The sequence below is a fragment of the Panthera tigris genome, chromosome D2, assembly GCF_018350195.1.
Source record: "Panthera tigris isolate Pti1 chromosome D2, P.tigris_Pti1_mat1.1, whole genome shotgun sequence".
Classification (NCBI taxonomy): Eukaryota; Metazoa; Chordata; class Mammalia; order Carnivora; family Felidae; genus Panthera; species Panthera tigris.
Window position 1 is genome coordinate 14039612 of NC_056670.1, and position 576716 is coordinate 14616327.

The window sequence follows — 576716 nt, forward strand, 5'->3', positions numbered from 1 at the left end:
GCGACATTTTCCAGACTCCTTGCAGCTGGATGTGGCTATGTGAACTAATTCTTGACATGTGAGTAAAAATACTTTTTTGCTGACTTATGGAAACTTTCACACGAAAAAATAACTGGCGTGCCCCATAAGGCAAACTTGGCGATAGACGGAAGCTGACGGACCCCTTCACGGAATAGAGCTGTCATACCAACAATGGGCAGCCTATCTCTGGCCCTTGGCATAAGAGAGTTTTTTTTTTAAAATATAATTTATGGTCAAATTGTTTCCATACAACATAAGAGAGTTATTTACACCCTCTTGCTAAAGGTATAACTTTAGGTTTTTGTTATTTGCAGTTGAAGAAACGGAAAGAATTTGATCAAATCTTTCTGAAAGATAAACAAGATCAGAAGAGATGGAATATAAGAATAGAGAAAGAAAATTAGTGGATCAGTCCAGTAAATCCAATATCCTACTAATAGTCCAAGAAGGTGAACCGAGAAAACAGGGTGGAGAGGGGGATCTCCCAGAACCAAGGGACATAAGACTCTAGACTGAGATGCTTCACTAAGTGCATAGCAAAAGGTGTAAAAGAGACTCATATTGAGGCATGCTACTGTGACATGGCAGAACACCAAAGAAGATCCTGGAAACTTCCAGAGAACTAGAGACTATGTACACATTATCAGCAAAGCAGAATGGATTCATCTTTCTCAGTAGTGGCATCAGAAGCCAGAGGACAACAAATCGAATGTCATCAAAGTTCTGAGAGGAAATTATCTGCAACTTAGAATTCTAGAGCCAGCTAAATTATCACACAAATGTGGGGGGAGGATAAAGACATTTTCAGACATGCAAAGACTTAAATACCTCCCCTATACTCTCCTGTAAGAGGCTATAGAGAATACCTTCCGCCAAATCAAGGAAATTAAGACAAAAAGATGGATCCAGGACAAAGGATCTCTTACACAAAGGGAAGTTCCACAATGAAATCTTTGCATAGAGCAACCAATATGTATTGTAGCAGGATGAAGGAGTTTCTAGGAAATAAACACATGCAGCTGTTACTTTGCATATGGCAGAAACATACTTTTATGGAGACAAAAATTAACAACAGGTAGATAGAAAGTCAGGCCCTCAGAAAGGGCTAGTATCGACCCTAGGATAGTAACACTTTTTACCTTAGATACTGTAGGGGTAAAATGAATGAGGGTGTGTGTGTGTGTGTGTGTGTGTGTGTGTGTGTGTGTGTGTGTTATATAATGTAAGTATATAAAATGTACTGATAAGAATGCTTGGCACAAAGTTAATAATCAATAAATGTTTATTATGATTTCATATCATTGTTAACATGGTAGGAAGGCCATATATATTCTCTAACCTTTCTGATTTAAAAATATGGAGATGAGAAAAATAGAAGAGGTGAGGGTAAGGGGAGGAGCAGAGTACTGAGCCGTGCATATAATCCTCTCTGATTTAATAAGGGATATTGCCCATAGACTGTTAGGATAACAGTAAAACTTAATTCCAAACAAGTTGGCTGTGGTCCCCAAAGCATTGTCTCTTGGAAGGTAGTCGAATGAGCCTTGAAATGAGCCCATCCTGCTGTCTTCCAATAGTGAAACTCTCCTTCTCCAACTCAATTCCTCACAAAGCCTAAACACCTTTGCTTACTCTGATGCCTGTCACTTAAAGCACAGCTACATTAGACAGCAAACTGAAGCCAGACATGATAGATAAAACCCCTAGGAAGTCAACATGGTCTCTCCCCAGAGTCTCACTCAAGTCAGTGTCTCCCATTTTCTATAACAGACTTCAGGGGTTCAAATCCTGAATCTGCTATTTAGTAGCTACATGAATTTTACCAAGCCATTCATCTCTCTGCTTATTGGCTGTGAGTTGTAGCAAGGAAATCTATAGGTGATGCTCTACTCCCTTGTGGGTTAGCTTTTAAGGAATGGTCATCAATGTAATGTTGGACACGCTTTCAATGAATAGGTGTTTCCTGAACATCCTCTAAACAGGGAGCAGGGCAGGCTGAAAACTCAATCTATAAAACGGAAAACATATTCTGAAACAGATTCCCTGCCCCCTTGGTCCTTCATTACGTTCTTAGTCTCATGTACTTAGAAGAAGAAAGATCACAGGATGACAGTCTGGCTATGGACCCATTTACTAATCTCATTGGTGAGAATTGGTAAGAAAAATATAACGCATCACACTTAATGCAAAAGTATAAAATGATTAGGAAACAACCCTTTTCTTTGTCTACAGTAAAGGTCAAAACGCATGTGGAGACTGAACCTCTGTAGTGTAGAGAGGTAAAATGAAACAGAGTATTAGCTATCACAACTGTTTGCACATCTAACGGTTATTTTCCTGGTGAAAACAACCACCATTGTTAACAGATATGAGCATCAAAGGCTCACAGTCACTACCAAGAAAGTCACAGTTAGCAATCAATAGTTGGTATTTCTTAGATGATACTCTTCTATGCCATTAAAATTCAAGGCATTTCTTTGGTACAGACCCATGGGTTTCCATGGAAACCTGCTTTATTACCCAGGCAACTAAAGGCTCATGCCGGCAGCGTTAGATTATTTTAAATTTTTCAGCAAATTCAGGTCTACTTAGATAAAAATCATCCTTTTTGGCTAAGTTAAAACTCTATTTGACTATTCCCCTGTGCCAGATTTAAAACTTTTTATTTAGCCCCCATGAACACAAAAATGAAGTTTCTAATTCATCTTGTGAGTTCTAGGACTCTTTATATTAACCAGATAGACATTAAAGGAGTTGCAGTTGCCTGAAGGTCTTTTGAGGAATCTAATTGATAAAAATCCATATTTTCTTTGGGGAATCGATAGAAAACCAAGTGATGGAACTGAGATTCAAGTGTCTGGAAAAGGGAAGATGTTGCAGTTTAAAGAAATGCAGGGTGTCAACAGCCTCAACTGATAGGGTTGGTGAAAGGTTTAAATAAGGTAATACATGCAAATCAAGTGTATTGATATAAGCGATCAATAATATCTGCCATTATTGAGAACGGTGGACTGGATGCTTTTATACGTGGGTATTACGTGTTTGAATAAGCATAGCTCAAAGAATTGGAGTAATCATCAGCCTAGAGGGAGGTCATACTTTGAGGGCTATGACCAGGGCTATGCCTTCTGTACATTTTGAAGTCAAATTAGAGAAGCATGTTTAAGATGCTTATCAAACCTTCAGGGAATCTGGGGCTGGAGGAGATAGTTCATAGTTTTAATGACAAATTCAAGATCAAAATGATCCAAAGGCCTCGTGTGGTGGGCTGGAATAAACAAGATAATATTTAATCATGCTACTGTTCACTTAATCACTTCTAGTGACTTTCTATTACTAATAAGTGACCCAATGTCTCAGCATGACACTGGAGACCCTCACATTGGGACTTGCCCTGTTTTCTGATTTTGTCTCCTACCACTCTTCTACAGATGCCTATCTCTTTTTCTGAGCTATTTGCTGTTCCCAGATCCTATCCCTAACATGCTGTCTCTCTCTCTGTTTTGTGTTCATCCAAACTGCCTCGTCATCCATCTGTTTCTAAAAATCCTATTCATCCTGTTAGGCTCAACTCAACAAGTTATTTCCTTCATGAAGTAGTTCCCAATCCCTCCAGATTGGAACGGCACAGCCTAACACTGAGAGTCAATTGTCTCATGTCAAGGTCTTGGTGACCTTGATCAGTCTGCTCATTAATTTCTAAGTTTCTTAAAGATAGGAGCTCTTTCAATTACACAAATTCCCTCTTTAGAAGTATTTATGGAACAAATAAATAAATGCTAAGTGTGAAATCCTGTTCGTGTCTGAAACTCAACAACTTTGGTTGAATAGGATGGAATGAACATCTAAGTAAATCTATGGGGTCTTAGTTGACTCTAAGTAGAATAAGTAATAAATACTATGGGGACCAAAAGCTAATGTAAACATAGACTACACAATCCAGATGACAGATAAACTCTTGTGAGTAATTATTCTGTATGGACTCTATCAAATGCTTAAAGGGTTGCTATACAGTAAGCTAATGGTTGAAGGGAAAGGGCTTCACCTGTAGGGTGGTTTCTTATCATTTGCCTTGCCAGTAACAACACATTCCTTACCCTGGAATCAGATGAAATCTCTACACATTCTTGGACCTACAGGGACCAAGGAGTTGGAATCCTATGTCCCTGGTGATGGCTGCAAAGGGGACACATGGCTAAAAAGGGTTGGGCTCATCTTACGTTGGGAAATAAAAATGTTGGTGGCTGTGAGGGACAGTCTGAGGACAATGAATTGGGATGGGAGCACAAGAGGGGTGACCTCCATGGGAGTCAGGCTGAAGACCTGGAGGTCAAACAAGAGCCACTGGAGGTCAAACAAGAGGTGGCTACTGAAGGAGGCAGAGGAACAGCCCGAAGCCTGTGGGTCACAGCAGCCCTGTCACTGAAGAGTCAGAGGGGCAAAGGGGAGAAGCATCTACATTGGTGTAATTTGTGTTTTCTGTAGTCATTTCTGTTTTGCCTCACCTTGGTATTTCTTAAAGGATTTTTCCTGGAAAAGTAAGGAAAAGCCCTCTGATTTCCAGTTCTGCATATAAGGAGCTTGGAAGTCACTATCCCCTCCTAACAACAAGTAAAAAGATAAACAGGCTAAAAAAAAAAAAAACAAAACAACTATCCTAAGATCTGTAAGAGAAGTAAGGACACAGGGCAAACCACTGCCCCTAAGGGTGGAGAGACAGACAGACAGACAAATACAGAGAAAACCCAGGAGCAGAGACCAAGAAGCAGAAATGGCCACCAGCACCAGTGCTGGGGTAGGAAAACCAGAACCGAATCGACAAGTTGCTGGAGGCTCAGGGCAGACAACTCTGAGAGTTAAAAACTCCAGGGGACCCTGTCATGGGGCGGGGGGCCCACAATATTGTGACATTTACCTCCAGGATCCTGACCAGGTTCTCACAGTAAATATCAGAGAAATTTTCCTTCGTGCTTCCTGCAGCAGGAGGTCACGGTGAAGGAACCATTTTGAAATACAGCAGGGCGCTCCGTTCTTAAGAAGGCTTTCCCTCAGGTGGAACTACTTAACCGAGCCTAACCTGCTGGGCTGTCTTCGGGGCCTAACCAGGAGGAAGGGAACTAGCCAATTGCAGCCAGCTGTAGCCTGCCACAAAGGGAGATAAATACTCAACTCCAGCCATGCTAGCCACCCTCTCCCACCTAAGAGAGGGGAAAAAACTAAGACCCATTTCCCAAACTGGAAAGCAAAGAAAACAAAACCCAGAACAGAAAACAAAACCCAGAACAGAATATCCAAGGACTGTAGGATCACTGCAGAAGTTGTAACATAGGGGCGCCTAGGTGGCTCAGTCAACTGAGTGTCCAACTTCAGCTCAGGTCATGGTGTCATGGTTCATGGGTTCGAGCCCCGAATCAGGCTCTGCTGACAAGCTTGGAGCCTGGAGCCTGCTTCAGATTCTGTGTCTCCCTCTCTCTTTGCCCCTCCCACTGCTTGTGCTCTCTCTCTCTCTCTCTCAAAAACAAATATTAAAAAAAAAAAAAAAGAAGGCGTAACATATACCTACTGGGAATACCAGGAGAAGAAAGAGAGAAAGGAAGAAAAGAAATATTTGAACCAATGACTTAGAATTTCCCCCAATTTAATGTTGGAAACCTAACCACAGATCTGGTAAGCTCAGAGAACACCAAGTGGGACAAATGCCAACAAAACAAAGCAAAACAAACAAAAACTGTACCTTGGCATTTCATTTTTAAACTATAGAAAATCAAAGATGAAGAAAAAAATCTTGAAAGAAGCTGGAGGAACCTTGCCTTTAGAGAAACAAAGGATTACATCCAACTTCTCTTCAAAACCATGCAATCAAGGGAGGAGAGAAACATCTGAAGTGTTGAGAGAAAAAACCCACCAATCTAGAATTCTGTATCCCACAGATTTATCCCTTAAAAATGGAGCAATAAATAAATAAAAATTGGGGGAAATCGTTGCTAATTGGCTTGCCTTGCAAGAAATGTTAAGGGTTCTATAGAGAGAAGGAAAATAAAATAGGTCAGAAACTTAGATCTACATGAAGAAAGGAAGAACATGGAAAAAGGAATAAGTGAAGATAGTTTTCTCATTCCTAACTGACCTAACAGATTAACAGTTTGCTCAACATAATAACAGCAACAATGCATTTGATGATGTATAGATATTATGTTTTTTATTTTTTTTAATTTTATTTATTTACTTTGAGAGAGAGCGAGGGAGCACAAGTGGGTGAGGGGCAGAGAGAAGGAGACACAAAATCCCAAGCAGGCTTTGTGCCATTAACGCAGAGGCCGATGTTGGGCTTGAACTCATGAACCGTGAGACCATGACCTGAGTGGAGATCAGGAGTCGGAGGCTTAACTGACTGAGCCACCTAGGTGCCCCTAGATGTTATGGTTATATGTGTCTTTATATGCTTATGTATACTTATCTATAAATGAAATGAATGACAGAGATGATACAAGGGATGGGGAAAGAATTAGGATTATTTTATTATTATAAGGTACTCACATTACATATGACATGGATTACTTGGAAGTAGTTGGATTAGTTGTAAATGCAAACTCTAGGGCAATCAGCAAAAAAAAAAAAGTTTTGAAATAAATATAACTGATATACTAAGAAAGGAGAGAAAATGGAATCATATAAAATGCTCAATTAAAACCATAAAACCAAAACCACAAAGAACAAGGGCAGAGACATACAGGGAACAGAGCTGAGCATCTTCAAAAGGTGACACCCGCCATCAGCCTGTGGCCACGCGACTCTGCTGAGCCAAGTCTAAGCCAGCCAAAGTGCAATCCCCTGCAGATTGGTGAGCACGGGGAGAGACTTGCTTGTTACAGGCCACTGAGTGCAAGGTGGATTTTTTTAAATGTTTATTTTTGAGAGAGAGAGAGAGAGAGAGAGTGTGGGTGGAGGAGGGGCAGAGAGAGAGAGAGGGAGACACAGAACCCCAAGCAGGCTCCAGGCTCTGAGCTGTCAGCACAGAGCCCGACGCGGGGCTCGAACTCACCAACCGGTGAGATCTGACCTGAGAGGAAGTCGGACGCTTAACCGACTGAGCCACCCATGTGTCCCATGAGGTGGAGTTTTAACACAGCACTACTGCGGCAATGCCCGATTAAAGAAAAAAGCCTACCTGCCCTACATCCCATTCTTTCAGGGGTGTATTTGGTGACTTCGTGGATGGTCATTGACACAGATTCTGGTTAAGTAAATCGGGATCTGTGAGCTCAATGAGAGCACTTTCCAGGTAGTGATTGTAAATTTCAAAAAGGCTCTTCTGGAGCCGGTGAGCTATGTCTCGAAAGAGATACACTCCATCAGGTGGATCTAAAGAATCTTTTCTATCTCCCCAATTCAGAGGGCTGCTCAGAGGCTTGGTGGAGACCGGATTGAAAAGGGCAAGACAACGGAATAATAGAAACTGTAGCTATTTCTTATTGTTGCTATAAACTGGAACTGTACGGTATACTGAGTTGCATTACTAAAACCTGAAAAGTAATCCATTGTAGCAAGATATCACAGATGATTAAGACATTTAGTTTCTAGTCTGTGGTATTAAAGGTTTAGAACACTTCCCAGATTCATATTTGAGGGTAACAGACGGGTACAGATGGATATATGGAGTGCTTAACACGCTCATTCATAGATAAGAGAATTTTTAGAATGGGTTTCTCATAAGTGACGTCTAAAATAACCTGGCAACAGCTGAAGGGTCTTGGGGCTCCCTATGGTTGGACTGTTTGGAAATATGTAGCATTTCCTGCAAACATCTATTATTAATTCTAATGTTAATAAAGCCATCCATATGGCATATACTTCCGAGTTCCCATAAAAGTTGAAAGAGTTTCTATTTTTAGTTTCGACTTTGCAGCTCGATTGCTTTTCATCGAAATCCACACTGAGCCCTCTCTGCCAGACCTTGGCCAGGACACTGAAGTGCCCTCCTTATTGATTCCTTGCTGTTTGTGTTGTTGCTTGCTGGATTGATCCAGTCACATCTTGTATTGAAAGCAGCTCACTGTCAGTTCCATTAGCTAATTTTATGAGTGTTGGCGCCCATGTGCAGTCCCAGATGGGATTCTAGGGCCCGTCTGCTTCCACCTGCTCTGATAGCATGACATGGCTCCTGCTTCGGCTGCCTGCTCTCTCCTGGAGTTGTATCATGGTGCTTTCTGAAGAAGGGACATCTCAGCAGTGGGATGTTTGGCTTAAATTTCTTTTAGCCACAGTCTATGTATTAGTCAGAAAACTGTGGGTATTTGAAGGGATTCTTCATGATTTGGGCTCTACCTGTCTCTGCAGCCTTATCTTCTGCCAGAGATATTAATGGACACCCACATTGATGCACTGTTTGTATATGTGTCTTTGTATGCCTCATCTGTATTTACCTAGCTATCTAATGCAGTTATGGCCCCAAACTCCATACGGCATCAGTAGTTATCTCTAAGGCCCACAGAGCCCAGGTTAATAGCTCAAATGAGCAAAGGCCAGCACAAGTACACACGCAAATACTCACGAACGATCTGGCTGAAGGGTGTAGCCCCAAGTGGGGCTGGCTGATTTTTGCTGTGAAATGCAGGTGCAGTATTGCTGGAAGTTTCTTTCAAGAGAAGTTATTTAAGGGAAATCAGAAATCCACATCTTTTCAAAATTTTTAAAATTTATTTATTTATTTTTGAGAGAGAAAGAGAGAGAGAGAGAGAGAGAGAGAGAGAGAGGAGAGAGAGAGAAAGCGAGAGCACAAGTGGGAGAGGGGCAGAGAGAGAGAGGGAGACATAGAATCAAGAGCAGGCTCCAGGCTCTGAGCTGTCAGTGGGGCTCGAACCCATGAATCGTGAGATTGTAGAAATCCACATTTTAATGTGAAATCTCCTAGTTTAAAAATGTTGGCTCAAATGCCTTCATGGTAGTAAATGCGGGGCATGTGAATTGGTGCAGCCACTGTGGAAAACAGTATGGGGCATGGTCCTCAAAAAATTAAAAATAGAACTACCATATGAGCTTGTTTCCACTAGATCCACTGGATTCTACTTCTAGGTATATATCCAAAGGAAACGAAATCAGTATCTTGATGAGATAGCTACACTTGCAAATTCATTGCAGGACTATTACAGCCGAAACATGTAAACAGCAGAAGGGTCCACTGATGAATGACTGGATAAAGAAGATGTGATATATACATATGTATCACAGACAGATATAAATATCGATGTAGATAAGATATATCCATATAGATAAGACAAATACTGTATGATTTCACTTATTTGGCTAAAAAAAGCCAAATTCACAGAAACAGAACAGATTGGTGGTTGCCAGAGGCGGGACATGGGGGTTTGGGGGGAAATGGGTGGAGAGGGTCAAAAGGTACAAACTTCCAGTTATAAGATAAATAAGTTCTGGGGATGTCATGTACAGTATGGCGGCTAAAGTTAACACTATCTGAAAGTTGCTAAGACAGGAGATTCCAAAAGCTCTCGTAACAACAACAACAACAACAACATGTAACTATGTGTGAGGTGATGGATGCTAGCTAAATTATTGCGACATTCATTTCACAACATACAAATATATCAAGTCACTTCATCGTACACTTTAAACTAAAGTAATGTTATATGTCAATTATAGCTCAATAAAAACCAGGAAAAAGAGAACACATTCTGAATGATACAGAAAAGGGTGCAATCAAATAAGACAGCTACGTATGTTACCAGTGTGTATAAAAGACAATTCGGACGTCACTAGTTCTCAACTTTGGGGCTTACTGTTCTTACCTTCTTATTTCTGTGCATGCTACTTCCTGTGTTGTTAGCCTGCTCCCCCTCTATTTACCTTCAAAATGCTCACTCAGGTGGTACCTCCTCTGTAGAAGTATTTCTGGTCTCTCTCTCTCGGAGGCCAGCGGTCAGTTTGAGCCCCGCCCCATCTACCCTGTATATATAACCATCGTGGTACTTATCACACCGCCTTGTTATTTGTTTATTTATTTATTTGCTTATTTATTTATTCATTCAGTTATTTAGTTATTGAGAGAGAATGTTAAGCAGGCTACACACTGACACTGTGATTTTTGGCTGAAAGTTGGACATTTTTATATTCTAATATGTAACTTCGGAACTAGTACTCTGTCCCTTACCTTTTCTGTTTTGTTCTGTGTTTGTGTTGTGGTTTTGGCTGTTGAAGGCTGTAGTAGTCCATTTGTTTGGTGACTTTCCCAAACGACTATTGCAAAGACTGTATTCCTTGCCATGTGTGGTCACTGAAATCTGTTCCTTACCTTTTGGGGGGGCTAGTATTTGACAGAGATTTCTTTGGATGTCAGCAGCTGAAAACAAAAACAACAAAAACACACATAGCAATCAAGCATACAAAAGGAGAGACAGAAAAAAGGCACCTCTTACAATCTTTGTAGATTGGGTCTGTCAGTGCCCTCCTTCAGCATTTAGCCAGGTTTGCGCTGAGATCAGGGATCAACACGAGGCTGAAGGTTCAGGGTCCCATTGAAAAGACTCAAAACGAAAGCTTAGGGTCTTTTCTGAGCATGTGTTTTATCCTTGGAAGGCATAGGGGGCTTTCTAAATCCCCCAGTATACATGGATGCTTTTGAGTGTCCTAATTTCCCAAAGAAACTCACCTCAACTTTTGCTTAGGCAGTCTAATACGGGTTTCAGCTATAATCTTTTGCCTCAGACATCTGAGGACTGTTAGTTCAGCCTCCAGTGTTTTCAGCAATGCTCATCACTTTTTTGGCCTGAGTTCTGAGGTAGGCAAAGCAGACATGAGTGCCTTCCGTCAGTCCTTCAGGTACCCACCAGGCAGGTTAGAACACATATACACAGTATAGACACAGCAGTCTGCTAAGGCTGCCATAACAAAATACCACGGACTGAATGGAGAGTAACCAACAGAAGTTTGTTTCCTCACAGTTCTGGAAGCTAGAAGTCCAAGATCCAGGTGCTATCAGGGTGGGTTTCTGGTAAAGCTTCACTTCCTGGCTTACGACGGCTGTTGTCTCGCTGTGTCCTCAGATAGCCTCTCCTTGTGTGTGAACTCTCATGTGTCTTTTCTTCTTATAAGGACACCCACCCTACTGGATGAGGATCTCACCCTTGTGACCTCAATTCTTCTTAATTATTTCCCTTAAGGTCCTTTCTCCAATACTGTCACATTGGGGGTTAAGGCTTCAACATATGAATCTTGAGGGGGCACGATTCAGTCTATAACACACAGTAGCTTGTGAATAAGGTCTTCACTCCTTCCTCCGGAGCCAGGGACCAGGGTTCCCTTCCAGAAACGTGGGCTGCTGATGCTTAAAGACCAAAACTGCCTAAAGGGCACAGGGGAAAGGCAAATAAAATGATCACAGAGCTTTCCTACCATTTTGAAATTCCCTTTTCTTCAGTCAGCGTTCATTTGGTTGCTGTAAACTTTTGACTGTTTTACAGAATTCTGGTAAAAGTTGGTACTCATGGTTCCCGCTTGTTTTTGTGTTTCTGGGGAGGGAGCTATCAAGAACTTGGAGCTGCAGACTCCACCAATTTGCTGATGTCAATCTAGCCCATGCTTCTTAAAAGTTGAACTTTTGTAGTCCCTTTATTCCCAGAAAAGAGCACAATGTTTGGTATGAGAGAAGAGTTAAATAAATATTGAATACACATGTCAATCTTGGTGAGCATCTAGGCTAATGCAGTGCATGGGCGAGAGTCTAAAGCCTTCATGGGAAAGCTTCAAGGAAATTCAAGGCTCTGGAAGGAGGTTGGAGGTTGGAGAATCTGGGGGCTGGTATAGACCAAAGTCTGCGGGAAACAGAGCACCAAGAGCCACCTATGTCCAAAGCCAGAAAGTTCTGTGTAAACATGTTTTGCTATATTATATTATATTATATTATATTATATTAACTTTATTTTATTTTTGAAAAATGTTTACTTATTTTTGAGAAAAAGACAGTGTGAGCGGGGTAGGGACAGAGAGAGTGGGAGACACAGAATCCAAAGCAGGCTCCAGGCTCTGAGCTGTTAGCACAGAGCCCAATGTGGGGCTCAAACTCACAAACCACTAGATCATGACCTGAGCCAAAGTCGGATGCTTAACTGACAGAGCCCCCCAGGCGGCTCCATGCTATGTTATATTTATGACGATTCATTTTCAAATGTTTCAGGATGATATGTAAATGTGGGAAGATGAGTTTACCCTATGTTATCAATATCTTAGGATTGTTTAAATTATCACTGCAAGTGGCAGAAGTACTTTGATAGAACAATTCAATTTTTATTCTTTGGTTAAATAAGGCATAAAATTGTCAAGCCCAACAGACTACACAAGGAGTCAGCAAAGTATGACCCATGGGCCAAATGTGGTCTGATGTAAGTTTTTGTAAAAAAAAAAAAAAAAAAAAAGTTGAATTGGAACACAGCTATTCTACTATCTATATATTGTCTTTGGCACCTGTTGTGCTACAACAGAGCTGAATTGTTGTGAAAGACCATATAGTCTTCAAAACCTAAATTTATTTTATTTTTTTAACATTTTAAAAAAATCGTTTTATTTATTTTTAGACAGAGAGAGACAGAGCATGGGCAGGGGAGGGGCAGAGAGAGAGGGAGACACAGAATCTGAAGCAGGCTCCAGGCTCTGAGCCATCAGCACAGAGCCCGATGTGGGGCTGGAACTCACAAACTGTGAGATCATGACCCGATCGAAAGTCGGAAGCCCAACTGACTGAGCCACCCAGGTGCCCCCCAAACCTAAATTTTACTATATGTTCTTTTACAGAAAAAATTTGCTAACTGTTGTTCTACAGCCTGATATTTGAAGGCCACTTTGGCAGGATATAACATCCTGGGTTCACACTTTTCTTCCCTTCAATTTTCAGAAAATATTTCTCCATTGCTATCTTGCTTTTTATGTAACTATTGAGACATCTAATGCCAACCTGATTGTGAGTCAGCTGGTCTTTGCTGGAATTCCAGCAATTTTTTCCCCTTAAAGTGTAAAGGTTTTACCAGAAATATATTTTGAGAATGATCATTCTGGGTCAATTGTCTCAGGTATACATTTTTCCCCTATATATGTCCAGATCTTCTTTTATTTTCACAAAATTTTCTTGAATTTACTAATTTAAATATAACCATCCATTGTTTTGTTTTCCTTTTAGGGGACTTCAATCATTCACATATTGTAAATGTTGGGTTTTATTTGTTGATTTTATGTATCTATAGCTTTTGCCAGATCCTTTTGCTTCTATTTATTGATTTATTGTGTCTTACTCTTCTTGATTTTTATAATTCTTCTACTCAGGTTTCAATATTTTCAGCAAATCTATTATCTCTAGGTATTTTATAAGGTCTTTATTTCTGAGATGATTTTTTTCTTTATTTCTTCAGTTTGGTTAATTAACTATTTCACATTTTCATATTTTTGTCCATTTCTCTTCTGATTAGACTTCTTATTCAAGGCATTCTCTTACACCTGAACATGCATTGATATGTTAAATATCAATGATATTTAATTTGTGTGGCAGGTCAAAGACTTGGGGACGAACGACAGATACTCAGGGCAGGAGTGGCTGAAGAAGCCTAGGCTCAGAATGGTTAAAGGAAATTTTGCCAAGACTCAACTGAGTTCATTGTGGAGGTGAGCTTTGAGCTTTCAGCAGGAGTTTGGCTTAGAGGCTTGGACACTGAGAGGTCAGAAGTCAGATGAGTTTCCACTATGCAGGCATTTTTTGATAAAGCTTCAGTGTCTTTATTGGGGGGAACAATGGGAATGACTCAAAAAGATCTGAAGGAAATTAACAAAATCCAAGCCATTCCCAGAACCTGAAGGTTGGATTGCATCAGTAGCCAAGCAATCCCTCCGATTTAGGAAGGATCATTTTAGATTCAGTCTTTCCTGTGCCATCATTAAGGGTTGCTGGTATAAACTGAAGCACCGATTAGACCCCTTTCCAATATTCAGTATAGACACTAAGGACTAGCATGATAAGGATTCCCATAGAAATGGGGAAACTGAACCCTGTGTGCACTAGTTATTGGAAGTCCAGAGGACACACAGCTCACATTGAATAAGAAGAGGCTTAACGCTGCCCACCATGTGCCAACATGTTCATGAACCTTAGGATGATAGGGAAAACACTGATATTATTTTGGATGAAATAGGTAACCCTAATCATTATTTGACAGGATCCTGGGAGAATTCCATGATGTTGACTATGGGATATATAAGATGACTGAGATGTTCACCCTGTACTGTCCAAGGGGAATTGACGTAATTGTTAGAAATCATGTCTAATTATTTTAAAAGCTTATAAAAAAGAGCCAATTCAATAAATACATCCTACTGTTTATGTGGGACCCTGCTGGGTGCAAAGGACAAAAATTAAGGAACACAGATTTTTTTTTTGTCCCTTAGGAATATTAATACTGTAAGAGAGAGAAGTTGTGACTATAATGTGTGGCACAGGAGATAGAGAAATTTCTGTGCAGGCCACAAAGTAGGCGTATTAGCTGTCATGGGGTAAATGAGGAGTTTCATTAAGGAGGAAACATTGGAATTAGACATGTAAGAACATGTAAGATTTGGCCAGGCAGAAAGAGGGAGAGGGAGGAGGAATTCTATGCAGAATTAACAGTGGTACCAAGACAAGAGAAAATACGGTATCTCTGAGAAATAGTAAACAGTCTAGTATGGTTGAAGGGCAGGAGATGTTGGTGATTGTAGTGGCAGGTGAGTTTGGAAAGATTAGTTACTGCCAAATTGCAGTGGGCCTTGAATTCAGGCTCAGGATTAACAGTTTATTTAATAAAGCATTTAATAACAGTTTATTTAATAAAGACCCTGAAGATGTTTGTGCAAGACAGTGAAACAACCCCAGCTTTACAGGACAGATCAGACGACTTGGGACTCCCTGGGTGATACATACTAGGAAATGGGGCGCCTGGGTGGCTTGGTCGGTTAAGTGTCCAACTTCAGCTCAGGTCATGATCTCATGGTCCGTGAGTTCGAGCCCCGCGTCGGGCTCTGTGCTGACAGCTCAGAGCCTGGAGCCTGTTTCAGATTCTGTGTCTCCCTCTCTCTCTGCCCCTCCCCTGTTCATCCTCTGTCTCTCTCTGTCTCAAAAATAAATAAATGTTAAAAAAAATTAATGAAGTAGGGTAGTAGCGGTGGGGTGGGTGGCAGGGGAGGGTTCTACACATGATTTGGAGTTACAACACCACCGACTTGGATGTGAATCATACAGTGATTGCTAGTGTAAGAGTAAGGAAGAAGTTAAAGGTAGTATTAAGATTTTATGCACTGTTACAAGATCATAGTGAGGCCAATTAACACCAATAGAAGGAGGAATGGTTTTCCGGGTGAGAATATAGAATGTATAGTTTGGGACATGTTAACATTGAGGGGCTGCTAGGACACATCGGGAGAAATGTCTGGGAGATGGTTAAAAACTCAGATTTGTAGATGGCAGAGATTTGGAAGTGATTTTCAAGGAGGTGAAAATTAGAGACACAAAACTGGATGAAATGGGAGGCAAGGTGGCCTTGGATGGAAAAGGCCATGGGCTGGAATGCTCTTCAAAGGGAATGATTGCTCAAGCTTGGAAGATGTGCTCTGGTGGTGGTGGTGGTGATGATGTCGATGCTATCGTTTATTGAGTACCTACTTATGTCTAGAAACAGTGCTTAGCTTTCATACATAGTGTTCTGTTTTACCTTGATGATCTTCTAAGTTAGACTGTTTTTATTCTTATTTGACAGGTGAGAAAACTGAGACCCAGTCGCGTCAAGTGACTTGCCCAAGGTCACAAAACTATAAATCGTAGAGCTGGGCTTTGAATCCAGTTCTGTCTGTCCCTAAATTCCATGTTATTAACCACTGCACTCTTCTATAGCTCTGCCGTGAACCTTGTGAGATTTCTATTTTTAGGAATTTGAAGACAAAGCATATCAGCTAAGGGAAAGAGAGTAAGGACTAGAGACACAGAGATAGTAAAGTAGCATCAGTGTGTGCTGAATTCATCCAGGTATAAGAGGAAACGATACATTTTTGGTGCAAATTCAATCTTCCAAACAAACACACTCTTCATTCGGGGCGATGTAGGGATTATGAATGGATCATCAAATCTCCATTTCTGAGTGTTCCGAGCAAAGTGGATTGAGTGTACTACTTTCCAACCCAGGATTCAGAAGTATAAACAAGTGGCCATGTCCCATAGGCAGGGCTGTAGAGGGCGAGAGGTCGGTCAGTGAGGTCCCAGAAGAGCTGTGGGGACCGTGCCTGGGTGTGTGAACACACTCATGAGAAGTGCTTGGTAAGTTGCAAACACGTACAAAAATACTGATTCTTGTCGTTGTTGTTTCGGGGTGGTGGTGCTGGTGGTGTTAGTTGCCTGCAAAGGAAAGTACAGTCAGTGGAGCAGAAGTGGAAGATCTGGTGGAGGAAAGAACTGCGAGTTGAAGGGAAAGGGAAGGACTAGTAGAATCAGGTCCAAGGTGGCTGAGAAGTTGACAAGAGAAGTAGGGGATGGGTAGCCTGGTCATTTTGCTGGGGTGACAAAAAACCTACCATTGACTTCAGTTAGACATCGATACCAGAAAGGAACTTATGGGCACGGTGTCATTTGTAGAAAATGCCCAGCCTTTACAGAGCTTTAATGCTAACCGAGATCTTCCTAAGTCCCAGGAGACCATCTGTCATGCTTCTAGGAAGGCCCTTGATAAAATCACTCAGCAGAGAAGCTTGTCCTTAGAGCCTTTCCCTCTGTGTGGTCGCCCCACAAACCAAAGAGTGGGGCTCTGGGAGGGGGGTGGTCAATGAAGGCAGCCTGCTTTGCCTCTCCTAGCCACATGGCCTTGTGGCAAGTCCCTTGATAATCACTTATTAGAGTCATAGAACATTCTGCAGCTTTTAAGTTGCTTTCACAAACATATCCCTGACAACCCCGGGGACCAGAGTTTCATAGCATTTCCTGGTATTTTGATTTATCTTAGCAGTTGACATTTTAGAAGCAGACGTCCTTCTTACTGTCTCTGCCTTCAAAACCTTTTCATTCATCTTGCGCTCAGAAGTCTTGCTCAAATTTTTTTAAAGCTACCTTTCAGCATCTAAAATTCTTTAAATTTTTTAAATGTTTATTTAGTTTTGAGAGAGAGAAAGTGAGTGAGTGGGCAATGGTAGAGAGACAGGGAGACACAGAATCTGAAGCAGGTTCCAGGCTCTGAGCTGTCAGCACAGAGCCTGATGTGGGGCTTGAACTCACCAACCGTGAGATCTTGACCTGAGCTGAAGTTGGACGCTTAACCAACTGAGCCACCCAGGCACCCCTCAGCATCTAAAATTCTAATAGCATTTTAATGCAGGCTAAAGATAACAGAACTTGGATTATTTTCTAATTTCTTAGAAACACCAAGCCAAACACTCTTCAACAGATAAAATCAAAAAACAGAAAACACAAACTTACAATTTAGGAGAAGTCTAGAAGTCCAGCAATCCAAAAGTAACCCGTAAAGCCTTTTGATGCAATAATGCCTGCAGGTGAGCCAGATCTGCAGAGAGTTAAATATCCCAATGTGCTTTGGACTTTAAATTGGTGTTAACAGTAAGATCTGACTTAAAAAAAATTAAGCTTTGGAGAAAAATACCGGGATCTCTGTAGATGATCATTGCTTGCTAAAGGGATTTAAGAAAGTTACCAGGTAGCAGCTGGATGAATCAATACCCAGCCCCAAATGGTATCATTTATTTAAAAAAATTGTAATTTCTAGTTAGTGATTAGCTTTCATGGATGATTTAAACAAAATTTTAAAAAAATGGAAGCAGCCTATTTGGTCAAAATATGTACTAAGAGCTCACAGTAAATGTAGCAAATGCACATGCATGGGTACACCCACACCCACACCCACACAAGGTCCTTGATGAAATCCAATGTCTGTGCATTACCACTCAGCAGGGCTACCTACTGGGCACAGATATTTGCAAAATCCTAGAAAAGTGGTGAAACCACCAGCATCCCCATGAGGCTGCCTGCTCCATATATTTCAGATGATAAAAGAAGGTGTTCCACGTATTCAATGGGGATGAAATCAGAGAACAGGGAGAGAGGGAACTACATCTAGTTGGTGTAACTGAGTTGACAGTTCTCATAAATGGAGGGGCCAGAGAAGGATGGTTGGGGATGAAAAAAACCAAACTCTAATCCCTGAAAGAGGTGTAAATTGAAAAAAAGAACACCGCTAGTTTTGCTTTCCTTATACCCAAATCTCCCCCTTCGTTGCGTGCAGAGACTGACCCGGAGGTCCATCAAATTGACTCATTTCCTGAACTCTGAGCAGAAGTGAGATGAGCTACTTTCAGGCCTCTCCTCTCTAGCCTGTGGATGAGCGTCGCCATCTTGAAGTTGCATGTTGAAGATGAAGAGCCATAGCGAAGGGGTCTGGGTCCCAGAGTCACTGCTCAGGGGAGAGCTATCTGGTGACTAGGAATACGTTTTGAATGTGAATGAGTTTGGGCTACTCACCAGGTGTGCGTGTGATGGCACCTGGTGTTACACAGTGCCCCCTCTCCCCTCAGGCATGCTGCGTTAGGTGGGCACCAACAGTATCCTGTAAGACCCTGGGTTAACGGCTGCTTCCGCCTCGCCCCTCAGATTCCCCTACGTCCCTGGAATTCAGGAGATTCCTAAGAAATTGAAGGGAGTAGGTAGGTGGCCAGCTGCTCTTCCATTTTTCTTTTTTTTTTTTTTAATGTTTATTCATTTTTTGAGAGACAGAGGCAGAGCTGAGTGGGGAAGGGGCAGAGAGAGAGGGAGACACAGAACCCGAAGCAGGCTCCAGGCTCTGAGCCATTAGCACAGAGCCTGATGCGGGGCTCGAATTTGTGAACTGTGAGATCATGACCTAAGCCAAAGTGTGACGCTCAACCGACTGAGCCACCCAGGCGCCCAGCTGCTCTTCTATTTCTAATAAGGAGTAAACATGGGGGATTCCTGGAGGAAACCTTCTAGAGGTTCTTAAATTCATTTCATTTATTTTCTTATGGTGAAGTATCTCTTCCTTAGGATGCCTTTCTATGGAGATACTTGTATTTACAAGTCAAAAGCTAAGAAGGCACACTTAGGTTCTTATGTGCTCATGTCAGCTCTCAGAGAGAAAGTGCCCTTCCCAGGGAGATTCCCCAGCCATTGGGTTCCCTCTCGGCCATTTTTCTCTATTCTAGACTCCTGCCATTACTGTTCCTGAGGCTCCTAATACAACTGCAGTTATTACTGGCTTGCGGCTTTATGTGTATTTCCAAATCTCCCCAGGAAGCATATTCTTTTTTTCAGTAAGAGAAAAAAAATTCACCATGTTTTGTTCTGAGCTAAAATTCACAACTCATTATTACACTGTAATTACATGAAGTCTCATTTCCCATAATTTCAGTAACTCTTTTTTTTTTTTTTTTTTTTTTGATAATTTAGAGAAGATTGACCTCGGCTGAAGTTTACCAGTATTTTAACTCAAGGAAAGGGTTTTCTTGGGATGCCTGGCTGCTTCAGTCTGCAGAGCATACAACTCTTGATCTCAGGGTGGTGTGTTTGAGCCCCACGTTGGGTGTAGAGATTACTTCAAAAAAGGGGGGGGGGTTTCAAAAATGTGACAATGCTGAATACAAGAAAAAATATGGAAGGGAAAATATCATTGTTTAAAATGTTTTTAAAAATATGTTTTGGGGGGTCTCCTGGGTGGCTCAGTCAGTTAAGCGTCTGGCTTCGGCTCAGGTCATGATCTCACTGTTCATGGGTTCAAGCCCCGCATTGGGCTCTGTGCTGACAGCTCGGAGCCTGGAACCTGCTTCGGATTCTGTGTCTCCCCTCTCTCTGCCCCTTCTATGCTCAGGCCCTGTCTCTCTCAAAAATAAACATTAGGGGCACCTGGGTGGCTCAGTTGGTTAAGCGTCTGACATCAGCTCAGGTCATGATCTAGCAGTTCGTGAGTTTGAGCCCCGTGTCAGGCTCTGTGCTGACAGCTCTTAGCCTGGAGCCTGCTCTGGATTCTGTGTCCTTCTCTGTCTGCCCTTCCCCCACTTGTGCTCTGTCTCTATCAAAAATAAATAAGTGTATAAATTTTTTTAATAAAAAAAATAAATAAACATTAAAGAATTAAAAAAATATATGTTCTGGGATGCCAGGGTAGCTTGGTCGGTTAAGCATCTGAGTCTTGATTTGGGCTCAAGTCATTGTTTGTGGGTTCCAGCCCCACACTGGGCCCTGTACTGACAGTGCAAAGCCTGCTTGGGATTCTCTCTCTCTCTCTCTCTCTGCCCCTACCCTGATTGTGCTCTCTCTCTCTCTCAAAATTAATAAACTAAGAAAATATGTTTTAAGCACTGTGGAGAACTTTCACATCCTCTTTATTTCTCTATCATTGACGCATTTCTTATAAATCATTCCTAGTCATCCTTAAAGCAGTTTGACTGAGGAGTCCTGCTGGGCCATCACAAGCCCAGCTGCATGGGAAGGATCTGTTTGGAACCAGGCAGCAACCATGGATCTCCACACTGGGGGGGGATTGAGGCCACGGCCAGGAGCCCGGGGACTGGCTGGTCAGCGCAGCCCTCCTAGGCTGCTCCTCGGGGTCTGGTATTCCTTGCTCCAGAACCAAAGTCCTAGGAGACTGCAGCCTGCTGGCCAAGTGCAGTTCACCCCTCGTTTCCCTCCCTGGACTGTGCGGGGGAGGGGTGGTGGCACCCATATGGAGCATCTGTTCCCTTCAGCCTCCGAACCGATGCAATGTGCTGTTTTAAATAGGGATCAGATGCCGGGCAGCCAAAACCAAGCCAACTACCCAGGAAATGTCCTCTCTGCTTGTAAGATTTTGGCAAAGGCATTTTAACTCATTTCATGGGGCAACCGTTTATTATCTAATAAACCACTTTATTGAGATATTATCCACATGCTGTAAAATTCCCCCCTTTGAAGTGTATGAAAAATTGAATTTTATTTAAAACATTTTTAATGTTTATTTATTTTTGAGAGAGAGAGAGTGAGAGACAGAATGTGAGTGGGGGAGGGGCAGAAAGAGAGGGAGACACAGAATCTGAAGCAGGCTCCAGGCTCCGAGCTATCAGTACAGAGCCTGAAGCAGGGCTGAAACTCACAAACGTCAAAATCATGACCTGAGCCGAAGTCAGATGCTTAACTGACTGAGCCACCCAGGCACCCCGAAACTGAATTTTAGAATATTCACAGAATTGTACAACCACAACCACATTCCAATTTTAGAACAAATCATTTATTTTCAAAATCGAGTATGAAGAACTCCACATTATGCGTCCCTAGCTAGATTTGGAAACACACCTGTTCTACAGGGTGGTAGGTTCTCTGGCAACAGTTTCTTCTCTCCTGTTTCTCTTCAGCCTGAGCGTCTGCAGAGCAGGTATGAGTTCCCAGAGACAGCTGTGACTCGATGTGGCAAGGCGGCTGGTCACTTCGTGTCCTCTGGCTCCAAATGGTCACGTTCTGACAGAGAAGGTAGGATTGGAGGCTTCTAAGCGTCTTTGGGACCCTGATCAGCAGCAGAGGCCCCGTATCCTCTTTGTACTTTCTATCTTTACTTCTACTCTTCAAAGGAGCAAAATTGGAAGAATCCTTTCATTGCTATCCAGACTGGCCTCTAGAGGGCAGACGATTCCCCAGACAGAGCACTGATGGAGCCTGTTTCTCAAAGCCATGCCATGGTTCCATTGGAAGGGACTCTTTTTCTGGGATTCTTCTCTTCATAGACCCCTTCTGGGTTAGCCACAGCTCACACCAGTCCTTGAAACCTGCTTGGGGTGGAGGTGGGAAGTTGTGGTTTGTATCCTTTCTGGAAAGAAAGCTCTCAAAGCCCCTCAACCCTCTTCCAACTCGTGTTTATAATGTCCTGAGAGGACCATTAACCATTCCTGAGAGTTTTAACCTTTTTATGTCACATACCTCACCTTTAATATATTTTTTTTATTATTATAACATGTAAATAACATAAAATTTACCATGGAGGCATTTCCAGGTGGACGTTTCAGCGGCACTGGGTACCTTCACATTGTTGTGCCCCGTTACCACCATCTGTCTCCAAAACATTTTTATCTTACAAAATTGAAACCGTGTCCCCACTGAATGAAAACTCTTCATTTCCAGCCGCTAGCGACCAAACCTCTGTGTCTATGAACTTGACTATTCTGGGTACCTCATATAAGTGGATCATGTATTTGTCCTTTTGTGACTTCTTTCAGCATTATGTCTTCAATGTCCATCCATGGTGTAGCGTGTGTCAGAATGTTCTTTTTTTTTTAAGGCTGAATAATATTCCACTGTGTGTACATGTTGTTTATTCATCTGTTGATGGACACTTGTGGTACTTCCACCCCTTGGCTTTTGTGAATAAGGCTGCTATGACCCTAGTGGACAAATACCCCTTTGAGTCCCTGCTTTCAATTCTTTTGGGTCTTTACTGTCTTTTAGGCCAAATGGGCGTGCGGGGTAAATCTCCTCTAGTGTAGGCTTTCCCAACTTTTTCATGCTGTGGCTTCCATAGGAAATGTTTGTTTGGCACCCTGACGTGACAAAATCATGGAGGTGACTCGTCCAGGCTCCGCTAAGGGGGCTGAGGGGTTCCCCCTCACAGCACACACTGGACACATCAGGCAGGGAGCTCTCTGTTTTGGACAGCTCAACTCACCAGTTCTTATTTATTATTCTAATTTATTTTTAGTTTTTAATTTACATCCAAGTTAGTTAGCATATAGTGCAATAATGATTTCAGGAGCAGAACCCAGTGATTCATCCCCTGCGTATAACGCCCAGTGCTCACCCCAACAAGCATCCTTCTTAATGCCCCTTGTCCATATAGCCACCCCCTCACCCACAAACCCTCCAGCAACCGCCAGTTTGTTCTCTACTTTTAAGAGTCTCTTATGTTTTGTCTGCCTCCCTGTTTTTGTTATTATTTTTGTTTCCCTTCCCTTATGTTCATCTGTTTCGTCTCTTAAAGTCCTCATATGAGTGAAGTCATATGGTATTTGTCTTTCTCTAATTTCGCTTAGCATAATACACTCCATTCATGTTGGAGCGAGTGGCAAGATTTCATTGTTTATGATCAACGAGTAATATTCCATTGTATATATAAACCACATCTTCTTCATCCATTCATCTGTCAATGGACATTTGGGCTCTTCCCATACTTTGGCTGCTGTAAACATTGGGTACATGTGCCCCTTCCAAACAGCACACTTGTATCCTTTGGATAAATGTGCTATTGCTGGGTCACAGGGTCGTTCTAGTTTTAATTTTTTGAGGGACCTCCATACTGTTTTCCAGAGTGGCCGCACCAGTTTGCATTCCCACCCGCAGTGCAAAAAGATCCTCTCTGTCCGCATCCTCGCCAACATCCGTTGTTGCCTGAGTTGTCACTGTCAGCCACTCTGACAGGTGTGAGGTGGTACCTCATTGTGGTTTGGATTTGTATTTCCCTGATGATGATGAGTGATGTTGAGCCTCAGCTCACCAGTTCTGACCCCAAGGAGCAAGTGAGGCATGGTGTATGGTCGCTCTAGGTGTGGCTGGCAGGGTGACGTGTCCTGAAGAAGCTTGCCGTCTCGTCTCCTCTCTGCTCCCCCCACACCCACCCTTAGAGAACCTGGCCGTTCGCAGCTGCAGAATGAGAGGCATTGGACCTCACGGCCCCTGGCTGCAGCTGCCTGGAACAGGATATTGAGGCTGGTACCTCAAATTCTCTACAGAGCTAGAACGAGGTTAGGACACTGAGGCAGAAGTGAGGGGTGGGAGTGGAGCTGGAAGACCGTGCCAACATGGCGACCGAGGCCGCCACTTGGAGGTAGCTATGAGGGCAACGTGAGCTGAGGAAGCAGTCTGTGCAGAAAAAAGAGAGACACAAGCAACACCCAGAGCTGAGTAGGGGGCAGGCGCCTGGAGGGAAAGGAGAGGGGGGGTGAAGGGAGAGGAGGAGGGGAGGGAGACGATGCCTCAAGACATTTTGTATGAGGCCCAGATGGCTGTTTTGCATTTTGCTTTTGTGCCAGTCACCTCTGTCGTCACCATGAGAATCTTCGCCCCTTGAGGTGGCTGGGTGGGTTTTCATGCCTTGGTGGTGCGGGAGGGTGGGACCTGCTGGGAGCGGGAATGGGCGGGAGTGGGCACCGTGGGAATGCAACAACGGGGCCGCCAACACAGCACGAAATGCTTCTTTTTTAAATAGTTTATTCATCTGTTTGGCCAAACAGGTAATGGAAACTGAGAATAATAATTTGCTAAAAAGTTCAGGTCACGAATGCCCCCTTCCCGTATGAAACGAAAGACTCCATGGTTAACAGAGTGCACCATTGGGTTATGACAACATTTCAAAATAAGGTCTCCATTTCGTATGTAACAATGTAAACTTCAAAAATAGTAAACTCTAACCCCCTTGTCCCTCTTTACAAGATCTATCACAGATAGAATTTTTCTGGCAGACCTAAATTGTGTAAGTAAACAGCCTGGTGCTTTAAAAGTTTCATAAAAAGGTTTACAGGTTCAGGAAGTTAATTTTTCCAGCTTGGTCACGAAGTGAAAGCAATTCACCTCCGGCATAGTCTACCTTATATGTGCATTGCACACCGCTAACCATGTGCCATTACACAGGTCACCAGCTTGTCATTTTTTGTACACACACACACATATATAGTTTTATTGGTTTCTAAAGATTTTTACACCTAAATGAGAAGACGGCGCCAGTGACTTACAATGTCACCTCGCTTCACGTAGGTAAAGACGAAAATTCTGTAGAAGGCACTGTAATTTCTCTTGCATGATCTTACACAGACACAGGAGAGCAGCCAGCTGGGGCTTGGGCTTCTCTTTCCCTCTCTGTCACCCGGCGCGGGCCTGTCCTCCTCCAACCGTCACCCCGAGGTTAAGTCCACAGTCGATGGGTTCTGCAGTCCGTTTCCCTTTGCCGCGTCACCTCTTAACGTCCTCATCCATCCATCCCTCCGTCCGCCCAGATTGACCGAACAGTCAGCTTTTGGTTCGTTGAGATCCCTTAAAATTAAGAATACAGCTCTGGTATAAAACAAAATATGACCCTACCATAGCTGGAAAGTAATCACAGTGTGCAATGTAATTTTCAGTCGCTAAGATTCAGAACACTTGGCCCTGCCTCTCGTCGTCCCCGGACAATCAATGCCAGGGTAACTGTAACCAGCTTTACATTCACTGAAAAAGGGCCGCGAGGCTCTTCTTGTCTCTCTCATTTTGAACTGGTAACCTTAGGAGAAAGGTCTGATGTGGAAAAAGTGCAAGCAAATTGGACATGCCAATAAATACCGTATAACTTACCGCAGATTACCGGAACTGTACAGGTATGTACACCTTACCAAACCGAGGGGCCCCCGCCAGGAAGAGACCCCCCAAGTCACTAACAACGAGCGTGAGCGTTCGCCGCAGAGTTCTGGAGGGCCCACGGTCAGCGGGCGAACGAAGGGCGGGCTCTTCTGTTCTTGCTCTGAGGTCCCGAGCCCGGGTCTGCAGCGCCCTCCGCCGTCTCCTCCTTCTTCCTCACCTTGAGGCGGGTCAGCAGCTTGATCAACCAGACATCCCACTCCTCGGGCAAGAGCAGGAGGAGGAAGCCCAGGCCGATGATGATGATGGCGATGACCCGGACCCCGTTGAAGACGATCTTACTGGTGTAGTGATCAACCACTGCACGAGACCGAGAAAAGCCGGGTTACTCGGAGGTGAGCCAGGCGCGGGGGCTGGGGCGTGCCCTCGCGGGCCGGCAGGAAGCGGTCTTCCTTGACCGCAGGATCTTCCTCAGGGTGGCTTCGTTCCTTGCGGGCAGGGGCTGCCTCTCAATTTTATAAGCCTGGTGCTTGTATGTCACTTCCCCAAACTGACATGGCACCTCAGTTCAGGCACTGATTTATGTGACAGGCAAAAAAAATGGTGGGGGGGGGGGCAATTGGAGATACAACCCCCCCCCCCCCCCGGAAGATTATTTTTGGCCCACCTCCCGAGGGTCCGGGGGAGGGGGGGCGGGCAGGATAATGAAAACATTATTGCTTTCTTTATATTTTTGGTACTTTTCATGTTTTTTTTTTTTACAATGACGTTTTGTATTTATAACTTAAAAGCATTATTTCCCAATATCCTCATAGGTACGGTTTAAAGGCCAAAGTCACACTGGTGTTTTGAAGATAATAAATATAAATTCTTGTTCCGCCCCAGGCCGTTATTAGCACGACACTTCAAAGCCACCTGGGTCGTCACTGACTATCCAAGTTTATTAAAGGTCCACGGGGCACATGGCTCATACCCGACCCACATCGGGTGAGGGAACACAGTGAGAAGCAGGATTAACGTCCGGTCATAAAAATCTACACCATCACTCTCTTCATACCGGAATGGTCAAAACCACTGGGGATATTAAGGTTTTTCTTTTTTCCTTTTTTTTTTTTTTGCTTCATTTCCCTGCGTTCTTAATTAAAACCAGACAAAGCAAATTTGGAGGCCGCCTTCTACACAAGAGACACCAACTGCTTACTTTTCTATCACTTCGTGACAGAGCGTTTGCTGACTTCGAGCACGTGGCCTTTGAAAGCCACCTTGCTGGCCGGCGGTCGCCGGCTCTCCACGTGTGGGCCCAGGATGTGGCCCCGGATATGGCCCGGCTCTGGCCTTCTCCCCTCACGGGTCTCCACTCTCCCTGCCTCCCCCCAGCCTCCCCTCCCTGCCTCTCACCTTGCCACTAGGGGAGGCAGAGAAAGACACAGGGATAAGAGTTAAAACGGGAAGAGACACTGTTAGCAGCCCTTTGGTGGAACTAAAGTGCCTCTTTTGTCTCACTGCAATTCAGCAAGGCTTTAATTTTTAATAATGGTGGAACATTCTGTGAATTCAACGGACGGGGACAGTCAATTAGCAAGGCCCACGGGCTGCGCCCCAGATAGGCGCCAGGGAGGGTCGGGAAACCACCCAATGGCTCCGCTCTGACACATCAGGTAACAGTGGCCACCTTTGCTCCTCTCTTCCACTGGGGAATTGGATGTGATCCCTTCCTTGGCCGCAGAATTAAACTCCTAGGTTGCAGGTGAGTGATGAGAAATGATGCTGATTTCTCTCTCAAACCCCTGGCTGTATGATACGGACAAAGTAAGCATCCGTCTAGGAACCACCTGTGATACGCCTTCTCCAAGTGAAGAACGCCGTGACTACAAAGACGCCGTAAGGGGTAGGGGGTAAGCTGAGAAGTTATTTTCCAGAAGGCAGCAGAGTCTGGAGGCTCACAGTGTGGACCGCTTCTTACCAGCTCTCTCTGACGCATTCAGCCTTTTGAGATATTGACTGAGGGGAGGTACTACCTTCACATTCGGGTGGGACAAGCAAAGACCCAGCGAGGCAATGGGTTGGGACCACCATCCTCCAGGTGGGCAGAGCCTGTGCTGCCACCCCCGCCGGGCCTTTTTCCACACGCTGCCCTGAGGTGCCCCTAGGAGGGTCTGGGGCCAGGGTGAGGCACATACAGAACAAGCGGGACAGGAGGGGTGAGGAACCAGATCACAGGAAAAGGCTTCGGAAATTGAGAGCTGTCAACGGGGCGAGTGCTACAGAGAGAAGAGATTTACAAACCCTTCTCCGGCTAACGACAGGTTATACGGGGGCGTCAGGTGTGGGGGGGCGGTGGCTACGGGAAGAAAATCCAAAATTGCCACCAGGATGAGCCAGGAAAGGAGGAAGGTGGGGGGCAGGCGACCACAAAGTTTTGGAAGAGCTGCCGACTGTCCCCAGCAGAAAACAAAGCAAGGTCCCGAGTCACCGGGGGAAAGGGCTCTCGCTCTCCGGGGAGGCGGAGAATCACGTGCGCACTCCTTCTGTCTGTAAACCCTACATCATACCCATCACACCCTGAGCACATTTTCTGCCCCAGAAAGTCACTTGCAAATATTAAAAGTTTCTTCCCGCTACATATTTTTCCATGCTTCTTACTCATATGAATGACACTCCTCTCCGGTCCTCACGTCAGTTAGCCCTGAGATGGCTTTAGACTAGCTGTACTTTGGTGTTCTACGTGAAAATCAATGCATTCTGGAGAAATACCGTATATATGAGAAACACCGACTTGTACCTAAGTGCTTGCTTTCTTTCGTTTTTTATTTATTTATTTTGAGAGAGAGCGAGCAGGCTCCACGCTGTCAACATGAAGCCCGACATGGGGCTCGATCCCACGAACCGTGAGATCATGACCTGAGCCGAAATCAAGAGTCAGACACTCAACCGACTGAGCCACCCAGGCACCCCTAAGTGCTTTCTTTTTATACAGAAGGTTAAATCTGCTTTCCATGGCAGGCACAGCAAGAGTGTGTGTGAGTATGTGTGTTTGTAAGCATGCACACGTGTGTGTGTGTGTGTGTGTGTGTGTGTGTGTGTGTGCAAGCAGATACTGGAAGCCATACTGGCTTACCTGCATTCACAGGTACACTGAGGACGATTCCAACAGACATCAGAGTGGGATACGTAACAGCAATTCCAAAATTTAATACAATATTGAATGCTGAAATAAAGAAGACAGAGGGTGTTATTTGTGGCTGGCCCTGGACTTTACAGCCTCCCTGGTCTGTCCCACCCCACCTTCTCTGATGAGGCTGGAGTCACGGGAGTTACCACTGACTCAGTGACCTTGGGTGGGGATTAGGGTCGAACACCCTGATTATGTAGCTTTCCTTCCTTCCCTGAGCTCTGAAGAAGGGAAAAGAAATGCGGAAAAGGTGGTCAGCGGGAAGGCACTGGAAAAGAGGGCTGGGGCTATCCTACTCATCCTACATCCCGGTGCTTTCTGCCGGCAGTGACCATGGCAGGCGCTTCGGGTTATGCACTTTTAGATGGAAACTGGGCGAGGCACCTTCTTGGCCACTTTTCTGCCTAGGACCCGCCTTCCATCAAGGAATGGTGATGATGATATTAACAGTAATGATAACTGATAATATCTATTGGACACCGATGTGTATTAGACACTGTTCTAAGAACCTTGCACGTATTATTTGCCAACTCCCTACCGGTCCTGTGGGGACTGTTCTGTTATCCGTTCTGTTATCAGTAGGTCACTACTCAGAGCGGCAGTGACCATGGCTACTGCTGCCTCGACTGTGGTTCTGAATTAGAATCCAGTGCCATCTTTACAAGGACTTAACAGTCTTTAAAGACTCAACCATCTTGAAAAGCACTGGGAATTTCAGCATAACAACAGAATGCTTTTCTTCTTCAGGGCATGGGTTTGCAGATGCCCCTTGAGCTGCCCGGTCCTGTTCACCCATCATTGCTTCTGACGGCGGGGATTCTGACGGGGTGATCGACACTTACTCAATAAGAGGACTGAAAATCCACAAAGGTTTCCCCATGGAATGTCATCGAAGGAGCTCCAGTATTCCACTTTGGTAAAGTAGAGGATGACGGGAATACAGGTGATGAAGAGGATGTTAAACACACCCAAAATGGACAAAAATAAGGCGGCTTCTCCGAACTTAGCACTGCCCAGGAGGAGCTTGAACAGAACCTGCCGGAGGAAGCAGAGGAGGCCGGGTGAAGACTCGCCCCAGACGTCACCTTGTCACAGGGGGAGTAGAATGCACCTGATGAGGCTGTGCTGGACCACAGGACTGCAGCCACGTGAAGGGTAAATCCTACCTTACCAGCCTTCATGGAAAAGGTGGTGGGGTCTGACCTATGTGCACCTGTACACATATCCAAATCTCAGTAGCGCCATAATGAAGAGTTACAGATCTCTGGCCTCATAGAAGGCATCTTCAGGACTCATGGGTTTTCACGCTAGGCTTCATTTGTCTGTGTTGTGTTCATTGAATGTTTACTTATTTTTGAGAGAGAGAGCGAGAGCGCGTGCGTGTGAGAGAGCACACAAGCGGGGAAGGGCCGAAAAAGAAAGAGGGAGACACAGAATCCGAAGCAGGCTCCAGGCTCCGAGCTGACAGCACAGAGCCCGACACGAGGCTCAAACTCATGAGCCATGAGATCACGACCCGAGCCAAAGTCGGACCCTCAACTAACTGAGCCACCCAGGTGCCCCTGTCTGTGTTGTATTCATCACACGACATCCCAGGTTCAGAGAGTCTGAAGAGGAGGAAGCCACAGAAATTACAAGTGACTACCATTCGTCTGATGGATCTCTGACTTTGCACAACACAGCTTGCCCTCAGTGAAAAGAGCTTTGGCTGCAAAGCCATGTTCTGCAAATCGAAGGTAGAGGGACTGTAACACTCAGCTCATCTCTGCTCCATCCCGCCACCTCATTCCAGAACCGGCAAGGGTTTTAGTGGAACGCACCCGCCCCACTCTGAGTTCTTACACCTGTTCTTGTTTGTACATATTTCAAATGTGTGAGGGCCGGAGAGAGAGGGGTAGATGTGCCTGGAGGCTGGGAAGCTGGGATTACAGAGGCAGCCTTCAGGGAACGATCCACAACCAGGGAACTAACTGATCTGAGTTGAGCTTGAGTCTCCTCCTACCCTGCTGCTTCTTCCTTTTTTCAGCCAGTTCTCAAGTCTTTCAGGTATTTCTGGGCATACGTGCAAGGAGCACGAAGAGGGAAATAAATTGCTCAGGCTTCCACCCGCTAGCCCCTCTGCGTAAGGAGGGGGCAGGGGAGGAGATGGGAAATGGGAATCAAAATCAGCATTATTTGTGCTCATTGTGGATTGATTGCATTTCCGTGTGCCCTCTGCTTCCCATTAGCACGCAGCTAATCGAGTGCAGCCGAGTGTGGCCTTGTCCTATTTTCTGCATTTGAATAGTGTCTTTGAAGTCTCAGAGCGGCGTGGGCCTATCACATCCTCTTGGCGAGCTGTGTTCCGGAGAAGGAAGATGGCCTGTGTGCGTCTCTCTGTGGGCAGTGAGGGCAGGGAGCTGATGAAGGATGGGAAGGTGCCGTTATTTTGCATTCCCAAACCACAAAATGTCTTACGCACAGAGCTGGGAAAAAGTGCCTTTTCTTATACCTCTCTACCATACATCATTTTCTCTGTCCTACTGTCTGGATCCCCAAAGGGCCAGTAAGTCTCAAAGCTAAATCCTCACTCCTCCCTGGATCCTCCTCGAAACCTCCAGGTCGGAGATCAGAGACTATTTGCATTCTTCACCATGGACATAAAAGGAGAGAGGAAGAAAGGGAAGGAGGAGGGAGAGCAGCCAGAAGCCATGATGGGGTGGGGGAGCAGAGAGTGGGGATCAAAACTGGTCCCATCCAGGGGCGCCTCAGTCGGTTACGCATCTGACTTCAGCTCAGGTGATGATCTCGCAGTTTGTGAGTTTGAGCCCCGCGTCGGGCTCTGTGCTGACAGCTCAGAGCCTGGACCCTGCTTCAGATTCTGTGTCTTTCTCTCTCTCTGCTCCTCCCCCACTCGCACCCTGTCTCTCTCTCAAAAATAAGTAAATGTTGGGGCGCCTGGGTGGCTCAGTCGGTTAAGCGTCCGACTTCGGCTCAGGTCATGATCTCGCGATCTCGCGGTCCGTGAGTTCGAGCCCCGCGTCGGGCTCTGGGCTGATGGCTCAGAGCCTGGAGCCTGCTTCCGATTCTGTGTCTCCCTCTCTCTCTGCTCCTCCCCCGTTCATGCTCTGTCTCTCTCTCTCTGTCTCAAAAATAAATAAACGTTAAAAAAAATAAGTAAACGTTAAATTTTCTTTTTAAATGGTCCCATCCACACCTGCAGTTGGGACATGCTTTCCAGCACTTCCCAACATTTTGTCAAAAATAGGTTATAATCCCCATATCATAGTAGTTGTTCTTCAGATCTCCGGGAAGTGCTCCAAATGCATTATGGATTCATGCTGAGTACGGGTAGCTGCACAAACCATGGGATGAAAGATTTCATTGACAAGGCTGCACCGGGTATTTAAATCTTCACGTCAGACCTGGTGGGAAATCATCTCCCCCAACACCGAACCAGCCCTTTAGGGCCCCTGATCCTCCTCCGGTCCTTGCCAAACCATGAAGTCACCGACATCTGACACTGCCGATCCACTGCTCCATCTATGTTATCCCCAGTACGGCGAAGATACGGCCGTCGATGGCAAGATCTAGAGAGCCAAAGCCAAGAGCAGGTGCACGCCTCATCACTACAAGTCTGTATGCTGCTCACCTTAAAACACAGGTGCCATCAAGGCGCCCCAAAGGTGCTGGGCCAGCCACGCAGAGGCCCGCTGTTCTCTCCCGGGAAAGCTCAGGGAGCTTGCTCTGCACGTACTTACCTTGTAGAGGGCAGACATGGACGCAGAGCCCACCACCAGCGCTATGCCGATGACAGAGTGGCTGTGGAAGCCATCCGCATAGGTCATCATCACGATCCCAGCGATGGCGAGGATGGCGGCCACAATCTGGACAGAAGGAAGAGGACAGCGGTGAGGGTAGTGGTGGGGGAATCCGATGGGCCGCTGGAGGGTGAATGCGGTAGAAAAGCTCATGGAAGTTCAGGAATGGGACGGAAGAGTGGGGTCTCCTTTCCAGGTCTCTGGAGAACGAGTGAAATTTCCGTTCTTGCTCAGTAAAGCTTGGTGCGACCGAAGAACCCGGAATGGCTGTTAGCAAGGAGACATGCTCATCCCGTGGTGGCCCGTCACTGGGCGCCTTGGGAACCGCAGGGGAGGCGGCCGTAATGCCAACAGTAGGTGGTTTGGCCGTGACAGGGGTTGGTAGACAGCACCTGGAAGTCACCTCGGTTCCTTCCCAACCTTCTGAAAGCACCTCATGGGATCTTGCTTTTACGTACTTTGTATCTCAACAGAGAGAGGGCGCAGATCATGGCCCCATTTAACATGCCAGCAGTAGGGTCTTCTGATAGAGTGTCATATGACAAAGGGCAACAGTGTCCTCACCCTGGGAGGGCAGCTCCTTTTCTTAGCTGCTGCAGGGCCATCCCCCCCGCCCCCCGCCGACCCCCCCTAATCCTGTCATTATCCGGATATAGACTTCCTGGGTGGAATGGCCCTTCCAGGGAGACGCACACATTCCTGCCGCTGCGCCCAATGAAACTGTCGGATTACCCAGGAGACCGACTCCGTGGGATGACATTTCGCAAAGGAGAAATGCATCAGCGCGGCGAACAAGGACAAGTTTGGACCCGAGGCGGTCAGGGAGCTACCGAAACGTTGCTGGTGCCGAGTGGGGGTGCTGTAGGCAAAACACGGGGAGGCCAGAACAAATGTGTGCGATACAAGTTTCCGCTACTGGGTTCGCTGGGAGCTTTCTTTCTCTTAACGGACCAAAGTTGACCTCAGCTGCCTACAACAATATCAGTCGCCACTTACTAACTCGGGGGTCATGGGCTAAGTGTTCTCTATGTATTTTCCCGCTTTATCCTCAAAACAGGTAGATACGATCATTCGTTTCATTTCGTAAACATGAAAGCTTTGGCTCAGGGAGGCTACGTAACTCGCCCAAAGTCACAGCGCTGGTGTGTGGCTGAGCGGGGACGCCAAATTTCAGGTCTGTCTGGTTGCAAAGTCACTGTTTATCTCAACAGGAAAGGCTGGCTCACGTCACATGCTACCGCCAACCACCCTGTCTGAGGTCTGAACTGTGGTTTCCTTCGCGGCTTAAACATAAAAATTTCAGGTTAGTGCAAGGTACTGCGGTTGAGCGTCACTCAGCCTGAGTTACAAACTTCTGGTATGTTCCTCATGCAGTACTTCTGTGTCATGATAAATCTGCCCAGAGAACACAGAGGCTCTTGAGAGAGCAGGTGATGGTCATCTGCTAGAGAAGTGCCAGGCCCGTGTCTGCCCACTTGTCCTTTCTGGGTTAGTGACTCGCTGTTAGGCAGATGCTTCATCCCGCATCACACACGGAATCTATTTCATACTCAGATGCTACCCATACTGTGTGCGACTGCTCACGTAGGGAAAGAAACAGAGACCGTAAGACAGTAAGGGGGTTTTCTTCCCCCCTCCAGAAGAAGAGAGGGGCAAGCGATAAGGCCGGCAGGGAAAGAGGGCGGCTTCTGGTCCAGGGGACACACACACAGCGCAAAGATGCCGCTTGGAACAGTTGAACCTGGCTGGGCATCGGAGGTCCGCAGAAGAGAAAAATAACTAGAAAAAAAGAAGGAGGGAAGAAAATAGCTGCATTTCAGACGATTTGGTGCAGCCCCAATGGTATTTGAGCCTTTTCGAACTTGGGGCTGAAGTTTCAAGGAAATGAAGGGGATCAGGGGCTTATTTTCTCCTGAAGACTTACAAGGCTGGTCTCCAGCCTCTGGCTCTGTCTTCCCTACTGGGTAAATAATGAAGGGCTGAAAGCTTCCGCCTGCGCTGAGCTGTGCAAAAGAGTGGAGGGAAGGGGTTGGAGGGGTAAGAGTGAGAACCTTCCAGTCAGTAGTCGGGAGCCCGGGCCCCAAGATTTCATTCTGACAGGTGGCACCGGGGGACTGTGGTCCCCCCCGCTCACTGGCTCAGACCTCCAGTTCTCCTCTTCGGAGTCCCTGCCACAGGTCACAGGGGACTCCTGTGAGCTCCACTGTGAGGCCCGCATTCTCCTGGCACCAGCAGCCCTGATGGGACCCCTAGCCCTGAGCCTGGGGCACACCCATGGTGCTGGAGCTAAGCTCACTCTTAACGCCCCCCGAACAGCAGGGCAGAGCTGAAACACCCTATGGATTTGGGGGGGGGGGGACCTGGAAGTCCTCCCTCAAGCCTGACGTTTTCTTTCAAGATCCCAGTTCTATCTTTAAAAAAATACGTGCAGGGGCGCCTGGGTGGCTCAGTCCGTTAAGCATCCGACTTCAGCTGAGGTGATGATCTCTCGGTTCGTGGGTTTGAGCCACGCGTCGGGCTCTGTGCTGACAGCTCAGATTCTGTGTCTCCCTCTTTCTCTGCCCCTCCCCCCGCTTGCGCTCTTATCACTATCCAGCAAGGCCAGACATGCCTGTCCTGTGGTTTCACATGTCCCTTGTCTAGATCGGGGTGTCCCTGAGGGAGAATGCGGGGTTTGAGGAGGAAATAAAGAAAAGTAGACAGCCGAATTTCCCCCGGCCCTCCTTTCTCCCACCTTCCACCACCCCCTCCAGGTAGCCCACTGACCTGTCCCAAAACGGGGACTTGGGGCTTCAGACTGATGGCTGACAGAGGCCCTAAGACCAAGAAGGGTGAGATCACCATCTCTTCTCCAGCTGGAGGGGAGGAGAGTTAGACCCAGGAGACTCCGAGGCCAGTGTGGTGCCAATTACCCTCTTACTGGTGGCCTCGCCTCGCGTGGTGACCCCACCAGAGCCTGCCTGGCCTCGGGGGCTTTGGATTCAGAGCTCCAGAAACTCAGTGATGCGCCCTGCGCCCCCTGTGGCCGCAGTGCCCCATCTCCAATGTCAGGCTGAGCGGAAGGAGGTGAAGCCCTCGGACATCCAGGAGGAAAGGTGGGTGCAGCACCACAGTCGGGCCCCCTCTCAGACGGGCTCTACCCTCTACTCTGCCCAGACCGCGATGGGCCGCACGTCCTCTGCCCAACCAAGCCCCGGGTGCTGCACTGTGGATGTTGACAGTTGGGGGCAATTTTGAGAAATGGAAAGGACACGTTTTAAATATACTTCCCCTAACACTTCCCCTCCCAGCTCCTGGCTGCTCTTCCCCACTCAGAAGAGTGTAACAGGAAGGGGCTGGCTGTGAGCCCTCCAGTGACCCCCCCACCCCCCCTCCCCCTCTGTGCTCTGTGTCCCAGCTTCCCCCAGCTGTGCTCAGGTGGCAGGGGGCAGCCTCCCAAACAGAAGGCAGTCGATCTGAAGTGGAGCTACCATTCAGGGATGGCCCCTCGGGCGACACCAAGAAAGCACTGCCATTATTGAAAACATCAGCTGGAATCTGAGATGGGAACTGGTCTGGGAAAAAGCACGGATCCCCGGGAATGTGCTGCTGGGCTTTGGGGGCCCACGTGAATGATCTCTCAGGTGGCTGTCTTGCTTCTGCCCCAGTCCCTCCTGGCTGGAAAGCCCTAACTATTGGGGGCCGTTATGAACAGATGCCCAGGAAGCAGAAGATCCCATCATCTTCCGTTTCTATCGAGATGGGGGTCTCACCCAGACAAGCCTTCTTTATCCAGCTGCTGAGCACAGCTGGGAGGGCTTTGGCTTTAGCAGAGGCCTTCCTCATGCCCCAAGTTCTACCTGTTTTCGTTCAGCCGCTGCTTTTGCTACACAAAACTGCCTCCCTAGACATCTGTTGGCTTCCGGGACTGTCACCAGAAGAATGGAGCTGATCCAACAAACCCCTCCAACTGAGAAGGAATGATCAAAATAACAACACTGAGAAAGATAACAGTTACTGGATATTATGTGCCGAGCACACATGATCGTATTTTATTCTCACAACTGTCCTATAAAATACGTAACAAAGGCTCAGAGACGTTAAGTAACTTGCTCAAGGCCCAACAGCTTGTAAGAGTGGAATCAAAATCCAAAGCCTAGTCGTTTGACTCTAGACTGGAACATCTCCCTATTGCATCAGAAACCCTGAATCTGGAGAGCCGGGGGGACGTACGGAAAGCCCATCTAAGCACAGGGTGAAAGGGGACACAATGGCCAACGTGGGCTGCTTTCAACAGTCCCCTCTGATGTCTTAAGTGGTCGGGATCTCTCCAGCATGAGAAGATATGTTTGCTTCTTCTTGGCCAGACCATGTGACCTGGACCAGTTGATGTTTTCCAGGAACCACAGCCCTTGTGATGTAACTGTCGTAATTAACGCAGATCCTCTGGGCGGGCTGTTCCCACAAACATAAGGTTGGTGCTCCTTTGTCTTAACGTCTGTGAGATTCTCCAGCTCATATGCTCAGCCCCCAGGATGGGGAACACTGTCAGTTTCCTCCAATGTCTGGAAATTTTGTGCTTGGATAAGCCAGAGGTCTGAGGGAAATCTAAAAGAACCCTTGCACCAGTTAGATATTATCTTGGACCTAGGTTTCCCATCTGTTATCAAGGGGGAGATTTCCCATCACTCTGGCCGCTGCTGGGGTCTCACAGATTTTGCTAGCTCTCTGGATTCTTAAAGACGGGAAGAGGGGAATACGCCATGACTTGGAGTGGGAAGCTCTTGGATGGGGGAGGGGGGGTCACATGCTTCTCAGAGGATTAATGCTTATTAGAGAGACCCATAGCTACACAGCACTTCACAGGTTACAAAATTTCATCGCCAGTACCAGCTTCTGGGACCTTCTTTTCAGTGCTGGCCTAGTGATGGCTTCAACACAAAATTTTGTTCAGTATATAGTGGTCAGCGCAGACCAAACTGACCAAGTGGCCAGGATGGCTAGACAGGATCATAGTTCAAGGGATGTCATGGGAGAAAACACTCCTATCCATGAATAGCAACAAAGAAAAGATCTGGGTATGTCACATTGTTCTCTATGGGTCTAGGAGGGTTTCAAGTATTTTCCAGCCTACTTCTCTTAACCTCAAAAAAAAAAAAAAATCCAGCTTCAGTGCAGAATTCATCTTGAAGTTTCTCTTCCCGATTAACAGAGTCTCATTTGGAATTTGCTTTGGACATGAGAATCATGCCGAAGAGTTTCCTGAATTCCCTTGGCATGTGGCAGCCAAATGAAGTCACAATGGGCTCCCGGACATTGGAGTCTGCAGAGTCCAGGCAGGCAGGCTGTTTGGACAGATTACCGCTGGAAGCACCTGTGTTTTTTGTGGCGAAGTATCAGATCATGTATTTGCTGAAAGCTTTTCTGGGTGGTAGCACAGTGAGCGGGTTTTAATTCCAAAATTAACACTGAGACTCAAAACAAAATTTCCCCCTACTGCAAGCTAAAAATACTACTCAGCAGTTGACTCATGTCCCCACTGCTGTTTGAGTAACTAGGTGGGTGTGATTCCTCCATCAGGGTGATGTCATTGTCCTCAGGACAATGAGCAAAGGATACAAGTGGAGGGCCTGGAGTGGAGCCTGCCCCTTGCTGGATGCCTGTGTGGTTCACGGTCACGGAGCTGCCCATCCACAGGGCTCTCAGCTGCATGGCTGGCCCACGTGGCCCGACGGGCAGGAAGGAGGAAGCGATGTGCCCTATCTACAAGCGGACGGGCTGTGTGGCCAAATCCTCTTTTGTCCTTGTTTGTGGCGAGGAGGTGATGGGGCAGTACCAGCTCCTGGCCACCAAAGGGAGGCGAGCAGAAGCCACCAGGACTCTGTCAACTGAACTGTCACCTTGTGCTTTCATTCAGGGTGAGCCCCTTGCTATTACAGCTGACAGTTGACAATGCACTTATCATATTTCACACAACTGTTAGGAAATTTGACTGGCTGAAGTTGACTAGATTTTGACGGAATTTACTAAGTCTCGGATCTCACAACAAGAAGTAATTCACAGGATATAATTTCCCTCTCCCTTCGCCTGGGGTGTGAAGGAAATGAAACCGGCCCTCCACAGTCTGGATTTAGCCTAAGTGCATCCGGCCCACTTTGGCTTGTACACACGGTCCAGACAAAGGGTCTACCAAGACTGCACACATATGTGGATGCGGAAGGATCCTCAGGCTTTCAGATGCGTCCTAAGCAAAGAGCGATAGGGTTAGCAGAGAGCTCCAGGCTGCAGGGCACTGCTGCCCAGGAGAGAGAGAGAAAGCACGCAGAGAGGAAATGCATCACCATCCCCAGGTTGGGTCCCCGACTGGCACACACTTTGGGGAATGCTTGCTGAAATGCTTGAAATGAACGGTGCTTTAATGAATGCTGGTCTAGTATGGTTTGCAAGCAAGAGAGTTTGCAAGGCGCACCAAGAACCAGGCCCTCTGCCGGGGCTCCTTTTCTGCTGCAAATCAGAAGGGAAGTGGTCAGCAGTTTATGCTTATGACGCAGCACATGGAGGTAAGCAAGCCAATGGGCAGGTTTTGGTTGACATGACCAAGTGAGGGAGGAAGACAGAGAATAAGGAACTTACCCTCACTCCCATGAACCTGTCCCTGAGAACGATCCATGAGAGCAAGAACACAAAAGCTTTGTTGCAGCAGAATAAGACGGAGACATCCGTAGTGTTTATTTTCTTTATTGCATGTAAGTACAGGTAGTTTGTGAGTGTCCAAAGAACACCAAAGGGTGCTGCCTTGGTAAAAAACACCTTCAAAGTCAAGCCATTGTCTCCAAAAAATCGACAGCATTCCCTAAAACAAGGAAAGAGAGGCAGTGTTATTATATTCTTGGGTTGAGACAGATCATTTTTTCCCCTATACCCATTTTTAAAGCAGATGACGAAGGGGTGGGGTTGCTTATTATTATGTTTTTTGGAACATCTATTAAATAGCTCTTCAACCTATTGCTTTAGTCCATTGAAGAAAATGTCCCACGACGGTCTGACGTCATAGATGATTATTCCTTCTGCTCATGCCAAGTTTGGAACTGATGGTTCTAGACAGAAGGTAGTGGAGTGTTGGGCTTATCTGATCTGAAGAAGGCCCAGTTCCATGGCGACTGACTGAGGAATTCTTTTACCTGCTTGTTAAGAGAAGGAAGTCACTAGATCTTTTTCGGGGGGGGTGGGGGGTGGGCGGGAAGAATACTCGAAGAGAACTCACTAAAACATATTTTTAAAAAAGTTTGCCTCCAGCTGGAATTGTCTCTGGTCAGCCAGGGGCAGTCCTTTCTTGGGTGCCTCTAATACATTTTGGCTATGATACAACTAGTGTTAACTATCTGCATTTTCTCTATGAGGCCTTTTTTAGGGTCTGTCCTTCAGCCATGTGGAAGTTCATGTCTCCATGCCACCTAAGAAACTAGCACAGATTCAAGAGCTCAGCATCGGAACAGAGAGGGAGGTGAGGAACCACCTATAGAAGGAGGTTTTTGAATGCTCTTCTGGATTCCAGGGGAAAGGACCATGAGTGTATGGAAAACCACGTCAGAAAAACAAAGCTAACCTTCCACATGCAGAAGAAGACAGCAGAGGAGGCCGTGGGGTAGATGGAGAGGACATCTACCCCCTGAGAGGGGCTTGGTCTGCAGACAGCCTGCTATTGCCAGGACCACCTGGGAGCCAAGGTTATTGCTCTGCTGCCCTGACAGCCAGGCAAGGGGATGGGTGGGCAAGGAGCCTGGATCCCATGGCCGTCAGCGCCCAGGCTCACAGACTGTGTGCCCAGTGCAGCCGATGCATGAGCAAGTGAGGACAGGAGTGAGAGAAAAGAAATAATTAGAATAAGCGAAATACCCCAGCGTGGGGGAAGGGGGGGATAGCTGTAGTCTATGCCACTTAAATTTAAAATGCAGCAGGAGAGGAGAAAAATTAAGAGCACGCATCAAAGGGGATTTGGCGTGATTTTTATTTTAATTTGTTCTTATCATTAATCCAAAATGCAATCCGCCTTCGCTCATGACTTGACTGTGGGATCGCCACAGAAGAGACAAGGAAACACATGCTCTTTCACTGAACTCAGGGACCTCTGTTGCTTCTAAACCACCACCAGGGGAATATGTCCGAATTTCTAAAGTTACCATGAAACCAATTCGACTGAATTGATTCCAGTGCGGCTTTATACAGACAAAGCTCTCATCTGATGGGTTGACGTTTCTGCTGCTGCATGATCTTCATACAATATTTCAGTGGAATTTTTCTAGGGGGTTTTCTTGAGTCCCTGTGCACGGAACAGTCTTCTTTCCTTCAGGGGTGGTGACCAGGGATGGCTTCCTTCAAGTTTGTGTTTGACAGTAGCCATAAAGTGGTGTCAGTCCTTTCAGCATGATCAATAGGAAATACAAATTTAAAAAAATTTTTTAATGTTTATTTATTTTTGATACAGAGAGAGGGAGAAACAATGCGAGTGGGGGAGAGGCAGAGAGAGAGGGAGACATAGAATCCGAAGCAGGCTCCAGGCTCTGAGCTGTCAGCACAGAGCCCGACACAGGGCTCAAGCCCACAGACCATAGATCATGACCTAAGCCAAAGTCGGATGCTTAACCGACTGAGCCACCCAGGAGCCCCAGGAAGTACAAATTTTAACTCTACTTAGAGGTTACCCTTCTTAAGGGAGCACAATGAAAGTAGGATTTCTAAGTTTCCCTGACTCACTAGTATAAAAAATGATTCATGCTGTGGCAGGGGCCATCCGAAGTCAGTTGGACACGTTATGTCCTCTCTAGGTTCTAAGGAGACCAAGATGATTGGCCCTGAGCCAGTGAAACTTGTGCTGTTTTATAGTTAGAGTTGGGGGAGAATGTCCTTGGAGAGAGAAGAGAAGAAATTATATCAATGAAACAAGAACAAATGGCTATAAAAAAGGAGACAATCTTGGAAATTAAATAAAGGATAGCTAAACTAAAAAGATTAAATAGAAAAATTTCACATAAAGCCAAGATAATCTCTCATGAGAGAAGGAAAGAGAAAGAATCTATGTGTGAGTCTTCCAAAGTGTGATGGTTGTAGAAGTGGTGGGGAAGGGGGATCCATCCTGGAGATGGAAAAGGCAAGATTTCTGAGCCCAGTAGAGTTCTTTTGGCCCTTTGTGGACTGATGGCTGGGGAAGTACAGCTAAGATGGGTAGATCTGGGTTCTAAGGAGACCAAGATGATTGGCCCTGAGCCAGTGAAACTTGTGCTGTTTTAAGACCAAAGGCTGTGCACTAATCTATGTCAGGTATATATACCCTTGATTGCAAGGGGACTCAAGAGAGATGATGAGCACAAATTCTTTTCTTCCGGATACCTCTTCTTGGTACACAAAAAATAGAGTATAGTAGAGACTCTTGACTTGTTTTTGCTTAAATGATATGACAGTTGAATGCCCTTTCTTTGGCAGACCAAGTACTCAAGGCTGGCAGGGTATTCTCCAGCAAGCTCAAACCCTTTGGTTTCTACCAACTGAGTCATGTGTTAGCAGAGATTTAGATGTTGTTTGTTTCCAATCCTGCTTGTGCCAACTGTTCTTGGTTATCTCAACTGCATAATTTATTAGATATTTCCTAAACCAACGAAATATAGTGAAAAAAGAAAGTTGTGTTTTCTCTATGAAATCTAAGTAGAGAGTTTCATGGGAAAGTCAATAAAAGTCACTAAAACATTGTTCTTGAATAACCCAACTAGACAGCCTGACTCAGTGGAATTAGGATGGCCATTTTTTTTAAACCAATAAGCACTTATTTATCACTTGTTGTATTCACAATTCTAGACAAGGCACTCTGGCTGATAAAGAACAAGTAAACAGTGCTTCCTTGGTCTTGAGAATATTAGAGTGCGATCAGGGAGAGAAAACTGATTTCCTCAACAGCAAGAAATGCAAATTTAATCACGTATTAGATGGTGTGGAATATAACAGTGCCATAGAATTCATGTTTAAGGAAGAGATTTGAACTGATTGGACAAGGCCTCACACAAGATACGGATTTTGACCTGAACATTCAAGGATAGGTAGGATTTATAGTTAGAGTTGGGGGAGAATGTCCTTGGAGAGAGAAGAGAAGAAATTATATCAATGAAACAAGAACAAATGGCTATAAAAAAGGAGACAATCTCGGAAATTAAATAAAGGATAGCTAAACTAAAAAGATTAAATAGAAGAATTGCACATAAAGCCAAGATAATCTCTCATGAGAGAGGAAAGAGAAAGAGAGAGAAGGAGTAGGAGGAGGAGGAGAAGGAGGAGGACGAGGAAGGTAACATTAGAAGGTCAAGCCAGGAGGTCCAATATTAAACTAAAAGAAACTCTAGACTAAAGGGAAAATGGAAAAAATGAAGTGGAGAAAATTACAAAAGAAATAATGCAAGAAATGTTTTTAGAAATGTAGGATATGAATCTTCATAACAAAAGGGCCTATCAAGTACCAAGAAAACTGGCTGAAGGAAGAACCAAAACAAGGCACATATTTGTGACATGAAGGGATAAAGAGAAAATGTAAAAGCTCTCAAGAGAAATAAAACCAAATAGGTCCAAGGGGTAGCAAATTGTAATAGCATCTGATATCTCAAAAACCAAAATGGAAGCTATACAATAATGACTTTAACATTTTTCAAGGGCAATGTTTTTTGGGAGCCAAAATTCTGTTACCAGCCAACCATCAATTAAATGGCACAGTAGGATAAAGACATTTTCAGTTATACAGTACTCAAAAACATAGTCTCCCTTACTGTTAGAGGACAGGCTGCACCAACACAAGGGTAGAAACCAAGAAAGAAGATATGGCAGCAGGAGGCATGGCTCCAACACAGGCAAGAGTGAAAGCTAGTCCCAGGAGGAGGCTCCACGGCAGATCACGTGGGGCTCTGGAAATGGAGTCTCCAGGGAAGTCTTCTGATCAAACCAGCACAGGGAATATGTTGGCAGGTTTTTGAGACGGCAGGAGATTTAGGAAAAAATATCAATCATTACTGGAAATCAGGGTAAATGAGACAAAAGAGGCAAATGTTTCTGGCAGGAAGAATGACAAGTTGTTCATAAAAGGAGACAGTCGCTGGGCACTATTTGCATGCTTATGATAATGAAAACACTATTAACCAAATGATGAGGTAGCATTATGTTGACGGGAACAGAATCAGGGCAAGTGGGTATAGGAGGGGTCAGAAATCAACAGATGTCTACATGGGAGCAACACGGAGATAAGAATTGTACATAAATTGGCATAAATAACACAAGAATTGGGAGTGGCTGAGAGTGAGGAGGTACGGACAGGGGCTGCAATTTTTTTAAAATAATTATTTTACTACCATTTGCTTTCTCAAAGTATGTACATGTATTAAATTGCTAAAAATAAAAAACATTATTTAAAAACACGCAAGAGAGGTCAAGGTCGCTGTGGCTGAAGTTGAAACGTGAGTGCTCTCAGACAGTTCTGAGGCGTGCAGTTTGAAAACCGTAATTGCAGAGAAACCCTGCAAGGTACAGATAAAGATGCTGTGGCCCAGACAGATTAAATGATGTATTCGAGTTCAGTCAGTGGTGGAGCCAGACCCGCAGCCTGTGCTCACTCCCCAGTGAACACTCTCAATGGTCCCCCTTTCTTTTGGATCCTTTCTGTCACCATTTAGATAGGCTAAGCCTCACCAACCTTAAAATATACCCCCCAAAGCAAAAGCAAGCATCCTGTCAGCCCTCCGTCCTCCCTCATCCCCTCTTTCAGAGCCAAGATTTTTCAGAATGGTTGTCTGCACTCAAGTCCCCCACACCCACCTCTCTCACTCTTCCGTTTACTAACCCAGCATCAGCTCCCATCACTCACCCAAACCCTTGGCCTGATTACTAATGAGCTCTGCATTGCTACATCCAACAGGTACCTTCGGATGTTCCTCTTTCTCTTGGAAGCCTCTGACGTTGTTGACTATTCCTCCTTGAAGCACCTTTCTTGACTTCCAACTCCGCACCCTCCTCTTGGTGTCCTCGAACCTCTCCGCCCACTTCCAAAGCTTCCTCTGAAAGACTTCTTCAGTATTTTCCTAGATTTCTCTTCTACTATCTCCTGTTTTTGTCCTGCAGTCACTGAGCAACCTCATCTACTGTTCTAGTTTCAAAGCCCAGCTGGTGATCTCTAGTTAAGACATTTCTACTGGATACCATCTGCACGGTGGACAACCCAGACACCTCAAATCTGGCCTTCTCAAATGGATGTGATATCTTCCCCCTCAACCTTCAACCACGGCATGGTACCATGATTCATATTTCTACCCAGGCTACATATACTTGGGAATCATTTTTAAAAATTTCCCCCCTTCTTCACATCTAATTTATTCACCAAGACCTACAGATTATTTCTCCTAAATATCTCATTGCCATGGCCACTGCCCTGGCCCATGCGTCTTCCCCTCTCACTTGGACCACTGCTGCCACAGCTAATTGAGCTTCTGTCTCCACTGTTGTCTCTTCTCCAATCCATTCCATTCTCCATGCTACAGCCAGAGAGGTCCTCCTCTCACCTCTCTTTCTCTTAGGATAATGGCCAAGCTTCCCTACAAGGCTTGTCAAGTCCTTCCTGACCTGGCCTTATTCCATCCATTAACTTACCCATCACTACTTCCCCACCCATACTCTGAACTTCACTCACCTTGAACTCACTTCAGTTCTCTGAATTCATGTTTTTTCTTTCTCTGCTCTAGGTCTCAACCCATTCTCCATTTCCTTTTACTGAAAAACTCTTACTTTCCCCCTCTTTCTTTGGTTGGTTTCTTCCCATCCACTGGGTACCAGTTCATATACCCCTTCAGTGAAGTGTGCCTGATATGTGCTCCCCAAATGCCATATACTCCTTATCACACATACAGTACCCTCTGTTGTAACTGTACTTTACTGTAACCATTTATTTCACCATCTGACTTCTTCATTAAAAAATAAGCTCCTTGTGGTCATTATATTTTTGCTTCATCTTATATCCTCATAGCCTAAGACATAATCTCTATCTCTATCTACATACACACCATTAGTCTTAGAAATCCAAGGGATCCTTTAAAAATACAGATTACCTGGGGGTTCCTGGGTGGCTCAGTCACTTGAGCATCCAGCTCTGAATTTCAGCTTGGGTCATGGTCTCATGGTTTGTGAGATCAAGCCCCATGTCATTGTTGGGCTCTGTGCTGAATGGTATGGAGCCCGCTTGGGATTCTCTCGCTCCCTTTCTCTTTGCCCCTCCCCTGCTCATGCTGTCTCTGTCTCAGAAAAAATAAATATCAAAAAAAAAAAAAAAGATTGCTTGGATTCAACCCTAGATATACTTGATCAAATTGTCTAGTAAGGAGCCTAGAATCCTATAGAGAATGGTGCTGTTTACAGAAAGGGTACATTCTTGACAACATTCCATGGTTCAAAATTTACAAATCTTGATTCGTTTTTCCCACAGTATCCTGTATTTCTGTTTGCCAGCGAATGTTAACACTGCCACCTGGCATTTATAGTTTCCTTGGCCTCCCAGAGCTGATATTGTGATTCTTATTTAACATTTAAACTCTCAAGAGACTCACATTATTTGAAATTTTATGCATAAATGAATCATTAGTCATACTTACATTGTGTTATTGCAAATTTGCATTAAAATGTGACTGCTCTGTATTTTTTAAAATTTCCAAACGATTCTCATGTGCAGCTAAGTTTGGATCCAAAAGTTCTCTGTTTTCTTGCTTTAAAAAATGTTTTTAATTGTGGTAAAATCCACATAACATTTACGATTTTAAGCATTGTTTAGTGTAGTTCAATAGTGTTAAGTACATTCATATTGTATAATCAATCTCCGGCACTCTTTTCATCTTGCAAAACTGAAACCCTGCACTCATTAACAACTCCCCATTCTTCCCTCCCCATAACTGCTGGCAAACAGCTTTCTACTCTCTGCCTCTGTAAATTCTGACTACTCTAGGACCTCATATAAGTGTGACAATATGGTATTTGTATTTTTGTGACTGGCTTATTTTAGTATAATGTCCTCAAGGTTCATCTATGTTGTGTCATGTGGAAGAATTTCTTTCCTTTTTAAGGCTGAATAATATACCATTGTATGGATATACCAACATTGTGTTTACCCATTTATTCATTGATGGACGCTTGGGTTGTGTCACCTCTTGAGTATTGTCAAGACTATCGTCTAAGACTATTGACTATAATTATTGTGAATAATGCTGTCACGAACATGAGTGTGCAGATATCTCTTTGAGATCCTGATTTCAATTCTTTTGTATATATACCCTGAAGAAGAACTTCTCGATCACGTGGTAATTCTACTTTCAATTTTTTGAGGAATGGCCATAGTGTTTTGCATAGTGGCCACACGATTTTATATTCCACCAAAAGTGCACAAGGGTTCCAATTTCTCCACATCCTTATCAACACATATTTTTTTAAATTTTAATGTTTATTGTAGCGATTGTATGGATGTAAGGTGGTATCTCGTGGTTTTGATTTCCTTCATGATTTCCCTCACAATTAATGATCTGGAGCATCTTTTCATGAGATTGTTGGCTATTCGTATATCATCTTTGGAGAAATGTCTGTTCAAGTTCTTTGTCTATTTTTAATTGTTGGTTTTTGTTGTTGAGTTGTAGGAGTTCTTTATATATTCTGGATATTAACCCTTTATCAGATATATGATTTGCAAGCGTTTTCTCCCATACCATTTCACTCTGTTATGTCCTTTACTGTGCAAAAGTTTTTAATTTTAATATAATCCAATTTATTTTTACTTTTGTTGCCTATGCTTTTGGTGTCATATCCAAGAAATCGTTGCCAAACACAATTTATAAACTTTTGTCCTTATGTTTTAAGAGTTTTATAGTATCAGCTCTTACATTTAGATATTTGATCCATTTTGGGTTAATTTTTGTGTATCATGTAAAATTAGCATCCAACTTTATTCTTTTGCATTTGAATACCCAGCTTTCCTAGCACTATTTGTTGAAAAGACTGTCCTTTCCCATTGAGTGATCTTAGTATTCTTGTCAAAAATCATTAACCATGTATGTCAGGGTTTATTTCTGGGTTCTCTATTCTATTTCATTGGTCTATAAATCTGTCTTTATTCCAGTATCACACTTCTTGTCAGTTTTGATTACTATAGCTTTATAATGTTTTGAAATCAAGAAATGTGAAACCTCAAACTTTATTCTTTTCTTTCAACATTATTTTGGCTATTTTGCATTCCTTGAGATTCTATATTAATTTTAGGATGGATTATTCTACTTCTGAAAAAAAATGCTCTTGGAATTTCGGTAGGGATTACTTTAAACCTGTAGATTGCTTTGGGTAGTACTGATATCTATCAGTATTAAGGCTTTCAATCAATGAACAAACACTGAATGATGGGTGATGTCTTTTCACCCATTTTGTGTCTTAATTTCTTTTAGGAACATTTTGTAGTTTTCCATATAGACACCTTTCACTTCCTGGGTTGTTTGCTTCTAAGTAATTTATCCTTTTTGATGGTATTATAAATGTAACTCTTTTATTCTCTTTCTTTTTCAGAAAAAAATTAAAAAAATGAAATATAACATGTATTTCTTTAAGTGCACAAAGATTAAAGTTAAAGTATACGGTCTGATTAATTTTTATAAAGAAAAATTATACACCTAACACCATCTCTACCAAGATATAGAATATACCAGCACTCCAGAATCTTCCCCTGTGGCCTCTCTTAGTCATTTCCTGCCCTCTAAATATAATCATTATGGAGAGTTCTGTCACAATAGTTTACTTTTCCTTTATAAAGATAGAACCACACATTATATTTATTCTTTTGTGTCTGGTTTCTCTTACTCAGTATGATGTCTGAGAGATTTTAGTTGTAGGTAGCTGTAATTCAGTTGCTTTATAGTATCTACTTTATGAATTTACCACAATTTACTCATTCTTCAGTTGATAGACATTGAGTGGTTTTATGAATTTAGAGAGTATCCATTTATATTTTACCACATATTTGCTCTTCTTAAAGTTTATCATTCTTTTCTGAATTATACTTCCATCTGGATTGTTCCTTCTGCCTTAAGAGTCCCTTTAAGTATTTTTTTCTACTATTGGTCTGTTTGTATTAAAATATCTTTATTTTGCTTTCACTATTTAAGGACATTTTCACTGGATTTAGGATTCTAGATTGACAGTCATATTATTTCTGCCCTTTGAAGAAATAATTCCATTGTCTTCCAGCTTTCAGTTTTTCTGTTGAGAAATCAATTGTCAGTTTGTTAATAAGTCTTTTGCTCTTTTGATAATAATCTCATTTTTCCTAGTTTCTTTAAAGATTTTGTATTTATTTTGGTTTTTAACAGATTTGCTATGACAATAATAGGTGTGGTTTTCTTTTATCCGTATTTTTTTTTTTTTTTTGGTTTCAGATTTATAAATCTTGACTCTGTGGCTTGATGTCTTTCATCAATTTTGGAGAATTCTTGGCCAATATACTCATACTTTTCCCTCTACTCCTGGTACTCCAATTATACACACACCAGACCTTTCCACTGTTCTCTTTATGTATCTTGTACTTCTTTTTGTATTTTCCATCCCCCCTTTTTTCAATCTTATTTGTAACTGACCTATTTTTCCATTTTACAGATTCCTCTTTTGTTGCGTCTAATCTGTTGTTAAACTCATGAACAGACCCTTGACTTCTGTTGTATTTTTCAGTTCTAGAATTTCCATTTGATTATTTTTCATAGATTTTTATTTCTCTGGTGAAATTTTTCATATGTTCAGCATTCCCTTGAACATATTAATCATTTATTTTACGGTGTGTGTGCACCTGATACTCCCAAATCTAGAACATCTCTGAATCTGTTTCTAACGCCTATTTTATTTTTTTCTTAGGTTTTGGTCACCTTTTTTTTGGCAACCCGTATTATTTTTGATTGATGACAGACTACATATGGAAAATTTTAAGGCTGTGGACGATGCTTTCTTCTTCTAGTGTAGATTTAATTTCTTCTGGTATGAAGATCACCTTGGCTAATTGATGCTAGCCAATTTCCATTTTCCTCCCTTACTCTTAGGTCACAGCTCTTTTATTGGTCTCAGTTGAAAGTATCTCCTGCTTTGTGGGCTTGAACCCCAACTTTTCTTTTTTTTTTTTTTTAATTTTTTTTTCAACGTTTTTTATTTATTTTTGGGACAGAGAGAGACAGAGCATGAACGGGGGAGGGGCAGAGAGAGAGGGAGACACAGAATCGGAAACAGGCTCCAGGCTCCGAGCCGTCAGTCCAGAGCCTGACGCGGGGCTCGAACTCACGGACCACGAGATCGTGACCTGGCTGAAGTCGGACGCTTAACCGACTGCGCCACCCAGGCGCCCCGAACCCCAACTTTTCACTCCAGGACCATGAAACTACTGAAGTTTTTGACCCAGTGGCTGATTTTCTACTTGGTTCTAGCTACAAACATGCATATCTCAGGAATCAGATAATGCTTTGGGGGGGGTAATTGCACATGAAAGTCAGGTTCACTTCTGACCTTTTTTCTTTTTTCCTGGGATCCTGAATCAATCCCAACCCATGGCTACCTTGGCAGCCTTGAATTCCTAATTTAAATTCCTATCCCAATGACTGCTGTAAGCTCTATGCTGTTAATTTCTGTTTGGCTTCTATAATCCACTCTGTGAATTTTTCAAAAGGGAAAAGAACCAGAAAATGTAAGCTTCCCTTCATGTGTTCCCTTTTACTCTGAGATCTTGGTGCTTCAAGTCCTGGCTGTACAGGTTGTTCTCTATGCCTTCAAACAATTTTTTAAGGTATTTTCCCCAAGTTTTATAATTCTTTATGGAGGAAGGATTGATATTTTGTTATAGAACTATCTCCCTTGTTAAGCTATTAACATTTAGAGGCTTTGAGGATGTTCTGAAATAGCCCTGGGTAGGTGATGATAAATTAGCCACACTGGTGTCAAACTGATGATTCTTGGGCCCACTCCAGAGATTTTGTTCCAGTAGGTTTGGAATGGGGAACAGGGATTTATATTTTTAAAAGATGCTTAGGAGATTCTGATGTACATCCAGATTTGGGAGGCAGTTCTCTAGATTTCTGTTTCTGAAAGTGTATCTGAGGAACATTATAACACCTGGTGCACTTATCATCCTGGTCTGAGCCACCATCATATCTCAGAAAGATTATCATCGCCATTTCTATTTTTGTTTCCCTCTTTTAAAATGTAAGTCAGATCATGCTATTCCTTTGCTCAGAAACTTCCACTGGCTTCCCATTTTATTCAGAGTAAAATATGTAAATTGGGAAGATTTGCCATGGTTCTCTCCCTCACCCCTTCAGGTCTCTGCTCAAATGTCAGAGAGGTCTTCCCAGACCCATAGTGAAATCACTATCTCAATCTCCCTCATTTCTTTATCACTTGGGTTCACACTCTCTGACATGCTATATGTTTCCTTTAAAATTTTTAAAAATTATTTTTATAACTGTTCGTGTTTACAGAACGATTTGCAGTTCTTTTATTTATTTATTTTTTTATGAAATTTATTGTCAAATTGGTTTCCATACAACACCCAGTGCTCCTCCCAACAGGTGTCCTCCTCAATGCCCATCACCCACCCTCCTCTCCCTCCCACTCCCCATCAACCTTCAGTTTATTCTGTTTTTAAGAGTCTCTTATGGTTTGGCTCTCTCCCTCTCTAACTTTTTGTTTTCTTCCCCTCCCCCATGGTCTTCTGTTAAGTTTCTCAGGATCCACATAAGAGTGAAAACATATGGTATCTGTCTTTCTCTTTTAATTTTATTTATTTTTGAGGTGGTGGAAGGGGCAGAGAAAGAGGAAGCCCCAGAATCGGAAGCAGGTTCCAGGCTCTGAGCTGTGAGCACAGAGCCTGACGAGGGCTCAAACTCACAAACTGTGAGATGATGACCTGAGCCGAAGTCGGATGCTTAACTGACTGAGCCACCCAGCCACCTATGTTTCCATTTTTTTATTGTCTTTGTTCTTCCACCAAAATATGAGCACCATTAAGGCAGAAACTTTGTTTTATTTACTGCTGAGTTCCCAGTGCCTAGATCAATGCCTGGTGCATCATAAGCATTCTATAAATATTTGTTGACAAAGAGAATCCTTGTTTCCACACCAGATGGCTGAATTAGAATTTGGGGGTATGAGGCCCAAAATACCAGCTATCTCAAATGTGTGTATACTCCCAATTCTCTAATGTAATTCATATCCAAAAAATTAGTTTTAAAGGAGGAAAAACCCTATAGATCTCCTCCATCCTTAGTTCTAAGTGTCATCCTATTCCTGGCTATGCCAGGGACATTGGTATTGTCAGAGAATTAATGTAAAGAAATGTGAAAATGGTTCTAAGCTCTCTGTGTGTGTATTTATGTGTGTGTTACTTTCTTTATGTATGTGTGTTTGTCTTGCTCATTGTATTAAAATATTTAAAATTAAGACAGGGGTAAAAAAGACAATTTCCTGAAGGAAAATTTTATAAAAACAGCCATGGCTTAAATGGCTTAAATGTGACATAGCTAATGCCACCTTTAAGCCAGGTGACTATAGATTATCAAAGATAGGACTCCTTAAATTGGAGTCCAGATAATTTAATATCTTGTCGCTTCCAGGACCTGGTTATTTAATCCACTGAAAGATACTGTGAAAATTGGTGTTTTAGTTTCATTTCATGTTGCTTAAGAAAAGAAAATTCTAGAGTGATTTATTTCTGAAGAATAGGATTCCAACTACCAGTCATAAAGGTGGAAAGGGAAATACTCATTTTAATTGATTATGTCCAACTGTAGCCTCTGAAGGAAGTAGGTGGTGTGTGTGTCGGGGGGTAAGATTAGAGGGAATATCACTTCTGCAGATGCTAAGGCATTTCAAGCAACTCAATTCCAAGGTGAGAAACCAGACTCTAAAAACTTTGTTCCTGTCCAAGAACTACCCTCACATATAAGCCATTAGGATAGTACTTGTTAACAGAAAACATGATAAATATCTCACATTCTAGAAGAAAAATGTGAGGCAAACACATTGGCTACATTTATATTCGCAGGAGCTGGAACAACCCAAGAAGTTTGGTGCAAACAGTGTAGATGGCTGTGGGAGATATACAGAGTCCCTGGGGCACACAGACTCATACATTTTGTAAGGACCTCCAGGTCAGAAACCAATTAATGCTGGTTTCTAAAGGGTCCACTGTTAAAACCATAGCACGGTGCCAGGGAAATGTGATTCAGTGCCAGGGCAGGAAGCTCAGGAGATAGATTAGAACCCTAGGGAACAAACCCAGTCTTGAGCATTAGATAGAAACACTATTGATTTTCTTCTGGATGTCTCTCTGTGTTGAGCAGCTCTGGCCTGCTTTTGTACCTACAGCCCAAATCTCTGTACTAAGTTCTTCCTGTCAGGCTCATTAAGAATAATTCCATCAGCCAATGTTTTTGACCCCCACCATCTCTGTCCATAGCTTGTAATAAAATATGCATTTAGTATATACTGGTGGTGATACAATATATTATTCAAGTTCAGGGACACACACATATATGGTAGGTGATCAAAAATATAATAGGTTTATGTACAAAGATAGAAAAAGAGACTGAATAATGTATAAAATAAAAAATACAGTGGGGGCACCTGGGTGGCTCAGTCAGTTAAGCATCCAACTCTTGATTTCAGCTCAGGTCATGATCTCATGGTTTGTGAGTTCAAACACCATGTTGGGCTCTGCACTGACAGTGTGGAGCCTGCTTGGGGGTTTCCCTCTCTCCTATTCTCTCTCTCTCTCAAAATAAATAAATAAACTTAACATAAATACACACACACACACACACACACGTGTATATATATATATGCCTATATATATAGGCATATATATATATACACACACACAATTAAACTAAATGAGTAATTGGGGCTTCCCTTGAGTCACAAATACTAACCAAATTTGTTGAAAATAAAAATAATGATTGGAGATATTACCATAGCAAAATTAGAACCATAATCCCAGTTATACCTTTTTTCTCCTTCCTTTCGTAGGTCTTAAAGCATATGGTCAGTTGAGATAAAATGTCATTTAAATAAATTTTTTTAAAGTTTATTTATTTATTTTGAGAGAGAGAGACAGAGAAAATGCATGCACGAATAGGGGAGGGACAGGGAGAGAGGGAGAGAAAGAATCCCAAGCAGGCTCCACACTGTCAGCACAGAGCCTGATGCGGGACTCAAACTCACAAACCATGAGATTGTGGCCTGAGCCAAAATCAAGAGTTGGGCACTTAACTGACTGAGCCACCAGGCACCCCTTAAATATATTTGATATGCAAAAGACAGCTCACTGTGTGAGTTCTGGCTCAGAAGACATGAAAATGAATAAGTAAATGGAAGAATTAGAAGTTGGTAACTAATCAAAGAATTAAAAAAATCTAGGAAACCGTGATAAGGAAGAAATTAAAACAGGTTCTGAAAAATCAAAATAGTGAATCAACAGAGCAGTAGTTGGGGGTGGGCAGGGGGTAGGTGGGGACATAGAGATGCAGGAGAAATTCCCAAAGTATTACTCAGCAACAGGTTCAGATGATCTCTGAGAACCACAAGGGAAGGAAATTTGTCTTGAAACAGAACTGCATTTCTACCATAGCCTCCCAAGGAGACTTTGGGAAATGCCAGAATCCCTTGGCATGTGGTAGATGGGATGGACACACAGCCCTATGGACAGAGGCCAGCTTTCCTGTTACACTGGAAGAGGACCTGCTTCATAGGTCCTCTATGGTCCTTCATCAGCAGATGAACGAAAGACTACCTGCTTCCGAGAACAGAGGCATCACAGAAAAAGCCGAGTGGGTTGGGCAAGCTTCTAAGAACAGAGAAGAAATCTGACACCTACTCTGTGACCGAAAGGCAATATGCTTACTGCTCATGGCCTCTTTACAAATTAGGTTGATCAAAATTTTAGAAAAAAAAGAAAAAAGATTTCATCTGGAATTCCTTAAAGCTGTCTCACCGTGAAAGCACTTTAAGGGCAGTTCTTGAGCTACGCCATGGTCATTCACTCAAAAATACAAACCATCAGGTCAGTGTATCCCTAAGAAAACGTGGACAGGATCTCACTTTCTAGTCCATTGCCAACATTCACTTTCAACAAAAAGATTAATCCCAAACAGGTGCGTAGGTATCCACCCTATGAACGCATTTAAAGGTGATGTCTGCCATAGTTTTGCAACTATCACACAGGAGACAGGAAAGCAATGACAGTGAAGCCCTGAGGAAGCTCCTGTTCATCTTCCAGAGCTTGGGTGTGTTGCCATTTTGTGGGAGTAGAGCACCCTCAAGGGAGGTTAGGAGTGTCCTAAATCAAAGATGTATCTTGTTCCCTAAGGCAGGACTTTTTGCCTAGAAGTTACTTCTTTTAGCCAAAATGAGGTTCGTGAGAGCAAAAAGCTCCTTCATCATTATAAAAAAGAAAAGCATTTGAGAAGAAGAAAAAAAAGAGCTAATTAGGTTTGCAGCAAGGGGAGCCAAGCCCTCAAAACAGAAAAGTCTCTGACAAAGTCTGGAACCTCCTCAGAAAGCCAGAAAAGGAGAGAAGATACAATCACAGAACAGAAAAACAGTTTTGAAACACTGACCTCATCCCCGGAACTGGAAAAACCAAAAGCAACCTAGTCATGGGGGTTGAGATCAGAGTTAAGGTAGATCAACAGTCTAATCCTAATAAATTTTTGCTTCAGTTACCATTCTTAAACTTTTTCTATATGGTAAAAAAACCAACTTGGATTATAGAAGGATCCTAAAAATTAACTATCTCTCACTCCTAACTCCCAATCCCCAGTTCTCCTCAAAGTCAACCACCATAACAGGTTTGTGCCTTCTGGAAAGAGCCTATTCAGAGTCAAACATAAGTGGATACTTTTTTTTTTTTTTTTGCCACACAGATATTTATATATAATTTAATTATACATAGTAAACTGATAAGCTTATCTGCAGTGTGATTAAAGATGTAAAATAATTATTCATCTTTGATGGGCCCTAATTAAAGAATCATTATGAACAGATACAGGCATTGGGGGATGGCTTGTGCCCTATGGTGTGTGCCTACTCTATCTGGTAAAGAAGAAGGAGAGAGAAAGGCAAATATTCAATTAAAAGAAAACCTAAGTTCAGGGCCAATAGGAGGCTGCCCTTTAATTTCAAGAAACAATCCAATTGGATTCTTTATCTCTACAATGGGCTTTTAAAAATATTGACTTTGTAGAACATTTTATTTGCTTTCTTAAAGCAATTTTTAAAACCATAAAACAATGTAAAAGAAAAATCTGAAAGGAGAAAAGAAGTCTTACTCATGATGAAATAATTTCAACCCAATTGTGATTTTGACATATTTCCTTCAGGTTTCTCCCCAAACAGATGTGTCTACCCACATGTAATCATTATGCACACTCAAGGCCATATCTTGCTTTTTTAACTGACAACATCTCATCAGAATGCTCCCTTGAGGTCACATGGTTTTCTACTTACTGGATTTGTTTTTGTGTAGAACTGGGGCTGGTGCCCTTCTGATTGATACCTGCATGGATATTCTGGCAATATTCTGCCTAGAGCTGGGGTAGTGAATATACTGTGATAGTCTTACCATCCCTCTACTATTATTCCAATTTATTATAACAAAAAAGATGACAAATATCTTCATGCTTAAAGTTTTCTACAAATTTTCAAATTTTTCCTGAAGAATAACTGTATTTATAATAGAATGTTGGGGGAGGTTATAGATGACTCAAGTGTTGTTATGAAATTCACCACCAACTCACACGATTAGGGCACATCTGTATAATTAACTGTATTATAAAGAAAACAGGTGTCATGGTGAGAGTTAGGTTCCAGACCCCTAGGGTATACTTGGCTGTTCATTTTTCATTCAAGGAGTAGTTCCCAAGACTTCAGCACCTATTTCAGGATTTTACTGAAAATAGATGGCAGAATGGCCAGCAGCATAGCATATTTATATGGCCTGGGCATGTGATATCTTCATCTAGAGTATCAATAAGCAGATTGTAAGGTGGTGAGTTCAAGATGTTCATTCCAGGGACACCTGGGTGGCTCAGTTGGTTAACTGTCTGACTCTTGGTTTCAGCTCAGGTCATGATCTCATGATTTGTGAGTTCGAGCCCCACATCGGGCTCTTTGCTGACAATGTGGATGGAGCCTGCTTGGATTCTCTCTCTCTGCCCCTCCCCTGCTTGCACTCTCTCTCAAAATAAATAAATAAACTTAAAAAAAGAAATAGTCACTCCAGCATTAGCAGGAAGGTTGGACTCTATGAAATTGAATGTTTTCAACTTTGAGATTCTGAGATTAGAAAATAAAACCTTCAAACATGCAAATGTCAGAGTGGCATCCAGCTAGAAGTAGTGAACTGTTGGGTAAATGTTTATTTCCTCTTTTTTCCCCCTGCATTTGTTTAGAACTTTAAGCTAACAGAAGCAGCAGAGACCAGTTACCAAAGTCATGAATTAGGCTTTTGTTTATTTTAAGACATCTTTTGGGGAATTTTAAGTGGAATGGTTTTCCCATGTAAGTCACTGCTGATCATAAGTAAGTGAAAATGTGTTTGCATTTCCCATGAGTATGTTTCAGTGTTACATATCTTCCATTCTGTAGCAGATCCAGGCTTAGCCAAGCCAAAGTATCCTTGTATATTAGAATCAGGTTGTAAAGACTTGTCTAAGCAGTCAAAATGATTAACTTTCATAGCACAACTAGAAACAAAATACTGAGTAATTTTATCAGCTTGATTTCCTACAATTGTAGGTTTTCTAAGCAACTAGTAGAATGTTTTGTTACCAGTGAGTCCAGAAGTTTGTATGCATCTATCTATCCATCCATCCTTCTATTCATCCAACTATCTATCCATCAATCAGCCTTTCTTTTCTTTCTTTCTTTCTTTCTTTCTTTCTTTCTTTCTTTCTTTCTTTCCCTTCTTTCTTTTCTTTCCATGTATCTATCTATGTATCTATGTATCTATCTGTCTATCCATCCATCCATCCTGTTATTGGTCAGTTCTAAAAATACATGCTTGAGACATTTAGAGGCAGAAAAAGACAGGTCTTCCATGATATTAGTGGAAATGTTCTTTTTGGAAAGGGATCCAAGATAAACAGAGGGCATTAACAGCATATGAAGAATTTTGGTCCCTGAGATTCTCTCATAGGAATGGTCCAGCCTTGACCATGTCTTGGAGAGGGAATATCCAAAAAGCACAAATTACATACATGTCCCACTAACTAGGGGTTTCCTCCTCCATAGGAATCTGTTCTTTGTTGGGGACTCAGCTGGTTATTTTGTGTGCACAAACAGCAGAAGTATCTGAAAAGTAGAGAGAGTGCCTAATCCCTGAGCACTATCTTGGTCCACAGGGCTCCTGGCTAACCTTCAAGTCAGAATGAAGCAATTATGCATTCCATGCCAGAGGTGAAAACATCAAAGACAGTGATAACCAACAGCTTCTGTGTGTGGAGACTAAAATGCCAACTGAAGTAGTTTGGCCATTTAGGAAAGATGGGCTCTCAGAATTTCTGTGCATTTCCTCCCAACTTGAAATAGGCTCTCAATACTAGAAATGATTCTTCATGCTCTAGGGAGTTCATTCAAATACTGCCTCATGAAATAAATGTCCTCTGAGAACCCTTGTTTGTGACAGTCCAACTAACCCAGGAGATTGGACAAGGTTTCCTTTAGCAGAAAGATACATAGGACCATCTGTGGCAAGAAAGGATTTCTCTCCTGTGCAGGTAGGAGACTAACAGGCTGGAGATGGGCACTTATGAGAATTGTTAATTTAGTGCTGAAATAGAACCCGTGGCTCAGGAAATAAGTCAACCTTCTGCTTTTTAATGAAGCACATGCCCAAGAGAAGCAGAAGGACACAGCATCAAGCACTGGTTCAACAGGACCCAGAAAATAACAGCTGCTGACCTGTTTTGAGTTTTGCTAAGCTGTCAAGAGTTGAACCAGGAATACATGTTTACGACACATGCTCCAACAGCATTTTTATCACAGAGTGAAGGCACGGTGGATCTGGTGGACCTTTCCCTGGCTCTCTGAAAGAAGTTGGAGCTCAGACTTTGTGATGGTGGGGTGATATGGGATTCAATGGTGCCATCAGAGTCACAGAGTTGAACCCTACAGCCATAGCAGATGTCTGCATTCACCCGCTGGCCAGCCTCACTTTCTTCCCAGTGGGTGGTTATTTGCCTGGGGCTTTGGAGTGGTAGAAAGAAGCATATTTAGTTCATGGTAAGGAAGAAGCTTCTAGTAACTGTTCAACCAGAGAGGAACTGAGGGCTCCACACGCTATGCCTACTTTTGTTCTCCCATACCATGTTTCAGGTATCTGGGATTCTATCAGTTTGGAGAATGACCAGCAGGAATTCCAAAAATATGATCAAATTTCCTGAAGACATTAGGTGAGCAGCCCTCTCTGTCTCTGCCTGTCTCTCATCCTTGCAATGGAAAGTCCCAGGCTTGAGACTGAAGCCTGGGTCAGTGACCAGAGTGCTGTCTGCATTTGTCACAGTGAGAGGCAACAGGATTTTGGCAAAGGTCAGTAGCCAGAATGGGAATCTGCAGAGCCCAAGTTTTACAAGGGAGTAATGCAGTGTACAATGAGATTTCATATAGCTGTCTCATAGATCTGCTTCACAGACACTTAAGAACAGTATAATGGGATCATTAAATTATGCCACAGGGATTCCAAAAGGCCTTTAGTCTGACTTTAGTCCCTTTATCATGCACGTTAATATTATCTGCTGTCCTTGGACTTTCTCAGAGGAGTATGAGCAATATCTTGTTGTACAATCTGTCTGCTAAAGCTGGCCGTAGGAAGGCAGAGCTCCTGTCTGGTTTGGAGAGCAGAGTACAGAGACGGATGCCCGCCTTGTTAGGAATCAAGGCATTTCTCTCTACTGGGCTGAACTCAGTTCTTCTGAGGGCCACACTCCATGGGCTTCAGAAATTCAGTCACCCCTCCATTGCCATCTCCTTCATGGAGCTACCAGGTATCTCCTCCTCCAGGGCTTCCTCTTCAACCTCCAGCTCCCTGGAAGCACCCTGCAAATACATCCCCTAATACTCTGGGCCTAGCTCTGTCATATCTCCACAGACTTTTATAAAACTCTTTACATCAGTGTTTCTTCCAATAAACCACTGGTTTCTACCCAGAGGAGGGACCCCTGTGTCTTAGTCACCTTTGTACCCACCAGGACCTAGGACAGTGCCTGATTCAAAAGTGTACTGAATAAATATTGGTGAATAAGTCACAAACTCAGCTCTTGATATTTTGGCATAATTTGCCAATGTCAGTACTGCTAGAAAATTCAGCAGGTGACTATTGTACAACTTCAGACTGTCAGTGCTGGCAATGATGTGAGAGACCCAACTTGCTTATTTTATTTAAATTAAATTTTTTTTTTAATTTATTTTTTGAGAGAGAGAGAGTGCAAGCAGGGAAGGTACAGAGAGAGAGGGAGACACAGAATCTGAAGCAGGCTCCAGGCTCTGAGCTGTCAGCACAGAGCCTGATGTGGGGCTGGAACCCATGAGCCACGAGATCATGACCTGAACTGAAGTTGGATGCTTAACTGACTGAGCCACCCAGGTGCCCCAAACTTGCTTATTTTAGATATAGGCAAGCTCAGGCATGGAGGAAATGAGTTCTGCCCAGGACTATGGAGCTGGTTAGTAGCAAGGCTGAGTCTAGAACCAAGAGATTGCGATTCACTTCCCCATTCTCTGCATTTATTTTAATGAAACCTTAATGGTGGCTAATGTGCCAGGTAAAGCAGACTATTTTCACCATGGAAAGAGTAGCCACCCACCCACTTTGCTGGCCAGGACAGAATGAGAAAACAAAGCAGAGCCCTTTGCAATGGCTCCCTTGCTACTTCAGGCTCAGTGACCATGAAAGGTGTGTGTGTGTGTGTGTGTGTGTGTGTGTGTGTAGTGCTGAGTGCAAAGAACCTGCCTCTTTGGATTATACAGGAATGGGCATGTGGATTTAGGGTATATTCCCTGCAACTAATTATGCAGATGTGTGGGCAATGCTCCTTGCTATTTTCAGGAGATGTGTCAAAGCTATTTAAAACCATGGGCGTAAATTTATCTCTATAAAGACAAATTCAGGGAAACTGGCCTAGAGGCTACCCTTTTGGCTTTATCAACAGATTTCTGCTTTTAAAAAACAGCTTCCATCAAACTGAAGAGATGTGAATATTTGTGTAATTCAGTGTCAGGGGAACAGGCTGTGTTTTATCTTGAACCTAGAATCAAACAAAGATGCCACAAATTCAATAGGAGCTAAAAACTCAGTGTTGTTACTAAGGAGAGCAATTTCACGAAAGCTGAAATGAAATTTTGTTGTCTCTCAAGGACAGAAATGCTTACAGCCAAGGCCAATTCCATAATGTGCCATTTTGGAAAGAACTGATTGATATTAACTGTGAAGCTTTTTGAAGCTGGCACCAGGAGACTGGTGTGTGGACGTGTGTCCACTGATTTTGAAGGTTGTTTTCCTCTTTGTGTGTGTGTGTGTGTGTGTGTCTCTCCCTTACACACACACAGCCAGAATTGCTCGACCTAAATGGGCAGCATAGATTTCTTCAGAATTGGATGGATTTCCATGGCACACACCAACAGCTCCTTTTAAAAATAAATTAGATTGAACCTTAGGAACTGTCTGAATACATATTGGTTGGCCCTGTGCTACTGACTCAAGACACACATTGTTTAGCCTTGAAGAAGTCACTGTGATTCCCTGAGATTCAAGGATAAAAAAAAAATGGCTGAGAGAAAGCTCTCTTTGCTTTTGGGAATTTCTCTAGTGTAGAGAAAACTCTGGGGGCACGACTAAGCTCCTGCTCTGGCTTCCTCCCATACTAGACTCAGACCTGCATCCAAGGAGCTGTTGTTCTCAGGGGTCCTGCTTACTCCAGAGGCTTCTTAATGGGTCTTCCTGTTTACTGTCTTGCTGCAATTCCAATTTTCGGTTCCTTTCTGTTCACCTGGGGTCTACAAGCACCAGTGACAGTCAGCTCCAGTTGTGTAAGAGGTAGTCTACATCTTCTAGGAAAGTGCAGGTTTTCAAAGTAAAAATGACCCATCTAATCTCCTGTGGCAGAGGTGTCTCGAGGCAGGCTCTTTCTTGAGTAGCCTTTTTGGAAACCTGATAATAAAACTTGAAACTCTTCTTTTTGTTGCTGTTTTTTTTTTGGTTGTGGAGCACACATTGATTTCAATCTATTGTGGGAAGTCTGTAAAAAGAATGTTACTTTGAGGCGCCTGGGTGACTCAGTTGGTTGGGTGTCCGACTTCGGCTCAGGTCATGATCTCGTGGTCCGTGAGTTCGAGCCCCGCATTGGGCTCTAGGCTGACAGCTCAGAGCCTGGAGCCTGTTTCGGATTCTGTGTCTCCCTCTCTCTCTGACTCTCCCCTGCTCATGCTCTGTCTCTCTCTGTCTCAAAAATAAATAAATGTTAAAAAAAAAGTTTAAAAAATGTTACTTTACCCATCTTTTAAAAGTAAGGTATTGTGTTTACATGGGAACATCTCCGTGAAGGACAGTATTAACCATCTAATCAGCTTTTCAGTATGTGAACCTAATTAAACCCTTTTTAAATGATTGTGTGACAAAAGACAAAGTAAAGTGAGAATGAAAAATAATCACATGAGATTTTGGAGATTAACAACCTGTCAGCATAATTTATGACACTTTTCAAGAGGAAGTAAAAAAATCCTAACCTACATTATACCAGGGAAGAAAACTTTATCTTTTTTTTTAAATTTTGATAATGTTTATTTATTTTTGAGAGAGAGAGAGAGAGCATGAGTGGGAGAGGGGCAGAGAGAGAGGGAGACACAGAATCGGAAGCAGGCTCCAGGCTCTCGGCTGCCAGCACAGAGCCTGATGTGGGGCTCAAACTCAGGAACCGTGAGATCATGACCTGAGCCGAAGTCGGGATTCTTAACTGACTGAGCCACCCAGATGCCCCAAAACTTTATATATATATTTTAAAGTTTATTTATTTATTTATTTTGAGAGAGAGAGAGAGAAAGAGAGTGAGCAGGGGAGGGGCTGTCAAGGAGAGCCTGACGTGGGGCTCAAATTCACGAACCATGAGATCATGACCTGAGCCAAAACCAAGAGTTGGACGTTGAACCAAATGAGCCACCCAGGTGTCCCAGTCAGGAAAGAAAACTTAAAAATTTACTGCTCTATACTTTAAAAAAGCAAACAAATAGAAGAAAAGAACCCTTGCATGTGTTTGTTATTTTCTCCTAGCAAGGTTATCAGTACAGATAATCATAAATCCACCGTGAAAAAATATAGTCCTAGAACTAACAAAATAAGAAATTTCCATAAGCGTATTATGATTTATAAGGAAATCTACCTACCTTCACCTTAAACCTTAGGAATATTAAATCTAAAAATTAATAAGCCGTATGACTCTAGGTCTGTTTTTTCATCTATAAATATGAGACTCACATCCTAGTAGATGGAAAATCTATACCTGGAAGTACCTCCCTGGAGCAGAGGCCCAGGAACCTGCTACAGGCGGGCTCTGGTCTGTGAGGCAGCAGGAGGACCGACCCTTCAAGCCTGCATAGCTCCTTTCTCTCTGATCGCAGGGGCTGCCCCAACCAGCAATGTGCCTTTCCCTGGGAATATTCACTCCAGCCCAGTTGGACCCTAGGCCCCATGCTGCAAACTGGCAGGACCCTTCCCCTCTCATGCAGGGCCTTTGGGATGCCCACGTACTCATGTCAGATTCTAACATCCCTTCCAGCCTCCCAGGATGACCTGTAAGCCTCACAACCATTTCCATCAGTTTTGGGTCAAAGTTCAGGAAACAGATGATTTAGTGAGCCAAAATCTTCCCTGCCCACTTTCTCTCTGCAGGCCCGGAATCAAGACCCCACTGATCTGCAGAGGACCACAGCTCAGGAGCAGATGGCTTCCTTATTGTCCTCAGCCACTTGGCAGGGACCAGCCTCAACCACTTGTATGCTTGCCAGGGTTCTAAATGTGCCGAGTGGTCAAAACTCATCACAAAACACAGCAGATAGGTGCTGGGAGCACGTCTACAGGGATGGATGAATTGAGAGCTCACAAATCCCTGCCCACCTCCTCCCAAGACACATAAGCTCAAGCCCCCAGACCTGCAGCCAAGCCCAGGCATGTGAAGGCTGAGATTGTGAGCTACGGTTTCCCTGGAGCCAAGACAGCCGGCATCACCCTCTGCCACTCTCCACCTCATGTTCCTCTGTTGCTCTCATCCTGCCTTGAAGCCTGGTGCTCCTTTTTGTCCTCTACACATACAGACCTCCACTGGTTCCTCATACTTTTTGGCTTTTGCCTTAAAGTTGGCAAAAGTACTGAGTTGGAAAGCACCGAGTCCAACAGTAGTCCTTTCTGCTTCCTGGATGCAAGAAGATCCTGAGTGTTGTGAACACAAAGCTTGGCAGCTTCTCCAATCACAAAAATGTCTCTTGTGGCCAGCTCTGTGCTACCCTCCTGATGCAATCCACTCCCCACCACACCATGCCAAGGTCCCGATGTGTGGTCCTGGGACCAGGAGCATGAGCATTGCCTGACAGCTTGTGAGGAACGCAGAAGCTTAGGCTCCACCTCAGTCCTCCTCCTCGAGATCAGAATCTGCATTTTAACAAGTTCCCCTGGTGATCTGAGTGCACGTTAGCCATCTGGGTTGAATGGCGGGTACTGCCTTTCTGGCCACAGTGATTAGTGTGTACGTGTGAGAGGAACAGGCACGCAACCCAAGCTTGGCTCTAGCTTTCAAGTTCCTGGCTCCACTAATTCAGGTTCTTGAATTTTCTAGTCCATTCCAGCCTAAGGCCAGGTACCTAGTTCCTCCATCATCTCTGAGCCTCTACAATGTCCATCCAGTAAATCCCAGTTTTCTTTTTTTCTTCCTTAAGATAATTTGGTTTTATTCATTTCTAACCTTAAGGTTGGAAGTGACCTGACAAGCATCCATCCTCAAAGTGAGAGGCTGGGGCCTCTGTGGTGCATCAGGATGAAGAAGGGAAGCTGAGCATGGTCCTCAGCATCTCCTGTGCTGATGACTATCCTCACCCTTGACTCCAGGACATAAATCAGTGAAGGCATCACTCCCATTCAGGCTCTCCTACACCATGGAGTCTGTCCTGTGCTTGTGGGACCAGGTTTGTTGGAGTATAATTACAATGTCTCAGTGTGGTGATATTTTATTATGCTCATCTGGGGGTTTCCTGTACTTTTTAATCTGAAGATCACTGTCTTGCATCATTTCTAGAAATCTTTTCTTACCATTATTCTTCTAAAAATTGCTTCTCCCTCTTTTATGTTTCTGAAGCTCCTATTAGATGAACATCGTAGCTTTTAATTTTCTTATTTTCTTAACATTCTATTGCTCTTTCTCATCTTTTTTTTCCCTTTTGGTATTTTTCATCTCTTTATGACTGTGTTTTATTCTGGGTGCTTTCCTCAGACAATCTTCCAATTCACTAATTCTCCTTTCAGCTGTATCTGGTTTACTGTTTAACTCATCCATTTCTAGAATGTTTACATAATTAGCTTTCATTTTCATCCCCCACCTACAATGACTTCTCCTCTTCCTTCTTTGAATATTTTAAATAGATATTTACTGAACTTCTTTTGGGTTGTTCAGTAGTTTCTTGGGTGTGTTTTCTACTGTGTCTTGTGGTTTGCTAACTTTCACAGTCCTGGTGGGTATTTTTTTTTTTTTTTTTTTTTTTTTTTTTGCTAATTTCTTAGCTTATGGTTTGGTTCTGTTTGGTTTATGTGAACTTGGGCTCCATATCTGCACGTAGGATGGGCTTGGGGTTCTAGTTTCTTACAGGTGACTTTTTCTTCTCCTGTGCCAAGGGTGGGCAACCTGTTTCTGTGCCCCCATGCTCCCTGCACACCCCCGCCCCCAGTTTTGTAGACAGAGCGTTTCAAGTCTCCTCTCATGGATGGAGAGTGAGTTAGTGTATAAAATATAGTAATATTTGAAGCCAGAGAAATGAAGATTAAACCCCGCTTCACTACTTGTCACCAGTGAGGCCATTATAAGCATCTTGTGGGAACTTTAGGACTCCTAATGTTCTCATCAGAAAAATGGGCATTTTAATAGTAACCTTAGAAGACCGTGGTGGTGGTTAAATGAAATTATGAGTTAAGCAATTACCAAAGTGGCTGATAGGGGAGAAACTCCTTATATATCAGCCTCCCCCACATCCCTCCCTTCAAAGAGGACAGACTTCAATTTAAGGAAACGACTTTGAGGCTGGAGTCTAATTTCCCATGCTGCCAAGAGTCACAGACTAAAAATGTCTTTCGCATTTTGTACCAAATCACAGCAGACACAGCGATTAGTCTGACTACATTTGAGAGAGTTTTACGAACAGTCGTTAAACCACAGAGGTCATAAGGTTTTTTTTTTAAGTACTAAATGTATAACGATTTATATCTTGAGCACTTAATTAAAGTTCTACCAAATTCTACAGTTTTCAGCTCAATTTCCTAATGCTCTGAGTTTTATTGCCTTCTTTCTTTTCACAGATGCAATGCTCTGGCTGGGGGAAGGGGCATCTATACTGTGGTACAGACCCAGCACATGAATGTTGGGGAAACATAAAGATTTGCTCCACACCAATCTCAACGTGGAGGCAACTGCCTTTCAATGCAAAGTCAATGTAAATGAAGGAATTGGAATTTTAAGCTTAGAGTCAAAGTGAATGATCCTATTCAGACACTGATGTCTCATATCCTTAGGCAAAAGTTTTCACTACACTGCAGCAGCCCTTGACAGGCAGCAGACATGTGGTTAAAGGCATAGGCTCTGGAGCCACACTGCCTGGTCCAAATCCTGGGTAGGATAGTGACTTAGGTCAGTTATAGAACTTCTCTGTGTCTCAGCTTCATCATCTGGAAAATGGGAATAATAGTATCCACCTCATAGGGTTGTTAAATGAACTGCCTGTATTAAGGTACTTAGATTAGTGCCTGGTACATAGTAAGCATTCAATAAACATTAGCCATTATGATTATGATTAGTGGTTTTAGGCATATAGAAGGTTCACTAGGCAACCTGTGTCCTAGTAGAACACAGATTTGGGTGTTGGGCAGATATGAACTCTTCTATTCATTAGCTATGACTCCTCTGAGGTATTTAACTTCTATGAATCTATGTTCTCATGTCCAATGCAAGCATAGGGCATGACTTGCAGGATTATTGTGAAGGTAAAATAAGAAGGTATGTGGGAGTCAGTTAAGCATCTGACTCTTGATTTTGGCTCAGGTTATGATCTCACAGTTCATGAGATTGAGCCCCATGTCAGGCTCCTCACTGACAGTATGGAGCCTGCTTCATATTCTCTCTCTCTCTCTTTCTCTCGCTCTGTCTCTCCTCTCCCTGCCCCTGCCCCACTAGTGCATGTGCTCTCTCTCTCTCTCTCTCAAAATAAATAAATTAAAAAAAAAGAAATTATGTGGGAAAGTGAAGTGTCTGACTGGTGCCCTATAAATACTACTTTTCCTATTAATGCAAAACTCATCACTTCTGAGAGCTTTGAGGAAATGTTTTCTTTTTATCTTGACTTATGATCTACCTTCATAGGTCTACTACCTACGGGTCCGAATTCTACCTTTTAAATCCAATCTCATACCTTTTCCGTTTAGATAGAAAATCACGTATTTGGAAGTTTCTCTTCTTTGGACTGATTATCCCCACTTCCTGTCACATCTCGTGGGACTTGATCTGGGGATCTTCTTGACACTCTCACCACCACTCATCTGTGTCTCTCTTAAAATGTGGCCCCATACGACATTACTAGTATAATGTGGTCACTGAAAAAATGGACAAAACCGTCAGTTCCTTAGTTCGAGTTACTATACTTCGTTATGTACCCTGGATTCAATAAAAAATTTTGATGACTTCTTCATACAAATAACTCATGTTAATGGTGATAATCACCTGAAGTCCTTTTCCCACGTGTAACTGTCAGGCTGCCCCATCCCCCACACCAGCTCTGCTCCTCGTGGACACATGGACACTTTACATTTATTCCTATTAAATTTCTTGTTATATTTGGCCCTGCCTTCCAGCCCACCAGATCTTTCTGGATCCCAGTTCTGTCATAAAAAAAAAAATCACTATCCCTCCTAGGTTTTATGTCATTCACAAATTGCACAAATGTCAACTTTTATGTTTTTACCAACGTCATTGCTAAAAATGTGGAACAAGCCTACATATACAATGGACTCAGCCTGGTTAGAGGCCCTGAGAAATTGTCCTTGGAGTTGACATAGTTAATGAACATACATCTTTGCAGGCAGTTATTTTCACCCTTGCATGTCTTGCTTTCAAAACTGTTTCTCTATTTTTCATCCGAGTTTCTTATAAGGTGAGGTCAGAGGCTTTGCTGAAGTTCAGCTATACAGGATCTACTAGAGTGTGTGCTCTTGAGCTACCACTCAGGAATTCTCACCTAAAAAAATGGTGCCCAGTTGACAAGACAGACGCTTGGAAAGTGTGAGCTGCTTCCTCGCAGTCACCACCTGTGGTCCTTTAAAGCCTCACAAAGTATCCCTTTACTAATCCCGTCTAGCATTTGGTCTGGGATCACCTTGCATAAAAGTTGGAACTTGTGGAGTCTTTCTTCTTCCCTTTCCTGAATCTATTCTTCTGCCCCCTGCCCCTTCCCCAGAGCTCTGCTAAGACCACTAACTGTGAGTCATGACCTCACTTGCTATTTCACTGATCCCTTGTAATGCCATCCTTTGGTTCAAGTGACCTGGGCATCTGCATTTAGGGCAGCTAGGCACTCTCTCACCTCCTCCCCTTGGGCTTTCAGCGGCCTTTGATCCTTTTTTTGAATTGTTTTGAAATTGTTTGAATTTTTTAACCTAAGAGACAGAATCACAATTGAAGACTTTGTGCCTTCTCTTCTACATTCCCCAAGCCACGAGAACAGAGCCAGGCATGCAGAAGGAAGGAACTCAATGGACATTTGTTGTATGAATTCTATTTGAAACCACACTAACATTTCCAGTACCAACTCACACAAGGAGGTGAAGAGTCCAAGGTAAACATTTATGTGGAACATGAGCAGGAGTGAATGTGGGCCGTACGGCAAATAGTTGTTTTTGTGCATAAACTTAGACATCAGACACACCTAGGTATGAATTCTGCCCTTATTACTTTCTACCTGTGTGATCTTGGGAAAGTTAATTTCCTTCTCTGAGCCCCAATTTTGTCATTTATAAAATGGGGATAATAATACCTATCTTAAAGAGTTATGATGGGGCACCTGGGTGGCTCAGCCAGTTGAGCGTCCGACTTTGGCTCAGGTCATGAACTCATGGTTTGTGAGTTCGAGCCCCGTGTCGGGCTCTGTGCTGGCAGCTCAGAGCCTTGAGCCTGCTTCGGATTCTGTGTCTCCCTCTCTCTCTGTTCCTCTCCCCCTTGCACTCTGTCTCTATTAAAAAAAGTTATGATCAATATTTAGTTAGCTACCGTGGAAAAGGTCCAAGAGTAGTAACTGCTGCACCTCGTACTCTCAGTTATAATTACTATCATCATGACAATTATTGTGTCCTTAAAAATTCTAGGTACTGGGGGTGACCATTATCATGCTGTAACGCCCAGGCACCACACTTTTACCACCAATCAACATTTCCATAGAGAGTGCACATTGTTGCTGGTAAACAGAATGGTGAGGATTCATCTTTCAGGCACATATTCTGTGGAAGGCTGGATTCTTCTGCCTTCATAGATTTCTGCTCTTATAAGCATTCCAGAATTAAGCTGCCTTTCAGTGGTGGCCCACATTATGGAATCCATTCAATCCCACTGTTATGAGGGTCTGCCTTAGGAACAAATGGACCAACCCAATTGCCTGTTGGTCTGCAGTGCTATTTTGCATTCCACAATACCTCCAATAAACTATCAAGTAGACCTAAAAACCCACAGTTGTTAATTAGCAGTGAGTTGTGCCAGTGTTTATTTTAGTCATTTGTGGAGAGAACAGTAGTAATTAGCATAAAATACCTGTTCTTTGTGTCTTAAGAATATTTGTGGGGTAAATCATAGGAGGTAAAGTAGTAGTTTGTTCAAAATAGTTTCTGCAAAATCAAGATATGGCTTATGGTCACGTGCACTTTGGCTTGGGCCAGCCTGATGGAGGATGGCATGAAGAAAGTCTCCCATCAGGCCCGTAGGAAGGCTCTGTTCTAGGCCAAGAAGACGGGTTCTCCTGCAAGGACAAACTCAGGTCAAGAGCATGGGTAGGAGACTACCAGTTCTAATGTCACCTGGATCGTAAGCTAAAACCCTCGACAGACCCACAGGCTCACACAGGTCCATTGTCAGGCTTGTGGACCAAGTGAGCATTTGAGACTCTACTCCTGGTTAGCAATAGGGACTGCGGTATCAGCTTGGTGGGTCCTCTGAATGTTTATTCATTCCTCTAGAACCAAGCACAGAGGTATTTGGGGTGAAGGATTTGGGCTTCTTGCTTTTCCGTAAAGTGACTAGCTGAGGATTGTGTACAGCTGTGTGCAACAATGTCAAACGGGGTTGGGAGGGGTCTTTATTCTGCCCGATAGCTCACGTCACAGGGCTGTGAGGCCAGGATGCTCCTCTATGCTATGTGCCAGGAAATGTTGGCATCGGAAAAGCACCAAGGGCTTAGGCTCAGCCTCAGCCCGGACGCTAGTGTGTTCCTTGCTCCCTGGCCAGGGCTGCGGTTCTGACGGTAATTTGACATGATGCATTAGAGATGAGCAAGTGCTTGGTCGAGCCTTCACAATGCACTGTAATCCTGAGAAAAAGTACACAGAAGTCTTCACACACACTTGATATGATTGCTTCACAGGATCTGACAATGTAGAGCATCTCTTTCCAAGTGAAAGGCCAAGCCGTTTTGAAGGTCACCTTGGAGGGGTGGGTTATATTACTACTTATCACGGATCCCTTTGCGGTTCAAGAAGAAAAAACCTAAGCTGGCAACTGTTTGCTTACACTTATTCCATGATGTGTGTCTGAAGATTCTATTTTAAATTACCAACCATTTTTTTTTGTTTTTTGTTTTTTTGGTTCCGAGAGTTTAAAAAAGCCTGCTTTTTTTAAAAAAAAAGTATCATAGTTGATGTAGGTTAACTTTATGTCCACTCTTTTCTCTGCCAACTGGGGACAAAGAGGAAACAGAAGCCTCAAACCATGTGGCTTAGTTGGCTCAGACTGCTGTAACAAAGCACCACAGGCTGGGTGCTTTAGAAGCAGAAATTTACTTCTGCACGGTTCTGGAGGCTGGAAGGCCGGAAGTCACAGATCAAGGTGTGGGCGGATTTGGTTTCTCCTGAGGCCTTTCTCCCAGGCTTGTACTCGGCCAGGTTCTCCCTCTGTACTCACATGGTCGTGCCTCTGTGTACCTGTATCTGAGCCTCCTTATAAGGGCACCACTCAGTGGGGATTAGGGCCCACTTGTTTTAACTTAAGTGCCTCTTTGAAGGCCCTAATTCCAAATACAGTCACATTCTGAAGCACTGGGGGCTGGAACTTCAACATATGAATTGAATTTTGGGGCACACAGCTCAGCTTATAATACTCATGTAAGCCTGGGAAGGCCCTCTGCTGTCTCCACCATGACCTGCGTTGACCTCTGCCTTTAGGAGGACGTGTGGCACTAAAGACAAGTTGCCAAGCAGAGTCTGCAGGCCCTTCCCCTCGGGGTCTCAGCGGCCCAGCCATTGTAGACAATTGTGAAGCACTCCAGCTAGGATGCCAATGAGGTTGTGGGGAAGCAAGGCCACGTCTAGAGTCACGCTTGGGTTCCAATCTTGCCTGTGACAACTAACAAGTCATTCAACCTGTCTGAGCCTCAGTTTCTCCATCTTTAAGAAGGAGATGCTAACAACACCTACCTCCTAGGATGCCTTTGTGGTTGAAATGGGACAAAGTATGTGTGTGTGCTTAGCGCCACGCTGGCTCCTGGCCAGTGGCCAGGAATGGGGCTTTTCATAATCATGTACAAAGTAAAGAGAACGTCCTGGAAGTTGGGAGAGTCATCCTGGGCTTCCTAGGGGCTTAGTTACCCCGCTTCCATCTTCCTTTCGTTCAGTGTCCCCCAACCATTTTCCTGTCCCACTCCCCTCCCAGAAAGCCCACTTAATACTGTGTCGTGCCTTCCTGGTCACAAGGGCATCCCTTGTTATTCTCTCCACTGGCTTGCAACACACGGCCTGGCAAGGCCTGCCTCAGTTCCAGGGCGAGTTTATTTAATAATGAGTCTCACTAGAAAGGTTAACACAGCCATTAGTTACTCTAATTATGGTTCCCCTCCAGACTGCGAATGTGCTTAGGCGTCCGAAAGTAGGGGGTGACCAAGAACAAGGGCAATATCACATGCCGGCTGCCTACGAGGATGTTCGTTCATCACCCAAAGTGATCTCATGAGCGCCCCCGGTTGGGGTGAAGCCATGAGCTGAAAATGAGCGGGAAACATTTCCCCTAATGGCGCACTGGAGAGAAGCAAATGAGGAATCTCTGGTTGTCGAAATGCTAATGCTTTCTATCCTGAAGGGGAGTGGCTCCTGGTGGATAAAGGATCAAGAACTCTCTGGCCACAAGAACAATGGTGAGCCAATTAATGAGCCAGATGCCATTTCCACAGTCGCTGTCAAGCATGCTCATTTGCTAACTGGGCAAGGATGAATGGGGTAATGGTGCCTGACGTGCCGGCGGATCCAGGGAAGTCTAACTAATGTGCTGTGAAGTAACAACACATCACTTATTTACATAATGGAGCCAAGCCAAGGTCTGATAGCACAGCCGTAAATGGACCAGTTCACAATTAGCATTTTTAGTCTTTGCTGTTCTCAACCGTGAGACAGTCCATATTTTTTCTCCCTGTTGTAGACCTAGCCTCTAGGGGAAGCTGATTCTCCAGGCCCACTCCACAAGCTACCTGGGTATTTCTCAGAGGTCCTGCCCACATTTATTTCTGTGTGGGTCCTGGCCTCCATTCTCTTGACACCCATCTCCACCTCCTGCCCTCCCGTTCAGATCTCTTCAGGGTGCTTTGTGTAAATGCTCTTCTCTGACCTGTGGCTCTAGGCCCTTGCTCCCTGGCACAGAGGGCCCCAGAGCCCTGAGCCTGGCCGGGGTTGAAAGGAAGCCACATGTTCATCTCCCTTCTGCTTTTTCACCTGTTTTTAAAAACCACATGAATCCAACCAAACCCTACAAAAAGTTATCTTGGGAGAAAGACACCCACATGACAACATTCCAACATTGGTCTTTCCCTTTTCCAAATATCGCAGTGTCCCCTTTATAGAGTCAATGACTTTGACTTCAGCCATTCCCGCTCTCATTTGGCAGTGTCTTCTGCCTTCCAGAGAACCAATATAAAACCATAACTCTTGTGGGTCCCAATTTCTAGCCACAATCTTGGGTTACGTCTTTTTCAGGTATGTCATATTCACTTGGTTAGGGTGTAAGAACAAGAGAAATGCAGATCGAAGGTTAGACAGGGTGGGATCAAATGGGGGCACCCTCTGTTGTATTTCTTCTTTAGGAAAATGAGATAAGCATTTAACGAGACTTTAGGCTAGAGCACAAACCCACTTCCAAAGGTGGTGATATGGAAGAGTATTAAAGCAAAGGGCCAAAAGCGTGGAAACTCTTTCCCACCTACACAGGACCGATGTAAATATGGTTTTAAGCGAAGGCTGAGATGGCCCACGTGTCTGGGTATGAGGAACATTCTTTGCCTAGAAATTCTGATTCTAGCACAAAGTATTTGCCTCCACATTCATATCTCACCCAACCTTTTCTCCTCCTCTCCCTCCTTAGAAAATCGAAATGTGGCTGGTAAGCTGCCTTCACTCTAAAGCCCCCTAATTAGAAAACAACAGCATGTGACAAATGCGGTTCAAGTGGCTCCCAAACCACACTGGAGTCCTGTCTCTACCTCTGTGATTTCATTGCCCACAGTTCCCTCTCTTACAACCATTGTCCACCAGGACAGGAGGACTTCTCCAGAGACCTATCGCTCCTGGGATGGAGGGTCCTTCTTCCTGTGTTCTCTTAAGCCACCTATCCCACCCCTTGCCTGCTGTACAGGGACCCATTATGGCTATTAAAATGCCATTGAAACCACTGCGACTTTGAGGGCACCGGCTATCTACAAAATGGCTAGATTTGAGTTCCACAGCACATGTCATCCAAGCCAGGTCAACTTAACCTGGCTGAAAATCTCTTCCAAGCATCCCTAGTTTTATGTCCGAGCTCCTCCTGTGACCAGATCCTGTGAGGGTCCCATCTTTCCTGCTGGTTCAGCTTTGCCGTCACCTCCTCAGTACCACATGAGAGGCAATGCTTTTCAATTTCTCTATCCTCAAGAAAGCAGATGGCTTTTCTTTGGGGTCCTCAGTCTTGGGAACACAGGTCCAAATTACTTTCTGATAGCTGTCTGCCCTTTGTGCTATCTGTGGATCTGCTTAACAAGGTTCCAGAAGCTTTGCTGCTAGAGGCACCAACATCCTTGCCAGCAATGTTGAGGTGTTCCTCTGTTCCTGCTCCGCCCCTCAAAGACCCTCTGGAACTCCAACCTCTCACTTGCTGGCACATGCTCCCAAAACTCTGAGAATATTCCACCTGGGTAAGGCCCCCCCTTGAAGCCACTCTGCTCTCAGACCCTTTTAGCCTTAAGCCTCACTGCTCTTAGATGTTGTCCAGGGTGACCTGCCTCTCATCTTGGCCTCCCTCAACTCTAGCAGTCCTGGCGGGACTCCCAGAGCTCCCTCTGGGAGTGGGAAGGCACCACTTGGAGGGGAAGGCCACCCCACTGTTGTACAGCTCCAAGACAAAGACATTCTCCCTTTATTGAGCCTTTGTGTAGCAACAACATGGTATTAATAATTGATACTAATAATTATGGGGGCTACAAGTCTAAGAAGTCGTGGAGCAGGATTTGAACTCAAAATATTGGACCCCTCTGTCTGTATTCATGAGCATTACAAGCAATATCCAGCCTTCTTGGATAGCTCTCATTTGCCCTCTGAAACAATTTAAAAAATAGTGTAAGTCTGGCCTCTCTTGTACATGATAATGTCCCAAAATATCTGAAAACACTGAAGAGAGATACCCTCCTCCTAGAATTTTCTCAAGTTAAGCATTTTATTTATTAAAAAAAAAATTTTTAATGTTTATTCATTTTTGAGAGAGACAGAGCATGAGTGGGGGAGGGGCAGAGAGCAAGGGAGACACAGAATCTGAAGCAGGCCCCAGGCTCCGAGCTGTCAGCACAGAGGCCAACACAGGGCTCAAACCCACAAACTGTTGGATCATGACCCGAGTCGAAGTCAGAACTGACTGAGCCACCCAGGCGCCCCTCAAGTTAAGCATTTTAAACTCTCCCTAAGGTCATGCTGCACAATGTGGTGGTAGACACTAGCCACACGTGGCTTTTTACAGCTGACATGTATTCTAGATGCATCACCATTGTGATCTTTTTTTGTACATACTCTCAAGGAGTGGTGATCAGACGCCAGCCCGTACCCTAAATTTCACTCTTGTGCAGAATTTGAGCAACCATTAGTGCTTGGGGCCATGCTAAACACAATGAGCAAAGCCTTCTAGGTCTGGGGCTTTATTGGGAATCATATATTTTGCTTCTAAATATTGAACTTAGTTCCAGGATGCAATGCCTTACATCAGGGGGTTCTGTAAGCTTTGCTCATTGCCAAATCCGGCCCAATGGATGCTTTGTAAAGAAAGGCCCTACAACAGCCACACTCATCATTTATGCATTACTGGTGGCTGCATAAGCTCTACAATGGCAGAATTTGGTAGGTACAACAGAAACCAAAAGTATTCAGTACCTGGCCCTTTTCAGGAAAAGTCTGCCAACTCCTTAGGTCCAGAGAGCTTTGACTGCCTCATTAGACCAATATGCTAAAATGAGGGGGAAATGTGGAAAATGTGGAGGAGACAGCATCTGTCTTTGCAAGAACTGAGGTTCCCCTTCTGCCAAAGATGCATGTCTGCAACCATTAGGGCTTCTAATTCTTATCAGAATCTTCAAAACCCAGCACTTTGGGGGGAATAATTCCTAATGTATTTAGTTGGGTTAACTGGTAACTGACTAATTGGTAACTCAGACTGGAACATTCAATGGCTGAAACCAAAGAGCTTAATTTGGAAAGGAATTTGTCAGAGAACATCTTCAAAGAAAGAGACCCCAGAAACTATGATTTAGCAAGTCTGGCTGGGACTTAGACCTCTGTACTTGAACAAGCTCCCCAAGAGATTTAGATACAGGTGTCCCACTTGTCATATTGAGAAATACTCATCTCTTTGAAGGACAAGCTCCCTTGTGGGTGCTCCCTTTGAAAAGTGGAGGCTCCTATAGAGTTTCCAGGAACACATGTGCCTGCACGGGCCTTTCTCTTGCAAATGAAAGAAGGACTGCCATCACTTCTTCTGTTTCCTCTTTTATCAGTGCCACCTCTGGAGCTCAGTAACTTTGTTGGCACCACCAGACTCTGTTGGGTTGGTATTCCTGGATCCATAGCCTTGGGATGTGGGGAGCAATCTGCAGCAGCTGCTGGGGATGGGCAATGCCAGAGAACTATTGGCCACTTAACACTTGCCTCGGGAACATGTCTTTGCAGGGATGCCTCAGTTTACCTCCAGCAGAATGATGGCCTGGGTCCATGCTGGGTGAACAGCTCTGGGGAGCTGTCGTGTGGGGCTCTCAAGCTAGGGAGGCTGGTGGCCATACAAGTGGAGGGAACCAAGCCAGGGGAGAGAATACTGGTTGGTGGCTGGGGACAGGGGGTGGGAAGACCAAGTGGGTCCCAATGGAACGGCATGAACTGGAGTCAGAAGAACCCTGTTGGGGAGTTTGGAGGCTGGGTCCTAATTCTGACTGTGTAGCCAGGGGTGATTAACCTACTTGTTTTTTTTCCCCTTGTCATTAAAACCAAGGAATTGGGTTAGATGCATGTTCTCCAAAATAACATGCTGAGAGAGTCTGACAAGTTCATGAACACAGAGCTCTGTGAGTCTTCCTCTTCCCCACAGCCTTCCGACAGCTTCTCACTGCAGCTGGAATAAAAGCAGCCCCTTCCTGAAGGTTCAAGGCCCCGCGTTTCCTGTGTCCCCACTCCCCGTGCTCCACCATAGCACTCCTTTCATCCTTCCTGCTGTCAAGCCTGTTATCACTCCAGAGTCTTTTCTAATGATTTGCTTCAGAGGACCGCATCGTGTGAAATCACATGAACGTGTGTACGGCTGACCCTTGCACAACACGAATTTGAACGGCGCAGGCCCACTTACATGCGGCTCTTTTACAGTAGGTACGGTCAATGTATTCTCTCTTCCTTATGATTTTCTTCATAACACTTTCTTTTCCCTCACTATATTGTCAGAATATAGCATAGAATACACGTAACATGCAAAATATGTGCTGACTGTTGACGTTATTGGTAAGGCTTCTGGTCAACAGTAGGTTATGAGTAGTTAAATTTTTGAGGAGTCAATGGGGATGTGCGGCCTCTCAACTGCAGGAGGGGTTGGCACCTCTAACCCCCACGCTGTTCAATGGTCACCTGTACTATATCTGTACATATCCTTCTATGTGTAATATGTATGTGCATGTATTTGCATGTGTGTTTGCATGTACATATGTGTAGGCATATGCATGCATATGCGTACATATGTGTGTGCGGGTATATTTGGATGTGGGTGTGCGTGCACGTGTTTGTGTGTGTGTGCCTATGTGGGTTCACTGCCGCCTTCACGAGAATGCACACGAATGAGGGTGGGCACTTGGTCTTGTTTACTGTGCAATCACCAGAGTCTAGAACAGTCTTGGTACATCTTAGACACTCAGTAAGTGTTAGCTGGAAGAACAAATAAGTTAGATGTTAATTACATCTCTACACAACGGGGGGAGAAACCCCAAATAAGCAGTTGAATAAGCCAATGAATAAGAAATAAAGCAGGAAAGAAATACGGGAGGTGTTAATCTCCTCCTGTTTTGTGAATGGGCAATAAGTCAGAAAAACCCCAATTCAGGTTCCTCTGTTACTCCTTCCTCTTAACCCATGGCGGGTGGGAGCTTTACCAAAGCTTTTGGGTCAAGGGGAATTATAAGGCACACTGTGTGAAATCCATTACTACTCTCAACATGGCACATGATGAAAAGGGGTTACTTTCAAGGTCATGGTAGTTACTTCTTCTTCCCAGCAGATACTGGCTGGGCAGCCAACATGCACAAGTGTGTCCCAAGTGCCAGTTACACCTCCTAATGCTGACCCTCCCAGCCACACAGGGTACTGGTGGCTGGCTTCCCTCTTCCCTCACCGGACTGTGCCTGATGAAGAATTCTGTGAAGACCTCCCTCCCTTCTCTCAGGCTACTCCTGCTCCCGGTGATGTCAGAGAAGATGGCATCATTCCTGTAAGAATGGCTCTACTCTTTCTCCTTTTCCTCTCCAACAACTGAGAAATTACTATTTTAAGTTACACAGTGCTCAGAACCAGCTCTGGGGGGAGAGAAACACCCTGAAGCTGCCCCTGGCGATTCTGCATGGGGCCCCTTTGTGCTTTCCACCTGCCTTCGCTATTGATGCTGGTGGCAAGGGGCCAGATGTTGGCTTTTAATGGGCACCAAATGTTATTTTTAACAAGGCACTTGCTGGAGTGCACTAACATCCAAAGCAAGATTCATCCTCATTTTTCATTTAATTCAAATAAAATCTCTACCTTTTATTCTGCACAACACCCTTCTCTTCTCCTCTGGCTTCCTGCAGTCCTGGAAGCCACTTATCAAACAGTGACAGAGGCATACAAAGCAACCTGCCTGAGGAACGAATCTGCTGGAGAAAGAGCTGTGATGATATAGCCCAAGGCTCATTCTGCCCATCCTCCTGTGCTCTGCCCATGTGGTTTGTTTTGGATTATCTGCTCTGTCTCAGGCATTGGGCTAGGCCCTGAGGATACATACAGATCAACAGGACACGCATGACACGGATTCTGGCATCACGGATCTTTCTACTGAGTTGGTTCGAAAGCATGTATGATACGCTGTAATGCCAGGTAGAGCGTGCAATGGGCCTCATGCAAGATAGAGACAAAGAACCACCGAGATGCTGCAAAGAACTCCTGGCCCCAGCCCCCCAAGCACCGCTGTCCATTGTCTCCTCCAGCCCCTAAGTCTCTAAGCTCTCAGCACCCACAGGTTCTGGTTGGTCAATCTCACTGTGGATGAGAAAAGACAGACACCGAGGGCTTATCTTGGGTGCAAGGCCATGATGTGCCGGAGGACCCGGAATCCGTGCTACTTTCAGCATTTCTGAGCTGGAACAGACTTAGACTTTTGAGTAAGATTTTTTTTTCAGATTTCTGTTGTATAAAAACATCCCACTTAACCGACTGTGAAGAAGTGATACAATGCCAGTGCAATGACCATTATCAGTCGCATGGTGATCACTTCCTACAAGTGTCGCCTCATGTATGAAGAGGTTAGAGTGGGGGGCCCTGGGTCTGACGCACCTGGCTCAGCTCTGACTTTTCTGTTTCACAGATGTGTCACCTGAGGCAAGGGAGGAGGGCTTCCGGCACCTCGGCTCCACGTGGAAAATGAAGAAAATAAAGGCACCTATGTGGATGGAACTAGAGGGTAATATGCGAAGTGAAATCAGTCAGCCAGAGAAATACAAATACCATCTGATTTCACTTGTATGTGGAATTCAAGAAACACAACAGATGAACACAGGGGAAGGGAAAGAAAAATAAGATAAAAACAGAGAGGGAGGCAAACCATAAGAGACTCTTAAATACAGAGAGCAAACTGAAGGTTGCGGGAGGGATGTGGGTGGGGGGATGGGCTGAAGGAGTGATGGGCATTAAGGAGGGCACTTGTTGGGATGAGCACTGGGTGTCATATGAAAGGGGCAAATCACTAGGTTCTACTCCTGAAACCATTATCACACTATATGTTAACTAACTTGGGGGGGGGAAAAAAGCGCACCAACTCCATGGGGCTCTTATCAGTACTTAGAATAGTACTTGGCACCACATATTAAACACTAAATAAATATTAGCTATCATAATCATCTTCTATGCCATATATATACACACACACATACACACACACACACACACACACGTATACACCAGTATTTATCAATGATGCTTTAGCCATATCAGAGAACATTCCATAGACAAATCAACTGTCTGAGATTAAGACGTGAGTAATGTGCGTGTGTGTGTGTGTGTGTGTGTATGTGTGTGTGTGTGTATCTGGTACATTAATGAATATATGTGTGTGTGTGTGTGTGTATAAAATACACACACGTGTGGTACATCTATGTATATATGTGTGTGTGTGTTTTATGTATATATTAGTCTATCTATATCTAATATACTATAGTATACTATAGTATAGACTAGTACTATAGTATATTAGATATGCTAATATCTAATATACTATAAACTCACATATGTATATATTAATCCATCCATCTGTCCATCCATCTGTCCATCCGTCCATCCATCCATCCACCTACCACCTATATCTATCCATGTATTTATGTATCCATATACCTATGGATGGGTGGATATATCTAACTAGCTAGCTTATGTAGGAGTTTTGAGTACTCCTCTGTATCTGCAATATTGAAAAAGAATCTGTGTACCCTTAACTGGAAATGACATAAAATGAGGAATTCAGGGGAATGAAATTGGTATCTAAAGGAATCCTACTCAACAAATGAGGTGTGAAGTCTTTCAAAGGCAGAATTCTGTCTTCTGTCTGCAGCACTGATGATTAATGTATGGGAGGACAAGACAGACGATGACTAGGGACACAGCCACCAACCAGGATGTTCTTCCTCAGCAAATGCAGTCTGCACTATCACACTGGCCTTGGCTTGGATGGCTTTCTCCATTGGGTTTGACGAGCCGAGTAGTACGTCATCCTACAGCGGGGAATGCCAAGGTCTCGTGCCCCTGACGGGACGTGCTTGTTCACAGAGACTCCCCTCTCTCCAAATTACTATTTGTCTCATTTGGTAATTGATTATGTGCGGTCTCCAGTGAAATTTCTTAGGTTTCTTTTTAACATTTTATGTATCTTGTGTGTAGTTATTTTCCTAAATGGATCATATTCTCCCTAGGTTTACCAGACTATTTCTTTTGTGTATCTATTTCCATCTTATCTGATGCCTATACCAGTGCCCACGCATGTCACAGCTCATAGTAAGTCTTTATTAAGACTTTGTGTTTGTTCTCCAGCAGCCCAGAAACACCCAATAGGATACTTTTTTAATTGGAACAAAAACTTCCCCTGAAAACTATTAAAATTTTACCACCAACAATTTTAGGAGTTGAGCTATAGGTTGCTTGTTCCATCTCTGATTTTATTTATTTATTTATTTATTTATTTATTTATTTATTTATTTATTTATTTATTTTTAATGTTTATTTATTTTTGACAGAGAGAGAGAGAGAGAGACAGACAGATAGACAGAGCATGAGCGGGGGAGGGGCAGAGAGAGAGGGAGACACAGACTCTGAAGCAGACTCCAGGCTCTGAGCTGTCAGCACAGAGCCAGACGTGGGGCTTGAACTCACAGACCGCGAGATCATGACCTGAGCCGAAGTCAGACGTTCAACCGACTGAGCCACCCAGGCGCCCCTGATTTTTCTTTTTTTAAAGCAGACTTCAGTGTATACAAAAAAATTTTTAACCAGAATTCAACATCCTTGAGTATAGCCCATTTTGTACACAAATGTTACTAAATGGTATGTGACGAGCAAGAGAGGTGCAAAACCACTCTTCGTCAGTCTTAACTTTTCCATGACTTGGGTGCCTTCAGGAGCTGATTATGGTCACCCTTGGGTAGGGGACTTCCCAGACTGCTCTTCCCCTCCCCACCCCATCTCCAGCTGCTCTAGATAGCATTTCATGAATTTATTTTCATTCCTCCAAGGCTCTATGTGTGCCTTCAAGCGTCTCCCCTACCCATTCCTACCTTATTCCAGGGCCTCACAACTTTGTGCATGGATTACTGTGGCCACCCTTCTGAAAGCTTTCCCAGCCACACCAGCCTTCACTGTGACCTGCCCCAAATCCTATACCATTTATAATCTGTAGCACATAATTTATGACTCACACCTGTGTCAGCCCTTCCAGGGGCCACTTGTAAAGGGTAAGTCAAAGGAATTCATCACTGAGACTCTGAAGTTGTGTAAGCAACAGCCTATGCGAAGGGTAGGAAAAATAAGTAAAGACACAGCTGGAAGTCAGATATCTGGCTTTGGAAATAAGTCAAGTGAAAATCGGTGCACTGAATGAAGGAGGTTCATCTACAGAAAAGCAGGCAGGGGCAGCCAGAGTGAGCCATTACTGGCAAATCTCCGGAATGCAGGTCGTATCAGATTACAGTGGTCCTGGAATGAAATAATGGATCACGGAACAGAAGGAAGAGGCTGAGGGAAAAGCAAGAAAGGCACTGGTTAAGTGCTGCCCACACAGTCACTTCCTGTCCCGCAGTCTAGACTCAGCACCCCTAGTTAATAAATCCCAGGTGCTGAGGCCATCCTAGGAGGAGTTCAAAGTCTGTTTCATAATTCTGGCTCACCAAGGACAGCATCCTTGCCGTCCAAATTGGTGGAGAGAAGCAGCCACCAGGCAAGAGAAACAACAAATAGGGACAGTCAACGAGCCCCACAAAGACAGCATATGGAACCATGCAACCTTTCATTTGGAAAGCAAATCTATATAGGAATGTCACCATCACAGACGGAAAAGGAGGTTGGGAAAACATGTGGAGTTTAGGGAAGATCTGACACAATTTTCATGCATCTTTAGAAAGAACAATAAGGCTTCTCTGATGAAGTCATAGGACAGGCTCTCAGGGGTGCAAGAGATTCTAAGAACATGGGAGCCAACCCCACATGCATCTCTTGATTTCCTCCACAATCCATCTGACATTGGTTGTGCTGGCCAATGCTTGTACCCAACCCTCACCCCACCCTTCAGCCTACTCTGTCTCAGGACAACTGCAAATGCAGGAAAGGACTCCAAAGAGGTCACAGGTATAACAGTGTTCCAACAGTGTGTGTGCAAAGGTTGTGGAGAAGGTGTTCTTGATGTGCTACTTCTTGACCTTTCTGATCCTGCAGTCTACAGCTGAAGTATGTTGTTCTGTTGCTAGAACCCCTTATGTCCTGTTATCCAGCTTCTCCGAAGAGTTTCACTGATAGCAATCTACCACTCTCTTAACATCTTACTTTCCATACTCTGGCAAGCGTATCTAGTTCTAGAATATTCCATCAGGATGGCCAGCCAGTGATTCTTAAACACGAATGGGTTCTATCGCTCTCTGCTTGTGGTTCTCACACATTTGTTAAGTAGAGCTCAATCAATCACGGAGTTGAAAATCAAGGTATCCTCATTATTCACTGGGAAGAGGCAACAGATTCATTAGCAATAGTGAACAGTGAGTAGTGACTACAATAGTGAAATAGTAAGATTTGGCTTTTCTGTGCAAGCAAAGTCTCTTAATACTATGATTTAGGTTGAGACTCAAATCTCTGATGAATGAGATTTTTGTTTTAGGCCAGGTTTCTTTTAAATAATACCCATAACACATTACACTTTACATTTTATAGCACTTTTCCATTTTCCTCTATGGGTCTCAAAGGACCTCACAAACAACTATAAAGTCAAAGAGAAAGGGGAAAAAAAGCATGATTTCTATTTTTCAAAAGGAAGAAGCCCTGAACAGGACATTTACTAATAATCCCAGGAATGAATTCTTTAATTAACGAGACCAAATTGTAGATATTTGCAGTTTCTATACTGAGAGTGTTAGGATTCCAGTGACAAGTATTTCAAAAACTTTTTTTTTAATATATGAAAAGAATAAAGAATGACTCATTACACTGATGGGGCTCTGTACATGGTACAAAATAACAGTACTTTTTCTCAGTCCTTGTACCCACCCAGGACCTCTTCACAAAGGTAGAGGTAAGCCTAGATGGACAATCTGTCCTGGTGGTCACCACTGGAGTCCCTCAAGGGGTTAAATCAACTCATATCCACCCCCTTCCATCTTTAAATTTATAGCTACTCTCCTGCTGTTTTAGGAAGCCTCTGACTTGAACTTTATCTAATTTTAACAGCAATAAAATTCCAGAGGCAGAGGTATAAAGAACCCAAGAAGTGCATGCTGAGACTATGGCTTACAATAAATGATCTGCCTTTGTAGCTGTTGCTACAGATCCCTTCTTCCATAGGAAGAGGTGATATTTTCCCATTTTAAAAGCTACATAGAATCGGCATTGCTTAACATTGAACCGCCCATAAGCATGATGAGGACTGTTTTTGAGCAATTTATCAAGCCCCTCTCTCCTGGGCTTCCATGACAGCTGCCTCCCACCTTCACAAGACCCTGTGTCAGGCAGGGATCATCTCCATTTGGCCTTGACAGCTGTTACACAGAACACCCTTCAGGAGTGAAACTTGAAACAATCGGTTGCCTTTTCTCTCCCAGAGAGACTTTACTGTGGCCTCAGCTTGGAATGGCCATCCATCACAATTAGCAAGTCTGGGGCAGCACAGTCTTCCAGAACGTGCACTGAGCTTTGTGGGCAATTACCAGCCTTTCCACGGACTCTGGAGGGCAGGGGTGAAGGGACTGCCATCTGAACAGCAGGTATTATGGTCTGAAAGCTTCATGCTGCCACAGATCACACAGTGAAATGGTTAAGTAGTCTTAAAACTTTTTATTTGTATTGCTAACCATGCCTCCAACCCACAAACTCTGGCATAGCCACCGATGCATAAACAACTTGATAGATTTATTTATTTTTATCTCTGAGAAGCTGAGATGGGCTAAGAACTCCTTTACAAAGTTTATGGTATGAAACCCTTTCCTCTGGACTGGCTGTTACCTTCTCTGAAGCCTAGGCAATTTTCTTTCCTTTTTTGATTTTTAAAAAATGTTTATTTATGTTTGTGTGTGTGTGTGTGTGAGCGAGTGAGAGTGAGAGAGACACAGAGAGAGAGACAGAGAGAGAGAATCTGAAGCAGGCTGCAGGCTCTGAGCTGTCTGCACAGAGCCTGACACAGGGCTCGAATTCACGAGTTGGGAGATCATGACCTGAGCTGAAGACAGATGCTTAACTGACTGAGCCACCCAAGACCAGGTGTCCCAAGATCAGGTGATTTTCTAACTCCTTGACAGAAACACATGGGGCTATGAACTGGTTTCTTGGAGTGGGATGAGTTGAGGGATGCCAAAAAGGCTGCATGACCAGAATTAACAGAAACAAATGCACACATAAGAGCAAAGGTATTCGTTGGGAGACCTTGCACATTAATGGGGATTTAAAAAATCAGAACGCAGTCCTCGTAACTCAATTTTTGCTAAGATAATAAGTGAAAATGGACATAGGTGTATGCACTTAAATGAAGAAGTGAAGGTTAGGGATGCAGGATGCTGTGAACTCACCAGGGGGTGCCAGTTTTAGGAATGTAAAAGGGCAGCGAGGGCTTGCCCTGAACTTGAAGACGAGGCCACCAGAAGATGTGCCACTTGGTGGATCTTTTGTGTTCCACTCTGGTTTCTTCCCACTTTGCCTGTGTAGGAGTCCCTCCAAATGCTGGGTCTCAGCAATCATGGTTGTGGGGATCTGCTCTAACCTCTTCTAGATGTAGGAAGAGTGAGTGCCTTTCATTATTCCTGTTAATAGCTCCATACAGGAAATAGTTCTGTCAAATGTCTCAATCCAACTGTTTACAGTGGGATTGTTGTTCTTGAAGTCATTAGATCTGTAGAAGCAAACATTTACAACATATATAGGGCAAATAACAGAATGCTCAACAATCAGTTTAAGGGCTAGAACATTTCTGCTATCACCAACATAACAACATACGTCATTCTTGACTTTGGTCCCTATCACAAGAAGAACTAACAATTATTCAAGAACAGAACACCTCTGAGAGAATCCCAGAACATGGAGGTGAGGCCGAAGCACCTCCCTGTATCTCAGAGACCAAGGTATTGACCGCATTGCCCCTCCCCAGAACAGCACAGCCCCATATAGAGGGGTCTCCCCTGAGCCTAGGGTTCCTCCAGTGGAAAAAGAGAATCCAGGGTGGGGGGACATCTAGCCCCTCCACAGTACTGTGGATTTCTCTGTGGAGGCCCCTAGTCTGATCTTGCACTATGGGGACTGCACTGGAATGTGGGGCTCAGTCATTGGGAGTCTGACACAGAAATAGAGAGGAGCTTACGACAACCACCACATGGATCTTGGCAGATGGAGTTCACAACTGCATTGCCCAAGTAGTGACCCCAAAGAGCAGCTGTGATTATTTGCAGAACCAAGTCACGGGGTGCACTCTGACCAGGCAACTTGGTAGGGTCCAGATCTGCCTGATTTAGATTCTCAGATGAAGAGTTTTGCTGGCCCTAGAGTCCAGGTGCACCCTGTAGGCCCTGAGCCCAGAGGCGGGGGCGGGGGGGCAAGGGAGTGGGTAGAGCTGATTACCCCCAGAGCAAAGCCAGTAACAGGCATGGAGTGGTTCTGTGCTATATTCAGGAAGGGGGATTCATTCATAGCTAAGGCTAAAGGTAACCCCCGGTTCTCCCACCTGGAGAGCCCATTTGGGAAATTGAGATCAGCCTGGAGTGACCTCTCCCCCCACCCACCCAGGCAAGGGGGCTGGGACACAACCCTACCACTGTGGCTCTGAGCACTCTTGGAGAAGAGGGGCTGGCAAAGACATCTGGAAGCCCGCGGCCCTGTTTGGTCAGAGAACCTGGGGTATGGGTTGCCTTAAGACAACAAATAAAGCATGTTTACTAGCTTTGGGGTTGCTTCTCCTACTGTGCCCAGGCAGGGAATCTAATTTGTAGCCCCACTCATTGCTGAATGCAGCCTTCAGCTGGTCTGACCAGGAAACGTCACCAGAACACATGGAAAGCTGTGAAGGCCATTCAACAGCCCTACACACAGTGGCCCTTGAACACAGAGCACAGCCTGTGGCTTCTCCCATCTGCAGAGCAAGACTTGTGGCCTCACCTGACCAAGGGATTTAGTGTATGTTCAGGCTTCATTCAGGTCACCAAATAATGAGATGTACAGGCCCTAAGTCTCATCCTGCTGCCCTGCCAGGGCAGGGCAGCTAATTCATCCTCCCCTTTACTACTGAACATGGTACCCAGTTCTGACCATCTAGTGAGTCTGATCAAGGAATCCAGGCAGCCACGGAGCCCATCCTACAGTCTCAGTTGTGCAGGGAACCAAACCAGCAGTCCTGCCCAATGGTTCTCAGCCAGTGGCACAACCCCCCTATCCTCATCCTCAGAGCTCGAACACTTGCCTTGCCCCAACATGGACCATACGGCAGGCCCCACTGGCCAAGGACATTACCAGCAGAAACACTCAGAAACCTAAACTGAGCTGACAGGTGAAGAGCTGTGTCTCTGCCAAAGCAAACCTGTAAAGTCTGGAAGAGGAACCTGATTACTCAAATGTGCAGAAAGCAACGTACAGAATCAATGGTCATGGAAAATAGCGTAAATATGACACCACCAAAAGAAAGTAATAAAGCTCCAATTACTAACCCGAAAGAAATGAAGATCTAGGAACTATCAGGTAAAGAATTACGAATAATTCTAAGAAAACACAGACAGGAAACTAAATGAAACTAGGAACACAATGCATGAACAAAACGAGAAGTTTGACAAGGAGATCGCAACCATCAACCATCAAAAACAAAACCAAAAATCAGAGTTGAAAAATACAAAAATTGAACTGAAGAATTCAATAGAGAATTTCAAAAGCAGACTGGACCATGCAAAAGAAACAATCAGTGACCTGGAGGATAGGACATTGGAAATTATCCAGTCCAGGGAGCAAAAAGAGAAGAGGAATGAAAAAGACTGAAGAAAGCCTAAGGAATTATGGGACACAATAAGAAGAAACAATATTCACATTATGGGAATTCCAGAAGGAGAAGAGAAAGAAAAAGGGACAGAGAGCCTATCTAAAGCAATAGTGGCTAAAAACTTCCCAAATCTAGGGAGAAAAATGGACATCCAGATCCATGAGGCCCAATGAACCCCAAAGAGTTTGAACACCAATACGGTTACACCAAGCCACATTATTATTAACTTGTTAAAAAACATAGACAAAGAAAGAATTTTAAGAATAGAAAGAGAAGAGAGAAGTTATATACAAGGGAACCCCAGTAAGAGTGGATTTCTCAATAGAAAAAATCAGAATATTTCCAGTAACTCCAAACCTCCCACCCTTCTGTGTCATGTATCCTTCCTTTCCCCTAGCAGATGTCTGATATCCTGTGTCTGTCATCCCTATATATGTCTATGCAGCTTAGTTTCACACGCTTTAAACCTCACATTAGTGGAATAACACCGACTATACTCTTCTGTGATTTGCCTTTTTTCTTTTTTCTTTTTTTTTGTCTAACACCATGCCCTGAAGAGTCATCCTGGAGATGTCTAGTGCTGAATTTCACTCACTTTTCACTACTATATAGTATTCTACCATGTGCTTATACCACAGATTACTTCCATGCTCCTGCTGGGGTATTTGGGTTGTTTTCTGGTGTTATTACAAACACTGCTGCTAGCAGTTTCATAGCATGAAACTTTTTCTGTATAGTTTATTTGGCATCAAGTGCAAACGTTTCTCTAGGGCATAAGTCTAGGAATGGAATCACTAGGTCATAGGTATGTAGATGTAGATAAGGTCAAAGATTTTTATCCTTCTTCCAACAATGAATATGAGTTCAACATGTTGCACATTCTCTCTTCCCCTGATATTTTTTGAGAATCCAGTGGGGCACAAAACGCATCTCCCACTGGTTTTCATGTGAAGTTCCTAGGTTACTATACAAGGCTCCTATATTTCATATGTTTATTGGCCTATGTGTTTTCCCTTCCATAGCACGCAGGTTACACTCTTTGTTCATTTTCTTTTGTATTTTTTGATAATAGTTGAGATATTTAAATATATTTAAGTTTGATTTAAAAACAAGGGAACAGAAAAAGAATCAGAGTTGAAAAATACAGAACGGTTAAGACGGTAAAGTTTATGTATATTTTACCATAATTTAAAAAAACTGAATGCCTATTCTTTGCCAGGCTCTATCATGGGTTCTGGGATAGAGCAGTATACAAAACAAAGCCTCTCTACTCATTTCCTAGAGAACACTCTAGGAAATAAAAAAAGTCATCTTAAAATTTATATTCAAGGGATGCCAGATAGCCAAAACAATTTTGAAAAAGAGCAAAATTGTAAGTCTCACCCTTTTGATTTCAAATTATTATAAAGCTACAGTAATCAAAATAGAGTGATACTCGCATAAAGACAGACACATAGAACTAAAATCAAAACGGTCCCCCCAAAATCCTAGCATATATGGTCAAGTGATTTTTGACAGGGCTCCCAAGATCCAGTGGCGGAAGTGAGTCTCTTCAACAAATGGTATTGGGAAACGACATGTAAAAGAATGGATTTGGATCCATACCTTACACCATACACAAAAATTAACTCAAAATGATCCAAAGACCTAAACATAATAGCTAAAACTGTCCAACTTGTAGAAGAAAACAGAGAAGGAAAAAAAGCCTCATGACATTGGATTTGGCAATGATTTCTTGGATATCACACCAAAGGCAACAAAAGAAAAAATTAGATAAACTGGACTAACATCAATATAAAAAACCTTCTGTGCATCAAAGGACACAATCAACAGAGTGAAAAGGCAATTAAAGAATGGGAGAAAATATTTTTGGTAGACACGTAACACGGTGCTGCCACTATGGAAAACAGTATGGCCATTCCTCAGAAAGTTAAAAATGGAATTACCATATGATTCAGCAAATCCATGCATATGTCACACTGAGCAGCCGGGCACCACTGTTTCATGTATATATCCAAAAGGATTAAAAACAGGGTCTCACAGAAGCATTTGCACATGACAACATTATTCACAATAGCCAAAATGTAGAAGGAACCTCGTGTCTGTTGACAGAAGAATGTGTAAACGAAATGTGGTATATACACACAATGGAATATTCAGCCTTAAAAAGGAAGGAAATTCTGACATATGTGACAACATGGATGAAACTTGAGGATATAACATTAATTATGCATAGTGCTAAGTGGAAAACAAAGACGAGAGGCATATTGCTAAGGGAAATAAGTCCGTCACGAAAAGACAAATACCGTATCATTCCACTGGTATGATGTACCTAGAGTAGTCAAATACATAGAAACAGAAAGTAGAATGGTGGCCAGGGGCTGAGGCAGGGGAAATGGGAGTTAGTGTTCCATGGGGACAGAGTTTCAGTTTGGGAAGATGAAAAAGTTCTGGAGATGGATGGGGGTGATGGTCGCACAACACTGTGAGGTACTTAAGGCCATTGACCTGTACAATTAAAAACGGTTAAGATGGTAAAATTTATGTAATGTATATTTTACCATAATTTTAAAAAGCTGAATGCCTATTCTCTGCCAGGCTCTATTGTAGGTTCTGGGATAGAGCAGTAGCAGTGTATGCAACAAAGCCTCTCTACCCATGCGTCCTAGTAGAGAGAATAAACAAGCAAACACATGAGTAAATATAGAGTGCACCAGAGACTTCTGAATACTACAGAGAAAAAGGAGCAGAGTGAGAGAGATAGGGAGTCAGGAAGAGCCTCACGGAGGGGGTGACATTGGAGCAGAGACCTGTTAGGAGAGTAAGCTGTGCAGATGCCTGGGGAGACACTCCTAGCAAGAAGGAAAATAACGAGCAGAGACCGGGGAGGCAGGAGCACGCATGACAGGTTCAAGCAACAAAAAGGCTGGAGTATGTGTGGTGCTGAAATGCCAGGAAGGAAAGCCAGGATGAGGTGCGAGAAGGATCGGGGCCTTGATCATAGGGTTGCAGACTTTGTCTTTTATTCTGAGTGACTTGGGAGGTCACTGCAGGGGTCTGAATACAGGAGTGACAATAGGACTCGTGTCTGGAAGGGCTCACTCTGTGCTGTGTGGAGAACAGACTGCAGTCAGGCATGGAAAGGAGAACAGAGAACTGTCCAGGGGCTAACTCAGTGATCTGGGGAGAGAGAATGATGTCTGGGGTGGACATGGTGGGGGTGGTGAGAAGTAGTCAGTTTCTAGATACATCACTGAAGTGCAGTCAAGAGGATCCCTGGTGGGTTGGATGGGGCATGAGGGAAAGAGGGGCATCAAGGAGAAATGCTGAGATGTTTTGCCTCAGTAGCAGCAAGGATAATGTTGTTGTAACTTGAGATGGAGTGAGACCATGGAAAGAACAGATAGGGGAGGTGATTAAGGCTTTTAATTTTTGACATGTTACATGGGAGAGGTCTTTTAGCTATCTGAGGGAAGATGTTGAGTAGGTAGTTGGTTGTATGTGCTGGAATTCACAAAAGAGGTCCCAGCTGACGCCATACTTTTAGGAGTCTTCATCCTGCAGACCTAAGACTGGAAAACACCCTCCCCCTGCCAATGAGTGAACATAGATATTGTAGAGCTGAGGACAGAGGATGGGCACCAGGCCTGGACTGTTCAGAGGTCAGGGGGCAGGAAGAACCAGTAAAGTGGCCTGGGAAGGAATAGCCAGGGTAGAAAGAGAAGGACATAGAGTGTGATGCCCCAGAAGCCAGGGGAAGAAAGTGTTTCTGGAGGGAGGAATCATCAGGTAATAGGTTAAGGGAGACCAGAACTGAGAACGACCGCTGGATTTGGCAGCAAATGCCTTTGATGAGAGCTTACTGGTAGTAATGAGGGTTTAAGAGGAAAAAGGAGTCAGCGAGTATACACTACTCTTCAGGTGAGTTTGCTGTATTCAGAGAGACTAATGAGGTGGTGCCTGGTCAAGAGTATTTTTTAAATTCTTAGCGCTATCATGTAATAATTGGCTGACAGGAATGCTCCACCAACAGACAGAAGTTGGTTAGCAGGAGAGAGTGAGGACAACTGCTGGGGTGATGTCCTTGAGGAGACGGAAGGCGAAGGTCCTCCAGCATCCCTGAATCCACCGGGAGTGTAGGCATCAGATAGGAAGGAGCATGGTGAATGATGTTCTGGATATTAGTCCCTTGTCAATCATTTGTGTTGCTAATGTTTTTCTCCCAATTTATTCTTAATGAAGGGTTATTCTTAATTTTAATGTAGCCAAATTGACCAATCTTCACTTTATGACCTACTTAAGTCCTTCCTGGCCATGCACAACCAACCCAAATTGGTTTCCTTACCCTTGAGCCCCACAGGACTTCCCTGATGGAAGTTCACAGTCATGTCCTCAAGGCTATGGGTGTGTCAATGGTTCATCTATCACTCTGGATTCTTGCTGTCAGTGCAGTTTTAGAGTCTTCATTTAAAAAGTGTTTTTTAAAAAAGTGTTATCCAGCATCATTTTCATTTGGAAGGTTTTTCAGGATATCAACATTATACTGCCAAAACAGAAGTCATGACTGATGTTTCTAAAAAAGAAACTGGAGAGAGAAAGACTGAAACTCTGATTTGTGAACAGTCTCCTCGCTCTAGGGTATTATGGAAGAGATCCTGGTGGGGATCACAGCTCCTGTCTGCTATGTGTGGGCTGGACTATAGACTTGTCTTTGGAGGGATGCCTAGCTTGCTGGACGTTCCCCACTGTGGAGCCAGGTAGGTGACCCTCGAGGGTGGACAGCTACTTGGTCCACATGGAGGCCCTTCCTCAAGGCCATTTGTCTCTGGGGTCGTAATCCATTCTCCTATGCAAACAGCACCAGTCCTGAGGAACTCTCCACTTATAATGTTCTACATAAGCTCCAAGTATGTGACTTTACCTCTTCTGAAATAGCATATAGCTGAGTTTTAAAAATCTAACTTTAGTCACTATGCCTAGTAGACCAACTTAATCTGTTACTGTAAATAGTGTAATTAGTGGTATGTCTGGATTGACTTCTACCATCTTATTGGGCTTATGGTTTTCATTTCTCTTTCTCCTTTCCTATGTTTTGATGGATTGATGTCCTCTGCACATTATGGATTGATGTCCTCTGCATGCATATAAATATATATATATATATATATATATATATATATATATATATATGGAACTTTTTAAATTTTTAGCAAGAAAATACAACCTTCTATTTTTCTCAAGTCTAAAAAAGTTTATCAACATCTCTAGCTTTCTCTTGAATAAGAAAAGGACTATAGACTATCTAATTTCCCTCTGAAATTCCTCACTTTTATTTTACATGTTATTATAATTCAGTACTTTAGTTACGCTTCATTTTTATCCTCCATGGTTTTTTTTTGTAGTCAATAATTATTACCAATGTCTTTGTGCATCCGTGGTTTCTTTCTTCCCATCCTTCTGTGCTGCATTCTTAGTACATTCTTCAGACTTCCCTTGAACTTATGTTTCCTCTTCAGCCAAGTATCATCTGCTTTTTAATCTGTTGATTAAGTTTTCAATTATTACACATTTTATTTATAGATTTTGCTTGGTGCTTTTCCAAGCCTGTCTTTTAAAAATGTGCTGTGTTAGTTTTCTATTATTGTTGTAATATATCACTATAAGCAAAGGCTTCAGCACCACAAATTCTCTTACAGTTCTGTAGCTCAGAAGTCTGATACAGCTCTTACTGGGCTAAAATCAAGATGTCCACAGGGCTGTGTTCCTTTCTGGAAGCTCTGAGGAAGAATCCATTTCCTTGCTCATTTGGGTTGTTCGCTGAATTCAGTTCCTTAGTTTGTAAGGCTGAGGTCCCCATTTCCCTGCTAGCTGTAAGCTAAGGCCTGTTTCCAGCTTGCACAAGCTGCCCCGCTCTTCGGCGTGTCCCCTTCCTCCGTCTTCAAAGCCATCAAAAGTAGGTCAAATCCCTTTCACACTTCAAATCTCTCCCGTCTCTTCTTCTGTCCTCTCACTTCTGACTCACTCCTTGTCTGTCTCTTCCAATTTTAAGGACCCGTGCAGACACATCCAGGATGCAGATAATCCAGGATGCTCTCTTCATCTCAAGGTTCTCAAGGATAACCACATCCACAAAGTCTCTTCTGCCATGTCATGGAACATATTCACAGGTTCTAGGAATCAGGATATGGACATCTGTGGGAGTGATATTACTCTTCCCACCATATCTGTTGTTAGATAGATTATATTTCTTCCTTTATCTCTTTGCTTATTTTTTATTTTTTTAATATTTATCTATTTTGAGGGAGAGAGAACATGAGCAGGAGAGGGGCAGAGAGAGAGGAAGAAAGAATCCCAAGCAGGCTCCATGCTCCGCACAGAGCCCAATGCGGGGCTCAATCCAACGACCGTGAGATCACAACCCAAGCTGAAATCAAGAGTTGGATGCTTAACTAACTGAGCCACCCAGGCGCCCCTCTTTGCTTATTTTAAACATACTTATTTTGAACGTGCTCTCTCCATCGCTCTACTATCTGTAGCTCATGGAGTATGAGCGATTTTTCCCGTCTTCTGTTTTTTTCTCAGAGCAGTGAGCTCATCTTCATGGGGGATGGGATGGAGTTAGGGACAGAGTAAGGGTCCGGGATAGGGTGTAGAAAGGACTGGCTTCATGAGCATGACCTGTGTAGGCACACAGGCCCCCAGGACCAGGAGGCTCATACAGCTTTAATGCCCTATTCTTAACAGTCTTGGAGTTCTTCATACTTTTTGAACAAGGGGCCCTGTGTTTTCATTTTGCACTGGGCCTGGAAAGTTATGTAGATGGTCATGGTTGTCAATCAAGAATGAAGGCGAGTGAGCTCCTGGAAGGGGATGAGGGGATGAGGACAGGGTCAGAAGGAATGAGGAGAGGGGTAAAATGAGATGAGAAGCAGAATGAGGTGAGTGACCCGTGATGTCATCCATTTATTAGAAACTACAACAAAAAGCAGGGATGGTGCAGGTTGAAGTCGTCACGTTATCACAGACAAAACCCTCTGCAGAATGAACGATGCTAACTTTTCAACAAGTAAACTGAGTGAGGATGGAGACAGTGACTATAGATCAAAACACTGCCTGGATATTTGATACAGTTAAGGAAATTGCTAATCATTTTAGGTATGGCAATGGCATTGTGGTTATTTTCAAAATAACACAGAATCAAGCAAGATAAATTTTACTCAAGGTCTCACATGCGAGGCGAAACAGAGGGTTTATGCTGCATACCAACCGATGACCCTGAGAAATTAAAATTCTCTTGTGGCTCCATACAAATTTCAGGATTATTTGTTCTAGTTCTGTGAAACATGCTGTCAGTATTTTGATAGGGATTGCACTGAACCTGTAGATTGTTTGGGTGGTATGCACATTTTAACAATACAAAATTTCTGTTCCCCTTTTAAATTCTTCCAGCTCTCGTTCACATTTTTCTTCTTTGGAAATTTTCCTTCCTTTTTTTAAAAAAAAATGTTTATTTATTTATTTCGAGGGAGGGGGAGCAGAGAGAGAAGGAGAGAGAGAGAATCCCAAGCAGGCTCCATGGTCTCAGCACAGAGCCCAACGTGGGGCTCGATCTCACAAACCATGAGATCATGACCTGAACCGAAACCAAGAGTCGAACATTCAACTGGCTGAGCCACCCGGGCTCGTCTTTCTCTCTTCCCAGCACACCTCACTCTCAGTGGCACTGCAACCTCCCCTAACTTCTAGCACCCGACTCTGGGATTTTCCCCCTGTGCCTCTTTGTGTCTCTTCCCTGTCTCCAAAGGAGCTCACCCGGCCTGGCCCTGCAGGCAGCATTCTGCACAGTGAGCAGGGCAGACAGGATCAATCATCTGAGTTATTGTACATAGCAGATCTTGTCTTTCACCAGCAATCCTGTATGTTTGTCTGCGTGTGTGTATCTGATCCCGTCAGCAAGGTAACCAAATGCAAAGGCCCATAACCGGGAGCACACCTGTTCCAGATACAAACTGTAACCCAGAACTATGGCAACCAGGAAATGTAAGCAGCCTGTTCTTCACTCCAAGGTCGAACCCATTAGTCAAATAGCTGTTTGCCTAATAAAAACGGACCTCAATTCGACTAACTAAATATTACAACACAAACAGTTCTGTTTCCCTAAAGCAGGCGGAGTCCTACCCCCGCCTGGGGGCTGGGGGAGGGGTGAGAAGGTGGGGGTCAGAGCCCATGCTTTGGCACTGCGGAGGGTCATACCCTCGGCCCCAAAGCCACAACCAGAACCTTGTTCTGGAAGCTGTTGCACGTCACAGCTTGCCCACAGGAAATGAGCGGCTGGGCTGGGCACAAGAGAGGATACATTTGGCACACTCGAGTCCTGACTCTGCCAAAATAAATGCCAGAGGACCTCCCGAGGACCAAGAGGGGAATAATGAGGACAGCTCACCTGGAAGGAAGCGGAGCCCTTTTCTTCTCCTGCGAGAAGTGCCACACCTGAAAAGCTGCCCCCACAACGCCCCCTCCCCCACCAATTCTAGAGTTCCATGCCCACTGAGTAGGGCTTTGATAGGCACTTTTTATTAATGCATTTCGTCTCAAATTACTTCCGAGTGTCACAGCAAATGACCCTGTAATATCAGTCCCGTGAATCCCATCTCCCAGGTAAGAAAACCAATGCTCCGAAGACTAAGTCCCCTGCCAAACACAAATGGAGTCAGTGCCACAGTGGGTGTGCCCGGTGCTAACCGCCTCACCGAACGCCTTGACAGTTGATCTTTGACTTAGCCATCACTTTAACCTCTAGCACTTAACACAGAGCTTGCCAAGTAAATACTGAATGCCAAGAGCCTCCTCCTTACCCAGCCAGGGGACAGTCCCTGGGGGTGGGGGTGGGGTCGCTGACAAGCTGGAGAGATGTCAATGTCCTGACGACGTAAGGGCATAGGATTTCTCACCTGCAAACCCAGATTGGAGGCTCAGACCTGCTGGCTCGATGACACTAGTTAAATCCTTTAATTTTTGCTTATTTATCCATGCACATCCTTGAAGATGGGTATGGCAGTGTCCCCAAACAGCAACACCTGAGCCCTACCAGCAGGATCACCATGGGGATCAGAGGGTACGGGAGGCAGCCTGAGTGGTTTACCAGCAGCAAGCCCTGTTTGGCATTGTGGTAGCCAAACTTTAGCTGATACAGTGACAGTAAAACCTTGGATTGCGAGTAACTTGTTCTGCGAGTGTTCCACAAGACGAGCAAACGTTTCTAATAAATTTAACTTGATAAACGAGCAATGTCTTGCAATACGAGTAGTACATAAGGCCGAACGTCACATGATCGCAACTGAGCCAGCGGTTCTCGAACTTCGTTTTGACGTAGAAGTGCCCTGGATGACAAGCATGTTTCCGGAACGAATTATGCTCGCAAACCAGGTTTTCCTGTACTTTCATTTTAAAGAGAAAAAGAATTTCACTCCATAAACCTTCCATGTTTCCTGGCTTAGCCTCATGTTAAAACAAAAAAGGAAAAGTTTACCCATATTGAGGTTCTGATTTGCACATTCTTCCCTCCGCTGGGAAGCCTGTTGTGCATATGTAAGGCTACAGGGAAGAGAAGCAAGCACAGAGAAGCCCAGTCAAGCACCTTATTCTGTTCTTGGATAATCGTAGCGCAGGGGAAAAGGGCAATGAGGAGCTAATGTGGTCGGTGCCTCCCATGAGCCACGTGCTTACTCATAAACACATCCAAGTCTCACGGTAGCCTTACTGGGGTCAGATGATTTGTTTCCCCATCTCAGTAGGTGAAAAAGTCCAGGCTCCCAAAGGTTAAGCGAACTGCCCATCGTGCTCAGATACCTGCATTCCATATGCCAAGCCGCGACACTAGAGTTTTATCCCGCAGCCTAGGCTAGTTAGACCTCACCAACCAAACTCCAAACTGGAGGACACTGGAGTCAGAGACCAAAACCTCCATGCAGTGGGTTTTCTGGGCTCCTGAGCAGAACTCACAGGGGACAAACCACAAAACCCCAGTGTCTTTTACCTTAACTCCAGATGGTTATTACGGAACTCATTTCTGAATTACACAGGAGAACTTCACTCCTTTGGCCTAAACTGGTAGATCTTTTTTTCTTTTTTAATGTTTATTTACTTTTGAGAGAGAGAAAGACAGAGCGTGAGAGGACGTGGGGCAGAGAGAGAGAGAGACAGAAACCGAAACAGGCTCCAGACCCCGACACGGGGCTCGAACTCATGAACTGTGAGATCATGATCTGAGCAGATGTCCGATGCTTAACCGACTGAGCCACCCAGGTGCCCCAGATCTTTCTCTTTAAGTGAGAACATATTAAAGAATGGCAGGGCAGATTTTTGCTTTTGAGGCCACACAGCAGCTGTTTACGAAAAGTGGAATCCCCTGGAGCATTTGGTATAAATTCAGAGCCCCAGGTCCGCACTGGGCAGGACTCAGAATGTCTAGGTATGGAGGCTTGGAATCAGCATTTTAACCAGCTCCCCGGGTGATTCTTTGATACACCAAACTCAAAGAACTGGCCAGACACAGGAAGGGGTCCTAAAGAGCCAGAGGTACAGAAGAGAGAATACCCAAGTATCGTACCAACTAATTTCAAGTAGATGGAGGACAGATGGAAAAAACTGTTATTTTTCACAGAGGTTAGACACTGCCCTTCCTCCCCACTTACAAACACTATCCATTTCTTCAGCAAACTTTTCCTTCAGGAGTAGCTCAAGATACTGCGGTTCAATCTCTGCCAACATTAATTCTCAACTAAAGGTGCCTGAATTAATAAGATTTAGCTGTGCCGAGGCTATGATTTCACTGGGTAAGAGCATCAGCATCCAAACAAAGATATCACTGATTATAGCTGTCTTGGCTAATAGAGACACAACCGCCAGAGAATAAAAATAGCCCAAACTCTGCCGAGACAAGGGTGTCAGCACAAATCAGGAGATGGCTTCTTTATGCTGAAGGAACCCTGCCCCAGAGAAGCCGGAGCACCCCCAGCCTGCATCTGGAGAAAGCATTCTAGAACTGTACTTAGAAGCTCAGTTATGTGTGCGGCAGCTTGCATTGAATAAAAACCCTCTTTCGTTCCCTCTTATTATCGTTGGTTTCAATTAGCTAATGGGAGGTGGGAAGTGATTAGCTTGCTACCAACCTGCAGGGATAATATGCTTTTGTTTAAGGCTGCCACGGAATACTGCAGGGAGAAACAGGATGTACGAGACGAGATCTTTTAAAGTGAAGGTTTAACACAACAGTAGGAATCAGAATCTTCCAGGGGGACGAACACTTAGAGGTCATCTTGTCCTACAGCAAAATGCTAGAATTCTTTTTCAATTTGAAGGCAGCTATCAAGCTCTCTGAAGTCTTGCTTTGTCCAGGACAACTATTCTCAGTTCTGTCAACCGTTGAAATGGCTTCCGGTCCCCACCCCCTCCGCTATTATCCCCTTCAACTCCTCTGGACATGATAATGTATCAAACCCCCTCTGACAGTGTGGAGCCCAGAAGAGCACACATTATCCCACATGGTCCCATCGGTGCAGAATGCAGCGTGACTCCTGTCTCTACCAGTCAAGATGGGCTATGTTAATTAGCCCAGACAAGAAGGACATGACATGAGCCTCTTATGGAGCTGTCTGATGCTGCTGGCTTGCCTTCATCTGGACACCAACTAAAAGCAAGACGTGCCCTGTCAACACAGGTGCAAAAAGCCACAGGTATAATTTAAAGTGAAAACCCTTGAAACGAGCGTTTTAAACTGAGATTAGGGATAACAGGCAACGTGTATTAAATCTCCTTTTGGTGGTTTACGCGGATCCTTTCCAGCTTGCCAATATCTTTTCTGAATCCCGACAGGGCCATCCACTCATGTTTCATCTACATATTTGATGAAAAAAATGCATCCTGGGGGCGCCTGGGTGGCTCCGTCGGTTGAGCGTCCGACTTCGGCTCCGGTCATGATCTCACGGCTCGTGAGTTCGAGCCCCGTGTCGGGCTCAGTGCTGACAGCTCAGAGCCTGGAGCCTGCTTCCGATTCTGTGTCTCCCTCTCTCTCTGCCCCTAACCCACTCACATTCTGTCTCTGTCTCTCTCAAAAATAAATAAACATTAAAAAAATGTTTTAAAGCACCCCGTTTTACTCAGGCCTTCCCACACCTTTATTATTGCAGTCTCTGCAGTTCCAAAGTTGTAGGGAAAAGCAAAAATCATCCTAACATGAAACCGTTCCCTAGTGCACCAACTCCAGGGCGACATAAAAATATTTCCTACTCAAACATCTTCCCCCATTCCACGCTGGCATCTGTGCACATCCTTTGATTCAACATCCCTGTCTATCTTCTGCTGAGTGCAATTACAGGGTGATTACTTACGAAGTGAATGGCAAAACCAAACTGAGTTCACCAAAGTGAATCCCCAAACCGAAACAAACCAACAGTCCCTCCATGGGAGTGATGATGGAGAACAGAAGAGGTCATACACTACGCCACTGGCCAATGAGGGTCAGAGGGGTTAGAGGGGTTGGCAACTAACGGGGATGATGATTGACAGATGCAAGGACTTGAAAGAGGGCTTAAAAGACAATGGATTGAATGTTAGGATATTTAGAGGAGATTTGTGAAGAACCGATAAGGCTCTGATGAAAATAATCCTTTTCAGGATCACTCAGCACAAGTCAAACATGAAGTGAAGGATGATATCCACCACTTTCATGCAATTCTGGGGTAACAATTCCATGCCAAATCACGCACCCCTGAAGACACTGACGTCACGGAATATAATTTACAGACAGTACAATGCATGCATTTTAAGTCGTAAATATCCCTGATTTTTGATTGGTTTACACAACCATGATAGCATCATCAGTATCGAGCTAAAGACCATTTCCATCACCCCCAAAACTTGATTACTTGATTCACTTCTGGGTCATTCGAATTCACTGATGCAATTATAAATTAATTTTGAGAGAGCTGAGTTTCATAATTTTTGGTTTCGTTTTTCACAAAAGTTGCCCATCAAATATTGTCTCTACTTTTTAATCTGGACATTGAAAAATGGATAGACTTTATTTTTGCAGAGAAGGTTTAGGTTTACAGAGGAACTGAGCAAAAGTACTGAGTTCCCATGTAGTCTCCGCCCCCTCCATTATTAACATCGTGCACTGGTGGTACGTTGGTTACAACGGAAGAACCAGTATTAATGCATTATTATTAAACTAAAGTCCATATTTTAAACTGGGGTTCACTCTGTATTACACAGGGTTTCTTTTGTTTTTCACAAATGCATAATGTGATGTTATCCCCTATTACACTATCATACGAAATCGTTTCCACTGCCCTAAAACACCTGTGCTTCACCTATTTTTTTCTCCCACCCACCTCCCCCATTCCCAAACACAGATGTGTATTTTTGCTCTATCTGTACTGCCTTTTCCAGAATGTTCTATAGTTGAAATCACAGTACGCAGCTTTTCCAGATGGACTTCTTACACTTAGCAGTATACATTTCAGGTCCCCTCGTGTCGGAGAAGGGCACTCTGTTTGCTTCCAAGTTTTGGCGACGATGAGAAAAGCTGCTGTAAACGTTCCTGTGAAGACTGTTCTGTGGACCTAAGCGTTCTCCTTATGAGTAAATACTGAAGAGCACGACCGCTGGGTCACATGGTAAGAGTAAGTTTGGTTTTGTAAGAAACGGCCAAACTGCCTTCCAAAGTACGGTTTGGGTTGGCTTTTCACCGGCTGTACTATTTTGCATTTTCCCCGGCCGTCAATGAGAGTCCCTGTTCCCCCACATCCTTGTCAGCGTTTGCTGTTGTCAGGGTTTTGATTTTAGCCATTCCAACATGATCGTAGTGATATCCTGTTGTTGTTTGAATTTGCAAATCCCCGACGTGTATCATGTTGAGCAACTTTTCACATCCTCAACTGCCATCTCTATACTTTCTTTGGTGACCTGCCTGTTTGTTCCTTTTGTCCACTTTTTAACTGGACTTTTCTACTGTTTTTTTTTTTTTTGATGTTTTTGTTGTGAAATATACATAAAATTTACCATCTTAACCACTGGTAAGGGTATAACTCAGTGGTAATAAATATATTCGTAATGCTGTGCAACCATCACCACCCATCTATCTCTCTAGCTCTCTCATCTTATAAAACTGTCACTCATACCCATCAAAGAGTAACTCCCAATTGCTCCCTTTCCTAACCCCCGGAAACCACCATTCTACTTTCTCTATGAAGTTGACTACTCTAACTATCTAATGTAAGTGGGATCCTACAGTAGTTGTCATTCTGTGATCGGCTAATTTCGCTTAGCAGAACATCCTCAAGGTTTATTCAGGTTGTAGCATGTGTCATACTTTCCATCCTTTTTGATACAGCAATATAGATTATAAGGGGCACATGCACCCCGATGTTTATCGCAGCATTATCAACAAGAGACAAACTATGGAAAGATCCCAAATGTCCACCGACGGATGAACAGATAAAGAAGATGTGGTACATATACACAACGGAATATTACTCAACCATAAAAATGAGTGAAACCTTGCCGTTTGTAACAACATAGATGGGGCTACAGTGTCAGAGAAAGACAAACACCATGATTTCACTCATATGTGGAATTTAAGGAACAAAACAAATACGTGGGAAGGAAAAAAAAGAGGGAGAGGGAAGCAAACCAAAAGGAACTCTTAACTATAGAGAACAAACTGAGGGTTGATGGAGGGAGGTGGGTGGGGGATGGGCTAGACAGGTGATGGGTATTAAAGAGGGTACTTGTTATGATGAGCACTAGGTGCTGTATGTAAGTGATGAATCACTAAATTCTACTCCTGAAACCGATATTACACTACACGTTAACTAACTAGAATTTAAATAAAATTTCAAAGAAACAAAGAGTTTCCTTCCTTTTTAAGGCTGAATAATATTCCATTGTATGGATATACCACATTTTGCTTATCCATTCATCTATCAGTGGACAGTTGGGTTTCTTCCACCCCTGGCTATTGTGAATCATGCTGCTATGAACATGGGTTTACAAATATCTTTGAAAAGTCCTGCTGTCAATTTTCTTGGGTGTCTTCCCAGAAGGAGGAATGATAGATCACACAGTCATTCTATTTTTAGGGAGCCATCACATGGTTTCCCATAAAGGATGTGCCATTTTACATTCCCAACTAACAGTACACAAGTGTTCCACTTTCTCCACATCCTGGCCAACACTTTTAATTTTTCTGTCTCATTTTTTTGTCTGTTTGTTTTGAGAATAGTCATTCCTCATGTGTGAGAGATGATCCTATTGTTGAACTACAGAAGCTCTTTTTACATTTGGATGCCAATTCTTTATCAGATGTTCTGCAAATATTTTCTCCCAGTCTGTGGCTTGTCATTTCATTATCTTAACTGTGTCTTTCCAAAGCAGAAGTTTTAAAATAATTATGATGTTTAAATACATTATGTAAAACAAATTACCATAGGATAATAGACTTTTACCACATCTATACCTCTTAGTTACTAAAAAATTAATGAATAGGATAGTTCAAAGGTGTTGAGCATTGGATATCTCTCTCCAGGTTGACAATGATCAACTAAAACATAAATAGACATTTTTTTCCAAAGAAGACGTACAGATGGCTAACAGACATGTGAAAAGATGCTCAATATTAATAATCAACGGGGAAATATGTATCAAACACACAATGAGATATCACCTTACAACTCTGAGAATGGCTAAAATAAAAAAAAGATAAGAAATAACAAGTGTTGGCAAGGATATAGACAAAAGGGAACCTGTGGGAACTGTTGGTAGCAATAAAAATTGGTATAGCCACTGTGGAAAATGGTATCGAGGTTCCTCAAAAAATTACAAATAGAATTACCATACGATCTAATAGTTCCACTACTTACCCAAAGAAAATGAAAACACTAATTCAAAAAGATATATGCACCCCTATGTTTATTGCAGCATTATTTACAATAGCCAAGATATGGAAGCAACCTAAGTGTCCAACAATAAAGTGGATAAGGAAGATCACACACACACACACACACACACACACACACACACACACACAGTGGAATATTACACAGCCATAGAAAGGATGATATCTTGCCATGTGTAACAACATGGATGGACATACAGGGTATTATGCTAAGTCAAATAAGTCAGACTGAGAAAGACAAGCACCATATGATGTCATTCACATGTAGAATCTAAAACAAGCAAACAAACAAACAAAACGCAGAATCAGACCTATAAATACAGAGAACAAACTGATGGTTTCCAGAGGGAAGGATGGTGGGGGGATGGGAAAAATCGGTGAAAAGAGGTGGGAGATACAGGCTTTCAGTTACAGAATGAGTAGGTCATGGGAATAAAAGGCACAGGATAGGGAATATAGTGAATGTATTGTAATAGCATTGTATGGTGACAGGTGGTGGCTACATTTGTGGTGAGTATAGCACACTGTATAGAGTTGTCCAATCACTATGTTGTACATCTGAAACTAATACAGCACTGTGTGTCAACTTTACTCAAACAAAACAAAAAATAAATAAAACCTGTTGACCAAGATTCCACAGCTCATTTGGCATATTTTTATAAATGAACCATGGTGGTTACTAGTTATTCCCTTCTTGTTAAAGTGCTCACAAAGCATTTAATAATTCATTCGTGGGGCGCCTGGGTGGCTCAGTCGGTTAAGCGTCCGACTTTGGCTCAGGTCACGATCTCACAGTTCATGAGTTCGAGTCCCGCATCAGGCTCTGTGCTGACAGCTTAGAGCCTGGAGCCTGCTTCAAATTCTCTGTCTCCCTCTCTCTCTGCTCCTCCCCCGCTCATGCTCTGTCTCTCTCTCTTTCAAAAATAAATAAAAACATCAAAAAAATAATTCATTCGTGAGTTTTACCATGAGTCAACATTACGCCTATTTGGTAAAGAGTTTTCTTTTCTATCATTTGGAAAACTGAGGAATGATCTTCCAGGGTCTTTCCTCATCTTATAATAGCTTGCACAATCATGTTGGCAGGTTTTTCACTACCCTGGGATAGAATTAACTTGGGCCCAAAGACTTGAGGATATTTTGAATGGTTAAGTGTACTTCTTCAATCTTGCCTCCTTTTTTAGAGTTTTAACTCCTTCTTCATACACTTTGTGCCTCACTTTTCTTACTCCATTTGAAGATTATACTTCCTGGACTGGGGAAGATGGTGACATACTTCTCCCCAACGGTTTGGTACCTGAAGGGTGAAATCCATACCTGCACTGCTGGTGGCCTCTGGAAAGAAGAGGCCAGGGTGCAGTGGAGGGACTCACAGTTGACCCAGCAGGTCAGATGAAGCTGCTCAGAGGCCGAAATGAGGTCCAGAATGAGTTTTGAGACCAGAGGAGAGTGTGAACACTATTCAAGAATACAGAAAGCACACATTTTGACTCTGAAGGAGCCAAAAGCATAAAGGGGACAACCAACCCAAAGGAACAGGGGCAGGCCAAATGTAATAGTCCCACAGCATTAAGCCAAACAAAGAAAAGAAAACAAAATGAAACAACCAAGGCCATTCTTTGCACAAGTCAACCAACCCAGAGAGCCACACAAAGGGGAATCACCTGGGTACCTCCTGAGCTTGTCAGTGTTCCTCCAAATCAGGAGCAGCCTTTGCCTGGCTTGGAAAATGGGAGGAGCTAAGAGGCCCAAGTACAAGCAGAGCTTAAAAATTGCACACATAAGAAGCAGTAGGGCCAGAACAGGAAAGCAGTTCTATTTTCTGTCTGTCACCAATTAGCATCCTGCCATCTCCCCTTAGCAGTGACGACATGAACCTTTCTTGTTACGTTCTCACTCAAAACCAAAAATAGTCTTGTACCTGACATCTTTCACGAGGCTTAGCTCATCCTGGGGGTTATTCTTGCCCTTATCTGGCATCCAGCCTTGGTTATGTGCCTCTCCTATTTTCTTTTCTTTGTTTCTTTCTTTTTTTTTTTTTTTGGTTTTTGGAGCTCTGAGATCAATAGACAGCACCCTGGATGGTCATATTCCTGATCTTGGCTCCTCTATTCATTTTATTTAATTATAACTTATCTTTAATTTTTAAATGTTTGTTTATTTTTGAGACAGAGAGGGAGAGAGAGCACAGAAGAGGGGCACAGAGAGAGGGAGACACAGAATCCGAAGCAGGCTCCAGGCTCTGAGCTGTCAGCACAGAGCCCAATGTGGGGCTCGAACCCATGGAGAGCGAGATCATCTTTGTATTAGATTGCTGTTGCCACCTTACAAGTCACCCCCAAACTTAGCAGCTTAAAGAATTTGGGAGCGGTTTCATGGGTGTTTCCGGTTCAGAGGCTCGCATGTATTTGTCATCAAGATGTCAGCAGGGGCTGGCAGGAGGCCTCAACTGATTGCCAAGGGGTCTTTCTCCTCCACAGGCCACCCGAGTGTCTTCACAAAACAGGGCAGCGGATTTTCCCCAGAGGAAAAGATCCAAGACAAAGAAAGGAGGAGGCCATAATGTCTCTGATGACCTAGTCACCCACCATCGATCAGTTCCATTATTGTTCCATTCACTGGAAGAGTCACTAAGGCCAACCCATACCTAAGGGTGGGAAAATTGAGCCCCACCTCTTGAAGGGAAGAATATCAAAGAACTTGGGGCTTTATTTTAAAACAACATGCACCCCATGCTACCCTGTCTTTTAATTTTTGCTTCAGTGTTTTACAGTAAAAACTAATTTCTTTTCTTCCTCTCTCTCTCCCTTCAATTATTTTTCCTCAAGTAAATTTCTTCAGTCAATTAGGTCAAATGGAATATACCCAGGATGAATCTCTTGGCTATAGTCATGAGTTTAACACCCTGGGTACCACATTATCATCACCAGGGAACTAGTGTTCTAGACTGTACTTTGAAAGAAGACAGGATTGAATTTAGGGAAGGGGCTTTGGTTTCCATCAGTAGGACTCTTCTTTTTAACTGCGTGACCAGCAGTTGGTGTTTCTTCTCTTGCTGTAAAATCAGCAATCCAACGGGAATGTTAGCTACAAAGACTAGCTTGCATTGCGGGTAGAGATGAGCCACTGACAGACATAGGCATTAGGACCTTTTTTCCTGCTGTCACTCAACATTGACCCCAAATCTCTAGAGCCAAGATAAATAACATACACTGAGCGTCCTTATAAATGCAGGTATCAACAGGATCGACTTCTAGAAGCAGAATCGATTGGCTAATGGGCATTCGAAATTTCAATAGATATTGTCAAATTGTCCTCCAAAATTATTGTACCAATCTACCCTGTCACCACAGCATTCGAGACTGCCAAATTCTGCTCACTCTCACTTACACCGGATTATCATCAAACCATCAGATCTTTGCTGTATAAGAATTACAGCTGTTCTCCCCATGCTGGCAAACAGAAGCAGGGCTAGTATCTGTGAAAACGCTTGAAATAAGTGTCAAATTCATTCATCTGTGGTAGCATTTTATTGAATGAGACAGAGTAGATGATGGGAAACTGAGGTCAGAAAGAGAACGGGTTGGAAGGAAATTGAAAGTGGCTTTAGCTGGCAGGGGCTGGGAACACCTGCTTTTTTAAAAAAATATTTTTTAATGGTTATTTTTGAGAGAGAGAGAGAGAGAGAGAGAGCGCATAAGCAGGGGAGGGGCAGAGAGAGAAGGAGACAAACAATCCGAAGCAGACTCCAGGCTCTGAGCTGTCAACACAGAGCCTGACATGGGGCTCGAACCCATGAACCGTGAGATCATGCCCTGAGCCGAAGTCGGATGCTTAACTGACTGAGCCACCACCTGTTCTTTATCTACAGTTCAGTAGTGAATAGAATGCCACTGTAAGCTTGTACCTCTTTAGCTAGTCCCCCACTGGCAAATATTTTACATTCTTTCTTTTTTTTTTAATGTTTATTTATTTTTGAGAGACAGAGAGAGAGCGAGAGAGAGAGAGAGCACACAAGCAGGGGAGGAGCAGAGAGAGACGGAGACACAGAATCCGAAACAGGCTCCAGGCTCTGAGCTGTCAACACAGAGCCCGACGCGGGGCTCGAACTCATGAACCGTGAGATCATGACCCGAGCCGAAGCCAGACGCTCACCCGACTGAGCCACCCAGGTGCCCCTACGTTATTTCTAATCTTCACCTAATTACAAACAATGCTGCAGTGATACCTTGTTCATACCTCATGATCCATGCTTACTTGTAACATAAATTCCTACAAGTGACGCACTCGGTCGAAGCGAGTCGGCATTTGTGATTCTGATAGACACTACTCTACAGGGCGCCTTGCATGAGGTTTACGAATCTACACTCCACCAGCAATGTGTCAATGTACTGTTTCCTCACAGTCTTGACACGCGTCGCGTATTATCAAATATTTTTATTCATTTATTTTTCTCTTTCAGTCTTTCACGTAAAAAAATCAGTTTTAATTTACATTTCTCTCATCAGGAGTGGGATTAAGTATTTTTCGGATACATTTATAGGCCTTTCCTATGAACTGCTCGTCATATACTTTGCACATTTTTTTTCTAGTGAGTTGTTACTTTTATCGGTCTATGAGGGCTCTTTATTAAGGAGCTGAAAACTCTCTGCCTCTCATGTGAATCGCAAATAGTTTCCCTAGTTTGTCAAGTTGGTTTTTTTTCCCACTCTATGGTGATTTTTATTTTATTTATTTATTGTTTGGCCAAGGACTAGACCTTAGGCTTTAAAAAAAATGTAGTTTAATCTAACACTTATTAGTCTTTCCTTTGATGATTATCACAGTGAGACGGGTCGTAAAAGGATTACCCAATATTTTTATGGACTACCCATAAAATTTTGGATTTTACACCTAAATTCTATTTGGAACTTAGCTAGGCTTACAGAGGTCGTTGAGTCACCTTTCCCGCTACATGGCTCCCCTGTTGTCCCAACATCACTGACTAAATAGTTCATCTTTCTTTCACTTAGACAAGACGCCACATTTAGCATATGCTAAGGTTCCTTGGGTTTAGGTCCACTTGAGGATGTTCTACTACATTCGATCGGTCTTCTGTCCAAACATGTGTCGGTACCACACTGCTTCGATCCCTGAGACTTCACTGCATATTTAACCTCCGGAACTGCTAGGTCCAGCGCGTTCTCCTTTCTCCAAGTTTTCTTGCCCACTTCCAAAACAAACCTAATTTTAGCTAGAATAGCATTACACTCATAAATGAAGGTGGGGAGGACTGACATTTTTATGCTGTTGAGTCTCAGGCGAATTCTAAAATTTTTCTTCATCCAGGTCCTATAAATTTCTATTGTGTTCATTACTCAGGATTTGGAGTTGTTTGGTTGAGCTTGTAAAGGGGCTCTTTTCTCCCATCCAATTTCTCTCTGGTTGCGATTCTCACGATTGGCCTAGGGCCAAAGGGCTCAACTCAAATGATCTGCCCGCCATCTGTTTCCCTTTCAACAGCCTTCAGGAGGACTTGGTCAGTTTCCCTGGTGTCTCTGCAACCTTCACCCACGAAACTGTGTTTCCTTATTCGTCAAAGAGCACCACTTTTAGGTATTTTCTTTCCCTCTTGAGCGATGGAATTATCCCGAAGAAGGTCAGAGACTTATCAGAGGACCCCCGTTCAGCTTAACAAGGCATCCAGAGATGGTCAAGACATTGAACTATCCCATTGCTCCTGTCTGTTCTCAGGGACTTGGCTGGCACTGTCGTTTGCACCAAGCAGGAGTCATCTGTATCATCCCTCTGCTGGGGGACCGGGACCCAGCTCCTTTCACCCTCCTCTTTGCCTTTCCTCTACTTTTCCTACCATTAGGCTCACCGTTTGCCACCAAGTGCTTCTCTTTTTACGTTAGGATCCCCCAAATTTCTTTTTCTACTTGGGATCATTATTTAAATACCATCTTCAAAAATGGGCTTCTCAGAATGCTGGTGCAGGTGTTAGATTCAGCACAAAAAGGGCCCGAAGGCTGTGTTGGGAGGCACTCCATGCTATACGGCACTCGTGAGGTCCCAGGGCACGTTAACGCTTTAAAGGCCGAGAAGTTCTGCACATTTCACAGACTGACTTGACCACAGTTAATTAACACACCGCATGACTCACATTTAGTGGAACGCACTTCAGGGGACGCAGCCTTGAGACCAGAAGCTCCCGTGTCTGCCGGAGTCACTCTGCTCAGGACACCTGTGATCTCAGTTATCTACCTGGCAACATCAAGTTCACCTATGGGTTGCGAACTGGGATAGAACACTTAAAATTCAAGTTTGCCTATTGATCCTCAGGACGACTACATAATTTACAGAGCCCACCTTTTTTTTCAGTGGAATATAAATATGGTTGCCCTGGCCCGGGCAGGGCACTCAGTCTCCCCCTTCCTATGGGCCTTCTGCCCCGACCCACAGCAGACGGGTGACCCCACGGGATTGGAACCTCCATGGCAAGATGCACTTGGTACTGGCCGGGGCTGGCCAAGAGGCCCCTGTGGAGACACCCACCAAATGTGGCACCGGAAGTGAAAGCCAAAAGGATTCCTCTCAGACCCACAAGGCAAGAGGGAGGCACCTCTCCCGCCTGAGGCACACAGGGGGCTGGCCTTCCCGCCAGAGAAGAAAAAGCAAGTGAGAGATTCCTCGTTCTCATTAGCGGGATGGAAGCTTCTGTAGGAGACAGAGAGGAAAACTAGGAAAGCAGCTAGAAATACATAAGGAGGAAGAGGGAAGTAGGGCAGAATAACATGAGCCTTCATGGCCTGGAGCTGGTGAGGAGAATGAGGCCCTCTTAGGAGGAGCGACCCACCCCCACCGGGCCCTGGCCCCCTGCCTCTCCCAGGAGGATATGCAGGGGGGGACCTTGGTGGTCAGCCATTCCCGGCAGGTGTTCAAGAATTTTAACTCACTCACCTGTGACCACTTCCTAGCAGCCTGTTCCCTAAGACTCACCCACAGAACTAGCAACTCTCCCTTCCTCTTGACAGAAGAACAAGCAAGGGACTCTGTCCGGAGAAACACGGAACAGACCTCCCAGATGACCTGAAAGCCCTCACGGGGGGCTGCACAGGTGATGTTTTCACCCGGCTCCACTCTGAGTGGGGTCCTTGACTCCGGAAGGGCCGGTGGAGGTGGGGGGGCAATCACCTTGCTCACCTGAGTGGCAGCAAAAAACATTTTGGTTTCTGGGCTGTGATGTGGTGCTTCTGGGGGAACAGACTTGCATCTCAGGCTTTGCACCTGGTTAAGAAGGACAGAAATGTGCCTGGGAGGGATTAGTGCCTTCTGCATACAGCCAGGACAGCTCCCCTCTACTGCATTTCCTTGCGTAATTTGTCTTTATTAGAAGAAAGCATTCCTTTGCTAAACACTCCCAAATAAAACCTAACTAGCCAATCAAAGAAACCACCCAACTGACCAAATCAACGGACCCACTAACCAATCTACCTAATGAGCAACCAACTAACCAACCTGTCAAACAAAGATTAAAACCACTGCAACCCCGGGGGCACCTGGGTGGCTCAGTCAGTTAAGCATCTGACTTTGGCTCAGGTCATGATCTCCCGGTTTCTGAGTTTGAGCCCCCCGTCGGGCTCTGTGCTGACAGCTCGGAGCCTGGAGCCTGCTTCGGAGTCTATGTCTCCCTCTGTCTCTGCCCCTCCCCTGCTTGTGCTCTGTGTCTCTCTCAAAAATAAATAAACATTAAAAAAAAAACCTAAAAGAATAAATTAGGTACTCAGCACCCAGTGTACCCACGCACTTAGCCTTGGACTTTTTAGGAAGCCACTGCTGGTGACTGCACCCCGCCCCACTTGGTTTCACACCTCCATTTCCAGCCCTGTGCACTGCCACCATCTTGGACTTGACTGTGGAGTTTGCTCCTTCGAGGCGTCCCATCCTGCCATGCCTGTCACCTCTCCTATGCCCTGGCTGGGTCCTAGGACAGCCTTACCAGCCCTACCTATACCACTGACTTGAACACACATGGTGGCCATGGAGTCTCCCAGTTCTCAGAGCGCTGAGAACTGAGCCACAAGAACACTCTGCTGTCCTTGCTGCTTCTGGGAGCAATTTCCTATTCATGCCTTAACTCCTCATATGGCTGTTTCTGTCGTATGTGTGGTTTTTGCTAATGCGAGGTCTTTTGGCAGTTCAGTGCATACAGGGATGTGACTCGGGTTATAAATTACTGTGTTAACGGTGGCCTGGAATGCTGTGGTCCTTGAACACTATTTGCATAAACATAACTCATGTATTTAGAAGGGGAAACATCAGTATGGAAAAAGGGATCGAGGAGATAGCCTGAAAGTAAACACATCACGTCTCTGTTCTTACACTTTGGCAGTTCCCGAGTAGTTTTCCACCCTCTGAGTCATTTATTATCGCTTTTATTAGCCTTCTCCATCCAGGCTGACATTATTTTCTGTTTTACTGATAAAGACGATGCTTCTCGGAGAAAGGAGTGGCTGGGGCAGCTGCTGGAGCCTGGGGTGGAGAGCGGGCAGACATCCGGCCCAGAGATCCCACTGCATCCACCTGGCTGCTAGGGCTAGCCTGGCCCACATCCACCAGCTTCTGTGAGGAAATCCAGACCACCTGAAGATGCCATGGGAGGATGCTCAGGTAGACAGCCCCAACTGATGTCGCCGGGGACTAACAGCTGCTAGGCACTGAGGGGAGACAGCCCAGATAATCATAGCCCCCAGCGGTCAGGTTGCTCCCCGCCAGAAAACCTTCCCAGCGGAGGCTCCTCACGTTGTGCAGCAGAGAAAAGCCATCCCTGATGCTTTGTTGGAATCCCTGGCCCACAGAGTCCCAGAGTTTAACAAGAAGGGTGTTTATACCATTAAGTTTCAGGGTATGTCTCAGATTTCATGGCAGGTTAAAACGTGTGCAACCCTTTTAAGATCCTAAATGCACAAATCCTCTAAATTCTTCTGTTCTGGGACAGAGCGAGGGTGTAGTTTTCAGCAAATGTGAAATTCCAGCCAAGATAACTGCCAACTTGAATCTTCACGAGGATGGCCTTGTGGCTTGGCTTTAATCACATCGCATAAAGGAGCACCCCTCGCCCCTGAGCTGGAGCCTGCTAATTTCAGACCAGACCAATTCTAAAAAACGTCTGATAATCAAGCACTTCTTCTTCTAATACCGTTTTATAATTAAAGAGCTCTTTCAGAACGGGATCAGTGTATCATTCTGGATGGCAGGGGGGACCACTGCGGTCAGGATAAAGGGTCACTTCCAGGGTTGCCCCACGGAGAGTGCCTGCTAAGAGCTGTCTCAGTAAGTCTTCTCTGGCAGGAAGTGTGAGGGTGACAACCGTGACATTGCCCATGTGATCATATCCTTCCTTCCTTTCCCCTGCTTCCCCTGCCTTCTCTCAGCATCCATCATGTGTATACTCTGCACCAGGCACTGAGCTAGGTGCTGGGGATATGCAGGTGAGCAAGGCGGATGTGACCCCTATTCTTGAGTGTAGAAGCTGCCGTTTTCTTGGGGTGCCTGGGTGGTTCAGTAAGTTAAGCATCTGACTTTGGCTCAGCTCATGATCTTGCGTTTCATGGGTTCGAGCCCCGTGTCAGGCTCTGTGCTGACAGCTGGGAGCCTGGAGCCCACTTGGAATTCTGTGTCTCCCTCTCTCTCCACCTCTCTCCCATTTGCACTGTCTGTGTCTGTCTGTCTCTCTCTTTCAAAAATAAATTAAAAAAAAAAAAGAAGCTACCATTTTCTGTCCAGTATACTTCTTAAAATTTTTTTAAATGCTTTTCTTTTTGAGAGAGAGAGAGAGAGAGAGAGAGCACGAGCAGGGGAGGGGCAGAGAGAGGGACACGCAGAATTTGAAGCAGGTTCCAGGCTCTAAGCTGTCAGCACAGAGCCCGACATGGGGCTCGAACTCACGAGCCCTGAGATCATGACCTGAGCTGGAGTCAGACGCTTAACCAACTGAGCCACCCAGGTGCCCCTTAACATTTTTAAAAATATTCAGAATACAAATAAAACTACATGGAAGTTTATGGGTTGTAAGGATGTCCAAGTGCACATGGTTGAGGATATGGATTTTCAGATGGACTCTGACTCTGCGGGCAGGGGTAGAAGGATGGGGACTGTATTAATTAGCGCAATGCTGGCTATGGCATCAAACCCCCTAGTTCAGAGGCTTGGCACAACAGAAGTTCCGTTCTGATTCATGTTGTTGGGAGACAGGTGGCATTTCCCCATTTGGTGACTTTCCTTCTGTTGGTAGCTCTGTCATCCCTTCGAGCCCGGGAATCCTGCGTGTGTTGCCAGTAGAGCAGGGAAATGCCTACGTGCTTTTGATCTGCCTCGGTTGATACATTATCACTTCAGAGAGAAGTCATTGGGCCCAACTTAGATGCCAAGGGAGGCTGGGAGATGCAGCCGCTGGCCAGACAGCCCCTCCAGCAACAGCCCGATACTATGGCAGGAGAAGCAACGATCTTTGTTATGCAGTTCCCCATACCTGCTCTTGGGTGATGTTGGAGGATTTCTGTCCACCATGATGCCAGTGCCCTATGGAATGACACTGGCTGGCTTAGGACTCCTGAGAGCTGGGGGCTTGGCCAGGAAACCTAGATGGCTCCATCCCACCTCTGTAGGAAGATCTATGAAAGCCTCACATGTCCCCAGAAAGGATTTTTTTTTTAAGAGAGAGAGAGCATGAGTAGTGGAGGGGCAGAGACAGAAAGAGAGAGAGAAGACGCAGGGCTTGATCTCATGAACCGTGAGACCATGACCTGTGCCGAAATCAAGAGTCGGACACTAAACCAACTGAGCGACCTGAGCGCCCGCAGAAAGGATTCCGTAAGACGCATATGTGGACGTGTCTACCAGTCTGCCTTGTCAATTCCCTCTGCTACCTATATGGGAGAAAACATCTTTCACCAAGAAACAAGGATACTCTCTGAGGAGCGCTTCAACACACCAACTTTCATAAAACCAAATGCTTAAAAAATAACCAATAAGCATTTAAAATACCCATATCCCCTCAACACTAATTCATTATAAAATATTAAGAAGCCTGTCACCATTCTGTTGGTGGAGAACTTAAAGCTCTTCTCTGAAAAACATTCTCTTCCGTTTACCCCCGGAGAAACATACAGCAGAATAATGCCATATAACGGTTCTAACGATATGTTCCTGCAACAAGAGAGTTTTAGTTTCCATTGCTTTTCATTTATTTTATGTTATAAATTAATAACATATTTACGATGGAGAGTAACTCATTTAATTCATTAAATGTAAGTACCATAAAGTAAGGCACTTAGATAAGAAAAGTGTGAAACGATCCTGATGCACTCCTAAATGTTACATTAAGTATATAAATCATTTTGTTTTCTCTCTGCTTGAAGTAGAAAGCAGCTGAGGAGGTAAATGTAATTACTATAATTCTATTTTAAAAGGTCCAGGAAGCACGAGAATAGAATTTGCGCAAACATCAAAAAAGGCAGCTTATTCTGGCCCCATTTGTCATCTTCCGTGACAAACTCAACTAGATCGTATGGGGTGTGGCCATCAAACAAACATGCACTTTCAACGACTGAGAGCTTTACAGGACTAGGCTCCCCAGCTCTAAGGCACAGGGAACCCACTACTTGCTGGGGTCTGACTTTTTCCACCTTGACGAACCGGGCTAGAAAATCATCTGAAGTTTCCCTGTTGGAGAGCCCCCACCCTCTTAGTCCCAGATCTTCAGGGCTTTGGGTGGTTGGTGGGGTGGAGGGCTGGCCCGAGGGGGCCTGGACACGTGGACTGGACTGGTCTATTCCAGCCCATGCCCAAAGTGGGTAAAATGTGTTTTGGTGAAGGGGAGGGGGCTGACTCTGTGAAGCACTCAGCATGGATGCTGGCTATATGAGAGGATTTGGTTTGATTCTGCTTTGAAAATCAGGCGTGACAATCTCCAGCCACGGCTTTGCCCACAGGCTCCCAATTCCTCAGCTGAGGAAAGCCCATGTGGAATGGAATATAAAGAAATAACACAGGAGGGGCGCCTGAGTGGCTCAGTTGGTTACGCGTCTGACTTTGGTTCAGGTCACGATCTCCCAGTTCACGGGTTCAAGCCCTGGGCTGGCTCTGCACTGACAGCTCAGAGCCTGGAGCCTGTTTGCGATTCTGTGAGTCTCTTTCTCTCTGCCCCTGCCCTGCTTGTGTGCTCTCTCTCTCTCTCTCTCAAAAAATAAACATTAAAAAAGAAAAACAAATAACATAGGAGAAAATGCAAGTGTCAAAAGTCCCTTTGCTCCGTGGCTGCATTAGAAAGGAAAGAGCTAAAAGAAATACGGTGGGCGCAGTAAGGCTGTTAAGGGGGAGAATGAACAACGGCCCCCACTGCTCCAACAGTAGGGGGTGCGGGAACCACCGTCAATTCAACACCAACAAATGGCCAAGTTCGGGCCAGGCTGATTTGCACACAGTGCTCCCAACCTTGTGGATACGGGCTTTCTTGGCCTCATTCTTAAAATATGAGAACACGGAAGCAAAAGGAGCACTCATGAACAACTCACCCAAAGCCACACGGTTTTGTGAATGGTGGATCTGAGAACATGAACCAGCCTGACGCCAGGGCAGCGGGTCCCTTCCCTCTGCCGTGTGGCCTTGTTCCTCGCTGTATCCCTGGGGCCTGGTGTGGGATGATCCCAGTAGGTGCACACTAGGACGGGGCAGGAAGGGTGGAGAGGGCTTTGGAAGCCATTCTGATGTCTGCCCCGCTGGACGTGGGTGGCTGTTCCAGTTTAGCTAAGAGCTGTGTACAATACAGCTAAGAGAACAACGACATGCATCGGCTTTAGTATTCTACGTGGTACCAGCATGTTCCCCCTTTGCCTTTTCTTACCTTCCCAAAACCCGAAAAGAACACCACGGGAGCTCCCTGCCCTTTTCCTGTCACACTCGTCTCATGGCTCACCTCTGCCAAGAAATGCCCCCATCCCGACAGTCCAAAGTAATGACAGGGCATTATGCTGTTCTCTCTGCTGTGGGCTCCACACCAGCTACGTTGCTTATCTGAATCTTCGTGAGAAAGGGTCAGTTACCTGTGGTTGAAATATGCTCCGTCATCGTCACCACCACCACGATCACGATCACCATCATCGTCACCATCATAACCATCACGGTCATCGTCATCTTATAATCTGCAGGGAGCAGGAGCCACGCTCTGTGTGCATCTAGGGGTTCACATTCGAAGTCAACTGGTCATGGACACAAAACCCCTGGACCCAGTAGAGTTTGGGGCTTTATACACACTATCACATTTAAGCCTGTGCGGTTGGAACACAAGATCTAGACAAGAGCTTTGAGAGCCCAGGGGCCCCTGGGTGGCTCAGTCAGTTAAGTGTCTGACTTCGGCTCAGGTCATGATCTCACGGTTCGGGAATGCAAGCCCCGCATCGGGCTCTGAGCTGACAGCTCAGAGCCGGGAGCCTGCTTGGGATTCTGTGTCTCCCTCTCTCTCTGCCCCTCCGTCTCTCTCTCTCTCTCAAAAATAATTAAACATTAAAAAAAAAAAACAGCTTTGAGATCCTAGAGGAAGGGCAATCCTAGCTGCGACCCTCAGAGGTGCGTATTAGGGGCTCTATTTTACAGAGAAGGAGTGAAGCTTGGAGCTTTTCGGTGACTAACATACGGCCAAATCGTGAAATAAAGGTGAAGCTGGGCTTCAAATCTGGGCTGTGTAATGACAAGCCTGCACTCCCACCATGTTATCACTGTGCCCCAAATGTAGGCTGCCGGCTTTCTCACCCACTGTTGCTCCATTGCCTCCGTGCTCCTCCCTCTGAGGAAAGAGTGTTGGCCTATTTCCCTCCCGGTGGCATTTCTGAAACAAGACTGGAACTGAAGAGGACAAAGGCCTCATGCTCCTTCTCTGAGCATCTATGGCCTCTTTGATAATATGGATGAGTTGGAGCAGAGAATCCTCAAAGTCCCTGCCTGACTTTTTGAGATCTCCATTCAGATGATCTTCTCCCTAAATGTGGTGAAATTTTAACTTTTCAGTATGCCCGTGAGCTGGCTTACGAAACTTGACTCTATGACTCAGGATTACACAGAAAAGAAATGGCTCGACGTTCGCTGGGTGGGATGGGGTGGGGTCTGTGTCTCCTGGGCATCTTCCTGCAGCTGATACACACCCGGACACGCCTCCCGGAACCTTCCTGCGTCCATGCACAGGAGCCCTTCTCCATCGTCTGACTTGTACACGTGTTAACTCCTCCTCAAGACCCACTGGCTGAAGGGGTCAGGGACGGATGGAAAGCCACCATTTCTTGTTCCGCACCTTCTCTACAGTGACCCTGATCTTGCGAATGTTCACAAGGGTCCTGGCACTTTGTGCTAAAAATTTCACTCCATCTCTTGCTGGTAAGTCTAGCCGAGGGCACCTTGACCCCCCATCACACGGATATGGCAATGATTTAAATGGCTACTATTCTTCAAACGCAGGATCACGTGCAATGGACCCGACCTTTTGCAAAACTGCCACAAAACTGCATGGGAAGGCATAACATTGCCGCAGCTGAATTAGACGTGCTCTGAAATTACAAGGTTAAATTGGATAACCTCCTTACACTGCTGAACTGCCAAGACAAATCACTGATATCCCTTCAGGGATTAACAAAGACCTCAGATAACCGACGGAGGCTGAACTGAAGTACGCGAGGACAGAGGAGATCAGGAGCTAACACAGTATTTCCTCCTTGCCTCGGTGAAGGCTGAAAAATCACTTGTGGAATATTCTGGACTCCTCTGTAGCAGAGTCTGGTCATCCGTGAATTTCGCTGGAGCCAGCAGCTGTTTAGCTGAGATGTGGTGGTGAGGTGGGGATGATACGTGAAGAGAAATAAATGAGCCAAACTATGAAGGCCATGATGACAGGACACGGGGGCGGACCCTGTAGAGCAGGGGGGACCTGGTGTAAAAGCATGAGGGTGCTGTCGCTGTCTGGGTCATGAGGACAATGCTCTGTGCTTCGTTTCTCCACTAATGCCTCCTTGACTATTACAAATGGTATCTTAAAACAGGCAGAGACAATCTAACCTATGCCAGCCACCTCCTCTCATTTCTTCCTTTGCTGACACTGGGATCCATTATGACGTCCCATTTAGACTTGGAGCATGGCTTGTGTGCTCAGATGGCTACGTGCACATGCATGTGAATGCACACACGCGTGCGGTGTGGATGTGTGGTGTGTATGGGGGGCTAGGGGGAAGGTACTCCGCCTCGGCAGCAAGCCTGACCAAGATCCCCTGGCATAAAGATGGCTATATATCATTACCATTATTTACCACCAAGAAGAAGACACAGGCCAAACTAAAAACTAACGTTCCCAAATATTTTGCCCACTTTTTCTAAACCAGTTACAAAAGCAAACAACAAAACATCATACGTCAACTGCAAGGGCTCTGGATGTATCGTTGCTTTGGGGGTTGATGATTCACAAAAATGAGACAGGAAACAAGACCGCTACAAGTCAGGAGGAAGGGTGAGGGCAGAAGCATGCGCTGAAAACAGGACACTGTGCCGCTCCCTCCGCCCGTCGGGCCCCGTGAGCTGGTGGCTTGGCCGGGGTTCTCGGGTCCGTCCCACAGGAGGCCAAACAGGCCAGGCCTCCCTGCCACCTGACTCCTGTATCCAGGGGTACAAAGGTAGCTTCCCCCACTGGGTTATGAGCAGCTCAGGGGCAGAAATGTGCTTGCAACTTCCATTCCCCAGTGCCCCGCTGTGCAGGGTCAGAGTAGGCATTTGGCGAGGGCCTACTTCACAAATGGATGCTTGTAGGGATCAAGAACGAGCAAGCCATTGGTAACCAGGGCTAACCCTGGCATTCGGGTCTGGGTGGGGTGGGGAGGTGTGGGGGTAACCACAGGTCCCTTCAAGAGACAGAGGGATCCCCATCCCAACATCAATATCCCCCCACTCGGCACCCCAACCCTCCAGCCTTGCTTCACGTGACACATTATATTTCATTTACGTGTTTGTTTCCCCGCTAAAATGTAAGTTCTACCCAGGCGGGGATTTTCACTTGTTTGGGTCACTGCTATGGATCCAGCAGTGACCAAACCCTGGCAGATCTTGTAGAATGAATTCTGGCAGATTGTGTAAAATGAATGAAAGGGTATGTCCATCCTGCTAGAGTTGAAGATCCTTGCTGCCTTGATTGCACAGTGCCCTCACCCTATAAAGAGCTGTGGATGGGAGAACAGGCCAGAGCACGTCTGGGGCTCAGAGTAAGAAAGGGCAAGGAAAGAAACCCATCAGCCTGCATCAGACAGAAGGCCCGATGGCACTGGGAAGGCAGGGGTGTGCTGGGGCATCGCTAATTAGGGCTGCCTTGGTGCAACCTTAGCATTCACATGGGGCCCAACAAACATGTACCGATGTTTCCTGGAAAGAAAATCTCCCCCCTATTTTCAGAATGCCTGAGTCTGGTGAGAAAATAACCACTGGAATGCTGTTCAGCAAAACAAAAGTTTGCTTCGGGGTAAAGAAGTGACAATTCAAAGCAAGATATCTGGCTTCGTAACACTTGAAGATTTACCACTCGAGATCTTGCCGTTTCTCAGGAACTGGGGTCCCTCTCCCCCCACCCCCTAAAAAAGCCTCACAAAGAAACGAAAAATGAAAACACCCGAGAGGCATGGTGCCGTGGATGTGAATTGGGGAATTCTGTAACCAGTTGTATAATTAGCACTCGGAAGCCTTACTTTTGAAAGCAGCTCTGATTATCTGTCTTCTACTCAAAACGTCCTCAAGGATCCCACTGCTTAGAGAATAAAGCCCTTGATCCAGCAGCACCCAAAGCCCTTCCCCTCTGGGCCTCAGTTTGACCTACAGCTCTAACATGTACCGGGCCCTGTCCATGCACGCAGCCAGCCAGCTGACTGCCCGCCCTCCTGCCTGCCTTCTCCTTACGTCTCTTACAGCTCGTGTGATTTTCACGTGGGTCTCTCTCCCACTCCAGTGTGAGCTCCTAAGGTGAGGAACAACACCTGCGTGACCCACATGTTCCCACGTGCCCCAGATACACTGACGTCAACAAGTGTTCGGCAGTGGTGTTTCTAGATCCAGTCTGATGGCGGTGGTGGTACTTCTAGATCCAGCCTGATGGCGGTGGTGGTGTTTCCAGATCCAGTCTGATGGTGGTGGTGGTATTTCTAGATCCAGCCTGATGGCGGTGGTGGTGTTTCCAGATCCAGCCTGATGGCGGTGGTGGTACTTCTAGATCCAGCCTGATGGCGGTGGTGGTGTTTCCAGATCCAGTCTGATGGTGGTGGTGGTATTTCTAGATCCAGCCTGATGGCAGTGGTGTTTCTAGATCCAGCCTGATGGCGGCAGTGGTGTTTCTAGATCCAGCCTGATGGCGGCGGTGGTACTTCTACATCCAGCCTGATTGCGGCAGTGGTATTTCTAGATCCAGCCTGATGGTGGCGGTGGTACTTCTAGATCCAGCCTGATGGCGGCGGTGGTACTTCTAAATCCAGTCTGATGGCGGCGGTGGTACTTCTAAATCCAGCCTGATGGCGGCAATGGTACTTCTAGATCCAGCCTGATGGCGGCAGTGGTGGTGTTTCCAGATCCAGGCTGATGGCAATGGTAGTGTTTCCAGATCCAGTCTGGTGGTGGTGGTATTTCTAGATCCAGTCTGATGGCAGTGGTGGTACTTCTAGATCCAGCCTGATGGCGGCGGTGGTACTTCTAGATCCAGTCTGATGGTGGTGGTAGTATTTCTAGATCCAGTCTGATGGCTTCTCTGTTCTACCTAGAATCCTTCCATGGCTCCCCCTTAGTATCCACATAAGAATTCAACCTCTGTGTGAGGTGTGGGAGGTGTGAGAGGATCGCCAGGGGCTGCTCCTGCCTAGCTTACCTCCCACAGCCAAGTCAGAGCCCCTCGCATGCCATGCTCTCTGTGTTCCCTCTGTGTTCCCTCTGTGTTTCCCTGTGCTACTCTGCCGGCCCAGGGTGCTTTGGCTTTAAAGAGCTTGTCCCTCGGTCATCTCCGCTAAGAAACCTTCCCATCCTGCCGAGGACCCACGCCCTTGGCCTCTCTCCTGGGCTCCCCTGCACACCCCCACACCTTGCTTGCCTATCTGACTCCCACACCAGGTGCTCTCTGAGGACAGGGACCATTTATCATCACGTCCCTAGTGCCCCACCCGGAGAAGACATGCGATGCCATTTTCAGAACGAACAAGCCTCTGGCTCGCAATTGCCCCAATTTGCTCCTTTGACCTTGAATGTTACAGCTGCATGAGACCACACACACACACACACACACACACACACACACACACACACACACACACACAAACACACACACACACACACGGTTCCTGCATTAAGACCGTTACCTCCATACCCACTGGGCCCTGATAAGATTTAAGATGAAAGGTATCCAAACTGCCCTTTCCCCTTTCTTGGCTCAGAATGTTTCTCGCTGTTTCTAAAAGAGAATCCGTTGGCTAGCTTCCAGAAGGCTGAAGCTACAAAAGGCAGAGGGAAACATCTGTCACCACTGTATCGTTCACTTTTTTTGGCAGCTGCACGATAGCAGAAGGTTCTAGCATTTGCTTATGAAAAGAAGTCACTACTGGAAGAAATTCCTGGCAGACTTTCTGACAAGAGTGCAGGAGCCCCAGATCTGCTCTGGCTGATTTCCGCTCCCTGTGGTGAGCCCTGGGATGTGAGAAGCTGTCCTCCTGATCTAGAAAGTCATCCCTCTCTGGGGCATGGACCTGATGCGGCCTCTTCCTCGGGTGCCCAGCTGTGTAGGAGACTCACAGGACCGCCCCCTTCCCGTGGTGACTGCGGTTTCTGCGGCGCCCACACACATCTCCATGGCCGGAGCCCAGCCTGGGTCCCGGGCACCACTACTGTCTTGGCACATCCCCATGGCCCGCCGTCAGCAAGAAGCAGGGAACCAGAGACTGGAAACCCAGTTCAGCTGGGCTGGGGGGTTTTCACATCTGTGCCCTTAATTCCTAACAACAGTGCCCAATCGTGAGAAGCCCGGGCCAGCTCCAGGATGCCCCGTGCCGCCAGCAGCACCCGGAGTTGACTTCTCCAAGGCATAACACCTGCATGACGCCGCAGGGTTAGCACTTCCCCCAAGACCCGCCCCCGTCATTAAAAGCGGTCATCACAAGGCGGCCGACGCACCAAGCACGGGCTCCATCCTAGCACATAACCCACAGAGGACAGCATTTCACAGTTCACAGGGCGCTTGCATGGATGGTGCCTCATTTGATCGCACAACAATCTCGTGTGCAAGACGGGGCACGTGTCATCACCTCCCATTTACGAGCGAGCATGTGAGGCTCCCACAGCTTAAATGATTGCCCATGGAGCCTCTCCTCTCTCGAAAGTGGCACAGGACCTGAGCTCAAACAGCCCCGGGGCCGGAAGTGAGTCACTCATCGGTTCCACGTGGGATGGTGAAGCCTGGTTCCTACATCTGGTCAGATTAGCGGCATTTAAAAGCCTGTAGCTAAGACTCACAACTCCTGGGCCTTTTCAGTCAAGGCACAGCCCTTGGCCAGCAGCACCAGCATCTCCTGGAAGCTTGTTAGGAAAGCAGAAACTCAGATCCACCCAGAACTACCCAATTAGCATGTGCCGTCCAGCAAGATCCCGGGTGGACATGTTGGGTTGCAGGGGCTGTGCACTAGGCAACGTATGCTCTCCTTTCCACTTCGGCTGACTTTTCTGGCTTCACAATGGGAACACAGCTCGGGTGGGGAGGGCTTGGGGAAAAGAAACTTCCATCAGACTGCTTGATAGCCACAAGAAGAGCTGGCTTAACTGTTCCCCTCTCTGCGAAAAAGGTCTCCACCTTTGTCCTCTTTTCCCCAGCTTCCTGCCGAAGCACTTTTAGTCAGAGACACATCTCTTCCGCTGACTCTAGATCCTTCCCTCTCTGGCGCTAATTCTGATAAAAGCACAAAGAGGGGAGATGTGAGTTCAGTCTTCCCTGAGTTCTGGGAATCCCAAAGTCTGTTTAGAGAACCCCCAATTTGAGTTGTGACAGAGTCATGATCTCCTAAGCGAAGCCTGTGAGGCTAAAATTTTTTCTCTCCCTTTTATTGACAAAGAATCTTCCCTTGCCCCTTCAGTGGTGTGCATGGCTTGACCAAGCTACCCACTCAACTGGTTAGCAAATGGGCCGTTCTGCTTAGAGCTGATTTTTAAAAAGATGGTTAGAAAGATTTTTTTAAAGAGGCGGACCTAAGCTTTACTGTAGAGACTGGGCAAGGTTTTAGGTGGCTTCGCTGACCATGTATGTTGTGATTACGGACCCTGCTCCTTCCTGCTGTCCGGATCGCTCCGCCTCCACAACCTTTTCGTGATTCTGCAGGAAGTCTTGATTCTCCAGACACGTTCCGCAGAAAGACAATTCTGCAGTCGGTGTTGACTGATGTCTGTGTTTAGCTAATCCACTTAGGTGACCTCTCATGCTTCCCACCTGGCCTTTTTACCCTGCCCTGAGCTTGGTTTTTTTCTGTGCTTGTTCTCAGCAGTCTGTTACATGGCTCGAGGCCTGCCCGGAGTAGCCAGCCGTGCCTGTCTTGTCCCGAGGCGAGTGGCGGTCACGTGAGGACACGTGTGTAAAGCAGCAGCCACCACTGTCCTCAGGGGAGGCCCTGTTAAGCGCACGCAGGTGAAGGGAGCAGGGAGAAACACGTCATCTTCTCCGCCAGTGATTCTCTCCCAAGAAAGGGGGCATAAGCTCACTTCTAACTCTTTGCTAAGGGAAAGGGGCTTCCTATTCTAGTCAGTTTCACGGAAGGCAAACGCTCCATCACAAACTCTGCGTAGAGCCACGTGACTGTTAAATACATCATTTACCCAGTGTCTGTTCTTGTCTGCGACCAAAAGCAGACCGTTATTTTTCTCTTGCCTTGGGGCCAATCTTGGGCCCTCAGGAAGTTTCTAGACCTATCTGTTTCAGTCTGCGTCTGGCTGCTCTTCAGGAGAGGCGCATGAAGTCCCTCTTTAGCAATGTCTGGCTGGCCCGTGAGCCGCTGGTTTAATTCAATGCTGAGAATGCCCCAGGTCTGGGCCCCAGTTCCAGGCTTCAGGCTCCTTGCTCCTAGGGGCCTTGTCTACTGAATTTGCTCGGATTCCTTGCCACTCAGGGGACGTGTGAAGCTAGCCTTATGACTCCGTCTATGCTCCATTGGAGCCCCTTCCTCTGGAAATCAGTGGTCCGACTTCCAATTTGGTCTTCCAGTCCAAATTCTGTCTCTCGGAACTGTAACAAGTAGGGCACCTCACGCGTCCGCCTGTAACTGACAGCGACATAATGATAGATTCCCGCAGGAAGGTTCTGATCTGAGTCTAGACCTCCGTTTCCCAAACTCGTTGCTCCTCGGGCCCGTGATGTTTTTCGTTACCTTGTGATGTCTAATGGCAGCTTGAAAACAGGGGCGGAGCTCGGAGCAGATGGTACGAGGGGCGCGGTGGTTTCGTGGGGCATGTGTTTGGCGGGGTGGGGGTGAGGTGGGAAAGAAGGCAGTGGGGAGGAGACCCTTCAACTTTCAAATTTTTCCCCACCACGAGGGCTGACAAAAAGATAAGTTCCCAGGGCCCACCTGGTCACCTTGGCCAGCATTCTTGCCTCTTTTTGTTTTTTTCCCTGAGTAGATCAGATTTGGGCCAGCAGGAAGGCCTCCGATCAGGGCAACCATGAGATCCAACGACTGGCATAGGATGAGGACTCAGGGTCAACACCGACAACGTGACTTCTAAGGAAGGCTGGGGGGACCCCGCTGTATACAGAGGTACAGAGTTTGTCAGGGTTTCTGGCTTCTTTGGGAAAGGAAGGTCACACCAATGGACTCCATGTGGGAAAGTAGAGTCAACAAGGTCTAGACGCTGCTTTGATTTTGAGAGCCACCCTCTCGAGGCCCAGGCAATCACACCACAAAGAAGGAGCTGTCCTAGGTCGGAGAGAGGATGAACGATCAAGTCTTTGAGGAGGGGCAATAGAACGACAGAGCTGTCCCAGTTGTCCCCTTTCTGGGGACCTACCACAGGCTGTCTCTGAAAGATGCTGCCTTTTGTTTCACATAAAGCACTTCTTCGGGCTGAAGACACAGGAAGCAAGCAGGTGCTCACCACCCCAAGGGGAAAGGATTCTGATCCTCGCCCCACTAAGACAGCAGGTGACACCGTGACCTCTGACCGCTGTTTCCCCCGGCCCGACGCAGCGCCAGCACTCAACAGAGCGGCCCGGAGCGCGGGGCCTGCCCCCACGGAAGTGCCTACCTGTATCTCTGCTTCACAGACTGCTTCTCTGCGGACTTGCAGACGTGCCCCACGTAGTACAACGGGAAGAACAAAAAGTTCCAGTTGGTGGCAAACCACGTCAGGGTGAAGGGGGCGTCGAACTTCCTGAAGGTCAGCTTGGCGAGCTGCGTGGAGCCCGCCCAGGAGGAGCACACGCACAGCACGACCGCCACGCCCCAGAAGATCTTCTTGAGCTGCGCCCGGGAGCATCTCCAGCAGCGGTGGCTCGTCCTCCCGCCGGCCTCCGCCCCAGCCGGCGCCTGGGCCTCCGCCGGGCCCGGGGAGTCCCGGGGGCGCTCCTCCCCTGGAGGAAGAGAAGCGGTTGGTTACCTGGGGGCCTCCACGCCTTCACCTCGCCGCCCCCGAAACCCGGGGGCGAGCGGGAGCGGGAAGGCCCCCGACCCCACTTGCCATTGTCAAGGCCAGCCGCCCCAGGGAGGGGATGAGGGGCCGCGGCAGCCTTCTGGAACAAAACTTAAACAGAAGACGTTTTCGCTGGTTTAGTGATCCTCCAGGATCCCGACCCCCAAAGCGTGGTCCGTGGGCTAGGAGCCATTAGCGCTCACCCCCAGCTTGTTGGAAATGGGAGACTCTCAGGCCCCACTCCAGAAGCCCCGAATCGGAATCTGCCTTTCCACAAAGCACAAGGGAGTCTTGAATACAGAGGACAAACTGAGGGTTGATGGGCAGTGGGGGAGGGGGGCAAACGGGTGATGGGCGTTGAGGAGGGCACCCATGGGGAGGAGCACTGGGTGTTGTATGGAAGCGATGAACCATGGGAATCTACCCCCCAAACCAAGAGCACACTGTATACACTGTATGTTAGGCAACTTGACGATACGTGCTATATTTATACATATACAAAAGAATCTGCCTCTCAACAGGTGGTTTGCGTGCACACCAGTGTTTGGGAAACACGTCTCCAGCACGCATGGAGAGGCGGAAACATTTTCACCCTGGTCTGTGTCGGCTCACCCGTCCTGCTGTGCCCCGGGGCGCCGGGCATGCCGGGTCCGGGGATGCGTGCCTGAGGAGGGCACGGGCCCTGACCTCTGAAAGCTCCCAGTCCACGGGCACCAGCTCCTTCTGCCCGTTCGACACACGAATGCCAAGATGCACATCTTACTCCGCGTGGAGGGCAAAAATAGACGGTCCCCCTCTTCTCTCTCTATTTGCTTTGTCTTCCTGCCGACGGCCTTCAGTCCCACTGCGAAGCGTTACTTAAAAACCACAGCCTCTGGCAGCGGAGGCTGTGGAAGGCCTCAGACACCCCGTTCTAAGCCACGTGACTTCTGGGAGCCAGCCTGCAGCCCGAAGCCTGGCCCTGGGGCAGAGTCGTTCCCACAGACCAAGAGGAGGTAGAAAGACGTTATTTTCCACCGTTTGGTTTTCATTCACGATTGTGTGCAAGCCGGTCAGCTGGAAATGCAGACAGAGCTGTAACGGTGCGTAGGGTGTAACCATGGACAGATGCAAATTTCCGGCGCACTTGCCTTTCAGACGGTCAGCCCGGCACTTGGCTGGACGGGGGTGCCCAGTGCTCAAAGGCCGTGTCTATTACAGGGGTGCAGGAGTCAGTGCAAAATCTCCTGGGGCCAAACATACTCTATATTTTCTGTTTAATTTTTTTTTTAACGTTTATTTATTTTTGAGACAGAGAGAGACAGAGCGTGAGCAGGGGAGGGGCAGAGAGAGAGGGAAACAGAGAATCCGAAACAGGCTCCAGGCTCTGAGCTGTCAGCACAGAGCCCGACGCGGGGCTCGAACTCACGGACCGTGAGATCATGACCTGAGCCGAAGTCGGACGCTTAACCGACCGAGCCACCCAGGCGCCCCTATATTTTCTGTTTAAACACAGTAGTGATTTAAATGGCTTTCATGACGGTCAACTGAGCTTCGTGTATGATGCTCTCTAAAACAGTAAATGCACGAGGCAAAAATCCTGACCCAACTGTCAGCCCCCGGCTGTATCTGTTTTAGCCAAAGGTTCTACCAGGCCTTACGTGCCTACTCACGTGAGCCATCACGTCCTTTGCTAGCTCAAATCCTGCTCGACACCATTTATAGTGTGCTTCCTTGCCTGCTTTATTAGTGTTTAATTTCTTTCTTCCTCTTACTTTTCATGCGAGTGTATATGATAACGAGAAGGCCTCTGGAAAATCAAATGCTCAATCACCCTCTCAGCTTCCGGCAAGTGGCGGGTCTCTGTCATGGGCTGGAGGGCAGCAGACAGGAGGGCGAAAGCAAGCAGGTTCGCATCCTGTTGGGTTATGTCCTCCCACCAGGATGGCTTGACTTTGTTCCCAGCGGATCCCCGCAACTTAAGGGAAATTTAATTTCAGATAGATGCACGCATATTTCAATTTATATACACTGATTGCCGGGCATGCGGGACTAACCCTGCAAGCCTTCATTAATGGGGATAATTTCCAAGCAGTGTTGGGGGTGATTTCTCAACCACCGTTACCAGTGTCAAAAACTCATGGAAAAGACAACTACGGAGATGAAAGAAAAAGTCCACGGACAAATCAAATGCAGTTTCACACGACTAACTTCCTACTAAAGACGGACTCTGGAGGAGGCTGAGTAAATTCAGGCTTGCGGCTTTTTGTTTTTTGTTTTTTGTTTTTTCATTTAGCCCTTCTCTGTGCCAAATACAGTTTTAAAACTTAAAGGATTAGGGGCACCTGGGTGGCTCAGTCGGTTGAGCGTCTGACTTCGGCTCAGGTCATGATCTCACGGTTCGTGAGTTCGAGCCCCACATCGGGCTCTCTGCTGTCAGTGCAGAGCCTGCTTCGGATCCTCTGTCTCCTTCTCTCTGTGTCCCTCCCCCACTTGTGCTCCCTGTCTCTCAAAAACAAATAAACATTAAAAATAAACACCTTAAAGAATTAAGCGATGACAGATGGCTGTGTGCTGTTCCGATGAAAGAGAAAGTCACCAAATCATGTAACGCTGTGTTAAAATACTCCCATAGATTTGGAATCAAGAAGTTATACTCTTTTTTATAAAGATTTTTTAAATGTTTATTTACTTTTGAGAGAGACAGACAGAGAGAAAGAGCTCGAGATGGGCAAGGGGGAGGAGAGAGAGGGAGACACAGAATCGGAACAAGGCTTCAGGCTCTGAACTGTCAGCACAGAGCCAGATGCAGGCCTGGAACCCACGAACAGTGAGATCATGACCTGAGCCGAAGTCGGACACTTAACCAACTGAGCCACCCAGGCGCCCCATGAGAAGTTATACTCTTAATTTTGTAAGCCTTTTGGATCATTTAACCAAGGGAATATTAAGAATACACAAGCTGGTAGAGCGTGTGACTCTTGATCTCAGGGTTGTGAGTTTGAGCCCCACGTTAGGTGCAGAGATTAATTAAAATAAAAAATCTTAAAAAAATAGACAAGCAAAATAAAGACATTCAAAACTGCAATCTAGGCTGTTCTTTAAAAATAAGATAGAACAATGTTTCCCAACATTAATAGGCATTATAAGAAAAAAAGGATTCCATGATCAGAAAAGTCTGGAGAATACTAGGTAGATAGATCAGAACCGGGTTGCTTTGCTTAAGGAGTATTCAGGGCTGATGGGCATTATGAATTTCCACAGCTACAGAATGTGTGTTTCCTATATTATTTAAACGTAACACCTGTGGTAGGAATGGTGTCCCTTGGAACACACTTTGGGAAACACTGGAACAGACCCACAAGGAATCGTAGGCATCCAAGCCAAATTCATTGCCAACTTTCCATTTCACTGTACTGAGCTTCTTATGATAATAATAATTACTTATCGATTGCATTGCCTCATTCATTCCTAATACTAGATCTATCTCCCATAAACTGAAAGTTTTCTTTACAAGTAGTTCACAAAATTGCTGAATAGCATACATAATAAGGACTACAGACTAAGTTTAGTACCCAGAGATAATACCATGGAGATTTTGCCACATTCTCCCTGGTCTTCAGTGTCTTTGTCACACACACACACACACACACACACACACAGCAAAACTGGGATCATACTGTATTTCTTCTAGTATTCATTTAACTGAATACATAACAGCATGGACTTGGACTTCATAAGTTTCAAAGGGCGACATTCAGTATGATGTATCATAGGAATATCTCAGCTGACTCGGGAGCTGCCATGAAGCATCTGCCCCGTGCCAAGAGCTCCAGGCAGTCAATGAAATAAATATAAAGCATGGTTAACTGTTCTTCAGGAACTTACAGTCTGCCTGGGAGTGACAAAACAGACCTGTGAAAGAACTACAGAACAGTCATGTGTGAAACAGAGGGCTTTTGACTGTAATGGAAATTGTGAACAGAGCACGACCAGCATGGGCCGTGATACCGGTGGAAAGAACCAGATGATGCAGAAGGCTGGCCTGGATGAAAGACAGGCCCTGAGTAGAAAGTGGAGCAAAGTTCAGGGTCAGGAATACACAGGGCGTGCTGAGGGGCAGTGAGGAAGGCGGTGGGGTCTGAAATCCATTGCCACCTTGCCCCACCTTGATACCCAATTTTTTTTTTTTAATTCAAGTTAGTTAACATACAGTGTTCTTGCCTTGGTCAGACACTCGGCCAGGGTGGCTGAAAGGATGGGAGAAAATTCAGGTGGTAGTCGTTCTTTATTTAGGAAGTTCATACCCCAGCATCTATAACCAATAGACAGAATTAGTTAAGGAGTAAATAGAGAGTGATATAATAAATTTGGTTTTCAGGTGCATTGGCTCTCCACTATTTTTTTTAATTCTTTATGTTTATTTATTTTTGAGAGAAAAGAGACAGACAGCGTGAGCAGGGGAGACACAGAATCCGAAGCAGGCTTCACGCTCTGTGCTGACAGCTCAGAGCCCGACATGGGGCTCGAACCCACAAACCGCGAGATCATGACCTGAGCCAAAGTCAGATGCTTAACCGACTGAGCCACCCAGGCGCCCCTGGTTCTCTGCTATTTGAAAGGCAGCAAACGTACCCCATGTCAGGTACCATTCTCAGGGTCATTTTAAATGCACTGATTTATGCTCAGACTTCAGAGAGAAGGAATTACAACAAGGGGTGCAGCATCCCTTCTCAAAAACCTCTCAAGTCTTCAAGCGCAGGCAACTCTTGCTGACTTTCCCTCCCATCCTAAATTGCAAGTCAAGTGACTCCTCTGCCTTTGATTTCACTCCTTTAGTAGAACAGCTGAGACAGGAAGTGCGGACTGTCTCAAAGAAATCAGTGCGGAATTAGCCTCACGCTGTTTCCTGTCTCGGCTCCTCTGACCATTGTCGTACGACGAGGAATGCTATTTATGTCACCTTCACTCTTCCAACACCCCCTCCCGCCAACCACTAACTAACTACCCTTCTCTCTACGATCTTGCGCCTTCCATCCTAACCTCAACACTTTAGCCTCAACAGTTCTGCGGGCAAAGTGGACCATACGCCCTGGCCCCCTGGTTGTACTGCCACACGCTGGAATTGTGGACGCAAGCATCTCCCTATTGGTTATGCCACGTGATTCACTCAGAAGCGCTGGGGGACAGGAGGGCTCTTCCCCGAGTCGGAGGAGTGTTCTCTTATGCACAACGTGTACTTCACGACGCGGTGAGACGTAACCACACCGGTGCATGAACTTCCATCCGGAGCTCTGTCCCGGAGTCAGGCGATTTACTGAAACCATGCTTCGGTCCTACCACCTGCAACATCACACGCCCTGCTGGTCTCCTACTGGCACTTAGAATGCATTCGCCGTCTTGGGTCAAGCAGCAGCAGCTCCCAGAGACAGAGTCTGCTCAGGACAAGGAAACCCTAGCTCATAATGGGTGAGCTGGAGGTCTGTTTTAGCCACTCGTTCTCAGGCCAGGGCAAGCCTCAGGAGCTGTCCGCTGCTCTCCCCTGCGAAAGTGATGCATCGGGGGCTTTTTGCGTTTATTTAGTGAAAGCCCATTTCTATCATGAGAAAGGAGGAAAAACTGGAAAAGCATTCACTCTTAACTTAAAGTTCCCATCAAATAGCTCCTCCAAATTTCCAAGAGAACACTAACTTTCTTTCTGAGGTCGCCTGAGGACAAGTAGACTTTTGGTGACTCTATGAAAAAGCATCCAGGAAGTTTGCACTTAGTAAGTGCCCAAATCATGTCTTAGGGGTAAAGGACCCAGAGCTGAGACCAAAGACCCACTGGCTGGCATGGTCCCAGAGCCGGGATCAAAGACCTACTGGCTGGCATGGTCCCAGCCTCCCAGAAGCTAAAGGCAATACCCGGTCTCTACTGGGAGGAGGTAGCCCTCAACCACATCTCCATCAATGAGACTTACATAATTATTTTTCATAGCCTTCTGGAGGCATAAATTTCGTAACCATAAAGTTAACTTGCTTTAGGAGTACAATGCACGATTTTTATTACATGTACAGAATTGTGAAACCATCACCACTATCCAGTCGTAGAACATTTCCATCACCTCAAAATGAGTCCTGATGCCCACTTTCAGTCAGCCATCCTTGTCCACCCCGACCCCAGACAACCACAAAGCTGCCATCTACCAATTTGCCTATTCCGGGTATTTCATATAAATAGGGAGATTTCTGCATCTGGCTTCTTTCATTGACCATCACGTCTTTGGGGTTCGTCCATGTTGTAGCACGTGACGTCAGCTCATTCCCTTTTATGGCCGGGTGGCATTCCATTTTATGGATATTCTACATTGTGTTTCTCCATTCATCAGCTGACGGACAGGTGCATCGCTCCCAGGTTTCAGCTATTGTGAATAACACTGCTGTGAACGCTCACATAAAAGTCTCTGTGTTACTTGTATGTTTTCCTTTCTCTCGGGTGGACTAGTTATGTTTTTAGGCTGCTTATCCAACTAACATTCACTGACACCGTCTTTGCAGCACAAAGGGGCAGTGCTTACGTGCCCGCATCTTACGAGGTTCTGTGCCTCCAGCGCCATCCCAACAGGGCACGACTGAGAGGTGCTCTGGGAACCAGAACCTACTCTCTCGTTTTTGTGTCCTGGACTGCCCAGGGGAGAGTGCCTGATGAGAAACTGCCCATTGACTGGCCACCGATGCATACACCGGTTCGGAGCCAGGCCACCCAGCTAAGTAGCTTTTGTAAAACTGAGGAGCTCAGAAGAAAGTTTTTGTTTACGGCCATGTGCAAGTGTAATTCATCTCCCAAAAATGCACTTCAGGTTTTGCTTACCTGATATACTCTTTCAATACTTGCGCAGTGAGTTTATGCACGATGGTGTGTGTGTGTGTGTGTGTGTGTGTGTGTGTGTGTGTGTGTGTGTGTAAGTAGTGGCTTGGAGAAGAGGGAAGAAGAGGCTGGATGTCCCAAAGCAATGCCCACTTCACATACCCTGACCCGTTATGCCCACCCGTACTTGCCAGACCATGCTTGGACTCCTGGATTTGGGGTCGGAAAATACTCGCATTATTCATACGTGCTCCTGGCTAGCACTGGTCACAAGGAAAGAATAGAATCCACAGATGATTAAAGTTGGATGTTGACCCTGAGAAAGGAAGAGGTGGGGGCACAGGCAGGAAAAGGGTAAGTGACAGGTATACGTCACTTGTATACACGCCTTACTCTCTGTGAGAGGATTTTATAGATCTTTTTTTTTTTTTTTTTTTAACCTGTCATAATGTTGGCGGTCAGTATGACTATTGTTTTGCAGATCGGACGGCTGAGGACCTGACAGTTGCTCTCCAAGGTCACAGGTTAGTTAGGGGCTGAGATGCCCTTCCAAGCCTCTGACTCCCAAACATTGACAGGAACAGAGAGCACCCTTATTCTCCCCTACGAAAGTGGATTAGGGTCGTGGTGCCCCACACCCCAGTCAGAACTGCAGATCGCTGGAGATGGGCTTCAGGTTTCTGGAAGAGAGACCCTTGGAAGAGCCTCACTGGGTATGGGACTCTGGGCCAGGACTTACCATCCTGGAGCAGTTTGTCATGAACTTCTGCGTCTTCCCCACCAAATTCATGCATTGAAGCCTTCACCCCCAGCGTGCCTGTGTTTGGAGACGGTGCCTTTAATCAAGTATTTAAGGTCAAATGAGGTCATAGGGATGGGGCTCTGGTCTGACAGGGTGTGGCCTTGTAAGAAGAGATGGCAGAGAGCTCACTCTCTCTCTGCCTCCCTGGGTGCACATAGAAGAAAGGCCACGTGAGGACGTAGGGAAGGGGCGGCCCTCTACAAGCCTGGAGGAGACCCTCATCAGGAACCAGATTTGCTACCGCCTTGATCTTGGGACTTCCCACCTCCAGAACCGAGGAAACCCATGTCCGCCCTCCAGGTCACCCAGTCCGCAGTGCTTAGTTAGGGCAGCCTCAGCGGAATAACCTGAGGGAGTCACAGCGCTGTGCGCTGTGGTTATGGGGGTGGGAACACAGACCGTGACCGCCACCGTGCACGACGTGGGGCCAAGCTGCAGAGGACGGGGTGCTTATTTGGATAACCTTTCAGGAGAAGAAGTAACTGCACCGATCGCTGGATTAGAGACGTGAGATGCTATCTCACACGCGTGCGCCTCCTGTGAATTGCTCAGGCCTTTGTTGGAAAGTGAGTCCCGGAGGCAGTTGCAGAGACGGAACACAAGGCAATGGCAAAGTTCTTTTTAAAAATCCAAACAGGCGCCGGGGTGGCTCAGTCGGTCAAGCGTCTGACTTCAGCTCAGGTCATGACCTCGTGCTTTGTGGGTTCGAGCCCCGCATTGGGCTCTCTGCTGTGGGCACAGAGCCTGCTTCAGATCCTCTGTCCTCCCTCTCTCTCTGTCCCTCCCCTACTTGTGCTCTCACTCGTTCTCAAAAATAAATAAACGTTAAAAAATACAAATAAAAAACCCAAATGATTTCCCCGGTGTGGATACAGAACCGGGGGGGGGGTGAACCCTGAAGCCCTACCCTGTGGCAGTTAGAGAGCTAGACTGGGTCATGCCCACATCTGGCCAGCGGCCAGACATCCCGGACATCTGCAGTGGCATTTGCACCCCACTCTGCATTTCCTTAGAGAGCCCCCCATGACACTCAAGTGTGGAAACACCGGCTTTAAGACAATCCCGACGGGTACACAGCCTCAGGCGAACGTGACATCTGAGAAAGTGACTGGCTACAGGTAACCTTTCAAGGCAGCCGTCGGAGCCCCAGGGAAGGAGAAGTGCACGTCTCCCTTGGGAGGGGAGCAAGGCCTGCCTTCCAGCCAGCTCGCAGGCATCCAGTCTTACTCTGCCGCCCTGCCAGTGAGTGGCCCACACAGTCCCCGGGAATCTCGCCATCTGCACAGCCCCGGGCACAAGACACCTCTGTACCCACAGCAGGGGCTCACCACACGCAGCCGGTGATGTTTGGGGGCTGCCGGTGACCCGCACACAAACACAGGCCAACACGCACACATTCCCCGTTGCTGACGTGTTTCCTAGTCAGAGGATCCCTTCGACCTCTGCGTGGACAGGAGCTCAGGCTGGCAGAGCTCACGGGGACAGGCCAGGGTTTCCCAAGAGGGTAGGCTGGATGCGGGGATGGCCCCTCCAGGCAGAATCCTTCCACAGGCAGGAAGGGGTGCGCCCTGGGGCCTTGTCCCCCAGCGGGGAGTGGGACAACAGGGCCCTATTTTAGCTGATGGCATGGGCTCCTACTCGATTTCCCTTGAAGAACAAAGCACTGTTTTCTGAAACAGACCACCAAGTTCTCAGCAGGGTCACGCACGGGCAGGACTGAACGCGTTCTGACCGGAAGTGGGGTCGGCCTGAACGTGTGAACCTCTTCCTCCCAAGCTTTGTCTCCCGCCTTCTGTACCCACTGACGGGGACGTGGCTCGGCTAATCCCGAACCATGAGGCTTTTCTACAAAAACACCCAGGCCTGCCTCGAGCAAGGCTTATGACTTCCAGTACCTTCCAGAGATCTTCCTGTACTTTTTTTTTTTTTTTTTTTGCATCGCCCCATCACCTGGGGGTCGTCTCTGGAGGCCAGCAGTTTCCGGCTGCTGAAGATTCAGGGAGCAAGTTGTACTCACACAGCTGGTCTTTCCTCCCCATGTTCAAATACCACGAGAGTACATGCCTCCTTGTGGACACACACACACACACGCACGCACATGGTGCGCGCACACAACACAGGCTGAATTTCTTATTTCTGCCGGGTTTCATTTCCTCAGAGCCCTGCTCTCTGGAGTATAGCCACTGAAGGGTTTTAAGCAGATAAACCCATCTCTGCTAATGAGGAAGCTACTTCCTAGACTCATAGAATGTGTCTTGCGAAGACAGTGGGTAGGAGATCTATTCTAATCCCCCATCTTTTCAGAGAAGAAGAGCCGGGCTCCAAGAGGTGAGGTGACACGTCCAGTATATTAATAAGCAAGCGGGGGAGCAGGAAAGGAAACATCAGCGTCCCGACCCTCCCCCGGTGTTCCTCCCCACACACGCTTTCCCAAGTCACACGATGTCTTAACCAGTGAGTACGGATCACTCGCCAAAAAGGCTTTTAAGAATTACATCTCTTCTTGGCTCTTCCAAGGCAGCTATTCTGAACTCCTTCCCACCTCTGAAGCCTCCAGTCCCCATCCGAGATCTTCGGCAGAGGATTCCACGTCCTACGTTGCAAAGAAGATCAAAGTCACCAGCTCAGGTCCTTGACTTCCCTCCCCTGCCGTGTCCACACTTCCGTGTCTTTGCTCATCAGCTCTTCCGCTTCTCTTTCTCAGGGCCACCGCCCCCTTCTCTCGTCTTGTGCTTTCCTCCCGTGCCCCTTGCCGCACCCCCACCCCCCTCCCCGGCCACTGTTGCGTGAACCACATTTCTCCTGTGCTGGAACCAGCCTCCTTCCTCTGGTCTACAGCAATGCTTTGCTTTCAAACTCTCTCCTCCCTCTGAAGGTGGAGAACTGCTCTCGCAGCCAGGGGCGCCAGGGTGGCTCAGTCAGTTAAGCGTCTGACTCTTGATTTTGGCTCCGGTCATGATTTTGCAGTTCGTGGGATCGAGCCCCACGTCGAACTCTGCGCTGACAGCGCGGAGCCTGCTTGGGATTCCCTGTCCCCCTCTCTCTCTGCCCCTCCCCCATGCGTGCTCCCTCTCTCTCCCTCTCTCTCTCTCAAAATAATAAGTCAATAATCTTTAAAGAACCGCTCTCACTGCCAAACACATTAACCAAGTATCCCCACACCTGCTGTTCCTCTGCCTCACCCAACACTCACCCCTTGAGATCTGGCCGGCAGACCAGCACCCACCTGAAATCGTTTCTACAGAACCGCCCTCCTTGGCCGTACAGTAAAACCCTGGATCGCAAGTAACTTGTTCTGCGAGCGTTCCGCAAGACGAGCACACGTTTCTGATAAATTCTGACTTGATAAACGAGCGACGTCTTGCAGTCTGAGTAACAGGGGCCGCCGAATGTCACGTGATCACAACTGAGCCAACGGTTCTTGAAATCTGCTTCGAGTGCTTTGAATGGCAAGCAGGTTTCTGGAACGAACTATGCTCGCAAAGCAAGGTTTTACTGTATTTGCAACCACGTCACGCTCGCTCTTTCTGGGTTTTCCTCCTGTGGTTGCTATGATGCCCTATGATGTGGGTCCTCTGGTTCGGCCCGCGGGGACTTCTCTCCCGCCCTGTCTCCCAGGTGCACGTGGCTGTCAGGACTCTGCACGTGCCCACTCCCTCCCCTCGAGCCAGCTCTCACCTCATCAGTCACTCAGCCTTCGCCACCCCTCCCTCCACCTCCTGGCCCGCTCCACACCTGCGCGTGAAGGCACTGCCAAGGCTTCCGGCTCAGCCCATCTAAACCCGACCCCCAACTCTCCTTCATGGATGTGCCTCCCCTCCCACCCTTGCCATTGCCACTACTGTTCGTGGCATCTCTGCTCCTGGAGAACCTTCGGGCTTCACCTGTAGAGCTGCCTTTGGCGGCTCCCTTTCTAGCACTCCACCCGAAACCATGATACGTTTTCACACTGTTGACTCTATCCTCCTGTCTTCATTCAAAAACATTAATTGTGATGGATGAAATAGACTTCGTGACCCATTTGGAACACCACAGCTATAGAAGACTGTCCAATTTTCTCCGACTTTGATGGTGTGTTTCCCCCCTTCTTTGGCTTCCCCTTCCTCCCTGCTGCAATTTACTCTCCTGAGCCCAGCATTCAGGAGGCCTCTGAACCCTGGCCCCTTCCGTCCCCCACTACTTCTTCAGGTAGCGTGAGCTCTGGCCCCAGGAGAGGGCACACAGGTCACTGCCACGTGCCAGCCTTCCCCAGCTGTGCACCTCTGTCTGTGGGTTGCCTCTTCCAGGAACACTGTGTTCATACCTCCCGCCCATGACAGCACAGGGCACAGGAACAGCCTCTACCACACTGTCCTGATCGTGCTCAAGTCCAGTTCCAAAGGATGTACAGTCATCACCTGCATTTTGGAGATGAGAAAGATCCTGAGGCCACCTCCAGGCTCAGCAGGAAAGCGTGTCCTTCATTTATGTCATTTTGGCAAAGCGGGGGGGGGGGGAACTGGTGGCCAGAGAGCTATTTAGTGGCCACCTGCGTCCCAGCCAGACAGGAGCGCACCCTCTGCTGAAACGCGTCATTTATGTTATCATCCTTTCATGGAATTAAAAAGAAAATTAGATTCCAACATGGCATCTGTGACATTTCTCCCTTGTTTGGGAGCTCTGTGTAATTTATCCCTCTAGCGTCCTCAAGCAACATCCAGTTCATTCTCTTGTGCGGACTAGGTAACGTGTGTGTTCAATACACAAATGACAAATGACTTTTGTTACTGAACTTTCAGGTCTGGGACCACCCACCCAGGCAAACATTTTTGGGTACAGGAACCCTTTGGCAGTATGTTTCTCAAGACTCCTGTAAGACGGGACCAACAGGGCTGGGGCTCCACCTATGTGATAACGGGGCACCCCAGGATGACCGTCCTACCCCATTAATAGAAGCCCAGTCGCCACACCTACACTGGGGGTGACTGAGACAGGCTGACGGCCCCAGAGCAGAGATACTAAGCATATCAATGACAGTGGGTCTGTGAGTCCCAGGGGCAGTCCAGACCTCTACGCCATATTGTAGCGGGAGCTCCAGTGAGCAAACATTTACCCAGCCCTCACAGAGTGCCATGAGCAGATGCAATTCCCACTGCCAATCAAATGAAATGCAGTCGTACAGAGGTTCTGCAACACCCTGGAGCCAGTGAAGATCCGGACACGCAGCCTGACATGCTTACTTTCAAACTGCATGACCTTGCAGGAACAGCTTCTCTGAACCTCGGTTTCCTTGTTTATCAGTTGGGGTAACAATGCTTATCCTTCCTTTGGGAGAAAGAGCAGGAAGGCGGCCATCTCCCCAAACAAAGTGTCTTGCAACACGGCAGTCACATTCGCAAAAACAATCATTCTCAGTGTTAAGAGGGACGTCTCGTCCCTCTTCGCTTTCACGTAAGAGAACGGATTCCCCCTGAGCTTGAGTCATTTGCCGAAGTCACTCAGGTCAGCATGAGAGGTGGGCACGAAACCCGGCCCACCTAATGCTAAAGCCCTCACTCTTTCCAGAATACTACACACCGCCAGCCTCTTGGGGAAACCTACTGCATTTCTCAACTACTGATTCCTACTGAATGTAATTCTACCGAGTGTGATTTAGCTGGTTGTGAATGTAGACGGTCCCAGGAAACACTGCTCTACCAGAGATGTACCACTGATCGATGCTCAGTGTCTGCATCCGATGGGAAAGGGAGGAAAAGGATCGGAGAACGAGATATGCTGTCAGACGGGACAGATGCCATCAACCTGGCTGGAAACCACTTTTCGAGCCTCAACCCCTCTCTGGGGCCCAGCTGCTCTCCCTTCTCATGCTTCCTGGCCAAGCCTGTGCACACACCAGTCCTTCTGCCTGAAACAGCTCACCCTCCCTTCTGTGCCCGACAAGTTTTCTCACTTCGGTTACAACACCTCTACCTCAGAAGGCTTCCTCCTCAGACAGGCCTCCTCTTGTTCAGGAAGGTCTTCTCAAGGAGGTCTCCTCCTCGCGAGGGCCTCCTTAGATTACTCAATTATCAGCGTCCCCGTGACACTTTGTCCTTAGCTCTGTACCAGAACTTTCTCTCTTACGCTAGATAATGTATCTATCTGCACGTCTCTTTGGCACTAGACTGAAAACTTCCCTGAGGAAACGAAGCTAGTGTTGTTGTTTATTTTTGCGTTTCCAGGGCCTCGCTAAGTGGGTGACGGATGTGGAGTCGGGTGGGATGAGGTTTTCGGCGAGGAAATGAAGTCCGCTTGTCCATTTTTCTGTGTTTCAGTTCAGCCCGGCATTGCATTTTCTATTTTGGTTTTATATGTGCTGCACGCTGGTGCCTTCTTGCCTCCCCATAGAAGACACACTCCACAACCCAATAAATATTCCTTGCTGGCTGCATTCTGTCACTATAGCCCGTCTGCCAGCCACACAGAAACAGCCACAGGATGGGGACCACCCTGCCCTGTGCATCCAAGGCAAAACAAAATGATTCAGCACTTCCAAAGCGAGCACATAAGATGTAAATGGTTTCAAAAAATAGACCAAGAGCCAAACTGAACAAAAACACCAAGCAAAAAAAAAAAAAAAAAAAAAAAAAAAAAAAAAAGAAAGAAAAGAAAAGAAAAAAAAGGCAGAGAGAAAGTGCTACATGTATTCCCGGGCGTACCAATGGCAGGTTTTATCTGGCCCTGGCCTGCAGACTTCTGCTGACATACACAGAGGTATCCTATGCAAAAAGGGAACTGGGGGCTTTCTAGCATCACCGGAACTCTGTGGATGCTTCTAGATACCGTCCTCATTCCCTTACTCTTTGAGAGCAAGAAGGTTTGCTGAAGGCACAAGACAGTCTGTGACTGGAGGAGTGCCAGACGTTTCTTAAGGAGCTACTGTGTGCCAGGTATGGGCTAAGTCTTAACACCCATCCTACCTCACTGCATTCCCAAAAGTCAGCTGAGGTGGGCTTATGGCTTCTGTTTTACCAGGGCTCAAAACAAGGAAACTGAGGCTCAGCGCTCACGATTTACGCAAGTCGGGCGGGGGGCAGAGAAGAGCACAGTCTTCATCCCCGGTCTCTCCGATTCTCAGTGAAATACACTTTCCGCTACAGACGCGTATGGGCAAATGTTGGTTAAAAAACCGAGTCCATGGCTTGCTAAGGTTGTCAGTGTGGGCGGGAGGCTCAGAGTTCACCTGACGGTTACACCTAAGGCAACGGAGGAGGGTATCCCCATTTTGATTCCCTGAAGGTGAACCTGGGGCTGGCCTGTCCCTCCCTGCCTCCTGCAGCACCTCTGGGGTCACGGCACCCAGCCTGGGTGACCTCGCCGTCCATATTCAGCCTGACTCCGCGGGCAGCTCAGACCTGTCCTGCACGATGGGCTGGGGATTGCCAGGGGCAGGGGCGGGGCGGGGGGGACACTCTGCTGTTGGAAAGCAGCACCAGCCTGCTGTACTTAAAAGGTGGAGGTGGGTGACTTCCCACAAGGACCCCAGGAGTGGGCAGACATGTCCAGCTTCCCTATGGGACATACACATCCTCCAATCCTTCCCCTCCCCCATCTTGCACGCATGCCTGGGCAGTGTCCCTGAGAAGGCCTGGAAATGCAGAACCCCTTAGGAAAGTCGGCACATGCGCTAAACTTAGGTGTAGATGACAGATACCATGTCTCTCCTAAGATCGGGATGGGGAAGGGGAAGAGACAGCTACACGAAGGGTAAAAATAAAATCAGCCTCTTTTAGACAGAAAATGATGCAAATGGTAAGGAGTTGCAGGTTCATGAAGAATCATGTCCTGAAAAGCACAGGTTTGGGATCAGAGGGCCCAGAAGTCCATTCCTGTCTCACCACCCATTAGCTATGGGTCTTGGACAAGTCAATCCGCCTTGCAGGGTCTCACAGTCCTTAGCTGTTCGATGGGGGGGTGATGGTACCAGGAAGGCTCCTGGTCGACCCCGGTGGACCGGCTGGGCTGCGTGTGGAGTACACAACCGCCCCAAGTTTCCATCTCATTCTTACTGGTTCTCACTGTGACAAACAAGGACTCATGAGGGGTACAGGTCCTTGGAGGCCATCATACAGAGGTCTGGGCTCCAGGCTGCAGTCCCAGGGACAAGGTAGAAGCTGGGCTCTCTCTTACACACTGGTTGCACCGGGCTCTGTTAGCTCAGGAGACACGAAGGCCTGGAACCGAGGGGTCTGCCTTCCTGTCCCCACTGGCCGGGGGCTCCCTCCCAGCCCTCGCCTGGCTAACTTGGCCAGCTCTAGGAAGACTCAGTCATTCCACCTCCCGTTAAAGCAGTTCAGGATGGAGCCTGGTCTCTCTCTGCATCCCCCCTCCCTGCCCCCCATCAGAAAGGGAGGTCCCCTTTACTCCAGCAGGATAACAGCTGTGTCTGAGTAAGTGTCTGTGTCTTTCCCCTGAGTTGGGGAAAGGACCTGTTTACAGGCTGCTGGTGGCTTCTCTCTCACCTGCTTGCCCGCCCGTTCCCAGGGAGCTGGGCACTCACACTGCTGGGGGGCTGGCAGGCTTCAGGGGCAGGAAGGCTGATTTGGGCTGCGGCACATACATATCTCCTTCCTCCACCAGCTGAGCAATACCTCTGGTCTTCCTAGGGGTGGGGGTGGGGGTGGGGGTGACGCTCCAAACCCAGGGTATTCCAAGTGTGTGTGTGTGTGCGTGTGTGTGTGTGTGTGTGTGCGTGTGTGTGTGCGCGCGCGCCTGTGTGTGCAGTGTGGTGGTGGGGGTTGGTGTGAAGGAGAGCACTGGTTAGTGTCTGGGAGACCCCTTCCTCCTCGGCCCCAGCTGGCAGGTGCCTCAGGACAGGACAGGCAGGCGCTCAGGCCACCGCTGCCCGCTGCTGTTGCCAGATGTACTGGGGGCCACGCAGGGAGGAGCCAGCCCTGTGTTCTGGCAGCAGGGGGACAGCCCCGCAGACCCCGCAGCAGCTCAGCCCGGCGCGCCCGGGAGCCACCTCTCCAGCTGCCACCCCCGCCCCCCGCAGGCATCAGGCATCGGGGCGCTGCACTGCGGGCGACGCTTCCTGGGGAGCGCGGCAGCACCCACGGCCAGGCAGCCCCAGCAGGGTGCCCCCCACCTCCAGCCCCGGGGCCATTACCTTCCACTTTGGTGAGGGTAAGGACCGGACTGTTGCAGGCGCTGAGCGGGGCCACCCGGGCCGAGTGCTTCTTCATGATGAGCCGTCCGCCTGCAGGAGCGCCTCCGCCGATCGCCTACATCCTGGGGCCGGCCGGGGCGCGCCTCTCGGGTCCGGTCCCGGTGGCCTCCGCCGCGGAGGAGCGCGAGCGGCTGGCCGCTCAGGCCCTGCCCCCGGGGCTGCCGGCCGGGCTCCTGTCGCCGCGCGGCTCACTGCGGCGGCCGCCCCTCCGAGCACATCTTCCCTGGCCGCGCAGCCACTCCACACACGCGCCCACAGCCTCCTGCCTGGAGGTTGCTGCAAACTCCAACGTCACGTACAAGTGCGCTCCCCACGCCCACCCCACGGGCTCACCTGCTCCGCCCCCCGCCCTGGGACGCCCGGCCCCCCGCAGCAGCAGCCCGGGCCCTCCCTCCCAGCCCTGTCCCGGCTGTGGCCTCCTGCGGGGCTGGCCATCAGCTCCCAGGTCTGCCCTTTGCCACCACCCGCTGGCTCGCGGGAGGGGACACCGGAGAACTTAGCCTCGACTTTAAAATGCGAGGCGTTTGACTTTGAATTGAGAGCCGACTTCCCTGCACAGAGTCCTGAGCTGTGGTTTACAGGAAGAAGTCAGGAAAGAAGCAAAGCTTCCCCAACGGCTTGTGTGAACTTCTTTGAAAGAGTCTAGGGGCACGTTATCTTGTCTGGCCTCGGGGGACAATTTGGGGTGGGGGTGGGGGGGCAGAAGATGCAAAGTCCATAGAGCAAAGCAGCAACAAGAGGAAGGCTTGAGATTTCTGCTCCTGCCCCACCGGCCGGGTCCAGCGAGTCCCAACTCCCTGGGAAGTGGAGAAACTTCATCCCTGCCCAGCTCCCGGGTTCATGCTGCTGCCGCCGGTCTGGCATTTGCCTCTGCACACACTGGTCTCACTGCTCCCACTCAGACCCAGCTGTAAGCTACTGGCCAATGACGTGTGATAAAAAGCAATGACATCCCTACTGCATCATTGGCTGTCCCCAGGACGTTTATGCAATGATAATGCATCATTCGAGGTGCCCTGCCATCACCCTCCAGGTAGGATGCACAGGGCTTGCACAGCCCAAGAACTCCACGAGGCCTAATGGGCATCTCACTCGCACATGCCCAGGTACCCGTCAGAGTCCCAGCCTCCTCTGGGAAACGGAAGATTCGGTGGTCACTCAAGGTGGGTTTTGTTATTGTTAAGTCCTTCCCCAGAGTTTGAGAGCCTCCCAACTCTGCTTGGTTTCCTGTCTCAAAGCTGATATTCTACTATACGATGTAACTCGTGTCCCCCCTAAGGCTAACTCAGTGGAGTGGTAAGAGGCAGAGGGCAACCCTAGCCTGGTTCCTAACAGTCGTTTCTGGTGCCATCCACGTGCAAACCCTCGGGTCCCTGGCAGAAGTGGTTCTTACAAGTGGTCTTGTAGGGATCTTGTTATTCCTTGCCCTCTTGAACAGTCCCGATGGACAGAATGGCCCCTGGCTCTGCGAAAGGCCATGGTTTCTCAAGGTTGCTTCATCACTATAGCCAAGGAAAAGGATTATAGGGTCTCTGCAGAGCCCTCTAGTGGTAGCCTCGACATTATATGCCTCTTCCATGAACTTGTCTCAAGACCCCTAGAGAGGACAGTCTAAGTCAATAAGCTATTCGTTCCCTTCTTTGTAAAAATTAAGCATAAATAGGCCCAAAGCAAAAGAATTTCATGTTATATAAAGAGGGCCTTTTAAATATGCAATATAATATTCTTATGTGTTGTTTCACTAAGTTCATCAATCAACATTATATACAGTAACTAAAACAAATATCACATGACTACTTGTTTTTTGAGTACTTACTATGTATCAAATACCATGTTAGTTTGCTTTGGAGAAATCATTTTATTATTTACTTACAAGAGCTCTGTGAGATTGCTGTTACCTTGTTTTATAGATGGGGAAACTGAGGCAAAGAGAGATTTATATAAAATGTCCCAGGTCATAGAGTGTGCAAACTGGCCAAGCAGGGATTTATATTCCAGTCTAAACAAATTACTATTGTACTCAGAAAAGCCTGCCATGCTATTCACTTGTTAGAGATGTAAAATGTAAAAACTCCACTTAACTATTCTAATTCAGGTAGGAGATACTAATCAGGTAATCCATAATTCATTTCCTTGCACTTGAATATGGTTTCAATAGATTTCATCATGCTTTTGCACCTCCTGGAGTCTTGGTCTCCCCAGAACTTCAATTTTTAGCTTTACTTGCTGCCGAAGCAAATACCCCTGAGACTTAAAATTAGCCCGTCCACCACACTCATTCTACTGGGCAGCTCACAATGAAAGTGCCCAATAAATAGTTGTCTGTTTCTTTATGCATCTTCCTATTTACTGCAATGTCTTATACAAGTTAAACAGATGATCAAGTATTGGTTTTTTTTTCTGTTTATTTATTTTGGACAGAGCGAGTCTGGGAGAGGCAGAGAGAAAGGGGGAACAGAGGGTCCGAAGGGGGGCTCTATGCTGACAGCAGCGAGCCCAATGCGGGGCTCAAACTCACAAACCGTGAGATCATGACCTGAGCCGAAGTTGGACGCTCTACTGACTGAGACACTCAGGCACTCATTAAGTGTTGTTAAATACTCCTGTCAACTTCACTCATTAAGTAGTTATACCTAAACCTTCTTTTCCCCCTACAGGATATTCCAGGACCTTCTGATACCTGAGAGGTCATCACCTCCTCATGTCTATCAACTTCTGCTTATCAAAAAGGCGGTACCAAATCTCATCTCAGCTTCCTCCCCTTATTTTTGAGAACCGGATGCTGTTTCTCATTTTCTATACTCTATTAGCTCATGCCTTGTGTTTCAACAAAAAAATCTTAACGCCCACCAAATATTTCCTCTACTCCTTTTTAAAAAAGGAGTTCCTGTGGCTTGACCATGTGAGAGCGGACACTCCTGAGTGCACACTTTTCTGGGGGGAGTGAGTGTGGTGAGGCTGCAGATTTACAAACTTACATACATAAAATTATTCTAGAATATTAACTGTGTGCTGGTATGTGAGCGCACTGGTATTTTGAGAATTCCAACAATTTAAAACCCTATACTAGGGTGAGGCTACCATGACCTAACTCAGGGATACCTAGAAAATCACACAAGCTCCCCACTTAAAAACCCAATTCTCAAATTACATAAAAAAGGATGCTAATAATTCTTTCAATAAAGACAGACATGATCCCCCAAGTATCAATGGAAACAAATCCTGTATATATAATATCTAGGCAAGAGGTTAGCTCATTTAACCCTGTTCTATGGAGGATGCTTGTGTGAGCTAATAACTGAACGATGTCACTGGGTACCTACCGGTCTTAAATTTAATAGTATAGGAATTTATCTGAAAGAGGGACTGGGGGTTGACTTTTTCCAGGTCATATTCATAAATGTCATCTTCTAAAAATGGTCAATGGTTTGCTCACCAAACCCAGCATTTCCCTGAGCTTTACATGACATGCCGTCCTCTGTGACAGAAGAATGTTCTTTGTCACTAACCCCACGCCCTGGTTTTCTCTTTTCATTGCTGAGGTTGGGGAGATGGGATATTTAATGGCCATCTGTGGCATTCTGGTACAGCAGGCTCATAAGAGTCAGTGGGCTTTGCGTTCTTAGTACGATGGTTCAAACAATGGAGTAAGTTCACTGAACAGATACAGAGAGTAACAAGTCTATGACGCAGAACTTACATACCGTGGGTATGAGTTTTATACTCCCTGGCCTGCCTTCAACAGCCTCCCAGCCTAACCCCTACTTCCCACTTGTGAACCAGAGTAAGGAAGTGAAAGGAGGAGTCTCAGGTAAGAAAGAAGACAAATCAGCCAGTTTCTTGTACACCCAAGAGGCTCTATTTAAATTGCAACCCTATGTGGGGTCCTGGCCATGGCCCTTTAGGAAGAGAAGGGCAGGCAACCTTGGGATGAATCATCAAGGAAGTGCGTAGCTCTAAGGACCTGGTTGATTCCTCAAGTTCTGGAGGCTTACTACTTTTCTTTCTGGTACTGGACTCCCAGGTCCAGCTCTATATTCAGTCTCCGGCCTCCCTAAATAACTCGTGTTGCCCAGTCTGGTCTGGTCTTCCTGGACTGACTCCTGCATCTGCCGTTCATGTTGGTCACTGGCCATTTCAATCTTCTATACTGGAATGTATTTTCAGACTCATCACACTATTCCAAACAGGCACGTGATCCCCTTGGTGGGGGTAAGTAATACTTGTGACTCTCTTGAGCCCAAGAGACATGGAAAATGCCCTGAATAACAGCCAGCAACAGCTCAAGTTTGAGCACCAGCTCTGGCAAGAACAGTGGCCAACCTCGAGGGGCCACTCAGCCTATTCTGGCCTCAGCTTCCTAACTTGGGCACACATTAGTTAGCCCCCATTGGTAGTTTCCAGACTGTTTTTCCTGGTCTCTCTGCAGACTGACTCTACTTGTCTATGTCCATGTTAGATTCAGTTTATAAAACAGTTGTCACTGTAAAAAGAAGGTTTTGAAAACGATGAACTGAACAATTTCCAAGGTGCCATTTGGCTTTAAAATTTGGGGTGTATGAAATTATCTTCCAAGATAAGATAGTTGTCACTTCCTCCAAAAATCTTAAAAGAATATTATCTTTCATGAATATTTCAGTTAGTAGACTCTCCCTCTAAACGGTTTCTCACTTTTTTGACAGAGAGAAATCTACATTTCTTAAAAATTCATAGAAGTTTACACTGAAAGGATGAATTTTACTGTTTGTAAACCATATGCCAATTTAAAACTTGGTAAAAATATGCTTGACATGTACAAACACATATATAACTGAGCTGAATATTTAATAAAATACTACCCTTACCGTGTATGAACACTCCTATTCTATTCTATTCTATTCTATTCTATTCTATTCTATTCTATTCTATTTCTATTCTGTTCTGTTCTGTTCTATTCTATTCTATTCTATTCTATGCTATTCTATTCTATTCTATTCTATTCTTCTGTTCCATATATTTTGTTCTGTTCTTTTATTGCAAAAAAAAATGCTGACTGTGGAGTGCTTGGGTGGCTCACTCGGTTAAGCGTCTGACTTCATCTCAGGTCATGATCTCATGGTTTGTGGGTTCAAGCCCCGTGTCAGGCCCTGTGCTGATAGCTCAGAGCCTGGAGCCTGCTTCGGATTCTGTGTCTTCTTCTCTCTCTCTGTCTCTCTCTCTCTCTCTCTCTCTCTCTCTCTCAAAAACAAATAAACATTAAAAAAAATTTTTTTAAATGCTGATTGTGATCAAGTAAGTTGACTTTAGTATGATCTGCTCTTGGGTCATAATGCATATGGTTTGAAAAGTACTATTAAAATTACATTCTTTTTAAGCAGAGAGCTTTACTTAATCTCTTCAAAATAAATAATAAAAAATATAAAATCCAGCAAAGGTTTTCAATAGTCAGAAAACAGACCGCTTCAATTAATTTGCTCTGAAATATTAACACTGCTTCAGAGGCCTTTGTAGTATTAAAAAGTAAGAATAACAAATTATTTTTGTGGTTACCCATGTTTAAAAATAATCACTTCAAGTAGCTCCAAGAACCAGAAATGGAGTTTTACCCAAATAAATCAGTCTGCAGCATTAGAAGCTTTCAAAGTGGAACACACATTGGTATTTCCAACAGGCGAGAAGGTCTAATGATCGAAAGAAATTAACTCCATGCGTTGGGCCGCTCATTCCCCTGATCTGGCAGGAATAACTGATAACCTTTTTCAATAACTCCAAGTGCAAGTTCAGGGAATCAAGAACCATTAGACAGATCTCTGGGTGGCTTTTCTCATCCTCACATGCCCCTTCTCTGGCACTGTGCATCAACAGCATAAACTCAGAACTCATTAGGGCCCCACTAGGATTTTTCCTCTTTTGCTAGAAAGTAATGTCAAGGTTGCTTTTGCAGACACATCCCCTCGCAGCATCTCCGTGATTGCTTCACGGTGACTGGACAACAGCTAGCTTTGTGGCCATTCTGAGCCCAGGGTCAGGATCATGATGAACAAAAAGAGAGGCACAGAGATGGGAATGGGGTGTCTGGTCACTTCCTTTGTGGATCCTGGTCAGGAGCCTGAGTCCAGTGGAAGACACCATGGGGTGGCCCTCTGCAAGACCAGGCCATGGCATGGTGGCATCATGGGAGCTGAGAAGGGGCAGCTTCCCTGGAAGAGCAGACAGGCCAGAAGGGACACCTGGGGTGGGCTTGGGTGGGCTGGCGGTGGGGGAGGCTCCCTTTCCTGGGACCTTCAGAGACCTACTTTGGTGCCAACACAGACCATGAGTATAGAACGAGTACACAATGTCTGGTCCCCAGAAGATACTCAAGAAGTGATCATTCTCTTCCACTTTGGGAAATGAACATGCCAGCTTCCACACATTCCTTCCGACACTGGAAAGGGGGCACTGCTTCACAATGGTTTCACCTGGTCATGTCGTTTAATCGCTCCACGCTCAACACATCATCCTTAAGATGGAGATAATAATAGCAGGTACCTTACAGTGCTGCTGTGAAGATTAGAAAAAGGGATACATGTGAAGTTCATGTAAGAGTACCTGGTAAAGAGCAGCACTCAGAACGCATCAGTCATTACCTTCAGTCTCTCCCACTAGGTTCTTTACTGGGCAGGGGCCATCTCTGGTTTGTACCAAGCACCATATATGGCTTACGTAATAGGTGCTCAAAACAGGAAGTTCTGAAGGAAGGGGAGGGAGGAAGGAAGCAAACAAGAGCATATTCACAGGACCCAGAATTCTGGAGTTTTCTAGAACTGTCGGCTTCAGCCACCTCCCAGACTATCCCTTTGTGCCTGCATGGAAACAGCGGTGCCAAGAAAACCACGCTTGGCCAGCTCCCTCCTGCTCAGGGCTCTCTGCCCCCCACTGGCTTCATCTCAGAGGAAGTGCCTGGAGACCAGGGCACTGGACTCAAGGTGAGGAGAGAGAGATCTGATGCCATTTAGTTCAGAAATAGCTGCTTGCTGTGTTCCGGATGATTCATCGACCACAGCTGGACTCCTGTCTGATTCCCCTGCTCTTCTTCCTCTGTGGAGCAGGAACTAGAATACTGACCTACATCGGATCCTCGTCAAGGCCAGAGGCGCACTCCCTTGACTGGTGTTCGTTTCCAAGGGTGAATCAAGGGGACTGGCCATCAGACTGACTTGAAAATGAGAAAGATGTGTTGGTTCGGGAAGGCGCCTGCTCTACTCTTTAGTTCCTGAGCCCAGGACAGGCCAGGATCAGCAGGCAGGGGTCATGTTCACCAAGGACAGAAGAGGCTCCAAGTTGGGCAGATAGAGTTTCAGAAGTCCTGGGATCGGGGCCTCCTCTGGAGTCACTTAGCTCTTTGCACTCCTTTGAAGGCAGTGATAACCTCTGCCTTGCCCTAGAGTTTTCTGTATACCTGCCTCAGCTTCCTGCTGGCTGTAAGCACTGGGAGTGAGGGACCCTGCCCAGGAACAGGGCCTCAATGAGCACCGGTGAATGAATGAATGAATTAATGAATGAATAAATGAATGAATGAAAGAAAGCAAAATCATTAAGGCAGGAAGAAGCAGGAATTTACCAATGGCTTAGATAGACAAGGAGCTGAATCCAGAGAAGCAGATTCAGCAGGTCTGCGGGGGCAGGTACTGGCAGGATCAGCTTCCTGAACTAGCCCTAGAAACAGCCCCTTCACGGATCAGGGAAGTCCTGCCCATTTGCCAAAGGAGCTCCAGGCAGGACCAACCCCCTTTGTGTGGGCAACCTCTGGGTACCCCATTCTTCAAACAGACCCTGATTCCCAAGGCTTCCTTCCTCTCTTGAGAGCCTGGCTATCGTCCTTCATTCCCCAGTTAGAATGGGTCTGGGAAACAGCTGGGCCCTCCTGATGCCTGGCCTAGCTCTGCCCCTCCGTATAATCTCAAATCACCAGAAGCTTCCAAGGTACAGGGGTTTTATAGAGTGTCATCTGGATGCCTGAAAATTACTGAACACACGGTCTACTTCCCGCATTTTCCCAGTCCCAGGGGCTTCTCTACGCCTCCCCATCCACATGGCACCCTCGCCTTCTCCTTCCTCTACCCAGCATGCCTCATACACACTAGGATCCAGGCCCACTGTCCTCCTGGCCGAGCAGAACCTCCTGGGAAGTGTCTTCTGCTGACCTGACCAGAAAGGGGTATGCCAGTAACAAAAAGCCTTCTCCCCTGCTAGACTTGCTTCCCTGAAGTCTTGGTTCAGGCTCATTTTGCCCCTAAGGGGGCATCTGCGCATTGGTGTACTTTGCTCCCCTACCCCAAAGAACAGACCAACCAACAACCTGCTTACAGCAATGGGTTTGGCTCCTGGCCAAACGGCTGGCATTAGAAGCCCCCAGGTGCTGCCCCTGGCTTCTGCCACCTCAGGCTGGATTCAGAGAAAGATGGGACCCTGGCGGAGACCAGCAAGGCCAGGATCTTGGAGAGGGTGGGGTCAGAGTGTGACTACAGCATGCCTGGTGCCAGCTGTCCCCTAGACTTACTCTCAGCGATCACTTCACTGGAAACCTTCAATTAAGCACTTGTTCCCTGTTCCCAGGGGTGTGCTTCCTGCTCAGTGACAACGAAGCTGAGCTCTGACCGATGACATTCCATGCGTGACACACAGAGACCCCAGATCGCGGCTGACCAAATCCGCTGTAACTCTCTGTGAACTCACTGGGTGAGAGGAAAGAAACATTCTGGCACGTCAGGGGCTACCAAATGACTCCCCTGGCCAAAAACTATAAAATTCCCCCAAGAAATCACTGAGTCTTCCCCACAGTAAGCCTTGAGGATGGTCCTTTTCTCCTCCCTTGTTTTGCACAAGATCTTAGTTGCCCTACGCTGGGCATGTGTGGGCACAGGGGTTGGTGGGGGGGGGGGTATATGCATCTAAACCTGCAACGAATTGTATCCTTCAGGTGAAGTAGGGGCAGACCACAGGGAGAGATGTTCCACCATTTTATCAGATTATGAGAGATACCCCTCACTTTTTCCCCCCAAAGCAAACAAAAATCTAGCAAAGGCTGTTTTTTTGCTTTAGGGCTGAAAGAGAAGGTCCCACAGATTTTGGACAAAAGCAAGAAGGAGCCAGAAGTCTGGAGATACACCCTGTTCCTGACCGAGGCAGTGAGTCCCGCCTTTTCCCCAAATGACCAGCTAGTATCGGCAAGGGGACAAGTCTCAAGAATTATCTAGAGCTCTTGGTTGGTTTTGGAGGATTAAACGTATGCATGATTTGTTCCCCACAGTTACCTCCCTGGTGTCAGAATATTTCTGTCTCGTGGATTCTATAACTACCTCCCAACCCTAGCTCCTTGGCCCTTTGACAAAGATGGGCTTGTTGGTGCCCCAGGGGAGTGTCTGAGGCTGTGTGACACCGAGTGACAAGCCTAGGGCACTTGTTGGTGAGACAACCAGGCTTGTCTGGGTTTTCCCAAGCACATCAACACCGCAATCATTTTCCAGCTTGATGGGAACCTTTTGAAATTATCTAGTCAAAATCTGTTCTTGGAATTTTTTCGTCAACCCTCATTTTGATTTTAAGATGATGATCTCTGGAAATTTCACATAAATGCCCATTCTGAAAGCTGGCGACGTGTATCAAAATTCCTAAAAAATACAAATGTTTACGGCCTCTTACCCAGTATTTTCATTTTAAGGAATTTACCCAAGAAATAATCTGATGTGAACATAGACATATGGACAAAAATGGCCATCAAGTGTTTTTTTTGTTTTTAAGTTTATTTGTTTGAGAGAGACAGAGACAGCATGAATGGGGGAGGGGTAGAGAGAGAAGGAGAGAGAGAATCCCAAGCAGGCTCTACACTGTCAGTGCAGAGCCCGATGTGGGGCTTGAACCCACGAAGAGTTGAGATCGTGACCTGAGCCGAAACCAAGAGTTGGACGCTCAACCAACTGAGTCACCAGGCGATGCTCCATCTAAGTTTTAATATGAGTTAAGTAAAAAAAATAGAAACAACCTAAAGGTTCATTAACAGGGAAATGGGAAAGTTTGATGTATTTACACAAAAGGGTATATTGCAGCTGATAAAACAAGTCATTCAATAATACAGGGGAAATGCTAAGGAGAAAACACAAGGTGTACATTTATGTTCATGTGATTTTTACATACATTACGTGTTTGTTTTATATGTAGGCCATATCATTATATATATGTGTGTGTATATATATATACACACACACACACACACACATATGTATATAAATAACATGTATTTGAAAAAAATTAAATAGGCTACCATTTTTTTTCCTAACTACCACAAAAATAGTGATTCATTTACTTTCTCCTTGAGAATTCTCTAAAAGAGAAGTTTATCTACTTTTAGAAGTTCAGTTCCATAGTAAATGGGGTTGAGACCAATACTGATGCCTGAGAATAGTTTAAAGGGTGTGTCTCTTGTAAACAGAAAACAGATACCAATGCTAACAAAATGGGAAAAGCCTTAGGGTACAAGAGTGTATAAAATAATGCTGCAACTGTCTTTTCTTTGAAAATGATTAGACAGTTTCTGGGGCAACTGGGGGGCTCAGATGGTTAAGCGACCGACTTTTGATCTCAGCTCAGGTCTCGATGTCAGGGCTGTGAGTTCAAGGCTCGCACTGGGCTCTACACGGGGCGTGGAGCCTACGTAGAAAATACGTAGACACTTTTCGATTCTTCTTATATAAAACTCTGTCAGATCCGTGCTTTCACGGCCATTGTTGCTCGGCCGGTACAGAAGCATCCATTCCAACATCAAAAGGAACATGTAGTTCTGTTTTCCGTGTTTTGAATGTTTTGTTTCTCACATCCTTTTTATATCCGTGCCGCGCAAATTTCCAGAAGATGTGAGTGATGAGACAAAGGGAAGGGAGCGTGAGTAGCAGTGTTGGCTTCTTCCTGCAAGACTGAAGGGAGGCACAGCCACAGCTTTGAGTTGGTAGAGTCCTCCGCTGCTCGCCTACCTGGGGGGTGGGGGGAGGCGCCCTGTCGGCTTGGTGAAGGGCCAGGTGGCTCCCCTTCTGACTGCTCCCTCAGGATGCTTCTGTCTTTGGTCCAACCTCAGGGGACTCTTGTCTAATCTTTTCCCTCATCTCTTCCCTCCTGCTCATCATACACAGTTTTAGATCTTGCCCTTGAGTGTACGTCAGTGACAAGGCTACTGTGTCGGTATCCGTCTTAGACGGGAGGACTGTCATCTCCTTGCATCCCGGTCGGCTCTGTGGTGCCCCCGGGCACCTCACGGTGGTAGGTATTTGAAACCCAGAGGGCTCCAGTGCATGAGGGAGGCCTGCACTCTGACATGACGGTGGGAACAAGAGAGAGGGGCCCCATGATGCACAGCTTCCATGCTTTCTGGCACATCAATCACAGCTACCAGCTTCAGGGCAGGACACTGTTAGAAATGATTAGGCATAGTTTTTACCCCTGGGTTTTTATGCACCCATTCCACATGTTGTATTAATAAAGTATAATATAATACTTCTTGGCAGGGATTTATTGGGTCCGATATGTTCTCCCCACTTCCTGAAAACTCAAACGAACAAAATGTGACACGACTCAACCCCGCCCCCATCTCTCAGCTTTCTTCTCTTGCCTGAAACTTGGCCCCTCTTTATACCTTACTCCCCACTCGAAGCCTACCCTTTCTGCAAAACTACAAACATAAAAACGGAAGACAAAAACACATACCATCAAATACATTCAAGTCTCGGACTCCCTGCTCACCGCGGAGGGGACCAATCGTGGGGGCGGCTCTGTGTGGAGCCTAGCTTATGGGCAACACTCACAAGACAAGCCCATCGATCTTTGTTTTAACCTTGACTGCTTGTTTAAAGTGAACCGGCATCAAATGCTCTATTGATAGCAGAATTCTAATTTGGGATCAGTAACAACCTAAAATATCTGAGACATGAAGGATAACTGTAGCTTGAAAATCTGTTTCCAGCAGTGATATCTGCAGAATTTAAGGCGCCCTTCATCCATGGCCCCTGGAGCATTATTTGATTTGTTAATGGCATGGAGGAAATAAACCACAAACGGTCCTCGGAACTAACTGAAGATGAACAAATACGTACACTTGGGTGTCAGCGTATACTAGAATTAAAAAAAAAAATCACTTTCACTGCAAAATGTTTAACTACAGTCCTGTCCAGAAATGATATAGGTAAGCATAATGGTCTTCAATTAGATATATGACTTTGCAGGAAACTTGTGTATGAATTTGAATAGTAGTAATCAAGTCACGCTGGGATTCAGAGTCCATGGGCCCAGCCGATTCACAGCCATAGGGTCTCTTCTGCATTTGGGTGACAGTACTCCCTGCTTGCTAGTAGACTTTGGGCATGGCTTCTAGGGGACACTCTGGGCCCATGCGAAGGAGGGCCTGGACACCGCTTAAGAGTACAGACTCTGCAGAGTGGAAAGAGTTCTGGAAATCACCTAGTGCATCACCCTTAGTTTGGGCCAGGGAAGAATAAAACTAAGACGACGATGAGAAACAAAAGACTATGGCTATGCCGGGAACCAAAGAGAAGCAACCAAAATATACCTCCAGAAATGCACAAGGACCAAATGACAAGGTCTGCCTCGCAGCCGTGGCTGCTACGAAGCCGAGAGTATTTTCGATCGATGGGACCCACCTGCATTTCAGAGACTCATCAGGAGGTTAAATAAAGAGGCCACTCCTTCTTGGACTTTAATTTTAAACTTTGGACAAGATTCAGGACAATTGCAGTGCCTTTAAAGCGATTCCTTGTTTTTTATGAAAGGAAGCTGTCCTCGAGGAAAACAAACACACAAAAAACTCCTCAATCTCAAGACATGAAAGACGATGTGAGTGCTTCCTAACTCCGAGTGGAGTCTTGCAGGAGATGGAAGGTGAATCAGGGCATCTAGTAAGGCTCTGCAACAGTCCTGTCACCAAGGCTGTAGGCACGGGCAAAAAAGAGCATACTCGTCTGTTTCTCACCACAAAGTGGTGAAAGTGGAAACACAAGAAACAGAATGGGAGAAAACATTTGTAGATCATATAAATGATTACGGATTTCTACGTAAAATATAGGAAGAACTCTAACAACTCAGTAATAAAAAGGACAAGGCCCCAGTTAAAAGCCGGGCGAAGGTGATTTTAAAACGGGCCAAAGACCACACGGACACCTCACTGGAGAAGATACGTAGACGGCCAAGACACCTATGAAAAGATGCTCCTCATCTCTATCACCAGGGAAACGGGAATGAAAACAACAGTGAGATACTACAGCATCTCCCCCCCCGCCCCCCCAGAATGGCCAAATCCGAACACAGATATCAGCAGATGCTGGTGAAGAGACAGGGCAAGAGGACCTGTCATTCATTGCTGGTGGGAATGCAAAATGGTACAACCACTTTGGGACGCATTTGGGCAGTTTCTTTACAAAACGAAATACACTCTTGCCATGTGATCCAGCAGTCATGCTCTTTGGTACTTGCCCCAAGGAACTGAAAAGTTATGTCCATACAAACATCTGCACGTGGATGTTTACGGCAGTTTCTTCACGACTGCCGAAACTTAGAACCATCAAAATGTCCGTCAGGAGGTGAACAGATAAATAATTTGTGGTGCATCCGTATTATGGAGTATTGTTTACTGCTAAAAAAAAAAAAAGCTGTCAAGCCATGAAAAGCATTGAGGAACCTTAAATGCATATTATTAAGTGAACGAAGCTGGTCTAAAAAGGCCGTATGACATACAAATACAGGACATTCTGGAAAAGGCAAAACTATGGAGACTGTAAAAGGATCAGTGGTTACCAGGGGTGGGGGGAAAGGGAGGGGAGGTGAGTAAGCAGAGCACAGAGCATCTTTAGGGCAGCAAAAACACTCTGTATAGTAAATATAATGATGGATGGATGTCATTACACATTTGTTCAAGCCACAGAATGTACAGCACCAAGCGTGGACCCTAAGGTAAACTACGGACTTTGGGGGATTATGTTGTGTCAATGTAGGTTCATCCTTGGTACAAAGTATACCATTCTGGTGAGTAATGTCGACGATGGTGGAGGCTATGTATGTTTGGGGCCAGGGAGTGTATAGGAAATCTCTGTACCTTCCTCCCAGTTTTGTTGTAAACCCAAACTGTTCTAAAATAATCAAGTCTTCAGGAAAATGAGCAAAGGGCGTGAATAGATATTCCTCCAAAGAAGATACACAAACCATGAGATTTATGATAAGCCCATGAGAAGATACACAACATCAAAAGACACCAGACAAATCAAAAGCACCGTGAGATGCTACACACCCACTAGGATGGCTAGAAGCAAAATGTCAGACAATAACAAGCGTTGGGGAGGATGTGGAGAAACTGAGAAGAAAAACTCGTAACTTCTGGTGGAATTGTAAAATGTACGGTCACTCTGGCAAGTGGTCTGGCAGTTCCTCAAAAGGTTAACTTATAGACTTGCCATATGAGCAATTCTACGTCTAGGTTTATACCCAAGAGAAATAAAAACACACATCCCTATAAACACCTGTATATGAATGTTCACAGTGGCATTATTCACAATAGCCCCAAATGGAAGTATCCCAAACGTCCGTCAACTTGATAAATGAATACAGACAACACGGTATATCCACCAAAGAGAATATTATTCAGCCATAAAACGTTGATGAGCCCTGAAAACAGTATGCCAAGTGGAAGAAGCCAGACACAAAAGGATACATCTTGTGTGATCCCGTTTCCATGAAATGTCCAGAAAGGGCAAATCCATAGATACAGAACGTAGACTGGCGGCTGGCAGAGGAATAGGGGAAGGGAGAATGGAGGGGGACTGCTAACGTATATGGAGTTTCTTTTTGGGGTGATAAGCATGTTCTAAAATTAATCGTGGCAATGGTTGCACAGCCTCGTGAATATCCTAAAAAAAAAACAGAGTTGAACTCTTTACACAGGTGAACTGTGTGGTCCGTTAACTCCATTTCAATGAAGCTGTGATTTAAAAAAAACTCTATGCTCCTTAAAACCTTCTGAACTATAGTCCCATATATCTGTTGGTATCTATTATTAAATAGTGAGGGTTTTCACAAAAATATTAGTAGCTGTTGTGTTTGGTGGCACTGCAGATGACTTTTAAAATTATTTCTCTTGTTCTTTTTTTTTGGGGGGGGACTGATTTTTCTTAAGCAAATACATGCTAAAAATGTTATAAAAGGAAACTGGCCAGGTTTTACAAATGCCTGCTTAGAGCCTTTCAGACCAAATGCTCAACGCACCTACTTGATACGATGGATGCCTTTGGCCTTTGACATTTGACATTCTTGCAATATTTGTTCTCAGAGCCCATTGCATCACTACAGACAATGATTACGCTCTCTGCCTAAACATTTCAGCTCCTGCCTCTGAAACGGGCATTGCTCTACCCTCCTTGCGTGGTGGCGGGGAGGATTAAGAGGGACCCTGCATTAATCAGGACTCCACAGCATGGCAGCAACCCGGCTTGGGGGCCAAATGCTCGGCTCACCTGTCGTCTGGGTGAGGCCGCCGGATGCTGGCCTGGCGGCTGATGCTGTCCTCTCTGCCCCTCAGCAAAGTACAAGGTGCCTACGTCGCTGGGTATCGAGGGTATTTCCACACGGCCGGGATGTAAGAGTTAAGTCAAGGGCTGCTACAGATTTCCAATAAGTGTTCTCCTAGCCGACCCTCATCCAAGACTTTATACACTTTCCCCTTCTGTCTGTATATTTTCCCTAAGTGCCAAAATGAGGAAGATGCTGAAAAAAAAATAATAGGGACCCACTCTCCCTTTTCCTATGGTGCATGATTCTCTACAGCAGAATCACTGTTTTTGGTTTTTTCTTGGAATTAGAACATCACCCCTTCACGAAGATACCTAGAACTTGGAAGTCGAACTCAGTAGGACTTGTGCCTTCTACCAACTTCTCTGTCACCCAGCAGGAGGCTTCCCAAGGGAACTGGTTTATCAGAGCCACGGAGGATGAGGTTTGAGCAACCAAGCATACAAGGAAATGTCTTAAAAAGAGTCTTGTAGCTACCTCTTTCTTAAAATCCTTGAAGGCCACACATAGAACAATCTAGATGACTTACTATATGTCCTGAGAAGTGCTAAACCAGCTCTGAAAATAACAGTCCTGAGTTGTGGCATTTTTTCAATGGCTTTGGTGTAAATACTGATGATTTCAAGTCATCAATGTGCTGTCACTGAACTTGAAATGGGGAGGACACATGGAACTGGAAGGAGATGGTAGGAGCCCCCATGCCATGCCGTATCATACCACGAGCTGGGTGTATTTAATGACACATTGATGACAATAAAATTCTAGACCACCCAGCTCAGCAACTGTAGCACCCCAGTCCGAGCTCGTATCACTCAGGGGATTGGTGAATCCCCTAAAATAGACTTCTTTAATCCTAACAGGCTCCTGTGGCCCTCAGACTCTGCCACGTGACCCATCTGTTATCGATCAGGTGTTAAGCACCCTGGGCCTGGCAGTGGGCGGTGGGGCAGATTGGTAATCTGGTCTAGTGTAGCTTAAACATTCTTCCTCCTAATGCGGCTTTTCATTAAATGCTGCTCGTTCTCTCAAATGTTCTCGTCTCTCTGTGTCTGTTTTAATTGAACTCCAATTCATTTTCCAGCGTGTGCCGGCCAGAACCATTGCTAGAGTTTCTTAACCGGCCACTTGGGCATCGAGTCCTACCCTCTCTCTTCCGTTCTCACTGCCATCAGAGGAGTCTCCCTCCCTCCCTCCCTCCTTCCCTTCCCTCCCTTTCTTTCTTTCTTCTCTTTCTTTCTTTTTAAAGTTTATTTATTTATTTTGAGAGAGACAGAGAGAGTGGGTGGGGGAGGGGCAGAGAGAAGGGGGGAGAGAATCCCAAGCCGGCTCTGCACTGTCAGCACAGAGCCCAACGCGGGGCTCGAACCCACGCAGTGTGAGATCGTGACCTGAGCCGAAATCAAGAGTTGGACGCCTAACCGACTGAGCCACCCAGGCACCCCGAGAGAGGAGTCTTTCTAAAGTGTCAGCCCTCCAGGTCCAGGTGACCCTGGTCCGTGCCCATCACCCACCTGCCTCCTCCCTGCAGACATGCTCATCTTCCCTTGGCACCTTCATCTCTGCTGGGACATGCTTTCTTCCCGACCTATCTGTTCCTTTCTACTCCTACTCCTTTGATCCTCAGCGTCACTTCTCCCTCACCCCCCGGGGTAGGTCAGTGTCCTGGTGGTCACTCATGAGTGGTCAGCTTTGGCCCTTTCTGTAGCATTTGCTCTTTCCCTAGATGGGCAGCTGTGTACATATGTGCTTAGTCTTGGGTCTTTCTACTCTGAGTCAGCTCCAGGACAGTCTGGTCTGGTCTACAGCCCGATCCCTAGTGCTTCCAAGATGCAGGGCACAGAGGGGGATGTTCAAACACTGGCACAAGAACAGATGGAAGGCATACAGAAAGGGCCAGTGGATTTCTGATGTCACCAAGGCAGCGACACAGGTTGTTCCTGACTTCACTCCCCCTCACCAGAAGAACAACTTACAATTATTCAAGAATAAGACACCACCGAGAGAATCTTAGACACGGAAGTGAAGCTGAAGAATGCCCCCCTACGCCCCAGAGACTAAAGCAGACTGCGTTAGAAGGGCAGGAGAAGTGACCACACATTGACCACGTTGCCTCTCCCCCAGGCCAGCGCAACACCATGCAGACAGGTCTCCCCTGAGCCTCTGGTTCCTCCAGCGGGAACCCAGTGGGAAAAATCAACCCCCATCGGTACTGTGGGTCACTTCTCAGAAGCTGCTACTCTGATCTCGTACCATGGGGACTGCAGGTCAATCGGTGGGGCCCAATCACTGGGAATCTGACTGTGATGGAGGAGGGGGGAGGGGCTTGATGCAACCAGCACACAGATCTTGGCAGATTAAGTTCAGACCAAGCAGTAATCCCAAGCAGTGGCTTTGTTCCTCTGCAGAATCAGGTGGGAGATGCGCTCTGACCAGGGAATTTGGCACTATACACATCTGCCTGATCCAGATCCGCGAGTGAGTTTTGCCAGCCCTAGAGCTCAGTTTGCCCACGCCCAGGCAAAGTGGCTGAGTCTCAGCCCCACCTGCTGTGGAGAGTGCCTTCCAGGCCCCATCTGACCAGAGGGCTGGTGACAACTTCTGGAGGCTGTGTGGCTCAGAGCACTCCAGCCAAGACGCGGCCAGGCAGAACTGACCGCCCCCCGAGCAAAGCCGGTACTTAGCATGGAATGTTCCTGGGCTATGTACGGGCAGGGGGATTATTCACAGCCAAAGCTGAGGGCAGCGCCTGGCCCCTCCCAACTGGAAAGGCTGTTTGGGAAATTAAGAGGAGCCTGGAGTGTCCCCTCCTCTTCCCACCCAGAGAAGGAGGCTGAGACAGAGCCCCACCCACCGTGAAGAATGTTTACAGGCCCCATCTGACCAGAAGGGCTGGAGACAATTCCTAGAAGCTGTCTGGCCCACCGGCCCTCAAGCTGAGAGGCAGGTGGGGAGGGCTGACGGTTTGCAGAACAAAACCAGTGGCTTGTTTGGCCAGAGAACTTGGGGCTTGCGTCAGCTTGAGTTAAGACAACAAAGAGCTTTACCAGCTTTATAGCTGTGTCTCCTGCAGTGCGTGGGCAGGGAATCTAATTCATAGCCCTGCTCATTGCTGAATGCAGCCTTCAGCATATCTGACCAGGGAACCTAATCAGAGCATATGGGAAGCTGGGAAGCCCATTCAATAGCCCTACATACAGTGGCCCTTGAACAGAGAGCCCAGCCTGTGGTTTCCCCCATCTGCAGAGTGACCCCAGAGGCCTCATCTGAGCAGGGAGGTCAGGGCACACTCTGGCCTGATGCAGGTTCCCAAAGAATGAGATGTACAGGCCCCGGGTCCTGGCCTGTTGCCCTCCCAGGATGGGCAGGCTAATTTATAACACCCTCTACTGAATATAGGACCCAGTTCTAACCACTTAGTAGGACTGACCAGAGATTCCGGGCAATCATGGAGCCCGTGCTACAGAAACACTTGGGCAGTGAAGGAAACCAGTAGTCCTATCCAGTCAGTGGCACTCCTCACCTCCTTATCCTTGTCTTCAGAGCTCAAACACAACACTGGCCTCACCTAAGAACAGAACATACAGCACACCCTACCCGCCCACGGACATCACTAGCAGAAACACTCAGAAACCTAAACTGAGCTGATTAGTGAAGATCTGTCCGTGCCAAAGCAAACCTGTAAAGTCCAGAAGAGGAGTCCCATTACTCAAATGCACATTTACCAATGTAAGGAATCAAAGGTCATGCAAAATCTGATATGATTTTATAATATGGCAACAGCAAAGGAAACTAATAAAGCCCCAACAACTGACCCTAAAAAAAAAAAAAAAAAGGACAACCATGCACTGTCAGACAAAGAATTCAGAATAATCCTCTTAAGGAAGCTTGGTGAACTGCAAGAAAACACACACAGACAACAGAATGGAATTAGGAAGACAAGGCACGAACAAAATAAGAAGTCTGAAGAGGAAATAGCAACCACCAACCAACAAACAGACAAATAAGCAAAGAAACACACAGAAATCTTAGAGCTGAAAAATACCGTAACTGAAGAATTCCATAGAATTTCAAAAAGACTGGACCAGGCAGAAGAAGCTATCAGTGGCCCAGAGGATAGGACATTGGAAATTACCCAGTTGGAAGAGCAAAAAGAGGATAAAGAATGCAAAAGTGAAGAAAGCCTACGGGAATTATGGAACACATGGAAAAGAAACAATATTCACATTATGGGAATTCCAGGAAGGAAGGAAAACGAGAACGGGTCAGAAAGTATATATAAAGCAATAATGGCTAAAATTTTCCCAAACCTGGGTAGAGACATGGACATCCAGATCCATGAGGTTCAAAGGATCCCAAACAGGCTGAACCTGAATCGGGCTACACAGAGATATAATTAAATTGTCAAAAGTCAAAGACAAAGAGTTTTAAGGGTAGCAAGAGAGAGAGGTTATATTCAAGGGAGTCCCCATAAGACTAACAGTGATTTCTCAACAGAAACTCTTCAGGCCAGGAGAGAATGGAATGACACACTCAATATATTGAAAGAAAACAAGCGTTAACCAAGAATCCTACACGTGGCAAAGCTGTCCTTCAGAAACAAAGGAGAGATAAAGACTTTCACAAATAAAAGATGAAGGCATTCATTACTACCAGACTTGCCTGACAAGGAATACTTAAAGGAGTTCTGTGTGGAAGTAAAAGAATGCTAATTCAATTAACAACATAAAAGACCTGTAAATCTCACTGGTAACAGTCAATACATAGTCATAGTTACATTCAGCAATATGGTATCAGCAGTACACAATTCATTTACGACTCTAGTTTAAAAGTTAAAAAAAATGAAGTAAAACTAACCATTCTACAACAATCGAAGTTACACAGTATAAAAAAAATCATGTAAACTGGGAACAGCAATAACCTAAAATGTGAGAGGGAGAAGTAAAAGTACAAAGATTACAAATTCTACTGAACTGAAGTTATCAGTTTAAAATAGTGTTCTATAAGTTTAAAGTATTCTATGTAACCCTCATGGTAACCATAAGGGAAAATTCTATAGTAATTATACAAAAGAACATGATAAAAAAGTTAAAGCATGCTGATGTCAAATATCAAAACACACAAAAAACCAGGATTAAGAAACAAGGAAAATCAGAACTACAAAACATCTAGAAAACATTAACAAAATGGCAATAGTAAGTCCTTACCTATCAAGAGTTCCTTTAAATGTAAATGGATTAAATTCTCCAATCAAAAGATACAGAATGCCTGAATGGATACAACAAATAAAAATGAAAAAAACAAAAAACAAGATCCAACAATATGTTGCTTAGTCCATCAGTGGATGGAATATTCTCTCTCTCTCACACACACACACACACACACACACACACACACACACAAACGCATACACTCTACACACACACACATATGTAAACATATTATTCAGCCATCAAAAAGCAAAGAAATCCTACCATTTGTAGCAACATGGACGGACCCTAAAGGCATCATGCTAAGTGAAATAAGTAAGACAGAGATCTCATTTACATGTAAAATCTAAAAAAAAAATTATAGACAAATTTACAGAAAAAGAGATCAGATTTGTGGTTATCAGAAGCAGCAGCAGGGAAGGTGGTGAGTGGGTGGGACTGGAGAGAGTTGGTCAAAAAGGCACAAAATCCTAAGTACTAGGGATGTAATGGACAGCATGAAGACTGTAGCTAACACTGCTGTAATGACATATAGTAAAATTGTGAAAGAAAAAATCTAAGAGTTATCATCAAAAGGATATTTTTTCCCTTTCTTCTTCTTTTTTATTGTATCTGTATGCGAAGATGGATATATTGGCTAAACCTACTGTGGTAATCATTTCACAATATATGTAAATTAAGCCATCATGCTGTAAGCCTTAAACTTTACAGTGATGTGTGTTGATTATTTCTTGATAAAAGAAAGAAAAAGATATTTCCCCACTGAAATGCAGATAAAAGGCTGGGCCAGAATTGGTACCCAGGGAGAAAAAAGGAAGGATGGGGGAAAGACCTATATTTAAACCCCTTGACTGCTCCCCACCATCCACAATGGGAGTTCTCAACCCTGGATGCTCACAGGATTATTTGAAAATATAGATGCTGAAGTCCCACCTCAGAACAACTAAATAATCTTGGGGGCTGAGGCATGCCTGGGTACCTATAGTCCTAAAGAGCATCCCTGGTGATTCTGCTGCAGAGAATCAATAGGATAAACTCAATGTGTCCCAACCTCTCTCCTCCAAACCACCTCTCATGTCCCTGTCTTCTATAACCAGCTTTACAATGCAGATGCTCTCTTTCCACTTCTCCCTCCCTTTGGTCCTCACTTCAAGACCCAGATCGGATACACCCTTCTCTAAGAAGACTTTCCTGATTCTCCAAGGCAGAGCTGCTGTCTTTCATGCTTCCGTCAACACTGTGTGTATGTAAAACCTAGGTTGGCATGTGTAGTTCCCAAAGTATGTTTCATGGAACACTAGATACTAGGGTGGGGGCTACAGGAAATGGGAAATGTTCCACAACATATATCCCCCCCCTTGAAGATCCACAAGATACATTTAGCTTATGAGAGCCTCTGGGAAGACCTACAATAAGAATGAAAACAACACAAAACAAAAACCTGCTGAAACTGATTTACCCCACTGTCTCTTACACTTATTGATCACAGACCCCCTTCCCCCAGCCCAATACTATACAGTGGGAGTCGCTGTCATTACAAGCATACTTTGGAGGTACTCCAGTGGTTCTAGACCACTGCAATAAAGAGAAGATCACAAATAAAGGCAGTCAGATGAATTTTTTGGTTTCCCAGTGCATATAAAAGTTATGTCCACACTATATACACTGTGCTCTATTAAGTGTAGTCTGGTAAGTACTGTCTAAAAAACGTACCTATGTTAATTAAAAATACTTTATTGCTAAAAAAACAATGCTAACCATCATCTGAGCTTTCAGTGAGTCCCAGTCACTGACCACCATATCAAATATAACAATATTTGGTATTATTGGTGATGAGACCACCGTAACAAATATAATAATGAAAAAGTTTCAAATATCGTGATAATTACCCAAATGTGACAGCAGCACGGAGCGCGCAAATGCCGTTGGAAAAGGGGTGCCTAGAGACTTGCTCGATGCAGGTTTGCCACAAAATTTCAATTTGTTAAAAACAAAAACAAAAACCGCAGTATCAGCAAAGAGCAATAAAGCAAGGCACAAAAAAACGAGGCATGCCTGTTTGAACTTTCCATTCTTGCTACTTCGCAAACTTTTAGCATCAGTACGTGTTTCTTGAACAAATCACTGAATACTTATTTTGTTCCCTCTTAGGACTTTTTTTTTTTCCCGAAAAGGCTGAACAGTTGGGGTGTCTGGTGTTTGTTTTTTTCAAAATATTTGCCCAACAGGGGATGCTGAGTTCCTGCTCCCCTCCTATAAAGACCAACCCTACAGCAGTGAAGATACTGGAGCCTGCCACTGTCATTAAGGTCTTATTGTCTCATCCAACCCAGTTTCCCCGGAACAGTTTCATCTTTGAAAAGAAACACATAATCCAGGTAATCAACATGGAAATGAGCGAAATATCTTCGCAAGAACTAATTTCCTAGTTAGCAGCAAAAGGTGCTAATCAACGTATCTGAATACCTACCGATGGCTCTCCTTGATGGTTCCTTTCCTTCTCTAAGCCACTCAGCTGCCAGAGCTGACATTTGTCAGATTAATCACCTACTAAACATCTCGCCAATGCCCCTGGAGTTCAAGTGGGTTTCCATATGCCAACACATCTTCCTGTATTTATACTTACAGTATATCACAGGTGAAGGAAAGACCTGGCAGGGATTTCTAACAGCTCATTATTAATTATGGCCGTAGTCTGCATAGCTTATCAGAGGAATAAATCTAGTTGATCTTGTTAAGAATAAAAAAGGTGGGCACCGTTCAGCTGCCTCTGTTTTTCTGGTTGGTCTTTCAACACAACAGATGTGTTATTGCTGCAAACATGCTCACATTAAAACCTGATGCTGGTTCTTTTGAAATTTCTTTCTCCTCAAATCAATGGTATTGAGTCAAGGTCAATGAAGATTCCAAAGCATGTCTGCAAACACTCACTGTACAGGGACTGCCCGACTCTGTGGCTGAGCCACAGCAGGCACGTGGCCTGATTTATAACCTAAAGGTCTGCTGAGCTGTCACCCTCCATCCTGGGGTCCTCCATGACTGAGAGAGCTACTCCCTCCCTTCTGCACCCACCCCTTTGCCCACACCCCCTCCTGTTATTCATTCACTCATTTGTTCACTGATTCATTAAATGCTAATTGAGCACTTCCTAGGTGCCAAGCACCGTACTGGTGGGTAAGGACTGATGAAGATTCCCTTCCTTCTTTTTTTTTTTTTTTTTGTGTTTAATTTTTTAAATGTTTATTTATTCTTGAGAGAGAGACAGACAGAGACAGAGTGTGAGTAGGGGAGGGTCAGAGAGAGAGGGAGACATAGAATCCAAAGCAGGCTCCAGGCTCCGAGCTGTCAGCACAGAGCCTGACGCGGGGCTCGAACTCACAAACTGTGAGATCCTGACCTGAGCCGAAGTCGGACACGTAACCGACTGAGCCACCCAGGTGCCCCACGAAGATTCCCTTCTTACCTAAACTCTAGCCAGGCTCCTCTGAGCCCTCAGTTAGGCCTCAACCTTGGCCTATAAAGACCTGAGCCAACACAAACACAGTGTCTAACATCTCAAGCCTACATCTCTGGGATGACCAGTGCCCATATGAGAAGACTCAAGGCTTCCAGAAGAACTGACTCTGTTCCAGCCAACACCTGAAGATACCTCGTCCAGTCTCTGTGGGAGGGTAGGAGCCTAACTTGGTAAGTACCAGTTAGCAAACCTGGATCGGTTTTGTATAAGCTGACGCCCCTCCTTCCTGCTTTTTGCAATTTTCCCCTTCCTTGACTCTACTATGCCCTCTCCCTACCCCCTCCTTCTCCTTTTCAATCACGCAATCACCTCTGCACAAATCTGAGTGGAGCTCAGCAGTTTCTGCTACTGTCAGCAGTCACTGAATAAAACCTGATTTGGGGAGCTTGGGTGGCTCAGTTGGTTAAGCGTCCAACCTCGGCTCAGGTCATGATCTCATTGTTTCTGGGTTCGAGCCCCGCATCAGGCTCTGTGCTGACAGCTCAGAGTCTGGAGCCTGTTTCAGATCCTGTGTCTCCCTTCCTCTCTGCCCCTCCCTCACTCACACTCTTTCTCTAAAAAATAAATAAACATTAAAAAAGAGAAACCTGTTTTAACTAATGCCTGGCCGTGTTTATCTCTGACCAGCTAAAGTCTCTGCCCTCCTGGGGCTTACATTTCAGTGGGGAGCCAGACGATGAGCAAGTTAAAGGAGGCAGTGGGGTGATGTCTAGGTCCATGGGTGTCAGGGGTGGTCTCCTTGAGAATGTGAAAATTGAGCTGGAAACTGAAGAATAAGCCATGCTTTGGAGAGCTGGTTGAAGAAAGTTCCAGCTACAGGGGATGCAAGACAAGGCGGACGGTGTGACCGGAAGGGATTGAGCGGGAGGCCCACCGAGAGACGAGTTTGAAAAAGCAGGTAGGAACCCACACCACATTGACCGGAGGCCTTGATAAATCTGGATTTAAAAAAAAAACATTCCCGGGGCGCCTGGGTGGCTCGGTAGGTTGAGCGTCCGACTTCAGCTCAGGTCACAATCTTGCGATCTCGCGGTCCGTGAGTTCGAGCGGCAGAGCCCAGAGTCAGGCTCTGGGCTGATGGCTCAGAGCCTGGAGCCTGCTTCCGATTCTGTGTCTCCCTCTCTCTCTGCTCCTCCCCCGTTCATGCTCTCTCTATCTCAAAAATAAATAAACGTTAAAAAAAAAATTAAAAAAAAAAACATTCCCTTATTTTCTTCTGCCCCCTGCCAAGGTCATGCTTGGGAGCCCAAAGAGGGGGAGACTGGAGGGGAAAAAGTCAAGTTTCCATCAAGAAACTGTCCTGTGGAAATTCAGTGGAAATAAGGCAAGAAATGAATTTGTAATATGGTGCTCAGGATCATTCTGGGGGGAACGGGAGGAGGCTGAGCTGGTCTGTGACTTCTCTGACAAGGACCATCCTGGCAACTGCTCATGGGGGTGCTTGGCCTGGAGAGCGGCAGGACAAAGGAAGACGACGCAGGTGGGGCAAGGATTCTGACCACGCGTGTCCTCTGGTCGCTCCTTCCCACGTATTCACTTGCTTCCAAGGTGTGGTTGGTCTTCCTCATCCTCCTCAGGGCCGTGTGTGGTTTTCAGAGGCAGGGATGCTGAGCCGCTGCTGTACCCTCGCTCAGAAAGAAGCGTCTGAGGTGGTGCTCACCGGAAGGCTGGGGGGAGGGATGCAGGAAGTCTGGGGGCCAAGGGTGGCTCCCATTATGTGCGTTCTTTCCAACCCCACAGAAGGCTGTTATCTGTCTTTCTAATTGCTTCTCTGTAGGACTGGGCATGGGGTGGGCTAACATTAACAGAAACGGGGAAATGGGTTAAAAAGTGCCAGAACTGGAACATTCTGAGACCAGGATGCGCTGGAGGAAATAGGTGAGTCACCTTCTTCTATCACAGGGTCTGGAGATGTCCAGACAGTCTCCCACACTGGTGCCCACGTCCATTCCTAAGCCCCAAAGGGGTCTTGCTGCTCATTCATTTTGCTTTCCTGGTCTGGAATTCTCTCTTCTTCTCCAGTCGAGTTGCTTCTTGACAACCCTGTGCTTACGTGGGCATGGCTGGGTGGTTTTCCTTCTACCCAGGAGGTTGGAAACGTTAGGGAGAGCATCCGATTTAAAAACTGGTGCGGTCGGGGGCGCCTGCGTGGCTCAGTCGGTTAAGTGTCTGACTCTTGGTTTTGGCTCAGGTCATGATCTCACGGTATTGTGGGTTCGAGCCCCGCGTTGGGCTCTGTGCTGATGGCATGGGGCCTGCTTGGGATTCCCTTTCTCCCCCTCTCTCTCTCTCTCTCGCCCCTCCCCTGCTCACACTGTCTCTGTCTCTCTCAAAAATAAAAATAAACTTAAAAAAATATATTTAGAACTGGCGTGGTGGTTGGCTCCCTGCTTCCTGGCACAGTGTGGGGTCGGCAGGCAATGGCTGGGGCCCCTGCAAAGGTGCTGATGGAAAGCCTGGGGACCCACCACTGATTTTCCCTTCCTGGTGGACCACTTGCTATGAGAGTCGGGCCAATTCCCTTGGAATCCAGAGCCAGAAGGGGCAGCTCCACAAGCAAGAAGAGGAAGTTGGAGATGAGGAAGGAGGCATGAGAGGGAAATAGGAGCCAGAGCCAGCCCAGAGAGCAGACGGAGCCGAGGCAGAAGGCAAGAGCTTCCAAAACCGGAGCGTGTCTCACCCGGGGCTCATCCCAGGCCCCCCGCCACGCTGTCTCATGAAGGGGTGCCGTAGGCTGACGTGAGGCATGTTCATAAAGCACCCAGCACAGCACTTTGCACTAACAAGTCACTACTGTTACTGCTGTTATTTAAAATAACTGCCGAAACGGTGGCCTCATGACTGCACTCGAGATGTGCGTCAACAGGACAGAGTATCTGAGACCAGGGCGATGGGGAAGCGTCAATACCATGGCCAGTGATCCCGATGGCATGTCTACCCCCTATCTGCCAGTGGCCACTTCCTAGTGTCAGGACATCGCATCTCAGCTCAAACAGGGTGTCAGCCTGGCCCACGGAGAGAATCGGAAAGACTAGGAGGACAGAGCAGGGCTAGGGGAGGGCACCCTGCCTGACCCACCCTCTGAGCGGAGGCCAAGTCAGCCCTATGCTTGGGTCTTGCTAAGCACCCACCGAGACATGGCTTCTGTCCCTACACCGGCTGCTTGCTGGCCACGTCTTCAAAACCAAGTGCTGGTCGGTCTGAAGTCTGCTTAGTGGTAACAACCAAACTCTGGAGCATCTGGCCATTACTGTGCGATGGCACCTTCGAGCAATGCTTCAGAGCAAGGCAGGAATATGAATGCAGAGTGCCTGCGGAGTTGATCCGCACCCTACTAGTGATCTACGCGCCAAACACCTGCAGGAGAGAGCGTGAGCTGGCGGCCTCCCCGTGGCCGTGAGGACTGCTGGGGCCCTTCCCTGTGCCTCTTTTCATCTCTGTCAGCGGGGACCTCCTGTAAAATGCCACCCTCATGCCAAGTGTCCGCACGGCACCCAGCCTATGTTAGCAAGAATGGAAGACAGGGGGCTCTGTCTTTTCCCAGACAGCGGAAATTAAAACCAGCAGGACACCACGAGTTGTTCAGCCAGGAGAGGGACCAAAGAATCAAGGCTAGAGTCAAAAGGGGGAATCTCGTCTTCCTGTGGCACTGACAGTGTGACCAGGTACTAAAACCACTACCAGCGTGGACCTGGGATTCAGCGGGTACTCGGACACTGGCACGATCAGTGGTGCCAAAGTGTTAAATATCTTCAGAATGAACACCTGAGGCGCACACTGGAGGGTTCCCCAAATATCCCCTCCCAAGCCCCCGCCACCCCTGCCAAAGCAGGATGGGCTTTGCACAGTGGCCCTGGGGGTAGCACTGGGCCTCCAGGACAGAAGTCGCTCCAGGGGCTCCCCTTGTGACAGCCCCACGGGCTCCCTGAACAGACCCACACACACCCTGCCAAGCTAGAGGCACGTTCTAGCCGAGAGTCCCAGCTCAGGGCAAGGACTAATTAACTGAGTAATAGATAGACTCTCTAGAATGGCCTCATTTAAAAGTTATAAGATGAGGGTTGCCTGGGTGGCTCAGTTGGTTAAGCATCTGACTTTGGCTCAGGTCATGATCTCACGGTTCATGGGGTCGAGCCCGCATCAGGCTCTGTGCTGGCAGCGGGATTGGGATTCTTTCTCTCTCTCTCTCTCTCTCTCTCTCTCTCCCCACACCCCCACCTCATGCTTTCTAAGAAATAAAAAAATAAACTTCAAAAAAGGTATACAATGAAATACATTTGCTGGGTCATGCCCAAGTTGGTTCTCCGATGAATGCTTCTCTGACTTCGCGTGGACAGCAAATACCCAGGGATCTTGTCAAAACGCTGATTCTGATATGGCAGGTCTATGTGGGACCAGCCCCCGAGCTTTGGCCCTTCTAGCAAGCCCCCAAGGCAATGTCAGAGCTGTTGGTTTGAGGATCACACTTGGGGTAGCAAGGAACTCTTACCGTAGAGTGGAGCCTGGTTTACATCAGACTCTGGATAAATGGTTACTTGTGTGCTATTGTCCTTGTTCCTCACCTGGACCGTGGAGCTGTATGCTCAGTCCCCTTGAGGGACAAATGAGCACAGGCCCTAGAAGTCAAGCATCAGCCTGTGGGTCATTCTGGAGCCAGGATGAGCATCGCCGTCTACTGAACTATCTTCTCTAGCCATGCCTGTGGCTGCACGAATGGGTCCCCTCTCTGTGCCCAACGCTATGCAACGGGCATCGTGGGACGTGTTGATGAAAAAGACAAAATGGCGGGCCTTAAAAATTCAAAATATTAAAAGCTCCTGCCCATTAAAGATTCACCTCTCAGTTTTTCTCCATCAGGGCTAAAAATTAAAGCCATAGGTCCAAAAGCTTGTATAGGCTCAGCGTATGCTCTGTCACAGAAGCCACGAAGTTGCGTAAACTTTCCGAAGCATGTAACGTAGTTTGAATACTTAACACATCAAGCTTACTCAGAGGAAGAGTCTTTTGCTATGAGATTGAATATTTATGTAATAAGGTCCTGTTTTCCGTGAAAGGCAGAACCTACCAGTAAGCTGAATGACAGCGACAAGGGATGACCATTAGGGCTCACGAATGACCCAGTGACTGATGATACAGGACACAGCAGTATAAGACACATAAAACCATGTTGTGTGACAGCAGAGAACGAACTAGAAAAACAACACCCTTAAAAACATCTAGATACATTTTCGTAACATCTAACACACAGGCAATTAACAAATATACATTTGAACTGATGACCCTTTTTGTTGTAGCTGATGCCTCTTAACATTATACTGATGAAAGCAAATTAACAGATAAATAGAAATAATAAATTGTGAACTGCTCTGCCTAGGCCCAGGACACAGGAAGTATTCAATGAAGCAATGTTTTTAACCACAAATAAATGGATGGACGGATGAAAGCATGAGCGGGGCACTCTCGTAGCTTTGTGGATGGGCCTACGAAGTGGCATTCTGTACTTAAACTAGAAGTTTTATAAATATGAGACAAACACATTCATATGGCCACAATCACCATTAAATAACGGGCCCTACATCCTGTTTTAAAATTAAAACATACCATTCTGAGGTATTTACACACAAAAATACGTATTTTCTTAAGAGAATTGTTTCTCTGACAAATCAGACGAAACCAGGGAAAAGACTGATAGATAACTTGGATTACATAAAAATAAAAATGTTTTCAGTGCTTTAAAAACACCCCAAGCAAAGTAGAAAGACAAATACATTGGGAAAATTATGCAAATTATAACCCAAAGAGCTCATATCATTAATATAAAAAGGGGTTCTGTCAATAGAAAAACAAAAGACCAACAATTTTATACAAAATAGGCTAGAGTATAATCAGGTAGTTCATAGATAAAGAAATGCATATAAAATAAGGAAGTCCTGGGAAGGTCATGTCACACACAGCATGCGAGCCAGAGTTCAAATATCTGAAAGTTGCTAAGAGAGTAGATCTTAAAAGTTCTCAACACCAGAAAAAAATGGTAACCGTGTGGGGTGATGGATATTAACTAAACTTATCGTGGTGATCGTTTTGGAATATAGACATAGATCAGATCATTACGTCACACACCTTACACTCGTACAACGTTATGTCAATTATATCTCCATAAAACTGGGGGAGAAAGAAAAGCAAGTGGCACTTAAGTATCAACTTCATGAGAGAAACGTAAATTAAAAACACACTGTCACTTACAAATTGGCAACAGTCTGGAAGCCTGACCAAGGACTGCGCTTGGCAAGGCTGTTGGGAAGCAGGCTCTGCCAGTCACTGCTGGTGGAGATGGTGCATGGTGCAAACCTATGAAGGGGTGTTGGGTATCATCCAGCAAAACGAGTATGCCTTTGCCTTCTGCTCTAATAATCGCATTCCAGCAATCAATCCCAGGAGATACCAAAAGATATTTGCACAGAATATCTGGTGTAGCACTATTTGTAACAGCAAAAGACTGGAAAGAACACAAATGTTCACCGTGAGGGGGATGGAGAGGAAAGCAGGGCACGATCACATGTCAGACTCTCAAGGAGCTAAAGAAAGCAACCAGTGGTCCCTGAACCTTGACTGGTGTCTCAAAATACAGTTTCCGCATAAAAGACACAGGGCTCCTCAGAAAAATGGCTGATTCTCAGTCTGGAGCAGTTAATGTGTAAGACGATCCTGGAACACATTGTCATAGCAGAAAGCAAGCAAGCCATCAAAGAGTCAGGTCAGAAGGACACAAGATTCCTCTGGCCAAAGATGGGACTATGGAATATTGATAAAGATAGTAACTATAAAGCATTCAAACGTATTCAAACTTATTTGGTATGTTTCACTCCATTCATTTATAAAAACACTTGGAAAGAAACTTCTTGGTTACCTTTGGAGAATGGAGCCTACTTATTATTTTTAAAAAATGATTTTAAAAACCAGGAAAGAACAGGGGTACCTGGGTGGCTCAGTTAGTTAAGCATCTGACTTCGGCTCAGGTCATGATCTCACGGTTTGTGGGTTCGAGCCCTTTGTCGGGCTCTGTGCTGACAGCTCAGAGCCCGGAGCCTGCTTTGGGTTCTGTGTCTCCCTCTCTCTCTGCCCCTCCCCTGCTCAGCTCATATTCTCTCTCTCTGTCTCTCTCTCTCAAAAATAAATAAAAATACTTTTAAAAAGTTGACAATTAATTTATCTCACCATTAGTATATGAACGATACTCCAGGAAAGTAAAACAGTTGATGAAGGGGAATTTCTCTTTACAGAAGTTGTCTGGTGAGTGAAAAAGAGAAAATAATAGAATATCCCTATTTTGCAGTCTCTGATGAATTAGTGGATTTAGATAATTCACTAATGGTTGCTAATATGTAAATAGATAACCAGACAATGTGTACCTTGTGATGAAAATACACAGAACCACATATGAATTATTCTGGCAAAACAAAAACAAAAACAAAAGCACACAGAGAATCAGACCAGAATCCAACCCAGCTCTTGTCTAATCTATTATATCTAATGATCAGCTTACATGAAGTACAGAGGATAAAGGAAGATGTCAAATGACACCACAGAGATGCCATTTGAAGAATTTAGATTGTGAAAAACCCTCTCGAGACCAATAAACTACTCTCTTCAACAAATAGATTGCAAGGCAAAAAAAAAAAAAAAGAAAAAAAAAGAAAAAAAAATCCTGATTCAATGACCAATAGACACATGGAAAGATGCTCAACATCACTCATTAGCAGGGAAGTGCAAATCAAAACCACAGTGAGCCATCACCTCACATCTGGCAGAACGGCTAACATCAAAAACACAGGACACAACAGGTGTTGGTGAGGCGGTAGAGAAAGGCGAACCCTCTTCTGCTGCTGGCTGGAAAACAGTATGGAGGCTCCTCGAAAATTTAAAAATACAACCACCCTACAACCCAGCAATTGCACTTCTGGGCATTTACCCAAAGAATACAAAAATGCTAATTCAAAAGGATACAGGCGCCCCTATGTTTATGACAGCATCGTCTACAATAGCCCAATCATGGAAACAGCCCACATGCCCACCAACTGATGAGTGGATAAAGATGTGCTACATACATACAATGGAATATTACTCGGCCATCAAAAAGAAAATCTTGCCACGTGCAACAACGTGGATGGAGCTAGACGGTATTATGCTAAGTGAAATAAGTCAGAGAAAGATGAATACCAAATTATTTCACTCACATGTGGAATTTAATAAAACAAATGAGCATAGGGGAAAAGAGAGAGAGACAGAGAGAGGCAAACGAAGAAACAGGATCCTAACTATAGAGAACAAACTGGAGTTCACCAGAGGGAAGGTGGGAGGGGGCATGGGGGAAATAGGTGATGGGGATTAAGGTGTGCACTTGTCTTGATCAACACCGGCTGTTGGGTGTAAATGTTGAATCACTAAATTTTATACCTGACGTTAATATTGCACTGTATGCTAACTAACTGGAATTTAAATACAAACATAAGAAAAAAATTCTGAGTCAAACAAATTGCAAAAAAAAAAATGATTTATGACATAATTCAGGGAATCTGAACACTAGTAATTTATATGGTATTGTAAATATATTTTTTTAATTTTTTAGTCTTTATTTTTGAGAGACAGAGAAATAACAGTGTGAGCAGGGGAGGGACAGAGGGAGAGGGAGACACAGAATCTGAAGCGGGCTCTAGGCTCTGAGCTGTCAGCACAGAGCCCAACACGGGGCTCGAACTCACCCACTGTAAGTTCATGACCTGAGACGAAGTCAGACGCTCAACCGACTGAGCCACCCAAGCGCCCCAGGTATTATAAGGTTTTTTAAAAGAGAGGATGCTTATAGTCTCCTGATTTGTTCATTTTAGCCACTGATTGGCATGAGGTGGTATCTCAGTGTGGTTTTGATTTGTATTTCCTTGATGAGGAGTGACATCGAGCATCTTTTCATGTGCCTATTGGCCATCTGGATGTCTTCTTTAGAGAAGTGTCTATTCACGTTTTCTGCCCATTTCTTCACTGGGTTATTTGTTTTTCGGAACCTTCTTGCACTGTTGGTGGGAATGTAAACTGGTGCAGCCGCTCTGGAAAACAGGGTGGAGGTGCCTCAAAAAATTAAAAATAGATCTACCCTATGACCCAGCAATAGCACTGTTAGGAATTTACCCAAGGGATACGGGAGTGCTGATGCATGGGGGCACTTGTACCCCAATGTTGATAGCAGCACTTTCAACAATAGCCAAATTATGGAAAGAGCCTAAATGTCCATCAACTGATGAATGGATAAAGAAATTGTGGTTTATATGCACAATGGAATACTACGTGGCAATGAGAAAGAATGAAATCTGGCCTTTTGTAGCAACATGGATGGAACTGGAGAGTGTTATGCCAAGTGAAATAAGTCATACAGAGAAAGACAGATACCATATGTGTTCACTCTTAGGTGGATCCTGAGAAACTTAACAGAAGTCCATGGGGGAGGGGAAGAAGAAAAAAAAGGTTAGAGAGGGAGGGAGCCAAACCATAAGAGACTCTTGAAAACTGAGAACAAACTGAGGGTTAATACGGGGTGGGAGGGAGGAGAGGGGGCGTGATGGGTATTGAGGAGGGCCCCTGTTGGGAAGAGCACTGGGTGTTGCATGGAAACCAATTTGACAATAAATTTCATATTAAAAAAATAAAAAATAAATAAAAGATGAGGAAAAAAAAGAGGATGCTTAATTTTTAGAAACACACACACTTAGAAATAGTTCAAAAGAAGCGATATGACATGTGAGATTGTCTTCAAAGCAGCCTGGTGGGAGGAGAATGGACGGGAGGATGGCTAAGACCGGACTAGTCATGAGCACTAACTACTAAAGCTGGATAATGGGTACAAGGTGGGGCATGGAACTATTATTTCTACTTTGTAAAAGCTGATTTTCCCTAATAAAAAAGATAAATAAATAATGAAAACTAAAAAAAAAAAAAAAAAAAAAAAAGACTACTAGTCCTCTATGTCTGCTCTCCTTCTTTGCCTGGGGGTATGATGATTTTTATTTCTGGAACTCTTTACCCCAAGAACTCTGTGAACTTCATGGAAGTTAGATCAGCTCTTAGGTGCCTTTTCAGTACAAGGTGGTAGATGGAGAAACTAAAGAAGAGAGGTAAATGAGATCCCTGGGACCAGGACTTTGAATAGGGACCTGATGATTCCTAATTCAATATCTAACCAGGCATTTGGAGAGGGGGTGGGATTCAAAGTCCTAGTGGGGAATGGTTATCTGTCTTGAGCCACTGATAAGGCCCTGTCACTAAGGAGTCATGCAGAAGTGAGGTCTTTCTTCCTCCTGGTCCCCAAGAAAACGTGAAGGTCAAGACAGCCATAGCTTCTGTCCCTGTCTCATGAAACTCTAAACTGGTGTCCAAGGAAAGGCCACAGGAGGTACTGATCCCTAGACCATGCAGGCATCTTGGAGAAGATCTCGTGTGAAGAATCAGCCACCTCCTGTCAAAAAGAAGGGAAGACAGAGAAAGGCCCAGAGCGGTGAAGTGACCATCTGAGGTCATGTGCAAAACCAACCGATGTACCAAACCAGAGCTGCAGACTGTCACTTCCAAACCCTGTGCTCTCAGGACTCACCCTGGCTTTCCTGAGGTTGATGGGGGATTAAAGCATCTTTTCTAGAAATCAAGCCCGAACAATTCCAGAATAGAGGTCTAAGGGTCCTACTTGCTGAACTGCTGACATGTCCTTTTACGGTGAGTCTAAGTGACCACTCAAGGTCAAGGAGCTTAGGGAGAAGAGATTCAGGGGAAGCAACTTTTTTTTTTTTTTTCATTTTGTCATTCATTCTAATAAAGCATCCTGAGTTCCACTGTTGAAGTCAGAGAGGCTTTGGCAACCAGTCTCAGATACCGGGTGTGGTTCATTCCACTACATGCCCCTCCACTGTTTTCTTCTTTAACTGGACTGGAACCGAGATTATTTTTTAACATAATTGGCAAAAATTGAAGAGTATTCACGCCACGCTCTTGGGTTCATCAAAATCTTGTTTCCCTTGGGCGTGCTACAACTCAGTGCTGATAAGAAGGCCAGGAGGAATTTCTGAACATTTACCTTAAGCTTGCTGTCCTAAGGATTAAGGTTTGATCTTTAAAACAATATCTTTTTTTTTTTTTTTTTTTTTGCCTGAGTTTCAAAATGCTTTCAAGCTCCCATCTGTCAGCTCCCCTGAGGTGGGAGTCAAGAATAGGGACCTCCGGCTTAATTGGAACATTCTCTGCAATTCTGCCATTCACTGAAACTGTCGCTTTACTTTTATCCGCGAGAGCATCACAGCAGAGGTGAGTCACAGACGGTATTCCTGCAGCGGGAGTATGGAGCCAGGGGTCCGAAGACCTGGGTTCCGGAGACATCACACGGTGCCACCATACCCCTGTCTGCATCAGTCTCCATGTCTATTTAAAGATGACAGCCCACCTACATGACATTCTGGAAAAGGCAAAATTATAAAGACGGTACAAAGCTCAGTGGTTGCCATGGGTTAACAGGAGGGAGGAATAAAACAGACAATCGCGGAGGATGTGCAGGGCAGTGCAACTACTCTGACCAGTGGTAGACATGTCATTACACACTGTCTAAACCCACAGATGTACAACACCGAGAGCAAAACCTAATGTAAACTACAGATTTGGGCAGATTCTGATCTGTCGGTGTAGATTCACCCACTGTAAGAAATGTACCAGTCTGGTGGGGGATGTGGGTAGTGGGGGATATGGCTGGGGGGGATATGGGTGGAGGGGGAGGTGGCTGCAGGGGGGGTGACAGGAGTGGGGGTGGCTGGTGGGGAATGTGGCTGGAGGGGGAGGTGACTGGAGGGGGAGGTGGCTGGAGGGGGAGGTGGCTGGAGGGGGAGGGGGAGGTGGCTGGAGGGGGAGGGGGAGGTGGCTGGAGGGGGGTGTGGCTGGAGGGGGAGGTGGCTGGAGGGGGAGGTGGCTGGAGGGGGAGGTGGCTGGTGGGGGAGGTGACTGGAGGGGGAGGTGGCTGGAGGGGGAGGTGGCTGGAGGGGGAGGGGGAGGTGGCTGGAGGGGGGTGTGGCTGGAGGGGGAGGTGGCTGGAGGGGGAGGTGGCTGGAGGGGGAGGTGACTGGAGGGGGAGGTGGCTGGAGGGGGAGGTGGCTGGAGGGGGAGGGGGAGGTGGCTGGAGGGGGGTGTGGCTGGAGGGGGAGGTGGCTGGAGGGGGAGGTGGCTGGAGGGGGAGGTGGCTGGAGGGGGAGGTGGCTGGAGGGGGAGGTGACTGGAGGGGGAGGGGGAGGTGGCTGGAGGGGGGTGTGGCTGGAGGGGGAGGTGGCTGGAGGGGGAGGTGGCTGGAGGGGGAGGTGACTGGAGGGGGAGGTGACTGGAGGGGGAGGTGGCTGGAGGGGGAGGTGGCTGGAGGGGGTGTGGCTGGAGGGGGAGGTGGATGGTGGGGGAGGTGGATGGTGGGGGAGGTGGATGGTGGGGGAGGTGGATGGTGGGGGAGGTGGATGGTGGGGGAGGTGGCTGGTGGGGGAGGTGACTGGAGGGGGAGGTGGCTGGAGGGGGAGGTGGCTGGAGGGGGAGGTGGCTGGAGGGGGAGGGGGAGGGGGCTGGAGGGGGTGTGGCTGGAGGGGGAGGTGGCTGGAGGGGGTGTGGCTGGAGGGGGAGGTGGATGGTGGGGGAGGTGGCTGGTGGGGGAGGTGACTGGAGGGGGAGGTGACTGGAGGGGGAGGTGGCTAGAGGGGGAGGTGACTGGAGGGGGAGGTGGATGGTGGGGGAGGTGGATGGTGGGGGAGGTGGCTGGTGGGGGAGGTGACTGGAGGGGGAGGTGGCTGGAGGGGGAGGTGGCTGGAGGGGGAGGTGACTGGAGGGGGAGGTGGCTGGAGGGGGAGGTGGCTGGAGGGGGAGGTGGCTGGAGGGGGAGGTGACTGGAGGGGGAGGGGGAGGGGGCTGGAGGGGGTGTGGCTGGAGGGGGAGGTGGCTGGAGGGGGTGTGGCTGGAGGGGGAGGTGGATGGTGGGGGAGGTGGATGGTGGGGGAGGTGGATGGTGGGGGAGGTGGATGGTGGGGGAGGTGGCTGGAGGGGGAGGTGGCTGGTGGGGGAGGTGACTGGAGGGGGAGGTGGCTGGAGGGGGAGGTGGCTGGAGGGGGAGGTGACTGGAGGGGGAGGGGGAGGGGGCTGGAGGGGGTGTGGCTGGAGGGGGAGGTGGCTGGAGGGGGTGTGGCTGGAGGGGGAGGTGGATGGTGGGGGAGGTGGATGGTGGGGGAGGTGGATGGTGGGGGAGGTGGATGGTGGGGGAGGTGGCTGGTGGGGGAGGTGACTGGAGGGGGAGGTGGCTGGAGGGGGAGGTGGCTGGAGGGGGAGGTGGATGGTGGGGGAGGTGGCTGGTGGGGGAGGTGACTGGAGGGGGAGGTGGCTAGAGGGGGAGGTGACTGGAGGGGGAGGTGGATGGTGGGGGAGGTGGATGGTGGGGGAGGTGGCTGGAGGGGGAGGTGACTGGAGGGGGAGGTGGCTGGAGGGGGAGGTGGCTGGAGGGGGGTGTGGCTGGAGGGGGAGGTGGCTGGAGGGGGTGTGGCTGGAGGGGGAGGTGGCTGGAGGGGGAGGTGGATGGTGGGGGAGGTGGATGGTGGGGGAGGTGGCTGGTGGGGGAGGTGGCTGGAGGGGGTGGTGAGGTGGCTGGAGGGGGGGGGGAGGTGGCTGGAGGGGGAGGGGGAGGTACTTGGAGGGGGAGGGGGAGGTGGCTGGAGGGGGAGGTGACTGGAGGGGGAGGTGGCTGGAGGGGGAGGTGGCTGGAGGGGGAGGTGACTGGAGGGGGAGGTGGCTGGAGGGGGAGGGGGAGGTGGCTGGAGGGGGGTGTGGCTGGAGGGGGAGGTGGCTGGAGGGGGTGTGGCTGGAGGGGGAGGTGGCTGGAGGGGGAGGTGGATGGTGGGGGAGGTGGCTGGTGGGGGAGGTGACTGGAGGGGGAGGTGGCTGGAGGGGGAGGTGGCTGGAGGGGGAGGGGGAGGTGGCTGGAGGGGGGTGTGGCTGGAGGGGGAGGTGGCTGGAGGGGGAGGTGGCTGGAGGGGGAGGTGACTGGAGGGGGAGGTGGCTGGAGGGGGAGGTGGCTGGAGGGGGAGGTGACTGGAGGGGGAGGTGGCTGGAGGGGGAGGTGGCTGGAGGGGGAGGGGGAGGTGGCTGGAGGGGGGTGTGGCTGGAGGGGGAGGTGGCTGGAGGGGGTGTGGCTGGAGGGGGAGGTGGCTGGAGGGGGAGGTGGCTGGTGGGGGAGGTGGCTGGAGGGGGTGGTGAGGTGGCTGGAGGGGGGGGGGGAGGTGGCTGGAGGGGGAGGGGGAGGTACTTGGAGGGGGAGGGGGAGGTGGCTGGAGGGGGAGGTGACTGGAGGGGGAGGTGGCTGGAGGGGGAGGTGGCTGGAGGGGGAGGTGACTGGAGGGGGAGGTGGCTGGAGGGGGAGGGGGAGGTGGCTGGAGGGGGGTGTGGCTGGAGGGGGAGGTGGCTGGAGGGGGTGTGGCTGGAGGGGGAGGTGGCTGGAGGGGGAGGTGGATGGTGGGGGAGGTGGATGGTGGGGGAGGTGGCTGGTGGGGGAGGTGACTGGAGGGGGAGGTGGCTGGAGGGGGAGGTGGCTGGAGGGGGAGGGGGAGGTGGCTGGAGGGGGGTGTGGCTGGAGGGGGAGGTGGCTGGAGGGGGTGTGGCTGGAGGGGGAGGTGGCTGGAGGGGGAGGTGGATGGTGGGGGAGGTGGATGGTGGGGGAGGTGGCTGGTGGGGGAGGTGACTGGAGGGGGAGGTGGCTGGAGGGGGAGGTGACTGGAGGGGGAGGTGGCTGGAGGGGGAGGTGGCTGGAGGGGGAGGTGACTGGAGGGGGAGGTGGCTGGAGGGGGAGGTGGCTGGAGGGGGAGGGGGAGGTGGCTGGAGGGGGAGGTGGCTGGAGGGGGAGGTGGCTGGAGGGGGAGGTGACTGGAGGGGGAGGTGGCTGGAGGGGGAGGTGGCTGGAGGGGGAGGGGGAGGTGGCTGGAGGGGGAGGTGGCTGGAGGGGGAGGTGGCTGGTGGGGGAGGTGGATGGTGGGGGAGGTGGCTGGTGGGGGAGGTGACTGGAGGGGGAGGTGGCTGGAGGGGGAGGTGGCTGGAGGGGGAGGTGACTGGAGGGGGAGGTGGCTGGAGGGGGAGGTGACTGGAGGGGGAGGTGGCTGGAGGGGGAGGTGGCTGGAGGGGGAGGTGGAGGTGGCTGGAGGGGGGTGTGGCTGGAGGGGGTGTGGCTGGAGGGGGAGGTGGCTGGTGGGGGAGGTGACTGGAGGGGGAGGTGGCTGGAGGGGGAGGTGGCTGGAGGGGGAGGTGGCTGGAGGGGGAGGTGGCTGGTGGGGGAGGTGGCTGGAGGGGGAGGTGGCTGGAGGGGATGTGGATGCAGGGGGAGGGTGTTCATGTGTGTAGGGGCAGGAGGTATATGGCAGCTCTGTACTTCCTGCTCAATTTTGCCGTTAGCCTAAAACTGCTCCAAAATATTGAAGTCAATTTTTTTTTTTTAAAAAGAAGATGGCAGATGTTGTCTAACAGGATTGCAGAGATGAACTTCTCTTTTACTGAACGCTAAGAGGAACCACACAGATGGTTGAAAATGGACAGGTATGTGTCGTGTGGTTATTATTAAAAGTCTCAATAAGAAATCCTATTCCCGGGATGCCTGAGTGGCTCAGTCGGTTAAGCGTCCGACTCTTGATTCTGGCTCAGGTGGTGGTGATCTCTTGGTCCTGAACGAAGGGTTGTGAGGCTGAGCCCCGAGTCGGGATCTGCACTGGGCATGAAGCTTGCTTAATATGCTCTCTCTCCCTCCCTTGCTGCCCCTCCCCGCTTGTAGTCGTGCACTTCCTCTCAAGAAAAAAAAAAAAGAAAGGAAGGAAGGAAGGAAGGAAGGAAGGAAGGAAGGAAGGAAAGAAGGAAGGAAGAAAGGAGGGAAGGAGGGAGGGATGGAGGAAGGGAAGGAAGGAAGGAGGAATGGAGGGAGGGAGGGGGGAAGGAAGGAAGGAAAGAAGGAATGAAGGGAGAAAGGAAGGAAAGAGAAAGAAAGAAAGAAAGAAAGAAAGAGAAAGAAAGAAAAGAAAGAAAGAAAGAAAGAAAGAAAGAAAGAAAGAAAGAAAAGAAAAGAAAAGAAAAGAAAAGAAAAGAAAAGAAAAGAAAAGAAAAGAAAAGAAAGATTGATTCCAGACTGTGGGCATAGGAGGCAGGGGCTCAGGCGCAGCAGCGAGGGCTCGATGCTGCCTCCCCAGCCCTGTTTTATATGATCGACAGCATACCCACGGAGCACAGGGGGACTATAAACGCACTGGAAAATGCATACCCAAGTGATAATGGTCTTCCAGAGAAGCCCACTTGGGGGATGGTGCTCACATTACTAAAATGCTAGCACTGCTCCAACAGTTTGGGAATTCCCCTTGTGGAACAAGCTTCCAGAATCCTATTTGAGTATTCCCAGGGTATGGATTTAGCTTCCGGAGAGAGTTAAAAGTTTGATGATATGGTCACGTCCCAAATGAGGTGGGGCTTGGCTTCCTTGTCTGGCTGTGAGGAACGAAAGAGAGACCCTACTTGCAAAGTTGAACTTGGCCTCGCCCGGTGGAAGAACTGTACCAAACCACACCATGCCACATCGACTACCTAAGCTCGCCTGTCATTAGGGGAAGCGCCTCCCCGCCATTTGTGAATTTATGGCGCACCTCCAGCCAACCTTCCAAGACCCCCAGAATAACTCTGCAAAGACAAAATTCCAGCTACGGAGCCATTTCGCGGTGGGAAAGAATGGATACCTGTCCGTCCCCCGGGCTGGGTTCCCTCCGGTGGGCTTTCAGAGTGCGTGCGGTGGCTTTTGAGAGCGACGGTCTGAAGGACTTTCTGGTAGGTTCTGAAGGGGATGCTGCTCTTTCACAGGAAGACCCGAGGGACCAGCCTGCTCGACACATTCACGGCCGACAGCGTGCAGGGTCCTGAAAGTTTCACCAGGGGGACCCAGGTTTCCCGTGAGTGACTATCTTCACAATATCACACTAGAAATCGTCAAGATTTTCTCTTTGTCCCTGATTGGAGACTGCTTTTTTTCCACAGAGCACAACAGAAACCAGACACTCTGAGATGGACCAGCTTTCAGTACTCCCCCCGAATTTCCTTAAAACACTTGAACTCTGCCACCGCCGTGAAACGGTTCCTTCCGAGCGAAGATTACAAAACTGCCATTCGAGGCAGGAGCGAGTGTAATGTCTTCAGATCCGCCTGGCCTGGCACGGTTAATGCAGAAATCCAGCTTATGGCTCCGGAAGGAGATCCATCATGTCCCAGAAAAAGGACTGGGCTCTGCCTTCTAGTCGCCCCAACCTCTGTGGCAAGAGGGCTGGGGTGGGCGGGCGTGGGTACTGGGTGCTCGCTGCTGGGAAGCGCTTTTGAGGTTAGGGTGCCTCTGTGGAGAGGGGTGGGTTTCTAGAAGAAACCACGGACATACTTTCAGACCCACTGGCTTATCCAGACTTCTCTTCCAGCCAGTTGGCATGGAGCCATTGTTTATTCCGAGACACAGGATGACTTAGATGGTTTGCAGGGCTGTTCTAACTTACCACTTGTTCCCGCCTCTTTTTCTTTACCAAAACAGGCAGAGATGGCTCCTTTTGCTGCTTGTGCACAAGAGGAAATTAAAATAGTATTTAAGAATTAAAAAATAGGGGCGCCTGGGTGGCTCAGTCGGTTGAGCGCCGACTTTGGCTCAGGTCACGATCTCGCGGTCCGTGAGTTCGAGCCCCGCATCGGGCCCCTGTGCTGACAGCTCAGAGCCCGAAGCCTGTTTCAATTCTGTGTCTCCCTCTCTCTGACCCTCCCCCGTTCATGCTCTGTCTCTGTCTCAAAAATAAATAAACGTTAAAAAAAAAATTAAAAAAAAAAGAATGAAAAAATAATTTATTGTCCTACTTCTTCTGGACATGGTAAGAGGAGAAAAAAAAAAAACCAGTTAACAAAGATGATGGTTCTTGATCAAAATGAAAATGATTTTCCCGGGGAAGACAATTCAGAGCTTCTTTGATTGCAAAGAGATGTCAATACAAGAATCCATTGATGTGAGAGGCATTTAATGGAAGAGTTTGTGAGACAGAGTAACTATGGTGATGTCCCCACTCCAGATACGGAGATAGTATGCCTGTTTCTGAGCCTAAGAACATTCTGAAATTCCCAGATCTCTAAAAAATACAGGATGGTAAGCAGTCGTAAAATCCTCCCCCAAGTATCTCAGATGGTAAGACCCCCTCCCATCTCCCTTTTGGCCTCCGTGAGGACTGGCCTCTTTCAGACAAGGGCCTCAGCCTTCTCTCTCCCTCATTTTCTGCCTGACATTCCTGACTGTGAAAGCTTTTTCCCTTGTGGCTTAGGTGAAGGAACACCGTTCCTGGCAGGTGAGCACTGGGGCTGTTCCCTGAATCAGGCTTACAGGCATCTCACTGAAGACATTTCATACAAATGTTTTCCGAGGTTTCTGAGTCATAAAGGAGAGCTTTCAGTCTCTTCGCCATGTATCTTGTGGCTTTTTTTCCATCCGGTGTGGTTTCCTCAGGACCCCCAGCTGGGAGATGTAAGTCTATGCAGACGCATAGATGCTCGTGCACAGACCATGTGGTGGAACACGATCTGTTTCAGGACCTGGAAGCTGTGTGCCCTCAGGCAGGTCACTGACTTCGCTCAATCTCAGATGCCTCTTGTGCGAAACGGGGATTATAACCACCTCTCATAGAGACATGGCTACGATTAAATAAGCTGGCGTCCTTCACACGCAAACACAAAAAAACCATCTGACACACAGCAGGTGCTCAAGAAACAGCAACTATCATGATCACTGTGTGTCCGAAGTGGGTAAAACTATGGGTTTTTCATCCACTAATGTGAGGTCAGGTTGCAATAAATGAACAGAAGGCTGGGGGCAGAGGGGACAGGGGATTCTATGGACTCAGTCTCCACTAGGTCTGGCTAGCGGCCTTGCTTGCTTGGCCCTGGTGTGTGCATGGGCTGAGGAGGTGTCCCAGGTGCCTCCCTCTGGTGATCCCTCCTCGTCAGACATGCAGTCAGGTGGCAAAACCAGTGGCCACAAGACGGCCGGCAGCACAGGGACGCGCATTTCCCCATGGCACCACATGGAACAGAAGCACAGGACCTCCCTGTACAGTTGTTCAGGCTGTGGCTGTACCGAGGTGCACCGGAGTGACAGACGAGCAGGGACTACGTCAGCCCACGCTCTGCTTGCCGAGCCACTGCCAGCAAAGGTCTGGAAGCGTTCCTCTTGTTCTCGTCACGGAGGGCGCCCTTTTCTGCTATGTGTGGAGGTCCTGGATGCCGGGAAGCCTTCTCCAGCATGCACTGGGGGCACCTTCTCCAGTGTCCAGGAGAGAAAATCACTCACAAACCTGCTTTCTTACTCTTCGATCTGATGAACTTACTAGGAAGAAGAGGAAGTCTACGCTTGGACAGTGACCTAAGGCAGGACCACCCCAGTCTTCCACGGAGAGTCCTAATGGCCTAGTATTGCTCCTGAAGGAGGCAGGGACTGTGGTCAGAATGGCCCATGGTCAAGGCAAAAGGTATGTTCAATCCCATATTAAATCCTAAAGGTTTCCCAGAATTTTGCACTCTAATCCTTCTTATGGCTTCCTTTGTTGCAATAATAGATATTCTACCCTCCTCAAAGCTGCCACTACCTGTAGCCTGTGCTTTTGTTTTCCCCATCCCTGGCTGTCCACCCTGTGACCCCAGAGGTTGTGTGCACCCCTAGCTGAGAAACACAGGTTTAACGGAGGTAAAAGGGCATAGCCAGGCTGCCTGGCTCGGATTCTGGCTCCCCTCCTTACTGCTGAGTGACTTGGGGTGGGTCACTTAACCTCTCTGTGCCTCTCCTTCCTCATTGGTAATCTTGAGATGATAATAAGAGTATCTACCTTCTGAGGCTTCTGTAAGAACTCAATGAATTAAATATCTATAAAGTACCAAGAACAATGTCATAATATCGTAAGAGTTTTTTATATTTTCATGATTCTCATTTATGAGGTTTCCAGTAGGAGCTGAAAGGCATCGCTTTTATTTCAGCCCCTCCACTGGTTCTGGACAAGGAACTCTATGCCTTGGTCAGCTAGATATCAGAACCCTTCATGAACGGGCATGGCTATTAAAAAAGCCTGAAAAATGACCAGTTGGTGAAATCGGGTTAAGGTCTCCAATCTGGTTAATTTCCTGTGACGTCCAGTAAGATGCTGCCATTGGGGGAAGCCGGATGAAGGGCACACGGGACCTTTCATACTATTTTTGCAACGTCCTGTGAGTCTACAATAACATGACTGCTTACAAAACATGACTGCTGTGTTTCTGCGGCTATGGCATTGACCACAGCACAAGGCATCTGAGATCGCAGCTCAGGAAGCAGCCAGAAGGATGAGAGGAGCCGAAGGAGGGCAGGTGGGCGTCTGGACGTCAAGAAAAGACAGGTACTCATGGCTAGCATGGAGGCTAGAGGTCAGGAAAGGCTGGGACACAGAAGGCAGGCAACTGGCAGGGGCAAACCTGTGCTAAAGGGACAGATCACCTTGGACATTCCTTACTGGTTCCTGGGGTCCGTGTGATCTGGGGTGGGAGGAGAACTGAGTCCACACATACAAGTTGGAGGGTGACTGAAGCTTACTGGGGAGTAAGATTTTGGAGACTGCGGGTGAGCTCAGGCACAGGGGGCTGGCTGATAATGCAGGTGGTGTATCTGACAGGCCACCATAGCTTGCTTGCTTCCCACAGGATTAACGGCCCCTTCTGAGCCTCCCATTAAACAGAAAAGGTACGTGATTGTTTGGCTGAATCACTAATCACTTCAGTCTCTCAACACGTAGCCAGTGCCAGGCGGGAATGTGACAGACAAGGGGCCTGCTCTCATGAAGCTTGAGGTCTAGAGGGGGAGCCCCTAACACACACACGTAAATAACAAAAGGTCAATGGTTGGTTAAGCGCCAGGACAAGAAAAGAACAGGGTGATGTGATACAGAGCACGTGGGGTGCTTCTGACTGGGAGATGAGGGAAGTCTTCTTTGAGGACGTTGCACTGAAACTGAGACCCGAGTAACAAGAGGACACAACTCTGGGGAGATCTCGTAGAGTATGAGCTTCCAGGCAGAGGATGCACTGGGGGCCAGGGTCCCAAGACGGACACAACTGAGCACTGAGGACTGCAACAAAAGCCAACAGGTCAGAGGACAGTAGACAAGGCAAAGGAGTGGGGGTAGAAAAGGAGGGTGGGTGGAGAGCTTTTAAAAAAGCATTTCCCAAACCAGGCTTCCTCAAATCTCACCACTACTGGCATTTGGGCCGGTAATTCTCTGCTGGGAGGGCTATCCCGTGCACTGCTGAATGTTCAGCAGCATCCCGATCTCTATGGTTAGACGCCAGTAACAAAGTACTCCCCTCCAGCTGTGACAACCAAAATTGTCCCCCAGACATTCCGAAATGTCCCGTCTTTCCCAAGGAAGATGGCCAAGTATGGGGTCCTGGACTCAGGTCTTCTAGAACTGTCACATGGTAGCTTGAATAGCCACAGGAACAAGTACTTGTTAACTGCCTAGCACAAAATTTGCATTCAGTAGGCACTCGTTCAGTGAAAAAAACGGCCCCGATTGCATTTGTGGTGACTACCGTGCCGGTTTTGACTCAAGCAGAAGTTGGAGGTGGTGCAGAGAGGAGTGCCCAGCCCAGAGACCACAGGCACTTGCTCAGGGCCTCTTGGGACTGCCTCTGGCACTATCCAGGCTGGCTGAGAAGGGGACAGTAGGCACTGGCTGCTAAGTGCCCTGGAAATAAGAGTCTGCCTGGCCAGCCTGAGGCAGGCTGTCTGACCCAATGATTACAGAGACCCGACCCCTCAGGCAGGACCTCCTCCCTGACACCATACTGCCTGGGCCTAGAAGCTTGTAATTAATTTGCACACTCCTCGGGGAGAAGAAAGGCTAAGAATGGGATAACCATGGCAGCGACACTCTGACACATGTTACAGGGGTTGCTATTGCAGGATTTACCAAAAGAAAATGACACCTGCCCTTGGTGTAGGTTGGCCTTCAGTCACTTGCTGCAACCTTGGCTCTGTGGAGAATGAAGCAGAGAGACCCAGCTCCACTGCTGTGTCTCCAGGGGCTCGCAGGCTGGCGCACTGGGCCTGGGGCACCGGCACGCACCATGCAAAGCTTTGCCACAAATGACCCTTCCTACACAGAGTGGGTGCTGAGGCCTTCCTCATGGGCCAGAGCTGGTGGCACGGTTCCAGTTCTGCCCAGCTCTGCAAGGAATGGCTTCTGGTGTCTTTTTGTCCAGATGGAATGAAGGGAGGAACAGGAGTGGCCCGGGTTTGTCCAATGAGACACCAGACCAGACAAGAGGTCTGTATCATTTTGTTCTCTTGCTAAGCAGGGCTGTCTGCTCTGCAGACAAGAGATAAGGGCCAACAGATTTCCCAGAGAGAGCACGGGGTTGGAGAGAAGGAGGAAGAGCCTGGGGATTGAGGGCCCAATGTCCACCAGGCCAATGCCCGCTCCCATTTCCCCGTCCCAACCCTGAGCGGGGTGCAGGAAGAATTACTCCTACTCTGGGCGGGGGGGGGGGTGTCCAAGCTTCCCACCCCCTCCACTCCCACTGCTCTTATGCCCTCCCCCATCTGGACACTTGGGAGTTCCCTCAAACCTGGCCCATTGTTGGGGTTGAATCATGTCCCCCCCCCCCGCAAAAAGATAGGCTGAACTCTTCACAGCACCTCAAAAGTGACTTGACTTGGAAGTAGGATCGCTGTAGATGTAATTAGTTAAGATTAGTCGTGCTGGAGGAGGGAGGCCCTTAATTCAACATGAGTGGCGTCTTTGTACGAAGAGGAGAAGAAACACAGCGACAGACACAGGAAGGTAGCCAAGTGAAGACAGGGTCAGAGACTGGAGTTGCACTGTTAAAAGTCAATGATGCCTGGAGCCAGAAGCTGGAAGGGGCAAAGAAGGATTCACCCCTAGAGACTTTGGAGGGCGCATGGCCCTGCCTACCAACGCCTTGATTTCCAACTTCTGGCCTCCGGAACTATGAGAGGATAAACGTCTGTTGTCTTAAGCCACCAAATTTGTGTGGTATTTGTTACAGCAGCCCTAAGAAAGAAACATATCCACGTTCCATATTCTATGAATGAAAGTGGGCTTAAGGACAGCTGGCTGCTTTGAGCCTACATCTCTCATATTGAGCTTGGCAGACCATCTACTTCAAAATCATCTGCAGGATGCATTCTGAACGCGGAGGCCTGCGACCCAGCCCTGCCGCACAGAAACGGGATCTCTGAGGGTCCAGCTCTGGAACAGGCATTCATTAATCTTTACATACATCACAGTCTGAGAAGACTTGTCACAGGTTTTGGACCTCAACTTCTACAGATCCTAAAATTCAGGCTCATTCATTTCCCTTGGGGGCTATATGAGCTGGTTACATTTGTTGGCGCTGCCCAAGCCCACGATGGATGGGGCTCTACGCTGAAAAAGCAAATGAATGTATGGATTTATGACCACAAGCTGTTGAAGTGTTGAATGCCAGCCAGGCTGGGCACTCTAGGGTCCTCGTGGACATGAAGCTTCAGCTCATCAACAATGTTAGGGCAAGGCAGAGTCTAGAATCCTCATGCTTTTGATGAAAAAATAGATTCAGAGAAGCTAAGCAAGTTTCTTAAGATCACAGAAGTTGATGGTACTGGGATTAGACTCAGCCTTCCTGCTACTAGGCTGAGGGCCTCCACTGCCTCCCCGGGTATCTCACGATGCTGCATTCATCAGCTACTCGTATTCTCAGCAGCCCAGACTCTGCTGGGTTGCTTTTCCTCCTCTGGCACATCGGTCCTGAAGGGTAAATAGGCCAGTGTCCAACTCCTAAGTCAGCCTAGACACCGAATCCACCCCTGTGAGACGGGGACAAGGTGAGAGAGTCCTTCTTCTCCTCTATCCCTTCTTCTCGGAGGAACATAGCTCTGTTGTCTGAGCAGAAGGCACCAGTTCCCGGCACAGTGGCTGTGGTGTTTTACATCGTCTGGGTCATTCATTGGCATGCTGACTTGTTCTCTCCTTTACTGTGTGGTCATAGTTAACACAGTGCCAGGCCCTGTTCTGGGCGCCGGGGTTAAAACCGGGTGCGGGAAGGCCAGCTCCCCTCTGCATAAGGAAATCATCTCAACATACATCATATCGCGTCACCCCATGGGCAAAACCCTCAACAGGAGTCATTTTCTTGGCAGCTGCCTGTTAGAATCACTCCTGCCCAGGATGCTCCCAGACCAAGGAAAACTGGGCCTCCAAGCCTGGGCGGGAGCACGAGCACCTGTCAGAGCTCCCCAGATGACTGCATGGTGCAAGCCCAGTCTGGGAGGCATGCATCAGGGTCCCCTGGCGGGCTGGCTGCAACCCAGGTTCCTGGGCCCCACCCCTGGGTACCGGACTCAGGGGGTCTGAAGTGAGGCCTGGGAATGTGTGCTCCCAACAGGCTCCTGGGTGGTGCCGGGACTGCCTTTCTGGGGACCACACTTTGAGATCCACTGGAGGAGGGAAGAGTGAGCACAGTGAAGAGTCTCCTACCTCCGAGACACTTGCCCTATTTACATTATTACAGGACATTCGGAAATTTCTCCTCGGTGAGCTAAGCATGAGTTTGCAAATTAAATTTCTTAATTGAACTCTTGGCTTCACCCAACAAGGACTGGTTTGGCCTGCCAAGATCCCGAGAGGGCGACTGTCCCCATGGCAGGGCCACGTCTAAGTGACTTGGGAGGAAAGGAAAGGATGCTTTATTACAACTGAAAGTCCTTGCTGCCAATGAACTTCCTTGGACACTTCCTGTAGCGTTGTCTTTAACCCTGGATCTAAGTAGCTTTTGGTCTGTTTGTACTGTGGACCCTGCACCTATAACGATGAATTCTGGCGCCTGGGGGCCCCTAGGAGCCAGGGCTCGCTCAGGGCTGCAGGGAGAGGGTGGAGGATGTACAGGGAGTCAGAGGTTTTGCTTTTACGCTCAGGAAGGGGATGGAAACCAGGGAGACGGGCTTGGGTTGGAACGGACACTCCATACCCTGGAGTCTGCCTGCCAGTTAGTAGCCTCACCGTCATGGAGCCCACTAGGGACATCCGGCCAAAATGTGTGAGCTGCGCTGGCTGAATTCTCGCCTTTGTGCCGGTCACTCAGCGTCACTGCCGACTTGGAGGGCGGTGTGGTGCGGTAGAAATATCTTTGGTGGCGTCAGCTAGATGGAGCGTAAGACCAAGCAACGTCCCTTACCAGCAGGTGCTGGTAACCTCTTGGAGCCTAAAGTCCACCTCTCCAGGAACAGGTCACCTGCCTTGTGAGGCTCCCATAAGGACGAAATGAGACGGGAACACACATGAAGTCTTCAGCCCAGTGCCCGACACACAGGGGCTTCGTGTCTGTCTGTTCTCACAGTTCTCTTTTGATCTGTCCCAGGGTGGGAGGGCATATTTACTAGCCAGAGTCCTCCAGAGAAGCAGAACCAACAGCGATAGGACATGCGTGTGTCTCCGTGTGTGTGTCTATTTGTCTGTCTGTTCAGAGATATTTTAAGCAGCCAGCTCACGTGATTATGGAGGCCGGCAAGTCCAAATCTGCAGAGCAGACCAATGGACTGGAGACCCAGGGAAGAGTGATGCCACAGTTGGGAGTCTCAAACCACCTACAGGTGTAATTCCCTTTTTCTTGCGGGGGGCAGGTCAGCTTTTTTCTGTTAAGACCTTCAACTGATGGGATGAGGCCCACCCACACCACGGAAGACAATCTGCTTCATTCCCAGTCTATTGATTTAAATGTTAATCTCATCTGAAAAGTACCATCATGGCAACACCCGGACAGGTGTTTGACCAAATATCTGGGTATCATGCCTAACCAAGTGGACACATAAAATTAACCAGAGGCCAAGAGGGAGAGAGGCTGGAGAAGACACATGAAGGTTTATGATGTCCACCCAGGCGGGGGCGGGGGGGTGCTTCACTTTCATTAGCGGGCATCTGGGGGCTCTGTATCTATCCATTGGACCACATAGGGAGGCTGGCAGCCTCTGAGCCTGGACAGAGGTGGGACAGGTGGGTGGCCATCTTCTGCAGCGAGACTGTGGTTAACAAGGTGTCTGTGAGCAGTAACGCCCTTGTCCTGAGCATTATTCTCAGGCAGTCACAGTCCGGAACACTGGGAACCCAATGGAGCTTCCATGTAGAGCCCACCATCTCTTCAGCTGCCCATCACTACAGAAGCACAGGATGTCAGAGCCCATAGGACATGCTGGGAAAACTGAGGCCCAGGGAGGGGAATGGCTTGCCCAAGGTCCCATCACTACCTGGCTACAGACTTGGAGGGAGGGCCCAGGCCTCTTGGCTATGGCTCCCACATCAAGCAGACGCCGCCATCTGAGGAACCCCTAGGGGCAGCCACGCCTCCTGGGAGAGGGCCATTTTCACTGGTGTCTGTCCCAGTTCTAGTTGGTGATCTGGGACAGACACCTGACCAAAGCCAGCCCAGTCTAATTCCTTCTCCAGGGAACTGGTTCACAGGGACAGAACACAGAGACTGGGAATCCTCGGGGCCAAGCTCTGAAAAGGCAGCTGTGCTGTGACATCATGCCTCACCGCAGTCCTGTCCTCCAGACTGGCCACCCAACAATTCCATGGATTCCCTGAACCACCCGGGGCCGCTCAGAGAATTTCCTTTATGCTTAAGGCAGCCAAACACCAGCCCCAGGTCCCGGTGCCGAGCTGGAGGTAGCTGGCCAGCTGTGCCTTTGTATGCACCGCGCCCTAAGCTCTGGCAGCCCGGGGCGGGTGGTGTCCCTCTACACGGTGATGGCGATGTCCCCGAGATCCCAAAGCCATCTCTCAGGCCCAGAGGCCCCATCTGCAGCTGCCAAGCAGGAATGGTAAACTGCAGCCTTGAACTCTCTTCCTGCACTTGCTGGCCGGTGGGCAGTCAGCAGCACGATCACAGACGCTGGGCTCCACATGCCAAGAGCCATTAACAGCCGCTCCTGTAAATAACAGTGATCCTCTGGCAAGCTGTCCTGTCCTGTCCACTTGGAATGTTGATCAGAGAGGCTTGCTGTTGTGTGACAGCTGGGACGACGCAAACACTTACAAGATGGTCCCAGCCCGGGCTCTGCACCCCCACCCCACTCATCACAGGGAGAGGGGGCCACAGGCTGGGGGATACTGGGAAGGCTGTGGCCTGCTGGAGCCTCAGGTGGGGTGATGTGCGGGCCAGCAGGGACCAGAGGGCCACCGGCCACTCGGAACCCTGAGGGAGCCTCCTGGCTGTCCCAGTTTCCTGAGAAGCTCAATCACATGAAGTGTAATGAATCTTTAACGGACCTCAGGTGTCATCTGAAAGTCACCTGTAGGCCCTGGGGTGCAGAGCCCCGGCACTGTGACTTCAGTCCAGTCTCAATGGATGACAACCAGATATGGTGGAGGTGTTCAACTTCAGACAACTGGGTGGACCAGGGCAGGGGCTCGTAAACTGGGCCCCGCAGGCCAATGTGGCCGCTTGCTTGAGTCCTGTCGCTGGCTGCCTCGGGCTACAGGGCAGTTGTGACTGGGAGTAGTCGTGACTGGGACCCGATGGCCCACAAAGCCTTATGGTTTTCTATCGAGTCCTTTCCAGAAAAAACTGGCCACCTCCCCAGACTTGGGGACAGAACATGGGCTGGGCCGCAGGACAGTCTCCTTGGGAACTGTAAGCCAAGGGACCTCACCATGTCCCAGCTTTCTCAGCTGTGCGACGAGGCCAGTGACATCCGCCTCACCAAGCTGTGTGGGGACTGAATTAGGTGACCTCCTGGCACAAGGGACATATTCAATATCAGTCTTTCCTTCTGCTTGCTACAGCTGCCCGATCTGTGTGGAACATGGTTATTATTTCACAATAGACAGGAAAGCGCTCTGAAAAGTTAAAGGTGAAGGGGCACCCGGGTGGCTCAGTCGGTTAAGCATCTGACGTTGGCTCAGGTCACGAGCTCATGGTTCATGAGTTTGCGCCTCGCGTCAGGGTCTCAGCTGTCCGCACAGAGCCTGTTTCGGATCCTCTGTCTCCCTCTCTCTGTCCCTCCCCGGCTTGCTCTCTCTCAAAAAAAAAAATAAAAATAAATAAAATAAAAGTTAAAGGTGTTTCGTGGTTGTAGACTCTATTAAAAGTATTATTCTTTTTTTTTTTTTAAATCTATTTTTGAGAGAGAGAAAGAGCGTGAGCAGAGGAGGGGCAGAGAGATGGGGACAGAGGATCTAAAGCGGGCTCTAGGCTGACAGCAGCAGGCCCATGTGGGGCTCGAACTCACGAACTGTGAGATCATGACCTGAGCCTCCTTCTGACACTCGACTGACTGAGCCACCCAGGCCCCTATACAAGTATTATTCCTGAGATACGTGGAGCCACAGGCCCAAGGGAATCAAAACAGTTGTGTACGGGTCGGTTGTCATGGAGAAGGCCACCCAGCCACAGATCTGGACACTGTGCCCCTCTGTGATCGCCCGTTCCCCTGTATCCTCCTTGAGCCGCCTCGGGGAGCCTGCCTTTCCATCAGCCCTCCAGACCTTGTGGGCCAGGGGGCCGTGGGCATTTCCTCTGCCTCTCTGAGCCTCAGTTTCCCACCTGAAAGAGCCGCAAGCCACGTTTTTCTCAGAGGAGGGACCTAAAGGGACGTAATGACCTACCTACAGACAGCTTCAGGAAGGAGGCTCTAAAATTTGAGCTGTTCTTTTCATTGTAATTCACAGCTGGGGGGCAGGGTGTGAATGATGTGGGGGGAGGGGCACTGAGAGGAGGGAGGGGAGGATGGAGAATGAGGGAGTCTGTGGCTCCCACACTGGCCCTTGCAGGAGGTCTGACCCCCCAGAGAGAGGAGCAGTCTCTCCATCTACTTGCCATGCCTGGCAGGAGCAGAGGTGGCGAAGGGCACAGGCTCAGATGTAACTCAGGAGCCTGGGGCAGGGAGAGGAGGTGGGGGACAGGAAAGGAGGGGAAGGGAGGGGAGGGGAGAAGAAGGGGAGGGAAGAGAGGGGAAGGGAGGAGAATGAAGAGTGGGGAAGGGAGGGAAGTGAAGAGAAGGGGAGCGGAGGGGAGTGAGGGAAAGGGGAAAGGGAGAGAGGGGAAGGGGATGGAGGGGAAGGGGATGGAGGGGAAGGGGATGGAGGGGAAGGGGATGGAGGGGAAGGGAGAGGAAGGGGGGGAATTTCTATAATCCCAGCTGCTCTCCTACAGCCTCCTCTGTATTCTAGTTGGCTTTTTTTTTGCATTAGAACCAAGAGCTTTTTTTTTTTCTCTCTCTTTCTCTTTGAGAAGAAATATCACTTTTATTTTTCAAACGGAGAGGAGAAAGCAGACTATCTGTGAGCAAGCTCTTTGCCTCCTGGGCGCTGAGCAGGGGGAAGATGCCAACTGTAGAGCTCTGGGGAACCAGGGGCGCCGTCTGAGGAGGAAGGCACGGCTGGGTGTCGTTCAGAAGGTAGCCCAGGAGAGACAGAGCCTTGCCACATCTGGTGGACGGATTAAGAAAGATAAGGCCATCTGTTCGATGGGGCAGTCCGGAACCTGTTCGGCTCCCGCCTTCCCCCTCGACAGGAAGAACTTCCTCTTGGACATCTACGAAGATGGAAGCATTTCACGTCCACTGCACAGGGGTGGCTGCTCCAGGCCGCCCTTCCTCTGGCGGGCATGGACCCCCTACTCGTCCGTCTGTCCTCCCGGCCCTCCTCCCCACCTCAATGACAACCCGCGCTCTCCCTCACCCTCTCTGCCCCAGCGAGACAGGCCCTGCCAGAGAGGACGTCTCCTCCTGCCTCCGCCTCAGTCTTCCTTTTTCCCACCCTGCCTGCCTCATCCTCCTGGGCCACCCACCACACGGCTTTCTCGCACCTTCTCCCTAACGTCCAGCGGCTGACAAGTTAAGAGATGCGCTGCGTTACCCAGTGCGTGTCGGTAAGGAGGGGGGAACGTACGAACGGCAACACGCAAATGCACGGGACAATTTGAGGTAGAAATACCAAACGCCACGAGGGGAAAAAACTGATGGAAGTTCAAAGCATCCTGAGGCCTTAGAAATAGGACCTTCTTTTTGGGCAGAGGCACGTGTTCCTCAAGGAGCAGACCTGTCGGTGCGAAGAGCCACGCCAGCAGCCGCGGGGAGCCCAGAGTGTGCAGCACGGGACCCGGGTCACTGCTCTCCTGGACCACTGACATTCCCAGTGTGTCTGCTCCGGACGAGTGTCACTGCGCTCAGCGCTCTGCCGAAACCTGAGTGAGGCAGAGGGCAGGACACCTCACTGCTCATCAGGCCAGAGCAAGCAATGTTCACGCCTCAGGTTACCGATGGAAATACCCAGAAGGAACCTCAGGCCAACAGACCTGGCTTATTAATGCTGGAGGGCTTTGCCCCCCGCCCCGCATGCTCTCAGCAAGCGGCACTGAGCCTGGATGGTTCCTCTGTGACCTTCTTGCTCCCACATCCCTTGTCTCTTTGTCTAAGGCCTTGAGGACTTAAAGCTTAAGTGAAGAGGAAACCCAAGGGAAATGGTCTTTTCTCCTAAGGTCCGGGACAGAAGTGGCCTCGGCCGCTCACTCCAAGCTTCCTGCGCCCCAGACCCAAGTCCCCCTGGCTGGCCCTCGGGGCCGGGAAGGATGGGGAGAACAGAAATGTGCCAGGACAGCAACGCAAGGAAAGCCGTCCAGACCTAGCCTGTCCTGCCTCATGTGGGGATAGACTTCCTTCAGGCAGGAAAAGATTCCAGATGGGGTCAGCCCAGGTTCCATTTAGGACCCTTTCCTGTCCCTGCTGAAGGCTCCTCCTCTTAGCCCAGAGACCTAGCCATGTTTCTGGAATCCCTGAAGCCCCCTCTTCTCTTGGGGGGCTTGGTGAGTTGGGAGTGGGTGAGGGAGAGGTAGGTAGGAGAAAACACTCTGGGCCCCACGAGACAGAGGTTATGCAGCCAGCATTCCTAAGCTCATCTCACGCTAGAGGGAGGCTCAGTGTTGTGTTTCACGGTGCGTCTACACGTGACCTACGGAATACCCAGGAAGAAGTGGCCAGAAAGCAGGCATTGGGGGGCCTGGGTTGACCCAGAGTAGGGCCTTCGAAGGTTGTCTTTGAATGGCAAACTGTGTTCACAGGCACTTGATGTAGAGAGGCAGCGGAGGGCCCCAGATAGCCAGGGACAACCAGATGAGGACAGCAGCAAGGACAGAGCAGAGACACTGCACACACAGGGGCTGGGTAGGGGGCCCTGTGTGCAGGTACTGAGCCAGTGGAGGGGTCAGGCTGCCACTACCCCGAGGCAGTGAGGGGGGCTGGGGGGGGGGAACAGCAAGGCACACATCAAAGCCTGGATTCAGCAGAGGGTCCAGAAAGGACTCACAGGGGTCGGAAGTCAGGAGTTTACTACAAACCAAGCTGTTGTGATTTGACGAGCGAGCCACTGAGAGCCACGGCCAGTTCCCGGAAAGGGGCATAATTTGCACACAAGGATGCCCACGTCTTTAGAGAACCGATGCATTTCAGCCTGGATGTATATCAGGTATATGTAACACGTAAACTTGGTTGAAGTTGTGGGCAGGAAACAGCTGCACAGAGAGCTAGTGAAATGCTTGGGTGAACAAGAAGCTAAGAGTTTCTGGGGCGCTTGGGGGGCTCAGTCGCTTAAAACATCTGGCTTCAGCTCAGGTTATGATTGCTCGAACTCACGGACCGTGAGATCATGACCTGAGCCAAAGTTGGATGCTTAACCGACTGAGCCACCCCGGCACCCCGAGGATCCTGAATTTTCATGGCAATTCTCGTATCCCCTATGGCAAGAGACTGAGCCCTTCAAGGGGGCATAAAAGGCTTTATCTCCAAATCTAGCTCTTTGTTGGTAATAAATATCTTAGAATTCCTGAGACCCATCTGGATCTGAAATTCTAAGAGGAATCAGTCCAGGCTCAAAGGGATGGGCCTCACACGCATCTCCGCCGTGACCCTGTGCTCTGATCAGTCAACCTCCCCACCTAGACCGTGAGGGCAGGTGCGTGGCTGATCGTCTAAATGAAGGAATCACAGGCCTCCAAATTCTAGAAGAAATATTCTAGAACCGAACCAAAATTGACTGAGATATTGAAAAGAGGGTAATCATCAAGGGTGTGAGATGAACATAGAGTAGTTATGAGGGCTCTAGTTTACAAAGTGTGCTGAAAGATTCCCAAGGTGACATTATTTTAATGCCTTTAAAAAAAACCCCGTTTTTTAAATGTTTATTTCGAAAGGGAGAGAGGAGCCCCTGGGTGGCTCACATTGGGCTCTGTACTGACAGCTTGGAGCTTGGAGCCTGCTTCAGATTCTGTCTCCCTTGCTCTCTGCCCCTCCCCCACTCAAGCTCTGTCTCTCTCTCTAAAAAAAATAAATAAATAAAACATTAAAAAAAATTGAAAGGGAGACAGTGCGAGCAGGAGGAAGGGCAGAGAGGGAGGGAAGGAGGGAGAGAATCCCAATGGAGCCCAACATGGGGCTCAAACTCATGTACTGTGAGATCATGACCTGACAAGAGTTGGATGCTTAACCGACTGAGCCACCCAGGTACGCCCCCCATTTTTTAAAATTTATAATACTTTGCTCTCTAGATAGAGTTGATGGTTTGGAGGTGTCTGAGGTAACAGCCGTTCTTTTTATTGCTTGTTTCCTCACCAAGGATGAAAGCTTTTCAGGGATGTGAAGACCTGCAAGGCTGGGTTCAAGTCTCAGCCCGTCAATGTTTTCTTGTCTCAAATATGTCACACGTCTTCCCACAAGCTGTACGTTCATGTTGCGTGAAGAGTCTTTTGCTGAGAAACGACTCTCAACTTCTATGATGTTCTAGGTATGAGAGATCCCACGGGGCCTGAGAATAAACCAGAATGGGGATGCCCCAGCTGGGAACGTGGTTCCAGGCCATGCAAAAATAGTGAAACACTGGTCCGAAAGTTCACCTGGTTAACAGAAAACTCTACCTTTATTGTTTCCCTTTTGCACAGAAATATGGGATATTATAGGAGGGGAAAAAAAACCCTCTGTTCATTAGTTTCCTCATCTGTAAAAAAAAAAGGGGGGGTTCTATTCTAATATCTTTATTCTTTTTTTAAAGCTTATTTATTTTGGGGCGCCTGGGTGGCTCAGTCGGTTAAGCGGCCGACTTCGGCTCAGGTCATGATCTCGCGGTCCGTGAGTTCGAGCCCCGCGTTGGGCTCTGTGCTGACAGCTCGGAGCCTGGAGCCTGTTTCAGATTCTGTGTCTCCCTCTCTCTGACCCTCTCCTGTTCATGCTCTGTCTCTGTCTCAAAAATAAACGTTAAAAAAAATTAAAAAAAAAAAAGCTTATTTATTTTGGGACAGAGAGAGGGAGCAAGTGGGGGAGGGGGAGAGAGAGAGGGAGAGAGAATCCCAAGCAGGTTCCACCGTGTCAGCTCAGAGCCCAACGTGGGGCGTGAACCCACGAACTTTGAGACTATGACTTGAGCCGAAATCAATAGTCAGCTGCCTAATATGATGATCCACCCACATTCCCCTAGTCTAGTATTTTATAAGCAGTGATTACACATGTTCCTTTGTTCACTGTTCCCAGAACTTTCACCTACCAGAGGTACTTGCCAAAAAAAAAAAAAAAAAAAAGATAATTATTTGGCGATATGTAATGAAACCCTTAAATGTGTACGTGCTTTTGACAACCAGTTCCATGTCTAGAATCTGATGCCAGGGGGATCATAAATATGTGCCAATATTAAGCCACCGAGATGTTCTCCACAAAGCTTTCTTCTAGTCCTGAAAAACTAGAAGCAGTCTAAATTGTCAGCGATAAGGGTTTATGGTTAAAGAGATTATGGTGCAGCCACACAGACAGATGCCATATGGTGATTTATACACTGAAGATAAAATATTCAAGAGACATTGTTCAATGAAAAAAGTAGTTACAAAACATTATAAAATATCTCAGTGTTTAATGTAGGTAAAAATACAGATTCACAGGAAAATATTGAAAGGACAGACAAATAGCACATTGCTGGGGTGGAGTTATGGGCAACTTTCCTCATCCATAGCATCTCAAGATTTTATAATGAGTGTGTATTAGTTTTTCTGGCAAAAACACCCCACCATTTTTAAGTAATTCTGTTAGTGAAATAAGTACTCAGCCTAGTTCGAAGAAATAAGATGACCTAAAGGACGAATATAATTTAAAAGAATGAAGAAAATAAAGTCATTCCCTTGCCCACATTACCTTATACTGGTCCAAATGCATGAATCCCGCTTGAAATCTGGACCACGACTTCCCAATGCAAGAAACAGAGAGGCCAAAGAAATCAAGAACCCAGACTCAGAAACTACAATGGAAAAGATGTTGTGCCGAGGAAACAGAATCCTTTGCTCAGATGCTATGTAAGGACACTGATGTTAAAAATGAACAGTGAGGGGCACCTGGGTGGCTCAGTCAGATAATCATCCGACTCTTTGATTTTGGCTCAGGTCATGATCTCACAGTTCAGGTTCACGAGATCGAGCCCCGCATAGGGCTCTGCGCTGATAACACGGAGCCTGCTTGGGATTCTCTCTCTGCCCCTTCCCTGTTCGTCCCTAACTTACTTCCTGTCCCTATGGATTCGCCTATTCTAGACACATCCCATAAATGGCATCATGGACCAGGTGGCTTTTTTGTGACAGATACCTTTCACTTTCCATAATGTTTTCAGGGTTCACCCATGTTGTACCATGTACTTCCCTTTTTTTTATTATCAAACAATAGTCCATTGTATGGATATGCCCCATTTTGTTTATCCGTTCACTAGCTGATAGACATTTGGGTGGTTTCCACTTTCTGGCTATCCTCAACAATGTTGCTGTGACTATTCACGTGCCAGATTATTTTCTGGATATATGTTTTGATTTGTCTTGGATATACTAGGAGTCCAACTGCTGGGCCATATGGTTAACTCCACGTTTAACCTTTTCTGTCAAACTCCCAGACTGCTCCCCCCACCATGTACATGTCGGTCAGCTATGTATGAAGGTTACACTTTCTCTACATTCTTGCCAACATTATCTTTGAGTCCTGAACGTTTTTATATTCTCAGATTGTACCCCTGATCGTCTCTTTAGACTACATTTCTAGAGGTGGTCCTGCTGGGTTAGAGCGCTTGTACTTTTTTAAAGGCTTCAGATGTATTTTGCAAACTTATCTTCCAGGGAGATTGTACCAGTATGTAACTGTACAGACAGTGCTTTATCATTTCGCCACATCCTCACCAGCAATGAACACCACTACTCTTTTCAATCTTTTCCAATCCAATTTGGAAAAAATGCCACCTGTCTTTGCTGCATGTCTCTGACGTACTGTTAATTTGAAATAAGTTTTGAAGTGTTCACTGGGACTGTCCATTATTTTATTTTTTTTTATTTTATTTTTTTTAACGTTTATTTATTTTTGAGACAGAGAGAGACAGAGCACGAACGGGGGAAGGGCAGAGAGAGAGGGAGACACAGAACTGGAAGCAGGCTCCAGGCTCTGAGCCGTCAGCCCAGAGCCCGACGCGGGGCTCGAACTCACGGTCCGTGAGATCGTGACCTGAGCTGAAGTCGGACGCTCAACCGACTGAGCCACCCAGGCGCCCCATGTCCATTATTTTATATTTAAGAGCTTTTCATATGTTAAGGAGAGAAACTTTTCACTGTGTGAGTTGCAGATAATCTTTCCAATTTGTTGTTGACCTTTTGATTTGCCTCATGTGTACTTCACCCAAAAGAAGTTTAAAATTTTAGATGGATCTATTTATCAACATAAATTGTATCATTTCTACCTTTGATATCACGCTTCTAAAAGTCTTACTGCTCTCAAGAACATATAAACATAAAAAATTTTCTTATAGTAATTTTAGGTTCTGATTTTCACATTTAAAAATCACTTCATCCTAATTCTTTTTTGTGTTTTTTTTTAAATATGGTATGAAAACTTTTTCATATTTTGATAATCCATCTTTTCGTGACTACTTTGTCAGGCAGTTAGCATTTATTTAATCCTTATTTTTTTTAAATATTTATGTTTATTTATTTTTCAAGAGAGAGAAAGAGAGAGAGCAGCAGAGACAGAGGGAGAGAGAAATCCCAAGCTGAAAGCTCAGAGCCCAACGTGGGGCTTGAGCTCAGGAAGTGTGAGATCATGACCTGAGCCAAAACCAAGAGTTGGACGCTTAACCGACTGAGCCACCCAGACGCCCCTAATCCTTATGTTTTGAATCCCTTTCTTTACTTTCTGTTCTTTTCCATTAAACTATAGGTATTCGCACAGTACTACAATATTTTAATTGTTGCATTTTATAAAGATGTATTAAAATATGTTAAGTCAAAAATCTCTGTAAGGATTCTCCCCTCCCCAAAGTTTCCTGATTATTTTCTCCTGATTTTCCACCAAATGATTTATTTTATTTTTTTCCAGTTCTGCCTTACAAAACCCATTGATAATCTATAAATGCAACAGAATTTAAATCAGACTAAGTTGGGTGAGTACAGCTATCTTTATACTATGGAATCTTGCAGTGCAAAGAAGGGATGAGAGAACTTTCTATTTACTCATGTTTTGTTCTGTTTTTTTCCGAATGGTTCTTGGCTGCTGTGCTATTTTATTGTCATAGATCTGGCACTATAAGTTTATTTGAAACATTTTACATTTTGCGGCTAGTCTGAATGGGATTTTAAAATTAATGTATTTCCTACAGGTTACTTTTAGTAGCTAGAAAACCCATTGCTTTTTTCCTTCAAATTTCATACGTGATCAGCTGTATTGCTTATCCACCTGTTATGCTAATAGATTTTAGTGCATGCTCTTAGGTTTTCCAGGTAGAGAGTCATATCACCTGCAAATGGGAATCTTTCAGCTTCTTTTCCAACGTATCTGCTTCTTCTTTCTGTTACCTTTCTGCATGGGCCAGAATTTTCCGACATTAGTAAGGACAATCATACTGGGCAGCCTTGGCTGCTTTCGACGTTTTACGGAATGCCTCTACTGTGTTCCACAAGGTCCAATGCTGGCCATGGGTCTGAGATACATACGTTGTCATCGTATGGAAGAAGTATCTGTTAATTTCCTGTTTACTGAGAGGAAAAACTGGGAATCAGTTACTACCGTGTTGAATGCTTCTTAAGCACCTAACACGGGAATCGAATGGACTTTCACTGCTGGTATATTAACACAGTAATGATGAATAGATTTCCCAACATCAGAGGGTTGGTCTTGCATTTTGGGATTAGCCCTAGTGACGCAAGCTACGTTATCCTTTCTAATACCCTGCTGGGTTTTGGTTTGCTAATCTTTTATTTCGAATTTCCACATTTACCTAACAGGGTTGTTTCAAGATTTCTCTCTCAGGCTGGCCCGGCAGGATTTGGGGGTGGCCTGGGTCCTTCCTGCAGGCCATTCTGAAGTCTCCTTTACCATAAACACCAGGGGGTGCTTAGGACCATGTGGTGGTACCCCTGGCGTGTTCTAGGTAACTAACTGTGCCCTTTCCACCTTTCATTCCATTCCAACCCAGCAGGTCCCAGGAGAAGAGGCCTTGGTCTACAGCCCTGCCATCTGGAAGACAAAAGAAATGATCCTTACGTACATTTCAGGGTTACCTAGCAGCGTTTGCTGCAGATCAGAAGACTTACAAATTCCTGTGTGCCCCAGAAAAATGAATCTGGGTGAAGCTGGGATGCCAGACTCCCTTGACCAATCTGAAACTGGAGTCCTTCCCTATTTACTACCATCACCTTTCTGGCAGTTATGTACATAACCATAATCATTAGCAACTCTGCACAAGCTAGGTAGCTCATTTATATTTACGGATTAATTACCTAACAAGGATCTGTCAGCTCCTCAAAGTATATGAGCAGCTCAAATGAAAAAAAATATACAATGCGGACATGAGAATTTTCAATATTCAGGCAAGCCCCACAGAGAACTTGCTACAGACCAGGTAATTAAGAGGCTCGCAAACCCCTTCACGTCTCCTTATTCTCCGCAATCAAGTGCCTGTTCGGCTGCAGCCTCTTTTAATCAGAAGGATGCGTCCACTCGAGGATCCTGAGGGACGCACTGGAACTTGAACTGGTAGAATTCCATGGAAGGGAGACATGCTTTGTCATCACTGTGGTGATCAGTCTGGTTCACCCACGGAGGATGTACAACGGAGGTAGGAAGCATTCCTGATACAGCAGCGGTTCATGACCCCTTGTGGGCTATCAGTTTTTAGAGAATCTGATACAGACGACAGTCCCTGCTGCCTAAAAAGCGGTACACATACATTCGTACACGTAACCAGCCCAACAGAAAACTTCGAAAGGTCCGTGGATCCCTTCAAACCAGTCTTGGTACCCGGTGAGGGGCTTACAAATCTAATCTGGCTGTGTCTCACATTAATCGCCTGGACACTTGACCTTAGGCTTTACTCTCAAGAGGGTGAAAGAGGATCTCAGATGGTGTGAAGGTGTGCTCTCAACCCCCCTGGTACTTATGACAAAATAGGCGGCAGAGTAACATGTAGGACAAACGCACCGCCACCCTCTCCCCCCGCTGGGTCACTGATCCCCAGGTTAGGACCCCCTGCTGTAGATGCTAAAGGAAGGGTGTGTCAAAGTCATCAGACAACCCCATTCAGAGATGCACATCAGTTTATCTGTTAGGGTCTTTCCTGGGCTAGGGAAGACCCCAAGAAATTTTTTTTTTAATTATCTTTTTTTCTGAAGTCTCTTGTTTATTTTGAGAGAGACAGAGAAAGCACAAGTGGGGGAGGAGCAGAGAGAATGAAAGAATGAGAGAATGAGAGAATATGAGAGAGAGAGAGAGAGAGAGAGAGAGAGAGAGAGAGAGAGAGAGAGAGAATGAATCCCAAGCAGGCTCCGTGCTGCCAGCACAGAGCCTGATGCGGGGATCGAACTGAGATCCCCATGAGATGACCATGAGATCATGAGATCATGACCTGATCCAAAACCAAGAGTCAGACACTAAACCAACTGAGCTCCTCAGGCTCCCCAGAACCCAAGAAATTTTACTAGAACAACATGCTACCACCTAAGACATGGTTAATCAGCTATGTAAATATGGAGATCTGACCTCTGAAAGCAGCCAGGAGAACACGAGCTGGGCACTGGTGGAACTATTAATACAAAGAAGGGAAATGCACTAAAACCTTACAACAAAGAATTGGGCCAGTTTAAGGTTAGCAATTTTCAGAATCTGTTATTACCAGCAATAGAACTTGCATTCAATGACATGGGTCCAATTTAAATTCCAGTCACTTACTTTGGATATCCTGGGTGTGTATGTGTACATAATTGATAAAGCACAGGGATCAACCATGATCTCATCCAACATAAAAAATAATCAACTGAACAGCAGTTTTCACTTAGAAGGACAGGGAAGTTTATCAAGGCACTTTAAAAGAAGGGGGCAAGGAACTAGTCCCAAGAGAAACTTTTATTAGGCAGTCTTTCCCAAAGTACTATTTCTCCCTGAAATAAAGTGGTCTTGCAATAAGACAAAGAGACAAAAGAAGGGAAGCCAATTCTACCTAGTCTTGCTTATTTTGCCCCCTGGTGGATTTCTTTTGTCATTACAGAAGGTAGGGGCCCCTCTAAAGGCTGGGTTAGGGCTCGCAGATAGGCTGAGGGAGGCTGGATCAAAGCCTTTAGAAATACTAAGTTCTAAAAAGATTATGGGGGTACCCCATCCCTAGGAATTAAAATTTGTTGAGATGAAAATAAGTGTAAGGAAATCTGACAACGATCTGATTTTTCCTTTTTTTAAAATATTTTTTAAATGTTTATTTGTGTTTGAGAGAGGGAAAGAGACAGAGTGTGAGTGGGATGGGGCAGAGAGAGAATGAGACACAGAATCTGAAGCAGGTTCCAGGCTCTGAGCTGTCGGCACAGAGCTCGACATGGGGCCCGTATTCACAGACCGCAAGATCATGACCCAAGCTGAAGTCAGATGCTTAACCGACTGAGCCACCTAGGCGCCCCTCAAGATCTCAGTTTTAAAAGTTGAATTATGATGGCTAGATTTGGGGAGAAGAAGAAGAATGTCAAACATCACATTTGTTCTCCTTAAATTTGCTTTTGGTACCCCGACATGGCCCCTGTGTTTCCTGAGAGCTTCCTCACTATCTGGTGTTACAAGGGATCCCAGGTTCATTTTGCGTACTTCTTGCCTAGACCTGCAAATCAGATTTTTTTTCCCCAAGGGTTCTTGTTTTCTAAAAATGAGCAAGGGATACTCGTTGCTATCCCACTGGCCACTGAAGAAATACTTGTCTACAGGTAGGTAAATGGACCCATACATAAAATACCTTACCAGTTCATATCGAGACTTCCAATTCAAATCGAAGACTTCTGGGCTTTTAGTTAACTTTCCCTGTTCTATCTGATCTCTAAGATCAGATAGAATGTGGTTTTTCAAAGAAGACGGGGTGGGGGGGGCACCTGGGTGGCTCAGTCGGTTAAGCGTCCGACTTCGGCTCAGGTCATGATCTCACGGTCCGTGAGTTCGAGCCCCGCGTCGGGCTCTATGCTGACGGCTCAGAGCCTGGAGCCTGTTTCCGATTCTGTGTCTCCCTCTCTCTCTGACCCTTCCCCGTTCATGCTGTCTCTCCCTGTCTCAAAAATAAAATAAAAACGTTAAAAAAAAAAAAAAGACAGGGGATGATAGAATTAAAACGCAGTGTATTACGCTCACTTATCTTGTACTACACACATAACATTCCTTGAATAACAATCCTAACATTACCTACCACCCACATGATTACTGAAAACACATTTTTTGGGGGGTAGGCACTCTCTGTTCTTCCTCCCACTGTTACAGTTGGGCTCTTATCTACAGTGTCAGAGCATACATCATACCCTCTGAGTTTACCCCAACTTAGTGTAATGCTCAACAACAGTCCTTACATCATTCTCCCTCCAATTAGCCAGTTTTTCTGGAAGATTCTTCAGGAAGTGTTCATGGGAACAACATTCCTCGAGCTCCTGCACGTTGATGAGAGTCTCTATCCTTTATACTTGATTTAAAAAATCCTTGGCACACTTTCTTTACATGAGTAGTAGATAAATAGGTTACTCCATTTTCTTCTGAGATTGCTGTCTGAAAGTCGATGATAATCTATTTTTCTTTCCCTTTTCAATCACATAGACTCTCTTTTTCTCTAAAATCCAGTGGTTCTGCAAAGAAAATGTCTTGGTATTAGCCATTCTGGGGTCATTCTTCTCAAACACACAGTATACTCTTTCCATGTATTAAGTTTTCTTTCTTTCAAGATAGTTTTTTTTTCTTGAATTATAGTTTTCAGTATTTTATGTTGCATTGCTTTTCTTTTTCTTAAGGAGCTCCTATAAGCCATAGGATCTTTCTTTGCCCATCTTCAGTTTTTGGAACTTTCTCTGAAATTCTTCTCATAAATGCTTCATTTCTTTTTGACTTTACCACTTTCTCTCTTTTTATATTTGAAGTATTCACAAACAGGATTACGTTAGTTTCAGGTGTGCAATACTGTGACTCAACACTTCTATACATCACCTTGTGCTCATCACGATAAGAGTACTCATAATCTCCTTTACCTATTTCACCGTTCCCCCCAATCTGGTAACCACCGATTTATTCTCTGCATTTAAGAGTCTGGGTTTTTTTTTGTTTGTTTGTTTATCTCTCTTTTCTTTGTTCATCTGTTTTGCTTCTTAAATTCCACATACGAGCGAAATGATAGAGTAGTTGTCTTTCTCGGACTTCTATCACTTAGTGCGTGCCCTGTAGGTCCATCCATGTTGTTGCAAATGGCAAGATCTCATGCTTCTTATGGTTGAGTACTATTCCATTGTGCGGTGTGTGTCTGGGTGTATATACCGCATCTTCTATATCCATTCAGGATATAGTAGGTTGCTTTCACACCTTGGCTACTACAAATGACGCTGCAATAAACATAGGGGTACATATATCTTTTCGAATTGGTGTTTTCATTTTGTTCGGGCAAATATCCAGTAATGGCATTACTGGATCATATGGTAATTCAATTTTAAATTTTTCGAGGAACCTCCACACTGTTTTCCACAGTGGCCACACCGATTTGCTTTCCCACCAACTTTCTTACACCATGCAGAAAAATAAATTCAAAAAAGACCTAAATGTGAGACCTGACTCCATAAAACTCCTAGAAGAAAACATAGGCAGTAATTCCTTTGACATCAGCTGTAGGAACATTTTTCTAGATATGCGTCCTCAGGCAAGGGAAACAAAAGCAAAATTAAGCTACTGGGAATGCACCGAAATTAAAAGCTTCTGCACCGTGAAGGAAACCATCAACAAAACAAAAAGGCAACTTACTGAATGGGAGAAGATATTTGTAAGTGGCATATCCAATAAGGGGATAATTCAAAATATATAAAGAACCTAAAACAACTCAACACCATTTTTTTTTCTTTTTTACCTTCTATCTTTCTCCAGGCACTATGTTATGTGTATTCCTGTGTTCCTTCTAGATTAGTCTTAATTTCTGAAATCAATTTTATTTCTAATTCTCTGCTAAGTTATGCCACCTCATTTTTGAGTGTCACTAATTCTGATTTATGTTGATCTCTCATATCTGATACAATTTTCTACTATTTTGAAATGCGAGGTTACAGTTTTGTTCTGTTTCTGGGCATGTCTTGCCACCATACTTCTACCGTGGAGGGTTTTTCTCTGCTCCCCGGTCTTTTGTTTTTTCTTAGCAGTAACTTTGCCTGAGATTTGACTTTAATATTTTTCTGTTGTTCATTTTTAGGTGAAACTTGCTTTTCTGAACTTTTAGAGTGAGATGGGATGCAGGGAAGTTTTCCTAGCTCCACAAGGCTTCTTTCTGTGGTTTCGTGTAGTTTACCTATATGGCAACTTGCTCTCTGGGAATTCCTGGCTCTGTCTTCCTCCCCACGCATGGTCTGGAAGTTTCCTTTCCCTCCCTGTTCATCCCCATTATACTGAATTTTGACCTCTCCCCAGTGGGCTCAATGGCTCTGGCCCCTTCAGTCCTTCTTGCCATGGGCCCCTTGCACTGACCTGGTATTGGAGTGAGCAAAACCCCATTCAGTTCCAATGCGTTCTTAAAATGGACTGTTCTTTCCAGGGAACACCTGCTGACTATCCGGGGTCTTCTTGTTCTCGTGTCTATCACGAGACAGACTGTTTCCACTGTTTCTTAGAGGGCAAAACCAGCTGCTCCACTGTTTCTTAGAGGGCAAAACCAGCACGACTCATGGCTTGCTGGTGGTCTGTCCCACCTGTTTGTATTCTGGGATCCCGGAGATAACTTTTCATTTAGTTTTGCTATAAATGTCCCTGGGCTTTTGACTTTGCTATCTTGTTCCTTACTTTAGTGCAGGGATAAAGACACAGTGAAAACTACATTGTCACTGCTACCATTTTCCTGGGATCTGCTCCTTATAAGGCTGACCTTCAAACAGTCAGTGGTGGATTTCAGTTTGGCAGATATGGGATATATTCCAATGAGACTATCCAAGGAGGTAAGATATAAAAGGGGGAAAGAATGAAAAACAAAATGAGCAGGCATTAAAAAAAAATCTTGGGGGCGCCTGGGTGGCTGAGTCGGTTGATTGTCCGACTCTGGCTCAGGTCACGATCTCGCAGTTTGTGGGTTCGAGCCCCACGTCAGGCTGTGTGCTGACAGCTCGGAGCCTGGAGCCCGCTTTGGATTCTGTGTCTCCCTTTCTCTCTGCCCCTCCCCCTCAAAAATAAATAAACATTAAAAAGGTGTGGTTTTTTTTTTTCTATATCTTGGGATGGGGTGCCTGCGTGGCTCAGTTGGTTAAGCACCCGACTCTAGATTTTGGCTCAGGCCATGATCTCACAGTTCGTGAGTTCAAGCCCTGCGTCAGGCTCCGTGCTGGCAGTGTAAAGCTTCCTGGGGATTCTCTACCTCCCCCTCTCTCTGCCACTCCCCAGCTCTCTCTCTCTCTTTTTCAAAGTAAATAAATAAACTTCAAAACAAAACAAAACAAAAAAACCTTGGGATCACATAGAGATCATTTAAGTATACTTTGTCAGCACAGAATCAGACAAGGTACAGACACATGGACCTGAAAAAAAAAAAAAAAAGAGAGATACTGGGATAGCATTGGCTGGAGATAAAGAGAAGCTCAAAAAAAAAAAAAAAAAAGACACAGTCACCAGGTCTTTCTACCCCACAGTATTAAAATCAATACCACCCTTCCCTACAACCTGGGTCACCAAATTAGGCTAATCCTTTAAGAAAGTCAAAGAAAATTAGTTGCTTTATTTACACTGAGTTTACACCCACATATATTCTGCCTCAGAAAGTACAGATGCTACCCCTTTCGTGTGAGTGCAGTTAAATGTGGACCAATTAGCTTAACCTTTAAAGAATAGTTCTCTGGTTCTCTAGAGCTCGTTGTTTTGAGTACGAGGTTTGGGTAAATAAAGAGTGTACTGTCAGAACCTGCTTTTACTGCTGGTTATGTGGTCTGTGTGAGGGCCAAAGCCCACAGGCTCAGGATGTATGAGAATCTCAGGTGACTCTAGAAACCCCCATGGCAGAGAAGCAGCACTAGGAATCTCTCTGGAGGAAGGCATAAAATACCACCTGCAACGCTCATTTCGCCAAAAGGACTTGATTTCTATGCACCGCCTGGTCTCCTTGGGATTAGACTGTTCTGGGCAGTTCCAATACATTTTGAATGGCAAAATACAAAGTATTTACTTCCTTACACACTTTAAGTGTGTCTCTACTGGACTTCCTACAGGAAAAGTCGAAACAATACATCCTGTTCCTAATTCTACTGGATTTGGCCATGCATGTGACGCAGCCCACATTCCTTTGGAAATACCAATCATGAGAATGTAGCTCTCGGGGGTCTTTCTCGAGGGAAGGAAGAAAAGAGCACAAGAAACGAACGTCCTAGAATTCACAGGATCAGGGATGTCTTTCTTTGGTCCTTGAAGGAAGTCATCAGATGAGCTGATGGATGGAAGTACAGCTGTTGGTGAATTGTTGGGATTGAATTACTGCGTCGGAGCCATCCATCTAAATGTCACAGTTACAATACCACAGCCTCTTGGAATATCTCATAACAGTTGGTAGGCACATTACCAGGCTCTAAAAACATTACTAAGTCTTTAATGACACAGAACAACTACAAATGTCAATGCTGTAAAGGAGGATTAAGAATCCAGACTGGACTTTGGAGGAAAAAACAAAAAAAAAAAAAACCCAAAAAACAAAAAACCAACGACTCTTAGAAGCTTGAGACCAGAAAGTCACTTTGTCCAAGTTCCTACTTCTTGTTGGAATGTTGTCCACAGTGCCCTCCACAGGTGGTTACCCAGCTTTGCGTGAACATTAGCAGGGACAGAAACTGACTCAGGACTCAGTTCTAGCCTCCTCCTCTTTCCTATCTACACAGATTCCTTAGATGACGTCATCCGTCTGTGTGCTAAGGACTCCTATGTGACTATCCCTCACTGGACTCTCTCCTATGCTCCCATATAGCCAACTGCCTATCTGACATCTCCACCTGGATGACTAAGAATCTTAAACTTAGAACCACTGACTCTCTGCTCCCACCCTACTTCCTACCTGGACCTCACATCCCTATGTGTTTCCCCAGATTTCCCATCTCAGGAAGTGGCACCAATCTCTACCCAGTCGTTCAAGCTAAAAACCTAGAATTCATTTTAGGGTTTCTTTTTTTTCTCTCACTTCCATATCCAGGCCATCAGGACATCCTATCATATCTAACTCCAAAATATATATGTGTTTTAAAGAGATTTTTTTTAGAGCAGTTCGGTACATAGCAAAACTGCACATTAGGTACAGAGATTTCCCATGACCTCCCAGCCCCTGCTCACGTATGGCTTTTCCACTATCAACATCCCCGACCACAGTGGTACACTGGTTACAACTGATGACCTTACACTGACACAGCATCATCACTCAAGGTCCACAGTTTACACTGGGGCTCACTTGGTGCTGTAGATTCGGTGGGTTTTGACAAACATACAGTGACATGAATTCACCACTATAATACCATGCAGACTGGTTTCACTGCCCTAAAAAAATCCTCTGTGCCCCACCTATACATCCTTCCCTCTCCCCTAGCCTCTGACAACCACTGATCTTTTTGCTGTGTCCACAGTTTTGCCATTTCCAGAATGTCATATAGTTGGGAGTCAAAAAGTATGTAGGCTTTTCAGACTGGCTTCTTTCACTTGGAAATATGTATTTAAGGCTCCTTCATGGCTTTCAGTGGCTTGATAATACACTTCTTTTAGCACTGAATATTACTCCGCTGTCCAGAAGCACCAACATTTATTTACCAAAATATATTATTTATCGTCAAAACATATTTTCAGTTCATTCTTTCCTTTCTACCTTCATTCCGACCACCATAGTCCAAAACACTGTTCTCTTAGCCACATTAGCCTCTTAACTGGTCTCCCTAATTTTTGCCAAGCCACCATCTATTCTTTACAGAACAGCCAGAGTCATCGTCTTAAAATGTAAATCAGGTGATGTCTCTCTCCTGAATACACGGTCAAGGCTTCTAGTACACTGGATATGAGCCCGTCCATCCTGGAGGACCCAGAGTGACGTGGCTCTCCCTGGATGTGATATATCGCTATCTTCCTGCTCCTTCTAACATGTGGCTTTTCTCTTGCTCATTAAACTTCAAGAAGAAGACGCTTAACAGGGTTCTTAGTGAAGACGGTGTCAGAGTTCAAGTTGGTGAGCTACACAGAATGCTGCTCCCTCCCTACCACCCGGCTCTGGAAGGATGAGTGCAAAGAATTGGCAAGTGGAAACAAACCTGGGGGAAGTCCCTGAAGAGTCTGAAGTCTGTCCTGAACCCATGTGTGGGCACTGAGAGGGCACCCATGTGTGGGCACTGGGAGACCACAGTGAGGGCAGTTAGAGGAAAGTCTTCCCGGCTCTGGCCCTTCCCCCCCCCCCCCCCACTGCCGCAGATGGATCATCCCTACTGGTCCTCTATTGCAGGTGTCCACAGCCGGAGCCCGGGCCACCGGGGTGTGTGTGCATGTAATAACTTTGTGGGGCAAAACCCTGCCGGAGTAGACCTTTAGTGAAGGTGGGTGAGTGTTGATCAGCCAGCCCTGGGCAATCACTCCCTCTTCGCTTCTCCTTCCTGCCCTTAGGACCGGTGAGTAACAATCCAGAGAGCCTGCCTGCTCCCACTGCTGTATCTCCTTAAGACAGCACTCACCGGGGAACCTGTCAGAAATGCAGATTACCAGGTGCACCTCAGCTGTATCACACAAGAGACCCTGGGAGGTGGCACCCAGAGATCTGTCACAAGCTCTCCATGTGATTCCGAAGCAAGCAGAAGCCTGAAACCACCTCCCTAAGGGTTTACAAGTGAAACTCTGAGCAGGAGAGTATTAGGCCTAGGCATGATTAAGGGTGGCTCTGTGAAGCCTCAGGACCTGCTGGTCTTGGGGTTTATCCCCTAACCTCATCCTTAAACTCTCCTGGCATAAGCTGACTTTGGGCCCTTTATCGAAATCATTACCAGAGTCACCAATTCTCCTAAGGAAACGTGAGCTCACAGATCAAAATAACTCCACAACTCAGGAGCACAAGCTGTAAACAGAAACACAAAAACTGAATAATAAACAGCATGCAAAGCAGAGGTATTAAAAAAGATGTGGATACATCTTTTTTTTTTTTTTAACGTTTATTTATTTTTGAGACAGAGAGACAGAGCATGAACGGGGGAGGGGCAGAGAGAGAGGGAGACACAGAACTGGAAGCAGGCTCCAGGCTCTGAGCCATCAGCCCAGAGCCTGACGCGGGGCTTGAACTCACGGTCCATGAGATCGTGACCTGAGCTGAAGTCGGACGCTCAACTGACTGAGCCACCCAGGCGCCCCATGGATACATCTTTAAAGTACATATGAAAACCCAACTTAGGAAGATAAATGTGAGGTAAGAATATGAAACCATAACAAAGAACTAAGTAAAAGTATTAGCTATGGATATCATAACACTTGAAATAAAAACACAATAGATGGGATTAAAAGCAGGTTGTATGTAGAATATATAAAGGCAAAGGCACTGGACGAAAATGATGTTAGAAGCCACAGTAGCAGCACTATGGAAGAAAAAATGGAGTAAGATCATTACAGGTCTTGGAACCTAGAGTTTTATGTCCAGCCAAACTGTCATTGGAATATGTAGCAAAACTTTCAGGAATAAAACATATCAAAATTTTTCTTGCACTACAATCCACACCAAAAACACCCTTAAGTGAGAGGAGATGAGAACCAAATTGAAGCTACAAAAAATATGGGAAGGAAGGCAAAAAAACCAAAAAACAAAAAACAAAAAACTTGGTTTTAGTTTATTTTAGTTTTAAGGAAAAAAAAGTAGCATCGAAGAAATGACAAAAGACAAAGTATATCCATAAACATTAAGAACTAAACATCTAGGCAATAGCAAACTCTTGGTTTGAAGAAGAATTGGGAAAGAGAGAAGGGATGTTAGAACATGACCAAATACTTGTCTTTTTGTGGGGAAGAGACAGACATGGACACATCTGAAGAACCAATTGAGGTTCTAAGTGTAGTGACAGCTACCAGAGGGACATATTTCATCAGAAGAAAGAAACAAACAAACAAAACTCTTCATTTATGCAGTGGAATTCGGGAATACAGAAAAATGCATTAAATGAAAAATATGACACAAAACTGCAGAGACCTGTTCTAAAATTATAGTTACTGTCATCAATTTAAATGGTTACACTAAAAAACAAACAGAAACTACCAGACAAATTAAATAAGCAGGACTAAAACCCCACAACTACATATCTATAAGAGGCTCACTTTAAACCAAAATGACATAAAAAAACCTGACATTTAAAAGTTGGAAAAAGAGACCCTATACAAATATAATTAGAAAGTTATCTGGGATATAATCCTACTGCTAAAAACAACTAAAGACCACAATTATTAGATACGAAAGAGGATAATACACATGTAAAGGAACAAAGAGGAAGATCATATAACCATCATAAACATATTGCCTCTAATAACTCAGCCTGGAACAGGAAAAGCAGCAATAGACCAGACCACAGGGAGAAAACGACTTGTCACTGCAGATGGATATTACAACAGTGCTCTCAGAAGCTGAGCAAACAGATTAAGATAAGCAGACGTACTGAAGACCTTAAGACTGTGTGGATGCCTACTTAAATTCAAAATACTCCTGAGTTCCCCAAAGCTCTGTTCCATGTAGGTCCCCCAACTCCTTCAGTAGGGGATGATCTGGGATATTGTCCCATGTGGATTTTGTTCCTGAAAGTTCTAGAAGAGCCTTATTATAACACTGCACCACTCATAGCACTGCAGTGTGATAAGGACATCAAAACTAGTGTCGCCATGAGGTTCTCAGGCACTTTCTCAGGACACAGTGAAAATCCCCAGGGCTGATGTGATGGAAGCTGATCAGAGTGAAGTCATATTCAAAAAGAGCACAGTGAATATCACACGGAAAGATCGGTATGGCTGGGAAGGCGATTAGTACAAAGTTAGGTGTGATTCTACTTTCCAGATGCTATTTCCTGCTCTTGGCATGCCCTCTATCATCCCAACATCATATATTCCTCATCCTCTTGTCTGACTGTCCCTCTGTTCTCTGTGCCCCTTCACTAGACAGTTTACTGGACATCTCCCTATTATTATACTTGTCATGCAATATTACATTTCTCTGTCTCCACATGTGTCTCCTCCACCAGACTCCGAGCTCCATGAGGAAGGGGGGCCCCCCATCTATTCATCTCTCTATCCCTGGACTCTAGAAAAGGATCTTAGTAAATATTTATTAAGTGAATCAGAAGCTAATTAGAGAAAGAAACATTCTGTATTCAACTGATACAAGAATTGCGAGATTGGAAATAGTTACTATATTGATGCTCTTCAACAACCCAGGGACCATAAACACTCACCTGAACAAAAATAAGCAAAGAAATACACATAAGCATGGAGTATCCAATGATAAAAGCCATTGGTCAGAGGCAGAAATAACATGCTGTAGGAAATCCCGGACTAGAACCATCCATCTGTCATGGAAAGGCAGAAAGGACATTCTCCTCCAGGAGCTCCGTGTTTAAAAGAGGCACTGGATGTCCACGAACCCTCTGCATCCATAACTACACCCTGCTCCCAGTTTTGGAAACCGAAGAAACCCTAAGGTCAGCTCTGCACATCCACATACTCAACTTGAAGCCATGAGGCACCTCTGTGCCTCCCACCAGGGTGCTGTGAGGGTCAGAGGAGTATTAGAGACGGTACTTTGTGCTCAGGAAGCTTAGAAGTTCACTCCAGAATGGGCATGTGCTTTGGATCACACCGGGCCATCTCCCCTGCCAGGCTCGGTAACACCCCTTCAGAGTCTCCCTTCCGGGGGCATGAAGGTGCATCCTTTGTGCCCAGTGGAGGGAATAGGAACATCTTTTTCTCTTGGCCGCTTCACCTGAGCTGTTGAACCATCCCCACAGCCCCCAGGGGCACTGCTCATGTCATCCCGTGAAACCTGGAAACAAGATGTCTCTCCATATCAGATACCTAACACTGATCTTTTCATGAGAATAACAGGTTTGCCCATGAGCAGCCACTATGAGGTCAGATACCTGGAATCCAAAACGTGGTGACTAAGTTGGTGGGAAAAGGGCCACATTTAGTATGCTGGACCACACTGTATTTGTATGACTTCCAACCACATACGTGAGGGTCCCACGGACCCAGTGAGGTCTCAGGCTTTCTTTTCCAGGCTGGCATAAAATTTTTATCAAGGGCACAGGAGGTTTGAAGCACATTTCTCAAGACCAAACTGTTCTTCACCATATGCCCTCAGGCAATTCCTTTCCTGGGGCAAGCACCATGCTGGATTCCAGCAGTCTACCCCTGGACGTAGAAACCTTCCTTCAGATGCTTCCTTCACTGTGGAGACCCCACCCCAGCGGTGCTGATGAATACAACAGCGCCTGTGTCTACCCCTGCTCCCTCAGGCTCCTCAGTCCTGTGGGGGGGGAGCGCCTTCCTTGTTCCTGATTGCTGAACAGCATCTCACTTCTGTGAGATAGAAACTTCTGTGCAAAGACTTCAATGATTAGCTCCCTTGACCAAACACATCCTCTTCTTTAAAGCTTTATTTGTCATTCTCTCCCAGCAAACACGTCATGCCCTGAATGAAGCCTGGAAACACAGAACTGTGTCAAATTTGATGTCCAAGCCCCTCTTAGGCACTCAGTGCCACGTCAGACTATAATTGTTTCTTTACTCCGCCTTCTAGCAGCGTGGGCTTATTCTTCTGACAATCTACACTCTTCCATTCAATGAATATTTACTGAAGGGCTATGTGCCAGGCTCTGTGGCAGGCAGTAAGGGACAGACTGGTGAATGAGACAGATGTGGTCTTTGGTGTGGGTTGGCTTACATCTAATGCGGCAAATACTACAGTGAAATAGTTGATATGACAGAGAGGACCTGAGAGGACCCTGGGAGCTCTCAGGAGGGGAGGGAGGCCACTGTGGGGAAACCATACGGAGCATATGTCTAAGGGGTGAGCAAGTGCCATCAAGGCAGGAGGGGCTGAGGGCACAAAGAGGGGGGGAGGCAGAGAGCAGTATTCCAGGCCAAAGGCTTACCGCTTGGGGAATCATAGAGGATTTAGCAAATGGTTCAATGGGTGGAGCCCGGATGCCAAGGGGGGTTCTCCAAAGACGAGCTGGATGGTGAACTGAGTCACGTGATGAAGATCCTCATGACCTAGTTTGGTAGTTATCTGAAAGGGAACGGGGAGGCGCTGAAGCACAAAGGACAGGTGAGTTGCTCACCATGCAGGCCCAGTGAGGGGCAGTGCAGGGCCCTGGGTCCGGGTGTCCACCTCTACCACAGGGAGCAAGAGCCATAATGAAACACCCCAAGAGGCTTTGGATAGGACATCACTCATCAGCTTATACAACTTCGTAATCACCTCAAGTTTTATTTTTTCATTTATTACAGGCCTTATGATAATAGATCATCCAGCAAAAATGCCAGGGAGGACGCCATCAGCAAATCAACCAAGAAGGTGCTGTCATCCTACCAGACCCATCCTCAGTGATGGCTCTAAAAACCATTCTTTGCTACGCCAACATGGTAATTCCATAATTAAATTGCCACCCTGTGCAAAACACCCAGTGATACATTTAATCTAGTCCAATTAATAGCTGTCAACAACCCTTGTCATTCTTCTCTCCATGAAGATTCCATCATGGATTCCCAAGAGGTTTCCATGCAGTAAATGATTTTGTCAACCCAGGGGAATGGTGACTCCCTCGCATGTTGAAGCCTTAATCAAATTGCCTTTGGGCAAAAATTGTCAGGGCACACCGGTGAGACAGACAGGGTCAAACTTATGATTCTTATATATATGTTTTTGAGATAAAGCAAGAAGGCGCAGTAACTTTCCCTAGTCCTGAATGAGAGATTTATAAAGGAGGGATTACTAAGCCAATACATCAATTTGCTTCCCTGGCTGAATTTTTATGATGAGTGCTATACTCCTATCATTTCTGGACTTCCGTATGATCTGCTAAAGCCTAAAATCTAGAAAGGATGGGGAGAAACAGATCAGCGGGAGTAGAGAGATGCCTCATTATAACCTGTGTTTCTGAAGGCAATATCTCATTCTTCTTTATTCATTGAAAAGAAGACAAATTGATATAAAAAATTTATGTAAGAGCTGGAAGCATGGCCCATGTAAAAGTGTGTCCTGTAAGACATCTCCAAAGATCACTGTCGTGCCTTCATTTGGAGGTATTTTTTTTGAGTGTAAAATAATTCTCTTTTTGGAATAGACAGCATTGTTTCAGGGAGAATAATGAGTTTCTGCTGCCCATTTGAGCCTTCGGCATCTTACAGAGGAAACTAACTTGGATGCTGACCTGGAAGAGATATCAGAGGTGACATTCTACATTTCTCAAAATTGTCCTCGAGTCTCCTGTCAGGAAAGATCTGGAACTACACATAGTAATACAGTAAAATAGATTTTAGTCCTGTGACCATCAGCTTTGAAACAACTCACAAGAGATGGCCACTCTTGGATTACACAGTGCTGTGATAGGAGCATAAAGAGGCCACCCGATCCTTGGCATACAGCACCTTGCAGAACAAGGGTTAATACATCAAGTTCAATGCTGCCCTCCTTAGGAAGGCCTGTTCGCGTTGTTGGCCCTGACTGGCATCTGGGAACTCAGATTTCAAATTTCAAAGAAACCACAAGCAATGTGGTTTATATTGAATGTTTGCTTTCCTTTTGGAGTCTGGAATCTTGGTACTCGTGAGGCAGAGGGTGTACAGGACCAGTGTTCCCAAAACAACCTGGGCACTGAGTTCCTATATCCATCCTTTCATGCCTACAAAGTGCCAGAAGCTGGGGTAGGTGCTGGCAATACAGCTTTTTCCTGATCTTCAGGGCCTATTCCTTCACCCCGGGGCAGGCACTCCTGGAGCAGCCCATCTAGAAGGCACTGTCCTCACTCTCTGACTGGGTGGTTCTCTCCCTGGCTGCGTATCAGAACGTTATCAATGCCAGGGCTCATCTGTAAGGCTTTCATCTCCTTGTTCTCAGATAGAGATCTGGACACACGGTTTTCCAAACCTTCTGGATGATTTCAGCACCCAGGCAGGGTTGAAGCCGAGGACCACAGATCTATCCCTTCCCCCCTACCTTATTTTCCTTCATCACTCTTAGTGTTACATGGTAAGTCATACTTACTACTTGTTTTAAAACTTTGCTCGTCTTCCCCACTTAGAAAATACATTTTATAAGAGCAGGAAATAGGTCTGTTTTGTTCACTGCTAGTCTTTGGTGCCTAGAATAGTACCTGCCATATAATGGATGCTCAGTAAATATTTGTTAAATGGAAGAACAAATTATTCTCTCTAGTATGGCATTCAGAGATCCTCATGACCTGGAAAAATCCAACTTTGCCTGCTGTTCTCATTCCCTTCCCTCCTATATCCTCTACATATTATAGGCTACTTCAGTTCCACCTCATTTTTCATATTTATCATAGTCTCTCTATACTGGAGCTATCTGGGCACACATCCCTCTTCCTCCTCCACCAGATGGGAGGTCCCGTGTCCCCCAGGGCTCACTTAGCATGGTGCTTTGTTCATAGCAGGTGTCCAGCCTGTGAGTTGCATTGAGTATACTCTGGATCCATAAAATCAACATTTCAGAGCAAGGATAATTAAGCCACTGGTTTTAATTAAACCATAGGATGAAGAGATCATCAGAAGAGAGGGTCACAGCCATTATCTTACTCCTAGCTTGGTAGCTTGATTAAAATTGCCAATGGCTAAAATATCTGACATCACTGTCCAAAGCACGTCTTGGCTTTCCTACGTTTAACTCCTGATCAGCTGGGCCAGTGTTGAGACCCTGGTGTGAAAAATGGAAAAGGACAGGTCTTCCCGGCTGCCAAAGCGGTAGTTCCAGCACTAATCCCACATCAACTCTGTCATTCATCTGCTGTGGGTAACTTGATTAGGAAGAAGTGGGGACCCTGCAGGCATCCCTGTGGCACACAGTGCTTCATCAGGTATGGCTCAGTTCTCCAGGGTGTGCAAAATCTTCACCTAGGTCTTTAGATGCTTTAAATACAAGCCAAAGAGAAGCTTCCTTAGGAGTTTAAGGGACATTTCATTTCTGTGGGTCTCCTAAAAACTTACACTGTTTTTCCGGGGCACCTGGGTGGCTCAGTTGGTTAAGCGTCTGACTCCTGACTTTAGCTCAGGTCATGATCTCAACAGTTCATGGGATAGAGCCCCATGTCGAGCTCTGCACTGACTGTGCAGAGCCTGCTTGGGATTCTCTCTCTCTCTCTCTCTCTCTCTCTCTCTGCCCCTTCCCTGCTCATACTCTCTCTTCTCTCTCTCTCTCTCTCAAAATAAATAAATATTAAAAAACCTACACTGCTTTTCTTATTATAGAATGGATATGAGATTTTTTTATCCTTTTGAAAAAATACAATAATATTCCAAATTATTCCAGCAATTTTGGGGGTGAATTTTACACATATAAAAAAAGGAAACTGCTATAATTCTTGCAAAGTCATTCTCTCCAAAATAAATTGAAGGACAGATAATATCATGCACAGAATCGGACTCAGTACATTAGAATTCCAGCTTCGTTGCTAACTGGCTTTGGGTCCTTAAACCATTTACTTAACCACCCTGTGCTACAGTTTCCCCATCTATAAATTTGGCAAAATAACAGTAGCCTGTCTTGTAGACAGTTATGTGGATTAAATAATTCAAGTACATGTAACACACTTCAAACAGTACCTAGCATAAAGTTAGCCCTCAATAGTTGTTAGCCATTGCTAGAACTTTCTAGCTATCTCTGGAAATTTAGTGCAAACATTGAAATATTAAAGTTCTAAAAGAAATGCGTTCATATAATACTGGAGCAAAAACGCCCCTTTTAAGTATAACACTACAGACTGAAATCGTAAACCGTCATGAAAAAACTCACAAATGCAAAATGAAGAAAAAATGCAACAGAATGGCTAAAATTAACAACGCAAGAAACAACAGGTGTTGTTGGCGAGAATGCGGAAAAAGGGGAACCCTCCTGCACTGTTGGAGGGAATGCAAATTGGTGCAGCCGCTCTGGAGAACAGCACGGAGGTTCTTCAAAAACCGAAAAATAGAACTACCCTACGATCTAGCAACTGCGCTACTAGGCATTTATCTAAAGGATAAAACATACAGATTCAAAGGGCACATGCACCCCAATGTCTACAGCAGCATTATCAACAATAGAAAAACTATGGAGAGAGCCAGAATGTCCGTCAACTGATGAACGGATGGGGAAGATGTGATATATGTATACGATAGAATATTACTTGGCCATCAGAAAGAATGAAAACTTGCCATTTGCAATGATGTGGATGGAGCTAGAATGTATTAAGCTAAGTGAAATAAGTCATCAGAGAAAGACAAATATCAATGATTTCACTCATATGTGGAACTTAAGAAACAAAAAAGATGAACATATAGGAAGGGGGGAAGAGAAGAGAGGGAAACTAGTCACAAGAGACTCTTAATGATAGAGAACAAACTGAGGGTTGATGGAAGGAGGTGGGTGAGGGTTGGGTTAGATGGGTGGCAGGTACTAAGGAGGGCGCTTGTTGGGATGAGCACTGGGTGCTGTATGTAAGTGATCAATCACTGAATTCTCCTCCTGAAACTAACATTGCACTGTATGTTCACTAATTAAAATTTTAACAAAAGACAAAAAAATAAGGAGCTGCAAGGTATCAACAATAAAAAAAAAAAAACTAACACCACTAGGAAAATGGGCAAAAAATTAGAAAAGTTAATTCATAAATGAAAAAATATGGTCAAAAAGATGAAATATTTGAATCACAATATGCAACGTTTCCTCTATCAGATCAAACTGCAAAGAGGAGATGAAATACTCATCCAAACCCTGTCAAGAGTGCCCGAAAAACAAATAATCCAGTGAAGAAATGGGAAGAAAACATGAATAGACACTTCTCTAAAGAAAACATCCAGATGGCCAACAGGCACATGAAAAGATGCTCAACATCACTCCTCATCAGGGAAATACAAATCAAAACCACACTGAGATATCCCCTCACGCCAGTCAGAGTGGCTAAAATGAACAAATCAGGAGACTATAGATGCTGGCGAGGATGTGGAGAAACGGGAACCCTCTTGCACTGTTGGTGGGAATGCAAACCGGTGCAGCCACTCTGGAAAACAGTGTGGAGGTTCCTCAGAAAATTAAAAATAGATCTATCCTATGACCCAGCAATAGGACTGCTAGGAATTGACCCAAGGGATACAGGAGTGCTGACGCATAGGGGCACTTGTACCCCAATGTTTACAGCAGCACTTTCAACAATAGCCAAATTATGGAAAGAGACTAAATGTCCATTGACTGATGAATGGATAAAGAAATTGTGGTTTATAGACACAATGGAATATTACATGGCAATGAGAAAGAATGAAATATGGTCTTTTGTAGCAATGTGAATGGAACTGGAGAAAATAAATTTCGTATTAAAAAAAAAAAAAAGAGTGCCCGGAAATGAGTGTGTTCACTCCCTTTGGGTACCAATGTGGCCACATATGCCAAAGACTTGAAATTTTTCATCATTTTAGATCTTAGGAAAATAATTATGGATACATACCAGTGCTCATCAAAGTATTGCTTATGGGAATGAACTGTTTAACCAAAATGTATAACAAAATATGTAATTTAAATTAATTATACATTACAAATGATGGTGAAGCAGGATACTCTATAACGTGAGCACATGTTCCAGACATATTCTTTTCGGTGAACAAAGCAGTAAAAGATAGGATGTACAACAGGGACATTTTTTTTAAAAGCGTATGTAAAGAGGAAGAAAGACTCGAAAAACAAACAGTGGCTGTCTCTGAACAGTGAGGTGGTAGGTGTGTGTTCTTTCTTTTTGTTTGTCTTATTTACATGTTCTCTGTTGGGCATGAATTGATCTCGTGACAAGCAAAAAGTCGTAACACATGCACTCAGACAGACAGAGAGACAGACAGACCAAAAGGCATCAGGAGAATCCGACTGCTTGAGCAATCCTCTCTGACTTTCACCTTGTGAGATGAAGTAAGTCCATGCTCTAGGTGCTCCAAAGCCACCCCCCCCCCATTATGTTCCTTCTGATCCCTGCGTCTAAGCAGTGTTTGTGACGTTCCTTGTCCCAGCTGCTGCTGAGAAAAAAAGCTGAGTGGCCTCTCCCCCACCCCACTCTCCCCCACCCCGCCGTTTATACATAGTCTAGAATAAACAAAAACTTTGTTTTCACAAGAGAACCGTATTATTATTACTTATTCTTTGCTGAGCACCAACAGTTCTTTATAAGAAGCGACGAGTGATCTGTTCTAAATTAGGCTAATAAGTGCCTGGCTCCCGGGAACACAGCCACCTGCCAAATGCCTTCTAGTTTGGGGTCTATTAAAAGCTATCCCCCCGCAGACTCCCCTCTGCAATCAGGAGACAGGCCCTGGGTAGACAGCAGTGTTACAGATTCTAGCTGTAACATCGATAGCAAGGGGTGGTGGACCCCTCTCTACGGCTGGGAGCTTAGAGCGGTGTGGTGGGGGACAGTCACCGTCTCGAACCCCAGCTCCATCTCCGGTGTCCTCCTGACCTTGGCTGACGTGGTTCAATCATACACATCCTCCAAGGATGTCAAGCGGGAGTGTTCTGCTGCTGAGCCAGGGCTGGGGAGGAGGGAAGCTGGGTGAGGGAGGATGGCTTGGGTGCATGGAGCCGAATGAAAGCAGGTGAGCAGCCGACAGCCTGTCTGTGACCTTCACTCACGGCCATAAGGAAACGCTTCCTCTCACAAGGGAAAAACAGAAACATGTACATGCAAAAAGATTCACCTACTTTTCCATAGTTTCTAAAACTTGAAACATTTCTTAAGGAGACAGTAACGTCTTAGTGAATTTTTTACTCGAGTATAACCTATACACTGAAGAACGACAAATCATAAACGTATGCACCAAGAAGTAGAAGGTTCCAAGCCCAGGAAACTCCCCCCCCAGGTCTCCCCTTATCTCCATTCCCTCCGTCACCCCAAAGTTAACCCATACCCTGACTTCTAACGCCACAGAGTCATTCTGCTTCTTCCTCAATTATATAAACATGGAATTGTAAGGTATGTTTTTCGTTGGTGAGATTTTTGTTCCATTTTCCATTTAACAGTGTTGATTTCTTTTCATGCTATGTAATACTCCAATATGTGAATATACTCTGGTTTATTTATCCAGTGCGCTGTTGCTAAACGTGTGTTTTCAGCTGTTATGGGTAATGCCTCTTACGTCTCTGGCACGCATGCACCTAGTGTTTCCAGGAGAGTATACTTCAGAATGGACTGCTGGGTCATCTCGCATGGGCATATCCAGCTTTAGGGCTTCCATGAAACATTTTGTTTTTACGAAGCGATTATATGAATTTACACACCCATCAGCAGTGTATGAGACTTTGATTTGTTCCTCATCCTTACCAACACTTGGTCTTGGGCATCTTTTAAAAGTTAAATGACTGAGCGGCACTTGCGTGGCTCAGTAGGTTAAGCGTCCGACTTCAGTTCAGGTCATGACCTCATGGAATGTGAGTTCAAGCCCCACATCGGGCTCTCTGCTGTCAGTGCAGAGTAGAGAAAACCTGCTTCGGATCCTCTGTCTCCCTCTCTCTCTGCCCCTCCTCCTCCCTCTCCCTCCTCTCTCTCTCTCTCAAAAATAAACATAAAAAAAAGTTAAATTACTGAGTGTGTTAGTAAAATATTTCTCTGAGTTCTGTGAGCTGTTCTGGAAAATTAATCAAACCCAAGGAGGGGGTCATTGGAACCTCCGATCTATAGCCAGTTGGTCAGAAGCACAGGTGATGACCCGAACTTGACACTGGCGACTGGATGGGTTGGGCCGGGGGACAGACTGTAGAACTCAGCCTTTAACCTATTGGGTGTGCCGCTGTCTCCAGGTCGATGGGGTCAGAATGGAGTTAATCGCATGGTGTGGAGTAAAACACACACACATTGGGATTGGATGCAGAATCATTAAATGGGATAAACTGTGATTTTAACCTGCAGTTCTCAATTAGCGATGTCAAACAGCTTTTCATACGCTTAGTGTCCATTTGGATAATGTATTTTGTAAAACACCTACTCTTTTGGCCATTTATAATAATCTGGTTGTCTGAGTTCTTATCACTAATTTCAAAGAATTATCTCTGTACTGGGTGAGTTCTTGGTCAGATGTATATATACATTGCAAATATTTTTTTGCACTTCGTGGCTTGTCTTTCTTAATGGTGTCTTCAAGCGTTTACATTTGGCGATGCTAGCTCATCACTTTTTTCTTTCATTGTCAGTGCGTTTTGTGTCCTTTTTTAAAGAAATAACCGCCTCAAAGTAATCAAGCGATCTTTCTATATTTTCCTCCAGAGGTTTTATAGTTTTTGCTTTTACATTTAGGTCTATGATTCAGCTACAATTTTTGTTTGTGGTGAGAGGTACAGGTCAAGGTCCATCATTCCCCACATGGATACCCAGCTGTCTCCATATGGTTACCGTATCCAGATTATATCGCATTGGTGCCTCCATGAGAAACACAGTGGCTTCAGGACTTGCCATATTGAGGAACGCTATATTCCTGTCTATTGTCTGTTTGTCCTTACGCCAGTTCCATACTGTCTTGATCAGCAGAGTATCTTAATTTTTGGAATCTGGTAGTACTGTTAAACACATTTGTTCTTGGTTACTCTACACTTTTTGCCATAAACTTTATAATCTGTTCACCAATCCCTTGAGGATTCTGATTGAGATGTCACTGGCTGTATGGAGCATTTCTGGGAAACTGACATCTTAATGCTGCATCTTCTAAAACATCAACATGATGTATCTTTCCATCTAATGAGGTCTTCTCCAGGACTTCTCAGCAATGTTTCACAGCTTTCATCAAAAAGTCATCGCTACCTTTTTTACGTTGTGTTTATTTGAAGGTATTTGGTTTCAGTCCACTGTATTATTATGCTCTTTTAAATTATAATCGTTATGATGGGGATATCAGTATCTCTTAGGGTTTCAATCTGCATTGTCCCGGTGACCAATTATGCGGGGCAGCTTCTCACGTGTACTGGCCAGTGGATGTCCTCGTCAGTAAAAATGCTTCTTTGTGTTTTTTGGGTCACGTAAACATAAATGGTCTGCCTTCTTCTTCTTTATTTGTAGGGATTGCTATATTCTGGCAACAAGTACTGTTTAGGGCACATAAGTCATAAATACCTTCTGCTCTGTACTTCCTTTTCTACTCTCTTGATGCTGTCTTGATGAACATCCACACAAACCGACCACTTCCTCCTGTGTCCAGCTGTAGAAACATCACTCTCTTCTAGTGATGGAGGAAAATGTGTTTGGGTTGAATCCACTGCAAGGTGGGGTGCCTACATACTGTACTTCATGGACAATGTCAGAGATTTTTCAAGAGCGACTGTGATATACCTTATTTTTACCTGGCACACTGCCTTTAGAGCCCATTCTAACGGTCGGCTGAAGCGTCCTAGATTTTGTGACAAAACAGAAGAGGGGTGAGGCTAAAGGAAGTCCTTGCTCGCCAGGCCCTCGAAACTTAGGTAAGGAAACAGGGTATGCTTACTTCTCCCTCCACAGCATCAAGGAATGGTTACAATTGCCTGCGCACTACGTGCCTTTTCCTAAGCTCTTTCCTCTGTCGGAATCCCCTTTCCTACTTGATTCCTATTTACCTTTCAAATTTAAGCTCCTCCTCGCACATTACTTCCCTCACTGAATGCCATTCTCAACGGTGTGTCCACCGCCACTGCTCAATCCTAGCTGTCCTCCAGCACTCTGGTAACTCCCTCTGACACCCCCCCTCGCCCCACACTGGAGGTTCAGACTTCCCGAGCAGGTACCCTCGAGAAGCTAAGGATGTGCCACTCCTCTGATTAACCTCAGCCTCAAGAGATCCTTTCATAGTCACTGAGGCTGTCAGTGTTTGAACCTATCGCCCTTAGCAGGTGACACAGGGACAGCGAAGGGTGAAACGTGTATCCAACAACTGGAGATCCAGAGTGCCTGGGTGGCTCAGTCGGGTGAGTGTCCCACTCTTGATCTTGGCTCAGGTCGTGATCTCACAGGTCGTGAATTCAGGCCCCACATCGGGCTCTGTGCTGACAGTGCAGAACCTGCTTGGGATTCTCTCTCTCTCTCTCTCTCTGCCTCTCCCCCACTCATTCTCTCTCTCTCTCTCTCTAATAAATAAATAAACATTTAAAAAGTTGGAAACCCAATCAAAACACCCCAAGCCACACCAGCTCCCTGAAGGGCATGTGTCTTAGACCCTCACTTCCTTCCTAACTCCTGATGTCTTTCTTAACATATGTCATTCCTGGCCTTTCTAGATTGAACTCTTCTTTCTGGACTTGCAGACAAAAATAGGTATAGAGAACAAGGGCAACAAACACAAACCAGTAACAAATACGGTAGATATTAATCCAGCTATGTTAATAAGCACCTTAAATTATTTAAAAAATTTTTTAATGTTTATTTATTTTTGAGAGAGAGACAGCGCATGAGTAGGGGAGGGGCAGAGAGAGAGGGAAACAGACTCCAAAGCGGGCTCCAGACTCTGAGCTGCAGCACAGAGCCCAATGCGGGGCTCAAAGCCACAAAGCATGAGATCATATGCTCATTTTCTCCAGTATGGGCTCTTGTTACTTGAAGGACACAGCCAGTCAATACTTGCTCCCTGGTTCTTTCAACTCCTGGTAACCACCTCTCCCCTCTGAGTCCTTACCCTGGGACCACACCCTGAGGTCACATCCTCAGGGTGTGCCCGGTCCTCTGAAGGAACAATCAACAGATGATTCTCGAACTCCTGTTGGGAATCACCAAGTTATAGTTGGTTCATGCCATGACCTTAGCTAATAAACACGCATGTGTGTACTTGTGTATGTATCTGTGATGTTTAAGCAATATTTATTCAGACACTTCCAGTGCATTCTTAGGCAACATATAATCTTTCCAGATTTATGCTAAAAAGGAACACGGCCATGCTTACAAATCTCTTCTGCTGTATATTTGTGTTCAATTTGTTCACTTCAAAGAAAATCTAGGGCATCATATTTTTAATGCTCTGCTTTTATGATGGTAATACTTGTATATTGAAATACCTACGTTGCCATCCCACAAAGGAGGCTTGTAAATCAGTCTATTTATGATATTAACTTACTTTTTTTTTAAGCTCCTTGTTCTACCGTTTTCTTTTACACAGGGCCAGGAACATCTGCCCCTTCAGCTGCGCCGAACGACGGCATTATCTAGTCGGCTTCAGCCATACCCAGGAGATGGCTTTCTATAAAAATACATCTGAAAGGACTTCAGCATTCAAGCAGTTATTGGGGGTCCCGGTGTGACAGGCGCTGCACTTGACGGTCACGAAGCGAGGAGAGAGGGCACATCTCTATTTCAGCGAGATGTGTGCGACATGAGAGACGTTTATATGAAAGTACGTGACATAATGCATGCAAAAGCACTTTAAAAGCCGTGAAGAGGTATGCAGATAGAAGACACGGTGATTAAACGGCTCTGAATCACGAAGAGGGGTTGAAGATTGGGAAGGGAGCACGGAACAGGTGATGAATGCCAATCAGGGGCCCTGAGAAGGTGTCATGGAAGACCTTGAGAGATGGGTAGGCAGCAAGAAAAAGGAACAAAGTCTTAAGACATGCGACGGCTTGGATGATTCCCCAGGGAGGTATGCTGAGTGGAAAAAGCCAATCCCAGCAGGTTGAATTTTGTAGGATTCCATGGATGCAGCATTTCCGAAATGACAATATTACAGAAATGGAGACCGGAGGAGTAGCTGCCGGGGGGGGGGGGGGGGGGGGGGGCAGGGCAGGGGGTGGTGCGGTGGCAGGTGTACTTGCGATAAGGCAACAGTAGCGATACTGATGATGGGGCCACTCTCATTCTGTATGTTGACTATGGGGGTGGACACATGAACCTACATATATGATAAACGAAACAGAGCTGAATACGCACATACACGCGTGTACTCACACTCGCGCACACACACACACACACACACACAAAGGAGTACAAGTCAAAGTGACGATATCAGAACACGAGCAGTGAATTGCACCCATGTCAATCTCCTGGTTGCAACAGCCAACTAGAGTTTTGCAAGAGGTCACCCCAGGGGGACCTGGGTAAAGGGTACATGGGGGTCTCTCTGTGTTATTTCTTACAACTGCAGGTGAATTTACAATGATTTCAATAAAAAAAAAACTCGAGTTAAAAAGGCAGGGAGGACTTTAACAGGTAGAGAGGAGTTGGCATGGGAGGGGCTGTGTGGGAGGAGAAGCCTTCAAGGTGGAGGAAGGGATTGGGCTGAGATGTGTGAACCTTAAAGACGTGGTCAGGAAATGGTGATGATAAAACCGGTCGCAGCAGCAGAAACAATGGTTTCCATTTACCGAGCATCACGGAGGCCAAGCATAAATCTCGCTATTTGCTCAATCGTTTAGGACCACACGGCCCCATGAGGTGGATACTATTATTATCCCTGTTCAACAGTTGACTTAGAAGGTAGATCTTCTTGCCCAGGACCATGCCGCCAGCCAGCAAAAGCACAGGGCTCTGAGCCCAGAGCCATATAACTCCATATGCTCAGAGCTACGTATTTTATGTTCCAAGAGGAGCTAAGGAGTTCTGAGTAATTAGAGTGAGGGTGCTGTGGGTTGCAGAGTAAGATGGAAATGGAGAGGCGGGTTGCTGCCAGATCCGAGAAGGCTGTGAGTGCTGTGCTAATTTTGATTAGAATTTGTGAGTAGTGAACATGATGAAAAATCTCTCCGAAGAGAAGTGACAGGCTCAGACCCGTTCTCTCAGAAAACAACTTGGCGTCATGGAAGGTGGTCTGGGGACAAGAGAAGACAAGAGGGTGGGGTTAGGGGCATGATGGGTCTGTTCTCATGGTCACTGCTCAGTCAGGAGCTGGGGGAATCTCTAGCAGCATGCCAGACTGCCTAGTGGCTCAAACAGCAGATGCCTCTGCCTGGATGGGTTATATCTTCTTGCCCCATGGACATCAGGCATAGCCACGGGACAAGTCGCGCCCTTCCGGGCGTAAGAGTGTAGTCTTGAGGGGCGCCTGGGTGGCTCAGTCGGTTGAGCGTCCGACTTCGGCTCAGGTCACGATCTCGCGGTTCGTGAGTTCGAGCCCCGTGTCGGGCTCTGGGCTGATGGCTCAGAGCCTGGAGCCTGCTTCCGATTCTGTGTCTCCCTCTCTCTCTGCCCCTCCCCTGTTCATGCTCTGTCTCTCTCTGTCCCAAAAATAAATAAACGTTAAAAAAAAAATTAAGAGTGTAGTCTTGAGTATGTGAAGCCAAGAGCGGTCTTCTGAAATGTGACATGTGCGTCCTGCAACAGAGATGATGTGGGAGAGAGCACATCAGAGATGATGTGGGCCACCTTGACAGATACAAGAAGGATCATGTGAAATAAAGAGAAAGGTCCTAGGTGGCCAAGTGAGGTGTGAGGCCGAGAACATGGCAGTGGTGGTCTCATCACTGGACGACATCCAGGATATGAGGCACAGTGGGCATGGAGACATAAAGATGTCACGCCAGATTATTTCCCGAGACATTCTTCTCTCCCGATTTCAGTAGAACTGGTAAACTGTAACATGCAACGCCCAGAATCTGGAATGGGGCATTGCCACCTTGGAGATCACCAGGGGTTCGCTTATGAACCAAAACAGAGCTGGGGAAAGATGAGCGTATCCAGAAGCTGCATGCAAACACCTGCACATGCGTGCACACACACACGGTGTCTAACTCTGGAATTATGAATCTTAGGATTCACAATTTCTTCAGCTTCCTCCTTTCTCTAGACTCTCCCTCGTCTCTGTTTTCGTTATTTTCTCACCTGTGTATTGTGCAACAGGGTACTAACTTATTTCAACTTCTAGGGGACGACCTACTCCTAGGTTGGTGGGGGAAGAGGAAGAAGGAAGCCAAATGTAACTTCTCTACTTACCTTCAAAGTTGTGCAAACGTGAGCTGCACGCGAAGCTCAGAAGGAATGATGCTTAGGAGGCAACGGATGAATAATTACAAATTCTGAATCTTGGACAGAATGCCGTTGCCCCAACCCAAGAGGACAGAGTTGCCTAGAGAGCATTTGGGAACTGTCCAACAGCTTGCTGTACCTTGGGGGGGGGGGCTTCTAGTTCATGGACACTGCATCCTGTGCCTCCATACCCCAGCACCCAACTCGGTGGCTGGGTATCCGATATGCGTTCAAAGTTGCTGGCACGACCAGCATAGAAGACCCTCAGTAGGATAACTCTGCACCCCTTATTAAACTTCCTCTCTGCTGCTGGCTCTGTTCCCTCTGATGGCATGAAATACTGGAAGTCCGACTCCCAGATGCTACCTGCAGACAGCACGTCTGAGAGGTCAGCCTCAAGAGGACCAACTGGTCCTGGGACTCAGCTGGTTGCTTAGCGAACTCACATCGCTAATAAATGAACTGGGTCTTTTGAAGCAACTACTCTCTGAAATCTTGCCTGCTGCAGTCATACACCAGGCCTCCGAAAGGCTGACCTCCTATGTTCCAGATCTGGAGGCCCAAATATCGGCTTTCCTGTTCTTCTCTCGCATGCTTCCTTTGTTTTTCCTTGTGTTTTCTTCCCCCCTTGCTTTTCCTAATTCCCCTCCGCGGATATGGAGAATGTCATTGCAAGAAGCTACGGACTAACAATCAATGCTCGATTCTACGTGTGCCAATGAAACACTCCCCCAAAATGCCGCAGGGGCTCAAAATATAAGGCCATTTGGAGTAAGACTTCTCCCAAATCAGTCCTGAGATACTGGTACAGTCATTTGTCTGCAGAGTAAAACAGTACCTCTAATCTCTGGTGAGCATGACGTGGGGCAGACAGAGGAGAAAGAGTGTAACTGGTCATTGGCAGAGGCTCAGATCGATCATTGCAACATATGACTGCTTTTGACTAACTTGAAAAATTCTTAATTACTGTAACGATAATGTTAAAGTCAACCTGAAACTATTTTTTTAAATATTTATTTATTTTGAGAGAGAGAGAGAGAGAGTGTGTAAGCAGGGGCGGGGGGTGGGGCAGAGAGAGAGAGAAAGGGAGAGAGCAAATCCCAAGTGGGTTCCAACACGGGGCTCTGTCTCATGACTGTGGGATTGTGACCTGAACCTATACCAAGAGTTAGACCCTTAAGGGGCGCCTGGGTGGCTCAGTCGGTTGAGCGTCCGACTTCGGCTCAGGTCATGATCTCACAGTCCGTGAGTTCGAGCCCCGCATCAGGCTCTGTGCTGACGGCTCAGAGCCTGGAGCCTGCTTCGGATTCTGTGTCTCCCTCTCTCTCTGCCCCTTCCCCGCTCATGCTCTGTCTCTCTCTGTCTCAAAAATAAATAAAAACATTAAGAAAAAAAATTAAAAAAAAAAAAGAGTTAGATCCTTAACTGACTGAGCCACCCAGGTGCCCCAACATGAAAATATTTTAATTAATACTTGGAATTACTATTAAGCTTTAGCAAGCACCTGACGTTTCCAGGTTTCTCTTTAAAAATAACTGACATTGGCTCTGCCATCATGGGAGGAAACCTTTCATTCTCGTTACTGATGCGAATAAGATGGTCAGAAATGAGAAAAAAAAAATCCCATCACGTGCTTTATTTCCTATTGAAGAGCTGTGACTGTGGGTGAGCCTCAAAAGGTTTAGTGTCTAAATTTTTGTTACATATGCCATCTTCTGCTTGAGCCCGGGGAGACCGAACCCTAGAAATTTGCTTGAAACTCATCCCAAGACACATAAAAAATAAAACGGGTTTAAGCGTTTGGCAGAACGTATTAGAGTTAGCAAATGCTAAATTTGGGAAATGCTTAATGGAGCCTTGATTATGAGCGGTGATGATGAGAATCTGGAGTAGAGAAATGAAAACGGACTGGAGTTTCTGGCCGTGGGGCGGCCTGCAGAGAACGTGGGCAGGACCCACGGAAGCCACCGGTACATCCTGACTCTGCCTCTCTCTGGCTCAGAAGGAGAACAGCGACTGCCCTGAGCTTCAGACTCTCCCTCTGCAAAAGGAGACCAGTGAGGGTCACTAGACAGGCGTGACCTCGTGCCCGTCTGGGTAACCGGGGCTCCAGATGTGCAGAGAAATGCGGCTGCTTTGGCAAAGGCAGGTTTTTGTCTCCCTGGGCATGGATGCTTGGCTGTCTCTGGCAACTGAAGGGGAAACCAGTGCACGTGTTCTAGAGGCTCAGAGAACTCAGGCTCCGAGGACGGTTCAAACCGATGTGCCAGTGTGCCGAGCGCAGTTCCTGGGCTGCAGAAGATGCTCGGCTAACGTTAGCTGTTCTGCCACAGTTATTGTTACTCCCAGAACAACACAGACTACCGCGCGGTTTCTACCCTAGTTGACGGCAGTGCAGACTTGCAACACCTTAACTCTGAGACGACACGGAGAATTCATTTGCATTCCGTAAGCAAGGGGACCGTCCCCTTCCACTCAGCAGCAAGAAGACGAGTGCAGTCATTATGCCTTTCTTTGACCCCATTTTATCTCCCAGAGACACAGAGAGGCCACCCACTGTACCATTCCAGCCGTGGTCCTCCCTGCCCGCTGCTGGAGACAGAGAATTCCAGTATTTGCCGAGTATGTGAGGCAGAGCATGAGCTGTCCCCTCTGCTGCCCGCCTCTCCAGGGTCCACACGGCCGGCGAGCAGCCGAAGGCGCTCCGAACCCCTAGGGGCGCTTCCATTTGGCAAAGCCCCTCGCGGGGTCGGGGCTGGTACTTCCGTCACAGGCTAGACCACAGGGGGAAAACATCATTTTGTTCTCGAAACTGTAGAGGACGGGGGTGCAAAGGAGGAAAATCTGTGCACGCTGCCGCCTGATGGAAGTTTATTCCTTACATAATAGGCGACTATGCTATTTTCAGCGTCTCATCTGTTACCTTCTAGCTCTTTCGGCTATTATGTTCAGATCCTCCCCATGATACTAGCTCTTTTAGACTTTTTTTTTTTTTGGATAAAACCGATTAGAACAGCAAATCACCTAATACGGGGGTCTGGAGGATGACTTCTCCCAGGGGTGTGTGTAAGAGATCATCTAAGGATCAGATGAGAAGCTCACACGGGAAGTCACGGAGCTTAATGCTCCCCTTGGCTCCAGCAAAGGACAGAGGAAGGATTCCCTCCCCTACACCAGAGCTTGGGTGAGGCTGCTGTTAAAAAAGAGACATTTCTATGCAACTGCGGACCCATCATGCTGTTCTAGACGTGCCCATGACGAATCAGCTACAGGTTGCCGTGCGTCAGAGTCTTTCATGGTTATTTGATTTTTGCATCCCCAGTGTCTTTGTGGCACCGTGGCGGCTAAGAGATCTCGTTTCAACCCTCTGAGGAAAAAAAACAATTCAGCATGAATCGTGAGGCTCTGTGGGGTTGTGGAAAGGGTGCAGGATTGGTGTCCAAGGCCCAGGCCGCACAGCCCCTGCCTGCGTGGGGGAGGCTGAATTATTATTGTTCGTCAGCGGGCGCTCCCCTCCCTTGAACGTGATACACCCGGCCCTGCCACGTGGCTTCGGCGAACCCTAGAGAAAGCGTGGATGTCCCCCCCGCCTCCCGCAGTGACCTGAGGTCGCTCGCGGGGTCACAACCAGTGTGACTGGAGGAAACCGCACGCCTTGTCAGGGCGGAACGTTCCAGCGAGTTCCTGCCGGCTCTGGCTCTGGCCTCTGCAGCAAAGCCAGCTACCACAGCGTAACTTAGCTCCCCTGAACTCCTCTGGAGAGTTATTCTAAAGAATAAATGATGCCCACTTCTGTGGGAGAAACAAACTAATATAACAAAAGGGCTGTCAGAGGATTTGTTTCTAGCTGCTTCTTCCAAGCGTTAGCGTGCGACCTGAGGCAAGTCATTTGACCTCCGGGGAGCCTCAGTGTCCCCGTTTTAAAAACGAGAATAAGAATTCTTGGGCTCTTTACTTCACATGGCTGCTCAGGGGATCAAATGGAGAGTGGGGCACATTTCCCGGAAAGGGTCTCATAGTAAACATCTTAGGTGCTGGGAGTCACGTCTGGTCTCTGTCACCGCTTCTCCTTCCTGTTTTTCTCCCTCCCCTCTCCCTCCTTCTTCTCCGCCTTCACCCATGCTTTAAAGGTTACATAGTGGTAGTTTACAGTTAAACTGCAAAACCCACTCTCAGCTCACCAATCACAGGAAAGCAGGCCTCGGGCCGAATCTGGGGCTCCGGCCATATGTCGCTAAGACTGACATCTGAAAAGATCATTAACAGGCACAAAGGCCCTGCCGGGTGTCAGCAGGAATGTGGGACGAGAAGCACATTAGCACAAGCACGGACCAATATAGCACTGAGTGCAGGCGACATTATTTAGTATCCGCCATGGGTTATAATGACACACGAAGTGATGGCTCCTCATTATTCCTATTTTATCTTCCGGAAAACTAGATACTCTTTCAGTGAACACAAAACAAGTCCCACAGAAAATGTCAACCAGTAATTCCAACAGACTTTGGGAACCCCCATGTTTTAATCACGTCCTGGCCTAATGAAACGAACTCTGGGTTTAGGGGTAGATCAGGGCTCCTTCTGCGGAGCCCATCACTTTCTGTGGCTTCCTGTTTATTGTACGGACCTGACGGTCCTGTGAAGCCCTCTGTACCAGGGTTGTCTGGGATCAACATCTGAATGTAGCACTCAGAGCTGACTCACGCCCAGTGTCCTGGAAGCAGAGAGGAGTCCAACATAGGAGTAGTTAGTCTGGCCTTTAGAGGAGCCCAGAAATTCTAGAGCACGGAGTGCATGAACGGAGCCAGGGAAAACGATGAAGGAACGTTCTCGTACTAAATGTGTTTTGGTTTTGGTGGCAAGCGTAGAGATGCATCATAAAAAAGCAATCATCCTTGGGAGACTTCGAGTAGCTCCCAGATCTCTGTTGCTAAGGACCATCCTCCACCAAGTGAACCAGACTTCCTGGAAAAATGGGTGACTGCAGGGCTGGGGCTGAGAAAGTTCAAGGTGAGCCTCGAAGTGCTGGTGGCAACGGAAAGTAAATAACGAAAGAATGATTGGAGCAGGTCAAAAGGACACAAGCCAGCTCAAAAGAAGACGCCACTGGCCGAATGTGGGACAACGCGAGCATGAAAAAGAATTATAATACTAATAAGCTATAGCCCATATGATAACGAGAGTACATTATCATACCACGTTGATGTAACAAATTGATACAAACAAAAAGTGAAAGAGAAATAAACACTTTTTCTTAAAGCAAGTATGGAAGAAATATTTTTTAAAAAAAATTCATAAAAAGCATTTTAAAAATCATGGTTTGGCAAAGACCCTAATAATACTTGTTTCAGAAAGGAACCATCAACGGCAGCAAAACTAAGGGAAAAACTGATAACAAGCAGGCTATTAACTTAGTCTCCTCTATGTTCCCATACATATCTATTAATTGCAAAAGTAATAAAAAGTAACTTTATATGAGAGACACCGGTAGACGCCACCTTCCCAGGGGACAGTAACATCAGCAACGATGATGTCCTATGCTTCCAGATACAATGCACGGGGAAGGACTTTTGGTGTGTGTCTGACCAAGATGCACATAATACGCATAATAAGGGGGAATATCGGTTAACGCGAATCATGACATTCTGCAAATGAACGGCCTCTTCAAAAGTGTCAAGGCCATGGAGAAAAACAGAGACAGACAGAGGAATAGTTTCAAATTAGAGGAGATTAAAAGACAGGACGACTAATGCGGTATGTGACCTTAGATTAAGTTCTGCACCACAAAACATTTAGTCTCCTTTATTTTTTTATGAGAGAGAGAGAGAGAGAGAGAGAGAGAGAGTGAGAAGGGGAGAAGAGAGAGAGAGAGGGACTCTTAAGCAGGCTCCGTGCTGTCAGTGCGGAGCCTGACACGGGGCTCGATCCCATGATCCTGGGACGATGACCTGAGTCGAAATCAAGAGTCAGATGCTCTATCGACGGAGTCACTCAGGTGTCCTTTATTTTTCTTTCTTATGAAAGACACTAACAGCCCAGTTGGTGAAATTTGAAAGGTATGTAGATTAGAGAATAATATCGCATCAATGTTCCCTGATGTTGAAAAAAGTATTATGGTTATGTAAGAGAACGTTCTTGTTTTTAGGAAATACACTTGAGGTATTTAAGCGTTATATCCAACACTTATTTTCAAATGGCTCAGAGCAAAGAGAGGAAATCATAAAGGAAGCATAGTAAATGATTAGTTACTTAGCAAATCTGTATATGAAAAATTCTTTTCTATCTTTATAACTTTTTCCCTAAGTCTCCACTTACTTCAAAATAATTTCAGTGGCGCCTCGGTGGCTCAGTCAGTTAAGCGTCTGACTCTTGGTTTTGGCTCAGGTCATGATCTTGTGATTTTGTAAGTTCGAGCCCCGTATCGGGCTCTGTGCTGACAGTGTGGAGCCTGCTTGGGATTCTCTCTCTCTCTCTCTCTCTCTCTGCCCTCCCCCGCTCACACTGTCTCAGTCTCTCTCAAAATAAATAAACTCAAAAACATTTTTTTTTAAATTTCAAAATAATTTTCCCTGCAAAGTGGGGGTTAGCGACTAGAACTTAGGTTTATCTTATTCTCCATCATCTGGACTTCAGAAGTGGGTGGTAATTTAGGGCAACAAATCAGGGTCCTAAGCCCTGACACAAGGCAAAAAAATAAAGGTAGAGGAACAGTTTCAGGGAAATGCTTTGGGTTGGCAATCAGAAAGCAGCCAGGATTTTTGGTCCTCTGAGCAGTCCATTGTGTAAATGTACAGAGATCAGGGAACAAATAAAGCCTTTCTAAAACTACAAATTCTATGGGGTGGTGGATAAGCATCTGACTCTTGATTTCGGCTCAGGTCCATGATCTCAAGGTCGTGAGATCGAGTGCTAACCCCCCAGCGAGATCGAGTGCCACCCCCCCACACACCATCAGGCTTTGCCCTAACATCGCAGAGCCTACTTGGGATTCTCTCTCTCCCTCTCTTTCTGCCTCTCTCTGCCCCTATCCTGCTCATGCATACTCTTTCTCTCTCTCTCAGATAAATAAACATTAAAAAAAAAACCCTAAAAAGTCCCAAAAGCACTTCAAGTGGAGGTATCTACATGAACAGACATACGGGTAGTGGAAGGGAAAAGGGGCGAAGCTAGGGACCAGTCGAGGCGGGATCGGTAGTCAAAAAGGGAGCCCTGAAGCCCGTTCTGTCTGAAGGCAGACAGAAACATATCAAGTTTCCTCCAGGAGAGACTTACAGTCTTCCTCCTGGAGCAGAAACCCACCCGGCACTTAGGCAGCCACAAGCAAAAGCAGGCAAGAGGAATGTGCTTCTCTGGAAGGACAGGAAGTGAGCGAAACAAGAGGCAGAGCCCAATGACCTCTTCACATTTATCTGCTCACTTTACAGATCTCATGAGCACTTTCCTGCCACTAACTCAGTAGCTGTCTCCCCCAAAACATACTCAAAACAACAACGACGTGTGGCAAAAGGCACAACCCCTGTGAAAATCACTCATCTCTAAATACCGTTTCGAAACAAAGGAATCGTGCTTACAAGGTAACCGTTTAGCACCACCTTGTGTCTGTACATTTACACGATCAATTCCTGTTCCCAATTCTCCCCCAACACCTAAGACGTGTCTTCTCATTTCACCTTAAAATCCTGCTAGGTCTTTAAATCTCTTATTCTGAAGCTAAATGTTTCTCTCTCTCTCTCTCTCTCTCTTTTTTAACACATTAAATCCATCGGCAAGCAAGGACATCATTTTCAACACCAAGCGTTCATGAATCCAAAGGAGAGATTTAGGGTTCTGTTCAAAGCAAAATAGCAAAACCAAATCAGTTACGACTTCCAAATAGTTTCACTGTCCTATAGCATTTTGCGATTCTCCTCTCAAACCAACAGTCCTTCATTGCAACAGACCTTCTCATAAGTATCTCAGTTTATAATTACAGGCGTGCCTCAGAGATATTGAGGGTTCGGTTCCAGACCGTGACTATAAAGTGAGTCAAATGAATTTTTTTCGTTTCCCAGTGATAGAAACATGATGTTCACTCTATACCACAGTCTGCTACGTGTACAACAGCTATTGCTAATAATAGCAATATACTGCTATAGCAATATTAATTGCTAAAAAATGCTAACCATCATCTGGGTTTTCAGTAAGCCGTAACCACTCACCACAGAGCAGCATAACGCATATAATAACAATGGAAAAGTCCGAAACAGTGTGAGAATTGCCAAAATGTAACACAGAAACGCAAAGCGTGCAAGCACCATAGGAAAATTCACACTGCTGACAAACTTCTCCGACACCGTGCCACAAACCTTCAGTCTGTGAAAAATCGCGGTATCTGTGAAGCGCAGGGAGGCAAAATACAAGAAAATGAGGTAATCGGTCATATTGAATATATAGTTTTTATCTACTTTCCATTCTTCGTACGTAAACGAGCAAATACACAACTTAAAAAAAAAAAAAAAAGAAGTATAAGCCTTTCACAGACACTCCAGGGTGCATTACTCAAATTTGTCTCATCTCAAACTTAAGCAGGAATGTAATATACACGTTTCATCGGCAACAAATACACATGCTATAAACCTTCGAAAATAACAGTAGAAATCTATTAGCGGTAGGCAGGGGTGTGCTCAAGCCAGCTCATACCGGCGCATTAGAACCACCGTGCGTGTCTCTTCCGGGACACACATTCAGTGATGGGCGGTCTGAAATCGGCTGAGGGTGGAGTAACTTCACTATGGAAACTGACACATGGCGCGAAGCAGGGCCCCCGCGTCCAGCGAGCGCCGTGACCTAAAGCCACGGTAAAGAGAAAGACCTCATTTTAGGGTATCCTCGAACGAAACCGCTGAATATCTTTAATCCCAATTATTCCTTCCAACGCTATCTACATATGTCAGTGTCTTCCTTGTCCATCATCTTTTCTTAAAATTCCTCATAAACTGGGGGGGGGGGGGGAGTGGTTCAGTCAGTTGAGCCTCTGGCTCTTGATTTCAGCTCAGGACATGATCCCACAGTTCGTGGGATCGAGCCCTGCATCAGGATTTGTGCTCACCGCACAGAACCTGCTTCGGACCCTCTATCTCCCTTTCTCTGCCCCTCCCCCGCCCCACACTTTCTCTTTCTCTCTCTCTCTCAAAAATAAATAAATGTTAAAATTTTTTTTCTCATAACTAAGAGCCTGTAAATATTAGCTTGTAGTGAGTGTATTCAGAGCTTCCCTCCCCCCAAAAAACAAATATCTTGGGAACACACACAAAAGGCCAGTGTCGAGGGGTCTCCAGAAAGGCTGTCAGGTTTTTGCTGGCTCCAGCCTCATTCTTTTGTGCTCTGGGTGTAAGGCCAAGGGCTTATGTTGGTGATAACAATTTAATCTGCGCCGGACAGAGAGGATAAATGTGGGATTCACTGGAGGCTCTTAAGACTTTTTTGCTTCCCTCAGAAACTTTAAACAATGGCAGAGATGATTATTCTTGGAGCCAGCCGTTAAGAAGGCGAGTTATGTGCCCCAGAAGACCGGGGAGAACCCCCAGGTGCAATGCAAGAGCGTGGCTGTTTGAGATTTCTTCTGGAAGTAGGGGGTAGAAGATAAATTGTGACAGAGGATTTTTGTGAGACAAGGGGGGGGGGGGCAGGTTATTCCGTGAGTAAGTCGATGTGTGTCGAAACTTTCCTTCCTTGGAGTCAATTCTCAGCTGTCTCTGGTTCTCAGCTCGGAGGCCTCGGTCTGGGGACCGTCAGCCAGACACGCGCCAGCAGAGGGAGCACGGGGCCCACGGTGTGACCGCTGTGTAGGGCTCATCAGAAAGCAGCCCGGAGAAGGCCAGGAAGCCTTTTCTGCCCCAACGCGTCGGAACGAGCCCTATTAACACGGAGCAGGAGCTAAATTCCCGAAGTTAAATTCCCTCTTTGTTAAAATGTGGTAGTTTTCTTTCCTCTGATTACAAAAGAAATGGGTAACTTATTTTCTACCCTAAACTTCTCTTTCCCGAGTTTCCTATAAGAATGTCCTAAAAGCATACAGCCCAGAGATACACCAGAGATAACCACCACTAATACAATCGAGTTTATACTAGATTATTCGCAGAAGAGTACAAATAAGAGCCTTTCTGCCTTTTCAAATTTTGAAATTTGAAAACCCCTTTTCAAATTTTGGGCTAAGGGGTTACACAATTCTATAATAAGTTCATGAACTCAATCGATACCCTTTTTTAGAGTCTTCAAAGAAACTTTTATTTTAGAGAGAGAGGGAGAGAGTACCAGCAGGGAGAGGGGCGGGGTGGGGGGGGAGAGAGAGAGAGACAGAGAATGAATATGAATAAATCTTAAGCAGGCTCCACACTGAGTGTGGTTTGATCCAAAAATTCTGGGATCATGACCTAGGCCGAAATAAAGAGTCAGACGCTCAACTGACTGAGCCCATCCAGGGGCTCCTAAAAGTTTTGTTACAGTAGTAAAAGACTGTTCTGTAGTTAGGATTATTTTCTCAGGACAAATTACAGGAAGTACATCATTGTATCTAAGGGCATATGATCTGTATGGCTAAAAGCTCTTTCAAGTTGTATTACCATCAGCTGTGGATGAAAACTGCCTGTTTCACAGCATCCTAGTGAGCGTTTTTTAGTGTCACTTGTCAAAAAATTGTATGCGGTTACTGATTCTTTTGATTACTAGGAAGACCGAATGTATTGTCTATTTGCATACGTTATTTATATATTCAAACACAGGTTCATCCACCTGCCCATCCATGCAACAAATGTTTATTGAGCACCTACTATGTGTAAGACATGGTGCTAAAACCTCACACGTTATCTTGAGCCACACGTTATGTTGCACCACATTCGAATGAAATTCACCTTAGAAATGTTTCTAAGGGTCATCCTCCTCTTTCTGTTCCCATGGCCACCAACTCTTGTCCAGGCACCCGGGAGCTCTCGCAAGGATTATGGGGCCTAAAGTGATCTCCTACTATGTATCCAACCAATAAGCTACATGCTATATACTGTTCTATCTTTCCTCTACTCAGAAATCTCTCCCTTGGGGCGCCTGGGTGGCTCAATCGGTTAAGCGTCCGACTTCAGCTCAGGTCATAATCTCGCGGTCCGTGAGTTCGAGCCCTGCGTCGGGCTCTGTGCTGACGGCTCAGAGCCTGGAGCCTGTTTCCGATTCTGTGTCTCCCTCTCTCTCTGACCCTCCCCCGTTCATGCTCTGTCTCTCTCTGTCTCAAAAATAAATAAAAACATTTAAAAAATTTTTTTTAAAAAAAGAAATCTCTCCCTTTTCTCCACCTTCTCATCAAATTCTGAGCTTCAAGGCCTCTGAGCTTCTGGAACCAACTTAGTTCTCCAGTCTCATTTCTATCACCTTCCCTGTCATGCCACATGCCTACCGACCTGACCTAGAAGCTGTTGTTCTCTGAACGCTGTTGTTTTTCGGTGGAGGGTGTCCTGGGCCATGCGACCTCTCTGACAGCTCTCCCTACAGAGTTCCAGAGCCCCATCAAAGCCCAGCTCAAACACCTCCTTCACCAGGAAGCCATTCCTGGTCCCATCATGCAGACACCTCCCCATTCAGAACCCAGGTGGTAGCCATTCACCCTCTCCAGAATACCCAGAGCACAGTGCCCACTTCTCCGCGAGGGCCTCTCCTCTCTCTTCGGCCACCCCCTCTTGGTGCCACTATGGAATGGCCCAGAGCGACTCGCTCATTTTTGTATCCTGTCGCCTAGAACAGTCCCGGCACACAGCTGTCCCTCCACAAACGTCTGCTAGAATAAAGAATGCATGAAGAAACCTACGAGGAAATAAAGGTGCTGGCAGCCACGCAGAGAGGTCAGTCTGCCAAGGCAGAGAGAAGTAGCACCGAGAGGGTCAAGGCCATCCCCAGGGGTCTCTGAGGCCCAGCTGCACTCCCAGCCCTCGGCCACGCAGAGATGAGCTGCATATGGGCTTTAGGACGCACCTGTGCCTACGTTCTTTCATGCCCTGCTTCTCTGAGACCAGTGCCTTCAAATGATGCCCAAAGGGTGACAGAGGTTTAACCTGTGGGCTCTACAGCAGAAATTCCAGGAAGGACACCTAGACACTCTGAGATTCCTTCCTGCCCGAAGACACGGAAGAAGGCGAACTACAGCAGGAACGTTCTTCCTGGCACAAGCCCCGAGGCAGTGTGAGAATGTCTTGATCCTGGCCTCGAGCCAAAGCCCTGACTCACTCCTGCTGCAGGTGAGGATCCAGAAGGAAGACCGCCCCCCGGGGTTCCCCTTCTGCAAAGAAAACGATGTTGGTATGTGCCACCCGCCTGAGTTAGGGGCTGCCTCCTGCAGGTGGCCAGAGCGGAATGACTTTCCCAGGCAGAACATTCTTCCCCCCTGCGATTTCTGACAGGCGTTTCAAACCCTTCTTGAGTAAGAGGCTCTGTCAGGCCACCTGCTGCCTAAAATCCAGTCCATAAGCAATAAGAATAACTGGGTCTGTACGTGTAGGACCTGCTACGGCAATCACTTGAGGGAGATTTAGAGAAATCGAAAAACCCAGAGGCACGGTTGCAAAGAGCAACCCAGGGGCCTCACGGGGATGGGCTCCTTTTTCCTTTGTTCAACAAAACAAAACAAAACAAAAAACAGCAGCTGCTTTTCCTGGACACAAACACGAGGTGGTACTGGAAGTGAACGATATTTTAAAGATTGGGAATAACAGATAGCTTATTTCAGTGAATAACAGCATTTAGACAGTCTTTATTCTTAGGGACCTTATGCTTACCACACCCACCACTCACACCTGGAAGGAAAGAGAAAGAATTATACACACTGTGCTACCAGGCACATGCCCAAATAAGCAAGTCAGATTCTCCAAATACTAGAAACAGAAAACATAAATGGAGCTGCTCACGCAGTCCCGCCGTGTTTATTTAGAATTTATACTCTGCTTCCATGAATAAAAGGGTGGAAGAAGAAGTGTTACTGCTCACCTAATATGGGCCAGGGCCTATGCAAACTGCCTTCATATGCTTTCTCACTTACTTTGTAAAGCTTGCTTGAAGAACCCCAAGGCTCAGAGAATTAAACAAAGTGACTGGGGCCAGACAGAAATGCAGGGAGCTGGGGTTTGACCTCATGTCTGTGTCAACAGGTCTGTGTTCTTTTCCCCTCCACTGTGCTCAGTGTCACAACCATACATATGACACTGAATCGGTTAAGGTGCTCTCCACTGTAGGCAACATAACACTTGGTGTAATAGGTTGGACCGTTGGCCCCAATTCTTTGCTCCCCACAGCCTGTCCTATGCCTTTGCAGTGCCCTCCCTACTGTGGATGGAGTACACTTTTGCAACCCATTAAAATGGTTGGGTCTGTCCTCTGACTTGCTTTCCCATGAGAACATGGCCGAGGGTGGGTCCTGGTCCAAGGAGGATGATGACCGGCAAACGTTGCTGAGTGGAACCTAACCCACACGGCCCAGAGTCAAGTCCAGACACACAGTGTAAAACAGAGGTGCTCAGCCAGGCTCAGCATAGATCTTCCAGGCTCAGATCCACGAGCACGAGAACAATGACTGTTGTAAGACACTGAGATTTTGAGGCTGCTTGCTAGATAGCACTGTGGTGTTAATATTAACCCATGGAATGGATTAAAATGGTTTGAATAAATTCACACAGAGAGATGGCCAGAGGTCAGTGGTTCCAGGACTGGTCTGGTGGATCCACGGTGTTAACAAAGACAAATATTCTTTTCCATTCTACCACTTGGCTGTACTGAGGCTCTCAGCAGTGCTTCCGCCCAGGTCAGCCCAATGGCTACAAGAGCTCCATACGGTGTGTCTTCATAGGACAGCATTGCAAGGAGGGAGAAAAGTGGTGGCTGTTAGAGACTGAATTGTGCCCTCTTCCTCAAATTTATATGTGGAAGTCATAACCCCAATGTGACTATATTTGAAGATAAGACTTTCAAGGAGGTAATCAAATGAGTCTGACAGGGCTAGTGTCCTGATAAGAAGAGGAAGAGACACCATGGCTCACTCTTTCTCTGTGTGCTTCACTCACACAGAGGGCAATCCAGGTGAGGACACAGAGAAAGCACTATCTACAAGATCTCCCTAGAAACCAACCCCGCTGGTACTCTCATCTGGGGCTTCTAGCATCCCGTGGTATTTTGTGATGGCAGCCTCAGCAGACCAAGATGGTGGGGTAAAGTGGGCTTCTTTTATGTTGCTCTTTCATCATTGAGGAAAATCCTTCCCACAAGTCCCTCAGCAGACTCCTAGTCCAGGCCCCATCGCCGAGAACTGGTCACATGATCACTTTAGACCAATCAGTGGCCAGCAAGAATGGGATTGCGGTCATTGCCTCAACCAATCATGATGAATCAGCTAGGGCCGGGAACACTGCCTCCCTCACAAATCTAGGGTGTATATCCTTCAGAAAGAGCTAGGATATTCTACAGTCACAAATTCCCGTGACTTACCACAAAGGTTTATTTCAAACTCATGTGTTCTTGTCTATCAGGGATTGGCTACAATTCTACTCTAATTTCTTTGCTCTGACACCCAGGGTGTTCCATCATGGAATATGGAATGTGGCTGGAACTGGAATATGGCTGATCTCATGGTTGAGGGAACAGAGACCAGGATAAACCTCACGCTGGTTCGATGGCTTCTGCCCAAAACTGACATGCATGATCTCCCTTCACATTTCATTAGCCAGGGCAAATCTCATGCCCAGTCTTGATGGCAATAAGGCAAGAAAGGACAATCTTCCCCTGGGGAAAGGAAACTGATCTTTCTGAACAATAATACAATCCATAGCATTGCCTTCCTGGTCATAAATACTCCCTTCTCTTCCCACATGCACAACACTCTCACCCTTTCCTCAAAGGAGATAGCCCCAAAAGCCCATCCTATCACTTCCCAGCTCAAAGTGCAGGAGTCTCTGGATCGTGCCTAGTCGTATCTTCCATGAGTTACATATATGGCTCTTTTTCACCGGAAGACCATCTCTCACGTCCCACCCCAAATGTGATACACAATGGTGACTACCTGATGGCAGGAGCAAAATCACTTCAACCAAAATTCCCACTTGGAGAGGGGAAGAATTGGCTATGTAGATTAACTGATGACCCATAATTATTTTGAAGAGGCACTGAGTAGATATGTCAGGAGCCCTTGCCTCGGGGGCAGAGGATCTTCCTTGATGAGGCCCTGATCTTATATCCTGGGAGTAGCTTCCCCAGTATTGTAGTAGCTTCCCCAGTATTCTCCTTGCCAGTGATTCCATCCTCCAGGAGGTCTTCTTTAAAATTATCTTTTTTTGGCCAAATCTGAAAATAACACTGGAAGATGTTCCCTCTTTGGGAACTGAGTCAGTCTCAGTCTGCTTCTGCCCATAAAAAGTTGGGGTCCAAGAGTTGATTTTTTTCTTTCTACCTTCATTGAGACACAGCTGACATATAACATTGCATAATTTTCATGCACCCAATGTGTTGATCTGACCACTCATATACTATAATATTATTGCTGCTGTAGTGTTAGCTAATACCTCCATAATGTCATATAACAACTATTTCTTTTTTTGTGAGGTGAGAAGATTTAAGATCTACCCTTTTAGCAACTTTCAACTACAGCATTGTTATCTACACTCAATTAGATCCCCAGAACTTACTCATCTTCTAACTGAAAGTCTATACTGTAAACTAACATCTCCCCACCTGCACACTTCAGTAATCATCATTGCACTCTCTGCTTCTACAAGTTTGGCTGTTTTTTTGAGATCCCACAGAAGTGATATCAAACTGTATTTGTCTTACTCTGTCTGACCTCTCTCACTGTCGTCAAGATCTACCTCTGTTGCAGACTGACAACAAAACATATTCTAACTAAATTTGCAAAATGCAGTTATCAAGAAAAAAACTACTAAAAGCAGGAAGACAAAAGAAGTCATTAACTTACAATGGAAAACCCGTAAGTCTAGCAGGGGGGTTTTCAACAGAAACTTTGCAAGCCCAGAAGGAAGTGGTATGATATATTCAAAGTGCTGACTGGCAAAAATCTGCAGCCTAGAATACTCTATCCAGCAATGGTGTCATTCAGAATAGGTGAAGAGATAGCGTTTTTCAGATAAACAAAACCTAAAGGAGTCTGTGAACACTAAACCAGCTCTGCAAGAAATATTAAAAGGGACTCTTTAACTGCAAAGGAGAAACCAAAGGTGACAGTATAGCAGCAGAAAACACAAAAGTAGTAAAAATGAGCATTTCTTTAAAAAGAAAAGTCATTCAAACAACTCACAAAAAAGGATATAAAATATAATAACATGTACCTAAACTGTGAGGAGGGGAGGAGAAAAGAATGGGTTCAAACTTACACAACCATCAACTTAATATAGACTGCTATATGCAGAAGAAGTCATATACAAACCTAGTGGTAACCATATATCAAAAACCACTAACAGATATGCAAAGAATAAAGAGAAAGAAATCCAAATATATCACTAAAGAAAGTCAGCAAACCATGACAGAGAGAAAGATAGGAAAGGACCAGAGAAAATTTTCAGAAACAACCACAACACAAGTAATAAAATGGCAGGAAGTACATAACTATCAATAATTACTCTGAATGTAAACGGGCTATATGCTCCAATCAAAAGGCCTAGGGTGGAAGAATTAATAAAATAAAACAACACCCATCTCTATGCTGCTTATAAGAGATGCATTTCAAACCTAAAGACACCTGCATATTGAAAATTAGAGGATAGTGAAACATCTATCATGCACATGGATGCCAAAAGAAAGTTTGAGTAGCAATACTTATATTGGACAAAATAGACTTTAAAACAAAGATTATATAACAAGAGTCAAAGAAGGACACTATATAATAATAGAGACAATCCAACAAGATCTAACAATTGTAAATATTTATGCACCCAACATAGAGGTACCTAAATACATAAAACAGTTAACAACAAATATAGAGGAACTAATTGATAATGATGCAATAATAGTAGGGGACTTTAACACCTCACTTATATAAAAAAATCATCTAAACAGAATATCAACAAAGAAACATTGGCTTTGAATGACATGCTGGACTAGATGGATTTAGCAAATATATTCGGAGCGTTCCATCCTAAGACAATAAAATACACATTCCTTTCAAGTACACATGAAACTTCCTCCAGAATAGATCACATAGTAGTTCACAAAACAAACATCAATGAATTTAAGAGGATCAAAATCATACCATGCATATTTTCTGGCCACAAAACTATGAAACTAGAAGTCAACCACAAGAACAAATGTGGAAAGGCCACAAATACATGGAGGTTCAACAACATGCTATTAAACAATGAATGGGTCAACCAGCAAATCAAACAAGAAATAAAAAAGGTACGTAGAAACAAATGACAATGAAAACACAATGGTCCAAACCCTCTGGGATGCAGCAAAAGCAGTTCCAAGAGAGAATTATACAGCAATACAGGCCTACCTTAAGAAGCAAGAAAAAATCTCTGGGTTGCCAAGTGGCTCAGTCAGTTAAACAACTGACTCTAGGTTTTGGCTCAGGTCATGATCTCACAGTTCATGGGATCGAGCACTGTGTCCAGCTCCCTGCTAATAGTGTGGAGCCTGCTTGGGATTCTCTCTCTCCCTCTCTCTTTGCCCCTCCCCTGCTCATGTGCTCTCCCCCTCTACCTCAAAATAAATAATTTTTTTTTTAAAAATGGAGAAAAATATCAAATAAACAACATAACCTTATACCTAAAGGTGCTAGAAAAAGAACAACGAAACCTAAGACCAGTATAAGGAAAGACATAATAAAGATTAGAGCAGAAATAAATGATATATAAACTAAACAAACAAACAGAACACATCAATGAAACCAGGAGCTAGTTCTTTGAAAAAACTCAGTAAAATTGATAAACATCTAGCCAGATTTATCAAGAAAAAAAGAAAGGATTGAAGCAAATAAAATCACAAATGAGAGAGGAAAAATAACAACACCACAGCAATATAAGTATTCGTAAGAGAATAATATGAAAAAATATATGCCAACAAATTGTACAATCTATAAGAAATGGATACATTCCTAGAAATATGTAAACTACTGAAAATGAAATAGGAAGGAATAGAAAATTTAAATAGACTGGGGTGCCTGGGTGGCTCACTCAGTTAAGGGTCCAACTTTGGCTTAGGTCATGATCTTGTGGCTTGTGAGTTCAAGCCCTGCATCAGGCTCTGTGCTGACAGCTCAGAGCCTGGAGTCTGTTCGGATTCTGTGTCTCCCTCTCTCTCTCTGCCTCTCCCCCACTTGCACTCTGTCTCTCTTTCTCTCTTTCTCTCAAAAATAAATAAAAATTGAAAAAATTGACAAAAGGAAATTTGAACAGACCAATAACCAGCAAAGAAATTGAGTCAGTAATCAAAAAACTCCCAGCAAACTGAAGTCAAGGACCAGATGGCTTCACAGGTAAATCGTACCAAACATTTAAAAACTAGTTAATACCTATTTTTCTCAAACTATTCCTAAAAACAGAAAAGGAAGAAAAACTTCCAAATTCATTCTATGAGGCCATCATTACCTTGATACAAAAAGATAAAGACACCACTAAAAAAGAAAACTACAGGCCAATATCCCTGATGAATAAAGATGCAAAAGTTCTCAACAAAATACTAGCAAACTGAATTCAGCAAACTGAAATACATCAAAAAAAATCATTCATCACAATCAACTGGGATTTATTCTTGGGTTGCAAGGGTGGTTTAATACTTGTCAATCAATGAATGTGATATATCACATTAATAGGATAAAGGATAAGAACCATATGACCATTACAATAGATGCAGAAAAAGCATTTGACCAAGTACAACATCCACTTATGAGAAAAAAACCCAAGACAACAGGTTTACAGGGAATATACTTTAACATAATAAAGTCCATCTATGAAAAACCCACAGCTAACATCATCCCTAATGGGGAAAACCTGAGAACTTTTCCCCTAAGGTCAGGACAAAGCGTCAATGCCCACTCTCACCACTTTCATTCAATACAGTACTAGAAGTGCTAGCCATAGCAATCAGACAACAAAAAGAAATAAAAGGAATCCAAATTGGTAGGGAGGAAGTAAAACATTCACTATTTGCAGATGACATACATGACCTACCTGAAGAAAACTTGAAAGACTCCACCAAAAAACTGCTAAGCTGACAAATGAATTTAGTAAAGTTGCAGGATACAAAATCAATGTGCAGAATTCTGCTGCATTTCTACATACTGATAATGAAGCAGCAGAAAGAGAACTTTAGAAAACAATTCCAGGGGCGCCTGGGTGGCTCAGTCGGTTGAGCGTCTGACTTTGGCTCAGGTCATGATCTCATGGTCTGTGAGTTCGAGTGCCGCATTGGGCTCTGTGCTGACAGCTTGGAGCCTGGAGCTCGCTTCAGATTCTGTGTCTCCCTCTCTCTCTGCCCCTCCCATGCTCATGCTCTACCTCTCTCTGTCTCAAAAATAAATAAAAACATTAAAAAATTAAAAAAAAAAGAAAACAATTCCATTTACAATTGTACCCAAAACCGTAAGATACCTAGGAATGACTGTAACCAAAGAGGTGAAAGACCTGTATTCTGAAAACTATAAAACGCTGATGAAAGAAATTTAGGATGACACAAAGAAACAGAAAGACTCATGGATTGGAAGAACAAATATTGTTAAAACGTCTATCCTACCCAAAGCAATCTACACATTTAAAGCAATCTCTATCAAGATACTACCACCATTTCTCACAGAACTAGAACAAATGATCCTAAAACTAGTATGGAACCACAAAAGACCTTGAATAGCCAAAGCAACCCTGAAAAAGAAAAGCAAAGCTGGGAGCATCACCAATTCCAGACTTCAAGTTAGATGACAAAGTGGTAGTAATCAAAATAGTACGGTATTGGCTCAAAAATAGACACAGAGATCAATGGAACAGGATTAAAAAACCCAGAAATAAAGCCACCATTTTATGGTCAATTAATCTTCAACAAAGAAGGAAAGAATATCCAATGGGAAAAAGACAGTCTCTTTAACCAATGGTGTTGGGGAAACCAAGAGAAGAATGAAACTGGACCACTATCTGACACTATACAAAAAATGAATTCAAAATGGATTAAAGACCTAAATGTGAGAACTGAAACCCTAAAAATCCTACAAGAGTACACAGGCAGTAACTTCTTTGACATCAGACACATCAACTTGTTTTCTAGGTATGCGTCCCGAGTTAAGGGAAACAAAAGCAAAAATAAACTATCAGGACTACAGCACAATAAGAAGCTTCTGCACAGCAAAGGAAGCAATCAACAAAACTAAAAGGCAACCCACAGAACGGGAGAAGAGATTTGCATATGACATTCAATAAAGGTCTAATATCCACAACACATGAAAAACTTGTAAAACTGAACACCCAATGAAACCAAATAACCCAATGAAAAACTGGGCGGAAGCCATGAACCGACATTTCTCCAAGGAAGACATCCAGATGGCCAAGAAGACACAAGAAAAGATGCTCAACATCACTCATCATCACGGAAATTGAAATCAACACTACAGTGAGGTATCACTGCACACCTGTCAGAATGGTGAAAATCAACAACACAAGAAACAACAAATGTTGGTGAGGATGCGGAGAAAGGGATCCCTTGTACACTGCTGGTGGGAATGCAAACTGGTACAGCCACTGGGGAAAACAGTGTGGAGGTTTCTCAAAAAGTTAAAAATAGAACTACCTTAAGATCCAGAAACCACACTACTGAGTATTTACCCAAAAGAATACAAGAACACACATTCAAAAGGATTCATGGACCCCTATGCTTAGAGCAGCATTACTTACAATAGCCAAGGTATGGAAGCAGCCCAAGTGTCCATCAAGTGAGGAACTGATAAAGAAGGTGTGTGTGTGTGTGTGTGTGTGTGTGTGTGTGTGTGTGTGTGTGTACAAACACACATATGCCGTGGAATATTATTCAGCCATAAAAAGACTGAAATCTTGCTATTTGCAATGACATGCATGGAGCTAGAGAATACGATGCTTAGTGAAACAAGTCAGAGACAAATACCATATGATTTCACTCATACGTGGAATTTAAGAAACAAAACAAGCAAAGGAAAAAAAATGAGAGAGTCAAAGCAAGAAACAGACTTTTTATTACAGAGCACAATGATAGTTACCAGAGGGAAGGGGGTGGGAGGATGGGTTACACTGGAGATGGAAATTAAGGAGGGCACTTGTGATGAGCACAGGGTGATGGATGAAACTGCCGAGTCACTATATTGTACACCTGAAACTAACATAATGCCGTATGTTAGCTACCTGGAATGAAAAAAATAAAAATAAAAATATTATAAAAACAAGATCCATCCCTCTTGCTGCGAGTGGTGGATTTATTTCTCATGGCCGAATAAGATTCCACTGCATAGATATATCATTAATCTTCTTTGTCCATTAACCCACTGAGGGACAGTTAGGGTTGTTCCCACATCATGCTACTGTGAACAACATATGGGAGTACAGACCTCTTTGAAATTCTGTTTTCGTGTCCTTTAGATATATACCCAGGAGTGGAATTACTGGACCGTATGGTACTTCTTTTTCAAAATTGTTGAGGAACCTCTGCACTATCTTCCATGGTGCCCTCCCGGATTTACGTTCCCGCCAGTAGTGTGCTAGGGGGCCCATTTCTCTGCATCCTCACCGAAACTTGTCATCTCTTGTCTTTTTCATGATAGCCTTTTTAAGAGGCTCGAGGTAGTAGTTCATTGGGGTTTTGAGCGGCATTTCCCTGATTATTAGTGATAGCTAGGATCTTAATCATGTACCTCTTGGTTATCTGTTTGCCTTATCCGGAAAATGTCTATTAAGATCATCTGCCCATTTTTTAAAAAATCAGACGGTGTGGTATTTATTATGGAGTTGTAGGAGTTATTTACATATTTTGGATATTAGCCCCTTCTCAGAAATATGGTTTGCAGAAATTTTCTACCATTCTGTAAGCTCCCTTTTCATTTTGTTAATAGTTTCTTTTGCTGTGCAGAAGTTCTTTAGTTTGATGTGGTTTATGCAGTTTGATGTTTTTTTGTGTTTTGTTTTTGTTTTGTTTTGTTTGCCATTGTCACTTCTTTTTTTTTTTTTAATGTTTATTTACTTTAGAGAGAGAGAGAGACAGACAGACAGACCGACAGAGCACGAGCAGGGGAGAGGCAGAGAGACAGGGAGACACAGAATCTGGAGCAGGTTCCAGGCTCTGAGCTGTCAGCACAGAGCCTGACGTGGGGCTCGAACTCACTGCGAGATCATGACCTGAGCTGAAGTCGGATGCTTAATCGACTGAGCCACTCAGGGGCCCCAACCACTGTCACTTTCGATTTTGATGTCACATCCAAAGCATTGTTGCCCAGGCCAATGTCAAGGAGCTTTTTGCTTATGTTTTATTTTAGGAGTTTTATAGTTTCAGGCATTGTATTTAAGTCTTTAATCCATTTGGAGTTAATTTTTGTGAGTGCTCTAAGATAGGGATCTAATTTCTTTTCTCTGCATGTGGATGTCCAGTCTGCCCAGCACTATTTACTGAAGAGGCTGTCTTTTTCCAAGTATTCTTGGTTTCCTTGTCAAATATTAAAAGACTGTCTATGTGGGGGGTCATTTATGGGTTCTTGACACTGTTTCATTGATCTATGTGTCTATATTTATGCTGGTACCATGCTGTTTGATTAAATACAGATTCGTGGTATAGTCTGAAGTCAGGAGGTATGATACCACCAGTTTCCTGGGCTTGCTTTATCTATCCAGGTTTTTCGTGGCTCCAAACAAATGTTAGGATTTTTTTTTTCTATTTCTGTGGAAATGACATTGGAATTTTGATAAGGATTGCACTGAACGCAACTCAATGTACAAATGGCTTTAGGTATATGAATATTTTAACTGTATTCATTCTTCTGACCCAGAAACATGGAATATCTTTCCATTTGTTTGTGTCTCCTTCCATTTCATCAAGGTCTTGCATTTTTCCGAGTACAGATCTTTTACCTCGGTTAAATTCATTCCTAAGTACTTTACCGTTTTTGATGATATTATGAATGGGATTGTTTTTAGTTCTTTTTCAGATGTTTCACTGTTAGAGTATAGAAATGCAACTGGTTTTTCTCTACGTTGGTTTTATATCCTGCAACTTTACCAAATCCATTTATCAGTTCCAGCAGTTTTCAGGAGACTCTTCAGCATTCTGTATATATAAGATTTTACATACATAAGTGAGTCCCTTGCAGGCAGCACAGAGTTGGGTCTTTTTTAAAAAATATTTTTTTTTTACATTTATTCATTTTTGAGAGACAGAGAGAGACACAGCACAAGCGGGGGAGGGCAGAGAGAGCGAGGGAGACACAGAATCTGAAGCAGGCTCCACGCTCCGAGCTGTCAGCACTGAGTCCGACGTGGGGCTCGAACTCACAAACTGCAAGATCATGACCTGAGCCTAAGTTGGATGCCTAACCAACTGAGCTACCCAGGCGCCCCTAGAGTTGGGTCTTTCATTTATTTTTTTAAATCCATCCAGCCACTCTGTGGCTTCTGATTAGATAATCCAATCCATTTGCGCTTAGAATTATCATTAATAATGTAGGGTTATTATTGCCATCTCATTGTCTTTGGGCTGTTCTGTGGTTCCTTTGTTCCTTTTTGACTCTCCTGCTGCCTCTCCCCTTTCCAAACCAATGTTACAATCAGACCGATCCTTGTGGCTCTTAATACGATTGCAAGATGCCTTTCAGCAACAACTATCAGGTAACTTTGAAAAATAAAGGTTTATTACTCACAAGACCTAGAAATTACATCGCCTACCTGGGCCTACACAGGCAGAGGGCGAGCTCACGGGCCAGGGGTTCTGCTTTTACTGGGGTGCAGAAGCATGGGGAGAAAAAACACAAGGGTCCCAAATGGTTGTTGAAATCAACTGAGATCTCTGAAACAAAGAAGCTTCAGTTGGGGAAGGCAGCCTGACTCTTTATCTAGTTGAGGGTCTGGCAAGGCGTTTACTCCAGATAGCCTTGGTTGAAGTGGATGCCTCCTTGAAATGAGTGACTTCGCAATCAAAACTTGAGCCAGGCAGGCACTTGAATTACATAAAAGAAAAACAAAAAAACTATCAGGGCTTATACGACATATCTACACCTGTGACCATGATGCAGCCTGACGATCCTTGTGAGTTACTGCCACAGGGGCCCATGACTCAGAGGGCTGCACAGTCCTTGAGCACTTTTGCTTATGCACAGCCCTGAAGACCAGGCACTCTCCCATACTCCCACACTCTGGGACCCTTGGCCTCTGAGGGTGGCCTTGGAGGCCAGATGTGATTGGAGGCAGATGGGTAGATGCAGTGCATTTGTCTTATGAATAATAATGACACAGAATTGCCAAGGCCACATCAGGGAAGCATTGAGAAAGGGGAAAATCAAGGCAGGCACACGCACATCCGTTCTACTGGTCACCTTTCCAGGGATAAACAGACTGAACCTCAGCTCACTGTGGTCTCTCTCATGTACTGACCCAAAGGCGGTGTTCCAAATTTTGCCCACAAAGCTCCATCCATCTTTTTTTTTTTTTTTTTTTTGGCTTCTCCACCAACTTTCATGTATTTATAGTGAGGCTAATCTTACGTATGTATTTTGTGGGGTTCCCCCCCCCCAGCAAAGCACTTGAATGTCTATGTAGTGTGACATATAACTTTGCGTGGTATCGATGTGATAGGCAGATAATCCTGACGTCGGTGAATTTTCCCAAGCTCTGTCCCGTTCACTTTTCCTTCTCTCCCATTTGTTTGGCTTCTATTTCAGTTACAAGCAGATAAATGAGCTGGTTTGGCCATCTGCGTGTGTTTCCTGCCAAATGCTTCTTCAGAAGTTCAGGCTTCAGCTGCTGTGGTTTGGAGTGTCCGTGTGGGGAGACGACAGCTGCCTGGGAGCTTGACTCTGCACTTCTCCGGGGTCTGGAACCGCAGAAGTGAGACTGTAGATGAAAGAACTGAGTGTGTCACGGGCGGCGGTCATGCATGGATGATGTTTTGGGTCTCGGATGCTTTCAGCCTCGGCTGGATTCTCACCTCCCGGGCAGTGAGACACGTCAGAGCTCAGGTACTCACTCACCCACCCATCCTCCGCCCGCTATGGGGCGGAAATAATGTTCACAACTCACACACTACGAAAACGCAATTGCTCAAAGGGCTGGGCTCTTCTGGAAAAGGCCTCCTGTCTGTTTTCTTGCTCAGACAGTCCAGGACATAGTCCCTGACCTTGCTTTTCTGTCTCCTCCAGAACAAGGAAGCAGGAGTAAAAAAACGCAAAGAGCAACAAGAACATCCCAGGCAAACCTGAGGCAGATCTGAATCTGGGCTGAGATCCCGTTTCTCAAGTTTTCAAGAGTGCAGTGGCAGATCTGGAAGACAGGAACTTCCTCTAACGCTCCCGGGTGAAGTGGGGCAAGTAGCCACTGGCACGGATACTTTCTGAAGAGCTGTACGCTGAATCCAGACATTCGCATGGAAGTTACGTGTGGCATGGCAGTCCCATCTCTTCCAGTCGAAAGCAGTGTGGGGGATGTAAGCATTCTCCTCTCCATGGGGCAGAACAGCTCTCCAGCCTATACTTTAGGCTTCTTGAATCTGGGGCAGAAAATGCACTTGGCCAATTTTAAGTCTATCTGGATATGGCCACAACAAAAATCAAATGCTCTGCCTACAGTTAAATGATGCGCAATGATGAAAAATGTCTGTTGCTTTTTTTTTTTAATGTTTATTTTTTGAGCGAGAGCACGGGTGGAGGAGGGACAGAGAAGGGGGACAGAGGATCTGCGCTGACAGCAGGGAGCCCGATGTGGGGCTCGAACCCATGAACCGTGAGATCATGACCTGAGCCTAAGTCGGACGTGCAACCGACTGAGCCACCCAGGCGCCTCAAGAATCTCTGAACTTACCTCCCGGCCGTTATTTGACCTTCGGGCCTTCCAACACACTTTCTGCCCTAATGCTATAGAAAGAGAATGTGCCATGACTTGTTGGCTAACTTTTAGCAGCCGTTATACCTGAGAACTCTTGAACACAAAAAGATCTGTAAGAGCACTAGACAGATCTTCCTGGGCTCAGGAGAACAACTAACATTTATCGAGCACTTCCTGTGTGCCAAGAACCCTTCTATGCATGTATGTTCTTATTTAATCCTCATAAAAACCCATATAAACTCCGAGTCACTTTGCTATGAATGTGTTTGCTAACCTTTCCCAATTCACTTGACCCTGCAGGGGACTAACTACACAGGTAGTAGGTGGGAGAGTGGCACGACAATGACGTCAGCCAGGTGGAGGTTCTACTGTCACCGCTACCTTATTCCAATTCTCGGATGTGTCTAGGCCAAGAATGTGATGCTGTGTTTCTTTTATACATGCAACCACAGTAAGTATTCGTTGAAAAAGAGTATTTTACTGAGTGAGAAAGAGGGGCTCTCTGCCCACACGGAGCTCCCAAGAGAAGAAGGAAAGTGGACACAGCTACTTAACGAATGACCCACCGCAGTGTGTACCGGAAGGCACAGAGGCCGAGACCTGCTCGGTGGCTCAGGGATGCCTTCTGGGAGACCTGCGGGATTACAAGGAGTTAGCTAATTCAGGATGGAAAGCCTAGGCAGAAAAGCGTTCCCAGCAGAGGGAAAGGCATGGGCGGAGACCATCTGGTGGGAAGGAGCCGGTGCGCCAAAGGGCTGGTTGAGGACCCGAGTGGTTGGATGCAGCCGGTGGGGTGAAGAGGGATGAGAGGGGAGCCTGATGAGCAGGCTGCCACCAAAGAAAGGCCCCAGCAAACACTCAGAGGGTATGCAACAAACAGCATGAATAACAAAGCGGCTGAGCTGGGATCCCTGCCCTGCCCCAGCTCTTTCTGGCAGAAGTTACATGCTCTGTAGAAAGAAACACATCCATGATCCAACTTCTGCATGAGGCACCGATGTCTGGTGCCACGGGGAGACCATATTGGAGTTTACCAGCCTAAGATACAAGGAGTCCCTCCCTCCCCCTCTTCCCTCTCGTCTCCCTCCCACAGAACAGAAATGTGCATATGTGTCCACACTCTTATAATCTATTTATTTCCATGTTCGATAGCCAAGTTGTGCCAGGGCTGTTTAGATTTGCTGTAACAACAAACAGACTTAGGGAAGATTCTGCACGTTTCCCTGGAAAATACACAGAGGGACTGACATTATAAAGAAGGCCTCATAAAGAAGAATATTTACCAAACATTTCTGACTATCTGTCTACAAGCCAACACCAGCTTCCTTGAGTACTTCCTTCCACTTCTTACAGCAGGACGCACACATACAAAATCCAGCTTGAGGAACAATACATAGATGTTGCAAGGGTGATACGTGTACATATATGTAATTAACATCCGTCTGACATCCATCCATTGGAGATATTGCAGGAGAGGCTGAGGGACTGTTTCTTGGGAATGCTGGAGAAAGAATTCAAGTATCTGAGACGGTCTGGTTCTTTGCACAAAGGTCTTATTCAGAATGTTGACCCAACGTGTTGGGAAAGCAAGGGTGTGATGGTGATGATGATGCCAGTCGCCTGTCTTCGTTCCATTTCTTTCTCTTCTTTGGAGGATTATTTAGCTGTCATGTTTTACGAACAGCACAAGACCCAACTTACATCTACTCGATTAGGAACTAAGGCTCACGCCCTTATCCTTCAGAATACGTTGGATGTCAATGTCCTACCACTGCTGCATATTATAGAAAGCAATTGCGATTTCAAGTTCACTGATAACGCCAAGCACTTCCTTGGACCGTGAACAGAATTATATGAGGCTCTGTGCCTGAGTCAGTATTTCTAACCCAGGCCTGTGACGACAAACTCACATCAACTCGAAGGCGCAGAGTATCTCCATTTTCCATTCTGCAATCTTTGATCCTCCCCCTCAGCTCCTTCAGCTGAACATCAGCTTTGTTCCACGCACCATGCAGGGTGCCTCCCAACCTGGCGAAGAGACCGATTTGTGGACGTAGATGTACTGGAAAAAAGTGCTACTCTGGGCCCTCATCATATTGTTCTCTGAATCAAGGTGCAGTGAGTGCACCTTGGTAAAACCTGCTTCAAAAAGTGATTGAGTCGTTTTGTTTTGTTTTGTTTTGTTTTGTTTGGCATCTTAAAGTTTGTCTCAAGAAGAGTCAAACCCTTATCACCCAAAGTATTAAATCTGCTCTTTGTTGCTTCGGAGAAACCACTGCCAAGTGGATTCAGTGGTAGCCTGCCAATAAACAGAGTCAGACCTCGATCACTGTGTGCACAATACGTCTTCTGCCTTCTCTGGCAACCACCCCCACCTCCATCACTACTCTGTAATATCACCCTTACCACCACCATCGCCGTTGCAACACTCTGCTTGGCAAGTGCCCTGAGTACGTAGGCATTGACTGGTCTCTTCATCTCTTTTCTAAATTCTCATTTCCACAAAGCCCGTGTTTTCTACAGTGGCCCACATTTGTAAGTCATTTTATTATCCACCAGCCAGACAAACCCAAGCCCTGGGAGTCACCCTGGACTCCTTCTCTGTCACCTCTTCCACCTCAAATCCATTACCAAGTCCATTCCACCTCCTCCTCTCCATGTCCACAGCCACTGACCGAGGCTAGGTTCCCGGACTTACCCCAAAAACTAGGGAGCCTACTGGTAGTAAGCAGCAACTATGCGTTGCCGAGGAAGGTGGGGGCTTTGGGCCCCAGTCTCAGCCCTGCTTCAGTTCTATCTCACAACTTCTCCGAGCACTCTAGATGGTTCCTCTATAAATGAGCCAGTGATACCCAGGGCTCCTCTCCTGGCTTTCTTAGGATTAGACTTTAGGGAATATTATATACAAAGTTCTTTGTACCAGGTAGGTGCTCTACAAACAGAAAATGCTGTTTCCATCTCTGTACTAATAGCTTTGTGAACTGCTTTGTACCTGGACTCCCGTGTCCACACTGGCTCACCACCTTCAGATCCATCTACCATGCCACCATGAGAAGGCCCCTGGGAAAGGGCAGAATCGGCTCATCTTCACATCTCGATGATGCCTGGATTTCTAGGCTCAGGAGCCAGCGTCCCCCACCCATCCTACTTCCCACCACTGCCACGGGGCCCTTTCTTCCAGCCATAAAGCAATTTGTAGCTCCTCAGGTGTCCCACAGACACAGCTATTCATGTCCTGACGTGAGAGATTCAAACCCATCAAAACAGAGATGGAGCTACCCCCTCTATAATTCCACAGGACAAACCGCCATGCTGGCGGGTCCACTTTAAGTTACAGATCACTAAGTTCAAGGGGGCCCTTGGTGCCATCCCACAGTCTTCCTGTAGTTTCCTACGCCTGGATGACTCACTCTGGGGTAATTTCAGGTCCAACAGTAAAAGTTAATGGAAAACCATGACAACTAAATAAAAATGGCAGGACCGCTAAGAATTCAGACTTTTCAGCAATGTGGTTTTGAGATACTCCATCAGATAAAGCACCCCAACCAGCCAGCTACCTCATAAAGCATGATGAGACATAGAAGTTACATTATCAATCATGGCCGTGTGACCAGCTACAAAAATGAGAGCTGTAGCACGTAAGGAGGTATGTTTTCTTCCCTATTATGTGTACACATGGAGATACGTACACATGTATATGTGTATATATGTACAGATGTGTATATACATGTGGGCAGAGAGAGCGAAAGAACCATTGCCCTCTCTTACCATTAACAAAATTTTTTAAGTTTATTTATTTTAAGGGGGGGGCAGAGAAGGAGAAGAGAGAGAATATCAAGCAGGCTCCACACTGTCAGCACAGAGCCCGGCCTGGGGCTCGATCCCACAAACTGGGAGATCGTGACCCGAGCAGAAACCAAGAGCCGGACGCTCAACCGACTGGGCCACGCAGGCGCCCCTCCCTCTTACCATTTGAAGCTGTCACTTGCCGTTCCCGTCCCCTCTGGGGAAAAATCTACCTCTGCAATTGCCACGGAGCCCCCACCGAGCCTCCTCAGTGCTTTGTCACCACCTCCCCCTTCCCGTACTGCCATGAAGTTCAGGAACTGCTGAGATAGAGACAGGTTCGGACACCAGAGGGCCTCAGACCAACTCACAATTGCCCTCAGGGTTGGGTAGCGCGGGGGCCCCAGAAATCAACCATCAATTACACTCTGTTTCTATGGAAACCTCTCACTAACACAAGCAGGCATCAACTGGGAACCGCCCGCGGCACCCACGATGGCCTCTGATAACGGTGCATCTCTCCTCCGATGCAGGGCTGGCTTAAGAAATTGCCACGAGCACGCGGCGCTTTTTGCTATCTGAAGCCCAGCTGCAAATTACTCACTGCATGAAGCGTGAAGTTAGAGGATTTAAAAGGCAAATCAATTTCCTCCCGGTTCCAGTTGGATTCTGAGGTTGAATATCATTTATCTGGCCTCCCTCCAGAAACAGAGGCAGAGGAGGAACCCGCACACACGCCTTCATCTGTCTTCGGGATAATAGGTTTCAAAGACTTCTCTCTAAATTGAAGTTGCCGCCAGAAGCAGACAGAAGCAAGCTCTGGGCAATCACTCAGCTCCCCCAGAGGTGAAGGCACGTTTGTGCTGGAGGAAACCAGACCCAGGAGACCCTCGCCTGACCAGCCCCCCCCCCCCCCCCACCCAGGAGCCGGGTCTGACACCGCAGGCCATGCATGCAGGAAACTCCGCTGCCCGGCTGCCTGGGTGGTCCGCCGCCTGGACAGCCCTGGTCAAGAGCAGGCCCCGGCCTTGACCAACATGTTTGCATCTGGCAAAAACGTCCCGCAGCTGCAGGCCGCCCTCCCACAGTGTTCCAGCTTTTCTTGCCCTTGCCGGTTTATTCTGATCATCTCGTCACCATGTACGCAGGGGAAATGGCAAAACGGAGGCCCACTTGGCTTCGTTCCTGCCCGGAGCACATTTAAGAAGCTGCTATTTTCTTTCTTGCTCAGCCGGACGGATTCTCCCGTCTGAGGTGCGCAGAAGGGGTGCTGGCCGGGCGAGCAGCCCGAGACCTTCTCCTGGGCCCCCCTTTCAGGGACACGCCCCACGAAGGAGCCGGCATTCCAGCTCCGTTTTCTGCATTTCCAGGGGGACCTCCCGCAGCCGTAGGGGAGGAACTGTACAACGGAAAGCTTGGTCTTTGCCCTTGAAGGGACTAAGAGATAAGCACAGAGAAACACTGGGCAACCCCAGGCTTGGGCGATGGCGCCTGAGAGCTGGTGGGAGATGCAGAACGAGGTTACGGTGATCGCTGCTGACGTCCTGTAGCACTTTTCCACTCGTCAGGGTCGTGTACGTACGTCATCGCAACAGATCGGGGTGGGAATAAGGAAGGTTATCGTGGAGTAGGTGAGCTCAAAACTGGGTCAAATAAAGCCTCTCGGTCTGAAATATGTGTTCTGGCAAAGGGATGGTGTTGGGAGGCCTGCCGGGAAGAATTACACACGAACGTATCACAACTGTCTCTCACATTGGCCAAGACCCCCGAGTTTATCCACAGGGAAGCAAACTCAGTGCCTGTAGGGATTAGCCCCGGAGCACAAATGGATGAAGCCAAGTCCACTGCAGAGCAGGGAGCCCCCTGGACAGCACAGATGCTTCCTCAGTGACGCTCACTTTTTTTTTTTTTAAGTTTTGTTTATTTAAGCAATCTCCACACCTAACGCGGGGCTCAAACTCACGATCCTGAGATCAAGAGTTAGTAGCGTGCTCTTTTGACTGAGCCAGCCATGCTCCCCCTGACGCTCACTTTTACCTGCAGCACTTTGCATCCCAAGAAAACAGGTCTGGAACCTACGCGCCAGGGCCAGTCTTCCCAGTACCGTGCGGATCCCGACATCACGTTCTGTAACAACACAGTCCCCCTCAGGTGTTCAGAGATGGCAAGAAAGCCTGGGGGCAGGTGGGTGGCTTCCCTCAACTGCACAACAGTCTGGGTCTAAGAGCTCCAGAGGAGGCATAAGAGAGAAGGAGAGAAGGTGGAACGAGAATAATGTTCAACCCTCTCTCAATACCTTACTCCGCCGTTTCTATGAAATCCTACCGACGCTTCGGCACAGTAGCTTGCAGATAAAGCAAGACGGAGATAGGCTGACAGAAGGGAAATCCTGTGACCCAAGAGCACGTGGCTGGAGCTTAAATCTCAAGGGGGAGCTCCCCTCTGGGTGCGCCCCATCCTCTCACAGGGAGCGCCCAGCTCTCTTTCCGCCAGGCGTGGCTGCCTTCCCACATTTAGAAACTGAAGGGCTGAGCGCCTCATGTGTGGTACCACAGGGGTATCATGCTGGGCACCAATGGGAGGGGAGCCCTGCTTCTCATAATTGTAGGAAGCCCAGGAAAGCTTGGCCCTGGGGCAAGGTCAGCACAGGCAGCCTAGGGGATGAAACGGGCACTAACGGTGCTCAGGGAAATCAGTGTGTCAATTTCAGGCAGGGTCAACTGAATATGGCCCCAGCGTCCCACCGGACGCTCATGTGACAGGTTAAGATAGATATGGAGAGACATGGAAATTTAAGGCAGATTAAGTGAAAAAAGCAAGTTATCAAATAATACAGAAGGAAGGAAGGAAGGATCCCACGTAGATACATACATCCCTGCCCCACAAGGTTTCCGCGTATGTCTGGATGTACATTATGGGGTGCAAATGTATACAGAAAGGTCTGAAAGATCGCAATCCCTATTCGTCACAGTGGCTGCTTCTGAGGCAGAGTGGTTCAGTTGGTAAGAACGCACGAAGGGAACTTTCGCTTTTTATTCCATCGATTTTTGTAGAGGGTGAGACTTTCACGATGCAAACATATACGTGCGTTACTCGTATAATTAAAAAGCCAGGCAAACGAACAAACGAAGAAACCAAACTCATTACTGCACATTGAACTTGCCAGTGCCCGCATAATCCGTGGTGTGTCAGGATCCTTGGAAGACAGATCTCTTGCCTCGCTGTGCTACTGCTGTATGCATCTTTTCCCCCCCGTTCTGTTTTCTTTCAAAAAAATTTTAACGTTTATTGATTTTGAGAGACAAAGAATGTCAGAGGAGGGGCAGAGAGAATTCTAAGCAGGCTCTGCATTGTCAGCACAGAGCCCGATGTGGGGCTCGAACCCACAAACCATGGGATCATGACCTGCGCCAAAACCAAGAGTAGGATGCCCAATCAACTGAGCCACCCTGGCGTCCCATCTTTCCCCCCGTTCTAAAGCAAAAGATTATCTACCTGCCTGCTTCTTTGCTCCAACTACGAGGGCTTTGCGGGCTGGACACAAGTCTCATTCAAAACTTTACCTCTAGCACAGAGCACACAGTGCCAGGAACCTGGTAACGCCGACTGCATGAACAAGTGGCACAAACCGATGCAGACACCTGGTCACCCAGGGGTCTGAGGGCAAAAGAGGCAGCGACCTCAGGGGGCCCTCTGTGATGGACAGCACGCTGCTCAGCTCTCGGGCCGGAGATAATTTAGCAACTGCTTCATGTGTAGGCTCTTCAAACAATATTTTAAGGTTTTTATAGCACTCTACCTGTCCATGGATATGGTCTACAAAGGAAGGCATTCCTTCAAAGGGAGGTCTCCTGGTTTCCAAGGCCCGAGCATGTGGAATTGTCTTTGGCATGCCTTTTTATCTTTCGTGCTTTCACATCTAAACCAGTATATCTCCTCTCCTTTATTTCTGTATCTTACGCCTCCGCCTCTCCTTGCCAGCCCACATGGCGACAAGGGTGCCAGGACACTGATCCCGAGGCGGTGAGAGACCCAGGCCCTCTCCCATGGCAAATGCCTCGTCGCCCACCCAGTGTGCCTGCACACGCTCTCCTTGCCTATGTCTTCCTTGAGGTACAAATGCCAGCAAGCTCAGACCCATCCCAAGACTTGCTCACCCAGGCCATAGCTGGCCTTCCGGCAGGTGGCGGAAGAAACTTCTGAAATGTCTCAGGCCACCGCCCTTCCCAAATGGTATGTGACTGGCGTGAGACTGTCCAAGGATTCATCTCCTCCTCTCCTGTTTGCACTCGACACTCCCAATGTGACTGCCTTATTGTCCAATACGGTCATTCCTATTCTATAGGCTGGGCACACTTGTCCCCTGTCAGGAACCCCATTGCTTCCCGGTCTATTTCCAGGACACCTTCCCTAACCACTTCCTTCCACGGTGAACTCTGCTTTCTCTCCATCCCCACAACCCACGCTGACTTCCAGGGGAAGCAACCTCAGGTGCCTTTAGGGAGTGACCAGGTAACTCCAGGCCAATGGCTGGATTTAACACAGAAGCGGGCAAGTGCATGCTGTGTGTGAGATTTTCAAGCCCGTACTCTTGTAATGTATAATCAAAATGCTGAGACTGAAGGCCGCCAGTTTTCCAGGTGCACATGAACGACTCCTTGGGAGTTTTCACAAACCTGTAGCGTTCCTTACGGTACTCGTAAGTTGCTTATGAACACAGACGCACAAAACGCTGCTCCAAGCACAAAAAGCTTCCTCCAAAAGCACTAGACAAACTAAACTAAAAAAAAATGTAGGGGTGCCTGGGTGGCTCAGTTGGTTAAGCATCCAGCTCTTGATTTCAGCTCAGGTCACGATCCCACAATTCATGGGATCGAGTCCCACACTGGGCTCTGCGCTGACAGCATGGAGCCTGCTTGGGATCCTCTCACGCGTGCTCTCCCTCTGCCCCTCCCCCACCCACTCTCTCTCTTAAAATAAATAAACTTTAAAATTTTCATCTATGGCTTCTATATTATTATAACAGATCCAATCATTCATTTATTCAAAAAATGTTTCATGAGTTCCCTGCGCATGCCAGGCACTGTTACAGATGCTAGAAATACATCGGTCGGGAAGAGATAAAGTCCTAGCATTCCTGGAGTTTACATTCGACTCGGGGGAGAGATGAAGGCACAAAGAAATAAATGTGGACTATCTCAAAATGAAAGGGCAGAGGTGGAGGTGGGGCCCCTGCACGAAGAATGAAGGAAGGCCACGTAACGATCTAGGACAGGCGCAGTCCAGCGCAGGGCAAATGTGTGCAGAGGCCTTGAGACAGGAATGACCTGGAGATGTCCCCAGGCACCAAGGAAGCCCCGTGGCTGCAACAGAGTGAGCAGCAGAGGGCAGAGGGAGGTGGGGTGGAGAGGCGGAGGAAGCCACGGATTTACTTCTTGGTAGGATGGGAAGCCATTCGAGGGTTTTCAACAGGGGGGTAATACAATTTGGCTTATACTTTGAAGGGGCTCAGGAAAGCCGTCGCCTGAGGAACAGAATGAAGAAAGCATGGCACAACAGAGATGTAGACTAAGGTCAAGAATCGCTGGTGCCAGCTGGGCTTGCTCATGGACTACAGCTGGGTGACACTGGGAAGGACACTTAACTCTGGGTGGCACTGTGCCCCCCTCTCAGTATAAAGGGCAGTCCTGGATTGCTGACCTTTGGGTAATTCCAGCTCCAAACATTCAGAATCTGGGCACTGGGCACTCAGTCAACACCTAACTGGTACACCACGAGCTAAAGCAAGCGTTTTATTGTTGTCACAGGTGGCTGGGCTGGCACATGATGTGGGAAACTTCCAGAAGCTCTACAGGTGAACCAGAAATCCTTATTCTATATGACTGACCAACAAAGGAATCCTTCTCCCCACTCCCAGAAGAGCATGGCACACCCAAAGGCTTAGAGATAACAATGGGGGCCAGAAACGTGGGCGGCAAAGGAGAGAAACATCCTCTTACTCATGCTTTGGTCAAGCACCTGCCGTGTCCAGGTCACGTCAGGCTCCCAGGTCAGACTCAAAGAGCTGCCAAAGGACTCAGCATAGGAAATGACGTGATCCGAGGAAGGGCCAACTTATTACACCCGGAGAAATCCCACGGGCAGTCCTGCCTGGAGTCTACCTCACGCTCTAACAATGCTGTGACAACAGGTCAAAAATTCCTGCGGAGCAGGAGAAAGCTGGGGAGTGGCCAGAGCGAGGGCCATAGTGCATCTCCCAGTTATTCACTGAGCTGCTCCATTTTCCGGCAGCCCTAAGTGACATCTCCAAAAGCACCATCATCCATCTTAATTGTCACGGCATTTAACAAGAGCTAATCACTCTTCAGCTGGCTCCGGTACGCACAACCCGGACACAGGTTATATTATCTACAAACACATCCCAGCCAAAAAAAACCCGGCACTCAGGCAATGTGCAATGATTAATCACATGTCATCAAGCTTATAGTGTATCACGTGAAAGATTCTATGGCACCGAATGCTCATAAATTATCCCCTTCTTAGAGGTAAATACATCTCTCTTTTCAATATTGGCATTCTGTCCATTACGTTAAGAAAATCGTTTTCTTTTTTAAATACGGATGTGTTCAGCTAACTCCTCTGCGACAGGCAACTCCCAGGTGGCTAGGGAATAAAAGCTACACTCCTGGACTTCAGTGGTTCTACTGAACCCTCAAAGCCCTTCATCATCTCAGCCCCTGACTCACTTCTCCCCACTCAGTGGCACACACCACATGCTTGACCTCAACAGGAAGGCTTGCATTTCTAGAACACAGTTCAGGTGTCATGAAGGGCATAAGAGTTCAAGGAGACGAATTCAGCACGCGGGGATATATCCAGATCCTGAGTTAGACAAAAGCAATTCAAATAGGGACCAAATTCATTCATTCATTCACTCATTCGTCCATCCATCCATCCGTCCGTCCATCCATCCATCCATCCACTCATTCACTCATTTCTCCAAGATTTTATCAGGCACCAGCTAGGATGCTGTGAGGGAAGGGTACAAATAAGAATAAACAAAATACCTTCTGACCTCAAGGAGCTTATACTCTTTTTCACTAAAACTTACAGAATTGTTGCTATTTGGCTGTTATTGACCTACAAAACAGACGTTTCCCTATGGGTCAACCCAACAGTCATGCTAAACACCAACTATTCCCAGGTGATTTCTCAAGTAGGGATCAGAAACTGTCCCTTCTTAGAATCAGACAGCACCTGAAATGCCCCAAAGAGCAGTCATATCAAAATACACTTACAGTGGGGGCGCCTGGGTGGCTCAGTCGGTTAAGCATCCGACTTCAGCTCAGGTCACGATCTCGCGGTCCGTGAGTTCGAGCCCCGTGTCGGGCTCTGTGCTGATGGCTCGGAGCCTGGAGCCTGTTTCAGATTCTGTGTCTCCCTCTCTCTCTGCCCCTCCCCCATTCATGCTCTGTCTCTCTCTGTCTCAAAAATAAATAAACGTTAAAAAAATTAAAAAAAAACACTTACAGTGAAAGCCTACACTCAAGGAAATATCATTGACAGAGGTATAATTTTATGACCTTCATAGCCTTCAAATAAGAGCAAATGTCTAAAGTGCAGGGGTATTGAGGTCTGATACCAGATGGCCTCAAAATTAGCTGCATTATAGGCCCAAACTCAACTCATAACAGTAATATTCCATTCCAATTAAGACTGCAGGGATGGGGCGCCTGGGTGGCTTAGTTGGTTGAGCGTCCAACTTTGGCTCAGGTCATGATCTCTCGGTTTGTGAGTTCGAGTCCCACATCAGGCTCCCTGCTGTCAGCACAGAGTCCGATTTGGATTCTCTCTCTCCCTCTCTCTCTCTCTCTCTGCCCCTCTCCCACTCATACTCTCCCTTGCTCTCAAAAATAAATAAACATCAAAAAAATTTTTTTAAAAGACTGGAGGGAAATAGGGGGCATAGTACAAGAATTCTTGACAGAATGCTTATCTCCAAATCTGGGTAGTAAAAAACCCCAGTACGACTTGGAAAAGAATAATTATTATGGAAGTCCCAAGTTGATCATAAATATCTGGGTAATTTCTAATTATCATCAATAGACAGCGAATTGCACTGCCTCCCACTTTTCCATGTGGCGGTATCTCATAGACAGGGAAGCGTTGCTCAGCCGAAGACTGATGTGGGGAAGCCTGGGCCAACGTTCATTATAAGCCCAGAACTGGTGCTGTTCTGCGAGACACTGTCAGAAACCCAGGCTACACGTTTTCTACTGCGCCCCCTGGGGCTCCTGCCACAACACATACAAGATTTAGGCTGAGTCTGGAATGTCCACTTCTAATGTGGCCCTTTGGTCCTCGTAGGGAAAAAAAATCCTCAAAAACAATCCAGAAAAGCGCTCGAATCTGAAGATGCTACAATATGTCCAACCAGCGTTAAGAACAACCAATCTTAGGCAATATGTCATTTCTGAAATCCATTTTCCACCCAACTTCTTCAAGATTCTAGAAACATGACAGAGTCATGTACTTTTGTACTTCGACAGAACCCCTGAAGCCTGGAGTTGAAAGGTCTGGGAAGAATCTAGAAGCTGGGAGTTCCATTCAGCCATCAGGAGTCTCCTTCTGTTCTTTGCTAATTTCCCCACCGTAAACAAATTCAGATGTTCTCTAGAACCTTGTATAGCACATTATTTTAGAGTGATTTCTTTAAAAATATACATGTCTTAGGCCACACAAGTTAGTTGTTTCTAGGCTTGGAAAAATAGGTTGATTTGCACTTATGTAGACTAAGCTTTTGGAATTGGTCCATTCTGTGCCATAGATTCTATACCTCACACTGGCATCCTATACACAATTGAGTGGGATCCACCGGGAGACCTAATCACACAGGCACATTTATTTGTTTAAATTTTTTTTAATGCTTATTTATTTTTGAGAGAGAGCACGCAAGCAGGGGAGGGGGCAGAGAGAGAGGGAGACACAGAATCCGAAGCAGGCTCCTGGCTCTGAGCTGTCAGCACAGAGACCGACACGGGGCTCGAACTCACAAGCCATGAGATCATGACCCGAGCCGAAGTCGGATGCTTAACCGACTGAGCCACCCTCAGGCGCCCGGAGGTATAGTACGTACAAGGCAAACAACTATTTGTGACTAACCTTCCCTCCTCCTCCACCCACACATTCTTTGGAGTTATTCCTCAGCAATAACTGTGACCAACAATTAGAGAAAATGGTTCATCATAGTGACAATCACTGGTTTTTGTTGTTGTCGTCGTCGATAACCGCTTTTTTTTTTTTACAAACATTGTTTCTACCAGAAAGCTACTTCACCTCCCGCCTCACGATGGGCGCCTCGAAGCAGGCAGCTATTCTGACTGCAAGAATGCAGGGCTTCTGGAATAAAAAGATACATGAATGAGAAATTGCTAGCAAGACGTCCAAAGCTTCTTCAAACCCTCCTGAGAAATGACTGGAAATCCGATGGCAGCCCCGCCTCACAAGCCCTCTGGGATGAAGAAAAGGTGGTCACAGGACTCACCTGGGACAGGAAGGAGGGAATCAGTCACGACCGAGGCCCTGTGTGCAAACTTCTGCACTGGAGACTCTGTAGGACGAATGTGGGTGCAAGAGAATGGGATGGTCCAACAGAAAGCAGCCAGGACAGATGCCAATAACGTTCCAGTGCGTGCCCAACAGCAAACAAGATACTGAGAAGCAGGACAGGTGATAGGAAACCAGCATGTAAGAGCCTGGGTGAGGAAACAGCTAGGCCAGGACACCCCATCAAGGAGCACCCCGGGAATGAGCATTCCCGCTTTTCTAAACCTGTGGAAAATAACCACTGGCTGACCAGATAACCACGGGACACTAGCTGCGAGCTTCGGTGCCACACAGAACAGACTTCTGCCCACGCCAGCATTATTGCCAGCATGTCTTGGTCTTTCCCTGCAGAATTAAGGAAGAAAAGGTAAGGTGGAAACAGAGTGCGGAAATGTCGTCTCTCTCTTCCTCTTCCCACCCAATAGGCGATTTGTGTCAAAAATCCAATAAAATTCTCAGATAAGCTTCCAACGGCTGTTTGTTCGGGGTCAGGGGACAGATAAGGGTTAAGAGGGGCCAGCAGGCGGCTCCCTGGGGTGCAAATCCCTGTGTAAGCTACAATACCACCCCCCCGGAACATACATTACAAAAGGATGCCAACTAACTCAGGTGTGCACACACATCGCTCACGAGGCAGCACCTTCGACTGGAAATTAAAACCAACCCAAGCAAATGTAAAACCAAACCGCCTGCTTGCTCTGTCTTGATTGACTTTTTGTGACAACAGGCAACGAGTTTTAGCTCCGGGCAGGGAGTGAGGTGCTATCTTAGGATCCAGTCGCGCATGGAGTGGCCAGCCGTTGTCATAGGCGTTGTTCTTCCTGACACATAAAAGCCCTCTGATGGGCTTTTCAAGAAATTATTCAAAAAAATGGTGGAAGAAACTGAGAAGAGGGTGAAGACCAAAGAAAAGTGGGACACAATGTACCCAATTAAAAAAAAAATTTTGTTGTTAACGTTTACTTATTTTTTGAGAGAGAGACACAGACACAGACAGAGACAGACAGCATGAGTAGGGGAGGGGCAGAGAGAGAGAGAGAGAGAGAGAAGGAGTCACAGAATCTGAAACAGGCTCCAGGATCTGAGCTGTCAGCGCAGAGCCTGACGCGGGGCTTTGAACTCTGACCAGTGAGACCATGACCTGAGCTGAAGTCTGACGCCCATCCGACTGAGCTGCCCGGGCACCCCGTCAATTTACCCAGTTTTATAAGGAAACTTGCGCTGACTGACATGGCTTGTGTATTATGTGAATCTGTTTTGTATACTGATGCCACGTTTATGGCAGTGCTACTGACAACAGCCAAATTATGGAAAGAGCCCAAACGTCCATCAACTGATAAATGGATAAACAAGATGTAGTACACACACACACACACACACACACACACACACACACAGGAATATTACTCAGTGATCAAAAAGAATGAAATCTTGCTATTTGCAACAACACAGATGGAACTAGAATTATGCCTAAGCGAAACAAGTCAGAGAAAGACAAATATCATCTGATTTCACTCTTATGTGACATTTAAGAAATACAGGGCACCTGAGTGGCTCAACTGGTTAAACATCTGACTTCAGCTCAGGTCATGATCTCGTGGTCCATGAGCTGAAGCCCTGCGTCAGACTTTCTTCTATCCACACAGAGCCTGCTTCAGTTCCTCTGTCTCTCTCTCTCTGACCCTCCCCTGATTGCACACATGCTCTCAAAAATAAACATTAAAAAACAACAAACAAACAAACCCACAACAGATGAACTCAGGGGAAAGGAAGGAAAAATAAGATAAAAACAGAGAGGGAGGCTGGGGTGCCTGAGTGGCTCAGTCGATTAAGCATCCGACTTTGACTCAGGTCATGATCTCGCGGTTTGTGAGTTCAAGCCCTGCGTCGGGCTCTGTGTTGACAGCTCGGAGCCTGGAGCCTACTTCGGATTCTGTGCCTCCCTCTCTCTGTGCCCCTCCCCCACTCACACAGTGTGTGTGTGTCTCTCTCTCCAAAATAAACATTAAAAAAATTTAAAAAAGAGACAGGCAAACCATAAGAGACTCTTTTTTCCTTCTTTTTTTTCCAATATATGAAATTTATTGTCAAATTGGTTTCCATACAACACCAGTGCTCATCCCAAAAGATGCCCTCCTCAATACCCATCACCCATCCTCCCCTCCCTCCCACCCCCCATCAACCCTCAGTTTGTTCTCAGTTTTTAACAGTCTCTTATGCTTTGGCTCTCTCCCACTCTAACCTCTTTTTTTTCTTCCCCTCCCCCATGGGTTTCTGTTAAGTTTCTCAGGACCCACATAAGGAAAACATATGGTATCTGTCTTTCTCTGTATGACTTATTTCACTTAGCATCACACTCTCCAGTTCCATCCACGTTGCTACAAAGGGCCATATTTCAGTCTTTCTCATTGCCACGTAGTACTCCATTGTGTATATAAACCACAATTTCTTTATCCATTCATCAGTTGATGGACATTTAGTCTCTTTCCATAATTTGGCTATCATTGAGAGTGCTGCTATAAATATTGGGGTACAAGTGCCCCTATGCATCAGTACTCCTGTATCCCTTGGGTAAATTCCTAGCAGTGCTATTGCTGGGTCATAGGGTAGGTCTATTTTTAATTTTCTGAGGAACCTCCACACTGTTTTCCAGAGCGGCTGCACCAGTTTGCATTCCCACCAACAGTGCAAGAGGGTTCCCGTTTCTCCACATCCTCTCCAGCATCTATAGTCTCCTGATTTGTTCATTTTGGCCACTCTGACTGGCGTGAGGTGTGGTTTTGATTTGTATTCCCCTGATGAGGAGCGACGTTGAGCATCTTTTCATGTGCCTGTTGGCCATCCGGATGTCTTCTTTAGAGAAGTGTCTATTCATGTTTTCTGTCCATTTCTTCACTGGGTTATTTGTTTTTCGGATGTGGAGTTTGGTGAGCTCTTTATAGATTTTGGATACTAGCCCTTTGTCCGATATGTTATTTACAAATATCTTTTCCCATTCTGTTGGTTGCCTTTTAGTTTTGTTGGTTGTTTCCTTTGCTGTGCAGAAGCTTTTTATCTTCATAAGGTCCCAGTAGTTCATTTTTGCTTTTAATTCCCTTGCCTCTGGGGATGTGTCAAGTAAGAAATTGCTGCGGCTGAGGTCAGAAAGGTCTTTTCCTGCTTTCTCCTCTAGGGTTTTGATGGTTTCCTGTCTCACATTTATGGAAAGCCCACAGCTAACATCATCCTCAATGGGGAAAAACTGAGAGATTTTTCCCTGAGATCAGGAACACGACAGGGATGTCCACTCTCACCGCTGTTGTTTAACATAGTGTTGGAAGTGCTAGCATCAGCAATCAGACAACAAAAGGAAACCAAAGGCATCCAAATTGGCAAAGATGAAGTCAAGCTTTCACTTTTTGCAGATGACATGATATTATACATGGAAAATCCGATAGACTCCACCAAAAGTCTGCTAGAACTGATAACATGAATTTAGCAAAGTTGCAGGATACAAAATCAATGTACAGAAATCAGTTGCATTCTTATACACTAATAACGAAGCAACAGAAAGACAAATAAAGAAACTGATCCCATTCACAATTGCACCAAGAAGCATAAAATACCTAGGGATAAATCTAACCAAAGATGTAAAAGATCTGTATGCTGAAAACTATAGAAAGCTTACGAAGGAAATTGAAGAAGATATAAAGAAATGGAAAAACATTCTGTGCTCATGGATTGGAAGAATAAATATTGTCAAAATGTCAATACTACCCAAAGCTATCTACACATTCAGTGCAATCCCAATCAAAATTGCACCAGCATTCTTCTCGAAACTAGAACAAGCAATCCTAAAATTCATATGGAACCACAAAAGGCCCCGAATAGCCGAAGTAATTTTGAAGAAGAAGACCAAAGCAGGAGGCATCACAATCCCAGACTTTAGCCTCTACTACAAAGCTGTAATCATCAAGACAGCAGGGTATTGGCACAAAAACAGACACATAGACCAATGGAATAGAATAGAAACTCCAGAACTAGACCCGCAAACGTATGGCCAACTAATCTTTGACAAAGCAGGAAAGAACATCCAATGGAAAAAGACAGTCTCTTTAACAAATGGTGCTGGGAAAAGTGGACAGCAACATGCAGAAGATTGAAACTAGACCACTTTCTCACACCATTCACAAAAATAAACTCAAAATGGATAAAGGACCTGAATGTGAGACAAGAGACTCTTAAATACAGAGCACAAACCAGGGGTTGCCGGAGTGCGGTGGGCAGGGGGATGGGCTAAGTGGGGGATGGGCATTAAGGAGCGTACTCGTTGGGATGAGCACTGGGTGTTATATGTAAGTGACGAATCGCTGGGTTCTACTCCTGAAACCAATACTACACTGTATGTTAACTACCTTGAGTTTAAATAAATTGAAAAAAATTCCTCCCTGATCTCCTAGAACAAATACAGACAGCACTGTTTCGAAGGGTGCCAAGTTACCAGCCCGCTCAAGGGGCCCAGACCTGGATGGCACAGAAGTTGAAGGTGTGCTGTCTTACAGTGAGTGGCCCAGAGCAAGGGCAGACGTCTGGGCTAAAAGCATCAAGAAATGGTGGTTTACAGAAAAGCAATGACTGGGGTTGAAGAATGGGCACCTCCAGCCACAGCGAAGGGTCTGTGGTTCGAGCAGAAGGATGCTCACCCCATCGCAGGGGCTCACTGCAGCCAACTCCATCTCTGGCCCCCTCTTCCAGGTCCTGGCTCCGGTCACACGAGCCAGTACCAGCAGCTTGGAGCCGGGACGTACAAGTCCCCATGAAAACACTGCTCTGTTACGATTTGTTCTCTCGGGCCACAAGCGTTAACCTTCAGTTTCCTGAGGATGAAATACGTTCTTCCGAGTTGCTGGGGATCTAACCTCCCTCTACTCGCATCATGGTTTCAATTGGAATAAATGTGTTCTGAGTGGCAACCAGTCAGGTCACAGAATCACACTTGACCTGCATGTCATTTGTAAATTGGTTGTGACCAATTATAGGTTTTGACCTGTAATATTCTGGCCAAGGTATGGGTTCACACATGGCTTAAGAACTTTGGAGGGAACTGTAGGCAAGTTAATTTGGCTGTGAAGTTCTGGACTGGCTGGTGAGAGGCAAGACACTGAGGAAGTGGGCCCAGTTAGAAGGCCATTACTCCTTTTAAGTATTATTAAATGTGTGGCAGCAGGAAAGGGGAGGAAAGGAACTTTCTAAGACGTTGCCAATCAAGCCTAGTTTTGGAGGACTGAATAACTGTAGAGGGTGTGGGGAAAACAGAGAGGTAGGAGAATTAAGTATTACTCTGAAGGTCTTTTTCTTTTCTGCATATTTTTTCATTGAATAAAATCCACAAAACATAAAATTCCTCATTTTAAAGTACACAATTCAGTGGTTTGTAGTATACTTACAATGTTGTGAAACCCTCACCACTATCTAATTTGAGAATATTTCCAATGCTCCTGTACCTGTGAGCAATCTCTCCCAGTTCTTCTCTCCCCCCACCCTTGACAAGCACCCATCTACTTTCTTTCTGTATGGATTTACCCATTTGGGACATTTCATATAAATGGGAGTCATAAAATTCTTGGCTTTTTGTGACCTTTTTTGCACTTAACTAATTCGTTCACACTGTAGCATTTATGTCATTCATTGTAATGGCTGAATAATATTCCATTGCATGGAGAGACCACATTTGTTTCTCCACTCATTGGTTGGTGGACATTTGGGTTGTTTCCACCTTTTGGCTCTTATGAATAATCCTGCTGTGAGCATTTATATACAGGCTTTAGTGGGAACATACATTTTCAATATAACCTACACAGAGAGTTTTGAGGAACTACCAACCTATTTTCCACAGTGGCTGCACCATTTTATCTTTTCATTGGCAATGTATGAAGGTTCCAATCCCTGCACAAAGTCATTTACACTTGTTATTTTCTGCTTCTTAAAAACTTTTACTTAAAAAAAAAGACTTTTGCTTTAACCATCGTAAAGGGGTGTGAAATGGTCACTCATTGTGATTCTGATCTACATTTCCCTAATGATGAATGATGTCGCGCATCTTTCCTTGTGTTTTTTGGAAATTTGCACATCTTCTTGGGAGAAACGTCCACTCAAATCCTTGCCCCTTTAAAAACTGGGTTCTCTTTTCATAGTTGCATTGTAAGAGTTCTTTACATATTCTGGATGCTTGGCCCTTATCAGATACTTGATTTGCAAATATACTTTTCCCATTCTCTAGACTGCATATTCACTTTCTTGATAGTGTCTTTTGACACACACATGCTTTTATTTTTGATAAAGCCCAATGCATCTATTTTCTCTTTGATTGCTTGTGCTTTTCGTGTCATATTTAAGAAAATTTGCATAATCCAAGACCATGAAGATTTACCTCTATGTTTCCTTCTCAGAGTTTTATAGTTGTAGCTCCTACATCCATTCTGAATTAATTCTTGTATATGGTGTGAGATAGGGATCCAACTTCATTCTCTTGCATGTGGAGATCCATTTGTCCCAGCCACAGTTGCAGAAGAGACTATCCTTTCTCTATTGAATGGTCTTAGCATGTGTGTTGAAAATCAGTTGACCATAGATATACAAGTTTATTTCCGGATTTTCAATTCTATGCTCTTGATCTATAAATCTATCCTTATGTCAGCACCACACTGTCTTGATCACTGTTCCATTGAGGTAAGTTATGAAATTGGTAACTCCGACTTTGTTCTTTTTTCAAGATTGTTTAGGCTATACAAGGTCCCTTGCATTTCCATATGAATTTTAGGATCAACTTATGATTTTTTTCCTGAAAAAAAAGACACTCCAAATTTGAAGCTCTTTTAAGCACTCTCTGTAGATCATAAAGTGGGGAGGGGGAAAGAATACTTAAATGAGAATAAAGAGACATCAGTTTTTATTAGGTCAGTTATGACTTCCCTCAGTGGGTCTGTTTTTCATTGCGTAAAGTAAGATCTTGGAATAGATGATTTCTAAGTCCCAAATCTGAAATTCCAGCGTTCTAAAAAATATATAAACCAACTGGCTCTAGAAAAAATTTAAGTACCTACTTTGAGAGTTAGCCAGGGAGACAGCACAGAGGAGGAAAAAGGCTTAATTAGGCTGGAGTCCCAAGGAAGGTTAGTATGGGATGGTCAGCCTGAGGCCAGTGAGCCTGCAAGCAATCTGAGGAGGATTCCTCCTCTGGAGCTTCCAGAGAGGCAGGAAGACAACCAGGGACGTGTAGCGCATGGAAGTCCAGGGAGGAGATCGCTGCAGAATGGCAGGAGGGATCAACAGGGCTGGATGTCGGGAGGCTGAGGTCAAATGAAGACTGAAGGATGCCTATGGTTATACTTATCCCCACAGGGCCTCTGATGGTCCGGGTGAGAGTAGTTTTGGTGGACTAACAGGTGGGAAGCCAGAGTGGACAGGGCAGAGGAACGAGCAGGAGGTGAGGGCACGGAGGAGGCACAGCTACTTGGAAAAACCCGAGAGAAACGGTGGTGGCTGAGGGAGAGGGAGAGCGGGAGCAGGAGTCAGGAGAGGATTTTGCTTTTTTAACCTGAGAGGCTTGCGGCCTGTCCAAACGCTAATGAAAGGAGTCACAAGGGAAAAGGCTAATGATGCAGGGCAGACAGAAGGCAGTAAGATGTACTGCAAGACGGAAGGGGGTAGTCTCCAAGCCACAGGGGGAGGGACCGGCTTTAGATGGAGGCCGCGTATTCCTCTACGGCAGGACTGAAGGAGGCAACGGTGGGTGAGGACGCAGGCCAAGTTTGGGATGTCACGGTAGAAAGCTGAAGTACTTTCTCTGTGAGAGAGCTTTCACATCCTAGGAGGAGACACCGACCAGTCGTCTGCGGGGCACGGGGAGAGCCGGAGGCAGGAGGGTTTGTGAAGAAAGTTTCCCACGGAAGGCCCGCCCGGGAGCGCGACTGACAAACCCGGGAGGCCTACCGGGCAGCACTGTGGGCCACGTGGGGCTGAGGACCTCGAGCTTATCGTAGCCCCACTACCCCGGGGCCGGGAGACTTGGCGTAGCTGCCCCCCAAGCACGCAGACGCTACGGACCCACCCGCTGGCTGAAGCAGACCGACGTCTGCAGCGCCCAAGCGCCCCGTCAGCCCGACTGTTCACGCCCATCGTGAGCAAGAGAACTGGCTGACTCCTGGCAGTTCTCCCCGTTCCCCGCGGGACTCACCGGTGTCAGACTCTCTCCCGTCGGGCAGCACGCTCTGTTCACAGAAGAGAACCGGCGAGCCATTACTTTTCCCCCCGAGGAAACAACCTCTGGGCCCCAAACTTTCCTGTCAAGGCCGCTGACGCTGGCACCGTGATAAGACCTCTGCAACCCAGCCAGCCACTGGCACCACCCCCCTGGCAACATTCACGTTTCGCGTTTTGCTGATCAAAGAAAAAAAAAAAACTGAGCGGTGAGTGACTGGAATTACTACCTTCCCAGCCTTCTTTCAACGTCCTCCAGATTCCATCCGCCGCCGTCTACAATGAACTCTTTCCAGTTATTCCTTACTGCCGTGCAACGTGGGCAACTTGGTTCGCACGCTGAACGCCTTCAGCGCGGAACGAAGCGACGGAAGGTGCCTCCGTGCGTTCTATCTGGAGTCTCGTCAAGATAAATCATTTTCATCATTCTACTACTTTCTCAGCCTGAGGCCGTTACCTTGCGCTACAGACGTGTTTCCGGCCAAATGTTCCCGTGTTGCTGCGTGCGCACCAGAACATGTGCTCTTTCCTAGAATGAGGCCACACTTCCCAGGGGTGGCAGGAGAAGTTCCCACCCGCTGTGGTGGGTGTTTCCTTTCGGACGCTTCCTCAGTGGCCACCCACTGCTCTTCTGACAACACCAGCCTGCATCACGCACTTGGAATGCTTGCCTCCCGAGACCTTGCACTTCTGCTAGATAAACACTCGGCTTTCTCCACCTTCTCTGAACCTCCTCCATTCCTCCAATAAGGACTGCCTCCCGCCTCCAAGAAATCCTGAGCCTTGACTCCTCCTAAAATTCTACTCGAACCCTCCACTCCCACCCCTCACGGGTCTGCTCTGTCTAGCGACACTGGAAATCCAATGCGCACCCCTGCCACCCTCCATCTTCCCACAGACTTGACATTCATGACTCATCCGCACATCTGCACACGCTGCCTTGTCATGGCGACAGTTATGTATTCTGTCGTTGTGTTTCAAGCATTTACGTCTATTTGCCTGGTCCCCTCTCTTACGTGACAGACTCCTGGTCCCCTCTCTTATATGACAAACTCCTGTACGACAGCTGCTTCCTCCGCCGTTGCTTTTGGGAGTGCCCAGAGTTCAATCATTGCTAACTGGCGCTGAAGTCAGAAGGCAAATGCTTGGCCACGTGGAAAGGAGGAGGTCCAGAAGAGATCACAGTGGGGCAGTAAAAAGAGAACTGGACGGGCAGTCAGGTTACAAGCTTCTGCCACTGACCAGCCACCTCGACCTTGATCAAGAGGAAGCTGAAGGGGGATGGGAGTTTACTTGTAGAGGGCAGGTGGCCACTAACATCTGTGGGAAGAGGATGATTTTTCAGCCCATGAGACCAGAAGGGGGTTTCTGGAAACAGAGCGCCAAGGACATCCATAGGAAGACAGTAGAAGGCTAGATGGAGAGTTTTGCTAACCAAGGATTCAATATGGCTTCCAGGCCTACCAGACTCAACAGGAAAAGAAATTAAAGCTCGCACAGCAATGTGACTGTGCTTAACACCAATGAACTGTGCACTCAAACACGGTTAAGATGACAGATTATGTTATGTGCATATTACCTCAATTGACCATGAGACTAAGAGAAAGAAACGAAAGCACCAATACCACCAATGGGATATTTTTCCTGAGGGATGCCTGAAGCAAAAGGTAGATGTGGGAGAAAGAAACTATCAGTCCAGTGCCTTTTCACTACTGCTTGGGTTTTCATTGTTCTTGCTCTCACCATCTGCAACAAAAGGGGCGTGTAACATACACTTTTCAGGCAAGATGAAGTGATTGAAATTAACCTGGTTCAGAGAACGTCAGAAGAATTTTCCGGGGTCTTCGAAGGAAGGAGGAGCTAGGTGAAGGCATTAGGATGTGGAGCTAGATGGTTTATCCACAGGCTTAAGCAGCTCTGGCCTCTTTCTACACCGTTTCTCCATCTACACCAGGGGCTCACGGAAGGGCCGAAGGAGCGGTAGACAGAGACCGCACACCCGGCATTTGCCCTCTGGTGGGAAAGTACAAACACATGCACACGTCACAGTTAAATGAATGGAGTCACCCCATGCCCCCTCCGTGCACCACCATGGCCCTCCGGGACCATTTATTACAAGAGTCCCGCCAAGTCTGCCAGTATTCACTGGGCTCCTCCCACCATCTTTTCCCATAAACCAACCAAAATGATTCTTCAGAAACCTTAAGTTAGTTCACGTCACTCCAGATCGGAGCCTTCCAGGGCCTTCCCATCTCTCCCCACCGAGCCAAGGTCCTTACAGTGCCCTCCGAGGTGATGTCTGGCTCCTTGCTCCCTGGCACCTGGGTCCTACCGCTCTTTCTGGATTCATCCATCTCAGCCACCCACCCTGGTGCCTCTGGCTCCTCGAACACCTCAAGCACAGCTTCATCTCAGGGGGCTGCATCTCAGGGGGCTTCACTGGCTTGCCGCTGTGCCTGGGATCCTTTTCTTCTCAATACCCACAGCTCCCTGCCCTTTCCTCAGGTCTCTGCTCAGTCATCACCCTGTTAGTTTCACTTCCTTGATGACCCTACAAAAAAAAAAAAAGGCAAGTTCTCCTCCCCATCCCACGTAACCTGGCTTGTTTTTCCTCTATTGTATTAAATGCTACCTAACAGAGTACATATTTAGTTATATATTAGCTTAGTGCCTCTCTCCCTCCACTAATGAGGGCGACGGCTTCGTGTTATTTGCTGCATTAACTCCATCAGTGTCTGAGGGGGGGCTCAGAAAATATCTGTTGAATGAATTAAGGGCCTAGATGACTCTCATAGGCAATTGTCGCTAACAGAAATTCTATGTGTGTATCTGAAAAAAAGAAAAGGCAGAAGGGAAATACATGGCCAGAGCATGCTCCTTTCCCTACGCGCAACTTTCTTCAGAGGTGAATAAATGCAAACTCAGAGCAAAACTATTTAGAAAAGGCAGGCAGTGCGCGGTTGGGGGGGGGGGCGTGGAATACAAAATAAACTATCAGTATGAAGATCGTCCTATTAGTCGAGAGGTCCCTGGAGTGAGCAACAGCACATAAGACAGTCAAGCTGCCTCCAGTATCCACTGTTGGTGAATTAATATCCGTTGTCGCTAACATCAATCTGACCCTAAAAACAATTATTTCCACTCAGATACACTGTCATTAGCTCTCTGGTTCACAGTGTGAGCCACGGCACTCGCACTGGCTTCCCAATTCATTTTTCTGCTCAGGGCCATGAACTGTGCCCCTTGAATATGATGAAACTCTACTGCCCAGAGACAATAGACTCTCTTCATTCCTATAACTTAGACAATGGGCCTACCATGTTAAGAACAGAAAGGGTGGTCCCTGGCCATTAATTACATCTTTGCGAGAAATACCAGTAGGAGGTACAGAGTCCGGGAGGCAACCAGGTTCAGAAAATCTATTGCTGTTACTACTATATCCGATTCAGAAGCTATAAACCTTTTAAAGGATCCTGTTTTCCTTCCTGAGGCTTTACCTATTCAGTGAAAAACTGCATACTCATGGCTGTGCTTAATATGTGATGTGTATCCAATATTCTGAAAAAAAGTGTGATTTATTGCAACCATCAGGGTGGGGGGTCATGGACTCGGATCTATTACGTCGATCATGTCCGTATGTCCCGCTAATGCTCCACTCTTATCAGAGGGAAGTCAAGTGGTGAAGATCTGGAAACCCATGAATTTGGTAATATGAGGGCAGTTCATCCACCCAAGCGCTCCCCGGCTCTCTGCCAGGACACCGTGGAGAACGAGATGAACACATCTCTGCCCTCACGGAGCCCTGATGGGAACAACATGTCTGGAAACGATTCTAAAATCAGCACCGTGAGGGGAGAGATCTTTGATTATTTTGTTTTATGAGGTATGCCAAGCACGTTGACCAGTGCATAGGTTCTCAGTGACTGTTTGTTGAGTGAATAAAGAAGGCACCTGACCAGCGCCCGGCACCTAGCGAGTGCTCACGTGTTGCTATTATACTATTGAATTTCTAGGCCCTGCCATGTCGCTCTCCTACACACAGGGCAGACGCACAGTCCTCTGAAAGGAAATCGCAAGGGGGCCACCCATTCACCACGTATGTAACAAGACAGACACGCTCTTAGAGAGTCATGAGAGGTCAGCGGCCTGCAGCCGGGCCTCATGAGGGAACGTAACTTCTCCGCATCCTGTCCTGAATTTCCCAAAATGGGAGCTTGAGTGTAAGCTCCTGGCACCTTCCCAGCACGATGGTTTCTGACCGTAACTCTACGCACAAATCCAGGAGGTTGAAAGGAACATCAATGGCTTGTTTAAAGTGGCCATCCCATGTAACAGCTACAGTGAGCTGGTGGGTCAGGCACTAACATCACAAAGATGCCCATTATAACATTACCAAAAAACTACAGAAAACAAACGAGCTCTTCACATAGGGTAAAACAGAAAAAGACGTCGATTAACAGGGATTGTTAGACCAATCCTACGGACCTGATTAGGTAGAAACCCACATGGAAACGATCTAGAACGTTAATTAAAAAGAAACTGGGGACACACCCACATTCGTCTATGGGAGCGAGGATTAATAGGGGTGTGGTGGCCATATTTTCAAAATCAGAAATCAGTCAACATGGGCTGAAACCCGGACCCACTATTTGGAATATGGGCTTTATTTTTTTAGAATGTAGACGATACAGTTGGCCTGCACGCGGATAAATTCTTCAGTATACAGAAGAAAAAAAAAACCCCATGTAAAAGCCCTACTGGAAAATGAAGATGTAAAGGGTATGTTTTCTTGTTTTCGTGACTGTTTCTTCACGTTGGAATCATCGGCCGCACACCCCACGGGCCTCACCGGCGCGTACCCACGACAGCCTGCCAGGGACCCGCTTGTCTGAAGGAAGGTCAGAGACTTCTAGGAAATGCCCAAGAGCTCACTTTACACGAGAGGACACGGATATCTGTACGCAGGTCCGAGGACGGCAATGGTGGGCAGAAAACAGGGGTGGTCTTGCGTACAGCAGGCCGTGTGCTGCTCAGATCCCCTTCTGGCTCCACACTGTCTCCCAGACAGCTTCTTGGCGGGAGGGGCGGGTGGAAGAAGAAGTGGGCTGACTCTGTGTGGGACCAGAGCACAACACAAGGCCATGGTGCCCTGATTCCCGCGTAAGCTTCTTGGCGGGAGGGGCGGGTGGAAGAAGAAGTGGGCTGACTCTGTGTGGGACCAGAGCACAACACAAGGCCATGGTGCCCTGATTCCCGCGTACCAAAGCTTAGCTCCAGTGAGGAAGAAGGGCGTCCTCCCGGAGCATGGAACGGGGCCCCCGGAGCAGAGCAAGACTGGTCGGCGATGCGGTCAAGGCAAGAGTGAGCTGTGAGAAGAGGCACAGAAATGCCAGGAAAAGGCTGCAAGTGCAGGGGTGATACCCAAGGATGCCTCACAGACCTGGGGGAACCAGTCCTATGCGGGGCTGGGGTGAGCTGGGCTCCCTCAAGGCTGTCAGTGAGATCGTGATCTTGGTCCTGGCTGCTCGCTCCTGGCCTGCTGATGTTGATCGGGGGAATCTGGGGATTCAGCACATCTGGCCGTGCAGCCTGGAGCTTGGCAGATGAGGATCTTCCTCTAGAAGCTTTGGGGACCGAGGCTCCAATATAAACACCTGACTGGCTACGAGGAAGCTGTGTTAAGCGAGCCAGTGCACGGGGCGCCTGGGTGGCTCAGTCGGTTGGGCGGCCGACTTCGGCTCGGGTCATGATCTCGCGGTCCGTGAGTTCGAGCCCCGCGTCGGGCTCTGTGCTGACCCGCTCAGAGCCTGGAGCCTGTTTCAGATTCTGTGTCTCCCTCTCTGACCCTCCCCCGTTCATGCTCTGTCTCCCTCTGTCTCAAAAATAAATAAACGTTAAAAAAAAATTTTTAAAAAAAAGCGAGCCAGTGCAACTGGCTGTGTCAGGGAGCATGCCCAGAAAGAAGGCAGTGGAGAAGTGGAATGCTGGAGTCCTTCACTGACCCTCCTGGGGAAACTGATTACAGGGTCTCCGTGTTTCTAAAGCGCTTTGTTCCTACTCCTGGTCGAGCTCCTATTTGTGTCTCTGTCTATTTCAGGGAGTCCTGGTATGGCTTCCATTAGAAACTTGAGGCAGCTTCGGTTAACACGCGGGTGTCTGGTTCCAGCCCGTGAGCTGAACAAGGGGCAGAGGTGACTTCCTCCCCTTCGCATCCTTCACTGCAATTCTGGCTGCATCTGACCCGCAGCAGCTGGAGGTTCGCCAGTACGCAAGTTTCAAGACGGAGTCAGGGACCAGAAGGGACTTGAGGACAGTCACTATTTCAGAATGCTTGCTTTGCGCAGAATTTGTCACATTGAGTCTCGTGTTCCCAGCGGCTTGCCTTCCGCAGTGAGAGAGGCTTCGTTTTCATTTCTGATTGAGTCTCAGTTGGCAAAGCCTCCTAACACTTTCGAGTCCGTCTGCCTGCCTTCCAGTCTCGCGATGAGTTGTTAATTACCTTTAAAATGCTTAAACATCCCTAGGACAGCCTTGAAATTTTTATAATCTGAGTAAATGTCACTTAGTCAGAGGCCTCTCTGGAAACCAGGCCACGATTCAGGAATAAGCATGCACGAATGCCCAGGTACTTTACTTGCAGGTAAATGACATGGGTCACCTGTTTTGGTGATCTCCAGTTTACGATTACAACCATTTTTAATTTGCTCATGATTCTGTGGGTTAGCAATTTGGACTGGACTCGGCCGCCCCGTTCTTCCATTGATTTTGCCTGGGGTGATGTGTGCGCCTGGGGTGATGTGTGCGCCTGCAGTGATCTGGCAGCTTAGCTGGGGTGGAGAGTCTAAGAAGACCCCACTCGCACGCAGGGCAGGTGGCTCTGGCTCCTGGCTGGGCCTCTCCACAAAATTCCTCACCCTCCACAAGGACAGCCCAAGCTTCCTCACGTACAGATCACAGGATTCTGAAGCTCTAAGGCTCCTTGAGGTCTAGTCTCAAAAGACACACATTGTCACTTTTGTCATAATTAATTAATCCATGCACGTCACCTGATCATGTCCAGAGTCAGTCTTTTGGGGAAGATGATGGCTCGCGGGTGTGCTGGAGATGATGTGCTCACGAACAGAATACCACACCCTCATTCACAGACTCTTGACCAGTGTTTAGACAAGATTCTAATACGATTTTTATTTGGCTTCCCAGCCCATAGTACATGTAAATGTACAAGAGGGGCAGAGAGAGACTGCAACACAGAATCAAGCAGGCTCCAGGCTCTGAGTTATCAGCACAGAGCCCAACGCGGGGCTCAAACTCACAGACTGTGAGATCATGACCTGAGCTGAAGTCGGACACTTAACCGACTGAACCACCCAGGCACCCCCTCCTCCATAGTACCTTATTCTAAAACAACAAATTAGAATTTGTCAGTAGGCTCGTTTGCTAAAGGTAGGTATGCTGAGAGTACCAGCGATAGCCAGGGGCAAGCTTCAGAGCAAGAAAAATAAGTGAGGCAATTAGAAGAACCTAGATTGACATTTCGAGAAGCCTAAATATAGTTGTCATTTATAGTATGCAGGTAAAAAAAAATCAACGATGCCTTACACCCTTATTAAAGCAGCCTAGAGCAAATGATGATCACAGTGATGGGCTTTGACAATCAAAAAGTATAACAAGCAGAGTAGAACAGCACATTTTTAAAAGATTTTCGTTGTAAGCTATTTGTAAAATTCTTGATGCTTTAAGGGGCCAGCATTATTCATACAAAAATTAACTCATATGGAAATAACGCATTTCCTAGTGACCTGCACGAACGAGGAACTATGAAACCCTGTGACAACATAAATTTCGATATTGTGCGTATATGTGTGCATGTGAGAGAGAGACAGACAGACAGAGTGAAGGCGAGTGCTTGGCTTCCATGCTTTGCCTCCAACCACCCCTGTTAAGTAAGAAGCGAAGCAGAAGGTAAGCTGTATCTTTAGGGGTGCGGGTGGTGGGAGGGAAGTGAAGAGGGAGGATGAGCTCAGGAGTGGGAAGGCCCAGGAAGGCAGAGCTCTGTGTCCCAGATGTCCTCATATCCCCAGATCTGGGGGGTCACTGAAAGAACAGACACCAACAAACATGGAGATTCCTGGACTCACTACTGTGTGGAGTTCCAGCCAGGGAGCCTAGATGGACTGAGACAGTGAGGAAGCCAGCAGGGCTGGGGCGCTGTGAACAAGGAGAAGAGGGCTCCAGGTAAGACCAGAGAGACTGAGGGTGTGGGCAGCAGACCCCCCGAGCCTGGGAGACTGGGCAGGAGTAAGACAGGAGCCCCAGCAGAGGAGGGACCTCACCTGACTTCAGCTGCTATGGTGAAGAAAAGACCCAGGAACAGGTAGTTAGAGATGAAACCCCACTCCAGGTAACTTGGAGTGTTTCCCTCTAGAAGTCCTTCAAGAAACTTTGGAAGCACCAACCCCTTGGGATTATTTATACAATGAAATAGTTTTTCCCAGCCCACTGAAGGACTCCAAATCATTCCCATTGATAGTTAGGGCAAAGCAGAACAGTGCCACCAGGTGGCGCCAAGGTGAAGCCAGAATGGGCTGGATTGGGCTGGGGCCTCTGACACAAGATGCCCAGAACCGAACGTGGGGCTCAAACCTATGAACCATGAGATCATGACCTGAGTCGAAATCAAGAGTTAACCATTTGGGGCGCCTGGGTGGCGCAGTCGGTTAAGCGTCCGACTTCAGCCAGGTCACAATCTCGCGGTCCGTGAGTTCGAGCCCCGCGTCAGGCTCTGGGCTGATGGCTCGGAGCCTGGAGCCTGTTTCCGATTCTGTGTCTCCCTCTCTCTCTGCCCCTCCCCCGTTCATGCTCTGTCTCTCTCTGTCCCAAAAATAAATTAAAAAAAAAAAACGTTGAAAAAAAAAATTTTTTTTTAAAAATAAAAAAAAAAAAAAAAAAAAAAGAGTTAACCATTTAACCGACTGAAGCCATCCAGGTGCCCCCATTCATTGGACTTCCTTAAATGGAAGCCCACTCATTCTAAAATCTCACTCTTCTAGAGAAATAGTCAATTTTGGAACTAGAAGGCTATGTTCATGTAGGCCTTCAATAAGTGACTGCTGTAAAGGTGTCATCAGGCCCAAGGCCAAAAATGAGCTTTACTTGCAAAGGTCATACATACAGTTCTTAAATCTCCATGTTAATATCCACATGTCCACTAAAGAAGAACAAGATACATTTTTCTCGTAATGCTCACAGCAGACTCCCATATTATGATATATAAACCTTACCCTAAAAACAACGAGAGGATATATATATATAAAAGTCAATTCTCCATTCTCAAGTCCTGAATGTTCTCAGACCTGAAAATGTAAATGTCAAACCAGCAGCTAATTTCTTATAAAAAAAAAAAAAAAAGCACATTTTATGGGCAGATCTCACATCCCTTCTCACGCTCTCCCTTTGCACACCCACAACTGTGAGCGCCGTAACTGTAAAATAAACCCCTTCGAAGACAGGCGCCGACGATGCCAAAACTCCCCCCTCTCATCGGAGACACTCTCCGTGTTCTCTTCTCCTCAGATTGCGTGAGGCAACTGGCCTTATTTCTCGCTGTCTTATTTTTAATCTATTCTCCAATACAGGAAAATGAAGGCGTCAGTACTTTGATACTGATCTTTCAATATCCTATTCAGACTCTGAGCGCCTGCTTCCAAAATGGACAGGAATAAATACACACGATCCCTTGCTGCCATGGGTTTCTGTGAGCAGAGGGGAAATGCTGGGAACAAGGAAACGGTGTCCCCAGATACCATGATGCCTAAACTATACATGATCTACCCTGGGATCTGTTGGGACACAGTTTTCTAAGGTAGTGAAGTCAAATGATTGTCATGTTTTAACTTGACTTAATAGCATACAATAAAACCCCATGGACTTAAATTACCTAAAATTAGTGCAATTAGCCATAACACAACTACCATCCAGAAAGGTACTGCGTGTGATTAATGTGTTGTGCGGAGCCATAGGTCCCCAGGGGGAGTGTGTTACATCACATACCTGCTGGGGGAAAAACATCTAGGACTTCCTCATAATCCTGGAGCAGAACTGTGATAACTTCATGAATCATGGAATGAAGTAGCTAGAAAAGATCTTAGAGGAACTTCCTAAAATCCAGTTGGATAAATGAAAATTAAAACAAGATACCCCCCCTTTTTTTTTGGTCTATTAAACATTAACTTAACCCCTGAAAAAGGCCCTTCTTATTCTAACATTTGGTCATCCAAAACCCAATGGTTTCCCACTCAAAATTCCCACCTAGTCACAGAGCACCAAAACAGAAATGCACAGAAATGAGGGGAGAAAGAGACAAATCAGCAACAATAGTTGGAGACCTCAATACCCCACTTTCAGTAACGGATAGAAATGTGAGGCTAAGATCAACAAGGAGAGAGAAGACTAGAACAAAACTAGGAACCGGCTATATCTAACAGATACTCTGTCAGAAGGTACATTATTCTCAAGTACACCTGAACGTCTCCAGGATAGACCATGTGCGAAACCATAAAACAAACACTGATAAAGTTTAAAGTATTGAAATAATACAAAGGATGTTCTCTATCCACAACAGAATGAAATTAGAAACTAGAAATCAATGACAAAAAAAATTTTTTTGAGAAACTCACAAATATTTATAAATCAAGCAAAACTCTCCTAAATAACCAGTGACTCAAAGGAGCAATCAAAAGGGAAATTAGGAAATACTTTGAGATGAATGAACATGAACACACACCTTCAAAAACGTATGGAATGCAACTTAAGCTGGGCCTAGAGAAATTTCTATGGCTTTAAATGCCTATATTAAGAAAGAAGACAGATACCAAATCAGTAACCCAGCCTTTCACCATGACACTGGAAAAAGAACAAACTAAACCTAATACAAACAGAAGGAAGAATATAATAAAGGTTAGGGTAGAATTTAATGATATAAAGAATAGAAAAACAATAGAGAAACATCACTGAAACTAAAAGCTGTTTCTGTGAAGAGGCCGATAACACTGACTAAACCTTTAGCCACAGAAGAAAAAGAGAAATTCAAATTACTAGAATTAGAAATGAAAGAACAGGGGCACCTGGGTGGCTCAGTTGGTTAAGCATCTGACTCTTGACTTTGGCTCAGGTCGTGATCTCACAGGTCGGGAGGGTGAGCCCCACGTAGGGCTCTGTGCTGACAGTGTGGAGCGTGCTTGGGATTCTCTCTCTCCCTCTCTCTCTGTCCCTCCCCTGCTCCTGCTTGTTCTCTCTCCCTCTCACTCAAAATAAATTTAAAAACTTAAAAGGAAAGAAATGATAGAAGACTCATTATAACCAATCTTATGGGGGGAAGAAAAGGAATACCATGAATAGCTGTAATCAATAAATTAGATAACTTAGATGAAATGGAAAAACTTTCCCGAAAGACAGTAAACAATGCAACTGTGTCAAGAAGAAACAGACCATCTGAAAGAACTAAAATGAAAAAAGAGATTGAATTAGTAAAAACTAATCAAACTGCACACCCCAAAACTACTCATAATGAAAAGTTCAGGTTCGTATGTATTCACTGCTGCATTCTACAAAAAATTTAAAGAAGAATCGACACAATTATTCACAAACTCTTTCAAAAACAGGAGGAACACCCCTTCTATGAGACCAGCATTACCCAGATACCAAATTCAGACAAAGATAGCACAAGGAAAGAAAACTACAGACCAATACTCCGTGTAAAAATGAGTGCAAAGGAACTCAACAAAAACTAGGAAAAAGAATCCCACCACATGTATAAAAAGCATTATACATCACTGCCAAGTGGGATTTATCCCAAGAATTTATCCCATGTCAATGTTATCCAAGGATAACAAATATCATATAAATAGAATAAAAAACAAAACCACATGATCATCTCAAAGATATAAAGAAATTCACAAAATTCAACACCTTTTCATGACAAAAGCACACGGTAAATTATGAATTCAAGGAAACTTTATCACCCTGATAAGGGCATCTATGAACTCGTATAGCTAATACCATATTTAATGGTGAAAGATTGGATGCTTTCATGCTAAGATCAGAAACAAAACACAGATATCTATTTCCACTGCTTATATTTAACGTTGTACTGAAGGTTCTAGCCAAGTCAATTAGGCAAGAAAAAGAAATAAAAAGCATCCAGATTGGGAAGGAAAAGCTAAAATCTCTCTGTTCATAAATGATATGAGCTTTTATATACAGAAAATCTTAAGAAATCCACTACAAAATCCTACATAACTACTTAACTATGGAGATAAGTAAATTGAGAGACATTTAATGTTCATGGAAAGAAAGACTCAGTAAGTCAACATGCCAGTTCTTCCCAGCATGATCTACAGCTTCAATGCAATCCAATCAAAATTCCAGCAAGTTATTTTGTGGATATAAACAAACTGATTCTCAAGTTTACATAGAAAAGCAAAAGACCCAATACAGCCAACATATTAGTGAAAGAGAAGAACATGGGGCGCCTGGGTGGCTCAGTCGGTTGAGAGTCCGACTTCGGCTCAGGTCATGATCTTGGGGTTCATGGGTTCGAGCTCCACATTGGGCTCTGGGCTGACAGCTCAGAGCCTGGAGCCTGCTTCGGATTCTGTGTCTCCCTCTCTCTCTGCCCCTGCCCCACTCACGCTCTGTCTCTCTGTCTCTCAAGAATAAATAAACATTAAAAAATTTTTTTTAAAAAAGCACAAAGTTGGAAAGCTCATGCTACCCGACTTCAGAACTCATTTTAAAGCTACAGTAATCAAGACAATATGGTGTTGGCAAAAGAAAAGACAAATAGATCAATGGAACAGAATAGTGAGTCCAGAAATACACAGTCAACTATTTTCGACAAAGGAGCAAAGGCAGTACAAGGGAACAAAGATAGATTTTTCAGCAAATTGCATTGGAAAAGCTGGATATCCACATGTAAAAAACTTGAATCTAGACACAGACTTTACACCCTCCACAAAACTAACACAAAATGAATCACAGATCTAAATATAAGATGAAAACTATAAAACTCTTGGAAGATAACATGAAAGAAAACCTACATGACTTGGGTATGGCAATGACTTTGTAGACACCAAAGGCATAATCCATGACAAAAATCATCAATAAGCTGGACTTCATTAAAATTAAAAACTTTTCTGTTAAAGATAGTATCAAGAGGATTAGAAGACAAGCCACCGGCTGGGAGAAAATATTTACTAATGATAACTTGATGAAGAACTATTATTCAATATATACAAAGAACTCTAAAAACTCAACAATAAAAAAACAAGTGATCTGATTAAAAAATGGGCCAAAGACCTTAAGAGACACCTCACCAAAGGAGATATAAAGATGGGAAATAAACATATGAAAAGATGCTCCACATTGTATGTCGTCAGGGAAATGCAAATGAAAGCAATGATGAGATACACTGACCTATCAGAATGGCCAAAATCCAGAACACTGACAATACCAAAGGTTGGTGAGGATATAGAGCAACGGGGACGCTCATTTGCTGCTGGTGGGCATTAGAAATTCCCCTTCTTTTGCGTGCAGTGAAAATATTCTAGGTAATATTATAATGATGCATAGATGCCATTATACATTTGTCCAAACCCTGGAATGTACAACACCAAGAGTGAATACTAATGTGAACTCCAGACTTCAGGTGGTCATGGATTATGAAAGTTCATCAAGTGTAACAAAGGTACCATTTTGTTGAGTGATCATGATAACGGGCAAGGCTTTATGTGCGTGAGGGAAAGGGGTAAGTGGGAAATCTGTGTGCTTCTGCTCAATTTTGCTGTGGACCTAAAACTTCTCTAAAAAAAATAAATAAATAAACTCTTTTTTTGGGGGGGGGAACCCACTACTAGAACCAGTAGGGGAGTTCAGCAAGTTTGAAGGATACATATTTATATATAAAAATCAACTGTATTTTTATGCATTGTAATAAACAATCCAAAAATGAAATTAAGAAAACAATTCCGTTTATAAAAGCATACAAAATAAAATTCTTAGAAATAGATTTAATAGAATAAATGCAAAAGTTATACTCTGAAAACTACAAAATATGGCTGAAAGAAATTAAAGGAGATCTAAATGGAAAGACAACCCGTGTTCCTGGATCAGAAAAAGTAATATTGTTAAATAGCAGTGCTCCCACTCCCCACGTTGATCTCCATATTCAATGCAATCCTATCATCATCCCTGCTGACTTCATGATAGAAACTGACAAGCGAATCCGGAAATTTGCATGGAATTGCAAGGGACTCATATTTCAAAATAAGCTTCACAAAAGAAAAACAAAATAGGAGGAGTCACACTTCCTGATGACAGAAGTTACTACAAAGAAACAGTAATGAAGATACTCTGGTATTGGCATTAAGGATATACATATCAATCGGGAAAACAGAATTGAGAGTCCAGACATAAACTAATACACACATCCATGGTTAACTCCTTCTCAACAAGTATGCCAAAACCATCCAAAGGAGAAAGAATATAGTCTTTTCAACAAAAGGTTCTGGGACAACTGGACATCCGCACGAAAAAGAAGGCGTTGGACCCTTAACCCATCGTATACAAAAATTAACTCAAGATGGATCAAAGACCGAAATATAAGGGCTAAAACTATAAAACTTTTAGAAGAAAACACAGGAATAAATCTTCATCACCTTGGATTTGACAATGGATTCTAAGATATGACATCAAAAACATGAGCCACAAGAGGAAAAATAGATAAATTGGGTGAAACTTGAAAACATTATGCTGCTAAGAAAGAAGCCGGTCGGAGAATACTACACATTGTACGATTCCATTTAAATGAGACTTCACTAGTCAAATTTATACAGACAGAAAGCAGATTAGTGGTTGCTTAGAGATAGCTGAAAGGAGGGGTGAAGCTGAAGTCTGCGGTGTTTCTTCCTGAGGTCATGAAAATGTTCCCAAGTGGACTGTGGTGATGGCTGACCTTATCAGGAAATGGTCTAAAAACCACTGAATTGTATACGAAATGGTGACTCATATGATAAGTGATGTGTGATATGCGTGATATGTGAATTTTATCTCAAAATAAAAACCTGTTAAAAACAGATGTTTCAAGAAACAGGATATTAAAAAATACACTGTAATTGGGATGCCAGGGTGGCTCAGTCTGACTCTTGAGTTCAGCTCAAGTCATGATCCCAGGGTCGTAGGAGTGAGCCCCTGCGTTGGGCTCTGTGTTGAGCATGAAGCCTGCTTGGGACTGACTCTCTCCCTCTCCCTCTCCCTCTCCCTCTCCCTCTCCCTCTCCCTCTCCCTCTCCCTCTCCCTCTCCCTCTCCCTCTCTCCCCCTTCCCTCCCTCTGTCCCTCTCCCCTGTTCATGCACTGTCTCTCTCTCAAAAATTTTTTTAAAAAATAAACTGTGATCAATATGCTCAGAGACTTAAAAGACAGATTTATAAATACTGTATCTATAAAACAAGATCATATTACAAAAAAGAAATAACAAAACATTTTAAAAAATTAAATGAATCAATAAGGTGAAAAATAAATCAAAGGAATACCTCTAGAATCTTGAGCAAAACACAGAGCAGGAAAACGTGAACAAAAATAAGAGAGACATGAATCAATCCAGGAGATCCAATTTAATAGGAGCCAGAAAATGAAAAAAAAAAAAAAAAAGAGAGAAAAGAGAGGAGAAACAAAAAATAATAGAACATTTTCCCTAGGGCCAAAGTGCATAAATCTTCAGATGAACAGCCCAATGGCATTACTCGCAAAAAGAATTTAAATAATCAACAGAACGAAACCCAAAAGACAAAATATGTGAGTCAACATAGCCCTACAAAATGTCAGACTACGGATCCTAAAAAGATAAGAAGCTTCCAGAGAAAGTGGGGTGGGGGTGGGGGTTAATTCAAAGGGCGAGAGATCATCCCGGAATCCATAGTACTGCATGACGGGGGGAAATGGACAAATTCTTTTGAAGTTTGTAGAAAAATTATTTTCTAACCAAAATTCTACAGCCAAATATCTGTTAAGGTAAGATCAGAAAAAAAGGTTTTTTCACACACAGAAAAAAAAAAATCTACCTTTTTTCTGCAGCTTTGCTGTGAGTAGTTTCTGTGGGGATCTGCTCAGCCAATCGGAGGACACCTCTGTCTTCAATTCTGAATAATTCTCGGCTCTTTTCTCTTTAAATATTGCTCTCCTCTTACTCGTGTTAATTGAATCATAAAATTCCTTTTCTTCATCTATTCTCCTTGTCTTTTACTACTATCTCCAGTTCTTAAAAATTGCTTTCACCGCATGGCTTTCGTGTGAATTCCTCAGTACTATCTTCGTATTGCTGCCTTCAACCGCAGCGAGTCTAGAGATTTTTTCTCATCTATCGCATTTCTTTATCTCAATGACAGAAGTGCTCCTTTCTAAGATTTGGAATTAGATTTCTCCCTGTTCTTGTTTTCTCTCTGTTTTCCCCCATAAATTCTTGTGCTTTTAAAACGGAAGTTCCATCGTCATGTATTCCTGAAGAGGTATCTTTGAATCTAAAGTCTTTGTCTTTCTACTCTAGAAAATTAATTTCGTCAGCTGTGAATTCATATTCTCAGCGCTGTCTTTGCTGTTTATTTTACCATGAGGTTTCTCCATTTATTTTGTGGTTTTAACTGGCACACTAATTCTGGACGGGAGGGGTTTTCCTTTTCTTTTTCTTTTTTTTTCTTATTATTGCATTATTTTTTCATTCTTTCTTCTTTCTTGTATTTCAGCGAGGTGCTCGGTGGTCGCTTATGTTTGGCCGTTAATCCATAATCAGGTCTTATAATGGCATTTCAGAGTTCCTACCCACTGTAATAATGGGCATATGTCAGATATGCAACACAGTCACCTTGTGGCTTGATTTAGCTCCTCGTCAGGAGCTTAAGTAGTTGTCTGACCACCCATCCCTGCCAGACGCCTAACACCACAATTTCTGATACAGCTCTTGGCAAGAAGTTAACTGCCTTACTTTTCCTTCCATAGGCAAAGGGGTCAGGGGTGAACCTCCCCATCTCAGTCTCTGGCTCCCCCCTCCCCAGTTTTACTGAAATATAACTGACAGATAACGTTGTGTAAGTTTAAGATGTAAGATGTGTTCATTGGATACACTTATATATTGGGATGTCATCACCCTCACAGTATTATGTAATCACCATCTCATTACCTAATTACAACCTGTTATTCCATCATGTTAACTAATTACTATTTCTTTCTTGTGGTGACTACACTGAAGACCTACTCTCTTAGCAACTTCCACGGATTTAATGCATTGTTGTTAACTACAAGCACAACAACGTGCATCAGATCCCCAGAACTCATTCATCTTCCAACTACTCTTTGACCAACATCTCCCCATTTTCTCCACCCCCCCACCCTTGGTAACCACCATTTTACTCTGTTTCTATGAATTCAGCTTTTTTAGATTCCACACAGAACTGATAGTATACAGTATTTCTCTTTTTCTGACTTAATCTCACTTAGCATGATGCTCTCGAGGTCCATCCGTGTCGCACAAATGGCAGAATTTCCTTCTTTTTATTGGCTGAATAATATTCCACTGTGTATATGCAAAAACTTATATGTATATGTGTGACTGTGTGTGTGTGTCTATCTATCTATAGATAGATAGATAGATAGATAGATAGACACACATATATATACATTTACACACACACACACACACACACACACACACACACTCTATCTTCTTCACCCAGGCTCTGGCTTCAAGCAATGAGGCTTGCTCTTCTCTTCCATATTGAGTAAAGCATTTTTAACCCTCATTACCGCACTGGAGCCAAGATCTCTGCTCTCACTGCCCACATTGGGCTTTAAGCACTTCATGCCTGTGGCTTCAACACCACTCACCATTGTGAGTTTGCATCCCATTTCTGGGCCACAGAAAGGTTCAGCACAACTTGAGCCCAATCTTCTCATTTTAGCTAACTCTTTCAAATTTTAGTTATCACTGGCATGGTTTGGGAGTAGAGGAACGTCCTGCATTTGGGTCTTCATTCATAAAGATGACTGAGGACATGGAGAGGTCAATGCCATTGAAAGAACAGTTCAATGTTATTCACAGTTCCCCTAGAAACAAGAGGCATGAGTCACAGAAGGAGTGAACAATTGGTTTTCAGCCAGAGCCTTTGGGGCTTCTGTGGGAAAGAAAGGTAAGGCAGGGTAAACAGATGAGGACTGGATCCTCTGAATCATCTCGAAGGCTCTATGCTCTAGGGTTGATCCCTAGATGCCTGGTACCTGGCCCTGGGATGATTACCCTGCCCCCCTGGGGTGCCTGGGTGGCTCAGTCAGTTAAGTGTCCGACTTTGGCTCAGCTCATGATCTCAAGGTTCGTGGGTTCGAGCCCCGCATCGGGCTCTGTGCTGACAGCTTGGAGCCTGGAGCCTGCTTCGGATTCTGTGTCTCCCTCTCTCTGCCCCTCCCCCGCTCGTGCTGTCTCTGTCTCTCAAAACTGAATAAAAATAAAAACAAGTTCCCCTTTCTTCCCCTTTTTTTAATGTTTATATATTATATGTATTAGGCATACATTATATAATACATATATATATATACGTTATATAAATATATATACTTTATGTACATAATGATATATATTACATATATGATTTCCTTATTAATTTTAAATAATATACTTAAATTGGCATTCTATCCCATCAGTTCTCAGCACCCCTTGTTTTCCTGGCTCCTAATGTGGGATGAGGACACTGGAGCCCCCCACCCTTCGCTCCCTCTTGCACACCCCATCTCTGTCAGCTCACAGCTTTACTATGACAATGTCAAGTCTAGTGACGTTTACATTCTGACCCGCAACCCTATCGTTCCAGCTCTGACTACACGCCGACGCTAAAATTTGAGAATAAATAGATGAAAAACTCTGTTGTGGCAATGTAAACATTATTATTCAGTTCATGGCCAAGAAGTATGCTTTGCTTCTTGGTGAGGGCCAAGGTCATAAATCCTGAGGCATGTGGAAGGAAATGTTTCCAGCTTTAGATCCAAAGAACATTCATTTGCCTTCCTCCCTCCCTTCCCTTCTGCCTTTAATCCGCTGCTTAAAACCATCCTCTGCTTGAGTTTGTTTCTTATGTGGACCACAACTGTTTTATACAGTTTTCTTTTGGGTTTTCCCCGAAGTTTCTGGTTTGTCTTGCTTTTCCTTATGCTGTTTGTTTTTACGCTAGCTTGATTTTCGCCCAAACTTTCAGACATGCTTTCTCTAACAAGTCAAACTCCATACGCTTCAGAAATGTCTCTCACAGAGACTTTATCCCCCTCCTTCAACCTTGAAGCTGGATATTCCCATTTCTCTTTCTTTATCCTTGTTTCCTCCGTCACTTTGCTGGACGGTTTCTAAGATGGGGGGCATCTGAGACTCACACCCTTCATCTCTTCAAAGAGCCTTCCTGTGGCTGCATAATCTGATCTCTTCATCATTCTAAGATTTTAGTGAAAGACTGTAGTGCCACACGTTTGGCTTTTCTCTAGAGCATGGTTTCCTCATAGTGAATCTCCAGCTTCACTATTTGTTTGGACATTTCCTCAGCTAAATATCCAAGTTCGCTCTTAGGGATGCTGCTTTCTACACAAAAGCAGGACAAAAATATTTCTGCCACACGCATGTCCTTTCTAGTTTCCAGTAATGGTTCCAAATAACACGTTCCTTATTTCCTCCCGAGCTGTAGCCAGCAGCATCTTGAGAATTCCCATCTCTGCTGACAATCTATTCACAATTCAGGCATTCTGTTCTCCTTGTCCCTCACTTCCCTCTGTGTCCACATGGGTGTGGTCATTGATACTCATATCTGTGCCGACAGTCCGTTCAAGGCAATCTAGGCTTTTCCTATTGGCCTCCTCAAAACCTTTCCGCCCTCTTTCCACTGCTCAATTCCAAAGCCATTGCATGTTCCTGGGGTGTCTGTTTTCTGTTGCTGCCATAAACCCCACAAACATTACCATACGATCTGTGTGTAAGAGTCCTACAGGAGCCTGACGGGGCTGAACTCAAGGTGTGAGTACAGCTGCCTTCCTTTCTGGACACTCTAGGGGGAGAATCGGTTCCTTCTGCCTTTCCCAGCTTCTGGAAGCCTTTCCCCAGTCCTTGCACACAGTCCCCTACATGTCATGACCAGCAACAGCGTGTCACGTCCTCCTCGTGCTGCCCTCTCTCTCTCTGATGCACCCAGGACAGAATCTCTACTTGTAATGATTCATGGGATCAGCCTGGGCCCACCAGATCATTAAAAACAACCTTCCCAACTCAAGATCCTTCACCGTGCCACCCTCCGCGAGGACCCTTTTGCCAGGTGACACAACCTACCCAGAGATTCTGGAAGAGATGAGGCCGTGGATGTATTTGGGTGGCCAGTTATTCACATCAGAAGTATTTGTTACTCCACTTTGTTCCTCTGTTAACTTTTTGCTATATATATTGGTATGTTTATTCAAGGTAACTTCACCTGTTATGTAAGAATTTACAATGTAGATGCATCCTTAATTTAGACCATGTTCCACACGGTGCAAGAATGTGAAAGCAGTTCAGCTCCGTTTGCCCGCACACCTGTTTTGCTACTGTCCCGAAGTCTGCTCCCCACGTAAGTATAAACCACGAGACTGTGTTATTATACCACTGTAAAGAGTTAATAGGCTTCTGTATCTCCCTCTCCCTGGGTTTTTCATTCCTAGAGGCATGGCCCTGCTTCCATTTGTGATTCTTTTTCTCCGGTGCGTTTCCTGCGGCGTGGGCTGGTGGGGAAATACGCTTGCAGTTCTTGTTTGTCTGAGAATATCTTTATTTCGTCTTCATTTTTTGAGAGATATTTTTGTTGGGTATGGAATTCCGGGATACGTTAGTTTTCTTCGGAAGGGAAACAAACCACAAGAGACTCTTAAGGACAGAGAACAAAGGGAGGGCTGATGGAGGCAGGTGCGTGGCGGGGGATGGGCACCAAGGAAGACACTTGTGGGAATGAGCACTGGGTGTTGTATGTGAGTGATAAATCACTGAATTCTACCCCTGAAACCAGTATCACACTGTACGTTGACTAAAATTTAAATCAAAAGAATACTAACAAAATAAAAAACGTATTCCATGGTCTCTGGCTTCCGTAGTTTTTGAGAGCTCACTTATCTTCCCTAGGGCTGGTGTCCTGGAGGAAATGTGCTTTTCCACTCTGGGAACTTTTAAGGTTTTCTCTTTAGATCTGATTTATAGCAGTTTTGCTAGCAAGTGCCTCAGTATGCTTTTCTTTGTATTTCTCCTGCTTGTGGTCCTCTGAGCTTCTTGATTTGAAGAGTGGATGCCTTGCATTAGCCCTGGAAAAATGTTGGTGATCATTTCTTCCAATACTGCTTTTGATCAGTTCTCTCTCTTCTTATAGAATTCCTAATATGCATACATATACCTTTTAGCCATGCTCCATATTTCTCTTCTGCTTCATTATCATTCCTTTCTCTTTTCTCTCTGCTCATTTTCTATTTTCAATTGTCCTATCCTGTGTTGATCCCTGAGTGACCGAACTCTCCGTTGTCTCTTCTAGAAGGACACAAACCTATCTGTTCAGGGCCCCACCCTTATGACCTCATTTAACCTTAATTATTTGCTCGGGAGCCCCATCTCCACTGTGGGCTTCCCCACATTAACTTTGGGGGGCCACAAACAGTTCGTAACAGTCCATGCCCAAATACATGTCCTTCTTGCACACAAAATACATTCATTCCATCCTCTTAGCCCCAAAAGTCTTCACTCGTTCCAGCATCAACTCTAAGGTTCAAAGTCAAAAGCCTCATGTAAGTGTCATCTAAATTACATACAGGTGACACTTGAGGTATGCTTCCTGCTGAAGCAAAACTCCTTCCAGCTGTGAAAACAGGTAAGTATGTGCATCTGAAATACAGTGGTGGGACAGGTACAGGATAGACATTTCCATTCCAAAATGGAGGAGGAGGAAGGGAGGGAGGGACAGAGGGAGGGAGGGAGAAAGGGGAGGGGAGGGGGAAAGAAGGAAGAAAGGGAGGGAGGGAGGCAGGGAGGGAGGGAGGGAGGGAGGGAGGGAAGGGAAGGGAAGGGAAGGGAAGGGAAGAAGGAAGGAAAGAAGGAAGGAAAGAAGGAAGGGAGGGAGGGAGGGAGGGAGGGAAGGGAAGGGAAGAAGGAAGGAAAGAAGGAAGGAAAGAAGGAAGGGAGGGAGGGAGGGAGGGAGGGAGGGAAGGAAGGAAGAGGGGAAGAAAGGGAGGAAGGAGGGAAGGAAAGAGGGAAGAAGGGAAGGAAGTGACAGGTCCAAGGAAAATCTAACTCCTATCAGGCCAAATTCCATTAGACCTCAGGGCTCAAGAATAATCCTCTCTGGCTCAATGCCCCACTTTCTTGACCCACTGTGGTGGTGATTCTGCCTTCTGGACCCATTGAGGCAGCTCTGTTGAGCAGGGGTCCCACTCCTATAGCTCTGCTGGGTGGCCCTGCTGGCAAGTCTGTGAGGCATTCCATCCTCAGGCTCTAGAAAGCATCATCCCCAAGGCTCCAGGCAGAGGTGGCCTGGCCTATAGAAACCACAGAGGCAGCCCCTGCTCTCTGAAATCAAGGTAGAAGTAGCCTTGCTCCCAGGCCTCTGGTGAGAATGGCAGCCCTGATGATCTCTGGGTCACCTTTGGGTGACCTGTTCTGGAAGGATAAAGCATGTTTTCAGCTGAGTAACTCTACTGTTCACTCCTGTTCACTTTGGCTCAAACGGGAACTGCCTCTGCTAAGATGATGCCATCTCTGTTCCCAGCCCCTGCCTGACACCTTGGGTAACCTCTTTAAGGAGTGACTGTCCACCCACACCCTTGATGTTCTCTCCAGAACCAGTTCCCTCATTCTCTGTAATACTGATAGATCAGAAAGTTTCCAAATCTTCAAGCTCTGGCTCCTCTGGGCTTCTCAATTCCCTCAGGGTATATCTCTCCTCACGTTTGGTTACATAGAAGTGGTAAGGAAACCCAGGTTGCTCTTTCAATACTTCGCTCAGAGATTTCCTCTAAATACTAAGACCCAACTTAAAACTAAATAGCCAATGTCACTGCTTGCAAGGCGTCTTCCACGAAACACAAAATAATTCAGCCAAGTTCTCCGGCACTTTATGGCGAGGATCAGCGATAATCTGTTCCTCATTTCCGTCTGAGACTTGACCAGAACCCTCGCGTTGCTTTACCAACATTCTCCGTTGCTACTTCCGGACCGCCTAGGAAGATGGGGGCTTTCGGTACAGCTCTCTTTTCTGAGACCTCACCAAAATCAACTTCTCCACCGACAATCCCTTCAGGGAAATCCAGGCTTTCTCCAACCTGTGCTTCAAGACTCCTCCAGCCTCTAACCCATGACCCAGCTCCAAAGCCTCTTCCAGCTTCTCAAGTCTTCCCGTTTAGACATTTGTTACAGCGGCATCCCACTTCTCAGGACCCAATCTGCGTTAGCCAGGGTTTCCCAAAGAAACAGAACAGGTTGTATATATACAAGATTTATTATGAGGAATTGGCTCACAGAATTAAAGAGGCTAACGAGTTCTGAGATGTGTAGTCAGCGAGCAGGAGATCCAGGAGAGCCAAGGATGTGGTTCTAGTCTTCATCCAAAGGCTGGAGAGCCAGGATAACCACTGGTGTGGTTCCGGCCCAAAGGCTGGCAGACTCGAGACCCTAGGACGACCTGATGTTTCAGGTCAAGAGTTTCCGAGGAACTTGACAAGACAATCCTAAAATTGACATCAAAAAAACCAACGGACAAGTTTACTGACGTGATTAAGAAGAAGAGGCAATGTGGCTTATTAAGATGCGACTTATAACAAAGCTAGAGTAACTAAGGGTATGTGGCTCCAAGTTGCAGGAGATGTGTGAAGAACTGAAAACAGAGACAGGAGACATTACAGTCAATGAGACTTTTAAAAAAAAAAGTTTTTAATGTTTATTTACTTTTGAGAGAGACAGAGAGAAAATGAACTAGCAGGGGAGGGGCAGAGAGAGAGAGGGAGACACAGGATCCGAAGCAGGCTCCAGATCTGAGCTGTCAGCACACAGCCCGACGCGGGGCTCAAACCCACGAACTGTGAGATCATGACCTGAGTTGAAGTCAGACATCTAACCAACTGAGCCCCCCAGGCACCCCCAGTGGGACACTGTAATAAATGGTGCTAAGACCATTCACAAAAATAAACTCAAAATGGATAAAGGACCTGAATGTGAGACAGGAAACCATCAAAACCCTAGAGGAGAAAGCAGGAAAAGACCTCTCTGACCTCAGCCGTAGCAATCTCTTACTTGACACATCCCCAAAGGCAAGGGAATTAAAAGCAAAAATGAATTACTGGGACCTTATGAAGATAAAAAGCTTCTGCAGAGCAAAGGAAACAACCAACAAAACTAAAAGGCAACCAACGGAATGGGAAAAGATATTTGCAAATGACATATCAGACAAAGGGCTAGTATCCAAAATCTATAAAGAGCTCACCAAACTCCACACCTGAAAAACAAATAACCCAGTGAAGAAATGGGCAGAAAACATGAGTAGACAGTTCTCTAAAGAAGACATCCAGATGGCCAACAGGCACATGAAAAGATGCTCAACGTCACTCCTTATCAGGGAAATATAAATCAAAACCACACTCAGATATCCCCTCATGCCAGTCAGAGTCGCCAAAATGAACAAATCAGGAGACTATAGATGCTGGAGAGGATGTGGAGAAATGGGAACCCTCTTGCACTGTTGGTGGGAATGCAAATTGGTGCAGCCACTCTGGAAAACAGTGTGGAGGTTCCTCAGAAAATTAAAAATAGACCTACCCTATGACCCAGCAATAGCACTGCTAGGAATTTACCCAAGGGATACAGGAGTACTGATGCATAGGGGCACGTGTACCCCAATGTTTATGGCAGCACTCTCAACAATAGCCAAATGATGGAAAGAGCCTAAATGTCCATCAACTGATGAATGGATAAAGAAATTGTGGTTTATATACACAATGGAGTACTACAGGGCAATGAGAAAGAACGAAATATGGCCCTTTGTAGCAACGTGGATGGAACTGGAGAGTGTGATGCTAAGTGAAATAAGCCATACAGAGAAAGACAGATACCATATGGTTTCATTCTTATGTGGATCCTGAGAAACTTAACAGAAACCCATGGGGGAGGGGAAGGAAAAAAAAAAAAAGAGGTTAGAGTGGGAGAGAGCCAAAGCATAAGAGACTGTTAAAAACTGAGAACAAACTGAGGGTTGATGGGGGGTGGGAGGGAGGGCAGGGTGGGTGATGGGTATTGAGGAGGGCACCTTTTGGGATGAGCACTGGGTGTTGTATGGAAACCATTTTGACAATAAATTTCATATACTGAAAAAAAAATAAAAAAAATGAAAAAATAAATGGTGCTATGAGTATCCATATTTAAAAAAAAAAGCAGAGTTAGATGTCTACTTCACGCAATGCAAAAGATGAATTTTAGACATTAAAGAACTAAGTTCAAGAAAAAAAAAACAAGAAAATGTTTAAATTTTTCAAAATGTGTAGAATATCTTCACAATCTTAGAGTAATGTGATATTGTGACTTATAAGACATACACACTTGATCATTCAGATGATCAACACGTATTTCTCACATATATTTGGTCTTTGTGTCCACAGTTCTTGGCTAATTTCCTCACGGATAAGAGCAATGGGAATATCTTTTGTGAGAATATTTGGTGTCTTATCCTCAGTTCCTGGAATCTTCTCAGAGCCATAAAGGGGAAGGCAGTGTTTTGTTATTTACAACAAGCCCCTTTAGCCAACTGGGTTTTTGTAATGAGATGACTTCTGGGAAGTTCCTAAGGATGGGGGCTGGTGGCCAGTAGAATCAGCTAGGGATACAGTACCAGTCCCTGACGTCCAGGAGGGAAGAGAGGCTGGAGATTGAGACAATCACCAGTGGCTAAAGATTTAGTCAACTGCGCCAGGGTAATAAATGCTTTGTAAAAACCCAAAAGGAGGGTGTTCAGAGAGCTTCCAGATTGGTGAACCAGACTGCTTCCACAGGATCTCCTTTGTTCAGAACCTCACTCTACGTATCTCTTTATCGGGCTGTAGATGCGTATCTTTTAATATCCCTTGTAATAAACCAATAATCCAGTGAGTAAACAGTGAGCAACAATTTGCCAAAGAGGGTGTCTGAATGCCCAATCAGCATATGAAAACAGTAAGCAAGGAATGCTAATTAAAACCATGAAAAGATAGCATCCATTTCATCAGAATGGCAAAAACTCTGAAGTCTTCAAGACCAAATATTAGTAAGGATGTAGAATAATGAGCTTTATAAAACACTGCTGATATATTTCCAGTGTATATTCAGATTTGTACAAACATAGTGGAGATACTATTAGGTATTATCTAAGTTGATAGAGATAATTAAATATTAGCCATTTGGTAATATTTTTTAAAAGGCGAATCAGCTCGTAACTTCTGACCTCAGAATTGAGATTCACGTTCTTCAGATGCACAAAGCAACAGACACAAAATGATATTTTAAGTGCTGTTTTAAGTAGTGAAATGCTGGTAATAGCTTAAATGCCCGTCAACAGGAGAAGGATACACACAGCATGTTAGTCACAGTGGAGCAGAATATACCATAGGGCAGATACAAACATCTATGTGTCAACATGCATAAATATAAAACACAGTTGAACAAGGTTGCCGAATGCCAGTGTGGTTCCCTGGTACTCCTACACATTTTGAAAACATACACAATGATGCGCGATAACTTTTATAGATCTACCAAGACACGGTGAGACATAAAATACGCACGGAAGTGATAAGCACGCAACTTGCAACGGTGAAACAGTGATTATTTCTGGAGATGTAGGAAAGCCTCAGCTATGTCTATAATACCCTATGTCTTTAAAAATAGTTGAAATGACAATGACACGATGGTGGACTTTCATTGAGCCAGACGGTGCGTCCCTGTACGTGCACTGTGCTATCGTCTACTTTTCTCTGCGTGTTGTTCTAGATACACGGCTAGTGGTTACTAGCGAGTTACGAGAGCAGGACTGCCTGCTTGAGGAGTCTCTGCTCTTGCGCTGAATAGCTGTGTGATCTTAGGCAAGTTACCCAAGCTGTTCTTCAACTTCTTCATCCATAAAGCAAAGGATCGTAAGAGCATCTACTTCAGAGGACCTTTGTGAACATTGCGTGAATTAATGCATCAAAATCAGCCAGTGACTAGCCTAGCCCTCCATACCCATTACTGTTCAGGGATTTTTAAAAAAATTAAAAGGGTTAACTAAAAAACACAAGTCGTAGAATAATAAGCTGATTCCATGTATGCAAGCTTTATTGTTTATCAGTGTAAGCCTCTAAGGTCAATACAGGAAACATTAACTGTGAGGTTATATATACCTGTTAGCACAGTGATCACCTCCGGACAAGGAGAGAGAAATAAGGTCTACAAGGATGTCAATGAACACTTCAGCTATCTGTAATAAGAGCAAACACACACACACACACACACACACACACACACACACACACACACACACACACACACACTACTTCCTAATGTGGCAGGCACTATTTAAATGCTTTACATAAGGTAACTTATTCAAATCTCACAGCAACTCCATGGCATAAAGAGGTTAAGTGACTTGCCCAAGGTCACTCATGAGGAAAGATTCTGCAATGCAGGTAACTGAGAAGCGGATTCAGTATTTAGACTACACAAAGAATTATAGATGGGGATGTCAACCAGTCTGGCTCCAGGGTCTGTGCTCTTAATCTCCATATGGCTTTTAAATAAATTAATGTTTCATTATAGAAATACATGATATTCACCATCCACATGGCCCACAAAGGATTCAAAATCAGAATTTATACAGAGGGCTGATAAATTCATTAAAAAATTATGACTCAAACGATGAAAATGGGCAACAGATGTGAACAGGAAATGCAGAGAAGAGGAAACAGAAATGACAAATGGGTTAGTACTTTTGGAAATGCAAATTAAAACAACAATGAAATATGAATTTATAAGCATCAAACTGGCCCAAGATTGAAAATCTGATGATAACAAGTGTCAATCTGGTGGGACAGCAGGAATTCTCATATATTCAGGAAGTGTGTAAATTGCACAGCCACTTTGGTGAGCAGTCTGGCAATATCTAGAAAAGTCGAGGTACATATTCCTTTCAACAGGACAATTCTCCATCTATCTCCCTTTGCTACAAAATCTCACAAGAAGACAAGGACAAGAATATTCACTGCAACTTTCTTGGTAACAGAAAAACTAAAAATAATGCAAACATCTAGAAACAAAAGACTAGGAAAAGTATGATACAGTCCTAGAATTACATAACTGATTGTTAAATCAGTTCCAGCTTGGGGTGCCTGGGTGGCTCAGTCGGTTGAGCATCCAACTTTGGTTCAGGTCATGATCTCACAGTTTGTGAGTTCAAGCCCCACGTCAGGCTCTGTGCTGTCAGCTCGGAGCCTGAAGCCTGCTTCGGATTCTGTGTCTCCTTCTCTCTCTGCCCCTCCCCCACTGGTGCTCTGTCTCTGTCTCTCAAAAATAAATAAATGTAAAACAAAAATTAAAAAAAAAATTAGTTTCAGCATGTGTCACAAGTTCATAAATATAAAAGATAACGTTGAGAGACAGTAAGTTTCCTAAGATCCATACGGAATGATACGAAGTACATAAGGTCTGAAAACCAAACTAATTTCATAGTTTATGCTTATATTTATTTACTGATGCCACAAAATAACAGTGCTCAAGGGATCTTTGGGACCCTTTCAAAGGTTCTGTGACATCAAAACTATTTTCATAATATTAAGACACTATGTGCACTCTTATCCCATCATAAATGCGCAACAGTTTTCCATTGGCACGTGACATGTGACCTCACAATAACTGTCGAAGCAGATATTGAGAACCCACTTATGTTTTGCTGAGCCAAACATAGAGAAATATACAAAACTTAAAACAACATCATTCTTCTTTTATTTGGAAAGTGCAACATAAAAATGTGTTATTTGTATTAATGTCTAATGAGTTCATTATAATTTTAAATAAATTTATAAATATTTCTAAGATTTCTTTGTTTCAAACGCTGTAAATGTTGACAGTTATAATCCATACAAAGAAAAATATTTGGGGTCCTCAATAAACATGAAGCTTGCAAAAAGATTTTGAGACCAAAACGTTTGAGAACTGCTGGTAAACATGGGCGAGACGGACTTGAAGTTCAAGGTTCTGGTTACTCGGGGCTGAGCAGGGGGAGACAAAGTGATGGGATCTGGGGGCGGGGACTGTGGGGCTTTAAGGCATTTGCAACATTTTTTTCCTATACCAAAGCAAGGTAACAGCAAAACAGAGCTCAATAATACTAATGGGTGGTAGTAATATTGTATTTTTGTATCCCTTGGTGTATTGAAAATAGTTCGTAATAAAAGAGGAATACAGTCATAAGCATATTACTTAGACTGATGGACGTAATTACCAGAAATACTAATAGCCACAATAGTTAAGAAGCTTCCAGTGGGGTGCGGAACTAGAGGTGGGCGAGCAAGCGTGGGAGAGGACTGTTCTTCGTAAAAGATTCTTTTGTGCCATTTCATTTGTTACTGTGCACACCCACTATACCTGCATAAAAATAGAACTTTAAAAAAAAAGGCAAAAACTTCGTGAACGATGCAAAACATACAGAGATGAGGGTAAAATCTGGAAGGGAACAAAGTAGAACCGAGTAGCAGTTGTGTTAGGATGTTGGGATTACGGAGAAGTTTCCTTTCACTTCCACATATTCCGTAACGTGGCCGTATTGTGTATACAGTATAAGATTATTATTTAAGTTAGCAGCGCATCAAAAAAGACGCAGAACTATTCTTTTCTCCTGAGGAAGAAATTGATGATGGCTGTCATCTGGGTTCTTTTTATTCTTCTCGTTCTTTTTCACATCATTGCCAACCTTTTATACCTTAAAGACTATGATCACAGATAGATTCTTTTTTTAACTTGTAACTGTAGGAGCCTGTCTTTAGAGACGCAATTAACTCCATGGAAGAATACAAAATTGGTGCCGTGTCATCAGGGCACATTCAGCACGACACCATGTCTTTCAGGGTTCGCTTACAGCCGTGCTAAATCAAATCTAAATCCTGATATAAATAACTGGATGATGATCCACATCGGAGGTTCAAATGAACTATTTATTGTATCCTTTATTGTGTACCATATCCTCTGTGTCAGTGACAGCTGTTTGCTGGATAAAAGCGGAATGCTATACGAGGGGGGTTCACGGAGCAGTTGGCCTGGCTCTATATTCATGGGCTCCACCGCAGCAGGCAAGGTGAACATACATGGACATCAAGATGACAGTTTCAGTTCAGAGGACCTCGTCCAGGACCCCTTCCCCAGGACGGGAGAGGCACAGGTAGCAGGAAGGGTCTAGGAAGTTTTTGTTTTGCTTTGTCTTTAATGTGGGGCATTTAAAGAATGATTCCTAGGGCACCATATAAACTAACGGAAGGCAGGGGTGCGTGGGTGGCTTAGTCAGTTCAGCATCTGACGTTGGCTCAGGACGTGATCTCACGGTTCGTGAGTTTGAGCCCCACATCGGGCTCCTCACTGACAGTGCGGACGGAGCCTGCTTGGGATTCTCTCTCTCTCCCTCTTTCTCTCAAAATAAATAATCTTTAAGAAAAATTTTGAAAAGGACCTTTCCTATACCGTGGCCAGGTTAGACTGAAAACAAAACAAAACAAAGCAAAAAATAAACCAGCATTTCCATGTCTGGAATCAGAAATAAAGAATTTTTGAGGGGAAGGAACGTTTCAGTGGGTGATCAGGGAGTACAGAATTTCCTAGGACTGTCAAAACAAATTACTCCAAACCCGGTGGCTTAACACAACAGAAATGTATTATCTCACAGTTCAGGAGGTGAGAAGTCCAAAATCAAGGCATCTGCAAGGCTGATTCCTTCTGGAGGCTCTGAGGGAGAATCTGTGCCAGACCTCTCTCTTCTGGCTTCGGCTGTTGCTGGCAACCTTTGGTCTTCCTCGGCTTGGAGCCGCAGCTCTCCAATCTCTGCCTCCTTCTTCATATGGCCCTGCGTCTCTGTGTCCTCTTCTCTTCTTGTAAGGACACCAGTCATTGCATATATGGGCCACCCTAAATCCAGGATGATTTCGTCTTGAGGTCTTCAATTAACTGCATCTGCAAAGACTGTATTTCCAAGTAGGGTCGCACTCTGAGATCCCAAGTGGACATGAGTTTCGGGGTGGGGGGGTACATCATTCAATCCACTATACAGGGCCAAGCAAAACAAATATTAAAGGCACATGCCACAGGATCCGATTCTGGCTGCAAGTAATGGGGAACTGACTAACACAGGCCGTTCAAGAGAACTCTTATGCAGACCACAAAGGAGGTCACGGAAGTTTTCCAAAACAACGAAAATCATTTCCGATTGTTCTGTCCACCCATCATCCATCCATCCATCCATCCATCCAAGGATCTACTCATCAGTATGACTTTTGAACATCTATATGTTTTGCACTGTGCTGGATACGAAGTCCCTTTTTTAAAATGTTTGTTTATTTTGAGAGAGAGAGAGAGAGAGAGAGAGAGAGAGAGAGAGAGAGAGAGAGAGACAGTGCAAGCAGGGAGGCACAAAGAGACAGGGAGAGAAAGTAGATCCCAAGCAGGCTCCACACTAAATGTGGAGCCAGATGCGGGCCTCGATCCTATGATCCTGGGATCCTGGGATCAAGACCTGAGTCGAAACCAAGAGTTGGACACTTAACCAACTGAGCCACTTAAGCGCCACTGGATATGAAGTACTTTTAATGGAAACTGAGGCTTCACAGGAATTATTAAATGTAATGGAACATAATCTCATACACCCTCAAATAAGCTGTAATGCCACTTTGCAAACAGATGATTGCATATACATGGGCAAGGGACTAGAAGGGCATTTATAAGAACAACTATAAAACATGCTATAGTTTGCTACCATCATATAGATTTACTATACACGTGTGTGTGTACGGAAGGACAGACAGAGAGACTGACTGGCTAGATGGGTAGCTGGATGCATGCTCTCACATCCCATTTTCTCTTTCTGGATGAGCGAGAACATTATGTCGCACACTTCAGTCTCCTTTGCAGCTAGGCTGGAAGCATGCCACTGAATCCTGACCAGGGAAATCGGGTGGCGGCGATGTCCGTCACTTGGAGGTCTGAAAAAATATCCCCCCATACCGTTTCCCTTCCGTGGAGATCACGGGGGCGTGCGCGGAAGAGGCATGGATCCCTGAACCGTGAGGAAGCAAGACTCAGTCGGGCCACGATTCACATCAGACAGTGACGGGGAGTAAGAAACAAACCTCTCATAGGGTAAGCCATTGAGCCTCTGGGGTTATTCATTACTGTAGTCATGGTGCTTACCTTGTGTCCCATGACTGGCTGTACAAGGTCAGCTCGGGCCAAGGACATTGAGGACGGCCATCCCCAAGCTCTAGCTTACTGAGCTGCTCAGATGAACGCTGTAGACGGATAATTTCTACTCAAGATCTTATTCGGCCAGCTCTCCTCAGGGACACCACGTACGATGGGTAACACTACTTGTCCGTTCGCAGCGCGGAGTCTGGCTGAGTTCGTTTCTGGGTGCCTTCTCTGTGGCAGACCCGCACGCACACTGTGTCACTCAGGTCCTTTTTCAGATGGATCCTAGGACAGCATGCAGCCCCCAGAATCTCCCTGGAATGACCACGCCTCCTTAGGTCCTTCTTGCCACACACCACGGGCAACCCTGCCCAGCCCCTCAGGAGGTGTCGAGGAGCAGAGGTTCCTATGCTGCCCTGCCCCCCTGGATGAGAGCCAGGACCAGCATCAGGGGGCTCTCCGGCCCCAGCTCTCCGGCTCTAGGGCAGGCAGCAGTCCCCATAGCTAAACCCGCACAGAAAAACCTGAAGGTGGATGAGATGCCTCTGTCAGCGTGGGACCTGTGTGTCTTTACCACACTTCCTTTGGCTAAGCTGCCCTTTCCATTAACGCTTCGGTCACACGACTATGACTTAGGACTACTCGCCGTCCCCTGGGTGGCAATGCCCTCCACCCTGCCCCTCTCCCAGCCGTTCCTCCGGAACATCGGACACACGCTCGTGTTGCCTCTGCGAAGCCTCCCCAGCTTCCCTGGGGTTGGGAGAGCTTCCTCCTCGGGCTCACCGAGCGCTCAGTTCACACCCTGTTCTGGTATTTATCAACTCGGACTTCCGTTTATCTGACTGAAAGCCCATCTTGCCAACCGAACCGTGAACTGGTCAGGAGCAGGGATGTGCTGATTTTCCCTTATCCAAAGACCTTGTTCCTCAACTTCCGGGACACTCCACAATCTGGGCTCTCTTTCTGTCGCTGGCTGCTTCTAGGTCCCCAGGGTCATTCAGCAGGCCTCTTCCCTCGTCTGACTCACTCCGCAGATGACTGCATCCCATCTGGAGCTACCAAGATCTCTGATGTCCCCCAAGGTTGTATCTCCAGTGCAAACCTCTTCCCTGAGCTCTAGGTACCAATATGCAAAAGATCTGCCCACCTCCGATTCAAAGTCCGTCTGATGCATGTCTCCGAACAGAGCCAAACTCCTCCCTCCGCCAGGAGTTGGGCGCACTTCCTTACAACGTGCTCCTTCCTTAACATTTCCCCGTCAGAGAACCGGAATAACATTCTTCTTCCATTTTCCCAGTCCCCAAACCTTGTCGTTCTGGACGCCAGTCCTTCGTGTCCCGCTTCTAACCTGTGAGAACATGCTGTGGGAGTCACCGTCCAGAATTGGAGTACCGCTCGTCCCCTCCGCTAACCTGAGCCACCATCACCTCCTGTTTGGACACCATACCCGCCCTCACGACAGAACTCCAGGAGAGAGCCAGAACGGTCCTTTTACATCTTGTACCTAATCTCGTCACTTTCTCACTCAAAGCCTCAAAGCCATCCTATCATATTTCAGATAAAACACAAACTCCTTACCTTGGACTACAAGGTACACCCCCCTGCAGGACCTGACCCAGCTGCTCTGTGCCCTCATCCCTGTCACTCTGGCCACACGCTTGTTTTCCCTCCTATTCTGCAAACAGCCAAGCCCACTCCTGCTCCGGGGCTCTGGCCCAAAACAGACACTTAAAACTCAGTGGAAGGAGCTGAGGAGCCTAGAAGACAGAGTCCACGTACAGGAGGTGGAAAATAGAAGAGAAAAGCAAAGATAATTAGAGGACCAGGGCCAGGCTAGGAAATGTAACATTCAAATGACAGAAGTTCCAGAAAAGGAAAAGACAAGGGAAGAAACTATCTATGATACTGTTCAAGAAAATTCAGTAGAATGGAAACACAGGAGTTTCCGAGTGCTAGGCCCAACGGATGAAAATAAACTCACATCAAGGCAGACTGTTCTGAAATACAGGAAATACTACAAAGGTGCATTCAAAGGATCAGGAATTAAATTTGCTTCATGTTTCCCAAAAGCAGCTTTGAAAGTTAAAAGGCAGAAGAATAAGACCTTCAAACTCTCAAGGATCATTACTGCCAAATCCAGCCAATTTATCATCTAAAAACAGACTAAAGACATGGGCAGAAACGCAAGGTCTCAAAACCTCCTTCCCACGTACCCTTCCGTTGTATGCTTCTAGATGATGTGTTCCACCAGAAAAAGGGGAAAATCCAAGGGGTGCCTGGGTGGCTCAGTCAGTTGAGCATCTGACTTTGGCTCAGCTCATGATCTCACAGTTTGTGAGTTCGAGCCCCGCGTCAGGCTCTGTGCTGACAGCTCAGAGCCTGGAGCCTGGAGCCTGTTTCAGATTGTGTGTGTGTGTGTGTGTGTGTGTGTGTGTGTGTGTGTGTGTGTGCGCGCGCGCACACACACCTCTCCCACTCACGCTGTCTCTCTCAAAAATAAAAATAAACATTAAAAATTTTTTTAAAAATTTTTATAAAAGGGGGGGAAATCCAGGAAAGGGGAGGAACAGGATGCAGGAGTCAGGAGCGAATACCCAGGATGAGAAATCTAAGAGATTTCTCTAAGACGACAAAATTGTTGGAATGCTTATGTGCCCTAAATGCTTGCACAAGGTTTAAATGGGTGGACAGGGGAAAACTAAGCAAGCAAAAAATGTAGTAATTAATTTCAGGAAAAATCAAAGCTTGCTCAGGAAAGGAACAGTAATCATAGTTTACTATAAGCTCAAGAGGAAACAGAATTTAAATAAAAAGAACAGGAATAATGATATTGAAAAAATTATAATCTAGGGGTACCTGGGTAGCTCAGTTGAGTGCCCGATTCTTGATTTCAGTTCAAGTCATGATCTCACGGTCGTGAGATCGAACTGCCCCATCAGTTTCCATGCTGAGCGTGGATCTTGCATAAGATATTCTCCCTCTCCCCCCATATACAGATTTTATATATGTATATATGTATATATATATATATATATATGTATATATACATATATACATACACACACATATTTATATATATTTTAATATAGATTTAATATATATATGTTGCATATATGCATACACACACACACACACACACACACACATATATATATATATACCCCTCTGCCCCTCCTCTGCTCATGCTCTCTCTGTTTAAAATAAATTAAAAAATAATTTTAAATTATGATCTAAGTAAGTCAGGACAATGGATGGCTGGGCAGGGTACTTGGGGACAGGGGAACACAGAAAAGGCAGCTAAATTCTTCTTAAAAAAATTTTTTTTTAACATTTATTCATTTCTGAGAGTGAGAGCGAGCATGAGCAGGGGAAGGGCAGAGAGAGAGGGAGACACAGAATCCGAAACAGGCTCCAGGCTCTGAGCTGTCAGCACATAGCCCGATGAAGGGCTCGAACTCACGGACTGCGAGATCATGACCTGAGCCAAAGTCAGACGCTCAACCAACTGAACCACCCAGACACCCCTAAATTCTTACTTTTTGTTTTTAAAATTTTTTTAATGTTTATTTATTTTTGAGATAGAGAGAGACACAGCATGAACGGGGGGAGGGTCAGAGAGAGAGGAAGACACAGAATCTGAAGCAGGCTCCAGGCTCTGAGCTGTCAGCACAGAGCCTGATGCGGGGCTCGAACTCACAGACCGTGAGATCATGACCTGAGCCGAAGTCAGACACTTAACCAACTGAGTCACCCAGGCGCCCCTAAATTCTTACTTTTTATAGTACAAAGTCAACAGATAATGCCCAAGGCGGCACACTCAGATATGATGAATGCAATTTAGAAATACAGAATTAAACACCAAGCAAGTCAACTAAAAGAGCTGTAACAGACTTCCCTGAGGAACGGGAAAATGGCTGTTCTGTTTGCCTACAAACCTGATGAGACTATTTGACTCCTATGCACTCACACATGAGACCTAATTTTTAAAAATCAGGGAATAAGCAACTGGCTTATCCTGGAGAAGACTAGAAATTTCAGTATTAGAGAAGGAGAAGGGTCATTCTGGCAGCTTCTCTCCCGTGACTCTTCCAAGGGACCCCTCCACGGCATCAGCAGTCACATGCTCCTTCACTACTACAAAGCCTGGAAATCAAAAAGGAGGTCCAACGGATCCAGAGGAGACCTGGGTCCTTTCTGAGTTCACACATGGGTGGTGACTTCTTTTCTCCAAAGAGACAGTGAGATACACGATTCGGCATGAGAACCATGGTCTTGTGAACATAACGGGACTCTATGAGCCCCTGCGCATATGACTGAGCACATGAATGGGGGCCCTGTGGGAAAGACCATCTGCACCAAGAAAGTGGGTGGGCTGGTAGGGAGGAGATCGTTTGGAATGAGAGAGGGGATCCAACTCAAGAAGACATCCGGCTGTGGATCTCTGGGTGCAAAAGGGGTAAACTCGCAGTAAATTCTTACACACGTTTTGGCTTTTTTCTCCTGTCCCGACTCCTTGACCCCAATGACGGTCACAGGTTGGGAAAGCAACACACCGATGATCTTTTCCTGTCCGCACAGGCAGAAAACTTGCAGCGAAATAAGATGTGCTTTGTCTCATTCTCCCATCAGAGGTCAGACTAACAATGGCAGACTCCAAAAGCAATGTGCACCAGGAGAAGAAGCGTTAGAATCAATCCATCTTTCTCCTGGTCTCCCCACCTCCAAGTTTCTCGTTAAAATTCTGGGTGGTCTATGGCTTTACATGTGAACACTATGGGTGTTACAAATGCATAGTACCACACAACGTGTGTGTGTGTGAGTGTGTGCGCGCGCACGCATCAGGTAAGCTACACGAAATTGCTCTTTTGTGGGTAAAAACCCAGTCAAATGTTGGCAGTTTCACATTATAGAACCGAAGAGTCTCGCCATATTCTCATGCCAGTCCTCTGAATTAGAGTTAGATTTGTTAATCCCGTTTTATAGATGAAGAAGGAGTCTTGGGGGACTTCATGCTTTGTAACTGTGCTTTCCCAAAGCAGTGTCAAGGCAACCCAGTCTGTGACCCAAGGGTCTACAGTTAGATCCCATGTTGGGGCAGTTGTGTGTGCTGGAAGTGCCCTGGGGACCTATAGGCACATCCTCCTCAGCTGCTACCTGATGCCACCACGAATCCCCAGGAAACAGGCTCACTGCTTCCCTACATCCAAACCAACAGGGGGAGCACAGGGCAGCACTGACGGGGGGAGGCACGTCCACAGGTGCAGCTCAGTGGCGGCCTGGAGGAGAGGGGTCTGATTGCGGTTGGTTTGGTTTTTGTTTTTGTTTTGGAGGTTTTTGTTTCTCTGTTTGGTTTTGGTTAGAATCCAGCAAGTATAATAGTTTCTGTAAAAGGTAATCTTGAAAACAGTGCATTCTGTCTGGCTAAATCAGATTTCAGAAGAAAAAGGACCATGTCAGCTAAGGGCTACATTTAACATCAGATATTTAATTTAGATTATTTAATACAATTTAAAAAGCTCTCTAGGAATATTTGGCCAAAATCTCTTTGGCCAAGGAGCATGGCAGAAAAACTCTTCTTAAAGAAATAAAGGGAAAGAGACAAAGGAAGAAATTTAGCACAGAATTGGAACTTAGAAAGAATGGGGAGCACAGGGACATAGCTAAGAAAAGGGGGGTGGGGAATAGTCAGACGTGAAGGATTTTTTTCAGATTGATCTCAATTACTGCATTTTTTTCCCAGGAAAATAGAGGAAGATGGGTTTCACCTGTTTGTCAATGGCGTCTCTAAACTGCATGTGTGGTTTTCTGGCAGGGCAGGATCTGGGGATCTGGGTAGCTGGGGTTCAGAGGAGTAATGCCCATCTTCCACTTTGCTCCTGGGGCCCCACGTCCACCTCACTTTACTGCACCCTGCCCCCAGGCACAGGTCGGTTTACTGCCCATCCGTTCCCCCTGTAGACTGATAGCCCGTCCACAAGGCTGGGGTCCAGCGTCCCATTCACTAAGCAATGGAATATAGCTTAGCCACAATAAAGAGGGGAAGCCTGCCATTTTTAACAACATGGATGGACCTTGAGGGCATTATACCAAGTGAAATAAGAGTAAGACAAATACTGTATGATCTCGCTTATATGTAGACTCAACACAAACTCACAGATATGGAAGACAGACTGCTGGTTTCCAGTGATATGAATAGATATGCCACAATTTCCTTACCCATTCATCCATCAAGGGACACTTAAGTTGCTTCCATGTCTTGGCTACTGTAAATAATGCTATGAACATGGAGGTGCATATATCTTTTTGAGTTAGTGTTTTCATTTCCTTTGGATATATACACAGAAGTGAAATTTCTGGATGATATGGTAATCTTACTTTTAATTTTTTGAGGAGCATCCATACCGTTTTCTCTAAATTTTTTTTAACATGTATTTATTATTGAGAGACAGAGAGACACAGAGCACGAGCAGGGGAAGGGCCGAGAGATGGAGAGACACAGAATCTGAAGCAGGTTCCAGGCTCCGAGCTGTCAGCACAGAGCCCGACACGGGGCTCAAACTCAGAAACCACGAGATCATGACCTGAGCCAAAGCTGGACGCTCACCCAACTGAGCCACCCAGGCGCCCCTTCTATAACGTTTTCCATAGTGGCTGTACCAACTTATATTCCGAAGAGTGAATGAGGGTTCCCTCTTTTCCACATCCTCTCCAACACCTGCCATTTCTTGTAGTTTTCATAACAGCCATTCTAACAAGTGAGAGGTGGTATCTCATTGTGGTTTTGATGTGTATTTCTCTGACGATTAGTGATTTTGAGCATCTTCTCATGTAACTATTGTCCATCTCTCTTTTTTGGAAAAATGTCTATTCGGGTCTTGCGCCCATTTTTTAATCAGGCTCTGTTCTGCTACTGAGTTGTAGGAGTTCTTCACATGTTTTGGATATTAACTCCTTATCAGATAAATGATTTGCAAATATTTTCTCCCGTTTTGCAGGCTGCCTTTTTATCTTGTGGATGGTTTTCTTTGATGTGCAGAAGCTTTTTAGCTTACCGGAGTTAGTTCCATTTGTTTATTTTTGCCACTGTTGCCTTTGCTTTTGAAGTCAAATCCAAAAACTCACGGCCAAGACTGACATCAGGCAGCTTACCACCTATGTTCTCTTCAAGGAGCTTTATGTTGTCAGGTCTTACATTCAAATCTTCAATGCATTTTGAGTTTAATGTTTGTGTAAGGTGTTAGATAGGGTCCAAGTTCATTCTTTTAGCACGTAGCTGTCCAGTTTTCCCAACACCACTTACTGAAGACATTGTCCTTTCCCCCACTGGGCGTTCTTGGCATCCTTGTCAAAAATCAACAACAAATGTTTTTTCAATGGATCAAGGAAGAAGGGTTTGTCAACATGTTATTTACAGGCAGGTTTCCAGAAGCTTACTTCTGGAACTTCCAGAACTTCCAGAAGCTTCCAGAACTTACTACAGCATCAGGCAAGTCTCTTAAGCTCAAGGCTCGTATTAATTATTTGGTCCACAAAGCCTTTCCCAGCTGCTCCCCAGACCATCACCTAACAGCAGAACTACCCACACCACACAGTGCTCTCCAGTTCTGATTACTGCTTCCTTCCCTGACGGGAGTTCCTCTAATGAAACTACTACTAGGATCAGAAGCTAGGGGCAAAGAAGGGCCATGGCCAGTGCAAGGAGAGGTGGAGGATGGCACTGGAGCTTTGACTGAGATCCTCCATCCCTTGGGCCTCCTAATCCCCACCATGTTCTTCTCAGTCCTCATGTTCACGGTCAGAAGGCCGCACTCCAGTGCACAGCTCTGCCTGCTGCCTCTCTTTATCATGTCTGTTTTCATAAGATCTGGCCGACTGGTAGAGCTTTACCTGACTTTATTAACTTAATTCTTTCCTTCTGCTGGCCTAATTTGATACTCTACTCCTTTGTGATTGATTCCCCTTCAGAATTCCCCCTTTAACCCATCCTGCTTACTCAACACACATGTTGTCACCATCTGAAACTATCCTGCTTCTATATAACCGTATTCTTTCATTATCTATCTCCCCTCCTTGGAACGCAAGCTGTGAGTATGGGGAACATTTTTTTTTCTCACTGCTAAATATCCAGTGGTATTTAAAACATGGTAGGTTCTCAATGAATGTTAAATGAGTGAATTATAAATGAATAAACAAAATCTTCTTCTCATCCAAACAACTAGTCACTCTTTTATCAATTTTCTTTAATACCACTCACATCTGTACCTTTCTCTCCATCATCTGTGACTATTTTATGTCAGTCCCTCACTTTTTCCTGCCGAGAGAACAGCCTTCTAGTCTACCTATGGCTAAGCTAATAACTCCACTCTCCATTCCTTATATCCCTACCAGATGGGCTGAAACACAAGACGAATCATATCACTGCTCTGCTTGGGACCTTTCCACGGCTCCCCATCACCTATCCTGGCTCACCTGATGCCCTGAACTAGGTATATACAGCCCCCTGTGACCTGGACCCCCTCTTGTTCTCAGCACCCTCTCTCTGCGCCAGCTTAATTGAACTATTGGCAGTTCCCTCACGCTGGATGCTTCAAAAATAACTTTTAATTTTAAAATAGTTTCAATTTATAGAAAAGCTTGAGAAGATAGTAGAGTGGATTCCCATATATCCTACATGGAGATTCTCCAATCATTAACATCTTCCATACGTGTGACAATTACTGAATCGACATTGCTATATTATTATGATTAAGCAACATCCATATATCATTCAGATTTCCTTAGTTTTCCCTAACATCCTTTTTCTATTCCTGGATCCCACCCAAGGTATCGCACGATGTTCAGTTGTCATGTCTCCTTAGACTCCGCTAAGCGGCTGTGATCCTTTCTCAGGCTTTCCTGTATTTTGATGATCTTGACAGGTTTGAGAAGTACGGTCAGGTATCAGGCAGGATGTCCTTCATCTGGGATCTGATGGTTTTCTCGTGTTACGAGTTTACGAGCCATAGGTCGACGAGGAAAGGAAGAATCCAGATGTAAAGTGCCCTTCTCATCACATCGTCTCAAGTGTACCTGCCACCAGCATGATTTATCACTGGAATGTTGGCCCTGATGACCCGGCCGAGGGGGTATTTGTCAGGTTTCTTTGAAGTTATTCTCCTCTCCCCGTTTCTATGCTCTCTACTCTTTAGAAGGATGTCACTAGGCACAGCCCTCCCTTAAGGATGAGGAGATATGTTCCACTTCCTTGCGAGCACAGTGTCTACATAAATTATTTGGAATTCTTCTATAAGGCAGATTTGTCTCTTTGCCCCCATTTTTTAATTTACTCAATTATTTATCTGTATCAGTTTGGATTCGTGCCAATTTAGTCTGTGCTTTGCGTTATAATTAACTACTACTTTTCATTTGACTCAAATCATTCCAACTTTGTCTGCTAGAAGTTCTTTCAGCTGCTCATCTGGCCCTATAACACACCCACATCAATGCCTGCCTGTTGATTTGTCTGAGTACTTCCTTACTTCCTAGCAGGATAGAACATTCCAGGCTCATTGGCACGTTTCTGCTCCAGGCCTAAAATCAGCAGGTCTCCAAGAAGTCCTGCTTCGTCTTATTGGAGAAGTGTAGAGGAAATCATGACCCAAGCACTGGGTAAGGCCTGTGGTCTCTTACCTCTGTGTTTCTTCTATGGGTCACCTCTTTGGCACCCTCCTCTCCTCCTTCATCCCCCTTCCTTGCTAAGATAATTCCTCATGGTCTTCAAAACTCAGGGGGGTTACCTCCTTTTTCAGGGAAAGTCTTTGACTCCTCCCGCTCCACCCCTCCAAGGCAGAGCGTTCGGTCCTGCTCTGTGGTCTCGCCCTTTCTGCGTTGTATTGTTCTAATGTGCTCGCTTGTTGGGACTTTTCTCCACTGGACTGAGATACCTTTGAGCAGAGACAATATTCACAGCTTCTAAGAAAGGGTCAGACACAAATGGGTCTACACAGGTTAGAAATTCACTACTTATTTCTTTTTGGTAAATGTATTAATAGATGCCTAACTAAATGGTATATGCCACATATTTTGATTTTTTCCCTTGACCTTTTGAGAACAGTAAGCACTATCATCCCTAAAGTACTTCTGAGAAATGCCTGAGTGAGTTTGCTGATGGCCATGCTCACTGTAAGCATCAAGGCCTGTATTCACCAAAGTGCTGTCTTATGGGTGAAAAGTTGGGCACAAAACACACTCTTAACTACAGTATAGCGTGAGGTTGATCACATTACACATTACCAGCAACATCTGTCAAAAAAAAAAACTTCTTCGGTAGATAAAAGACTGAGAAATGGCCCTACAGTGGGAATAACCTAACCACAAATAAAAGCCTGATTGGTCCGTGTGGACGGGCAAGGCCAGGAGTGACCACAGGATGGTTCTGCCCCCAACAGACTCGCAAAGGCATCACGAGAGCCCTCAAGTTCTCTGCCACGGTTTGAAGAGCCTGAAAAGCATCATGGCCTAATTACAACATCTGATGTCCACGTCAGCCTGTTACGTCGCCCAAGGTGCCAGGCCCAATTATCATGCTAGTCAAGAGTTGGAAAACATAGTTATGTATTGCACAAACACAAAAGAAATGACTGATCACTCAAAAAAATCCAGTTGGCAGGTAAGAAATTCCAAACGTAGAGCTCTTGGGGAGGCTCTTCTACTTTTTCACTTCAAAGAAGGAATAATGTGTGGGGTTAGGGGCTTTGTATCAACGTTGGCACATGCACATGTCAAGAGAACGATGAGTCTATTTCAGAACCCAAACTACAGAATCCCTTCTCTGAGCCCTGCTGCTTGCTTCCTTCCACTACTGTCCAATCCCAAGAACCCATCTTCCCAGAGCACCGAACCTGGGGTGATTTGCCAGCCCCAGGGTGACCTCTGTGTCCAAAGTCCTGAGGGGACGATAGATGGGGGAGTGGTCTGCAGGGTCAGCCAACAAATAAATTCAGACTTAGAATCACAAGACCGGCACAGGCCAGGTGTCCTGATGCACCCCAGGGGCTCCCTGAGCCTCAACTTCCTCACCACAAAAAGAAAGGCTGGATAGAGGTTCTTTCTAAAATCTATAATCTTCACAGCTATATGTCTTTATGAGGCTTTCTGAGAACCAGGTGTTCAATGACTATATTAGTCTTGCATTTCTTGGATCCTACAATAGCAAATGGATGCTCTGGGGCCATCTGTAAGTGGCTCCTTTAAAGCATGAGCTATAAAATGCCTTTATTCAGGGAGGACAAGCCTAGGAACACTGCAGGGAGTTTTCAGGGCTGAGGAAGGAGTGGCTGCTGGAGACCTATGCTCAGCTTTTCAAGCCATTTCCCAGCCTACAACCCGGGCCTCTCACTCTATTCAGAAGAAAGAAAATAACTCACAATAAAAAATTCTGTAGCACGAAAAGAACTGCTGCTAATTAGAATCTTCTACAACCTAAGGTTCCTAGGAGGTACTGAAAGAGAAAAAATGAGCGTCTGGAGAGCAGTCTGACTGCGAGCGAACTTTCGGCAAGCTCATCTCCTCCTACTGCCAGTTCATGATGTAGGAAAGCGTAATCTCCAATAGAGAAGCGGGAGTCCGAAAGGAAGGGAAAAAGCAAAGGAACAGGTAGTCTGCTGTCTGAATATTTGATTTTGAACTTCACGAAGAGCAAAGGTCTTTATGATGACCTGCCTTTGCCCGTGGTTTTAATCTACATTTCTAAGTATTTTGTTAATGATGCAAATATAAATAGATCCTACCAGAGAATGTATCCAAGGGGAAACGAATAAATACAGGGGAATGTGAAGTCTTTAAAAGCCAATAAATGATGACTAAGAGCCCCACACATTACAAATGAGGTCAGAATGACCATCACTACACTGCGATGATATCCCCCCAGGTAACGAGGAAGTAAAGGCTCCCTTCAAAACTGGGATTTCAGGCTTGTTTCGCAGGGGACAGGGGATGGCCCAGGAGCAAGGACAGACCCACCTGGCCGCAGAAATGGCCCACAGCACAGAACCTCGTTCTCAGCGCTGCTGTCCAAGCTGCTATCACCACGGGGAACATTCAGGCTGTTGCTCAGGAGTTGCCTGGAGTCACAGTTATCAGGCCGCATTATGACTCAATGTGCCCTTGAATGGAGAATTTTTCAGCCAATTATCCCCTGGCTCTTGGCATTTGCAGATTTCACATTCGTAATTTTAGCCATTCAAGCCCTGGGGGGGGGGGGGACCGTTTCTGAGGACTGAATTTGAACCACATATGGTGAGCTATGGATACTGGGTCTGAAGATACCGAGTGAGGAAGGGGCTATAATGATTAAGCATCCACTTGGCTAGGCTACAGGGTCCAGTTCCTTAGTCACACACCAGTGCAGATGTTGCTGTGTGAAATATTTTTTAGATGTAATTGACATGTAAATCTGTAGACTTTGAGTAAAGCAGATTACCTTCCTTAAGGTGGGTGGGCCGCACCCAATCAGTAGAAGGACTTAATAGAAAAAAGACTGACCTCCCCTGTGCAAGAGGGAATTCTGCCAGTAGACTGTCTTCGGATTTGAATTAGAAGTCTTCCCTGGAGCTCTAGCCTGCCAGCCTGCCCTGCAGATTTGGGGCTTACTTGTCCCCACAATCTCATGAGCCAATTCCTTAAAATAAATCTCTTTTTCTCTCTCTGCCTCTCTCTCCATATGTGTTTGTGTGTGTGTATACATACATACATATTTATTTATTTATAAATATGTACTTATAACAGAGAGATCACTCTATCTCATGAAGGCAGCAAGAGCTGCCAAGAAAGTTTTCTTCTAGACTTGGTGAAAACACACTTTTCTGTCATTTGGTCTCCATTCTGGTGCTGGCAAACAGGCCAGGCAGTTCCTCTGGGCTAAACAGAAGCCTGTGTCCACCCGGTCAGGTTGGAACACAGGCCAGATGGGAGCTGATCTGGGTCTTCTTTCGAGGGCTTCAAACATCTAGCTGCTGTTACTTGAATTCTCAATGCAACTGACGCGTACGACTGTTTCCTCTCCGGAAAGGCAGCGTGCCATCAGTGCAGACAGCGAACGAGGAAATTATATTAGGGAGAGAGAAAAAGTAGGAGCTGCAAGAAATTTATAGGCCAATTACAGCATTTCCCAAATGACCGCCTGGACCATACTGCCAAGATAACATATGTATCAAGGAAATGTAAATCAAAACGAGATTTTGGCAGAGATAACGTGAATCGCTGCTTCCTATGAATGATCTCATTCACAGGCACAGGAGGGCAGGGGGAAAGGAAAGGAAGGGGGAGGGGGAGGGGGGAAGGGGGAGGGGGAGGGGGGAAGGGGGAGGGGGAGGGGGGAAGGGGGAGGGGGAGGGGAAGGAAAGGAAGGGGAAGGAAAGGAAAGGGGAAGGGAAGGGAAAGGGAAAGGGAAAGGGAAAGGGAAAGGGAAAGGGAAAGGGAAAGGGAAAGGGAAAGGGAAAGGGAAAGGGAAAGGGAAAGGGAAAGGGAAAGGGAAAGGAGAGAATATATGGGTAGGAGAGACGGGGACAGTCAGCAAAGAAAAATCTGCGGAAGATCCCTCCCCTCTAGCCTCCTGCGTTTCTGGCTGCACAGCCAGGAGAGCCGGCTAAATGGAGGGGGTGGGACAGGGCTATGTCCTGGGCCCTGTCTTCCTCTGGGAGCTTTAAGTAATGAGAGCAATAAAACAGCCAACGTTTTCTAGAAATTACTATGTCAGGTGCAGTTGATCCTCATTACTCATAGGTACCATTTCTGCAAGTTCACCTACTGGCTACAATTTATCTGCAACTCCAAAATTAACATCATCTGCCAACATGCCCAGAAAGGTGAAATGTCTGTGTTGCCCGACCTGCCATGTTCCCAGCCAGGCTGAAACACAGAAAGGCCTTCTCGTGTCGGCCCTCATACTGTAAAATCCATTTGTGCTCTACCTAATGCCACCTGTTTTGCATTTCTGTGTTTCTGTTGGTAATTTTGCTGGTTAAAATGACCCTTGAGGGGCGCCTGGGTGGCTCAGTCGGTTAAGCGTCCGACTTCGGCTCAGGTCATGATCTCACAGCCCGTGGGTTCGAGCCCCGCATCGGGCTCTGTGCTGACGGCTCAGAGCCTGGAGCCTGCTTCAGATTCTGGGTCTCCCTTTCTCTCTGCCCCTCCCCCGCTTGCACTCTGTCTCTTTAAAAAATAAATAAACATTAAAACAAAATTTTTAAAAAATTGACCCCTGAGCTTATATAATACTGGCATGCTGTTTTTTGCTCCTGGGTGCAAGAAGGCTACAACGTGCCTTCTGTGAGTTACAGAAGCTTCCGGTAGACACGAGTCATAGTGTGAATCAGTAATATGTATTAAACAAGGAGTCTTTTTTTTTTTACTTTTTTTTTTTTTAACGTTTATTTATTTTTGAGACAGAGAGAGACAGAGCATGAACAGGGGAGGGGCAGAGAGAGAGGGAGACACAGAATCGGAAGGCTCCAGGCTCTGAGCCATCAGCCCAGAGCCTGATGCGGGGCTTGAACTCATGGACCGCGAGATCGTGACCTGAGCTGAAGTCGGACGCTCAACCGACTGAGCCACCCAGGCGCCCCAAACAAGGAGTCTTTAAACAGTAACTCACATAAAACGAGGCTATCTCTTCTTGATCAACAATCTGACTCCGTATTACTCTGAAGAGTGATGCTTCAGTATTCCCTAATCCAGTGCTCATGGTGGCTTTACAAACCACTAACTATTGCAAATAATGAGAACTGACTGTATGTTTTTGGTTTTGTTTTTTTTTTTTTTATTGCTGAGTTTTCTGCCACCCTAACCCTGGCCCTGGTGCCTGCAGTGACTACCAAGCATAACTACCATGAATAAGGAGAATGGCCTGAACTCTGCACTTAGTGTTTTACATAATCTTCATTGGTAACTCTGTAAGGTATGGACTGTTATCGCTAAGACTTGCAAACTGAGGAACTTTGCTTTAGCACAATTAAGTGGCTTGCCCGACATAAGCAGAGAGCCAGGAATTGTCGGGACCCCGAGTCGAGCCCAGACAGAGTGACTCCAGAGCCCGCCGTGGACTCTGTGAGCTCGACCGCCTACCACGCACCTTCCCAGGCATCTCAGGGCAGGATTATGGACGCGAGGGGCTCAGAGGCTGGGGAGCTGCTGCAGAGACACCGGACCGGGGCTCTTAACTTCTCTGTGCCACAGACTCCTTTGGCGGACTGATAAGGCAAGCCTACGAACTCCTTTCCAGAATAACGTTTGTGATCTCTCAAAGCACACAGATGACCAAAGAAATCAACTTCACTGGAATACATTTATCAGATCACTGAAAAGTAATTAGGACTGTAGGGTCTGCACACATCCAAAAGAAAGGAAATGCTGCATTTCACATACAAGTTGGCAAACCAGACCCTGTCTTCCATCCCCTCCCGCACCCCGCGCCCCCCCCGCCATCAAGTACGTGTTCCCTCTTCCCATACGTTCTCCCACGGAAGACTTGCTCAAGGACCCTTGCACCAGCCAGCATCGGCTCTGCCTGAAGCAGCTAAGAGCCGGGCGGGGGCCGGGTGTGGGGGGGGGGTGTACAGGAAGTCCCCTGGCTTAGAAATCCCCTTGTCTCCCCTGAGCTCACATCCTGGGCGCTGAAAGAACACAGTGAACTACAAGTAAGTGGGCTGGGGGGGGGGGGGAGGATCTCCTACTTAAATTTAACTTCAGGATCTGAGAAGGATTTCTGGAATCGCATCAAGTGTGTAGTGGGATACAGGCCAACGTCTGCGAGGTCCTTCCTTCCCGCATGTGCGGTGACGAAGCCGCCTCAGATCCTCAGACACGCACACGTCATTCACGGGGTTGGCGGTATGTGTTGGCGAACTCACACGAACAAACGTCTGTGTCACCGGCCTTGGCTCAGTACGGTCGCTCAGGTTCGTAGCAATGTCTCACAATGGAGGCTGATTTTTTTTTTTTAAAGGGCGGCAGTCTCTGTGGGCTGCCACAAATACAGACTTAACGTGGATCTCACAGGGTCACGTGGATTCCTCCGGTTATCTGAACCCCGAAAAGTGAAGATGAGTCAGTAAACCACGCAACTCTGCGTATGGTTATTCGGCAAAGCAGAAGGAGGTGGTCGGGATATTTGTTCGCCGTGATCCAAATGGCAGAAAACCATTTGAGACTGGGATAAGCAAATTAAAAGAAAATTCTGGATTAGAGGAGACCCGTATGATTGCATGCCATCCTTTTAGCTCGCGTGAGAACAGTCACAAACTTAGTGGCATTACAGGCACTGCGCTTGGAGTCAACTTGAACGCGAAATCAATGGACAACAAGCATCTAAGAAAATTAAATTCCACAGGCATCTGCAAACAAAGAGTTGTCGGTGGCATCTAGCTTGGAAGGCTGGGGTGTTTCTGCAAAACACATCTAAAAACCAGAGCAGGGAATTTCATACTTAAATGCCTCTCTTGCCTTCAAAACAGTCGAAGAGTTCTGGTCTGCTTTTGTTCTCTAGACAGGAGTTTGGGGATCGGACAGAACTAGGTCCATTCCAGTGAATTTCAGCGCCATGCCAAACAATGGTGAAGTTAAAACCGAAGGGGGCAAAATACCTTTTAGAATGCCCGCTTTATGTAACCTGTGTAAGCAAGTGATCTGGTATGAAGAAAAACAGACTTTTGCCCTTTACCTCCATGAAAAAGGGAAAGAGAGAGAGACAAGAATTGGTCTGAGAACTCAGTGAAGGCTTCACCCATCCCTCGCCTCCTGGCCCAGGGGAAGCTGGGAAGTGAAATCAAGCAGGCAGCATTTTTTTTTTTTTTTTTTTTTTTTGCAGGAGTACAGAGTTGTGGTTTGGGATGACTGAGAACAGGCATGACAGAAGGGACTCCCGGGGGTGCTGGGCGACAGCCAGCAGCCACCGCACAAGCACATGCCGTCCTAGGGAGCACGGACGGCACTGAGGGAGAGTGGCACCACCAGCTCCTCCCCCGGGGGATGCTGCACCTGCAGACCGGCCCCAAGCCAGGGACTCTGTCTCATTAAGAGGAACACGCAGGTCTGAGAGAGGGGAGCAAGACCGGCCGTCCAGAGCCTGGAGAAAAGGGGGCTTGACAGCAGTCTTTGTAAACAAATGGCTGGGACCCAGAGGAGGCGCAGGAGAGAACAGAGGAAAGAGGGAACGGCCTGCAGAGCCCTGACCAGACAGGGTCCACTTCTGGCTGGGAAACGTGCTCGCTTTAGCTCAGGGCGCACAGTCCCCAAGAGGGGCACACTTCCAGGGAAACAACTCAAGGCATGTCATGAACTAGCGGCCTGAAATGGTATTGGGGCTTCAGGATGTCCGGCCCCTGACAACACGTTTCATCGTCCCAGACTTGAACACCTGGAATCCTGCTGTCCTCTACTGGCAGTGACAGAAGGACCCCCAGAATGCGATCCTGGGCTGCCAAAAGCTGCCTCTGGGCAGGTGGGCAAGAGAGAAAGGACACCGGAGGGGAGAAGAGAGGGCGTTCCCACCATTTTCCAGTCCCAATGCACCCAGAGAGAACCCAGGGTGTCTGTTCCCAAACTTTTGGAAACGAGAATTTAGAGAAAATAAAGCTTATCAATTTTTAATTATTGAGCCTGATCTTTCACTAAATATGTTCATCTATTTAGTCCTAATCAAGAGCGTCCTTAGATGTCTCCCATCTCCAACCCAAAATGCTAATAAAGCCACAAGGGAGAAAGAGTGTGACAGGGCTCACACCTGTCACAATGGCTAAAATCAACAACACAAAAAGGAACGCGTGCTAGTGAGGATGTGGAGAGAAGGAACCTTCGTGCACTGCTGGTGGGAATGCAACCTGGTGCAGCCACTGTGGGAAACAGTGTGGAGGGCCCTCAAAAAGTTAAAAATAGAGGGCGCCTGGGTGGCTCAGTCGGTTCAGCATCCAACTTTGGCTCAGGTCATGATCTCACGGTTCGTGGGTTTGAGCCCCGCGTTGGGCTCTGTGCTGACAGCTCAGAGCCTGGAGCCTGCTTCAGATTCTGTGTCTCCCCCTCTCTCTCTGCCCCTCCCCTGCTAGTACTCTATCTCTCTCTCTGTCTCAAAAATAAAAACATTTTTTAAAAAAAGTTAAAAATAGAACTACCTTACTACCCAGCAATTGCATTACTGGGTATTTACCCAAAAAATACAAGCACACGAATTCAATGGGGTATACGCACACCTACGTTCGTGGCAGCATTATTTACAATAACCAAGACAGGGAGCCGCCCAAGTGTTCATCAACTAAAGAATGGATAAAAAAAGATGTGAGATACATACACACACACACACACACACACACACACACACACACCCCAAACCCTCAGTTTGTTCTGAATATTCTATTATATATTATTCTAATATATATTATTATACATTAAGTATATGTTATTCTAACATAATATTCTATTACATTACATATAGATTTAATATATATATTATTATATATAATAGAATATCATTCAGCCACAAAAAGAATGAAATCTTTCCATTTGCAAGGTCATGGATGGAGCTAGGGAGTATAATGCTAAGCCAAATAAGCCAGTCAGAGAAAGACAAATACCATATGATTTCACTCACATGTAGAACCTAGGAAATAAATAAGCAAAGGGAAAAAATAAGATAGAGAAAAAATATAAAGAAACAGACTCTTAATTGTATAGAACTGATGGTCTGGGAGGGGAAGGGAAGGGAGGGGACACAGGTGGTGGGGATTCATTCAGGAGGGCCCATGTCCTGATGAGACCCCGGGGATGCATCCAAGTGCCGAACCGAACACTGTCCACCTGAAACTAACATTACATTATATGTTCACTAACTGGAATTAAAATAAAAACTTTTTATTAAAAAAAATGTTAATGTTTATTTCTTTTTGAGAGAGAGAGAGAGAGAGACAGAGTGCAAGACAGAGAAAGGCAGAGAGAGAGGGAGACACGGAATCCAAAGCAGGCTCCAAGCTCTGAGCTGTCGGCACAGAGCCCGATGTGGGGCTCGAACCCACAAACTGTGCAATCATGACCTGAGCCAAAGCCGGATGTTTAACCGACCGGGCCACCCAGGAGCCCCCAAAATAAAAACTTTTAAAAAGAAGCAGGTATGTGACAGGGCAATGCAGCCAAATGGCCCAATGGGCACACTCCATGGGACTCTGAATTCTCCATGACAGATTCTAAACATTTTTATGCTTTCACTTTCATCCTTATCTTTAACATGTTAATAAAAGTGTCTTCAGACCATGGCATTGACCACCCACTAACCAAAAGCCTCAAAGTGCAGCACCTACATGTGACTGTACAATCCTGTGGGTTCTAAGCTGGGCTACTCCTTGTGCTTTAACAGTTTTGCTAAGAGCAGGGCACCAGGGCGGCTTAGTCAGTTGAACGTCTGACTCTTGATTTCAGCTCAGATCATGATCCCAGGGTCGTGGGATCGAGCTCCACGTCGGGCTCCATGCTGAGCATGGGGCCTGCTTAAGATTCTCTCTCTCCCCCTCTCTCTAAAATAACATAACAGGGGCGCCTGGGTGGCGCAGTCGGTTAAGCGTCCGACTTCAGCCAGGTCACGATCTCGCGGTCCGTGAGTTCGAGCCCCGCGTCAGGCTCTGGGCTGATGGCTCGGAGCCTGGAGCCTGTTTCCGATTCTGTGTCTCCCTCTCTCTCTCTGCCCCTCCCCCGTTCATGCTCTGTCTCTCTCTGTCCCAAAAATAAATAAAAAACATTGGAAAAAAAAAATAAAATAACATAACATAACATAACACAACACAACATAACATAACATAACATTATAAAATAAAACAAAACGAAACAAAGCAAAACAAAATAAAATAGTTTGCTAAAAGCAAAGGAATCAAGCATAGTACACAAGTGAACAGTCACACAAATAGGCGAAATGAGCCTGCAGGAAAAAGCGAACTCCCACCAGGCCTCCTTTCTTGCCCTCAGTCTCCCCCTCTGATCTCAGTTTCCTGTCCTGTATCTTCCTCATTCTGTTACAGCCATGCCAATGTCTCGTACAGTTAAAAACTATAGGCAAGATATAATAAACTACAGTAAAAATGTAGTTAAAAACTGTAATTCGCTTTTTTCTTGGGTTTATCGTTCACTGTCCAGAACAGAGGCCAGCCAACTACAGCCCTGGAAGAACGTCTGGCCCACCACTTGTTCCTACAAATAAAGTTTTATTGCAGCACGGTCACATCCATTCACCAGTGGCCACTGTACCTGTGGCTGCTTTGATGCTATGACGGCAGAGGTGAGAAGCTGTGACAGAGACTGTATGGCACATAAAGATGAAATCATTGGGGCGCCTGGGTGGCTCAGTCGGTTAAGCGGCCGACCTCAGCTCAGGTCACGATCTCACGGTCCGCGGGTTCGAGCCCCGCGTCGGGCTCTGGGCTGATGGCTCAGAGCCTGGAGCCTGCTTCCGATTCTGTGTCTCCCTCTCTCTCTGCCCCTCCCCCGTTCATGCTCTGTCTCTCTCTGTCCCAAAAATAAATAAACGTTAAAAAAAAAATTAAAAAAAAAAAAAGATGAAATCATTTACTCTCTGAGCCTTGAACAGAAGAAATCTGCCAACCCCTGGTCCAGAATCTAAGTCCTGAAAGGACAGGAAACTGTTATGTTCATTCGTGTATCCCAAGTCCCTGTCCCATGGTAAGCCCTCCACAGATATTTGTAGAAGGGATTTTTATAAATGGCGCAAGGGGGTTTGTTCTTATCTTTGTCTGGGTAGCCTAAATACAGAAAATGCAGCCACCAGTCGTGGCACCTTAAATGACACATGGAAAGCAAATAGCCCTGAGCAGTAGCGGTGAGTACCTTTTAGGTTTATACCAATTAAGAAAACACTGGGTGTTCATGAGAATTCTTTTCCCCATAAAAAGGGGTACCCACATTCGCAAGTGTGAGAAGCACTGGGATAAGACGTTTGATCTGTGGAGCAGGTCCACAAAGACGGCTCTTGTGACCGTGAGACCGAGAAGCCACGCAAACCACCGAATCACCTGGATTCTCAGGAGCCTTAATTCTCATCTGGCCCCCTGTTCCTGTACAGTTGTACTTACAAGGTTCTGTGTCTCAGTGCCTGGTTCACAGACAAGGTTTTCCAGTGGGACACAGTCTCCGGAAGAGGGATATCCCTGGTCCCGGTCTAAGATGAGGAGAGAAGGTGTAGGCACCCATAGACTCCACTCTCTCTGGTATCGTGAATCCAAGAGAAGAATCAGGAAAATACTTCAATTCCACTTCTTCTGAAGTATTGAGGGACCTCTTCAAAGTCTTACAGAATCAAGGAATTATCCTCGAATGTAACTGCAGAAATGAACCATGGACCCCATCTAAGCCAACGTGTGCATCTCCCAGAGAACGTGTGGCTCAGAGTTTTGCCCAAAGTCAGACTGCACTGGTGGCAGAGTCAGCCCTGAGCGTCCCCGTCTTCTCTGGGTCTGTCTCTGCCTGCGACACATCTCCCTCTTGCCACAGAAACCAGAGACTTATTCGATTGCTAGTGGTTCCATCCTTCCGGGTTTTTAGAAATGGGAGCAACCGATCCTACAATTTCCACTTCGAGAATCTGGCCAAGAGGCCCCCTCCAGTCCACAGAGGTGTTGTAGCGACAAGATCTGGCAACCGCCTCGCTATGCGTCCACACCCACTGACGCTTATAGAAAAACATCTGTTTCACCGAATGGTCACAAAGGGCATTAAAAAAAATCTCACCTGCTCTGCATGTTACCACTGCTGCCACCACCATGATCAAATCACCATCAGCATGCCAGCGGCAGAGGCCACCATGCTTTAGTTTCATTTCATCTGAGGAAAAACAAGACCTGGGGAGGCGGGGAACAATCCTTCGAGCCTGTGGTGATCTGTAAGTAAGGACACTCTGGCAGGAACGTGGCTCGGCATCTGACTGTGCCAAGAAAACTCAACTCAACCAGGGGTCGGCACAGAGCTCTCTTCGGGGTCCTTCAAATCCCTGCAAGTGTGCGAATTACACCATCTGAGGCAGAACTCAAGAAAATGGTTCTGCCGTTAAGATTTAGATGAGTTAATTCTTGCACGAAAACCTTGCTTCTTTATTATTAGTCCTCTTTTGTCTCAGAACATGCTGATGGCCCAAGTCTTCATTCCCAGAGACCTACAAAATGTCATAGATGACTTGGGTTTAGCTTCTTAGGAGCTCGAGGTGGTTGACCAATGGAGGCCCTACTCTAGGTTCGAAGGAAGTAATCAGGAATACAAATTTGCATTGGAACATTTTTTGAAAGTCTCGAGGATTTCCACTTTTCCTATTTTATTCTTTCAACCAAGACGAAAAAAATTCTTTGATTTCCTGCTAAAGAGTCCCTCCTTAGAGGGGCGCCTGGGTGGCTCAGTCAGTTAAGCATCCGACTTCAACTGAGGTCACGATCTCGCAGTCTGTGAGTTCGAGCCCCGCGTCGGGCTCTGGGCTGATGGCTCAGAGCCTGGAGCCTGCTTCCGATTCTGTCTCTCTCTGCCCCTCCCCCGTTCATGCTCTGTCTCTCTCTGTCTCAAAAATAAATAAACATTAAAAAAAATTAAAAAAAAAAAAAGAGTCCCTCCTTAGAATCTTCCGGAAGAAATTCCTTTTATCTAAAGATGACTGCTTCTATGATTAATGAATTTCCACCTTCATGCATAAGCTGTAAACTCGCACATGAGAGGATAATTCAGGACTATTAGAAAAGCCACTTGAAAATAAGGAAGGAAAATTGTAGCGAAATCATGTATGATGGGCACGAAGCAGGTGTATTTATTATGAAATTACCTGATCTAACCGAGAGAGCTATTTTCCCTTCAGCAATAAATGCCAGCTCTTGGAACTTCAGCAAATTATGTATGCTGCAAAAAACATGCTTCCACTTCTTAAGAGGTATATTTGGGCTTTTTTCTTCTCTGTAATTTCTTCCTGTATTTTTTTTTCAAAATTGATTTTTAATTTTAGCATTCATACAGAAATCTATTCTCTTTATTCAAAATCAGACCATCACAACACATTCTGCGGTACCTTCCCTATCCCCATCTCTGTCACCCTTCCCAGTGACAACCAGTACCATGCTATTTTGAATGTTATTATCCACCTTTAGAAAATACTTTTAGGGGTGCCTGGGTGGCTCAGTCAGTTGAGCATCTGCCTTTGGCTCAGGGCGTGATCTCACAGTTCGTGAGTTCGAGCCCCACGTCAAGCTCTCTGCCATCAGCACAGAGCCCACTTCAGATCCTCTGTCTCCCTCTCTGCCCTGCCCCACTCGTGCACGTGCATGTGCGCTCTCTCTCTCTCTCACTCTCAAAAATAAATGTAAAAAAAAAAACCACTTTTACAACCCATATGCACATACACTGCATTCTTCTGTGTTCCGTTACATTTATAGGTACTATGGTGTTTCATTCTGCAACTTGTTTTTTTAATTGGGAAATCTTTTTTTGAGATCCACCCATTTTGAAATACAGATAGAAAAACAGGGAAGATAGATTTCAGTCATTCCTTTTCAATGCTGTTGACTTCTCTATTATAAGCATTGTCTGCATTGTATCTATTCATCCTTCAAGGGATGGCCATGAGGCTCTTTGTTTCTAAGTTTTTGCTGTTACAGCAATACAGAGAACAGTCTTATTCATCATAGCTACGTGACTCTATGTTTGCACGTCTTTAGGACAGACATTTGGAAGCTGAGTGCTTGAGTCACAGGGAAAGTGACTACAGTGTTACTAGGTTCTGTCCAGCTGCCCTCCCCAGATGCTAACGCCACTTGTTCTCCATCAGTATGGCGGGTACTGTTTCCCCTGAGCTCGCCAGCTCTCCACATCCTCCCACCGCAAAATTCTTTAACAATCTGTGGATGTGTTTTAATTTGCATTCCCCTAGCTGTTAGTGAAGTAGAGCTCATTTCATTTACTGACCACTCTGTTATTCCTCATCTGTGAGCCCAATGCTTCCACCTTTCATTTTTCCATTTCTGGCTTTATTTTTATCATAAATTGGAGGCGTTTCTTATATATTCTTCCATTATACCTTCGCCTAGGCTTTATCTGGTTTCGTGTTGTATTTTGTGATATAGAAGTTCTAAATGCTGCTGTAGTTATGTTTAACAGTATTTGCCCTTTATGGATTTTGCCCTTTGCTGTGTGTTTTGTTGAAGAAGCTGTCCCTACTCCGACATTGCGCAGATGTCCTTCCATGTTGTTTTGTAACTCACTTAAAGTTTCTTTTTCCATATTTGGGGTCTTTAATTTACTGGAGTATATATATTAGTTGTGGATTAACTCTAATGTTACTTCATTTTGTAAGGCTCAGCCACTGGAAAATCCCATTTATTAAATTATCTGTGCTTTCCCAATTGCTGGAAAAGTCATCAATCATATACTGTATTTTCTCTCCTGCAGCAAAAGGAAGGAAGGAAGGAAAGAAAAGAGAAAGAAAGAGAAGGAAAGGAAGAAAGAGAAAGCAAAAAGAAAAAGAACGAAAGAATGAAAGAGGAAGGAAGGAAGGAAGGAAGGAAGGAAGGAAGGAAGGAAGGAAGGAGAAAGAAAGAAAGAAAGAAAGAAAGAAAGAAAGAAAGAAAGAAAGAAAGTCAGTCAGTCCTCTGTTCTTCCACTGACTATGGGAGCTATCTGTAAGAATATCATAACCTCTCATGCCCTCAGGTTCTAATGTGAACAATCAGATTGGATTAAACATTCCCTATGTCTCTCAAATACCAGACTATAAAGCCAAATGTCATAATATTTTTTAATGTTTTTATTTTTGATAGAGAGAGCGAGCGAGCATGAATGGGGGAAGGGGCAGACAGAGAGGGAGACAGAAGCCAAAGCAGACTCTAGGCTCTGAGCTGTCAGCACAGAGCCTGCCTGGTGCAGGGCTTGAACTCAGGAACTAAGAGATCATGACCTGAGCCAAAGTCAGATGCTGAACTGACTGAGCCACCAGGCGCCCCAAATGTCATATTTTATATGCTTTCTTTTTCCTTCCCCATAAATATCTGATTGTTAAAAATGGAGACTCACCTTGGTTTCTAATACTATTCCACTAAATAACTAGGGCTCCTTGGAGAAGTGGCTGATTCTAGGACTAGGACGGGAAACACGCAAAACGCACCTGCAGCATCTTATGATGCCAGGTAGTAAAGAGGTACTCACAACCAAACAATAACAATAAAAATCCCACACACAATGGCAGCGTCAGTCAAAGTGGCATGGGGACCGACAGAGCCACCAGCGGACAAAGCCAAGACAACTGAAGCAAGCAAATGAATAGTGCCAGCATGTGACCCAAAGTACAAAATAAATATCCATGAGTCCATAGTGACATAAATAAACGACTGAATAAATGCGGGAGGAGAGACATCTCTCCCTTGCGGAAGAAACCCAAAGGTTCTCCACAGACACTCTGCCTTCAAGGAGGGAGACCACACAGCCCCCCACTCCCCACGTTAAGCTGCACACAGTAACATCCCTCCAAAGAGGAGACAGTGCAGCTTTTCAGGGAAGACGCCTGACAGACGCTCCCTTGGCCAGTGACCAAGGCCAACGTCAACATGGGTAAGTCACGTTCGAAGCATGTACATTTGACGTGATGTGACGAGAACGGCCTCTGTGGTCTTTCTGCCCGACACACAACTGCACCCCAATCAGGAGACAAACATCGGATCCCAAGCAAGGGGCAGTTTACAAAACGTCTGGGCAGCACTCCACAAAACTGTCATCAAAAACAAGGGAAGACTGAAAAACTGTCACCGCCAAGGAGACATGGCAACTTATAGGTGATGTGGTACATGGGATGGGGCCCCAAAGCAGAGGAAGGACTTAGGGAAGAACTAACGGAACATGAGTAAGGTACAGACTCACATTAAAAATAACGTTATCTCAGGGCGCCTGGGTGGCTCAGTCGGTTGAGCGTCCGACTTCAGCTCAGGTCACGATCTCGTGGTCCGTGAGTTCGAGCCCCGCGTCGGGCTCTGGGCTGATGGCTCAGAGCCTGGAGCCTGTTTCCGATTCTGTGTCTCCCTCTGTGCCCCTCCCCCGTTCATGCTCTGTCTCTCTCTGTCTCAAAAATAAATAAACGTTAAAAAAAAAATTAAAAAAAAAATAACGTTATCTCTACTGGTTAATCAACTGTGACCAAAATATTGTGCTAATGTGTGATGTTGACCACAGGGCAACTGGAGGTAGGGCCTATGGCAACTCTGCACACAATTACATACAATATACAATTTTCCTGTAAATAAACGTAAGAATGAAGAGCTTAGGAGGTGCCTGGATGGCTCAGTCGGTTGAGCATCTGACTCTTGATCTCATCTCAGGCCTTGATCTCAGGGTCGTGAGTTCAAGCCTTGCGTCGGGCTCCACGCTGGGAATGGAGCCTACTTAAAAAATAAATAAAAACATAAAAAGCTTATTTAAGAAAAATGGAGAGGGGCGCCTGGGTGGCTCAGTCAAGCGTCTGACTTCGGCTCAGGTCACGATCTCATTGTTCTTGAGTTTGAGCCCCGCGTCGGGCTCTGTGCTGACAGCGTGCACTCTGTCTCTCCCTCTCCCAAAAGTAAATAAACATTAAAAAAAAAAAAAAAGAAAAGAAAAGAAAAGAAAAGAAAAGAAAAGAAAAGAAAAGAAAAGAAAAATGGAGAGGTGCAAGACTATCTTTTCATGCAGTGAGATCACTGATGGGCTGAAAACCCCAGGAGCACAAATCATCCCAAGCACAGGCTGGCCGCCCTCCTGCGGGATGAGTCAACGTGTGCTTTTCAGCGCTCGGAGCCATCACATGTATTTCAACTAGCTTGTCCGTCCACTGCTCTTGCCAAGCCTTCGGAGACTGAGGGCAGCTGGGTGACGAGAGCCGGCGGGGCAGGTGACGCCTATGCCAAAATGGCAGTAATCCGGCCCTCACTGCCCCCAAGATGGGAGAGTGGAGGATTCGTTGAGGAAACATCAGGTACACAGAGCAGCACGCAGGGCGCAGTCCATCTGTGGTTCCACCACTTTCCTCGCTGAAGTCTTTTCCACAGACGGGGAGAGAGATTTCTTAAACTACAGGACCTAGGAAAAACCTGACCACCTGCAATAATGATAATATGTATATATCAGTGATATCCCTGATAAGCTCTATAGGTCTCTGTTTTAATTTTTTTAATGTTTATTTTCGAAAGAGAGAGACAGAGCATGAATGGGGGAGGGGCAGAGAGAGGGAGACACAGAATCTGAAACAGGCTCCAGGCTCTGAGCTGTCAGCACAGAGCCCGACGTGGGGCTCGAACCCACGAACCGTGAGATCATGACCTGAGCCGAAGCCGGATGCTCAACCGACTGAGCCACCCAGGCTCCCGAGCCTCCGTTTTCTTGAGTATAGGATGGGAACACACCCACTCTGTCTACATGCCAGGGTGACCGCGAGGTAACAGAGGACTACTCAGTCCACACACCTACGGGCTCACAAAGCACAGCGCAAAGGAAAGTTCCAGTGGCACGGCCGGTGACAACTAAGAGAACAGCCATTCATCCAATACTATTTCTAACCCCGCTTCTGCTCCGTGTGGCATGCCCAGATGACCCGCCACCTACAACCGCCTCGCCTCTGTGTCCCAGAGCTTATTCAGTACGTGCTGCTCGTTTATCAAGTGGGGTTTGAGGAGGGAGACACCACATGCATTACTGGCTTTCCCTGTCACGCTGAGGGAAATGTTCCCGAGGTAATTTAAGGTCTTTGCTGTGTCACAAAGGTGTGGAAGTGCAAACGTTCGTAGGCTGGCAGCTTCCTGCCTTCCTGCCCGTCTTCGTCCGCTGGGCTAACGGCCGGCATGACCCTCGGAAGACAATGCTTTCACCCAGGGCCTCATCCGTCGTGTGGCCGCACGGACCGTAAGGCCCAACTCCTCCGTCCCGCTCTCCCTGTGAGAAGCCAGCCTCGGCGAAGATCAAGTTCTCTACCCCCTTGCCTCCTGGCCTAAGATTTGTTCCTTCTCTTTGTCTCCTCGCATATTAAAGCATTAGCCCTCCAGGGGAACTGTCACTGTCACTGTTACTGTCACAGAGTAGCAGCCATCTTCCCTTGATGCCAATTACAGCAACAAGGGCCTGGGGAAGCACGGCTCTCCGTGAATAAAGAAATTAGCCTCCCCAGCAGGCCCCACCGTTCCGGCCCAGCCCCGACAGGCTCTGACCAAGGTCCAACCGTGAGGCTTCATTTAGAAGCTCGGTAATGCGCTCACTTTTCCACTGCAAAAATCGGGAACAGCTGGATGTTTAAATTTCCATTTGCGGTGAACTCAGCCCTTTCTTAGCTCTCGTTCCATTACCAATTTTGGTCACAGAGGGGCACTCAACAGTCGCCTTCGTGCTTGAATCCAGAAATCGATGGCGTTCCTCATGCACAGCAATGACTTACAAAACCATCTCCTCTTGACAGGATGGGTGTTCCCATGACTTTCTTAATAATGCTTTGTGGCACCTAGGACCAGGCCTCACACATCAGGATGTCGATACACATAATGCCGATTTCACAGAGCCTGGCTAGGCAGCAACATGTCCCCCGCCACCGCCTAAACTGGGAATGGTGGGCTCTTTCCATATTCATGACCACACCAAAGCTAAATCTAAAACAAAATCAAAGTGAGAGACAAAGGCTTCAATTGCATCTTTAGCTCCTGAGTTGGACTCCAATCCTAATTAACTTCATGTACGATTATTAAACCAGAAGCAGGGAGCTGCTTTTCACTGAAGAAATGTAAAGCAGCCCGTATTCTCTGCTATTTGCGTGTATGAATTCCTTGCTGAGTTAGAACCTTTGTCATTCACGGTGAGCATTCATATTCACTTTAAAAATCTTGAAACATATCCTCGTTATATAGAGATTAGAGTTTCTGCGATTTAAGAGGATGTATGTTGTGATCTGACAAAGGGCTTTGCTAGGAAAACTGTCATATCCTGAGTATACAGGGGTTATTCTCACTAGAAAAAGACTACGCTTTAAAAGGGGACTCACCCATTTTTAATTTTTTTAATGTTTATTTTTGAGACAGAAAGAGAGAGAGCAAGTGAGCGCAGGGGAGGGGCAGAGAGGGAGGGAGACACAGAATCTGAAGCAGGCTCCAGGCTCTGAGCCATCAGCACGGGGCTCGAACTCATGAACCATGAGATCATGACCTGGGCCAAAGTTGGATGCTTAACTGACTGAGCCAGCCACCCAGGCACCGCTACAAGGGGAATCATATCCTAAGTGCTTCAACATTTCTGTTAAGATATTTGTTCATCTTAACTAGTTAAGGGATAGTCTGGTATAGGGACACTGTGAGGGACACAGAGAAATAAAGACACCATCTCTGTCTTTGTGGATTTGTGAGTCCAGAAAGGAAATGCACACACATAAAAACACTGTGAGCCAGGGTAGGCACACACACAGAGGGGTTGGACAGGCATGGGAGAAGAGCCAGAGGGGCTTGGCTGCCTGCACAGCAGAGGCAGCCTGTGCACTGGGCATTGGAAGGCAGAGCGTCAGCTGGGAGAAGAGATGGGAGGGGGGCAGCCGGAGAGGGGAGGAGATGGCAGACCAGTGGCAGAGCGAGCAAAGGCACTGGGTGGGAGTGCTGAGGCTGTGCTCAAATGGCAGCAAAACCACCCAGCTGAGCTAGAGGACGAACACTGCAGGTGCAATAGCAGAGAGGAGCCTGGGGCGGCCCTGAGCGCCAGGACGTAGGAAGCAATGAAGGAGCCGCTCTGGGAACACTGCTCTGCCGCTATGCTTACTGGACGGATGGGGCACGTGAGAGATGGACACGGGGCGATAAGTCCCGAAATCCTTGAACAGGAAGGTGCAGAAGAGGAAGGATGTTCAGAATCTCTGCCACGAACGGTCATTCCGAATTGGTGCTCGAATATCGTGGAGTCCACACTCTCAGCCAGCAGGTAAGGACAACTTGGGGTGGGAAAGGGGGGGATTACCCCCAGCCTGTCTGGAAGACAGCTCAGATGAAAGGGCCCAGGGTTCCATCCATCCTGCTGTCTTCTCTCCCCAGACTTGAGGCCACGAACTGTAAGTCGTACCCAAAGCCCTAACGCCTATTCCACAGTAAGAATGCAATAATGAGAAGACGCGTAGCTGCCATCTTTAACGAGCAGCAGGCCCAAAGGTTTTGCATGATTATCTCACTTAAGTCGATCCCTAATCCTGGAAGGCAGGCATCATAGGCCTCATTCCACAGATGAAATGGTCCAGCACCCAGTAGGCTGAAACTTGCAAAATATCTGCTCAGCTACTCATCATTCATAAGCAAAATGGTCACGGAAGGACACATCACCAAAAATCATCGTATTCTCCGTTATTAGCAGATATCGGGTATTTTTATATATTTTAGCAGATAGTTTCTAAATGAATTTCTGTTTTTCCAGATTTGCCGAGATTCAAGTGGCAAATAAAAATGGTATACGTTTAAGATGTGGAATGTGATGCTTTTTCATACGTATACATTGTGAAATGACCCCCATGCCCAAGTTAATTAACATTTTCACCACCTCATATAGTTACCTTTTTTCTATGTGGTGAGAACACTTAAGATCTATATACCCTTAGCAAATTTCAAGTACACAATATAGTATTATTTTTTTAAGTTTATTTAAGAGATAGTGAGTGGGGGAGGGGCAGAGAAAGAGAGAAAGAGACAGACAGAGAGAGAGAATCCCAAGCAGGTTCCACACTGTCAGTGCAGAGCCTGATGCAGGGCTTGAACTCATGAACCATGAGATCACAATCCAAGCTGAAACCAAGAGTCAGACACTCAACCAACTGAGCCACCCAGGCACCCCATCCAGTATAGTATTATTAACTATAGTCCCCACAGGTAATTCATCTTGTGTAACTGAAACTTTGTACCCTTTGATCAGTGTCTCCCTCTAGGCCCCCACCCTGGCAACAACCATTCTATCCTCTACTTTCAGGAGCTCAAATTTTTTCGATTCCCCATATGAGTGATACCATGGGGTAATCTATGACTAGATGTTTGTTTAACTCCTATCTCTGAAATCATCACATACAGTGGCCGCTAGCCGTCTGTGGCTACTTAAACTTAATTAAAATGAAATGAAATGCCGAGTTCAGTTTCTCAATAAAACCGGCCACATTTTAAGTGCTCAGGAGTCACATGTGACCAGTGACTAGTCACATGTGCCAAGCTGCACAGGGCAGTTCTGGAATGTTCCACTGCTTTTGGATAGCACTGCTCTATAACCTCACGGGATTTCCTGGGAGAAATCCTTCCCTCCGTGCAAAGTCACTGCCTGGTCAGACACAGCATCTCATTGGAAGGTCCCTCCGTGTCCCACCCCAATTATGTTATTTCAGCAAATGACCGTTTGGCACGGGCTCTCCATTAGATATGGTACTCATTAAGTGTGGGGGACACAAAGCAAAGTCAAACATGCCTTGAAGGGGTTTACAGCCTATGAGAGGAAGAAGAAATATTCAGTTATAATTGGATGTTGTCGTATTTGCAACACATAAAACAAAACACTGATACCCAAAATACACAAGGCATGGGAAGCTACCTAAATAGGATAATGACTGAATGGCGGTGTATTCACTAGATAGGATTCTATAGGAGTTTAAGTGATTGAACCAGAACTATATATATATATATATATATGTGTGTATATATATATATACATGTATATATATATATATGTGTATATATATATATACATATATATAACTACATATATATGTGTATATATATATACATATATATAACTACATATATATGTGTATATATATATATATACATATATATATATATATAACTATATATATATAGGTCAACATGGACAGATCATCAAAAACAAAATATTGAGGGAGAAATTAAATTGCAGAGCGATATTTACACTGTGATGTATGAAAATTTAACAACCCGGACCAATGGTACATGTTGTTTGTGGATATACATACCTATCCATAACGGTTTAGTCATTTTAATTAAAAACAGACTTGAAGCAAATACGAACATGTTAGCAGCTGTTGACTCTCAACCAAGACTACTATAGTTCACAAAATCAAAGAAGGAAGTGAAGGAACATAAAACAAAAGCCTCTGTGTCACAGAGGAAGAAGAAATGATGTACACGCAGCACGGAAAGGAGGATGAAGGTCCCTGTGAGGCAGGAAGATCAAGAAAGGCACGAAGTGAGGGGTGCCTGGGTGGCTCAGTCAGTTCAGCGTCCAGCTCACGATGTCAGCTCGGGTCATGATCTCGTGGTTCGTGGGTTCAAGCCCCATGTCTGGCTCTGTGCTGCTAGCTCGGAGCCTCCTTGGGATTTTGTCTCTCCCCCTCTCTCTGCTCCTCCCCTGCTCTCTCTCTCAAATTTTAAAAAATAGTTTAAAACCGAAAGAGAGGAGTTGGGACAGACAAGTCCAGTGGGAACAAACTCCAAGGGCAAAGATGAGGAGGACGTGAGGGAACACAGTGCGGCCGGAAGCAAAGCAGAAAGGCGGGTGTAGTGAAAGATACCGCAGGGGCGGTTAGCAGCCGGGTCCCTGGCAGTCTTCAGTACTCCCCTAAACATCTGGCCCATGATCCTGTGGGCAATGGCGAGCTACCGAAGCATCTTAGGCTGCACGACAGCAGGACCGTCACGTTACAGATCGTCAGCTGGAAGGTCCAGAAAGACCTCAGAGACAGTGCACCCCTGCCTTTGGTCACCGGTCACACAACGCTGAGTCAGCAAGTCTGGAGCAGACAAGGCAAGGAGAGCAGAGCCGGGCGAGTCTGGAGACTGTGCCTGGGGGATTCTTCAAGGTTCTACTCACATGTCACTGCCACCCTGTCCCCAGAATTAACCTCCGGATAGCGGTGCCAGCTCCCAATGTGCCCTTCACTGGGCTCTGTGACGCTGCAGGGAATGAATTCATTCGAGTATTTCTCTGCAATGAACACACAGTTAAGCTTTCTCAGTCTGGGGGCGGGGGCGGGAGGGGCGCGAGACCCTGCAGGAAGAAGGGACTTCTCTCCCTGACTCCAGGGTCACAGCAGCAGTCAGTGCTCTGGCGGTGAGGACGCGGCAGGGGTGAGGCGCTCTGGCCCGGGCATACTGCGGAACCCAAGTCTCTCTGCAGCCCCGGGGCCCCGGCCCAGCCTGGTGACCTCTTCCCTGCAGACCCGCCCGCGCCAGCACCCTGCCTCCCCACGCCTGCCCGTCCCCATCCGGGACGTCTGTCTCCTGCAGCCTTTCAGTTGGGGCACTGTGTGTGCCAGGCCTCCCTCTGCACGCCCCTGCCTGCTCCAGCTTGCCTGTGCCTTCCTGATCGCCCGCTGACTGCAGGCCACCTCCAGTCCCGGAGAACCAGCACATTTCTCTGCCACCGCGATGGGAGTGGGGGAGGGGTGCCGCCTCACCTTCACCAATGTGGTGCGGCCCCCAGCCTTGGGGACAGGCCTCCGTCCAAGTCTGTCCCCTGGATGCTCTCCCTCCGCCCTGAGGCGTCCTGCAGAGTTCTCCAACAGCTTGTAGTCACTCTGTTGCAGCCTCCTATCACACAATTGCTACTCTGATGCCATCGGTCTGCCCCCTAGGCTGGGGGTGGGGGGTTTGGGGTTCCTGGAGGGCAGGGCCCATCTTCCCTCCCAGGAACATAACAAAGTGGGGGGGCAGGTCCCAGATGTCCAAACAGATTCCACAGGACCAGGACTGTCGGCAAAACGCACCCCCGTGCAGCAGTCAGGAGAGGATGCCAGCACACCCCTCTGCCCCATAGTGACCGACCCTGTGCTACGCTGCTCTGTTACTGTCTTCGAAGGCAGTGCCCTCGTGCGGCACCTCGTTCACAGGAAACGCGTCGTGGGGTTTTGCTGCAAGCAGAGTGCTTTAGATCGGATGGAATCTTGTCCTTCCTTGGTAGTTAAAGAAGAGCGTTCTGAAAATGTGCCCTGGCCTCCCTCGGATTGGAACCGCCGAGAAGCAAAGCAACCGAACCTGAGTGCTGGTCTTGCTCGGTGTGTGCCTGCCATTCACGTGGCGTTTTGTAAGTTTAGATGTTAACAACGTGAGGTCTTAAAATTTCATTCAAAAACAAACCAACCTGGGGTACCTGGGTGGCTCAGTCAAGCACCCAACTTCAGCTCAGGTCATGATCTTGAGGTCTGTGAGTTCTAGCCCCGCATCGGGCTCTGTGCTGACAGCTCAGAGCCTGGAGCCTGCTTCAGATTCTGTGTCTCCCTCTCTCTCTGCCCCTCCCCTGTTCATGCTCTGTCTCTCTCTGTCTCAAAAATAAATGTTAAAAAAAAATTTTTTTTTAATTTTGTTTAATAAAGTAAAAACAAACCAATCCTTAAGCCCCAAAAGATTAAGGAATAATCGTGACCAGGAGGAGCAGAACCACAACACCTGAAGGCAGTGTTGCTCAGACACACAGGCCTGGGTTACAGAACCACCCATATGGGGTCAACCCGCCCCCCATCACCCTCCCCCCCCCCCCCCCCCCCCAGTTACCAGCTATTTGACTTTTGGCAAATTTCTTAACCAAGTCGATCTAATTTCATCACCTTGCCTGCTTTCTGTCAGTATCTAATGAGGGAATGCAAACTTGTGCCACTCTCAGCACAGAGCCCGGATCCCTCATCAGCCCCCGGGGCACTGATTAGCCATCATCAATCACGGCAGAGTGAAACACCCTCAGAAAAACCCTACGTGCAGATGAAAATGATTCAGGGGGCTGAGATGCTCGCCACGGGAGCAAACAAATGCCTTGTGCTGGTACATGCCAGAAAGGGGACGTTTTGGAAATCAGGGTGAGTTGCCAGGGAACCCACAGATTCCCCCACCTCCCTATCCTCCCGAGGGTCTCTCCTAGCTCGCCTAGTCTCAGCCGAATCAACCTTCCTTCCGAATCCCGCTAGACTGGCTGAGCACCAGAATACTGTGTGTGGCTGTATACACACATTATTCATAAAATGTTCCATCTGCTCTAGGATGACAACAAAATGCCCCCAGGTGAAGACAAATCAATCGAATTCCACTGCAAACTCTGAGCAGGCATTCAGAATAGAGATAAGGAAAACTTCATTTGCCCCCCCACCATCTTCTCTCCAGCGGTGTCATTCCTTAAGAGCCCAGAAAGACATCCTAGATAAATGTGCAACTGGGTCAGGAAGCGGGCACCCAGAGGCTGCAGACGCTGGGCTCCGCAGAGCCCTGGCCCCTTCTGCCCGTGCTGTGCCAGCCCTGCTCTCCGCTGAGGACAAAGTGTGGCCTCGCAGGGACGAGGTACGCGAGCTAGGTACAGGGATGAGCAGGGGACCTGTACGTGCCCCTCGTGCTGGTGACGCCCTGCCCCGTGCCCAAGAACAGCCTCCATTCTCAGGGCATCAGAAAGTATTCAAAAGCAGCTCGGACAGTGACTGCCCGGCTGACCTTATCACAGAGCAGAGCGGCTCCCCCGTCAAAGACGAGCGATCGGTCTCAACACAGGGGGAGGCTCCGAGCCAGGCTGACGCTTGGTTCAAAACCGCGGGGCGCTCCCGGGTGCCCGCGGCCAGCACTGCGGCCAGACGCGGGCTCGTCCCTCTTGTTCGGGGCCCCCACCTCTCATGCCCATGGCGGTCAGTCCCTCCCACGGGTACGCACTGCCAGGTCACCCACCGCCCGACTCCCCCTCTCCCTCTCCTCCCCACATCGCGCTCTGCTCTCACAAACACCTGGGAAACACCTTCCCTGAAAACCTCTGTATCTCCACGTCTGGCTCCGACTCCCCGGGGGAAAAAATGCACACGTGGCTACGTTTTAGATACATTTAAAGATGAGAAAATTGAGGCCCCAGGAACTGCCTTTTTAAAAATCGCATGGCCGGGTGGGGTGGTTGTCAAGGACGGAGCCTGGGCTACAACCCGGTCACTTAAGCCCCACAAAGTACTTTTTTATCAGGAAGCCTCTCCAGACACAGTATTTCAGTGCATCAGGACACAAGGACAAAGCGAGAAGCCTGATGGACCTCCCCCCACCCCACCCCCACCACCCAGCTGAGCAGGGTCCCGAGGTGAAAGCCAGGAAGGAGTGACGTAGTTTGCCACTGTTCTGGGCCACCACTCCGGCGGTGCCCAGTGGTTCCAGGAAACGGGCCACGGGCTTCCGCAGGGGGGATGAACTAAAACACACCGCATTCTGCTGTATTTGGAGAGAGGCCGGACACGCTGTGGTTAAGAGCTTGCTCGCACTCCAGAGTTCCATCAACTTGTAAATAAATTCTCACTCTCCCTCGGGTGAGGTCGGTTACACCCTGGATCATGTGCCTCCACCCTCAGTTTTCTCATCTGCAAAATGGGGATAATTCATGCCTCAAGATGGTTTTAGACGGTTTCAAAGATCATGCCCTTGGCCCCACGCCTGTGCACGGTCAAGGCTAATGAAAGTCTGCCTGTCGTTACTACGAGCATTATCGCTACTAACTTCGCCGCCGGCCCGTCTCCACACGGCACCGTGGACGGGTGCCCACGCTGTGGCGGGACAAACTCACCGCAAGTCACGAACGCTTCTCATCTGTCAGGGCCGTGGCCTTTGACTCCACTACTCAGACTTCCCGGTGACAATTAAATACCCTTCTCCCATGGCCATGCAGAAGCACAATTACTTCGTATTTGTCACTGTGGTAACCAGGCACCTGACAGTCTTCTCGCACAACGAAAATGCTCCAAATGGCTTTACTCTGATTCATTCTAGCAGGCGGCAGGTCGGGCGGCTGAGTCATCTGTACTTCCTGAGTGGTACAATTAGGGGCCAGGTTTTTAGCAGCACCCCTAATTGCTCCCCAGATATTAGGTTGCACAGAGATGGGGAACCACCCCCCCCCACCCCCCATTGCGGACCAACCCCACGCCGGCTCGGGGCAGAGGTTTTTCAGGAGGGTGATGTGTCGTTGACCATCAACAGAGCTGGCTGGCTCTGGTCTCCAGGGTGCCCGAGGAGCCATGCAATCCTAGAAAAGTCATGTAACGGCCTGGGTCTCTGTTTGCTTATCTGTACAATGAGGGTATTAGAGTAGAGAACGTCTCAAAGGGCCGCTTAGCTCTAAATCTCTCTGATTAAGTAAAAAAAAAAGGCTGCTTGCCTAGCAAAAATCCATTATACAGAGTGCCTTTCAGGTTCAAGAGTTTTTTGTTCAATCGATGACACACAAACCCGTGACTGCAGTAGTGGGTCAGGGCTTCAAAGCTAGTTCCTCACAAGGTTAAAGACACGAGATCTTCAAATTCAATGCATTTAGTCCTCTTCTGAGGTGGAGTCTGCCTTCAGCCACGGGTCCGGAAAGACCGGTCAAGCTGGGCTGAGCGTGGCGGTATGATCCGTGGTACCCTCTGGACGGCCTTTTTCTTTCATTGGAAGTTAGGTGCGGGCTCTGATGAGCTAAAAACTCCCCACGTGGAGAGCAAATGTTGCAGCAGACAAGGCAGAGGCCTGTCAAGTGTCTTCAGATGACCGTGGACTAGAGAGCCTCTGTGGCACGGAGAGCAAGGATAGGAAGGCTGTGGCTCTCAGGGTTCCTCCGGGGCCCCCGACAAGTCCCCTCCTCTCCCCTCACCCGCCTGCTCCACCCTTGCCCCCAGCCCCGCACCAGACGCCCTGGGTTCTTAGATGCTCTTGGAACCCCGGGCCTTGCTATGGTGTCCACCTAGGGGAACCCTCATGAGATCAGCTGCATATTTATGACTGTAGGGCCTGCTTGGGATTCTCCCTCCTTCCCTCTCTGCCCCTCCCCTGCTCTCTCTCTCTCACACACACACACTCTCAAAATAATAAATGAACATAAAAAAATATTATTTTTCAATTTCATCTACAGTTAGGAAAAGACGGTTATAATCCAGCCAGCAAATTTCCATTTTCTCGGGCACTCTGTCACAAACATTTTCCTATTTTTCACAAATGGGTTCAAAAACCTACTGAAACTCTCCACTTGGAATATCTTTAAATTCGTCAGGAGACGAAAAACCATTGAAAACAATTTCAAGGTTTACGTATATAGGTATGACTTTAATATGCGACACATTGTATTCAAGAGAAATATTCCTGTAACATTTCAAAACAGTTGAGGTTCAGAACGTTCCCTATAGACCAGAAGTTCTCTTTTTAAATATACTATTTCCTCATTGTTAAAACATCACCCTTGCTTAAATCAGACCGTTTGTCTGCAACATTTGCTTAGCATCATATTCCAACGGCCCCTGCTTACAAGGAGAGCCACAACTTACACTGCTGGCCTTTTCTAAAAGGAAAACAACTGTGTAACATCCTTAAATTCAGTAACATTTCTAAGTACCGCGTTACAAGAAACCAGAGAAATCTCAGAACGTAACAGATGATTTTCATGGAAATTTTCTACTTCATTATAAAGTGCAATAACTATACTATTTCAGGGTTGTTGTTTTTTTAAGTTTTATTTATCGAGAGAGAAAGCGAGAGAGCACACGCGCAAGCAAGAGAGAGCAGGGAAGGGGTAGACAGAGAGGGAGACAGAACCCAAGCAGGCTCCACGCTGTCAGCACAGCGCTTGAGGCAGGGCTCGAACTCATGAACCGTGAGATCGTGACCCGAGCCGAAATCAAGAGTCGGACGCTTAACCGGCTGAGCCACCCAGACACCCCAGGTTTTTGTTTTTATAAAACTAACCAGGCAGCACTACCAAAGGCCAATACGTTTCAGTATTCCAAAGGAGAACGAAGGAGGCCCCATGGCCCACCTGCCGGGTCGTGGAACCCCCATCCTCCTCTGGTATCAGGTATCCTGTGAGCCACACGCAATCCATGACCACCCTGACGAATGCATCGAACCACGATCCACCGTTACGTTTACAATATTAACAGTAAAGCTTCAGTTGTTTCATTTTTTAGATTCAAAACATAAACGCAAAGTCTAACACCTTCCTAACACCAATGAGTCATCTTGCACACCTCTGGGGCAGGATCTCCATTCTCGGAGACTACTGCCCGGGGCCATCGTGTCCTACTGCCTCCCAGGCAACTCTTCTGCCCTGCTTTGACAATCAACCAGGCAGAGAGCGGGGCTGATCTTCTCCTCTGAAAATTAAGGGGAGCCTTCTGACAAGGCTTGGCACAATAAGCCCGTGTTTTACCTCAACTTCTCTGCAAGTCTCACTTAAACCATAACTCCACAAGGACAGAGAGAGGAGGACAGAGACTTGTAACAGTCGGGAAATGTCCATATAACTTCATTTTTTTGAAGTTTTTGCTTAAATTCCCATCAGTTAGCATCCAGTGTGATGTTAGTTCCACGCGTACAATTTAGTGATTCCACATTTTCATATAACACCTGGTGCTCATCACAAGTGCCTCCTTAATCCCCGTCACCTGTTTCTCCCATTCCCCCCACTCCCCCCCAGTGACCATCAGTGTGTTCTCTATAGGTAAGAGTCTACTTCTTGGTTTCTCTCTCTCTCTCTTTTCCCTAAGCTCATTTGTTTTGCTTCTTAACCTCTACGTATGAGTGAAATCATAGGGTACTTGTCTTTCTCTGACTTATTTCGTGTGGAGCCAGTCCTTTTATGGCTCATATTCCATTGTGTATTTGCGTCTATGCATATACATACATACGTGTGTACGTATACATACACACACACGTATATATACACACCACAGCTTCTTTGTCCATTCATCGGCTGAGATGTCCGTATAATTTTGGAAGCAGAGAGGCAGATGATAAATGGTGGCTGACTTAGCAGCCTAAGCAAAGCTGAACGTCTGCTAGTGACGGAGGAGGGAGCGAGGGTGTGTGTATGTGCAGGGAGACAAGTAAGCCTGGAAGTAATTCTGAGTGACAGGACCCCTGAAGAGCTCAGTCATTATTAGCACCATGTACTTCTGGAGGCAAGGGGGCCAATGGGCTAGAAAAGAGGGGAACTGGTAGGAAGTCTGCATAAGATGCAGTTAGTTGGGCCACTTGGGGGGCCTCAGTCGGCTGAGCGTCTGTCTCTTGACTTCAGCTCAGGTCAGGATCCTAGGATTGTGGGATCCAGCCCCGATGGGCTCCACACTGAGCATGGAGCCTGCTTGAGATCCTCTCCCTCTCTCCCTCCCTCCCTCCCTCTCTCTCTCTCTCCCTCTGCCCCTCTCCCTGCTTGTGCCTGCTCTCTTAAAATGAATGAGCGAATGAATGGATACATTTTTTTAAAGGATGCGGTTAGACCCAGACCCCTGTGCAGCCAGGCAAGATCTCTGCGATACCACGGACGGCTTGCTCACCTAAAGGTGAGGAACTAAGTTCAAGTTGACATATTCAATGGTTCAGACCCTGTCCAGCCTGCTTCCCCACGCATTTGCTAAAAAAGTAGCAGCTACATCCGTATTTTTCAGGCAATGAACTAGATGACTGCATTCTGGAGAAACTGACACAAACAAGAGAAAACATCTCCAGTTACTAACGATTTGGAGTCCTTCATAAAACCCACCTGATCCCCAGGCAGCAGCCCAGGAGCTCATTGTTTAATAAATGCTACCCATGCATTGGAGCTCCCACATTGCCTTTTTGTGTGCCTCTGTCTTAAAAAGGAACGGACAGCAAAAATCATCACACGCTTAAGTAAAAACTCTAACATCAAAGATGACAAAGCAGGGGCGCCTGGGTGGCGCAGTCGGTTAAGCGTCCGACTTCAGCCAGGTCACGATCTCGCGGTCTGTGAGTTCGAGCCCCGCGTCAGGCTCTGGGCTGATGGCTCGGAGCCTGGAGCCTGTTTCCGATTCTGTGTCTCCCTCTCTCTCTGCCCCCCCCCCCCCGTTCATGCTCTGTCTCTCTCTGTCCCAAAAATAAATAAAAAACGTTGAAAAAAAAATTAAAAAAAAAAAAAGATGACAAAGCAAGCCAACAAAGAAAGGACTCTAGAAGCAAAAGAGTCAATACAGGGAACAGAGGAAACGTTAAGAGTGATTTCTATAATTAGTAACTTTCAAGGCTTTGAGAGACAGGAAGAAACTGGAACAACAAAAGAACGCTTGAAAATTAAAATACAAGGAGGAAAGAAATTAGCAGAGGAAGTAAAAGATCAATTTGGAGAACTCTCCCCAAAAGACAGACATTTGGAAAATAAGACATAACATGTAAGAGAATTTTAAGAATAATCCAGGAAATCCAACATCTGAGTGATAAGTATCCCAAAAAGAGGAAAGAAAGGTAAAATTAAGGGGGAAGAAATTATCAAAGAATTATTATTACAATATTTCCCAAATCTGAAAGGGTAAGGGTTTTTAGATTGGGAGATTCCACCATGTGGCTAGCGAAAAGATTTTTAAAAGTGTGACAAGCAATCCGTATTATTGTAATGTGTCAAAATACCGGGGACAAAAGTAATATCCCAAAATCTTCCGGAGAGAAAAAGTAGATAGAAATCGCAACACGGGGATGGGGTCGTCAGAACGAACAGCTTCAGACTTTTGTTTTTAAGTGTGTTTATTTATTCTGAGAGAGAAAGAGAGAGAGAGAGCCAGCAGGGGAGGGGCGGCAAGAGAGGGAGAGAAAGAATTCCAAGCAGGCTCTGCACTGTCAGCACAGAGCCCGAGGCAGGGCTCGAACTCACAAACTATGAGATCGTGACCTGAGCTGGAGTCAGACGCTTAACTGACTGAGCCACCCAGGCCCCCACACTGCCAGAAAGATACTTTCATACCTAACAAGTTCATAAAAACTGTACCAATCTCTTACATGATTTCTCAAGAAGTTACTGAAGGATATGGTTCAACAAAAGAGGAGTGAAAACCAAGAAAGAGAAATGAGACATCAAGAAATGGGGGATCCCATACAGGAAAGAGAGAAAGGGACGGTGATGGTGGTGGTGGTGATGATGATGATGGAGGAAAATCCCAGATGCCTGGAGACTGATCAATTCAGATTAGAGCTGAGCAGAGGACTCTGGGAAGGAAAGCCTCCAAGGAACAAGGTAAAACAGATAGGTGATTTCAATGCTGGAATCCACCCAGGGGAGAGATTTCATGTCCTGTGGACAGTATGGGCTCAGTCAGTAATATGTAAATAAGCTACACAACTGTTAAAATTATTCAATTCTAAAAGCCAAGGGGAAAAAGTTCAACAAGAAAGGAAATATATCCACTGCACACAGGACGACTCAGCCAAACACACATAACAGCCAAGTTTCTAGGAAGTCTAGATGTTATGTGAATATCTAGAGAACGCAGAGAGCATAAGAGAGCCACATCCTTATTTTCTGTATCTGGAAATCAAACAGTCATCTTAAAAACTGCAAGACTATTCGGAGGGGAAGTAATCAACCAGACAAAAACCAGAGTGGAAAGCAACAGTGTCTCAAAAGTGGGAATCTGGGGGAAACAGCATAAGCCTCAAACCACAATTGGAAACAAATGTTTAAAAGAACATGTATCCTTTTGATAAAAATAAAAACTAAACCTAAAGAAACACAGGATAGCGGGGGCAGGATTAAAGAAGAAAAGCTACTGCGTGCACACTGCGCTTGAGGCACATTAACTTGTTCTCTACCTCCCCAAACCCTAGGAGGTAATAAGTGCTATTATTACACCGCCCGCTTTCAGACCAGTATAGTAAAGGCTCAGAGACCTTTAGTACCTCAACACAAGGCTGCACAGTGAGGAAGCAGTAAGAGCAGGATTTTAACCTGCACAGCCTGGCTCCAGAGCCTGCGTCCTTAACCACCCTGCCATCCGGAAAAGGAAGATATTTAAAAGGCATACCGAGAACATTCTGTCTGATTAAAAGTCCATTCGCCTCTGCAATGAGTTTCTGCAGGCAGGACGGAGAGCCTGCTCAGAGAATAGCTCTGGGTCTGTGCCCACACAAAAGGCTGCTGGGCAGCTGTGTTTCCAGCATTCTCTGCCTTACGCTTTTATGCATGATTTTAGCTTAGAGAATGATCTAGCACGGCCTTTTGCACAGTCTCGGTAAAGCACCCCCAGAATGCCTAAAGAACGGCGGGCTGCTGGAAACGTACCCTCGTTAATTTACACAACGTAGCAATGACTAGTAAGTAGGAGGAGAAGAAAGAACCGCATGTGGGTCTCTGGAGGGTCCAAGAATCCAAGCGGAATTTGTTCTCAGTGGTCACACAGAGCTCTGCACATCCGTGCGAAATACTCAGAAAATTAAGGCTTAAGTCACTCTTCCATAAACAGTGGATGGAGACTTCCAGTCCATTCATTGTAGGAGGAAAGACAGAAGAGAAAAGCGATTGTATACTGTACGTAGTACGTAACTCACATGACAGAAGGAATCCCCAGACGGCATGAAAAGTCCTGCCTGGTCAGTTGATTTTTCTCCTTAAGCCATACTGTGTGCTGTCTGGTTAAGTGATGTTATTTCTGACACAGAAGGCTCATCTGGAATCAGAAGACATGTCATAGGTCACTGAGGGGTCTTATTGATTTCCTAGGAAAGGAGCTTTGAACAGTTCACGGTGAAATCTTCCTACCCTTCAAGTGCCATTGGGTGGGCCTTGCACCAGGAGCACTGGCCTCATCGATGGTCTTTCATGTGGCATTTTTTTTTATAATTTTTTTTTAATGTTTATTTTTGAAAGGGAGACAGAGCGCAAGCAGGCGAGGGGCAGAGAGAGAGGGAGACACAGAATCCAAAGCAGGCTCCAGGCTCTGAGCTGTCAGCACAGAGCCCGACGCGGGGCTTGAACCCAAGAACGGTGAGATCATGACCTGAGCCGAAGTCGGACGCTTAACCGACTGAGCCACCCAGGCGCCCCTCATGTGGCATTTTACACTCTTCAAAATATGTGCTGCTCTCCCTGGGTTTGGGCCCAAATCTGCAGAGAGATGGCGGTGACATAGGCAGGGCTATGCATGGCATGGGGAGCTCAGGATCCAAGAGAGAAGAGTCAGGTAGCCTTTTGAATCCTCACAGTCAGGAAAAACAATGCATCCCTGCCGCTGAGCGCCATGAACCTGACCTTGATTTAGTTTCCGTGGGATGACAGTACAGAGGGTTAAAGAACCTGAGCAAAGTCTAAGGAGGGATGGGCGGGGCCAACAGTGAGGAGCGAGCCACACGTCTTGAGCACGGCCACCCTATTTCCTGAACTTTCTGTCACAGTCACCATTAGACTGCATCCCGATGTCAGGACACACGGTCTTTGCTCAGTTCAGGAAGCGGGGTCTCCAGACCTAAAGGGAACCCGCCCTGCGTTTAGACAGCCCGCCTCCTGGGACTCTCTTATTTGCTTCCAGAATTGCAACGGAGAGAAATGAGACCGATTTAGTGCTTATTATAGCGAGGAAAGCAGGGGCGGGGGGGGGGGGGTTCGCTTCAATCTGAAGCTGGGTCTACTGCATGCGGACTCCCTTAATTTCTGTCGATGAAGCAGTTTCTGAAGGAGCAGGTGAGCTGGTGAGGACTGCTGGCAAGGGAAGTGGGAAGCCAGCAACCTCCCGTGTCGGAGGCAGATGAAGAGGCCGGTAAGAGGACACGCCAGGAGTAACTCTGTCGGTAGAGGAAGGCATCAAAGTTAAGAAGAAGAGTGTACTAAAATCTGTATTCTCGAAGCTTGCTCCACTGCCGTGGAGGTAGTGAACAAGCAGATTGTGGGTGTTTTATGAAACTGCTCCTTTTTTGCACATTAAATCGGTATGAGGGATATTACTTATGAATCCAACGCTGTTCTAAAGGAATGTACCACCTCACCCTTGTAAGAGGGCACTTGTTCCCCGGTTCGACCAAGGACCAGGTGATAAAAGGAACAAACCATACTTTCTTCGGGTTGATCATGCTCTTGTCAATTTTTTTACCTTCGTAAAACAAGTTTCACGATGGCAAAAGTTTGAAGTGTACTTTGTGATCGCTGAGTAACAGAGACGCAGACCGATGGAGTGAGATCTGACCTCAGAGGGGAAGGAATACGCAGTTCTGTGGCTGCTCTATTGTCCTTCATGCGTTTCCTCAGCAGGGACTGAGAATCGGCTCCCAGCAAGAGCCAGAAGGATGTACAGCCCCCGCAGGGCCGCAGGAACCCCGATGCCCACCTGCTCCTGGCATTTCCTGCTCCCCCAGGTCCTGGCTCAGCCCCTGGATTCCCTGGCTCCTCCCAGGTCCGGTAAAGTCCCTCTTGTCACTGTGTGCTCTCAGGACACTGCAGTTCACCGTCATGGCACTTCATGACCACAGCTGAAACTCTCTACCACTGTGAGCGATTGTGAAAGTCTCCCTCCCCGCTAGACTATAAGCTCTATCCGGGCAGGGACAATGATGTTTGTGCCCAGGTCCTGGGTCAGTCCTTGCATATAGTCAGCTCTCAATAGATATGAATGTGGGAGGTGGGCGGGGGGATGGGTTAAATGGGTGACAGGCATTAAGGAGGGCACTTGTTGGGATGAACACTGGGTGTCATGTAGAAGAGATGAATCCCTGGGTTCTACTCCTGAAGCCAAGACTACACTGTATGTTAAATCACTTGATTTCAAATTCAAAAAAGAAAACAAAAATGAATGTGGCTCTCCGACAAAGCACTCATAAGTAGAATATATAAAAAAAAAAAAACCTCTCAAACCAAATAGTAAAAAAAAAAAAAAAAAAAAAATCAAACAATCCAGTTAGAAAATGGACAAAAGAATTAAAAAGACAAGAGGGGCACCTGGGTGACTCAGTCAGTTAAGCGTCCAACTTCGGCTCAGGTCATGATCTCATGGTTCATAGGTTCATGCCCTGCATCGGGCTCTGTGCGGACAGCTCAGAGCCTGGAGCCTGCTTCCAATTCTGTGTCTCCCTTTCTCTGCCTCTCTACAACTCGCTCTCTTGCTCTCTCTCTCTCTGAAGAATAAACATTAAAAAAAAAAGAATTGAAAAGACAAGAAACAACAAGTATTGGTGAGGATGTGGAGAAAAAGACCTTCATGCACTGTTGGTGGGAATGTAAATTTGTGCAGCCACTGGGGAGGACAGTATGGACGTTCCTCAAAATATTAAAAAATAAAAATACCACACGACCTATAATTCCACTGCTGGGTATTTACCCAAAGAAAATCAAAACAATTGCTCAAAAAGCATATGCAGCCCTATGTTCATCGTAGGATTATTTTTTTAATGTTTATTCATTTTTGAAAGAGACAGACAGAGCACAAGCAGGGGTGGGGCAGAAAGAGAGGGAGACGCAGAATCCAAAGCAGGCTCCAGGCTCCGAGCTGTCAGCACAGAGCTCGATGAGGGGCTTGAACCTATGAACCGTGAGATCATGACCTGAGCCGAAGTTGGACACTCAACCGACTAAGCCACCCAGATGCCCCGTTACAGCATTATTTACAATAGCCAAGATATGAAGCAAAACACACACAGACACACACACACACGTGTGTGTGTGCAATGGAATATTACTCAGCCATAAAAAAGAATGAGAAAGAATGAAATCTTGCCATCCGTGACAACACGGAATGGACCTAGAGGGTATCATGCTCAGTGAAGTAATTATATGCTCAGAAAAAGGCAAATACCAAATATTATGTACACCAGTTGGAAACAGACCTGTGAATACAGACAGCAAACCGGTGGTTGCCAGAGGAGAGTGGGAGGGGGGATGGGCGAAGCAGGTAAAGGGGATCAAGAGGTACAAACTTCCAGTTGTAAGACAAGTAAGTCACAGGGATGAAAAGTACAGCAGAGGGAAGACGGTCAATATTGTAGCAATAAGGTACGGAGACAGGTGGTTGAGAGCTGCTCGACGCACTGAACCACTGAATCACCACGTTGTATACCTGAAGCTAAGAGAACACTGCAGGTCAGCTACACTGCGATTTAAAAAAAAAGAATACATGGGGCGCCTGGGTGGCTCAGTCGGTTGGGCGTCCGACTTTGGCTCAGGTCACGATCTCGCGGTCCGTGAGTTCGAGCCCCGCGTCGGGCTCTGGGCTGATGGCTCAGAGCCTGGAGCCTGCTTCCGATTCTGTGTCTCCCTCTCTCTCTGCCCCTCCCCCGTTCATGCTCTGTCTCTCTCAGTCTCAAAAATAAATAAAAAACGTTAAAAAAATTTTTTTAAATAAAATAAAATAAAATAAAATAAAATAAAATAAAATAAAATAAAAGAATACAGCAATGTTACTTAAAGATGGAAAATTCCCAACTTGACATTAGCCAATAAAATTGAGCATTACGGAAGGAAAAAAAAAGGAAAACGGACAAAGGAGATGAACACGTGCTCTCATCAGAGAGGATACGCGTACGGCAAATAAACGTGAAAAGATGTTCAACATCGCGTGTCATTGGGAAAGCGCAAAGCTGAGCCATGATGAGATATTACCCCCCACCTATCAGAACACGGGAAAAATGGCGACAAAGCCGAATGCTGACGAAAATACAAAGAAATGGGATCGCTCGGACGCTGCTGCTGAATGTAGGATGACACTGTCACTCTGGAAAGCCGTTCGGCAGCTCCTTGAACGACAAAATGAGCACGTGCCTTGTAGCCCAGCAGTTGCATTTCTGAGCATTTATTCCAGAGAAAAGAAAAATTCCGTCCACAGACAAATCCGTGCGTGAACGGGCACGGCAAGCTCATTCATTCACAGCCCCAAACCAAAAACGACCCAAATGTTCTTGAACGGGCGGACGGTGCAATGGCCACGCCGTGGAATCCTTGCCGGCGAGAGGAAGTCACCGTCACAAACGCACAACCACCTGGGTGCGTCTCCAGGGCCTTCTGATGAGCGGAAGGGGCTGATGTCAAACGGTTAGGTACTCTCTCTGATTCCATGTGCACAGCACTCTTGAAATGATAAAACTTCAGAGACCGAGAAGAGGTCAGTGATTGCCAGGGGTCAGGGACACAGAGACCGAGAAGAGGTGAGTGATTGCCAGGGGTCAGGGACGGCGGTTAGGGGCGAGGAAGACTATGAAGGAGTCTCATGAGGGAGACCCCTGCGAGAGGGACCAGTTCTGTATCTTGATTGTGGTGGTGGCTACACACACACACACACACACACACACGAGTGCATATAAAACTGACGAAATCTTGGGGCGCCTGGGTGGCTCGGTCGGTTGAGTGTCCGACTTCGGCTCAGGTCATGATCTCACGGTTCGTGAGTTCGAGCCCCGCGTCGGGCTCTGGGCTGACAGCTCAGAGGCTGGAGCCTATTTCAGATTCTGTGTCTCCCTCTCTCTCTGCCCCTCCCCGTTCATGCTCTGTCTCTCTCTGTCTCAAAAATAAATAAAACGTTAAAAAAAAAATTAAAAAAAAAAACTGACGAAATCAACCTGTGTTGTACCTGTGTCCACTTCCTGGGCGTAGAACACACTACAGTCATACGTGATGTTACCTGCACGGGAAACCACATGAGAGATGTACAGGATCTCCCTGTGCTCCTACAGCACCTTCCTGTGTATCTCTAACTATTTGAAAAAGAAAAGGTAAAAACAGCCCGGCTGAATGAATGTCGGGGAAAACTACACGCTCAGAAGGAAAGCAGCAACCTTGGTGAGCAAGCGGGCCCATGTACAAGGTCCCACAAAGTGAGGTTGAGGGGGGGACCTGGGCGACGCAGCAAAGGGGGAGGTCCATGGTTGGGGGAAAGGACACAGGCTTCATTGTCCAAATAAATGTGCTCCCAAGCTTATGCTGAGCTTGGCCTGAAGCAGCACAGGTAAGCACTTACAGGGTAGAGGTGGTCAGAGCCCAAGTGATCAGGTGGGGGTGACCTCACACCTCACTACATCTCAATTTATATCTTGGGAAAATCAATTAACAACTGTAAGTATCTTCAGTGAGGTATTTCACATTCAGGAGGGCCCTAGGTGGCATGGTCATATGAACACCCTTAGCGGTGACCGCATCATGGTTTTCTGAGAAGGAGGAGGGTAAGGACAGGAGTCAGACCCTAGAAAAGGGGGTCCGGCAGGGGCTCTGGAGGTGACCAGGGACAAAGCAAGCAGGGGCCACAGAGGCCATACCAGAGCCTGGGGCAGGAGTAAAATTCAGACATACCAACCCTCTCTTTACTTAAAATTCTCTATTCTTTTCATCATGGATTTTCTTGGCATTAATTTTGATTCTTTAAAATAATGCATTAGGGGCGCCTGGGTGGCTTGGTCGGTTAAGCGTCCGACTTCGGCTCAGGTCATGATCTCACAGTCCGTGAGTTTGAACCCCGCGTCAGACTCTGTGCTGACAGCTCAGAGCCTGGAGCCCGTTTCAGATTCTGTGTCTCCCTCTCTCTCTGCCCCTCCCCTGTCCATGCTCTGTCTCTGTCTCAAAAATAAACGTTTAAAAAAAATTAAAAAATAAAATAAAATAAAATAATGCATTAAAGGGGCACCTGGGTGGTTCAGTGGGTTAAGCATCCGACTTCAGCTCAGGTCATGATCTCATGGTTTATGAGTTCAAGCCCCACGTCAGGCTCTGTGCTGACAGCTCGAAGCCTGGAGTCTGCTTCTGATTCTGTGTCTCCCTCTCTCTCTGCCCCTGCCCCACTCATGCTCTGTCTCTCTCTCTAAAATAAACACTTAAAAAAATAAACTAAAATCTTTCAAATAATGCATTAAAGTACAGCCAATCCTCATTACTTGCAGATTAGGCATTCGTGACTTTGCCTACTTACTGAAATTGGTTTGTAACCTCAAAACAGGTACCTGCAGGTTTCAGGGTCATTTGCAGGCACGTGCAGAGTGGCAGAAAAATCTGAGTCACCCACCACGCACGTTTGCAGCGGAGGGAGAACAAGGCAACACTCCCGCTTCGCTTTTCAGCTCTCACGTGTCCTTTTTACAATCTACTTAGTGCCACATTTTTCACGTTTGTGGGTTTTCTTGGTCGTTTTGCTGCTCAAAATGGTCCCCAAGTGTGGTGCTGAGATGCTACCCCGTGTTCCTAAAATGCACAGGGCTACATGCATTATGGAGAAGAGATGTGTGCTATCTGGACACGAGTCCAAGCTGCTGGCTCGAGTTCAACGTTAATGACCAAATAAAATCTGTTAGGGTATCTTTAAGTGGAAACACACAGATTAACAAAACTGGATTACGCACTGATGTACTGATCAAACCGTTGTGACCACTGGCTCTTGGGAGCCTGACCGTGTAATTCCGCTAGGAGCAGAGGTTCAGACTACTCTAGCAATTACAGTGACTGTGCAGAACCTAACTGCTGAGAATGACGAGAGCCGACTGTATCATTTATCTTGATTACTGGGTTTTTGCAACGTCAATCCCAGCCCTTGGTGATGGAGACCTGGGGCTTGCATTTCGCAGACCACAGGGCTCCCAAAATGTGACATACATTTTTCATTGTTTTATGCTGCTGGGGAAGCCGTTCAAAACCCTCACTGCTACCTACAGTGACTGCATATTAACCAAAGAGAAAAATTTAACACCACAAACACAAAAAGGACAAAATAAAGAACGGCTCTTCTTCAAAAAAGGCGGGCAATTTTACATTATTTTAAAGAACAGGTTAACGTTTTTAAATGCAAAATTTTATTTTATTTTATTTTTAAAGTTTATTTATTTTGAGAGAGGGGAGAGTATGAACAGGGAGAGGCAGAGAGAGAGAGGGAGAGAGAGAATCCCAAGCAGGCTCCACGCTGTCCGCACAGAGTCAGACGTGGGGCCTGAACTCACAAACCACAAGATCATGACCTGAGCTGAAATCGAGGGTCGGATGCTTCGCCAACTGAGCCACCCAAGCGCCCCTCAAATTTTATTTTAGAATACTGCTTTGCACATGACTATCTCTCCTGACTTTTGTCAGTTCAAGTATTTAGAGTGAAGGGATACATATTCTTAAATTTATCGTTAGCCAGATCTTAAAAAGAGACAAGATGGTAAATGGTTTAAAAGTCTGGGTTCTCCAGTTGCCTGGAGTTCAGATCCTAACCCTGCCCCTTTCCAGCCATGGGAGTTTAGGAAGGGGAAACGTTAACTCATCTATGCTTTAGCTTGCTGCCTTAAAGTGGGCACAACAGTATTCACTAGTGGATGGGTCGAGAATGGAATTTGTTAATGCATACAAGACGGAGACAAAGTAAGCACCCGCTGAGTGCCAGCTGCTGTCACCTGATTCTAATAATGACGACTATCATTATGACAGTTGCCAGGGGGCTCAAATGTCCAACCTGTTTCAGTATATTGCCTAAAATCAGTCGCTACAAGGAAAATCGGTCTCATCCGGGTGCGAGGACGATGCAATTTTACATTTGGAAACCTGGGCTGAAACAGGCTGACGATCCACCGCCTGCCCTCCGCGGATCCACTGCTGGCCTCAAGGACCGCCAGCTCTGGGATGTCAGGCTTCCGGAAAGCGGTGACCTCCAGCACGTTCCACACGGAGCGGTCCAGAGTCCACCAGGGATGCGGCCGTGGGAACCACAGGCCTTGCAGGAGACGGCGCGGCGTGGAGAAGAGACGGAGGCCGAGCCACGGTTGGTCACTGACCCGTCCTCCTTTCTGAGGCGGCCGCAGGGTGACCCTGCACCATCTTCCCCGCTGGATCCTGAGGCCTCGGAGGGTCGGCTCGGTCCTGAATCCCTAAGCCCAACACACGTTGCGGCATGGAAGTAAGCACAAACTAAATGCCTGCTCCTAGCAGCTCTAGAATGCCCTCCGCTCTCCTTCCAACTGGCAAAATCCTGCCCATCCTTTAAGGGCAAGTCACATGTCCCTGGTGAAGCTGCTATGAGGATTCAGTGACACGTGTGTGAAGGCAAAGCCCGGGCAGAGGAGGAACCCAAGCACGTCAGGAGGCTCACTCGTGTGGGCAGAAGGCACAACAGGGGCAGGGGATGGGGGGGGGGGGGGCGGGTACGGCTCCGTTTGCGCTGTGCGCCCACCTCACCTCCCTCCCCCGACAGCTGACGTTGGTGGGACGAGGCTGGCTCTAGTTTCCTCATCTCTCAAACCGGAGAACAGGAGACTGCCCGTGAGATTCCTTCCGTTTTCACCTGACGCTTTCGTGTCGGATGAGGCAGACCCCACGGAAGCTGCAACCACCGGCCTCCAGGAGCAGGTGGTCCGGGGGCATCAACCCCACGAGTCAAGGGTGAAGGCCTCCACGCGAACAGGCACCAACCTCTAAAATGCTCCTGGCTGGGGCACCTGGGTGGCTCAGTCGGTTGGGCGTCCGACTTCGGCTCAGGTCACGATCTCACAGTCCGTGAGTTCGAGCCCCGCGTCGGGCTCTGGGCTGGCAGCTGAGAGACTGGAGCCTGTTTCAGATTCTGTGCCTCCCTCTCTCTCTGACCCTCCCCTGCACGCACTCTGTCTCTGTCTCAAAAATAAATAAATGTTAAAAAAAAATTTTTTTTTAAATAAAAAAATAAGTAAATTAAATGCTCCTGGCTGTCACACGGCCATGCCCTAGCTCTCCCAGGGACACGACAACGTGTCTCACCACAGGGCACAGGCTATTTAACATCTGTCCGCCTTGGTAAGGCCTGCGTAAGATGAACGAGACCGCCGCTGTCGGTGGGAGAAGCGAGGAAACAAAAGGAGGCTGCCAGACATCAGGACACAACGTCCTCTCTCTTCGCATCACGCTGCCTGACAGGCTTGGGTTCTGTGTGGCCTGAATAATTCGCCATATGCTTGCTTTTATTGTTACCGTGGGCTTTTAGACTCCAATCGCTTTTCTGATCATCGGGGGGAGTTTGGAATCTAATGTGAAGGGACGCTTGAAATTCGTAGGGAACCAACGGCCTCATTTTACAGATGAGAAAACCAAGGCTGAGAGGTCAGGTGTCTCTCTCCCTGCCGTGCACAGAGGAGAAGGGTGAGTCACGAGTCAGGGTCCAAACCCGACTTCTGAGATCACTTCCCGTGACCCGACGTGCACCATTCACTTCACTCATTTTTCAATAACCACACAAAACAGATCGGCCCCGGTCCCTTACTTCCTCCTGTAGGAGACAGAGGTGACGTCCCATGAACATCACAGATGCCAAGCGCATCGTGGACAGAGTAAGGAGGCAAGGGCTCAGGAGCTGAGTCTGCTGACAGGAAACGTGCACAAACCCCCCACTCGGGAGCACCCAATCCCCCCCCCCCCGCAGGGACCCTGGGGTGCAGCGGGAGTCCCAGCGTCCCTGAGGTTCCGTCCAGGAAGACCAGCTATTTATGGAGCCGTTGTTTCACGGCTCTGCACTAAGGGATGGCTTGAGGGTTAGGGTCTGTGCGCAGGTGGACCACCGAAAGCCCCACCGTGACATATCCCTTTAGGAAGACCTCACTGCACAGTAGGAAGGCTGCAGTTTTGGCACTGGTGAACAAAGCAGTGGTTCCCAGTACAAAAGCCACCTCCGACCCCTGTGGGGGAGGGGCCGTGTGGGCGGACAGTGGCCAACAAGGAGTAAGGGCCACTGGACACCTCCAGCCGGTCACCACACCCCCAGTTTCTCTGCTTTGTCCTGGACCCCTTCCTTCCCCTCCTCTTTTCTCCCTCGGGGCTTTGTCTCGCTGGGCTACAGACACCCGCCAGCCTCCAGCCGCTGTGATCGGGCTCCCCCAGAGTCTGGCGCCTGCAGCCTCCCAGCTGCCAACGGAAACCCTTCCCTGGACACAGGGACAGCCTGGGGGGCACCTGGTGGCACACCGAGGGCGGCCATCCCTTCTGGTCTCTGGATGTGCAGAAAGGACACGTGTGCTCTCCCCTCGCTTCCTGCCAGCCGAGGTCCTCAGAGTCCCTCTCACTTTCAACATCAAATAAAAAGCATTCACTGGCCCAAGCCAAACATTTTGGCCTAAAAACTGCTTATCTTGCCTGGTCTTCTAAGACCTGTACCCGCACCCAGGGCTCAGAGCGGCACTTGCCCTTAAGAACCGAGCGGCTGAGCAGCCATTAAGGGCTTAAGGCACAGGAGAAGCTTGGTGCCGTGATTTATGCGAGCCGTTGGCCAAAACTGCTTCATAAATGATGATGATTTTGTGTGATTTAGAAGCATAGATAACACTGCCCAAAACGTACTGTGTAGAGCAGATCTCAATAAATATAACAAATGCAGGCACCACATTACTGCAACAGAAAAAGAGCATCCAACGGCAGGGACCCGCCTATGCGATGCAGCTCCCTCGTGCCTCCGGGTGACAAGAGACCCAGGTGCTCCGCCAGGCTAGGACGCGAGGGAGCTGAAGATCCCGGCTTCCTCAACCTGACAGCTGGGACTGCAAAGTTTTGCCTTCGCTGTCAATTTTCTCCTCTGACAGCCAAAGCGGCAACTTTGAATCCCACAGACATACGGAGGTGGAAGATTTGTTCAACCTTGCAAGAAAGTTACTTGCACAAGACAGCTATTGTGGGAAGAGAAGAGAATCCTTGCAATTACTCAAGGCAAACATCCTGGCTCTAAAAGAAGCCTGGAGGGAAGCAGGGCGCAGGGATCGGGGACGCAGGGAGGCAGGGGGACAGGACACAGCTGGGCTGCCCACAGGGCACGAGGCACCAAGTGACATCTGAATGTTACCCCGTTTGCTTTCACAAAGATGCTTCTAGAAAGGGTGTCAGGAAGCTGGCCTCTGCATTTCCTGTAAACACAACGTCAGAGCAAGCCTCAGAATGTCACCAGCGCCACACCCTGGATGGTAACTTCTCTTTAAAATGTAATGCCCACCATGCCACGAAATAACGCCCAGTGCTGCACACTGTGTTTCAGTTTTTCTTCCAGAACACGAGAGTAAAAATAAACTCACCACGGGACATTCACTGGAAAAACAAAAACCACATCTTCATACAGAGTCAGGAGCTTAAAAAGCCGTGAGGGCACAGAAGGCCAGTAACTGCTTCGAGTCAGACACATGAGAAATCGCTACCCCTCTCCGTACTTTTGGGTTAAGGCGGAAGCTTTCCCTAACAGAAAGTTTAAAATGTAACAAAAAAATGAAAAGATGTTAAATGCAGTGAAACGTTAACTGTGTTTAATCCTGGTAGGACCGGGGACGATTTCTATTTTTTCTTGTTTATGTCTGTATGTGGTTTCAGTTCTTTCCTACAAACCTATTATAGCTACAATAAAAAGCCAGGTGGGTGCCTGGGTGGCTCAGTCGGTTAAGCAGCTGACTTCGGCTCGGGTCATGAACTTTGGGTTCATGGGTTCGAGCCCCGCATCAGGCTCTGTGCTGACAGCTCAGAGCCTGGAGCCTGCTTTGGATTTTTGGATCCCTCCTTCTTTCCTTCTCTCTCTCTCTCTCTCTTTCTTCCTCCTCCTCCTCCTCTGCTTGCACTCTTGTCGGTCTCTCTCAAAAATAAAACACTTAAAAAAAAATCAATAAAAAGCCAGGCTACTTAAATGATTTGTGCTATAAACATTGAGATTTTCTTGAAGAGTTGGTATATTTTCTTCCACCCCATTCCCTCACCCTCTCCTTTTTTTTTTTTTTTCATAAGAAAAATATAACCCAATATGTTTTCTTTTTTGCCCTGGCTCATTGATGGTAAGGACATAACCCTCGTGGCTGCCCAATTTCTTTCTCTTTCTCATGACACTCCGTCTGTCTCTAGCATCTTACGCACATATAAGACGCCACGCACACCTATGCATGCATGTCATTTGCGGACACACACCTCCAGTCCCTCTGGAGGGGGCTGGGGCTGCTGTGCTCAAGGCAGAAGCTGGCAGACCCGAGTGAAAACCACACCACCGTCCTCCTCCCTGCTAGCGACCAGCGCCCTCCAAACCAAACCCGTGAGCTTGTTCGTGTGTCGGCTCCGTGCTGTGGCCCTGAGCAGCAGCCCCCGGCTCCTTCCTCAACGGAAAGCTTGCGACTCACCTCCCACCCATCACCCTGGTCACGGCAACTCGGGAAGGGGAGCCTGAGGCCCTGTGCCACGGAGCTCCGAGCTCCCATCACCGATCCCACGTCTGGCGCCAATGGATGGTAACGGCGGCCTCTACTGGCACCCCCACTTCCTCCTTTGTCGAGTAAAGACAGAAACAGAGAGAGAGAGAGACTCTTGTTTTCATTCCCTGTCAACACACAATGCTCTAAACTCATGGGACCATGACTGGCAAAGGTCGTCTTCGTTTCTTAGAGCCAGGTCTGGCTCCGATGCTCTGTAATTAAGTTATCGTCACAAGATCCCAAGTCACGCACCTAGAGGGCTCCCGCAGCAAGCAGGCCCCGTGATGACTGACACAGGTCATCAGCACCTGCCAGGTATCTCTGAGCCTTCAGAGTGCTTTGCTCTCAATATCGCGATGCCTTCCTTCATCCTCTCACTCACAGAAGCCCTTTAACTACCTCTTAACGGCAGTGTTTCTCAAAATGTTTATCAGAAGGGCGTGGGCAGTTAACGTGCCGATTCCTAGGCACTGGCCCCGACTTCCCGACTCCCAGTGTCTGAAGATGGGGCCAGGAAATCCTGGTTTCAGCTTTCTTCTTCTTTTTTTTTTAATTTTTTTAAATGTTTATTGATTTTTGAGAGACAGAGACACAGAGAGCGTGAGCAGGGGTGGGTCAGAGAGAGAGGGAGACACAGAATCCGAAGCAGGCTCCAGGCTCTGAGCTGTCAGCACAGAGCCCGACCTGAGGCTCGAACTCACGAGCTGTGAGATCATGACCTGAGCTGTAGTTGGACACTGAAACCGACTGAGCCACCCAGGCGCCCCAAGTTTCGGCTTTTCTATGATGACGATCCTCATCACGGAGGTTCAGCGCCTCGGCTCTGCAGCCTGGCTCGCTTTTTAAGCCCCTGTGCTCTTTCCACAGCCACCCCAGCCCATCTTGGGGTCTTGTCTCAGAACTGTCTTCGGGATCTGACGACATACATAGTTCTGTAACGTTCAGTCTTTCCTATGGTTCGTCTCCTCAGATACCAAAACCGCACAATAAGTGAGGTCTACATCTCCATGCATAGTAAGTGGCCAAATCCCTGTTATAAGTTTGTCTGAAACAGAGGAGTGAACTCAACTATGGCTCCTGCAGAAACAGAGGCTTTTGCTGGATGCTCAATCCGTCAAAGTCCCTGGTTTCAGCCATCTATCAAAGTCACTCACGTGTTTGGGGAGAGCATAAAGTCCTGCTCAAAAAATACAGAAATTCATTCCCAGAGTCACCAGGAGCAAGAAATGAGAAAGGGCGCGTTCTCTCTCACTGGAGAGAACCGACCACCGAGTCAGGGGGCGAGCGGGACAGAATGACGGGGTATAAACGGGGCCGCCGTGAGGCACCCTGATTCTGCGTAAGGGGCAAGTGCCCAACCTAGGTCAGAGGTAACCGCTGAAGTTAGTTTTCTTCGAAACCAAACCGAAATACATCCTGGAAAGGCATAGTCACCTGCCTTTAGAATGGGTTCAGCTGATTTCCCGAAAAACTCACTTTTCAAGAGAACCCTGCCATCAGGGAAAGTTTCTCTAGTGAGCAAACACGCTGAGTCACTAGCAAGGATTTAAGGTTTGCCGGGGGCTTGGAAAGAAATTAAAAATTGGAATGCAGGTGTTTGAGGGATTAAGATGTTTCTTCAGAGGTTGACTGTCTAGCTAAGTCTGTAATCAGACTTCCGAAAATGTTTGCACCTGCCAAATAAGAGAACACTCTGTGCCGGTTTTAAACAAACAAAAAAAACAAAACTAAACTAAACTAAAAACCACCCGGGCTCTGCAGCCAAGCCACCAGGCCCATGTGCCCTTGAACGCCTCCTCTTTCCCCACCCCAAGGGAAGAGGGCGTCCGCCCTGCCTCGCCAATCCCCACGTCCACACAGACGGGGGCTGCATCCCTCTTAGCTCTCCTGCCTGTGCAATCATCTTTCTTTCGTCTTCAGTCTAACTCAGAAGCTCTTCGACAACAGGAACCACCCACATAGGATTCTGAGTCCCCAGTTCCGCCCAAGATTCTGGGTCGTAATCAGAATTCTAAATGTCTGGGTATTTCTGAAGGCTCCTTTATAGGAACAGCCAATGATGGCAAGGCTCCGTTCTGCAGGAGCAGACTTGATCTCCAGGACGTTCGAGGTGGCAGGAGACTGGGCGTCCACCTCACATGCATAGACACGGTCCCCGCCCCGAGCCACTGCTCTGGGTGGCTCAAAGCATCTGCCACCTCCCCTGGTAGCTGCTCACTTTCCCATGGTGCCTCCCTGAGCCCGAGATGCCCGGGCTGTGACTTGGCTGTGCGTCCAACCCCGGAATCTCACGGACTGTTGGATTTCAGCGCCAACAGATACGGTTCTAGACACGACGGGAGACACGGAGTCATACTTCTCTGATGACCAGTGAGCCTGCAGACGTGGCCCCCGAGCCACATAAGCATATGGTGGCCCAAGGTGACAATGTCTGGAAGCCCTAGGCACACGCATTCATTGCCAGGGACAAGGGCTGTGAGACCTGGACGTGGAGAGAAGTGGTGAGCCAGGAATTCCCCCCGCAGTCCCAACAGGGACCAGGGGTCGGGGGCAGTGCAGGGAGAGGGGTCGGGGTGCTCTGTGGTTGGTTTTGGGTCCGTCGCTTCGTGACGTGGCTAAACGGCTCCACTGTCTGAACCTTATTTTCTCATCTCTATGGTAACGGGCACTAGCCCTAAGAGCCTAGTGACAAATTGTATCACGCACGGGAGTCACCGGGACGCTGCGTTCAATAGCCCGGCCCACCTACGTCATGCGTTCGAACAGAGAAACAAGGAAGGCGTCCCTAGTGCCCATCCCCGCGTCTCCTCTCTCGCTCTGCTGTGGCGATGAGCCTAACGAGGCTGCGTGTTGAGCTAACCATGCTGGCAACGTTTGGCACAGCGATCACAGGATAGCAGCAGCATCCACGGTTCCAAGATGAGGAAACTGAGGCACAGAGAAGGTCATGCGGCTACACGTGGTGGGGCCGGGAGTCCAACCTGACCGTGCCCTAGCTCGCTACTTTTGCTTGTCCTAGACCACCTTGGAAAGGGGGAAGAAATTTAAAAAACAGTAATAAAGAGCTCACGCTGAATGGTGCTAATGTGACTGTGAGGCATTATATTACGTGAAATGCTTTTTGACGTCCTGTGCTGTTTTATGCTTGTGCAAGTCCCTTGATGTAGAGGTTACGATTTGCCAGGGTATTGCTGGGGAAACTGAGGCAGGAGGCAAAGCCTGGCAGTCTGATGCCAAACTCCTGGCTGAACCGCCCCACCGCACGGCCTGCATTGCAAGCGCCCAGGCACACATGTGAAGCCGGTAGTGTTGGCTGTTAATGGACAGAGTGCTCTTAAAACACTGCTTCAAATCCCGTTGCCAGGGGAGTCACGGCTGGGAGGAGGCCCTCAGACTCAGGGTTACCGCGCCATACATGTGACTGATGCAGGCTAACTCTGGGTGTGGCCCCCAGGCTCCCGCCAAGCACTTGGGGCCGGGGGAGCTATCCCTTCCCACTGGGGCAACAGGCCTGGGACATCCAGAGCGTGAGTGGATGACCGGACCCTTCCGGGATGCCCCTGGGCCTCATCCCACGCAGCCAGAACCCGAACCCACGAGGCCTGGTCCCAGACTCGTGGTGGCCACCTGGCTTGCAACAGGGAAGGGGCCTGGGCACCTTCTGACAAGTCTGCTTATTATCGTAGGGTTTGACCTGACCGACGGTTCTCTTTTCTTGCCGTCACCAGGTGTTACATTAGGACTTTCTTTGCCAACGGCTCTCTCAGAAACGGTCCTTCCCCTCCATACTGATGTCCGGCTGTAGTCGAGAGCACAGTGATGCGGTGGGTGCGGGAAAGGAAAGGAGCATCTCCTGTCTCTGGGTCTCTGATTCTTCCTTCACACGGCCGACAAGTCTGTAACTAGGGCAGAAGGCGCTGCGGACATCAGGGTTCCCCGGACGTGCTGAGCACCCAAATCCTGTACCTCGGCTCCCTGTACCCCAGATGTAGACAGTCTGTCCCTGAGCCAGGGTCTAAATACGAGTGCAGGGAACAGCCACGTACGCGAAGATAGTAACAAAAGGATTCCGCTTTTTAGGCGTCAATGCACGAGCCCAGCTAAAGATCAGCAAGCGCGTTTAGGGATCTAACCTGGTCCAAAATCGTCACTAGTTTGCTAGGGCAGCCCTAACAAAATATCGCTGAGGGGCTTAGACAACAGAAATTTATCTCCTCACAGTCCTGGAGGCTGGAAGTCAAGAGGTGGAGGCGTGGGCAGGGTAGGGTTTCTCCCGAGGTCCCTCTCCCTGCCTCGCAGATGGCCGCCTCCTCCGTGTCCCCACGCGGTCTTGCCTCCATGCGTCTGTGTCCGGCTCTCCTCCTCTTACGAGGACACCAGTCGGGCTGGATCAGGGCCGACCCTCATGACCTCATTTTAGCTTCACCAGCTCTCCTGAGACCTCATCTCCAAACACAGGCACACGCTGAGGTCCTGGGGGTTAGGACTTCCAACACAAGAATGTGGGCGGTCGCAGGTCAGCCCTTAACACTGTGCCTTCTTCCCCTGACCCAATTCACGTCTTTCTCACATGCAAACCACACTTAACCGCGTCCCCACAGTCCCGAATATCCTCACCCATTCCAGCACCAACTTTAAGGCCAAACCCTCATGAAAATCAGGGATGGGTGGAATGTGAGGCACAACTCATCTTGAGGACACAGGTCTTGTCTTTCTTTGGGGCACAGAGTGCCGGAAGCCAAGCTATCCAACCAGCCTGATGACAGGGCCCGGGCGGTGGACGGATCGGGACTGCATGGAGGCCCACGAAAGCGAAGCTTCTTGTACTCCTGCTTTTATGTAATTTGGCCTTAGCGTTGGTCGGGGAAGCCCCCCTACCAATGAAAGTACCTGGGGATTTGTCAGTTGAGGAATTGCCCACGACGGGCCCCCCGGGAAAAGAACCACTGGGGAAAGAAATAAGAGTCCACAGGGAAATTATGCGGCCCTACATCCAGTCCTTGCCACCCCCTATAAAGACTCCTCTACCTAAAGGAAGGACAGCCCCACATATTTCCCAGCCAAGGAGGGGGACAAATGGGTTCGAAATCCCCACTCCGGCAACAAAGGAATCTATCTATGGATACAAGTTACTCCAACCCCTAGGCCCACTTGGCCCCCAGGAGGCATTCCAGATGATAACTGGACCTGGCGGGTTATGGTACAGAATGGTTCATTAGTTCCTAGAGTATACATTGTCTCTCTGGGAGCGCATAAGGCGTGGGTTTCCAGGGTCCTCCTGGCTCCCTCCCGGCACCCCAGACCAAAGCGAATACTTTGTTCCTTGCGCCGTAAAACGGCACAAAGGAACAATTAAGAAGTCGTGTCCTTGTAAACCTTCCACTTGAGGGGTTGAGAGCTAGATGACCTTGAAAGGGCAGGAAGGAATGTTACAAGAAAATAACCGCATCGGAATGTTACAAGAAAATAACCGTGTCGTTCCTTTATGGGTGATCACACAAGGGAACATTTTTAGAATTAGGTAATGCAGAGAAACATAAAAAAACATAGATAATGCGCACGCTACAAGGAATCTGCTAACAAATATAATGCCGCACTTGCTACAATAAAGGGGCCAGTCTAACACACTCCTGTTGTCTGTGTCCATTCGTTATTTTTGGCGACGCCGTTCATCCTTTGGGAACCCCTGGACCTGCTGGGGCTGGACCCCGGCAGCAGAGCCCTGAAAAGGGTGGCTTCTTTGAACGAGTTTGCTGAGTTACCCGCTATTTCCACTATTCCACTTGCCAGCATCCCCGGAGAGTGGCTGGGGGCCAGCGATGACAGAAGCCACCCCCGACGATGGCCACTCGGCACGGCGGGAGAGATAGGGCATTGGTGGTAAGCTGACTGGTCCCCATGTCACTATAAGGCTGGGCCGGACTGGGGCAGAGGCCGCCGGTGTCTGTCCTTCATTTCCTCTCCCTAGTTCCTTACTGGCAGGACCCTTGTATGGCTGGGAGATGTGGCAAACTGGGCCACTAGAAATATATTTCCAAGACTCCCTTAGAAGCTCAGGAGCGGTGCCCAGGGGCCAGCCTCGGGACGGGGATGCCCCCCTCCTTCTCTGGACTTTCCTCCTGCCTGGGGTGCAGCTGTGACAGCCAGACAATGGAAACCAGCCTCAGTGACGGCGGGGCAGAAAGACCACAGGAGCCTGAGCCTCCTGGTATCATGGCATCACCTTACGAGCCCTGAGCTGTGTATTTCTGGAACTCACGTTACGTGAGGGGGAAAAAAAAATGCCTATCTTTTTAAGTGACGGTTTCATGTCTCTGTGAACAGAGCTAAGGAGAGCCACGCCTTCTGACACCAGGTACAAGGCCCTGTGCGGTAGCCCACGTTCACCACTTAATTAGTTAGGGCTTTTCTATGGCCGTTTTCCTTTGAAGCGGCAGGAGAGGTGCACGAAGGAGCCTCACGCAGCTAATGCTCCTCCCACTGTCAAAGAGGAGGTGAGGGACCCCGGGAGAGAGGACAGGGGGTGGCCGCAGATAGGCAGGAAGAGCACAGGAGAGAAGAAAGGAAGGAAGAAGGGCAGGCCGGAGAGGACAGCGATGCTAGGCTGAGGAGGTGCCGTCCACACCAACCCTGGAGCCGCACCTCCTGACGGAATCCAGGGCAGCTGTGCACAGAGAGTGCCCGCTGGGACGGCATCCCCAGCCGCCACAAGGATCTCCGTCCCACCGCAGGAGGGAGGGGCCCTCCCTGTAGTTCTTCTGAACTGAACAGGGTTCGTGGAAGGATGCACATTCCATGAGAAATTCATCCAGATGAGCGCTGCACAAAGGGGGGATAGATAATTCAACGCTTTGTCAATTTTGTCTGACTGAAGTGTGCATATTCTACGTCACGAGCTGAACTGTGTTCCAAAGAAAGACACGTTGAGGTCCTAACCCTCGGACGGCGGTCTTCCTTGGAAACAGGGTCATTGCGGATGTAATCAGTTAAGACGAGGTGATCCTGGAGTAGAGCAGCTCCCAATCCAACGTGCCTGGTGTCCTTAAGAGAAGACAGTCACGTGAAGGCACAGAAACGCAGGGGGAAGGCTGGGGAACACGGAGGCAGAACGGGAGGGATGTGTCCGCAAGCCAAGGAACACCAAGAATTGCCAGCAACCAGGAGAAGCGAGACAGAGGCCGGCAACAGATCCTCCCTCCGAGGCTCCAGGAGGAACCAGCCCTGCCAATGCCTTGATTTCGGTCTTCCGGCCTCCAGACATAGGAGACGACAAATTTCTATTTCAAGACACCTGGTTTGCTGTACTTGGTTAGGAAGCTCCAAACCTTCCATTCCTTCCATTCCTTCCAATCCCTCCCCCAAACCTTCCATTCACTAGTGAAATTACAGTTTCATCTTCTCGGCAAGATTTTCTTTTATTTCCTTTTTTAAGGGAAAAAAAAAGTCACACGATTTAAAATGGAAACAATTAAAGAACTTAGTTTTTTCATTGGCAATTGAACCTATCCCAGGCTTCAGAATAAATGCCTTTTAATACTCCAGAATGGAAAAATTTATTGAGCATGGGCTGTAGTTTTTAGGACTAAATTAAATCTGCTTTGAAAAGATTCTTTAAATGAAAAAGCGCTTTATGTGTAGTTTCTGGTATAAAATTCCTTCTGATTGGGCTTTATATTGGTCTCAACTCATAAAATTTTACCATATGAACTGATTAGCATAAATGTAGTCATTAAAATAAGGTTCCCATGTTGGACAGAATGCAGCAATGCATGTACTGAAGTTCACCCCCAAGGTTTACATTTCCTTCCTACGTAAACAGACGTTGAAGAACAGGTACTATGAGACCCCCATCTATTTACATTCATGGTATTTTATTAGTCAGTTTATCTAGAACATAACTTTAAAATTTGTTTTAACATTTATTTATTTTTTTGAGAGATAAAGAAAGAAACAGCGCCAATGGGGAAGGGGCAGAGAGAGAGAGAGAGAGAGAGGCACAGATTCAGAAGCAGGCTCCCGGCTCTGAGCTGTCAGTTTATCTAGAACATAACTTTAAAATTTGTTTTAACATTTATTTTTTTTTTTTGAGAGACAAAGAGAGAAACAGCGTCAATGGGGAAGGGGCAGAGAGAGAGAGAGAGAGAGAGGCACAGATTCAGAAGCAGGCTCCCAGCTCTGAGCTGTCAGCATAGAGCACGATGCCGGGTCTGAACTTACAAACCGTGAGATCATGACCTGAGCTGAAGTCGGATGCTTAACCGACTGAGACGCCCCAGCACCCCTAAAAAATAACTCTTACCTAAAACTACTCATGAATGCACAGAAGTCCTTACCAATGATCCAGGTTCTTTTTTTTTTTTTTTTTTCTAGAAAGGCAGACTGCCACGTGCAGCACCTCATTTGAATATGTCTGGAGTCTTAGAAGCTCGACTACCCTGTATTCTCCTACAAACAGACCTTGAGAGCTTGTCTGGAGGTGCCAGCAGGGGAGCACAGCTACTCATATGCTCTTGACCGCACAACAGTCCTCCTCTCTCGGGGAAGGCTGCCCTCTTTGACCAAGCACACATCTTCGGAAGGGACGCATGGAGTGGTGAGGGAGGACGGGGACACCCGCCTAACCAGCCAGATCAGCCACATCAGTCCTGGCGATCGATGGGGTGACAAATGTCACAGAGCGCCCTCACAACCCTGTTTTCTTTTTTAAAACCCTTAGAATTGAACTGTGTTTCTAAAAGTGTGTTTAAAATACATGGCAGCTGAAATGCCTCTACAACAGGATCGCCAGGTCAAATACAAGATGCTTGACAAAATCTGAATTTCAGAGCAACAATTTTTTTTGAGAATAAGTATGTCCCATGCAATATCTGACACAATTACACTACGACATTATTTGGTTTTGACCTGAAATTCAAATATAGCTGAGTGCCCTGTATTTTTATTTGCTAAATCTAGCAACCCTGCTCTAAAAGTATAGATGGAACACTGAGTCACTGCAAAGGAGCTTTTGATCCAGGAAAAGGCCACACCAGTACCCTGTCATACGGAGCTGGAGATTTGATATGTGTTCATTCACTGCCAGCAGTGGTATTTTCTCTCCAAAGAAAACAAAGGAACTGAAGCCCAATCATGAATTTCCTTAGTTTTTCTATAGAATTCCTAGAACCACTTCTACCTCCATAAATCTGCATTTGACCCCAAACAAAACTAGCCTGCAAACAGAGAAAGGCTTATGACTTAGGGAATTTTACAGTTGTTCTGTGAATGGAGAAGTTCTGGGTTTTTTTCTGAGAGTACCAGAGATGGCTTTCCTAAAGAGTCTTTAGAAATCATGGGAGCGGGCATTCTGGAGGCTACTTAGCTGGCCAAGGAACAGGAGTGAGTGGGTATCTTCCATCCAGATTAGGTTGGACAGATCCAGATCGGTTTATTGAATACTTTCCCATCTTTTCCTGCTGCTCCCTAACAAAGCAGCACATACTATTGGTTTCTAGCAGCCCACGCTTATTGTTGCTGTTTCTGTGGGTCAGGAATCAGGGCACAGGTGAAAGCTTGCTGCAATCAAACTGCTGGCTGGGGCTGTGTCCTCATCTGGAGGCTTGACTGGGGAAGAATCTGCTCCCAGGCTCACTCAAGTTATCGGTACGATTTATTTCCTTGGAAGCTATAAGACTGAGGGCCATTGCTTCCTGCTGGCCCATAGCTGGAGGCTGCCCTTGGCCCCTAGAAGCCACCATCTGTGCCTTGTCATGTGGATTTCAATATGGTCGCTTACTTCATCAAGCTAGCAAGCAGAGTCTCTCCAGTGTCTCCTACCTAGCAAAACAAAGTCTTCTAGAATGTAACATAACCAGAGAAGTGACAGCCCATCACGTCTGCCATATTCTGCTGGTTGGAACATGTCACAGCTCTTGCATCTACACTCAAGGGGAAGGCATCAGACAAAGAGATAAGCCCGATCAAAGGCTCAGCCCTCCAGCTCTGAACCTGGATAGATGCTTAAACATTTTATTATGAATCCCGAATGTGAGAAACAATACTACAGAATATTTCTGTATCTTTGGTGTCTTCTTTGGGTCAAGTTTTTGATGAACAGCCACTTACCATCCTTTTAAATGGATATAAACTCTCAGAGAACTGATTTAGTTGTATGTTTTAAGAAAGACCCCAGACCCAGTGCCTGAAATAGCAGCTGAATGGAACCAGACTACAGACAAAGGTTTTTAAAAAAACAATTCCAGGGGCACCTGGGTGGCTCAGTCGGTTGGGCGTCCGATTTCGGCTCAGGTCATGATCTCGTGGTCCGTGGGCTCGAGCCCCGTGTCAGCCTCTGTGCTGACAGCTCAGAGCCTGGAGCCTGTTTCAGATTCTGTGTCTCCCTCTTTCTCTGACCCTCCCCTGTTCATGCTCTCTGCCTCAAAAAAAATAAATAAATGTTAAAAAAAATTAAAAAAGAAACAATTCCAGGGGTGCCTGGGTGGCTCAGTTCATTAAGCGTCCGACTTTGACTCAGGTCATGATCTCATGGTTCACGGGTTGGGTCCCCATGTCGGGCTCTGTGCTGACAGCTCAGAACCTGGAGTCTGCTTCGGATTTTGTGTCTCCCTCTCTTTCTCTCTGCCCATCCCCGGCTCATACTCTGTCTCTCTCAAAAATTATTAAAAAAAAAAAAATTCAAGTCCCAGGACTACATTTCTTCAGACACCAATGTTCAAAGTCCAACAGCAATGACAACCTCATAATGCTGGTGAGAGCAGGGGACTGGGGACAATTTTACTGGTAAGAATGTTGGTGGAAGGTCAATTTCCTTTCACTTCCACAAAAGGTTAGTGTAACTCTGTCCTGCTCCGACGTTGGTGTGGTCCTCTGAAACCTCACCTGCAGCGATGAGGATCTTTCCTCAAAGGGGGAAACATCGGGGTCAGAGCAGAGGCAGGACAAGCAGTGATGACGGCCAGCACGGGGTGGCCCTGGGAGGAGCACATCCCGATGGCACAGGGCTCCAAGTCTCCCACCACACACAGCTGCTTTCACTCGCCCGTCCCTCCGTCTGGCACTCGTCTTCTGACCCTTCACACAACTGCCTTCTCGCACCGTCCAGCTGGAACGCTGGCTCCTCAGAGAGGCTTCCCTGCACGCGTGGGCCAAGCACTCCTCCCACATCTCCCGTTCTCCCATCTCCTGACCTGCTGCCTTCACGGCACCTTCCTTGACCCTTGAAGCAACCTCGCTCCTCGTTTATTTTGCCATCTGTTGTTGCATTCACCTCACTTTCAACGCATCTGCCTCATGCGCGGTCGGGTCCTCAGTGCTGCCAGCGTGCTGGGCTCGGAGGGGGCTCCCCGTGAGCATTTCTGAATGAATGAGCCAGAGGACCAGCACCTTCGTCCAGCTCTGGGCCACTTCGGTACGACCCGCTGGTGGCATCTTCTAAGGGCCGATGTACCTACTTTGAGCCTCGTCCCATATCTGCCTCCTGACCAGCGGTCTTCTCCTTGGGGAGCCTACAAACATGATCTTCCCCCTCAAATGGTCATGAAAGAGGTCGGAGCGGCCCAAGTGGGGGCCAAGGTGAACCCCTCGCTTGCTGGGCTGGAGCCTCAGCTTCACCGGAGGTGAAAGGGGGCAATTCCTCAGACGGTTAGCAACTTACAACAACACAGACGTGTCCTGAAGAAATTTTCACTGCCGTATTCATGCAGGAAGTGGCATTACTTTGCACTGAGGTCTTTAGAAATGAGGACAATTCCTACAACCTGCTCTAAGGGCGAAAAGCCCTCCTCCCAGTGGGAAAGTCCAGGTCTGGGGGACGGCCCACAACAGGTTATCAGCCCACCCGATGCCAGAAGAAGTGACGCCCCAAACCCAGAGCGCCTCCAGCTGACCCGGAGAGCAAACACCCAGAGCAAGTGTGAGGTGCTAACTGGGTTACTGTTAATGAGCGGCTTTCAGCAGAGAGATACTCTGACAGAGTTCTGGATTCGTCAGCAGGATGAGGCAAAAGAGGACCTTCGCCTCCCTAAACCTGTGAGGTCAAATGGCTCGCAGGCACCTGTGTTAGCCCATGCAACCCCGCCCTTATTGCAGCAACCTCCCCTTACAGCAGCCGACCTGCACCCAAGGGTGCCCTGGAGACTGGCAGCAGCCCCCACCTTCCCAGAAGGCTCTCCACACTAGGGGGCAGACACAGTGGGTGAAGCCATTCAGGTATGTGAAAGGCACCACGACGAATGGCCTGTCATTTAAGACACAGGAAGAGAAGTTCCAACGGTACCCAGGAGAGTTTGCAAGAGCAAAAGCAGAGAGGGCCACGGACTGCTAGAAAGAGCCATCCGGTGAATGTCTGTCTCTGGTGTTCCGGGGGCGCTCCACAGCTGAGGATTTGGGACAACATGCCCATCACTGTGCACAAAACCCACGGTAGCGTCTTCCAAAATGCTAAGCCATTTGCTACGCACTTCACAGCTTTTTTGGTCAGGAGGCCTTTTTGTGAGGCGTGGTGATTAATTCATCACTGCCACACCAAAAAATGCAATATCCAGTCACCAGGCTGACGGATGGAAAGGGACGCACGGCAGAGGTCTGAGGACACCTTGAAAACGTAACCTTTCGTTTTGCGTGAGATGGTAATAATGTATGCTCGATGATGAATGACTATCAGGGTTGCCTACTCTAGCCATCAAGGACTGGGTCACCTGGGCAATGTCACAAAAAAAGCAACTCCTCAAAGCAGAAAATACACAAGAAAGATGCGCAGGATAAAACACTAAGCATACCAACTCTGACCTCCTGTAGAAACCGTGAAAGAGCTCAATGCATTTTACTATGAACGCTACGAAGATCCATCCAGGCTCATTTTGGCTGACTAGCAATTAGTCGCATTAGGCACAGTAGGAGCTCCATAAATGTGACACGTGCACTCAAAGATTCATGGACATGAATGTTTAACGCAATGCTGCTTCCACAGGAGGACTGGAAATGAAAAAAAAAAAAAAGCCCACATGAAATTTCCAGCAACAAGGACACGGATAAGAGTATTTTGATGTATGTACACAATGCAACCATCTAAAAACATACCCTGGAAGAATAATTAAGGGTAAATAGAAACTGCTCTAAACATTGTGTTAATATTAAACAAACACAGCCACCCATGTTATATAAATCGTAGGCTTTTCATTAAAAAAAAGTCTGCAAAAATATGCACCGGAATAAAACGTTAACGCTGGTTTTCTTCATGGTGAAAATATCGATGGCTTTTCTTTTCTAACATAGACATTTCTGCATTTCACAAGATTGCGACAGGATCACATTTACTCCTTGAATGAATGAATGAAAGAATGAATGAATGAATGAATGAATGAATGAAAGAACAAACCCATAAGATTTCAAGAACGATCATTCTGCAGCCTCGTCCCTATAAAACTTTGACTGGAACGTGCCAGAAAATTCTTATGTCCCCAGGACCACCTGCTTCCTCACACACTGTTAGCATCACTGCCCTAGGTAAAGACACTAACTCCGTTCCAGTTAAAACATATCTGCTCTTCACGGGAGGGTACTAAATCCTTCATAGGAGGGTCCTGTAAGAAAGCTGAGATGGGGACCCTAAGTCAGGATTTAGGACTTCCAGGGCAAGTGATGTCAAAGACCTCTAGAGCAGGGCTTCCCAAAGTGTAAATCAGGAATCTATGAGATGCAGATTTGAATCCAGTAGGTCTGGGTGGATCCTGGTGGCACAGGACTGTCCTTCTAACAAGCTGGCAGGTGTGGCCTGAGCTGCGGGGCTGCCCAGCCCACGCTGGAGAGCAAGACACAGAGTGAGCTCAGTAAAGCAGGGACAGTCAGGGTGACAGGAAGACACCAGTCTCTGGGATGAGCTGAGAAAGGGTGCTGATGTCAGAGACGGCAACCAAACTGGAAGTGGTGGGGGAGCAGAAAAAGGCAGAGGCAGGGTTTTAGATGTCCCATTCCACTTGCCTTACAGTTTTCCTCTGAGCCACGCCTGTCCCAGCCCTTACAGGATACCCACAGGCCACATCGTTTTCCTTCTGGAGCCTCACCCACTGCGGAGGCACAAACCACTGCCAGCAAGTTGTTGCTTTCTAAATAAAGATTCGAGGGAATCACCTCTCACAAACAGCCTCTTGGGGGAGGTCACAGACTGACAGGTAGTGTTGGGAACGGTCCCGCCCGCAGCGTGAGCGGTCCTGTGGGGGAGCAGGTGCACCTCTGTGGGGCAGCTGTGGTCTCGGCCAGGACTTGGGTGGGTGGTGCAGGTGCGTGGGGCCCCAGAGACGCAGGGCTCACTGCTGCAATCTCCTAACCCTGCCCCCACATAGGACACAGCTGCTGATCCCAGGCAGACAGAGAAAGCCGAGGTCAAGGTCGAAGGAACTTCTATGCGTCAAGCATCTGAGACAAGCTTCATATCCCAGTCCTTCCAAAAAGATGTTAGCAGCGGGGCTCCATTCTGGTCATTCTTCTACACCTGTCTTCCCTGACAAAGCATAGCGTGACCCAGGACCTAATGGTGAAATGAGGGTGGAAATCTGCTAGGGAAATGCAAGAAATGGTCTAACGTAAGAAGGAATGCCGGTAACTAGCAACATGCAACAGATGAACAGGCCAAGGTGGGAAGAAACGACTTCTTATACCGTGGGCATCCAAGCCCGAGATGGAGAGCCATCTGCCAGGCTTTCTGCCAAAAGAGACACCACCGGGCCAGATGATCTTAGAGGGCCTTTCCAACCCCAAATTCTGTCTTAAAAGGACACAGGTTTACCTTCCTGGGGAGAAAAGTAGTTCTCTATATTGGGATAAAGAAATAAAAGGATAAAGAAAAAAAAGAAAGAAGAAACAAGTAAGTACCTCACCTCAAGGCCAAGGAGGAGCTGTCTTACTTTGCCAGGTCAAGAAGGTCAAGAAAGAGGGAAAGCTAGGGCACCTGCTCATGGAGGAAGGGAGTGACAAGGGCACAGCTGTTCATTCGGGTGACGGAAGGAGAACCAGAGGGCATATTAACAGCAAAGCCCTGTGCCTATCACACAAAGACAAAATAGACACTCCCATGTGAATAAGGGACCCACGACCAGAAAACAGGCTGTGATCTAGGTTTTGTGAACTGTGTTCAGGCCCCAGACCCAGAGATGAGACTGTCAGGGACAAGGGTGTGCTGGAGAGGAAATATCATGGCAAGTAAGTCTACACCCCACTACCCACAAAACGCTGCATGACACGGTGACGCTGTTGTCTGAAAACAAACCACGGCAGCAGCTTGGCGACCCAGGTCCTCCAAGCCCAGGACCCCCAGTACCAGTTAAACCAGAATATCTGGGGTGAAGCCAGGCATCGGTGGTTTTGAAACTCCCTGGCGATTTCAAGCAGGCATGGCTGAAAATCACAGATGGAAGCCCCAGCCCGGCCACCAATTAAACAATCCTGGTCGAGTCACTTAACCTCTGGGGATCAGTGGAAACGTACAACAGGAGAAAATCAATCTCGTAGGCTCTCCTCGGGCAATAAAAATTCTATTATTCCATGAAGCTTTTAAAACCTGTAGTTACTCAGACCCGTTCAGTCTTAAAAACGTGACTGATGCTCACAGTACTAAGGGATCAGACCACACCACTGAGCTGGCCTCCAGCGGTTCCCCTAATGGGACCTGTTACTGAAAAAAATTATACCTTTTTCTTCCCCCTTTAACACCGTTTTCTGCTAAACCCTCCTATCCCTCTCCCCAGTGAGATGCTTTCCCCTGGGTCTAGAGGAAATGAAAAGGCCACTGGGCAGAGATTTCCATTATGTGTACTCACTGCTTTTTTTCCCCCCCTGCTTTTGGCAGCAGCTGTAGTTAAGGGCAAAAAGTCTTTAAGTAGTTTTGAAACATCTGGCTGTCAAACCAGTCGATGCTGGAGCTACAGATAAGGCTAAGCTGCCTCCTCTAAAAAAAGAAATACCTAAGTCAGTGACAAGTGACACTCGAACACACAATCACCGCGTACCACTTTGTATACGGGAATAAGGCGACTCGAAAATAAGAATAAGCTTTGGAGTCAGTCCCACACACAAAGATGCCATTAAAAGTTCAAACGCGCCTTGTTTTGTAACAGCCTCTGGGGATGAATGGCAAATGGAAAGTACACTGTTCAGGAAGCAAGAGTGCTTCCCCCCGCCCCCATCCCATTATTTTTGTTCATTTCAGAGGTACCTGATCGTATCCACATCTACGGTTCAAGACAAGAAAAACATAAACAGTTGTTTGAAATGGTCTTCTATTTTCTGCCATGGAAAAAAGGGTAAAGGCTTAGGGCAGCAGCTCGTGCGTTTGTTTAGTGTTCAAAGGTCAAGTAAAACTCGAGCGAGGTTGAATACTTGCTTGTATATTTATTTTATATTCTGTAACTTGGAACTAATCTTTAACTCACTCCCTTCCGGAAGTTCTGGGGGAACCCTGGATTGAAGTCCTGGGGCATAGTTGTCAAACGGTATCATAAAACTGATGGCCTAACAACACTGACTTTGTATTTTACCGTTTTAAAAACAACCCCTCAGGCATCGTCTCATGCGGTATGTTCTCGCACTTCTGCCTTGAAACTTGACCAAGATTCATAAAATATTTGAGTTGGAAAGGACCTCAACTGTCACCTGGTCAAACCTGCAAGAATTACGTCCCACAAAAATCCTTACTATGTTCATAGGGTCCCTACTAGAATAGGCCTCACAGGTGGGAATGGATTCATTCACTCATTTGTTCAATAAACATTTATCGCATGCCCACCCGGCGTCTGTTAGTCCCTGTTTCCAGCACTAAAGAAACAAGAGTAAGTCATGACCATTCGGGAGTTACAGTCTAACTTGGGAGCAAGTGTCCAGAGCACATGTCTATGTCCAGGGTACATGAAACAAAGTGACCAGACCTGCCTTGAATCGCTAAGTGCTATTCACAGAAGGCTTAGGAACCAAGTAGGACATACCTATCAGACAAATCACTATAAGCAAAAAAATCAGAAACACGTAATAGCACAGATCCCTCAGGACGATGAACTCAGCAATGGTGATGCCGCACGCCTTTCCAGCCTAGCCTCAGAGAGGCGGCAAATCTCCCCCTTCTGGAATACCGGAGTGACTCCAAGGAGGAGTTACCCAAGAGGTCATGGGGCGGGGGGGTGGGGTGGGGGGGAGGTGAGAGGCTGTAAAACCGGAACAGAGATCCAGTCTCCTCAGCATCCGGTCCCGGCCACCACCTGACCACAACCCCATGAGAGCCAGGGACCAGCAGCAGCCCAGCACTGCCCGGCAGGGCCCAGCCCACCTGTCGGCCACGGCAGTAACCCAGCGGTGGCTGTTTCACGACAGAGTGTTGGTGGGATTTGTCATGCCGCAAGAGGCCACGGAAACATTCAGAAAACTGCGCCCGATTCCCTAAGGCTGGGACACAGGGTATCGTGCAAGAGAGAAAGGAAGTGAGGCCAGGGGTGAGGCCACCCAGTTAGTGAGATAAAGGTGGAGACGCCCACTTCCCCCTGTCACTGCTGACGGCGTTATGTGCAATCTTCCTCTCTCACCAGCCTCCTTTACTTATAGTAAACTCGTCCCATTTAAAACTCCAGCTTCACAAAAAAAAAAAAAAAGAGGTTAGAGTGGGAGAGAGCCAAAGCATAAGAGACTCTTACAAACTGAGAACAAACTGAGGGTTGATGGGGGGTGGGAGGGAGGGGAGGGTGGGTGATGGGCACTGAGGAGGGCACCTGTTGGGACGAGCACTGGGTGTTGTATGGAAACCAATTTGACAATAAATTTCATATACTGAAAAAGAAAGAAAGAAAGAAAGAAAGAAAGAAAGAAAGAAAGAAAGAAAGAAACCAATTTGACAATAAATTTCATATATTGAAAAAAAATAAAAAAATAAAATTAAAATAAAATAAAATAAAATAAAATAAAATAAAATAAAATAAAATAAAATAAATATGATCTAAATGAAAACAATAAAAAAAAAAAAAAAAACAACTCCAGCTTCATGGGGGCGCCTGGGCGGCTCAGTTGCCTAAGCGTCCAACTTCGGCTCAGGTCACGATCTCACGGCTCGTGAGTTCCAGCCCTGCGTCGGGCTCTGTGCTGACAGCTGGGAGCCTGCTTGCGATTCTCTCTCCTCTCTCTCTCTCTCTCTCTCTCTCTCTCTCTCTCTCTGCCCCTCCCCCACTTGTACACTCTGTCTCAAAATAAATAAATAAACATAAAAAAAAGCGCTGACACACACCGTGTTTCCAATCCCAGGGCAACAGGAAAGCCACACACAACTTTTAACTTTTCAACAAAGTTAATCTGGGTGGTCGAGACGCCCTTTGTGGGGTTTCCAAGTACAGAAGGAACAAGAACATTCAGGAGGGTTCCTTAACATCAGTGTGAAGGGCTAGGGGCTGTGCGACCAGTTAGAAATGCCTGTAGCAGGACCTACGAGGGACGGGGAGAGCCTGGACCCAGGCTGTTAGAAGGGGGAGGGACGGGGGTGACGTAAAAATATCCCGCAACATCACATACCTCACGTGTCATCAGCGTTTGCCCACTTCTGCTACCGGGGCGGGATTAACTGAAGTTGCCCCCCAGTTAGATGTGCAGGTTATAGGAGGCCGGATGGAGGCTGAGCCCTAGTTTGTGGCGGGGGTGCCCGGATAGCTGGTGGGGACGCTCATCAAGGGGAGGCATCAGGGGGCAGAAACGCAGGGAGGAAGAGCTGTTACAGAGACCAAGACTAAGGAAGTCCATTCTGAGGCTGCACCACGCCGATCAACAGAAAGGCCTACCTGACTGAATTCACGTCCTCGTTCCTGCAACTCAGCATAGCGTCGCTGTCTCCATTAAAAATGAGTTCGGGTGCAAATCACGGCAATTCAGCCAACACCGGCTGAAACGGACACACTGCTTTTTCTCACGTGATCAGAAGACTGGAAATACATGGTCCTGCACTGGTGTGGCTGCTGCTGGATGTTGGCCAGTACCCAGCCTGCTCCACCTCCCTGGTCTGCTGTTCTTGCCAGGGAGCTTTTAAGGTCACACTTGCAAGAGGGCCACTGCCCTGGGCCCAAACCTCGGTGTGAGGGGGGAGGGAAAAGGCCGCAGCACCTTCCCCCAGGGAGCCTTCTCCATCCTATTCGGTGAGGGGCTCCTCTCCCAGGCCTTCCCACATACATTTCATTGGCCCAAATATGGCACGTGTCTACCGTGCACAAAACGTGCTTAAAGACGGAGGTGCTGCCAGCACAGGCCCCCCAGGCCAGCCACGGAGGCCGCTGGCTCACTTCCTCAGACTTCCTGCAACGCCTCGTACTTGGTACCCTCTAGCCCTGACCTAACTTCTGCACCACACAGGGCACGGCTTCCCTTCCGGCAGCTGCCCCCACCCCTTTCCCACACACCCGATTTTGTCAGAACCTTGAGGTCTTTCTGTAAAAGAGGCTCTAGGGGCATCTGGGTGGCTCAGTTAGTTAAATGTCCAACTTCGGCTCAGGTCACGATCTCGTGGTTTGGGAGCTCGAGCCCCGCATCGGGCTCGGTGCTGACAGCTCAGAGCCTGGAGCCTGCTTTGGATTCTGTGTCTCCCCCTCTCTCTGCCCCTCCCTTGCTCGTGCTCTGTTTCTGTCTTTCAATAATAAATAAATGTTAAAAAAGTTTTTTTAATGAAAACAATAAAAGAGGCTCTATTCTGGAGCCTAATACTGAGAAAAGCACGATGGGCTTCTTATCACCTCTCATGATCGCCTGGAAGTACTATTTCCAGTAACGCAGTTCAGGCTTGCCTGAGCGGGCCTCAGCAGCCACGTCTTGCTGTTGGCTCCCACGACTTGCACCCTTCTTTCCCCCCCCCCCCTTTTGATGTTGTACGTCTGCCGATATTCTTCCTGCCTCTCTCACTCGACTCTGAGCCGGGTCCTCTTCCTCCTTCCTTTCCGTAAATATCATCACTCCCGAGGGACATCCCCTAACTCACTGATGCTCTCCCTCATTCTATCCTGGGAGCTTTCATGAGTTACCTGCCTCCTGTATCTGCACCGGGGCCACCTCCCTCCTAAACTTCACTCCCGCTGAGACAACTGCCTGCCAGACACACGCATTCAGCCGAGACGGCGTGGGGCACCCACCTCCTCCACGGCAGGGCCTGGCCAGCAGAGCGCTGATGAATGCGGAGGCAGGACTCCAGTCCTCCGGGTCGTGACGGGAAGGGCGTCAGCAGGACCTTACACTGTGTCTCTAATCTGCCACTTGAAGGGAACTGTATGCATCCACTAACACTGCTTTTGCGTTGACTTTTAAGTTCATGCTTAGAAGATGAGCTCGTTTCTTTTTTTTTTTTTTTTTCAACGTTTTTTATTTATTTCTGGGACAGAGAGAGACAGAGCACGAACAGGGGAGGGGCAGAGAGAGAGGGAGACACAGAATCGGAAGCAGGCTCCAGGCTCCGAGCCATCAGTCCAGAGCCTGACGCGGGGCTCGAACTCACGGACCGCGAGATCGTGACCTGGCTGAAGTCGGACGCTTAACCGACTGCGCCACCCAGGCGCCCCAAGCTCGTTTCTTTTTTATCAGAAGCATGAATCCTCAGTGAAGTCACAGCTATCACTCCACAGTCTCGTTCATTCTGAGTTCCCAACTTTAAATCATTCTTAATTCCTTCCCCCACCAGCAAATATAATATACCTTCGAATACGACTGAAGTATTATTATCCTTGTTAATATTTCTTGCTTTTGTCTTCTTACCTTGGCAATCCCATCCCCACCGGCCATGACTGTCTCCCACCTGGATGTCACCTTAGGTTTTAGGCTTATCCCCTGGCTCTGGTGTTTACTTATTTTCAAGTGACCCTTTATGGTACAACCCCATTATTAATCCTCAAGCTCTTGCTTCATTTTGTTTCACTATGCAAAGCCTTTTAGTGGCCATCCATCCGTCACTCACAGCCTCAAGGTCAAAGCCCTCCATTCGGGAGGACCATTATTTTAAGTGGCATAAAGTCAATACTTTCCCCTTATCTTCTTGGAGAGCATCCAAAAGCAATGAAAGAGAATGAGGAAAAACCTCCATTTTTGGTAACACTAAGAGTTAAGATCCCTGATTCCAAAAACTGGTGGAAAGCCTACTTAAGTCAATGGCAAATGAACAGGGGTGAGTGTAGGAGGAAGGAAAGAAGAGGGGAGAGAAATCAGAGGCTGGGGATTAAAAAGACCGGACAAAGGGTGCCTGGGTGGCTCCGTCGGTTAAGTATCCGACTCCTGATCTTGGCTCGAGTCATGATCTCAAGGTCATGGGTTTGAGCCATCTGTTAGGCTCCACCCTGACAGTGTGGAGCCTGCTTGGGATTCTGTCTCTCTGCTCCTCCCTCTTAAAAATAAATAAATAAATAAAAGAAAAAAGGGGGGGGGGCAGACAAAGCATATTTCTCAAACTTGAGAGGTGATTCCTTAGATGTGAAACCTAAATGCTCTGTTTGCCCCGGCAGTGGTGCGTTACGTGGTGGACCGGAGGGCCAGCAATGACTGCAGGAAGGCCTGGGTCCAGGGCTAAAGAGAAAACACAGGAAGGAGTCCGCATGCAGGAAGCAGTCTGCCTCTGTGGCAGTGGTGGGGGAGAGGGAGTTCTCACTGGGAAGAATCACACAGCTTAGTCCCACCGGGTGGGAGAAAATAAAATCTAAGTGAATTTAAACATAAATCGTTGGGTCCTAAGAAATTCCGCGCCATCCTGGGGCAAGGCCCGTGGCCCCTCACCCCAGTTTCTCACACAAAAGAGCTGCCCGAAGAGAAAGTCACCTGCGTCACCGATAACTAATCAAAAAACAAGGTAATGCATGGCGAAAGTGGCAAATAGAGAACAGTTATCAAAAAGCGTTTCCATACAGCAGATGGAAAAGGTGACCCTTCTGCCAGGCATTTAAAAGAACATAATGAAGAAGGAACATCTCTGAAGAAACTGTATCTTTGAGATCAAGAAAGCAGCAGAAGGGAACACAACAGCGTCACAGAAGTGCGTGGAAAACCGTAAGAAACACAGGAGCAAAGGACTGTTGGAAGGAAGCACGGGTAACAGAGGTCAGAAGTGGAAAAGCAAGCGAAATGGAAAGAAAACAGGAAGAGGTGAAATGATAGCGTGAGCCATGGGGAAGGGGAAACATAGAGAACAAACTGGTCGTTGCCAGAGGTGGGGGGGGCGGGTGTGGACAGAGTGAGTGATGGGGAGAGGAAGGTACAGGCTTCTAGTTCTGGAGCAAGGAAGTCATGCGGATGAAAGGCACAGCACGGGAATACAGTCAAGGATGCTGTGATATCATCATCATCGTAGGCTGCGTGATGGTAGCTGAATCTGTGGTGACCACAGCGTAACGTATGGAGTTGTTGAATCACTATGTTGTACACCTGGAACCAATATAGCATTGTCAACTACAGTTCAATTAAAAAAAAGAGTATAGGATAAGGGGCGCCTGGGTGGCCCAGTCAGTTGGGCGTCTGACTTCAGCTCAGGTCATGATCTTTGTGGGTTCGAGCCCGGCTTCGGGCTCTGTGCTGACAGCTCAGAGCCCGGAGCCTGCTTCGAATTCTGTGTCTCCCTCTCTCTCTGCGCCCCTCCCTGCTCATGCTCTGTCTCTCTCTCTCAAAAATAAACATTAAAAATTGTTTTAAAGAATATATGATAAGCATGATTAAATTAACAAATGACAAAACCTAAAGAAAAGAAAGGTGGCAAAGGAGAGCCAACAAGTAACTGAAATCTCAGACGATGGACCCTGAGGCGATGTACAGAGTAAATACTTAAAGGTACATTTGTTATAAAAGACGACTGAAATCTACATGCTGAAAGGCCACAATTATGTCCCAGGAGAAACCGACACAGAATAGTCAACTACTGTGTTTCAAAAAGCTGGGAGGGGAGAAAAAGGCAAAACAAAACTACCTTTGGACAGGCAGGCAAAAAATATCAGCCACTTAGACCAGAAACAAAACTCAGGCTGGCCTCAGACTTCTCCAGAGCCAACAGTCAGTTCCAGACACAGAGGGACCACATGTACACAATGTTCAAGGGGAAAAGGGATGGCTCAAACTAACCCCCATCATCTCTCCTTGAGGAAAAGTACTACAGGATAAAACAGCTGGCATAATGATGGGAGGTGGGGGACAAGCCTCAAATTTAACTACAAGAGCAAGACTGAAACACGCGTGGGGACTTCAGGACATGGAACAGACCGCACACGTCACAGGCTAGGGCAACGTAGAAAACGTGTATCAAGTTAGATCTGTGCTTCCCACTCAACACAGGAAACTTTCCAGATGGATCCAAGACCTACAGGCAGCAAAGGGGTGTGCCTTTTTAAACACTGAAAGAAGCCTTTCTAACTAACACGTAAAACCTGGAAGCCAAAAACAAAAGAGGCCTCATCAATTTGACTATGAAAACAATTTCTCCACGGCCAAAGCACCGACAGATAATCAAATGACATGCAACCAAGAAAATTATCTGTAATTTGCATCACACATATTGTGAACAACTTCCTTTTTGTTCCAGTGACACTATTTCAGGGAGCGTACAGGAAGCCCACAGATTAATGGCGTAAAACAATTACCATTTATTTGGTCACATCCCTTGTGTTGACAATTCGGGCTGGGCTCAGCTAAGCAGCTGTTCTGCTCATTTCTCCTGGGGGCATTCTTACTGCAGCAGTCAACTGGTGGCTGGAATGGCTCAATGGTATAAGACAACCTCACCCACATGTCCGATAGCTGGCATACTTTATAATCCCTCATCCCTGAAGAGACGAGCTAGATTTCTTCCCATGGCCCTCTCAAGGAACCAAGGGGGTGAAAGGAAGTTGCAAGTCTCTGGAGGCCTTGCTCAGAAGTCACACAACAGGGGCGCCTGGGTGATTCAGTCATTAAGCATCCAACTTCGGCTCAGGTCATGATCTCACGGTTCACGGGTACGAGCCTTGCATCGGGCTCTGTGCTGATGGCTCAGAGCCTGGAGCCTGCTTCGGATTCTGGGTGCCCCTCTCTCTCTGACCATCCACTGCTCACACCGTCTGTCTCTCTCTCCCCAAAATAAATAAACGTTTTTTTTTGAAAAGTCACTCTACATTACTCTCTGTAGCCTGATCAAAGCGAGTCGCAAAGCAAGGCCCATTTCAAGGCATGATGAAACAGACCCCACCTCCAGATGGGAAAAACTGTAAATCTGGGGGCATCTTTAATCCCATCACATATTTCACATATACTCGTAAGTAATGCCTGTAAGTCACTGAAACCAAAGGCCATCAACTGAATATACAGAAAGAACTCAAGAGAAAAGGAAATGCAAATAACTCGAGGCAGACGAAAAGGTACTTAAACTCACTCATAAAAAGAGAAACGCAGATTAAAAGTCCACCAAAGGCTCTACTTTTCACCCGTCAGATTGGCAAAGCACAGTCAGACGTCACCATTTGGGCAACGCTACGGGGGGAAAAGTACTCTCGTTTCCGTTTAGAATACCAATAGGGGCAACTTCCATTAAATACAATTTGGCAATATCAATATTGCCAGTGGATATTCTCTGAGCAGCAATTTCACTTCCAGCCACACGGCTCACGGATGTACTCGTACACCGGGGCGGGGGGGGGGGGGGGGGCCGGACCCATGCTGGGTATTCTGTGCAGCACGGTCTGCGACACCCGAAGACTAGGAACAGTCTAACCGCCCATCAGGAGAGCTGGTACTGTGCCACTATAAAAATAGAATGAGGAGATTCATTACGCACGGACGTATGGGCCACCACCCGTGTGAGTGCTGTGTGCGACATAGAAAGACGACATAGCTCCCTGGTAGGATAAGAACCATATCAATGAACAGTATCCTACGCTCTCTTGGTCTCCAGAATTTGGGGCCGTGTGAATGTACTACCCAGTCAACAGATAAATAGTGGTCTGCATGCTCACTCAGACACTTAAAGCCCTCTCCACCCTGGCTGCAGAGGACCTGCCCACAGCTACCCACCCCCACGATCCTTCACCGCACACACGCTGTCACCAGAGCCATGCAACCTGGGTCCCTGCAATTCACCCGTGATCTGGTCTCTAAGCCGCTGTCCTTCTCCAACCTGAAATTCTCCTTTCTTGTCTATCCAGTCTTCCAGATAATGACTCCTCAAGGGTCCTTGGACCCTCGCAGGTCTTTGGCACAAAGTCTCCTTTATGAACTCCTGTGGGTACTGCTGTCTGCCCTATTCCCACAGATCGCATCCTGTCCTCTTCTGGTCTCTCCTTCGCCTTCTTGTCAGTAACGTCCTTCACGCACACATGTCTTTGTTGCCCAACTAAACCGCGTCCTCCTGGAGGACAGGACTGTGTATATGTCACTTTGTTTCCCCTTCATATTAGCACACTGCCTTGCACATAGCAGAACATCGACAGAAGCGTGTTAGTCTGACACGGACCCGATCCTAGGGTGGAGGGCTGATAATGGCTCCCAAGGACAGGTCAATGCCATAATTCCCAGAGCCTGTGAATGTTCTCTTTAAGTTTCTGCACCTGTGATTATGTTGAGGCCTTTTTTTTTTTTTAATTTTTTTTAACGTTTATTTATTTTTGGGACAGAGAGAGACAGAGCATGAACAGGGGGGAGGGGCAGAGAGAGAGGGAGACACAGAATCGGAAGCAGGCTCCAGGCTCTGAGCCATCAGCCCAGAGCCCGACACGGGGCTCGAACTCACGGACCGCGAGATCATGACCTGAGCTGAAGTCAGACGCTTAACCGACTGAGCCACCCAGGCGCCCCATGTTGAGGCTCTTAAAATAAAGAGGTGATCCTGGATTATCTGGGAGCCCTAGAAATCCTTACAAGAGCGATTTAGGGAGAGGAGACACGACGCAGAGGAGAAGGTGGCAGTGTGACCACAGAGGCAAGAGTGGAGCCTTGCAGCCACACATCAGGGACCACCAAAAGTGGCAAAGACTGGAGTCTCCCCTGGAGCCTCAGGGTGCGTGCCCCTGGGCCGACATCCTGACTGCAGCCCAGTAAAGTGGATTATTGACCTTCTGGCCTCAAGAATTGACAGAGAACAAGTCCCTCTGATTTCACGCCACCAGGTTGGTGGTCACCGGTTATGGCAGCCACGGGAAAGTGATAGAGGCAGCAATAAAGTGTGGCACAACTGAGGGACACTATGGGGCAGTCTGGGCAGCCTGCTCCAGACCAGACGCCGAAGCGGCACAGACGGACGGCCTGTCACCCAGTCTGGAGGTTTTTCCAGGACTCTGCCTCATCACCTCAAACTCTTCCAGCATCCTGGTGTGCGACCCCAGAACCCTGGAACGTACAGAAGGCTGAAGCAAGATTGAGCGGTTTCTTCTTGAATTACCAGCCCACTTGGAAACGATGACCTTAACAGCCCACATTTTCCGAGGTTTTGAGAGCTTCCTGTTTCTGAACCGGGATCCTGCCCATTCACAACGGGGAATCCTCCTGAGAACAGCAGCCCTTGTCTGCTCAGACCTGTGGGGCCACTGCAGCGTGGATCACGCCGTCCTTGAGAACTGTGCTTTTTCAAAAGCCTGATCTACCAGAGCTAGAATATATTTGATCCAAGGCACATGTCATTTGGCAGAGGACAAATATGTACGTGAAAAGCATTTCTCTCCAAGAAAATCTGTCCCCACCCCCCCCCACCTCTCCTCCCACCTCAAACTGTCCAGGCAGAAATGGGCCCACTGGAAATCTTTCCTACTTCCTTATTTTGGGTTACTATCATCAGAGCTTGCTACTCTAAAAGCTAGGTTGGTTCAGTCTGTCCTTAAAGTCCGACACGTTCAAGAGGACAGAGACACTGCAGGAAACAGACTGATGCTTCCATTCCAGTGGAGGAAGACAGACAAAAACGGATAAGCAAATAAAGATATATGACATCATGATGCCAAGAGAGTAAAGGGATGAACATGATAGAGAATGCTGTTTTAGGTAAGTTTCCCCCCAGAAAAGTCTGTTTTCCGGGCTGTTTTTGGTTTGAGGCGCCACTGATGGATGACAAGAAGGACTGGAGGAAGGGAGGGAAGTATTTCTCGACTGCTAACCACTTTCTGCCTCGTTGTCTATTTGTCGTCCGTGGACTGTTTCCTCTGAGAATGGATCCATACGGGATGGAAACAGGTGGCCGTCCTTTGGGCCCCCAAATGCTGACACTCACAGGCCTCCTCACCTCCCATGCGCAGGTGTCTGAGAAAGTCAACTGGGGACTAGCATCCTGATCCCCACCAGGCCTGACTGGAGGCCACCTTTGCTCGTGGCGAGCGTCTCTGCTGACCGCAGGGCCCGCCGTCTCTGCCCAGAGACCGCTGGGTGCCCTCGGGGGTCTCTCACAGTGGTCTCCCTGACGTCGCACATGCTCACACTCCTCTAATTCGCTGGTGCAGAGGAGGGTCAGTGCCCCACTCTGGCTGCTGGAGGCACTAACAAAACTGCCCGAGGATCCCTACGTGACAAGCCCCGGTGAGCGTTCTAGGGCACCAAGGTCCGGCACCTGCGTTCTCTGCTGGCCTCTCTCCACAGTGCTGGTCACATGCTCTGTAGGCCGCACGGTCCTGAGGGAGTTCTCACCAAGCAGCCAGCCAATCCACCAGCCATGGGTGACCTCAGGGTCGAAAGCAGAACCATTTCTCCCTGAATACCCTCTGTCCTCCAGTAACGAGAGGCTCCCTTGGATCTGTCCCCTTCTGTAACAATAACGCCCCCCCTCGCTGCCCCACCCAATCCTCACTGGCCATCCTCCCCACTGGGCCACTGCATTCACAGAACACTGTCCCGTGAGCATCAATATTCTTCAAAGAGCGGCCACGTTTATCCCCAGCCCCAGGGCTCTGGGCAGATCACCAGAGGACACAGGAGCTGGTGCCTGAGCCTGTCCCCAGCCTCCGTGCATGTTCAGGGACCACGTTAAGGGGAGCGTGGACACTGCCAGCCTCAGGGAGAGACACCAACGGGAGAAAAAGGGAAGCCAACCAGGTCTCTGAGAAAAAGTTAGGGACTCAGAAGGAAGGTGGGCACCTTCCCTCTAAAGTCTGGGTGTGAGATTATGGAAAAACGAGGCAGTCGCTCAGTGGGTGGAGGGAAGAATTTTTAGGCAAGAATATATGTTAACTAGGGATGGAAGGGACTCAGCAGTTGGAGGCTGGGGATTCTAGTGCTGGTTCCTCAGAGCAGCTCAGCTCCTCACGGTCCCCCAGTGAGGGGACAGCAGTCTCCCATCTTAGATGTTTGAACTGGACTGCATTTGTACTCATTCAAGTGAGACTTCTCACGGGAGCACACTCACGACCTTTCTGCCTCTTCCTGGCCTCACCTGAAACTTGTCTTCAATTTCTAGCCTTCACAGCATTATTTCTGCAGTGCCCATCTGAGCCCCTACTTCCGAAGACATTGACCAGACATTAACACGGAAACAGCCCCTCCTGGGGCCAAACAGAACCAAAGATGGTCCTGGAGGAAGAGCAAACTTAATGACCCATCAGGATCTCTCTCTGCCTGGCTCTTGGCCCTGAGAACAAATCATCTTGTTGCAGGTCTGAGCTTGTTTTCAAGTGGTGGGTCTTTATTCCTTTCTTTTTCCCCCTGCCCCGAGGAGTATGGACGCCGTGTGGGAGACTTGTTAAAATTCAGATCGGTCTGTCTCCCACATGAGGCACAGCTAACTTGTAAGACAAATTTTCACAGATGAAATACTTTTGAGTCGGAATAGACTTAAGACTCCTCATCAAAAATCAGAAGACAGTAGGTCTCAAGCAGCGTCCGGCTCACGGAAGTGTTCTTTGTGGCTCATTAAGTTTTGAAAAGTATTTTTTAAAAACTTTAATTAGTTGCAAATAGTAAAGTTGAAGAGTCTTTCCCCAGAAATACTCACTTTAAGCTTCTCTTGAAAAATCCCAACATCTAGCCATAGTAACAGGTGGCAGGAGTGAATAGGGGCTATCCCCGTCAGAAGGGCACGCACCGTCCAGGTCACCCCCGTCCCCACCACGCCTTAGGTGGTCCCCTTACCAAAACTGAGCCAGATTTCAGCTTCCATTGATCACCGTGCATCCACTGTTTTTATTAGGACAGACTTGGACGTTTGGGATCTCGTGAGTCCATGAGGATGTCAAAAGCAGTAACACAAAGGACAGAGTCTCCAAGTTAAATAAAAGTGGGCAAAACGTGATTTTTTTTTTTTTTTGCAGAAGCAAAAATTATTCTTGCAGACAACCTACTTTGGTCATTTATTTTACCTTTTTTTTCTCAATTACATTTGACTATTTCACCCACAATGTGATCCAACTGTCCTCTGTCACGGGGGGTAAGATAAACCACGAAGAGATAAGGGACGTATTCTAGATCACACGGCTGAGCAACAGCGGAAATAAGATGTGAACACAGGCTCTCCAGCTCTACTTCATGAGTCCCGTCCACCGTTTCCGAAGGAACTTGCACTTCTTAGTGTGCAACACACACGCTCTAGCCACCGTGTTGGGCACACGGTTCAGTGATCACCACTGTCCGACACACTTTTATAGCAATCCTCACTGTGAAGTACCTCAGAGGAGTGCTTTCCAAATCCTTCGTCCCCACTGACCATAAGGGGTGTTGCCACGTGGGCGACGGGTCTTGGGTAAACTATTTTATTTATTTTTTTTTTAATTTTTTTTTTTAACGTTTATTTATTTTTGAGACAGAGAGAGACAGAGCATGAATGGGGGAGGGTCAGAGAGAGAGGGAGACACAGAATCTGAAGCAGGCTCCAGGCTCCGAGCTGTCAGCACAGAGCCCGACGTGGGGCTCGAACTCACGGACCGCGAGATCGTGACCTGAGCCGAAGTCGGACGCTTAACCGACTGAGCCACCCAGGCGCCCCTTGGGTAAACTATTTTAAAAGATTCATCCAAAAATTTTAAATAAGAAAGCACATTATTTTAACTATAATTTATTGTCAAGTTGGTGAACATACAGAGTATACAGTGCGCTTTTGGTTTTGGGGGTAGATTCCCATGATTCGTCGCTTACATACATCACCCAGTGCTCATCCCAACAGGTGCCCTCCTCAATGCCCATCACCCATTTTCCCCTCTCTCCCCCACCATCAACCCTCAGCTTGTTCTCTGCATTTAAGAGTCTCTTATGGTTTGTCCTACAGTTTGAAGCTACTTTTTCCCCTCCCCTGAAAGGGCGGGCCTACGCCGGCCGACCCCATCTTGTTCTGTGTTCTCCACCTTGAGTGACAATGTCCCCGACATGACCCCTTTTCCGGGAAAATCACAGAAACCTCAGACCGCGCCTCCTCCCCTTGAGTAACCTCCCGCTCACCCGTTCAAACTTCCTGATCAAAACACGCCCAGCGACCTGCGTAACAGGACTCCGACCCTTCCCCAGCCAATCGGCCGAGGCCACGACCCTTCCCCAGCCAATCGGCTGAGGCCACAGCCATTACCTCACCAACTGCCCCTAGACCCCTATAAAACCTTTGTGCTTTTGAAACTCGCTCTCTCTCCCTGGTATCTCACCTCTGCGTCGGTGCAGGTAGGGGATTGAGCTCGAGCTAGCTCGAATAAAGGTTCTTTTGCTTTTGCATCGGACTCGGCTCCCTAGTGGTCTTTGGGGATCACGAATTCTGGGCATAACACCCCTTTCCCTATGGTCTTAAGTTTCTCAAGTTCCACATATGAGTGAAAACATTTCAAATGAGTCATAATGGTTTCACATCGATGAAAGAGACGTTCTTTGCAACTATTCATGAACATATTTGATTCCAAGACAGACAGCTTGAACTATGTTTACTGGGTATCTTTTCTTGATTTTTATGACTATTGTACTGGAAAGTTCAAACAAAATTATAGGCCATTTTGAATGTCAGCAAGAGTAGGATGGTTCTGTCACACAGTCCCGGATATTCAAACTGAAGATGGATTCTGAATTTTATCGAGATGTGTCTAAAAAAATCTTTGGGGGAGTCTGGGTGCCTCAGTCGGTGAAGCATCCAACTCTTGACCTCAGCTCAAGTCATGATCTCAGGGTTGTGAGTTCCAGCCTCACACTGGGGCTACTTAAAGAAAGAGAGAGAGGGAAAGAGAGAGGGGTGGAGGGGGTAGAAAGAGAGAGAGAGAGAGAAAGAAAGAGAGGGAGGTGGAGAAAGAGACAGAGAGATTGAGAGAGAGAGAATCCTTGCGTTGAAAGACACTACATCAACAGGATAGTCAATATCCCTCAGCAGCCAGAGTTTAGAGTGTGGTTCACAGACCTCCTATCCACTCTCCGCTACACCGGGGCAAAGTCGTTCTGTTGAGTATTTCCTCCTCAAATCTGTGTGATCACAGATCTCTTACTCCAACTATTACAGGAAACATGGGATTGCTGGGAAAGTGTCAAACATTTAGCAATCAGGTTGTATGTGCCACAGTTCAGTCTCCTTAAGAAATCCTGAAAAACCATCCTCAACGTTAAAAGCTGGCATATGCTGGCCCCAAAGCGGCAGATCTAGGCTATTCAAAATGCTGATACATCCACGAGATATGCAGCCTGAGAAATCTACCTGAAATCATAGGAACAGGATTTTCCCAGGCTCTACTGGTTTGAGAAGAAGCATTTTACCTCATCCCCATGTCAAAATCCAAAGTCCCAGAAACAAAGTAGAATGGTGGTTGCCAGGGGCAGGGGGATGTCAGTCAAAGGGGACAAACTTCCATCACAGAGTAAGTTCTAAGGATCGAATATCCAGCATTATGCCGATAGTTAACAAGACTATTATTATATATTCGAAAGCTGCTAAGAGAGATCTTAAATGTCACCACACATACACACACACACACACACACACACACACACACACACAAAGTTGTAATTATGTGAGGTGATGGATGTGCTAATTAACCTTATTGTGATCATTTCACAACATATATGTGTACCAAATCATCACATTGTGCACCTTAAACTTACACAAGGCTTTATGTCAAGTACATCTCAATAAGGCTGGGAGAAAAGTTCAGTATCATGTCACAAAGTAAAAGAAAACAAAATTTTTCAACAGCCAGTGACAATCATAATGGAAAAACAGCTTTATACTTGCTGCTGCTTTTTTAACGTTCTCTGAAAACGAGTACACTTATTAGCTGTAATGTGGATAATTGTGAATCGGTAATTTTCACTATTTCCTTCGTACTGAATCACATCCTGGAGGCATACTGTGAACCTCGGTCTGTGCTCCATGAAAAAGGCTGCAGGCAGCCTGGTAGTCTGGAGCAAAGACTTTTACTCAAATACCAACGCCCATCTGCTTGCACATTTCACTGGTGCTCTGTCAGTACTGATTGACCCTGAATCACCACTTCCTGTCTCTGCATCACCGTTCACAACATAATCATTAACCTGATGGAAACCCTCTTCCACTTGCATGGAGTTTCAGTTATAAACAGAACAGCAACAAACATCCACCCAGCCTTTGTCCCTCCCATACATATGCAGGCACATTACTTGATACTTTGTACATGGGGGGGGGGGGGCGGTTCATCCCAGTCACAGCCGAATGCCTCTGAGGATGCACACCGATTGCAAAGGTTCTCCCAGCTTCATCAGTTACTGCTGCTGATATCGACGGAGTTCCAACAGTGTTCTTAACTAAGGGATGCTGCCACAGTTCTTTCTGTTCCCTCCACAATCATAAGAGCATAATTTATCATTAACTTTGCAGCTGGCTTTACAAGCTCTCCAGCAACGGTACAACGTGTACCTGTTTCAGCAACGAGGAGGGCACTAATGACGCTTCCATAGCTTTGATCTCTTTTCTGCCATTAGCAACAAAATTCAGCCCTCTCACGCTGGAAAACTGTATCGGCTTTTCTGACGCTTGGTTTACAAGAGGTCAGCGCTTTGCTGGAAACTGACTGACAAGAACTTTGGATGCCTCCCCCAGACCATGAGAGAAAGTCACCCTGGAGGATCTGGAGCCCCTAAGGCCGAGGGCGTGAGGCTCAAGTTGTGACACCACCACCCCTCCCCCCTGCAAGATGCATAAGCCTTGACCCAGACACTGAAGTGAAAAGCAGAAGCCACAATGGAAATTGGGAAAGATTTAGAACTGAATGCCAATATGAGCACCACAGAACCAAAATATGGAACGTAGTTAGACTAGCACTCAGAACACTATACACATATATTATACATATATACATACGTATACATACGTTACATATGCACATGTATACATTATGTATACGTAGAATAGAGTCTAGAAATGGAACTGGATGAAGCAAGTGTTCAACTCAAGAAGCTAAAAAAAGGGGGGGCTATAGAGGAAACCCCAAAGAAAAATAAAGAAAAAACTTAAAATTGAACTTAAATTTTTAAAAAAAACCTGTACTTGTGAATTTTTATCACACACACTTGTGCTTAGAGGCAAATGGATTTTACTCAATAAATTTCCATTTTTAGCTATTTGTTGAAATTCATCTTTGACTTTTCCTTTCCCTGGCTTATGCAAAGTTATCACATTAACAGGTACAGATTTATTCACCATCTGCCCTGGAGTCCTCGGCATTCTTTAAATTCGAGAGGTTATCCTAAACTGTAATATTTTCTTTAATCCATGCTTCTGTACTTTAATGAACCACCACTCACCCATTTTCTTATATTAGGGACATAATACTACACAACTGAAATAATAAAAAATGTAAACGTAGGGACACCGGGGTGGCTCAGCCAGGTGGGTATCCGATTTTTCATTTCGGCTCAGGTCATGACTCCCAGTTTGTAAATTTGAGCCCCACATCAGGTTCCACGATGACAGTACAGAGCCTGCTTGGGATTCTCTCTCGCTCCTTCTCTGTGCATGTGCGCGTGAGCTCAATCTCTCTCTCTGCCCCTACCCCACGCATGTGCACTTGCGTGCATGTGCACATGAGGTTAATCTCTCTCTCTGAAAAATAAACTTTAAAAAAAATGTAAACTTAGCAAAAGTAATAACTGGAAAATGACACATAAATATATTGGTCAAATCTACATGCATTTTGCTAACTAAATACAATCTGTGCATTGCCTGAGCCTTAAAGAACAAAGTAATTAAGAATTTAATGAAACTATGGAGTGCCTGGGTGGCTCAGTCGGTTAAACGTCTGACTTTGGCTCAGGTCATGATCTCACGGTTTGTGAGTTCAAGCCCTGTGTCAGTGCTGACAGCTCAGAGCCCGGAGCTGGCTTCTGATTCTGTCTCCTTCTCTCTCTGCCCCTCCCCTGTTTGTGTGCATGCTCTCTCTCTCATTCTCTCGCTCTCTAAAATAAATAAACATTTTAAAAAAAATTTTTAAAGAATTTAATGAGACTATGGACAAAATCATCTGGAACCTTCAGAAACTGGGGGAATACCTGTGACCAAGATTATTTCACGACTTTTCACTCCGAAAACTACCAAATTCACTTCGGACTACTGATAACTGATGGAGATCCAAGGACTATTCTTTGAATCAGCTTATGAGCCAAATGAGATAAACAGACTTCCTGCTTTATAGACAAGGTTTGCTTTGAATGTCGCAGAGCATTTCCATTATGGTCTCCCGTTTTCATCACCAGAATTACCTCAGAGTGATGTCTGGCTATTTTCTAAAGCAAATTCTAGCCTCCATTCACCCATCCATGGAAATATGGGTTGTCTCCAGATCACGACTACTGCGAATGGCAGGAGGTCCTGCCATTTGCGATGATGCGGATGAACCTAGAGGACATTACGTGAAGTGAAATAAGCCTGCACTGAATCACGAATACATGAGGTGTCTGAAACAGTCACATTCATAGAAGCAGAGAAGAGAACGGTTTCCAGGAGCTGGGGGCAGGGGAGACAGGTGGGGGGGGGAGGTATTGTTCAGTGGGTATAAAGTTTCGGTTGTAAAAGAAGTTCGGGGCGCCTGGGTGGCTCAGTTTAGCATCCGACTTCAGCTCGGGTCATGACCTCGTGGTTCATGGGTTTCAGCCCCGTGTCAGGCTCTGTGCTGACAGCTCAGAGCCTGGAGCCTGCTTCAGGTTCTGTGCCCCCGCCCCCTTTCTCTCTTGTGTGGCCCATGCACGCTCTATCTCTCTCAAAAATAAACAAACGTTAAAAAAATTTTTTTTAAAGAGTAAGTTCGAAAATGGTGCCTGTATTTAACAATATGGTAAAACTGTACACTTAACAATTTGAGAATAGATCTCACATTAAGTGTTTTTACCACAAAACAAAACAAACCAAAGGCATAAGGAGTGATAGATAACGTTTAGTATATTGACTCGGTGATCTTTTCACGGATATACGCAGCTGTCACAACTCGTCAAACTGTACACATTGTGTGTGTGTGTGTGTGTGTGTGTGTGTGTGTGTGTGTATCAACTAGGCCTCCTTAAAGCTGTCAAAAAAAAAAAAAACCAATCTAGCCGCAAAGGTTATGATTTGCCACCCCGCAATCAAAACAACTTCGATGCAATTTACAAAGGAACCTCCCTGAAAGGGGTTCTAAAAATAGCCTGAGCAACAGCATCACTAGTATAATTAGGGATGGATATCAAGTTGACCGCTGCCGTAGCTGTAATAATCATTTGGTGCCCGACTTGTGGTGTAATTGGTTTTTTAAAACCCACAAAGCTTCAGTTAATTGATTAGTTTATTCCACAGATATGTTGTGAGCACAGACCACGTGTCAAGTACAAATGTTCTGGATCTCAGGGTGCAAAACTGCGTAGCACAATGACCCCTCCCTTTCTGCACGTTCCTGTCCTGGGGTTGGTCTAATGGAGGAGATTCACATTAAATAATTATTCAGTGATGGTCCTGTATCACGCCCTTAAAGACACACCCCTCACCTCTTCCCAGCCAATGGAGTTACGAGCCTTTAAATCCATATTCACTCCAGTAACAAAGTTCTGATGCAAGATCACAACGGCTCAGATAAAATGGGTTTCTAGAAGAAAAAGTCCCAGTGTGCTGTGAAGAATAAATGAAATATCAGGAGGATCACGAGGGGCAGAAATACCATAGTTACCAAAATGAGAGGAAGGCATGCTCACGGGGACTCAGGAGCTCAGCTGCAACCACATAAGGTGCACGGAAAGAGAACAGTTCATTTCCCTAAGTGTTCCAACTGCCTACGCTAAATCGCGAGCACAATGCGGCAGCTAGTCAAAGGATTCTTAGTGGTGGCAAGTGGAGAAAAATAATGAAAAATAAGCTGGTGGCCCATCCAGTTCATAGGGAAGTAGGCACGTGTTGGAAATCAGCATACACCTTCTGGAGGGCATTTTGTGGCGAGAGTATCTTCTCGGTAATACTAATGTGCGTTCCCTTCGGCCCAGCAACTGCATTTCCCAGTAACGATCCCACAGAAAGTCCAAAGACTAATCTACAAGATTGCTGCGCAAGGATGGTTACTGTGAAAGCTTTAATAATACTAAAAACTGGAACAAAACGAATCGTCCCGCAACGGGGAGAGGCTCACCATCCCGCAACGGGGAGAGGCTCAAATGCGTGACAGCTCATTGCCAACAAGGGACACATACCTCTCAGGTAGGAGTGAGGTCTGAGTTAGTCAAAATCACATCTGATTCCTACTTCCTCAGGGGACTATCAAATAAAGGAGCTGGCGCAGGCTCGACAATCTGCCTCTGAATGGGAGGCTCACGCCCTGTGGGGTCAAGTCAGCGCACTGTGCAAGCTTACGGGGGGGGGGGGGGGGGGGGGGGGGCGAGACCTCCTAAGGGGCCAGCGAACAGAGCAGAACCACAGACATCATACTTCATTCCTGTTTTCTTTGCCTGCACCTCTGTATCTCTTTGCCTTGTTCTGCGTCTCCTTCTCCCAAGGCCCAAAGAGTTAAATGGAAAACGAAATTCAGTATTCGTACACCGCCATTTCACCGCATGCCTGGCATCAAAAGATATAACATTACGTATACGTGTCTTACTAAGTGAAAAAAATCCAGCTGCAGAACAGTGTACAAACTATGATCCCCTTTGTAGCAAAAAAATATAGGTGTGAATGTATGTGTTTGCAGGTGAATGCCTATCATAGATTGGTGAGGCTTAACCCAACCCATAAACAGTGGTTATCTCCAGGCAGTAGTTTCTCTAGGCAGAAAGTTGAGCAGAAGTAATTATTTTATGTTATCTCCCAGGGCCACTGCTTCAATCTCATAACAAAGTCTGGCAATTAAAATGTTTTTTAATAAAAAGGTGGGGGAGGAGGGGGCACTGTGACCTTAGACCCTTGAGCTTTTGATGGTCTCCACAGCTTCCCGGCTCCCTCCTCCTCGGAGTTGATCACGCTCTCCCCAGGTTCAGAGAGCATTCGGTCCCAAGAGCTTAGCTGAAGCGAGCCCTTCTTCTAAACAGGATTCCCGCTGATTTCTGTAAGAGGCTCACTTGTGGGAGAACCCAGAAGCGTCAGGGGCAGGAGCTGAGCAATGACTGTGATCACGGCACTGTGACACCTCTCAGCTGTCGGGGGGGACGCTCCCCACGTCTCTGAGACTCACACCCTTCTTTATTCTGTGGGAAGAAGACATCTCTAACACAAGCTGAGGCTTCACCTCTTCTCTGCATCAGGGATTCACAAAGTTCCCAACAATGCTTAATTACATCCATGTCTAAGCCAATTAGACAGGAAGTAGTACTTATTTATTTAGCCTGATGCTCTAAGCACCAGCTACCACTCTTAGATCCCAGCAAGCCGAAAGAAACGGAGGCATCAGAACAGGGAACGGGAGGAAGAGAGATGCTTGCCGTTCCAAATTCTACCACGGACAATGCAGAGTGAAGCACGCTCAGAAAGCCAACAATCCACTAACAGAGCAAAAGGATGCTTTTTATTCATCTTCCTTAACTGCTTCTGCATTTGAGGTCATTCACCAGTCCTGCTCTATCACTTTTTCCTTTCCTTGTTTCTGTGACCTTATTTTTTTTTTTTTTGTCCTTCCTGTGTCTTTCCGGCTCTCTTCCATTTTCCTATGCTAGCTCCTTTACGTCCGTATGTCTGTCTGTCCATCCATTTCTTAGTCCAATTTTCTTGTTGTTGAAGACACCTTCCTTACGTACGATAACCCTTTTGGTTGTTTTCCAGCATCTATCCCCTCTGACTACTGATGTCCTGAAATCCATCTGGGGGCAAATTCCCATTGCGTATAATCCTGCCAGAACATTCTGAGCCTGCCTCTTACTGCAGCTTCTCACCACCGCAGCCAGGGACAGAAGATTCTTCAACACCCTACCTCCTGGTACAGCCAGGGGAACCACGTGGCCCAGACTGAGCCAATCATCTGCCTGTAAATCTTGAGCAAGCAAAGACAGAGGAACCAAGTGGAGACCAGGCTGGTCAGGAGCAGGCCGCCTTCTTAGGCATGGACTTCGCTCTGGTCACCGCTTCCTAGAATGTGGACCCCCAACGTCATGTCCTCTCAGGCCTGGCCATTTCCTCTCCCACAGTGCATACGGGTCTTCAGTTGCTCTTCAAAAATTACCATTTTGCAAATGATTAATAGATGGGCTAGCTGTTACTTGTGAACAAGAAGCCCAACTAATCGATGGGTGGGAGCCACGGCATTGATTCATGGCTTCATTTATCGCCCGTCACCTGTACTTGATATGGGCAGTCAACCCAAACCTCTCTCCCGAATTCTGGAAACCATCTCCAACTAATTAATGGATGCTACTATCTGGAGATGAGCCGGTGGCCACGTCACAAACGTGACCACCCTCCCCTCCTCACCCCCCTCGTGCACTCACTATATGCCATCATCAACTTCTAACGCCACCGCTTCTATCCCTGGCTGTCCCCAGCCCATCCCACCTTCTGCACGCCCGCTCACCGGGCCTCAGTCGTCACCTGTTTCTTCCTGCCTCGATCACAGCACTTGGCCTCCCGGCCAGACACGGGGTTCAGTCCAGCCTCCATCCTGTTGCAGAGATTTTCCAAAATGAAAGATCCCTTCCCTTCTCTAAACACTTCCAAAGCTCTCTGCCTCCATGATGGAATCTCAAACTTGCTTTTCCAAGGCATCACGTGACTCCAGCGGGGCACTTGGGTGGGAATATAAAATAACTGATGTCTTCCAGTTCATAGAAAGAGCCTTCACTTTGAGAATACTGGGCAAGCATACACAGAGAGCTGATCAGACCCGCTGGGATGATATTTACCGCTAATGTGACAGGAGCACAGACCTACAGACAGACGGCCTTAATTTTCTACTTATATATATATATTTTAATCAGAGAGGCATATCACATCTTGAATTTTAAACAGAATGGGCGTCCCAAACCATCTTCATCCATTGGTTTGCATCAGCTACTTTCTGCATCCCAGTAAAAGCTTTGCTCAAAGGCACCACCTTCTAAAACTCCCCCAGCTCCTTTTCTAAGGCTGGGTCCCCACACAAGTGGCATTCAAATTCATGTAAGGCTCTTTCCTGCCGCTCACTATATTAAAGTGGGATTTTTTTAGGTTTCCCCTTTCTGCAAAACTTGGGAGGGGGGTTAGCGTCTTGTTTCGATGTAGGGAAGGTATCTGGGGCCAAATGCTGTAAACCACTGGATTTGTGGGGGGAGGTGGTTCGAGCAGGGGTAGAGACTGCTAACTGCTAAGTGGCAGGGTCTGCAAGAAGACAGCGGCACTGGATGGGGCTCAAGAGGAAAAGCACCAAACGCTCACTCACCTCCTCCTCTCTTGTTCTGAGACGTGGGTTTTTCATAATGACAGGCATGGACCACGAGACATTCGGCAAAGATACTATGATACAGACGGGACTATAAAAACCTAACCAGTAAAAAAGTTTACACCTTTGACCTGAGATAGAATGTCACTTTGCTTCCCTTTTACATACAATTATCTAAGGATCAAAAATGGTTCCGGAAACAGGTGTCTCTGTCTTTACTACGCTAACCTGGGGCCCGGGGACTAGTAATACTTAAGACCTTGCCTCTTGGTAAGTTGGTACTATTTGCCCACACCAAAAACAAATACGTAATTAATATTAACTTAAAAGTTAAAACCAAGTACTGTTTTGCCTTAGTATGTGGAAAGATTCAAGAGAATGTTATTCTACCCAAACAGCAAGAAAGAGCTGGATGATCTAAACACTTAAAATATTTATTGAGCCCCTTCAGAGAGCAGAGGTCACAGGGCAGACGTGTAAACGGAATTCCGAAGAGTGACGAGTGCCTGGGAGTTGAGATGAAGCACACCATCTGTTTCACCTTTAGCAGAGCATGGAAGAAAGAGGAGGTTTCCATAGCAGTGGGCAAGAAGAAATCAGTCACATTTTTAATGAATTGTTAAAGGCAAAGTGCACCCTAGTGTATCAATTTGCAAGAGCTAAGAGTCTCCGACGCAAAGGGAGTTTGCACCCAGTCCCAAGCTCTTTTCCCTGAGTCCTCCCCCACTAGCTCACTAGAAGGATCCAGGGCATGGCCAGAGACGTCAAGAGCTGTTCAGGGAGGCACAGACTTGTGGCAGGTGATGGGGCTGCTGGGAGACAGGCATGGTGCCCTGTCCACTTCCCCAAACCTGCTCTCTTACTAAGCAAAAGCCTTCAGCCACTGCGCAGCAAACTCTCATACTCCAGGGCCAAGGGAAAAGATCTACTGCTTCTGGGGTAGGAGTAGGAGCAAAGACAGCTCACTCTGCGGGTGAAACAGAAAATCCTCTTGCCCCCCGGGATACAGGTAAAGGTCCGTTGCTGCTGAGGGAGGGTTAAAGTGGAAGACCCAAGAAAACCCAAACTCAGCTAGACGGACTCAACCTCCCACATTAATGGCCTGGTACAAAACGATGTGTGCCCATGGGCACCAATAATACGTACCAGTCTATTCTGTCCATGTAACATCCAGTGGCCAATCAAATATGATGGGACACACAATAAAGCAAGTCAAGAAACCCACCCATTGTCAAGAAATGAAACCATCAAGAGAATCATATACAAAGACTACCGGACATTGGTTCTCTAAGGACAGGAACTTTAGGGGCGTCTGGGTGACCCAGTTAAGTGTCCGACTCTTGATATCATGATCTCATGGTTATAAGATGGAGCCCAGTGTCGGGCTCCGCACAGAACTTGGGGCCTACTTGGGATTCCCTCTCTCCCTCTCTCTCTGCCCCTCCCCTGCTTGTGCACATGCACACACTCTCTCTCAAAACAAAATTTTTTTTTAATTTTTTTTTATCAAAACAAAATTAAAAAAAAAAACCCTCAAGGACAGGTACTTTAAAATAACTATGATGAAATGTTAAGGATCTAGTGCACCAGGCGGACAATCATACACAAACAGATATGAGCACTGCAGCACAGAGATCTGTCTGGAAGACAGTTCTTTCAAAGGGGCATTACAATTATAAAGTAAACCCAGTTTTTCTAAGAACTTTTCTAAAAACCCAGTTTTTCTAAGAAGCACGATGTGATCCCATTTTTGACATGATGCCCACATTAGAATGCATGAAAGATACCTTGATCATTGCAACAAAATACCTGTGCAGACACAGTTTCCTTATCAAGGACAGGACACAGCTAGATTTTCATTGAACAGCTTTTGCCTCTTTAGGAAGCTATATGAGTGAAAGCCTATGGCTTTTTTTTTTTATTGTTTTAAAATTAAGTACACAGAGCTCCTATATGGGTGTCAAAAATAAACAGCCTACATGCCCATCATATTGTATTTCGTGATCTGGATACAGGAAACATGAATATATCCATTTGTCAAAGTCCATCAAATTGCACGCTTACGACTTATATTCATTCCTCATTGTGGATATTTTACTTCAAGGAGAATGTATTTTTAAAATAGCTCATTAAAATATTTGTAGTAAAAATTTATTTTTTTCTTGTCTAATGCTACTTTTCTCTTAAGGCAAATTAAATGCATCTGAGCTACACAATCCAACAGTACAACCCATTTAGCTGCATAGTTATTCTCAGGGAAATGATTTGGATTAGGCAAGGCGGTTTGTGAAGACCTTTTGTAGGAGTAAGGAACTCAAGCAGATAGAAAAGATCTACTAGTGAATGTAACGGAAACACGAGCCTCAAAAAGGTCTTGGAAAATGGGGAATAGGAAGCCCCATTCCCTGGGGAATTCGTTTGTCTCTGAAACCTCACTTAGGGAAGCTCACATGGGCAGAGACCACTTTTTTTTTTTTTAATGTTTACTTATTTTTGAGACAGAGACAGAGCATGAGCAGGGGAGGGGCGGAGAGAGAGGGAGACACAGAATCTGAAGCAGGCTCCAGGCTCCGAGCTGTCAGCACAGAGCCCGATGCGGGGCTCAAACTCACAGGGTGTGGGATCATGACCTGAGCTGAAGTCGGACACTTAACCGACTGAGCCACCCAGGCGCCCCTGATGGCCTCTCTTTTTTTAATGTGTATTTTTGAGAGAGAGAGAGAGAGAGAGAGAGAGAGAGAGAGAGAGAGAGAGACAGAGAGAGAGAGAGACAGAGAGAGAGAGAGAGAGAACACGCAAGCGCGGAGGGGCAGAGAGAGAGGGGGACACAGAATCCGAAGCAGGCTCCAGGCTCCGAGCTGTTAGCACAGAACCCGATGCGGGGCTCGAACCCACGAACCGCGAGATCATGACCTGGGCCGAAGTCAGACGCTTAACCGACTGACCCACCCAGGTGCCCCTGGGCAGAGGCCACTTTTAATGTGAAAGATAACGCATGCATCCGTTTTATCACCTGGACATATCTGAACTCACTTGGATGAAGAGCCGACGCCGTGCACCAACCTTCTTGGCAGCACTCCAAGGACACAGACACCTGACACAATCGCGCTCCAGCGGGACACAGCGTGTCACGCCCAACCCCAGGCCCTTTGTTCCGGAAAGCAGCGAATCGTATCAAAGCCAGAGATGATCTCTACGTGCTTCGGAAATGCAGTCGGACCCCACCCTGCCCAGGACTCGGGACACCATTTGGTCCAGTCTGGCCCCTGCTTTCTGCAGGTCCTCACTCTTCAGTCCCGCTTCCAGCCCCCAACGTGGTGTCTCCAGTGCTAGAATCTGCAGACCTAGGGGCTCACAGCCCCTAGGTGCAGAAAACAAATCCTTCGTTCTACCCCCATTATATTAAAAGTATGGTTCTGGAGCCCCTGGGTGGCTCAGTCGGTAAGCGTCCGCCTTCAGCTCACGTCATGATCTCACGTTTGTGAGTTCGAGCCTTGCGTCGGGCTCTGTGCTGACAGCTCGGAGCCTGGAGCCTGCTTCGGATTCTGTGTCTCCCTCTCTCTCTGCTCCTCCCCCGCTCGCACTCTGTCTCTCTCTCAAAAATACATAAACCTTAAAAAAATTTTTTTTAAAGTATGGTTCTAAGGACTAAATTTACTTTGTTTTCTAATTTAAATTTACAAGCTGGTGGACTGCAAGTTTTCAAATGAACATCCACTTTGCACCTGCAATTATCTGAACTGAAGGTCACGGAGAGGATGGTGTTCAAAATCAAAGCCAGCAGTAAGTTGGCTGGACTATCTGGAATCAGTAAAAGCATGGGAATTTAAGCAAGGAGAGACCCTCCAACCTTATAGTTTGGACTCCTGTTTTCATAAAAACTCACAATTAACGGAGACAAAACTTCTAAGTGAGCCAACTATGCTTTACCTTTCTTCTACCTCCTGTTATCTTCTGGGAGAAAAGTGGGAAGTAGGAAAATAATGGTACAGAGAGAGGGTAACACACAAAGCCCCGGTTATTTTCACCATGGCCTTAGTGTCCTTGTCATTACAGAGCCAAAACCTGTGGTCTTCTCTGAGCATATACTTGTTCAGAAATCCCAGCGCCCTAAAGCAGGATGTACATAGATGAGTTGAATCTGCAGCATTCCTACAGACAGGGGAAACGCGATGTGCGTCTATTTACTAACATCAAACTGTGCAAAACAAACGGGCTATGTTTAAAAGTGACCCTGCGGGGCGCCTGGGTGGCTCAGTCGGTTAGGCGGCCGACTTCGGCTCAGGTCGTGATCTCGCGGTCCGTGAGTTCGAGCCCCGCGTTGGGCTCTATGCTGACAGCTCAGAGCCTGGAGCCTGTTTCAGATTCTGTGCCTCCCTCTCTCTGACCCTCCCCTGTTCATGCTCTGTCTCTCCCTGTCTCAAAAATAAATAAAACGTTAAAAAAAAAAAAATTTAAAAGTGACCCTGCTGTTCAGGACTTCAATGGAACAACAATGACAAGGACAACAAAAGAACCACAGCCACAGGTCCTACGGGGGTCACCATCCTCCATAAACAGCCTGATTCGCCCAGTGACCCATATCTCTATAGGGAGGAATCCCCATCCCCAACAACCACCTTTTACAAAAAGATTTTTCAGGTGAGGTATACACAATACGGCAAAGCACCCGACGACTTTTTACGTACACACGCCCCCTTTTGCATACACACAACCTGCCGTCCAGACTGCCATCCCGAACATTATCACCATACCAGAAAGACGGCTCCCTCATAGCCCCTTCCCAGCCCCCACACCCTACATGTAACCACTCTTCTGGCTTCTAGCACCACAGACTAGTTGTGCCAATCTGTGACCTTTAGATGGATGGAATCACAGAGTACGTCGGAGGGCATTCTCTCTTGCAAAGCTCACAGACTTCAGCAGGACCCTGAGAACCACGCACAAGCACTGCGGTACTGTGAATGGACGGTTCGCCAGTCCCCATGCCAGCCCTCTAACATCTGGAGTTTGCTGGGGGCGGGGGGTGGGGGGGGGTGGGGAAGCTTTAAAACCTCTTTATGCTGAGAAAGAAAACCAAAAGTCCAACCGTGGCTAGCTTTGCCCGAAGATAGCAAAGTTACGACCTGCTGTGACAACAGACAGGAATGGCCGAGTCCCTCCCCACGTGACACTTGAGAAGATGCTCCCGGGGACAGCTCTGTGCGTCGGAACCTGCGTGAGATAAAGCTCTCCACGTCTGGGGGTGTGAGGCACTCCCCTTGTCAACCGTTCTCAAAGGGGCAACTCCCAAAAGCCGGTCCCGTCAACAGCCTTTCAAACTTTCCCCACTTCAGTTCTTACCCTCCCTTCCAAGAACAGCTGCAGGCCAGAGTTAGTCTACGGAAACCACGTCCACAGAGCTCCTCACCACAAAGACCCACTGAGCTCTCAGGCGGCTGCAACGATGGCACAATTTCTTTTTCAAGGAACGTATTCAGCCCCATAACCATCTTATGGCAACAACAGAACCAGGGTCGAGTCTCCAGGGTGCTCCCTCTGCTCTCTCAAAGATGTAACCTGAAGACAGGTGCTCCTGGGGCTTAAAAGCAGTCCTTAGATTCTCTAAGGATTTCACTGGAAATCCAGATTGCCGTTTCTCTTCTTTTCAGGGTTTAGAAATGCAAACACTAAGTTGGCCGTGTTTTAGCGTTCAACAGAATTAATCAGGGAAGATTTAGTCAGGATATTTTTGGTCAGTGGAGTCAAAGATATAAGGGGAAAAGAGTGGCGGAGTTTCAAAAAAGAAACTCGTTAATCCGTGCGTTTCCCTCTCCAGTGACTCAGAAGCAGAGAATCAAGTTGCAGGCTCTGCCGACTACATACGGCAGAGGTGGTTCGACCGGGCTAATTTTCTAGGTAGGACACAAGTTCGGCTAGCCTCCTAATTTTTCTTTTTACCTCTAAACACTCATTCGCAGAGCAGATGAGTTCCTCAGATGTCGCAGGTAAATCTTAGACTCGTTAAAATGTCACGTTGCTAGGGATTCAGGAGGTAATCTAGCCAAATGCCTTCACTGCACACAAGAGGTGAGGGATGGCCAGGCCGGGTGAGGGACCTGGTCAATAATAACCCAGTTAGGAAATGGCCGAGCCAAGACCAAAATTCAGGTACAGGCTTCTGCCTGATTCGGTTTCTCTACCCTTGTTGTTCGATCGATTTATCGGCCTATTCTCCACCACCTTTGGTACATGAGGACGAAGGCAAGGTGCTGGTGAGGCTGGTTCGCATCTAGGGGTTCAATCAGGGAAGGATTTGCTTTTCCATCGGCGTGACTGCTGAGAGCATTCAGTTCCTGGTGGCTGTTGGACTGAGAGCTTCAGTCTTTTGCTGGCTGTTGGCCAGGTACCTCCCTCGACTATAAAAAGCCACCCACAGCTCTTTGCCACATGGGCCTCCCAACATGACCACCGTTTCACTGAGGTGGACGAGGGACAGAGCAGATCTCGAGTGAGTGTTCTGTCTACTGCAGCCCTGAACCTCCACTCCTGGGCGTATCGCTCACAGACGTGAGCGCTAATATTCATCTGGGGTAACTACAAAACATTCGCAGCTGCTTTACAAAGTAGCTGTCGTCTCTCCTCCTTTGGGAGGAGGAGATTCTCCCGATTCTCCTCACACGATTCTCGCGAGAACAGTCTGAAATTCAAACCCCGCTCCTGCCTTCCTGCTGCTCGATACCCCTTTCTCTGACCTTGCATATACTTTATTCTGAAACCAATCAATCATTTCCACTCCCAGCGTGGTAAATACTTCCTCTTTCACACAGTGTAGCGTCTGTGTTTTGTTTTGTTTTTTTTTTAACATTTATTTATGTTTGAGAGACAGAGCACGAGCAGGGAAGGAGTAGAGAGAGAGGGAGACGCAGAGTCAGAAGCAGGCTCCAGGCTCTGAGCTGTCAGCACAGAGCCCAACGTGGGGCTCGAACCCACAGACCGAGAGATCATGACCAAAGCCAAAGTTGGCTGCTTAACCGACTGAGCCCCCCCTGGTGCCCCAATATCTTTCCCTCTTTCAACAAATGAACCCTCACAACTCCTCAGACTGCCTCCGATACTCATGTACTCACCTTGAGGCAAAAGTCGTATTATCCCTGTGTGGTCTGTTCATTATTCTGTGCCTTCATTTCTCTATCCACAAACAGCGATAATAATGCCCTCCTAGGGGCCCCCTGAGGGGGAACTCTGCCAGGAATAGCAAATGGCAACTCTTCATCGTCTATAGCGTGCCTGCTGAGTGATGGAAACCAGGCAACTCTCTTTCTCTCTTGCCACCACAGTGCCCTTCTCCAGGTAGTAGTTGATAGAGAAATTTGGGGGGGACCATCTCTCAAAAAAAATGGCCTTCCCTCTATGGCCTCACCCTAATCCCTGGGAGCCAAGAGGAAAGACAGAGTTGGTCAGGAGAGATGTACAATACAACAGGAGATGAGATGCCGGGGTTCTGGAGACGCGGCACTGGAACACAGTCTATACTGCAGGCCAACTGATCCATCGAAAACAGCCTGTTTCGCAGACTCTGATGCAAATTCAAGCACATTTTTATTTCACAGGGTACAAAGTTAAAAGCAGTTAGAGACATGGGCTAGAAATCTAAGTCTCTGAAAAAAACAGGTGTCCTTCAACAAAAGAACCCTGGAACCTGAGACATGTCCCACATGGTGAAGAGCATGTCTTTTTTTTTTTTTTTTTTAAATTAAACACCACTTAAGGTCTGACCGACATACGTAAGGCTGTACATATTTAACGTATACAACCTGAGGAGTGTGGAGATGGGTACATACCCACAAAACCATCACCACATTCCTGTCCGGGCGATGAGCAGGTCTGAGGGACGGGGACGTGGCCAGAGGTGGTGAAGGGAAACCAAGGCAAACGCAGCCTCAGTGCCTCACTCCATTCGGGCTGCCATAACAGACTCCCACGACTGAGTGGCCTAGAAACAACACAAATGTTATTTCTCACTGTCTAGAGGCCGGGAGTCTGAGAGCAGGTGCCAGGGTGGCTGGGCTCTGGTGAGAGCCCTTTTCTGCGTTGGAATCTGCCAACCTCTCGTGTCCTCACATGGTATAGAGAGAGCCAGCTGACTCTCTGCTCTCTTCTTAAAAAGGCACTAATCCCATTCGTGAGGCCCCCCCGCTTCGTGAACTCACCACCTTCCAGCAGCCCCACCTCTCCCTACACGATCACACTGGGGGGCTAGGATTTCCACCTGCGAACCGGGTGGGGGACACGAACGCTTAGACCACAACGCTTAGGCTGGGTCCCACCTGGAAGGTGGCACTGAATATGCTGAGTGTGGCCGGAAGCCAGCTCTATGCTGCCTTGAAGTGAAGAAACTCCAACCTCCCTGAGACAACCTGTCAAATTTCACACGCTCCTCCCTACTTCGTGGCCAAATTCTGAGGCGATAACTCTAAACCAACTCACTTAGGCCTGACCTATGCTATGCCATTGGCTGGAACGATGGCATTTTTTATTTTGAAAATGTCTGCATTGATCGGAAGGTTGAGAAGACAGTCCAATGAATACACGTGGATCTATTATTCCGATTCACCAAGTATTAAAATTTTTGCCCCATTTTGTTCACCTGTCATCACACCTGCCTGTCCATCCTTGTTTTTGTTGAACTACGTGAAAGTAGTTTACAGACTAAAAGTACATTACAGACATAATGACACTTTATGCCTAAATACTTTGTTATCTCTTAAGATTCAGGACATTTTCCTATATAACCACATGAATATTGTTAAGCCCAAGAAAAATAACAGTATTCCACAAAATAATTTAATAAACAGAAGACCTTCAAATTTCCCTGACTGCCTCTAAAATCTTTTATAATTATGCGTAACATATAACAAGAAATATACACCAAACCAAAAAACAGATTCTTAACTACACAGAACTGATGGTCACCAGAGGGCAAGGGATGGGGAGGGGAGAAATGGGGAAATGGGTAAACGGGTTAAGAGTACCCTTAATTGTGATGGGCACTGAGTAACATACAGAACTGTGGATCACTATATTGTCCATCAAAAACTCACACTGTATGTTAACTATACTGGAATTATAAAAAATTTTTTTTAAAAAGATGACCTATATTTGGTTTTCACTGCATTTCTGGCACAGAGCTCCTAAGACCCTTGGAATTTCCTACGTGATAAGAGCAACAAAGGTGAAATCAGTCTCTTCTGTGATTCATTCCTAAGTAGCCCTTTTCAGCTGAGTTTATAGTTATGAGGTGACTTCTGGAACTTCTGAGGATGGGGGCTGGTTGCCAGGGGAACCCACCCTGTGAAAAGAGGGTTGGATCTTTCAGGGGCACCTGGGTGGCTCAGTCAGTTGAGTGCCTGACTCCTGATTTTGGCTCAGGCCATAATCTCATAGTTTGTGAGCTCGAGCCCCACACCGTGCTCTGCATGGACAGTGTGGGGCTTACTTGAGATTCTCTCTCTCCTTCTGTCTTCGGCCCTCCCTTGCTCACACTCACGTGCTCTCTTTCTCTCTCTTTCAAAATAAACAAATAAACTTTAAAAAAAAAGAGAGAGAGAGGGTTGGAACTTTCAGTCCCACTCCCTGACCTCCAGGGAAGGGAAAGGGGATGGAGGGTGAATCAAGCACCAATGGCCAATGATTTAATCAACTCTGCCTATGTCATGGGGCCTCCATACAAACCCAAGAGGAGGGAGCTGGAGCTTGGAGAGCCTCCAGGCGGGCAGACGCAGAGACGTGCTGGGAGGGTGGTGCTCCCAGAGAGGGCACGGAAGCTCCACGCCCCTTCCCACAATACCTTGCCCTGTGCATCTTTCCCTCAGGGCTGTTAAGTTACATCCTCCTATGACACACTGATAATCTAATAAGCCAACTATTTTCCTGAGTTCTGTGAGCCACTCTAGCAAATGACTCAAACCCAAGGAGGGAGCTGTGGGAACCTCCCAATTCCAGCCAGTAGATCAGAAGCACCAGTAATAAGGGGATTCATCGGAGATGGAGGCGGTCTCGTAGAACTGAGTCCTTAGCCTGTGGGGCCTGACACTGCCTCCACGTACATAATAACATCAGCATCGAGTTAAACTGCAAGACACCCAGCTGGTGATGCAGGAGTGTTTGGCGTGGAAAAAAATCACATAGTTGGTGACCAGAAATGTCAAAAGTAAAGTACTCTCCCTAGAGTCGTGTGTATAGCACAAAGGAAAATGGTTCTGTGATTTTTCTTTAGACTATGTTTCTCCCAAAGCAATCCAGACACCTCTAGATAGAAAGTAAGGCGGTCCCAGTGTAGTGTGCTGGCCTTGAGACAAGAGATCACCAGAGCATCACCATTATCTTGTCACCTCCCAGCTTCCTATTAGATATGAGGTGGCCAAGATCCTCAGTCGCCTAAGTCACATCCCTCACCTACAGGAGCCACGTCAACCTAAAAGCAGTAGAGAAATCTAGAACCCTAGGCACCGATCCGAATAACTCTAGGCCACGTGCTGACCATCAGGGATCATCAGTTCCCAGGACACATGGCCTTCGGCTGGTGCTCAGACCCCACGTGCTCAGCATAAAGAAAAGGTGGGGATCGAGCAACAAGGCAAGCGAGAGAGGCAGAAGTGAGCGCACAATGTCCTCCAACAACATGTGTCCTACATTTTAGCTCAACCACCTCCCCGAGTCTTAGATTCATCCACACAAGAGGAAGTGGCTCCAGGACCCAGAACGCAAGAAACTGCTGTCCAGACTCGAGATCCTAACTTACGTTCTCGACATTATAGAAAGTAACGGTCGCGGTCATCGGGACGTGTTGATTTTCTATTAATGAACAAAAGCAGAGCCGGCCTTCAGAAACAGCACTCCCTTCACAGCTATATGAACTGGACGGCGTCGGGACTCTTCAGCTAAACAGCCAGGAGAAGAAGCCGGAGAAGCAGATTTCCATGGACGTGGGAATTTTCTCCTTTAGGCACCGGAAAGAAGTGTTCTTTCAGACAGAATGCACAGCAGCTCGGGAACGCAATCCCAGCTCTTCTGAATTCCAGGCCACTGTATTCCTTCTAGGCCCCTAGTCAGAGGAAGAAGAATGGCCCAGGTCTCAGGCCAGCTTCCTTTAGCACCGGAAAGAACCAGAATGTCCGAAGCATAAAACATTAGGGGGGAAATGTGCCGGCTTTGTGGCCTAATCTCAATAACCCAGTCAAAAATCCTTGTTGTTGCAGGATTTCAAGAAAGAGGGGAAAAAATGTTTAATGGCTGGGACACATTAAATACATGAATTAGAACTCTGATTACGGCCGCAGAGCTCACAATTCCAAAGGAACAGAAAAAGAAGTTCGCTGTGGCTCAGGACCTTCCCGTTGCTGATTACGGTGCCCTATGATAAAATATACAGTATCATGTACGCAGTACAGATCTTAGCGTAAGGCTGCTCAATGTTGATCCCACATACCCCAAGGTATTTCGCTAGCGAAACACCAGAGAAACATGTAGCGCATCTGTGAGATGGCCCCAACACAAGGAATGTGTGGGACTTTACGAATTGTCTTATCTCTCCACTACGTAATTTTCTAGAAAATAGTAACTACACCGTGTATGTACGTTTACCTTAGAAGTGAATACATACATCTGCTGCCCTTTGGAAGCAGTGAACTGTTTGATGTCTGGATGGATGGATGGATGGATGGATGGATGGATGGATGGATGATGAATGGCTGGGTGGATGGATAAATACACATTCATGGTTGGTTCTATTGTTTGATCTGTTTCCAAATCATTCACAAATAGACCCTTTCATAAAGCAGTGTTTGATATTCTATGCAGTGATTTTTCTGAAGGCCCTGCCTGGCCATGGGCTTCTCGAGAGAGAGTATGATGGCGGTGGGGTCTAGTTGGAAAGGGATCCTTCCTCCACCTCCAGCCACCACACTGAAAAGTCCTCAATGACTTTTAGAATTTTTAGAACAAATTCTAACTATGTAACTTTATTCACATGTAACTTTGAGAGCATGCCCACTGCATAAAATCAGATAAATATACAAAAGATTTTTGCATGTTATGTATTTAATCAAACAAAATGCTGACTTAAAAGAGTTTGGATGGATTGGGGCACCTGGGTGGCTCAGTCGGTTGAGCGTCCGACTTCGGCTCAGGTCATGCTCTCACAGTTCGAGGGTTTGAGCCCCGTGTTGGACTCTGGACTGACAGCTCAGAGCTTGGAGCCTGCTTTGGATTCTGTGTCTCCCTCTCTCTCTCTGCCCCTCTCCATTCATGCTCTGTCTCTCTCTGCCTCTCAAAAATAAAGAAACGTAATAAAAAAAATTTTTTTAAAAAAGAGTTTGGATGAAGCCTTGAGTTCTGCTACTCTGGATTACAGCATGTAAATGGTCTTAAAACTATTTTATTCTTTTCTGAAAACAAAATGCACAGGGGTGGAGACTTCCGAGTCCTGCCTAGGGTAACGCACAGCGGCATACGCACTTCTCCATGCCAAGTGTTCCTTAAACTCCCACATGCACGTGGCACGAGAACACTCCAGAAAACCCAAGTGTTTCACACCAGAATCATAATTATATTCATTTTTTTAAGAAGAGGGCATCTTCATATATGTTCATTGAGTATGAACAGACTCGATTTACGAAAAGAAAAATAAGGAAGCCAAGTCCACGTTCATCAAGAAGCATCTTGCTTCTGACCCTTTCAGATAAAACTGTGAGGACGTGCCCAAATTTTGATTACGCAATGTTGTTAGAAAGTAGATGGTGAAAAGGGATGAAAGTAATTTCCTGATGGACTCTTATCTAGGCAAGTAAGGTAGATGACACACAGCAGACTGACAAGGAGAAAATACGAATGTCACAGAAAACATCTGTCAAAAGTTGAAAAGTGCTCTGAGAAATTCACTGAATCTCTCGGTCCCAGGAACCCATGATACATACACTCTGCCCTTCCATACTGCAAATCACCTGGGAGGGGCAACCCATTCCCTGTGATTTCGAATGCTGTCATAAGTGAAGGCTACCTCAAGTTGCGTAAGGGAAAAGCGTGTGCCCGTGTCCTGGGCAATTGTTCAAGGTCTCGTCACCATCATGAACTGAAAGAATTTACCAGATTCCGAATTGTGCAAGTTCCCTTCTAGGCTCTGCAATAAGATAAGGAAACACAACTGGCCTATTACTCTATTGATCGACGCACACTCACTGCTGAACTAAAAGACATCACGTAAGAAAAAAAAAAACAAACAAACTAAACCAAATCCGCTTCACCCTTACCACAGGGTAAGTAAATACCTAATCCAGCTGGGGTTACTGAGTGCCTGCCTCTTTCTGAGTCTTTCCAGTGACGAAGGCTCCATAATCTTTTTGATCTCAGCAGTCAGAACATGATTTCTTATTTCCAATGGGAAATTCTTTGGTATGTATACCCTTGTTTTGCCCTACGTGAGCCTGAGCAAAAGTCACTGAGAAATATTATTCAGATGGGGGTCTGCAGCTGTGCAGAACAAAACCAGAAAAAAACAGCTTCTGTTCACTCACCAGGAAGGGGCTGTGGCGTTGCCACAGTGGCATCTCCTGGAGCTCAGAGGACGAGCTGCATGGCGACCTTGACCTAGCAGGGAAAGAGGACCCAGCCCCGGGTCCCTCTGGGCTCCTTTGCACACCTGCCTGATTCTTCTGTGCAGACCGGATTTCTCTGGCTCTTGGGCCACACAGAAGCCAGAAGAGCTCCTCCACAGCATTCCCCCCACATGAAAGACCACCCCAAACTAGGTCACGAGCTCCTGATTTTAACGTCGAATTCCGGGAGGGAGATACTAAGTATGTGTCGAGAGTCCATGCCAGTCTAACCTGTGGTGCCCAGGAGACAGCTGATGCCAAGTCTGGCTTAAGAGCCTACCTAGAGGGTGTGATGCTGGGCAGGTAGGGGTGTCATGGCGAGCTGGGAAGACATTCCCCATGGTGTCAGCTCCCATCGTTCTCACCAAGCCATGTCACGGGCCTGTTTTACCTCTCCCTCCCCCAATACTTTATTCTTGCTAGTGGCAAGAATTTTCAAACCCCACTGACCCATTTCTCTTCTCCCCTGGGCTCTGTTCATTTTTTCCGTATCATTTTGAACACGGGCTTGTCGAAACCATGCTAAGCGCTCTGATAGGGCACCGGCTAACGTAGCTGTAGGAGTGGGATTGCCTGTCAGTGTTTTTAGCCGGGTCAAGGTGAAGACCCAGGAGGCGAGCACTGGGAGGCTCAGTTCTTGACGTAGGAAGGCATTCAGAAGTGCTCTGTGCGGGGTAACTCTGGAAGACGCCACAGACACGTAGACGCGTAGCAGCCACGTGTGCATACGTGTGACCTTTCATTAATACGTTTAACAAATGTTTACCGCAATAGGTGCCAGAGATGCTCTGCGATCGGGGGATAGAGTCACCCCTGTTCTGTGTGCAGCGAGCCATGCTGAGGACAGGGGACGCGGCCCGGAGCCCCGCCCTCACAGAGCTCCCCGTCTGTAAGTTTCAGCCCCGCACCTGAACCTGCCATGACAACACACGAGAAGTGACAGCACCGTGCGGCCCCCTGGCAAGGACACCTCACCCGATCTAGATGGTCAGGGAGGCTCCCTGGAAGAAGTGGGTGGCACTCAGCCGGGGACCTGGCTGGGGAAGGTGACAGGCGTCAGGGCCCCTCCTGATGACACACACCGGACTGAAGAAGCATAAGGGACCAGAGTCAGTTTCTGCTCGCAGACCGACTTCATCCGTTGCGTTTCCTAGCGGCTACGCTCCAGGCAGGCTGAGTCACCTTCTAGAAACAGCGTGTGCGCGTTTCTGTACGTATACGTGCCTCTGCATGGAAGGCACACCTCCCCTCCATCCACCTCCTGCGGCTCATTCCCCCTCCAGCTTCTGAACTGCACCCACCCCTGCGGGGAAGGGCTCTCTGCGCACCCCCGAGCCAGTCTTCACGGTACGTCGGCCTGGCCTCGGGCTTCCCTCTCCCTCGACTCTGGGAGATCTGGGGGCGAGGACTGTGTCACTCACCCCTAGATCCTGGCACACACCAAGTGCTCAGAAAGTCTGCAGGATGAATCCACAAAAATAAAGGATTGTGTACAGGTGCCAGGCAAAGGGCCGGAAGCCACATATGCATTCCTGCACCTACCCCTCGGGACAACCCTCGGGGAGGAGTGACAGTCTCCCCCATTTTAGAGGCAAGAAAACAGAGGCTCACGGAGGTGACTGACAGTGCTTGCTCCTACAGAGGGATGAAGCTTCCGGGGATCCATTTCGTCTGCGTCTCCTGCCAACGTGAGACCCTGAGGCTGCCCCCACCCTCACTCAGGGGCTACGCCACGAACGAGCAGCCTTAGCAACACCCAGTAAAACGCTGAACAGAGCACAATGGCTCAACCACATGTGTATTAATTTTTTAAGGCAACTGACCTCAATTTTTCCAGCTGCTCAGGGAAAGGACAAATGTTTAGTTACCCCTGGTGTTTTAGATTCGGCACCTTGTAAACAGAACCAGGATCCACTTCGGAAGAATAGGGAGAGATCTCCTTGCCCAGATCTCTTTTAAAACCCGGAGGACTCTGCTCCCTTGGAGGGGAGACTTCACAACCAGACGCAAAAGGGGCATAACCCCCATCCCTGATCTGAGCCTACTGGGGCAGGGGGGGGGGGGGCGCTTGTGCTTCCCTAGGAGACCACAGTTCCGTATCGTGATTCTTCCGAATCTCAGGAAACCATTTACCAAACTGCAAACATGTATTCACATTCAGGAATAAGACGGGCTGTCTGAGACATCAGGCAATGTGATTTACGCTCTCTGCTCACTCCAGCCCGCCCCTGCCACCTGCAACTTTTTTTTTTTCCCCTTCAAAATCTTTTCACTCTAGGATTTCATGCGCCCAGCTCCATTCTAGAATAAACGTTTACAACCAAATTATAAATCTCTTACAAGTGGGTCATTTTTGAATTGCTGACCTGACCTTTCCTATTTCGGGAGGCCCGAACAGAAGGTGCTCCCCATGAATTCAATTATACTATGAGCCGCCGTTCCAGTTATCACTGGCAACGACGTCAACGACCTGGACGCACAGTCCAGGCGGAAATGGCGCAGAGAGTAGAAAAGATGGCCTTTCTCCGCCCACCACTCCCCCTCCCTTCACACGAACCCTCTCTGACATTTTTAACCTGGAGGATCCCATAACACGAGACTGCCTTCTTACCAGGAGTTATTCAGGGCCCTCTTTCTCAGCGTGACCTATAAAACCTGCACCCACAGTTCTCCTCAGTCATCCTCGGGCTCCAGGCGGAACCTCAACTCGCCAACTGCAGGCCGGAGTGGGCTGGACACGGGAGGGTCACCTGGGACTAGCCCACCGTCTGCCCTACAAACGACCGAAAACGAAACCCATCGGCATTGTTTCCAAAACCACCTCATTTTTATCTGAACATCCCAGCACCGTGTGATAGTAACGAATCTACTCAAGAGACGGCTGTGCCTCATTTTAAGCAATAAACGTGGCCATCCCCGCCCCCAGCCCTGCACCCAAAAGCTACTCCTAAAAAGTTTCTTTACTAGGAAAATGTTCAAGAGGTCACTGTTTGAAACCACCCATTAAGGGGGCGCCTGGGTGGCTCCGTCGGTGAAGCGTCCAACTTCAGCTCTGGTCATGATCTCACGTTCCGAGAGTTCGAGCCCCGCGTCGGGCTCTGTGCTGACAGCTCGGAGCCTGGAGTCCGCTTCGGATTCTCTGTCTCCTTCTCTCTCTGCCCCTCCCCCACTTGTGCTCTGTCTCTCTCTCACACACACAAATAAATATTTTAAAAAATTAATAATTAAAAAAAGAAACCACCCATCAGCAAAACCTAAAGTACAACATCCTTGTGCACTGTAAACAGTGCACCCATCTCCTAACAGCAGGTGTCTGTCGCCCGGTGCTCCCTGACAAAGGTCCGTCTGGGCACATCTGTGCAGTGAGCCTCCTTTCTCGTCACTAATCTCTGTGCTCTGGAATTTCACAAACGCTCCCAAGAAGTTTGCTAAATGAGTAAATGTAAATAAGGAGTAAACGAAAGTAAGCATTGAGGATGCTCCTTCATCCAGGATCCCCAAAGGTTGTTACTTCAATCATCTCTGTGCCAAAATGCCACCGGTCCCCACTGCCTCAGACGCCTAGGCCTGACTACCACTCTGCTGATGGCTTCTTCCCGATTTTTGTCCCCTGCCCCGCCAAAGTGGTGTCTACACCAGAGAGATGAGAAAGCAAGGGGGCAACCCAGGACGTTCCACTTGGTCATTTCTCTCCTGCTGTGATACAAGGTGGGAGGGGAAAAGAAGTCATTGAAAGCAATTATGCTCCTTGTGCTGAATTCGAAAGCACTTTCTAGAAGGTATCAATTTATGGTGAATGGGACAGAATCACGTCAGCTGAGAAAGCAACAGGCTCTTTCAGAAGGATAGAAGTTTTTTCTATCCTAAGAGGTGGTCCAGGAGGAAGGAAGACAGGAGGTCAGGAATTCAGAGGGCAGGCCTTTCAGGGTCAGCAGTAGGGCTCCCTTGGAGGACACACTTCTCATTACATCATAAGGGCTTCCTATCCAAAGGCACACGCCCAGGGGACCTCTGGCATTGTCTGGAAACACTTCTGGCTGTCACGGTGCAGGGGATGGCGGGGGAGTGCCAGAGGCCAAGGATGCTGCTAGGCACCCCACGATGGACAGGACAGCCCCCCACAATAAAGAATTACTCGGTACAAAACGTTGATGGTGCTGAGGTTGAGGAACCCTGGGCTACACCAAAGCCTGCCATCAGCAAGTCCGGTCTAGTCTATGGTTTGGAAAGCCAAGGACGCAGTTAGGGTGGCAGCACAGGGCAGGAGTGAGGCAATTCCAAACAGACAGGAAGGCAGCATAAAGAATTCGAGGCCCTGAATCACTACAGAGATACATTCGAAGGTTCTCTCCTGGAGGTCAGCATCTCAGGCCGCATTCATTCACTCACTCACTCACTCACTCACCAAACTTTTACTGAGCAACTTCTGTGAACCACCCGCTCTCTGGGCTCTGGAGACACTCTCAGCCAGGAACCCGAGGAATCGCCACAAACACTGCCCAGCGGTTTGGTTCAGAAACATGGAATGTGGAATGTGCTCGGACGACTTTAGCCACTGACAAGAGGCGCGTGACCCATCCTGGCTGCTGGTTTCTTATTTAATTCTCAGCTGACTGTTCCACACACACCATCCCTCTCAGACCCAGGGGCCTTGGGGAGTTTCTAAAAACAATTCCTTATAAAAAGTCCCTCGTCTGCCATGAAACGTGTTCATCTCACTGACTGGACAGAAAGTATGAGAAGCACCTAGGTGGCTCAGCTGGTTAAGCGACCGAATTCAGCTCAGGTCATGGTCTTACGGTCCGTGAGTTCGAGCCCCGCGTCGGGCTCTGTGCTGACAGCTCGGAGCCCGGAGCCTGCTTCAGATTCTGTGTCTCCCTCTCTCTCTGCCCCTTCCCTGCTCGCATTCTCTCTCAAAAATATATAAACGTTAAAATAAATTTTTTTTTATAAAGAAAATACCGAGCAAGGGTCGTTTCTACACTATTTACAATCACCTCACTTAGCCACCCAAAACAAAGAGTAAAAGTGGAGAAGGTAGGAACGAATACCTGGTCATGCCAATCATGTCTGCTGCTACAAAGCTGGCCGGCTAACTCGTTAGTCCCTCTCAAACAGTCAGAAACTCTCAGCGCAGCTCCTTCCAGAAACTCTCAGCGCAGACACAGATGAGCCACCTTGAAAGATGGCAGACAGGTAGCACCGCAATGCCAAGGTGCCCAGGATAAGGCTCACCGCAGCCCACAGCTTGTTCCGCACACCGTGAGAATAACATGTATTTTGTGATCATGTCTCCCAGTGTGCTGAGAGTGATGATTAACCAAGAAACTGAAGAAATGATCCCAACCTACAGATAAGCCTCTTCATTTTTTCTTTCTGCTCAGGATAGAAATAACGCACAGCCCAAGGGCTCCCCTAAAACATCTCTGACTATATTAATAAAACATGAGCTTCTCTAAATTTAAACTTAAAATCTAATTAATTCGTCAAAATGTCGGTTGTCACCTAAAGCCTTTTAGGAGAAAGGGACTACCCTGGAATAAAGAGGAAGCTCCACGGCAATAAAAAGAGTTGAGTGAGCCGAGTGTAGTCACTCACGGTGATCGCTGTAGCCTTGTTTGTTAATATTACGCCTTCCACAAAGCCTCACGGAGAGGGGATTTAAGAATCCGTTCGTTCTCCATACGGCCTGTCCCCTGTCTTAATTATAAAGTGTGTCCGTACGAGACACAGTCATCACTGCTGTGGCTCCCTGTCTGCCCCCGAAGTCAGGAACCCCGGTGAAAACGTCTACAAAGCACATGGGGCCAGTCACAAATAAAATGACAACGATAAGTCTGTGGACGACTTTAGGGGCTAGATGACCCCACGAAGGTTGTTAAATCGCACCACCGTCTTTCTTTATCAAGAAAGCAGAGAACAGAAGACACAGGAAGTTCCTGATGGGAATTTAGCAAGCAGAAAGAGGAGCTGAGCCTCCTAGTTCTATCATGGTTTCCAACGGGTTTGCAATCTTGTAGCACTGTTTCATCCTATGCCCAGGATTCTCCTGCTGAAAAGAGAACTTGGTCCCTTGTCTTCCTTCTGTGATCCAAAGACAATTTATCAGCTACAATTGTAGCGGCAGAAGCAGGAGACAGGAGGAAACACAAATAACCTTTTAAAGGTTTATGCAGTGTTAAAAGCAATCACCACGGTCCTCTACAAACAAGTAAGGGCATGAAAACAAAACATGAAAATCCTAGGTTTCTGCCTGCAAATAACTTAAAAGTAACCGGCTTATTGCTAGCATACTGCTGACGTTCGGCTTGAGAGTCAAGGGTTTTAGGAGAAAACGAGCCGTATTTTTAGAGCTGAACATGATTAATTTACAGAAGCCTGATTTTTTTTTTCCTAAGGACCAATAAAGTATGTTCCAATTTCAAGCAATGAAGGGGAAAAACATATCTCAGAATCATGAGGCTGTCAGTCTTTACTACAAACGGAATGAAGCAAACTCCTTTCTTGACTGAAGTGGTAAAGGGCAATGTTTCTGCCAGAGGACAGTGATGGGACCGCCTGATCACGGTTCTCGGAGGCATCTGGAGTGGCTTCCGGCCAACTTCTCCCTCCCAGGTGGAAGCCATGCCCACCAAATCGGCCCTGCTCGCACAGCTACTATCCATACAACCGATCCCAGCATTGCCAAAGGTATCAGCTGGGGCCCACTGGCCAAGCAAACTTTCAGCTGCTGCACCTGGCACCAACCACTGATCTCTCGGGGACCAAATGCCATCATCTAGAATGATCCAGACAGAACCCCTACACCGAGGACGGATAAAGACCTGAGGCAAAGGGAGCGCAGGGGTCTGAAATGAAGGCCCAAGAATCGTCCTCCAGCATCAGGGCCCAGGAGACAAAGGGAAGAGTGAACACCCAGGCCCATTAAGTCTGCAGTCTCCGAACCAGCTGAGCCCGGCTGGGCGCGGGTACCACTTTGGGATCCGCAGGAGAGCCACACAAGTGCAGGGCACACTGAGTTTCCAATCTGCCTCCCTAATGCGACGCCTGGAGAGCAAGGGGATGCGAAGGGAGAAGCCGTGTGGGAAGGGGAGGGGGCGTAAGAGAACGATCAGAATTTCCCAAAGGTCCCGGAGAACTCCGTCTCCAGGTCTCTCCAAAAAGTTGCAAAGCCCGGTCTGTATCTCCGGGCAGGGCGGCGCGGGGAGGGGGGGGGGGGCGGCAGGACGCGTCGCCTCGTGTGCTCCCCAGCCGCCGTGACGAGGGCAGGGGGCACGGACCGGCGGACGAGGGAGTCTTACTTTTGTAGCTCGCCGCCCAGGGCTGGTAGCCGTAGTAGCCGGTGATGCGCAGGATCCGCTCCTCGATGGACGTGAGCCCCACGGGCCCGCTGGTGAGGTCCTCCACGGAGCGCGACCATTTCAGATCCTCCTTGATAGCCTCGTCCACCACCAGGTACTTGAGCTGCCGGAGCTGGGGGCTGATGTCGGACAGTCTCCGGGGGCTGACGTCCGGTGACCTCCTCATGCCACTGCGGCCGCGCGCGGGCAGGTGTGCGAGGGAGGAGGTGGGGAGAGAAGGGGGAGGGGGATGCCGGTGAGGAGCCGATCCGAGGGCGAGCAAGGGCGCCGCAGGGGCAGGTGCCGCCGCAGGGCCGCCGCTCGTGCCCCGCCCGCCTCGCACCCCGGCAACCCCGGCAGCCTCGGCGTCGGGTCCCGTCTCCCGCGCCGGCCCCGGGCGCCCCGGGGCGGCGCAGATCGGGGCGAGCGGTGAGGGAGAGGACGCCCGAAACTTCCCGAGCAGCCCCGCCGCGCGCCGCCCCTCCCCGAGCCCCAGGCTGCAAAGGGCCGCCCGCCCCTCCCGCCCCTCCCGCCCCCAAGCCCGGGCGCTACTCACACGGCGATGCTCTTGCCCCTGGGTGCGCCGCCGGGAAACTCTCGGATCCCCATGGGCACCGGCAGCGTGGGGCCGGGCGCGCCCAGACTCGAGGCGGAGGGGCCGCGGCCCCGGGGAGGTGGGCGCGCTGCCCGCCGAGGGTCCGCGCGGCGCCCGCCGCCCCGCGCCGCCCGTGCGCGCCCGCGCCCGCCCCCGCCGTCCCCGAGCGCCTCCGCGGCGTGTGCGGCGCGACACGGGCGCGGCGGCTCACCCGGCTCCGGCCGGTCCGCGGCGCTCGCTGCAGGCGGCCGGCGGCCGCGGCGGGCCCGGGCCCCCTCCGCCTGTCGCCGTCGCCCCGGCACACGGCGGGCGCGGGAGCCGCGGACCCCGAGCGAGCGCCGGGAGCTTGCGTGCGCTCTCGAGGCACCCGGGCGGCGCGACGCGCCCGGCCCGGGAGCGGCGCGGCCAGGCGGGGGCGCTGCTGCGCCCCCTTCCCGCCCGCCGGGGTGTGCGCGGGGTTCCGGAGCCGATCCCGGCCTCCGCGCTCCGCCCGGCAGCCTCGGGCTGGGGCGCGCTCGTCCTCCCCTCTCCCTCCCCTCTCCCGTGACTTGTGGGCTCCCCCCGCTCCCCCTTCCCTGCCCCGGTTCGCGCCCGCCAACCGCTCCCGGTCTCCTTTCCCTCGTCCTGAAACAACGGGCAAACTACTTGGAAAGACGAGAGACCCGGCTCCGTCTCCACAAAGACCACGCTGGGGATGCCAAAGAAATAAATAGCATTTCCCAGGCGAGGCCGAGGCGCAGGTGAGATGACTTACGACGCTGCGGGGTTAGTTCAGGCCGGCCTGGCCCTCAGAGAGCTTGTGTTCTCCTCGGTGACGGTGACGCAATTACTAAACCCCTGCTCTCTCCACGGATTTTTCCATGTTCCTTCGTCTCTGTCCGTTTTTCTGTCGGCCGGTCATTCTCTTCCCAACACATCACTTTCCATAATGTCGGTTTTCTGTTATATATATATATATACATATAAAACATGGGTTCATCGGGGCAAAGTGAGAAAATACAGAAATGTGTAAAGAAAATTCTCATTATCCAGCCAACCAGGACTGCCTTGAGTTGGTGTATTCCCTTCCACTCTTTTTCCCCCCACGTAAAATACATTCGCACAAAATCAGAATCAGATTATATACACCACTTATTGTACCGTGTTTTATATTAAAATTATATTGTGTCTCAGCAAACTAGGAAGAGAGGGGGAACTTGCTTAAATTAATAAAGGACATCTACAAATACAGCTAACATGGTAGTTTATGGAAAGAAACTAGAAGCTTCCTCGCTAAGATCAGGAGCAAGGCAAGGATGTCTGTCTCTTCGCACTCCTTTTCGATATCTACTGCAAATCCTAGCTCATGCAATTTGATAAGAGAAGGACATTAAAACGTGTATCTATTGGGAAGGAGGAAATAAAATTGTCTTTGTTCACAGGTGACATGATCATCTATATAGAAAACTTCAAAAGTCGACCAAAAATTAAACTGAAACAAATATTGGTTATAGCAAGGTTGAATGATACAAGATTAATGTACAAAAGTCAATCAACGTCCTATATATCAACAAGGAACAAATGGAATTTGATAGTTAAAACATAATACCACCTACATTGGCACACGGAATAAAGAAGTGCTTTTTCATGAGGAAGGTTACAAAGCTCTGATGAAAGAAATCAAAGAAGGCCTAAATAAAAGATAGCCCGTGTCCATCACTGGGAATACTCAATGTTATGTCGGTTCTTTCCAACTTGATGTACAGATTCTAAGTAACCCCAATCAGTCTCTCAGCAAGTTATGTTGTGGCTGTTAGCAAAATGATTCTAAACTTTATATGGAGAGGCAAAAGACCCAGACTAGCCAACAAAATACTGGAGAAGAACAAAGTTGGAGGGCTGAGGCAAAGGGATAAGTAGAACAACATACAGAGCTCAGAAACACTCACTTTGCCAAGTGATCTTTGAGGAAAAGGCCGTGTCAATTTCATGGAGCAAGGTCAGTGTTCTCAAAGGATGCGGGGACAACTGGACATCCATATGAAAAACAATGATCATAAGCCTAAATATAAATTGGAAAATCATAAAATTCTTAGAAGACAACATCAGAGAAGATCCAGACAGCCTTGGGTTTGGTGATGACTTTTTAAATACAAAATCAAAGGCATTATCCATGAAAAAAAAATGTTAATAATTTAGAGCTCATTAAAATTAAAAACTGCTCTCCAAAAGACACTGTCGAGAGAATGAGATGACAAGTCACAGACAGGCAGAAAATATGTGCAAAATACATATCATATGAAGGGTTATTATCCAAAATAAGAACACTTAAAAGTCAACAATAAGAAAATGAACAACCTAGGGGCGCCTGGGTGGCTCAGTCTGTTGGGCGTCCAGCTTCAGCTCAGCTCATGATCTCACAGCTCATGGATTTGATCCCCGCGTCAGGCTGCTGTGCTGACAGCTCAGAGCCTGGAGCCTCCTTCAGATTCTGTGTCTCCCTCTCTCTTTCTCTCTCTGCCCCTGCCCTCCCCCCAAAAAAAAGAAAATAAAAACATTTTTTAAAAATCAAAACAAAAAAGAAAGAAAATGAACGACCCAATTTAAAAATTGGCAAAATATCTGAACAGACATGTCACCAGAGATGATACACAGATGGCCAACAAGCTTATGAAATGATGCTCAACACCCATATGTCATTGCAGAATTACAGTTTAAAACAATGAGTGAGGGGCACCTGGGTGGCTCAGTCAGTGAGCGTCTGACTCTTCCTTTTTGGCTCAGGTCATGATCCCAACGTTGTGGGATCAAGCCCTGTGTTGGGCTCTGTGCTGTGCATGGAAGCCTGCTTGGGATTCTCTCTCTCTCTCTCTCTCTCTCTCTCTACCTCTGCCCCTCTCCCTAGCTCACTCTCTCTCAAAAAAAAAAAAAAAAAAAAAAAAAAAAAACATGAGTGAGATAATACTGCATACCTACGACAGTGGACACAGTCCAAAACTCTGACACCCCCAAATGCTGACGAGTATGTGGAGCAGTAGGAACTCTCATTCACTGATGGCAGAAATGCAAAATGGCACAGCCATTTTGGAAGACGGTTTTGCAGTTTCTTATGAAACCAAATATACTCCCACCAAAAGATCCAGCAATCACACACTTTGGTGTATTTCTAAATTAGACTGAAAATATATGGCCACACAAAACCTGCACACAAATATTTACAGCATATTTATTAACAATTGCCAAAGCACGGAAACAACCAAGAAGACCCCCAGTAGGTAAACACTGTGATACATCGGTACAATGGTGGATTATTCGGTGATAAAAATTAATAAACTATCAAGTCATGAGAGGACACGGAGGAACCTTAAATGTATATTGTCAAGTGAAAGAAACTTCTCTGAAAGGTGATATTCTGTATGACTCCAACCATACGACGCTGTAGAAGAGGCAAAGCTATGGAGACACTAAAAAGATCAGTGGTTACCAGAGGTTCCTGGTGTGGAGAGTGGTAGTGGGAGGGAGAGGAGGACGAATGAATGGGTGAGCACAGGAGATTTTTTAAGTCAGTGAAACTATTCTGTGTGATACTACAATGGCGGATGCGTATCATTATACGTTTGTCAAAATCCATAGGTTGGGCGACACCAAGAGTGAACCCTAATGTCAATTATAGACTTTGGCAGAAAATGATGTGTCAGTGTTGGTTCATTGGTTGAAAGAAGCATACCATGATCATGCAGGATGTTGATGTTGGTGGGGAGGCTATATGTATACGTGGGGGTTGGAGGTAGTTGAAAACTTTCTGTACTTTCCCCTCAATTTTGTTATGAACCTAAAATGGCCCTAAAAGATAATCTACTTATTTAAAAAACTTATGCAGCTTTCCAGGGTCACAATATTCCCCTAAAATATTACTTTTAATATATATATTATTCTTATGGCTGTTATCATAAAAAACAAAGCCATTATAAATAAAAATACCAGGAAATACTTAGGTATATAAATAAAAAATTAATATCCTCCATAATTGTACATAATTTTTAACCTTTCTTTTGTGAGAGCCTTAGGAACATGTTTCCTCTCTCTCCCCCCTCTTTCTCTCCCTCCCTCCCTCTCCCCCCCCCCCCCACCGTATGTGTGTAAGTTCTCTTCTTAATCCCTTCCGAGACTGTAGGACAAGTCTTTATTTCTTACACCTGAAATAGCTCATCTTCGGCAAGACTTGGACTGCCATGAAAAACACTTCACCTGGTGTTTCTAGAGCATCCTCAGAGGACCGCCTGAAGTCAAAGCCACTCAAGATCGTTGTTTACAAATGCTGAACTCGGAGTCACTTCTCAGTGTGGGCATGGGAACCCTCCACCTCACTGACTTCCCCAGGGGGACGCCGTTGGCACGCTGTTTGAGAGAGCAGTGTAAACAATGACTGAAGTTTCGTGAACTCAGAATCCCCCACCTTGCTTTTACAGACACATTGAAGGTCTAGGCATAGTTAGAAGACGACAGAGGCCACTCCCCCCTTTAATTATCACATTCTGGCGGCTGTAATTCTAGGCAAGGTCTTTAACATTTTTGAGCCTCCGTTCCCGTTATCTGTATCAAAGAGATGACCCTGGTGAGCTTGTGGTGAAGACAGAAAACGAGTTAATACGTGTCAAGTACCTAGCACATGACCAGGGCCAGGACTTCAGAGACATGAGCTTTATTATTAGCAATGGGGCTCCAGGTTGAACCATTTTCTTTGACAGCCGCGTCAAACTGCTGACTCATATCCAGGTTCATGTTGCCTAAAATCTCTACGTCATGTTACATATACAGTTGCTAAGCTCCACACTGTACCCCCACCCCTGCCCCCACTCCTTTTAAATAAATGGCATGGGGTTTGAAATCAGATAAAAGGACTTAAATACTGGCTTCTCCACTCACCAGTCACATAGCCTTGCAAAATGTATTTCACGTCTCTAAACCTCATTTTCTCACACCACCCTCAAATAGTTATTATAAAGATTAAATACGGGCGCCTGGGTGGCCCCGTCGGTTAAGCATCCAACTTCAGCTCAGGTCATGATCTCGCAGTTCACGAGTACGAGCCCCATATCTGGCTCTGTGCTGACAGCTCAGAGCCTGGAGCCTGCTTCGGATCCTGTGTCTCCCTCTCTCTCTCTGCCCCTCCCTCATTCGCTTTCTGTCTCTCTCTCTCTCTCTTTCTCAAAAATAAAAACATTTAAAAAATTTTTTTTTAAGTTAAATAAGGTCAAGTGTGTTAAGAATTTAGCACAGGCTTTAGTGCTCAATAAATGTTAGCAGGGACAATTATTTGTCACTTCTATGACACTTACATCTGTCAGATGTAGTCAGGGCCATAACATCTTGGGATGTTTGGGACAGCGACTCTGTCAGCCATTGCAATCCCTGCTCCCACCTCACCCCACCTCTCACCTCCACAGGCAGCCTCTTTAAATCCTGTTCTGATGTCCGTAACTGATATTAACTACTTCAGCGGGGGCGGTGTGATACCGCATGTAGAGTCCCTTGGGGATGTTAGTGCCAGCAACCTACTCTTCCAATCAGGTGTGGCTAGCCAACATCATACAATAAAGACCACATGCAGAAATAACCCACACAGGCTCTCCTATCGCCCATACGTCAATCAACGCCTGAAGCTCTGCTTTGGGGCACGGTAAGTATCAGAAGCGGGTTACGATTGATGAAATCACTTGCTTGTTCCGTGGCCTGACGAGTGAGGGTTAGGAATGGGCTCCCATAGGGGAATTATAGCAATTCAGGACATCTGGATCAGATACACTATTTCAGAGATCCTCTCCACCTTTGCATAACAGGTGACACAGGATTCGTAACCTTGTTGGAGGAGGTCATTGAGAAGATGTGACTGCCAGTAGACCAGTGAGCCGGACCCAGGCTCCTCCCCCTGAATATACGTTCTACTCCCTGTTCCCACACAGTAGGAGCTGTTTCAAGGATGCAGTCTTGAGACAGTCAGGTGTTAAGGCCTCTGTATAAACTTTTAAGATTCTGATGGGTAGGTGAAAAAATGTGCTCATCTTGAGGCCACCCAAGACAGGCCCCAATCTGGAGTAATCTGCCTCTTTCTTCAGTCTCTCCTTGCCCTCTGTGTATTGGGATCAGTTTCAGATTTCACCCAGGGAACTCCCAGGGCTGTGAACCAATAAACGTTTATCCTTAGAGATGGTATCCAAAGTCGGCCATCCTTTTTCCAGCCAGCGTGTATGTATAAGGATTTATAGTTGCCTGAGGCAGCTAACTATAAGGGTAATGGAATCCTGCTCTAGAATATTGTCCCTGTGCTTGGAGCGATTGTCAGGTGTGGTCAGAGCACCTACAAAAACAGAATGCTAAGGGGCGCCTGGGTGGCTCAGTCGGTTAAGCGTCCCACTTCGGCTCAGGTCATGATCTCACGGTCCGTAAGTTCGAGCCCCGCGTCGGGCTCTGTGCTGCCAGCTCAGAGCCTGGAGCCTGTTTCAGATTCTGTGCCTCCCTCTCTCTGACCCTCCCCTGTTCATGCTCTGTCTCTCCCTGTCTCAAAAATAAATAAACGTTAAAAAAAAAAAAACAGAATGCTAAAACTTTGTCTAACTTAGAGAACAGCCTATATAAACTTTTTTTTTTTTTCTGAACACATGCTGACAAAAGTTGTTGGGTTAACAGTTATGTGCATGGATGGTGTAATGTGATCTAAAATGTTTCTATCGTTGGGGCGCCTGGGTGGCGCAGTCGGTTAAGCGTCCGACTTCAGCCAGGTCACGATCTCGCGGTCTGTGAGTTCGAGCCCCGCGTCGGGCTCTGGGCTGATGGCTCGGAGCCTGGAGCTGGTTTCCGATTCTGTGTCTCCCTCTCTCTCTGCCCCTCCCCTGTTCATGCTCTGTCTCTCTCTGTCCCAAAAATAAATAAAAAACGTTGAAAAAAAAAAATTAAAAAAAATAAAAATAAAAAAAAATAAATAAAATGTTTCTATCGTAATCTGATGGCTAGGTTATGGGTTACTACTTTCCCATTTACTGATGTAAAAAATTCATTTGTGAACTCCATCCATCCAAAGAGCCCAAGGCCTGTGCATGAACTCACTGGCTTAAGTCAGTCTGCAAAACATCATCTACAAAGTGGTGTATAAAGGAATTTGGGCTACTCTAAGCATAAAAGTGAGATCCTGATACAAGTTCTGTTCAGAATATTCGAGAACATCCAGCATCACAAAAAGCAATAGTGGAAATATTTCCAAAAAAATCTCTATACTGGTGGCTCTAAAAATGTAAATTTTTCAGAATCACTTCAGGTGCTAATGGATTAAAGACTTAACTGTAAGACTTAAAACCATAAAACTCTTGGCGCGCCTGGGTGGCTCAGTCAGTTGGGCATCTGACTTTGGCTCAGGTCATGCTCTCACGGTTTGTGACTTCAAGCCCTGTGTGGGGCTCTGTGCTGACAGCTCAGAGCCTGGAGCTTGCTTCGGATTCTGTGTCTCCCCCTCTCTCTGCCCCTCCTCTGCTCATGCTCTGTCTCTGTCTCTCAATAATAAATAAATGTTTAAAAATGTAAAAAAACCCCATAAAACTCTTAGGAGAAAACACAGAGTTAAAGCATCTTGTCATGGGTCTTGGCAATGAGTTTTTGGATATAACATTTAAAACACAAGCAACAAATTTTTTTTTAAAAAGTGGGATTACATCAAAGCAAAAAGCCTCTGCCCAGCAAAATAAATAATCAACAAAGTAAAAAGGCAACCTATGGGATGGAAGAAGACATTTGCAAATCATGTATCTGATAAGGGGTTCAAATCCAAAATATATGAAGAATGCATACAACTCAATAGCAACAACACAAAGAATCCACCTAAAAATGGACAAAGAACCAGAAGAGAGACATTTTTCCAAAGAAGATAGTCAAATGGATAACACATAGATGAAAAGACCCTCAACATCACTACTCATCAGGAAAATGTAAACCACAACCACACTTGTATCACCTCACGCTTGTCACAAAGACTATCATGAAAAAGACAAGAGATAACAAGTGCTGGGAGGGGGTGGTACACAGGTGTTTTGTGCATTGTTGGTAGGAACACAAATTGGGGTGGCCATTTTCAAAATCAGTACAGAGGTTTCTAAAAAAAAACTTTTTTTTAAAATAGAACTCCCATATGATCCAGAAATTTCACTTCTGTGTATGTATCTGAAGGAAATAAAATCACCATGTCAAAGGAATATCTTCACCATGTTCATTGTAGCATTATTTACAATGTCCAAGGCACAGAAACCGCCTAAGTGTCCATCAACAGATGAATGAATGAATAAAATGTCAAACACACACACACACACACACACACACACACACACACACACACACACACTGGAATATTATTCAGCCATAAAAAAATAGGAAATCCTGCCATTTACAGCAACATGGATGAGTCTTGAGGGCATTATGCTAAATATACCGAACTCCTAGAGAAAGAGATCGTATCTTTGGTTGCCAGAAGTGGGAGGTGGATGAGAGGGGGTTGTGGGAATGGCGTGAAGGTAGTCAAAAGGTACAAACTTTCAGTTATTAATAAGTACAGGGGATATAATATACAGCATGGTGACTACAGTTAACAATGTTGTATGGAATATTTGAAAATTGCTAAGACAGTAAATCCTAAAAGTTGTCACCACAAGGAGATACTTCTGTATTTCTATGAGGTTATGGATGATCTGAATCTGTTATGGTAACCATTTTGCAATATATACATGTGTCAAGTCATTATGCTGTGCACCTTATACAGTGTTTTGTCAATTCTATCTCAATGAAATGAGAAGAGAAAATAAAATAAATTTCAGACTCTCATATTTTATTCATAGGGAGGTGTTTTCTTTCCAGTGAGCCTGGTAATCTGCATTTTAATGAGCACCCTTGATAAGGCTGATGCAAATGATCAGTGAACTATACTCCTTGAAGATAAGTCTCCCTCAAAACCATGTGGACACATTTAACAAATACAAATTTCCAGGCTTCTCTCCAGATTCTTCAGTAAGAAACTTGTATGTATGGACTGCACATAAACATTTTTAAACATCTTCTCTAGTGATTCTTTAACATATTAGTCATAGTTATTTTGAAATCCTTGTTGATTAGCTTCAATATTGAAGTCATCTATGAATATGCATCGATTGCCTGTTTTTTCTCTTGATTGTCAATCATATTTTCTTGCTTATGCACATGTCTGGTAATTTTTACTGTATTCCAGACATTGTTATTTGAAACATTATAGAGCCTCCAGATGACCACATCTCCTACCAGAGAAGGGCTTCCTTCTTCTCTTAAGCAGTGAGAATGAGAAATCGATCACATAATCCAATCAGAAATTTAACTAATTTGGGATTAGGTTGCACTATTAGTAAGATTCCACAACTGCTTTGCCCTTTGCCTTAGGCATAGTCTTCCCAGGCTTTTTACTGAAAGCTTGGCAGGCATTAATCTCCTGAGTTCTAAAAGACTGTAGGGAATCCACCTCTACCCTTTATAGATCCAACCGAAGTCTACAGCTTCCCACCCACACAGTTTTTAAAAGTTCTAAATACCTTAAGGGAGAAATTGTTGGTGTTCTTTAAGCAAGACCCTTCTTCGAGTGGATCTTTGTTGCTTAATCCCCAAGAGACTATGCTAAAGCTCTTTCTTCCTTTAGAAGCTTTTGACTTAGCTCCTCAGCCTCCCATGCAAACTCAGACCTCAGCAAACAGTTCATGTGGAAACTTGGGTTCTTCAAGTTTCCAATTTGTCCTCCAGCTCTGTTCAATCACTGAAAGCTTTGTTGATTTCACTGATCTTTGGCAGAGGCCCTCTTCCAAGGCCATTTTCAATCTTCAGCTTGTAGCCAGAATTGGCAAATACTCCTGAGGCAAAAAACAGTTGGCGGCCATCAGCTTACCTTAGAACAGTTTTGCTTGTCTGGAATATAAATTCACCTAATCATTGTTCCTTCCGTAGCTTTCTGATACCTTTAGAAATATTATTTACCTGGATTTTCAAGTTGTTGCAATGAAAATGTTGATCTGCCAAGACCTGCTACATCCTACCTAAATGTTGATGTCTTTCTGATACATATTTTTATAGATGTCTGTTTATTTTCCTTTTTTCAAAGCAGTCATGTACTCATATCAAAGCTAACAGATTTATCAAGCTACCTTTTGATACATTAACATCCATTTCTTTTCATCTGGCTTCCCTTGGTTCCTGGGTTAATGTGAAGGAAAGGGGTCAGGGATGGAAATGATCATTCACTGACTTCATTTTGCTTACTTGGTATTTTATTCATTTTTTAATGATTTCAATTCAGAGACTACAGTTAAGAACAGCAGCAGTCAGTGTATTTATATGCTGTTAGAAGCCGCTCTACTCACTGCCTAAATGAGATTGCATATTTTTCATTTTCTGCTCACAATAAAACTTCAATGAGTAAGTTCATCAGAATCGGTACTGTGCTGCAGGCCAAGCTAATCAACTGCTGCTTCCTAATAAGAAATATCTTCTGCATATATGTTTCTGTAGCATTTCAAGATATCATAAGATGAACTTTAAACTGTTAACTATTACTTTATTAAAAACATTATTCTTTGATGCAAAAATTATGTATTTTTACCAAAGCGAAGAATCCTAAAATATAGGGTATTAAGAGCTCTGTCTCTTTTACAAATATTTATGAGCAGCTAGTAAAACAAATAAGACAGACATTCTCTGCTCTTAATGAACCCACGGTATAATAAACAAACAGGCAAACAGGCAAATACTTGCAAAATGGTGTGATAGGGGCCATGGCTGATGTATACCAATGATTCCATGCAAGCATGCAGGGAGGATTTCTGAGCCACTACTGGGGGAAGAGTGGAAGAGGAGACGTAGCACCAGGGGCGTGTCAGATAAGACTTCTCAGGTTAGATTTTTGTGCAAACTAGTTTTGAAAAATGAATAGAAATTAGCCAGGAGGAGAAGGGCAAGGAGAAAGGGATGGGGAGGGGGAGGAGGGGACAAGGGAGATGGAGAAGGGGGAGAAGGGGGTGAAAGAGAAGGAGGAGAAGGAAAAGAAGACTGAAGGAAGAAGCCATGGGCACAAAAGCCTGGAGGTGTGCGAAGCCACCCGTCTGGAGGGCACTACATGAACGGGGATAAGCTGTAGAGTGGAGAGGTAGACAGGGTCGGATCACAAAGAGCTTTGTAAACAAATCCACCGCTACTGCTAGGGATACTAAAGTAACATCCTAGCTGGCCTTGCCACATCCATTCCTTTCTGCCTCCTTCTCAGAGAAAGCCTTTGGGAGTCTGAATTGATCAGGTCACTCTCCTCTGTTAAACCTTTTCAGTGAGTAGCATCTCATTTCTTTAAGTAAGAGACCCAAGCCTTAACCTTGCCGCACCTGAGCTGCCTCTTGACTTGTGCTCTGTGTGTATTCTCCATCCACACCAGCCTCTCAGAGCCCCTGGAATTTGTTTGCCTTGATCTGGCCTCCAGGCTATTGCACGAGATAGCCTCTCTGCCCATCCACCTCCTACCGCTGTTAGCTTGTCAGTTTCTTCAACTGGCTCTCCTCAGCCGCTCAGACTTTCCTCCTCCATGAGGCCTCTTCTGACCCTCCCCAAACTGGATTAGGTCTTTCTATACAACCCTATAATACTCTATAATTGCCTTTATAACCCTTATTAGAGCTTTCTTGCATATTAATAAGATTCTTTGATTAAAAAATTATCTCCCCACTTAGGCTAAAATTTCTATAAGGCAGAGACTGTTCGGCTCTCCTTGGGACTCTCATATCCCACATGATGCCTGGGGAGATGCTGCTAAAAATGAATGGTTTTAAATGAATGAGAAAATAGGGGGTGGGGAATGAAGGAATAAGACAATATGTGAGGAATATATTGCACACAATTTGCAAAATCGATTTTCATTTTTTGTTCCTTGTCAATTCCCATTTCTAGGTTAAGACTAGATTATAAAGTTACCAGGGGAGTGACTTCTAGAACTAATTCTCTCCCAGTCTCGCTTCCAGGATTCTTTCAGCCTTTTTACGATCCTACTTTTTCAACCTAGATAGTATGTGTAGCAATACAATATCTGAAGTTGGTCTTGGTTTAAAATATCCTGTTCCATTGTTCTCGAAAAAGTGTGTCCTATTGTTCAGAAATTTTAGTCACTGTAATAAATATTTCTGACATGCTTATTATAGAAGATATATGGGTTCTGATAGAGAAAGAAAGAAAGAAAGAAAGAAAGAAAGAAAGAAAGAAAGAAAGAAGAAAGAAAGAAGGAATAACGGTTAGGTGGATGGATAGATGGATGAACAGATAACCACATACGATGCATTTGTTTTACCTTACCCCAATAAATGGTAATCTTTAATTTAGGAGCCATGTCTTTCTCTCCTTTTCTAACCCTTACAGTGTTCAAAAACTAAGTGAATGCTGTGGTCAGATCAACCAAAATCAGGACGAGAGAGAAGTGGATTTCTAATGTTGTACAATGTGTAGTAAGTAGGGAAGGCGGTCTTTGATCTTTCAGACATTTGATCAGACCAGCTAAGACCAATATCCTCAGTCAGGATTATGACATTTGGGCTGTAGTAAAGACAATGCTATGTATTTCAAAATGTTCCTCTGTGTTAGCTATTATTATCTGTGTTGGGCAAGACGCATTATAAGAAAGAGATGAACTCAAGAGAGAATGTCGACTTGTAAGAGCAAAAGAAAAAAAAAAACAGATACACTCTGAAAGTTTGGAAACTCCTAGAACTGGGGAAGCTGTCCCGATGCCTGCTCTACAGGGTTTCATCATCGCTATGGGCCAATGACTTCTGTGTATTACTCACCCTTCCCCTTTCCCAGAAAGTATGTGTTGCTGTCATCCTGCGTCTATTCCATTATTGAATCTTGAGTGTGTGGAGAGACCCAAGTAACTTGCCTCTTCAGTCAGAGATTGCTTTTTTTTTTTAATTTTTTTTTTAACGTTTATTTATTTTTGAGACCGAGAGAGACAGAGCATGAACGGGGGAGGGGCAGAGAGAGAGGGAGACACAGAACCGGAAGCAGGCTCCAGGCTCCGAGCCATCAGCCCAGAGCCCCACGCGGGGCTCGAACTCTCGGTCCGCGAGATCGTGACCTGAGCCGAAGTCGGACGCTCCACCGACTGAGCCACCCAGGCGCCCCCAGAGATTGCTTCAAACACTCATATCTGAGTTTGAGGAACAGGAAAACTGAAAAATTCACAAACCACTGGGAGGTCCTGGACTTCAAGCTGGATCCAGTGGCTCTATGGGACTTTGAGTTGTGTTCTTAAGGGAAGGGGTGAGCATGTTCTATACGGTCATCTAGTGATAAAATGGATATTTGGCCACTATGGCTAACAGTGCTTTGTGTCTGCCAATCCTACCTCATCTATTCTATATCCCCTAACCTGGTCATCTAGAAAGACTTCATATCTCAGCCTCCCTGGAGCCATCTGCTCCGTTCTTGCCAATAGAACGTGGGTAGAAGTTATATGCACTCCTTCCAGACTTGCCCTCTAAAAGTTCTTTTTTTAAACATTTATTTATTTATTTTGAGGGGGGTGGAGAACGGAGGAGGGGCAGAGAGAGAGAGGGAGAAAGAGGGAATCCTAAGCAGGCTCCTTGCTGTCAGCACAGAGTCCGATGCAGGGCTCAAATTCACGAACCGTGGGATCATGACCTGAGCTGAAATCAAGAGTTGGATGCTTAACCAACTGAGCCAACCGGGAGCCCCAACTTCCTGAGAAATACTTGACACGCTCTCCCATGGCTTTAGTGCTAGGGATGATGATGTTACTAGGTAGAAGCATTGTGGGTCCCTGAGTCTCCACTTGAAGGACAGCTGTCTTGGAGAGCCACCCAATCAGGAATATCCCTTTTGGACATTTCATGAGCAAAAGGCAAAACTTTAACTGTATTAAAAGTAAAAGTATACTCTTTGTGTATACTAAGCCATTGGCATTTAACAAATAACAAGTCTATTTGTTACTGCAGCACAGAAGCATTGTCTTAAAGAATGAATGGGTCAACCAGGCAATTAGAGAAGAAATTTAAAAATACATGGAAACAAACAAAAATGAAAATACAGCAATCCAAACGCTTTGGGATGCAGCGAAGGCAGTCCTGAGAGGAAAATACATTGCAATCCAGGCCTATCTCAAGAAACAAGAAAAATCCCAAATACAAAATCTAATAGCACACTTAAAGGAAATAGAAGCAGAACAGCAACGACAGCCTAAACCCAGCAGAAGAAGAGAAATAATAAAGATCAGAGCAGAAATAAACAATATAGAATCTAAAAAAACTGTAGAGCAGATCAGTGAAACCAAGAGTTGTTTTTTTCAGAAGCATTGTCTGCACTTGATTACCTTGACTAATATAGTGTAATAGCACAGATGTTCAATGGCTCTCCTCTCATCTTTCACTTGGCTCTGTATTTCTCCTTAGCTGTATAGTTCCTGCATTTGGCATCTTTATTTAATCATAGAAAACTAAAAAAAAAAAAAAAAAAAAGTAAGTTTCAGGAAAAAACATAACCCACTTTTATCTTTTCTATATTTCTGGCACTCTGGATGATATAAAGCTGAAAACTATGCCCTCAAGGAATTTCAAAGCAGAAGACACATACACAAATGACCAAACTAAAAAGTTAAAAGTACAGGATACTTAAGTTAGATACAAAGACAGTTCTGTAAGAATTTAGAGGAGGAAGTGATTACTTGCCATATTGCACATTAAATGCAAATGAACCCATGGCTCTAATCAATTTTTTAAAATTCTGAATATGCCCCTCCCTCCATTCCTAATAGATTGTTTATCACCCGGACACACACTTTATCTGCACTGTGGAATATCCACTTTAGATTTTAAATTCTAGGCTGATTCCTGCCTACCACCTAGCATGTATGTATCAGAACAGTCAACTCCTATCTGTGTGTGGGCTCTAGAAATTCCAACAAAACCCTGTATTATTAGGTGCAGAAAACATTTCAAAAACCAAGGCCACAAGCAAATATAAGTTCTTTAAGTATTATATGCTACATGACTTTGCCTCTACACAGACAGGTAATCAAGATAAGGTTCCTAACAATTAAATAAATGTAGGTTTTCTAGAAAGACTTGAGTGGGCAGCTACTCCTGTTCTCTTTCCAGTGAGAAACCTGTTCCGTGGCATCTCTGAAAGGGAGAATCAAGTCTCTGCTTAAATGCCCCTGGATGTGGGATCTCATGCCTTCCCAAGAAGCCTTTTCTGAAGATGAAAAACGCAAAACCTAGCTCTATTTTTATCAATTTAAGCAGATAAATCACTTTTAGTTTGAACTCTATTCAACTCTTCTCCCTTTTTTTTGGTAATAATTCTCCCGTGATTCATTGAGGAAGTGTTGTTATATACAGTCAAGAGAAATAAATCCCTACATAGAAAGAACAAGGCATGAGAGGAGCTTGTATTTGTCCACAGCCCCTCTGCTCAAAAAGAGAGGCATCAGACCCCAGTGCCTCCTGCTCTTGGCCTTGTCGGTGATTTATGTTTGTTTTGTTATCCATTAGGTCCCGGAGAGTTCCATCCACTCTATCATGATCATCCAGAACCATTTCATTCTCTTCAGTGATGCTGAGGCTTCTGTTTGGAGCCTTTCCAATTTCTGTCTGCGCAGGCCCTCGTGTCCCTTAGGACCTCCAGGAAGGGCAGGACTTCAGGGGGAACTGCTAATAAACACATTCAACACAGAACATTTTTTCCTCCGTTCCAACAGTCCTTTAACCCCTTCAAGATTCTGCTGCTGGAAACTGAAATATCTCCCCTACCGTGGCAGCGGGAGAGCTGTATGAGCGCACACGTGCACATACTTACAATTTTGGGTACAATTTCAAGAAATTCACAGACCCTCTGAACATGACCTATGACCCTCAAATGAAGAATCCGAGCCTTACAGCAAAACAGAGTGACTTTAACTCAAACAAATTAGCAGGAGTTTACTGAGCACTGATTCTGGTCAAACACAGCATTCAGACACGAATAAAGCACAGTCCCTACACAGACCATCTAGAGGGGAAATAGACTTACGCTTGGTTTTGATGGAGCCGTGTCTCATGCGTGTCACTGATAAAGGGTGCTACTTGTGAGACAAGATGAGTAGCACCTTCAAAGTCTCAGTTGTGACCACTGTGGGACACACGACAATCTCCCGTGAGAGCAAGTATATTACATTCCATCTTTCATCGGCACGTCCGTGCCACCCTCCCTATCATGTCGTTAACAAGATTGATCCATGGGAGACTCGGAAATGGGGGTGATAAATTGCTATGTACTCTCAGGTGGTAATTCCACTAACTCCCAAAATGCCTCAGTGTCCTCTCAATCCCATCACCTATTCACCCATCCCCCACCCTGCTCTCCTCTGGTGACCATCACTTTGTTCTCCATAGTTAAGAGTCTGTTTTTTGGTTTGTCTCTTCATGTTTCCTTTGTTTCTTAAATTCCACACATGAGTGAAATCATATGGTATCTGTCTCTTTCTCTGACTTTTTTCACTTAACATTATACTCTCCAGCTCCATCCATGTTGTTGCAAATGCAAGATTCATTATTTCTTATGGCCGGATAATATTTCATTACACACACACACACACACACACACACACACACACACACATCACATCACATCTTCTTTATCCATTCATCAGTTGGTGGATGTTTGGGCTGCTTCCATAATTTGCTTATTCAAAGTCTCTGGGTAGTTAGAAGCCTGGCAAGAATGTTTGAAATAATTTTCACTGGAGACAGCTTGTCACTGCAGGGGCTGATCGCCTCTTGACTCTACAATTTCTCCCACTCTAGCAATTGCCAGAAGGCCAGGCAGGCTGGTCGAGCTCACATGGCATGGGGGAGATAGTCTTCTGCTTGCACGAAGCTTTAGGTGGATGAAAGCCAGACAGAGAAGGTTCTGGGTATCAGAGTTAGAGAAGAGGACCAAAATGGAGCTCCTTTTTCTAAGTTTTTATTTATTTATTTTGAGAGAGAAAGAGAGAGAGAGCACCTGTGAATAGGAGAGAGGCAGATAGAGATAGAATAATACCAAGCAGGCTCTGTGCAGTCACTGCAGAGCCCCATGTGGGGCTCAAACTCATGAACCATGAGATCATGACCCGAGCTGAAATCAAGAGTCAGAAGCTTAACTGACTGAGCCACCCAGTTGCCTCCTAAAATGGAGCTTCTGATGAAGCTTTCAGAAGTCAGAATGCAGAATCATAAGGTCAGAGATTCAAATGTCAGTGGGTTCAAACGGAAAAGCAGGAGGTGTCTGTGCACATAATAGGAATTTCAAGCACTGCGGAGACAGGGTGTGTCTGTGTCCCAGCAGCATGTTCTCTGTGGACCAAATCCACTGACGGGCCGGGGACTGGACCCGCATGAGCATTCCTTTTTGTCTGCGGCTGCTTCCATTTCCTTGCTACCGTTATTGATGAGTCGTCGTCTTCCAGTATGAGGATCTCAACGATCTATCTTACCGATTTGTTTAAAAGCGCGGTCATAACCAACTGATCCAGAGAAGAGGAAAGAGACGATGTATACACAGTGGAATTCTCACATTATTTAAAATGTCATTTAAGGGGCGCCTGGGTGGCGCAGTCGGTTAAGCGTCCGACTTCAGCCAGGTCACGATCTCGCAGTCCGTGAGTTCGAGCCCCGCGTCAGGCTCTGGGCTGATGGCTCAGAGCCTGGGGCCTGCTTCCGATCCTGTGTCTCCCTCTCTCTCTGCCCCTCCCCCGTTCATGCTCTGTCTCTCTCTGTCCCAAAAATAAATAACAAAAAACGTTGAAAAAAAATTAAAAAAAAAAAATAAAAAAAAAAATAAAATGTCATTTAAGCCAACAATTTTAATTAATGTCCCATCAAAGCATTCAACAGGACTGTGGTAAGGAACCAAATTCCTTTGATTTTTGCTCTTTTCTTCTTCCCTTGTCCGTCTGATAAAGACTGGATATAGCAAAGATTACCCTTTGATAATTTTACCCAATGTGTTTTGCCTTCCACTCCTCTCTTCTGGAAATGACTACTCCCTGGCGGTCATTCTGCTAGAGTTCTATGGGAGGGGCAAGGACTCGTGTCATGGTGGAAAGGAGGAAGACAGCACACTGGCAGGGAACTCTTGTCTAAATGGAAGGAAGAGGCACTCCTCCCATCTCCATCATGGGAGGCTAGACGGAGACAAGAGTAGACCAAAGAACTTGAAGATCAAGATTTCCATATCTCCCCAGACTTCAGGCTACATCTCCAAGGATGGGGTCAAGGTGCTATAAAAACTCCCTGCTAAGTATAGGGGCCACCAAGAGCATCTGGCCTGTGGATGTTTCCCTGGGCATAAGAAAGAAAGGTTATGAGTTTCTAATACAGGAGACAACATGCCTTCGGTACTCCTGGCAGCCCGTGAGAACGTAGGTAAAAGTTATTTGTGCTACATCCAGCGTTGCAAACTACTTCCAGGTAAAGGAGCCTGAGAGAGCGAAAGAGAATGCAAGCATTAGCCCCTTGTTGCCCACTGCTGGCCACAAGCCCCAGTACTGAGAAGACCACTGGGTTGGCAGGGTCTTAAGGTCTGCGAGAGGAGCCCACTGTGGATGGGACTCTCAGTGAGAAGAGGGAAGGCAAGGTCAGTGGTCAGTGGCAGTGCATCTATTTCACCTGGCCCAATGAGGCCGGCTGACCTCAGAAAATGGTGGTCCCGGCCCAGCCCGCTATTCTGCGACAGAGACGGGAAGGGATCCAGAGAACCCTGCATCGATCAGGAACACTGTCAACTAACTGTTAACACTGTCTAAGATACTTCCTTAGAGGGGAAAGACAAAGTCTAGCATTCTGAAAGCACTCATTTTAACACAAACGGAGGCCGTTTAAAACGGAAAAGACAGATTATTAAAAACAGGTTTAAGCTTCCCCGCTACCCAGTGAGTTGAAAAGGAGGGGAGATAATCACCAAAGACGATTCTCTCTGCACAACAGAGGGTAGAGTGGAAAATTTGTGACCTACGCTACTAATCATCAGGGGAAATACTGCCAGAGATAGGCAGCCAAGAGGAAGAATAAGCACGACATTGCAGAGGCAAAATAATTGGCTTCGGAACAATTAAGATTTATCGGTAAACAGAACAACCTATTATCCCTACAGAGACTCACTTCCCGAGGGTCAAAAGCTTGGCTGGGGTCAACCACACCTTAACAGCAGGGCCAGAGGTAGAATCCACAGACCTTAAGCCCCATCTTTAATCTCTAAATATCTTCACAAATATGAGCTGATTTTTATGTGACATTAATGGTGTCTTTACGTGCACGGTTTGAATGGAAAGGCCGAAGGTAAGAAATCAGCTGCTGCGAACCACACGAACTGGCACCTGTCAGAACATAGGAGAGCTCAGTGGTGGGCCTGCGTGTCATTCGGGCTCATGCGGCTCAACAACGTGGACCAAGCGCTCTGTGGTCTCTCAGAGCAACTTTCTTCTAATGATGGCATGGCCTTTGGGTGACTCTTTGGCCATAGAGCTGGCTCTGCAAGCAGGTCTTATTTTTGGAGTTAATAAAAGGCTGGGGAACTCTGGTTACATTGGTGGGGCTGCACAGCACTGGATAGTAAAGATGCTTCCTGCCAGGAGGCAGGTGTGGAGAAAACTCTGCCCCCCACATGCTTAGAGTGCATATACAGAGAGGTGGGGAGGATGGGGTTCTGAGAAGGAAGATGACCTTGAGAGAGACGTCCAGTGAGAACAGTCCCAGAGAACTGTGAAGGTGCTTCACGAGCAGAAGTGTCACCCAAGCAGGGTAGCATCTATTCAAAGCCACAGAAGTACGATGATAATTCTTGGCTCTGACTTCTGAGAAAGGAATGGAGAAAACAGAGTTTCAAGCAAGGCCACCGATTCCTCATATCTGGGTCCCATTGGGCGAGACAAGAGCCCACAATAGGGCAATGCGCAGCTCTCTTCGTGTGCTTGGGTACTTGGCCAAGGGACGCTGCCCCCTCAGCACCCCCACCATCCTGCCATTGCCACCTGGGCCCACCTAGCTCTGAAATATTTAGTAGTAGCCAAAGGGGTTCTTGTTATTCCGGACTTTATAAGGATTAGACTTTAAAAGATTGAGGATTCATTTAAGGATAATTTAATTTAATTAAACCAGTTAATTTAAGGATATCAATACACATCGATGTCTATTTATACCTGTCTAACAAATTCGAACACTATAAGCTATAACCCTGGGTCATGTGTTATCCAGCATGATGACATCCCCAGCCAACAGCGTCCAGGGAAATGATCCTACCCAAGCATCCTCCCCTTTGTCGCCTGGTTCCAGAACCCTTTTCAGTAGCCACTCCAGTCCAGGGTTCCCATTAATCCCTCCTAGTCCACCTTCACCTGGTCGCTCAGGTGTCGTTGTCAATATGCTACTTAATGACCGAGATTCCTTAGAGGTTTTGGGCTACTTCTGCAAGTTTAGACTTTCAAGCACTGTAGTTGCTAACTGCATTTCTAGAACCTCATATATTTCTGTTCCTATAGCTGACCCAGTTTTCTGCAGCAAGGCTTTCTCACTCTGTCTATGGGAAGCAGACCAAGAGCGTCACGGCCGCTAGTGGAAGGGGAAGACCATAGGACTTGGGTGCTCCTAAAAGAAAATGTCTCCATTGCTTTAAAAGCCATTTACAGTCTCATTGCAAGATTAATGTCCCACCCAAGGCACTGGGAAACTGGGACTGAATTTCACATACTGCCTCCCTGGGCTTTTGTGTTTCATGCCCACTGGGGTGAACATTGTACAAACATATCTCCATTATTTCTATCCTTTGTTCTAGGACCTCAAGTGTGATTTCAGTACAGAACAACCATGACAAGGAAAGCATATGTGACTTAAGGCTATATATATAGAGAGAGGCTCTATGCAAATATATATTTGAATATATATGAATATATATACGTATTCATGACATATATACCCAAAATAAGTGCTATTTCTTCAGTGTCCACCTTGAGGGAGTTGTTGTCTCAATTCATTCCCACTGCTATTGCTTAAAAGATTTTGAGGACTTTGCTTTTAAAATGGCTGTTAGAATCTATAGCACAAACTTTTCAATAGCTTCTGCAACGATCATCTTTATTCATGGAGGGTGGCTTTGGGTTTGGAAAACAGTCAAAAGTCATTTGGAGCAAGCTCTGGCTAAAATGTGGTTGATTAAGCTGAGATAAAAATCAATTTAGGTTTTTTTTTTCTTTTTGCCAAATATGCACTCATTTGGAGAATTGTCAGGAGACAAAAGCAAATCAGTGGGCTACAGCACAGTCTTTTTCCTTTGTACGCAATCTCTCAGATGCTTCGGTTTTTACATAATAAATCCCGGACCATTTGATGGTGGAAGGTAAAATCTATATAAACGATGCGTTGTGTCAAAGAAATAAATCAACATTAAATCATTTAACAATTCTGCCACATTATGTTTCTGGAATCTCTGAGACACTGTAATTTTTCTGTCATTATAATTTAGTTTTCGTTTTTGGATCATATTCAGGATAATAAAATAAACCAAAAATCCTCTTGTTTCATCTCTGGGCATTTCCTCAAGAGTCTGTGAAAGACCCTTATGATAAGGAATTGACTCATGCAATTATGGAGAGCTGATGTCCTGCTCTGAGTCCAAAGGCCAGCAGGCTGACAAAGTCCCCCTTCCTGGGGGATGGTCAGCTTTTTATTCTACTCAGGCCTTCAGCTGATTGGGTGAGTCCCACCCACATGGTGGAGGGCAATCTGCTTTACTCGGTCTAACAAATGTAAACGTTACACGCATCCAAAACACCCTCACAGAAACACCCATGATAACTTTTGACCAAATAGCTAGGCACCCACGTGCAGTCATGCTAACACATAAAACGAACCATCGCAGCACTCTAGCTTCATGTTTTCTCACCATTACCCAAAAGAAGGGCACAGTCTTTACAGTTACTGTCCCTAGAGTATTACAGAATGTTCAAGCTTCAAATACACTTAGGCAACTCATTCTTTTGCAGGTGGTGCTAGAGCAGACTCAAAATCACTCAGCGGTTCAGAGGAGAAGCAAGCTCTAGAACCAAGTATTTGAACTCCCAGGATACTACACCCCATCCTGGTATACTTTCTACACCACTAACATTTTCCTGCGTAATGGGTCTGTATCTTTACTTACTTTTATTGCTTTGGACACCATTGTTACAGCTCATCAGATATTTTCACCCATCAAAGTTTTGACACTTGTTATAGGGTAAAAATGAAGACACTTGGTTACTTCCGGCAACATCTTTCCAAACGTCTTCAGACCTCCTTGTGACAATCAAAAACATTCATTTGACATTTTTTTACTCACACGCTTATTTTAATGTGCCAGCTGCCTATTTGGCAAACTGATTTAACTTTTTTCAAAATGTGAAACGAATTCCTTTCTCTGATTAACAGTTATTCACTTGTACCCTGACATGCGGCAACACGTACTCACGCTTGCCCTAACTAAAAATACTAGTACTGTTGGGCATGTTGAAATTTTCCATTTGAAACTGAAGAAGGAGCACTGAACTGAAAAGTCAGGAGATGCTGACTCTGGAATTTCACTGCCACAAAATAGCCTGTGACCTTGATCCAGTCCAGTCATTTCTCAGCGTATCGGTGAAAGGAGTTGAATCTTAAGATGTGAATTATCCTGGGGCTCCTGGGTGGCTCTGTCGGTTAAGCGTCTGACTTCGGCCCAGGTCATGATCTCATGATTTGTGGGTTCGAGCCCTGCGTCAGGCTCTGTGCCGACAGCTCAGAGCCTTCACATCTGTTAATAAAGACATGCTCTCTCACACATTATCCCATTCAACTCTTAAAAGTTCGCTGTGAAATGGTGACATTTCCCATGCTGTAAAGTCAATGCCTTTATCAGCAGACGCCAACAATGAAATGTTGCCATATGTCTCTATTATCTCTCCTTCTCGGCTCCTTGGGCCACAAAGGAAAAGTTTGCTTGCGATTACTGCTGATGCAAATCCAAGATCTCTTCAGGGATCCATCCGTGGTACACACCTGGAAAGATCTTGATTAGATGTTCATCCTGGGTGCAGGAAATGGAGAACACCCAGCACTTAGGATGGACGGAGATGATACTGAAACATAAAACTTGCTAACTCATCAATAATGACAAAGCTGAGCCTTAAGTGTGGGGGCAGCTGGGGGCGGGCGTAGTGGAGTGGAGTGTGTAGATTTTAGGAACCTGAGACCCGGAAAATCATGATTTCCCTTCTGAAAGGAGTGGGCATAGGGTGGAGGTAACTTCCTCACCCATCTGTCATTCTAACATGTGTGTCTCCAGCCCAAACCTCTCTAGTGGCCATCTCTACGTGAGTGTCCAATGGCTATCTCCAGCTTAGCATGCCCCCCGCCCCGATCAAACTCCCAGTCTTCCCCTCCCACTATAAAACCTACTCTTCCTATGGTCTTTCACTCTCCATGAACAGCCATTCCATCCTCCCAGTGGCTTGGGCCAGAATCCTAGAAGTCATTCTTGGGTCCTCCCTCTCCCTCACAACCTTCTCATGCTGGCTCTACTTTCTTACAACCTTTCTACTCTCACCCCCTCCAGACCCTCCAAGTCACTGTTGCCTTTTTTCTGGATTATTGCACCGACCTACTAATCACCCCCCTGATTTTACCCTTAGGCTCTGCTCCTTACAGTCTATTGCCAACTCAGCACTCGGAGTAACGTGGAGTAATTATTAGAATGCAAGTCAGATTATGTTAGTCTCCTGCTTGGAAATCTCCAATGGTTTTTGCCTCAGACAAGTAAAAACCGAAGACCTTACTGCAGCCCCAAATGCCTTCTGCTCTCTCTGACCTCATTATCTACTCTCCTTAAATAGGTCTACTGATCTGTGCCCACACCGGCCTCCTTGCTGCCCTTTGAAAACTCTGACATCCTCTGGTTATAAGGCTTCTTATTTTCTTTGTTTAGCTACTGGAATGTAAGCTCCACGAGAGGAGGGATTTTGTCTGTTGTATCCACTGATACATCCTCAGGGTTCCACATCATGCCTGGAACAGGTAGGTACTTAATAAATATTTTCAGAATTAAATTTAATCAGCCCAATACCCTCCCCTCTGAAGGGGCAGAGACCTCAGTCCATGGGAAAGGCACTTCAGGGACCAGAGTCCTCCCAATGCCCTGGACCTGTGGAGTCCCGTCTGCTGTGGCACCAGTCAAGTCTCAGCCGTGAGTGAATGCTGCTGGGCATCCTATGCATTTGATGAAAAATAATTAAAAAAGGGATTTGCTTGGAAACAAATTGATACTGGCTTTGGGCACCCAAGAAATGCTTCTTTGCAGTTTTCTATGCTTCCTTCTGCATCTGGCCATCCTTGGCATAACATTAACCAAGACCGGTGCCTCTTGACTGTGTTCCGATGCCATTATCGTGCAGTTCACCTCCGTTAACCCCTGCTCACCCTCACCACCCCAGATGGACATGTGCCATCATGGAAGATCCCAACTGAAATCTGACCAAATCCCGCCAACTTGTGGAAGAGAAGGTCATTGTGTGCCTTAGTCTAGTACTTGCAATAAAAAACAGAAGCACTGTTCACCTCAAGAGCCCATTGAAATGTGGTGCACGGATGTGGAATAGGTTTCTTCAATTTTATAGATTATTGGAAAAAGTATTTGAGAGGTGAAAGCTCCTGATGTGACCAGAGACACAGGGTGGAGTGCAGGTGGAGGAGGGGCACTCAAAAATCTTCGCGTTTAGGAGCACAGGAGCCACAGAGGGGCAAACGCTGTGGCCCTCTCCCATGTCACCACGCCTTTTCAAAGTGGTGTGAATCATAAAGTGAGGGCAATACTCTTCCTACGGCTTCCAGCATTACTACAGGCATGCAACATCACACCTCCTCACCAGCTTTAAGCACATTTGCTTGACAAATTCATTGTTCCCATGTCTATCCGACAGAACTGTAATGTTCATAACGTTGACTTTAAGATGGCAATTAGCCAAACATGCTTCTGCTGACTTCCTAAGAGAGGAAGATAATGAAATGATTTCAGCTTGAACCCTTTCCTCAGAGGAAGATTAGCAAATCCCTGCTTTTCTTTTGGACCATGGAGAGCTCCATGAGAGTGGGGCTTAACACTCACGGGTGTCTCTTAGGAAAATGCTTCCAATGAACCATAACCCCCACCCCCCCGATCTTTGGGGCTAAGAGGACATCTACATATTTTAACCTTGCAAAGCAGGGGTTGAGACAAAAGCAGAGACTTTAAAGCAGTTCATGAAATGAGGGAGTTGAAGAAAATCTAAGATAACCAAATTAGCATGCAACATGCTGAACTGCGATTATGAAAACTGATTGAGTTTTCCATTAAAACACATGTTAATTACTATAGTTGATATCTTACTAAATCATATTCTAAGTGTTCCACTCGAGTAACAGATCAGTTGTTGGGGTGTTTTTTTTTCTTTCAACTGTCTGCAGGCTCAGTGCACCATGACCTCCGGCACTAACCCGCAAACCCAAAGGATGATCATCTCACCCCACCTGCAGTAACCTCCTGTTTCAGGCTTCCACTGTTCCCACTCAGTAGTGCCTAATGCAGTCCGTTCTCCACATGGATGGCAGAATGCTTGCCTGTGTTTCGTTAAAACTAGTTTATGTCCTTTCTCTGCTCACTTGCTCCCATCTGCCCTCATGGCTTCCTATTGAGCTCATGTTAACATTCAATCTCCTCACTACGGCTTAGAGACCTTTAATGATCTAACCTCTGGCCACCTGACCAACAGCTCCTACCAATTTCTCCCGGTGCCCTTTGCTCGGATCACACTAGTTCTTTTTTTTCTTCCTTGAACATATAACACTGAGCCCCGTCTGAGGATCTTGCTAACTGCTCTCCTAAGACTGCTTTTTCAGACATCTGAAATGATTCATCCTCACGTCTTTCCAGTCTCTGCTCAAATGTCACCTCTCAGAAGAGACTTTCTCTGGAGCACCTGGGTGGCTCAGTCGGTTGAGAGTCCGACCCTTGATCGCCACTCAGGTCATGATCTCCTGGTTCAGGAGTTCCAGCCCTGTGTCGGGCTCTGCGCTGGCAGCGTGAAGTCTGCTTGGGATTGTCTCTCCCTCTCCCTGCCCCTCCCGTTCTTGTGCTGTCTCTCTCAAAATAAATAAAAACTTGAAAAAAAAAAAAAAAGAGGCCTTCTCTGATCACCCAAGTAGCAATATTCCTCCCCGAGTCACAATCTGTTTTCCTGCTTGCTTTATTTCAATCACAACACTTATGAACATCTAAAATTATATTACATATATTATACTATTTACTTATTTGTGTATCGTCTCTCCATGAGGATAGGGACTTTGTCATATTCACTGATGCATCCCCAGTGCTTTACAAAACTACTTGGCACATAGAATTTAATAAAAACTTGTTTAATAAGGGGTGCCTGGGTGGCTCAGTCAGTTGAGTATCCAAATCTTAGTTTCAGCTCAGGTCATGATCTCTCGGTTCTTGGGGTCAAGCCCCGTGTAGACTCTGTGCTGACAGTGCACAGCCTGCTTGGGATTCTTTCTTCCTCTTTCTCTGCCCTTCCCCGACTTGTGCATGCACTCTTGTCTCTCTCAAAATAAATAAATAAACTTTAAAAAATAAAAATAAAATGAAATGAAAGGAATAAGTTCAGGCATATCAGTAACGAAAATATACATGAAGAAATTAAATTTCCAGATTAAAACTCGGATCGAAAACTAAAAGAAAGTCCAGGTACACCCAATTTATAAGCGATACTTAGAAACAAATATATTTTTTGTCCAAACCTCCCACATGTATCCCCCTGCTATATTCCCCTCTTGAGGAATGACAGATACCCAAGTCAGGAACTTGGAAATCATATTCCTTATTTTCCTCTCTCCTTCATCAGCCTCTCCATTCATACTCTGCCTTCCCCTACCTCCCACTTCTCCATTCCCACCCAAGTCCTGCTTATTACAAGAAGTGTCCAAGCACTTCTCTCCATCCTGGCTAGTGCCACCCTGGTTTATCATCTCTCACCTGAGTTCCTGCAACATCTTCCTAACTGGCTTTCATGATTCCAATCTTACCGCCCTCCAATCTATTTTCCACACCGCATTCAGAACACTCTTTCTACAAATGTAAGTCTGATCATATCCCTCTTCTTTTTAAAACTCTTTAGATACTGCCTTTTGCCATCAAAACGAAGTTCAAAATGGCTAATGTGGAATATAAAGCTCTTGTATTCTGGCCTGTGTCCCATCCCTAACCTCTCTCTCGAAACATCCTCCTCCTAAATGGGAACCCTCTTGCACGGTTGGTGGGAATGCAAACTGGTGCAGCCGCTCTGGAAAACAGTGTGGAGGTTCCTCAAAAAATTAAAAATAGATCTACCCTATGACCCAGGAATAGCACTGCTAGGAACTTACCCAAGGGATACAGGGGCACATGTACCCCAATGTTCATAGCAGCACTTTCAACAATAGCCAAATTATGAAAAGAGCCTAAATACCCATCAATTGATGAATGGATAAAGAGGATGTGGTTTATATATACAATGGAATATTACTTGGCAATGAGAAAGAATGAAATCCGGCCATTTGCAACAACATGGATGGAACTGAAAGGTATTATGCTAAGTGAAATAAGTCAGTCAGAGAAAGACATATCATGTTTTCACTCGTACATGGATCTTGAGAAATTTAACAGAAGACCATGGGGGAGGGGAAGGGGGAAAAAGTTACAGAGAGGGAGGGAGGCAAACTATAAGAGACTCTTGGATACTAAGAACAAACTGAGGGCTGATGGGGGGTGGGGGAGAGGGGAAAGTGGGTGATGGGCATTGAAGAGGGCACTTGTTGGGATAAGCACTGGGTGTTGTATGGAAACCAATTTGTCAATGAATTATATTAAAAACAATAATAAAAAAACAAATATATTTTAAAAATTATAAAGGCAATTGTTGAAATACAAAGAATGAGAAAAAACCATGCCATGAGAATTGTAAAATAAAAATCTATAATAAAAAATAAAACATAGTTAAAAAAAGAAAGCATTAAATGAGACCAAAAAACTAATTTCATTTCAGAGAAATTCATCCAATGAATATTTAACAGTCATGATCCTTGATCAGTTAACAACAAAGCAAATAGGTGTATACAGCAAAATGGATAGGAATGCAAACAAAATTGGCAAATCCACAATCATAAGAAGATTTTTTTTAACGTCTGTCTTAGAAATTAAATCAAGGGGCTTAAAAATAAGTACACACATAATTCAGTTAACAAGTTTTAATACATACCCCAAACCATCAGCTTACAAATATATATACACATACACCCACACCCACATATTTGATGTAACTTACCTCAAAACCAAAAATAATTCCCCAAATAACCATATGTCATTAACAAAAACTGTCCATGTATTAAGACATAAAGAAAAAAATTATATATTTGAAAAACCAGATAATAAGGCACATTCTCTGATCACTATATGATAATATAAACTAAAAATGAAAGGATAACCAAAAATCATCCACCCCGTGGAAAATTTCTAAGTGTTCTTCTAACTAACTCTTGTTCTAAGATAAAAACCACAACTGAAATTATAAGTGAATATGAGTGATAATGAGAGCACTACATGACAAAACGGTGTTTAGTCCAAAGAGATACATAGGGGAAATTTTGTCTTATAAGCATTCATTAAAAAATAAGAGGTTAACAATAAAGTAACCAAGAATTTACCTCAAAGAGCTAAAGAAAGGATGATCAAACTAAACCAAAAGAGTATAGGGACAGAACTAATAATGATCAAAAACAAGTAAATCAAACTAAAAAAAAAAAGTGGAATTAGTCAAGAGAACCAAAAACTGGTTCTCTAAAAAAAAAATCAATAAAACAGGCAAGTTTTGGCACATCTCATCAAGAAAAATAAGGAAAAGGTACAAATAAATACTATTAAGAACAGAAAAAGAAGAAATAACTAGAGAGACAGTAAATTAAACATTTAAGATAAGATTATGTATACATTTGACGATTTAGACAACATAAGTGATTTTCTCAATGTATGTAAATTAGCAAAACTGGGTTAAGAAATTAGACTTAATTTCTTGGCTCAGTGGGTGGCTCGGTCGTTTAAGCGTCAGACTTTGGCTCAGGTCATGATCTCATACTTTGTGAGTTGGCGCCCCGCGTCGGGCGCTGTGGTAACAGCTGGGAGCCCGGAGCCTGCTTTGGATTCTGTCTGCCTCTCTCTCTGCCCCTCCCCCACTCACACTCTGCCTCTGTCTCTCTCTCTCTCCAAAAGAAATAGACATTAAAAAAAATAAAGATAAAAAAAGAAATTAGACTTCCATGTGAAACACAAACTATGAAATTCCCAGAAGATAATACAGGAGAAAATGTAGATGACCTTAGATAGGGTGATGACTTCGTGGTCGACAGAACACCAAAAGCATGGTCATTGGGAAAACAGTATGGAGCTTCCTCAAAAAATTAAAACTAGAAATATCATTCAATCCAATAATTCCACTACTGGGTAATTACCCACAGAAAACAAAAACGCCGACTTCAAAAGGTACATTCACACTTATGTTCACTGCAGCATTATTTACAACAGCCAAGATATGGAAGCAACCTAAGCACCCACTGATGGATGAATGGATAAAGAAGATGGTACATATAGATGCACAATGGAATATTATTTAGCCATTAAAAGAATGAGACCTTGCCATTTGCCACAACATGGATGGACCTAGAACATATCATGCTAAGTGAAATAAGTCAGCCAGAGAAAGACAAAACCATACGATTTCACCTAAACTCATGGAATCTAAAAAACAAAGCAAGCAACAAGCAGAATCACACCTATGAATAGGTGTGCAAAAAACAAACAAACAAGCAAACAAAAGGCAGAATTACACCTGTGACTACAGAGAACAAACTGATGGCTGCCAGAGGGAACAGAGTGGAGGGTGTGGGCAGATGGGTGAAGCGGGGTGGGAGATTCAGGCTTCCGGTTATGGAATGAGTAGGTCATGGATATAAACGGTGCAGCATAGGGAAGACAGTCAGTGGTACCGTAACAGCTTGTGTGGTGACAGACGGTGACCGCAGGCATGGTGAACACAGCGTAACATACACACTTGGCAAATCACCATGTTATACACCTGAAACTAATGTAAAGCTAATGTAACACTGTGTATCAACGACACTCCAATAAAAATGTGAATTAAGAAGCATTATAAAACCTAAACTGACGAATTAAAAAATGAAAAAAAAAAAAAAAAGGAAGACAAGCAAATAGCTATCCCTAAAGAAAGCAAGTCTAGAGAACTCCAGGGCTCATGCATAACAGGGTCACACCAGGGTTATTCAGAAAGGTAGGGGCGGAGGAAGGGAACAGGTGCGGGAACAGGACACAAACACTAGGGTTTACCTCCAGAAGGAGGAAACCTTATCCTCATTGGGAAGTGAGAGAATTAGCTGAGATTTGGTGGATCAGAGCTTTGGTGACAAGAGTTGAAAGCACGAACCCAGAAAGGACTAGAAATGGCAGCGTGGAAGTGATAGAAAGCCCTTAGCTCATTCTACATGCAGTAATGATAGCAAAGCACAAGCATCAGGAGCTTTCAAGGAACACATTGACCAATTAGACTAGATAAAAATTAAGAACCTCTTTTGATAAATACACATGCACAGATTAAAGACAAAGTCAGAGCAAAAGTCTTTGTCGCATCTACAGCAATTAATTTATATAGAGAATAACCAATTTTCTTTGCTTTTGCTGGCATGAGTGTAGCAATTTGGATACATCACAGTGGAGAGCACAGGGTGGCCTTAGGAGTTGGGATCGAACTCTGTCCATCTAATCTCTCTTTCTCCTGCCTGTTGTGTGATCATAGACACATTTCTAAATCCCTTTGTATGTGAAGACAGTAAAAATACTTTCCTTGTAGGCTTAATTGGAAGCTTAAACATGATACCTAATATATAATGTATGTAAGGTGCTTTAAAATTTTTTTAATGTTTATTTATTTTTGAGAGAGAGAAAGATAGAGAGAGAGAGACAGACAGAGCATGAGAAGGGGAGGGGCAGAGAAAGAGGGAGACACAGAATCCGAAGCAGGCTCCAGGCTCTGAGCTGTCAGCACACAGCCCAACGTGGGGCTCAAGATTGTGACCTGAGCTGAAGTCGAACACTTGACCAACTGAGCCACCTGTCACCCCTTTAAGGTGCTTTTAATAGTTTCCATATTATAGAAGAAGTGCCTAAGAAATAGCTATTATTAAAGAAGCATCACAAGCAAAATTGACGGGTAAGCAACAAACTAGGACAATACTTGTCACGAATGTACAAGGCAAGAAGAAATTATCCCTATTAAAATAGCTCCAAGATTTCTCTCCTAGGTCAGGCCTCACCAGGTAGGGCCCGTGTCAACCACGTCCTTCCCTCTGGCTCAGCTTCCTTCAGGAGCTCTGCTTCCCTTTCCCTGGGACAGCTTTCATGTCCCCTGCATGGCCAATCCCCTTGCTTCCATCATCAGCTTAGCTCCCAAGAAAAGTCATCAAAATCACTTTATTTTACTTGAAGACCACAATGATGAGGGATGAGCTGGTAAGAGCTGAAAATAAGATCAAAGATGAGAGAAGAAGCCACCAAATGGCTTTTAAACTACAGATCGCTTTAATAGTTGCTCTAATGCATCACTTCTAAATATAATGTTTAAAATTTGCTGTTGCAAAGCATTTTTATAAAAAGAAAAGGAAAATGGCTGCTTATCTTGATGTCAATCAAACATCCTCAGAGTTTAGGCTTTCTGCTTTAGCTCCAGTGAAAGAAATCACTTCATGGTGGCAGCTATCAAAGGGGGTCAGAAGCAAACCACCTTCACGTGTTGCATTCTTGATTCCAAGGTATGAAGACAATGGATGTCGGACAACGTAACACGGAGGAAAGAAGAAAATGCTCCCAAGTCATATGATGCTGGGACCGTAGTTTAAATAGGTCATGGCTATCTCGTAAAGACGTCTGCCTAGATCCCCACATATGATGCTGGGACCGTAGTTTAAATAGGTCATGGCTATCTCGTAAAGACGTCTGCCTAGATCCCCATGAACCCCTACACGTTCCGCCCATTAGCTGTGATGGGCCAGGACAGCCTTCTGGTGAAAAGTGGTGCCGCTGTCCTGGCCACCGTGGGCACCTCACACCGGCTGGCCATGCAAGGGTTTCTTCTGAAGAGGCTTGAATTTGAGAAAGGAGTCCTCACTGCAGATGACAGAACTTGCTTGGGAACCGAAGGCTGGACATCCCACACCTACCGTGAGGCTGCACAACAGGAGGAATGGGGGTCATCAGGGCCAGGGCGGCATGGAGCAGAGAGGAGAGATGGAGAGTGGATGGCTCTCCAGGTCTAGACTCAGTATCTCTCTCTGGGAAACCCATTGGCATTTTTACCATTAGCTTCAATGGCATTTTCCTACATCTATGATGAATTCTCCTCTTCTGTGTAAACTGGCTGCAATCTGTTTATGCCCTCTGAAACGAAATTCCTAATTAGTAGAATGAATGTATGGGATGAGTGCATACAATTCCACAGTTAAGACCTTGACAGCAGGAAACACACCATTTTTCATTCCTTCTATATATATATAAAATTGTATATAATTATATATATTTATGTAATATATATTTATATATTTATAATATATATTTATTTATATTTATATTTTTATTTTTATATTGTTATAAATTCATATATATTTATATATTATTTATATTATTTATATATTTATATATTTATATATATATAATTCATTCCTTCCATATATAATTTTATATATATTTATATATATTATATATATTTATATTTATATATATTATATATATTTATATATATATATATTATATTTATATATTTTTTATATTTTTTAAATATATAATATATATTACTTTATATATATTAATATATTTTAATATATAATCTTATATATTATATATAATTTTATTATTATATATTATATATATTTATTGTGTATATTATAAATATATACATATATTATATATTATTTATTTATTTATTTATTTATAATTTTTTTAATGTTTATTTTTGAGAGAGAGTGTGAGCAGGGGAGGGGCAGAGAGAGAGAGGGAGACGCAGAATCCGAAGCAGGCTCTAGGCTCTGAGCTATCAGCACAGAGCCCGCTGTGAGGATTGAACCCACAAACTGTGAGATCATGACCTGAGCCAAAATCGGACGCTTAACTGAGCCACCCCGGCGCCCCTTTCCACTAATATTTATTAATCACCGATTAAATACCAAACAGTGTAGGAGCTTAGCAGACAATAGTAAACAGGATATGTAAAATGCTTCTATTAGGATGTGCTACTATAAATATGATGACCAGGAAAGGCCTCTCTGAGAAGGTATGTGAGCAGAAACTTGATGGAGGTCAGAGAAAAAACTGATAATGCAGCAAAGCCACTAATAAACGCAAAGGCTCTGAGATGGGAATGTGTTGGGCATATAAGGAATGGAAAATGGAGTGGAGGGTGGAGTGAGCAAGGAAAAGTTAGGCAGGGAGCAGGGTTAGAAAGGCTGGATGTGGGTTTTAGCGTGATCAGAAGACTCTGGAGGAAGGCACTTATTGTCTGATTAATGGGGTTTTCTTTTTTTGGAGATAAAGTGGGATTTACTGTTATATCAACATGATTAAAGAGGTTTTAAGGAAAACAGCTTGATGAATGTTTTAAAACGATCATTCTGCCCCGGGATGTAGAGGATTGACTGGAGTGTTCATGGGCAGAGGGCAAGCAAGATGGGAGAGACGAGACCAGTGTGGCTGCTCTCACAGAACCTGGGAAAGAAACAAAAGGTGCCTTAAGATGGCAGTGGTGGGGGAAGTGAGAAGTGGGCACATTCGCGATGGGTTCCAGACACAGGGCTCACAGGATCTGCCATGGGTTAGATGTGATATTTGAGAGAAAAGGAGGATTGGAGAATGACTCCAAGAATTTTGGCCCAAGTACCTGGCAGGATGCAACTGCCATTTACTGAGATGGGTAAGACTTGGCAGAGAAGTAGTTTGGTAGGGAAAACAGAGTTCTATCTTTGACACACTAATATTAAATTAGCTCTCCAAGTAGAAATGTCAAGAAGGCTGTTGGATAGACGAACTGGAGCTCAGAAGAGAGGCGATTTAGGGTTATGAGCATACAGATGGCTTGTACAAGTACCGGACTGGTCAAGCCCACTTGGGGAGTGAGGTTAGCTAGGTAGGAAGCATGAGGAGTGAGTTCCAGGTATTTCAGTATGTGGCACAGGGAGGAAGAGAAGCATCTAAGAAAGTGAACTGAGAAGGAGCTCATGTGTGGTGGGTGGAAGTCCAGGAGGGTCCATATCCTATGTTTTCAAGGAGAACAGGATCAAGGCGGCCCTTCGGGAAAGTGCAAAAACACACCAAACTAAACATTGCTGAAGGGTACAACTCATAGAATTACTAGGGAAAGCAAGTGACAGCTGGATGGAAGGTTCAGCCGAGTATTTAATGGGGTTGGGGGAAGCAGGTGGGTCTTGGGAGTCCCAGAGCAGGGTTAAACTGCGAACGTTGTATTACTTACACAGTGTACGTACATGGGTATTCACTTTCTTGTTGCTCTTCATGTCTTTTTGCCTGGCACCAACACCATGGACTATCTCTCGTGCCTCTTCAACTTAAAAAATAATTTTAAGAAGTAAAAAGAGTGAATGGTGAGCAAATGTTGTAGTAATGTTGTCATCTTCAATGTGATGGCAGGGTCACAGACGCTCGTTTTATTACGAGGCTTCCTAAACTACGCATGTGTCGCACCTGTCCTTTTATGAGTATAAAATATATCATAATAAAATGAGAAGACACCGGGAAGTAAAGATACGTACAGCTCGGGTGCAGAGAACCCTTGAACTCTGATCTAAGAGACGGCAGAAAACTCGGGCAGGGGTTGAAGTTGGATGTGGGGCCAAGAGACATGGCTTTAAAGATGGGTCAGTTATCAGCATGCGTGCACGTCAATGGAATAATCAGGAGAGAGCTTAGGATGGCGTGAGAAAGTCAGGGGCTCAGGGGACATCAACGTAGGGGGGGGCGTGATCTGCTGCCCCTGTGGCAACTCGTCTTAGTGCTGAGCAAAGGCCATTCTCCCTCTTTGCCCCTCATCAGCACCCAGGACAGATCTGCTCACGTCCTAAGTGGTTCTCAGCTGACGCTACACAAGAGAGGGAAATGGGAGCTTTTAGGGGGCCTCATGCCTGGACCTCACCTCATACCAATCAAATCACAACCACAGAAAGTGAGGCCTTGGCATTGGCATTGTTTAAAAGCTTCCCAGGAAACTGGATGCCCATAGAGCATGTGACTCTTGATCTTAGGGGTCATGAGTTTGAGCCTCATGTTGGGTGTAGAGATTACTTTACAATCAATCAATCAATCAATCAATCAATCAATAAATGCATGCTTCCCAGGAGACTGTAATGTGGATGCAGGGTTGAGAAACGAGGTTCTTAGCTCCTGAAAATGTACTCAGTGAATAAATCAAGAAGGACATTTCAGAAGTGAATGAGTCTTTTCCTATTTTGGAAAGCATTCAACAACCTGGCCACAGAAATGCTGTGTAACAAAATGTCTCCGTCTCCAGTGAAGCTCTCTCCTGGGATACCTGTACATTCTCCTCTCTGTCCAGCCTCTACCCCCAAAGCTGCTATCCATAAAACTTCATTAGCATTGCCACAGCTCTTTCTTCCGGAGGAGTACTTCACTGTGTGGGCAACACATCCTATTTTACCCACAAGAGGAAAATAAAGCACATGGAAAAGAGGAGCAAATAAGTTTCTGTTGGCAGAAAGTGGTGGTCAAAGTCAACGCATGCTTAATTTTCTGAGTTTTTGTCAGACCCTTGATCCCCACTCCTCTCTGTTCTCTACAGGGTCCCTTAAACACGCCCGTAACATTTAAAATTGGGAGAATCCTTGGAAGTATCTATACTGATGGCTTGTGATTTTCTGGGTTTTTTAAAAATTGTTTTTGATGTTTATTTATTTTTGAAGGAGAGACAGAGCGTGAGGGGGGAGCGGCAGAGAGAGGGAGACACAGAATCCGAAGCAGGTTCCAGGCTCTGAGCTGTCAGTACAGAGGCCGACACGGGGCTCAATCTCACAAACCGTGAGATCATGACCTGAGCTGAAGTCGGAGGCTTAACCAACTGAGCCACCCAGGTGCCCCAATGATTTTCTGTTTGTTTTTTTGTATTTATTTTTTTATTTAACGTTTTTTATTTATTTTTGAGACAGAGAGAGACAGAGCATGTACGGGGGAGGGGCAGAGAGAGAGGGAGACACAGAATCGGAAGCAGGCTCCAGGCTCTGAGCCATCAGCCCAGAGCCCAACGCGGGGCTAGAACTCACAGACCGCGAGATCATGACCTGAGCTGAAGTCGGACGCTTAACCGACTGAGCCACCCAGGCACCCCTCTGTTTTTTAATTTAAGCCTCCAAGCACAATCTCTAATGCTGACACAGGAGCTCAGTTCTTTGTGCTCACCTGCTTCCTTCGGGGGGCTCTAGAAAGCATGGTGTGAAAACCTAGGGCCCTAGGGAGAAGCTAGCATACAAGCCCCTAATTTGTAGATGAAGAAGTAGGGGCTGAGATAGCTTATGTGTGTCTTGTCCAAGGACAACCAACCAGGGAATGGCCCACACATCATTGGGTTCCCGGGCCCTAGCCCCGGTGCCTTCCGTATGGCCAAACTGCCTTCCTCCTTCATGGAAACCTCATACCTCATTGGTTAGAATAATATGTTTTGAAAACTACAATGAAAAAACTAATTTGGACCTAACCTACAGCTTACTGAATACGGGCCTAGAGTTAGATTTCCAGAGATAACAAATAAAAATATAAGACACCTAGCCAAATTTAGATTTCCAGTTAAATTCAAGTTTCAGACAAACAATAAATGTATTTTTAGTGTAAGTATATCACTTGCAGTATTTGGGACATACTTACACTAAAAAGAAAATTTTTCATTGTTTATCTGAACTTCTAATTTAACTAGGCATCCTGTATTTTATCTGTCAACCCCACCTGGAGCTAACCGGGAGAATACTGTTAATTCTACCATATTCTGATTAACTTAAGGAGAGTAAAACTCATTTCAACACTCCTTTTGTTTTCTTTAGCAAGAAAATTATTAAGAAGAGAATTAAATCAGCACTGGTCAAAAAAACCCCATACACTGCCTACCAAACAATGGTGGGTAATGTGTTTCCAGGGCTAAGAAACAGGATTCTAGCTCCTGATAGTGTCTTGAACAAATAAGAAAGAAAATTTCAGTAGTGAATGAGTCTGTTATTATTGGGTATAGCAAAATATCATTCCATTGACCCTAAAATCTTAAGACCTTTGTACCCTCTCAAGGAGGAAAAGTAAATTTTAAAACTTGTGATTTTTTTTTTTTTTTTTTTTTTTGCTATGATATGATTCATTCTCTTCTCCTTACTCCACAACTAAAGCCTGATTCCTCCTTACATAATGACCCGCTGTCAGCCTCAGGTTAATCAAATGGCTAACAGACATTCTTATTTTATCCTACTAATCCATCATCCCATGACAATGGCCAGAGGAAGAAAGCAAAGAGGGGTTTCAGGTCACAGATTGGAGAAAGTGAATCTCCTTTGTTTGGCACTGTGGGAAACTCAAAATGTCTTTAGAATCTTGACAGTAATTATCAAGAATTCAGATTCAGTTCAGCTTTGCCAAGAGCTATGAAGACTGAAAAGACTCCATTTTGGCTCTGGCCAGATTTAGTCCCATGTACTGTAGCTTGCCCACCTACACACACGCATCACGCTGAGTTAGCTCCAGCCTGGAATTCCCAGGAAAGTCTCATAAAAATGATCTAGAAAGACCTATTTCTAAGAAGAAAAGAAGGGGTGATAAATTAACCATTTTCTTTATAAGATAACGGGGGCCACACCTATTTGTAATTCACAGATAACCTCAAACGTTATTTGATAGTAGCTCTATCTTTTTCCCCATATTTTTTTAAACCAAAGACACAAAAAGGTCATAAAGTGAATTCATGTCCACTCTTTCCCTATTGCCCTTTATTTACTCTGGTGTATCCGTGGTCTATCCATAGTCAACAATGGGTAGGTGACCAGACAGAGAAGGGGATAGCAAAACAAGAGGCCTAAAAAATTCACATCCTTCATCTTTATTTCTTTAAAAATTAGACTTGACTGTATGCTTTTAGGGAGCGCAAACAAGAAAGGAAGATAGAAGGCAGGGCAAGAAGGAAATGATAGGAAAGGAGTAGAAAATCTCTTGGAGTTGCTACCTTCGTTTATATTTAACAGGAAGTGTTGGTGTGTGCAAAAGAAATGGCAGACTATGAGCACATAAGCCAGCAACGATGTACTCTAGTCCTTCCTTTCAGCCCAGGGGGCTCTGGCTACATGTTGGGCTGGGAGCTGAAGTAAGATAAGCCGCTATGAGCACCTGCTTAGAACAAGCCTGATGGAAGGAACAACCAGTTGACAGTCCCTGGGATTTGCCTTCCTGCTGGGAGGCTGGTGAGGATTAGGCAGCACCTGAGCTGACTTTACACTCTGTCCCTAGGCTTCCTTCCATAAGAACTGTGCAGAATAGCAGAACTGGTTTCCAGGAAATGATGCACTTTTAAAGTGATGGAAGTAAGACCCTGTGCCCGAGGGGCGATTTCCACCTTTATGTAATGAAGGCCCGTGGTAGTACCTCACCCCACAGGCCACCACATGCTGCCTTCTAGAGCAACATGACATTATACCATTTAATCCTGACTCATTGCGGCAGCAGGCACTTACTGGAGGGACGCTGCTGGTAAATGATGTGCTTGTTTCAAAGATCTACTGGGCCCGCTGTACAGGGAAGTATGTCATGGGATCACATCACTTCACACCGGTTATTTTCTGCATGTTTTCATTGCCTGGATGATTCTTTCTTTGTTATGTTTCTCTCCCTTTAGACTACCAGCTGGTTGTTAAGCAGGGACCTTGATGTCTGGTACATAATGAAGGCTCAATGAACAAGTACTCTCTGGGTCCCCTTCTTTAAGATGCCACCTTCTCAGAGTGGTAGATGTTTCAAATATCAACAAAGATCTTGTATCTGGACATACATTTCTGCAAATACTAGGACCTAAGTTGATCCCATTTTGTGGAAATACTGAGAAAGCAGTCAGTATTAATAGATGGGGAAAATTTTTTTTTCAGGCTCCAGAAACTTACAAGAGATTCTGGTACATTTAAAACTCATGAAAATAAATAGGAAAACTCAGGAAGCCCTTTAGAATACTGGCAAAGAGTATGAATAAGCAATGTATAGAACTGAAAACCTGAATAGCTAACAACTATTTAAAGACAGGTTCATATTCACTAGAATTTAGAGATGCAAAAATTCAAACAATGCAATATCACTATACTCCATATTTTTAAGGTAGATAATACCAAGTTCTAGAGGTCATCAGAGGACACAGGAATCCTTTTACACTCGTGGAGAAAATGTAAGTGAATTTGGCCTTAACAGAGAATAATTATTAGTACATAATGAAATTAGGCATGAATACCACTGTATCTATCACCATCCTGGTGATTCTATACCTCAAAACACTAGCCACACAGCTCCGTAAAGAAAGATGCACTAGGCCATTCTTAACCACACTGATGGTGCCGATGGCAACAAGGAGAAACTAGTGACCTTTGTGTCTGTGCTTAGGGAAGTGGGTAAGTAAAATGTTAGTGCTTGCAGTGAAACATTCTGTAGCAGTCAGAAGGAAAGCACGCATGGTTTGCAAAAACAAGAACAAAAACAAAGGAGAATTTTAAAAAAGGAGAAACAAAGATACATATTTTTCAACATTAATAACAATTAAAGACATATTTACACGAGCATTACATATTTTTCAAGGCAGTTTACAGGCGCAATATTTAAAATAGTTAGAAATACATGTGGCATGGGCACCAACCCACCAAAATTGGCTCCTCCTGGATACTGTGCCCATGTGTACCATGGCAAGTCAGCCCAGATACACGTACAGTGACCACCTAGAATGTGTATGGTGTGGACATACATGGAGGACAGTCAGGTGGGTCTGACTATGGAGGAAATGAAAGTTGAACAGGTAATAAAGAAGGAATTGAGGGCCTTGCATGGAGTAAGGAGTATAGTCAACTCAATTCTGTAAGGTAAGGCAGTGAGGAGGAGGAGGAGGAGGAGGAAGAGGAGGAAGAGGAGGAAGAGGAGGAAGAGGAGGAGGAGGAGGAGGAGGAGGAGGAGGAGGAGAGGTGGACTCTAAGAAGGTACCACAATGCATCACTGTTGAATGATATATACACACTATGTGGCTTTACAACCCAACTGCTAAACCAAGAGTAGAGTGGTCATCAAAAGAAATTGTGTCATTCTTCTGGTGCAGGAACTGAATGTCTCTATAATTTTATTTCTCTAATCCTCATTTGTTTCTCAACTAAAAAATTCATTCATTCTATCCAACAAATATTTATTGGGCAGTTACATGTGCCAGGAGCTGTTCTAGGCAATGCAGCTGCAGCAGAGAAACAAAGAAACAAAGAAAAGCCCCTTACTGTTGTCTTGGAACCCATGTCTAGTATCCTACAACAGGTTCAGATGAACACCAGGAGCATCATCCGGTGTGGCCTCTAGAGGGGCTTTCACCTTGTAGTTATGACCTTGTAGAGGTCTCCCTTCCTTGTTCACAGTGAACTCAAGTCCCTCAGCACCCAATTAAAGAATAGGCTGGGAACACCTGCCCCTCCTGATTGGTTGGTCTCCTTATCAGGGCAGTTTTCTTTTCCGTAGAGACCCTGCTGACCTGACATTTCTGAAGGACCTGGTTTGGGGCTGTGGTGGTCCATGAACCCGGCCACCAGCTCCCCAACTCTGGGGCTTCAGCGGCTCTTGGTAGAGTGGTCACTTCACTTCATGTGCAGCCCCTCTGAGACCAGATCTGGCCATCCCTCTTCTTCACTCAAGGCTCAAGTGGTCCATGGAAACCATGTCACCAAGCTTAGTCAGGACAGCCTGTGAACATGGATAATGAGATCCCACCTCCACTAACTGCCTTCCCAAGTGACTTCTCTCACTGCCAATGTGATGACTTCCATCTTGAGGTGGCCCCATTGGTCTTCTGCCAGGCTCCGGGGGGCAAGTGCCTTCTTCCCTATTTCAGCAGCCTCTCTGTCATACAATGACTTGGTCCATCATCCCTCAGTGCCATCTGGAACTCACAGGCAGAAGGGCTACCTGTCCCTCATCTTCACAGCATCCTACAGACAAGTGTGTGTAGGCAGATAACAGCTGATACACTATTGGGATGGTGTTCTAGCACAGACCACCAAGGCCCTTGTTGATCTCTTTTTTATTAGGTATAAATGAGAGTAATCTTCTCTGGTTTAGGAACCACACAATCTGAGCTTAGATGCCAGCTATTTAGGTGAGGACTAGAAAACACCAGCTTCTCTTTACTTGAAGACCTAGAAAGCATTAGTCCCCTAGGAGATTGAGTTCATGTGTAGTCCCTCTAACTGGGGGAAGAAACAGCCCCAGTCCCAGCTGGGCTGTCAGACAATGTAGAGCCAGGTCACATAGCCATTCACTGGACAGCTCTGCTGGATGCCATAAAGGGACAGACAATTAAAAAAATAAGTAAGAAGTGATAAATGCTATAGAGAAAAGAACATCTTAGTAGGCTGTATAGGATGTGCCAGAATTTAGGGGGAGAGTGCAGAGCTGGATGGTTCCACCTCTCTGAAATTGTCCTTGCCATGATAACCAACAACCTTCTGCTCACCAGTGATGACCTTAAGTTTTTAGCCCTTTTATATTTGCTGTCTTGGTAGCTAGCATTCAACATAGACACTCCCTCCTCTAAATTCCCACTGCCTAAAATCCATCATCCTTCTCAGTCTTTCTGTCCCTACTCTACATTCTCTGTTAGTTAATGTCATCACCATTAATTAAGTCTCCAAACCAGAAACCTGGGAGTCATTCTGGGAACTTACCTTATTCATTTTCCACAAATTTTTCCAAGTGCCCACTATATGCCAGACACAGGGCTATGCTTTGGATACATATTTGCCAATAAAGAGGCCTGGTCCCTTGTTGATAGAGTTCACAAAGTTGCGATGAGCATTATGGGAACTTCTGGTAGGAGGAGCTATAAAAAGTGAATGTCTTTGCAAACAATGCAATTATTTTCTATGTTGCTACATTATACTGTACAATTCAGTCAATAACCATTTATTGAAGAACTTAGGGCATGTGCCACTGATACTTAATATTCAAAGTATTTTCAGAAAACCCAGAAATGAACCCACAGCTATCTGGTCAACTAATCTGCAACAAATCAGGAAAGAATATCCAATGGAAAAAAGACAGTACCTTCAACAAATGGGTTGGGAAAACTGGACTGCAACATGTAGAAGAATAAAACTGGACCACTTTCTTACACCATACACAAACATAAATTCAAATGGATGAAAGACATAAATGTGAGACAGCATACCATCAAAATCCTAGAGGACAACTCACGCAGTAACCTTTTTGACTTCGGCTGGAGCAACTTCTTATTAGACACATATGTCACTGGAGGCAAGGGAAACACAAGCAAAAATGAACTGCCGGGACTTCATCAAGATAAAAGGCTTCTACACAGCAAAGAAAATAATCAACAAAACTAAAAGGCAGCCTGTGGAATGGAAGAAGATATTTGCAAATGACGTATCTGATAAAGAGCTAGTATCCAAAATCTATAAAGAACTTATCAAACTCAACACCCAAAAAACAAATGGTCCAGTTAAGAAATGCGAAGAATAGACAGTTTTCCAAAGAGGATATCCAGATGGATAACTGACACATGAAAAAATGCTCAACATCACTCATCATCCGGGAAATACAAATCAAAACCACCATGAGATACCCCCTCACACTTGTCAGAGTGGCTAAAATCAACCAACCAAGACACAATAGGTGTTGGTGAGGATGCGGAGGAAGGGGAATCCTCTTGCAGTGCAGGTGGGAACGCAAACTGGTGCAGCCACTCTGCACAACAGTAAAAAGTTGTCCGCAAAAAAAAGTTCCGCGAAAAGTTAAAAACAGAACTACCCTATGACCCAGAGATTGCACTACTTGGTATTCACCCAAAGGATATAAAAATACAGATTTGAAGGGGTACATGCACCCCAATGTTTATAGCAGCACTATCAACAATAGCCAAACAATGGAGAGAGCCCAAATGTCTACCGACTGATGAATGAATAAAGAAGACATGGTATCTACAGACAATGGAATATTACTCAGCCGTCAGAAGGAACGAAATCTTGCCATTGGCAGTGACGTAGATGGAGCTAGAGTGTATTACGCTGAGAAAAATATGCCAGTCAGAGGAAGACAAATACCATATGGTTTCTCTCATATGTGGAATTTAAGAAGCAAAACAGATGAACATACGGGAGAAGGAAAAAAGAGAGAGAGGGAAACAAACCATAAGAGACTCTTAAAGACAGAGAACAAACAGAGGTGTGATGGAGGAAGGGCATGGGGGATGGGCATTAGGAGGGCACATGTTATGATGAGCACTGGGTATCGTATGTAAGTGATGAATCCCTGAATTCTACTCCTGAAACCAATATTGTACTGCGTGTTAACTAACTACAATTTAAATTAAAAATTGAAAAAAGAAAAGAAAAGAAATAATAATATTTAGTAGAAGTTTCTGAATTCTGAAAGGATCAAATAAGGGAAAAAAGGAAAAATGCTTCAACCTTTGAGGCAAAGATACACCTAACCAAATTGTTGTACCTTACAGATAGCTTAGGACAGAGGAGAAAAGGGGTCCTTTACATCCATAAAACAAGACACTGAAGAACCAGCAATGTTGCAAATGATATCATCCAAATTAAAATCATGTCCATCAGTTCGTTCATTGTTTTGTAATTAATTCTTATTTTGTTTCATCTTGAGTTAGCAGCTTTGGAAACAATCAGTCTCCCAGTAAAGTTTTAGAAACTCTCACTCAGAAAATGAATTTTCCAAGAATACACTTTTGAATTTCTTTGGTTATACATTTCATAATAGTGGTTGTCAATAAGGAAGTCTGAAGATCAGAATTACATGGCAAGCTTTGTTTAATATTATGCACTTAAACGTGTGTGTGTGTGTGTGTGTGTGTACACACATACGTGTATCCAGTCAGGTTGAGAACTACAAATTTGGGGAAAATTCTGAAATGTCTAGGAAGCAAATCACACATTTATTATTTCCTTATTTATAATTGGTATTACTGAACAAAGAGAATACTAACTCTAAAACTGCTTCTGTTTTATGACCCAAAGCCTTATCAATCAATCATGAAATAAAGAGCACTCTTATCTGTGAGGATGAGAGAAAGGATATAGGGTGATTTTTATATTTAATTGGTATTAATATTGTTAGTGATATGCCATATGCTGTTTCAATATGCCTTTCCTGTTCTGAGTTTCAGGTAGAACTTAAAAAACTACCTACAAAAAGCTCATGACCCTAGAGGACAAACATTTCCTGCCAGATATATGACTTATCAATATTTCAATGTTTTGGGTTTTTTAAATTTTCTTTTCTTTTTAACGTTTATTCATATTTGAGAGACAGAGAGAGACAGAGCATGAGCGGGGAAGGGGCAGAGAGAGGGAGACACAGAATCTGAAACAGGCTCCAGGCTCTGAGCTGTCAGCAAAGAGCCTGATGCAGGGCTCGAACTCACAAACTGTGAGATCCTGACCTGAGCCAAAGTCGGACACTCAACCGACTGAGCCACCCAGGCACCCCGTTTTTTTTTAATTTTCAAGTAGCTGTCTGCAATGTCACCATGAGATATGGACCAGAAACATTCCTTCCTGAATGTCATTATTCTATCTCTATATGATGGTGTTTTTAATGAATACAAACTGGGGGGTAAAATAATGACACAGATTTCAGAAAACTGCAGCTGTTATCAAAAGTATGAAAGAACCAAAACAAGTAATCTTGGTTGGTAGGTAAGATCACTTTTGCCCAATGTTTGATTCAAAACACTATTTCTCTTCCATTACAGGTTTATTAAGTACAGGCAGTTTTAACAGGGCTTTGAAATGAGAGGCAAAGAAATAAGCTAAATCACTTAATTTGAGTCAGTATAGGGTCTGGTGTAGGTATTAAACTGTTCAATGAGCAAAATAAATGAGAATATTGCCTTTGATGTTCACTTATAAGTGACCATAATATGATTTAAGGATAAAAAGCAAGACTTTTAAAATTTATATCCCAAGGAATCATTTAATATCTGCCAGAAACAGCTGGGTTTATTTTCATGTCCAGAGCACTAATGTCAGATGAAGAAAGATGTCCAGCTTTGAGTATTTTAATCTCTTTCTACAATACATGCATAATTTTCACATCATTTAAATCTCTAGATAATTGAGCTGCCTGGGTGGTTCAATTGGTTAAGCATCCAACTCTTGATTTCAGCTAGGTCATGATGTCACAGTCTGTGAAACTGAGCCCCACGTCAGGCTCTACCCTGAGAGCATGGAGCCTGCTTGAGATTTTCTCTCCCTGGCTCTCTGCCCCCCCCCTACTCTCTCTCACAATAAATAAATTTTTTAAAAAAAATATTTAAGGTTTTATTTATTTTTGAGAGAGACAGAGACAGTGTGAGCGGGGGAAGGGGAGAGGGAGAGAGGGAGAGAGGGAGAGAGGGAGAGGGAGGGAGGGAGGGAGGGAGGGAGGGAGGGAGAGAGAGAGAGAGAGAGAAATAGAGAATCCCAAGTAGGCTCCATGCTGCCATCATAGAGCCCGATATGGGGCTTGAACCCACGAAACTGTGAAATCATGACCTGAGCTAAAACCAAGAGTTAGACGCTTAACTGACTGAACCACCCAGGCATTCCAATAAATAAACTTAATAAATAAATAAATACATACATACATATATAATAAATTGCCAGATAATGCAAAACCATGGGATGCAAAATATTAGTTAAGATGTAAAGATAAAATTTCAAGGATGATTTTCTAACATGAGGCTTGGGAAAGGGTGTCTGTATTCATAAAGATCTTTCGACTTTTAAAAATAGTTTATGGTTTTCTGTGCTCTACTGGGAAAAAAATCACTTAAAAAGTCATTAAAATCATTTACAATAATTACTACAATTTATATGGAACCCCCCAAAAAAAACCTGAATATCCAAAACAATCTTGAGAAAGAAGAACATAGCTAGAAGAATCATGCTCCCTGGTTTCAAATTATATTACAAAGCTATAGTAATCAAAACAGTATGGTATTGGAATAAAAAAACAGGTACATAGATTAATGAAATAGAAGAGAAGAGCCCAGAAAGAAACGCACACATATATGGTCAAGTAATTTACAACAAGGGGCCAAGAATATATAATAAGGTATATAATAAGGGGAATCTCTTCAATAAACAGTGCTGGGAAAATTGGACAGCCACATGTAAAAGAGTGAAACTCAACCACTGCCTTACACCATACACAAAAATCAAATCAGAATGGAGTTAAAGACTTGAGTGTGTAACCTGAAGCTGTTAAACTTATAGATGAAAACATAGGAATAAGCTCCTTGACATAGGTCTTGGCAACGATTTCTTGACTCTGACATCAAAGCAAAAGCAACAAAAACAAAAATAAATAGGTGGGGTTGCATGATACTAAAAAGCTGTGCACCTCAAAGGAAACCATCAAAAAATGAAAAGACAACCTACTGAATGGGAGAAAAGATTTGCAAATTGTATATCTGATAAGGGGTTAATATCCAAAATATGTAAAGAATTCATACAACTCAATAGCAAAAAAAAAAAAAATCAAATGAAGAAATGGGCATAAGATCTGAAAAGACATTTTTCAAAGAAGACATACAGATGGCTGATACTCAACGTCATTAATCATTTGGGAAATGCAAATTAAAACTACAATGAGCTATCACTCCACAGCTGTTAAGATGGCTATTATAAAAAAAGACAAGAAATAACAAGTGTTAGATTTGGGAATAAGTTTAGGAATTCCCTGAGCTTGCACCAATGGGTTAACAAGGCTTAGGACTAAAGCATCCAGGATAGGTAAATAGGTGAACAGGGTGATAGAGTGGATTTGCCCAGAGCAGAGCTAATTAGCAAAAGAAAGGTGCCTTGTTGACCCTGAGGTAGCATGCTCTGTCTTATCCTCTAGGCAAATTAAGATAAACAGATGTGCCACCTCGTGCCTGCCACAAACAGCCATCTGTTTGGCTCACTGGGATTTTGTTTTGTATTGACCCAAATCCCTAGCACCGCGTATCTTCAAAACCCCCTTTCTCTCACACACTTGAGTTAATGATCACAGTTTCATTGTCTTTTTCTGCACATCCATCACATTTGTGAGCCTTCTGATCCTAATAAAAGAGGAGCGAGGACCCTTCCTTGGGGCTCTGGTCTCCTGGACGTTAGCCTCTCTCGCATTTCATTCTGCATCCACTCTCTTGCTCAACAAGAGCAAACTCCAGACTCAAAGTCTGTGACAATTAGAGAGGATATGGAGAAAAGGGATCACTAACATACCATCGATAGGAATGCAAACTGGTGCAGCCACTGTGGAAAACAGTACAGAGGTTCCTCAAAAAATTAAAACTAGAACTACCATATAGTATAGGAATTCTACTTCCACTATTTATTCAAAGAATAATTAGTGACAACACTAATTCAAAAAGATATTCATTACAGCATTATTTACACTACCCAAGGTACAGAAATAACCTAAATGTCCATGGTTGAATAAAGAAGTTATGGTGTGTGTGAGGGCATTATGCTAAGTGAAATAAGTCAGGGAAAAACAAATAGCATGCGATCTCTCTTATATGTGGAATATAATATATATGATATAATATATATAATATGATATTATGTGATATTATATAATATAATATTATAATATGATATAATATATGATATACATAATCGCAAATACAGAGAATATAGTAGCATGTGAGAGTGGGGGTGGGGCAGAGGGAGAGAGAGAATCTTACACAGGCTCCATGCCCAGCACAGAGCCCAACATGGGGCTTGTTCCCATAACCCCAGGATCAAGACCTGAGCGGAAACCAAGAGGCAGAGGCTCAATCAACTGAGCCCCCCAGGCACCCCTTGCCCATTTTCTAATTGGATTGTTTGAGGATTGTTTGATTTTTGAGAGTTCTTCATACGTTCTAGATATAGTCCTTGTTGGACATATGGTTTGCAAACATTTCCTCCTAGGCTAGAGCCTATCTTTTCATCCTACTAATAGGGAGCTTGAAAAGAATGTGAATTTGGTTGTTGGGTAGAGTGTTGTATAATTGTCAGTTAGATCCCGTCGGTTGATGATATTGTTGAGCTCTTTGATGTCCTTGCTGACTTTCTTGTAGCTGTTCTGTCAACTGTTGAGAGAGAGGTGTTGAAGTCTGCAAATATAATTATGGATTTGTCTATTTCTCTTTGCTGCTTCTACCAATTTTCACTTCGCGCATGCTGCAGCTCAGTGGTTCGGTGCAGACACGTTTAGGATTGTTGCGTTTTCATGGTGGATTGACCCCCTTTACCATTATATAATGTGCCACTCTGTCTCTAGCAATTTTCTTTTCTCTGAAGTCAATTTTAGATGATATTAATATAGCTACTCCTGCTTTGCCCTGGATCATGTTTGTATGGTATATTTTTCCTAATCTTTTACTTTCAACCTGCCAGTACTGACATATTTGAAGTGAGTTTCTTATAGACAGCATATAATTGGGTTGTGTTCTCTAAATGCAGTCCATCAATCTCTGTCTTCTAATTGGTGTCTTTTTTCATTCCGTTTTAAGATCTTACTGGCTCTCGTAGAAAAATCTTACTGGCTTCAGTAGAAAATGAGAAATTTTCTACTGAAACCATGACATTTAGGTATTATGCTGAGACTCTGAATCTTATTTAAACCTCTGTTTTAGCTGTTTATTTCTGATCCCACTCCAGTAGGAAAAAGGAGGTGTGCCACCTCATTACCGCTAACACATGTAAGAACAAATTCTGCTAACAGAATTTATGCGTAGGTGATGGGGGAAGCCTGGCCTTCTAATTTCATGCAAGAGCTACATATTTCAGTTTATCAATAATAATATTGATACAGGCAAGTGAAAAACAATTTTATATCCTCATCTTCTAGAATTGTAGAATAGATGTAGAGATAAATCCAACATGAGAACTAAAGCCATCAGATGCAGCATTTTCCATCCACACTTGGGATTTCAAAATCAATCAGTTACTGTTTTAGTAACTGTTCAGTTACTGTTTAGTTACTGTTTTTCTTTTTATGAAGCAAGAGAACCTTGTCATTTTTATTACAAGTATGACATAGCTGTAATCATTGCCTAAGCATTAAATCCATAGTGTAAAATGCATAAAACAATATTTTTTAGCAATTCAATGACAAATTAAAAAGAGAAACTTTCAGAATTGTTACCATACTACTGAAGTACTCCTTTACACCTGGCCTAGAAGGTTTCTGCCCCAGCACCCTCCTCTAAGTGTGCTCTGCTCTTATCTTCCACTATATGGATCTTCCCTAACTCTGCCCCTCCATTCGTGGGGTGAAGAAATGACCAGACCAAGAGGGCATGTCTACCTGGAGCCCAGACCTAGGTCACACTCTGGGACTTACGATCCAGGAATTCCCTGCTCCACTGGCCCCATGCATATTTCCAGAACTTGTATGGGCCTCTTCTTAGGTCTGTTCTCCTAAGGACAGCCTCTTATACCAAGATGTGCACCCCAGATCTGAGAGGTGGCCAAGGGGGAGCTGCTTTGGGCAGTTCCGAAGGACATTTAGGCATGTGGAGGGGGCACCTAAATGTCTGTGTGCCTGTGAGTTTCTTGGTGGTGCAGGACGGAGCCACGGCTGGGAAGGGATGTGAGACAACTTCTGACATGGCAGTGTTCCAATCTGGAACTCTGTGAGTTTGACTTGGCTTTTCAAGTCAATAGAAAGGTATATTTGTCAATGCAGGAGCATAAAACATATTTGACAGTAGGTTTGCTTGATTTGTGACATTAAAATACTTACCAGGATCTGAGTCCTAGTCTGACCCCGCCTTTGAGCCATGTACAATCTTGAATTATAGTTCAGTCCCAGTTTAAGAAAAAAATCAAGGGCAGGCCTTACCATCAATAAGTCTTTGACAATGCTAGTTCAAAAAGTAAATGAGAAAAGCAAGGATTCGAAAAAATTAATAATGCATGCTTTCGAGCATTTAGGCTTATAAACATTGTATATACCTTCTCTAGAGTAATCTTTATAAAACCGTTTAATACACCCTCCCTTTTATTGATATATATCGGTTGCCTTTCAAGGTCTCAAAAATGGAAGGCATTAGGAAGCTAGCTTTCAGTTTCTTCATAGTATGAAAAATGTCTCAAGCCTCTATCTGTCCAACTCTTCTCCCATCGGGGGAAGCTGGTTGCATTCTCTGTCCCCCAGGGCCCAGGCACCTCTCACCTGACACTGTGATGTATGCAGCAGCAGAAGCCCGTAAGTCAATTCTCAAGAAGGAAAGGCCAGTAAATCAGAGCGACATGTCCAGAAAGAATATGAAATCAAAGACTGCATCAGGAGGTAGACTGCAAGGCCAAGTCTAGGATGGTCTCAGCAGACAGCAAAGGAATAGTGAAGATGGCTCTGTCAGGACACAAGACAAAACTAGGATTTTGGGTCCCCTAGATCCCCTGCATTTATGATCTGGATGTATTTTTAAGGGTCCAGGAAAGAGTGGGAAATACATAGACTCTCATCTACAATTTCTTGTGAATGCATCAAAATTAATTTAGTACCTAATTCACCTCCTTCTTTTTATTTTTTTTTTAATATTTTTTTAACGTTTATTTATTTTCGAGACAGAGAGAGGCAGAGCATGAACGGGGGAGGGTCAGAGAGAGAGGGAGACACAGAATCGGAAGCAGGCTCCAGGCTCTGGGCCATCATCAGCCCAGAGCCCGACGCGGGGCTCGAACCCACGGACCGTGAGATCGTGACCTGAGCTGAAGTCGGACGCCCAACCGACTGAGCCACCCAGGCGCCCCTCACCTCCTTCTTTTTAATTCTGAGATATTTACAGTAACTGAGACCCTTAATAAAATAGCTAATATTTGTTGTTTTTACATGCTTTGGGCACAGTTCTAAGCACTTACAAATTCTTCTTAAGGTATGGAATTTATCCAAAGGACACAGGAGTGCTTATTCATCAGGGCACACGTACCCAATGTTTATTGCAGCGCTTTCAACAATAGCCAAATTATGGAAAGAGCCTAAATGTCCATCAACTGACGAATGGATAAAGAAGATGTGGTTTATATACACAATGGAATACTACTTGGCAATGAACAGAGGGTTGATGGGGGATGGGGGAGAAGGGAAAATGGGTGATGGTCATTGAGGAGGGCACTTGTTGGGATGAGCACTGGGTGTTGTATGGAAGCGATGAACCACGGGAATCTACCCCCAAAACCAAGAGCACACTCTACATCCTGTATGTTAGCCAACTTGACAATGAATTATATTTTTTAAAAAGTACGTATAGAGTCTTTGTAAGCACTCAATTCTTACAACAATGCTATGAAGTTGTGATTATTATTATCGTTCCCATTTTGAGGTTGAAAACCACTGACGGAGGCAGAGGGAAATTAAGTAATCTGTCGAAGGTCATGCAACTAATCAACAGCAGAGCTGAGATTCAAAGCCATGTGGGCTGACTCCAAAACCTGATCCTTTTAATCGCTACATTACACTGGCGTCTAGCAGGAACCTCATCTTATTCACACACCTGCTTTTAGCTACAGGTAAATAGGTAAGTTCAATAAGCTGTTGGATATTGGTTCAGACCCTCAAAGTGCCCTGAATCTTCTACAGGAAAGGCTCTTCCAATGCATACTTTGTTCTGTGGTCACATTGCTGGATTATATGGGGACACAACAGTCACCGCGTGAAAGGGTCACAAGGCTCTGAGTCCTGGGCAGTGTAGGCTTCGAATGGCAGAGCCTTAGAGATATGGCAGGCCTTTTACCACCCTCCCATTGCACCTCCTTTCTCTCTGCCAGGCCAGCACACTCAGACATGTTTACCTTCTCTGGCTGTGGTAAAGCTTCATGACGAAGTAGTCCCAAGCAGCTTTAAGGCTCCTGAGTGCTGGGCACCATCACAGTCTCAGCTCATGGAGTCACTACGTATCAATCAATCCTTACTAATAAAATTATAGTGCTTCCAGTCCTCGCCTGCAAATATGGCAAATGCTCAGTGTATACGGCCTGATGAGCCATGACTTCATTGTCACCACTGGTCTGATGCATTAATTAAGCTGTAATGCTCTCTAGGGGGTTGCAGGCATCCAGTCAGGATTTTGTCGGCCATGAGGTGCTCTCTCCAAAGAAGAATTTGTTTCCCTCACTCGCCATAGGCCCACAACGTCTTCAGAGGGGCAGAATGTGTTCAGAACTCTTCCAGTGTGGTACCAGGGCCCTCACCTACCATGACCAGGCTCCTCACTGCAACAGAGTGTGGCAGGCAGCCCAACCAGCTGCTGTGTCTTGGGACATGGGGAAGAGGAGGGAGCAAAAGTAGAAGGTTGAGATGGAGTATTCTGAGACCCTCTCAGACCCCACCCCGTCCTCCTGGTACACCTCTCCACCTTTCTTTATGAACTTACCCATGAAACTCGGTTCCCTTTGCCATGTCTCTGATCTACTGCCTTTCCCTGGGATCCTGCTCACTTCAGACCCTGGCTTTAGGCACTTGGCCTGCTGTGACAGCACCCAACTGATCTCCCTGCCTTTAGCCTCTCCTCTTTCCTGCCCATGTAGCCAAATTCATTGTCCCTGAGTAGGGTTTAGACAAGGCCATTCTCTTTTTAAAAATATATTGCCTTTACCCCCATGCATGCATGCATTCATTCATTCATTCATTCACAGCTAGGAACTACCTATCACATGTCAGACACTTTTATATGTGCTGGAAATACAACAGTGCACTGAAAAGGTCCTTGTCCCATGGAGCTTACAGTCCAGCATAAGGGGAAAGTGAACGAGCAAATAAATATATACCATGTCAGGTAGTGACTGGTAAGTACTGATAAATGGGAGTAGACAGAAGATTGATCTGTTAATCAGGAAATGGGGAGACAGATCCTCAGGTGACCTCTAACGATCCTCCCTTCTGGTGTTCACACCCTTGTATAATCCTCTTCCTTTGAGTGTGAGTGCAGACTTAGTTATTGCAACCTACTTCTCCTAATGGAATACAGCAAAGGGAAGGGAACAGCACTCCTGTGATTACATTCCATTCCAGAAGCTTCCATCCAGCTAACAGTTTTGCAGGTACTCTCTCTCCATCACAGTCTTCGGGGGAGCTGCAAAGAACATGTGCGTGCAAATTTTTGTGTGTATACCTGTTTTAATTTCTCTGGGATTAATACCTAAGAATTGCTGGATCATATGGCATATTTATGGTTAAATATTTAAGAAATTGCTAACCTATGACTATACCATTTTACATCACCACAGCAATGTATGAGGATTACAATTTCTCCACATCCTTGTCAACACTTATTTTTTATTTTATTTTAGCCATCCTAGTGGGCATAAAGTGGTTTGTCCTTTTGTTGCTGAGTTGGGAAAGTTCTTTATACATTCTGGATAATAAATCCTTATCAGATAAATGATTTATAAATATTTCCTCCCATTTTTTAGACCTATTTAGATTTCTTTTTTTTTTTTTAAACGTTTTTATTTATTTTTGAGACAGAGAGAGACAGAGCATGAACGGGGGAGGGTCACAGAGAGAGGGAGACACAGAATCTGAAACAGGCTCCAGGCTCTGAGCTGTCAGCACAGAGCCCGACGCAGGGCTCGAACTCACGGACTGTGAGATCATGACCTGAGCCGAAGTCGGACACTCAGCCGACCGAGCCACCCTGGCACCCCTACCTTTCTTAATAATGTATTTTGATGCACAAAAAAATTGAATCTGCATGAAATCCAATATATTTTTTTCTTTTGTGGATTGTGCTTTTGTTATCATTTCTAAGAATCTATTGCCAAATTCAAGGTCATGAATATTTATTCCCATGTTCCCTTCTACTAGCTCTATAGTTTTAGCTCTTACATTAGGTCTTTCATCCATTTTGATGTAATTTTTGTGTATGGTGTGAGGTAGGGGACAAACTTCATTCTTTTGCATGTGGATATCCAGTTGTCTCAACCCATTTGTTGAAAAGCCAATTCTATCTCCAACTGAATGGTCTTAGGACCCTTATGGAAAATCAATTGACCATAGATGTATGGGTTTACTTTTGGATTCTCAATTCTATTACATTGATCTACGTCTATTCTTACATGAGTCACACTATATTAATTATTGTAGCCCTGGAGGAAATTTTGATACTGGGTCCTGTGAGTCCTCCCACTTTATCTTTTTCAGGGTTGTTTTGCCTTTTTGGGGCCACTTGCAACTCCATATGCATTTTAGGAACAGTTTTCACATTTTTTACAAAAGAGGCCACTGGGATTTTGGTTGGAATTACACTGAATCTGTAGATCACTTTGGATAGTATTGCCTTTCTTAACAATAGGAAGTCTTCCAATTCCTGAACATGGATGTTTTTCCATTTAGTAGGATCTTACTAATTTCTTCCATAACCAGTTTGTAGTTTTCAGTGTACAAGTCTTGAATGACTTGGTTAAATTTACTCTTAAGTATTTTACTCTTTTGATGCTATCATGAATGGAATTGATTTCTTCATTTCGTTTTCAGATTGTTCACTGTTAGTGTATAGAAATGCATTTGATTTTTGTGTGTTGATTTTATATCCTGTGATTTTGCTGAATTCATGCATTAGCTGTAATGGGTCTTTTGTGGATTCATTAGGATATTTTATACATTTTAAATTGTTATGTTTACATGCCCAAAGCATGTAAAAACAACAAATGTTATATCTTTCACCGTTATGAAATTTTTAACTCTGCTAATGCTCCTTTTCTTAAAGACAGCTGTTTGATTGTTAGTATGATCATCTCGGATTTCTTCTGGATAATGCTGGTACATTTTCCCATGCTTTACTCTATCTGCCTATGTCTTTATACTTAGAGTGTATCTCTTGTAGACAGTATATAGTTGCATCATACATTCTTATGCAACAAATCCAAGGATCTGTATTCAACAAGTCCTCCTTTTAGTTTGTATATTTATTCCATTTATATTTAATGCAATTACTGATAATGTTGAGTTTAGGTCTACCATATTGCTATTTTTTTCTGTTTCTCTCTTTTTTAGGGTGCAGGAGACAATTAAGTCACTTGTAGTATTCCATTTTATCTTGTCTATTAGTATTTTTCCAGTAACTCTTTGTATTATATTTTGTTGATTGTTCTAGTGATTCCAATTTTATTTATACCTTATCACAGTTAAACTTGGAATAATATTAAGTTACTTCACATATGTTGTAAGAACCTCATGCAAAGTGTTTCTATTTAACCCCTTCTGTCCTTTGTGTTATTGTTGTATTTTACTTTTATATATCTACATATGTATCCCACAATACATCAATATTATTTTGGCTTTTAATAATTGTCTTTTAAAGAAATTAAATAAAGGGGGAAAAGCCTTTCATATTTATTTGCATAGCATTTACTATACAATGATTTTATTTGTTTTTAGATCGTGGTGGGTTTTGTTTTTTGTTTTTTGTTTTTGTTTTTTAATCTGAGTGTCCTGAAGTACTATTTCTTTTAGCATTTGCTTCAACATGGATCTGGTGGAGAAGAATTCTCTTAGCTTTTGTTTACTGAGAATTTGACTTGGAATTTTTGATTTCTCTTCATTTTTACTAAATATTTTCTTTCTTTCTTTTTTCTTTTTTTAAATATATAATTTATTGTCAAAGTGGTTTCCATACAACACCCAGTGCTCATCCCAACAGATGCCTTCCTCAATGCCCATCACCCACTTTCCTAGATATAGAATTCTAGATTGACTGCCTTCTACTCTGAGTACACTAAAGGTATCATTCACTCATTTGTTTGCTCTCCTCTTTTGCTTTTGGTGAGAATGTGGCTGTTAATCTTCATCACTTATATGCAATGTGTCATTTTCCTCTGGATTCCCCTGTTGCTTTTCACAATCTTTCACTTTACTTCTATCTGCACAGAATTAGCCCAATATCAGCCATTTGTATCCTTAGACATATTTCTGAATCTATAAATTACCCATTTCATTGTCATGGAAAAATGAATTTGAAGAATTTTTTTCCTTCTTTTTTGATTTTGTATGGTTTACAAAAGGAAAAAGGGCAAGATACTGATTTAGGCAGCCATTTTATCATTAACTATAATTAGCTGAAGATATCTGAAAATATTATTTATAATTTCTTTATGTTTTTCCATATTTCTGTTTTGTTTAAAGCCAAGGCAAGTCATTTACTTGCCTCAATCTTTCTAATGGTATTAGAATAAACATCACCTAAATAAGGTTCAGTGGTGCTGAATGTCTGCAATATACGAAGTGATTTTACACATGTGAACAACAAATTTTTATAGAATTGAAAAATATTTTAGCAATTTTGGTCTGCCCATAGAAGGAATTACTCATTCTGTATTCTGACCTAAACATAGCAAATGGGGAAAATGTGAGGCCACAAGCAAGGATGTTATATGCTGTTTATCAGGCTAGTTCTCAATCCCTTTACTACACATACTTACCCTTTAAACATAACATACAAATGTAATAGATGGTTACCACACTTAAAATTGGGCCCTTACTGAAAAGACCTCTCATGGCAACATATCTGCTGCAAAAATCTCCTGTAAAGAAATAATAAATCTTTATAATGCTATGATTTTATAAAATATTTTCCACTGTTTTTTGGTTTTGTTTTTGTCATGTCTGTAATTGTAGCCCTAGGACACAGAAATAGTATGAGCAGCATGGAGAAGTGAACAGGGGTAATGAACATATTTGTAAAGACTGAGTCAGGCTTTCAGAATTACAATACACAATAATTATTAATTAAGAAAAATTTCTCATGCTCTTAGTACGACTATATATGTATGACTATATTCCTTGCAAGCTGTCAACCCTTCAAAGGTTTTTATGTTAACAATTTTGGTATATTTTCAAAAGACGTTAATAAATTTATTACAGATTTTTTAATCTGTACTTAATAGTAAAACATGTTTGCTGTTTCTTCATTATTTCCTTACACACAGTATACATTTAACAATTGTAATGCTAATTCCAACTTATTGCCTTTCCATTTTACATGTATTTATTTTTCAATTCTTTGACAAGTTAGAGCCATATTTATAATGCCCAACCTCATTTTAGACAGATTAAAAATATACCTCGGAGATAGTGTGGTCTTAATTCCACACTACTGCAATAAAGTGACTGTTGCAATGAAATAAGTCAAATGAATTTTTTGATTTCCAAGTGCATATAAAAGTCATGTTAGCACTACAGTGTAGTCTATCAAGTGTATAAATAGCATTATGTCTAAAAAAATGATGTACATATCTCAATTTAAAAATACTTTTATTGCAAAAAAATACTTTATTGCTAAAAAATACTAATCAACATCTGTTTGCAGCAAGCCACAAATCACTGATCACAGATCACCAAAATAAATGTACTAATAGTGAAAAAGTTTGAAATATGGCAAAAATTACCAAAATATAACACAGAGACACTAAGTGAGCAGATGTTGTTGAAAGAATGGTGTCAAGTACACTTGCACAGCACAGCCTTTGCTACAAACCTTCATCTTGTAAAACATATAACATCCCTGGGGGCACCTAGGTTGGTTAAGCGTCTGACTTTGGCTCAGGTCATGATCTCGCGTTGGTGGGTTCGAGCCCCACATCGGGCTCTGTGCTGACAGTTCAGAGCCTGGATCTTGCTTTGGATTCTGCGTGTCCCTCTCTCTCTGACCCTCCCCTGCCTGCACTGTGTCTCTCTCTCTCAAAAATAAACAAACATTAAAAAACCCCACGTATCTCTGAAGTACAATAAAGTGAAGCTTAGTAAAATGAGGTGTGACTATATAAATATTTTAAGAATTTATAATGTGATTCTTACATAGAAGTGTTTGTGTTCATTCTAGAAATTTCTGGAGTACAGACAAGTATAAAGAATTAAAAGAATACAATTTAAATCTCATTTCTTGTCCTATTGAGAGAGTTAATATTTTGAGTTTGTTTTTGTGAATGGTATAAGAAAGTGGTCTAGTTTCATCCTTCTGCATGTTGCTGTCCACTTCTCCCAGCACCGTTTGTTAAAGAGACTGTCTTTTTTCCATTGGATATTCCTCCCTGCTTTGTCAAAGATTAGTTGGCCACACTTCTGTGGGTCTAGTTCTGGGGATTCTATTCTGTTCCTTTGGTCTATGTGTCTGTTTTTGTGCCAATACCCTGCTGTCTTGATGATTACAGCTTTGTAGTAGAGGCTAAAGTCTGGGATTGTGATGCTTCCTGCTTTGGTCTTCTTCTTCAAAATTACTTTGGCTATTCGGGGCCTTTTGTGGTTCCATAAAAATTTTAGGATTGCTTGTTCTAGCTTCGAGAAGAATGCTGGTGCAATTTTGACTGGGATGGCATTGCATGTGTAGATAGCTTTGGGTAGTATTGACATTTTGACAATATTTATTCTTCCAATCCATGAGCACGGAATGTTTTTCCACTTCTTTATATCTTCTTCAATTCCCTGCATAAGCTTTCTATAGTTTTCAGCATACAGATCTTTTACATCTTTGGTTAGGTTTATTCCTAGGTATTTTATGATTCTTGGTGCAATTGTGAATGGGATCGGTTTCTTTGTCTTTCTGTTGCTTCATTATTAGTGTATAAGAATGCAACTGATTTCTGTACATTGATTTTGTATCCTGCGACTTTGCTGAATTCATGTACCAGTTCTAGGAGACTTTTGGTGGAGTCTATCAGATTTTCCATGTATAATATCATGTCATCTACAAAAAGTGAAAGCTTCACTTCATCTTTGCCAATTTTGATGCCTTTGGTTTCCTTTTGTTGTCTGATTGCTGATGCTAGCACTTCCAACACTATGTTAAACAACAGCAGTGAGAGTGGACATCCCTGTCGTGTTCCTGATCTCAGGGAGAAAGCTCTCAGTTTTTCAGCATTGAGGATGATGTTAGCTGTGGGCTTTTCATAAATGGCTTTTATGATGTTTAAGTATGTTCCTTCTATCCCGACTTTCTCGAGGGTTTTTATTAAGAAAGGATGCTGAATTTTGTCAAATGCTTTTTCTGCATCGATTGACAGGATCATATGATTCTTTTCTTTTCTTTTCTTAATGTGATGTATCACATTGATTGATTTGCGAATGTTGAACCAGCCCTGCATCCCAGGAATGAATCCCACTTGATCATGGTGAATAATTCTCTTTATATGCTGTTGAATTCGATTTGCTAGTATCTTATTGAGAATTTTTGCATCCATATTCATCAGGGATATTGGCCTGTAGTTCTCTTTCTTTACTGGGTCTCTGTCTGGTTTAGAAATCAAAGTAATGCTGGCTTCATGGATAAAGGACCTGAATGTGAGACAGGAAACCATCACTACCCTAGAGGAGAAAGCAGGAAAAAACCTCTTTGACCTCAGCCGCAGCAATTTCTTACTTGACACATCCCCAGAGGCAAGGGAATTAAAAGCAAAAATAAACTATTGGGACCTCATGAAGATAAAAAGCTTCTGCACAGCAAAGGAAACAATCAACAAAACTAAAAGGCAACCAACAGAATGGGAAACGATATTTGCAAATGACATATCAGACAAAGGGCTAGCTTCCAAAATGTATAATGAGCTCACCAAACTCCACACCCAAAAAACAAATAACCCAGTGAAGGAATGGGAAGAAAACATGAATAGATACTTCTCTAAAGAAGACATCCAGATGGCCAACAGGCACATGAAAAGATGCTCAACGTCGCTCCTCATCAGGGAAATACAAATCAAAACCACCCTCAGATATCGCCTCATACCAGTCAGAGTGGCCAAAATGAACAAATCAGGAGACTATAGATGCTGGAGAGGATGTGGAGAAACGGGAACCCTCTTGCACTGTTGGTGGGAATGCAAACTGGTGCAGCCGCTCTGGAAATCAGTGTGGAGGTCCCTCAAAAAAGTAAAAATAGACCTACCCTATGACCCAGCAATAGCACTGCTAGGAATTTACCCAAGGGATACAGGAGTACTGATGCATAGGGGCACTTGTACCTAAATGTTTATAGCAGCACTCTCAACAATAGCCAAATTATGGAAAGAGCCTAAATGTCCATCAACTGATGAATGGATAAAGAAACTGGTTTATATACACAATGGAATACTACGTGGCAATGAGAAAGAATGAAATATGGCCCTTTGTAGCAACGTGGATGGAACTGGAGAGTGTATGCTAAGTGAAATAAGTAATACAGAGAAAGACAGATACCATATGTTTTCACTCTTATGTAGATCCTGAGAAACTTAACAGAAGTCCATGGGAGAGGGGAAGAAAAAAAAAAAGAAGTTAGAGAGGGAGAGAGACAAAGCATAAGAGACTGTTAAAAACTGAGAACAAACTGAGGGTTGATGGGAGGTGAGAGGGAGGGGAGGATGGGTGATGGGTATCGAGGAGGGCACCTTTTGGGATGAGCACTGGGTGTTGTATGGAAACCAATTTGACAATAAATTTCATATTAAAAAAAATAAGGAGTTAATATTTTAATTGCACATACATTTTTTAACAGCTTCAGTTTATGTACTATTTATATATGGTTTAAAATTTTGTTAATGTTTATTTTTGAGAGAGAGACAGAGCATGAGCAGGGGAGGGGCAGAGAGAGAGGGAGACACAGAAACTGAAGCAGGTTCCAGGCTCTGACCTGTCAGCACAGAGCCCACCACGGGGCTCAAAACCACGAACCATGAGATCATGACCTGAGCCGAAGTCTGGAGCTTAGCCGACAGAGCCACCCAGGTCCCCCTATATAGCAATTTTTAGTTTAATTATATGAATTTCCATTTCTACTGATATTCCCTAGAAGCCTAGTTATAATGGCTGCACATTTCATTTCTGCATGTATCTCAATTCATTGCATAATTTCTCCTTTGTTGTATATTCAGTTAGTTCCAGCTTTCTTTGTCATAAATATTAGAGTTAAAACTTTATACATAACTCTTTGGCTTTATCCTTCACTATTTCTTTAGGGTAGATTGCTAGAAGTGGTTATGATGGATCACAGGTTAGAAAATTTTCAAAGTTCTTAACTTCCATTGCCAAATTCCTTCCCGAGGAGTAGTCCCAATTTATAATTCCCCTGGCAGCGTAACAGAATGTTCCTCTTACTTTACCTTCAGCAATATCAAGTATTACGATTTAAATTATCTAAATTTATAGCAATTTGACAGGCATCTTCTTTTCATTTTTATTTTTTCTGATTAATAGGGTGAACATTTTTCTTACATTTATTAAGCCTTCATGTTTCTTTGGCAAATTCTTTTTTTATGGCTTTTGTATAGCTTTTCTATCAGGTTATGAATATTTTTCTTATTTATTTACAAAAGCTTCTTGTAAGAAGCTTTTACATAAATGTATGTATATAAAGGGGCAATTACTGAAAATGTCTCTTATCGCTTTCAGGAATTTTTTTACATTGACATATAACTGACATATTATATTTGTTTCATGGGTACGACAGAATTATGCATTATCTGTATATATTATGAAATGAACACCACAATAAATCTACTTAACATCAGTCACCATACACAGGTATAATTGTTTTTCTCGTGATGAGAACTGTTTAAGGTCTACTCTCAGCAACTTTCAAATATACAATACAGTGTTATTAACTACAGTCACCACATTGTACATTATGTCCCCAAGACTTATGTATTTTATAACTGGAAGTTTATACCTTTGATCCCACCCCCTTCAACCTATCTCACCCACTCCCCTACCTCCTGTCTAGCAACCACCAATCTGCTCTCTGAGATTTTTTTTTCTTCAAGATTCTACCTAGAAGTGAAATCAGAAAAAATGTTTAATGTTTATTTATTTATTTTGGGAGGGAGAGAGGGAGAGAGAATCCTAAGCAAGCTCCCTGCCAGCAGCACAGAGCAGCCGACATGGGGCTGGAACTCACGAACTGTGAAATCCATGACCTGAGCCGAAATTAAGTCAGACGCTTAACCAACTGAGCCACCCAGGTGCCTCAAGATCAAAATCTTTTTGAAAAACTATTCTTTTGTAAAACATTTCTAGATATATGATGAATTTTTTTCATTGTTGCTTTGATAAAAGAAATATATTTCCATGATGCCATGTAATAAGTTATTATTAATATAAAGAAAAACTACTGGGTTTATATATTTATCTTATGTCTTGCCCTTTCAGCTAACTCATTTAATCCTTATAAGCAATTTTTGGTGGACTTTCTGTTTTTTGTTTTATTTTATGATTTCTTTTAATGTTTATTTATTTTGAGGGGGAGAGAGTGAGCAAGCATGAGTGGGGGAAGGGCAGAGAGGAAGGGAGAAAGAGAACCCCAAGCAGGCTCTGCACTGTCAGCACAGAGCCCGATGCAGGGTTCAATCTCATGAACCATGAGATCATGACTTGAGCCAAAATCAAGAGTCAGACACTTAACCAACTGAGCCACCCAGGTGCCCATCTGGTTTTTAGACATATTATTGTGCAAACGACAAGAAAATTAATTTTTTCTTCTTTCTTTTCAGAGTTATTCATTTCTATTTTATACACAATTTCATTGGCCAGAAGTTCTCAAACAGTGTTAAATAATCATTTAATCCTAGAAAATATTCTTGACTTACTCCTGATCTTAATGGAAACAACTCTAGTATTTCATTGTTAAGTAAGATGTGGATTACTGGATCAAGATAAAGCCCTTTTTTAAAAATGTTTATTTTTGAGAGAGAGAGAGAGAGAGAGAGAGAGAGAGACAGACAGAGTGCAAGCAGGCGAGGGGCAGAGAGAGAAGGAGACACAGAATCTGAAACAGGCTCCAGGCTCCGAGCTGTCAGAATGGAGCCTGACGCGGGCTCAAACTCACAAACTGCGTGACATCATGACCTGAGTCGAAGTTGGGTGCTTAATCAACCAGGTCACCCAGGTGTCCCAGGATAAAACTCTTTACCATAGGAAGAACACATCATTACATTCCTAATTTTCTAAAGACTTACAAAAATCTTGAATAAATGTTAAACTTTACTCACTTTTAGGCAATATATGGAAATTATATGATTTTTTGTTGGACCAATTAAAGTGATGACTTAACAGACTGCCTAACATTAAACTATCCCTGAATTATTTTATAATTTACCACTGAATTTAATTTCCTAGCATTTTATTTATGACCACCCTATTTATATTCATAGTACAATTTTATTGATAGCAAAATTTTCCAAATAGTTTCATGAACACAGCTTCCACAATGGGTTCCTGAAATCAAATTAAGCTTGTGAATTCTCTGTGCTGAACGAACCATGGAAATTCAATAGTATGCATAAAATATTAAGTTCAATACTAAAAAGTAAAGTTCAATACTAAAAAAACCATCAGAGAAAGAAAAAATTTGCTTGGCTTTTCCTCCAAATCCTTCATAGGTTTTCCTCTGCTTAAGTTGTCAGCTTTATTTTGAGTTAGTTTTGCTAATTCATACTTTTTAAGGATACGTTCATTTCTGCATCAAACATAATGGCAACAGCTTGACTATAGGTGTTAAACTTCACGATTACGATAAACGTTCTCTTTCTCAATTATTACAAGCATTTTAGTGTGTTTATGAGAGGCTGCAAAGAGCTCACCAGTTACATGTCATTTTTATTTATTTATTTATTTTTAATGTTTATTTATTTTTGAGAGAGACAGAGACAGAATGCGAGTGGGGTAGGGGCAGAGAGAGAGGGAGACACGGAATCTGAAGCAGGCTCCAGGCTCTGAGCTCTCAGCACAGAGCCCGACACGGGGCTTGAACTGACGAGCTGGGAGATCGTGACCTGAGCCGAAGTCGGACGCTCAACCGACTGAGCCACCCAGGCGCCCCTACATGTCATTTTTAAAGTGAAGGTTCTCCGCATTCACCGTTGATACTGCCTGTTCTTTGAACGATTTTCAAAATGGCAAGGACAACACTGTTATCATCATCATTCAGATCATACATACATTCTATCAGCATCGTTCTGTGCTCTCTGAGTGCAGCATGGTGGAAGAAGTCAACAGAAATGTACCCACAACTATATATTTCATTCACCTACAATACTAAACAGAAATGAACAATGTACCACCAAAAACCTCTGGTTAAATCTCAAAACATATGTATTTTATTTTTTATACAAAATGAAATCCACATAGCATCATTGCCTTGTTACCTTCACACTCAGGTAAGTTACAATAGCTGATTTTATATGTCAATTTGGCTGGGGTCAAATATTATTCTGGGTGTTTCTGAGAGGGTGTTTTGGGATGATATTAACATTTAGATGGAGAGGCTGAGTAAGGCAGATTGTCCTCCATAATGTGTGTGGGTCTCACCTAATCAGTTGAAGGTTTAATTAGAAAAGACTCACCTCCCTGAGCAAAAAGTAATTCTGCCAGCTGACAGCTTTTGGACTTGACCTGCAGCATCATCATCTCTCTCTCTCTCTCTCTCTCTCTCTCTCTCTTTCTTTTTTTTTCTTTTCTTTTCTTTCTTTTTTTTTTCTTTTGTCTCCAGCCTGCTGGATTACTCTGCAGATTTTGGACATGTTATCTTCTACAATCCCATGAGCCAATTCTTTAAAATAAATTTTTTTATCTATCTCTCCATCTCATCTCATCTCTCTCTCTCGCTTCTACTGGTTCTGAAGAACCCTAATATAGTAATGAACAGTTAATGTCTTAGATTTACAGAATTTCTGAGCTGAAAGGAACCTGAAGGATCATCTAGTTCCAGGAGTAATCATCAAACAATAAACCAAAGATCAGTGTTTGACACTTTACTAAGCCTTGTAGAAATCAAGTCACGCATATCTAGCTTCCACTGCTAACTGATGTAAGATCAATGCGGACAGCACGCAAGTACATAAACAACACCAGTAAAATATAAAAGAACCACAACACTGTCAATACAAGTCTAATTTTATCACTTTCTGCTTTAAAAATATTTAAGTGGTACTCATTTGCTTACACAAAATACCAAATTCCTTACCATGAACTTCAAGCCACTAAACAATGTAACCCCACACAGCCTCCCCAACTCGGCTCCTGATGCTCCACTCCTGTGCCTCCCTGCACACTGTCCAATCCCCATGGTCTTCCCCAGAGCTTTTTCCTCTTAATTCTTCTTAATTCTTCATGGTCAGGTTTAGTCCCCACACCCCTACACTGTGATGCTGTCCTGTCACTCTAAATCAAAGGACGGCTTGCTACCCTGGCTTCTGCCAAATGGTATAGATAATGTCAAGATGGCATCTCCCCCTTTCAGGGGCAGACCACATTTCATTCACCTTCTTCTTGCTGAAATGTCAAAGGAGGCTCAAAACATGTTTAATGAATGAACAAACAGACTATACACATAAATATTTAAGCATTTGCTTCTTAATGGCTGTTGTTATTGCCTATGTGCCAAATTTGCACAGAATGCCTCACTCTGTAATTGGAGAAGGAGAAACCTGGAGATCAATGAAGGTGACGTCCCTGGCAGTCATTGAAAGCTAGATGTAGAATGTACCAAGTAAGAATGTCCCTGTTTCTTCTGAGCAGCCCCAAAATGAAGGCACCAAGCTAAAATCTACATAGTATGCCAAAGTCATCAGCTCCCAGTTAATAGCTAATAGGATAGGTAGTATTGAAGAGGGCTGGATTATGTCTTCTGGTGATCTGGTGATATTCTCTGCTTTGGGGGATAGTGGACTCTACAAGGTGAAAAACAGGTGATAAGTATTTATTTTAATTCAAGCAATAATGCCTGGGAAGTGAGCTCTACAAAGAATCCTTACAATAAAAAGAGAAGTGTGGCCTCATGGACAAGACTTCTCACACTTAAATGGTCTCCTGCACCACAAAGGATCAGGCAACAAGAGACATCAGTGGTGAGATTCCAGATGGAAGCCAACAGAGCAGTCTGTGAGGCCATAGAAATATTGAGCACCTTTGAGAAAGGAATCAAGGTGAAGTGACAGAGGTTTTTGGGTTAGCAAATGATAAGGATGGAATTCTCTTGAGGCATTCATGGCTCATCTGTAGTGCCACACACTGGCGTACAGGGAAGGGAAATCATGGCAGTCAATGATGGCCCCTAAAGATGGAGGAAACTGCCATATTGCTTGTGGGTACAGACAGTATGCGCAATCATTGAGATATGATCTCCTGGGAGTTCTTGCAAGAGGAGAGGCACCAGGCTGTGCAGCATGATGGACTACCCATGTGTCTGGGCAGGTGCTCAAAATAAGAAAAGCATCATGTGCACAGCTGGTTCAAATCCTCAAATCAATCACTGTGATACATCACATTAATAAAAGAAAGACAAGAACCACATGATCCTCTCAATAGATGCAGAGAAAGCATTTGACAAAATACAGCATCCTTTCTTTATAAAAACCCTCAAGAAAATAGGAGTAAAAGGATCATACCTCAAGATCATAAAAGCCATGTACAAAAGACCCATCATTAATATCATCCTTGATAGGAGAAAACTGAGAGCTTTCCCCCTACAGCCAGGAACATGACTGGGATGCCCACTCTCACCACTGTTTTTTAACATAGTGCTGGAAGTCCTTGCCTCAGCAATCAGACAACACAAAGGAATAAAAGGCATCCAAATTGGCAAGGAGGAAGTCAAACTATCATTCTTCGCAACAACATGATACTCTGTATAGAAAACCCAAAAGATTCCACCAAAAAACTGCTAGAACTGATCCATGAATTCAGCAAAGTTGCAGGATATAAAATCAACGCACAGAAATCGGTTGCATTTCTCTATACCAATAATGAACAGGAAAGAGAAATCAAGGAATTGATCCCATTTACAATTGTATCAAAAACCATAAAATACTTAGGAATAAACCTAACCAAAGAGGTAAAAAAATCTATACACTGAAAACTATAGAAAGCTTATGAAAGAAATTAAAGAAGACACAAAAAAAATGAAAAACATTCCATGCTCATGGATTGGAATAACAAATACTGTTAAAATGTCAGTACTACCCAATCTACATATTCAATGCAATTCTTATTAAAATAACACCAGCATTCTTCACAGAGCTAGAATAAACAATCCTAAAATTTGTATGGAAACAGAAAAGACCCTGAATAGCCAAAGCAATCCTGAAAAAGAAAACCAAAGCTTGAGGCGTCACAATCCCAGACTTTGAGATATATTATAAAAGCTATAATCATCAAGAAAGTATGGTAGTGGCACAAAAACAGACACTTAGATCAGAACAGAATAAAGAACCGAGAAATGGACCACAAACATATGGCCAACAAATCTTTGACAAAGCAGGAAAGAATATCCAATGGAATAAAGATAGTCTCTTCAGCAAATGGTGCTGGGAAAACTGGACAGCGACATGCAGAAGAACGAACCTGGACCACTTTTTTACAACTGACACAAAAATAAACTCAAAATGGATGAAAGAACTAAACGTAAGACAGGAAGCCATCAAAATCCTAGAGGAGAAAGCAGGCAAAAACCTCTTTGACCTCGGCTGCAGCAACCTCTTACTCAACACATCTCCGGAGGCAAGGGAAACAAAAGCAAAAATGAACTATTGGGACCTCATCAAGATAAAAAGCTTCTGCACAGCGAAGGAAACAATCAGCAAAACTAAAAGGCAACCGACGGAATGGGAGAAGATACTTGCAAATGACGTATCAGATAAAGGGTTAGTATCCCAAATCTATAAAGAACTTATCAAACTCAACACCCAAAAAAACAAATAATCCAGTAAAGAAATGGGCAAAAGACATGAATAGACATTTCTCCAAAGAAGACATCCAAATGGCTAACAGACACATGAAAAAAATGTTCAACGTCACTCATCACCAGGGAAATACAAATCAAAACCACAATGAAATACCACCTCACACCTGTCAGAATGGCTAAAATTAACAACTCGGGCAACAACAGATGTTGGCGAGGATGCGGAGAAAGAGTGTCTCTTTTGCACTGCTGGTGGAATGCAAACTGGTGCAGCCACTCTGGAAAACAGTATGGAGGTTCCTCAAAAAATTAAAAACAGAACTACCCTACAATCTACCAATTGCACTATTAGGTATTTACCTAAAGGATACAAAAATACAGATTTGAAGGGGCACATGCACCCCAATGTTCATAGCAGTGCTATTGACAATAGCCAAAGTATGGAAAGAGCCAAAATGTCCATCAACAGATGAATGGATAAAGATGTGTTGCATACACACACACACACACACACACACACACACACACACACACACACAATGGAGTATTACTCAGCTATCAAAAAGAATGAAATCTTGCCACTTGCAATGACATGGATGGAGTTAGAATGTTATTATGCGAGTTAAAATAAGTCAGTCTGAGAAAGACAAATGTCATATGACTTCACTCATGTGGAATTTAAGATACAAAACAGATGAACATAAGGGAAGGGAAGCAAAAACAAAATAAAAACAGGGAGTGGGGACAAAACATAAGAGACTCTTAAATATAGAGAACAAACTGAGGGTTGCCGGAGGGGTTGTGGGTAGGGGGATGGGCTAAACGGGTAAGGGGCATTTAGGAGGACACTTGGGATGAGGACTAGGTGTTATACACAGGGGATAAATCACTGGAATCTACTCCTGAAATCATCATTGCACTATATGCTAACTAACTTGGATGTACATCTAAAAAAATAATAAATAAATAAAAAAGAAAAGCAACCTGAACCATCAGAAAGAAGCCACTCCTCTAAGCCACAGCTGCCTTGGCAGAAGCGCTATTCTTAAACGGAAACACACGTGACTATTATTTGCAAAAATAGGAGATAAAATTCAGATCTTTCAGATGAAAGGAAAAAGAATAGCTCTGATTTAAAAAGGTACGTCTAAAGTGGTCCCACTCCAAATTAACCACCTAGAGATCCCGTATTCCCTGGTAAACTTTTCCTCCTGTCCCCCACCAAAACAAACAAAACAAAACAAAAAATTCAAACCCTGGAGATTCTCTTCAGGCATTCCTTCCCATTCTCACTCAGCAAATTACCTCCCCTTCTACTTCAGAGAAAATGGAAGCTCTCAAGAAAAGAATCCCTGAACTTCGTACTACCTACCTACCTGCGCCCTCCTCCGTACTTTCCTTCCTTGCCTCCTGACACAGGAGACTTGTGCCTCCACCAGAGCCATCTGCCACCTCTCTCCTACATGGCTATCTTGTAACAGAACAGGAAACAATGAGTCGACAGGCTTTATTCTAGGTGAGCCTTCTTCCCATACAAAGTGATGCTCCCATACAAACATCACTCAGTCTCTGAGCTGAACTGAGGAAACACAACTTTTATAGGCACTGCGGGTGTCATGAGCCAGTGGGATCTTACAAAACAGCTGGGCCAACCTTATGTTTATAGAAATGGTTCTGGTTATTTTGTACAATGGTCTCTGTTCTGAAAAAGAGACGGGATTTTATTTCACTGGCATTTACCTTGGAAGTACAGGTGATTGCTATTATTTTTTATTATTATTTCGCACGCAAAGAAAACTTGTATTTGTCTATCTGAAAACTGTCATCTATATTGTTCAGTCTGCTGGGCTTTTGGAAAGGTCCTCTGGCTTAAAACTGGAAGACATTCACTTCTCTTTCCCACAGAAACCAACTACCTATATAAGTAGCTTTTCATAAAGGTCAGGGTTGACCTCCGAGATTCTTAGAATCATGACTCCGAGACTCTTCCTGTACAATCTCTAAACATTCTGTCTCCTGGCTCCTACCCTTACCTCCTCCCACTTTTCTAGATACTTCTCTGTACTCGTGGCCATTTTCTTTTCTTGTCTGTTATGTGTATGTTTCCCAGGGCATGGTCTTAGTCTTTCTACTACCAATCACTGCACCTGGACAGAAGCATTCATTCTGAGATTTCAATTACATTCCTGTGCTGCTGACCCCCAAATCCATATTTTCAGTGAGAACCTTTCTCCTGAGCCCCACTTAGATGTCTGATGGGCACTCCCAATTCAACATGTTCAAGGTTGTCCTAATCCCCCAAGTTCCATAATCTTTGTTCGCTCTTCTCTCAGATGCTGCCATGATGGCTGTGCTAGAAACTCTCCCTGTCACCCACACCATCCAAACATCTCACTACTTGACCACTGCTCCTTCACGTAGAAACTTCACTGGGCACAAATTCTGTTTACCTGAATCTATCAGCATAGCCTGATCCTGTGCTCAGACCCAAATGCCTCACAGGGATGAGATAATGTTATATCATTTGGTAACTTTTTATGAATGGTTCATGCATGGTAGGCTAAAATTTTTTTTAAAAAAACTTTGCCTAATCATTAAAGGAAAGGGACACAGCAATGGTGATACTAGGAACATTCTCGCTAATATTCCCAAACGGCAACGTTCCCTTGCAAGCCCTTGCTCTGGGCAGGTCCAGCGACAGGTGCTGGGGACACAGAGGTACAAGGTCGTCCCTGCCTCCAAGCTGCTTACAGAGTAAGGGAGGAGAGTGGCAGGGATATCATCACCATTCGCCAGGCAAGTCCTTTCACATGAGGTACAGAAACCAGGGGTTGGGGTTGGTGTAACCAGGGAACACCACTCAGACCAGGGCTGTGCGACAAATTTCCTGGGGACAATGAAATTTAAGATGGGTTTTCAACTTGATCATCTCTTCACTTTGTTTTCTGTTCAGTCACCTATAAAATGAGACTTTATTTATTTAAAAAAATTTTTTGAATGTTTATTTATTTTTGAGAGAGAGAGACTGAGTGTGAGCGGGGGAAGGGCAGAGAAAGAGGGAGACACAGAATCTGAAGCAGGCTCCAGGCTCTGAGCTGTCAGCACAGAGCCCAACGCAGAGGTTGAACCCATGAACGGTGAGATGATGGCCTGAGCTGAAGTCGCATGCTCAACCGACTGAGCCACCAGGTGCCTCTTTGAGAGGCCTTTAGTCAGCTCCTTCACAACTGCTCTTTAATTAGCCATCTGATCACACTCTCCATCTCTAATGCCAAAAGGATCTTTGCTTTTATTATTCAAAGGCTTGGAACCCTAGGGTTTGATGTGGAAGGGAGAAGACTTAGGCCACATCATAACAAGAAAAGAAGAAGAAAAACGGCCTTCCCAGCTCACTGTCTCATTTTCAGGGAGCTGGACTGTCAGGCCAACCTCATTCAGACGGACAGGAAGGTTGGCAGTCACGTTTAACATGCTCGCAGTCTGCAGATATTTTCTAGACACTCTGGTCTGGCACTGTGAGTACACGGTGCCCTCTTTCTGAATAAATTACAGAACAATTACAGCCCAAGGGAGGGGAGTGCTCCCTTTCTGCTGCCACCGCAGTGATTCAGAAGGTGCCCAGGCCTACAGCATGGGGGTGGGGCTCAGAGACAGCAGCCCCTGCCTAGCATCACCAGCAATCGTCTAGGACGGGAGAGGCCGTGGGAGGCCCTGACCCCAATACTCAAGCCCCAACGGTGCTCTGGTTGCAGACACACAAGGTGACGTGAACTGGCAAATGATCCAGACTGAGTCTCTGTGCCTTCAGAACTTTCGGCTCTCCCTGCTGTTGGCTTTACAGCCAAGCTCTAGCTCTGGTGCCTTGCAGCACCGCCAAGAGACTGAATGTAAAAATGGACAGTGACTAGACCGTGCATACAAAATAAAACTCTGACCCACTACCTGCAGGGACCTGTTCAGGAAACCGACCCCTATGTACAAGGAACAGGCTAGGAAGCCCGCCTGCTAGTAGTCAGACTTAGGAAGTCAGGCTGCTGTCTCTAGTAACAATCCAGGGGGCCAGGTAATGCCTGTAACAGCCCCAAATGGCCAGAACGTTAATAACTGACGGCTTCCTTAACTTTCGTTCCTGCTTCCAATTCGGGGCCAACCAGAGAAAGCCAAATATGCAGTCCTAACCAGTCACGTAGGATGTCCCTCTAAGGCTTAGCCCACCTCCAGCCACCCCAGGATGACAGCGTCCATTCAGGGCAGACCTGGAAACTTCCATTTTGTGCACCACACAGCTTTCCCACTCCTCTGCTATCTTTGAGTCTCTACCAAAATGCAAGTGATGGTGGCTGACCCCGTGGCTGTTGTAAGGTCTGCATAACAGCCTTTGCTTTTCTCGCTCGGTGGGTCTTCATTTATTGCCACACTGCTGTTGAGACTCACTGGCTTTAATCCCCGGCCTCAAGCTCTTGTCTCCAGATCTTGCCCTCTTAGTCCTTTGCCGGGCACGCTCTCAAGAATGAACAATCGAGGGGCGCCTGGGTGGCTCAGTCGGTTAAGCGTCCGACTTCGGCTCAGGTCACGATCTCACGGTCCGTGAGTTCGAGCCCCGCGTCCGGCTCTGGGCTGACGGCTCAGAGCCTGGAGCCTGCTTCCGATTCTGTGTCTCCCTCTCTCTCTGCCCCTCCCCTGTTCATGCTCTGTCTCTCTCTGTCTCAAAAATAAATAAACGTTAAAAAAAAAATTAAAAAAAAAAAAAGAATGAACAATCAATATCCAAGGTTGTTTGAAAGAGGTGAGGTGGGCAAGATGATTAATTTAGGAATCTGAGAAGATAAAAGTAGCATTCCCATCTTTGAAAACACAGTTTTTATTGTGAGCCACAGCAGCAAGAACAGACACAGTCATGGCTGAAGTGAGGGTGTGGGTACAGGTACAGACACAGATACAGGCGTGGATGTATGTTTTCCTCTATGTGGTGTAAAGGATGCGGTAAGGAGGGGGATATCACCCTGAAGGGAAAGTGTTGTGTTCCCTATGAAAACAAGGAAATCAGGAAGTAGAAAGAAAAGGAAAAATGAGTTGCTGACAAGTCTGTAACCACGCAACAACATTTCTCCTTGAAAACTGGCCACACATCAGCTGATAGTGTGTGCATTTTTGAGATACACACACACACACACACGCACGCACAGACTCTAACAACCAGCAGTGCATTCATTATTTTCCTTCTTCCTTACGTATGGGCAATCCCATGACACTTTATAATTGCACCTAAAATTATTATATGCGATGAGATGCGAATATCATCAATCACCTTATCAACACTTGAAATAGTCGAGATAATTAGAATATGGTAAAGAAAGCAACGGCCGACAAACATCTACATCAGCACTCTATTCTTACTCTCTCAATAAAGAAGTAGTTGTACTCCTATGGCGCAAACACTAATACTCTAGAAGGAACCAGGAGGAAATTGTAAGCAGCCTGTAGTACTGGGTTTCTAAATGGGCCATTCAGTCTTTCTTACCTACCTCCCTCCGCTCCCTCCTCCGAACCTCACCCGACCCCACCACCCTGGTCAAGCTTTCCGTCACTTCTGTCTCTCATACTGACATCTCCAATATCACTCCTTGTTAAAATTCTTGCCTTGAAATCCAGAAAATGAAGAATCCAGTAGTTACACACTAGGGCAAGGGAGGGTCTGTATCCCTCTGAGGGAAAATACACAGGTAGCACGTTTAATCTAGAAGCCTGCTTGGCATTGGCACAGTTACCCAAAGCCCCTCCTGGAACGTCTCTTCCTGTGTCCCTCACAAGACTCGATCAGCTCCAGGAGCAGGTGTGAACACTCAGCTCGCCACGTGGAATCCCAGGTACTAATCACTTCCCTTGGTGATCACCCCCCCCCCCACACCCAACTGCATGTCAGTCGTTCTGTGAGGTGCTGAGATTTTACATCAAGCATTCAGGTGGGGGGGGAGCGGGGTGCAGCTACCCCTGAAACCCAATTTCTATCTCTTTCTTTCAAAACACATTACTGTTTCCTTGAAATACTGATCAAAACACACCTCCACAGAGATGCCCCGAATGGGTCCCAGAGGGCCCTTATGAAACGGGTTCCTCCAGCACCCCGGCTGCACGAACTGACACACGGGACTCCACATTTGCACATTTCCTACCCGGGCTCTGGCCTCAGGACTGCAAACACTGTTGTCTGCTCCCGTGTGACATGTTCAGTTCCACTTCTCAAGGAGCGTGGTTTCTGACGCCTCCATCCCGCGCACATCCCTCTGGGAAGCAGGAAGGCGGGAGTTTCCAGAGTGCATCTAACACGCTGATTGCATCCTTTACCTGTCGGAAACTCGCCAGGCAGAGGGCAAGCTGAGGGCTGCTAAGTGCACCAGGTTTCTTTCGCCAATCTGGGGCAGAAATGTTACTTCCCATCAGCCACCCAGAGCCAGAGAGACTGAGCAGCCCGTAGGAAAGAAAAGCTCATGACAAGCCCTCAACTAGGCCCCAGAAGTGCAGTTCAACTGCGTGACAGGGACAGAAGTGCTGACCATCAGGGGCCTCATCCTCACTCCCCTAACGAGTCTTCCAGAGGAGACTCTCCGCTCATGTCTTGTCCTCTCTGACAGCGTTAGAGGTGGAGAAAATGTAGAAGGCTGGGCCGGTGCAAGAAAAGGTCATCAACACAGATTCCTGGTGCAAATGACACCAATAATTTGAAGGGCGTGGAAGGGCTGAGAGAAGCTTGGCTAACGTAGGAGAACAGCGAGCAAGCAGTGAAAGTGACAAGGGAGTTTCCAGGGGCAGAGGGCAGAGGAGCTAGGGACAGCTCTCGTGACAAGTGATACTTTGTGGGAAGAGAAACAGGTTTTCCAGAAGTCTCTCATGTGCCCTATGGTGGAAATCCCCACCTCACCGTCATGCTCTCTACACGTCCCCAAGAAACCTTCCAGAAAGACCGACGTTGTTCGGCAGTGCCTGTCAGGCGTTAGGTGTCGTGTCTCCCGCGTCCTGTCCCATGCGGAGGCTGCCTTCAAGGCAGGAGCAAAGGGGCCTGCGGTTTGGGAGACTGGCAGCTCGGAGCTGGGTCCCGAGTACCTAACCACACCGTGGCTTGGATCCCAACCTAGAACTGGGTCCAGAGAGTAATCTCCCAACTGCCCAGGTGCCGGACCGCTGCTTGGAGGGGCTTGGGGGTGTGACAAGCACAATCTGTGATAAGCCCTGGAATCCCACTCAAAGTAGAAAGATGCAGAGCCAATACTGTGAGTCCAGAGTTACAGTTTTGGGGAAAAGACGCTGTGAAAAAGACACTGCAAATATCACACGGAAACCAAACCTTTGCACGAATCTGTCACTTCCTGGGAAAGACTAAGAAGATTCCTCACACGTTTACAGGTTTGACCCAAATCTCGGGAGGCACAATTCTACCGGCCTTGGATACTTCCCAAGAAGGGGAGAGGTGTTTGATTGCCCTGTATCCTGGCTGAGATCACCACCGAGGTGCCCCAGTGGTGACGCAGGGTCAGAACCTGTGTGGAACATTAGACGTGCCTTGCAGCACGTCACTGCGGGAGCAGTTTCTATCTGGGAGTTATTTTTAAAATGTAAGCCTCTCCAAGAGCCATGTGAATCCTAGACACTGGCAGAACTGATTTAGATACAGATGGCAATGCCTATGTTCGGAAAACAAGACCAAATAACATAACCACAGCGGGACCAGAACTGGCCGGGGAAGTACCATACATGTGACTCAGCCTGCTGAGGGCAGAGTTGTGACAAATAAGGACCTAGTGGGTGGGTAATAAGAGTGTTTCCCAGCCCCGATCCGTGCCTCCCCTGCCCCCTCTTTCCTTCTTCCTTCTTCTTCCTCCCACCCCTAATCCCACCCCCACCTTCTAGTTTGGATCATACATGATGCCTCTGATTTGGTTCCAGGTGATGGAGGTGATATCAAATACCTGAGCACTGAGCCCCTGGTGCCTCAGTGGACCTAAAACTCAGGGAATGTGTTTAGTAAGCAACTCAGCACCACCTGGGACTTGGGACAATGGATATATCCTTGTACCAGGCATGGTTTCAATGACAAGCAACATCTAGTGGCAGATTGTACCCATGAGGAAAGAACTCTGCGAAGACCCCATTTTTTTCCTCGGGCAGAAGGGTAGCCCCTGGAACCACGGAATGACACTCACAGCTCCCCCTGGAACCTTCCACAGTGTGCTTTGCCCAGGACAGCTATGCAGGCTTAGTAGGCAATCGTGTGTTAATTTGCATTTGTTATATGTGAAAACCGTCTGGGTATCTCAGATGGTAATGGAATGCGCCATACCCGGTGTTGTTGAAATTTGGGATTAAAAAAGAATGTAGAGCTTTCAGTCTCAGTGGTGGGGTTTCTGGAAACAGATTAGTGATTTTTAAGACAGGGATCGTTTTACCAAGTTTTTTGGTTTTTCTTTTTTTCAGAAGAGGAATTCAGTGCCCCTAATTTGCTGGTACCAAAGCACATGAGCCTGTTGAGAGAGCCAGCTCTAGGCCGGGTGACAGTCTGCTCCAGCCACAGAGTGACGAGAAACTCTGGAGACAGCCACTTCCCTGAGGAGAACTGGGGAGAGGGAGAACTATCTAAAGTGGATTTTCTAGAAGTCCCAGCGGGTGATGTGCAGACACTCTCTTCACTCCTGAGGGAGCAATCTTAGGTAGAGATTGGTTCTCAGTGGTCTTCTCGGGTCTGTTTTGTGCTCCTTCTGGGCGCCACACCATGGCCAAGACTGTCTGCTGCTTGTGTTCAGGTTACCATATCTACAAGTACCAAATCCATGTATTCCAACGTAAGGCCAGACCAAGCCTTCTGTTCGTCACAGAGGTCCTTGGGAGACTACACTGGAATCCAGACAGGACAGTGGCCAAAAGACATTTTCGGACTGTTGGTGTTAGAAGTCTTGCCAAGAGGAGGGTGGTACGTGAGTTCCTTTGGCAGAGGTGAGACCTGGAGAGGAGCCAGATCTCCTCTCTCTCCTTGCTGCTCACCGGCTCACCCCACAAACTATTTCATGACCCCGCGGCAAGAGGGGAGCACAGGAGTCTCCATGGGGTGCTCCAAGGACAAAGGTGGGATGATGCACGCAGGGCAGGAAACACTCTCCACTTGTGTGCAGCCCCCTGCAGGTGGCAGGGTGTGGCCTGGCCTTGACAGTGCGGGAGGTGGCCACTGGTGGCCTCAGAGGACAGGCCCTTGGCCAGTGAGTCAGTGTTGCCTCCACGAACGGCCCCCACAGCAGTGCAGCCGGTCGCCAGTTCTCAGGGGCTCTGTCTGTGTGGACATCAGCAAGGGGCATTTCGAGACCTGAAGCAGTGCCTCGTGGGACTTTAAGAGAAGGGTTGTCCACAGTAAGTGGGTGCAGGAGACAGTTATATTGCAATGAGTCATTTACACACAGTCTGGGGAATCCTGCAGAACCCAAGATCACTCAGGATTATGAGACATTATTTAAATAAATAGATCTTCGTCTGCTTCCATAAAGAAAACACTATTGATCTGTTATTAGGCGGTCATTCACTCAACATTTCGGTCACTGCTGTTTTTTGTCGTTACTGAGTTTTGCGGTTATTGTATTGCTGTTGTCTGTTCTTTGCTGACATTTTTCAGCAGTGTTGACAGATTCTCAGTGAAAAATCCACAGTCTCTCAGGAAGGCATACCGGATACTGGACTGTGATTAGGAAACATGAGTAGGGCTGGAGGCATAGTCATATGAGGATGAAATCTGTTTCCTGGCCCGAATAATCATCTGCACTATTTTATTCATCGATTTAAGACGTCCAGTGAGATTCCACGCCTGCCAAGCCAGAGCTACTACAAGGGCCATAAAGATGAACAACTTGCCTTTAAAAGGGGGACACGGTTGAACACAAATAATTTCAGTGTGATGGTAAGAGCGCCAGAACAGAGTTACACCTGCAAAGAGAAGGGTGAGGCCAATTCTTTACCTGGGGACATGGAAAGGTTTCAGAGAGGAGGCGACAGCTGAAATGAATTTTGAAGGACAGGTGGGAGATTTCCTTAAGAAGGATGAAGAAAACAAGAAGAGAGAAACACCTTTCATTACCTAGCAGCTCTCTCAGTGCTCCCGCTTCACAGCTGTGTTCTCCCCTTTGAAGCAGAAAATCAAGGCTTGGCTTTAAGACTGGATGGATGGTTTCAGTCAATCCAGAGTTTGTCTACATGTGTTCTGCCAGGGGCTTCAGAGGATACACTGGAAGCATGAACAAGGCTCTCATTCAAGAACTGTACTGATCAGGGTGCCTGGGTGGCTCAGTTGGTTAAGCGTCTGAGTCTTGGTTTCACCTCAGGTCACGATCTTGTGGTTTTCTAAGTTCAAGCCCTGCATCTGGCAAGGCAGCACAGAGCCAGCCTGGGATCCTTGCTCTCTCCCTCTCTCTCTGCCCCTCTCCCCTCTCGCACTGGTTCTGCGTTTCTCAAAAATAAATAAACTTAAAAAAAAAAAAAAACAACTGTACTGATCACATCTTTTGGATGTAACACAACTAAGAACAAAACATCATGCCTTAAGTCCCCAGATCTGACAGAACAGAAGTAAGTTCAACAGAACCTTCTATGAGATGCACTCTACAGCTGTGTTTATTCCTCTGTAACATTGGACTCCTCTTGTATTTTCTCTATTATGCGTTGCCCTTTAGTAATGGTATTTTAAACAGTAATGATATTTACGTTTAAATTCCCAAACGTCACCATCAGTCAGGAGATACGTTTGGGAATTTTAAAAAGCAATGATATTTTAAAGATTTTTCTGGATATTTCTATTTGCACTAATGGGAAAACAGTACAATTGTTGCGTAGAATCTTGCCCACTGACCTCTTGCTTCACCAATTTAGATACCAATTTCCTCCAATGTACATCTCTATTACGAAATGGAAAATTCTCAATCTATTATCTCCAGCTCTAAGGGTAGGGAGGCAATGGTAAATACAAACACACAAATGAAAACCAAAAACCTAAGTCTCACCTCTTGAAAGAAACTTTATTTAAAAAATCTCCACCCTTTATCAGTTGCAAGATCTAGTAATGTCTAGTCTGGAATGGTCTGTAATGAAAGATCTTCAATAGGCAGAGGAAAAAAGAAAGTTAGGTATTCATTTATTAGTAAGAATTAAAAATAGCCATAGACACATAAAAAGATCACATCAGCTTTTAAACAGGAAGACAGAAAGTTTCTTTTTTTTTTTTTACATTTGCCAGTTTATTAAAGGATTTGATAAAGGTTCCAGATGAACAGCCAGGTAAAGAGATAACATAGGACGAGGTCTGGGAGAGTCCCAACTACAGGAGCTTCTGTCCCCATGGAATTGGGATGCGTCATCCTCCAGGTATGGATGTGTCTGCCAGCCTGGAAGCGTCTGGAACCCTGCACATTTGGGATTTTATGGAGGCTTCCTCACGTAGGCACAATCAATTATTAACTCTACTTCCAATATTAACTCTCTATTTCTCCATTTAGAAACTAATCCTTTTCTTGGGAAATTGACTCAAACAGGATTGTGTGTTAGCACGCTCCAATCAGACTCTCTGCTATGGGGACCCACTGTCACACTTCAGTCCCCACATTCACATTTTCTCACCTTAACTAGAAGACCAGAAAGTTCAGAAACACCATCCTAGAGACCAAATGCCTTTTTTGGACACCTGGGAAGGAGACTTTGCAGTGATTGTAAGAAAACACATAAGATGACAGGTACACAGGGGTTACTCTATGCCTAACAGAACACAAAAAATTATCTCTAATGGTTCACTGTATTCATTTTATTGGGAATGCCAATGGAATCAGTAAACAAGGCAGTGGTGACGTGATTTCAGGGAGGAAGACTATGCCTATTGAAAATACATATAACTAAGTCAAAGACTGAATGAAAGGTATAACCGTATATATAAGGCCTAGCTGGACACCAATCTCTCTTTTCCTTGGCCTTTTTTTTTTTTTTTGATAAGTTTTAGGCTTCCAGAATGACTCAGCGTAAAGTACACAGGGCTCCCCACTGCCTCCTGTGCCCTCTCCAAGTCTCTCCTATTATTAATATTTTCAATTGGTGTGGTACATTTGTTACAAATGATGAACCAATATTGATACATTCTTTTTTTTTTAAGTTTATTCATTGACAGAGAGACACAGAGAGCATGCACAATTGGGGGAGGGGCAGAGAGAGAGAGAAAGAGAGAATCCCAAGCAGGCTCCACGCTGAGCCCAATGAAGGGCTTGAACCCACAAACCATGAGATTATGACCTGAGCTGAGATCAAGAGTTGGATACTCAACTGACTGAGCTACTGAGATGCCCAAAAACATTATTCTTAACTAAAGTCCATACTTTATATTAGGGTTCAATCTAGATGTTTTACATTCTACTGGTCTGGATAAACATATAACAACATATATTCACCATTACAGTATTTCGCAGAATAGTTTCACCGCCCTAAAAATCCTCTGTGATTCACCAATTTATCCCTTCCTCCTCCCCACTCAGAGGCCCTGGCAACCACTGATCTTTTTACTGTCTCCCTAGTTTTGCCTTTTCCAGAATGTCATATAGTTGGGATCACACAGTATGTAACCTTTTCAGATTGGTTTCTTTCACTCAGTAATATGCATCTAAGGTTCCTCCGTGTCCTTTCATGGCTTGACAGCTCGTTTCTTTTTAGTGCCAAATATTATGCCACTGTCTGAAGCACAGTTTACTTATTCATTCACCTGCTGAAGGACGCCTTCGTTGCTTCTAAGTTTTGACAATTATGAGTCCAGCTACTGTAAACATTTGTGTGCTTGTGTTTGCATGCCCCTAAGTTTTCGTCTCCCTTGAGAGAATACAAGGAGCACAACTGCTGGACTGCATGTCAGGGAGGAGTATCTTTAGTTTGGTAAGAAACTGCCGAGCTATCTTCCAATGTGAAGTCTCTGAGAAGACCTGTAAGAAGTTTTTAATTTCATTGAAGTCCAGCTTATCAATGATTTCTTTCGTGAATTGTGCTTTTGTCATCGTAGCTCAAAAGTCATCACCAAGCCCAAAGTCACTGAGATTTTCTCCTATGTTATCTTCTAGGAGTTATGTGGGTTTGCATTTTACCTTTAAGTCTGTGATCCGCTTTGAATTAATTTCAGGGAAAGGTGTAAGGTCTGGGTCTAGATTCACTTTTTTTGCATAGGGATGTCTAGCTGGTCCAGCATCATTTGTTAAAAAAGACTATCCTTTCTTCACCCAAGCTGTGCTTCTTTGCCAAAGACCAGTTGGTTATATTCATGTGGGTCTATTTCTGGGCTTGCTATTCTGTTCCACTGATCCACTTGTCTATTCTTTCACCAACACACACTATGTCAATCACCACAGCTGTATAGGAAGGCTTGAGACCTAGTAATGTCCGTCTTCCAACTTTGCTCATCAACTTCAATACTGGATAGGCTATTCTGGACACTCTGCTTTCCAGATAAACTTGAGAATGCATTTGTTGGGGTTCCAGTTCAAAAGGGAGACACAGGAAAACCCTGATACACCGAGGATTTCACCCCATTGATACACTGAGTCTATAGCTACATAGATGGAACAATTTCCTCTTCAAAAAAATCCTAAAGGCTAGCTGAGAGATGACTACACATTGGGCAATGACAAGAAAACCACAATGAAGTGAGTAGGAGAGGCTGGGACACAATCTGACCATAAATCCCACCTCTAACATGGTGACCCACAGCTGGGAGAAAACTCAGAACCTGGAACTTCTCCCTGGGGAGTGAAAGGTGTGAACCCCATACTGGGAAGGCCAACTTTTAGGAACTGCACCTGAGAAACGAGCCCCCAAACACCTAACTTTGAAAACCAGCAGGACTCACATCCTAAGACCCACAGTACTGTAGTGACCTGGGAGATGACTCTTAAAGAACCTGCATACTGGGATGCCCCCCCCCCCAAGGCCCAGGTCAGAGAGATGACAGCCACACTTAAAGTGAGGGAAGCTCACTTGCTTCTATGAAAACACCGTCCTGAGGGGAGGGCATCTAACAGCACACACGTCTCTCCCGGAACACTCTCCTGGAGGGGCACCAGTGGGCTATCCTGGAGCTCCCCCAGTGTCATGCTCCAGGGCTCCAGTACTTCCGGGAAGGGAGCTTTCACACGTGGCTCGTCCCCAGATTTTTGTGGCTGCAGCCCAGGGGAACCTCTTGGTTGCCTAGCTCTGGAGGCAAGGGGAACTTTGCATTCCCGGTTCCGGATAACCAGTAATAATTGCCGTCACTCAGAAAGGAGCTCATACCCTTGTCTGGTGCCCTGATTTTTGCAGCTGCTGCCAGAGGACAAGTCTAGATTGCCTGGCTCTGGTGGCCAGTGGGGCTTACGCTTGTGGCAGGCTGCCACCCCCTCAGCACTGCGCGGACAGCAGGCTGAGGCACACCCCTCACTCGTTCTGTGAAGGAGACGTCTTTGCTTGTCCTAGAGCTTTGGCCGGAGGGGCAGACTTCGGATCTGGCGCACACCTAGTGCACTATGGGGCTGCTCTCAAGCAACACACGCTGTGCTGCCATCTTGGCTCCCCTCCTCCACCTTGCTCCAGCTCATCTCCCAGGAGAGAGCTTGTAACCATCTGGAGCCCTGAGTTTTGCAACTGCTGCCCAGGGGATACTACCGGATTGCTTGGCCCGTGGGGCTTGTGCTTGCATAAGCTTATTTTGAAAAGCTGCCGCCTGAGGGTCTGGCTTCCAATCAGTCTGAATCTAGGTGCTGAGACCCTCCCCTTAGAAACACTGACAGGTCTTGGCACATCCTTGACTGCCTGGACAAGTACAAAGGTTTGAGAGGCAACAAAAAGCTGGGGCAGGGTTGAATGACAAGGGTTATCTCCGTTAAGACTGGGAGAGGTGGCTTTTTTATCTACTGTATAGAAACCAAATAGAGAGTCAAGCAAGATGAAAAACCAGAGGAATATTTGCCAAATAAAAGGACAAGATAAAGTCTCAGGAAAAAACTTTAATGAAACAGAGATAAGTAATTTATCTGATAAGGAGTTCAAAGTAATGGTCATAACAATGCTCACCAAACTGGAGAGAAGAACGGATATACACAGTGAGAACTCCAACAAAGAGCAGGAAAACATAAGAAGATACCAAATACAAGTCACAGAGATGAGTGAAAAATACACCAGAGGGCTTCAACAGCAGACAAGATGATGCAGAAGAAAAGATCAGTCAAGTCAAAGACGAATCAGTGAAACTCACCCCATCAGAGAAGCAAAAAGAAAAAAAAAAAAAGAAAGAAAAAGCTAAGATAGCCTAAGTGGCATATACTACAACATCAAACAGACTAATATTTGTATCATAGGGGTCCCAGAAGGAGAGAGAGAGAAAGGAACAGAAATCTTGTTTGAGGAAATAAATAATTGAAAACGTCCCTAACCTGGGACAGAAAACAGACATCCAGATCCAGGAAACACGGACAGTTCCACAAGAGATTAAACTAAAGAGACCCACACCAAGATACATTATAATTAAGATGTCAAAAGGTAAAGTGACAAATGGATAAAGAAGTTGTGGTTTATATACACAATGGACTACTAGTTGGCAATGAGAAAGAATGAAATCTGGCCATTTGCAGCAACGTGGATGGAACTGGAGAGTGTTATGCTAAGTGAAGTAAGTCACACAGAGAAAGACAGATACCATATGTTTTTCACTCTTATGTGGATCCTGAGAAACTCAACAGAAGACCATGGGGGAGGGGAAGGGGGAAAAAAGTTACAGAGAGGGAGGGAGGCAAACCATAAGAAACTCTTAGAAACTGAGAATAAACTGAGGGTTAATGGGGGTGGGGAGAGAGGAGAGAGTGAGTGACAGGCATTGAGGAGGGCACTTGTTGGGATGAGCACTGGGTGTTGTTGTATGGAAACCAATTTGACAATAAATTATATTTTTTAAAAAAAGGGAAAGGGGTGCCTGGGTGGCTCAGTCAGGGTGTGTGTCCGACTTTGGCTCAGGTCATGACCTCACTGTGAGTTCGAGCCCCACATAGGGCTCCGTGCTGACAGCTCGGAGCCTGGCGCCTGCTTTGGATTCTGTGTCTCCCTCTCTCTCTTCCCCTCCCCTGCTCACATTCTGTCTCTCTCTTTCTTTCTCTCTCAAAAAATGAATAAAACATTTCAGAAACCCCAAAGATGTCAAAAGGCAAAGACTAAAAGAGAATATTAAAAGCAGTAACAGAAAAACAACTTGTTATGTACGAGGGAACCCCCACGAGACCATCAGCAGATTTTTCAGCAGAGACCTTACAGAGTGGCATGATATAGTCAAAGTGATGAAAGAAAAAAAATCTTCCAACCCAAAACACACTGGCTGGCAAAGTTATCGTTTTGAATTGAAGGAGAGATAGAGTTCTCCAGACAAACAAAAGCTAAAGGGGTTCATCACCTTTAAACCGGTGTTACAAGGAATGTTAAAGGGACTTCTTGAAGCTGAGATGGGCACTAATCAGTAGTAACAAAACATATGAAAGAATAAATCTCACTGGAAAAGTAAATATATAGTAAAGGTAGCAGACTGATCACTTATAAAGCTAGTTATGAAGGTTAAAGTAGTAAAAATAACTATAATTACAACAATTAGTGGATACACAATGATAGAAAATGTAACACCAAAAACATAAAACACAGAGGGGGAGAATAAAAATGTTGAGCTTTAGAAGTGGCTCAAAGATCCGATCTCTAACTGAGGGGCTTTCTTGGGACTGGGGCCGGCTCCCTATTCGCACACCTGGGGAGGAGGGGAGCCAAGCCTGGGTGCGGTTGTGGGTCAGAGGCTCAGTCCGCTGCTGGAGAAAGCGGTTCCCTCCCTGGAGGGCTGCGCCATAGCACAGAACATGCCTGCGTCCCCCACCCCTCGGGCGCAGTGGCTGGGCAGAAGTCTCAGTCTGCAGGAGGAAAAGGCCGCCGTTTCCCAGGAGAGCTGTGGGAAAAGACAAAGCCTGCCCGCTTCCGCCCCCGCGGGGACTCGCGGCGTGGGCGGTGGCTCAGTCCCCAGTAGGAGAAGGCAGTCCTCCCTGAAGTGCGGCAGTGGCACAGACAAAGCCAGCCAGCCGGGACGCATATCGCAGCACTGAGAGGCGCTTCCCCAGTGCTAGAGCGCACAGAGCGGGACTTTGAATCCTAGCCAAGCACAGGGTCAGGGGAGTTGGCGCAGAGAGGACCGCCCCCCCCCCCGTCTGTGCCCGTGGCACAGTGAGGACGACTCAAACAGAGCCTACCGGGTCCGGCTCCTTGGAGAAGAGACGGGGGAATCACCATTCCCCCCTCTACCGCCACCACCAAGGGGGGGGGGGCTCAGGGGATCACTCTGGGGCCCACAGTGGAGGCGGATTCAGATTACGCCAAACCACGCCCCCTTGCACTGGGTAACTGCTTATCCACTGGAGCCCCACGGACCCTGCGGACAGCTCCTCCCGACCAGCGATGCAGCATTGCCTGGATTAACTCTAGATCAATTCTGGATATAGAGATATATTCTGCCCCCGTTTCTCCTCATTATCTCTTCCATGCCCTAGGCTGGTTACTCTGGGTATTGGTCTGTCTAAACAGACATATTTAATCCATTGTCTTGATACATGTTCTACACCTCCTTCTTGACACTCCTTTCTCTCTCTCTCTGGAATGATCAAGCCACATGGTTTCTCTGGGTAATTTTATCTTGGTTTCGTTGTCCCCACCTCCTTCTTTATTTTCCCCTCCCTCTCTCTGGAGTCATCCTTTTAGCCTCTCTGCCTAATCAAGGTTTCTTTTTTCTTCCCTCCACCCCATCATTTCTCTCGTTGGATGTGCTCCATCAGCACTGCCTCCATCCTCTTCTTTACTTGTAGTCGGTGTTTTTGGGTTTTTTTGTTTTTAGTCTTTAGGTTTTTGTGTTTGTTTGTTTGTGTTATTTGTTTGTGTTTGCGTGTTTTTGTCTCCTCTTTGTCTATCTGTTTTCCTTTCCAGGGCTACTCCAAGGAACAAATCAAAGCACACCTGGTGGAGGGTCCAAAACATCACTACAAGTCGGGTAATAAAATAACCAAAGTCACAACAACAGAGAGCAAGTAACAATCCCCGAAAAAACACCTCCTGAAGAGCCAGGCCCTGGACAGTGTGTGACCCTCCTTTAATATAACAGTGCTTGTAGGTGCAGAGCACACAAGCTGTTAAAACACATAAGGGACACAAAGCTAGCCAAAATGACGAAACGAAGAATTCTCCTCAAAAGAATCTCCAGGAAGTAGCGACAGCTAACGAATTGGTCAAAACTGATTTAAGCAATATAATGGAACAAGAATTTAGAATAACAGTCATAAAATTAATCACTGGGTTTGAAAAAAGCATAGAGGACAGCAGAGAATCTATTGCTACAGAGATCAAGGGACTAAAAAATAGTCATGATGAATTTAAAAATGCTAGAGGGACGCCTGGGTGGCTCAGTCAGTTGAGCGTCCAGCTTGGGTCATGATCTCGCGGTTTGTGAGTTCGAGCCCCACATCGGGCTCTGTGCTGACAGCTCAGAGCCTGGAGCCTGTTTCGGATTCTGTGTCTCCCTCTCTCTCTGCTCCTCCTCTGCTCGTGCTCTGTCTCTCTCTCTCTCTCTCTCAAAAATAAATAAATAAACATTAAAAATGTTATAAATGAGGTGCAAAATAAAATGGAGGCAGCTATAGCACGGATTGAAGAGGCAGAGGAGAGAATAGGTGAATTAGAAGATAAAATTATGGAAAAAGAGGAAACTGAGAGAGATAGAAAAATCCAGGAGTATGAGGGGAGAATTAGACAACTAAGTGATGCAATCAAATGGAACAATATCCGTATCATAGGAATTCCAGAAGAAGAAGAGAGAGAGAAAGGAGCTGAAGGTATACTTGAACAAATCATAGCCGAGAACTTCCCTGATCTTGGGAAGGAAACAGGCATTGAAATCTAAGAGGCACAGAGAACTCCCTTCAGACATACATTGAATCGATCTTCTGTAAGACCTATCACACTGAAACTGGCAAAATACAAGGGTAAAGAGAGAATTCTGAAAGCACCTAGGGATAAACAGGCCCTAACATACAAAGGTAGACACATAAGGGTAGTAGACCTATCTACTGAAACTTGGAAGACCAGAAAGGAATGGCAGGAAATCTTCAATGTGATGAACAGAAAAAATATGCAGCTGAGACTCCTTTATCCAGCAAGTCTGTCATTCAGAATAGAAGGAGAGATAAAGGTTTTCCCAAACAAACAAAAAACTGAAGGAGTTCATCACTATTAAACCAGCCTTCAAGAGATCCTAAGGGGGACTCTGTGAGTGAAATGTTGCAAGGACCACAAAGTACCAGAGACACCACTACAAGCATGAAACCTACAGACATCACAATGACTCTAAACCCATATCTTTCAATAACAACACTGAACGTAAATGCACTAAATGCTCCAACCAAAAGACATAGTGTATCAGAATGGATAAAAAACAAAAACAAAAACAAAAACAAAAACAAGACCCATCTATTTGCTATCTACAAGAGACTCATTTTAGACAAGAGGACCTTCAGAATGAAAGTGAGGGGATGAAGAACTATCTATCATGCTACTGGAAGTCAAAAGAAAGCTGGAGTAGCCATACTTATATCAAACTAGACGTTAATTAAAAGCTGTAACAAGAGATGAAGAAGGGCATTATATAACAATTACAGGGTCTATCCATCAGGAAGAACTAACAATTATAAATGTCTATGCACTGAATACAGGAGCCCCCAAATATGTAAAACAATTAATCACAAACATAAGCAACCTTATTGATAAGAATGTGGTAATTTCAGGGGACTTTAATACTCCACTTACAACAATGGATACATCTAGACACAGGATCAATAAAGAAACCAGTGTCCTGAATGATACATTGTATCAGATGGACTTGACAGATATATTTAGAACTCTGCATCCCAAAGCAACAGAATATATTTTCTTCTCAAGGGCACATAGAACATTCTCCAAGACAGATCACATACTGGGTCACAAAACAGCCCTTCATAAGTATACAAGAATTGAGATTATACCATGCACACTTTCAGACCACAATGCTATGAAAGTTGAAATCAACCACAGGAAAAAGTCTGGAAAACCTCCAAAAGCATGGAGGTTAAAGAACACCCTACTAAAGAATGAATGGGTCAACCAGGCAATTAGAGAAGAAATTAAAAAATATATGGAAACAAATGAAAATGAAAATACAACAATCCAAATGCTTTGGGATACAGCAAAGGCAGTCCTGAGAGGAAAATACATAGCAATCCAGGCCTATCTCAAGAAACAAGAAAAATCCCAAGTTCAAAATCTAACAGCACACCTAAAGGAACTAGAAGCAGGACAGCAAAGGCATCCCAAACCCAGCAGAAGAAGAGAAATAATAAAGCTCAGAGCAGAAATAAACAATATAGAATCTAAAAAACAGTAGAGCAGATCAATGAAACCAAGAGTTGGCTTTTTGAAAAAATAAACAAAATTGGTAAACCTCTAGCCAGGCTTCTCAAAAAGAAAAGGGAGATGACCCAAATAGACAAAATTATGAATGAAAATTGAATTATTACAACCAATCCATCAGAAATATAAGCAATTATCAGGGAATACTAGGAAAAATTATATGCCAACAAACTGGACAACCTAGAAGAAATGGACAAATTCCTAAGCACCCACGCACTTCCAAAACTCAAACAGGAAGAAATAGAAAACGAACAGACACATAACCAGCGAAGAAATTGAATCAGTTATCAAAAATCTCCCAACAAATAAGAGTCCAGGACCACATGGCTTCCCTGGGAAATTCTACCAGACAGTTAAAGCAGAGATAATACCTATCCTTCTCAAGCCATTCCAAAAAACAGAAAGGGAAGGAAAACTTCCAGACTCATTCTATGAAGCCAGCATTACTTTGATCCCCAAACCAGACAGAGACCCAGCAAAAAAAGAAAACTACAGGCCAATATCCATGATGAATATGGATGCAAAAATTCTCAATAAGATACTAGCAAATCAAATTCAACAGCATATAAAAAGAATTATTCACCATGATCAAGTGGGATTCATTCCTGGGCTGCAGGACTGGTTCAATATTAGCAAATCAATCAATGTAATACATCACATTAATAAAAGAAGATAAAAACCATATGATCTTATCAATCAATGCAGAAAAAGCATTTGACAAAATTCAGCATCCTTTCTTAATAAAAACCCTCAAGAAAGTCAGGATAGAAGGAACATACTTAAACATCATAACAGCCATTTATGAAAAGCCCACAGCTAATATCATCCTCAATGGGGAAAAACTGAGAGCTTTCCGCCTGAGATCAGGAACATGACAGGGATGTCCACTCTCACCGCTGTGTTGAACATAGTGTTGGAAGTCCTAGCATCAGCAGTCAGACAACAAAAGGAAATCAAAGGCATCAAAATTGGCAAAGATGAAGTGAAGCTTTCACTTTTTGCAGATGTCATGATATTATACATGGAAAACCCAACAGACTCCACCAAAAGTCTCCTAGAACTGATACATGAATTCAGCAAAGTCGCAGGATACAAAATCAATGTACAGAAATCAGTTGCATTCTTATACACTAATAATAAAGCAACAGAAAGACAAATAAAGAAACTGACCCCATTCACAATTGCACCAAGAATCATAAAATACCTAGGAATAAACCTAACCAAAGATGTAAAAGATCTGTATGCTGAAAACTATAGAAAGCTTATGAAGGGAATTGAAGAAGATACAAAGAAATGGAAAAACATTCCATGCTCATGGATTGGAAGAATAAATATTGTTAAAATGTCAATACTACCCAAAGCTATCTACACATGCAATGCCATCCCAACCAAAATTGCACCAGCATTCTTCTCGAAGCTAGAACAAGCAATCCTAAAATTTGTATGGAACCACAAAAGACCTCGAATAGCCAAAGTTATATTGAAGAAGACCAAAGCGGGAGGCATCGCAATTCTAGACCTTAGCCTCTACTACAAAGCTGTCATCATCAAGACAGCATCATATTGGCACAAAAACAGACACATAGACCAATGGAATAGAATAGAGACTCCAGAATTGGACCCACAAATGTATGGCCAACTCATCTTTGACAAAGCAGGAAAGAATTTCCGATGGTAAAAAGACAGTCTCTTTAACAAATGGTGCTGGGAGAACTGGACAACAACATGCAGAAGAATGAAACTAGACCACTTTCTTACACCATTCACAAAAATAAACTCAAAATGGATAAAGGACCTGAATGTGAGACAGGAAACCATCAAAACTCTAGAGGAGAAAGCAGGAAAAGACCTCTCTGACCTCAGCCGCAGCAATTTCTTACTTGACGCATTTCCAAAGGCAAAGGAATTAAAAGCAAAAATGAATATTGGGACCTCATGAGGATAAAAAGCTTCTGCACCACAAAGGAAACTATCAACAAAACTAAAAGGCAACCAACGGAATGGGAAAAGATATTTGCAAATGACATATCAGACAAAGGGCTAGTATCCAAAATCTATAAAGAGCTCACCAAACTCCACACCCGAAGAACAAATGATCCAGTGAAGAAATGGGCAGAAAACATGAATAGACACTTCTCTAAAGAAGACATCCAGATGGCCAACAGGCACATGAAAAGATGTTCAACGTCACTTCTCATCAGGCAAATACAAATCAAAACCACACTAAGATATCACCTCACGCCAGTCAGAGTAGCTAAAATGAACAAATAAGGAGACTATAGATGCTGGCGAGGATGCGAAGAAATGGGAACCCTCTTGCACCGTTGGTGGGAGTACAAACTGGTGCAGCCACTCTGGAAAACAGTGTGGAGGTCCCTCAAAAAATTAAAAATAGATCTACCCTATGACCCAGCAATAGCACTGCTAGGAATTTACCCAAGGGGTACAGGAGTGCTGATGCATAGGGGCACTTGTATCCCAATGTTTATAGCAGCACTTTCAACAACAGCCAAATTATGGAAAGAGCCTAAATGTCCATCCACTGATTAATGGATAAAGAAATTGTGGTTTATATACACATGGAATACTATGTGGCAATGAGAAAGAATGAAATCTGGCCTTTTGTAGCAACGTGGATGGAACTGGAGAGTGTTATGCTAAGTGAAGTAAGTCACACAGAGAAAGACAGATATCATATGATTTCACTCTTATGTGGATCCTGAGAAACTTAACAGAAGACCATGCGGGACTGGAAGGTGAAAAAAAAGTTACAAAGAAGGAAGGAGGCAAACCACAACAGACTCTTAAAAACTGAGAATAAACTGAGGGTTGATGGGGGGTGGGAGGGAGGGGAAAGTGGGTGATGGGCATTGAGGAGGGCACCTGTTGGGATGAGCACTGGGTGTTGTATGGAAACCAATTTGACAATAAATTTTGTAATAAAAAATAAATAAATAAATAATTTTTATAAGTAACCAAATAAAAAAAACCACCCAAGATAACCACATTAGTGTTTCCTATGCATAAGCTATTAAATATATATTTATATGTATATATATATGTATGTTGAGGTAAACTTAGATGTACCGTTTTATGTCCATATTCATTTAATATCATGAAGAGTTCCAGAATTTTAAAAACTCCTGAGACATGGTTTTTAATGTCTTTTTGTTATTCCAGCACATGAAAGTACCACAAGTTATTTAACAAATTCTCTATTAACTAAACAATACAGTTATTGCCAAATTTTTGCCAAAATACTACTATGAGGCCTATCTCTTGTATGTAAACCTATGTCCTTATCTGACTATTTTCTTGGACAAGATTTCTAAACTTTCTAATTTTGAAATCTAAAAAAAAAAAGTGGATCAAACTTAAATTGTTATCAACTTAAACTGTTACAGATTAAGTTGTTATACATAAGCCTCTTGGTAACCACAAAGCAAAAACCTATAGTAAACACTGGAAAGATAAAGGAATGAAAGTATACCACTAAAATAAGGCACCAAACCAAAAAAGAAGAGAGAGAGAGAGAAGAAAGGATCAGAGAAGAACTCAAAACCAGCCAGTAAATGATTAACAAAATGGCAATAAGTACATACCTATCAATAATTACTTTAAATGTAAATGGACTTAATTCTCCATTCCAAAAGAGGCAGTGTCTGAATGGGTTTAAAAAAACAAAAACAAACACAAACACAAACACACACAAAAAACCCCACAAGACTCAGCTAGATGCTGTCTATAAGACAATGACTTCAGATATAAGGACACATATAAACCGAAAGTGAAGGATGGAAATAGATGTACCATGCAAATGAAAACCAAAATAAAGTTGGGGTAGCAATACTTATAACACATAAAATTGACTTTGAAATAGACTGCAATGAGAGACAAAGATGGGCATTACATAATGATAAAGGGATCAATTGAACAAGAGAATATAATACTTGTAAATATTTATGCACCCAACATAGAGGCACCTAACTATATAAAGTATTAATAGCCCTAAAGAAAGAAATGGATAGTAATACGATAATAGCAGGGGATTTTAATGTCCCACTTAAATCAATGGATGGATCATCCAGACAGAAAATCAATAAGGAATCATCATCCTTAAATGAAACAATCAACCAAATAGTCTTAACAGATATATGTAGAATATTCCATCCCAAAGCAACAGAATACACATTCTTCTCAAGGGCACATGGAATATTTCCCTGGATAGATCCTATGTTAGGCTACAAAACAAGTATTAATAAACTTAAGAGGACTGAAATCATATCAAGCATTTTTTCCAACCACAAGGGTATGTATGAAATCAGAAATCAACTACATGAATAAAACTGGAACACTCACAGATATGTGGACATTAAACAACATGCTATTAAATGACCAATGGGTCAATGAAGAAATAAAAGGAAAAATTGAAAAAAACTGCCTTCAGACAAAGGAAAATACCAGAATACCAAAATTCACGACATGCAGCAGAAGCAGTTCTAAGAAGGAAGTTCATAGCGATTTAATGCCTATCTCAAAAAAACAGAAGTCTCAAATAAAGAACCTAACTTTACACCTCAAGTTATTAGAAAAAGAAGAACAAATGAAGCCCAAAGTTAGCAGAAGGAAGGGAATAGCAAAAATTAGAGTGGAAATAAAATAGAGATTTTAAAAACACAGGAGAGAAGATCAATGAAACTAAGAGTTAGTTCTCTCTAAAAAGATAAAATTGACCATCCCTTAGCTAGACTCAGCAAGAAAAAGAGAGGACTCAAACGAATAAAATCAGAAATGTGGAGACCTCCACATTTGAGCCTCCAACTTTGGCTCAGGTCATGATCGCACAGTTCATGAGTTCGAGCCCCATATCGGGCTCTATGCTGACAGCTCAGAGCCTGGAGCTTGCTTCAGATTCTGTGTGTGTGTGTGTGTGTGTGTGTGTGTGTGTGTGTGTCTGACCCTCCCCCATCTCAAAAATAAACATGAAAATTTTTTTAATAAAACTAAAATAAAAATCAAATAAAAGAGATGTTATAATTGATAGTACATAAACACAAAGGATCATAAAAGCCACTTGAACAATTAAACATGGACAAATTGGACAACCTAGAATAAATGGACAAATTCCTAGCAACATATATATCCATACATAAACATACATACTTTGTCTATACCCACGCTGTGCTGAGATTTTGATTGGGAAAGCACTGAATCTATTAGGTCGGTCTGGGAAGAACGGAAATGTTGACTATATTGAGTCCTCTCATCCATGTACATGGCATATCCATCCATTTATTTATTTATTTGTTTGATTTCTTTCATCAGAGTTTTAAAATTTTCCTCATATAAATCTTATTCTGTTAGATTTACATCAAAGTATTTCATTTTCTTTGATATTAATGTAAGTGGTATTATGATTTTTGTTTCAAATTCTAATTGTTCATTGTTGGTATGGAAAAAAGAAATTGACTTCTATATATTAATCTTGAAACCTGAAGCCTTTCTAGGATCACGTATTGATTCCAGAGTGTCTGTGTTGATTCTTTGGGATTTTTTACATAGATGATCATGTCACTTGCAAACAAAGACAGTTTTTTTTGACCTTCCCAATATATAATATGAATAGATGAATAGGCACTGAATTCTGTCAGATGGTTTTTCCACATCCATTTATATAATATGCTTTTTCTTCTTTGGCTTTTGGATATGATTAATAACATTAATTGCTTTTCAAATGTTCAAGTAGACTTTCATTCTTGGAATAAATCCCACTTGGTCATGGTGTATAATTCTTTTTATAAATTGCTGGATTTGATTTGCTAATATTTTGTTGAGGATTTTTAATCTATGTTCATGAGATATATTGGTCTATACTTTTTTTTCTTTCTTGTAATATCTTTGTCTAGTTTTGGCATTCAGGTAATGTTGGTCTCATAGAATGAGTTGTTTAAGTTTCTCTCTGCTTCTATTTTCTGAAATGGATTGTACAGAATTGGTATCATATATTTTTTAGGTATCTGGTAGAATTACCAGTGAATACATCTGGGCTTGGCACTTCCTGTTCTGGAAGGTTCTTAATGCTTGATTCAATTTCTTTAATAGATATAAACCTATTCAGATTACCTAGTTATCCTTGTGTGGGTGTTGGTAGATTGTGCCTTTCAAGGGTATGGTCCATTTCATCTAGGTTATCAAATTTGCAGCATAAAGTTGTTGATAGTGTTCCTTTATTACCCTCTAATATCTATGGATCAGTGGTTGTGGCCCATCTTTCATTTTTGAGATTAATAATTTGAGTCTTCTCTCTCTGTTTCTTAGGTAAAACATGGCTAAAAGCTTATAAACTGTATTGATCTTTTTAAAGAACCAGCTTTTAGTTTTGTTAGTCTTCTCTACTGAGTTTCCATTTTCAATCCAAGTTCTTAATTCTTATCTTCAACCAAAGAAGTGAAAGGCATTTTTATTTACTTTGATGAAATTACTATCCCTACTAACGCTAATCCCATAAAATCTACAGTCATTTTAAAACACAATAATTGGTAATCTGACGAATGGGACAATAATAACCATCAAAAGTAAAAACATTTCCCTGAGTGAGTGGGAAGCACTTCAGCTCATCCAGGGCGATTCTGACTCTCTTATTCTCCTCCCCTCACCCTCCCCACCCTCCACACACACAGGGTAAAAGCAGTGCCTGAACACTCTTTGATAAGCAAGGATGACTGGACACAGGGTAGTTCAATGAACTCTGTTTCATTGTTTTCTGATTATTGTTTGGCACACACAGGCGAAACTTAGCATGGGAGAATTCATCCCTCATAGTCCAAGACCGGACCATCAGACCTGGGAAGTGGTACTGTTCCGTCAGAATGTCCGGATTCAACTTTTCCAGAATCATGTGGAAGGTCGTAGGAAGAGGAGTAGTCAGCAAAGCCACTGTGGGGGCAGATGTGACACAGTCTGCAGATGTGTTGCAGGTGTGGGAGGAAGATGTGAATCTCAAATAGAGGCAAGCAGTTCTCATGACCAACCAAGTACTAAGTCCCAGATTTCTTACTTAACTGGTAAAACACAAATGTCGGAGAGCATCTTTGTGAGGAAAATGTTCTCTGGAGGAAAAGAAACTCTGGTCAAACGTGAACTCCCACAGGATGTGTGGGATCCAGGAAACGGGAAGCCTAAGGAACTCCGCTGCGACCAACTTAGTACTGTGGCAGACGGTCCCTGTTCCCTCAAGAAATATTTGATGATGGTGACAGTATCTGGAGAAATAGGCACTTCTCTACGGGGGCCATGAACTAGCATGAAATGAGCGTGGTCCCTTCACAGGTCGTTGGGGATGTCGGTGGACGGGAGACCAGGAAGATTCTGTGGCCTTCCATTCAATATGGTGGCTGCGTCATCAATGTGGATCCACGCCGGAGGGGTGGGGCACGGGATGGACCCTCAAGTCGGGCTCTCAGACTTGCCAGACTGTGATCCCTTTTGCCCTTAACGCCCAGAGCCCGTTGACCAACCACTGCTCTGATTGTGAAGTGCTGTGCAGGAAAACTACCATGGGCTGTTTCACTAAGCGTGTGGCCCACCTACTCATGCTCCCCCCCCCGCCCCCAGGTGAAGAGGCTGCTTCTAAGGCAACAGAGCCCCTCTCTGTGGTCAAAAGAACAGCTGCTATCCTGACTCATCTCCCTGAAACATCCCCAGAAGACAGAATCCATTTCGGTTCTTCTTACCTTTTCTTCCCTCAGAGAGAGAGGTTCATGAATAAAGATTAAATTCTCTTTTCTCTCAGCTCCCTTTGGAGCTTACAGGAGATCGGATTCCAGTCAGCACATAAGTGTTTGCCACGAGACACCTTCTCTCTCAGGGAGAGAAAGGTCTCTTTTCCCAACCATTGTTCATAATTAATCAGCACTTGCACAGATTAAAATACTCTTTTGATACCGGATACACTGGACCCATTTTTTACTGCAATTTTTTTTCTCGGCAAGCATAGTTCTTCCCTATTTTACCAATGAAGAATTAAAGGTATTTGGGAGAAAACAGGAATCCCAGATCAAAGATTGAGAAGAGGCTTAAGACATGCTCAAAATCAATACGGGTAACGGCCTGATTGCTAGCTCTTCTGTGGGGCTCTCTTAGCTCTAGTATCTAATGATTAAATTGAATCCAATCTGAGCAGTTAGAAAAGGCCAGCTAGGAATGGGGAGAATTTGAGTTGCAGATCATTTTAAACTGAATTTTTCTTCCATATTATCTATCATCTCAGGAGCTTTTGGCTCATTACGTTGCTGAGCCTGTTCTAATGAAGGTGTCGTTTGCACATTCTTGTTTTTTGTAGGAAGGTGAATCGCTGACAATTCTTTAAAATACATTCTCAAGTGAAAACTTTCCCATCATGGTCTCGCTTATATCCTTAAAGTCACACGGGATAAGGCAAACCTCAGTCTGGCTGAATCATCCTGCCATTCCAGATTAGTGGTTCTGAATTAATGAAACTGTAGGGTGATTTGCAAAACTCGGCGTGCTAATAAATGTGTCTTAGTCCCAGTGGCGAGGCAACCATGCCCCCACTCCTTCACACTGTAACTAGGATTCTGCAGGGCTCTGGAGAGAACACGGGGTCAGCTCCCAGAAAATTCATGCAGAATTCTTCCAGCCACAAAAGGTGAGAGGAGATCGGAGGGAACACCAGTGCATCTTTCCAGTACACGTGCGAAATGCGGAGCTCAAGGAGGGGACCATCCCTTGTGTTCCATGGTGCTTCATGCACAAGGCTCTAGCATTTCTCTTCCAGAGCTTTTAGGCCGACCTGGTTCCCAGTGAATCATCTCCTACCCCATCTGTTCACACCCCAGACCTCCCCCACTCTCGGTGCTTGGTACCAGCTCTGTCCCAATTATTCCCCTCTCTTCCTTTGAGCTCTAGGCTCTTCTTAATAAATCTGGCTTCTAAACAGTCATGGTGTTCTTCCTGTTTCTTCTCCCTATTCCTCAGTCATTTGCACAGTAAAATGGGGAAACCGATATTTTCTCCAAGTGTCTGACAAGACTGTTGCAGGGATTAAAGGGGATAAGAGAAGTGTGAAGCGGTTCTTTTGTGTACAAGGGATTCTTTTGCTTCATCAGGTATTTATCTCACTGTGACACCTGGGAAGCCACATTTTCCAGTCACTGTACCTGCCTTATAGACAGGGGTGTGCCGGGGACAACTGTGTTTCTAGGAACGAGAGGCCTTCACGTGTAGCTTTTGTTGATTTCCAGGCATCAGTGAGTTCTCCAACTATAGTTGCTTGTAAGCTGCCAAGGTGAACTGCACAGACTGGTAGAGTTCCTCCTGAAAGTATCTGACAATCAATGCTCGGGAGCCTGTATGAGCCAGCTCCAGCTCACCCCTGGATATGGCCCAGATTTCAGGGTCATGAGCACCGAATGGTTTCACTGTCCAAAATCGTGACCTGCTCCAGCTTCCTCATCCCAGACCAACTCTGCTGCCTCCTCTGACAATGACCCTCATCATCCGGGGCTGCTCCTCTGGACACACTTGTCCCCTACCTACACCCCAGCTGCGTCCACTGTGGCCTGGACAGGGTTGAGGGGTCAGGAGGAGGGGACCCTGCTCGGCTTGTGCCGGCTCACAAGGACACATCGTTAAGTAATGAGGAATCCTGAAGCCAGATGTGAAACCATTGGTAGCTTGAAACAGGCCACAGTGGGAGTGTTTGTACCAGAGGCAGTGGCAGATGCTAGAAAAATCAGAGCCTTCCCTCTACCGCCCCCAGAGTTAAGTTCATCTCTCTGATTTACTGTGGCTCTCAGATCTCCGGCTTTAACCTCTAGAAAGAACTGAGCAAAGAGAACTACGATACAGAGCAAGTCTTCACTTGCCACAGAAGGCCACAAGCTCAGCCCCTCACACTGTCGGCTCTCCTCTCACTTGCCTTCCTGCCAGGAGGGAGGGGGCTCGCTCCTTTGTGGCCGGAAGGGCACGCAGTATCTCCGTGACTCAGATCTCTTGCAAAACTGATTCCAGCTGCCACATAAAGGAGGACGGGTTTCCTTTTTTGTAGTCTAACAGTGGCTCCTGAGTCCTCATTTCCTGGCACAACAGCGACTTCTTTCCAGGACAAATGATGGCGCGAAACATTCCCCCTCAGGAAAACTGAACCCACACCGAGGGCTGTTCTAACAAAGCAGCCCTGCAATAACCAGACCTCCTCCACACATGCCATCGTGCTGGAGGCAGGCAGCCTGGGCAGCCCCATTCTGGGAACAGACTGGGCAGCACCTACTTTAGTACAAGTCCTTCGGAGTCTTTATAAAAGGTTTTTTCAAAGAAGTCTCTGTCTTGTCTTACATAGTGTCACCAGATCATATATAGCTATTCGAGGCTTTGGACACATGGCTGTTGTGGTTTTACAATGCCACAATGGAACACAAGAAATATTATTACCCACAGAATGAGGCTTGGTGTCAAACATCACGGGCTCTGTGCGCCCCATGCACGATGGGAAACACGCGGGAAGAACAGGTGTGGAGCCCTGAGCCAGTTTTCACCATTTCTGGAAAGTAATCCAGGCTTGCAAGACACAGGAATTGCCCCTGTGATGGACTTCCATCCATCTCCCAACTCCTCTCTAGGTCATTCGATGGCAGCGTAAAATCTCACTATTAGACCTTCCGCCTTTCGCCCCTGCACTGAAGGCATCTACAAGGCAAAGCCTAACATACAGGCGTGCTTGCTCTCTGCAGTGATGAAAGAATCTGGGAGGAGGGAGGAAGGAGGAAAAGTGGAGGAAGGAATACATGAGGGAGAGCAATGTTTCCAAGGCCGAGAACATGTGAAAGGGAGGCGTGAAAGAGGAAGGAAAAGGCCATGAAGCAACTGGGGACCGAGTTGCAGAGCCGGGCAGAGGCGCTCAGATGCTGCCGCAGGTGGGTCCCCACCTCTGAGAGCAGCCGCCCCGGACAGTGGCCCTCAGGAGAGATATGCGGATGGGCTACGTGGCAGGAAGGGGCAGTGAAACCCGGAGAAGAACCAAGCAGGTAGGTAGGTGTCTTATTCTGGATTTTAACGATTGTGTCCAAGCGTCCTCTAACTTCTCATGCCCTGGGCCCGTTGGCCAGTTTAAATTAGCATGGCTACAATAAATTCTCCCAAATCATAAATGCTTATGTGGAAAGAGCCCCGGGCACCTTTCCCTAAAGGAGCCTAAAGTGTCTGCAAGTAATATCTATCTGACATCCCTTAAGGCACACAAAAGCAAAGCAAGCTGGGGCAATTATTGTTATTTTCCATTTTTCATTATGGAAACTGTGTCGTAAGAGTCTGGTGTATTGTGGAGGCAGGAGGAACAGGAATCTTGAATTACTGACCATTCATTCTACAACTTCTTGGCGTTTCCTCCATGCCAACCGTGGGCCTCGTCACGTCCCATCTCACGACAGTGAACCACCTTGGGATGGAACACGGAATGGACGTGCGCTCTCCAAAGCCAGCGGCAGCCTTTGAAGCCAGCCCGCGAGAGCAGGTGGCAGGTGGGCGTCAACGTAGCTCTTCTTGCTGCCAAATCTAATGGTGCTGGTTAGGGGGGAGTTGGGAGGGCTGCGAGGCAGGGCATGAAACTCACCCAACAGAGACCCCTACCCCTTCACTGGAAAGAGCACCAAGTACGACCTTCCTAGGTCACTTCTATAAGGTAGGAAAACATGTTTTTTGTGGCCGTGGGGGGAGAGCTGCCTAGCAGGGACTCACAAAAGACTGTCCTCTCCCTGACAACCACGTTCTGGCCCAAACCAGTCCCGTGCGGCCTTCAGAGAGATACTAAGTAGAGTATCTGTATCTGGCCTCTTTGTAACGACTGTGGCTCCTCGACTAGGATGATGAGTCACTGTGCACAACTCATCCTGTTGGTAAGAGAGACCATCTCTGAATGTCCGTTCAGGCTCTACTAACCCCCCAGGTACCTGGGGACTATGATGCCAAAGAAGAGGGAGGAAGAAAAGTGAAGGGAACCACCATCCACTGACTGGACCCTATGCTTGCCACGTGTCTTACGTGGACCATTCATTTGGTCATTCACTCCACGGAGACTCCCCGCGCACCTCCCCTGCGTGAGGCCTGGGCTAAGTGAGGCAAGCAGGGGCACGGCGGCGCACGGCTCTGAGGAAAGTCGGGTTCAGAGAGAGTAAGCCTTGCGAGAGTCACGTCATTACCTAAATGGGTGAGTCGAAATGTGGCCCCCAGGTTAACTTCTCAGGCCCTTTTCTTCCTCACAGGCTGCTCCTGCCTCTGAGAACACATCTACCAGAGCTCCTTCCTTCACGGAGAAATGAAATGAACCAGGCCTGAACGCATCTTACTCTGCAGTGTGCCTGCTGAGCGGCACTGATGCTCACCTGGGAGGTGACGGCTCTTGAGGGAATGCAGGGAGAGTGATGTCCCAGTCCTCGGGATGACATCACCGGTACAGGCACATATACTGCCATCTGGCCCATCGTATGTCTACGGCTTTCGCACGCGCAGGAAAAAGGAGACACCACGGAGTTAGAAATGCTTTAAGATTACCCCGATACCAACATCAAGAAGAGAAACTGCAGGAGCCCAAACGATGGGGTAAAGCAAGACTTACCAGCATCACGGAGCAACTGAGAGCAGTCACTCCTGCCCTGGTCTCTGAGGAGGGGGATCAGATGTCCCCACAGCACCGAAGTCCGTGACTCTGCCTGCCCTGGGAGACGGCCTAGGCTGCTGGTGGGAGGTTCTTAGCAGAGGAGCTGGGACCAGACGGCCTGTGTTCAAATTCTGAGGTCTCTGCTAGTCTGACCTTGAAGCTGAAGACTCCATGCGCCTGGTTCACCACTGTCAACCGAGGACAGTAAGAGCACCCAGCTCGCGGCCTAGTAGCTTAAGCAGCTAATGCATTTCAAGCACTGAGACAGTAAGCTCTCAGCAAATGCTGCTAACACTATTCTACTACTGCGAGCTCTTGCTACAATTAACTCTGACCTTTCACCCAGGGATTTGAACGTGAGAGCACAGACACTACCAATCCGACTGAGTCTTAGAACATAACCAAGTGTGTCTACAACTTTCTCTTCAAAAAAGTGCCACCAGTCTTTTCCTTTTAATTTTTTTAATGTTTTTTTTTTAAATTTATTTTTGAGAGAGAGAAAGAGAGAAAGAGAGAGACAGAGCATGAGAGGGGGAGGTGCGGAGAGAGAGGGAGACACAGAATCTGAAGAAGGCTCCAGAGTCTGAGCTGTCAGCACAGAGCCTGATGTGGGGCTCAAAACTCGTTTACTGAAAGATCATGACCTGAACTGAAGTCGGAAGGAAGCTTAACTGACTGAGCCACCCAGGCCCCCCACCGACCAGTCTTTTCTAAAAGGCTTAGTCTAAATTATTAAGGTCACTACTACTTTGTAAAGAAGTTTTTGTTTTTTTTTTTTTAACAAACCTGTGATATTGCAATTTACAATAAGTGATATACATTTGCTCTTGGTTTCTGGCATAGAACTCTTAAAACCCTAGGAGTTTCCTAAGTGATGGGAGCCAAAAGGTTTCCTCTGTTACGTTAATGAAGTGACTTCTGGAAAGTACCTAAGGATGGAGGCCTGTTGCCAGAGGAGCCAACCATGTGAATAGAGGGTGAGAACTTTCAGGCCCACCCCACCCCACTCCTGAGGAGGAGAAGAGGGAGGGGCTGGAGCTTCGAGCCGGCACCCATGACCAATGATTTAATCAATCGTGCCTCTGTACTGGAGCCCTCCATAAAAACTCAGAAGGAGAGTACTTGGGGAGTTGCTAGGTTGGTGAACACATGGGGATTTGGGGACAATGGCCCACTGGTAGAGGACATGGGGCTTCTGAGCACCCCCACTCCCAGACCTTGCCCTACGCATCTCCCCCATCTGGCTGTTTCTGAGTTGTACCATTTTCTAGCAAACTGACGATCCAGTAGGTAACACGTTTCTCTGATTTCTGTGAGATGTCCGAGCAAATTCATTGATCCCAAGCAGAGGGTTGTGGGGACTTCTGATTTCCAGCCGGTCAGTCAGAAGTACAAGTAACACCTGGACTTGGTACTGGAGTGTGAAGTCCAAGGAGGGGGTCATGGAAACTCTTTCCATGTCATGACTGACATTGCTGGTCAGTCAGAAGCACAGGGAACCTGGGCTGGTGACTGGTGTCTGAAGGGGATGTGGGAAGCAGGCTTGTGGGACTGAGCCCACGGCCGATGGGATCTGATGATGTCTCTGGGTCGACAGTGTCACAACTGAGTTGACTCTCGACGTGCTGCTGGTATCTGAGAGGTGCTTGTTGGTGTCCAGAAGACCCCAGCACATGTCAGAAGTGGTCTCAGAACGCTTTTAAAGTCTTGTAATACCGCCATATACTTAGGATGCCCTGGACTGTGGCCGGGCTGCCTTCAGTCCTCATTAAGGCCACATGAAAACAGCACCTGTGTCAGAGGTGAGTGTTGGAGGAGAAGCTGGCTGAGAATGAGATGATGATGATGACAAGAAATCAGATGAAACAATTCTATCGACCAGCCCAGAAAGGGGCTGGAGAGTATGAGTGCCACCAGGTGAGGAGGGGACACCGCGCTGGCATTTTAGACCTGGTGGAGATTGGTCCCCTCCTCTTGATCACCAATGATCAGGGCGGGTGCCCTGAACTGGCCCTCCATTCAGGTCCAATTTCGTAGATCCAATTTCTCAAAACCCCAGTCGTTGTTGTTGTTGTTGTTGTTACTGGATTTCTAATGGATGCTTTTTGGTAAACTGGTCACACTGCCCAATGCCTTTGCCCAATCACATCATTCGGTTCTTTAGAAAGTACCTGAAAAGACTGAGCCCAACGCAAGGCATTTCAGGAAGGACTCAGGACATAAGGAAAATACAGATGTTGTGGAGGGTGTAAGTCAGGTTCTCCAGAGGAAGAGGAGAATACAGAGACAGATATGTAAGAGGAGAATTACCATGAGGAATGGCTCACACAATTATGGGAACCAAGAAGTGCTATTATCTGTCATCAGAAAGTTGGAGACCCAGAAAAATCAGCGGTGTGATTCAGTCTGAGTCTGAAGGCCCCAGAATCAGGAGCACTGATGTCTGTAGGCAGGAGAAGACGGTAGTCCCAGCTGAAGAAGAGAGCGACAATTCGCCCTGCCTCTGCCTTCCTGTTCTATCAGGCCTTCTACGACGAGTCGGATGATGCACACCCACATTGGTGAGAATGAACCTACTTTACTTAGTCTACAGATTCAAATGCTAATCTCTTCCAGAAATACCCTCCCAGGCACACCCAGCAATCATGTTTTACCAGCAACGTGGAGATCCCTTCACTGAGTCAAGGTGATACATCCAAGTAGCCACCACATAGGTAGCGTGCTGCTCAAACGGCCAAAGGAGGCAGGACAGGGCCGGCCACCTGTATGGTGGCAAATGGCTTGGGGAAAGGTTTCTTTCTTTTCAAACCTCTGCTAAGTAATAAAAGGAGCAAGCCGTGCAGAGCACATGGGGGTGGATAAATCACACTGCAGCAAGGCAGGCACGGCCCATAAAGCGTGCCACCTTATGGCACAGGAGCCACTGCTAGCCTTGCTGACTTATTACTGTCCGTGCCAGGAGGCACTGAGGACGCGTGGCTGGGCCGCCTCTGAGGCAATAGATTCTGCGGCAAGTGACCCGTGGAGGAACAGAAACGCACAAACAGCCAGATGCGGAGTGTCAGGGTGGCTCCGACTGAACACAGATCTCACCTTCTCTATTCATATGTAACGTGTAATCAGTTTGCCAGGCTGAAAGTTCCAGTGTGAAACAAGGTGCAAAATCATAGCTGGCTCTGGCCTTGGCACATTTTACTCAGAAGCAGGCTGTGTGGGATTCCGAATCGACGGGAAATTCAAAGAGAAGGGAACAAACTAGAATTTCTGCATCCCCGGGGCACCTGGGTGGCTCAGTTGGTTAAGCACCTGACTTTGGCTCGGGTCGTGATCTCGTGGTCTGTGAGTTCGAGCCTTGCATCCAGCTATGTGTGGACAGCCCAAAGCCTGGAGCCTGTTCCGGATTCTGTGTCTCCCTCTCTCTCTTTGCCCCTCCCCCACTCATGCGCATGCGCTCTCTCTCTCTCTCTCTCTCTGAAAAGTAAATAATTTTTAAAAATTAAAAAAGAGAACTTTTGCATCCCCATCTACATTATGTAAAGTTATGACTTTTATTTCTTTAAGGTGAAATAGTTTTAAAAAGATACAACGAAGCTCACACAAAATTTAACTATTCTTTAATGTTAAATTACAAGGTGTGGTTTTCCTGCTGTCCCGAAAATTTGAGACAAATAACAGTTTGAAACATGCTCACCCCAGCAAGGAAAACAAAGTGCGCCTCGCTCTCAACACCTGTGTTGTGCTCTTGCAGAGCCACTAGAGGGGGCACACGCTAACTAACATGCCTTGTCCCCAGGCCCAGGCAGCTCTGAGGATGCTCGCAGTTACATTTGGGAGGACGGAACGTGCCTCCATCTTGGCATCTGTTCTGCAAAAATACTAAGCAAACTGGAACCGAACTCAATCGTAAGACTGGGGGAGAGTGTTTCCCATTAGAGTCTCCTTTGCTCCTGGAAACTCCAGGCACACCGAGTAGATACGAAGATGCAGGGCTTGCTCCTAGTTAAGGAGCTTTAGGGCAAGAGTATCCAGAAACGCACACACCTCAACAAGGGCCTGTTTCCGACTCTCCTTCCCTGAGCAGGAGTAGGGGCTGTGAGTTCTTTGATGTCGGGTCCAGACAAGCACCCGTGGAGACAGGGGTGATATAGAAAGGGGGGTGTGCGTGCCTGCGTGTGTGTGTGTTTCTAGGGCAGGAAACAGATTCTGATTAGTCAAATTCTTTCCACTCTGTTCTACCAGCTCAGGAGCTGGGAATCCTAATAACCTGAAAGAGTTTTCCAATGAGGGCAGCAGTAGGGAAGCCTTTTTTGTTTTTAATTTTTATTTTTTAAAATTTTTAAAAATTTTATTTATTTTGAGAGACGGAGCACGCGTGCCTGCAAGCACGAGCAGGCACGGGGGAGGGGCAGAAAGAGGGAGAGAGAATCCCAAGCAGGCTCTGTGCTGTCAGTGCGGGGCCTGACGGGGCTCGATCTCACAAACTGCGAGACCATGACCTGAGCTGAAATCAAGAGTCAGACGCTTAACTGACTGAGCCACGCAGATGCCCGTTTTTCATTTTTATACGAGGTTCATAGGAAGTACTGTCCACACTTGTTTAGTGAAATTGATAAGTGGTTCATTTCTCCCCGGAAGATGACAGAACGTCTGAGTTACATTATCACTTTCTCATCTGTTTTCTAGTAAGGAGGATCCTCCCTTCTTTGGGCTCAAATTAGACTACAGAATACCTCAGAATTCCCTAAAAGGATTTTGATGGATTAAAGAAGGGAGCTCAGAAAGTAACATTAAGGGGCAGTATGCATCCTGGAAGGAATTGTTTCATGTAGTCGTTACTTTTGGAGCTCTAACATGCCAGTTAGATACCGTGCCCGCCAGGAGCCAGGGGGCTGATAATTCAGTGGCACGGAAAGTGTTTTTTGGCACATGATAGCCTCTCTGCAGATGTTTATGAAGTGGACGCATTAATGAAGAAGCGAATGAGTAACAGAGGGAAGTACAAGCTGAGGAAATCATGAAAAAAAGGGACACGTAAACCATCCTAGAGGGGTGGCTCGGGGACAGGAGATGCTGGGCGGGATTTGGGGAGGACATCTCAGAGAAGATCAGGCCTGAGCTGAGCCCTGTAAGACGGCTGAGAGGCAGGGGGCCAGGGAGTAAGAGGGGGCAGCAGGGCTGGGAAGGGGCATTCTGAGCACCAGGAGAAACACGTCCAGAGATGCTGAGCTATGGAAGGTGAATAAGCACACTGGAGAACTGCAGGCAGCTTAAGATGATGGGGCATGGAGTTCAGCTGGAGATTACTCAGGCCTCAAGTATAAAGTTAATTGTATCAATTAGGAGTGAAATATCAATACTTATTAAATTACATTTTATTAATTAATTTTATCTTAAGTTATAGGTGATTTTGAAATGTGATAAGCATTAATAATAATAACAGCCAGCAGCTAAGCCCAGTACTAAATGCCTTCTACATAACACATTGAGTCCTTACGACAATACAAGGCAGGCTACTCTTATTTCTTATACCCATTTTACAAGGGAAGAAACCAAGACGCAGAGAATTTAAGAAACATGAACCAAGTCACGTGCACTAGACGTGTTACTAATAGGCACTTAAAGATACTTCAAGAACTCCAACAACCTGGAAGGACTGTATGACAAAGAGATGTTCCTATAGTCTTTCAGAAGCTTTCAAAGGTGAGATGACTGGGCCAATCATTTGCCCAAGTCCAGCCTCACTGGTATTTAGTTAGAGAAAAATTCTACGAGTCATTCCAAACAAAGAAGACCTTCAAATCTTACGTCAAGTCGTTTTCTGGAACCAGAGTCTTTAATGGTGGAGGTATAACATTACATATGACTTATTAACTCATTCGGAGTACTAACAGTACCAATTCAAAAGGTGGTATACCTAAAATTCTCAAGCACTCAAAGAACAGAGTTGGAAGAGAGAGGACTAATATTTAGATTTAGCGAAGCTGCTTAATTCTTAGCAAAAACATATACATTTATATAATATAAAATTAGACTTCCCAGCTCATACAATTAAAAGTTTTTCTAAATAAGCCAATGTTTAACTATTTAAAAAATGAGAAATAAATGATAGAATATGAGAAAATAGTAAATGTAAAAATTTATACAATCTTAAAGAAAACATATACACGTGAGGATTGATCAATTAATGAAAAATAGCTAAATTCCCTAGGTTAAAAAAAATAGTCATTTTTTCCTTCCAGAGGCAGCATACAAACGGCCAACAGGCACAAGAAGAGGTGCTCAACATCACTAACCATCAGGGATTTGCAAAACCACAATGGGATACCAACTCACCTGCCTCACAATGATGTATCCCTTCTGCACGTGCTGGGAGTCTGAGTTGTTGCAGCCAGTACGGAAAACAGGATGAAGGTTTCTCAGAAACAATAAAAGTGTAACTACCATATGATCTGGCAGTCCCATATCCCGTATTTCCTTACATCAAAAGGAAATATAATCACTATCTTGACAAGATATCTACACTTTCACGTTCAGTGTAGCATTATCCATCATAGCCAAGACAGGAAAACAATGTAAACGTCTACTGGCAGATGAACAGGTAAAGACAATGTGGTGTGTGTGTGTGTGTGTGTGTGTGTGCGCGCGCGCGCATATGTGTGTATACATATATATATGCATGCAATATTACACGGCCCTAAAAAAAGGAAATCCTCCCATTTGTGACAACAGGGACGAACCTGGAGGGCATATACTAAGTGAAATAAGCCAGACACAGAAAGACAAATACTGCCGGGATCTCACGTATATGTGGAGGGAAAAGAAGAAATTGTGAGCGTGAGTGTGTGTGTGTGTGTGTGTGTGTGTGTGTGTGTGTGTGAACTCACAGTAACAGAGAGTAGAATGGTGGTTATCACTGGACGGGGGGAAGAGGAATGGAGAATCACTGTTTAATGGGTACAAAGTTCCCATTCAGTTTTACAAAATGAAGAGAGTTCTGGAGATGGATGGTGCTAATGGTTATCATGTGAAGGACTTAATGATGCTGAACTATACATTTAAAAATGATTAAGACAGTAAATGTTATGTTACGCATATTTTAGCACAGCAAGAAAAAAATTGGCCAAAAAAATGGACGCAAAAAAACTTACTAATTCCTGCAGTCTGCAAAGAAAAACCCCCTTTTTATGCTGAGGTCCCCCAGTTTAAAGTCACTGAAGTCTTCACGTCCAGGAGCTCTGGGACTAAGTCACGTCACAGGTTTCACGTGGCAGAGAAGCTCGTTTGTTTTCTCTTGGAGTTAAATAATCTCAACTCAAATTTCATCTATTTGAAGTGCCTTGAAAATTCTCATTAAGTAATAATTTTTCATCTTATTCTTGCCTTTAACTTCACTGAATTTCAGGCCAATGTCTTGGATCAGCCACTCATATTGGCATATCACCCACATATATCATTCCAGCTTTCCCTATAAAATGGCATTGCCATTTTAAAATTTCATTTTTATGGTATGCTCTTCGGAAGTCCCAGAACATTTTGGATGGGAGCAATTAACAAATAAAGGTCCACACCACTCCCCCTCAGGCAATAAATCACTCACAGACTAATGTTACCCTTGTAAATGAGCCCACTGGCTAAGTTTAGTATCTCAAATTCAGTCTCTGCTTTAGGAAAGCTTATTGCATCTACGTCATAAACGGAGTTGATAATTTATACTGAAGTTATTTCTAGAAAAAGATTTAGAATGGCTTATGATCAAATATGTGTTTATGTATTTATACTTACACATACATTCAACAGGACATGCATTTTCATGGGGGTGATATCACCACCAAGGGGATGGAAACCAGTTCTTGGCAGGGGGGAGGTTAAAAAAAAAAATTAGGTATTAGAATAGTCTGTGGCCTTCCAAAGCTTCACTCTACCCAATAAAGTCGTATTCTTCAACATTTACTTTCTAGCGTTACACAGAAATTAAATGAATGAATATGTAAATAAATTCAACGTGTCCCTTTAGTGGGGGCAATAGCAGAAAAAGATTGAAACACTGCAACGGAACAATCGCATGGGAAGAGAGAAAGGAAGGTGAGACCCCACAGCTGACAAGGGAGTAGTTTGGTCCCCACCGCCGGTCAACAGGACGTGAGCAGTGCAGGGCAGGTGAGGCAGGTGAGGGCAGATTCCTGCACGCATTGCCTGGCTGCATATGAACCTGGGCCTCCCCTTTTACCTGCCGTGCCCTCCACTTGGTGTTCTGCCTCGATGAGGTTTCCCCACTCCAATTACACAGAAGTGTGAACACCAAGGCATGGTGGTAATAGAGCTCTGCTCACATACAAACATTCTGGCCATATTGCCCCCCGATCAAGGCCTTTGGGGGAATGTCTCTCCCAGATTTGCCAGGTGAAGGTTATGTCTTCAGGTGGCTCTCCTCGTCTCATCTGCAAAGGCTCCCACGGGACCGTCACGCATTTCTGTCTCCAAGGGGCTTCCCCGACTTCTCTCACCAGCCTTGGCTGTTGCCAAACTCCCCTCACCCTCTTCCCCAAGCACAGCAGACCAGGCGGCCCTTCCAAACCCAGCCTGCATGTAACTACCACACAGTCATCCGGTCTGTCCCCTTGAGTTTCCTATCACGTCGTCTTTCCTTTCACTCCCCATCTGGGAGATCCAGCTTGGATGTCACCTCCTGTAGGAATCCTTACTCAGCGCCCCCCTCCCCCCCCCCGGTCATCAATTTGTCATTATGTCTCCATTTGCTGGGCCCTTCTCGCTCTGCTGGAGCACCTGTCACATTCTGCTGCTCTCAGGCCTGTGTCACTACAGCCTTCCTCCCACTTATTCCAATTTTTCTGCAGGGATGACCAGGCCTTCTGGATGTTTCTATCCCCTTGAGTTTTGACTACAGAGTCAGGGGCTGAAAAAAACATTTAGTAAATTGATGGACCACTGTATTTTCTTTAAAGGGACATACTATGCTTTAAAAAAAAAATGTTTAAATACTTTTACAAAATAGTCTTAGAAAAGAAAAGGTTGTAAAAAGAGTCTCTTTAAATGAAGTGGTTCCTCTGGGTCTGGAGATAATCAGCAACGTGACATGTGGTTTTCTATAAATTTCCACAAAGGAACCTATGAAACTGTATTTTTTTTTTTCAAATCAGAAATGAATAAAGTTGAGTTTTGTTTCCAAAAAAAGCGGGGGGGGGGGGAATGGTAGGTTCTGCACACAAACAGAAAACTCCTGGTCAGCCCAAGAGCACAAACAGGTTTCATCTCCAGGATCGCATCTGAGTGGCTGGAGGGGTCTCTGTCACAGAAGCTCGAGAGGCTGGGGGAGGAGACGGGCTCAGCTGGATAGTGGTGGCCTGATGACAGACACATGGCCGTCATGGGCAGACATGCAGCACGAGCCCGGCTGACCTGCATGGGGCTGAGTGCTGCTGCCTCCACACGGCCCGGGCGGTGGGCTTCACGGAGGAGGCAGCGGCCTCAACTGGCACGCACGTCTCATCTACAGGAGATCCGCTGGATGCAAAATCAGCAAGGCCTGTTGTGTGCCCGGCCTTGTGGTAGCAGGTTCGCAGCGATCTTTTTAACCTTCATCCTAATCCTATGAGATGACGTTTTTTATCACCACCTGACAGAGGAGAAACTCGAGGAATTAAGTAACCTTCTCAAGGTCACATCGTATGAAAATTGCAAAGCATGGACCAGAACCCAGGCCCGCCTGACCCCCCGGAGCCTGTGCTCATCCGCCACCACAACCTCATCTCCAGGGTGCTCAGGAGGGGACCCTGCTGACCTAAGTAACTCTGGAGTAATAAAGAATCCCATGAGCCTACCAGGTAAGTGCGGCTTCAAAAGGCACTGCAAATAAACCCAACATCCACACACAAGAGCTGAACACCGGCTGTCCGGCACCTGATGTTTATTTTCCCAAAGGAAAAAAGAAATCTCTAGCCTAAAGCAGTGATTTTTCCTTTCCCGTAGGCAAGACTGGGTACACAACAGCGTCTCCACGCTCTAGCAGGGGCGGTCTGTGGGTGCACTTCAGCCCTAACACTGATGCATGTTGAGTCTGCCGTCGCACCTTCCAAAACAGAGGAAAGCAAGGGGCAGGAAGGACTTTCAGGGTGAGAGAAATGCTGTGTATCTGCAGTGCGTTGGTGACCACCTAACTCTACGGAGTTTCCAAACTCATTGAATTTAACACTTAAAAAGTGGGTGATTTTATTGTGTGTAAATCATACCTCAATGAAGCTGCTAGAAACAGAAGTATAGAATCCCCAACAGATTCCAGCAGCACAGAGAGCCGTTCACATGGGGTGCGGGGAACCAGGTCAGTAGTTCAACCGCACGTGGCTTCCGTGGTCGGTACTCGTGGCCTGTTTCCTGGCCTCTCTTCTCAAAATCTAGACAAAACACAGCAGAAGGCAACATGGCAGAATTGGCTCCACTTTGCACGTCCCCAGTAGATGTGGACCACCCAGGTTCAGGCGGTTATTTTTAAGCTCCTGTTGATGAGATTCTACATATTTAAATGGGTAACAATTATTTGTGTTTTTATACTCTGAGATATGAATGAGGACCACTTATGTCCACCCCTTTAAGAAAATCATGCAGGAGGGGCGCCGCTGGGGTGGCTCAGTTGGCTAAGCACCCAACTCTTGATTTCAGCTCGGGTCATGATCCGAGGTTGTGGGATTGAGCCCCGCATTGGGCTCCATGGTGAGCATGGAACCTGCTTAAGATTCTCTCTCCCTCTCCCTCTGCCCTTCTCCCAGCTCACGCTCTCTCTAAAAAAAAAAAAAAAAAAAAGAAAGAAAGAGAAAAGAAAGGAAATTATGCAGGAAATAACAAGCTATTTCTAAGAAGTTGAGAAGGAACCAGTCACATGTGGAGGCCGGACCAGGAGAGTCAGAGAGGATTAGGACTCTCATAGGAGAAATCAGCACCTCTGTGTTCGTGAGACTATATCTAACCCCCTTTTGGTCTGTTTTAAAAACAGGTATAACTGGTTCCTGGAGGCTGGTTCTGGAGAGCGTGGGATCCTGCAGAGTGAGGATTTAAACCCCAAGGTGATGGCAAAACATCCGAAGTTCATTGCCAGGACTGTGATGGTACAGGAAGGAAATGTGGAAGGTGCATACAGGACCCTAAACAGAATTCTCACCATGGATGGGCTCATTGAGGACATTAAGCGACGGCAGTACTATGAAAAGCCTTGTCGCCGACGACAGAGGGAAAGCTATGAAACCTGCCGGCAGATCTACAACATGGAAATGGCTCGCAAGATCAACTTCTTGATGCGAAAGAATCGGGCAGACCCACGGCAGGGCTGCTGAGGCCTGTGGATTGTAGGCCCAGTATGAAAATCCCTCTCCAGCTGTCTCCTTCCTATCTCAAACCTCATTTTTTCTCCCCCTTTTTATAATAATAAACTCAATCACATATAAAAAATAAATAAATAAAAACAGGTATAACTAATGTACATTATGTTAGCATCAGGTGTACAATACGATGATTCAATATTTGTACCTGTTGTTAAATGACCACAAATAAGTCTAGTTAACATCTGTCACCACGTATAGCTGACAGGTTTTTTTTTTCTTGTGATGAGAACTTTGAAGATCTACTCTTAGCAACAAACATGCAATACAGTATTGTTAATTAGAGCTGCCGTGCTTACATTACCTCCAAGGAATACTTATTTTATGACCAGAAGTTTGTGCCTTTTGACCCCCTTCACCCGTTTCACTCCCACTGCCTCCCCTGGCAACCACCCACCTGTTCTCTGTGTTTCTGAGTTTTGGATTCAGGGAGTCTATTTTTGGTCTCACTTTTCTGAACAATAAATAGGAGATATGATAATGCCTTTATGATATTATAAGTCTAAAGGCCAATGGAATGTTCTGCCAGCCCCAAAGCTATTTCAGTGGTAAACAAGGCACCCACACATTCTGGGGCGGGCGGGGGGCTGGATTATCTACGTTTTGATCTCTATCAGTCACTGGGACATAAACTTTTCAAAGCAGCCTTTACTCTCAGAAGTGAAATGGCTCTCTACAGATAATTACTTTTTTTCCTTCAAACGCCACAGCCCTCTTTCAGCAACTGTGGGTTTGTAAGTTAAGCCTGCATGATGCTCAAGTTGCTTGATTTGACGAAACCAAAAATATCCTTTAAAACATTTAAAAATAAGTACAAATGTGTCTGTGGTAAGAGGGTTATACACTCAGTTAGAACATGAATTCTTCATACCATTTCCAGCCACTCGAGGAGAGTGATTGAAAAATTCAGGACAAGCAACGTGCCTGCTGTCAGTGGCACAGCCTCTGAGCAGGCGTGTGGGGGGGGGGGGGCACACAGACACGGCTGAGTTCTCGCACACTCTGCCTTACCGTTGTGTAAAGGGGGTGTGTTGCACCCGACGCTGGGAGTCAGGAGAGTTAAAGGCCGACTGCCGGCTCATCGTGCATTTGGCTCTCCTGTTTATCGGGACGGCGTGTGATCATTACCGTAGAGGTAGCCATTAGTCATGAACTACTTATGTGCCAGGCATGACTGAGGCAAAAAGACACCTAGGAAGCCCAAAAATGAAGTTGAGAGGTAAGATGCACATACGGGACATTTAAATACTGCTACCACCATCAAGCCTAGCTTTCAGAAGCCACTCAGGCTCGTCCTGACACTTGCAGGGCCCGGGGCCAGGGCACAAACAGAGGCTACGTGCCAGATGACTAGAATATCTAACGGTTGGAAACCAAGTCAGCAAACTCAAATATGTCCTCTCATCCCACCTCGCCACATACACCTTCATAATGATCCGAAGACCAGGCTGGTAGTGAACGTGCTCAGAAGCCTGGGCTGGCAGACGATGGGGCAGGGAAAACTGGCCCCTGGCCCACCTTTTCCTCTTCCCAGCCTTGGTTCCATCCTGCCCTGTAAGGTCCTTACGTGCATGCGTGGACCATCCCCCCCGCCCCCGCAACACAGCCATGCTCTGTCAACACGCCCTTGTACACAATTGCCCCTTGGGCCTGAGCACTTCTGGGACAATGGATCTAGGACAGAAGTCCAAGCAGATCCCGTCACCCCATGGGGTTGGGAACGTTTGGCCAGAGAATTCCCAGGTTGCAAAAACACAGAGCACAGTCCGGGGGGGATGGCCTGGAGTCCTAGAGGCCCCGCAGACTTCTCATTCCAACCTAAGAGGCACAGCCAAGAGGAAAGGGTCTCTATACCCTGGGACTCAGGTCAGGGGCTCCTCTTATCTGGACATAAACGTGGTCCCAGAGTCTCTGACAACAATGCTCTAATCTGTTCTATTTAGACACTGTAGACTCAGGGACTAGAGACAAGTGGGCAGTAGTGCCTATTTGGTCAAAGGATTTCAGAAGACAGAAAGAATAGCGACCCCAAGTGTTAAGAGATGGTAACCATCACAATGCATGGGCTTTCTTAAAATGCTATACGTTTTCTCCCAGCAGGTCAGGACTGGAAAGTGGGTCCCAATCCACCCTTCTAGAGACAGCAGATCAATTCCAGTATCGGGAATGGTTTTCTACAAACTCTGGGAAGACACTGAAACCAAAGATTAAGGGTTCGTTTGCTTACTGATTGGAGAAACATTTACTGAGGACGAGACCCTGCTCTAAGCTTAGAAGATGCAATGGTGGACAGAACAGGCAAGAGTCCTGCCCTCACGGGGCCTAAATTCCAGTGGGGGGATAGGCAAGAACACAGGAATAAGCAAATCCATTTCCACGTTGTGGCAGATTCTGTGATTGAAACAAAACAGGGAGAGACTAGAGGATGGGGAAGGTGTGTGTGTGTGTGTGTGTGTGTGTGTGTGTGTGTGTAGGGATGGCTGTTTTACTTAGGTCAATGAGGAAGTTAAAGTGCTCTGTGACCATCAATGACAGATCCTGCCGATCGAGTGGTCAAACTCCACAGTGGATCAGGTCTCTTCTGGGGTAAAGGTGAGTCTGGGGAGCAAAGGGGTTCCATTCTGAATGGAAATCCCAGCTGCCCCTAAGAAGCTGCATGTCCCAGAATATGTCACTCGATCTTGCCTTGCCTCATTAAAGAATTTGTAAATGGAGAAAAGGGTGGTGTCCACATTGTAGAATTATTATTATGAACCCTAAGTGAGATCATACTTCTCAAGTGAATAAGCCCAGTGCAGGCCACGCTGTAGGCAGCTGTCAGTAATAAATTATATCATATTACTGGTAGTTCAAATAAGCTTGATGGCCAGAAGGTTTTTGTCTCATATGAAGTACGGTGAGGCTCAACTTCCTGGAAAAAGACACACAGTAAAATACGGCACACCTGCCTGTCAGGTGGAGGAGGTCCCTTGGGAGCCTCAGGTGGCAAGCACAGTGATGACAGCGGGGGACAGTTAGACCACAGCCACCGCAGCTCATGAGGGTTCTGCAGAGACTTCCCTTCACCTTTCTGGGGAGTGTTTCGATTCCCCTTAGAATAAAAGGATAAACTGGATTGGGGTTTTCACATTTGAGCCACAGGAAGATCAAAGGAGCTCCAGGTCAGGCCACTTGGGAGATTTGGATTCAGTAGGTCTGAGGTGGAGACGGGAAACACATTTTTACTAAGCACCCACGTAATTCTATTATGGGTGGTCTCCTGACCCCGCTTTGAGCGACACTGAGCCGGATGATGATCTTCTGTCTTGTGTGGCACCTTTTATGACCACCTAACCCAAATTCGGCTTGAGAGTCTGCTCACATCAAAGGATCAGATGACTGTAAACTTGAGCAGGCTCAGGAGTTGGCCTGGCCCTAAACTTCACAAACGCCCACACGGCTTCAATGGCTGACTGGATAGATTAATATATGCAAACTGCCTTGGGCACCATGGGAGGAGGCATCATGTCAACATGGAAATACAGAAATGCATGTTTGTTACAAGCTCCGAGGGCCTCAAAGGAAAGGGGAGCTGTGTAAATGCAAATCAGTATTGTGTTATGTATTGTAATTTTTAGCAGCTCTGAGGAAAGCAAACCTTAGTGCTTCAGTTAGGCTCCTGGGAATCTCATCTTGACAGGGTAGGAACAGTCAGTTTCTATCAAGCACATGCTCCCCAAAATGTTAAATAATGGCTCTGGTAGCAACAATTTTGGAGAATGTTATTATTCTGTCTCTAATTTAAATGGTCCTTTTTGCATAACAACAAAATAAAATTATAAAATAAACACCACCACAAACAGAAACAAAAGACAACACAAGCAGCCAGGAGAGCTTCATTCACATCTGTTGCTAAGCTGTTAGGTGGCCTTGGCTTTGTGAGACTCAGTTTCTCCATTTACAGCAGTGTCACCCCGTTCCGCTAACGTGTGGATCAAGTGAGGTCATGGCTACGGAACCACTCTGGACATGGTGGAGCACTTCACTTCCTTCGTATCACCCTAAAGAACAGCATCTCCCACGGTTTCTCTGAGGCTCCCCCAGCACAGTCAAGACTATGCTTTCCAGGATGCTAGGAGAGTTTAGGATGGCTGCAAGTGAGCACAGAGGGTCTTTGGAGCAGGAAATTGTGTCCCGAGGCAGCTGTGTGAAGAGAGGGGGGCAGAGATGGCATGATTCTGCCTACAACTGAGGATATCATCAGTCCAGAGTTTCTGTAGGATTCAAACCACAGGGCGTAAGTAAGAAGAAACATTTGAGGCAGACCATCTGTGAAATCTCATCAGATGCCGGGGAGGGGAAGGACAGCCAAAGATGAGACACGCCCAAAAGGCAGAAGTGTGGCCACTGCTGTTATTGACATGCACAGAGTCATTATCTTAGTCCGACCTAATTTCCCTGCTGATTTTTTGGCCTCTCGTTCCATGTGGTCCTCTTAGATGTATTTCTAGGTTATGCTGCACTTGCCAACTGTGGATGCTCCAGATGAGTCCCTCACCTTTCAGGCCCCCATCATGGGCTCTGCCTCGAAGCTGGTGACGTCCACATGCAATTTTCTGAACCTCCATGGCCAACTGATGCATGCACCTTTCGTGGTCTTTGTTCCAGCATCCCTCTGTGATGAACACCCTGGCTTATCTATCTGACCCAGCCTCCATGCCAGTCTTCTCTCTCTTCTTCCTCATCATGACGCATTTCCCCAACGCTTCATGGGAAGTTAACCTTTTTCTCGCTCTCGCTCTGCTTTCTGCCTCTGCACCTTGTATCACAAATCATAACAACAGAATGCAACAATTCAAACGCAAATCCAAGGTGATAGGAGATTTAACAGAAATTCTTTGTAAAGCAGAAAAAATATGAAAATAACAGAACCCTTGGAAATGAGTCCTTCAAAATGCTTTCTTAAACTAGAACAAGTTTACCACAAAGAGGGATTCCAGAAGTGGAGTATCTCAGGAGGAGAGAACCAGGGGTGGAGCTGTGCGGCACAGGGTCTAGGTCCAGGCTCTCTCTGCCCTGTCGTCACGAGTCTGGGCCAAACAAGAGAGGGTGTTTCTTTGCCAAGTGGCTAAAGCACACAGACAACGCACACTTGGCAAATTATTTGACATTCTGTGCCTCCAGTTCCCTAAATATAAAATGGGGTGAATAACAGTATTTATCTCACTGGGGTTCTTGTAAGTATTGAATAAATTTGTAAAGTGCTTAGAAGCTTAGAACAATGTTTTCACATTCCAAGGGTTTTGTAAATTACTAGCTATGTGTCTCGCAGAAAATCCTTTTTTTAAAAACTTTGTATTATGTAAAACTTCAAATGTAAACAGAATTGGGACAAAAAGGTATAATGAACCCGTACGTGCACATCTCTCAGCTTTGACAATAATCGACTCATCGCCAGTGTGATTTTCTGTTCCCCAACTATTCTGTCTGCCTTCCCCTTCAGATTATCTTGATGCAAATCCTAGATATTATACTAATCTATCTTTTGATATTTCAGTATGGCTCTCTAAAAGATAAGATTTGTTTAAAAAAAAAAACAGAACCTACCCACAAAGCCATTTTCATACCTAAAAAATATCAATACTTTCTAAAGAAAATACTTGATAGGCCTCATTCATTCCCTTTACACTTCAGCATTTAGAGCATACACTCACAATATTCGAGAATTACAATTAATTGATTTTTAATTTTTTCTTGTTTAACAATTTGGTTGAGACTCCTACAATGCAAGGGAGTTCTGTTCCTCTGAAAATTAAAAAGAACCAAAGTTTTCTTTTAAACGCTTAATACATTCTGAGAAGCACATTTTCAGGGACCATTAACAATAATTGTACTTTTTCTCTTGGTTCTAAGAAAGCTTAATTGATATTACCAATTGCATTCTTGAGGATATCATAACATATTATATACTCTACAATGGAATTCTTTTACATATATATGTGTGTGTGTGTATACACACACACACACACACACACACACAGACATATATATATATATATATACACACACACATATATACAAGACAGACTTCAGTTCTAGAAACGTGACCATTATCTATTCCATATCTTTAAAAGCGTATTATTACTACAACTCCTGGAGTTATTATATTACCAGACAGGAGGAGAGCAGAATGGAAAATGCCAGACATTCCATGGCACCAACCACAGTATCACCTGCAGAAGCCTAGCCAACTACAAGACTTCCATTGTATTTGGCTAAATGGCTTGCTGTAAGTGTTACATCCTGCTAAGAACAACAGTGATCTTTTTAGATGCAAGCAAAATGATCTATGGCTTTGTTCTTTTGACAATGACTTGTGTCATCTAACCATGCACGCGTGCGCATGCACACACACACACACACACACACACACACACACTTCAACAGGCATCATCAGTTTATAAGCCATCCAGGCTTCCACTGTGACCAACAGATGTTAATACACTCAAGGCTGCAAGTGTCTTTCTATTCATGCTTGCTTTATTTTGTCTTCGTCTACAGTTGACGGCTGCTTCTGAGTTAAGGCTGTGACCCTATAAGGCACAACGGAGACGAAGTGGAAAAGAGTGGCTGGCCCAGAGCAGTCAGAAAAAGGAGTGCACTCTGGTTTTGGGTACTTATGGAAAGGTATCTTAAGTGCTTGCTATTAAAAAAAAAAAACAAAAAAAACCCCCAAAAAACTGGACCAAACCCTGTGCTCTTATGATTAATTGAATACTGAAGATAGTTAATAATCTGGAACTAAAAGTTTCATTTGCTGGGAATATAATTAGGGGTGAACACTTAGGGAAATTTTTAAAGGAATTTTTAAAAATATTAATAAGGACAAATTGCTACTGAACTTAGCCATTACTCTATGTCAACTTCCTTCTTTATGATTCTTTACTTCCTTTATTTAGGTCAAAAAAGTAAAAAAAAAAAATGTATTAGCACACAGCCAATTACAGCATGAATGGGAAAGTTAATATATTAATGTCTATAAAGCACGTTTTCTACCTCAAAATTACAAAACAGTCTAACTTGCTTTTCTTCTGAGTATAAATTCACTAAAAAATTCACTAAAAAAATACACTGCAACAGTTTCAGGAAATAAATGCAGAAACCTTAAATTAAAAAAAAAGACTTGTCAGATTGCTTTCACATTAATGCGTCTTGGGCAATAAATAAGATTCTGGATAGGATTGTGCAATTACAGACACAGTGAGAATCAAAACTGGTTTGGGGTTAATTAGGAAAAGAGTTAAGCAGTCTGGGTTTTAGGGGAGCTTTTTAAGAGTACTTACGTATGACTGGAGAAGGGATTTCCATCACTTATATAGAGCAAGCAGGGCCATTACCTTGCATTTTACAAGTACCATACTCACCTTTTCAGGGGCAACATAATTCAACTGTATTTCGAACACATTAAAGAGAAACTAGCTTTGAAGAAAGATAAATAAAAATGTCCATGACTTAAAAGTCACTGGCATCAAACTGGAAATGGCAGTTCTTGTCATACAGTCCTCTTAATGCTACTGTTCTGCTTTTTCTCTTATACAAAATAGTACATTTGTGAAGAAAGTGTACACTATTTAGAAACACATAAGGCAAAAACTAAAATGATCTATAATCCAACCATTCAGGAAGAATAGTTAAAACACTGTTAATATTTTGGTGCATTTCCTTAAAAATAAAGATATTGGTATAACAACGCAAAATTGAGATCTACTTTATTTTCAGTTCTGTATCCAATTTTTTGTGTTTAGCTTTATACTATGAGTGTTCTCTCATTATCAGGTATGTTTCTTAGCAGCTTGATTTTTAATTGCTATATGACATACCATCATGGGGACAGACTATAATTTCTTTAAAGCGTCTCCTGTTTTTGAAAACATAGGTCTCCTATTTTGATTTTATAAATGATAAAATTAATGTCTTATATTAAAAGCAGTGACCAAATCTTGTCAATTACAGCTATTAATTACCTTTCAAAACCATCCGTTGTTCTACATTCCCATTGTTACTGCCATATTTCTCTCACTTAGAGCAATAACTCTCTAGTTTCTTTGCCCTCAGGCTTTCTCTCCACAAGTCCATTTTCTACAGTTCAAAGTAATTCTATCTTTCATTTTTGTTTAAATTACAGAATCTGATAATATACTACGTTAGCAAGGATACAGGAAAGCTGGCACTCTTATTTATTGCCAGTGAGAATCTAAACAGGTACATGTTTTAAGGAGGGATATTTGGCCTATCTATAGACATTATGAATTACAAGTTATAAATTCAAAATGTAATCTTTCAAGTATGTATTGTGCACAATTAGAAATGTATTGTGCAGATCAGTTAATTAATCTATGACAACTGAGGCAAGGATATACAATGGGGAAAAGACAGTCTCTTCAGTAAAGGGTGTTGGGAAAACTGGACAGCTACATGCAAAAGAATGAAATTGGACCACTTTCTTATACCATACACAAAAATAAATTCAAAATGGATTAAAGACCGAATGTGTCCTGAAACCATAAAACTCCTAGAAGAAAACATAGGCAGTAGACTCTTGGGACATCGACCTTAGTAATCTGTTTCTGGATCTGTCTCCTCAGACAAAAGAAACAAAATCAAAAGTAAGTAATTGGGACTACATCCAACTAAGAAGTTTTTGCACAGCAAAGGAAACTATCAAAAACAAAACAAAACAAAACAAAACAAACAAAACAAAAAACGAGAAGGCATCCTACTGAATGGGAGAAGATATTTGCAAATAATATATCTGATAAGTAGTTAATATCCAAAATATAAAAGAACTTGTACAACTCAATATCAAAAAACAACAAATAATCCAATTAAAAAATGGGCAGAGGACCTGAATAGACATTTTCCCAAAGAAGAACAGATGGCCAAAGAAATGAATGAAAAGATGCTCAGCATTATAAGCCATCAGAGAAATGCAAATCAAAACCACAACGAGATATCACCTCACACCTGTCAGAATGGCTACACTCAAAAATAGAAGAAACAACAAGTGTTGGCAAGGATGTGAAGAAAAGGGAACCCTCATGCACTGTTGGTGGGAATGGAAATTGGTGTGGTCATTGTGGAAAACAGCATGAAAATTCCTCAAAAATCAAAAAGAAAACTATAATATGACTCAGCAACCCCACTACTGGGTAATTACCACCAAAAATGAAAACACTAATTTGAAAAGATATACTCACCTTTATGCATATTTTACATTATATACAATAGCCAAGACTTGGACTCAACGTAAGTGTTCAACAACAAGTGAACGGATAAAGAAAATGTGGTGCGTATACACACAATGGGATATTAACCATACAAAAGGATGAGATCTTGGCATCTGTGACAACATAAATGGATCTGGAGGGTATTATGCTAAGTGAAGTAAGTCAAACAGAGACACATAAGTACTGTGTGCTTTTACCTTTTATGTGGAATCTAAAAAACAAAACAAACAGAAATGGACTCATAAATACAGAGAACAAACTGCTGATTGCCAGAGGAGAGGCCGGTGGGAGGATAGGCAAAACAGATGAAGGGGAGTAAGAGGTACAAACTTGCAGTTAGAAAAAAGTAAGTCACAGGGAAGAGAAGTACAGCATAGGGAACATAATCAATATCATTGTCATAACACTGTATTGCGATAGATGGTAATAGCACTTCTCGTGCTGATCATTTCATAATATAAATAATTGTCAAATCACAATGTTGTACCCCTAAGACTACCATAATACTGTATGTCAACTATACTTCAATTAAAAATAAAAAAATACATTTATGCAGATATACACACATACAACAGATGAAATGAGTTTATATGAAGTTTTTCATTATTTTTTTTGGAATACAATATCGGAACCAATCTAAAAGGTTATCATTGGGGGGGGGGCACCTGGGTTGCTCAGTCAGTTAAGCGTCCGACTTTGGCTCAGGTCATGACCTCACAGTTCATGGGTTCAAGCCCCATGTTGGGCTCTGTGCTGACAGCTCAGAGCCTGGAGCCTGCCTCTGATTCTGTGTCCCTCTCTCTCTCTGCCCCTCCCCTGCTCACTCTGTCTCTCTCTCTCAAAAATAAACAAACATTATTTACACTTGTAATTCAATACTTGGGTTTGTCAAATCTGAATGTTTTGCTGTGGACATAGTTTAATTTTCCTGCCCACCCTCCTTGACCCCAAAACCTAATGGTACTGGCTGAGGTAGCTGGAGCTTATAAGTCAGGGTTCCAAAAAGAAGGAAGTACATGCAGAAAGAACTACAGAAATCTGTGTAACATTCCCTTGCATCTTTAGGTAGATATTATTCCTTACAAGCCCAGGGCAAAGCTTGGGAGAAAACAGCTAGGGGCATGTGAGTTGGATGGGGGTTTTTAAGGTCTTACAATTCTAGGAGATACTAAAGTTCAAAATAGTCTCAGTAAAGAGACCTTGCTGAACATCCTGGGTGTTCTGTTGAGACCAAGTAAAGGCTATGCCTAGCCCTAGAGTAAGGGCTATTCTAGAACTTCTGTAACAAAGCCCCAAAACAGACTACTGTAGGATCACACCAATGTGCAAACGGACTGCATGCCAGAAACCTCAACACTTTTTATAGGAAGACAACAAAATCCAGGCTCTCGACAATGCAGCATTCCTAAAACCCAGCCTACAAGAAAAAAATAACTAGCAATGAAGAAAATGTGACTACTAATAGGAAAAAATATAGAAACATACAGAGATAACACATTTGTTGGAATTAGAGGTCAGAACTTTAGAGTCCACTGAATTTTGATCTCTGTTTTCTCTACCAACTGCTGTTTTATGCTCAGACTCTAGTTCCCAGGTCATCCTTCCAGACGCAGAGTGGAAAGGCAGGGTGAATGTGCGTTTTGCGGAGTTTCCCTTGTCTCAAGGATCACAGTACTTGTCCAATGTTCATGAACATCTCCTTTGTTTTATCCAATTTGCCAAGTGGGAGCATAAGTTTCATAGCCATTACTTTGTTGTTCACAGCATTAATGTAATTAGCACTGTTTGAATTGCTAGCAAATTTGGGCATGGATTTCAAATATTTATTATTTAGGTATCCTTTTTTGTGAAATGTTTGATTCTTTAACTTTTTTCCATTATTTTCCTGAATTGTTTGCCCTCCTCCTGACTTCTATGAATTTTTTCATGTATTTTGGAAACTAATATTTTAATTGAAAAATAATTTTTTTTTATTTTTTAATGTTTATTTTATTTTTGAGAAAGAGACACAGAGCATGAGCTGGGGAAGAGCAGAGAGAGGGAGACCAGAACCTGAAACAGGCCCCAGCTGAGCTGTCAGCACAGAGCTGGACTCAGGACTTGAACCCACGAACTGCAAGATCATGACTTGAGCTGAAGTCAGATGCTTAACCAACTAGGCCACTCAGGTGCCCCCCAAAATAATTTCTTATCTAAAGACAGTAATACGGTCTTCTATGATTTTTTTCCTAAAATTTCAATGTCTTGCTATTCATATTTACAACTTCACTCTACAGAACGGATTTGACATGTTGTAAAGTTGAAAATTTTCACTTTAAACATAAGGATAAACATTTCAACATGCACGGGACCATTTGTTACTTTTCTACTTTGTTCCATTATCTACTTTTTTTATCCCCATGCCAATGACACATCCCATTAACTACTTTAGCTTTATAACCTGTTGTGATATCTTATAGGACAAGTTTTATCACAGGGCATCTTTTTCAAAATTGTCCTTACTCTCCTTAAGCGTTTTCTTTTCCACATAGTCTTGAGAACCACTTGCCATGTTCAGGAATTACTTCACTCTATAAAGATATGAAAAAACTAAAAACTTCTATATATACCAAAAAGGATATAGCATTAAAAATGAATATAAGTTATAGGAAACTCTAGGATTCTGTATTCTAAAAATAAATACTCTGATGAGACAAATGTTTGATTTTTTTCCTACCCTCCCAGTCCCCAGGAGTAGAGGGTGGAAATGGTGACCTAGTCTGGGCTTGCTTTTTTTTTTTTTTTTTAATTCTTGCTACTGCAACACCTGTTCACACCCCTCCCCAGCTTTACGCGCCATCCCCTCCGAAGGCTAGCCTACTAAATGGTAAAACTGTTGTTCAGCCTGCGTCCCTGGAGCCTGCCTCATGCTGACGTCTGAACAGCATTTGGTTCTGCCTTCCCTTATGGTTTTTCAGGTAGAATCCAGTTAGTCTCTGCCTTCCCCACAGTTCCCAGTGAGCTCCGCACAGAGAAAAACAAAGAGGCAAGTTTCAGGACAAATGTATAACATGGAAAATGATTAAGGTTTTACTTTATAATAATTAGTTCTTTCCTCCAAATTAGACTTCCTTTGATTTGGCCAGAAAGTGCAGTTTGGAAGTTAAAGAGTAACTTAATCAAATCTCCCGGGAATGAAGTCGGCACATTCATCTAGAATTACAAATGAAGAAACCGAGGTGCTTCACCCATGCTAAGGGAATTCTGGCAACCCGGTAATTATCCACGCACAGTAACACTACTGCACTAATGTATTATTCCAGCATATAAATTCTTAGAGGACCAGCAGTTCACGTGCCCTGGTTAATAATACTAGGGACACAGGCGCTAAAGAAAAACCCAAATCAACACAAGTAACACATAATGAGAGCACAGATGTTTTTTAAAAAAGATGCTCCAAATGCACATTATAAAAATTCAAAACAGGAGAACACCAATTAAGTTCAAGTCTTTGCTGGGACTATATCTGATTACAAGCTGTCACGTATTTCCTGGCTGAACTTTTGCATAAATGCTCTTCATTTCCCCTAATGAAGCTGTGGAAATAGAGAATTATATTGTGAAACTGAAAAAATAAAACCTTTAAAAACGATCACCTTGCAATTCAATCCGTCTGTCATCAGCTTAAGGACAGGTAATCAAGAGTGTTTGACGAGGAAAGAGAAGAGGGGTTTGCATGGCTACTAGATAGGCAGGAAGCCACACTCCGATGGAAGGTGATCTAGATCTCAAAGGACCTGCCAGGGGTCCTCAGATGATCTTCTGGGGAAACCTTTGCAACTGTATTCAAATTGTTATGTCTGTGCAACAATTTTAACTTGTGTGTGTCAAACCTGCAAATGATTCATGTGCTTCTGGGGTTGAACGTTCACCAACGGTCCTCATAGGAAGGGTTAAGCCTGGAGTAGAGATGAGGGGTTGTGGGGGCGGGGGGGAAGCTGGGCAGACAGAAGTTCTGCTCAACCCTGACCAGGACCGGGGTGCAGAGTACAATGCAGTTCCCTGCCCTCACTGTCACTACTGAAAGCCTGGGCCACTTTCCAGTGACTACACTGAAGGGCACACCTCTGCACCCTGTCCTTGTCCCTCACGCTGCCATTTCCATGCACTCCTGCCAGCTTGCAGCCACCACGACTGGCATGTCTGGGGCATTTTCTGGACCATCGGAACCCATGCTGCCCTCCGACATGGTGAGCCTAAGCACTAGGGGATTCACCTCCCTGGGAACAGCCTTTGACCAGTGACTCCTGAGAGTTGGTATATAAATACTCCAGCTTCCTCACCCCTCGGCTGGGATAATTCTGAGTTGTGTGCCTTATACCACTTCCCAGAAGTCCCCCCAAGGGATTAAGCCCCTGAAACCAATTTCTCTCTTTTATGGCCTAGGTCTCCAGTGGGGCATCTAGGCTTTTCTTCCAGCAGGAACCTGTTAAATAACAAAAATTCAAACGAGTCAATGTGAAGATCTGATTGGCTTTATGAAGTCATCCATGAATCAGGCAGCGTCCCATCTAGCAAGGAGAGGGGAGCTTGGAGGAGTTGAACAGGATGGAAGGTTTTCAGAAGGAAGGGCAAGCAAGGAGTTATTAGCAAAAGAAAAGAAAAGCTCATTTCCCTTAGAGAGAAGGGCAGGGGTTTTATCATGCAGATCACCTCTGCTTCTTTTGGAGGGCCCACATGACAGATGAGCTCTTTGGTGATCAGAAAATTCTGAACTGATGGATTAAGACCACATTTCTGGGGGAGGTTGAAACTAAAATTAGGTTAGGTGTTAAGTCACGATTTGCTAAGTCGGCCTAAGTGACGCCATTCTGGGCCTGCGGTTTTTCTTTTCAATACACCAAAATCTTCTGCTTTCTGGGCCACAGCTACTTTACCCACTGGAGGCATCTCTGCTCTTGTGGAAAGAGCTGCATTTGCATACAAAACATTGGGGATTTTTGTCTCACTCCAGCTCTGTGACCCTCTGCAGATCATTCAACCTAACCTGGTTTGCTCATCAGTAAAATGTTCAAAATTAACAAAATTTTAGCTATCCAACAGGATAGCGATGTGGATTAAGAGAGGTGGATGCTTAGGACAGTATCTTGTTAATGAAGCCTACTGAGAGAGTATTTTTCACTGATCATGTTAGCAAAGATGAAAATGTCTGAGAATGCTCTGTGCTGGGGGGGGAACAGAACTCACATACATACATTGCCACTGGCGATGTAAATTGTTATCATTTCCCTGAAGGAACATTTGGCAAGCGTTTTCAAAATTATGAAGACAACTTCGGCTCAGGTCATGATCTCACGGTCCGTGAGTTCGAGCCCCGCGTTGGGCTCTGTGCTGACAGCTCAGAGCCTGGAGCCCGTTTCAGATTCTGTGTCTCCCTCTCTCTCTGACCCTCCCCCATTCATGCTCTGTCTCTCTCTGTCTCAAAAATAAATAAACGTTAAAAAAAAAATTTAAAAAAAAATTATGAAGACACATGCCCTTTAACCTGGCAATTCCACTCACCAGAATGTGTCCTCAGAGATATTCATACACGTGTGCAAAATGACTGTGTACATGAGCACACACATACACAGAAGATGTGAACGTTAATCACAGCATGGTTTATGATAGAAAAATACATGAAACAACCTAAATAATCATCCAGATAGGACAGGTTAAATAAGTCACAGTTCAGTGACTCTGTAAAATTCCACACAATCATTAAAAAGAGCAAACCAGTTCCATATACCCTGATACAGAGTCATCTCTGAAAAACTTAATAAATGGGGGGAAAAAACAGAACAATGTGTACAATTTGCGATAGTCTGCGTAAAAATATGTGCAAACCTCTGGAAAAACGTACAAGACGCTGTTGGAGAGGAGAAGCACAGAGCTGGAGGACCAGGGAGCTGAGGGGGTCTTATCTTCTTTTGGTACCATTTTGCACCTTTTGAATCTCATGCCGTGCATGTTACCTATCCAAATAGTGTTAATTAAAAAAAAATAAAAATAAACTAGAAAACTCATGTGAAACATGCAATATTATGAGATCTAATAGTGAGTGTGAATAAAAACTGACACTAGTGTTTGCCAAGCAAAATGCTGCAGCATCAGATCCTGGGTAACCTTGTGCAAAAGGCTGCCAGGCTCCAGGGACAGCTCAGCCTCCACCCCTAGATGGCACCATGATGCTCTTGAGGTCCTGACACACATTCACTGCAGTCTCCTCCCTGGGCCTTAGCTGTGGGGCAGGAGCGACCTGGTTTCGTCTTAGAATGCGGAACCTGGCGGGTGGCCAGCTGGTTAGCATAATATCAAACATTCTCCTCATTTCCACAGCCCGTGTTGCCTTTACACTCAGACACAGCCTGCTGCCTGGATGCATTTGTAGCGACGCCTTCATGAGTTCCAGAACCAGATGTGTTTGTATTTACTCCTGCTCTGTATTTGCATATGTTTGTTTTCCTCCCATTTGGGCTCATTAGGGTGCCTGGGAATCCTGCGCCTGTGCACGAGGGCTGGGCATCTCGGTGGGTGCGTTACTTCAGGGAATGTTTTCATGCTGGGCTCAGGCTCTCGAACAGTCTTAATGGTGCTGAAATGCACCTATCTGGGCTTCCTTTCAGATTAAGAACACCTGTGGAGGTGCCAGAGGCATTGCTGGATTTAAGCCCACTTAGTCTGTTTGGGTCGCTATCTCCAATCACCACGGACCAGGTGGACCAGGTGGCTTAAACAATTTATTTCTCACAGCTCCGGAGGCTGGAAGTCCGAGATCAAGGTGCCAGCAGATCCCGTGTCTGGTGAGGCCCTGCTTCCTTGTTTGCAGATGGCTGTCTTGCTGTGTCCTCACCAGGCAGAGAGGAAGTTAAGCTCTCCTATCTGTTGTTAGAAGGGCACAAATCCCATTACAGGGGCTCCAGCCTCGTGACTTAATCCCCTCCCAAAGGCCCCACCTCCCAACACCATCCCACTGGATGGTGTTTCAACATACGGTATTTCAACATATGATATGATAGGTTTCAACATATGAATATGCGGTGGCGGGCAGGGATGCAAACATGTTGTCCATACACTGACCTACAGGCCAGCAGGGGATTCAAAGAAATCCTTCCACAAAGATCAGCCATGACATAGTTGTTACTCTGAGTATGTACACTGGTGAAGTGATGACCTTAAGGGTCACAAAGCGTGGCATGCTAAATCCCAGGGGCATTACAGGCCAGAGTTCCTCAATCCTATTGGACCCCCTGCTCCCTTCTTCTGACAAATAAATTGTAACAACCTCCTTAGTATTTGGAAATGAAATCTGTAAATAATATTACCGCCTATGCACAGAATTGCAATACAACAAAGCACTAGAACAGCAATATAAGCTAAACTAGAAGGAGAGTCACTTGACGTAAAAGGGTACGTCTTTCCACATGTAAACGCTCAGGTGCGACCACACTAGAGGACGTGCTGCAGCATCTGGCTCGTCTATGTTGAGTCACCAGCAAAGCAGCAGCTACACGCATGATGTGATGGCGTGTGTTATCCTAGCGACTCACACGTCCGGAGAACAATGGCAGAAGCAACAGAATTTTCTGAAACCGGAAACAGAGAAGAGTTCAGGTTTCTACACCAAAGGAAATTTGACATATAAAGCGGACTTACGTAAGCATAGATCAGGTGTTCACGGAAAATCATGCAGGATGTGTGGGACAATTCTTTATCGGGCATGACTATCCCACGCATTGAAGGAGTTTCAGCATTCTTGGCCTACATGTAAATGCCAACATCTACCTGACTATTGCTACAACACGCTGATGGAGCCAGCCTTCTTTGGGCTCTGCCTGGCCCCGAGAATCTCCCCCAACTGGCTTCTAAGACCCTCTGGCTCTCCACTCCTAGAGGAACACATGTGATTCACAGTATCACTGCAAAACATACACGTTACCTGGAAGTGCCACCAGCATGGCATGAATTCGTATACTGTATACATTAGCCGCTATATGACGGCATGCATTCCCGAGGTCACAGAAATTGGACAACAGGGTCCACACCCTAAGTCTGAAACCCTGCAGACAGGGAGCAGGTCCAGACGTGATGGTGAATACACACAACTAGCACAAAGGGGTATTTGGGCACCTGTCTTCAAACTTCTTTTGCCTGTGCCTGTGCCTGAAACACGTTTAAAATCTATCACCCCTCGGGTGTCTGGGTGGCTCAGTAGGTGGAGCGTCCGACTTCGGCTCAGGTCATGATCTCACGGTCTGTGGGTTCGAGCCCCGCATCGGGCTCTGTGCTGACAGCTCGGAGCCTGGAGCCTGCTTCTGATTCTGTGTCTCCCTCTCTCTCTGCCCCCCACCCCCCCGCTCATGCTCTGTCTGTCTCTCTCTCTCTGTCCAAAATAAACACTAAAAAATAAAAATTAAAAAAAAAATCTGTCACCCTGCATGTTGTGAGGTTGACAACAAATTTTTTTTTTAAGTTTACATGCTTGCAAAGATGATAATTTCTGGAGTATTATACATACAGGCATTTTAAGAAACAATCATTACATTTATCTTTTATATCTTATGGAATCTAATTACCAAAGTGGTTTGATACCATCCCAATGTTTTCTATTTTATTATAGAAATTTCCAAACATACAGGAGGGTTGAAACAATGTTACACTGATGACCCGTATACCCACCACCTAGACTCAACAACTAAAATTTCAGTACTTATTATATCTCTCCATCTCTCCGTCACTCTAACCACAAATCCACCTTATTTTCACGCTTTTCAAAGTAAGTTGAGGACATCAGACGTTCCTCCTCAAAAGACTCCAGCATGCGTATCATTCATCAGAATTCCGTATTTCCTTACAGATTTTTTCTTTTGAGTTAAATTGACATGAATAGAGTATATATTTTAATATATAATAAATAATCTTTTATCACTTGAACCTCGAACCCCTATAAAGATACAGTATATTAACTTCACTTCGGAAAGACTCCTTGTATGTCCTCCCAGTAACTTCCATCCCCATTCCCTCAAAGTTCTGATTTTTTTTTTCTTAACGATACAATATTTTGCCTATACTAGAACTTCATATAAAGGGAGTCTTACAGGAAGTACACTTTCACTCAGCAAGTTTCTGACGTTCATCCACATTGCTGCGTGTATCAGTAGCCCGTTCCATTTCACAGCTGAGTAGTACTCCATAGCATGAATTTACAACAATTCTGCTTTTGAGGGACACTGCAACTGTTTCTAGCTTGGAGCTGTTACAAATAAAGCTGCTATGAATATCCTTGCACAAGCTTTTTTGTGGACCTATACTCTCACTTCTCTTGGGTAAAACCAAAGGTAGAATTTGGAATACGTGAAGATTTGTAAAACCCAAAGGGCCTGTACCATTTGACACTCCCAATGACCATGTATGAGAGTTCTGTGTGTTGTTGATTTATGTTAGCCGTTTTGGTGAGTGTATGGTGTCATCCTGTTGACGTTTTATTTTGCATTTCTTTAGCGACCTAAGGATGTTAAACACTCTTAATTGCTGGAACTGTATAGTAAGTCTTGAAATCAGGTAATGTAAATCTTCCAATCGTTCTTTTTCAAAATTGTTTTGCTATTTTCAGCCCTTTACATTTCCATATAAACTTGAGAATTCGGTTTGTGGACTTTTACACCAAATGTCTGTTGGGATTTTGGCTGGGATTGCACTGAAACTATAGATCAACTTGAGAATAACTGATATCCATTATGGCCTTAACAATATTAAGTCTTCTAATTCAGAAATATGCTACATTTGCCATTAGTTCAGTTCCTTTTCATTTCTCTCAACAATGCTTCTTAGTCTTCAGTGCACATCTTTTGTTAAATTTATTCCTAAGTCATTTAACATGTAATTCTTTCAAAGACAGTTTTTCATTTTATTTCTCAGTTCTTTTGCTATTGGTATATAAAAGTACATTTAACCTTGTGTCCTACAACCTTGTTAAAGTCATTTATTGGTTCTGTTTGTCTTGTAAATATCTTAGACTCTTCTGTGTAAACAATGATGCCATATGCAGAGACACTTTTACTTCTTCCTTTCTTAATTTCATGTCTTTAATTTATTTTTCTTACATTATCACATCAACTTGAACCTGTAATGCAACACTGAATAAGAGTGGTCAGAGGGGGCATCCTTGATTTGTCTCCAATCTTAGGTTAAAGGGTTCAATTGTTTTACCATGTGAAAAGATTTCAATCTAAAAATGGTCTTGAAGGATATGAAATGAAGAACCTCACACACGAGCCCTCAGAAGAACAGAACTTAACAAGGCAGACTCATTTCCCGAAAATGCCTGATTTACAGAATACCAAGACTTATCTCTTGACCAATGAGCATCCACCAAGAATCTCTCCCCATCCTCAAGCCAAGGAATTTACTGCTTGGACTCTGGCTGGACTTCCCCCTTTTTGCACTCCTGTCCCATAAATACAGCCCACCCCAAACCCTCAGCAGAACCGCCTACAGCTCATTACAGCACGCATTTCCCAAAATGCAATTCCTCTGCTATTCTTGAATAAACTTACTTTCTGGTAATTCAAGCTGGTCTCAGTTTATCTTTATCTAGGATGATGACCATTAGGTATGATGTTAGCTGTACATTTTTATAGATGATGTTTAATAGAATGAGAACTGTCTCCTGCTTTCCCAGTTTGTGGGGCACTTACATCATGAAAGGATGTTGAATTTTGCTCATTATTTTTACTGCATCCCTTGAAATATGATTTTCCTCCTTTATTCTAGTAAGAGAGTAAATTATATTAATTTTTGAATGTCAAACCAACTTTCTATACTTAAGGTAAACCTTACATGGTAAGGATGTATTATCCTTTTTATATTCTGATTTGACTTGGTAATTTTTTTCTTTAATTTTCCTTCTCTGTTCCTGAGTAACAATGGTCTGTAATTTTATTTTTCTTTTCTACTATTCTTTGTGATGGTTTGTCAAGTTTTGGTATTTGGTATTGGTATGCTAGTATCATAAAATGGGATGGAAAATGTTCCTCTGTTTGCTGAAAGAGGTTTTATATGATTGGCACCATTTTCTCCTTAAATGTTTGACAGAATTTAGTAGTGAAAAACTCTTGACCTGTAGTTTTCTTTGTAGGAAGTTACTTGATAATTCAATTTCTCTTTCTTCACATTTACTATTTAAGTTTTTTCCTTCATCACGGTAAATTTTAGCTTTTGAGGAATTTGTCCATTTCATCCAATTTGTCGCATTGTTGATTTAAAACTGTTTATAATATTCTTTTAATTTATTTCAATGTCTGTAGGATCTGTAATGACTTCTCTTTCATTCCCAATATTGGTGATTTGCATTCTTTCTTTCTCTCTCTTTTTTTTTTTTTTTCCTAAGTCAATCTTGTTTTGAGTTCATCAATTTTGCTTATCTTTTCAAAGAACCATCTTTTGGCTTTGTTGATTTTATATCTTCTACTATGTTGATTCCTACTATTTATTACTATTTTCCCTGAACATACTTTGGGTTTACATGGCTCTTCTTTTTCTAGTTTCTTCAGTTGGAACTTTAGGTTATCCACTTGATGCTTATCTGCACAGTATTTAAAAAAGAAACCTTGTTTCTTGAGGAAATTTTGCCATGCAGAGGGTTTCCTTCCTTTTATCAAAACAAAATTGTGTTAGTCTAACTGGATTGTAGTCTCCCTTTAACAGATGTATGAATATAAAAGGGACTTAATTAATGAAATTATTCAATCTACACTTAACCTACAATATACATTGTGAGTGAACAAACTAGAATAGGTATTCTTTAATTAAAAAATTATTTATATAGGGGTGCCTGGGTGGCTCGGTCGGTTAAGCTTCCAACTTTGGCTCAGGTCATGATCTCACGGTTTGAGAGTTCACCTTTTTTTAAAAAGAAAAGGTGCCATTTGGACAACTAGCTAGAAAAGAATAAAACTGAACCACTTTCTTACACCATACACAAAAATAAACTCAAAATGGATTAAAGACCTTAAATGGGAGACCTGAAACAATAAAAACCCTAGAAGAGAGCATAAACAGTAATTTCTCTAACATCGGCCATAGCAACATTTTTCTAGATATGTCTCCTGAGGCAAGGGAAACAAAAGAAAAAATAAACTATTGGGACTATACCAAAATAAAAAGCTTCTGCACAGCAAGGCAAACCATGGACGAGACAAAAAGGCAATCTACTGAATGGAAGAAGGTATTTGGCAATGATCTATCCCATAAGGGGTTAATATCCAAAATATATAAAGAACTTACACAACTTAATGCCAAAACACACACACACACACACACACACACACACACACACACACACACACACACACAAACAATAAAAAATCTGATTAAAAATGGGCAAAGGACCTGAATAGACATTTTTCCAAAGAAGACATCCAGATAGCCGACAGACACATAAAAGACGCACAGTATCACTCATCATCAGGGAAATACAAATCAAACCCACAATCACCTCATACCTGTCAGAAGGCTAGAAACAAAAGATAAGAAATAACAAGTGTTGGCAAGGATGTGGAGTAAAAGGAACTTCTGTGTTGGTAACATAAGCTGGTGCAGCTACCGTGGAAAACAGTGTAGGGATTCCTCAAAAAATTTAAAATAGAAATACCATGACTCAGTAACTCCACTACTGGGTATTTGCCCAAAGAAAATGAAAACACTAATTTAAAAGAATATATGCACCCCTATGTTTATTGCAATATTATTTACAACGGCCAAGATATGGAAGCAGCCCAAGCGTCCATCAATAGGCGAATGGAGAAAGATGTGGTATATATACCATGGAATATTACTCAGCCATACAAAAGGATGAGATCTTGGCATTTGTGCCAACATGGGTGGATCTAGAGGATATAATTCTAAGTGAAGTCAGTCAGAGAAAGGTAAATACTACATAATTCCACTTACATGTGGAATCTAAAAAACAAAAATAAATAAACAAACAAAAAGCAGAATTACACCTATACACAAACTGACAGTTGCCGGTGGGAGGGAAGTAGGGGGATGGGCAAATGGCTGAAGGGCAGTGGGAGATACAGGCTTCTGATTTTGGAATGGGTAAGTCACAGGGATAAAAGTACAACACAGGGAGTATGATAAGTGGTTTCAAAAGAGCACTGTATGGTGAACATATGGTAGCTAACTTGTGATGAACATAGCATAATGTATAAACTTGTCAAATCACTATGTTGTACACCTGAAATGATGTAACATTGTGTCAACTATCCTTCAATAAATAAATAAATAAATAAAGTAAAAATAAATTTAAAAAATAGAGAAGGTGACATTAAATTTGCCAATTTTGATACCTGCCATTAACACGTGTTTATGATTTGGTGAAGTAAACGGCAACACCCTAGCTAAAATTCACTTCAAAATATCTATAAATAATACTCTGAACACATCCGCTCAGATCACCAAGCACTGGCCGTATTTTTAAGTAATAATACATTCAAATTTCAAAAGTAGGGTCCATATCTCCATTTAGACTTTGAGGATTCTTCCATTTGATCAATTTACTCTAATTTTAAGAACTGCATATAAAATATAATAGTAGTCACCATTTGGTGAGTGCCTTTACATATATTGTTGCTAAGCCTGACAACAGGCTTATCAAGTAGGTATTACTGTTTCGAATTGAAAGGTATAGAAACTGAAATTCACAGAGATTAATAGGCTTTTCTGAGGTTCAACAGCTTTGCCAACAGGGAATATGCTATTTAAAAGCATCTCTGATTTGGTTAAGAAAGAGGTTGGCTGGGGATGGTGGAGCAGGAGGACACTAAGCTTGCCTCGTCCACAGATACGGCTAGATAACACTCACATCGGCGTAAGTAACCCACAAAATGAGTCCAACTATGGCAGAACTCCACAACTACATGGAGACCACATGGAAGAAGGTCGGAAGGGTGAAGATGCTGTCTGGGAGCAAAACAGACTGAGGCTATCTGCAGTGGGGAGGGAGCTGGTGGCACAGGGAAGAAAGGAAAGCAGACTTTTACGCCAGGGAGACCACGAACAGGGGGGACAAATCCCCATAATATTTGCCTGTGAAAGTGAGAAGGGCCTAATTTTGTGAGTTCTTAAAAGCAGTGGGACTTAATCTTGGAATTTTAAAAATCAGTGGGCGAGGCTCTAGGAGAGCCTGGAGAGCGGAGGGTGGGGGCATTAGAAGTGGAATCCGTGCCCTTAAGGACAGAGCAGGAAAAAGGGCCTGTGTAGATCAAGCATAGAACCAACAGTGGGAAAACCGTTAGGGGCGGATGGAGGGAGAGTGATCTGATTGCTTCAGAACACAGCCTGGAGAGACAGGGAGCCTGAGGAGACCCCTCCAGGAACAAAGGAGCTGGCAGGTGCCATTTACCTCTCCCCCAAAATAAATAACAGCCACCTGTAGGAACCATCACGGTGTGACACTCCTTAAGTAACTTGCTTACACCAAGCCACCACCCCATGCTTAGGTAGCTCTGCCCCTCCTAGTCACTCTCGCCTTAGTCCCACAGCAAACCCTGCCCACACCAAAACTCTTAACCCGCAGGGTATATGGAACCTCAGTCCCGATGGCAGTAGGGGCAGGTCTCATTCTGCAAGAGAACCACTGTACATCTTGTTAAAACACGCCCCACCCCTGCAAGGGATCAAACACTGCCCACAGTAGTCATGGAGAGCCTCTGTAGATAACTGGACTGAAGGAAAAAGGCCAAGGTCTCAAAAGCAGAGAACAAGCACACATAGGAGACACTCTCTGAAGCACCAGGCCCTGGAGAACAGGGGACACTGCACAGCAGTGCACTACAGGACCTCTCCTTCATAAAACGATTACCACTAAGAGCAAGAGAAGTAGCTGACCCTCCTAACACAGAGAAACAGACACAAAAAATCAGACAAAATGAGACAAGGAAGTATCTCCCAAATGAAAGAAGCAAACCACAGCAAGAGACCAAAGTGAAACAGATATAAAGACTATGCCTGATAATTTAAAATAATGGTCATACAGACAATGACTGGACTTGAGAAAAGAATGGAGAACATCAGTGAGACCCTTAACACAGATAAAAAAGAACTAATCAGATTCACGAACACAATAAATGAAATGAAAGATACACTTGAAGGAATAAACAGCAGATCAGATAAAGCTGAGAAATGAATTAACAACCTGGAAGACAGACAATGGAAAGTAACCAAGCTAAGCAAAAGAGAAAAAAGAAAATTATGCAAACTGAGAACAGTCTTAGGAAACTCAGTGACTCCATCAAACGTAACAAGGGATCTTACGTTTTGCATTATAGGAACCTCAGAAAAAGAAAGTGAAAAAAAGAGCAGGAAAATTATTTGACAAAATAATAGCTGAAAAATTGCCCAATCTGGGGAAGGAAGCAGGTACCAGATCCAGAAGGCACAAAGATCCCTCCCCCCACAATTCAACCCAAGGAGATCCACATCAAGACACACAGTATTAAAATGGAAAAAAAAAATAGAGATAAAGAAAAAAATTGTTAAAGCAGCAAAAGAAAAAAAAAAAAAGACAGTTACATACAAGGGAAACCCCCATAAGGCTAGCAGATTTTTCAACAGAAACTTTCCAGTCCAGAAGGGAGAGGCTTAATAGTTTCAAAGTGCTGAATGGGATCTTCCGTCAAGAATACTCTATCCAGGGGGCGCCTGGATGGCTCAGTCGGTTAAGCGTCCGACTTTGGCTCAGGTCATGATCTCGCGGTCCGTGAGTTAGAGCCCTGCGTTGGGCACTGTGCTGACTTCTCAGAGCCTGGGGCCTGTTTTGGATTCTGTGTCTCCCTCTCTCTCTGCCCCTCCCCCGTTCATGCTCTGTCTCTCTCTGTCTCAAAAATAAATAAACGTTAAAAAAAAAAAAAGAATACTCTATCCAGCAAGGCTATCATTCAGAATAGAGAGATAAAGAGTTACTCAGATAAACAAACAACAAACAAAACACTAAAGGAATTCATGACCAGCCCTAGAAGATATATTAAAAGGGACTCTGGGTGGAAAACAAAGACCATAAAGGGAGAGTATGAAAAGTAAAATACAAAAGCAGTAAAATAACTATTTATGCAAAAATCAGTCAAGGGATTCATAAAATAAAGGGATGTAAAATATGACACTATATACCTAAAATGTGGGAGGAGTAAAGAACAATTTCAACTTAAGCAACCATCAACTTAATATAGGCAGCTATATGCTGAAGATGTTATACACAAATCTAATGATAACTACAAAAACCAGTAATAAATGTGCAAAGAATAAAGTGAGAAGAATCCAATATATCACTAAAGAAAACCAAAAAACCATAAAAGAGAGTAAGAGAAGGAAGATCAGAGAAAATCTATAGAAACAACCACAAAACAAGAAACAAAATGGCAATTAATATGTATCTACCAATAATTACTTTAATGTAAATGGACTAAACACTCCAATCGAAAGACACAAGGTGACAGTGGATTAAAAAAAAGACCCATCTATATGCTACCTATAAGAGACTCATTTCAGACTGAAAGACAGCTGAAGATTGAAAGTGAGTGTATGGAGAAACATTTATTGTGCAAATAGATACCAAAAGAAAGCTGAGGTAATAATACTTACATCTGCCAAAATAGACTTTAAAACAAAGACTGTAACAAGAGACAAAGGAGAACACTATGTAAAAATAAAGAGGACAATCTGAAAATATAACGATTATAAATATTTATGCACTTAACACAATAGCACCCAAATACATAAAACAGTTAATAACAAGCATAAAATAATTTGTCATCAATAGTAATACAATAATAGTGCAGGACTTTAACATCTCACTCAAATCCATGGACATACCATCCAAACAGAAAATCAAAGAGGAAAACAGTGGCTTTCAATGACACACTGGAGCAGGTACATTTAACAGACATACTCAACATTCCATCCTAAAACAGCAGAATACATATTCTTTTCAAGTACACATGGAACATTCTTCAGAATAGATGACTTATTAGGCCACAAACCAAGCCTCAACAAAATTTAAAATATCAGAGTTATACCATGCATCTTTTCTGACCATAATGTTATGAAACTATAAATCAATGACAAGAAAAAATGTAGAATGAGCACAAATACATGGAGGTTAAATAACATGCTACTAAACAATAAATGGGTCAAGCAGAAATTAAAGAAGAAAGCAGAAATTACATGGAAACAAAGGAAAATGAAAACACAATGGTCCAAAACCTTTGGAATATAGCAAAAGTGGTTCCAAGAGGGAAGTCTATACGTCAAAAGCAAGAAAAAATCTCAAACAACCTAACAAATAAAACCCAAAGAAGGAAATAATAAATATTAGAGAAGTAATTGATATAGAAAAAAAAAAACCAATACAACAGATCAATGAAACCAAAGAAAGCTGGTTCTTTGAAAAGATCAACAAAACTGATAAACCTCTAGTAAGACGAAAGAAAGAAGACAGACAGACAGAAAGAAAGAAAGAAAACCCAAATAATCTTCCTAATGAAAGATGAGAATAACAACTGACACCACAGCAATACAAAGAATTATAACAGAATATTATGAAACCCTATATGCCAACAAAGTGTACAACTCAGAAGAAGTAGATAAATTCCTGGAACCATATAACTTACCAAAACTAAAATAGGAAGAAATAGAAAATTTGAACCGATCAATTATCAACAATGAAACGGAATCAGTAATCAAAAGCTCCCAAAAAACAACAGTCCAGGACCAGGCGGCTTCACAAATAAATTCTACTCAACATTTAAAGAAGAGTTAATATTATTTTTCTCAAACTATTCCAAAAAAATACAAGAGGAAGGAAAACTTCCAAATTCATTCTACGAGGCCAGCATTACTTTGACACCAAAACCAGATAAAGACATCACACACAAAAAAGATAACTACAGGCCAACATCTCTCTTGAATATAGATTCAAAAATCCTCAACACAATATTAGCAAACTGAATCCACCAATACGTTAAAAAAATCATACATCACAATCAAGTGGGATTTATTCCCGGGATGCAAAGATGGTTCAATATTCTCAAAGAACAATCAATGTGATATGTGACATCAATTAGAGAAATGATAAAAAATATATATATGATCATTTCAATAGATGCAGAAAAAGCATTTGACAAAGTACAACATCCATTCATGATAAAAACACTCTGAAAAGTAGGTCTAGAGGGAATAAAGTTCAACATAATAAAGGCCTTATATAAAAAATCCACAGCTAACATCATACTCAATGGTGAAAACCTGAGAGCTTTTCCCTTAAGGTCAGGAACAAGACAAGGATGTCCACTCTCACCACTTTTATTCAACATTGTATTAGAAGTCCAAGCCATAGCAATCAGACAACATAAAGAAATAAAAGGCAACCAAATTGGTGAGGAAAAAGTAAAACTCTACTTGCATATCATAGGATATTATATAGAGAGCACCTTAAAGACTCCACCAAAAAACTACTAGAACCAATAAATGAATTCATTAAACTCACAGGATACAAAATCAATATAACAGAAATCTGCTGCATGCACATACACTAATAATGAAGCAGCAAAGAGTGAAAGGAAGACAACCATCCCATTTATAACTGCACCCAAAACAATGAAATACCTAGTAACATGCTTATCCAAAGAGGTGAAAGGCTTGTACTCTAAAAATTATAAAAATGCCAATGAAAGAAATTAAAGACAACACAATGAAATGGAAAGATATTCCAAGCTCGTGGGAATTGTGAAATGTCTATATCACCCAAAGCAATCTACAGATTTAATGCACTCCCTATCAAGATACCAAAGAATTTTTCATAGAACTGGAACAGTCCTAAAATTTGTATGGAACTACAAATGACCTCATATAGCCAAAGCAATCTTGAAAAAGGAAAACAAAACTGGAGGTATCATAATTCCAGATTTCAAGTTATATTACAAAGCAATAGTAATGAAAACAGTATGGTACTGACATAAAAACAGAAACATAGATCTATGGAATAGAACAGGAAATTTAGAAATAAACCCACAATCATCTGATCACTTAATCCTCAACAAAGCAGGAAAGAATATTCAATGGGGAAAAAGGCAGTGTCTTCAAACAATGGTGTTGGGAAAACCAGTTACCTATAAAAGAATGAGACTGGACTGCTTTCTTTCACCATACACAAAAATAAATTCAAAATGGATTAAAGACCTAAATGTGAGACCTGAAACCATAAAAATCCTAGAAGAAAGTAAAAGCAGTAACTCTCTGACCTCAGCCAGAGTAACATTTTTCTAGATATGTCTCCTCAGGCAAAGGAAATAGAAGCAAAAATAAATTATTGGGACTATCAAAATAAAAAGCTTCTACATGGTGAACGAAAGGAACAAACAAGAACTAAAATGCAACCTACTGAATGAGAGAAGATATTTGCAAATGACACACCTGATAAAGGGTTAGAATCATATATATATATATATATATATATATATGTATATATATATATACATATATATATATATATATATATATAACTGATACAACTCAATGCCTCAAAAACAAATAATCCATTTAAAAAATGGGCAGAAGACATGAACAGACATTTCTCCAAAGAAGACATACCAAGGGCCAGCAGATATATGAAAAGATGCTCAACATCACACATTATCAGGGAAATGCAAATCAAAACTACAATGAGATACCACTTCACACCTGTCATAATGGCTAAAATCAAAAACACAAGAAACAAGTGTTGGCCAGGATGTGGAGAAAAAGGAACACTTGTGCACTGTTGGTGGGAATGCAATCTGGTGCAGCCACTGTGGAAAACAGAAGTTCCTCAAAAAGTTAAAAATAGAACTATCCGATGACCCAGGAATCACACTACTGGGTATTTACCCCCAAAATACAAAAACACTAAGTCAAATGGATATATGCACCCCTGTTTACTGCAGCATTATTTATAATAGCCAATCTATGGAAGCATCCCAAGTGTCCATCAGTAGATGAATGGATAAAGTGGTACATGTATATACACTAGAATGTGATTCAGCCGTAAAAAGGAGTGAAATCTTGCCATTTGCAACAACACGGATAGAGTGACAGAGTGTGCTAAGCAAAATAAGTCAGTCAGAGAAAGACAAATACCATATGATCTCAGTCATACGTGGAACTTAAGAAACAAAACAAATTAGCAAAAGAAAAAAGGAGACAGAAACTAAGAGACAAATCAAGAAACAGACTCTTAACTATGGAGAACAAACTGATGGTTACCAGAGGGGAGGTGACTGGGAGTTGGGGGAAATAGGGGATAGGGATTAGAAAGTACATTTATTATGATATAAAATAAATTTAAAAATAAAAAATTAGAGCAACCCTACCAAGGGTTTATAAAGGGTTTAAAACCATCTTACCAAGAGCTTCAGATTCCAGCTGATTTTCTATCATGGCACAAAGTTCAGGGATGGATCATCCAGGGCAAGTGCAACTGCTCAAAAATGCCATCAAGTATTTGGGTTCCGCCTATTCTAAACAATAAAATGGCAAGATTTAGCTTTTGGCCTTTATGATCAGCGTTAAAATACAGCTGCTGTAACTCTAGCACTGAATCCAAGTTACAGGCAGAAAAAGGAAGGAAGGAAAAGGACGAGAACATTTCTTCTTGAGGCTTTGCCCTTTCAGGATAAAAACACAAAGCAAAGTAGAAATAGAAGGAAATTTTCTCAGCCTAGTAAAAAGTATAAGACCCACAGCAATGGTGAAATACTAAATGTTTTCTCCTCAGGAAAAAGACGACGTTTGCTCTTACCACTGCCACTCAATATTGTACTGGACATTCTTTGTAGGCCAGTAAAATAAAATAAAATAAATAAATAACAAAGATACCATAGAAAGGCATGAAATTGGCAAGAAAAAATTAAAACTATCTCAATTTGGAGATGACCGGATATTGAATATAGAAAATCCTAAGGAATCTACTAAAAATCTATTAGAATAAGTAAGTTCTAGTAGGAAAGATGGTAGGAAATAAGATAAACATAAGAATAAATTTTATTTCTATACACTTGCAATGAACCTGAAAATGAAATTAAGAAAAAACTGCATTTATAGTCACATCAAAAAATATGTAAGAATAAATTTAGTAAGTGTAAAACCTGTACATCGAAAACCAAAAAATGCTGGGGTGCCTGGATGGCTCAGTTGGTTAAGCATCCGACTCGTGATTTTGGCTCAAGTCATGATCTCACGGTTTGTGAGTTTGAGCCCCCATCAGGCTCTGCACTGACAGTGCTGAACCTGCTTGGGATTCCCTCTCTCTTTCTCTCTCTCTCAAAATAACTAAAAATGAGGAAAAAGCAAAAAAGAAAACCACAAAATGTTGAAAGACAATGAAGAAGAGCTAAAAAAAAAAAAAGGAAAGCATCCCATGTGCTTGGATCAGAAGACTTAATACAGTTAAGATGACAGTACTTTCCAAATTTATCTACAGATTCAAAACAATTTGAAGTTGTTAAAAACTCAGCTGCCTTTTCTTTTATTTTTTTTTTGAAGAAATAGACAAGCTGATCTGAAAATTCATATAGAAATTCAAGGGACCCAGAAAAGCCAAAACTGTCTTTAAAACTAAGAACAAAGTTGGTGGGCTCAAATTCTCCGATTCTGAAACTTACAACAAAGCTACAGTTACCAAGGCTACAAGGTGTGACCTAAGGACAGACATACAGACCACTGTAATAGACTTCAGAGTCCACAATATACCCTCACATTTACAGTCAACAGATTTTCAACAAGGATGCCAAGACAATTCAATGGTGAAAGAATAGTCTTTTAAACAAATGGTGCTGGGACAAGTGAATATCTACGTAAAAATGAAAGATGAGGGGCGCCTGGGTGGCTCAGTCGGTTGAGCGTCCGACTTTAGCTCGGGTCATGATCTCACAGTCCGTGAGTTCGAGCCCCGCGTTGGGCTCTGTGCTGATAGCTCAGAGCCCGGGGCCTGTTTCAGATTCTGTGTCTCCCTCTCTCTCTGACCCTCCCCCGTTCATGCTCTGTCTCTCTCTGTCTCAAAAATAAATAAACGTTAAAAAAAATTTTTTTTTTAAAATAAAAAGGAAAGATGAAGTTGGACCCTTCTCCCGCAGCACACACATAACTCAAAATGGATTATAGATGTCAATGTAAGAGATAAAACTATAAAACCCTTACAAGAAATGTAAGAGTAAATCTTTATGATCTTGGGTTGGGAAAAAGCACAAGTAACCAAAAGCAAAAGTAACAAAATTAGACTTCAGAAAAAATGTGAAATTAGACTTTATAAAAATGTAAAACTTTTGTGCTGCAAATGATACAAAGAAAGTGAAACCCAAACCCCAGAACGATAGCAAATATTTGCCAACTATGTATCTGATAAGAGATTTATAGCCAGAATATGTGAAAAACTTACCAAACTCAGTAACAAAAAATAACCCAATTAAAAATGGGTAATGGATTTTAACAAACGTTTCTCCAAAGAAGGTATACAAATAGTTGATAAGCACACACAAAAATGCTCACTACCAATAGTCAATAAGGAACCACACAAATCAAAAACATAATTGGATTTCATTTCATTCCAATTTGGAGGGCTACAATCGAAAAAACAGACAACAGTGTTGGCACGGATGTGGAGAAATGGGAACCCATACGTTGCTGGTGGAAACGTAAAATGCTGCAGCTGCTGTGGGAAAGAGTTTGGCAGTTCCTCAAAAAGTAAAACACAGAGGAACCGTGTGACCCAGAAATTCCACTCCCAGGTATATGCCCCAAAGAACTTGCATTTATTCCCATTGTTAGGAGCAAATTATTAGGTTGCATCAAACATTCCGTGTCTCAAAACCTTTAGGAACCAGACATCAACTTGGAGTGTGATGGTTTGTGGATTTAGTTCTGATGAATATAGAATTTTGTCAAAGGAGGTTTATTTAAAATAAACACTGAACATTTTTTTTCACGTGCCTTATGATTTTAGCTCCATTTTATGGCTTTTGCTCTGACGCATTAAGCCTCTAGCAAGTGCAAGCAGAGCTGAGCTTCACTCTTCAATTTTTCTCTAGGCTATTATCACTTATTATTTTATAGCATCAAAGACATCACAATGTCTCTGCTTTGAGAGAATTTGCTCTTCCTACAGACATAGAGCTATAATGAGATGCCGTGCTTACTGCTATTTCTTCTAATTCCTAAAACTACGATAGCGTGATTTATGTTTATTTTAATCCCCTCTCCACTTGGACTAGATGCAGAATGGAAGTAATTGAAAATGCAGTCAATGAAAAACAGACCAGCAGGATGCCTCATCTTTGGCTGAGTTTTGCCTAGTATGACAATGCAGGTTCATTCTCAAAGTTCTGAGCCAGCTTGAGGCCTCTCTTGGAAATGGCCAATTTCATTCGGGCAAATAAAAGATAAAGTGAGGTCATAACAAAGGTTGCTGCAAAACAGCGCCCAGACTGCCACAAACTTAGAGTATGAGATTGGAATCGGATGTTCTCGTCCCTTAGTTGATGCTGCATTAGTCAAAGACCTTAAGTCATTTTCTATCTTGAAGGGCTTTGGGACAAATGGACATAAAAAACCGTCAGTCATTCAGGACTCTCCTTCTGTGCTTGTTTCTGGATCTCTCCCAGGGATAGATTTCACAGATACACAATTTGGGTCAACAAAACTGTTGAGTCATACTTTTCTCTAGATTGCAGAGAGGAATCTAATTTTTTTCTAGGAAAACCTCAAGGAAAAAGAACGAGCTTAGAAAGTGATTTCCACAATAACGTTTTGAGAAGACAGAGTCAATGCTTGCTATTAGAGAAAGTTTATTTCTAATGACCTCATCTCGAAGTAAACCCCTGTAAGCACAGGTTCTGGCAGCCTATGTGGGTGTAGGGCTGCACAAAGAATGGCTGGGCTCGGGGTTTTTGTTCGTCTTCCCGTCTGGCTTCCAGCTAAATAACAGCACACAGCCAGCTCTCCAATGGTGGTCTATTACTCCCCATATGGGCACCTCGCCACTCCAGACAGAAAAGGCCAGGACAGACAAGACAGAGAGAGCAGCTGGGATATGAAAGATGCCCGAGTCTGTGGCTTGTCCTTCCTAGGGTGTGTGCGCATGTGCACAAGTGTGCACATGTTCCATGTGGATCTCTCATTTCCTAGTGACGTCAATACTCTCGACAGTCAGTGCAGTACTGTTGCTTTCTGGCTGTGCAATCTCTCCCTCCTTCCACTACGGCATTCCATCCAGGTTTGATCCAGCCACGCTGCACCTTTTTATTACATGCTGGGAAAACAATCTAATTAAACCCCATCGCTACACTGGGTT

General features: G+C 45.4%; 2 protein-coding genes across 2 annotated transcripts; one reads left to right on the forward strand and one right to left on the reverse strand.

Annotated features, from left to right (window-relative positions):
• Positions 1–24266: 24266 nt before the first annotated feature.
• SLC35F3 (solute carrier family 35 member F3) lies at positions 24267–430350 on the reverse strand. The gene is made up of 8 exons (XM_042960391.1): positions 430280–430350; positions 429685–429914; positions 125720–126044; positions 38987–39206; positions 32315–32440; positions 29417–29609; positions 28521–28610; positions 24267–25762 (listed from the first exon to the last, which is right to left on the reverse strand). The coding sequence occupies exons 1-8, from the start codon at positions 430330–430332 to the stop codon at positions 25527–25529; spliced, it is 1473 nt and encodes a 490-aa protein (XP_042816325.1). The 5' UTR covers positions 430333–430350; the 3' UTR covers positions 24267–25526.
• A 112384-nt stretch (positions 430351–542734) lies between these two features.
• On the forward strand, positions 542735–543082 carry LOC102971314 (28S ribosomal protein S21, mitochondrial-like). Its single transcript, XM_042960456.1, has one exon. The coding sequence runs from the start codon at positions 542745–542747 to the stop codon at positions 543006–543008; it is 264 nt and encodes an 87-aa protein (XP_042816390.1). The 5' UTR covers positions 542735–542744; the 3' UTR covers positions 543009–543082.
• The last annotated feature ends 33634 nt before the right edge of the window (positions 543083–576716 follow it).

Coding starts and splice junctions, on each gene's coding strand:
- SLC35F3 (XM_042960391.1), bottom strand. CDS start 430,332: ATGGGGATCCGAGAGTTTCCCGGCGGCGCACCCAGGGGCAAGAGCATC. Junction 126,045..429,684: donor CTGGGCGGCGAGCTACAAAA/GTAAGACTCCCT, acceptor CTCTTCCTCCAG/GGGAGGAGCGCCCCCGGGAC. Junction 32,441..38,986: donor ACAGGTTCATGGGAGTGAGG/GTAAGTTCCTTA, acceptor CCTTCTGTCCAG/ATTGTGGCCGCCATCCTCGC.
- LOC102971314 (XM_042960456.1), top strand. CDS start 542,745: ATGGCAAAACATCCGAAGTTCATTGCCAGGACTGTGATGGTACAGGAA.